This window comes from Trichomycterus rosablanca, chromosome 4 (genome assembly GCF_030014385.1).
Source record: "Trichomycterus rosablanca isolate fTriRos1 chromosome 4, fTriRos1.hap1, whole genome shotgun sequence".
Taxonomy (NCBI): domain Eukaryota; kingdom Metazoa; phylum Chordata; class Actinopteri; order Siluriformes; family Trichomycteridae; genus Trichomycterus; species Trichomycterus rosablanca.
The window spans coordinates 45,247,535-45,792,784 of record NC_085991.1 but is presented as its reverse complement, the minus strand read 5'-3'; the positions used below and the strand labels follow the sequence as shown (position 1 = coordinate 45,792,784).

General features: G+C 41.0%; 9 protein-coding genes across 14 annotated transcripts; 6 read left to right on the top strand and 3 right to left on the bottom strand.

The window, feature by feature from the left end:
• The first annotated feature begins 12,205 nt into the window (after window positions 1-12,205).
• ripk1l (receptor (TNFRSF)-interacting serine-threonine kinase 1, like) lies at window positions 12,206-33,717 on the top strand. Its single transcript, XM_062994406.1, has 11 exons — window positions 12,206-12,270; window positions 14,620-14,792; window positions 18,310-18,460; window positions 19,996-20,133; window positions 21,021-21,240; window positions 21,961-22,110; window positions 23,259-23,335; window positions 25,314-25,392; window positions 26,892-27,452; window positions 28,742-28,888; window positions 31,499-33,717. The coding sequence occupies exons 2-11, from the start codon at window positions 14,626-14,628 to the stop codon at window positions 31,792-31,794; spliced, it is 1,986 nt and encodes a 661-aa protein (XP_062850476.1). The 5' UTR covers window positions 12,206-12,270; window positions 14,620-14,625; the 3' UTR covers window positions 31,795-33,717.
• Window positions 33,718-45,106: 11,389 nt separating this feature from the next.
• LOC134311961 (E3 ubiquitin-protein ligase RNF138-like) lies at window positions 45,107-56,656 on the top strand. Its single transcript, XM_062993613.1, has 6 exons — window positions 45,107-45,189; window positions 46,249-46,402; window positions 50,846-51,009; window positions 53,988-54,093; window positions 54,184-54,291; window positions 56,594-56,656. Exons 1-6 carry the CDS (start codon window positions 45,107-45,109, stop codon window positions 56,654-56,656), a joined length of 678 nt encoding a protein of 225 aa, XP_062849683.1.
• A 5,349-nt stretch (window positions 56,657-62,005) lies between these two features.
• mep1bb (meprin A subunit beta b) lies at window positions 62,006-79,725 on the top strand. The gene is made up of 14 exons (XM_062993612.1): window positions 62,006-62,017; window positions 62,111-62,129; window positions 62,230-62,277; window positions 63,043-63,086; window positions 64,519-64,597; window positions 66,513-66,630; window positions 67,164-67,342; window positions 67,479-67,697; window positions 68,952-69,104; window positions 69,315-69,530; window positions 70,618-71,085; window positions 73,959-74,135; window positions 75,729-75,876; window positions 79,506-79,725. The coding sequence occupies exons 1-14, from the start codon at window positions 62,006-62,008 to the stop codon at window positions 79,723-79,725; spliced, it is 2,100 nt and encodes a 699-aa protein (XP_062849682.1).
• Window positions 79,726-86,915: 7,190 nt separating this feature from the next.
• Window positions 86,916-200,683, bottom strand: phlpp1 (PH domain and leucine rich repeat protein phosphatase 1). Its single transcript, XM_062994405.1, has 17 exons — window positions 199,425-200,683; window positions 118,151-118,347; window positions 116,369-116,494; window positions 111,820-111,968; window positions 108,513-108,659; window positions 105,973-106,200; window positions 104,214-104,416; window positions 104,058-104,118; window positions 101,185-101,280; window positions 99,442-99,597; window positions 99,151-99,351; window positions 94,680-94,842; window positions 93,285-93,415; window positions 92,981-93,097; window positions 91,664-91,858; window positions 89,558-89,786; window positions 86,916-88,364 (listed from the first exon to the last, which is right to left on the bottom strand). Exons 1-17 carry the CDS (start codon window positions 200,671-200,673, stop codon window positions 87,168-87,170), a joined length of 4,845 nt encoding a protein of 1,614 aa, XP_062850475.1. The 5' UTR covers window positions 200,674-200,683; the 3' UTR covers window positions 86,916-87,167.
• A 6,815-nt stretch (window positions 200,684-207,498) lies between these two features.
• On the bottom strand, window positions 207,499-326,575 carry LOC134312448 (phosphatase and actin regulator 1). 2 transcript variants are annotated; one of them, XM_062994404.1, is made up of 13 exons: window positions 326,256-326,575; window positions 266,604-266,768; window positions 240,944-241,024; window positions 233,518-233,646; window positions 231,610-231,813; window positions 229,607-229,895; window positions 225,309-225,502; window positions 224,405-224,561; window positions 220,977-221,032; window positions 215,557-215,618; window positions 213,881-214,021; window positions 212,043-212,119; window positions 207,499-208,717 (listed from the first exon to the last, which is right to left on the bottom strand). In XM_062994404.1, exons 1-13 carry the CDS (start codon window positions 326,356-326,358, stop codon window positions 208,702-208,704), a joined length of 1,674 nt encoding a protein of 557 aa, XP_062850474.1. In that variant the 5' UTR covers window positions 326,359-326,575; the 3' UTR covers window positions 207,499-208,701. The 2 variants fall into 2 exon arrangements, with proteins under 2 accessions (XP_062850474.1, XP_062850473.1); XM_062994403.1 differs by lacking the exon at window positions 326,256-326,575 and adding an exon at window positions 271,292-271,734.
• A 6,886-nt stretch (window positions 326,576-333,461) lies between these two features.
• Window positions 333,462-354,643, top strand: LOC134312447 (NAD-dependent protein deacylase sirtuin-5, mitochondrial). Its single transcript, XM_062994402.1, has 9 exons — window positions 333,462-333,531; window positions 339,382-339,512; window positions 340,668-340,801; window positions 344,701-344,926; window positions 346,518-346,605; window positions 348,309-348,362; window positions 349,229-349,352; window positions 349,689-349,801; window positions 352,137-354,643. Exons 2-9 carry the CDS (start codon window positions 339,407-339,409, stop codon window positions 352,207-352,209), a joined length of 918 nt encoding a protein of 305 aa, XP_062850472.1. The 5' UTR covers window positions 333,462-333,531; window positions 339,382-339,406; the 3' UTR covers window positions 352,210-354,643.
• A 38,535-nt stretch (window positions 354,644-393,178) lies between these two features.
• Window positions 393,179-481,259, top strand: adcy1b (adenylate cyclase 1b). 2 transcript variants are annotated; one of them, XM_062993390.1, is made up of 20 exons: window positions 393,179-393,862; window positions 416,169-416,318; window positions 419,336-419,454; window positions 434,307-434,418; window positions 442,306-442,433; window positions 453,396-453,554; window positions 456,161-456,302; window positions 458,309-458,464; window positions 459,877-460,071; window positions 460,446-460,543; window positions 462,354-462,438; window positions 467,662-467,751; window positions 469,121-469,383; window positions 471,713-471,839; window positions 474,603-474,719; window positions 476,474-476,620; window positions 476,705-476,803; window positions 478,360-478,474; window positions 479,683-479,807; window positions 480,583-481,259. In XM_062993390.1, exons 1-20 carry the CDS (start codon window positions 393,266-393,268, stop codon window positions 480,895-480,897), a joined length of 3,339 nt encoding a protein of 1,112 aa, XP_062849460.1. In that variant the 5' UTR covers window positions 393,179-393,265; the 3' UTR covers window positions 480,898-481,259. The 2 variants fall into 2 exon arrangements, with proteins under 2 accessions (XP_062849460.1, XP_062849458.1); XM_062993388.1 differs by having other exon boundaries at window positions 471,707-471,839.
• Window positions 481,260-497,089: 15,830 nt separating this feature from the next.
• LOC134312446 (insulin-like growth factor-binding protein 3) lies at window positions 497,090-544,894 on the bottom strand. 3 transcript variants are annotated; one of them, XM_062994400.1, is made up of 4 exons: window positions 544,480-544,894; window positions 533,585-533,826; window positions 523,298-523,417; window positions 497,090-497,504 (listed from the first exon to the last, which is right to left on the bottom strand). In XM_062994400.1, the coding sequence occupies exons 1-4, from the start codon at window positions 544,820-544,822 to the stop codon at window positions 497,496-497,498; spliced, it is 714 nt and encodes a 237-aa protein (XP_062850470.1). In that variant the 5' UTR covers window positions 544,823-544,894; the 3' UTR covers window positions 497,090-497,495. The 3 variants fall into 3 exon arrangements, with proteins under 3 accessions (XP_062850470.1, XP_062850468.1, XP_062850471.1); XM_062994398.1 differs by lacking the exon at window positions 497,090-497,504 and adding an exon at window positions 515,712-515,953; XM_062994401.1 differs by lacking the exon at window positions 497,090-497,504 and having other exon boundaries at window positions 523,408-523,466.
• Window positions 504,890-509,313, top strand: igfbp1b (insulin-like growth factor binding protein 1b). Of its 2 annotated transcripts, XM_062994397.1 has the most exons (4): window positions 504,890-505,285; window positions 505,373-505,500; window positions 507,193-507,321; window positions 507,725-509,313. In XM_062994397.1, exons 1-4 carry the CDS (start codon window positions 504,955-504,957, stop codon window positions 507,848-507,850), a joined length of 714 nt encoding a protein of 237 aa, XP_062850467.1. In that variant the 5' UTR covers window positions 504,890-504,954; the 3' UTR covers window positions 507,851-509,313. The 2 variants fall into 2 exon arrangements, with proteins under 2 accessions (XP_062850467.1, XP_062850466.1); XM_062994396.1 differs by having other exon boundaries at window positions 504,890-505,500.
• Window positions 544,895-545,250: the final 356 nt, after the last annotated feature.

The window sequence follows — 545,250 nt, the reverse complement described above, 5'->3', positions numbered from 1 at the left end:
ACAGGAACATCAACAACACCCGCACTCTATTCAACGTGGTCGACAAGCTTACAAATCCTCCAAAACGGATCACACCAGAACTTCTGTCCACAGAGAAATGTAATGAATTTGCTCATTTCTTCTGTGAAAAAATCCAAACTATTAGACTGACCATCAACGCCACTCAGTCAAACGATTAAACCATGCTGCCCCTACAGACACTTAGAAATAACATGACTATTATGTCACAATTTAATACAATAGACCAAAAAACACTGGAGAGAACAGTTCAGCATCTTAAATCATCGACATGTTGTCTCGACATACTGCCATCTGAATTTTTTAAAACTATTTTTAACTCTGTAAAAACTGATTTGCAACAAATTGTTAATGGCTCATAGTCACTGAAAACAGCTGCCATTAAGCCATTTCTAAAAAAGAGAACTCTGGATGCGTCTGTGTTAAACAACTACAGGCCGATCTCAAATCTTCCTTTCATAGCCAAGATCATTGAGAAAGTTGTTTACAATCAAGTCAGCAGTTTTTTGAATTCCAGTGGTTATTTTGACAAATTTCAGTCAGGCTTTCGACCTCACCACAGCACTGAAACGGCTCTCATAAAAGTGTTAAATGATCTACGGCTGAATACTGACTCGGGTAAAATATCAGTTCTGGTTTTACTGGATCTTAGTGCTGCCTTTGACACTGTAGATCATAGAATATTGCTGGATAGGTTGGAAAACTGTGTTGGACTTTCCGGAAGAGTCCTTAATTGGTTCAGGTCTTATTTAGAAGACCGGAGTTACTTCGTCACTATTGGCAGCTGTGAATCCGACAGGGTGGCTATGACATGTGGAATCCCCCAGGGATCAGTTCTCGGACCTCTTCTGTTCAATCTTTATATGCTGCCATTAGGCCAAATGCTACAGGATAACAACATTGATTACCATAGTTATGCAGATGACACACAGATATATCTGGCTCTCTCACCAGATGATTACAGCCCAATAGATTCTGGAGGACATCAATAACTGGATGAGCCAGAATTTTTTACAGTTAAATAAGGACAAAACAGAGATTGTTGTGTTTGGTAGCAAAGAAAAGAGGACCAGTGTCAGTGAACACCTCAGTTCCCGGGCTCTAAAAACCAAAGTCCGAAATCTTGGCGTTCTAATAGACTCAGATCTCACATTCACCAGCCATATAAAAACCATCACCAAAACAGCCTTCTAACATCTTAGAAATATAGCCAAAATCAAGGGTCTAGTGTGCCAACAAGACCTAGAGAAGCTGATCCATGCTTTTATCTCCAGTAGGGTGGACTATTGTAATGGTCTCTTAACTGGACTTCCCAAAAAGACCATTAAACAGTTACAGCTCATTCAGAACGCTGCTGCTAGAGTTTTAACTAAGACGAAGAGAACTGAGCACATCACTCCAGTTCTAAAATCTCTACACTGGCTTCCAGTTAGTTACAGATTAGAATTTAAAGTGCTGCTACTGGTCTATAAATCACTGAATGGGTTCGGCCCAGAATACATCTCAGAAATGTTTAGAGAATATAAACCCAGTAGATCTCTTAGATCCATGGACTCAGGTCAGCTAGTTGAGCCCAGAGTCCAAACTAAACATGGTGAAGCAGCATTTAGCTGTTGGGCTGCATATAACTGGAACAGACTGCCAGGAGATATTAGATGTTCCTCAAATGTAGAAATCTTTAAATCCAGGTTAAAAACATTTCTTTTTTCTTGTGCCTATGATTGAGCTCGAAATTTTTGCCATTACCGTCATTTTACCATATTTCTTTTAGTTTTTCATGCTCTACTAAATTGTAGTGTATATTTTACTATATTTTCTTTTAGTTTTCATGTTCTTAATTTTTTATCTCTCTTGTTTTAATTTCATATTCCCTAAATTGTAGGTTATATTTTACAATAATTTATTTTAATTTTTCATGTCCTTAATCTCTCTTGTTTGAATTTCATGTTGTCTTAATTGTAACTAAATGTTTGCAAGAAGTCTTTCTGAGGTTTTAGATCTCAGGAATGTTTTAATGCTTTTAATAAAAAAAATTTCCTTATGTAAAGCACTTTGAATTGCCACTGTGTATGAAAGGTGCTATACAAATAAACTTGCCTTGCCTTGCCTTGCCTTAAATACCATAAAAATCTTTGAGGTGGAGGCTTTTGCATGAGAAGAAACACACACACACACACACACACACACACACACACACACACACACACACGCACACTCTCTCTCTCTCTCTCTCTTAGGGTTCTTATCTTCTTATCAATCTTATTCATTTATTCCTTCATTTATTATTTATTTTCACTAACTGCTTAGTTTGGGTTGAAGTAATTTGTGCTGGTGCTCCACTTACCATATAGAAGCACTTTGTAGTTCTACAATTACTGTTGGATACAAAAAAAAGGCCACTCCACAGTATTCCCAATATTTCAGAACTCTGTTTAACCAAACTTTGGTTGACTTGGAAGTGAGCTTCTGATTATTGTCTTCACTGATTAATTTTTACCACAGAATGCAAAACATTCCTCCTCAAAATGTCTTGGCATTTCTGAGAATCCATAATGGCAGTCTCACAGTCAAGACTGCCATATCCTGCAGCAGAACATCTGGACAATCCTTCCCCTGGTGTCTCTAGGACTGTTCAAGATCTTGAAATTTTTCTCATACCTGTTGTCCTTTTAGAGGATGCAATCAGGGTAATTGGACACGACTAGACTGGGGGATAAAAATTGGGGGGGGGGGGGGGAAATGAAGGTACGGTAACATGGTGGTACAGCTCGTAGAGTGGGTATCACACAGTAAAAGGTCCTGGGAACCGGAGTTCACTTCTCTACTTAGGTCAGTAGATATGAGGAGTTTAAATGTTCTCCCTGCGTCTGTCCACTCAGGTTTTATCCCACCTCCTCAAAGGATGCAAACAGACTGGCTGCTCGACATTGCAGTTGTGTGTAAGTGATGAAGTAAATGTGTACCTAAGTGATGCCCTCGGTGGATTGGTGCTCCCCCAATGTGGATTTCTGCTGTTTTATAACCCTGACCAGCATAAAGCAGTTATCAAGTTGTCTTAATACTTGTCAGCTTTGTTTCAATTAAAACAAACCCCTGAGTAATTGCTCTGTAAGTGTGTTTGTTTGTTTGTTTATTAGGATTTTAACGTCATGTTTACACTTTTTGGTTACATTCATGACAGGAACGGTATTTATTCATTACACAAGATTCTTCAGTTCACAAGATTATATCAAACACAGTCCAGGACAATTTTGTATCTTCAGTTCACCTCACTTGCATGTCTTTGGACTGTGGGAGGAAACCCACGCGGACACAGGGAGAACTTGCAATCTCCACACAGAAAGGACCTGGACCGCCCCACCTGGGGATCGAACCACTGTAAGTGTGAATGCTTCCTTTTGAACTCTGGTATGCACCTCAAGTAGACCGAGAGCATGGGAGCAGAAGAATTTAGGTCTGTTTCTAAACAAATTCTGGTGCGATACGTTTTAGGTATGAACACAACAGGCGAACCAAAAACAAACCAAACACAGGACATGATGTCACAAGTTACTACACTAAAATGCTGCGACAGAACCAAATGCATTATAATTAATATTATAAAGGTAAATGCGCAAGGAGGGAATTTTATGACATCACAAGATATCCCATTTCTCAATAATTGGCAATGGGGACCCCCTCTGGCCTCATTTAGCACTTTTCCACCAAAAGAACCCTGGTGTTTTGTAGAGAACCGACCCGTGTTTCCACCAGTTTTTGAGAACCAAGCCTGTGTCATCAACGGTGGGCGTTACATGAAGAAAGTAAAGAGTCGTAACATGATTGTGGAGTGTGTAGATTATGTGCGAGCATTTGTGCTGTTGTTACAGATGTTCGTTTTTATGCAAAAAGCATCGATCAACTATTGGTGATAAGAAGACGTAGACGTGTTTGTCGCAGTTGTTGTTTTCTTTAGTTCATTGATATCAGAAGCGTTTGCGCTTCGCTCTCACCGCGACCCACTTGAGCGATAAAACATCACTGAAGTTCCATGACACAAACAACCATTTGTGTGAAATAACCATCAAATCCAGTCTAAAAGCTCCACATGTGTCTGTGTTTTGCCATATTTACTTCATGTGTGGTGGGGTTCTGAGTCCGCTTCTCGGGAGAGTCGAACGTGGCTGAATGTACTAAAAGTACAACATAGGAACCCTCAATTTCTCTCCATTATAAGCGCTCTGTACTGCCAAAGTTTATCGGTCATTGTTTTAGTACAACAAGCCACGTTACGCTTTATTTTTCACGTTAAGCGTTTTTCGTACTTTTACCACGTCATATCACACAGTTAATCTCTTTGAAAATATTAGTGAATATCAGCGGCAAACTGGCTCAAAATTGAATCAGATGAACTTTAAAAGATAAAAGTGCAGCGCAAACGCGGTTTACCAGCTTGTAAAAGCACCCAGATTAGAACGCTAGTTCGCTGTCTGGAACCTCTTTTTTCGGTGGAAACACACGGAACCAGTTCAAAATCGAGTTTGCAAACCGGAACTGAGCCGGATCCGCATCGGTGGAAAAGGGGTAATTGAGGCCCCATAATGGGCAACGGCCCTCAGATTAAGATCAACTTGTGTAGCTGATAAATCGCTGTAGTGTGGCACCTGGTGGGGGGGCGTAGGTCCATTAAAATTTTAGCTTTCTTATAAAGCAATACAGTTTATATATATAACCTAGTGGTTAAGGTGCTGGATAAGTAATCAGAAGGTCACTGGTTAAACCCCACCACTGTCAGGTTGCTGCTGTTGGGCCCTCGAGCAAGGCCCTTAACCCTAAATTGCTCAGACTGTATACTGTAACTGTAATGTAAGTCGCTGTGGATAAAGGAAAAATGCTGAAAATGTAAATGCAAAGAACTTTTCCTTGCTAATTTCGAAAATCCGCCCAATTTGGGGTGAAACCGCCCAATCTGGCAACACTCATGTTGCCTGGCTGGCGTCACTTTTTCAACTTATTTTAATTTGATTTTAAATTTGTACGTGTGAACGCTCAGCAAACCAGGACTAAATGTAGTCATGTATCATTTTTTTTGGTCCAGACTGAGGAAGCCGAACTACAAGTATAAACACAGTTTAATTTACTATCTGTGTGTAGTTTGGGAAGTACCCTCGGTTCATTTTGCACCTTCAAAACAAGTGTCGATTTGAAACGCACCCAGCGAGACATGGGCGCCGAAAAAAAGCGCCGCCTAGTGACACTGATCTGAGATCAGATTTGCTAACATAGAATTTGTACCAAGCTGAACAAGAAAACCGACTCTGGGTCAGTTTTTAACTTCTACAGCTTTCTGCAGCCACTGTACTTAAAGGGACAGATCACACAAGTCACAAAACGCTGCCATGTACAGTAGATGAACAATGATGATGATGATGATGATGATGATGATTATTATTATTATTATTATTATTATTATTATCCACCCAGAAACATTTAGCATGAGGCAGGAGATGTTTACAAGTCACAAAATACGAGTCAGAGTCAAGTCACGAGTCTTTAGGCTAGAGTCTGACATATATTGGAAACGTAGCATAAAAATAAACAAATAATATGTACATTCAGATAAAAAACTACAACAGATTAGTGACTGTATTTTGCCGTTTTACTTCATGCCTTTAGTTTCCTAGGTACCGGTAGTTCAAAGCTTAAACTGACTGGCCAAAATCCGAAACACAGCCAGAAATCATAACCACTGCTTACCTAAGCTTATGTTGTTCCAGATGCTATTAAATTTATAACCGTGTGTCCCATTGGGAATATAATCCGTTATTTTGTAAATGTGCTATAATTAACAACCTTCAAACTTTTCCCGGTTGTGAAGTAAAACACGAACTCGTTAGAAAGCCAATCAAGCGTTTCATTGACAATCATCTGTGTGACGCTGCAAACTAAATAAATACAAATAACAGCATTTCTTACTAACAGAAATCTTAAAATCAGAAATCCTGATTGGTTCAGAAAGTGTTTTTTTCAATCATTAGCGGCAATCCTGTAGGAGCGTTCCATTCACATTAGTTGTTCCTGTGAAGTGTGCTACGTATTCCACCATTTTTTTTTTTTTTGCATTTTCTCCCCCTTTTCTTTCCCTTAAGCATGTCCAATTGCATCATAGGCATCATTGAGCAATTGCATCATGCTTCCTCTCCGCCTATGCCGATCCCTGCTCTGACCGAGGAGATCGAAGCTAACCCACGCCCCCTCCGACACGTGGGCCACATGCCACATGCATCTTATCACCTACACTTTGACGAGTGTTGTGCCACCTAGCGTTGTGTACGGAGAGACACACCCTGAGAGCACTCTTTCCTCATCTCTGTGCAGGCGCCTCTAATCAGCCAGCAGAGGTCGTAATTGCACCAGTCTGACAGAGAGAGACACCATCCGGCTTAGTCTCGCTCACCTGAACAACCGGCCAATCGTTGTTCATGTGGCCGCTCAGCCTTCAGCCAGCAAAGCAGAGCTGAGATTCGATACGATGTATTCGAGATTCCAGCCTGGTTGCAGCGTGTTTTTACCACTATACATATATATAATCACCACTAAATATATATATATACAGTATATATACAGTATATATACAGTGTATCACAAAAGTGAGTACACCCCTCACATTTCTGCAGATATTTAAGTATATCTTTTCATGGGACAACACTGACAAAATGACACTTTGACACAATGAAAAGTAGTCTGTGTGCAGCTTATATAACAGTGTAAATTTATTCTTCCCTCAAAATAACTCAATATACAGCCATTAATGTCTAAACCACCGGCAACAAAAGTGAGTACACCCCTTAGTGAAAGTTCCTGAAGTGTCAATATTTTGTGTGGCCACCATTATTTCCCAGAACTGCCTTAACTCTCCTGGGCATGGAGTTTACCAGAGCTTCACAGGTTGCCACTGGAATGCTTTTCCACTCCTCCATGACGACATCACGGAGCTGGCGGATATTCGAGACTTTGCGCTCCTCCACCTTCCGCTTGAGGATGCCCCAAAGATGTTCTATTGGGTTTAGGTCTGGAGACATGCTTGGCCAGTCCATCACCTTTACCCTCAGCCTCTTCAATAAAGCAGTGGTCGTCTTAGAGGTGTGTTTGGGGTCATTATCATGCTGGAACACTGCCCTGCGACCCAGTTTCCGGAGGGAGGGGATCATGCTCTGCTTCAGTATTTCACAGTACATATTGGAGTTCATGTGTCCCTCAATGAAATGTAACTCCCCAACACCTGCTGCACTCATGCAGCCCCAGACCATGGCATTCCCACCACCATGCTTGACTGTAGGCATGACACACTTATCTTTGTACTCCTCACCTGATTGCCGCCACACATGCTTGAGACCATCTGAACCAAATAAATGAATCTTGGTCTCATCAGACCATAGGACATGGTTCCAGTAATCCATGTCCTTTGTTGACATGTCTTCAGCAAACTGTTTGCGGGCTTTCTTGTGTAGAGACTTCAGAAGAGGCTTCCTTCTGGGGTGAAAGCCATGCAGACTAATTTGATGTAGTGTGCGGCGTATGGTCTGAGCACTGACAGGCTGACCCCCCACCTTTTCAATCTCTGCAGCAATGCTGACAGCACTCCTGCGCCTATCTTTCAAAGACAGCAGTTGGATGTGACGCTGAGCACGTGCACTCAGCTTCTTTGGACGACCAACGCGAGGTCTGTTCTGAGTGGACCCTGCTCTTTTAAAACGCTGGATGATCTTGGCCACTGTGCTGCAGCTCAGTTTCAGGGTGTTGGCAATCTTCTTGTAGCCTTGGCCATCTTCATGTCGCGCAACAATTCGTCTTTTAAGATCCTCAGAGAGTTCTTTGCCATGAGGTGCCATGTTGGAACTTTCAGTGACCAGTATGAGAGAGTGTGAGAGCTGTACTACTAAATTGAACACACCTGCTCCCTATGCACACCTGAGACCTAGTAACACTAACAAATCACATGACATTTTGGAGGGAAAATGACAAGCAGTGCTCAATTTGGACATTTAGGGGTGTAGTCTCTTAGGGGTGTACTCACTTTTGTTGCCGGTGGTTTAGACATTAATGGCTGTATATTGAGTTATTTTGAGGGAAGAATAAATTTACACTGTTATATAAGCTGCACACAGACTACTTTTCATTGTGTCAAAGTGTCATTTTGTCAGTGTTGTTCCATGAAAAGATATACTTAAATATCTGCAGAAATGTGAGGGGTGTACTCACTTTTGTGATACACTGTATATAATTGTCACACATAACTAATGTTGCTGACTTCTGTTGTCACGAGTTGAGTCCGAGTCATTTGTAACGAGTCCGAGTCGAGTCTGAAGTTGCTGTGTGTGCGACTTACCTGCGACTCGGACTCGTCCCCATCTCTGGCAGGAGTAGACCCTCAATGATCACAAACTAACCAAGGAACCAATTTTACAGTCACCAATTCACCTGCTGGTATTTTGAGAAGGTAGAGGAAAATATAAGTACCTGACAGAAACCCACAAAGACAGTAAGAAAATGGCAGAAGGTCACCGTGGTACCTTGTAACTCAACGTCCCCTACACTCAAAATCTTTGAAACTCAACACCCTTTGTCGAGAAATTTGTACCCTTAAACTCAATGTTTCCCTCAATCCCAATGTGTTCATTATGCTTTTTTACATTTTTTAAAATTGAATTTCAAATTAACAATGAACAGCCACTTTGTTCAGTGCTCGGCTTGAGTGGTGCGGTAATACGTCATCAAAGTGTGAATATGAGATGAAACTGCATTTGTGTGGAATTACGGTCAGGTTCACTCTTAAAATTCCTGTCAGATTCCTGTTTCACTTTTAAACTTGTGTTACAGCTCGGGGTTCTGAGAAATTCTTGGAATCAGCTTTTAATTTAGGTGTTTTTATATTATATTTGTGTTATTTTCAGTGTATAAGTGTCAAAAACAACCCCATTATTTTGCATATGCCTAAAATATACGCAGGTCCATGGGACCGTCTTTTAAACTCAACACCAGTCCCAGAACCAATTGACACTGAGTTTCAAGGTACCACTGGATGGTAATAATGGATGGTACATTGGTGCATCTAGTAGAGCCGCAAAAAAACATGAGTCCTAGGAACTTGGGTTCAATTCTTATAATTAGTTATTAACAGTTCCACATGATCAGCAGTGGCGGCTCTCATAATGTCCAGAAACTCACCAGGATACTTTTTTTCTACTACATACTAAATTTAAACATGATTAATTCTTATTACTTTCATACTTCTTATATGTGTACATTTTCATATAATCAGTTTTCTTTTTATCCATCTAGTATCTATTTGTTTATTTCTAATTTAATGAATCTATAGGTCGGTAAAGGAGAATGGCCCTCTTTTAGGTGAGACTTGTCTCAATTTTTGATATTAAGGCTTGTCCCTCTCATAATAATATTTAGTCAGTTGTCACCCTAGACTTGCTCATCAGAGGGTTTTGGAAATGCACTTGTAATGTTGTCTGGAGACAATGTTTATTGTAATAAAAAAAACCCGTACAAATAAATCTAATTTTTAACTTAATGGTTGTGATAAGGGTTGGCACGGTGGCTTGATGGGTAGCACTGTCACCTCACAACGAGAAGGACATGGGTTCAATCTTCAGGCGGGGTGGTCCGGGTCCTTTCTGTGTGGAGTTTGCATGTTCTCCCCGTGTCTGCATGGGTTTTCTCCTGGAGCTTTGGTTGCCTCCCACAGTCCAAAAACATGCAGTCAGGTTAATTGGAGATACTGAATTGCCCTATAAGTGAATGGGTAAGTGTATGTGTGTGAATGTAAGTAAGTGTATGTGTGTCTTCCCTGCGATGGACTGGCACCCCATCCAGGTTGCTACTGTGTGCCTTGCGCCCATTGAAAAGCTGGGATAGGCTCCAGTGCCCTCCCCATTGCAACCCTGACTGGATAATCAGTTAAGAAAGCCAGTAAGTGAGTAGTTGTGATAAGTGAATAAGGAATGCCCTGTAACAGATCAGAGCATTCTTTCCAGGGTGTATTTATCTTGTTGGCCCGACCCGGACCCACATCCAGCATGACTAAGATATATTATTCATTTAAAATGAATGAATTATTACCGGAAACAAAAATTATATTAAAACTAATTATCTGCAACACTCTGCTGATGCACCCCTTATGGAGATTCATGTTTCATAAGTAACCTTTATTAGTTTCGTTTAATTGGGAAAATGTAATCAAAAATTGTGGGGATCTAGTTTTGATTAAATGGGAAAATGTGAGAGAAAGATGTGGGGATCTAGTTTTGATTAAATGGGAAAATGTGAAAGAAAGATTTGGGAATCTAGTTTTGATTAAATGGGAATATGTGAGAGAAAGATGTCGGGATCTAGTTTTGTTTAAATGTGAAAATGTGAGTGAAAGATTTGGGGATCTAGTTTTGATTAAATGGGAAAATGTGAGAGAAAAATTTGGGAATCTAGTTTTGATTAAATGGGAAAATGTGAGAGAAAGATGTGGGGATCTAGTTTTGATTAAATGGGAAAATGTGAAAGAAAGATTTGGGAATCTAGTTTTGATTAAATGGGAAAATGTGAAAGAAAGCTGTGGGGATCTAGTTTTGATTAAATGGGAATATGTGAGAGAAAGATTTGGGAATCTAGTTTTCATTAAATGGGAAAATGTGAGAGAAAGATGTGGTGATCTAATTTGGTTTAAATGGGAAAATGTGAGAGAAAGATGTGGGGATCTAGTTTTGATTAAATGGGAAAATGTGAGAGAAAGATTTGGGGATCTAGTTTTGATTAATTGGGAAAATGTGAGAGAAAGATTTGGGGATCTAGTTTTGATTAAATGGGAATATGTGAGAGAAAGATTTGGGAATCTAGTTTTGATTAAATGGGAATATGTGAGAGAAAGATTTGGGGATCTAGTTTTGATTAAATGGGCAAGTGTGAGCGAAAGATGTGAGGCTCTAGTTTTGATTAAATGGGAAAATGTAAGTGAAGGATTTCTGAATCTGGTGCTGATCATATACGAAAACATGAGAAGATTATCAGATTTGAAGGATCTGTTAATTAGATAAAGAAAATGAAAGCAAAAGATTTGGGAATCTTATTTTGATTATGTGGGAAAATGTGAGTGAAAGATGTGGGGATCTAGTTTTGTTTAAATGGGAAAATGTGAGTGAAAGATGTGGGGATCTAGTTTTGATTAAATGGGAACATGTGAGTGAAAGATGTGGGGATCTAGTTTTGTTTAAATGGGAAAATGTGAGTGAAAGATGTGGGGATCTAGTTTTGTTTAAATGGGAACATGTGAGTGAAAGATGTGGGGATCTAGTTTTGTTTAAATGGGAAAATGTGAATGAAAGATGTGGGGATCTAGTTTTGTTTAAATGGGAAAGTGTGAGTGAAAAATATGGGGATCTAGTTTTGCTTAAATGGGAAAATGTGAATGAAAGATGTTGGGATCTAGTTTTGTTTAAATGGGGAAATGTGAGTGAAAGATGTGGGGATCTAGTTTTGTTTAAATGGGATAATGTGAGTGAAAGATGTGGGGATCTAGTTTTGTTTAAATGGGATAATGTGAGTGAAAGATGTGGGGATCTAATTTTGTTTAAATGGGGAAATGTAAGTAAAAGATTTCTTAATCTGGTACTGATCATATAAGAAAACATGAGAGGAAGGTCTGGATGATCTGTTAATTAGATGGAAAAATGTAAGCAAAAGGTGTGGGAATCTTATTTTGATATTGTGAGGAAATGTGAGGGAAAGATTTGAGAATCTAGTTTCGTTTCATTGGGAAAATGTAAGCAAAAATTGTGGGAGTCCTATTTTATTGTGAGGAAGTGTGAGGGAAAGATTTGGGGATCTAGTTTTGTTTAAATGAGAAAATGTGAGCGAAGGATGTGGGGATCTAGTTTTGACCATATGAGGGAAATGTGAGTGAAAGATTTCGGAATCTGGTCCTGAAACGTGAGAGGAAGATCTGGAGGATCTACTGTTGTTTAGATGAAGAAAAATGTGAGCAAAATAGGTGAAAATCTAGGGTTAGGGTTTTGATAACATGGGGAAACGTGAGTGAAAGATTTCGGAATGTAAAACTGAACATAGAAGGAAATGTGTGAGGAGGATCGAGGGATCCACTGTTCTTGTGTCAGACTAACTGAATCAGTATCACTTTCGGTTGCAGTGCTGATGTAGTTTCTGCATTCAGGAAGTACAAGATCCAGCTCTGTAGTAGTACCATGCTCATCGGTAAGTCCAGACTACACTTGTAATTCTCTCTGTAATGTGCTGTTTTTACTTTAACCATTGACGGATCTGGACTGCTGGAGATATTTGTTTAGATATAAGAGCAGTTTAAGAAGTACAGGTGGGTAAAAGACAAACTTTTGGGGTGTTTGGTTGGTGACAGTGAAGTTGATCAGTCGGACAGTAACAGAATGTTAACAGTGAAGTCTTTCTAAATAAAACAGGTTTGAATAAACTATAACATTAAAGCCACATCAGTAAAACTAGTTTGAATTTGAAAACTCATGTTTTAATGTTACTTAGATTCATTCGTTGTGAATTGTAAACTGTGTTTGAACGATGCACTAATTGACGCTTATTTAACCAGGCTTATATATTTTAAACATGTCACAGTATTAAAGTACTAATTCGCTCATTTGAATCTGATTTTAAACCAAATCTGGGGTCTTGTTTTTGCTTGTTTATTTTATTAAACACATTTCATTTTCAATTTCCGCTTTGGACAGTCCTCCACAGCGCTAACCTACTTAGCTTTGTGTGCGTCCCAAATTAACCCATCTGTCTACCCTAGGTACTAGACCGGAAAAGTCCGATGGGAGCACACGAAAGATTCACATTCAAAATTAAAACCACCTCCTTGCTTCTACACTCACTGTCCATTTTATCAGCTCCACTTACCATATAGAAGCACTTTGTAGTTCTACAATTACTGACTGTAGTCCATCTGTTTCTCTGCATGCGTTGTTAGCCCCCTTTCCTGCTGTTCTTCAATGGTCAGGACCCCCACAGGACCACTACAGACCAGGTATTATTCAGATGGTGGATCATTCTCAGCACTGCAGTGACACTGACATGGTGGTGGTGTGTTAGTGTGTGTTGTGCTGGTATGAGTGGATCAGACACAGCAGCACTGCTGGAGTTTTTAAATAGCGTGTCCACTCACTGTCCACTCTATTAGACACTCCTACCTAGTTGGTCCACCTTGTAGATGTAAAGTCAGAGACGATCGCTCATCTATTGCTGCTGTTTGAGTCGGTCATCTTCTAGACCTTCATCAGAGGTCACAGGACGCTGCACATGGGACGCTGTTGGCTGGATATTTTTGGTTGGTGGACAATTCTCAGTCCAGCAGTGACAGTGAGGTGTTTAAAAACTCCATCAGTGTCTTATCCACTCATACCAGCACAACACACACTAACACACCACCACCATGTCAGTGTCACTAAAGTGCTGAGAATGATCCACCACCTAAATAATACCTGCTCTGTGGTGGTCCTGTGGGGGTCCTGACCATTGAAGAACAGGGTGAAAGCAGGCTAAAACAGTATGTAGAGAAACTGATGGACTACAGTCAGTAGTTGTAGAACTACAAAGTGCTTCTATATGGTAAGTGGAGCTGATAAAATGGACAGTGAGTGTAGAAACAAGGAGGTGGTTTTAATGTTATGGCTGATCAGTTTATGTGTAAAAGTGTATATGTACAACCCTAAATCAGAAGAAGTTGGTGCAGTATGGGAAATGCAAATAAAAATTCATGACAGAAACGGTAGTTACTGGTTACACAAGATTCATCAGTTCACAAGTTTAATGTCAAACAGTGGAAAATTTAATATCTCCAATTCACCTCACTTGCATGTCTTTGGACTGTTGGAGGAAACCGGAGCTCCCGTAGAAAACCCACACAGACATGGGGAGAACATGCAACTCCACGCAGAAAGAACCCAGACCGCCCTACCTGGGGATCGAACCCAAGAACTTCTTGCTGTGAGGCGACAGTTCTACCCACTGAGCCACTCCTTATCACAGCACTATCAAGGGTACATTATCAAAGGTACATTAGCGTGGACTTATACAAAGGCATCAATCTTGGATAGGGTACAAAGGAAACCAACTCGTCACATGGTATTACACACTCCAACATGTACCTAATTACTCAAGCACTTACACCTATGGGCAGTTTAACACAGTTAATTCACCTTCTGCATGTTTTGGCTGGTGAAAGGAAACTAAAGTACCTGGGGAATATACACAGACGTGTCAGAACTCCTCACTTACAGTGACCTAAAGCCAGGTTGTCTGATCATGCTGTGTGGTACCCTTTCTATCGGTTGTGCTATCATGTGACCCTAATATTAATCATTATTATTATAATAATATAAAGTGGGGTGATTAGGTGATGTTCTATGATGGATTGGCGCCCTGTATCTGTTATTTTTGGAGAGTCTCTAGACCCACTGAGCCCATGATGAGGATAAAGTAGTTCCTGATGAATAATAATAATGATTGAATAATTAAAGCAGAACCATAAGTAGGTTAATCCTTCATGGCTGTCATGGCTCTCTTGTTAAACAGGGAACCATGGCCGGGACGTCGAGCTTGCACATCATGAAGCCCACAGACCTCATTAAGAAGAAGCCTCTGGATTATGGCGGCTTTGGTGAGGTGTTCCTGTGCTACCATAAAACACTGGGACATGTGGTGTTGAAGACCGTCTACTCTGGACCTTTAAATCATGCACATCATGAGTGAGTATAGACTTTATATTGTAGGGTTGTGGTAGCTCAGCGGTTAAGGCGCTGGTCCAGTCATCAGAAGGTTGCTGGTTTAAGCCCCACCACAGCCAAGTTGCCACAGTCGGGCCCCTAAGCCAGCCCTTCAGATTCTTGCATTGCATTCAGTCACAACTGTAAGTCCCAAATCAGAAAAAGTTGGGACAGTATGGAAAATGCAAATAAAATAAAAACACAGTGTTCCTTTGACTTTTATTTGATTGTAGACAGAATGAACCTGAGATATTTCATGTTTTATCTCCTCAACTCACAGAAACTATGTGTTTTTAGTATTTACATTTTCCATGCCGTCCCAACTTTTTCTGATTTGGGGTTGTAATAAAAGTGTCTGAAACCCAATATTTCACAAAATTGATTAAAAAAAAAAAAAAAAACATCCATGCAAAATAACAGGCGGGTCACTGATTGATGATAGCCATTTTAAATTGCTCATTAAAAGGTCCTCTGGTGCATGCAGTATATGAATAATCCACCAAGTGGCACATGTATCTAATTGTATACATCAGGTTTTTCAGGAAAACAATACACCTACTGATAATGTAGAGGTCTCTAAAACTCGTGTATCAAATATGATACTCTTGGTGTTATAGGACTAACAAATCACAGATTTTAGAATCACAGAACTGTCAAAATGGGCAGTGATAGCTCAGAGTGTAAGGTACTGGACTAGTAGTTAGAAGGTTCCCGGTTTAAGCCCCGCCACCACCAAGTTGCCACTGTTGGGTTCCTGTTCAAACTCACTAATGACAAATGTGACAAACCTGGAATTGAAACACATTCATTAATTGTTTGTTTTTTCATTGATTTATCCTATTGAGAGTTGCGGTGGGTACAATTCAGGGGGTGAAAGGTAGGAAACACCCCAGACAGGTCACCAGTCCATCACAGGGCAAACTGTGGGAGGAATCCGGAGCTCCTGGAGGAAACCCATGCACACATGAGAAGAACATACACAGAAAGGACCTCGACAGCTCCACGTTGGGATTGAACTCAGGACCTTCTTGCTGTTTCAGCCGCCTGGCTGAAATTTTAATAATTAAAAGGAGTGTCCCAAAACTTTTGTCCTAATAGAGTTGTGCAGAATTCAGCATAGCAGTGTGTTTACTAAAGCTTTCAGCACAACATTGTCAACAGCCGGCAACGTCTACGTTTCCTGTTTCATTTCCAAGGCTGCTGGTTGCAGTCGTTTCTCACTCTTCCTCAAACTAAACACTGCGCACAGATCGAAAGTGTGAATTGGGGAACTAAATGCAGGAACAGTATTTCCCAGTAATTTTACAGCTTGGTGAATGTTTTTGTTGTTTTGACCACAGGATTTTTGGCCAAAAGTATGTGCACACCACTTCTGTTTTTTTTGGCAAGTTACTCAGATACCAAAATCAGCAAAGCATCCTCACATCATTACATTATCTTCACCATGTATATAAAATAGACCAAAGGATAAAGACAAGATAAAAAAAAGACATATATAATACCCAGTTTCTGCCATTAAATGACACACGTGTTTAACATGGCGTAAAAATCCCCCCCCCCCCCCCCCCCCCCCCCCCAAAAAAAAAATCAGTCACCTGTTGGTTCAATGTTTTTGTCGTGGTATGCTCTGAGCTTTACGCCAGATGTTCCAAGACCCAAGTCTTCCAAAAAAAACTGTTCTTGGGCAGCTCAGGAGGCGCAGCGGTAAAATTCGCTAGCCTACCAGAGCTGCGGCTACATGAACAACGATTGGCTGCAATTACCGGTGCAATTACGTACGACCTCTGCTGGCTGATTGATGGCGTCTGCACAGAGTAGAGGAATAATGCTACTCAGGGTGAGGCTCTCTGTGCACAGGGCTGATCTGCATATGAACTCACCTCGTGCAGGTGAAAAGATGCAGTCGGTACTGCGCACATGCCGGAGGAGGTGTGTCAGTTGTGTCAGAAGCTTCTCTGTCAGCAGTGGAGGGTTGTATCGGTAGAGGTGAAGCGTAACGCAATCAGGGTAATTGGATATGACTTGATTAGGGGAGAAAATTGGGGGGGGGGATACTGTTCTTGCTTTTGATTCCACAATTCACACTTGCTGCGCCACCTTGAGCATTGTGCACTGTGCAGATTTGCCGCTCGGTTTTTCCGCTTCCTGCTGCGCTCAGTTCAGTTTGATTGAACTTTGACCCAGTTTGCCGCTGACCTATTCAAACTGCCCCAATGAGACAAGTTGTTTATATGACGTGTGACAAGTGATGCACACCTGAACCCTGAACGATTTATTTCCACTTTATTGGCTTTAATTCCAATTTAGGAGCTACGTAGCTCTTAAATAAGATTAATTATTATTATTCACCTTTAGATTAACAAAACAGTTACGTTTCATGAAGCCACTTTATTCTTTGCTGAGTTTTTATCTTCTCACAGCTTCAAATGACGACACTGGCAGAGCATCCTTGTTTAAACTAAAATATATTTCATGAAAAACTTGTTGTCAAGTCAAGTTTATTTATAAAGCGCCTTCATAAGACCTTGAGGGTCATCCAAGGCGCTGTACAATAAAATCAGAACAATAATAAAACAGATCAGTTGGAACAATAATAAAACAACCCAGTGAAATAAAATGAAGTAAAAGACATATAGCAAAATAAAATCAGAGTAAATAAAACAGAAAAAGCCATGCTACAACCCAAAAGCCTGTGAAAATAAATAGGTCTTCAAGTTGGATTTAAAACGATCAGTTGTAGGGGATAATAAAAATTAATTATCTTAATTATTGTCTTAATAAAAAGTGGCAAGCTGTTCCAAAGTTTTGGAGCAACCACAGAGAAAGCCCGGTCACCTTTGGACCTCATCCGAGAGCGTGGGACAGTTAAAAGCAACTGATCATAGGATCTTAAGGTTCTGGAGGTAGAGTGCGGGCAAATAAGATCCGAGATATAGGATGGGGCTACACCATGGAGAGCCTTAAATACAAATAAAAGAACCTTAAATTCTACACGATATTTTACTGGTAGCCAATGAAGGCAGGCCAGGATGGGTGAAATGTGCTCCCTGTTCTTTGTACCTGTGAGTAACCGAGCAGCTGCGTTTTGAACAAGCTGCAAATGGGACAGTGTGGACTGGCAGATCCCAAAATAAAGAGAATTACAGTAGTCAATGCGAGAGGAGATTAAAGCATGGGTGACGGTTTGCAGATCTTTAAAAGACAGGATGTTTTTTATTTTGTCGAGTTTTCGGCTGGTGATGGTTGTGACTAAACCATCAATACAGTCAGTCAACATTGTGGATTGTTTTCAAGCTTTGCGCTCAGTAGCACAGCCAGCAGAAAGCAGTTTTGTTGTTTATCATGTGAAAGGCAGACTGCATTCACATATAAATTATATAGTCATTTTAAATCCTGCTATTTTACACATGTATCTTAGACTGAGATCAAATAACACTTTAACACTGGTACTAATATTGTCTTAATAACGTGTAATAAAATGTGGTTTATGTGCATTTAGAAAGAAATCTCTGCTGGAGGAAGGCAATCTGATGAACAGCCTGAACCATGAGCGTGTGGTTAAATTGCTCGGCGTCATCCTGGAGAACGGAGTTCACTCACTTGTCATGGAGCTCATTCCAAAGGGCAATCTTATGGTTATGCTGCAGAAAGTAAGAATGATGCACTTGTTAATGAATCATTCATAAACACAATTGGTTTTTTTTGGATGGGGGTGGGGTACATTTCATTATCACAATGCTGAATTGACAGTTTTATGAAGACAAAAAAGTCTGATAAGTTAGGGTGGTATACAGAGTCAATTCAGTAAATTGCTGCCTAAACCTGGTTCAATTACTTCATTCTACAAGTCATTTTAGTTCAGTCCTCTGTAACCCTTTATATCATGGATAACTTTAAAAACAAACCATGTGATGCACAGAGATTGTGAGATTGAAGGTTTGGGTTCATGGCTGTTAGCTACTCTTTTGGAAAGAAGTATTTATTAGTGGTGGTAAATTCAGTTCATTTTATGGGTTAATCAGTCACTCAGTAATGGGATCCAGATCACTTGAGTCACTGACATCTTGATTGTGATTGATTGGATGAACTGCATGAAAATGCACTCATCTTCTGTAAATACATTTTTCTCTCTTAATTCTCTTGGCACCTCACACTTCTCTTGTCAGTGACAAGTTGACACTTTTTTCTAAGTGGAATCTTGATCATGGGGGATGGGGACAAGGAGGGGGGAGAGGGGGTGGACTCACCTACCAATCAGATGGGTATATTAATGGGTCAAGGGGGATGGTCAACAACAAATTGCCATGGTAACTTGACCCAGTCAGGCAGCCACAGTGGCACCAAAACAAACAGTCAATAAATTGGGGAAGGGCTATAATACTCTCTAAGTGGTACAGTCCTAAAGTAGCCTGTAAGAATTTGCATTTTAATAATAATATAACTATATTTTGTTGTTTTGCTTACAAGAAAATATGCTGCATTACTAATCTATACCACTACTACTGATAATAATAATAATAGCATGTGCATAAAATCAGCCACATAACGAACACCAGTGTGTTTAACCGCTTGTTTATTGGAATATTAAACGTATTACTTAGATTCACAGACTGGAGTGAAGTCGGTTCAGCCAAATCATCTGAGTCCGCGGTGTTTCGGTGAGCCTGCTCTCTCGCTTTGTGTACTTAGCAGCAGCCAGTCAGAGGACTCATAGGATCCGGGTTAATTGAGACCTGGGACTCGTGATTCCTGATTCAGTACAAAGATTCGAATCATTAACCCGGATGATTCAGGAACCGCCCAGCTCTATTATTTGTATACCTTTGTGTATATATCCCCTTCATAATTTTATATGTGCAGTTCGAATTAAATAAGTATTATAACTCTAAACCTTTCTAGTGAGATTTTGCTTTAAGTCTGTATCAGTTGAATCATACATCAAAATACCCTCTAAACAATACCTGTATATATCGAACAGATGGTGCTAGTTTATGTAAGTTACTGTGTATATTTTTTGTATTTAGTGTGTATCATAACTGTGAGGGACTATGCACCAAAGATTTTCACTCACCTTTCACACCTGTGTTAATGTGACGTGACAATAAAGTGATTTGATTTGATTTTTGATCAATTAGAAGGCATTTATGATCCTAATACATTGATATATTTTCTTAAACAAAACTAGGTTGTTGTTCCTATATCCATCAAAGGAAGGATCATTCTGGAGGTCCTTGAAGGAATGGTTTATCTAATCAAAAACAACGTCATTCACAAGGATCTGAAACCAGAAAACATCTTGGTGGATGAGAAGTTTCATATAAAGGTACAGTAATATTTCTGTCACCTCTATAAATACATTTACAATTGCTGTATATAGCAGATACTTTTATCCAGTGGCAACTTGGTAGCGATGATGTTCAAACTGGCAACCTTCTGATTAAAGTCCTGACGTCAGCCCTGCTGAACAGCTTTGGAATTAACTGGAACATAAGCTGCGGCTTTCTTTACCAACATCAGTGCCAGTCATACAAATGCCGCATCCTTTCACATAATGGGCACAAATTCCCGAAGACGTACTTCAAAGTCTTGTGGGATGTCCAACAAGCCATATAGTGTACTTAAAAGTCTTTTCAAGGAAAATTCTTTTCAAGTAAAGCAAGCACAGTGGTAGCTCAGTGGTTAACATACTAGACTGGAACCCAGATGGTTGCCGGTTCAAGCCCCACCACCAAGTTGCCACTGTTGAGCCTCTGAGCAAGGCCCTTAACCCTCAATTGCTCAAATTGTACTCAGTCACAACTGTAAGTTGCTTTGGATAAATGCTAAATGTATAAAAACTGTTGATCCCTTAATGACCAAATTGTAGTACAGTTTTTATGCTGGTGAGGTACTATAGATATCTGTTTAGTCTGGTGTCAGAGGACAAACATGTGTTTCTGTTGGTAAGGTAGTACTGGTGTTAATGCTAAATAGCAAAATAGGGGGAAAAAACAGCATGAATGTAGTGAATACTTCATACTTCATTCATCAAGAACTAAAATTACTTTTACTTTATAGTTTAAAAAACATGTTGTATTCATTATTTTTCTATTTTTATTTCCAAAAATTCTTTATGATGGACTCCCAACATTGTAACTTGAAAGTAAGGTGGTGTACCTATAATAATAACATTAAAAAGTGTGTGTGTGTGTGTGTGTGTGTTTGGAATAGATTGCTGACCTTGGACTGGCCACATGGCAGACGTGGAAATCCCTGTCCCGCCGTAGTAAGAGTCGTGGCAAAAAATCTTGTATGGAAGAATCCGGGACGCTGTGCTACATGGCCCCAGAACACCTGAAGAGCATTCATACCCAATTTACTGAAAAATCAGATGTCTACAGCTTTGGCATTGTCGTCTGGGTCATCATGACCACCCATGAGCCATATGAAAGTAAGTGAGATTATTACCTAAGAATTTGCACTTTTCTTACTGATCCAAATTGCAAACTGTGGCATTTTGGTGCCTGACTGCGTTAAACGCATTTCGATGGCCGAGCAGATTAGGGAAGTGCTCGGACTCTAGCCTAAGGACTCGTGACTCGACTCGGACTCGTATTTTGTGACTTCTAAACATCTCTGGGTGCCACTCAGCGATGTCCACCATCAGGACCAGGGTTCAATCCTCACCTTTGGCTAGTGTCTAAGGAGTTTGGCGAATTCTTTCTGTGTTTGTGTGGGTTTGCACCAGGTTCTTTGTTCTCCTGTCACCTCCTGAAACATGCGTTTGGTAGATTTGCTTCATTAAAGTGTGTTTTGCACTGTACCTGTACAGGGTGTATTCGTGACAGTTGAGCACAATACACAGCACAGCCTACCTTAACGGTTGAATGTAAACCTAGAACATCCAGCGACGGTGCGAGGCTTCATGTCTCAAATACAGAAATACTGGTCTGTGTTTGGACACACCCACTCCTCTGCGTCCACAGATTTGTTTGCGAGTTTTCCAAACTAAGTTACCTAAGTCGTGAGTCGTGTTTTTAGCGACTAACCGATTACTAACTGAATTGCTGTAGGATTGCTAGCACTTGAATGCTAGAGCTTGAAGGTTTTAGCTTTTTATATTTCTCTTACATTTTCCTCACACCAGCTCATTGTCTACATATCATTTCAGTTGCCAGCAGTCAAGCGCAGATCTCCAACTGTGTCTGTCAGGGCGACCGGCCCAATGAAAGCCTCATTCCAGACAGTGCGCCAACAGAGATGAGCAGTCTTATGAAAAAATGCTGGGATCAAGACCCTGTAAAACGACCAACTTTTCAAGGTGTGTTGGTTACACTTATCACAAATCAACTTATCAACTTTATTACTTGATTTCTGTAAATACACCGATCAGCCATAATATTAAAACCACCTCCCTGTTTCTACACTCACTGTCCATTTTATCAGCTCCACTTACCATATAGAAGCACTTTGTAGTTCTACAATTACTGAATGTAGTCCATCTGTTTATCTACATACTTTTTTAACCTGCTTTCACCCTGTTCTTCAATGGTCAGGACCCCCACAGGACCACCACAGAGTAGGTATTATTTAGGTGGTGGATCATTCTCAGCACTGCAGGGACACTGACATGGTGGTGGTGTGTTAGTGTGTGTTGTGCTGGTATGAGTGGATCAGACACAGCAATGCTGTCCACTCGCTGTCCACTCTGTTAGACACTCCTACCTAGTTGGTCCACCTTGTAGATGTAAAGTCAGAGACGATCGCTCATCTGTTGCTGCTGTTTAAATGGGTCATCTTCTAGACCTTCATCAGTGGTCACAGGATGCTGCCCACAGGGCGCTGTTGGCTGGATATATTTTTGGTTGGTGGACTATTCTTAGTCCAGCAGTGACAGTGAGGTGTTTAAAAACTCCAGCAGCGTTGCTGTGTCTTGTCCACTCATACCAGCACAACACACACTAACACACCACCACCATGTCAGTGTCACTACAGTGCTGAGAATGATCCACCACCCAAATAATACCTGCTCTGTAGTGGTCCTGGGAGAGTCCTCACCATTGAAGAGCAGCATGAAAGGGGGCTAATAAAGCATGCAGAGAAACAGATGGCCTACAGTCAGTAATTGTAGAACTACAAAGTGCTTCTATTTGGTAAGTGGAACTGATAAAATGGACAGTGAGTGTAGAAACAAGGAGGTGGTTTTAATGTTACGGTTGATTGGTGTATATGCTAATTCCTAATGTGAAGCATTCAACACGTTCAAAAAAGTTTAGATTCGTTTTAAGATTTGTGGAATTATGAAAACTAAACAGGTGAATAAGTAACAGGTGATGCTGTCATGATTGGGTATAAAAAAGTATTTTCTGGTTAAACCAGACCCATGGTGACAGGATGCTTTTGACCAAAAATAAATGATTTTTTTTATTTGTTACCATATTTAACAATATATTTGTTTGTTCTTTACAGAAAGCTTTGCAGAATTTTTGCCTTTTTACAGGCAGAAGTTAGAGGGAGACGTGAATAAGGATTTGGAAGGACTTATGGTATGTGATAATGTCTGATAATGAGTCAGATGTTCTGTGAATTTACTTTCAAATTTGTGCTGTAAATGGTTTCTACCACCAGAGTGCATAGCACTGTCGCCTCACAGCAAGAAGGTCCTGGGTTTGATCCCAAGGTGGGGTGGTTCGGGTCCTTTCTGTGTGGAGTTTGCATGTTCTCCCAGTGTCTGCGTGGGTTTCCTCCGGGTGCTCCAGTTTCCATTGTGCAAAGACGTGCAAGTGAGGTGAATTGGAGATACAAAATTGTCCGTGACTGTGTTTTATATAACCTTGTGAACTGATGAATCTTAACTACTGTTTCTGTCATGAATGTAAGCAAAGTGTGTAAAACATGACATTCAAATCCTAATAAACAATAAACAAACAACCTCCAAAGCTATTTAGATAGAAGGGTTTTATTACTGCCCAAATATTCCATAATGCAATTCAGTTACATTATGTACATGGGTCAATGACAAACATTTTTGTCTCCAGTTTAAAAGCAAAAGAAAATACCCATACCATGATGCCACTTCAACACATACTTTTGTTTTAATTTCTAAAAGTAACAATCCTACAGAAAGCCTTAATGCAGCAGATGTTAAAGCAATAATATTCAACCTACACTAACAACAAGTATATACTATTAGCAATTCTGTAGCCTAGAAAATAATAGCATAGATCACCATCATGGTTTACTGAGTTTAAGTTCAGGTTTTTTTAATTTATTATTTTCTTTATGCATTTTCTCCCGACTTTTTAGTGCGTCCAATTGCCCGATTGCACACTAATGCTGACCCCCGCTCTGATTTGAGGAGAACGAAGCTAACCCACGCCCCCCTCCGACACGTGGGCAGCAGCCGTATGCATTTTGTCACCCACACTAGGCGATAGCATATATGCGATTCAGCCTTGTGTACGGAGAGACACACCCTGATCCGCACTCTTTCCCCACCTCTGATGTATTACGATGTATTACGAATCCCAGCTCTGGTGCGCTACCGTGTGTTTTTACCGCTGTGCCACCTGAGCAGCCAGTTCAGGTTTTAAGTCATCACTGGAACGTTCAGTGGGACTGTGTTCTTTGCTCAGATGAAACCAAAATAGCGCTTTTGGGCAGCAAACACCAGTGGTAGGTTTGGTGCACACTCAAAAATAGCCATGCTGAAAAGTACCCCATTCTTTACATATCTTATTTGGATATGTACGCTGGATGCCCTTCTTGGCGCAACCCTCCTATTTATCCTGGCTGCACTGCATTGTGAACACCCCCCAGTGGCTGGGTTCACGTAACGCCATGCGTCTTTTGTGTTTGTGAGCCCAGCCTGGGATTTCGAACACTTGGAACTCAGGCACTGCCGTTACCACGCCACACAAGCTTACCATTAATTCCGTCAGGTACCAGCAAATACTACATTGAAACATGACTGCTTTAGCCTAGAAGCTTAAACTGGGCTGTGCTTGGATCTTCAAGCAGGATGACAATCTAAAGCACACCTCAAAAGCAACACAAGTTGGTTCACTGAACACGTAATCAAGTTTTTGCCATGGCCGTCCCAGTCCCCATGGAATACCCCATGGAATACCAGTAGGATGAGCTGAAGAGGAGACTCCACAAGCGTAGACTCTGTTTGTAGATTTTGGATGGAGGAATGGTCTCAGATCTCTTACCCTGTCTTCTCCTGTCTCATTGACTGTCACCACAACACCATATGAACTATTTACATTTTTAAATAAGATGATTGATTATTAAATAATTTTGAAAATGGTAAAATGACAATTCTATTAAATTACAATTAAATCCACAACACAAAGTTTGCAAAAAGTCCAGAAGTCTGAATACTTTTTAGAATCCACAGTGGAAGTCCCATTTCTGTTTCATTTCTCATTAAGTCACTCTGTTAAGAAATTTGCTGTACATTGTTTGTAAGCCTGTCTTGAAGAAATCATTCAAATGTACCTATTTTGTATTCTTATGCAGGACACGTATGAAGGTCCTATATCAGAGCTGGAAGAGAATATGAAAGTCCTTACAACAGAACCGGAAAATGCTCCTGCAGGTAACTGTTACCCCCGGTAGCAGAAGTTATACTTATGTGTAATGTACAGAGTACTGGCTACAGAAGTCTATAATAGTCCATTATAGTCTTACTATGATGTTTGATCTGTTTCATTGGAATCATGATTTATGTACCCAGCTGTGCCCCAGAATCTATAAATTATAGTCATTTTAAGTAATTAATTCTGACCAGAAAAACCCTGATCTAGATCACTGAGCAAAGTCAGACTGTAGTCTGGAAACGGTGACGCAAGGTGGTTATTTGTACGTGGTATTGTACAGGTATTTAACTAAACACAGCAAAAATAAGAGGTATTTGATGTTTTACCTTATAAACTATAAAAATTAATGTAAATGTACATTAAATCCTAATTTTATATTTGCAACACATCACATTCAAAAACGGTTTGTAAGTTCCTTACATTTACTTTGACTTTTATTTCATTGCAGACAGAATAAACCTGAGATATTTCATGTTTTGTTACCAAACAAACCAAGTGATTTAGTGTTTCAGCTTTTATTTTGTCCCATTCTTCCTGCAAACACGTCTTAAGATGTGTAACAGTACGTGGTCGTCATTGTTGCATTTTTCGTTTTAATTTCTCCACACATTCTCTATTGGGGACAGGTCAGGACTGCAGGCAGGTCAGTCCAGTACCCGTACCCTCTTCTTCCACAGCCATGCCTATGTAATGTGTGCAGCATGTGGTTTTGCATCGTCTTGTTGAAAAATGCATGAACATCCCTGGAAAAGACGACGTCTTGAAGGCGGCACATGTCACTCTAAGATCTCAATGTACTTTTCTGCATTAATGCTGCATCACAGAAGTGTAAATCTACGTGGCACAGCCCCATACCATGACAGACCCTGGCTTTTGGACTTGTTGCTGATAACAGTCTGGATGGTCCTTTTCATCTTTGGTCCGGAGCAAACGGTGTCCAGTTTTTCCAAAAAAGACCTGGAATGCTGATTCATCTGACCACAATACATGTTTCCACTGTGTGATGGTCCATCCTATATGCCTCAGAGCCCAGAAAAGTTGATGCAGCTTCTGGACATGGTTAACATAAGGCTTCTTTTTTGCACAGTAAAGGTTTAAGTGGCATTTGTGCATGTAACTCTGTATTGTAGTGCTTGACAAAGGTTTGCTAAAGTAATCCCTCACCCATGTGGTTATATCAGCTGTTGTTGAGTGGCGGTTCTTGATGCAGTGCCGTCTGAGGGATCGAAGATCACAGGTGTTCGGCTTAAGCTTGCGCCCTTGGCCTTTACGCATTGAAATTCCTTCCCCTGTTTGGAATCACATCGTTATTTACTTTTTTCACCTCTGGAGCCCCTGGAGCCAAGAAGTACTACATAATGAAAATATTATAATTTCTTTAAAAGTGCTAATTTGACACACTGTTTAGTTCAAATGTGTGCAGTTTGGGATGCAGTATAAATACAACTGATAATTCATTTGAATCTTTTCTCATGTCTTCCTATTTTTTATGTATAAGGACTGAACGCGCCATCCTACCCGGCACGCACCGGTGACTCCCCCACTCCTCTCAGAAGCACAAATATGGAGCCCATAGAAGCAAGCCTGGAGGACATGAATCTCCTGTCTACAGATAATCTTCAAGTGGATGCTGTGCCTGCCAATCATGCCACCCCTGCCATTTCCCTCAGTTCTCCTCCTGCCAACCTGGAACAGAAACTGCAGCAGGAGTTTAATTATCACAAACACGGCAGCTACACAGCGGAGCAGCAAAACCTCCCTCCACACAACAGCCCCGGATTGTCTCTGCCTGGTTACAGGTGTGGTACAGACCTTCCACAGCAAGTGTCCTCCGTGCAATCCTGGACCAAACCGAACCCTGTAGCCGAACTGGGGTTGGCTACCTCACTATCACCATCTCAAGAGGCATTTTCCAGACCGGATTATGGGAGCCACATGTCATTACCAAACTCACAATTTGAACCCTACCAGTACCAGAAACCGCCGATTGAACGTACACATTCGTACCCTGACAACATTGCAGATACAAGAAAAATGATGTACTCACAGCCAGAAACAGGTACACACATGCATATACAGTGGGGCAGTGTTGGTTAAATCTGGGTACTGATACTCAGGAGGTATACTTATGAGAAATTCTATAGGACTAAATGTTGCCCCAATGTCATTTGAAAAAGACTGTGGTAATGTGAAATGTCCTTTGGACAGACGGGGAATTAGAGCTCTGTGCTCATATAAAACAAAACAAAGATAAATAAGAATACACAAATCATAAAGGAGGCTCATTGATGTTTTGGGGTTGCTTTGTTTTTTCCGATATATACCGATCAGCCATAACATTAAAACCCCCTCGTTTCTACACACATTGTTCATTTTATCAGCTCCACTTACCATATAGAAGCACTTTGTAGTTCTACAATGACTGACTGTAGTCCATCTGTTTCTCTACATACTTTGTTAGCCCCCTTTTCATGCTGTTCTTCAATGGTCAGGACCACCACAGAGTAGGTATTATTTAGGTGGTGGATCATTCTCAGCACTGCAGTAACACTGACATGGTGGTGGTGTGTTAGTGTGTGTTGTGCTGGTATGAGTGGATCAGACACAGCAGAGCTGCTGGAGTTTTTAAATACTGTGTCCACTCACTGTCCACTCCTACCTAGTTGGTCCACCTTGTAGATGTAAAGTCAGAGACGTTCGCTCATCTATTGCTGCTGTTTGAGTTGGTCATCTTCTAGACCTTCATCAGTGGTCACAGGACGCTGCCCACAGGACGCTGCCTACGGGGTGCTGTTGGCTGGACATATATTTGGTTGGTGGACTATTCTCAGTCCTGCAGTGACAGTGAGGTGTTTATAAACTCCAGCAGCGCTGCTGTGTCTGATCCACTCATACCAGCACAACACACACTAACACACCACCACCATGTCAGTGTCACTGCAGTGCTGAGAATGATCCACCACCTAAATAATACCTGCTCTGTGGGGGTCCTGACCACTGAAGAACAGGGTGAAAGCAGGCTACAAAGGTATGTAGAGAAACAGATGGACTACAGTCAGTAATTGTAGAACTACAAAGTGCTTCTATGTGGTAAGTGGAGCTGATAAAATGGACAGTGAGTGTAGAAACAAGGAGGTGGTTTTAATGTTATGGCATATACGTATATTTATATGGCTTATATTATCACATTACAGGACTGTATTTGCGAAAAATACCAGATACAGATAAAATATGTGAATATGATTTCATTGTGTTATGAAGTTATCTTCAGGATCCTTTTTTTTACTGTGTATTTAATTGTCTGATTTAGAGTAAAGTAACCAAACATTGTACAATGTTAAATTCTAGGTGGATCTTTATACATCAACAATTCCAGCGGGATCCAAATAGGAAACAACAACACGATGCACATCCGTGGTCTGGACAGCGGCTCTACTAGCTCACAGTCCGGTGCATCGTCTTCCAATAAGTATATAGACCTACTAAAGAAATATGGTAAGTCATGTCCGCATTCACTTATTATTAAAGCAATAAGCCACGAGAGGCCGTGCATTACTGTGATTTTAGCACGGGGATGACGCCTAAAACTTCTTTCCCCGTGCTAAAATCATAACAGTAACGCACGGTCTCGAGTGGCTTATTGCTTTTATAAAACGGCGGTCAACATAAAATATAATAAATACAACAATGTTTAATTCATAAATGTATTTATTGTGTATAAACTTACAATAAAGCATTCTTCCGCGACGCAAAATAGTTCGATTAACAGTGTTGCTAGGCAACATGAGGGCGAAAATAACATTAATTTTTTCTATTCAGTGGCGTATTAATATGGAATGATGTGAGGTGGTCCTAGGTGTGCGTTTATCGGGGATTTTACAACGGCTTCGAACGCAGCTCAGCCAATCAGATTTTAGGACCGGAACTATCCGTTTTATAATTATGATTTTGTCTTTATTCATTATTTTATTTCATTATTTAGGGTTCACTTTAAAGGATTTGATCAAACTTAACTCTATAATAGAATAGAATGCCTTTATCTGTCACATTTACATATACACATATACTCCTATGTACAATGAAATTCACATCCCTTTTTCTTCATATCCCAGCTTGTTTCACCCCTGGAGACAATAACTAAAGGGCCAAGCTCATAACAGTGGCTGCATGGCAGAGCCAGAATTCAAACAACCTTTCGATTGATAGCCCAACAATCTAACCACTAGGCTACCACTGTCCCTGGAAAGTCACCAGCTGTAGTTAATCATAATCACTATCAAGAAATTCAGAGGTCAAGCCACGAAGTACATTTGAAGAACATTCTACATTTAAGGCCGCTCAGGTGGCGCAGCGGTAAAGTACGCTAGCGCACCAGAGTTGGGGTTTCGAATACATCGCATCGAATCTCAGCTCTGCCTTTCCGACTAGGCTGGGTGGCAGCATGAACAACGATTGGCTGTTGTTCAGGGTTAGAGGGTAAGAAAGTCGGATCATAGGTCCTCATAACTGGTGCAACTGCGGCCCCTGCTGGCTGACACAAGGCTGAGGAATAATGCTGATGGGGGCGTATGTCAGTTGAGAGGCGTCCTCAGTCAGCGGTGAAGGGTCGAATCAGTATAGAGGATGCAATCAGGGTAATTAGACACAACTAGATTGGGGGGGGGAATTGATCAAATACACTGATCAGCTATAACATTAAAACCACCTCCTTGTTTCTACACTCACTGTCCATTTTATCAGCTCACATACCATATAGAAGCACTTTGTAGTTCTACAATTACTGACTCTAGTCCAATGACTGCAGTGACAATGACATGGTGGTGGTGTGTTAGTGTGTGTTGTGCTGGTATGAGTAAATCAGACACAGCAGCGCTGCTGGAGTTTTTAAATATCGTGTCCACTCATTGTCCACTCTATTAGACACTCCTACCTAGTTGGTCCACCTTGTGGATGTAAAGTCAGAGACGATCACGCATCTATTGCTGCTGTTTGAGTTGGTCATCTTCTAGACCTTCATCAGTGGTCACAGGACGCTGCCCACGGGGCGCTGTTGGCTGGATATTTTTGGTTGGTGGACTATTCTCAGTCCAGCAGTGACAGTGAGGTGTTTAAAAACTCCATCAGTGCTGCTGTGTCTGATCCACTCATACCAGCACACCATCACCATGTCAGTGTCACTGCAGTGCTGAGAATGATCCACCACCTACCACAGTGAGTGTAGAAACAAGGAGGGGGTTTTAATGTTATGGCTGATCAGTGTATAATGCAAGCAGTTGAGGTTTATCAGGTTGTCAGGTTCCCAACAGAGGCAGTTTGGCACTGGTGAGGCTTGAACCAGCAACCTCCTGGTCAATAGTACAATACTTCTGAGCTAACAATATTATACCAACTTAAAATATGTGAAAGCTGGCTACAAACAGCACCCATGGGCTTGTCCTCATCCCTGTGTTTTGCTGGCAAGTTCTATAACTTCTATAACTTTAAAATGAATGTTTCAGAAATTGGCTTGATATTGGATTTAGTTCTTTTGGAGGGGCTTTATCATACTGGTGTACTTTTTTGTGTCCTTTTCTGTTTGCTAAATGCATACAGCTTAGCACTGATGCAATTCCTAGTGTCCATACTGTAATGCATGGTTTCAATAGTGAACAGTAGTGACACAAAGCACCTGCATCTTCTAGATAGATTTCTTCTGATGCTATGGTGCAGCAAGGTCTACTCTAACGACGCCTCCCTCCCTTAAGTCAAAAGAACAGTGGTAGCCTAGTGGGTAGAGCTTTGGGCTATCAACCGGAAGATTGGCGGTTCAAATCCAGGCTCTGCTATGCAGCCACTGTTGGGTCCTTGAGCAAGGCCCTTAACACTATCTGCTCCAGGGGCGCCGTACGATGGCTGAACCTGCGCTCTGACCCCTGTATATGTACAGTATATATGACAAATAAAGTATATTTATCTTTTTTTTTTAAATCCCACACACATTCTTCAGATATTTAAGTCTAATCCTGCTAAACTATTAGACCCAAACAAAAGAGTGAACCTTTAGCCCATATTGTAACAGCAGAATTCACCGTGATGATTTTCACCTGATCTTTGCTTCTTATCCAGGGGACCATGCTGTCACTGAAGACCATCTGAATCTGGTTCGTCAGAACTTGGGCTCCAGTTGGAAAAGCTGTGCCAGAAACCTGGGCCTCACCAATTTGGATTTAGAGACTATCGAGCACGATTATGAGCGTGACGGCCTGAATGAGAAGGTGCACCAGATGCTGATGCGTTGGAAGATGAAGGAGGGGTTTCAAGGCTGCACCGTGGGCAAACTGTGTCGTAGCCTGCATGGCTATGTCAATCCAAAAGTGCTTGTTGATCTACTGAACATATCTAACAACTGCCCTGCTCCTTAGTTGCCATTCTGGAGATCCATTTTTCTCATGAATTATGATGAATAAGAGGATTGGGGGAGGAGGTGTTTGTTTTTGTGGTGTTTTATATGTCTATCAAGTTGTATGACACTTTTGTATTGTAGATAAGGGAATTTGTCATGTGCTCTAATATGTGCCTTAATATGAACCAGTGTCTTCAGTGTCCTGATCATAGACTAGCACCCGTCACCTCCTACAAGTGTGCAGTCGGTGGCCGCTTCTTTATTACCGTTAGCGGTGGATTTTCACAGAAAGCCGAACCACCATACTGAGATTTACGCTATGCTCTTTGGGAATCATCCACCACTTGTGCCACCGGACAGCAGAGATTGTGTTTTGCACAGCTAATTGTGTCAACTGGACACCTGACCACTGCTGAGAACCTGAGCTCTCCAGTGTGGTAGGTTAGCATGTTAGACCGGTGCACCAAACAAAATCCAAACAAGATAAGAACCAGTTTGTAATGGGTTAAAGGTTTGGTGATTTTACTAGCCAGTCAGTGTCCCACTTTTTAGCCATGCTTGTCAATCCAGCCCCACACAGATATAGTGTTTAGTCAAAGAGAACAAAGACAACAGTCTACTGGTCAAGCATTCAGACCTGGACTTCTGTCCTGGTCAGTGTGAGTGTTGACCATTGTTTAAAAACCCAACACATGGATATATTTTTTTTTGTTTGTTTGTTTTGTTTATGCATTTTCTCCCTTTATCTCCCAACTTCAGCACATCCAATTGCCCGATTGCGCCATGCTTCCTCTCCACCAATGCCGATCCCCGCTCTGATTGAGGAGAACGAAGCTAACCCACGCCCCTTCCGACACATGGGCAGCAGCCGTATGCATTTTGTCACCTACACTTGACGAGTACATATGCAGATCAGCACTGTGTACAGAGAGACACACCCTGATCAGCGCACTCTTTCCTCACCTCTGTGCGGGTGCCATCAATCAGCCAGCAGAGGTCGTAATTGCATTAGTTATGAGAGAGTCCCTATCCGGCTTAATATCCCACCCCTATATGAACAACAGGCCAATCGTTGTTCATGTGGCTGCTCAGCCCAGCCGGCAGGCAGAGCTGAGACTCGATACGATGTATTTTAGCGTGTGTTTGAGGGGGTGTTTTTGTCCTTTTTGCAGTTTGTTTAACACACCATTATTTCTCATTGCTGCTCTTGACGTCTTCTGCAGACACACCAGTCTGGCCAAAGACTAAACATCCTGTTATATGCCAGGTACTGAACCAGTAGACATTAATTAATGTGAATGCATGTGAATCATTTGTTGTCTGGACAATGTATGTTTAAATGCATGTGTGTTTGGGAATATTTACACTCCCAGTACAATAGTTTACTTCCTATTTGAAACCTTGCTTGTGGATCTTTAATGGAAGTTTTTGGGGATGCACTGGTTCAGAAAAAAACCCTGAGTTGGTGTTTTGTTAGTAATGGATGGCGTGTGTCCTTTATCTCTCATGGGTTCTGAGCTGGGACTTGATCTGATGACAGTAGATCATAATAAGGGTATCGTCAACCTAGAAGAGACAATTTTAATGAGGAAACGATCCATTATATTGATTAAATGTTTTAGTATGTTTCTTATTTGCCTGCATTATTTACACAGAAAAAATATGTAATTGTTTATGCAGATTTTTTGTAATTCCACAAGTTTAATGTCAAACACAGTCATGGCCAATTTTGTATCTCCAATTCACCTCACTTGCATGTTTTTGGACTGTGGGAGAAAACCCACACAGACACAGGGAGAACATGCAAACTCCACACAGAAAGGACCCGGACTGCCCCACCTGGGGATCGAACCCAGGACTTTCTTGCTATGAAGTGACTGCTACCCACTGAGCCACCATGCTGCCCCAAACAAATTATATTAAACATGTAAGACAAAAAATACATGCTGTGAACCAGTATTTTTTCCTTTTCCAGTGTCTTATACACTATATGTCCAAAAGTATTCAGACACCTGACCATGAGCTTGAGGCTTTTCACAAGACTTTGAAGTATGTCTGTGGAAATTTGTGTCCATTCAATCAAAAAAGCGTTTGTATGGTTGGCCACTGATGTTGGTTAGAAAAGCCTTCAATTTTTTTTTCTATTTTATTTATGCATTTTCTCCCAATTTAGTGTAGTAAATTTGTCTTCCACTTTTGGGGGATCCCTGATTGCAGTTGAGGTGGGTATATTGCTGTTCACGCCTCCCCCGACCTGTGCGCAGCCCTTAGTGGAACCCTTTGTCACCTATGCACTCTGCACAGGCTCCTCTCTATCTGCTTACACAGCGTTTGAAGACCCCACCCACATAGTCCGGTCATCCCACCCTAGCAGAAACGTGTCTGCTGCAAACACTGCCAATTATGATGCTAATGCCCGCTAGATGGCGCACAGCCGACTGGTGGCAAAACCAAGTTTCGAACCGAGGAGTTCAGAATCTCGGCGCTGGTGTGCTAGCGGAATATCCCGCTGCGCCACCTGGGTGCCAGAAAAGCCATCATTTGATGTTTCAGTTCATTCCAGAGCTGTTCAGTGGGGCTGAGGTCAGGTCTCTGTGCAGGTGAGTTTTCTTCATGTCTTCTGCATGTCTTGCTTTCTTCACAGGGGTCTAGTCATGCCAGAACAGGAAAGGGCCTTCCCTAAACTGTGGCCGCAAGGTTGTAAGCATATTATTTCCTTTATGTAATTGATTTTTTACATTTCTTAGCAGTTGTGGCTGAAACATGAGTTGAAAAATTAGAAGGCGTGTCCCAATACTTTTGTCCATGTAGCGCATTTTACATATGTCAGAAGATCAAACTTCTATTAATGTTACACAAAGACTCAAGTCAGTCCAAATGTTTTTAATAAATTTCATTTATTAAATGAAAAAATGCTGTTCAGACCCACCTGATGCTGTGTGAAAAAATAATTGTCCTCTTAGCTTAGCTTAGCCTCTTAGCAGTCCTTGGTTTGGCTAGACTGCTATCTCTAGAAATGTTCAAGGTTCATTTCAAGCAAAAAGCTTCTTCCCAAAAAGCCAATCATGTCTGGATGCTGACAGCTTTTCTTCATCTTAAATATCTCACAGTGATTGGGGAAAAAATAGGACGTGTCTTTTTCAGGCATGTTCAAAATTTTGTGATTTATATCAAGAATACAGGCAACCAGATGAAACAGCTGTCAGAAGATGAGGACATGACTGAAGGTATAAAGGTATTACATACAACCATCCAGAGATGTTCACAAGTCACAAAATACGAGTCTGAGTCAAGTCAAGAGTTTTTAGACTACAGTCCGAGTCAAGTCACGAGTCAATATAATAAACACAAAACATATATTGGAAATGTAGCGTAGAAATAAATATTATATGTAAGTTCAGATAAATAAAAAAAACAACAGATTAGCAACTGTATTTAGCCGTTTTACTTAGTGCCTTTACTTTCCTAGTCTTTGTGCAAATTAATGTAATTTCCGTAACAAGAATGTACCAGTTAAAAGCTTCAACTGATACGTTTTGTTTTCATTGCAAAACCAAAGTGCATGAAAAGTCACGGCACAGCGGCCAAAATCCAAAACACAGCAAAAAAATCATAACCACTGCTTACCTTAGCTTATGTTCTTCCAGATGCTATTAAATTTATAAGCGTGTGTCCCACTAGGAATATAATCCGTTATTTTGTAAATGTGCTTATAATTAAAAACATCCCAACTTCCCGGCTGTGAAGTAAAACACGAACTCGTTAGAAAGCCAATCAAGCGTTTCACTGACAATCATCTGTGTGACGCTGCAAACTGAATAAATGCAAATAACAGCATTTCTTACAAAAAATTAAAATCAGGTCTGATTGGTTCAGAAAGCGCTCTTTCAACCATTAGCACCAATTTTGTAGAAGGGTTCCATTCCACCAAGTTGTTCCTGTGAAGTGCACTATGTATTCCACCATTTTAAGTGAGATTCCAATCCAAAGGGAATGAAAAAGTTCAAATGAAGTAAACTTCAAATATAATTGTCACACGTAACTAATGTTAACACATGCTGACGCTAAGAACTCTGGTTGTTTACGAGTCGCAGACTCGAGTCTCCATTTCTGGAACCATCTACCAGGATACTAACATAAACCATGGGGACGAGCACATATAAGGACCAAACTCAATTTGTGCTTTCAAAAATCCTGTTATTGAGAAATGTAACATAGAATAATTGCCAGTTAACCCATAAGATACCGGACCCAGTTCCCCACATAGGAAAATTATGAGGGATCTAAAACAGACCAAATGGATCTCAAAGAACACATTTCTTTAAGTTTTTTTAAAGTGCTGCCCCCCAGTGTCAAAATCTGTAATGTTACATATATGTCACATTGGGTGTTTATAAGTAAACTGTAATGTTACATATATGTCACATACAGGGGTTGGACAAAATAACTGAAACACCTGGTTTTAGACCACAATAATTTATTAGTATGGTGTAGGGCCTCATTTTGCGGCCAATACAGCGTCAATTCGTCTTGGAGATGACAAGTCCTGCACAGTGGTCAGAGGGATTTTAAGCCATTCTTCTTGCAGGATAGTGGCCAGGTCACTACGTGATGCTGGTGGAGGAAAACGTTTCCTGACTCGCTTCTCCAAAACACCCCAAAGTGGCTCAATAATATTTAGATCTGGTGACTGTGCAGGCCATGGGAGATGTTCAACTTCACTTTCATGTTCATCAAACCAATCTTTCACCAGTCTTGCTGTGTGTATTGGTGCATTGTCATCCTGATACACGGCACCGCCATTGGATGCACATGGTCCTCCAGAATGGTTCGGTAGTCCTTGGCAGTGACGCGCCCATCTAGCACAAGTATTGGGCCAAGGGAATGCCATGATATGGCAGCCCAAACCATCACTGATCCACCCCCATGCTTCACTCTGGGCATGCAACAGTCTGGGTGGTACGCTTCTTTGGGGCTTCTCCACACCGTAACTCTCCCGGATGTGGGGAAAACAGTAAAGGTGGACTCATCAGAGAACAATACATGTTTCACATTGTCCACAGCCCAAGATTTGCACTCCTTGCACCATTGAAACCGACGTTTGGCATTGGCACGAGTGACCAAAGGTTTGGCTATAGCAGCCCGGCCGTGTATATTGACCCTGTGGAGCTCCCGACGGACAGTTCTGGTGGAAACAGGAGAGTCGAGGTGCACATTTAATTCTGCCGTGATTTGGGCAGCCGTGGTTTTATGTTTTTTGGATACAATCCGGGTTAGCACCCGAACATCCCTTTCAGACAGCTTCCTCTTGCGTCCACAGTTAATCCTGTTGGATGTGGTTTGTCCTTCTTGGTGGTATGCTGACATTACCCTGGATACCGTGGCTCTTGATACATCACAAAGACTTGCTGTCTCGGTCACAGATGCGCCAGCAAGACGTGCACCAACAATTTGTCCTCTTTTGAACTCTGGTATGTCACCCATAATGTTGTGTGCATTGCAATATTTTGAGCAAAACTGTGCTCTTACCCTGCTAATTGAACCTTCACACTCTGCTCTTACTGGTGCAATGTGCAATTAATGAAGATTGGCCACCAGACTGGTCCAATTTAGCCATGAAACCTCCCACACTAAAATGACAGGTGTTTCAGTTATTTTGTCCAACCCCTGTATATATAGTAAACATATACCTCATTTAAAATAAAAAAAATAATCTTCCCCTTTTTGTTAATAATACAGATTTTTATTTTTATTTGCATTTCTACACCACTGTTGGGTAATCCAAACAAATGAAATGCTGAAGTGAAACACAATTTAACAACTCAGCCTAAGCCAAATGGTAAAGTTTGAAAAAATTCCTTTCTTCAGTGAAGAAAAGATGCACATCATATTTCTCAGAGAGGGTGGTGTTTGCATTGACTTTGCAGATTTTACAATGACTATGCTTGTCACAGTTCACAGGACAGTGTGCAACCTGGTCTCTGCAAACATCAGTTGGAACTTCAACACAGACTCTCTTTGGTGGTGGTTGAGGAAGTGTGGCATTAAATTATGATCGACTCTTTTGTGAATGCACAACAATCAGGATAGTGGCAAACTTTGCTTGGAAGGTTCTATATTTAAATGGCTTTTGGACACCAAGCAGTGTATAGTCACGGCGGTAGATCATGCATTAACAAGGTCTAACATGATGGATTACCACAGGTAAAGGTACCATCTCCGCGACCTCATGGGGTACTTTTGCCTTGCAATGTACTGTATGTCTGTATGTATGTCCGAATCATCAGACCCACTTGAATCATCACTCTCCACGTCTTTTTACCTGTGAGTGTAATCAAGGTCTTCGGAGTTTTCATCTGAGCTATCTTTACATCCTTCAAACTCACTGTCATTACCAGTGATGATCTTAAGTGCATCCTGAAGACTGTATTGCTTCTTGGTATTCATGCTACAAGTAAACTGACATTGAAACAGGATCAACATGTTTCCTTTTTTATTAGGTAAACCATTTCTGCTAAAACCAAGGTGCAGTTGCAGTACTGACATGCAAAAGTTGTTTCATAATACATTTTTATAATAGTTTAATTGATTATTATTGATTACTTAATTGATTAATTGATTATAAAATTAATTTATTCGTTTAAATATGCTTTAAATAAAACAACAGAAAATATATTGACTCAAAGTAATTGAATCAGTTAAATTAATTAAGCAGCTCATTAGCATTTTTCTTTTTGTGACACAGGTCACGTTTTTTTGCAGCTATTTTAAGGTTAAAATCTCTGTAACATATGTCACAACAATAATTTTGTAATCTGTTTTATATTAATTAGTTACAAAAAGGGGGTCAGAGTGTGTCATATGTAATATAAAACATGTTATTAAAGCATTAGAATTGTTAAATGAGTTGAAACTCATTTTAGTAACAAAAAACACTCTTTTAAAATGATCTGATTTTGTATCATGCACTAACCATGCACACCACCATTTTGGAAATGAGGTCACATGAACACAAATTCTCACATATGTCACATTGAAACTTTATAAGAACAAAGTGAAGAATAAAGCTGTATAAAGAACTTTTCAGACCTTTCAAAGTGTTGGTGACACATATGTCACTGTGGTCAGTGATAGCTCAGTGGTTAAGGTACTGGACTAGTAAACAGAAGGTTGCCGGTTCAAGCCCCGCCACCACAAAGTTGCCACTGTTGGGTCCCTGAGCAAGGCCCTTAACCCTCAATTGCTCATTGTGTAAGTCGCTTTGGAAAAAAGCGTCTGGTAAATGTAAATGGTCTCTTATGGGTTAAAATGTCTTGCATTTACTCCTGTGTATGTGCAGGGCATTAAATTGTGGTTATCAGTATGAGTCACAGGAGAAAATGGGACTGGAAAAACAGGATGTGGTAAAAAGGTATAGACTAAGTGTAACTGTAAAACATTCAATATTAAGGAACTTATATAGCATCTGGCTTTTTCTGCACAGATCAGTTTAAAGAACACATGTTGATTTTTCACTTAAAATTCACATAAAAGATTCTTTAATTATCCTTTAACCAATTATAAAAAATAGGGGGTACAGAGTAAATGCAATGTACAGTGCAGTAGATGTTCATCTGTCTGGTTGTTGTTGCTTATACAATAATTAATGACTGTACAGATAGTTGTACCTAATACCTAATTACCTAATACCTCACCTAATACCTAAGTGAGTGTATTTTAATTTCCTGTATATAATAATAAAATCAATTATTGGATCTTGCACAATATTTGCACAAAACATTCTAGATTACTTACATTGTTTCTCAGGGGTCCAGGATGTGTGCTGCTTACACCAACAGTCCCCAACCTTTTTTGCACCATGGACCGGTTTCATATAAGATATAATTTCACGGACCAGCAGGGGCGGGAAGATTCTAAATAGAGTAACTATAGAATGAAAAATCAGTGTGACTCCTGAGCCTTTTTCGTTGCAACGAGACACTGCTCCCACCTAGTGGTGATTGGAGACAGTAACACCCGAAGAGTATTGGAAATTTAATTGCTCTTGTAGCGATCTCTAATTATTTGTTCTTTCTGTGCAGCGTGGTAATAAATGACCCACGGTCTGCAGGCCGGTGGTTGGGGACCACTGCCTTACACCACATTTTATTCATGCAGTGGCCTTTGATACAAATGCTGCATGCACAATGTAGAGTTTTATTTAAGGTTGGGTCGTAGAGGTGTTTATTCAGTTCTGTGTTTATTTCCATGACTAAATCTGTTAAATTTTGTACTATAGAACTACTTTTCAACGGACCGACATTTTGTCCACGATTTTTACAACGACCCAGACAAAACAAGCAATGCATCAAAACGAAACACAAAACGAAATATACTTCATTAATAGAAATGGTGGCAATCTGGTCCACTGTGGTTTACAAAATGTGACGTAAAGCCTCCACAAGGGGGCGTTCGCGTACCAGTTCATTTTGTGTTCCTGTTAAAATTAAACTTTTTTAGCACACGCAATTTTGTCTTCCGCTACTGAGAGATACCAGATTGCATCCGAGGAGAGCACGTCGCTGTACACGCCTCTTCCGACACGTGCACAGCCCTCCTCTTCTCGCCCTTGCATTCTGCACAGGCGTCTCTTCTGCCAATCAGGGTCCTTACACACCGTATGAAGACCCACCCACCCTGCAGATACAATGGCCAATTATGCCAAGTTCACACTACACAACTTTCCAAATCGTCAGGTCGCTGTACAGTTCACACTACACGACTGGATCTCTAGTAATCGGGAGTCTTTCAAGTCTGTGTGTATTTCACACTACACGACTTATCGGCGATAGGGGGTTTCACACTACACGAGCCATCACCAACTGGAATCTCAGGCGAGCTTCTTTGGTCTCCCAAACTACGTTTGGTCATGAAAACAAACGCGAGAAGTGACGTTTAATGATATTCTGATAGAAACTATATTATGCCCCTGTCCCACCTTTTTACAACTCCTCCCCTGCGTTTTCCCTCACACCGTATCGTTCCCATTGGCTGTTCGACATAGCACTCATTGCCAGTCGGGCAACTCAGATTCAGATATCTGACATGCTAAAAATCTCGAGTGCTCGGCGAGCCGCTCGGATCGAGTTGTTGAGTACTTTACACATAGCGATCGAGAGCCGAGTTTCGATCGCTGAGCGAACACCGAGTTGCTCCCGAGCCGGCAAATCTAGCGCCAACAAGTCGCCGAGCGAAAATCAGGGCAAAAATCGTGTAGTGTGAACTAGGCATTAGTATCTGCTGCAGGCACTACCAATTATGCCCGCTAGATGGCGCCCAGCGGCAACATCGAGTTTCGAACAGAGGAGTTCAGAAACTCTGTGCTGGTGTGCTAGCGGAATATCCCGCTGAGCCACCTGGGCACCCCTCTGCAACCCTGAGTTTAAAAAACTCTGCTCTAGAGTGTCAGTGAGATTTCACTTTGCTTTTTGATTCCCTTTGTTTTGCTTTGACCTCTATGAAACTCAGTTAGTTGCCTCATGATGCTCTAAATTGTTTTCCACACACATAGTTCTACCCACACTCGTTGCTTCTAGGTGTAAAAGAGTCAATTCTATGAAATAAATGATAATCCCATTGAACACTATAGATTTGGGATAGATGGCAATGGTACATGTGCTTTGTTGACTGAATGGGTCTTAATTCCTAAGACGCACTCAAAACACAACCTTTATGGAAAACACCTTCCTAAAAAAGCAGGAAAACTCCATGTCAATGTCTATGCTTTTAGAATGGGACGTCCGACAAGCACATGAGGAATAACATAATGACCACCTCCTTGTTTCTACACTCACTGTCCATTTTATCAGCTCCACTTACTATATAGAAGCACTTTGTAGTTCTACAATTACTGACTGTAGTCCATCTGTTTCTCTGCATGCTTTGTTGGCCTCCTTTCATGCTGTTCTTCAATGGTCAGGACTCTCACAGCACCACTACAGAGCAGGTATTATTTAGGTGATGGATCATTCTCAGCACTGCAGTGACACTGACATGGTGGTGGTGTGTTAGTGTGTGTTGTGCTGGTATGAGTGGATCAGACACAGCAGCGCTGATGGAGTTTTTAAACACCTCACTGTCACTGCTGGACAACAATAGATGAGCGATCGTCTCTGACTTTACATCTACAAGGTGGACCAACTAGGTAGGAGTGTCTAATAGAGTGGACAGTGAGTGGACACGGTGTATAAAAACGTCAGCACAACACACACTAACACACCACCACCATGTCAGTGTCACTGCAGTGCTGAGAATGATCCACCACCCAAATAATACCTGCTCTGTGGTGGTCCTGTGGGGGTCCTGACCATTGAAGAACAGCGTGAAAGCAGGCTAACAAAGTATGCAGAGAAACAGATGGACTACATTCAGTAATTGTAGAACTACAATTGCTTCTATATGGTAAGTGGAGCTGATAAAATGGACAGTGAGTGTAGAAACAAGGAGGTGGTTTTAATGTTATGGCTGATCTGTGTATTCGCTGTATGGTTTGTATAGATTTGTGTCACTTAATAAAAGTAATAACATGATAAACATACAGTAAAGACAAAGAAAAGGAATAAACAAGCATGATATTTGAACTGGAATAGCCCATGCTTCCTTATAGTCATTAGTATAAATAACTTAGGTGTTTTCCACTTGACCTAAGTAAGAGAAAGTGAAACTGAATCAAGGATTGAACAAAGCCAATCTCTTTAAACAGTGAGCAGACAGTGATGTGAAGCACAGAGTAAACACACTCCGCATATTATTAAGAAAGCCACCAATCTCTGTAAGTGCTTCATTTATTCTGCTTTTGATTTTTGATTTATTAATGTTTTAACATTTTGTAGTGAAGAGACCTTGTTTTAACTACCCAGATGTTTAGATTAATTAAAAAGTTTGCTCACTCTTATTAAGGAAATGTTGGTGACGCTGTTGGGATTTTATGCTTTCTGTAATTTCATTTATGTGACTAAATCTGTGTGTTTTTTTTACTTTTATTTTCCAAGAAAACTAATCATTGGTTAAAAAATAAACACATCTTATTAGATTATTCATTTGGTTTGCAAACATTTTTAAATGTAATTTGCTTTTTCTGCATGGACTTTTATTTCCTTGTTAGTGATTTTTATTGCTTACATCTGATGTCTTTTTAGTGTCTTTTAAGGCATTACAGAAAAAACTAGGAACTATTTAAAATGCTGATTTTGTTTTATTTTGCAATAAAATTAACCAATAAAACCAAAAAAAATTACACTTTCAAAATGACACATTTCACATTCAGTTTTAATTTAACCTAGTTTGCCGTGAATCGTACTGTGCAGTAAATGCTATAAGTTATTCAATAGTCACAGTAAAACTAATCTTATACCTTTAGGATCTTGTATTATTAAATGAAAATTTTAAATGTAGATCATGCTTTTTCTGCATGGTCTTCTATTTCCTTGTTAGTCATTTTTATTGCTTACATCTGATGTCTTTTTAGTGTCCATATAACTAGGGCTAGTTTGACTGCACCCACCCAGTTGAGGAAACATTAGGTTTATTCCAAGATTGAAAACAAACCCTTTACCGTCACCTTATGTTTAGAACCGATTTGCTCACATGATTAAATGTTATCCAAATATTTGTACACGCACACCTCTACACCCATGGTGATTACAAAGCTGGCTTGACTGGCTTGTTTAGCTGCTGCTTAAAATACAAATTTTTCACTGACCAACTTTATTGCATTATATATTATAAATATCAACAATTTGATGAGAATTTGATGCCTACAAATCATTCAATAAAGTTGGGACAGAGGCATGTTTACCACTGTTGCATCCCCTTTTTTTATTACTGGCGCTTTTAGACGGTCCTGGGTTCGATCCCCAGGTGAAGTTTGCATGTTCTCCCCGTGTCTGTGTGGGTTTCTTCCGGGTGCTCCGGTTTCCTCCCACAGTCCAAAGACATGCAAGTGAGGTGAATTGGAGACACCAAATAGTTTATGACTGTGTTTGATATTAAAACTTGTGAACTAATGAACCTTGTGTAATGAGTAACTACGTGTCCTGTCATGAATGTAACCAAACGTGTAAATCATGAGGTTTAAACCCTAATAAACAAACAAACAAACACTGACACTTTTATTATGTACAGCAGACTTCAGCTGCTCAACAGTCTGTGGTCACTGTTGTCTAATTCTCTTTTTTATGATGCACCGTACATTGTGATTAGAAGACAGATCTAGGCTGCAGGCAGGCCGGTCAAGCACACACACTCTGTGTCTATCAAGCCACGTTGTTGTAGGCCTCTTTTTATCTTGCTGAAATAACCATAACCACGACTTCCCAGGAATGTTGCCTTGATGGCAGTATGTGTGTCTCTAAAATTTCTGTATACACCTCTTCATAAATGGTACCTTCACACATATAAAGGTCACTCAAGGGCACTAATGCACCCATATGCCATGACAGATGTTTTTTTTAACCTTTCACTAATAACAGTCTAGATGGACTTTTTAGTTTTTGCCATGGAGAACATGACGTCTAATTTTCTTGAAAACAAGCTCAAGCTCAAAGAACTGGGTAATATCCTTGCTTAGAACTGACATATGTCTTTCTTTTTATGCAATAGAGTTTCAAGTTGTGTTTCATGCAGCGGTGGACTGTGTTAAGCGACAATGGTTTTTCTAAAGTTCTCCCAAGCCCACGTATTGAAATATTTATCACAGCTTCTCATGCAATACCATCTGAGGCCTCAAAAAGTCATGCAAATTTAACCTTACATGGACTGAGATTTGTCTGAAAACTCTGAATCTTTTCATAATATTACTTCCAGTAGATTATTACTTCCAGCGAAATAAATAATTCCTAATCTTGCATTGGGAAATGTGCCTTTTATCTCATGCCCTTTGGCATAAAGTGGCTTTTAGAAGATCTCCAACAAGCTTATGGTTATAATTCCACATATTTCCAGCCATGTAGTGTACATTTCCTTAATTTGATTGACCAGTTTGTTTTTATTTATACATTTGTTTAGTAGAGAGTAAAAGACCCGATCAGGCAGTAGTGGTGGCGTACAGCTTTGTGTTTAATCCTTGTTTCTAGTCACAATTAGTTCTGGGGAAATGAGCAATGCCCTTCTGTAGACTGGCACCCTGTCCAGGGCCAGAATTGCTCTAGCTCTTAATATTTTGGCTGTATGTAGTCTTTGTAGCATAATGGGCATTTTCCCAGTGGGCATGGGTAAGTTCTTTGGTTAATCAGGTAATATGTGTCTCCCCAGCAGAAATCTAGGAGTAAATGGGAAATTCCTCTGGACTGAGAATGGACACACAGCAGGACTATGATTGCCCTATCTGCCAGGAAGTTTTGAAAATGCCAATCCGCACCAGACAGTGCCAGCATTTGTAAGTTTATAAGATGGTTAGGGGAGGTGTTTTAGACTACAGTTTAACCGATTAGCTTATTGTTGAAGGATTATGAAGTCCCCAGGAACCCCAGAGCCAAAAGCTATGCTAAACAGCTAGCCTTTTATCTATGTGCAATTTTACATCTACATAAGATTACATTTGTAAAATTGTAAATGTGATTTAAAAATGTTTAGTTTTTTAAGTAAATCATTAATTATGTAAAAAATATATATTACATTTGTTAGTACTGTACCTTTGATCAGTGGTTTATTAGCAGTATTAGCCACTAACCTACTTCTTGTTTGCTAGTGTAACCTGCATAATATTGTAATTATTGCCACATAATTAAAAATAGCTGTTATTTTTCAAATAAAAATCATTCACAAACAAATATTTACTTTCACAAATGTATCCCACTATCCATACAGGCAAGGCTATTTAGCAGATAGCCTACTGCACCAGTAGCACCATGAGTTGAGCTTATTTTACCATTAATGTTAAAACTTTGTGAAATAATCTCTTCTAATAATTTATTAATGTTAATAGAGATTTGAACTTAAACAGCATGCTTATTTGCTGTTGTGTAAAAGTTGCATCCAGTTGCATACTACTTACTATAAGAAGATATGACATTAGCATTTGTATTTCAACAGTTTCCCAGACTTTTTTAGTACAGCTGACACAGCCAAAATGAGCTATAGTGGTTAATCTAAGTAAGGCATTACAGAAAAAAACTAGGGACTATTTAAAATGCTGAATTTTTTTTTATTTTGCAATAAAATAACCAATAAAATGTACAAAAAAAATGACACTTTCAAAATGACACATTTCACATTCAGTTTTAATACAACCTAGTTTGCCCTGAATCGTAATGTGCAGTAAATGCTATAAGTAATTCAATAGTCACAGTAAAACTAATGTTATACCTTTAGGATCTTGTATTATCAAATGAAAATGTTAAATGTCGATCTGCCAATAGGTCATGTGAGTTTTAGGGTTTTACTTCACAAAATATTACATTTTATTTTCATTTCTTTATTTGTTTCTCATCACCAGGTTCTGTAAAGACTGTTTTCAGACTGCAGTAAGGAGCCAGGGGCTACAGTGCCCGATGTGTCGGGGCCCTGTGTCCGAGAGAGAGCCCAAAGCCCTGGACATCCAACAGACCATGAGGGAAACGAAGGCCAAATGTAGAGCCTGTGGAAATGAGGTCTGTATTTCACAATTTTTTCACTTATATATTTAGTTTTACTCACAGGTAGCACACTTAAAAGCTATTTTAAACTGTTTAAAGTACCCCTAAATTCAAGAATATAATTTTAAGTAGTTAAGTAGTTAACTTGGACAACTTACTCTGATTATACAGATAAATTTTGCTAAAACAGGGACTCAGGAGTGACATCATTATCTAAGACAGTAAAATACCATATAAACTGGTCAGAATACAATCATGCACAATCTGAAACTATAGCAAGCTATGCTGATTAGCTGCTACCAAACTGCTAACAATGCCTACAAACATCTATTGAAAATATTTCTTTAAATACAGTGTATCACAAAAGTGAGTACACCCTTCACATTTCTGCAGATATTTAAGTATATCTTTTCATGGGACAACACTGACAAAATGACACTTTGATACAATGAAAAGTAGTCTGTGTGCAGCTTATATAACAGTGTAAATTGATTCTTCCCTCAAAATAACTCAATATACAGCCATTAATGTCTAAACCACCGGCAACAAAAGTGAGTACACCCCTTAGTGAAAGTTCCTGAAGTGTCAATATTTTGTGTGGCCACCATTATTTCCCAGAACTGCCTTAACTCTCCTGGGCATGGAGTTAACCAGAGCTTCACAGGTTGCCACTGGAATGCTTTTCCACTCCTCCATGACGACATCACGGAGCTGGCGGATATTCGAGACTTTGCGCTCCTCCACCTTCCGCTTGAGGATGCCCCAAAGATGTTCTATTGGGTTTAGGTCTGGAGACATGCTTGGCCAGTCCATCACCTTTACCCTCAGCCTCTTCAATAAAGCAGTGGTCGTCTTAGAGGTGTGTTTGGAGTCATTATCATGCTGGAACACTGCCCTGCGACCCAGTTTCCGGAGGGAGGGGATCATGCTCTGCTTCAGTATTTCACAGTACATATTGGAGTTCATGTGTCCCTCAATGAAATGTAACTCCCCAACACCTGCTGCACTCATGCAGCCCCAGACCATGGCATTCCCACCACCATGCTTGACTGCAGGCATGACACACTTATCTTTGTACTCCTCACCTGATTGCCACCACACATGCTTGAGACCATCTGAACCAAACAAATTAATCTTGGTCTCATCAGACCATAGGACATGGTTCCAGTAATCCATGTCCTTTGTTGACATGTCTTCAGCAAACTGTTTGCGGGCTTTCTTGTGTAGAGACTTCAGAAGAGGCTTCCTTCTGGGGTGACAGCCATGCAGACCAATTTGATGTAGTGTGCGGCGTATGGTCTGAGCACTGACAGGCTGACCCCCCACCTTTTCAATCTCTGCAGCAATGCTGACAGCACTCCTGCGCCTATCTTTTAAAGACAGCAGTTGGATGTGACGCTGAGCACGTGCACTCAGCTTCTTTGGACGACCAACGCGAGGTCTGTTCTGAGTGGACCCTGCTCTTTTAAAACGCTGGATGATCTTGGCCACTGTGCTGCAGCTCAGTTTCAGGGTGTTGGCAATCTTCTTGTAGCCTTGGCCATCTTCATGTAGCGCAACAATTAGTCTTTTAAGATCCTCAGAGAGTTCTTTGCCATGAGGTGCCATGTTGGAGCTTTCAGTGACCAGTATGAGAGAGTGTGAGAGCTGTACTACTAAATTGAACACACCTGCTCCCTATGCACACCTGAGACCTAGTAACACTAACAAATCACATGACATTTTGGAGGAAAAATGACAAGCAGTGCTCAATTTGGACATTTAGGGGTGTAGTCTCTTAGGGGTGTACTCACTTTTGTTGCCGGTGGTTTAGACATTAATGGCTGTATATTGAGTTATTTTGAGGGAAGAATAAATTTACACTGTTATATAAGCTGCACACAGACTACTTTTCATTGTGTCAAAGTGTCATTTTGTCAGTGTTGTCCCATGAAAAGATATACTTAAATATCTGCAGAAATGTGAGGGGTGTACTCACTTTTGTGATACACTGTATGCTTTCATTGTGCCTGAGTATTAAATGGCAAAATAACTGATTTGGTAATTTTGCATACTACTTAGTAAGCAAGTATCAGGTTTTGAATGGCATGTCCTTAAGCTCAAAATAGCAGGGTTTAAATCCACAGTGGTGATATCAGCCAGTCAGGCATCTATATACAGTCATGATTGACTATGTCAAGGGGGGGATGGATTGGTATCTTCTGTCCATGACCCTGACTAGGGTGTGGTGGTAAAACATGAAAATGAAATTAAATGAAAAATAAAATAGATGTCTTGCAGAAATCATAATTTGAGATTTGGGGTGTTTCAAGCCAGAATAAAAATAATGGTAAACTAAAATGGTAACTGTAAACAATCATGTTTAGTAGTACCTGATCAATGATCTGTTACACATTATTAAAAGATGAAAGAAGTTAGCATTGTAAATTAATAATGTGTGGGTCTCTGTAAGTCGTTGCACTATCCACACTGCCAGTAGATGGGGCTGAGTTCTTCATGTAATTGCTGTCATTTCTAGTAAACCCTCACAGGGAAAGTCCTGAAGTTTTTTTTCCTTGCTTCCCTGTTTCATTTCTGACAAAACAATCACAAACAGGCGTGAACCAGTCATTACTGATCCGGTTACGCAGCTGACGCAGGTGTTCATATAAAGAAATGATTCATAGGTGTGTGGTGTTTGTGTGTTGACCTCATAGACTCAAATATTTAATGATTTTTCATTACCAAACAGGAGGAGGGATGAAATAATAAATAGTTGACTTGATTTTAGGTTGTGTTACTGGCAGGTGAAACAGAAAATGAAATAAACAAATCTAGTGCCTGTTAAAGGAAAGCATTCCTGAGTTGCATTCATCAACGTCAGCATAATGAACTGTTGTTTTCTTCTTACTGTAAATGCTTTGACTGCTGTAGATGTTGACGTAAACTCCAAGTTGGACTTAGACCAGGAATTAGCCTGCATAAAGCAGCTCTTGTTCACAACGCCCAACTATTTATTAATACGAGTGATCTTCAAAAAGTTTCTGCACTTTTATATTTTGGTTGGAAGCGGTGAGGCCGGAAGGAGTAGTTGTACTGTAATTGCTTGTGTCTGAAAGACTGAGAGAGAGCCTATAGTTCGGATTTAGCGGCATCTGATTTCCACCTTTTTGGATGCTCAAATAAGCTTTAAGGGAAAGAAGATTTTCATGTGATGATGTGAAAGCATCAAAAAGTTGGTACGACGCTGAGAAAGTGACGTCGGAAGGTGACGTGTAGAAAAGGGTTTTAAAAAGTGCAGAAACTTTTTGAAGAACACTCGTACTATGCACAAAGGGCCACAAGCACAATAAACTCACTTTCTTAACCGTTTATCCAATTAGGGTCGTGGGTGGGGTGGGGGTGCTGGAGCCTATCCCGGCTTTTCAATGGGCGCAAGGCACACAGTAACACCCTGGACGGGGCGCCAGTCCATCGCAGGGCAGACACACATACACACACACACACACACATTCATCTATAGGGCGATTTAGTGTCTCCAATTAACCTGACTGCAAGTTTTTTGGACTGTGGGAGGAAACCGGAGCTCCCGGAGGAAACCCACACAGACACGGGGAGAACATGCAGACTCCGCACAGTAAGGACCCGGACCGCCCCGCCTGGTGATCGAACCCAGAACCTTCTTGCTGTGAGGCAACAGTGCTACCCACTGAGCCACCGTGCCGCCCAGCACAATAAATTAAAATGTATATAAATTAAAATACTGTATGTTTACATTTTCAGCATTTGGCAGACGCTTTTATCCAAAGCGACTTACAGTACTGTGACAGTATATTGTCTAAGCAATTGAGGGTCAAGGGCCTTGCTTAAGGGCCCAACAGTGGCAACACGGCAGTGGTGGGGCTTGAACCAGCAACCTTTTGATTACTAGCCCCCTACCTTAACCACTAGGCTACAAACTACAACTACAAAGACTAGTTGTCTTTTCTTACCAAACCTGAAATAAGAGGAATCATACGAGCCAAAGCTTTTATGTTAGTAGTCTTTGAGTCATTTACTCAATTTTTAAACCTAAGGTGCAGTCACTGACCCAGTAAGGCCCACTGGCTTCTTCTACCATATGCACCAGAGGGTGCTGTATGGACTACTTGTGGTCCCCATCCTAGTGGTTCCTGGCTTAGTGCTTCAGAACTTTTATTTAATGGAATGGACAACGTTTCTGTACGTCCTTCAAGACACGTTGTAGTGTCAGTAGTCAACACACAATTTTATACTGGCTGTTACATGATGTAACCAATCATGAACAGGGCCCTTAAAAAGACTCTTATCAACACAGAGGAGCACTAGGCTGCATGCTGTGCTAGACTATGCCTCCTGCTTAATGAAATGAAAATGTTAATACTTTAAAGTGTCAGTGTAAAAATGTAAAAATTATAAACACTTTTTGCATGGAAAAAAAGATTCTTCTTTATCCTACAGAAATTTCTCAACAGGATGAGGCTCCACTACAAAACCTGCAGGAGCTACATAGAGGAATATGGGCCTGTCAGTAATCCCACACCTGTAGTTCCTGCCCAAGTCCCTATCCAAACACACAGCAGTGAAGTTATTCCTGACATCCAGATTCCTACTGTACCAGAGAGGTAACACTTACAGGCATTATGCATGCAAATGTACCATAATATTGAACCGGATCTTTATTTATGTTTATGAATTCACACAATTTCATGTACACTAAAATTTCCCAAGTATGCCTGATAAATAATGATTACTGTCAGAAGACAAGATTCCTGCAAAATCCAGAACTGTCTACTTATTAGGGACAGTTTAAATCCCAGCTCTGCCATGCCATGCAAACCCTGCACTTTTATAAACAAGCTGGGATATGCAAAGAAATAATTTTGTTGTACTGTACATCCATCTATCCATCCATCTATCCATCCAACCGTCTATCCATCCATCTATCCATCCAACCGTCTATCCATCCATCTATCCATCCAACCGTCTATCCATCCAACCGTCTATCCATCCATCTATCCATCCAACCGTCTATCCATCCATCTATCCATCCATCTATCTATCTATCTATCTATCATCTATCCATCCATCTATCCATCTATCCATCCAACCGTCTATCCATCCATCTATCCATCCAACCGTCTATCCATCCATCTATCCATCCATCTATCTATCTATCTATCTATCATCTATCCATCCATCTATCCATCTATCCATCCAACCGTCTATCCATCCATCTATCCATCCAACCGTCTATCCATCCATCTATCCATCCAACCGTCTATCCATCCATCTATCCATCCATCTATCCATCCAACCATCTATCTATCCATCCATCTATCCATCCATCTATCTATCTATCTATCATCTATCCATCCATCCATCTATCCATCTATCTATCTATCCATCCGTCTATCCATCCATCTATCCATCTATCTATCTATCTATCTATCTATCTATCTATCTATCTATCTATCTATCCATCCATCCATCCATCCATCCATCCATCCATCCATCCATCCATCCATCCATCCATCCATCCATCCATCCTGACCACTGCAGGCTTATGTTAGTTAGCTTGCATGTACAGTGTTTTTTTTATTTATATATAATAAAATGCAAACCAGGCCACTTATTTCTTTACATAATGATAAATACATATAAATAGGACAAAAGGGAATTGGTTTAGTGTGTGGACCATAGTGTTAACCCGTTAACCGCCAAAAATATATACATATATCCACCACTGATCTTTATATCAACTGGATGCTTTATTGACTAAAAAACAACATAACGTATTGAACATGAAAGTAATGTAGAACGATAAGATACAATAAGACACAAACACTGTGAGCAGAACCAGTTCAGCATTCAGTATGTAGATTTTAAGCAGTGTTGGTAGTGAGCAGCTAATAATATGCTCTTCCTTTACTGATGTGCCAAAAAATTAAAACCACCCTCCTAATATGCTGACAAAGCATACTCTTGGCCACCCAACAACATTAGTGGCTTGTCCCACCTTGCATCAGATTGGGACCGGTAACTGACAAGTGTGCCTCCCAATAGCAAAGCTGTTTTGTAAAAATATCTAACATAACAGTAGAATAATAGAATAGAATAGAATAGAATAGAATAGAATGCCTTTATTGTCATTGCACAGTGCACAACGAAAATTTTGAGCATCTCCTTGACGGTACATGTACGTTCACACAGACATACAGTATATACTGTATATACACATGTATTTACAAAACAAACATATACACATCTAGATCCAAAAATATAGTGGTTTTAAGAACTTTACAGAAGAAAAGAAGAAGAAGGTTATTGCACAGTCCCTATAAATTGCACATTATTTCCTAGAATGTAACGTTTGATAGTTTAGTGTTTTTATGGCGGAGGGGTAAAAGCTTTTCAGGAGTCTGGAAGTACGGGCCTTAATACTCCTATAGCGCCTACCAGAGGGCAACAAGGAGAACAGGTTGCAACAAGGATGAAATGAGTCCTTTATGATGTTTGTGGCCCTAGTTAGACTGTCTTCCCTAAATTGCCACCAAATGTCAATAAATAAATGTGTGTTTGTTACCCCGTGATGGTCTGTTGCTCTTCCTGCCTGGCACCTCGTGTTTTCAGCAACACTTTTTAGGCTAAAAGTAAATGCATATTAGAAATGAAAAATGTAACCTGTTATGTCTTTTCTAGTGTATCGAGCTGGATACTGTGGCATGAAGCTTTTCCAACCGAACAAGGACAGAGGTAACTGTTAGTCTACATTAACAACATTGTGGAAAAATATGTTACATGCAATTTCTACAAAGGCAAAAACACTAAATTGTCTGGAACTAGCATAACTATCACTCAGACGTAACAAAATGTCCAGTATTTGTGAAAGGTCTATCAACTTTTTTACTACACCACAAGGAAACACAATACAAGGTCCCCATCATTTATACTCCAGCACTTCCCAGTACTGAACCAGTCCTTGTTAAAGTCTTGCTTTTAGGTGTAGAATTACGCTAAGTAACTGGTATGGTTAGGGCCACAATTGGGTTTACAGTTAGGATTAGGTTACAGTTATGGTTATAGTTAACTATAGTAAACTTTTGCTTAGGTTTACAGGTATACAGGAGATACTGTTAGTTTTAAAGTTATAGTTAATGTTTTAATATAGTTACAGTTATGATTAGAATAATGGTTAGGTTTACAGTTAGAGTTATGATTAGTTTATAGTTAGGTTACAGTTAGAATAATGGTTAGGATTATGGTAAGGTTTATAGTTGGGGTTATTGTCAAGTTACATTATGGTTATTTTAGAGTTAGGGTTATTGTTAGGTTTACAGTTATGGTGGTTTGTATTATGGTTAGGTTTGCAGTTGGGGTTATAGTTAGGGTTATGGTTAGATTTACAGTTATGGTTATGATTAGGATTATGGTTAGGTTTACAGTTGGGATTATAGTTAGGGTTATGGTTAGATTTACAGTTATGGTTATGGTCACATAAAAGTGTTGTAGAATAATAGGATAGATGTTACATATTTTAGTAACTAATTTTAAATGGAAAGTAATTAAATCTGACATGGTTTTGTGTGTTTTGTGTATCCAGTATACAAAGACTGTACACTTGTCCATACTGCACAGTAAGTGGCCTCGGTGACTTGGAACTGGTGGAGCACTGTGTACAGTATCACTCCCAGGAGCGCACGCCAGCTGTAAGATCCACACCACCAATCATCTTTATAATTAACTGAATGCTTTATATACATACATAAATATACCCTTAAATATGTCTTTATTTGAAGGTGTGTCCAATCTGCATGTGTATGCCGTTTGGAGACCCTAACTACTACAGCCGGAACCTTATTGGGCATTTCCTGCGCAGACACCCCTACAGCTACTCAGGATACATGGTAAGAGGATGTGGCTTCTTTACGTTAGTGTCGTCCACTGAACAAAACCAAGCACCTTTTATTAGACAGTCTCTGCCTCCTATAGGCAAAGTTTTAAAAGATGGCAGTAATTAAAATGCTCTAATTAGCATGTCAAATTAGTGCACAGCCAATGGTATAGTTATACATTATGTAACACATAGCCAAAGAAATAGCCAAAATGTTGTGTAAACAAAGTCTGCCTGTGGTAACCAAGCTCTTGTGGCTCAACGCTGACCAGATAACATCTCAGTTAGGTTTAAAAATGAAGACCAGAACATTGCAGTTTAAATATTTTAACTGCCACTCAGATGGCGCAGCGGTAAAAGATGCTAGCGCACCAGAACTGACATTTTAAACTCATGGTTCAAAACTCAGCTCTGCCATCCGGCTGGGCTGGGCAGCTATATGAACAATGATTGGCTTGTTGTTTATACAGGGATGGGAAGCTTATGACCTCTGCTGGCTGATTGATGGCGTCTGCACAGAGTCTAGAAATAATGCAATCAGGGTGTGGCTCTCTGTACACAAGGCTGATCTGGATCAGCCTGGGAGGAAAATTTGGAAAAATGCAAATAAATATATTAAAATAAATAAATTAATTAAATAAATAAATATTTTAATTGAATAAACTGTTAATTACTGTAATAGAATAATATGTGTCTCTGCTAATAACAAATGATATGGTTGGGGTAAATATATTCTTAAAGAATTGGCCGTTACAGTCATATAAATATTTGTAATTTTATTTAATTTTCAATTCATTTTTGCGGCAGGTCTGGCTGCAGTAATGCACCCTAAACATGTTGCCAAATCCATTGCTGGGTGTCATAGAAATATTAACACTATAGTTTATTTTCTTACATTTAAGAAATCTGTGATGGTTTTCAGCACCCTTTGTTATCAACTGTTCAAATAAACACTATATGGACAAAGGTATTGGGACACCCTTCTAATTTCTGAATTCATTTGTTTTAGCCACAACAATTGCTAACAGGTTTCATAAATCAATTCGATAAAGACAGTTATATGCTTGCAACTTATTCTATGCAACAACAGTTTAGTTTAGGGAAGGCCCTTTCCTGTTCCCACATGACTGAGCCCCGTGCACAAAGCAAGCTCTATAAAGACATAAAGAAAAGCCTTACAAACTAAATGGGCACAGATTCACACAGACATACTGTACTTCACAGTTCTGTTAGAGGCCTTCTCAGAAATCTGGCTGTTGTTATAGCTGAAAAGGTCACATAGAGGTTTAAATTTAAATTCATTTGTTTTAGAAATGGGACATCCAACAAGCTCATGGTCAGGTATCCGAATACTTTGGCTATAGAGCCAGAATGCTCATCTCAGAACTAATAGTTTAGGTTTTAATGTTAGTCACAATTTTCCTTTTCTTTAAAGTAACAGAACCCTCGTTTAAGAAAAGTTGCATGAATGTTAAGGGCACGAGGTTACGTAATGAAAGAACAATATACACCGTTCAGCCATAACATTAAAACCACCTCCTTGTTTCTACACTCACTGTCCATTTTATCAGCTCCACTTACCATATAGAAGCACTTTGTAGTTCTACAATTACTGACTGTAGTCCATCTGTTTCTCTACATACTTTTTTAGCATGCTTTCACCCTGTTCTTTAGTGGTCAGGACCCCCACAGGACCACCACAGAGCAGGTATTATTTAGGTGGTGGATCATTCTCAGCACTGAGGTGACAATGACATGGTGGTGGTGTGTTAGTGTGTGTTGTTGTTGGTCCACCTTGTAGATGTAAAGTCAGAGACGATCACTCATCTATTGCTGCTGTTTGAGTTGGTCATCTTCAAGACCTTCATCAGTGGTCACAGGACGCTGCCCACGGGGCGCTGTCGGCTGGATATTTTTGGTTGGTGGACTATTCTCAGTCCAGCGGTGACAGTGAGGTGTTTAAAAACTTCATCAGTGTTGCTGTGTCTGAGCCACTCATTCCAGCACAACACACACTAACACACCACCACCATGTCAGTGTCACTGCAGTGCTGAGAATGATCCACCACCCTAATAATACCTACTCTGTAGTGATCCTGTGGGGTTCCCGATCATTAAAGAACAGCATGAAAGGGGGTAACAAAGCATGCAGAGAAACAGACGGACTACAGTCAGTAATTGTAGAACTACAAAGTGCTTCTATATGGTAAGTGGAGCTGATAAAATGGACAGTGAGTGTAGAAACAGGGAGGTGGTTTTAATGTTATGGCTGATCAGTGTATATCTTAATAAACTATAAATAATTTTTGTTATAGGATGAAGATGATGAAGATGTCCAGATTTGCATGGCAGTGCAAATGTCAGTCGAGCGGTTCTAAAAACCTGGTTGTTTGCTCTCCTTAACCTGATACACCAAAGAAATTGCACTTTAAACATCGTCTGGCAGCACATCTGACGACAAGACAATCAGTTTTACCACAAAATGTCAGATGGCCCAAACACACATGAATAAAAACCACTATTTTATATATGAACACATATTTTGAACCCACATATTTTGAACAGATCCCAGGTGGAGCGGTTTAAGTCTTTTCTGTGTGGAATTTGCATCTTCTCCCCTGTCTATGTAGGTTTCTTCTGGGTGCTCCGCTTTCCTTCCACAGTCCAAAGACATGTATTCAGGTTTTGAAAACCTGATTGTTTGCTCTCCGTAACCTGATACACCAAAGAAATTGCACTTTAAACATCGTCTGGCAGCACAGCTGACGATGGGACAATCAGTTTTACCACAAAATGTCAGATGGCCCAAACACACATGAATAAAAACCACTATTTTGTATATGAACACATATTTGTGAGTAAGTAATAAAAAAGACTATGTTCTGATTAGGTTTTAAAATGAAAGTTGTACATTACATACATTATATACATGTTTTCTGACGATATGCTTTCTTAATATTTAACAAAATAAAACCCTGCTTACTCTTACAAATAAAGTATTTTAATAATTAATTGCACTGTTAATTAATTGCACTTTTACTGTACACAGGGTTTTAGATGTAACATTATGATAAACATTTTATATAGATTTATTTTCATGTATTTTATAGGTTTGTGTATTGCTGTATATGATGTAATATAATGTTAAGTAATCAGAAGGTTGCCAGATCAAGCCCTATCGCCCCCAAGTTGCCACTGCTGGGCCTCTGAGCAAGGCTCTTAATGTTCAATTGCTGTTTTTTGAATAAAGGTGTCAACTACTTGCTACTCGCTGGCTGTTTTTTATTATTGCAGATTTGCTTGATTTTGCAGCAGCTTTTTAAAAATGTGAGACACTGGTTATTTCTTTTTGAGGTGAAGCACTGGAGCACAGAGCTGCTTTCTGGTTGATGGAAAAGGACAGTGGAAGCTCAGTGGTTAAGGTACTGGACTAGGGCTGCTCAGGTGGCACAGAAACACACATTGGAACCAGAGCTGGGATCTCGAATACATCATATCGAGTCTCAGCTCTGCCTTGTCGACTGAGGCTGAGCAGCCACATGAACAACGATTGGCCTGTTGTTCAGATATGGGCGGGACTAAGCCGGATGGGGTCTCTCTCCCATGACTAATGCAATTACGACCTCTGCTGGCTGATTGATGGCGCCTGCACAGAGATGAGAAAAGAGTGCTCTTAGGGTGTGTCCCTCCGTACACAACGCTGAGCTGCACTGCACTCGTCAAAGTGTAGGTTGTAAGATGCATACGGCATGCTGCCCACGTGTCGGGGGGGCGTGGGTTAGCTTCATTCTCCTCAATCAGAGCAGAGATCGGCATTGGGGGAGAGGAAGCATGATGCAATGGGGCAATTGGACACGCTAAAAGGAAGAAAAGGGGAGAAAATGCATAAAAATATATACAGTATATATATATATATATATATATATATATATACAGTATATATATACTGTATATATACAGTATATATAAAGGTACTGGACTAGTAATCTTTGCTGGTTCAAACCCCACTACTGCCAAGTTGCAACTGTTAGGGCCCGGTAAAGCAAAGCCTTTAACCCTCAAATGCTTGCACTGTATTCAGTCTAAATTGTAATGGATAAAATCATCTGCTAAATGTCATAAATCTAATGTAAATGTTTTTGTCTAAATAAACACAAATTCTCAGAGACTCACTCCAAAATCTTGTGACCAGACTTCCCAAAATCATGGAACTATTTTAAAAAAGGGGGCCAATTGTAGCCTCGTGGTTAAGGTACTGGACTAAAAATCTAAATATTGTTGGTTCAAGCCCCACCACTGCCAGGTTGTCACTGTTGGGCTCTTGAGCAAGGTCCTTTAACCTTAATTGCTTAGACAATATACTGTCACAGTACTGTAAGTCGCTTTGGATAAAAGCATCTGCTAAATGATGAAAATGTAAATATAAAACAAAGAGTCCTAAACTGTAACAAAACTGCGAAAGGCAAGTGCAATTCAGATGTACACATTAGTGTTCATTATTTAAAAAAATTATCTTCTGATGTGTCAGGTTACCCTTATTTGAGATAAATTATTTCTTCTAAGATCTAAGATGTTTCTTTCTCTGAAATAAAGTTTAATTTAAACACTTTAATAAAATCAGATAATTCAACTTAAGGCAGCACAGAGGCTTGGTGGGTAGCACTGTCGCCTCCCAGCAAGAAGGTCCTGGGTTTGATTCCCGGGTGGAGCAGTCTGGGTCCTTTCTGTGTGGAATTTGCATCTTCTCACCTTGTCCATGTAGGTTTCTTCTGGGTGCTCTGGTTTTCTCCCACAGTCCAAAGACATGCAATCAGGTTAACTGGAGATACTAAAATTGCTCACGATGGTGTTTGATATTAAACTTGAACTGATGAATCATGTTTAACATGTAACTACCTGCCCTGTCATGAATGGAAGCAAAATATAAAACCTCACCTTAAAATTATAATCCTGTTCAATCCTAGTTTGTCTGTCAAAAATGGCTGTCTATTAATGAGTCAGATATGTGACGCACATATATACTATATACATACTGTAGTATCCAGCAGTACAGAACACTGTCCAGATTTCCCAGGGAAGTAAAAGGCAGCCGAGTAAACAATGCACTTTTCATCAAATGTCCAAGTCAAGTCAAATTTATTTGTATAGTGCTTTTTTACACTAGACATTGTCTCAAAGACCACATCCAAGACCAACAGACCAAAAACCCCTGTTGAGCAGCCAAGGTCGACAGTAAATTTACAGAAAGAAACTTTGAAAGGAACCAGACTCAGCAGGGACCCTCATTCTCCTTGAGTGGTCTGGAGGATCATTTGAATGAACTGGATTTATGCAAACCATATATACACAAAATATTTTAAACAAAATTTTAACAAATTTAATAATAAATTTAAACAATTTTAGTTCATTATTCAGTCTAGTCTAAGGTAAAGTCATTAATGAGCTCTGGACATTTTCAGTGCAGACACGGCAGGTCTCCGTCACATCTAGAAGGAGCAGCATTGTTAGCACGACAGTCTCAATTTGCAAGCTTCAACCACAGGTGGGTCAACAGGCTTCCACCAGAACAGCTTTGGGGTAAAAACTGGTAAAACTGTCCAGTTCTATCATTTAAAAAAGCACATTTAAATTGTTGTGATATGTAAAAGTTATAAAAAAATATAATGTCTGTAATTGATTTTATTTCACAGTAATTAATGCCTAAGATTTCAACCCCTGATATGCCATACTAAAATCGTACATGCTGATAAGCTGTACGGTAAATGCTGAATCTGTTCATCATCATGGCAGTGACTGTGCTAATCTGTTATCTTTATAACAGCTATAATCTAGAACTAGAACCAGGTATAATTCCATAGAAACATTTAACAGGCAGTTGAAAGATTCATTGTAAGGGTTCGATCCTCAGCGCTACCTGGTCATGTCCCGCAGAGCTGCAGCATGTGCAATTCTCTTTTATATTCTAAATTCACTCAGCTGTGAAGTCAGGAGTCTGGTAAGTTGTATTTTATTTAAAATGTTCATGAAATTCATTTTCATATCCAGTTTTTCTTCCTCTCAATATTACACCTGTGATAGTAAGTGGCATTACTTTGCATTGGGTAAGTTTTGATACGCGAAAGAGAGAAAACATTAAAATGCATTATATAAACAATATAGTGGATTCAGAAGGTATTTAAACCCTTTGACAGTGTTGCACACTTATAATTAAGTGAAAACAGTCATTGTTCTTTTTAAAAAAACAAAAACTGGCATCTTTTATACAAAAGTATTTAGACCCTTTTTTTAAACGCTTGGTAGAAGCACCTTCGGCACCAATTATTGCTGCAACTCTTCTCTGTAAGCTTGGGCCATAAACTTGCATTTTCAGATCTCTCCTTAGATGTTCATTGGTGTTTAAATGCTCTTTTTGTCACCCCAGTCTTAGTTTGGTTGCACGCTGGAGAGGGATTTTATCAAGGTGTTATTGTATTTTGCTGCATCCATCAGTCCCAGGCATGTGGTTTTCCAAATTATGTCCAGTCAATTCAAATTGCAACAGCTGGACACCAAGGGTCTACTTTTTTTGGATAAATGATTTGAGTGTTTGACGTGTGGACGTGGTGTTCATATGTTCTTTTTGTTTTCAATTGTTTTGATTAGTCAATGATTGGGTGCAAATTTTTTAAATTTGTCTCAAAGCACATTGTGAAACCTTGTGTGGTGCACCTTGTGTTTGCTATGGCTTTGGTCATTTGAGAGTAGCTGAATAATTTTGTACCATGGCATTCATTAAATTCTTAGGACTGCCATCCTGTAAATGTCCTTTATAAGAATCTGGTGTGTCTAGAAATACTGGACGAACAGAAAGAAGAATACTTCCAGGACAGGGCAACAATTCACATGGCATCACACACTTATCTCTGTGCAAACTCATACCTAGGTTGATAGGGTAACGTTGAGCAGAAACTGAAAACAAGAACATGTTTTCTGGAGATAAATAAGGGTACAGTAGGAAATCCAAATGAACAAATGAAAAACATGCCACGGTGAATGAAGCCAGCTGGCAGTTAAGTGAATTTAGTGATCACATAATAAACATAATATATTATTATATAAAAATATAATATAATATTATAAATATAAATAAAAAATATAAAAAAAAATATTTGTTTCTAAAAAAAAATTTAAATTAATCCAACAGCCACTGACATGACTCTTAAGTGTTGAAGAATAATTAATTAGTTAAATTAATCATTTAAAATATTTGCACAATATAATAATAATAATCATTATCATAATAATAATAATAATAATAAGAAATAACAATTGAATGGGGCAAAATAAAAAGGGCATAAAGGGCTCTTGGATGGTGCAGCAGTTAATTGCGCTAGCCTTCTGCCAGAATACCACTGGGACCCCCAAAATCTACCTGATGGTTAGGGGGATTAGGGATTCCTGTCACTCTAAAACATTCCTTTCATATCAATAACTGATGGGAAAACACCGACAGATCCTAACATGATGCTAGTAAGTGGAATATGTTTACTTATAATCAGTATATTGGGGCGGAGGGGGGGCATATGAGTATATCTGAATATATTGTATATTGTGATTACGACCTTGGTGTCTACATACAGTCTTTATTGGCTGTGTCTGAGGTGGGAAGACCCAGCAGTGGAGGCCTCATGACCTTTTAGTCTAAATTGGTTCTAGGTGAAGTTAAACAAAGATTGATTAAGAGTAACATGAAAAATGGTGTCAGATTGACTTTGTGCATGACAGAAATGAATGAGCATGAGTTGTTGGAGGCTTATTTTTATTAATTAATTTTCATTCTTTTTTTCTTTTAGCCCACACGCAGAATAGTTGGTAAGGCATGATTTTACATAGTCTGTGTACATATTTAGATTTATCAAAATTAAACTAACAAACCAGTAAACTGATTGTGTGGATGGATGGGATTTTGCAGAGTATGATGTAGACGGCAGAAAAGAGGACCTGTTCGAAGTCAATAAGGGTAAGGACGCTTTGTGATATGCATGTTTGTGTCACTGGTAACCATTCAGTAATTCATTCACTGTCTATTTTACCACGATTTATCCTGGTCAGGGTCAAGTCAAGTCACATTTATTTGTATAACGCTTTTTACAATGGACATTGTCTCAAAGCAACTTTACAGAATCCAGGACCAACAGACCAAAAACCCCTGTTAAGCAAGCCGAGGGCAACAGTAGCAGGGAAAAATTCCCTTCAAATTACAGAAAGAAACCTTGAGAGGAACCAGACTCAGCAGGGACCCCCACCCTCCTTGGGTGGCCTGGAGGATAATTTGAATAAATAGGATTTACACAAATCATACAAACACAAAATTAAATTAAACTAAAAGTTATAACTAGCAAAGAATTCAACTAGAGTCTGATTCATTGGGCGAAAGGCAAGAAATGCCCTGGACAGGTCGCCAGTCCATTACAGGACAGACGGACGGACAGACAGACAGACAGACAGACAGACAGACAGACAGACAGACACACACACACACACACACACACACACACACACACACACGCAAAAACACGTAGGGTGATTTCTATTAACTTTAATTAACCTGACTGCATGTCTTTGGACCCAGAGGAAATACACATAGACACAGGGAGAACATGCAAACTCCACACAGAAAGGACCCGGACAACCCAGGCCCACTGCAGCACTGTGCCACCCCACTGCTAATCAGTTTACTGTATATATTCCTACTAACATGATTGTGTACATTGTGTCCTTACAGCGGCTGGTGTTGATCTTTTCGAGGGTGATATTGTGTTGAATAAGGTAAGTCTTTCTGCACATAACACCTGGATTATGTAATATTTTAAAGAACAAGAGTCAAGTTTAAGTCTATTCAAGTTTATTTTAAGTCTGATTCTTTTCGGGATTTGACACAAGCAAAATAATTAGGGCGTTTATGGTCCCCAGTAGGTGTATGATTGTGTATGATAATAGTAAAAAAGATGCACCTTGTAACTTTGGGCTATTCAGGGATTTGGAAACCTGAAGTAGAAATACATTTGTACATTTGTACCCATAACATTAAAACCACCTCCTTGTTTCTACACTCACTGTCCATTTTATCAGCTCCACCATATAGAAGCACTTTGTAGTTCTACAATTACTGACTGTAGTCCATCTGTTTCTCTGCATGCTTTGTTTGCCCCCTTTCATGCTGTTCTTCAATGGTCAGGACCACCACTGGACCACTACAGAGCAGGTATTATTTGGGTGGTGGATGATTCTCAGCACTGCAGTGACACTGACATGGTGGTGGTGTGTTAATGTGTGTTGTGCTGGTGTGAGTGGATCAGACACAGCAGCGCTGCTGGAGTTTTCAAACACCTCACTGTCACTGCTGGACTGAGAATAGTCCACCAACCAAAAATATATCCAGCCAACAGCACCCCATGGGCAGCGTCCTGTGACCACTGATGAAGGTCTAGAAGATGACCAACTCAAACAGCAGCAATAGATGAGCGATCGTCTCTGACTTTACATCTACAAGGTGGACCAACTAGGTAGGAGTGTCTAATAGAGTGGACAGTGAGTGGACACTGTATTTAAAAACTCCAGCAGCGCTGCTGTGTCTGATCCACTCATACCAGCACAACACACACTAACACACCACCACCATGTCAGTGTCACTGCAGTGCTGAGAATCATCCACCACCCAAATAATACCTGCTCTGTAGTGGTCCTGTGGGGGTCCTGACCATTGAAGAACAGGGTGAAAGCATGCTAACAAAGCATGCAGAGAAATAGATGGACTACAGTCAGTAATTGTAGAACTACAAAGTGCTTTTATATGGTAAGTGGAGCTGATAAAATGGACAGTGAGTGTAGAAACAAGGAGGTGGTTTTAATGTTATGGCTGATCGGTGTATAGCACCTTTCTAATACACAATGTCACTTTACATACCGGAGGTGCAGACTATATGGTAATGAATTCCATAACTTGGGTGCCATAACACTAAATAATCCATCTCCAGCAGTGACTAAACTGAATTAAGACATGGATAAAAAACCACTATCAGAAGACCTTACACAAGTACTTACACAGACTGGTGCCAGACCATGTAGAGATTTAGCCAAAAATTTAACTTAAAATGACTAATTAAGCTTTTTAAAGTGACATAATTCTTTAATTCATAACAAATACAACCCACCCCTATTATGATAACATCTGAATACTATATATTTGCTTTGATATTAGAAACAAGTGAGGAACTCCATAATTGGGGAGCAGTACATATGGCCGCAGACTGTGCCGTACTATCTGGAGGACAGCTTGGGTGAGTAGAATTAGCAGGTACATTCATTATTTTCTGTGAAAAGCCTTTGCTAAAACACAATTAAAAAATGGCATAAAAGTATACATTCTTTATAGACAAAAATATATTTTATAATCTTCTATGCGCTGGAGCATTTTGCATTTGATTGTAAATATAGTTTACATTTATGATATTAGGCTGTTGCTCTTATGTATTTATTTTATTAGGACTTTAACGTCATATTTTAAAGACCTTCATTACATTTATGACAGAACAGTTAATTACTGGTCACATAAGATTCATCAGTTCAAGTTTTTTTTTTAATGTTAAACACAGTCATGGACAATTTTGTGTCTACAATTCACCTCACTTGCATGTCTTTGGACTGTGGGAGGAAACCGCAGCGCCCGGAGAAAACCCACACAGGCTCCACATGAAAAAAAAACCCTGGACCATCTGGGAATCGAACATACAATGCAAGCAATTGAGGGTTAAAAGTCTTGCTCAGAAGGCTGCTCAGGTGGCGCAGCGGTAAAATCACACGCTGGAACCAGAGCTGGGATCTCGAATACATCGTATCGAATCTCAGCTCTGCCTTGCCGGCTGAGCGGCCACATGAACAACGATTGGCCTGTTGTTTATATGGGCAGGACTACGCCGGACGGGGTCTCTCTCTCATGACTGGTGCAATTGATGATTGATGGCGCCTGCACAGAGATGAGAAAAGAGTGCTCTTAGGGTGTGTCCCTCCGTACACGCAGCTAAACTGCACTGCACTCATCAAAGTGTAAGTGATAAGATGCATAAGGCTGCTGCCCACGTGTCGGAGGGGGCGTGGGTTAGCTTCGTTCTCCTCAATCAGAGCAGAGATCGGCATTGGTGGAGAGGAAGCATTATGCAATGGGACAATTGGACATGCTAAAAAGGGAGAAAATGCATAAAGAAAATATATATCTAAAAAAAAGTCTTGCTCATAAGCCCAACTAGGCAATGACAATAAAGCTGAGTCTGAGATAAGCAGCTGCATACAAGCCAATGCACTACCAAGCTTTGGATGGTGTAAAGCACACTAGACCCTGGAGTAATTAAAACACATTCTTTAGAATGATATATTACAGTAGAATCTGGCCAGTACACTAAATGCTGCCAAAATGCACAGAACCAACAAAAATCTGGTGCTGCTTTTCTTTATTATTGCCCAACCTTAATGCAAGTTTGGACCATGACTATGAAGATTACACTTCTTTTAGCATCTTATTTCCTCATTTCCTCATAGCCTTCTTGTGGCTATGTGATATTGCATCCAAGTTTTTTCCATAGTGATTCCCTTTATGTTGGTTTATACCTTTTTTTGAAAATGTCAAATTTTTGTTTTGCATCAGTTTATTTTCATCAACTTCCACGAAATAGCCAGTTATTTGTGTATAGACGCCCGGCCAATCGACAGCACAGCTGTTTGTTTGTTTGTTTATTAGGATTTTAACGTCATGTTTTACACTTTGGTTACATTCATGACAGGAACGGTAGTTACTCATTACACAAGGTTCATCAGTTCACAAGGTTATATCAAACACAGTCTTGGACAATTTTGTATCTCCAATTCACCTCACTTGCACGTCTTTGGACTGTGGGAGGAAACCGAAGCACCCGGAGGAAACCCACGCGGACACGGGGAGAACATGCAAACTCCACACAGAAAGGACCCGGACCGCCCCACCTGGGGATCGAACTCAGGACATTTTTGCTGTGAGGCGACAGTGCTACCCACTGAGCCACCGTGCCGCCCGACAGCACAGCTGAGATTCAAACCGGGGTAATAGACCACTATTCCACCCAACATCCCATATTCCCACTGTAATATTAAAATTCAAGTGTGTGTGTGTGTGTGTGTGTGTGTGTGTGTGTGTGTGTGTGTGTGTGTGTGTGTGTGTTATAGATATCAATGCAAAAGGGGTGATACTGAAGGCCTTTGAGCAGTACCGCCTGAAGACATGCATTGACTACAAACCCTGGAGTGGAGAGAAGAACTATATCTCTGTGTTTAAAGGCAATGGGTGAGCAAAGCTGTAGGCTAAACTGAATACACAAATGGACAAAAGTATTGGGACACCCCATCTAATTATTAAATACATCTGTTTCAGCCACAATTGCTAACAAGTGTAATAAATCAATTTTTGCAATTCAAAATAGAGTGACATCTATGTGACGTTGAAGGACATCTGTGGGAATTTGTGCCCATTTAGTCAAAAAAGCAATTGTATGGTTGCACACTGTTGTTGGTCAAGAAAGCCTCAATTGATGTTACAGTTAATTCCAAAGCTGTTCAGTAGAGGTCTGCGCAGGCCACTGGAGTTTCTTTAAACTGAGCTTTACTTCATGTCTTAATAGAGCTTGCTTTGTGCACAGTGGCACAGTCATGCTGGAACAGGGTAGAGCCTTCCCTAAACTGTTGTTGCAATTAGAACAGTTAACAGAAGCATCTAATTTCCCTTAAATAATCAATTTATTACCCATGTTAGCAATTGTTATGGCTGAAACACATGAACTCAATAATTAAAAGAGTATTTCACATGTTTATTCACTTTAGGTGCTATTCTTCTGTGGGAAATCAACATGTGGGAAAGCAGGTATTATCAATCGGTGCAGGATGTGACCGCATTGCCACTATCGAGCACGAGTTCCTCCATGCCCTCGGCTTCTGGCATGAGCAGTCGCGCGCTGACCGCGACGACTATGTGACCATCATGTGGGATCATATCGAAAGTGGTAACACACTCTACAGTATATTCCTCTGTGGAACTCACAAAGTGGGCAATTATACTACATACAGTGTGCCAACTTCATGGCTAGACCTTTAGCTGGATTGCCAAGTAATGTACTGTACAAACATCTCTATGTTCAGGCAAGGAGCACAATTTCAACAAATACAATGACACAACATCTAGCTCGCTCAACGTGCCCTATGACTACGGTTCCATGATGCACTACAGCAAGAACTCCTTCCGCAACGGAACAGAGCCCACAATCGTCACCAATATTCCTGCCTTCATCGACGTCATCGGTCAGCGCATGGAGTTCAGCGACAGTGACCTGCTCAAGCTAAACAGGCTCTATAACTGCAGTAAGACTATGTTTTGTTCATCTATAACACAGGCATGCACACTCTGGGTTTGATCTAAAACTTGTACCCTGGTTATAAAGACAGGAATGCTTGCAGAAACCAGTCCTACCTCTTGGGTACGTTTTCGTCTTGGTAATTATGGTCTTTATGGACGGGAACAAACATATTTTGAACTGAAGTCAATCTATACCTCTTAAAAGTTTAGCTCAAAGGTATTGCAGCATTGTGGCTGTGTCTCCAATCACACAGCCATAACATTAAAACCACCTCCTTGTTTCTACAAGCACTGTCCATTTTATCAGCTCCACTTACCATATAGAAGCACTTTGTAGTTCTACAATTACTGACTGTAGTCCATCTGTTTCTCTGCATGCTTTGTTTGCCCCCTTTCATGCTGTTCTTCAATGGTTAGGACCACCACAGAGCAGGTATTATTTGGGTGGTGGATCATTCTCAGCACTGCAGTGACACTGACATGGTGTTGGTGTGTTAGTGTGTGTTGTGCTGGTATGAGTGGATAAGACACAGCAGTGCTGCTGGAGTTTTCAAACACCTCACTGTCACTGCTGATAAAGGTCTAGAAGATGAGCAACTCAAACAGCAGCAACAGATGAGCGATCGTCTCTGACTTTACATCTACAAGGTGGACCAACTAGGTAGGAGTGTCTAATAGAGTGGACAATGAGTGGACAGTGTGTCTGATCCACTCATACCAGCACAACACACACTAACACACCACCACCATGTCAGTGTCACTGCCGTGCTCAGAATGATCCACCACCTAAATAATAGTCGCTCTCTAGTGGTCCTTTGGGGGTCCTGATCATTGAAGAACAGGGTGAAAGCAGGCTAAAAAGGTATGTAGAGAAATAGATGGACTAAAGTCAGTAATATTAGAACTTCAAAGTGCTTCTACTGGTATATGGTAAGTGGAGCTGATAAAATGGACAGTGAGTCCAAGGGTGTGATTTTTAGTACAATAAGTCACATTAAGCTTTGTTCACACTAAGAGTTGTTCGTACTGTCTGAGTCGCTTTTACCGCATCATATCAAACAGTTTGTCTCATTGGAGGAGCTTTGAAAAAGTCAAAATTCAATCATGATAACTACAAGCTAATCAGCACCACTACACTTCATAGAATGTCCCCTTAATGTGTACATGGGTAGCTTGGGAAAGGTATAAACTTTATGACATTGCAAATTGTCCCATTTATTGTTGTTGGATATTAAAATCCTTTTTCTTTCTTGGTCTAGCGAGCGCCTCAACTTTTTTGGACACCTGTGACTTCGAAGAGGAAAATATTTGCGGGATGATCCAGAATCATGGCGACAAAGCAGACTGGGTACGGGGAGGCCAGGCAGTCGGTGGACCTCACACTGACTATTCTAACATGGGACGCTGTAATGGTACTGTAGCTACAGCCTGTCTTGGACTTTCACACTTTGATCTTTCAACCCTTTTTATCTAATACAATCCTAATTACAGTGTGTCAGAGATTAACTGCTATCTTTACCACCTTACAAAATCAGCCCTGAATGCTCAATGTAGTTTGACTCCAATGTACTTAATGCTTCAATAAAGAGTGGAAATAAACTCCAGCAATCTCTCATCCACAGACACAGGCTACTTCATGCACTTCAGCACTATCACTGGCACTGCAGGGGATAATGCTCTTTTGGAAAGTAGGATGCTCTACCCTAAACGTGGCTACCAGTGCCTACAGTTCTTTCATTACCACAGTGGAAACCTTAATGATAAGCTGAACATTTGGGTGCGAGAGTACAACCAAGCCAACCCTAATGGTACCCTTCGCTTTATCCAGCAAATCAGTGGTAAGTTACAGATGAATCAGTGCATATGTACCTCTAAACTGACTTAGATTTACAGTGTACCCTCCTTTACCCAATGCCAAATGGTAAAAAATATGTAGACACCCCATCTTATTAGTGGGTTTGTCACAATGTGTAAATCAAGGCAACTGTCTGTCATTGGGAACCACACACTCAAGTTCACGTTAGGGACGGTGGTAGCCTAGTGGGTAGAGTTTTGGGCTATTAATTGAAAGGTTGAGAGTTCGAATCCCAGCTCCCAGCCATGCAGCCACTGTTGGACCCTTGAGCAAGGTCCTTTACTCTATCTGCTCCAGGGATGCCATACAATGGCTGACCCTGCGCACTGACCCCAGCTTCCAAACAAGCTGGGATACGCAAAAAAGAATTTCATTATACTGTACTCGTGTATATGTATATATGACAAATAAAAGCATTCTATTCTATGTTATAATGGTTTTGAATGATGCCCAGAAGACGCCCACATCGCCACAAGAGGCACAGATGCATAGTGCCAACTTTAATCCAGCCATTATCACTCAAAGCAGTGTCCATTGTTGGTATTACTGTAATGTAGTTCCAAAATTCAATAATAAAGCCTTTCAGATATATAAGCATTAGATTAATGACTGGGCGGCATGGTGGCTTAGTGGGTAGCACTGTCGCCTCACAGCAAGAAGGTCCTTGGTTTGATTCCCAGGTGGAGCAGCCTGGGTCCTTTCTGTGTAGAGTTTGCATGTTCTCCCTGTGTCCGCATGGGTTTCCTCCCACAGCCCAAAGACGTGCAGTCAGGCTACTTGGAGATACTAAAATTGCCCTTAGATGTGTGTGTGTATGTGTGTGTGTGTCTGTTTGCCCTGCGATGGACTGGCACCCTGTCCAGGGTATTTCTGTGTGCCTTGCGCCCACTGAGAGTTGGGATAGGCTCCAGCACCCCGTCACCCTGATTAGAGATAAGCGGCTTAGAAAGCGAGTGAGAGATAAATGACTGTTTATTTTCAAAACAACAGAACCATATAGATGTTATCTTCAGGTGTCCACATACTTTTGCCCATGTAATGCAGTTCTATATTTGTTTTCTTCACTGAAGGACCACCGGAGCCCCTGTGGCAGCTACACCACGTTAGCCTGAACGTTACCACAAAGTTCCGTGTGGTGTTTGAAGGAGTCAAGGGTGTTGGAATCTCACCAGGTGGTTTTTCCTTGGACGACGTGAACCTCTCTGAGACCACCTGCCCAGAACACATGTGGCGGATCAAAGATTTTAAGAGCGTAATGGAAAGTACACCAGAGGGCACTCCCATTTACAGTCCACGGTTCCGTTCCAAGTACGGCTACACCTTCCAGATGAGTTTATATCCTAATGGTAAGGATACCCCCAAAGAGCTGGGAGTCTACGCCCATCTGACATCTGGGGATGACGCGGTTGATAATAATCTCACATGGCCTTGCCCGTGGATGCAGATGACCATGATGCTGATGGATCAGAATCCAGACATTCGTAAGCGCATGTCCAACCAGAGAAGTGTGACGACCCACCCCAATGAGACAACAGAAGGTACATCTTTGTGACACTAGCATTAAATACATTGACAAGCACTGACATTGACAAGCTAACCATGATGTGACTATGTTAGGTCTAGAACAACTTATAGATCAAGATTGTTTGAACAGTTTTGAAAACTAAGGGCACATTTACATAGGAAACGGCAAAACTGTGAGTCTTAACGCAAACCACTGCTTTGTTCAGCGCTTGGCTTGAGCGGTGCGGTAAAACATCATCAGTTCACCACAACATGAACCTGCATTTGTGTGAAATAACTGTCAAATCCATCTGAAAGCATCCATATGTATCTGTGTTCAGCTGTATTTTCCTCACTGTTTCACTTTTAAACTTGTGTTATAGCTCAGGACGCTGAGTAATTGTGAGAATCAGCTTTTCCAAGAGAGTCTAAAACACTTATCATTTAAAAAATCTTAACATGGTTCAATGTACTCAATGTCATTATGTTTCTCCACTAATTAAATTTTTTTAGTACAATAAGTGGGCAGCACGGTGACTCAGCGGGTAGCACTGTCGCCTCACAGCAAGAAGGTCCCGGGTTCGATCCCCAGGCGGGACGGTCCGGGTCCTTTCTGTGTGTAGTTTGCATGTTCTCCCCGTGTCTGTGTCGGTTTCCTCCCATAGTCCAAAAACATGCAGTCAAGTTAATTGGAGACACTGAATTGCCCTATAGGTGAATGGGTGTGTATGTGTGTGTCTGCCCTGCGATGGACTGGCGCCCCGTCCAGGGTGTTACTGTGTGCCTTGCGCCTATTGAAAAGCTGGGATAGGCTCCAGCAAACACCCCCCCCCCACCCCCCACCACCACCAGCGACCCCAATTGGATAAGCGGATAAAACTGTGTGAGAGAGAGTGAGTGAGTACAATAAGTCACTTTAAGCTTTGTTCACGTTAAGCGTTGTTCGTACAGCCTGAGTCGCTTTTACGGCCTCATATCAAACAGTTCGTCTCATTGGAGGAGCTTTGGAAATGTCAGCGTCAAACTGGCTCACAGTTCAATCAGGTGAAAACGGTTTTGCTGCTTCTAATGTGAATGAGCCCTTAGGGTTCTATAGGGTTTACTAAATTGATACCAAGGATAAAAGGAATCAGCATTGCAGACTGGTCACAAATTCATATAACTGGTTAATAATCCAAATTCCGAAATCATCCAAACCCAAAAGTGCACTGATTAAACAAAATTAAAAATTAGATGCCATTAACCACCCTGAACTTATATACTGTATTATTTTAATAATAGCATGCCCTGAATTGTTTATCCACGTGAAGCTCCATGATAGGATGAGGACAGAGGACAGACAGCTTTGCTGAGGCAGCAATGAGGAACTTGGACTATAACCATTATGCAACAAATGATCATTGATGGTGTTTGAAGGACATAGGCTAGCTGAATGATTACAGACTTGGAAAATGCACTGTTCAAATTTTAAACCAGAAAGTAACATAACCAACATGTATTTAATCCATTTACTGCTATAATACATTTAAAAATACAGAGTAACTGCTCCAAAATGTTTCTGCAATTTAGACTTAATATTTACTTTTAATTTATTCTAAAGCCACCACAACACTTGAGCTGTTCACTAGTGGTGGTAAATTCGGTTTATTTTATGGACTCGGGTTAATCTGAGTCACTTAATGTAATGTGATCCGGTTTACTTGAGTCACTTGTACTGACAACTTTATTGCGATTGATTTACTGCATTAAAATGCATTCAAATATCACTCGTCTTTCGTGCACTCATCTTCTGTAAATAAATCCTTCTCTTTTAATTCTCTTGGCACCTTCTCTTGTCAGTGACAAGTTGACACTTTTTTCTAAGTGGAATCTTGATCATGGGGGATAGGGACAGGAGGGGGGGAGGGGGGGGACTTACCTACCATTCTGATGGGTATATTAATGGATCAAGGGTTCAAGGGGAATGGTGAACAACAAATTGCCATGGTAACTTCACCCATTCAGGCAGCCACAGTGGCACCAATACAAACAGTCAATAAATTACCATGTGGGCTAATGTGATAATTCTTAAGTGATACAGTACTAAAGTAGCCTGTAAGCATTTGCATTTTAATAATAATATAACTATATTATATTTTGTTGTTGTTTTGCTTACAAGAAAATATGCTGCATTACTAATCTATACCTTGACTACTGATAATTTACATTTTTTTACATTTTCGGCCTTTAGCAGACGCCTTTATCCAAAGCGACTTACATTACAGTTACAGTACACAGTTTGAGCAATTGAGGGTTAAGGGCCTTGCTCAAGGGCCCAACAGCAGCAACCTGGCAGTGGTGAGGCTTGAACCAGCGACCCTCTGATCACTGGACCAGTGCCTTAACCACTAGGCTACAGCTGGCTTATGATAATAATAGCATGTGCATAAAATCAGCCACATAACAAACACCAGTGTGTTTAACCGCTTGTTTATTGGAGTATTTAACTTATTACTTAGATTCACAGAGTGAAGTCGGTTCAGCCAAATCATCTGAGTCTGCGGTGTTTCCGGTGAGCCTGCTCACTCACCTTGTGTACTTAGCAGCAGCCAGTCAGAGGACTCATAGGATCCGGGTTAATTGAGATTTCGGACTCCTGATTCAGTACAAAGATTCGAATCATTAACCCGGGTGATTCAGGAACCGCCCAGCTCAACTGTTCACATCAGAGCTTACTGTTTCATATCACAGCAGACATAATCTTACTAAACCATTAATCCTGCAATTAAAACCCACACCCCCAGCGAAAATCACAAATATTCTTCGTATGGACCTAAAAAATGTTCAACTAGCTGTAAAAATGCTCAGACTTGATCTTAATGCCCAAACTTCATTCTAATTTAAGTTATTGTATAACTTTTGTCATCAGGAACTACATCCCTGTTTTGGGATGACCCACGTAAAGTGGGAACAGAAGAAACTGAGAGCGGGACTAAGTACTTCCGGGGCCCTGGAGCAGGAACGTCTGTGTACCTGACCCAAGCTAGAGCACTCAGCAGAGACTTTATCAAGGGTGAAGATGCCATCTTCCTCCTAACCATGGAAGGTAAGAAACCCATCTGTTCTCAGATATTCATCTCACAATAATTGTTTTTTTTTATATATATATATATATATATTTTGTGGGTTTAATGTCATGCTTGAAATCTTTATAGTTAAATTGGTCATGTCAAGGGTTTTCAAAAAGTACAAAGAAAAAAATGAGCACTATTGCACCAGGGTAGGGGTGTTGTGTTTGGTGTTGGTCTGTATATCTGATTTGGCACAGTATTTTGCCAGATGCCCTTATTTTATATAGCTCTCCTTTTTATCCGGGCTTGGGACCAGGACTGAGAGAGCACTGATTTTGTGCATTTTCTAATGGCTAGTCATCACACCCTCAGACATTAGCCAGTCATGTCTGTGTTTATGCCCGACTGTCTAATAGCACCACTGAGATTCAAACCCTGGATCTCAGCAGTAGTGGGCTAGCGTGATTTACCGCTGCGCCACCTGAGCGCCTGGAATCTTGTATGATAAATGTTAAATAAATGTTCTTGTATGTGTAGCCTGACTATAGGGACTTCTATCGTTTTAGAACAACAGTTTAAAATGGATGATTGCTTTTGTAAGCCAGCTTAAACGCTACATGTATATAAATGCAGTGATAGCTTAGTGGTTAAGGTACTGGACTAATAATTGAAATTATTATAATTATGACTTGCTTTGGCTAAATGGCTTAAATGTGAATGCATTAACCTGCATTTGTATCTCAGTTCAGATCTCATGGCTGTAGTAGCCTGGAGGTTGAAGTACTGAGCTAGTAATCAGAAGGTTGCTGGTTCAAGCCTAACCACTGCAACACTGCTGCTGTTGGGTTTCTGAGCAAGGACCTTAACCCTCAACTGCTTGCACTGCATGCATACAGACACACAATGACAAAAACAAAAAAAATTATCCGTGTCCCATTTTTTTTACTTTGGTCACCTGACAGTACCTATGCCCAACACACTTATTGCACAATCCCACAATCATAATAATCGAAGCGAATCATTTACATCTATGGCTTTCAACAGATACTTTTATTCAAGGCGAGTTACAGTTATGACCAAATACCATGAAAGCAATTGGGGATCAAGGGCCTTGCTCAGAGGCCCAACAGCGGTAACTTGGCGATAATGGGGATTCAGCCAACAACTTACTGATCACTAACCCATTACCTTTTATTGCTGAAACACCTCTGCTGGTTGTGATAACTGCACTTAATTATGTTTTACAATCGCATGTTTTATTGCAAATCAGTGACTTTATTACTATTATCAAATGTCTGCATCAGGCCAGCACCTTTACTTTATGGACTCTTTGTAACTCTACTTGTTGAACACAGAAATGTTTACAACATTTAATGTTGTGTAACCTCTGATAAGATAACATAAAATACTACATAAAATCTTACTAATATGATTATAAATATGATATCACTAGGTTTAACACATAATTCTAACATTTTAATAGCTTCTTAATATAAAGCTGTAGTTACATATAACAGAATTTTTATTACATCAGTGGATTTACAATCTGGCAATGAAACAAAGTACAGTAGCTAGAGAAGTCAGCTTGCAAACCCATAAATTCAACTTTGCCTTGTCTGTTTTTATAGATATTTCACACTTGGTGCCTTCACAACCGCTTCCTCAGACAACAGTCCCTCCGGCCCACACCACTCCTACCCATGATCCATGTAGCAAACTGATCTGTGAAAATAACGGAGTGTGTGTGATGGACGATGCAGCAAAAGCAGTGTGCAGGTATGTGAGCAGATCAAGGATACATGTGAGGGGGACGACTTAGCTGTTAATCACTTTAGGTGCTGTTTGCATTATCTACAGTAATCATGCTGATACCACACATTGTTAACACCACGGGTGTCAAACTCAAGGTCTGTTTAACAGAGCAGTTCATTTAGTGAAAAAAAAAACATGTGTGTGCTAATAATTGTTATACTGTATATATACATGTTTATTTATTTTTTCATTTAAGGTCAATTTCTCTTATATATACAGTGTAAAGATCATTCAGTTAACAACGGACATTTTTATTAAGTATGAAAAATAATCAACTGAACAAAAACAAGAAGGAAATATTACTAATATATTTACAGTGGTACCTTGTAACTCAACGTTAGCTGGATTTTCCTCACTGTTTCACTTTTAAACTTGTATTATAGCTCGGGGTTCTGAGAAGAATCAGCTTTTATTTAAGTGTTTTCATATTATATTTTTGTTATTTTTAGTGTATAAGTGTCAAAAACAACCCCATTATTTTACATTAGCCTAAAATATATGCAAGTCATCCTTATGGGAAAAAATACCTTGAAACTCAACTCCTTTTAAACTCAATGCCAGTCCTAGAACCAATTGACGTTGAGTTTCAAGGTACCGCTGTATTACAAAAAATTAATTTAATAATTAACAAATTTATTTAATATCTCTATAGTAAATAGAGATATTTATTTAGTTATTTATATACAAGTGAGTTTAATAGAATGAATAGTTTTAGTGTAATAATTATATACATACAGTGTATCACAAAAGTGAGTACACCCCTCACATTTCTGCAGATATTTAAGTATATCTTTTCATGGGACAACACTGACAAAATGACACTTTGACACAATGAAAAGTAGTCTGTGTGCAGCTTATATAACAGTGTAAATTTATTCTTCCCTCAAAATAACTCAATATACAGCCAATAATGTCTAAACCACCGGCAACAAAAGTGAGTACACCCCTAAGAGACTACACCCCTAAATGTCCAAATTGAGCACTGCTTGTCATTTTCCCTCCAAAATGTCATGTGATTTGTTAGTGTTACTAGGTCTCAGGTGTGCATAGGGAGCAGGTGTGTTCAATTTAGTAGTACAGCTCTCACACTCTCTCATACTGGTCACTGAAAGTTCCAACATGGCACCTCATGGCAAAGAACTCTCTGAGGATCTTAAAAGACGAATTGTTGCGCTACATGAAGATGGCCAAGGCTACAAGAAGATGCCAACACCCTGAAACTGAGCTGCAGCACAGTGGCCAAGATCATCCAGCATTTTAAAAGAGCAGGGTCCACTTAGAACAGACCTCGCGTTGGTCGTCCAAAGAAGCTGAGTGCACGTGCTCAGCGTCACATCCAACTGCTGTCTTTGAAAGATAGGCGCAGGAGTGCTGTCAGCATTGCTGCAGAGATTGAAAAGGTGGGGGGTCAGCCTGTCAGTGCTCAGACCATACGCCACACACTCCATCAAACTGGTCTGCATGGCTGTAACCCCAGAAGGAAGCCTCTTCTGAAGTCTCTACACAAGAAAGCCCACAAACAGTTTGCTGAAGACATGTCAACAAAGGACATGGATTACTGGAACCATGTCCTATGGTCTGATGAGACCAAGATTAATTTGTTTGGTTCAGATGGTCTCAAGCATGTGTGGCGGCAATCAGGTGAGGAGTACAAAGATAAGTGTGTCATGCCTACAGTCAAGCATGGTGGTGGGAATGCCATGGTCTGGGGCTGCATGAGTGCAGCAGGTGTTGGGGAGTTACATTTCATTGAGGGACACATGAACTCCAATATGTACTGTGAAATACTGAAGCAGAGAATGATCCCCTCCCTCCGGAAACTGGGTCGCAGGGCAGTGTTCCAGCATGATAATGACCCCAAACACACCTCTAAGACGACCACTGCTTTATTGAAGAGGCTGAGAGTAAAGGTGATGGACTGGCCAAGCATGTCTCCAGACCTAAACCCAATAGAACATCTTTGGGGCATCCTCAAACGGAAGGTGGAGGAGCGCAAAGTCTCGAATATCCGCCAGCTCCGTGATGTCGTCATGGAGGAGTGGAAAAGCATTCCAGTGGCAACCTGTGAAGCTCTGGTAAACTCCATGCCCAGGAGAGTTAAGGCAGTTCTAAGAAATAATGGTGGCCACACAAAATATTGACACTTCAGGAACTTTCACTAAGGGGTGTACTCACTTTTGTTGCCGGTGGTTTAGACATTAATGGCTGTATATTGAGTTATTTTGAGGGAAGAATAAATTTACACTGTTATATAAGCTGCACACAGACTACTTTTCATTGTGTCAAAGTGTCATTTTGTCAGTGTTGTCCCATGAAAAGATATACTTAAATATCTGCAGAAATGTGAGGGGTGTACTCACTTTTGTGATACACTGTAATTATATTATTATTATTATATTTATAAACAATAATAAAATATTGTATTTTATTGTTTTTAATTACTATTAGTTATTTATGATTTTATTGTATCATAATAATACATAATTGTTACTCTTTTATGAATAAAGTCTATTATTTTATTCATGATTATTATAAAATAACTTATTTTCATTTAATAAAATTATTTAAAACAATATTTTATTTAATATTTAACAATATTTTATTTAGTGTTATTTATGTTATTGCTAAATAGAAATAAAATTAATAATAACAACAGTATAATAATTAATAATAGAAATAAAAATAAATGTATCTATGTTATCCATGTTACAATTATTTAATATTTCTATAGTAGAGTAGTTATTTTTATACAAGTGAATTTAAATAGGTATAGTTTTAGAATAATAATTATTTACATAATTATAATTTAATGATTATTATAATTTTCATAAACAATAATAACAATGTATTTTATTGTTTTTAATTACTTTAAAATTATTTTAAGTATTTATGCTTTTATTGTATTATTATAATAAATGTTTTTTATAAATAATTTTAAGTCTATTATTTCATTCATGATTATTATAAAATAACTTATTTTCATTTAATACAATTATTTAAAACACAATATTTTATTTAATATTTAACAATATTGTATTTAATTAGTTTTATTTAATGTCATTATTATTTTATTAAATATTTGTCAATAATTTAAAATGTTATGTTATTGCTAAAATCAATAATAATAATATAAAATCAATAATCAATACAATCAATAATAACAATATAAAATTAATAATAACAATAGTATAATAATTATAATTATAATAATAGTATAATAATTGGGACAGTAGTAGCATAGTGGGTAGGGCTTTGGGCTACCAACTGAAAGGTTTAGAGTTCGAATCTCAGCTCTGCCATGCAGCCACTGTTGGGCCCTTGAGCAAGGCCCTTAACCCTCTCTGCTCCAGGGGCGCCGTATGATGGCTAAGCCTGCGTTCTGACCCCAGCTTCCAAACAACATAGAAACAGCAGGTGCACTAAAAGCACAGTAATAATTAATACTACATTAGCCTTAGTTAAAACCTATGTAATTATAAATAAGGCAAAAGTTTAGAGTTGGTCAGTGCTGGTCTGGGCAGATATTATTTAACAAAATGACATCTCTCGCTCTCTCTCTCTCTCTCTCTCTCTCTCTCTCTCTCTCTCTGTAGGTGTGCAGTGGGTGAGGATTGGTGGTACTATGGGGACAGATGTCAGTTTAAGAGTTCGAACCAGGACAGCGTGATCACGGCGGTTGTGGCTTCGGTTGTAGTGTTTGCCTGCATGCTGGTGGTGACGATAGTGAGCGTGGTGTGTCTGAAGAAGAAGCACAAGAAGAAGATAAATAGGATGAACGGTGGAATCACTATAGGAAATATTAGTGCACATTAATCACACCCTGATGAGCATTTCCATTGTACATATGTCTCTATTTCAGCAGTGTTCATGGTGTTAATGTGTGGCTGAATAACACTGATTATTGTTTACGATTGGAAACAGTAAGATAAGTTAAAGGAGAAAGTAAAAACTGTAATAAAAACAACTAATATTGTTTTTTTCTTTTGGTAAATAGCCAGAACTTAATAAACATCTGCCTTTGCCTAGCAAGTGTGACAGCACCAAGCTACAACCTCAATTTCAAATAAAATTGGGACAGTAAGCTAAATCCAAATAAGAACAAAAAGCAGCAATTGGAGAACTTTTACAGGTAATTCATTAAAAACAGCACAAAGTAAAATTATTATCTATATAAGACTGAGCAGTTTATATAAATAAACATCTGTTTTGTAGGTCTCCACAGGTGATTCTATTATGATTACATATTAGAGAAAAATTAACCTAATGCTGTAATTTATGAGCAATTATGGGTAAATGTTCACCTTATATGGGGAAAACTTGTACACTAAACACACACTGATCAGCCATAACATTGAAACCACCTCCTTGTTTCTACACACATTGTCCATTTAATCAGCTCCACTTACCATATAGAAGCACTTTGTAGTTCTACAATTACTGACTGTAGTCCATCTGTTTCTCCGCATGCTTTGTTCAATGGTCAGGACTCTCCCACAGGACCACCACAGTGTAGGGATTACTTGGGTGGTGGGTCATTCTCAGCACTGCAGTGACACTGACATGGTGGTGGTGTGTTAGTGTGTGTTGTGCTGGTATGAGTGGATAAGACAGCAATGCTGATGAAGTTTTTAAATACCTCACTGTCACTGCTGGATTGAGAATGGTCCACCAACCAAAAATATTCAGCCAACAACCCCCTCGTGGGCAGCGTCCTGTGACCACTGATGAAGGTCTAGAAGATGACCAACTCAAACAGCAGCAATAGATGAGTGATCGTCTCTGACTTTACATCTACAAGGTGGACCAATTAGGTAGGAGTGTCTAATAGAGTGGACAGTGACTGGACACAGTATTTAAAAACTCCATCAGCATTGCTGTGTCTGATCCACTCATACCAGCACAACACACACTAACACACCACCACCATGTCAGTGTCACTGAAGTGCTGAGAATGATCCACCAACTAATAATACCTGCTCTGTGGGGGTCCTGACCATTGAAGAACAGCATGAAAGGGGGCTAACAAAGCATGCAAAGAAATAGATGGACTACAGTCGGTAATTGTAGAACTACAAAGTGCTCCTATATGGTAAGTGGAGCTGATAAAATGGACAGTGAGTGTAGAAACAAGGAGGTGGTTTTAATGTTATGGCTGATCAGTGTATTTGTCACAGTATTACAAATAAAAGTTAAGACTTTATCACACAAAGCTGTAGTCATGGATCTCCCTCATCCAGAAACACAGCTGACTTACCACGCTTACCTGACATGGACTGACGTCTAGTAAATGTGTGCGCTATGGTCTGATTGGACCACTTTTGATAGATACTGACCACTGCAGACCAGGAACACCCCACAAGAGCTGCAGTTTTGGAGATGATCTGACCCAGTCGTCTAGCCATCACAATTTGGTCCTCGTCAAACTCGCTCAAATCCTCACGCTCGTCCATTTTTCCTGCTTCTAACATCAACTTTGAGGATTAAATGTTCACTTGCTGCCTAATATATCCCACCCACTAACAGGTGCCGTGACGAAGAGATAATCGATGTTATTCACTTCACCTGTCAGTGGTCATAATGTTATGCCTATGTTATGTATTGTCTTTCGGCGTTTATTACATAAATTATTAATAAATGTATTAACATAAACTGAGACTAATACTGTACTACTAAAATCCACCACAGCTTCCTGGCGGCTGAATGCAGATGGAAACTCTTGAGCTGACTCGTTAGCACGCTTGTTAGCCATGTGCTAATGTGACCTGCACAAAATCATGGCTATGAAATACTCCAACATGTTTAGTGAGCATTAAATAGATCATAATATGAGCTGAGCTGGTTACACACTAGCGGTAGTCGGCTTACTAAGTTACCTTAATTAAAATTTTCATTTAATGACAGAAACTGATTAGTGGTTCTCAACCTTTTTAACAGCTTGGTCAAAACAGGTCATAAAAAGGGCCAAAAGCTAGTCTTGTGGGTCACACACATGCATTAACGTATTGTAATAGGAAATTTGAGAGCGTGAACCACGCCTCATCTGATTCATCGCCTCAAAACAATAACCAGTAATTTGCAGGTTAAGAGCTTGCAAAAGAAATACTTTCAGTGGTAAACTTACACTTGTGGAAAGGTTAGCCAGCCTGCAAACTATGTTTTCTACAATGGGTGTGAATAACACACTGGGAAGTACCTAGAATCAAAAGAGTCAGAATCATGGGTAGTGAAGTAATGACGTACGACTTATTACAGTTCTACATACCAGAGAGGTTAAATACAGTGCTTCATTTCCAGCACTACTTTTCTTTCTTTTATCCACCCAATTCTGAACATTCTCACTTTCCCTGCGCACTCTGGTGAGCGCTACCTGCTGTAGACGCCCATGCTGGCCAAGACAGGCAGACTGGTAGAAGGAGTCTTAGCAAGTAAAGAGGAACGTACTACTCTCTCTGAATTCTTCCTCCATCTGTGCAGACTCTTTGACCTGACAGCAGAAATTGCTGTTGCGGTGACAGCAAGTCGGGGATTCCTCATCCGGCCTCCTGTACCTTAAAAATAGAATATGTCTGTTTAGGTTCTGACTCTTGTCTATTGAATTGCTGTGCCACCTAAGCAACTTTGTAAGAATAAATGGGTGCAGATGGGTGTAAGGGTAAATTTGCGTAATTATCAGGGATGTAACGATGCACCACAACACAGTATATTCAACAACACGATATTCACTTTAAACAGCAGAGGGCACTGGCGCTATTCACTTTGCCTGGTTGACGTCACCACAGGGTTGCCAGGTTCAGAATTTTCCAGCCAAATTTATTTATGTGAGGATACTTTCTTTATTTGTATTATTCATTTATTTATTTAATGTGGGATTTGTTTAAAAATTTCATTTCAGTTTTTTTTACACAAAAAGGGAAACGTGCAGCATTGTTTTGCAGAGTTTGTACCTACCTTAAAAAAAGGACATTCATTATTTAGATAAATAAAAGATAAGCACAAATACAGTATTTATTTTTAAGAGAAATAATTAAAGGAAACTTTGTCATTTGTCTTCAATTTTATTTTGTTTAAAAAAATCAGGAAAAAATAGTATCGTAAACCCAGTATCATGAATCGCATTGCATCAAGGGTAGTGTATCGTTACATCCCTAGTAATTATAGATATTTATATTTTCTGTTACTTTTTTTTAAAAAGGAAAAATATATAGGGATATTTGTAGCTCAGGTTTATTCTTGGGCATTAAAAATCTCAATTATTGCCATATATTAATTTTTATTGTTGTAAAACATATATACATAACAAATACATACATATATATATATATATATATATATATATATATATATATATATATTTTTTTTTTTTTTTTATACTTTCGTATCGCCCCACTTTACCGCTAGCATTAGCCACTTGCTACTGTAAAGGGTCGGCTCACCTAGACACTGCGAGTGCTGCTCATGTGGGAATAAAGGCACATGACAAGGCAGAGTTCACTTTAACTGTTTAGTCAGGACTTCAGTGAGTGTTACATCACTTTAGACTGCCTAGCTCCAGCACCCGAACTACCTGTTGGGTTCAATGCTGGGGCCACATGGCGAGTCTCATATACAAAACTAACTAACTGCAGAACATCCGAACACACATGTATAAACCGGGTGCTGCATTCTGATTGGCTGAGCTGAATGTCACTCACATATCACCGCTACAATATTGTAATATAATAATAATGACCTGGCGAGTGCAGCCAATGGTGCGGTGGGGGGGTTGAGTTCATGTCGTGGTGGGCCCCTCCCCCAGCCATGGGCCCCACTGCACCTGCCCCCCCTGGCCCCCGGTAATTACGCTCCTGGTAAGACAACTGGTGAGCCCAATTTAAAAGCCTAAACATTTCAGGACCCGATTAAAACTCCAATTCCCACCTCAAGGGCTGTTTGCACATTTCACAGAATGTTAGCTAGTACTGTTCATAAAGCTGATATTTTCCCACAGATGACAGGAACTTGAAAATAAACAACCAATCAAAGCTAATGAAATGATACAAAAAAACCCTTAAAATAATAACTTATTATCTAATAATCCATAATAATGGTTTGTTGACTCCATTAGCATATCGAGTGACTCCCAAAATTAGGAACAGCTGCTTGGATGTATCAAAAATCATAAGAGAGCAGTGCTTCATGATAAATTTAAGATTTATTATAACAAAAACAGGAACGTTTGTGTGGCTTGCTTACAGTTTCTAACAGATTTATTTGCATTACTGGACGTACAGTCATGCTGGTGAGAACGGAAGTCGTGTGCGTGGGGTTAACCAGACAGCGTTGAGCATGATGTGCAGTTCTCTGTACACTGGCGTGTACTCGTTTGAAGGCAGAATGGATATGCTCGTCACAGACACGTAGTTCCTTTAAAAAGCATCGTATACAATATTTCTTCTTATTTACAAATCATTAGGGGGAAAGGGGGAGGGAGAGAATCACCATTTCTCGCAGAGAAGATTAGTACAAAGTGACTAGGTCACCATAAAGAGTAAGCAACTCCTAGGAGTTAGTCTTTTCCATTTCTACTAAATTTCTAGTTTTACAGGCAAAGCCTTGATTTAGTGAAGAAATACAGTCTTACATAAGTGCCCTATCTACGACAGATAAGCGTGGTATCACCGGTGTGCACTACACATCACCATCCGGAACAAAACCATCCTGCCGCTTTGCCTTCCCCCCCCCCCCCCCCCCCCCGCCCCGTCCTCGTTTCTCTGAAAAGTCTTTCACAAATAAGTGTTTTCTCATATAAAAGATATGGTAAGTATTTCTTCTAAAAAAAATAATAATACGCATCATAAAACCAGTCATTTCGTTGAGTGGTAATGCATCAACATTACAAGACTAGTGTTGAACTCTATATAGACGTCTTTCTTCTAAAAATAAACACTAATCAGTCAGTAGATCAGTAGTCTCTCTGCTTTGCGTTTAAAGGGGTTTGCACGGCCGTGTGCAGGGCGTGGCTCAAGTCTCTTAAAGGGACAGTAAAAAGAAAGTGACCGAAGTCATACTGGTCTTGTCATACTGGGACGTTCGTCTTGGCTGGTTCGAGGACTTGAAAAGGCGCACGGCCGCTATTGGTAAGAGGGTTAAGGTGCAGAATCTGTGCCACAATGTCCTGCTCAGGCAATACTGGAAGTTCCAGGTTACGCATATTCACCTGTGATATTCTGAGAACTCTTCAGTAAATAGTGGACGTGTGTATGTCGTCTTAAATTGCTTATTTTGTATTATTCTTCAGATAAAATCGATAAACGGTAATGTGCAGCCGTTTTCACTCATTCAATCAAAGAATAAAGTAGATTTGCAAAATACGCTGGTTTGGACCAGGCCGAAAACAAATACTGGTACACACCGTGGCAACACTGATGAGCAGAGCTGTACAATCATTCTCCTCTAGATTTACTCCTGATTCACCGCTGGCCGAGAAGTGGACAAGCAACCAAACTGATCCCAACACAAAACCAGATCTGACATTTTAACACAATTTAGAGAAACGACAACGCAAAGGGTGTTTGATCAATGCAGTAGCAATGAATTTAACATTGAAGGGGACTAACCTCTTATGTGAACACGAATGGACCCTATCGTTACGCAACACTAGTGAATTAAATATAATTATTTATAATTTATACATCAGTATATTGGGAGAACAGTTTGAGCATATCCGAATTTTGGGAAGGACATGTCCTGGAGCCGATGATATATACACGTTCAAGATAATTATGTTTAAATGCATAAATTATGGATTTAAATGACACCAAAGGGAGAAGCTTAGAGGAAATAAAATGCTAATAATGGCAGAACCCTATTAAAAACTTAAAATAAAACATCCAACATAATCAGAAAGTAAAAGTACTGTATTGAATTTTGCCACGACATCTGAATACTCTGTCTGTAATACTACTTTTTTTTTTTTAAATAAGAACAACGACTGCTTAGCAGTTAAGATCCTGGACTATTGATTGGCTGGTTTAAGCCCCATCGCCGGCACGTTACCACTGTTGGGCCCCTGAGCAAGGGGCATTTACCTTAAATTTCTTGCGCTGAATTTAATGTATTAGTCTTGCATTAACTTACTATTGCTAGTCGCTTTGGATAAAAGCGTCGTCTTACTGTCGTAAATGTCAATTAATTAACTCAGAGACCATTTTGTTTGTGTTTTATTTAAGATTTCATAATTATATAAATATATATATATATATACACCAATCAGCAATAACATTAACCACATAGCCATAACTACCTCCTTTTTTCTACTCACTGTCCATTTTATCAGCTCCACTTACCATATAGAAGCACTTTGTAGTTCTACAATTACTGACTGTAGTCCGTCTGTTTCTCTGCATGTTTTGTTAGCCCCCTTTTATGGTGTTCTTCAATGGTCAGGACTCCCACAGAGTGGTATTATTTGGGTGGTGGATCATTCTCAGCACTGCAGTGACACTGACTTGGTGGTGGTGTGTTAGTGTGTGTTGTGCTGGTATGAGTGAGATGTTTAAAAACTCCAGCAGCGCTGCTGTGTCTGATCCACATATAGCAGCACAACACACACTAACACACCACCATCATGTCAATGTCACTGCAGTGCTGAGAATGATCCACCACCCAAATAATACCTGCTCTCGGGGTCCTGACCATTGAAGAACAGCATGAAAGGGGGCTAACAAAGCATGTAGAGAAACAGATGGACTACAGTCAGTAATTGTAGAACTACAAAGTGCTTCTATTTGGTAAGTGGAGCTAATAAATGGACAGTGAGTGTAGAAACAAGGAGGTGGTTTTAATGTTATTGCTGATCAGTGTATACATATACTGTATATATATATTGTTTATTTTAGTTTCTTTGTTTTAAGATTGTGTTGTTAGCAGATTTAATTTTCTGTGTAAACAGAATTAGTTTGTGTTTCTCTGATGTAAATTTAAAAAAATCTGACAAATCTGTAGATTTATACTTTGTTTGCTAAGCTTCATATTTAGTTTATTTTACGTCCAGTGTTGAGTTAGTTTTAACATTTATAGTTGTATAGATGTATTTTTTTGGAGTTGTTGTTGGTCTCAGGTTGCTTTGTGCATCTCGGCCACCGTATACATCGTTCACTTTGCTTCGAATTTGCTTTTGATTTGATCTGATTTGACAACTGTGCAATCGGCAGGGAAAAGCTAAACCTGTGCAGTGCAGGTGCCCCTCAAACTGGTTTTAATATCGGGGTGTGATATCAGAGCGGGGTGTCATAGTAATCAGCCGGCTGCTCGCTTTTGCCAGGCTTCTGCTGCTCCTGCTCCTGCTGATGCTGCTTCATGATCTCCTTCACCTCCTCCTCCAGCTCGGGCGGAATGATGAGCTGGTCGTCGGGGTCGGGCAGTGCGGGAGCCGTGAAATACCCGCCGGGCTTTTTAGAAGGTGCCTCGGCTGCCACCTCGATCAAGTTGTGGCTTGTTTCGTGGGGGGCCACTGAACCGTTGCCTCTTCTCCGCGCCAGCGTTTTGGTCAGTGATTCGGCGGTCGCGTCGCTCCCCGATTTCTCGCTCTGCTTTTCAGCATCACCGGGCTCTGCTGGCGTAGCCTCCGGTTCCGGTTGTAACACGTCATCCGGAACCTCGGGGGTGCTGGGAGGCGGAGGAGGAGGAGGAGGCGCGAGAAGGCGCAGGCAGTGGATGTCGGCCTCCACTTCGAGTCGGCTGCCGTTGGAGAAGACGCCGGCGATGGGCTCTTCGTCCTCGCTGTCCAGACCGTTATCAGAGAGCGCGCTGGAGAAGGTGGCACTCGACAGCTGACGCTGGAATGAACTGGTACTGGCAGCCACGATGGTAGAACTCACAGGTGCTGGATGGAGGGAGCAGCATGAAAGCAGGCGTGGGTTTGGGTTGGTGTTCTGCGGTTGGTGCAGGTGAAGGTGCGCCTCTTGGAGCAGGATCGGAGGCTCGTCTGAAGATGCGGTGGATCCCACTTCTGAGCTCATCTCTGAGGCGCTGACCTCCGAGCTGATCTCACTGCAGGAGGACGGCGGGACAACAGCCGAGGGCGGGTACAGGGCCGCACCCGGACCGGGACTGGGCGGTGGCTGAGGTGTGGTGTGGAGGCCGCTGGAGGACGAGCAGCAGCAGCAGCAACAGCAGTCCTCGGTCACGCTGAGCTGCACCACCACCGCGCTCAGGCTCTCCGTGCAGCCGTACGCCTGAGCCAGCGTGCACAGTTTCTTGGCAGCGGCGAGAGCGTCCGGAACCTTGCGCACGGCCTCCACGGCTTCTGCCGGGTCTAGAGCCTCGAACAGGCCGCGGCTGCCCAGGATGAAGAACTCGTCGCGTGGGGTTAGCGCGAGCGTGTGGACGTACGGCCGAGGCAGCACGGCTGGGTACAGGAAGGAGTAGCCCATGATCCGCGTGGAGTCCGTCACGCCGTTCACTTTGTTATCCTGCAGAGGTCAAATAAACTATTTATATTTAACATTACCGTTAAAAATCAGAAACAGCTGTGGAAAAAAGTTTGTGAACCCTTTGGGAACAACCTGGTTTTCTGAATTTAATTAATTAGATATGTCAAATCATTTCACCCTAAAAACAATTGTACCATTTCTGATTTTATTAAACATTAAAGAAGTATGTGAACCCTTGTGTTTGATAACTGATACACTTTCTTTGGCAAAAATATATTTTTGTAGCTGATGATCACATTTAAAGACATACTGTATATTATTCTAGACCAGGGGTATCCAAACTACAGCCTGTGGGGCATTTGTGACCCGTTACCATTATTTTTCTATTAATTTATGCATTTTGTCTCTTTTTCTCCTGATTTAGCATAGCCAATTAGTCTTCCGCTACTGGGGATCCCAATCACATTCGAGGAGGGTATATTTGCCCTCAACCCCTTCTTTTTTGCCTGTGCTTTGGTGGATTCGCACATAAGGCTCTTTCAGTTCTGCCCAGGCACCTCAGGCTGCTGACCAGGGTCCTTGCACAGCGTTTGAAGACAGCACCCACTTTATTAGTCCGGTCTTTTTCCACCTAGCAGACTTGGTGGCCAATTTTGTCTGCTGCAGGCACTACACCAATTGTGCCCGCTAGATGGTGCCCAGTCGATTGGAAGCAGAGCTGAGATGTTCCAAATCTGGACTCCACCTGGAGGCCCTGTTACCATTTTTAAAACATCTCACAAGGTATATTAGAAATAATTAAAGTTAACCGGCTATTAAGCAGGTTTAAAAAATACTACTTGAACAATTTGAACTCTGGGTGTTGCTACTGCATAAAACAAACAATCAAAAAAGCTGCCTGTATACCCGACTCAAAACATTAACGTTCCCCCTACATTATCGTTACGGAGTTTTTGGATAAACATGGTGGCTCTGAAAAAACTAAAACTAGACAGCAAATGCAGATGATTTTAGGCTCTGTGGGAAAATCTTTTTTTTTACTCAGAGGGAAGTGGGTACGTTTAATTTGAAGAAGAATAATAATCTTCCCATTAGGATTATAAACTGCTGAGTGAAATTGGAAAAATCTTAGTTTACGCAACACTGTCAAAGTCACTCAAATAAAAAGTGTAATCAGGTATATTTTTAATGTTTTATTACAAAATACCGTGAGCCCACAACAGTTCGTTTACCTCAGTGATGATAGCCTTGTGCTGCCTGATCCGGTTGTACTCCCCCTCCAGGCCGATGTTGTGCAGAAGTGAGAGCGGCAGGGCCTTGCCATCACGGCACAAGACCGCCTGGCACTTCCCCACGTTGGCAGCGGTGAGCGTGAAGCAGCCCGCAGGGTCGGTTGGGTCATGTCGTATGTGACATAGAACCGCGGAGCCACCCAGCTTCTGCCCAGCAGTGCCCAGCTTCCTGTTTGGAAATGAAGAGAGCAAGATGTTGATCTTATTCAGTGTGTTGCTTGTATATATATATTTTTTGATGAAAGTTGATGAATGAAGGGTTGCAGCAGGTTCATATCATTATTGGTGCCTATACTGCCACCACTGCCATGATGTCTCACTGGTTTAATGTGTTCAAGTTCAATGCAGAAGTCTTGTTGGTAGCAGTAATGCACTAGTCCATTGGTTCTCAACCAGGGGGCCTATTAGGATTTTAAGGTCATGTTTTACACACTTTAGGTTTTTAATGGCATGCTTTACACACTTCGTTTACATTTATGACATTATAGCTAGTTACTGCTTACACAAGGTTCATCAGTTCAGGTTTTTAAAGTCAAGACAATTTTGTATCTCCAATTCACCTCACTTGCGTGTCTTTGGACTGTGGGAGGAAACCGGAGCTCCTGGAGAAACCCACACAGACACAAGGAGAACATGCAAACTTCACATAGAATTGAACTCAGGACCTGCTTGCTGTTAGGTGACAGTGCTACCCACCAAGCCACCGTCTCACCCCCGTTGTATTTAATTAAGAAGAATAAAAAATAATCACACATAATGTAACGGCTAATGTAGAGAACGCTGAAGTGGAGCAAGGTAAAGAAGCTCCCACCACCAGTTTACCATAAGTAAACCCACTACATCAACCAAAAACAGAAAATACCAAGATTTACACCTTCGTCATGGATTCAATGGACTTCCCATGAGCAAGAACACAATACCTTTTGTCATCCTTGCTGAAAGCATAAGAATAGTACCATAACCTGTGTCAAGGGGTCTTATATTTTCTTTGGCTTTTATTTTAGTAAAAGACAGACAGTTTGAATCCAAGATATTTCAAGTTTTGTCTGGTCAACTTCATTTCATTTGTTAATAAACCTCCATTCCAGCATTTCAGGCCTGCAACACATTCCAAAAAAGTTGGGATGGGGGTAATTTAGAGCTAGTAATGAGTAACTAACAGGTGATTGTAATGGTTTGGTACAAAAGCAGTATCCACGAAAGGCTGAGACTGTGAGGAGCAAAGATGATCAGAGGATCTCCAGTTTGTTAACAAATGCATAAGAAAATTATTGAAATATTTAAAAACAATGTTGCTCAAAACAGATTCAAAGTTATTTGCATATTTCTCTCTTTACAGTGCATAATATCATTAAACAATTTTGAGAATCTGGAATCTGGAAGAATTTAAGAGCATAAACAGCAAGGGCGCAAGCATAAGCTGAACACCTTTGTATTGGCAATGTTACAAAGTGCTAAATGCTTTACCATCCCAACTTTTCTGAAATGTGTTGCAGGCCTGAAATGGATTTATATTAAACAAAAGAAATGAAGCAGACATCATACTGTCATAATGAATTTAAAGTAAATGCCTTTTTATTTTATTGGCAGGCGGCACGGTGGCTGAGTGGGTAGCACTGTCGTTTCACAGATCCTCGGGTGGGGCGGTCCGGGTCCTATCTGTGTGGAGTTTGCATGTTCTCCCCGTGTCCACATGGGTTTCCTCCCACAGTCCAAAGACGTGCAAGTGAGGTGAACTGGAGATACTAAATTGTCCAAGACTGTGTTCAATATAATCTTGTGTAATGAGTAACTACCGTTCCAGTCATGAATGTAACCAAAGTGTAAAACATCACGTTAAAATCCTAATAAACAAACAAACAAACATTTTATTGGCATTTCCCACTCTGTCCCAACTTTTTCTGATTTGGGGTTGTAATACTGGTGTGTAATTTCTAACAGTAACACTTGGTTCATCTGTTCAAGACGATACAGTATTTTTACAGTAACATAGTACTGCCCCCTAGTGTTAGAAGGACGCAATCATGTTTGGAATTGTAAGGTTACCTCTGCATGACGAGGAAGGTGTTGGTCATGTAGTCTTCCTCACTCTTGGTTCTGTGCAGCTCCTCTGCCAGGATGTCGTTCATGGTGCACTGAAGCAGGTAGGGTACCTCCACGTTCCTGTCTCCATCAAACACCCCATACAGAGCTTCCCTACTGCCGCCGAAACTACTCACCGACAAGGCTGCTACACACAGTCTACACACACACACACACACACACACACACTTGTTATTTACAGCTGTTTTTATTATTTAATATTAATCTGGGTGCCGCTAAAGGTCTTTCAATTTTAAAATCCTCTTAAACAACCTTCATCAGTGGCACCTGGTTCTGGGTTCAAATCTCAGTATTGCTTTTGGTTAAGCATATATACACACATACATGATGACTGCCCCAGATTGTGAGAAGGGGGGTATTCCTGCCTTGAACACACTTCAAGAGGTTGATGAAAATAAAATAAATGAATGATTTAATAGGATTTTCATTTCATTTTGTGCCCATGGGAGAAGCTTCCAAAAGATGTTGAAGAGTGCCTATGGGAATTTTGTTCATTCTGTCAAAAGGGTGTTTGTCAGATCAGGCACTACTGTTGGACATCTAATTCTGGCTAATTAGATTCAATTAGAAGATTCTAATGTTAGCGATGCTATCGGCCGACAGGGTATTTGCACAGGCTGGTGGCTGGGGGTGGGAGGGGGGGGGTTAAAGAATGGCCGAAACAGCCTAACCATTGGGAGGTGCACTTGTCAGTGCCCTTTCACTGCTGGACCCAAGCCTGGATAAAAATAGGAAGGTTGCATCAGCAAGGGCATCCAACTGTGCCAAGACTGTAATTAGCAGACCAATAAAAAAAAAAAAAAATTACAACCCCTGTGAATACCTTCCACAAGATAAAGAGTGTCTGTGGGAATTTTTGCCCATTCTGTTCAAAGAGTACTTGTGAGATCAAGCACTGCTAGTGGACAAGAAGCCCTAGCTTGCAACTGACATTCCAGTTTATCCCAATGGTGTTCTTTCACACCTAATTTGTCAAACAGCTTCTTTATGGTCCTTGTTTGAAGCACAGGGACACAGTAATGCTGGAAGAGCAAAAGACCTCCCTTAAATTGTTGACACAATCAGAAAGAAAGAATATCATTTCTTTTAACTGACCTCATTCATCTTGATATAATGGATGTAATGAAAACACCTGAACTTAATCATTTGGGGGGGGGTGTCCATATATTTTTGGCCATCCAGTGTACATTAAATTCCACAAACGAAAGTGTACACATGCAGGAGTTGTGGGCAGTGATGCAACATCCATTCGTCACTTACTTGTTCTTCAACCCAGACGCCTCGGTGTAGCCATGACTCCAGACGGCTGGCCCTCCTGCAGTGTCATTGGCCGGGAATGAAGAGGGAGGCGGGTCGATCCGGAAACAGCGAATGTTGCTGCAGAAGTAACAGGACATCGTAGTTATTCCAGTGTAAGGATAAACATTTGCTTGATCATTTCCACACCTACACCTACACCCACACACACCTACACCTACACCTACACCTACACACACCTACACACACACACACACACACACACACACACACACACACACACACACACACTCTCACAGCCACTTACTTGAGCTGTTCCAGGGTTTTGTGGTCCAGGTTGAGGCGTGGGTTCCCTGTCAGGTCCAGTTCCTGCAGTTTAGGAGGTAGGTTCTCCGGTAACGTGATCTCCACCAGCTCGTTACAGCTTAGATCTACACACTGTACAGAGGACAGGGTCGAAATCACATGCACTGCTTAAGCCTTTATATTTTCGGCATTTAGCAGACGCCTTTATCCAAAGCGACTTACAGTACAGTTACAGTATACAGTCTGAGCAATTGAGGGTTAAGGGCCGTGCTCAAGGGCCCAACAGCAACAACCTTGCAGTGGTGGGGCTTGAACCAGCAACCTTCGGATTACTAGTCCCGTACCTTAACCACTAGGCTACGACATGACCACTTCTTTTTACCTGCATCAGATGGGTTCAAGTAGAGATCCGTATCACGCATTGAGAGTCAACACACCGATCTCCATTATCACCCGTCTTATTGTGCATAATTGCAGCAATAATGAGGAATACCCTTTGGCAATCCCACCCTCAGACACACCAATCCATATACACCGATCAGGCATAACATTATGACCACCTTCCTAATATGCAGCCCCATACGCCACAAACTGTGATGCTCTGTGTAGTCTGACACCTTTCTATCAGAACCAGCATTAACTTCTTCAGCAATTTGAGCTCCAGTAGCTCGCCTGCTGGATCGGACCACACGGGCCAGTCTTCGGCCCCCACTTGCATCAATGAGCCTTGGCCGCCCATGACCCTGTCGCCGGTTTACCACTGTTCCTTCCTTGGACCACTTTTAATAAATACTGACCACTGCAGACCGGGAACACCCAACAAGAGCTGCAGTTTTGGAGATGCTCTGACCCAGTCGTCTAGCCATGACAATTTGGCCCTTGTCAAACTTGCTCAAATCCTTACGCTCACCTATTTTTCCTGCTTCTAACATCAACTTTGAGGATAAAACATTCACTTGCTGCCTAATATATCCCACCCACTAACAGAGAGAAAATCAGTGTTATTCACTTCACCTGTCAGTGGTCATAATGTTATGCCTGATCGGTGTATGTGCTCGTCAGGACATTAGAAGAGCTAAACAGAGTCAAACACGTGAGCTTGAGATGTCAGTACTGGTGTGCCACTACTTCATCCTTCAAAACATCTTCAAAATACAGAATTCTTTGTTTTTCTTGTTTCAATTCCAACATTTAAGACATTCAAATATTTAAATTAAAAAGTTTTTAGTTCAGTATTTTATATAAGGGCTTGAAACACCTTTATTACCCACCCTGGTGAAAAAGTAATTGCCCTTCTAAACCTAAATACCTGGTCGTGTCACTATTAGTGGCTGCAGTGAAACACTACTGCATAGTGTGTGTGTGTGTGTGTGTGTGTGTGTGTGTGTGTACTAACCTTCATGTCCATTAGCTGCATGACCTCAGGAAAGACCTCGATCGTGTTGGAGTGGGCAATGAGCGTGTGCATGCGCCTGCAGTTTAGGATGGTGGTGGGCACAGCCTTAAGCCTGTTCCCACTAAGGTCCACTTCCTCCAGCTCCTCCAACTTTGCCATTTTACTGCACAAAATCCACAGAGATTAAATCATCAGTGAGTATGTACACAAACACAGCTTAACATACAGTATATGACCAAAAGTACTTGGACACCCGCCCATGGGATTGGTGGACGTCCCAGTGGGCAGGTTGGTTTAGCCTATTTCTGTCCTTTTTGACACAAATGTGCCACTGCAGCTATAACACTCCTTCTCTGGGAATGTATGACCCATTAGTCAAAAAAGCATTTGTAAGATTAGACAGAAGAATGCTATCCAATCGGCATTCCAATTCATCCAAAAGGGTTAATCTGGCCAGTCAGCCGGTTAGCGGTCAGCTGGTAAATTGAACAGGGCAGAGTTGGAAGCATATATACAGTGTATCACAAAAGTGAGTACACCCCTCACATTTCTGCAGATATTTAAGTATATCTTTTCATGGGACAACACTGACAAAATGACACTTTGACACAATGAAAAGTAGTCTGTGTGCAGCTTATATAACAGTGTAAATTTATTCTTCCCTCAAAATAACTCAATATACAGCCATTAATGTCTAAACCACCGGCAACAAAAGTGAGTACACCCCTTAGTGAAAGTTCCTGAAGTGTCAATATTTTGTGTGGCCACCATTATTTCCCAGAACTGCCTTAACTCTCCTGGGCATGGAGTTTACCAGAGCTTCACAGGTTGCCACTGGAATGCTTTTCCACTCCTCCATGACGACATCACGGAGCTGGCGGATATTCGAGACTTTGCGCTCCTCCACCTTCCGCTTGAGGATGCCCCAAAGATGTTCTATTGGGTTTAGGTCTGGAGACATGCTTGGCCAGTCCATCACCTTTACCCTCAGCCTCTTCAATAAAGCAGTGGTCGTCTTAGAGGTGTGTTTGGGGTCATTATCATGCTGGAACACTGCCCTGCGACCCAGTTTCCGGAGGGAGGGGATCATGCTCTGCTTCAGTATTTCACAGTACATATTGGAGTTCATGTGTCCCTCAATGAAATGTAACTCCCCAACACCTGCTGCACTCATGCAGCCCCAGACCATGGCATTCCCACCACCATGCTTGACTGTAGGCATGACACACTTATCTTTGTACTCCTCACCTGATTGCCGCCACACATGCTTGAGACCATCTGAACCAAATAAATTAATCTTGGTCTCATCAGACCATAGGACATGGTTCCAGTAATCCATGTCCTTTGTTGACATGTCTTCAGCAAACTGTTTGCGGGCTTTTTTGTGTAGAGACTTCAGAAGAGGCTTCCTTCTGGGGTGATAGCCATGCAGACCAATTTGATGTAGTGTGCGGCGTATGGTCTGAGCACTGACAGGCTGACCCCCCACCTTTTCAATCTCTGCAGCAATGCTGACAGCACTCCTGCGCCTATCTTTCAAAGACAGCAGTTGGATGTGATGCTGAGCACGTGCACTCAGCTTCTTTGGACAACCAACGCGAGGTCTGTTTTGAGTGGACCCTGCTCTTTTAAAACGCTGGATGATCTTGGCCACTGTGCTGCAGCTCAGTTTCAGGGTGTTGGCAATCTTCTTGTAGCCTTGGCCATCTTCATGTAGCACAACAATTCGTCTTTTAAGATCCTCAGAGAGTTTTTTGCCATGAGGTGCCATGTTGGAACTTTCAGTGACCAGTATGAGAGAGTTTGAGAGCTGTACTACTAAATTGAACACACCTGCTCCCTATGCACACCTGAGACCTAGTAACACTAACAAATCACATGACATTTTGGAGGGAAAATGACAAGCAGTGCTCAATTTGGACATTTAGGGGTGTAGTCTCTTAGGGGTGTACTCACTTTTGTTGCCGGCTGTTTAGACATTAATGGCTGTATATTGAGTTATTTTGAGGGAAGAATAAATTTACACTGTTATATAAGCTGCACACAGACTACTTTTCATTGTGTCAAAGTGTCATTTTGTCAGTGTTGTCCCATGAAAAGATATACTTAAATATCTGCAGAAATGTGAGGGGTGTACTCACTTTTGTGATACACTGTATAGTATATATACAGTGTATCACAAAAGTGAGTACACCCCTCACATTTCTGCAAATATTTCATTATATCTTTTCATGGGACAACACTATAGACATGAAACTTGGATATAACTTAGAGTAGTCAGTGTACAACTTGTATAGCAGTGTAGATTTACTGTCTTCTGAAAATAACTCAACACACAGCCATTAATGTCTAAATGGCTGGCAACATAAGTGAGTACACCCCACAGTGAACATGTCCAAATTGTGCCCAAAGTGTCAATATTTTGTGTGACCACCATTATTATCCAGCACTGCCTTAACCCTCCTGGGCATGGAATTCACCAGAGCTGCACAGGTTGCTACTGGAATCCTCTTCCACTCCTCCATGATGACATCACGGAGCTGGTGGATGTTAGACACCTTGAACTCCTCCACCTTCCACTTGAGGATGCGCCACAGGTGCTCAATTGGGTTTAGTCCATCACCTTTACCTTCAGCTTCCTCAGCAAGGCAGTTGTCATCTTGGAGGTTGTGTTTGGGGTCGTTATCCTGTTGGAAAACTGCCATGAGGCCCAGTTTTCGAAGGGAGGGGATCATGCTCTGTTTCAGAATGTCACAGTACATGTTGGAATTCATGTTTCCCTCAATGAACTGCAGCTCCCCAGTGCCAGCAACACTCATGCAGCCCAAGACCATGATGCTACCACCACCATCCTTGACTGTAGGCAAGATACAGTTGTCTTGGTACTTCTCCCCAGGGCGCCGCCACACATGCTAGACACCATCTGAGCCAAACAAGTTTATCTTGGTCTCGTCAGACCACAGGGCATTCCAGTAATCCATGTTCTTGGACTGCTTGTCTTCAGCAAACTGTTTGCGGGCTTTCTTGTGCGTCAGCTTCCTTCTGGGATGACGACCATGCAGACCGAGTTGATGCAGTGTGCGGCGTATGGTCTGAGCACTGACAGGCTGACCTCCCACGTCTTCAACCTCTGCAGCAATGCTGGCAGCACTCATGTGTCCATTTTTTAAAGCCAACCTCTGGATATGACGCCGAACACGTGGACTCAACTTCTTTGGTCGACCCTGGCGAAGCCTGTTCCGAGTGGAACCTGTCCTGGAAAACCGCTGTATGACCTTGGCCACCATGCTGTAGCTCAGTTTCAGGGTGTTAGCAATCTTCTTATAGCCCAGGCCATCTTTGTGGAGAGCAACAATTCTATTTCTCACATCCTCAGAGAGTTCTTTGCCATGAGGTGCCATGTTGAATATCCAGTGGCCAGTATGAGAGAATTGTACCCAAAACACCAAATTTAACAGCCCTGCTCCCCATTTACACCTGGGACCTTGACACATGACACCAGGGAGGGACAACGACACATTTGGGCACAATTTGGACATGTTCACTGTGGGGTGTACTCACTTATGTTGCCAGCTATTTAGACATTAATGGCTGTGTGTTGAGTTATTTTCAGAAGACAGTAAATCTACACTGCTATACAAGCTGTACACTGACTACTCTAAGTTATATCCAAGTTTCATGTCTATAGTGTTGTCCCATGAAAAGATATAATGAAATATTTGCAGACATGTGAGGGGTGTACTCACTTTTGTGATACACTGTATATATATAGTTTGTTTATGCATTTTCTCACTTTTAGCACGTCCAATTGCCTGATTGCGTCACACTTCCTCTCCACCAATGCCGATCCCCGCTCTGATTGAGGAGAACGAAGCTAACCCACACCCCCTCAAACACGTGGGCAGCAGCCGTATGCATTTTGTCACCTACACTCTGCACTGTGTATGGAGAGACACACCCTGACAGCACTCTTTTCCCATCTCTGTGCCGGCCCCATCAATCAGCCAGCAGACGTCGTAATTGCATTAGTTATGAGAGAGTCCCTATCCAGCTTAATCCCACCCCTATCTGAACAACAGGCCAATCGTTGTTCATGTGGCTGCTCAGCCCAGCCGGTAGGCAGGCAGATGTATTCAAGATCCCAGCTCTGGTGTTCTAGCGTGTGTTTTACCGCTGTGCCACCTGAGTGGCGCATATAATTTATTTAATCTAATTTATTTTATACACCTGTTAGTGTGGTGGCTCAGTGGTAGGTACTGGACTAGCAACATGACAATCGCTGGCTCAAGCCCACGTCTGCCAGATTGACCCAAAGACTTTAACTCGGTCACAAATGTCTTCTAATTGTAAATGGTAGCAATGGGTGTGGCTAAAACACTAATAATAACTCTAATCATTAACAGGAATGTCCACACACTTTTGACCATACAGTGTATATGCATTCGTAAGCATGCACACATTAAAGCCTTACCTTGCTGGGAAGGTCTGCAGGTTGTTGTAGGCCATGTGCAGTATTCTGAGATGAGTGTGGCCGGTGAGCAGAGGTACACACTTGTCAGTCAGGAGGTTGTTAGTCAGGTAGAGCTCCTGCAGGATGCTGTTGCTCTCCTCTGACCGGCTGGAGGGCGGCAGGTTCTCCAGCTTATTGGCCGAAGCATTTAGGCACCTTAAACTAGAAACACAAACAGTGTCTGTGAAATTTAGCACATTTTTTTAAGTAGGGCCCTAGTTAGTGTGACTGCAGGGTGATGGTGGACGTTACCTTTCTGATTTGAGAAATAGGTTGCAGGGCAGCTCAGCTAACTGATTGTGCTGGACATCCAGAACCTCAACCACAGGTTTCTCAATCCGCTCAGGCAAACGCTGCAAACGATTATGACCAACCAAGATCTTTCTTAAACTACTGCTGCAAAACAGCCTGAAAGAAAAAGAGAGAGAAAGGGAAAGAGAGAGAGATGGTCAGGATCAAAACCTTTCAAAAATAATTTGGGCACAATGTCAGAAGCATTTTATTTGTCTTCCAAAATTCATTTTATGCACCTATTGGCAATGGGTGTGGCTATTACACCATATACTGTGTTCACTAGTGTCCATATACTTTTGTTCATGCAGTGGAGTTTATTTTACAACTCGACCAACATGCATCTTGCAACCCATGCAAGAGACGAACCCCATCCACACTAGCCACACACTGCTGAATCTGCTGTGAATCGTTTATTTCTTTTGCAGGTGCCTCAACCGGCCAGCAGATGCTACAAGATCAGCAGCAACCCTGTCAACCTATTTCTCTCAGGTAGAGCCTATAGTGTCTGGTGGACTCCCAGTCAGGTCAATAGCACAGATAAAATTCAATATTAAACATATAAACCCTAATTTTAATTTTAAACCTTAATTTACAATTTAAACGTTAACTTTCCTTTAGCATTTGCAGTATTAAAATGTAATGTATTTATTACATTGACCAGTTAATTCTCTACCACTGACATTAATCAGTTTCCCTATCTGTCACTTTTATTGTACGCATACCAACTAAATAATTTTTTACTTTATTTTTATTTTTTAATTGTTTATTGTAAACATTTGTCTCTTTAAACAAAGATCAGAATTGTCCAGACTCTGGTCTTCTCTGTTTTTGCGGATATGAAACCTGGAAAGTAAAAAAGCAGGACAGAAAGAATATTAATGCATTTGAGTACCCTTGGCCAAATCAAACTGAACACCTGAAACCCAGATAGTTAGGGATGTAACGATTCACCACAAGGCAGTTAAAAATTGGTGCACATGTGCCACGATTTGAATCGGTAATTCATGTAAAATGAATCGATATGCACTTTAAAAAGCAGAAGGCACTGGGGCTATTCACCTCGCCTGGTTGACATCACTAAACTTAGTTGTACGGGATTTTCCAGCCAAATTTATTTCTGTGAGGATACTTTCTTTATATTATTCATTTATTTATATAATATGGGATTTTTTTTAACATTTTATTTCAGTTTGGTTTTTTTTACAGAAAAAGGGAAATGTGCAGCATTGTTTTGCATAGATTGTACCTACCTCAGAAATAAAAGGACATTTTTATTTTTAAGAGAAATAATAAAAGGAAACTTTGTCATAATTTGTCTTCAATTTCATTTTGTTTAAAAAAACGTATCGTGAACCCAGTATCGTGAATCGTATGGCATCGTGGGTAGAGTGTATTGTTACATCACTACAGATAGCTAAACCTTGTTTTCTGGACACATTACATAAAACGATCATTGGAAGAGAAAATAATGCTTGGAAGAGTTGAAAGTAAAAGAGGAAGAGAACGGCCAACAACAAGAACTATACAATTCAACGTACAACACAACAACAAAGTATACACTTAGGAATAATGAACAAGCCTGAAGACCCAAACTGAAGACAGATGTTCTAGACAAACACAATCCATATTGTCACCATGAGTTGAATCAACTTGACAGAAGTAATAATAATAATTATAATAAAAGGAACATTTCCTACTTACCACTGTGGCAGCTCTCTGATACAGTTATGACTGACATCTAGCACCTCCAACTTCTTGCTGTCACTCAACCAGCCTGGCAACACCTCCAAACAATTTCTATAAACAATCCAAACATAGAATTAATATTAATATTATCATATAAAGGTCATTAGTCATGTTTAAATCAGTGCTATTGCAGTGACTCCCTACATGCCCGCCAGTGGCAAATCACACAAAATATCAGGGATTGGACGCCTTCAAGGTAGAGTAACACGAGTGGCTCTTTGTATTCCTCCACCACTCAGGCCAGTGACAATGATGCAAATCCCCATCTGATCATACTTCCATCAGACACTTTACTGTAGAGCGTGCGACCAGGCCAAGGGCACCACTAAAACCTAAATCTTAGCAATGGTGGGCTAGTGAATTATACTCAGCCCTATCCAAAAGCTAAAATTAAAAATGAACAAAACAGGCTGCTGTGTTTCCCCACTAGCTAACTTCCATCATCAATCCATCTTCCTCATCGACATAACACCTTTGGATTGTCACATCACATTGTTAGCGTATGAATAGGTGTAGTTGTGAATGGGTGGGTTTGAAAGACTAAGACGTGCCTCCTGCTACTTACAGGGGTTGGACAAAATAACTGAAACACCTGTCATTTTAGTGTGGGAGGTTTCATGGCTAAATTGGACCAGTCTGGTGGCCAATCTTCATTAATTGCACATTGCACCAGTAAGAGCAGAGTGTGAAGGTTCAATTAGCAGGGTAAGAGCACAGTTTTGCTCAAAATATTGCAATGCACACAACATTATGGGTGACATACCAGAGTTCAAAAGAGGACAAATTGTTGGTGCACGTCTTGCTGGCGCATCTGTGACCAAGACAGCAAGTCTTTGTGATGTATCAAGAGCCACGGTATCCAGGGTAATGTCAGCATACCACCAAGAAGGACAAACCACATCCAACAGGATTAACTGTGGACGCAAGAGGAAGCTGTCTGAAAGGGATGTTCGGGTGCTAACCCGGATTGTATCCAAAAAACATAAAACCACGGCTGCCCAAATCATGGCAGAATTAAATGTGCACCTCAACTCTCCCGTTTCCACCAGAACTGTCCGTCGGGAGCTCCACAGGGTCAATATACACGGCCGGGCTGCTATAGCCAAACCTTTGGTCACTCGTGCCAATGCCAAACGTCGGTTTCAATGGTGCAAGGAGCGCAAATCTTGGGCTGTGGACAATGTGAAACATGTATTGTTCTCTGATGAGTCCACCTTTACTGTTTTCCCCACATCCGGGAGAGTTACGGTGTGGAGAAGCCCCAAAGAAGCGTACCACCCAGACTGTTGCATGCCCAGAGTGAAGCATGGGGGTGGATCAGTGATGGTTTGGGCTGCCATATCATGGCATTCCCTTGGCCCAATACTTGTGCTAGATGGGCGCGTCACTGCCAAGGACTACCGAACCATTCTGGAGGATCATGTGCATCCAATGGCGGTGCCGTGTATCAGGATGACAATGCACCAATACACACAGCAAGACTGGTGAAAGATTGGTTTGATGAACATGAAAGTGAAGTTGAACATCTCCCATGGCCTGCACAGTCACCAGATCTAAATATTATTGAGCCACTTTGGGGTGTTTTGGAGAAGCGAGTCAGGAAACGTTTTCCTCCACCAGCATCACGTAGTGACCTGGCCACTATCCTGCAAGAAGAATGGCTTAAAATCCCTCTGACCACTGTGCAGGACTTGTATATGTCATTTCCAAGACGAATTGACGCTGTATTGGCCGCAAAAGGAGGTCCTACACCATACTAATAAATTATTGTGGTCTAAAACCAGGTGTTTCAGTTATTTTGTCCAACCCCTGTATGTGTCTCTCACAATGATTTAAACATGATAAAAATTATTGTATTTAAACTGTGAATATTTGAAAAATAGAGCAAGGTTTCTGTGGGTGTGTTTATTATGTTTCTGGGACAAAAAAAAAAAAACTCGTGGGGGTTAATAAAGTTTTTTAGTGACATTTCCGTTTTCTCCTGCCAGAGGGCGCAGCAACTCCAAATACAGCAGACCCTTGAGTTACGAACGGTTTACCATATGGACCATTTGGGTTACAAACGATCTTTTTCAACTTAAGGTACGAACAAATTTCGGATTACAAACCGAAATTCTCGAAACTCGTGACATCACGAACAAGTTGACTCCGACAGTCTCCCTCTCTCTCTCTCTCTCTTATATATATACAGTGAGCGAACATTCGGACAGCGGACTGTGTTTTTCCGGTGTTTTCTTTATATTTCGTAAAATTCTATGTTAAAATGGCCAATAAGAATGCGCAGAGAAAGCGTAGTTGTGTTGTATAATTACTCCTGCCAGTAGCTGTCACTGTGTATCAGACAGAGGGGACAGTGAGTGAGAGAGAAGAAGGAAGTCCGCCAAGTAAAGTACCTACAAAATACAACGCTATTAAAATAAAGAAGGAAATAATAGAGAAATATGAGAGCTATTGTTGTTTCTGGTAGATACATTTTATAATAAAAGAAGGAAATGTATTATGGTGTATGGTACAGCATACGTACTGTACTGAAATGTGATTTGTGTTTATGTACAGTACTACTGTGTATTGTTGTTTATTATTGTTTATTACAGGAATGTCTATTCTACAATTTAAGATTTAAGGGAAAATATACGAACAGCCCTTCGGAACCAATTAAATTCGTAAGTCAAGGGTCTACTGTATACGGTAATCCAATAGCATATTTTTAGGTTGGTGAAATATAAAAAAAATGTCAAGGCATGTCAGACTACTTAATAGTGTTAATAATGTTAAGGACAAACCAAAAAAGACTTACTGAAATGTGTGTGCATATGAAACTTGCGTACCTTGAGACGTCCATATAGGTGAGATTAGATGCTGTCGGACTCACTTCAAGTTCCCGGATCTCTGCATTACAAAAGTAAAAGTGTCATGACTAACTCCGCTTTATAATAAACATTAAAAGTATTCATATCTTTGGTCATGGGGTGTTTCCAGCGTACCGTTGCTGGAGGCGTAGATAGTTTTGAGCATGCTGCCTCGGAGTCGCAGCTGGGTGATGTGGTTCCTCTGGCAGTGCAGAACCTCCAGGCGCGGGAACACTGAGGCATCCAGCTCGATCAGCTGGTTGTCCCGAACGTCCAGCTGGGTAACGTGGCGCAGGAAGTCCGGCTCATCCGGGACCACACTGGAGATTCGATTCAATCTGGAATGCAAAAAAGTGCATACTGGGATTTAAAGAAAGCCATCAACCTCAATGAGCTGGAAGCTTTTGCATGAGAAGAATGATGAAGATTCCACAAGAGAGAGACAGAAGCTTGGCAGCAATTACTGAAATCACTTATTAGAGGTTATCAAGGCCAAAGGATGTTACACCAAGTACTGAGGCTGGGGGTTCAATAATAGTGCACATAGACATTTGTCAAAAAAAAACTAGATGTTTTGTGATGAAAACTGCTTGTTCTTTTCAATAAATATTCTTTCCCTGTTTACTGAGACAGCTCGTTGTACATTTTACTTTAATTCTATCGGATCAGTGTAATAGCTTTAAATGAGGGGGTTGCTTATTTCTGAATGCAACCGTATGTGTGAATCTACACTAAACTGCCAAAAGTATTCGCTCGTCTGCCTTCACACGCATATGAACTTGAGTGACTCCCATTCTTAATCCATAGGGTTTAATATGATGTCGGCCCACCCTTTGCAGCTATAACAGCTTCAACTCTTCTGGGAAGGCTTACCACAAGGTTTAGGAGTGTGTTTATGGGAATTTTTGACCATTCCTCCAGAAGCGCATTTGTGAGGTCAGACACTGGTGTTGGACGAGAAGGCCTGGCTCACAGTCTACACTCTAATTCATCCCAAAGGTGTTCTATCGGGTTGAGGTCAGGACTCTGTGCAGGCCAGTCAAGTTCTTCCACACCAAACTCACTCATCATGTCTTTATGGACCTTGCTTTGTGCACTGGTGCGCAGTCATGTTGGAACAAGAAGGGGCCATCCCCAAACTGTTCCCACAAACTGTTCCCTCTCTTGGTATGCTGAAGCATTAAGAGTTCCTTTCACTGGAACTAAGGAGCCGTGCGCAACTTTTGAAAAACAACCCCACACCATAATCCCCCCTCCACCAAACTTTAAACTTGGCACAATGCAGTCAGACAAGTACCGTTCTCCTGGTAACCACCAAACAGAGAAGCGTGATTCGTCACTCCAGAGAAAACGTCTCTACTGCTCTAGAGTCCAGTGGCGGCGTGCTTTGCACCACTGCATCCGACGCTTTGCATTGCGCTTGGTGATGTAAGGCTTGGATGCAGCTGCTCGGCCATAGAAACCCATTCCATGAAGCTCTCTACACACTGTTCTTGAGCTAATCTGAAGGCCACATGAAGTTTGGAGGTCTGTAGCAATTGACTCTGCAGAAAGTTGGCGACCTCTGCGCACTATGCGCCGCAGCATCCGCTGACCCCGCTCTGTCATTTTACGTGGCTAACACTTCGTGGCCGAGTTGCTGTCGTTCCCAATCGCTTCCACTTTGTTATAATACCACTGACAGTCGACTGTGGAATATTTAGTAGCGAGGAAATATCACGACTGGACTTGTTGCACAGGTGGCATCCTATCACGGTACCATGCTGGAATTCACTGAGCTCCTGAGAGCGACCCATTCTTTCACTAATGTTTCACTAATGTTTGTAGAAGCAGTCTGCATGTGTGTGTGTGTGTGTGTGTGTGTGCGTGTGCGTGTGCGTGTGCATGTGCGTACCGCAGGTCAATGTATTTAACAGGTAGCAGGCGGAAGGTCTGCAGTGTTAGCCGTTCCACTCTGTTGCCGGCCATGCAGAGGCGCTCGACAGCGGTCAGTCTCTCCAGGACAGGAGGAATGGAGCTGAATTCGTTGAAGGTGAGGCCGAGGTAGCAGAGGCGCTGCAGAGAGCCCAGCTCCGCCGGTAATGATGACAGCATGTTTCCGTCCAACAGTAATGTCTGCAGGCTAAAATAAAAATTAATAAATAAATAAACTCAACTGTATGCAGTATACTGTATATATATATATATATATATATAGCCTTAACATTAAAACCACCTCCTTGTTTCTACACCCACTGTCAATTTTATCAGCTCCATTTACCATATAGAAGCACTTTGTAGTTCTACAATTACTGACTGTAGTCCATCTGTTTCTCTACATACTTTGTTAGCCTGCTTTCACCCTGTTCTTCAATGGTCAGGACCGCCACAGGACCCCCACAGAGCAGGTATTATTTGGGTGGTGGATCATTCTCAGCACTGCAGTGACACTGACATGGTGGTGGTGTGTTAGTGTGTGTTGTGCTGGTACGAGTGGATCAGACACAGCAGCACTGCTGGAGTTTTTAAAAACCATGTCCACTCACTGTCCACTCTATTAGACACTCATACCTAGTTGGTCCACCTTGTAGATGTAAAGTCAGAGACGATCGCTCATCTATTGCTGCTGTTTGAGTTGGTCATCTTCTAGACCTTCATCAGTGGTCACAGGACGCTGCCCACGGGGCGCTGTTGGCTGGACATTTTTGGTTGGTGGACTATTCTCAGTCCAGCAGTGACAGTGAGGTGTTTAAAAACTCCATCAGCATTGTTGTGTCTGATCCACTCATACCAGCACAACACACACTAACACACCACCACCATGTCAGTGTCACTGCAGTGCTAAGAATGATCCACCACCCAAATAATACCTGCTCTGTGGTGGTCCTGTGGGGGTCCTGACCATTGAAGAACAGCATGAAAGGGGGTTAACAAAGCATGTAGAGAAACAGATGGACTACAGTCAGTAATTGTAGAACTACAAAGTGCTTCTATATGGTAAGTGGAGCTGATAAAATGGGCAGTGAGTGTAGAAACAAGGAGGTGGTTTAATGTTATGGCTGATCGGTGTATATACAGGGCGAGCAACAGTAACATTTAAAGCCCGGACACACATTTCGCAGGGAATAGATCTATTAGAATTAGAATTAGTTAAATTAGCTAAAAATTTGGTATGATGACTGAAGAACCTTCGCCGCAGATGATTTTTTGATGATTGACAGTTGTTGCAATTGTATTTTAGTGTTTTTATATCATATTTGTGGTATTTTCAGTGTATAAGTATCAAAAACAACCACAATTTTTTTTTTTTTTACCTTAAAACGTATGCACTTCCACAGGACCATGGAACGCATTAACAGGTTTGTCATACATCCTTATGGGGAAAAAATACCTTGAAACTCAACGCCTTTTAAAATCAACACCACTCCCAGAACCAACTGACGTTGAGTTTCAAGGTACTACTGTATAAACACACACACACACACACACACACACACACACACAAACACTAATTATGTCATTAACTTTCAGGCCCTATCGTGTTCCTATTGGCAGGTTCCTGGTTTGAACCTGTAGGTGGCAGCAGTGGTATTAAAACTAGCTGTGGAAGTTACTGGACATTCCAGGGGATTCCTCTACCTGAAGGACATTAATCTGTCAGTCTGTCCACATAAGTGGAGGAAAATCTACTTTCGGTTTTACATTCAATGCAATGTGCTTTGACTTTGTACTTATGTACTTATATTTATATGAAGTTTGTATTCTGACAGGACTAATGAATGACCTTAGCCACTTGTTGCAGCATTTTGGTTCAGTTTTCCTCCCAACAACCTAATCCCATTTAGATTCCTCTACAGCTGCAAACGTCCACTCCTGACCAAGGAGGGCTGTCCTTTCTGACACGTGTGCAGTAGCCGACCACTTGTTTTCACCTGCACGGAATATACAGAATCTCACAAAAGTGGGTACACCCCTCACATTTTTGCAAATATGTTATTATATCTTTTCATGGAACAACACTATAGAAACGAAACTTGGATATAACTTAGAGTAGTCAGTGTACAGCTTGTATAGCAGTGTAGATTTGACTGTCTTCATATCCAGAGGTTGGCGCCATCAATCAGCTAGCAGAGATTGTTACTGCAGGCGGTCCCCCCACCCGGCATTGTCTGTTTACAGAACAGCGTGAAAGGGGGCTAACAAAGCATGTAGAGAAACAGATGGACTACAGTCAGTAATTGTAGAACTACAAAGTGCTTCTATATGGTAAGTGGAGCTAATAAAATGGACAGTGAGTGTAGAAACGAGGGGGTGGTTTTAATGTTATGGCTGATCGGTGTATAGTAAACATAGGAAGCATGGCAGTGAGCCACCTGAGCACCCAACCGTCGACCAATAATGATCAGGCAAAATCTGTATTCATATTTAAATCCCCAAATTTCCATCCCTTCTTACTTGTGCATGTTGCCCACACTGGGGTGGAGGGTGCTGAGGCAGTTACAGCTGAGGTTGAGCTCGGTCAGGGTGGAGATGGAGCTCAGAGCCAGAGGAAATGTGCCCAGCTGGTTATTGGAGAGGTTCAGGCTCTTCAACCGAGAGAACCTAGTTTGTAAGCAAACACACACACACACACACACACACACACACACACACACACAGACACACAGACACACAGACACACAGACACACAGACACACACACACACACACATACACACACATACACACACACAGACACAAAGAGAGAGAAAATAAGTGGTTAGGAAATAGACTCAGTCAGGCCTGGAGCTTCACTATGAAATGACAGTGACCCTGCTGACTCACCAGCTCAACAAACACACACAGTACACACCAGCATACACACACATACACACATATTACACACCAACACACCCACACACACCTCCCATTGTCCCGCTCCCTCTCATCTCCCTCCATTGTTTTCGTCGAGCTGCAACAGACTGGCACTCGGTCCACTCTCCATCCTCATCTCCACAACGGCAGCCTGCCGAAAATTCCCATGGCCGAGAGCGCCTTTTTTTACCCAGCGTGCCCCGCCGCTGAAGAGGCGTGGGGGGCCCAAAGTGCTTTGAAGCTTTTGTGCTTGGGTAAATATGATCACAAACAAGGTTGGATGCTTTTACTGAAAACAATCACGTCTCTTTCAGTAGGCAGGCGGTTCAGCTATAAAGCGCAGGGTTGAAGTTTTTATACCGAGGCTGAATGTTTGAGACACGGACTTAAAAAAAGGAATAAATAAATAAAAGTAAAAAAAGTGTTCTTTATTAGCGTTACTGTGGGTTCCCAAAACATCTGCTGGGTCAAACACAGACAGTAAACAGTAAAATCCTTCACTTAGTGGTGTAAAAACCAAAAAAAACAAAAAAACTTTGTGGCCTCCTAAATACTTGTTAGTAATAACGATTACATTAAGCCTGAAGCTGTTGACTTCTCTGTGTCCATATAAAAAGGGCTAGTTTGACTGCATTCATTAAAAATACAAGCACAGTGTCCTGCCATGGCCGGGCCAAAAAAGCAAACCTCTAATGCTGAAAGGAAATATGTCTGGATAGTCTGATCCAATCCAGGATTGTTAGGTTTGTTTGTTTTTTCTCTCTCCCAATTTAGCATAGTCAATGTGTCTTCTGATCGCTGATTTGCAGTCGAGGTGGGTATACCGCGTGCAGCCCTTAGTGCACTCTGCACAGGCGCCTCTCTATCTGCCAATCAGGGTCCTTACACAGCGTTTGAAGACCCCACCCACATAGTCCGGTCACCCCGCCCTAGCAGAACCGTGTCTGCTGCAGGCACTGCCAATTATGCCCGCTAGATGGCGCCCAGCCTACCAGTGGCAACGCCAAGTTTCGAACAGAGAGTTCAGAATCTTGGTGCTGGTGTGCCTAATACTCTGCTGAGCCACCTGGGCACCCATATTTTTTTTACTAGTGAACACAGTATTTTTTAATGTGCCTTTACCAATCAGTTAAGACAATCACAAAAATGATGATACGACCCAAACAAGATTATTTTAATACAGCTTATTTTTACCCAAGTATTTAGACTCAAAGTAAGCTCACCATAGTAGACAGACCATTAAAGGGTTCAGACCAACCAGGCCTGGTTGATTTTGACGCTCAAAGAAGCTTTAAGGGGAAGAAGATTTTCATGTGATGATGATGTGAAAGCAGCGGTGCATCAGTGGATACGCCCTCAACCAAAAACATTGTTTGCTGATAGTATTAAAAAGTTGGTACAACGCTGGGGAAAATGCATTGCAAAGGAAGGTGATTACGTAGAAAAATGATGTCATTTGTTTTTAAAATTCTTAATAAATAGACATTTTGTGCGGAAACTTTTTGAAAAACCCTCGTACATCTGCATTTAACTGGTGTAAGACAAATATGAAAACAAGTACTCTACCACTTTGTTTTGGTTATTTAGAACACTATCATTGCACAGACTCACCGTTTATATTATTAGGATCGCATGTACATCTGCTCATTCATTTTATGCGATTAGCTAATCATGTAGCGGCTGTAAAGTGGATACAATTATATAGACACAGGTCAAAAGGTTCAGTCAATGTTCACATCAAATACCAGAACATGGAATTATATGATAAGATATGATATGAGTGACTTTGACCGTGGTACGGTTGTTGGTGCCAGCCAGGCTGGTTTGAGTGTATCAGAAAGCGCTGAACCCTTGATAAGCAGTTTTAGTTGACTGGAAGGCAACAGCAACTCAGATAACCGCTGTTTACAACTGTGCTGAGCAGTAAAGCATCTCAGGATGGACATGTGGAACCCTGAGGTAAATGTGCTAACAGAAGAACCACATCACGACCAGGGATCAGAGGCTACAGTGGGCACAGGTTTACCCAGAAGTTTAAGACTGAAAAAACAATACTTGGGCTGATGAGCCTGAGTGTGTGATGGAGCTTTTCAATGGGCGCAAGGCACACAGTAACACCCTGGACGGGGCGCCAGTCCATCGCAGGGCAGACACATATACACACACAAACACATACACACACACCCATTCACCTATAGTGCAATTTAGTGTCTCCAATTCACCTCACCTGCATGTGTTTGGACTGTGGAAGGAAATTGGAGCTCCAGGAGGAAACCCACACAGACACGGGGAGAACATGCAAACTCCACAGAGAAAGGACCCGGACCGCCCCGTCTGGGGATCGAACCCAGGACCTTCTTGCTGTGAGGCGACAGTGCTACCCACTGAGCCACCGTGCTGCCCTATTTTAAAACAATAGCTGATAATATAAACTTAGCAGCTTTAACAGCCTACACTCTTCCTCAGTGTTTATGTGGGAATTTATACCCATTTAGTCAAAAAATAAATAAATAAATAAGTAAACAAAACATTTGAGGTCAGACACAGGTGTTAAATGAGAAGTTCCTTGCTTTCAGTCAACATTCCAATTCATTCCATTATGTTAATAAGTGGTTAATTATGGTTTAGATTAGGGCTCGGTGTAGACCATTAGAGTTGCTTCACACCAAACTCTATAAATCGTGTCTTTAAGGACCCTGCTTTGTGCACCATGCAGGAACAGTAAGGAGCCTTCCCTAAACTGTTTACACCTAGTTTAAAGCATAAAGATTTTGTATGTCACTGACCCACATGTATGTATGTATACAAAACCCCCACTTCCCATCCCAAAACACACACACACACACACAAAACACACAAACATACACACACACACACAAATAAACACACACACACACACCCCTACACACCTCTGGAGCGGCTGCAGCGAGTGGTCAGCAGGAAGGAAGTTGTGTTTGAGGTTGAGGTGGGTGAGGTCGTGACTGTACAGCAGATTGGGAGGCAGTTTCTCCAAACTACAGCACGACAGATCCACTGAACTGATCCTCTGAGACACCATCTGAGAGAGAAAACAGCAGTGACACAGAGAGAGAGAGAGAGAGAGAGAGAGAGAGAGAGAGAGAGAGAGAGAGAGAGAGAGAGAGAACGAAATTATTTAGTTATTTAGTGCACTCGACTCTCGGGAGTCTTTACTGTGATAAGACTAAATAAGACACAAACACTATTTGCATTTAGTCAATTAGCAGCTGAAAGCTCTGACCCACTCAAACCAGACTCACACACTCTTTCTCACTCACACACACACACACACACATTACCATAAGGTTAAGCGCACCTCTATTTATTTATTTATGTATTTATTTATTTAAGTTTTAACACCATGTTTAACACATTAGCACCTCCATTTAAAATAAACGCAGTACTGATTAACCACAGTCCGTGAACAACCTGGTGTTTCCTAAATCACCAAACACCTTATTCTGCTTCCCCGACATCAAATCATTTCATCCATCATTAATACCTTCCTCCTCTCCTCCATCCCTCTCAGCCTCTCTCTCTCTCTCTCTCTCTCTCTCTCTCTCTCTCTCTCTCTCTCTCTCTCTCTCTCTCTCTCACCGTCTCTCCTGTGCTAATCTGAGACTGTGTCGGGATGAACAGAACTGACACTATGAGGTTGTTTCTGGGAAAAGTACAGGAAAATAGGTTGTTCACGCTGCCCTACATGCGTCCACAGGCAATAAACTAAAGAAGAGAAAGAGAATGATTCTGGCTAAAATGGACACATGAACATTTTTTATTCTGGTTGAGGTGGATACATGAATGTTCGGGTCTCCAAAAAATGGGAGGGAATGCGAGTTGATTTTCTGTCTGAATGTATTGTAGGTTTTTTTTGAAATAATAATAATTTAAATCTATCACATTTAAAATTATTACATTTACATTTTTGGCATTTGGCAGACGCTCTTATCCAGAGCGACTTAACAGAAGTGCTTCCATAGTAAACATTTCATTACTCTAGTTTAAGTAGACAAATCTGCTAAAACCTGTAAGCATTTTTTCTTTTTTTTTTTAAGAAATGGAAAGAAGTGTTAGTAAGTAAGTATAAGTCAGCAAGAGACTCAGATGTTCGGACAGACAGAGGAAGTTCGTTCCACCACTTGGGTGCCAGTACAGTGAAGAGCCTTGATGCTCGTCTTCCTTTAGTCCTGGGTGGAGGATCAAGTTGAGCAAGACTAGTGGCTCGGAGGTTGCGTGGTACAGAGCGGGGTTTGATTAGACCATGAAGGTAGCTTGGGGCTGGTAAATTTTTGGCTTTGTAGGCGAGCATCAGTGTTTTAAACTGAATGCGTGCAGCTACAGGAAGCCAATTATTATTATTATATAATATATATTATATTCCTCCAAAATGAATCAATGAACTGGACGCTCTGTCTACACAAAATCAGATCTTTCCAGCTTTATTAAAGAAAAATCCAATAAATCCAATAAAAATCCAATAAAAAGATCAGACAAGCCAATCATCTACAAATGGGTCTGTTTCGACACGGCCATCCTCGGGTATGGCCCCAAAACCCTTGAAGTACCCACAATGCTTTGCAGTGATGTCCTGGCAAATGAAAGTTTAAAACCAGTCAAAATGAAGAAGCAAATTGAAACGAGACGTCCCGAACAAATTCATAAACCTGTCCAGTACAGTACAGTACAGTACAGAAAAATAACACAAATGGGCAAGCTACCCAGCAAAGCCCTTGCAGTTTCACATGAAGTGGCACACTTGATTGCCATTGCAGCAGGAAGGACGGGGGTTTCACCAGTCGTATGTGGCTTGTGTTTTTTTTGCAATGACGAGCGTGATGCACGGTGGTAAGATAGTGACTGTGCATGTGTGTGCATGTGTGCATGTGTGTGTGTGTGCACATACATAGACCGTATGTATTTCATATTTCTAAATTGCTCTTCTGCTTTCTGTTCCGTGGCGTGGTTAGTGCTTGAGGGAGGTTAGCCATGACAGTATTGTGTCAATCAGTAGTGCATCAGACCGCTGTGCCACCGGTGTACATATACATATATATACTGCCTGGCCAAAAAAAGGTCACCACCTGGATTTAACTAAGCAAACAGGTAAGAGCCTCCCATTGGAAAATTACTGCATGGGCGATTATGTTTCAGCTGGCAACAAGTTATTTAACCCTAACTGATGCAGTGAGTAGCTTCTCATTTGTTAAACAACCATGTGGAAAGACTCATCCTGTGGTCGTGGAAAAGATGTTCATCTGTTTCAGAAGGGTCAAATTATTGGCATGCATCAAGCAGAGAAAACATCTAAGGAGAAGCTGAAACTACTAAAATCGGGTTAAGAACTGTCCAGCGCATTATTAAAAAGTGAAAGGACAGTGGGGGGGGCATCTTCGAGGAAGGAATGTGGTCGGAAAAAAATATTGAATTATCGTGATCGGCGATCACTTAAACGTTTGGTGAAATCAAATGGTAGAAAAACTACAGTAAAACTCAGGGAGATGTTTAATAGTGAAAGTAAGAGCATTTCCACACACACAATGTGAAGGGAACTCAAGGGATTGGGACTAAACAGCTGTGTAGCCTTAAGAAATCCACTTGTCAGTGAGGCTAACCGGCAAGAACGGCTTCAATTTTCTAGGGAGCATAAAGATTGGGCTCTGGAGCAATGGAAGAAGGTCATGTGGTCTGATGAGTCCAGATTTACCCTGTTCCAGAGTGATGGGCGCATCAGGGTAAGAAGAGAGGCGGCTGAAGTGATGCACCCATCATGCCTAGTGCCTACCGTACAAGCCTGTGGGGGCAGTGCTATGATCTGGGGTTGCTGCAGTCGGTCAGGTCTAGGTTCAGCAACGTTATGTGCTTAAAGAATGAGGTCAGCTGATTACCTGAATATACTGAACCACCAGGTTATTCCATCAATGGATTTTTTCTTCCCTGATGGCACGGCCATATTCCATGATGACAATGCCAGGATTCATCGGGCTCAAATTGTGAAAGAGCGATTCAACGAAATATTAGAGTGTGTGACCTTTTTTTTGGCCAGGCAGTGTATATTTGTATGTGGCCCTGTAGCTGTGGCCGTTTTGGGCGAGGCACTGCAGAGGCACTCAGGAGAGTACATCAAAATTCTTAAAAAAACTATTTTAAAAGAGAAATTGGCTGTTTTGAAGAAGATAATGATCCAAAACACATCAAAACTGCATTTAGAATGAATAAATGATGAATGATTTATGAATCTGCCTCATGTGTTAAACTAATATTAATTTTCTGCATATCCCAGCTTGTTGGGCACTGGGGTCAGAGTGCAGGGTCAGCCACTGTATGGCACACTGGACTGAGAAGCCTCAAGAACCCAGCAGTGGCCGAGCTCACTGAGCTACCACTGAGGCTACATTTAAGCTTTTGGACAGTCCTGGCATCAACCGTACTAAAAAATCTGGGTCAGAAATAAACAAATTCTGCCAAGTAGAGTGGTCAAGAAAGTGGCCAGGTTGTGTCAGAAGCTTTTTGATGGTCAGTAAAAGTAACCAGTAATGGTAAGAAGAACTAGGGGATGTATGACCATATATTAAATGTATTCAAACCCAGATAATTGTATTCTATTTTTAGAAAACCCAAAATAAAGAGACGTGTTCCGATTGTTCGACTACAGAAGCGGTCCAGTTGCAGAAAGGATCGAGACTTTATTCTTTACAAGTGTATGTAAACACATGACTGTAAATACATGGAAATGTCTGAAGTGTCTTTGAAGCAGTCTTGATCCTCATTGAAAATACCAAATTCTAATATAATTTTTGAATATGCATGTAGAAAGGCGCCCAGGTGGCACAGCGGGATGTTCCGCTTGCACACCAGCACCGAGTTTCTGAACTCCCCGGTCCGAAACTCGGTGTTGCCACCGGTCGGCTGGGTGCCATCTAGTGGGCATAAATGGCAGTGCCTGCAGCAGATACTAATTGGCCACCGTATCTGCAGGGTGGGGGCCGGACTATGTGTGGGTGGGTGGGTCTTCATACGCTGCGTAAGGACCCTGATTGGCGGAAGAGACGCCTGTGCAGAATGCAGGGGCGAGAAGAGGAGGCTGTACACAAAATTTAGTGTGCTAAAGTTGCAAGTTGTAGCCTAGTGGTTAAGGTAATGGACTAGTAATCAGAAGGTCGCTGGTTCAAGCCCCACCACTACCAGGTTGCTGCTATTGGGCCCTTGAGCAAGGCCCTTAACCCTTAATAGCTCAGACTGTATACTGTAACTATAATGTAAGTCGCTTTGGATAAAGGCGTCTGCTAAATGCCGAGGAAAATGGGGAGAAAATGCACTAAAAAAAAAAAAAATAAAAAAATAAAAATAAAAAAAAAATAAGATTAAGCATGTAGAAAAGTATCCCATTGCTTGTTTTATGTACTGAATTACGTATGAATTTATATTATTAAACACACAGACCTTGGCAGCATGGCGGTGCCAGCGGAGATGCTCGGTGAAGCTGTCAAAACTGATGTAGTAGGTCTGACTCTGAGGTCCGGCTGAACTGAAGGCCAAACAGTGACTGTGTTTCTTCACCTCCTCTACCTACAAAAACACAAAAGAGGAGCAGGAACAGTGAGGGGATGTAACATTTTATTTTAATTTATTGGGATTTTAACGTCATGTTTTACACTTCGGGTACATTCATGACAGGAACGGTAGTTACTCATTACACAAGATTCATCAGTTCAAGTTTTAATGTCAAACACAGTCATGGACAATTTTGTGTCTCCAGTTCACCTCACTTTAATGTCTTTGGACTGTGGGAGGAAACCGGAGCTCCTGGAGGAAACCCACACTGACACTGGGAGAACATGCAAACTCCACACAGAAAGTACCCGGACCGCTCCACCTGAGAATCGAACCCAGGACCTTCTTGCTGTGAGGTGACAGTGCTATCCACCAAGAAAGGTCTGGGTCCTTTCTGGGCCCAACAGTGGCTGCATGTCAGAGCTGGGATTCGAACTCGCAACCTTGCCATTGATAGCCCAAAGCTCTACACACTAGGCCACCACTGTTGAGGGGTGGCACAGTGGCTCGGCGGGTAGCACTGTCACCTCACAGCAAGAAGGTCCTGGGTTCGATTCCCAGGTGGAACATTCTGAGTCCTCTCTGGGCCCAACAGTGGCTGCATGACAGAGCTGGGATTCGAACTCGCAACCTTTCCACTGATAGCCCAAAGCTCTACCCATTAGACTGCCACTGTTGAGGGGTGGCACAGTGGCTCGGCGGGTAGCACTGTCACCTCACAGCAAGCAGGTCCTGGGTTCGATTCCCACTCTGGGTCCTTTCTGGGCACAACAGTGGCTGCATGTCAGAGCTGGGATTCGAACTCACAACCTTTCCACTGATAGCCCAAAGCTCTACACACTAGGCTGCCACTGTTGAGGGGTGGCACAGTGGCTCGGTGGGTAGCAATGTCACCTCACAGCAAGAAGGTTCTGGGTTCGATTCCCACTCTGGGTCCTTTCTGGGCCCAACAGTGGCTGCATGTCAGAGCTGGGATTCGAACTCGCAACCTTGCCATTGATAGCCCAAAGCTCTACACACTAGGCCACCACTGTCGAGGGGCAGCACAGTGGCTCGGCGGGTAGCACTGTCACCTCACAGCAAGAAGGTCCTGGGTTCGATTCCCATGTGGAACATTCTGAGTCCTCTCTGGGCCCAACAGTGGCTGCATGGCAGAGCTGGGATTCAAACTCGCAACCTTTCCACTGATTGCCCAAAGCTCTACCCATTAGACTGCCACTGTTGAGGGGTGGCACAGTGGCTCGGCGGGTAGCACTGTCACCTCACAGCAAGCAGGTCCTGGGTTCGATTCCCACTCTGGGTCCTTTCTGGGCACAACAGTGGCTGCATGTCAGAGCTGGGATTCGAACTCACAACCTTTTCACTGATTGCCCAAAGCTCTACACACTAGGCTGCCACTGTTGAGGGGCAGCACAGTGGCTCGGTGGGTAGCACTGTCACCTCACAGCAAGAAGGTCCTGGGTTCGATTCCCATGTGGAACGGTCTGGGTCCTTTCTGTGTGGAGTTTGCATGTTCTCCCCGTGTCTGCGTGGGTTTCCTAAGCACCCTAAGTAGGCAAATTGCCCCTGACTTTACCCCTGATGGGCAGGATGCACATTTTGACATGTTAATGCATCAATTTCCCCCAGATGAAGAACAAGATGAGTGTTTTGATTGGTTTAACGCATTACCTTCCCACCGATGAGGGGCAGGATGTGCATCTTCCCTGCATGACTGGCTTTAACTGACGACACCATCAGGCACGTGCCGCACAGGATGACGTGCCGGCGGCTCCAGCGGTTGACGGGCAGCTGCAGTTTGCCTTTGCGCACGTTGTAGGTCCCCGATAGCTGCACCCGCTCCGAACTCGCCATGTTGTCCGGCTTTCCTGCGGAAACACACACAAAAGAAACTTTGTATTATTATAGTAAGTAATTCCCATATACAGAACATCATCATCCATAAGTAAATGAACCACATTTCAAATATTTATCTAGAGCAAAGACTCTGATTGGTTTTGTAAATTATAGTTTGCTGAATTACACAATTACTTTTCTACTCTTCAGCTTCAGCTCATGGACGGATGACTTTAGTCTTCTCAAGAACTTACAAGAATTTACACTGATCAGCCATAACATTAAGGCCACCACCTTGTTTCTACACTCACTGTCTATTTTATCAGCTCCACTTACCATATAGAAGCACTTTGTAGTTCTACAATCACTGACTGTAGTCCGTCTGTTTCTCTGCATGCTTTTTTACCCTGCTTTCACCCTGTTCTTCAATGGTCAGGACCACCACAGGACCACTACAGAGCAGGTATTATTTGGGTGGTGGATCATTCTCAGCACTGCAGTGACACTGACATGGTGGTGGTGTGTTAGTGTGTGTTGTTGTGTGGAGTGTGGAGTTTTAAAAAAACACTTCACTGTCACTGCTGGACTGAGAATAGTCCACCAACCAAAAACATCCAGCCAACAGCGCCCCGTGGGCAGCATCCTGTGACCACAGATGAAGGTCTAAAAGATGACCAACTCAAACAGCAGCAATAGATGAGCGATCGTCTCTGACTTTACATCTACAAGGTGGACCAACTAGGTAGGAGTGTCTAATAGAGTGGACAGTGAGTGGACATGGTATTTAAAAACTCCAGCAGCGCTGCTGTGTCTGATCCACTCATACCAGCACAACACACACTAACACACCACCATCATGTCAGTGTCACTGCAGTGCTGAGAATGATCCACCACCTAAATAATATCTTCTCTGTGGTGGTCCTGTGGGGGTCCTGACCGTTGAAGAACAGGGTGAAAGCAGGTTAAAAAAGTATCTAGATAAACAGATGGACTACAGTCAGTAATTGTAGAACTACAAAGTGCTTTTATATGGTAAGTGGATCTGATAAAATGGACACAGTGTAGAAACAAGGAGGTGGTTTTAATGTTATGGCTGATCGGTGTATTTTGACAGGAAATCACCAAGTTTTCCACAGCATGAGTTGGCGCTTTAGTTTCCTATATTTGCAAATGATGGCTCTCAATGTGGTTTGGTGGAGTCCTAGGGCCTTACTCATGACTTCTCTTTCACACTAATATTTCTTGATTGTATTTTCTAATTTCAAATTTCTGAAATTTGAAATTGGTAAGCTTCTACAGAACATTAGACACTATAGAGCCAAAAGTTTGTGGACACAAGATCATAAATCCAAACCAAAAGAATAAAGAGTTGCATCCACAACAGCCCTCACTCTTCTAAGAAGGCTTTCCACAAGATTTTGGAGTTTGTGCTCATTCAGGTTAAAAAGGGCCTAGCTCATAATCAACATTATCAAACTTATGGACCTTCTGTGTGGCTGAAACATTTGAACTTAATAATTAGAAGGGTTGACCAAGGGTGGCACGGTGGATAGCACTGACGCCTCACAGCAAGAAGGTCCTGGGTTTGATTCCCAGATGAAGAGGTCCAGGTCCTTTCTGAGTGGTGTCTGTGTGGGTTTCCTCCGGGAGCTCCGGTTTCCTCCCACAGCCCAAAGACGTGCAAGCGAGGTGAACTGGAGATAGAAAATTGTCCATGACTGTGTTAAACTTGTGAACTGGTGAATCTTGTGTAACCAGTAACTACCTGTCCTGTCATGAATGGAAGCAAAATGTGTAAAACATGACGTTAAAATCCTAATAAACAAATAAACATACGATGCAACAGCTTGTGATGTTTAAGTTTAACACCAGAGCTACAAATTCTGAGGTCGGGCTCGATTTCTCCACAGCAGCCCAGTCCAGAAGAGCATTTAACCCCAGATTAAGTGCACAGTCATGTTTTATGTCCGGCTGAGACGCAAAACAGCGTGAGCGCTAAGGATTGATCACACCGTAAAGTGCCAGAGTGACAGAAGGGTTCGGCAGGGGTCGGCCTGTCCTGATCCTGCTCCCGAGAAGATCAGCAAGCCTGTCACTGTTACTGACCATGTACTGCAATCAGAATAAAACATCCAGAGCAGGTTAATGAAAAGGACTGACGAGTTTATGAAGCGTGTCAGATGCTGTATGGTGCGTCACCTGACTTGGAGTTTGCATCGCCATTTATTTTGATTAAATCACTTGCAATTAGCCACTGAAAACTGTTCAGGGCTTCACCAGTGTTTAGATTGGACGAAATATGGGGGGAAAAAAACAAAAAAGGTGAAGCCACTAATCACTTCTTATCTGTACCAGGCAGATGACGATCAACTCAAACAGCAGCAATAGATGAGCGTAGTCACAGACAGAGGACACTGTGTTTAAAAACTCCAGCAGCGCTGCTGTGTCTGATCCACTCATACCTGCACAACACACACTAACACACCACCACCATGTCAGTGTCACTGCAGTGCTGAGAATGATCCACCACCCAAATAATACCTGCTCTGTGGTGGTCCTGACCATTGAAGAACAGGGTGAAAGCAGGCTAAAAAGGTATGTAGAGAAATAGATGGACTACAGTCAGTAATTGTAGAACTACAAAGTGCTTCTCTATGGTAAGTGGAGCTGATAAAATGGACAGTGAGTGTAGAAACAAGGAGGTGGTTTTAATGTTATGGCTGATCAGTGTATGTGGACACAGTGCAATAAAAATGTAGCATTCTACAACTGACAATATGAAATATGTTTTTGATGTCATATACGTACATGTACCCACACAAACTAATTACAACAAACACAAATACAAGATCACACGCCCACTCACACACACACACACACACACACACGGCAGTGATGGGAGATCTATGTGAATTTCCAAACCGGAATGAAGAGTTTAAAAAAAGGATCCGAGCGGAAGCCAGCAATCGAAACAATGCCCATCGGTTTCAATTGATTCCAAGGTAGTGAGAGGACCTTCCACCCAGAGAGAGGAGTGACGGGAGAGGAGGGAGCGAGGGTGGAGGACAGCTCCGAAAAAAACCCACCCCAGAGCCAGCGGTTCCATCAGGGACGTCCTGTTCACAGAAGCATGAGAAGCAGCTCTGGATTCATTTGTGTGTGCTCATGTTTACAGTGTGACGGCACACAACGGCTCTGCTCGCAGGGAATTATGGGATATAAACTAAGGTGAGTGGCAGAACAAGGTTGATGTCTACAAGGTTCAGTGTGATAAACGATAGCGGCTTTACGTAAGGAGATCAAACAGATAACCTTCGCCCACGACAGTTCCCAAACACTGATAGCATTTAGGAGTAATTACGCCTTATAGTGTAGGAATTATATGTAATAATTTAAACAAATCGATTGAATTTTTTGCACAATTTAACAAGCAACAAACCAAAGATGGAAGTAATAAATTGCATTTACAATTTTAGAATCTAGCAGACACCTTTATCCAAAGCAGCTTACAGTGCTGTGACAGTATACAGTCTAAGAAATTGAGGGCTTTGCTCAAGGGCCCAATAGTGGCAACCTGGCAGTGCTGGGGCAGTTCAGCACCTTAACCACCAGGCTACAACGTCCCTTATAATGATACTAATAATATTAATAATACATTTTAATAATAATAATGAATAATAAATAATAATAAATAATAATAATAATAATAACAATAAAATAATAATAATAATAATAATAATAATAATCAAATAAATAAAAATTATAAATAAATAATAATAATAAAATAAATAATAATAAAAAAAATTAAAAAAAAATAAAAAAAATAATAATAAAAAATAATAATAATATAGCAGACAAAATCGGCTGCGGAAGAGATCGAACTAAAAAAGTACTGGGTCTTTCGACGCTGTATTAGGACCCTGGTTAGTAGCCCAATGTGTCTGTACAGAAGTGGAGAAATGCTAAAATGGGAGAAAAAAAGCATTGGCAGAAGACCAGATTGCAGATTGGTTTTAATGTGTAATGATTCCGTCGTTCATGATCTAAATGTTCTAAATATGAATTTAGATTAAGTTTTTAACAGACAGAGCTCATCGAATATGAGCTGTTAATTTTGATCATTTGGACAGTTCTACCTATAGATAGGGTAATACCTAAATAACAGAGGAACTACTTAATACCATACTAATGTTTCTGACTATGAAAGGACCCCCGTCATCAGTACCGTCTCTGTTCCTGCATCTCATGCTACTCTAACCTCTCACATCACAGTTCCCACCAAACATGCCACTCATGTCCCAGTTAACAGACCATTGTTCTTGGACACAATGCCAGTCTAACCAATTAACCAATTCTCTCAGAACTCTCCTCCCAACAGGACGTCTGTTTGAGGTCAAATCGGCCTGCAGTGCCCACACAGACCATCAATCTGAACAATCCAAACACAGTTCCTGCCAAATCTGCCACTCCAATCTGACTGCAGTGCTTCTGGCCAAAATACAACAGATTACAGTGTATTTTGATCCAATACTCCACTCTAACCAATCAGATTACAGTGCTCAGACTGAAAACACCACTCCAGCCAGTCTATCCAGTGTTTCTTCCCAGCAGGCCATTTTACCAGTAGGGAAAAAAAATCTACATTAAGAGATTGGAACTTTTAGAAATTTCAGTCCAAACCATCACTCTATCAGTCAGATTAAAGTTTTAAGCCACTGCCACTCCAACCACAAATATTTATACCAACTCACACCTAAAAGGAGAAAAATCTAATCCACCTGTCAATATGTTGTCAATTTGGAAGAAAGGACACCTAAGTAAATACCTGGAGGAATCCCAATCAGACAAGAGAAAACTAACTTCTAGAAATACTATGGGGAAAAAAAGGTTCATGAGAGGTTACAGGTTTTTTTTACTGTTTAATATAAAAACATGGTTATTGTAAAAAATATTGTTCCCCATTATTCATTTCATTATGTCCTAAAATAGCATACATTTACATTTGTGACATTTATTAGATGCTTTTTTTAACCGAAATGACTTACAATTATGAATAAATACAAATCAAGCAATGGCGGGTTAAGGGCCTTACTCAGGGCTCATATATATATAGAGAGAGAGAGAGAGACAGACAGATAGACCAATATAAGGGTCTATACAGTAGACCCTTGAGTTATGAACGGTTTACCATACTAACATTTCGGGTTACGTGCGATATATATATATACACAGTGAGCGAACATTCGAACAGCGGACAGTGTTTTTCCGGTGTTTGCTTTATATTTTGTAAAATTCAATATTAAAATGGCCTCAAAGAAGTAGCAGAGGAAGCGCAGTGGTGAGAAAATAAAAAAAAATCACGATTTGTTGTTGTATAATTACTCCTGCCAGTAGCTGTCACTGTGTATCAGACAGAGGAGACAGTGAGTGAGAGAGAAGAAGGAAGTCGGCTAAGTAAAGTATTTCGTGCAATTACACCTACAAAATACAACACTACTGAAATAAAGAGCGAAATAATAGAGAAATATGAGAGTTATTGTTGTTTCTGGTAGACATTAGAAAGGTTAGTTAAGGGGTGGTTTGGGAGGTCTGGCACGGATTAATTCTGTTTACATTATTTCTTATGGGAAAGTCAAGGGTCCACTGCACACAAATTACTTGTTTAATTCATGTGAACAATAACCTTTAGTAGAGCTTTTTCCAACAAGACCACAATGGAGTGCATGTCCCATACACGTGTATCTAAACCTTTTGACTTTAACTGTATAGCTCTAAATCACAGGGGCGTAGGGTGTGTCCGTCCTCGAAGATGCTTCCTTCTTTTCTTCTCATGCAGGAAAAGCACCAGTTTCCCAGTCTGGCTCCCACCCAAGGAAAAGCCCTTCTAACGCTTCTAACTCAACTCCTCATGCGCTTCATAGTGCGCTCATGGTGTCCAAAAATATCCGACTTCAAATCCAGGAAGTGGCAAAATGATCTGTGATGAAGTTACACAGCATGAGGTCTGGTGGAGATCCTACAGTACAATCAACGTAACAGACGCCGCCCAGAGGAATAAAAATAGCCAGGATGCTTCCACAAGTACACAGGGGCTGGATTTCACACACGCTTGTGAAATGAATGGTATGACAGGAAAAAAGGGTGGAGATGTTGATACTACGCCTGTGCTGGGGCCGGGACGGGGCTCTGGTTAAACAACGTTATTGAAAATTAGCTGCACAAACATTCTGTATCGCTCATGTTTAACCGAGTGAAGAATCAGTGATGTCAACAGAAACGACCACCGACTTCACCACTGATGGTGGTGATGTCTCAACGGTGGACAGATTTTTACCTACTTGAATTAATTATTCACAGAAAAGGATCCGGCAGTCAGGAAATCATTAAAGACTGGTACTTGGCAGAACAAGACCACAGGAAACGGAAAAGATCCTCAGATCGAACGATTTGTCTTTCCAAATAAAGATCAGAATAGTCCAGACTGTGTTCTTCTCTGTGTTATTTATAGATGTGAGCATTGTATTATAAAAAAGCAGGACAGGAAGATGATCGGTGCCTTTGAAGTTTGGTACCGGTTAAGACCTTTGAGAGTACCCCGGACAGCAAAGAAGATTGATCCTCGGCCAAATCAAACCTAACCTCTCACTGACAGCCTCGATAAGCAAAACAAAGTGCTGTTATTTTGGACACATTATGAGAAGAACCAAGTCATTTTAAAGGAAAATTATGCTTGGAGGAGTTGAAGGTAAATAAAGGAAGAGGATGGGCAGCAACAAGATACAATTAGAGGTATGAAGAACCTAAAACCTCCAACATAAAACCTCCAACTTCCAACCTCTAACCTTCAACTGCACTTCCAACCTCCAACTTTTAACCTCCAACTTCCAACCGAAAACCTCCAACATAAAACCTCCAACTTTTAACCTCCATTTTCCAACCTCTAACCTTCAACCTTCAACTTCCAACTCCACCTCCAACTTCACTTCCAACCTAAAACCTCCAACTTCCAAGTCCACTTCCAACCTCCAACTTCCAAGTCCACTTCCAACCTCCAACTTTTAACCTCCAACTTCCAATCTCTAACCTCAAACCTTCAACCTAAAACCTCCAACCTCTACCCTGCAACTTTTAACCTCCAACTTCCAACCTAAAACCTCCAACTCCACTTCCAACCTCCAGCTTCCAACCTAAAACCTCCAACTCCACTTCCAACCACCAACTTTTAACCTCTAACCTTCAACTTCCCTTATAGCAAATACCTTCAACCTCTAACCTCCAGCTTCCAACCTAAAACCTTCAACCTCTAGCATCCAACTTCCAACCTTAGACCTCCAACCTTAGACCTCCCACTTCCAACCTCTACTTCCAACCTAAAACCTCCAACCTAAAACCTCCAACCTAAAACCTCCAACCTAAAACCTCCAACTTCCAATCTCTAACCTCCAACTTTACTTCCAACCTCCAACTTCCAATCTCTAACCTCCAACTTACAACCTCCAACTTTTAACCTCCAACTTTTAACCTTCAACTTTTTACCTCCAACTTCACTTCCAACCTCCAACTTCCAACTTTTAACCTCCAACTTCCAACCTCTAACCTTCAACTCCACCTCCAACTTTACTTACAGCCTAAAAACTTCAACCTTTAACCTCCAACTTTACTTACAGCCTAAAACCTTCAACCTTTAACCTCCAACTTTACTTACAGCCTAAAACCTTCAACCTTTAACCTACAACTTCCAATGTCCAATTGCCAACTTTTCACCTTCAACTTCCAACCTCTAACCTCCAACTCCAACTTCCAACTCCGTTTCAACTGTGGCTTGGTCACAGGAGGCGAGGACCGAACTCAGGACCTCATCATGCCACCCAACCTAGCATTCAAGCTAAACTGTACTTTCACACAGATACACAGGGACATAAATACACTGGGCTGTGTACAGATTAACACTGATACTGAACGTGTAGATCGGTGAGATGCATTTTTCTCTGTCACCCTGAGAGAATAAGGCCACGTCCCCAAACCGCTGCTCATTAGGGAGTCCCTCAGCAGCTCGGAGATAGCTAATGGCCTCGCTGTAAACTGGGCTACTCACACACACACACACACACACACACACACACACACACACACACACACACACACACACACACACACACACACTGTCCTGACCTACATACTGCAGCTCTACATGTAGACTTTTTATTTCTTTGTGGGTAGAAGATGCTCAAGCCAAATTCAAGTCCAATTCAGTCGAGTACGTATGTAGACACCTGACTGTGAGCTAATGGGACAAACAGGCATTCCCTCCTCCCACTTTGCAGCTGTAACAGCATCCACTCCTCTGAAAAGATTTCACTTCTAGTGTTTGTAGCATGGTCTCCTAATTCCAAATATGAAATCCTTGTTAATATTTGTAGATCTATATAAATAGGGCTAGTCTGACTGCACCCATTAAAAATGGAACAGTAGTACATGGAACAGTGGTATTTCCCCAAAGTCAGAATGAAAACCCAAACTGTCACCCAATGCTAAGAGGAAATTTGTCCATTTTTATTTTGCCATAAATATGAGGAGACCGAAAGGTGGCAACACTGTCCACAATCAAGCAAGCTTTAGAATGTCATTGGTTTAGAGCACACTTGGGAATTGTATGGCCCCTGGGCCACATCTGGCCCTTTGGCTGTCAGTGGCATGAGGTCAGGGGTAATTAGAAATCATTTATCTCCAATTCGCCTCAGTTGCAAGTCTTGGGACTGTGGGAGGAAACCGGAGCTCCCGGAGGAAACCCAAACAGACACGGTGAGAACATGCAAACCACACAAAAAGGACCCAGATCACTCCACCTGGAAATCGAACCCAGGACCTTTTTGCTGCTAGAAAGTTGATTAAACAGTGATACCCGTATAATGTTGATGTTTTTCCTCGCCTGCTTCTCATTTTTCCCTGCCGGATTGTAACATCTACTTAACAATAACAGCTTATCAAAACTCTACAATTTACTGCTTTTATAAAGAGATCAAATTAAAATTGAGCAGAATTAAGTTCACCTTATTGGTCCGGCCCTTCACAACAGTCCCAGGTTCTCGTGTGGCCCCTTGGAGAATTTAATTTAAAGGTTTACAGGCTTGAAGTTACATTCCATTTCATTCCATTAAACCACAACTTCAGTGTCAAACTCAGAAGAGCTTAAAAGACATATGATTGTCTTAAAATACATTGTAGAATCGTACATAAACTGCATCTCCCACAATGCATGCCGATTTTGTGACCCGCAAAGTGACCGCATCCTGGCACTAGATGGCAGTGTTTCTACATCAGCGTTTAACTGAGGCAGTTTTCCAACAAGTGATGTTGAGAAATATTTACAAATAATCCCAAAATGAACAAGAAGAGAAAATTGAAGCAGAAGGAAGAGAATTTAATGAACGATGGGATAGTGAATAGAAGTTTGTGCTTGTAGAAGAAAAACCGATATGTCTCTTGTGTTATGAGGCCGTGGTAAAGGAGTACAATATAAATGTCAATATACATTATACATATACAGAATAAATTTGGCATTTTTACACCAAACAGAATTTAGCCTCCAAGAAAAGCAACAAATCGTCCAAGACTTAAAAGACAGAGAGCAATCACAGCAGATACGTTACAATCTGCCATTTGATGGCCACCATAATGCAGATGTGGCCCTCTGTGAAAATGAGTTTGACTCCTCTGCATTAAGCAGTGGATTATTTCTAAATATTACTATAAACAACCTATAAGTACAACTATAAGTAACTTAAATTAGTGAAAGATTTATTTTGGCGAAGCAATATGCATTTCAAATTCAGTCTGAGAAACAGTTGCAGTAATGGTTGAAATTCCAAGACTGGCCGCTCAGGTGGCGCAGCGGTAAAAACTAGGCTGCCGGCTGAGGCTGAGCAGCCACATGGACAACGATTGGCATGTTGTTCAGATATGGGCGGGACTAAGCCGGATAGGGTCTCTCTCCCATGACTGGTGCAATTACGACTGATTGATGACGCCTGCACAAAGATGGGAAAAGAGTGCTCTCAGGGTGTGTCTCTCCATACACAACGCTGAGCTGCACTGCACTCGTTAAAGTGTAGGTGATTAGATGCATATGGCATGCTGCCCAAGTGTCAGAGGGGGCGTGGGTTAGCTTCGTTCTCCTCAATCAGAGCAGGGATCGGCATTGGTGGAGAGGAAGCATGATGCAATCGGGCAATTGCATAAAGAATATATATATATATATACAGTGTATCACAAAAGTGAGTACACCCCTCACATTTCTGCAGATATTTAAGTATATCTTTTCATGGGACAACACTGACAAAATGACACTTTGACACAATGAAAAGTAGTCTGTGTGCAGCTTACATAACAGTGTAAATTTATTCTTCCCTCAAAATAACTCAATATACAGCCATTAATGTCTAAACCACCGGCAACAAAAGTGAGTACACCCTTTAGTGAAAGTTCCTGAAGTGTCAATATTTTGTGTGGCCACCATTATTTCCCAGAACTGCCTTAACTCTCCTGGGCATGGAGTTTACCAGAGCTTCACAGGTTGCCACTGGAATGCTTTTCCACTCCTCCATGACGACATCACGGAGCTGGCGGATATTCGAGACTTTGCGCTCCTCCACCTTCCGCTTGAGGATGCCCCAAAGATGTTCTATTGGGTTTAGGTCTGGAGACATGCTTGGCCAGTCCATCACCTTTACCCTCAGCCTCTTCAATAAAGCAGTGGTCGTCTTAGAGGTGTGTTTGGGGTCATTATCATGCTGGAACACTGCCCTGTGACCCAGTTTCCGCAGGGAGGGGATCATGCTCTGCTTCAGTATTTCACAGTACATATTGGAGTTCATGTGTCCCTCAATGAAATGTAACTCCCCAACACCTGCTGCACTCATGCAGCCCCAGACCATGGCATTCCCACCACCATGCTTGACTGTAGGCATGACACACTTATCTTTGTACTCCTCACCTGATTGCCGCCACACATGCTTGAGACCATCTGAACCAAACAAATTAATCTTGGTCTCATCAGACCATAGGACATGGTTCCAGTAATCCATGTCCTTTGTTGACATGTCTTCAGCAAACTGTTTGCGGGCTTTCTTGTGTAGAGACTTCAGAAGAGGCTTCCTTCTGGGGTGACAGCCATGCAGACCAATTTGATGTAGTGTGCGGCGTATGGTCTGAGCACTGACAGGCTGACCCCCCACCTTTTCAATCTCTGCAGCAATGCTGACAGCACTCCTGCGCCTATCTTTCAAAGACAGCAGTTGGATGTGACGCTGAGCACGTGCACTCAGCTTCTTTGGACGACCAACGCAAGGTCTTTTCTGAGTGGACCCTGCTCTTTTAAAACGCTGGATGATCTTGGCCACTGTGCTGCAGCTCAGTTTCAGGGTGTTGGCAATCTTCTTGTAGCCTTGGCCATCTTCATGTAGCGCAACAATTCGTCTTTTAAGATCCTCAGAGAGTTCTTTGCCATGAGGTGCCATATTGGAACTTTCAGTGACCAGTATGAGAGAGTGTGAGAGCTGTACTACTAAATTGAACACACCTGCTCCCTATGCACACCTGAGACCTAGTAACACTAACAAATCACATGACATTTTGGAGGGAAAATGACAAGCAGTGCTCAATTTGGACATTTAGGGGTGTAGTCTCTTAGGGGTGTACTCACTTTTGTTGCCGGTGGTTCAGACATTAATGGCTGTATATTGAGTTATTTTGAGGGAAGAATAAATTTACACTGTTATATAAGCTGCACACAGACTACTTTTCATTGTGTCAAAGTGTCATTTTGTCAGTGTTGTCCCATGAAAAGATATACTTAAATATCTGCAGAAATGTGAGGGGTGTACTCACTTTTGTGATACACTGTATATATATACAGTATATATATAAAGAAATTCCAAGACTGCCATGAGATAGACGTTCCTCACAAGGACATACAGTGTGTGTACAAACACAATCCCATATCACAGCAATAATGGAAACGTTCTATTAAAGGATCCTGCACATGAAGGCCACGCTGTGGGCTAATGTTTTGGAAAAGCGTGAACAGCAGCTTCAACTAAATCACTTAAGGCCGTCGCCCACTCACAACGCATCATCTCTATTTTTCCGTGCCCACCTCTGCATTCATCTGGTTCCCTCCCTCTCTCAGTGTAGTCGCATTTTAGGTTCTCGTTCTGCCTCAGCATTTACTCTGTACTGTAACGCACATTATCTCAGCTGATGTTGCTGAGATAGCACTGCTGTGTCTCATCCACTCATACCAGCACAACCTACACTAACACACCACCACCATGTCAGTGTCACTGCAGTGCTGAGAATGATCCACCACCCAAATAATACCTAATACCTGCCTTTTAGGAATGTTTTCAATGCTTAATTGGTGCATGGGGAACAAATCTGGACCCCTGAGCACTGGCAAATGTGATAGTTTGATGAGCCATTCCTCATGTCTTTACATTTTATTACATTTCCATTTTTGGCATTTAGCAGATGATTTTACTCCAAAGTATATTGTCTAAGCAATTGAGGGTTAAGGGCCTTGCTCAAGGGCCCAACAGTAGCAACCTGGCAATGGTGGGGCTTCAACCAGTGACCTTTTGATTACTAGTCTGGTACCTTAATCGCTACGCTACAACTGCCCTTGTGTTTGAAGCAAGCCAAAGGATGATGTCGACCAACGTCTGCTGCTTAGTGTTTTGTTTAGCATCAGGTAAATCATGGCAACCAAAAAACCATAGACAATGATGACGCTGCCAGTGTGAGCACAAGGTGATGAGCGATCAGCGTTTTGGGCGACAACAGGCTAAAAGTCGCTGCTGGTCCAATAATAAAATAGTCCAACATCCCACCACAAGCTACATAGAACTTGTATGACAACACTTTCAATTAGCTTTTTATAAACACATACAGTGGAACCTCCGTTTAACAGATTTCCATTTAACAGACAAAATCTGGAAAACCAAATTAAAATTCCCGCGAGAAGCGTTTCAAGACCAGTACTTCAGTAATTGTCCGCTAGCCAAGCACGTCTCTCTTTTTTACACGAGTCATAGGCTTTATTTTGTCAGGAGGCTCACTTTGTTCTCCCCCTTTTTTCTGTGTTTTATGCTTAATTTTTACAAGTTCTAGTGCATATTTATGCACAAGCGCTGCTCCAGTAGCCACCAGCAGTGCTTCAGACCTAGAATAATAGATACTCTGAGTCCCCATTATACGATCACGCACACTCCTCCAGCACACAAGGTAAATGAAATTTCTCCACAGTAGTACAGTACACTAATTGTAATATTTATTTACAGGTTTTACATTACTTATTAACATACATGTTTAGCACTTTTGTGGACCTTAGTGCTATTTTTGTATATTTTTGCACTCTTGCTGTTTCGAACAATCACATTTTACAGACCAGTGCACCCCCCAAGGTTCCACTGTATTTAAATACCCGTTTCCGATATTTCGTCCATCATTAGTATATTCTGTCCTTCATTGTGCCTCCTTTATTGCCAATGTTAAGTTGTTTGTAAACTATCCACCATCATTTCCTCCTCCATCCCTCCGTCTCCCCTGGTCCTACAATCTGTTGCTTAGTTTCCATGGCACAAAGACCATCGTCCTATCAGCGGGCACAACGTGGGGTTAATTAATTAGCTGATGAGCGTCATACTGACACTTTGGCATGAAGGTCTGGCATCATGATCCTGAGACTTTATTAGCTACACCTATGCGGTACGTACATTCGTTGCTTTATTTATTAGGATTTTAACGTCATGTTTTATACACTTTGGTTACATTTATGACAGGACAGGTAGTTACTCATTTCACAAAATGTCAAACACAGTCATGGACCATCTTGTATCTCCAATTCACGTGCACGTCTTTGTACTGTGGGAGGAAACCGACACAGACACAGGGAGAACATGCAAACTCCAACAGAAAGGACCCGGACCACTCCACCTGCTAATCTAACTTGGGACCTTCTTGGCGTGAGGGGACAGTGCGACCCACCGAGCCACCATGCCGCCCTACATTTGTTGATTATAAGCAACACCTACCATACAGATGAACGTTGTGGGTATACAACCACTGACTGTAGGTCACCTGTTGTCTTGTACACTGTGTAACCTTACTGTACTGCATTTATCAATCAAAAGGGACCCTCAAGAGAACAAACAAGACCAAGAGATGCTTGGTGGTGGACCATTCTCAGCACTGAAATGACAGTATGTGGTTATAACACAGTGTTAGAGTGTAAAGCAAGGTGCAGCAGTGTTGTTGGGATTTTTAAACACAGTGTCAGTACTGCAAGTCAAATAGCACTTAAGTCAACAGGGTCATGTGATCAGATAAAGTCTATTGATAAAAATAATATAGAGGTAGATTAGCACGCATTAAATAGCTTGATGAGTATTTTAAAATCCCAACAACGCTGCTGTACCTGCTAAACTTGTACTAGAAAAACTCACTACTGTCACTACCATGTAAGCATCAGTGCAGTCATAAGAATAGTCCACTAAACAAACATCATCTGGCAAGTAGGAGTCCCATAGGGGTTTCTTTTTAGGCTAGTCAGTTAATGTATACCCAAAGAGTTTATCTGCATTATAGGTGTCACAAATAACAATCAATACATGTATATAACAGATAGGTGTTCCTAATAAAAATGGAAAGGTTCCGCCGCAGAGCCGTTCCACTTCCTGTCTGTCCAGACTGCAGCTTCATTCCTCTGGTGTCAGTCTGTAATGCTGACTGCAGCTGTTTCTGAAATCTGATCTTCTCAAATCCGTTCAGCTTTGAGTCTGCTGAACGTCTGTCAAGCATCGCCGTCCCTGATCGTACAGGCAGCTATCGGATGTGAGCGTCTACCTGCCGTCTGGGAGCCGAATAGTCCCACTGCTGAACTGATGCGATCTAGTCCTGAATTACATCAGAGTATTTGCAAATCTCATTGTGAGGGTTTGTGCTTTTGCGCTGCTAGGCAAGTGATGTCTCCAGCTAACACGTGTACAAACAAACATGCAGCAGGTCCAGAACGTGTTTCTAGCCGCTCAGGTGGCACAGCGGTAAAATACGCTAGTGCACCAGAGCTGGGATTTCAAATACATCATATCGAATCTCTGAGATTCTCAGCTCTGCCATAAACGTTTGGCTGTTGTTCATACAGGGTTAAGGAGGCGGATGGGGACCTCATAACTGGTGCAATTACGACCTCTGCTGGCTGATTGATGCCGTCTGCACAGAGTGGAGGAATAATGCTGATCAGGGTGTGGCTCTCCGTGCACAAGGCTGATCGGCATGAGAACTCGGCTGGTGCAGGTGAAAAGATGCACTTGGGTAGTGCTCACGTATCGGAGGGGACGTGTGTCAGTTCGCTCTCCTCAATTAGGGGCAGGGTTTCAGTACCAGAGGAACCAGACTCAGCAGGCACCACATCCTCCTTGGGTGGCTTGGAGAATAATGGAATAAAGTTAAACAAAGGTGCCAACATGTCAAGTTCCGTCACATCTAGCAGGAGCAGCATTGTTGGCAGTCGGCAGTCTTGACTTCAGGTGGGCATCATTGGGTGTCATTCATACCCGGATGCCCAAGTCGACTGAACATCCAGCTCTATGAGGGTTCAAGGATGAGTCTACCTTCTTCTATTTCTAAACTATGTGGCATCAGACTACAGTAATAATTGTACAGGTAACTATTGTACACAGCGCATCTATATGATAGGCGTAGCTCATAAAACAGCCGATGACTGTACGTTCAGGACAGGTGTATCAAAGCCCCAGGTCTTGGGCAGTAACAGGGCAGGTGTGGACTCTGTTAACCTCAGATAACGGAGTCATATGTCAGTGTTTTTAGGGCAACCGTGGAAACAGTTTCGTCTTCTGAAGGTCAAAGTTCTCTGATAGTGACTCCTGAACCTAAAACACACAAGCATTTGTCCTCAAATGAACCCAATAAAGGTTAGACCTACAGTCTGATGTCTAGATGACGGGCTGATACAGAGCAACAAGGATTCATTTCAAGTCTGTGGTCATTTCAAATGATCCGCCTTACAGAGGGCACTTTGAAATGGGACTGCCCACAGAAGCCATTCGTAGGGTCGTTTCAACTGAACGTCTGAAGTGTGGAAAAGTGCCGTCCAAAGAGTCCTAGAGTGAGATTTAAAACCGATCTTGAGAGGTTGGGACATGTTAGCCCAGTCAAGTTACTGTCTAAAAAGGGGAACAAGGACATTGTTACTTGCGGATGAAACGAAATGATACAAATCTAGCATCTCTAGCACAGTTGGCCTGGGATAAATATTAACACATGGACCAGAAGATACTTTCTTGTGTAAAAACTAGGGCTGCACGATATATCGTTTCAGCATCGTCATCGCGATGTGTGCATGCGCAATAAAATGCAAATTAAATCAAATAAGTCATGCTACAACTTTTTTTGCTGCTTGACACAAAACGAAAATTCACACCGTTCACATTTTCCATGACATATCTACCAGTGTGTTCGAAAACTTAGTGAGCTGCCTTACTGTCTTACTACCTACATAGGCAGCTGCCTCAGTAGAGAGGATTCTAATAAGTCATTGACTTTTAAGGCAGGTTATTCGAACGCGCTACTTAGCGATTCCATCGGGTTTCGCGTTTAGCATCTTGCCATTACAACCAATGGAATGAGGTGGGACAGCGCTAATATGTCAATATAACATCTGGATTCGTGTACAGAAAACGGTTACATTTGCTGACAAGGCCAAACTTGCAAATAAAAACACTCGTTAAAAATCAATAATTATTTATTTACGTTTGAAAATAACTTTTTCCGCACCGTCAGCCATGTTTATTTTTCTGTGAGAGAAGAGATGCCGCAATGAATTCTGGGATTGCCTTCATCACTAAGGACGCTTCCGATTCTCACTCGTTACTGAGTCAAAATAACATTGAAATATTAAGATGCCTCAGTAGTGAGCTTAGTAACTAAGGCATCTCGGATTTCGAACAGGTGTATAGCTGCTCTTTTGTTTGTATAGTTTTTTTTTAATAATGTTTACTACTTGAAGAGGTTTTGATTGTGAAATAAAATGTTAAATGACCCATTTTGTCAATCATGTTAATTCCCTCATGTGATATTGAAGCTTTCTTAGTTTAATGCTCAGTTTCAACCGAGTACAAAGATGTAGCTTGTCATAATCTTTTGTATCCCTTGTAGGCACCACCATTTTTTACAGATGAGCCCCTTATTTAGAGTAAGATACGTGCATTATTAATATTATTAATAATGTGGTGAAAATTCCTGCATTTTTTTAATATCGCAATATATATCGCAGGAAAAAAGAATCGCAATATCAGTTTTTTCCAATATCGTGCAGCCCTAGTAAAAACTGAGTTAAACTTCCCCTAATAACCCAGAATAAATATCACTAAGGACTCAAGTATTCAGACCTAGTGACAACCAACAACTTAAGGTTTTTTTTTTTTAGACTTTTAGACAAAGTTTGATACATATCGGGGATTCAGAAAACAGTTCCCCAGCCTGAGTGCACAATTTTTACCTCAAATTTTGCAAACATTTCCAGCAAACTAGGCATAACATTAAAAAACAGCAAAGTGAAGCAAGGACTGTCTACGTATACATCCTCCCCAAAACAAGCACAGGATTAGTCCTGGTTATGGACCAGAGTACAGTGGAACCCCGATTTAACAGACTAAAAGTGGGGTGCACTGGCCCGTAAAACGCGATTGTCCGAAACAGCAAGGTTTTGTTCCAGGGGGTGTGAAAATATATGAAAACACACCACTAAGGTCCACAAAATTGCTAACTATGCACATATAACGTGCACATAAACAAAATGAGTAACGTGAATAGATATGAGAGCATGTACTGTAGAACCTGTAAATAAATATTAAAATTGGCGTACTGTACTACTGGGGAGTACCTTGTGTGGTAGAAGGGAAGCACTGCATAACTAAGCACTAAAACTTGCAGAAATCAATCATAAAACAGAGAAAAAGGTGAAAACAAAGAGAGACTCCTGGCAAAATAAAGCCTATTACTTACTATATAAACAGAGAGCCGTGCACCAGCTAGCGGACAATTACTGAAGTACTGGTCTGGGTACAGTTCTCGTGGGAATTTTAAGCAATCGGACGGATATCTGGTTTTCCAGATTTTGTTTGTTAAATCCGAAATCCGTTAAATCAAGGTTTCTCTGTATTTGGACCAAGGGGTAAAGCAGGCTAAGAGTTAGTTTGATGCACATGTGCTAGCACCCTACATGCAACATGTCACTGCAAAGTGAGTCACTTTTGTGCCACGAACGCTTCATTACAAAAATATTATCTGGTCAGTGGTGCCGTTTCACTGATGAACTGGATACAAGATATGCTATATGTCTTTACCTGTGTGCAACTGTGATGCAGTAGCACTCGTGTGTGTATCTTTTGTGAGCAACATCCTAAAGGGTAAGTCAGAGCCGGAACCTCCTTATCACTGGCAGTAAAAATGCCAGGATTTATCCTAATGGCACACTACTATATTACAATACTATATAAATTACAGACCTTGTCAAGTGCACCACAAATAGTCTTATCTTCAATAGGATACCCTGAGTAGGACATGCTACGTGGTGTAAGATGATTATTGTTTAATACTGATGTACACCGATCAGACATAACATTAAAACCACCTCCTTGTTTCTACACTCACTGTCCATTTTATCAGCTCCACTTACCATATAGAAGCTCTTTGTAGTGCTACAATTACTGACTGTAGTTCATCTGTTTCTCTACATACTTTGTTTGCCCCCTTTCATGCTGTTCATCAATGGTCAGGACCCCCACAGAGCAGAACATTATTTGGGTGGTGGATCATTCTCAGCACTGCAGTGACACTGACATGGTGGTGGTGTGTTAGTGTGTGTTGTGCTGGAATGAGTGGATCAGACACAGCAGCGCTGATGGAGTTTTTAAACACCTCACTGTCACTGCTGGACTGAGAATAGTCCACCAACCAAAAACATCCAGCCAACAGCGACCCGTGGGCAGCGTCCTGTGACCACTGATAAAGGTCTAGAAGACGACCAACTCAAACAGCAGCAATAGACGAGCGACGAGTCGTGTCTGACTTTACATCTACAAGGTGGACCAACTAGGTAGGAGTGTCTAATAGAGTGGACAGTGAGTGGACACGGTATTTAAAAACTCCAGCAGCGCCACTGTGTCTGATCCACTCATACCACAAAACATACACTAACACACCACCACCATGTCAGTGTCACTGCAGCGCTGAGAATCATCCACCACCCAAATAATACCTGCTCTGTGGTGGTCCTGTGGGGGGTCCCGACCATTAAAAAACAGAGTAAAAGCAGGCTAAAAAGGTATGTAGAGAGGCAGATGGACTACAGTCAGTAATTGTAGAACTACAAAGTGCTTCTATATGGTAAGTGGAGCTGATAAAATGGACAGTGAGTGTAGAAACAAGGAGGTGGTTTTAATGTTATGGCTGATCGGTGTATGTATGTGTAAGATCCATCCTTGTAACCACTCTCAAAACCTACTGTACATTACAAACCCCACACCCTTCAAAGTAACCTTAAGGGGTTCAGAATCAACCAAGAACCCTAATTGAGATGAAGATCAACTTAGTTTTAATCTCATTCTGACTCCTGACTAATTGGGGACCATGTTGTTACATGTTTATTCAATAATTTTATTTAATACTTAATGTATTCATAAATTTCGACATACAGGACCACCTCAGATCATTACATCAAGTTAATATTGCGTAATCTCTCGCTACTACAAATCTCATTGACACTAATGCAGTCTCACATTTCCGAACCTGTTTTGACAAGGCCTTTACACACAGACCTCGCATGTTTTTTAGGCCGAGGCCCCTCTGTGACGGGTGTAAATTCCTCATTCCTAAAATAATTACACACCAAGAGGTTACCGGGAGGTTTCGGAATCCAGAAACACATGCCTAAACTCAGATTTTCTTTCAGGGATTAGCATCAATAGCGTGGATTTATCATCCGTGCGGGAGTGTAAACAGGTCCGGCAGGCGTGTATTCAAAAGAGACGAGACCGTGTAACACCGTGTGGAACTGAAGACGTCGGACGCATTTGTACAGCTGCAGGGGACGCAGGGAAAAATGAGCTTTACCATCAAGCCAGCGGGAATCTGAGCTGACGTAGCGACGTTTCTCAGTGAACCGCGGCAAGGCTAAACATTAGGAGGAATATTATGTAACAGGAAGACGTTTGGTTTCATAACCTCGTCCTTTATTACCTTTGTCTGTCTCAAACCCTAGTGAGCTCTCTACATAGGGTCTGTCTCAAACACTAGTGAGCTCTCTACATAGGGTCTGTCTCAAACACTAGTTAGTGCTCTACATAGTGTCTGTCTCAAATCCTAGTGAGCTCTCTACATAGTGTCTGTCTCAAACCCTAGTGAGCTCTCTACATAGGGTCTGTCTCAAACACTAGTTAGTGCTCTACATAGTGTCTGTCTCAAATCCTAGTGAGCTCTCTACATAGGGTCTGTCTCAAACACTAGTTAGTGCTCTACATAGTGTCTGTCTCAAATCCTAGTGAGCTCTCTACATAGTGTCTGTCTCAAACACTAGTTAGTGCTCTACATAGGGTCTGTCTCAAACCCTAGTGAGCTCTCTACATAGGGTCTGTCTCAAACACTAGTTAGTGCTCTACATAGTGTCTGTCTCAAATCCTAGTGAGCTCTCTACATAGTGTCTGTCTCAAACCCTAGTGAGCTCTCTACATAGGGTCTGTCTCAAACACTAGTTAGTGCTCTACATAGTGTCTGTCTCAAATCCTAGTGAGCTCTCTACATAGTGTCTGTCTCAAACCCTAGTGAGCTCTCTACATAGGGTCTGTCTCAAACACTAGTTAGTGCTCTACATAGTGTCTGTCTCAAATCCTAGTGAGCTCTCTACATAGGGTCTGTCTCAAACCCTAGTGAGCTCTCTACATAGGGTCTGTCACAAACCCTAGTGAGCTCTCTACATAGGGTCTGTCTCAAACCTAGTGAGCTCTCTACACAGGGTCTGTCTCAAACCTAGTGAGCTCTCTACACAGGGTCTGTCTCAAACCTAGTGAGCTCTCTACACAGGGTCTGTCTCAAACCTAGTGAGCTCTCTACACAGTGTCTATCTCAAACCTAGTGAGCTCTCTACACAGGGTCTGTCTCAAACCTAGTGAGCTCTCTACAGGGTCTATCTCAAACCTAGTGAGCTCTCTACACGGGGTCTGTCTCAAACCTAGTGAGCTCTCTAGACAGGGTCTGTCTCAAACCCTAGTCAGCTCTCTACACAGGGTCTGTCTCAAATCTAGTGAGCTCTCTACACAGGGTCTGTCTCAAACCTACATAGGGTCTGTCTCAAAACCTAGTGAGCTCTCTACACAGGGTCTGTCTCAAAACCTAGTGAGCTCTCTACACAGGGTCTGTCTCAAAACCTAGTGAGCTCTCTACACAGGGTCTGTCTCAAAACCTAGTGACCTCTCTACACAGGGTCTGTCTCAAACCTAGTGACCTCTCTACACAGGGTCTGTCTCAAACCCTAGTGAGCTCTCTACACAGGGTCTGTCTCAAACCTAGTGACCTCTCTACACAGGGTCTGTCTCAAACCCTAGTGAGCTCTCTGCATAGGGTCTGTCTCAAACCTAGTGACCTCTCTACACAGGGTCTGTCTCAAACCCTAGTGAGCTCTCTGCATAGGGTCACCACAAGACGTAATATAACAGGAGAAAGAAAGAGACATTTTTCTAAATGTCAGACACGAATGTACTGCATTACCCAGACTGTACGCTGACCTCAACCTTAACCTCGAATGAGACACATATTTTAGAAGAAGCTGCCTCAGACTAATAGCTTTTACTTTTTTACATCAAATCTGCAGTAGGAATTACCTTTCCTAGCTCAAAATCTGAATTTGGGAGCTCTGATTGGTTTATAAATCTGAATCTCTTGAACCGGAGTTCTTTTGTCCACAGAGCGGGCAAAACGAATGAATCTTTACCACAGATAAGAGCACAGTTTTCTGATTCGATTCCAATGAATAATTCATCTGAAAGAGTCGTTTCTGACTCATTGACTCCGTGATTTTCCATGCTCATACGCGAAGGAAAGCATTCCGCTTAGCTCTTTTGTGTTTTAAACCTTCTCAGATGGTAACCCCTGTGTATTTTATGCATAATCGATATATCGAATATGGTCATTGTTAACATCGTGTAAAAAGTAATATCAAATATATCGATATTTACGATATACCGCCCAGCCCTAGCTTGAACCAGCAACCTTTTGATTGCTAGATCAGTGCCTTAACCGCTGAGCATTTGGTGGCCTACACATGACATCTAAACAGGATGTCCGACTTCTAGTCAAGTTAGGAATTTATGTTCTAGTGCCAACTCTCTTTGACTCTCCACCCACCCTAACAAAGCTTTTTGTATCAACAGGAAATCGTAACACTATTAAAGCTAAAAAGAAAACTAAAAGAATAATAATAATAAAACACCACCTACAAGGATGTAAGTCTGTCATACTTTCACTCATTTCTAAGCCTGTTCTGTACTAGCTGAACATGGTTTGTAGAAAACCGGTTGGTCAGGATCTCAGGTTTGTTTGGATGGGCATTAGAGCTCTGTGTAAAGGTGATACTGAGGTAAAGGTTATATTTTTAACACGCAGGTCTGGACAGGTTTAGCAGATAAACACAGTCTGTAAGAAACACTGTGGCAAACGCAAACTAATAACTCATTTATTTAGCCAATAAACTGACTTTACACTGTTTGAAAACTCTTACTGCACAAACCACCAGTTAACATCAAACCCAGGTAACTGTAGTAAATTCTGGCATTTCATTACAGGTAAATTGTCCTAATTTAAGCTAAATTAATACAAAAAGTGGAATAAGAGAACATTAAAGTGTACACCAACCAGGCATAACATTTATTTTTTTATTATTGTGATAACTAGACAACTGGGTCAGAGCATCTCCAAAACTGCAGCTCTTGTGGGGTGTTCGTGGTCTGCAGTGGTCAGTATCTATCAAAAGTGGTCCAAGAAGGAAGTGGTAAACCGGCGACGGGGTCATGGGCGGCCAAGGCTCATTGATGCACGTGGGGAGCAAAGGCTGGCCCGTGTGGTCCGATCCAACAGACGAGCTACTGTAGCTCAAACTGCTGAAGAACTTAATGCTGGTTCTGATAGAAAGGTGTCAGAATACACAGTGTGTCACAGTTTGTTGCATATGGGGCTGCAAAAGGGGGATTAACAAAATATTAGGAAGATGGTCATAATGTTATGCCTGATCGGTGTATATTAGAAAGGGGAAATGACTCAGGTATACAGGTGAATGAGGTTGAGGATTTCTAGCTAGCTGAGGTTTGTATTTAAAAATGATTTAGGACCTTTATTATTCAGCTGGGCTCACAAATTGTAAATAATTTAAATTCAGCTGAAGCGTGAGTTAAACTATGCATTATTCATGTCCTCTCTTAATATCCCAGAAAAAAAATAAATCAGGTCTAATTACAATTTTTGGGGCGGACAGAAATCATTTCACTGAGCCGGGCTTTAATAATGGTCCTCCACAACTTCTATGACGCCTCATTACTTCATTACATGAAAGGTTTAATTTAAAAAAATCCCACCACGTAGATCACGTGTCAAACTCAAGGCCCGCGGGCCAAATCCGACCCGCCAAGTCATTTTATGTGGCCCGCGAGAGCTTAAAAGGCATACAAGTGTCTTAAAATACACCGTAAAATTGTACATAAACTACATCTCACGCAATGCATGTCAATTTTCTGACCCACGAAGCATCTCGCATCCCGCCACTAGATGGCAGTCACACTATTATGACCACTTCTTACTTTCGATGGCTGTGGCAGCGTTATGGTCTGGGGTATATTTCAGTGGAATTCTCTGGGCCTATGCATCCATGTGGAAGGCACTCTCAACCGATTTGGGTATGAACCCATCCTTGCAGAGAATATACACCCATACATGCTGATTGTCTTTCTGCATTTCACACGGCTAGAAAAGTCCAACATTGGTTGGAGGAGAATGACCAAGACTTTAAAGTACTACCCTGAGCATCTAACTGAGCATCTGTGGGACCACCTCGATCACCATGGTGGCTCTATGGATCCTCCCCCACACTGTGGGGAGCTATGGGATGCACTGACTGCAGTCAGCATGGCTCCAGATCAGTGGTGGCTGCTGGTCTTTCAAAGAGGGGAAGCTCATTGTCGGTTTACATCATAAAATTTGTCAATTTATTTATAAATTCCTTTTCAAGAAAATGGCCTGAACTCGAACGAGGAAATGTTGAAATTATGTTAAACTGAAACAAATACTATGAGTGTTTTTTTTTTATTTATTATCTATTTTTTCCCCCAACTTTTATCCCCATTCTAATCGTGTCCAATTACCCTGATTGTGTCCTCTATACTGATTCGACCCTTTTTGCCGCTGACTGAGGACGCCACTCAACTGACTTGCGCCCCCTCCGGCACGCAATCAGTACAGCCTGCATTTTTCACCTGCACGAGCCGAGTTCATACACCGAGAGACACTGCGCACGGAGGGTCACACCCCCCTCAATGTTATTCCTCAGCCCTGTGCAGGCGCCGTCAGTCAACCAGCAGGGGCCGCAGTCGCACCAGTTATGAGGACCTATGCTCCGACTCTACCCCTAACCCTGAACAACAGCCAAACGTTGTTCATACTACCGCCCAACCCAGTCGGAAAGGCAGAGCCGAGTTTCGATACGATGCATCTAGAAACCCAACTCTGGTGAGCTAGCGTACTTTACCGCTGCGCCACCTGAGCGGCTCTGTGAGTGTGTTTTATTTACACAGTGAACAATGGAAATGGTCAAGTAATTTCACCAAGCAAATACCAAGAAATGGGTTGCAGTTTGTCTTTCGACTTCACTCGCAAAATCCGCGATGGGACTGAAGCTCCCAGTGATTAAGTGATGGTGTAGAGATCAAAATAGCTGTCAATCAAAACGGGATTCAGCCTTTCGACTGATCCTCCAATCATCTTGCAGAAGCTCAGCGTCCAGACCCGCCCACAGCTCCATTCACCCCCAGAGACGCTCAGCATCCGGGGGCGGGACAAAATCGAGGCATTTATCCAATGCATTTATTCATTGCGAGTTTCGAAGCAATGAAAAAAAATGTTCCACGCAGTCCCATAGAAGTGAATAGACGCTCAGCTTCTACGGGTAAATGCATTGACGCTACAGGAATGTATGAGAAGTTAACAAAATCGAGTCGATTTGTGATAAGTAGCTGATTCTGAACGAACTCGTCTTCGAGATGAACGTGTTCTAACGCATTTGTAGTCAATGAAATGTTAACACAACTGTACATATTTGACCATTTAATTTTTGACATTTTAGTGGAAGCTGAGCTTCCCTTGCAGTCTTAGAGGAATCACCACTGCTCCAGATACCTGTGACAAACTACCAGGAGCTTATTGAGTCACTCCCATCCCGTCTTACTGCTGTCCATGCTGCACATGGCGGTTTCTTTGGATGTTAGATGGTGGTCATAATAATGTGACTCGACAGTGTATTTTTAGTGTATTAAATGTGACGTAAAGTCACCGAAGTGCTCAGGTGGCACCTTAGCCCATTACCGCTGGGACTCCCCAGCAGAGTCTCTATACAGACTCGACTGGCTGTGTCTGGGTGGATTGGCGCCCTTGTCTGAGCTGTGTTAGTGCATCACGTCCAGGGATTCCAGAAAAACCGGCCCCACCACGACCCTGACCAGGATAAAGCGATGGTAAAATGTGAAAATAATAAACATAATGATGACATCAGCAAAACATTCATTTAATAGTGATATGTAAGCACGTTTCTGACAGCTCGTCAGCATTTCAAATCTCACAGTTGTGCCTGGACATGGATCGGTCTGAAGGTCAGTACACATAAATCTGAAGGTTACGTAACAGGACCTTGGTTTGATCCGAATCCGAGCGTCAGCATATAGAGCTGACTTTCACACCGGGTGAATAGGTGAGTGCGGGAGACTGAACCCCCTCGGAGAGGATCCGGTTCCTGTTGGCTCTACTGAAGCGCTGAAACCTGAGCCGAGGCGAGGATGAGGAAAGGAAAAGTGACCTGCAGTCGGGCAGAGGGGATGATGGGCTGGACGGTCGCACTGCTACCGTTCTGAAAGGGCACGATGTTAGCGAACGTCGAAGCTTAAGCTTGTGGTCTCGTCAGATTTATTCATAATGCACTTGAGAACATTGTCTCAAAGGCTGAGGAAGGAGGGGGATGGCCAGGACCTCCGGGATGGAATGGCATCCTGTACAGGAATGTGCTATGCAGTGCACCCAGTAATTCCAGGAAACTGAACCCAATGTGATCCTGACCAGGATACAGCAGTGCTAGTACATGAAAGAATATTAGAGTATAAAATATAACCAACATGTTTAGTTGATTTATCCACACCCATCACTACCAACTGAAAAAAATAAATGATGTGCCATTAACCTTGTGCCAACAGTCTGGGGAAGGCCCTTACCTGTTCTAGTATGACCGTCCATAAAGGCTTGGTACAAGGAAAAAAAGCCATTATAAGCATTAAAACCACCTCCTTGTTTCTACACTTTGTAGTTCTACAATTACTGACTGTAGTCCATCTGTTTCTCTGCATGCTTTGTTAGCCCCCTTTCATGCTGTTCTTCAATGGTCAGGACCCCCACAGAGCAGGTATTATTTAGGTGGTGCGGTGGATCATTCTCAGCACTGCAGTGACACTGACATGGTGGTGGTGTGTCAGTGTGTGTTGTGCTGGTATGAGTGGATCAGACACAGCAGCGCTGCTGGAGTTTTCAAACACCTCACTGTCACTGCTGGACAGAGAATAGTCCACCAACTAAAAATATCCAGCCAACAGCACCCTGTGGGCAGCAACCTGTGTGACCACTGATGAAGGTCTAGAAGATGACCAACTCAAACAGCAGCAATAGATGAGCGATCGTCTCTGACTTTACATCTACAAGGTGGACAAACCAGGTAGGAGTGTCTAATAGAGTGGACAGTGAGTGGACACGGTATGTAAAAACTCATACCAGCACAACACACACTAACACACCATCACTATGTCAGTGTCACTGCAGTGCTGAGAATGACCCACCACCTAAATAATACCTGCTCTGTGGTGGTCCTGTGGGGGTCTTGACCACCAGTAATTGTAGAACTACAAAGTGCTTCTATATGGTAAGTGGAGCTGATAAAATGGACAGTGAGTGTAGAAACAAGGAGGTGGTTTTAATGTTATGGCTGATCAGTGTATAAGAGTTAATACACAACCACAGAGATCCAGCGTCCAGCCTGCAACTATGCAGTCCAGTTTAATTACAAGGATGACGCTTAATCAGACCTCACACAGACCTCACCACCTCTTCTGGGACACACAATTGGCTCTCAGAGGGACGGACACGGGTGGTCAGGGACACGAGTAATGAAATGAATGGTGGATCTGTGTGAATATGATGTAATGCAGGTCACACACGGCCATGAAAGCCTGTAGGCGGCAGAAACGATCCTCACTTGTCCTCACGTGTGCTCTGGTACAGGCGGTAGTGAAAACCTCGTTGACAAACACTAGGATGAAAAATGAAACAATGACCTTGTTGGTCATCCCATTCCAAAACCAGTAGCATTCATATGACGTCCCATCCTCCACTGTGGCTAGAAAAGCCAGGGTTTTAGAGTCTGTGGGAATCTGTGCCTATTTACTGATTGATTGATGCTGACGGACATTGATGCTGGACGATAAGGTCTCGCTTAAAACCAACATCCTAAACGAGTTTGTTTGGCTACTGTAGTCCTTTTACATCAAACTATTCAAACTTTGTCTTACTATGGTTTTAAATCAGTAATCCCACATTTAGTACCTGTTTCCACTGCCAAGTGATACATAATATACCCAAGTAGGCCTACCCATGGTTAATTGGGCAACCCTTATTGGCCAGGGACCAAGGGTATCAGAGCAGGGCGTATGGGTGGGTCGTGAAACGGTTCGGACAGGGCGCTCAGGTGGCATAGCGGTAAAACATGCTAGCCCATCACTAAGATCTCGGACTCTCGAGTTGGAATTTCAGCTCTGCAGTTAGCCATTCGGGTGCTTACAGACACATGATGGGCTATGTCTGAGGGTGGGCGGGTCAGAAGGAATTCCTCATTGCTGTTGGCTGGTCGACAGCACCTGGGCATACAGTAGATGGTGGATAATGGAGATCAGTGCGTGGCACTCTGTACGTGATACTGATCCATGTGTGAACCCGCCACTCTACGAGTTTTAGGTACGGCCCTGGTCGGACAGGGCGGGGGTCGGTCTGGAGTAGTTTAGAAGAAATACTCATGGGTAATTACTCACCCACTCACTTTCTTAACCGCTTATCCAATTAGGGTCACGGGGGGTGCTGGAGCCTATCCCAGTTTTTCAATGGGCGCAAGGCACACAGTAACACCCTTGACAGGGTGCCAGTCCATCGCAGGGCAGACACACACACACACATTCACCTATAAGGCAATTCATTGTCTCCAATTAACCTGACTGCATGTTTTTGGACTGTGGGAGGAAACCGAAGCTCCCAGAGGAAACTCATGGGTAATTAGATATGACCAAATTGGGAGAAAAAGGAAGGAGGTGCATTGGTTGAATTGATAAGCAAGAGAGAATAACAATTCAGACTGTTGATTGGTCGAATGCAAATACATGCCGTTGTAGCCTAGTTAAGGTTAAGGTACTGGTCTAGTAATTAGAAGGTTGCCGGTTTAAGCCCCACCACTGCCAGGTTGCCACTGATGGGCCCTTGAGCAAGACCCTTAACCCTCAATTGCTTAGACTGCATAATGTCACAATGAAAAGGTAAACAGCACATTAGGTCGGGCATTTGAAACCATACCCATCGTACTGTAGGGTACTGAGCAATGGAAAAAGAGCTTTTGTGTACTGGGAATAGTCATGCTGGCATCTGTACAGTCAGTACCTTCACAGTTTGGTGTGAAGTTCCTCCTCTGGCTGGCACAGAGCCCTGACCTCATCCCCACTAAAGACTCTTTAGGGACAAATTGAAATGCTGAATGCGAGCCGGGGCTTTTTTTCCTGATATCAGTGCCTGACTTCACAAATGCTCTGTTGGGTGAATGGGCACACATTCCACAAATTCATATTATTATTATCCACATTAATGCCCACAGTTTTGGAATGGCACGTCCAACAAACTCGTTTGACTGTAAGCGCCTACATACACCGATCAGCCATAACATTAAAACCACCTCCTTGTTTCTACACTCGCTGTCCAGTTTATCAGCTCCACTTACCATACAGAAGCACTTTGTAGTTCTACAATTACTGACTGTAGTCCGTCTGTTTCTCTGCATGCTTTGTTACCCCCTTTCATGCTGTTCTTCAATAGTCAGGACCCCCACAGGACCACCACAGAGCAGGTATTATTTAGGTGGTGGATCATTCTCAGCACTGCAGTGACACTGACATGGTGGTGGTGTGTTAGTGTGTGCTGTGCTGGTATGAGTGGATCAGACACAGCAGTGCTGCTGGAGTTTTTAAATACCGTGTCCACTCACTGTCCACTCTGTTAGACACTCCTATTTAGTTGGTCCACCTTGTAGATGTAAAGTCAGAGACGATCGCTCATCTATTGCTGCTGTTTGAGTCGGTCATCTTCTAGACCTTCATCAGTGGTCGCAGTACGCTGTTGGCCGGATATTTTTGGTTGGTGGACTATTCTCAGTCCAGCAGTGACAGTTAGGTGTTTAAAAACTCCATCAGCATTGCTGTGTCTTATTCACTCATACCAGCACAACACACACTAACACACCACCTCCATGTCAGTGTCACTCAGTGCTGAAAATGATCCACCACCTAAATAATACCTGCTCTGTAGTGGTCCTGTGGGGGTCCTGACTATTGAAGAACAGCATAAAAGAGGGCTAACAAAGCACGCAGAGAAACAGATGGACTACAGTCAGTAATTGTAGAACTACAAAGTGCTTCTATGTGGTAAGTGGAGCTGATAAAATGGACAGTGAGTGTAGAAACAAGGTGGTGGTTTTAATGTTATGGCTGATCGGTGTATAAATGTAGGCACAGAGCACAGAGCCTGGCAAAACAGAGAATGCCTAGAACAGAAGTTCCTGTCCCATAATGCTTTGTTTTGCTCGCAGGACTATATTACTCAGGTCAGGAGATCAGTGTGTGGCTGACATGCAGCTGACGGCTTGCTGCTCAAGTCCTTCCTGACATCCATCAAACATTGCACCAGTACAGCAGCGCTTTTCAGACCCAACTGGTAGGACAACCTACACACACACACACACTCACACACAACGTGTAACAGTCACGACCTGACCCACATCAATTTGTCTTTCAAAGTATCACGAGGGTTATCTGATGGTGCTGAGAATACTGCAAGCAGAGAGATGAAACAGCTGAACGAGATCAGACGGCATGCTGAAGGTGGAGGAGGACACGCCGAGGACAGCCGGCTCACGAGCAGCGTAAATACAGTGACTGAACCCCCCCCCCAAATATGATTCCTATCCAAATAATCCAAACCTCAATAAATCGAATATTAAAGATACACAGTAAAGGGCACCAATCACAACCGGGCACACATCTAGATGCAAACTGAAGAAGGAAATCAATCACCTACTGTGTAGTTAAAAGTATGTGAATGCTCTTGCTGAACATCCCAATCCAAAACCAAGAGCATTCACATGGTGATAGTCCATCTTCCATTTAAATAATTCTCCAGGCCACACAAGGAGGATGGAGGTCCCTGCTGAGTCTGGTTCCTCTCAAGGTTACCTCCTGTAATTATACGGGAGTTTTCCTTGCCACCGTCACCCTCGGCTTGCTCAACAGGGGTTTTTAGTCTGTCGGTCCAGTATTCTGTCTATTGTAAAAAGTGCTATACAATTAAATGTGTCTTGTCATCTTGGCAGTACTGAAAGCTTCCTTTCTGTGTGAAGATTGAACAAAATTTTTGAATGTACAAGAACATTTGTGAGGTCAAGGTCAGGCACTAGCGTGGGGTGAGAAGACCTGGCTCACAATTTCTCAAGTTTAGGGCTTTCTGCAGGCCACTGGAGTTCCTCCACACCAAACTTGTCAAACCATGAGCATTCATATGGTGACGGTCCACCATGGCATTCTTTCTCTGTGAAGAGTTTCTGTGGTAAATTGTGCCAATTTAGCCAAAAGAACATTTGTGAGGTCAAGGTCAGGCACCAATGTGGGGTGGGAAAGCCTGGCGCACAATTTCTCAATTTTAAGGCTTTGTGCAGACTGTGGAACTGTTATAGAACTGCCACTAGTGGATGCAGAACCATTCCTAAGATCTAAACAGCTCTGCTATTGGTGGATGTACAACCATACCAAAGATCTACACAGCAAAGCAGCTCTGCTATTGGTGGATGTACAACCATTCCAAAGACCTACACAGCAAAGCAGCTCTGCTATTGGTGGATGTACAACCATTCCCAAGATATACACAACAAAGCAGCTCTGCTATTGGTGGATGTACAACCATTCCAAAGATCTACACAGCAAAGCAGCTCTGCTATTGGTTGATGTACACCCATCCCAAAGATCTACACAGCAAAGCAGCTCTGCTATTGGTGGATGTACAACCACACCAAAGATCTACACTGCAAAGCAGCTCTGCTATTGGTGGATGTACAATCATACCAAAGATCTACACAGCAAAGCAGCTCTGCTATTGGTGGATGTACAATCATACCAAAGATCTACACTGCAAAGCAGCTCTGCTATTGGTGGATGTACACCCATCCCAAAGATCTACACAGCAAAGCAGCTCTGCTATTGGTGGATGTATAACCAGCTCAAAGGTCTAAATATCTAGACAGCAAAACTGCTCTGCTATTGGTGGTTGTACAACCATTCCAAATGCCTTCAGGGCAGTGCAGCTATATTACTGGTAGATGTACAACCAGTTCATAGATCTAAACTGCAAAGCAGCTCTGCTATTAGTGGATGTACAACCATTTGTAGGGATGTAACGATGCACCACAAGACAGTTAAAAATCGATTCACGTGTGTAACGATTCAAATCGGTTTACATGTATAATGAATCGATATTCACTTTAAACAGCAGAGGGCACTGGCGCTATTCACCTCGCCTGGTGGGCGTCACTACAGGGTTGCCAGGTTTGAAATTTTCCAGATAAATGTATTTATGTGAGGATACTTTATTTATATTATTCATTCATTTATATAATGTGGGATTTGCTTTAAAATTTCATTTTAATGCACGGCATTGTTTTGCATAGTTTGTAGGGCTTTGTGCAGGCCACTGGGGTTCCTCCATACCTATTTTGTCAAACTTTGTTTGGATCCTGAATAGAAACTCCCCAAAGATGAAGCCCAAAGAAGTGTATTAATAACTCAGTGGAACCAATTTTATAAGTGTTAGCAATGTGAGTGGCTAATATGAGAGAATTCAGCAGTCCACATACTTTTGGGCGTTTAATGTACCTGTATTTATAGATAGCTTGAGAGAAAGCGGTCCAAGACCGGGAGAAAAGAAAGCACACAATGGTCCAATGTAGAAGTGAGGAACTTTAATTCATAGAAAAACAGACGAACCGATCTGTAGAGAGAAATGAGAGTGATCTGTAGAGTGGACAGTACGGCCGTGAGTGTGAGGAAGTTCATGAATGAGGCTGATGTTCCTACACGTTCCCTCAGCCCAGCGTACTTTCATTCTCTGCTTTCTTCCCTCCCTTTTGTTTTGTTTAAAGTATAACAAGGCCTGGAACTGCACAGCCAGCAGGCATCCGGGGTGTTCTGGCACCACTCCATGTCACATGCAGGGGCCATGTGAAACAGCCCACATGGAAGGGAGGGAGGGAGGAAGAGAACCGGAGCGAAGGCAAAGATCTGATACAGCAGGGGGAAGAAAACCACAGCGAAAATCGCCACCGAGGGAGCGCCGTGCCGAGGGGACGCTACATGAGTTTAAGCTGAATTTTCCATTCACCGATTTGGAAGCCCTCCAGGGCTCGTCCGTGATATAGACGGTAAAGGCAGCCACCTAGGGTTGCGTAGATTCCTAACATGATATAAATCCCGCTGGGCCAGATTTTTACTCTGATCAGATTACAGTCCGTAAAGTCTGTCAGCTGATTGTGCCTTAAAGGCAGGTGGGAACAAAGAGTCGTTCAGACGGGAAGAAAAGTTTTGAATAGTACAAGCTAATCGGTCACCTAAAGGCAGAGCTCAAAGTTAAGACAGCATTCAAAGCACAAACGACTGTACTAGTATGTCTCATTAGTGCACTTCAAATGATATCAGGGACGCAAATTTGGCCAATTCCTTTTAACCAGTAACAGACAAGCTCATGACGTCCTATCAAAATATAGATTTTAAAACATGGAGTCAACAAGTCTTTACTCTTTATCGATTAAAAACAGAGTAATAGTGAACATGGCAGCAATGTAGAACAGTGAGATGGATGTACAACCATTCCAAAGATCTAGACAGCAAAGCTGCTCTGCTATTGCTGGATGTCCTACGATGTAAAAAAGTCTAAACTGCAAAGTAGCTCTATTATTGGTGGATTTACAACCATTCCAAAGACCTAGACAGCAAAGCTGCTCTGCTGTTAGTGGATGTACAACCATTCCAAAGGCCTAATTGGTGGATGTACAACCATTCCAAAGCTCTATGCAGCAGTGCATCTTTGCTATTGGTGGATGTACAACAATTCCAAAGATCTAGACAGCAAAGCCGCTCTGCTATTGGTAGATGTACAACTAGTCCAAAGATCTACACAGCAATACAGCTTTGCTATTAGTGGATGTACAACCATTCCAAAGATCTAGACAGCAAAGCCGCTCTGTTATTGGTGAATGTACAACTAGTCCAAAGATCTACACAGCAATGCAGCTCTGCTATTGGTGGATGTACAACCATTCCAAAGATCTAGACAGCAAAGCCATTTTGCTATTGGTAAATGTACAACTAGTCCAAAGATCTACACAGCAATGCAGCTCTGCTATTGGTGGATGTACAACCATTCCAAAGATCTAGACAGCAAAGCCATTTTGCTATTGGTAAATGTACAACCATTCCAAAGGCCTACACGGCAGTGCATCATTGCTGTTGGTGGATGTACAACCATTCCAAAGATCTACACAGCAAAGCCACTCTTTTACTGCTGGATGTACAACCATTACAAAGATCTACACAGCCATGCAGCTCTGCTATTGATGGATATACAACCATTCCAAAGACCTACACGGCAAAGCAGCTCTATTATTGGTAGATGTACAACCATTCCAAAGATCTATGCAGCAAAGCCCCTCTGATATTGGTGGATGTACAACCATTACAAAGATCTACACAGCCATGCAGCTCTGCTATTGATGGATATACAACCATTCCAAAGACCTACACGGCAGTGCAGCTCTATTATTGGTAGATGTACAACCATTCCAAAGATCTATGCAGCAAAGCCCCTCTGATATTGGTGGATGTACAACCATTTCAAAGATCTACACAGCAAAGCCACTCTTTTATTGCTGGATGTACAACCAACCATTCGAAAGATCTAGACAGCAATGCCATTTTGCTATTGGTGGATGTAAAGCCATTCCAAACACTTAAACAGCAAAGCAGCTTTGCTATTGATGGATGTACAACCATTACAAAGATTTACACAGCACTGCATTATTGCTGTTGATGGATGTACAACCATTCCAAAGGCCTAGACGGCAGTGCAGCTCTGCTACTGATGGATCTAATACCATTTCAGAAATCAGTCAACATAGCAAAGGAGCTCTGTTATTCAACTACAGTGAGGATTTGGACCCACATTAGCACTTGCTGACCTACCAGGCTGACCAGTTAACGACCACCCATGGTCACACTTTAATAACAGACTGGAGATTCATGCATTAAATAACATCAGAGCAGAATCTCATTTTTCCATCCTCGTGTCTGTGCTGAGTTACTCATTTGCATTTGTTCACATCTTAATATCGGCTCGGAAACTAAGACGTATCTGCCGTTTCTGCAACGTCACCGATATGTACTGACTGTAAGGGCATTAGCATTTTGCTGGTGCTGGTGTTAATGATCGAGTTCCTCGTGATGCCGTTCGTCAGATCTTCACAGTCTGTCTGGAGACTGCACATCAGCTGTCTGGTTTAAAGTTTAACCCTCAGAAGAAGCTCTGGTATTAATGTCTAAGCCCAGTTTGACAGGAATCTGCTTCAGAAGTGTGATTAGAAGCATGTCAGGAGAATACTCAGGTGTTCTTGGATCTGTCATTCATATAATCTTTATTTAAATGCATGGTTTGGTGCCAATATTTAAATAATGGCTATGATCCTGGAGAACGTTCTAACGTTTCATGAAAGATGACCTGAAATCAGAGCTAACTGACAGCACACATCTTATCCCTCATTTTCCTCCCAGTTTAATAGTCGCCAATCCTTCCACTCCAATCCTTCTAGCTGCTTATACTGATCGTGCAGAGGCTGAGGAGCTTTGAGACCATCATGCGCACCAAGCCACATCCTTTCATCCAAAATCCTTTTTATCCAAAGCGACTTACAATTGTGACCACATACATTGCAAGCAATTGAGAGTTAAGGCGCTTGCTCAAGAGCCCAACAGTGGCAACTTGGTGGTGGTGGTGGTGGGGCTTAAACCAGTAACCTTCCGATTGCAAGACCTGTACCTTAACCGGTTAGCTACCACTGCCTCTGTATAGTGAACTGTATAGTGTGTAACATCACGAATACCCCACCACTAGTGCACCTCAACCAGACAACAGATGTGACAATGAAACCTGTTCTACCTACCCTTCCCAGCTCCACTTACCATATGGAATCACTTTGTAGTTCTACAATTACTGACTGTAGTCCATCTGTTTCTCTGCATGCTTTGTTAGCCCCCTTTCATGCTGTTCTTCAATGGTCAGGACCCCCACAGGACCACCACAGAGCAGGTATTATTTGGGTGGTGGATCATTCTCAGCACTGCAGTGACAGTGAGGTGTTTAAAAATTCCATCAGCGCTGCTGTGTCTGATCCACTCATACCAGCACAACACACACTAACACACCACCACCACGTCAGTATCACTGCAGTGCTGAGAATGAACCACCACCTAAATAATACCTGCTCTGTGGTGGTCCTGTGAGACTCCTGACAAATGAAGAACAGCATGAAAGGGGGCCAACAGCAGATGGACTAGTCAGTAATTGTAGAGCTACAAAGTGCTTCTATATGGTAAGTGAAGCTGATAACATGGACAGTGTGTGTAGATACAAGTAGTTGGTCATAATGTTATGGCTGATCGGTGTATACACTATGGGTCTATCTGCAAACCTAGTGATCTCTTTACAGACGTTCTTTTATAGGACACAACATTTATATATTTTATGTGACATTATTATTGATATGTAACATTTATTATTATAATAATTTACATTACAAAAATTGATGTTATTAATAGTTTAACCAGTGTTAAAATAATTGTTATTTGGCCGCTCAGGTGGCGCAGCGGTAAAAACACACGCTGGAACCAGAGCTGGGATCTCGAATACATCGAGGCTGAGCGGCCACATGAACAACGATTGGCCTGTTGTTCAGATATGGGCGGGACTAAGCCGGATTGGGTCTCTCTCTCTCATGACTGGTGCAATTACGACCTCTGCTGGCTGATTGATGGCACCTGAACAGAGATGAGAAAAGAGTGCTCTCAGAGTGTGTCTCTCCGTACACAACACTGAGCTGCACTGCACTCGTCAATGTGCAGGTGATACGATGCATACGGCATGCTGCCCACGTGTCGGGGGGGAGTGGGTTAGCTTCGTTCTCCTCAATCAGAGCGGGGATCGGCATTGGTGGAGAGGAAGCATGACGCAATCGGGCAATTGGACGTGTTAAAAAGGGAGAAAAAGGGGAGAAAATGTATAAAAGAAAAATACATATAAAAAAAATTGTTCAAAACACTTTTGTCTGATTATTCTTATACTGATTCTGATCTGTTCTTTTTCTAACACACTCTGGTCGTCTGCGCGCCAGGATCCATGAAAAAAGCCTACAGACTGAACCTGCTGCAGAGTGTTATCAGAGTTTGCCTGATTTTATAGACACAATCTGTTTTACAGTGACACCCTGCTGGGTAAAAGTTCAGCTGATGATGACAGCATCATCATCTGACTGATTCTCCTAACTCAGCACTGTATAGTAAACTCTGAGCTGTGTAAATTTACATTTAATGGCCTTTAAAAGTGGACAAGCACCAGAATACTGGAACAAGGCTAGTCGAGTACGAAGGTCTGTGATTAGAAAGGGAAAATGTGTATAGACCGCATGGTACCTGCTCAAGATTAGTGCAAATAGACATTATAGGAGGTCTAATGCTCATTTTCTTTTATTAGAATCAATTACCATGTTATTCAAAGTCATTGTGTTTTGTAATTACAAACTAATTTACAATCTGATGCTTGCAACGCCTAAAAAGATTGGACAGAGGCATGTTAACCACTGTGTCACGCCACATTTACTATTAATGAGACGTTTTAGCAGTTTGGAAACTGTGGACAATAATTGTTGCAGATTTACAAGTGGAATTCTTGCTTAATACGAGATTTCAGCTGCTCAACAGTCCGTGTGTCACTGTTGACTGATTCTCCTGTTCATGATGCACCGTACATTTTTAATAAGAGACAGATCTGGACCGCAGGCAGGCCAGTCAACCACTCGCACGCACCCTGTGTCTACAAAGTCACACTGTTGCAGTGCAAGCAGAATGAAACCTGGCATTGTCTTGAAGAAAAGCTTTGATCAAACTAATAAAAATGTGTTCTATTGGTCAGAAGCATACTAGTGTTTTTTCCATATTGTGAATATTTTTATACTCTAATTTGTAACTTAAGAAAATCTGGAATTTGTTCTATTAAAATATGTAAAAATTATTTACATTTTCAGCATTTAGCAGACACTTTCATCCAAAGCGACTTACAGTACTGTGACAGTACAGTCTAAGCAACTGAACCAGCGACTTTTCGATGATTAATGATTAATAATTGTCACTACTATCATAGTTATTAATATGTAACATTTATTGTTATACTTTAGATTATTAACATTTTTATTAGTTTTAATAAAACTAATTAGTTTCTTCTTATTATTATTCAAATTACTATTTTTGTTATGAATAATGTTGTGGGCAAACAGTATTGTCATGTTATTAATGTTGATTATTATTGGTTGTTATTATCAATATTATATCAATAATCATACAATTATCATTATTATTACTATTATTATTATTATTATTATGACTTACTATTATTATTATTATTGTTATTATTATAACTATTATTATTATATTATAACTATTATTATTATTATTATTGTTACTAATTACTATTATTATTATTATTATTATTATTATTATTAATTACTATTACTATTATTATTATTATTATTATTACTACTACTATTATTACTACTATTATTATTACTTTTATTATTTATATATATACAGGTATTAATGTTATTATTGTTGAATATTACTGGTTGTTAATTATTGTTGTTGTTGTTGTTGTTGTTGTTGTTGTTGTTATTATTATTACTACTACTATTATTATTATTATTATTATTATAACTATTATTATTATTATTACTATTAATATTATTATTATTATTACTACAGGTATAAATGTTATACATGTTGAATATTATTGGTTGTTAATTATTGTTATTATTGTTATTATTATTATAATTATTATACTAATTACTAAATATATAACTAATATTAATAATACTGTTATTATTACTAATATAAATTTTATTACTGTTGAATATAATCCTTGTTAATTATTGTTAATATTACTGATATTCGTACAATTATCACTAATATTAGTGTTATTAATGCTGAATATTGGTATTATTATTATTTTTATTATTGTTATTATAACTAAATAGTGTTGTTCATTATTATAATTGGTGTTTATTCATTCATTTATTAGGATTTTAATGTTATGTTTTACACTTTGGTTACATTCATGACAGGACAGGTAATTACTCACTACACAAGGTTCATCAGTTCACAAGTTTAATGTCAAACACAGTCATGGACAATTTAGTATCTCCAATTCACCTCACTTGCATGTTTTTGGATTGTGGGAGGAAACCGGAGCTCCCGGAGGAAACCCACACAGACACGGGGAGAACATGCAAACTCCACACAGAAGCTCCAATAGAATTATTGTTATATTAACATTATTATTATTATTGTAACTAAATACTGTCATTTATTATTATAATTGATGTTAAATACTGTAATTATTATTACTTTATTATTGTGTAACAGTAGTTTTATTATCATTAAACATTACTGTTATTATTTGTGTTATTATCATTATCATAAAAAGCTACACAGTAAATAGCATTTTCTTTACTTGTAAAGCTCATTACGAATTACCTTCCTCTCATACAGGGTTAAAAGATTCACTACTCTTTAACAGAGCCAGTTGTCTTAAACTCTTGATGCGATGCTTCGTACAATCCTGATCTGATCTACTGGAATATAAAAGGTTTCAGACGTGTTAAGGCGTTAACATTACTGCTGCTGATCAAAGATTCATAAGCTCACTCCCCACTGTTCAGTCTGTAATCTTTTTCACCGAGCTATGTGAGTATGACGTGCCACACAGCAGTGAACCGCCCCATAGTGCCAAAACCCTTGACTATGCCCTTCATCAGCGAGCACTAAACGCCTGTAACAGCTGTAATGTTCAACAGGGCTTTGATGTGAGTCTTTATTACAATTCTACCATGATCGCTGCTGTAGAACCCTCATTCAGTTTGATGTCTACCTTATCAACCCATCATTTGATTCATTTTCTTTTTTTTTTCCAAGGTATGCATTTCTTCCTATGTTTTTCCCAATTTTGACATATCCAATTACCTGATCATTTTATTTCTGACCTCCTGCAGACTGCTGCAGACCTCCACTCCTTACCGAGTAACTTGAACAGACTTACATTTTACATTTACATCCATTAGCAGACGCTTTTATCCAAAGCGACTTACAGTACTGTGACATTATATTGTCTAAGCAAGGGAGGGTTAAGGGCCTTGCTCAGGTGGGGCTTGAACCAGTGACCTTTTGATTACTAGTCCAGTACTTTAACCGGTAGGCTACAACGGCCCTACCGCTAGGCTAAAACACGCCGCCTTCGACACGTGTGCAGTAGCCAAACGTTTCTTTTCACTTGTATGATGCGAGTTCATATGGAGATCTGTATAGCGCATGGAGAGTCACACACCGATCCCTATTATCCCACGTCTCTGTGCAGGTGCCATCAACCAGCCAGGAGAAGTCAAAATTGCTGCAGCAAAGGGGAATCCCTTCAGCCCACGCTAAACAGGACAAATTGATTACTGTCTGTATAGGCGCCCAGCTGGCTGATAACAAAGCTGAGATTCAAACTTTGGCTAGTGTGATTCATCATGTCAAGACATATAACCAATTTGAATTTAAAGAATTACATGTAATTGTGAAGTGCAAGCTGCATTCCCAGCATGTCTGGCTATGTCTGAAGGGAGAGGGTGGCCGAGAGTAAAGCAATTGGGAGGTGCACCAGTCAGTGCGCTCTTAGCGCCGGTCCCAAGCGCCAAGAAGGGCATCTGGAGTAAAAAAACTCAGGTGCCAAATCAAGTATGCAGTGATAGCTCGGTGGTTAAGGTACTGGACTAGTAAACAGAAGGTTGCCGGTTCAAGCCCCGCCACCACCAAGTTGCCACTGTTGGGTCCCTGAGCAAGGCCCTTAACCCTCAATTGCTCATCGTGTTCAGCTCATTGTGTAAGTCGCTTTGGATAAAAGCGTCTGCTAAATGCTGAAAATGTAAATGTAAGCCTGCAGACCAGAATGTAGTGTAGTGACCCATATAAGCACGGGAGCAGACAGGGGAAAAAGGCAGGTAGAAACAGGTTTAGTACAGATCTGGGAGCGAGTCTATCACCCCTGTCAGTACAGATGTTTACAGCCTTCACAGTAACATCAAAATGCATATTAAGCATGTACAACACCTCAAGTTTCCATTTGCCTTTAGGTACAGTGGTACCTTGTAACTCCATGTCCCCTAAACTCAAACTCTTTAAAACTCAACACACTTCAGGGAGAAATTTGTACCCTTAAACTCTTTAACAACATGTTTAGCTTGTTATTTATTTATTTATATTAATTTAAAGTAACACTGAACAGCCGCTTTGTTCAGCACTAAAATATATGCAGTTCCACTGGACCATGAAACGTATTAACAGGTTTTCCCATACATCCTTATGGGAAAAAATACCTTGAAACTCAACGCCACTCGCAGAACCAATTGACATTGAGTTTCAAGGTACCACTGTACTTACATCATGTATGTTAACACATTCTCTATTTGAACTCGGGGGGCATTATTGATCTTTTTCCCCCCCTGAGTAGCCTTCTAAAGCTCTAGAAACCACGTCCATCACAATCTTAATCAAAACATAAGCACAGTTCCTCTCCGAGCTAAGCAGCCTTCAATCAGTCAGCCAAAATCCACTCATTCTTATTCACGTCTCATTCAGCCTGCCTTCCACACCGCTCAGTCACTCAGCATTATGATCAGATTTCACTTCATTTTCAGGTTTTACCACTGCTTTATCCCGGTCAGGGTCACAATGGGTGCGGTTTCTCTGGAATCACTGGCTGCAACACAGCACCCCAATACCCGACTGGCCTATAGCACTCCTATGGATTTAATCCTGGGTCCCAGACGTAGTAAGCTAGTATATTTTACATTTCTTACTCCATCCGGCCCACCAACAGGAAAAGTTTGGACACCTCTGTACTGGATACTTAAAGCAGGTCACAGTGAATCTAGCACGACCTAGAAAACTAGAAAAGCAGGAATATCCGGTGGACGCCAATCTACTACACGGCAACACACTTTCACTTTCTCTACCCAAACAAGGGTCAATTAAGAGATTTGAATGTGTACTTTATGGACTCTGTAGCTATTCTGCTCACACAGGACACACAGACACATGCGCACACATACACACACATGACTAAGATGGTGACTGGCGGCCACCAGAGACAGAAATTTAGCAGCCGTCACGACAGCCGAGGTTCATATCTGTCAGCACAATCACGTCTCTCTGAAACCAACGCCCATCAAACGATGGAAAAAACGAGGCTGTAATTTCCTTCACTTCTCTCTCCTCAGGGAATCAAAGTGAATATGTAATAGATCTGTAATGCGCCTCCGGAGAGCGTGTAGCTTCAGTGTACTATGTAATGTAACTATGTTTAAACAGGAATAAATCCCGTCAGATGCACCAACAACCAGCACACCAACCAGAAAAGCAAGAAGTAAAAATGAAAGTGGTTCATTATTAACACTAACACGACTCAGATTCATGATCCAGTCTTAAATCCTGCTATCTGCTGCCATACAGGTTCTCGACCTTGGGGTGGGACACCTTGCAGGGTCACCAGAGATTTCTGGAGATTTTACAAACTATGTGCTTATTAAATATGAGCTTATTAAACAAATCTGGCTTAGCTTGGACTAATAAAGTCATATACTATGGGTGTGTTCAAAAACCTAGTGCGCCGCCTTGCTGTCTTACTGCCTACATAGGCAGCTGCCTAAGTAGAGAGGATTCTAATAAGTCATTGACTTATAGGGCAGGTTATTTGAACGCACTACTCAGACAGCAATAACATCAGTTTGAAAATAAGTCCATTCGTTTCTCCGCACCGTCCACCACGTTTTTTAAGGCAGCATCGGATGCTCCCTCGTTCTTGAGTCAAAATGTTAAGATACCTTAGTAGTGAGTATTAGGAAACCCCTTTTAGATGTGTGTTATGTGCTAACAGGTGTAATAGATCAATTATATATAAGGGGAATTATATGCCACCAACTTTGCAGCAACAGTTTAGGGAAGGCCCTTTCCATGAATGTTCTAGCACGACTGTGACCCTGTGCACTAAACAAGCTCTAGAAAGACATGAAGAAAAGCTCGGCTCCAGTGAATTAACCAGTAAACATTAGACACTTCAATGCTATGCTATGCATATTACACAGGAAAAGGCTTGTTTCACACTCCGTGGCGCAATTAGGTATGGTGTTACATACGCTGATGAGGCATAACATTATGACCACCTTCCTAATATTGTGTTGGTCCTGCTTTGCTGCCCCATACGCAACAACCTGTGATGCACTGTGTATTCTCACACCTGTGTTATGTGCTAACAGGTGTAATACAGTAGATCAATTATATAAGGGGAATTATATGCCACCAACTTTGCAGCAACAGTTTAGGGAAGGCCCTTTCCATGAATGTTCTAGCACGACTGTGACCCTGTGCACTAAACAAGCTCTAGAAAGACATGAAGAAAAGCTCGGCTCTAGTGGCCTGCAAAGAGTCCTGACCTCAGCCCCACTGAACAGCTTTGACATGAACTGGAACACCAACTGAACCGTTCTTGACTAACATCAGTGTCCAGCCATACAAATGCATGTAGTCTTTTCAATAAATGGGCACAAATCCTCACAGACAACTAGGGATGTCCCGATCCGATCTCACAGATCGGGATCGGGGCCGATCAAGGCATTTTTTTAACTGATCGGAATCGGCTTTACTAAACCCGATCGTAATCCCGATCTTTTGTTTTACGTCAGCATGTCCGCTGTGTGGAAATACTTTAAATTGGAAAGTGAAACGAGTCCAACAACGGTGTAATGTCTGCAATGTGAGCGTTTCACGAGGCGGTGGGAGCAGAGCTGCGTTCATTACTGTAGAATTTTACTGTTTATATGGTGTGTGAGTCAAGGATCACTCCGGTTTACAAAACAATCACTTTTAATCCCAGTATGAAAACTTCAGGACCATAACATACAGCTTTTACGAGTTTACGTGTTACAAGACTGAACGACATCTCAGTATCAAGCACTCTGATTGGCTTAGTTATGTAACCGAGCGTGGTAGTGATGCACTCGTTTAATAAAGAAATAAAATACACCGTATATTCACAAATTGTCGGGAGCAAAACACTTTATTAACTTATTCTGTTCCGAATAGCAGACAGCCAGAGCCGAGCACGCTATCCCATGCACTATGGAAGCCCCAAAGGGTCAAAACACACTCACTTTGCGTAGACCCGTCCATCAAACCATTGTCACAATACAAGCACTTTAAGAATTGGCTTTCCTTCATAACAAAAGAGGGACTTTCCATTTTATTTTGGTATTCAGGTTTTACTGTAATGCTGTTAAGTAACTTTTTTGTTTTTTTATATTCAAGTTAAGCTGCTACACCACTTGTGAGTGGAGATTTTTGTTCATTTTTAGTGTATCACTGCATTAAACAGAATTATGTTCTTTGAATATAAAGTTCAAAGTGAAACTGTAATTATCTCACTTCATTTTTACTACAATGCTGCACTAGGTTTGTTTACTTTTATTTTGTAAAAGAACATTAAGCAATAGCTTGGATGCAGGCAATTTTTTTCCTACAGCACTGCAGAGCTATTCAGTTGTTAAACATATACACTGGATTAATTTGAATAACTGTTATGTACTTGAAGTGTGCACTGTGTGAACAGTATTATCTAGTTCTTATCTAGACAATAACTAGAAAATACAAGTATCGGTTTAATCGGTATCGGATCGGGATCAAAATTAAAGGTCGGGATCGGTATCGGGAACAAAAAAACGTGATCGGGACATCCCTACAGACAACTAGAAAGTCTTGTGAGAAGCCTTCTCAGAGAAGTGGCTGTTGTAACTGAAAGATCACACAGGAATCACTCTCCTTCCTCCTTTCTTTTTTTAATTTTTATATTTTGTTTATGCATTTTCTCCCCTTTCTCTCCCACATCCAATTGCCCGATTGCATCATGCTTCCTCTCCACTAATGCCGGCCCCGGCTCTGATATGAGGAGAACGAAGCTAACCCACGCCCCCTCCGACACGTGGGCAGCAGCCGTATGCATTTTGTCACCTACACTAGACGAGATCAGCTGCGGATCAGCTCTGTGTACGGAGAGACTCACCCTGATCCGCACTCTCTCCCCGTCTCTGTGCAGGCGCCATCAACCAGCCAGCAGAGGTCGTAGCTGCATCAGTTATGAGAGAGTCCTCATCCGGCTAAATGTCCCGCCCCTATATGAACAACAGGCCAATCGTTGAGCATGTGGTTGTTCAGCCCAGCCGGCAGGCAGAGCCTCGACTCGATGTGACGTATTCTAGATCCCAGCTCTGGTGTGCTAGCATGTGTTTTTACCTCCGCACCACCTGAGCGGCCCTCTCTTTCTTTTTAAGATGGGATGTCCAAAAAGCTCATGGTCAGGTGTCCAAGTACTTTATGCCTTATACTTAGGGCCCTACTAAATTCTTGGGAAAATTTGCTTAATTTTGATGGACCTTATTTTTCAAGAATCACAGATTTCACTGATTTCACGACAGTCATTGAATAACATACAAAAAATTGAATGATACATTAAATGGAAGCTACAAAACACATCACAGCTCATCTTAACGGTTGATTATACAACGGTTAGTTCCGAACTTACAATCTGATTGGTTGAGAAGCGTTCTAACCGTGCTGATATTCGTGATAACAGCACGGCCTTTTCACACCACAACTTTATTACTCGCCTTCGGCTCGTGCCTGCGACCAAATCACAGCCGTGACGTTATTCACGATAACACACGACCTCAAGTGTTCTATTGCTTAAATGTAAACCTAGAACATTCAGTGACGGTGCGAGTCTCTATCTCAAATACGAAAATACTCATCTGAGTTTTCACACACCCTCTCTGCAGCCACAGAATTGGCTGGGAATTTTCCAAACTCAGTTCCCCGAGTCGTGTTTTTAGCTGCTTTAGACTTTGACATCTTGGACATTTTGACTAATTGCTAACTGAATTGCCGTAGGATTGCTAGGATGCCTTGTAGTGCAAATTAACCAGTAAACATGAGAGACTTAAACACTGTGAGTGAAAAATGTTAAATCGCTAAACACAAACCTTAAAGTTTAAATTTCACAGCAAATTGCGTATTACACAGGAAAAGGCTCGTTTCACACTCCGTGACGCATTTAGGTATGGTGTTACATACATCCATCAGGCATAACATCAAAACCACCTCCTTGTTTCTACACTCACTGTCCATTTTATCAGCTCAACTTACCATACAGAAGCACTTCGCAGTTCTACAATTACTGACTGTAGTCCATCTGTTTCTCTGCATGCTTCGTTAGCCCCCTTTCATGCTGCTCTTCAATGGTCAGGACCCCCACAGAGCAGGTATTATTTAGGTGTGGTGTGTTAGTGTGTGTTGTGCTGGTATGAGTGGATCAGACACAGCAGCGCTGCTGGAGTTTTTGGTGGACTGAGAATAGTCAACACTCACTAACACACCACCACCATGTCAGTGTCACTGCAGTGCTGAGAATGATCCACCACCTAAATAATACCTGCTCTGTAGTGGTCCTGTGGGAGAGTCCTGACCATTGAAGAACAGGGTGAAAGGGGGCTATGGTTGTTATGGCTGATCAGTGTATAGAGTATCAGCTACATATCCAGTACTAACAGCTCACTCTTTATTAATAAATCATGAAATGACACAGGTTGTGACATGGTGTGGTCGAGTCCCAAGCTCTGAATGGTGGTGTTAATAAAGGTTTAAAATGAACTGTAGGTTCATGGCACTTGTTGCCTCGGTAACCACTGACACATCCATGAATGTGCAAAACATATAAACGCCAAGATGACAAATGTTAAACGTAAGTGTTCAGATTCAATGAGTTTGTAAGTGTGATCCATCTGTCGTGATGAGACCGAACGATACAGGGAACCATATTTCACGCCGAATTCATGATTCCCACCCCGAACAGAACTGAAATAGTTTGGATGGTCTGTCCTCTCGAGGTTGGCACAATCAGATTGAAACTCCAGCAGGTCTGATGAATAATTTACCCTGAATTACTAAACCGGCCAGCGATGAGTGAACACTAATGAGTACCAGCTAGCACCCATACAGACTTTCCCCATCACCATTAGCTACCATTAGTATTCGGAAATGAAAGTTCTTCCAGAAACTTCTCTAAACCTGCTTCCTTGTAGGGTGGGGAAGTATTTTTTTATAGCAATTGAGAGAAAAACCTCAGCAGTTCTGGTTTGCACACTGATTCTCTCAAACCCTCCGTCTCAGAGTCAGCACACTGTCTGCAAACTCCACACAGAAAGGCCTCTGACCGCTCCACCTGGGAATCGAACCCAGGACCATCTTGCTGTGAGGTGACAGTGCTATCCACCGAGACACCGTGCCGCCGCCCCAGAGCCAAATGAGAAAAGGAATAATAAAATTTGTCTACATGTACATGGATATATTTCTGTCAATTCTTGCTTGATATAAGATGTCAGTTGCTTAGCAAAACACTGTATATAAAGTCTTCTATCAAGCAAAAATGGACCAAAAAATCCACTTGCAAAACTGCAACAATTAATGTCCTCAGTTCCCAAACCATTAAAAAGTCTTATTAATATGAAAAGAAATGGAATACAGGGGTAAACACACCTCTGTCCCAACTTTTTTGGAGCATTTTGCAGGCATCAAATTCTAAATGTGTGACACTATTACTTCCACACAAATTAGTTCCTATTCACAAGCACTAATAATAGCCCGGGTTCTACAGCATTTGTAAAGCACTAGACACGTTAGAACCACATTAGGTGCTCAGTAGGGCTGGGCGATATGGATCAAAAATTATATCTCGATATTTTTTTCTGAATGGCGATATACGATATATATCTCGATATTTTTTTATCCCATAAGGTAATAACAAAAAGACACTTCTGAGACAAAGCTACATGTTCCAATTTTTTTACAGGCACTTTTATTAATATTCATGCTGGGGAAGCTTCACACAAGAATAATTTTTCCTTAAAAAAAAAAAAAAGAGCTATTCTAAGAAAAAAAAAAGTTGTTTTCTAAGGCATCTCCTGTCGTCTACTGTGAATTACAAATATATTGTCTGGCCCTTTAAGAATGTTCAGTGTACTATAGGGCGCAGGGAGCGAGTGTGTAGGGAAGATGTCGGAATGACACGGTTTCCGGCTGAGCTTGTGTGACATTAAAAGTAAAACCCCGTTAAAGTAAACCCCTCGTTAAACCCCCACCCCCCCCATGTTTGGACTTTATACATTATTTTATGTATATGTCGCCACAACATTAACATTTACAGTGTATCACAAAAGTGAGTACACCCCTCACATTTTTGCAAATATTTGATTATATCTTTTCATGGGACAACACTATAGACATGAAACTTGGATATAACTTAGAGTAGTCAGTGTACAGCTTGTATAGCAGTGTAGATTTACTGTCTTCTGAAAATAACTCAACACACAGTCATTAATGTCTAAATAGCTGGCAACATAAGTGAGTACACCCCACAGTGAACATGTCCAAATTGTGCCCAAATGTGTCGTTGTCCCTCCCTGGTGTCATGTGTCAAGGTCCCAGGTGTAAATGGGGAGCAGGGCTGTTAAATTTGGTGTTTTGGGTACAATTCTCTCATACTGGCCACTGGATATTCAACATGGCACCTCATGGCAAAGAACTCTCTGAGGATGTGAGAAATAGAATTGTTGCTCTCCACAAAGATGGCCTGGGCTATAAGAAGATTGCTAACACCCTGAAACTGAGCTACAGCATGGTGGCCAAGGTCATACAGCGGTTTTCCAGGACAGGTTCCACTCGGAACAGGCTTTGCCAGGGTCGACCAAAGAAGTTGAGTCCACGTGTTCGGCGTCATATCCAGAGGTTGGCTTTAAAAAATAGACACATGAGTGCTGCCAGCATTGCTGCAGAGGTTGAAGACGTGGGAGGTCAGCCTGTCAGTGCTCAGACCATACGCCGCACACTGCATCAACTCGGTCTGCATGGTCGTCATCCCAGAAGGAAGCTGACGCACAAGAAAGCCCGCAAACAGTTTTCTGAAGACAAGCAGTCCAAGAACATGGATTACTGGAATGCCCTGTGGTCTGACAAGACCAAGATAAACTTGTTTGGCTCAGATGGTATCCAGCATGTGTGGCGGCGCCCTGGTGAGAAGTACCAAGACAACTGTATCTTGCCTACAGTCAAGCATGGTGGTGGTAGCATCATGGTCTTGGGCTGCATGAGTGTTGCTGGCACTGGGGAGCTGCAGTTCATTGAGGGAAACATGAATTCCAACATGTACTGTGACATTCTGAAACAGAGCATGATCCCCTCCCTTCGAAAACTGGGCCTCATGGCAGTTTTCCAACAGAATAACGACCCCAAACACAACCTCCAAGATGACAACTGCCTTGCTGAGGAAGCTGAAGGTAAAGGTGATGGACTAAACCCAATTGAGCACCTGTGGCGCATCCTCAAGTGGAAGGTGGAGGAGTTCAAGGTGTCTAACATCCACCAGCTCCGTGATGTCATCATGGAGGAGTGGAAGAGGATTCCAGTAGCAACCTGTGCAGCTCTGGTGAATTCCATGCCCAGGAGGGTTAAGGCAGTGCTGGATAATAATGGTGGTCACACAAAATATTGACACTTTGGGCACAATTTGGACATGTTCACTGTGGGGTGTACTCACTTATGTTGCCAGCCATTTAGACATTAATGGCTGTGTGTTGAGTTATTTTCAGAAGACAGTAAATCTACACTGCTATACAAGTTGTACACTGACTACTCTAAGTTATATCCAAGTTTTATTTCTATAGTCTTGTCCCATGAAAAGATATAATAAAATATTTGCAGAAATTTGAGGGGTGTACTCACTTTTGTGATACACTGTACATTAATATTTTCTTTTACTGTATAGAACTCAGTTCTGTAATACAGGCAGAACTAATCATTCATGTTACTGTGTAACTATTACAACATTTAATGCATTTTAATCAGCGTTCTGCTTCATGCACTTTATTATTATTTAACAGCTTTATTTGTTGTTTAATTGCTGTTTGCTCCTTGTTTACTGCAGAGTTAGTTCATGCACTTTAATAATGTTTGGTTGTTTATTGGCCGACAACAAGAAATACTATAATAGAAGATAAATAAATAAATGGCGTGTCGGACGTCGGGCGATCGTCCAGTATAAACTAACACGACCACGTACAACATCCAGTACAGAAATCACTCCCCATAATGTTTGTATTTACAGATAGAGCAAGTACAGTATATGCACATCACATATACAAACACAAGTTAGAACAACAGGAGACGCACCGTTACGTTATTACTTTCTCAACACTTAATGTGAAGTAAATACGTGCATGTCAGCGTGTGCATGCGCTTGTGTTGGTTTTTAAAACAAATAACGACTTGTTTTCTTGTTTTTTAACTTTGGGATTTGAAGTGAAAACGAATGAAGGTACACGGAGCTGGAACCTTTTGTCTGGACTTGTTTTCGGCATTCTCTACAGAATACATTATTCTGCTGCTCATCTGACACTTTGAATTCGAACCATCTCCAAATAATTCCAAAAAGAGTCATTATTTTTCTTTTTAGTAAGCAGCTCCTCTTCCATAGCTTCTGTCACGTCTTTATCCGTCTCCATGCTATCGCTGCCTGCAGGACTTACTGGTGAAGCGGTGGGGAGGGGCGAGTTGTGTTCAGTGAGGGAGAGGGGCGGGGCAGGTGAACATGTGCAGAGACAAACTGGGAGAAAAGAAAGACGAACTGTCGGATCTAACTGGAACGTAACATCTATATCGATATATGCGATATTGTCTTATCTTATATCGCGTATGAAAATATATCGATATTTTATAAAATCTCGATATATCGCCCAGCCCTAGTGCTCAGCCACAAAAATGATGCACAGTCGGGAAAACAAACATGCCCAAATGCAGTGGTGGTTCCAATTCATTTGAACTGAAAAGGCCCAGATGTGTCAACTGTTACCTGGGCAACAAATGTCATAAACCTACTGTGAGACATCCAGAACAAGAAAGGGCCTTCCCTAAATTGTTGTGGCAAAGTTAAAAGCATTTATTACACCTGTTAGCAATTGTTGAGGCGAATACACATGAATTTAAGAATTTAAAGGGGTGTCACTATATACAGTTAGGCCCAGAAATATTTGGACAGTGACACAGGTTTTGGCATTTTAGCTGTTTACCAAAAAATATCCAAGATACAGTTATATAATCAATATGGGCTTAAAGTGCAGACTCTCAGCTTTAATTTGAGGTATTCACATCCTAATTGGAGGTAGGATTTAGGAAGTACAGCTCTTTAATATGTAGCTGCCTCTTTTTCAAGGGACCAAAAGTAATTGGACAATTATCTCAAAAGCTATTTCATGGGCTGCATGGGCTATTCCCTTATTAATCCATCATCATTTAAGCAGGTAAAAGGTCTGGAGTTGATTCCAGGTGTGGCATTTGCATTTGGAAGCTGTTGCTGTGAACCCACAACATGCGGTCAAAGGAGCTCTCAATGGAAGTGAAACAGACCATCATTAGGCTAAAAAAAAAGATGAAATCCAGCACAGAGATAGCGGAAATGTTAGGAGTGGCAAAATCAACAGTTCGGTACATTCTGGGGGAAAAAAAGAGCGCACTGGTGAGCTCGGGGACTCAAAAAGGCCTGGAAGTCCAGGAAAGACAACAGTGGTGGATGATCGCAGAATCCTTTCCATGGTGAAGAAAAACCCCTTCACAACATCCACCCAAGTGAAGAACACTCTACAGGAGGTAGGTTTATCAGTATGTAAGTCTACCATAAAGAGAAGACTTCATGAGAGCAAATACAGAGGGTTCACCACAAGGTGCAAACCATTAATCAGACTCAAAAATAGAAAGGCCACATTAGACTTTGCCAAAAAACATCTAAAGAAGCCAGCCCAGTTCTGGAACAGCATTCTTTGGACAGATGAAACTAAGATTAACCTGTACCAGAATGATGGGAAGAATAAAGTATGGAGAAGGCTTGGAACGGCTCATGATCCAAAGCACACCACATCCTCTGTAAAACATGGTGGAGGCAGTGTGATGGCATGGGCATGCATGGCTTCCAATGGCACTGGGTCACTAGTGTTTATTGATGATGTGACAGAAGACAGAAGCAGCCGGATGAATTCTGAAGTGTACAGGGGTATACTTTCTGCTCAGATTCAACCAAATGCAGCAAGGTTGATTGGACTGCGCTTCACAGTACAGATGGACAATGACCCAAAACATACTGCGAAAGCAACCCAGGAGTTTTTTAAGGCAAAGAAGTGGAATATTCTGCAATGGCTGAGTCAATCACCAGATCTTAACCCGATCAAGCATGCATTTCACTTGCTTAAGACAAAACTTAAGGCAGAAAGACCCACAAACAAGCAACAACTGAAGACAGCTGCAGTAAAGGCCTGGCAAAGCACCACAAAGGAGGAAACCCAGCTTTTGGTGATGTCCATGGGTTCCAGACTTCAGGCAGTCATTGCCTGCAAAAGATTCTCAACAAAGTATTAAAAATGAACATTTTATTTATGGTAAAGTTAATTTGTCCAATTACTTTTGAGCCCCTGAAATGAGGAGGCTTTGTAGAAGAATGGTTGCAATTCCTAAACGTTTCATAGGATATTTTTGTTCAACCCCTTGAATTAAACATGAAAGTCTACACTTCAATTGCATCTCAGTTGTTTCATTTCAAATCCAATGTGGTGGCATGCAGAGCCCAAATCATGCAGACTGTGTCACTGTCCAAATATTTCTGGGCCTAACTGTATATATATATTTATTAGGGATGTAATGATGCACCACAAGACAGTTAAAAATCGATTCACATGTGTAACGATTCAAATCGGTTTACATGTATAACGAATCGATATTCACTTTAAACAGCAGAGGGCACTGGTGCTATTCACCTCACTTGGTTGAGGCAACTACAGGGTTGCCAGGTTCGGAATTTTCCAGCTAAATTTATTTATGTGAGGATACTTTCTTTATTTGTATTATTCATTCATTTATTTAATGTGAGATTTATTTTGAATAGAATTTAAAAAGTGCATAAACTTTTTGAAGAACCCTTGTGTGTGTGTATATATATTCATATGTACAGACCCATAGACATTCATGTTCATGCTTTACCACTGCATGGTCAGGGTCCTGTCTCCCCAGAATCAATCCCCAGATGCCAATCCATTGCCACCACACCCACCCCTTTGCTTTCTTGAGGGTTTTTTTGTGTTTGCAGTTAGTCTGTACACCAGATCTGATGTAAATAAAGTTTGATTTCTAATAATCTAACTCAAACACTAATTGTGTTCTGGTCCTATATGAGTCCCTCTCTGCTTCACAATACTCATTTCACTTATGTAGAAATAAACAATAACCTGACATGATCTGTACTGCGTAAATTCTGTAAACCTCTCTATATCGTGTCATATCGTCCAGCTCTGATCGATATTTTATCTAGCCAGTTCTCACACGTGAACTTTTATTTTAACCTGACTGAAGCTGTTAAACCCCGCGGCCTCTCCGCTGATATACGCTGGGAAAGTTAAAAAAGCACCAGGAGTAAATAATTGAGTGTGTTAGAGCACTGTCCCGATTTAGCGAAAGCACTCTGCTTTATTTCTCTCCGCTCAAAAGACTTTTCAATTACTCTGACTTTCAGCTTTCAGCATTCCGACTTGGTTCTGAACCGAGAGCCTAGGCCAACACATTCACCCTTTAAAGGAAAACCCACAGCAGGGCTTTACAAAATCAAGGTCCATAAAACTCAATGCCAACACGTTTAGTTTAAGCGGAAATAAAACGCTACGTTGGTGGGAGGGGTGATAAAGGCATTGATGAATTCTGATGACAGATGAACATTAGCTGTAAAAGGATTATTGAGATTGTGGGTAGATGTTATAGTCTGTGATTTAGACTTTAAAAGGGAAAGCAAGAATAGGCGTGACCTTTGGACGGGACTTCACCAGTTATAAGGAATACATTCATTTTCCCTGTTTTACCACTGGTTTATCCTGGTCAGGGTTATGATAGGTATTCCAATCACTGGGTGCAGTGCAGTAGCACATCCAGACAGGATGCCAAACTATCAAATCAGCTGTGCCAGCAACTGTTGTTCCTTTAAACCAAATGGGATTTGTGCACACTGGCAAAGTCAGGAGGCAGCCTTCCCTAAACTGTTACCAAAAAGTTGAAAGCACTCATTTTTAACATAATGTACACTGATCATCCATAACATTAAAACCACATCCTTGTTTCTACACTCACTGTCCATTTTATCAGCTCCACTTACCATATAGGAGCACTTTGTAGTTCTACAATTACTGACTGTAGTCCATCTGTTTCTCTGCATGCTTTGTTACCCCCTTTCATGCTGTTCTTCAATGTTCAGGACTCTCCCAGGACCACTACAGAGCAGGCATTACTGTATTTGGGTGGTGGATCATTCTCAGCACTGCAGTGACTCTGACATGGTGGTGGTGTGTTAGTGTGTGTTGTGCTGGTATGAGACACAGCAATGCTGGACTGCTGGACTGAGAATAGTCCACCAACCAAAAATATATCCAGCCAACAGCGCCCCGTGGGCAGCGTCCTGTGACCACTGATGAAGGTCTACAAGATGACCGACTCAAACGGCAGCAATAGATGAGCGATCGTCTCTGACTTTACATCTACAAGGTGGACCAACTAGGTAGGAGTGTCTAACAGAGTGGACACGGTATTTAAAAACTCCATCCGCGCTGCTGTGTCTGGTGGTCCTGTGGGGGTCCTGATCATTAAAGAACAGCATGAAAAGGGGCTAACAAAGCATGCAGAGAAACAGATGGACTACAGTCAGTAATTGTAGAACTGAAGTGCTTCTATATGGTAAGTGGAGCTGATAAAATGGACAGTGTGTGTAGAAGCAAGGAGGTGGTTTTAATGTTATGGCTGATCGGTGTATACAGCTGTTAGCAAAGTGTGACTAAAACATCTAAACGTATTATTCAAGAGGGATGTCTACATACTTTTGGCAATAAAGTGTAGCTAATGAGCTAAAAGCTAATAAGGACTGCCTTAGAAAGTCTTAGAAAGCATTAGTACACTCGACTGCTAACACTCCATTCTGGCTGGTCAGTCATCATTAACAACTGTCCGGTTCACTCAGGCTGTGTGAGCGATGGCGTCCATATTGCTCAGTAATGGAGCGGCGGTGAATCTCCTCCCTCTTTTTTTCCCTCTCTGTCACACATGCACTGCGTTCTAAAGAAGCCAGCGTACATTCCTTACATTTCTCAGCGAGACGGAGGAGCAGAGGGGGATTTCAGGGTCTTTCCGTCAGCAGGACTTGAAATTCACAACAGGGCTGAGCACTTCTCTTCTGTGTTTGGGTGTGGGTTTGTAACGTTGGTGTTTTCGGACAAATGAGGTAAATTGGAGTAAAATAAAACACCCACACACACCGTCAGTACTTGAGAAATGAAGAAGCTAGCTGACAGGTCGGGAGGCGGAGCGCTCAGGTGATCTGTTAATCTGAATCACGTGGCGGACGTATTAGCGAGCTTAGCTTCCGGCAATTCCAGCGTGTGGACACGGTGACTCACTGATACAGACACGTTCCAGTTCAAGTGGCAGCAGCTTGATACAAGATACGACAGGTGGAAACCAACGATGAGAAAATCTAACCGTTAGTGATTGTAATCAATTTGCATATTTTCAATTAAAGGGAAACCTGAAGCCTCTTGAGTCAGTAGGGTCGAATAGCCACCCTAGTCGCTGGTTCAAGCCCCACCACTGCCAGGTTGTCACTGTTGGGCCCTTGAGCAAAGCCCTTAACCCTCAAATGTTTGGAAAATACACCCACCAAGCATAACATTATGACCACTGTCAGGTGAAGGTGAAGTGAATAACACTGATTATCTCTTCATCACGGCACCTGTTAGTAGGTGGGGTATATTAGGCAGCAAGTGAACATTTTATCCTCAAAGTTGATGTTAGAAGCAGGAAAAATGGACGAGCGTGAGGATCTGAGCGAGTTTGACGAGGGCCAAACTGTGATGGCTAGACGACTGGGTCAGAGCATCTCCGAAACTGCAGCTCTTGTGGGGTGTTCCCGGTCTGCAGTGGTCAGTATCTATCAAAAGTGGTCCAAGGGGCCGCTCAGGTGGCGCAAGCGGTAAAAACACACGCTAGCACACCAGAGCTGGGATCTCGAATACATAATATGGAGTCTCGGCTCTGCCTGCCAGCTGGGCTGAGCGGCCACATGAACAACGATTGCCTGTTGTTGAAATAGGGGTGGGATTAAGCCGGATGGGGTCTCTCTCTCATGACTGGTGCAATTACGACCTCTGCTGGCTGATTGATGGCGCCTGTACAGAGATGCCGTCAGGGTGCGTCTCTCCGTACACAGTGCTGAGCTGCAAGATGCATACGGCATGCCGCCCACGTGTCCGAGGGGGTGTGGATTAGCTTCGTTCTCCTCAATCAGGGCGGGGATCGGCATTGGTGGAGAGGAAGCGTGACGCAGTCGGGCAATTGGACGTTCTAAAAGGGGAGAAAAAAATGCTTAAACAAAAATTTTTAAAAACGTGTTCCAAGGAAGGAACAGCGGTAAACCGGCGACAGGGTCATGGGCGGCCAAGGCTCATTGATGCACGTGGGGAGCGAAGGCTGGCCCGTGTGGTCCGATCCAACAGACGAGCTACTGTAGCTCAAACTGATAAAGAAGTTAATGCTGGTTCTGATAGAAAGGTGTCAGAATACACAGAGCATCACAGTTTGTTGCGTTTGGGGCTGCATAGAAGCAGAGCAGTCAGTTAGGAAGGTGGTCATTATGTTATGCCTCATTGGTGTATACTGTCACAGTACTGTAAGTCGCTTTGCATAAAAACCTCTGCTGAATGCTAAATATGTCAATGTAAACGTCTCTTTTCAACAAATGAACGTCGCCACAGCAGATCATTCAACTACAGATTTAAATTGGCACAGTTTTTACACCATGTCCTTTCTGACACAACCCTCATATACATCTGACATGGAACTGGCACTAAGGTTGCACCCACAGGCATCTTCCCAAACACTACGGTCACGTAACGCCCTGCTCCTTCTGTATTTCAGAGCCCAGTGCTGGATTCAAACCCCTGGAACTCAGGCACTGCTGTTATCAGCAACATGGTTTTCAAGTTATGCCACGACTGGGACAGCAGGAAGCATTAAGACCAGGATTATCCATGGCCTGAAGCTAAACGGCATTTCTGGCTTCACTGTTGATCGGGCGGCGCCAGCAAATACCAGGCTTATAAGTAATTTTGTGCAATTACGAGTGAGCAGGAAGCGTCGTCCTCGTAATGAAGCATTTAGTTATTTTTACATGTCTCAGAGCAAGCACAAGCTAGCCCCAACTCTTCCACATTGGTGGTTGTCTTGTAACAGAGAAAACTTAAAATGGGCGGGAAACTGGCTGTGGCAAAATACTGGAAAATTACAACAAGGTAAAAAACATTAATAATAACAATAATTTCATATTTATTAATCGCTTTACTCAGGTTAGTCATGGTGGGTGAGTTTGTTTATTTAGGCAAGGAAAGGCAAGTTTATTTGTATAGCACCTTTCATACACATTGGCAATTCAAAGTGCTTTACATAAGGAAAAAAAATAATTAAAAGCATTAAAACATTCCTGAGATCTAGAACCTCAGAAAGACTTCTTGCAAACATTTAGTTACAATTAATTAATTATTTACTGGTTTGACGCCATGTCAACACATTGGTTACATTCATGGCAGGATCAGTGAATAGTCTTTCTTTAGTCATGGCGGGTGCTGTTTTACCAGAAAACATTGGTTACAAGTAGGGATGCATCAATACCATTTTTTCCCAACCGAGTACGAGTACAAGTACATGTATTTTTGTACTTGCCGATACCGATACCGATACCAATACCTATTGGATCAGATATCTGACATGCTAGAAAACTCGATCGAGTTGTTGGATAGTTCACACTCAGCGATCGAGAGCCGAGTTTTGATCGCCGAGCGAACGCCGAGTTGCTCCCGAGCCGGCAAATCTAGCGCCGACCGGTCGCCGAGCGAAAATCAGGGCAAAAATCCTGTAGTGTGAACCAGGCATAACGCAGCAACGTGCACTAGGTACACGGTATCGGATGTTTAGTATCGGAGCCTCGTTTGCGAGTACGAGTACAAGTTAACGAGCGCGGTATCGGGCAAATACCCGATACCAGTATCGGTACTCATGCATCTCTAGTTACAAGGCAGGAATACCTCGAACACGGCACCAATCCATTGCAGGGATTTGGCCATCTATCCGTCAGACATAACCAATCGTGGCTGTGTAGATGCCTCGGTGGCCAACAGCACTCCTGAAATTCGAACCCAATCTTAGAAGTGGTGGGCAACTAAGAGCGACCGCATGGATAATAAATAACATCGGGTGTGACTTGACCATTTAGGGTAGTGCAACAGCATCTGCAATGTGTCTGAACAAAATTTTAAACTTAGTTTGCCCCCCCCCCCCTACCCTGATTGCGTCCTCTATACTGATTCGACCCTTCACCGCTGACTGAGGACGCCTCTCAAATGACATACGCCCCCTCCGGCACGTACAGTCAGTACAGACTGCATTTTTCACCTGCACGAGTCGAGTTCATACACTTGACGGGCACTGTGTACGGAGGGCCACACCCCCATCAGCATTATTCCTCAGCCCTGTGCAGGTGCCATCAGTCAGCCAGCAGGGGCCGCAGTCGCACCAGTTATGAGGACCTATGATCCGACTTTCTTACCCTCTAACCCTGAACAACAGCCAATCGTTGCTCATGCTGCCGCCCAGCCTAGTCGGAAAGGCAGAGCTGAGATTCGATACGATGTATTCGAAACCCCAACTCTGGTGCGCTAGCGTACTTTACAGCTGCGCCACCTGAGCGGCTTACTTACTTTGCTTTTAACCATTTGGAGATGCACTTGCTCTTTTGGTTTGAATCGCTGCCACATTGCATCACCCAATCACACTTAAATTTTTAGATCACATGGGGTTAATGACCAAGTATGCTCCTTAAGGATTTTGTGGAAGACAGCAGAGTTCAGCAAGACCCTGAAGCAAAGCATTTCCATCAATACACCACACAACCACCATCATGTTCGACAGCTGATGAGATGTTCTTATAGTGGAATGCTGGGTTGCCTTACACCAGATATAACAAGACCAATGTCCTTCAAATAGTTCCCCTTTTGAGTCAAGATGCATAACTTATTCAAAAGGCTTAGAAGTCATCGAAAGGTTTTTATTAAATGCAATACAAGACTTTATGTTCTGTAAGCAGCTAACGGTGGGATTATGAACCCTGACTTTACTTAAAACTAGAAAAGCCAGCAGTTCCTACTTTATTTATTTATTAGGATTTTAACGTTATATTCACACACTTCGGTTACATTCATGACAGGAACGGTAGTTACTCATTACACAAGATTCATCAGTTCACAAGATTATATCAAACACAGTCATGGGCAATTTTGTATCTCTAATTCATCTCACTTGCACGTCTTTGGACTGTGGGAGGAAACCGGAGCACCCGCAGGAAACCCACACAGACACGGGGAGAACATGCAAACTCCACACAGAAAGGACCTGGACCGTCCCACCTGGGGATCGAACCCAGGACCTTCTTGCTGTGAGGCGACAATGCTACCCACTGAGCCACCGGTTTAATAGCCACAGGTTTAATGTTAAACACATGCAAACTCCACACAGAAAGGATCCAAAAGGATAAAACTCTGGACCTTTTTCACTGTGAGGCGACAGTGCTACCCACCGACCCACCCCTTAAAAACGAATATATTTTAATAATTTGCTATTTAGTTTTTCCAGGATTTATATTGCTTAGCATTGCTAAAAAGGTTTTATTTAAATACCATTTAGAGTTAATAGAGCTGACAGCAAATGAACGTGTGTGCTCAGCGTAATTAAACTCAATTATCCCTTAAATTGAATTATTTGGTTGATTAAGTACCCAAACAGGCCATTTTTACCACAAAAAATGTTAGATAACGTTTTCCTTTTGTGAATCAAATGGCCATTCAAGAGTAAATCCAGTCGTCTTTGTTATACTAAATTTATTTTAAAGATCTGGATGAATTTGTGTGACAAATATACAGAAATCTAATAAATCTAAGTACTCAGAACGGGTCGAATATTTTTGTGACACTGTAGCAGTAACTGTTAAACAGAAATGTGTACGTTTTACAGAAAGCTAAGCGCTAAAGTTAGCCTCTACATTCCAGAGTACAGATAGCAGGCATGCTATCTACCTAGCATGGTGTCACTTCCCCAAATAAAAGCAGTGTCAGAGGTTATCAAACTGAAACCTGATGACAGCAGAGATTCCAACCGAGACGAGAAGAAGCTGTAAGTCCTGACTGGTTTTGCTCTGAGGTACAATATCAAACTTCACTTAAACACAAAAGCACGTTAAACTGAACTGTGTTTAACTTTAAACTCAACTACAGAACAAACGTCAGAGGTAAACATGAACATGACCAGCTCACAATATCAGCTGCTTACACAGACTGATGCTTAGAGACGAAAGTCTTTAGCAAAAATGATGACCACCTCCTTGTTTCTACACTCGCTGTCCATTTCATCAGCTCTGCTTACCATATAGAAACACTTTGTAGTTCTACAATTACTGACTGTAGTCCATCTGTTTCTCTGCATGCTTTGTTAGCCATTAGACATGGTGGTGGTGTGTTAGTGTGTGTTGTGCTGGTATGAGTGGATCAGACACAGCAATGCTGATGGAGTTTTTAAACACCTCACTGTCACTGCTGGACTGAGAACAGTCCGCCAACCAAAAATATCCAGCCGACAGCGCCCCGTGGGCAGCGTCCTGTGACCACTGATGAAGGTCTAGAAGATGACCGACTCAAACAGCAGCAATAGATGAGCGATCGTCTCTGACTTTACATCTACAAGGTGGACCAACTAGGTAGGAGTGTCTAATAGAGTGGACAGTGAGTGGACACGGTATTTAAAAACTCCAGCAGCGCTGCTGTGTCTGATCCACTCATACCAGCACAACACACACTAACACACCACCACCATGTCAGTGTCACTGCAGTGCTGAGAATCATCCAACACCGAAATAATACCTGCTCTGTAGTGGTCCTGTGGGGGGTCCTGACCATTGAAGAACAGCATGAAAGCAGGTTAAAAAAGTATGTAGGGAATTAGATGGACTACAGTCAGTAATTGTAGAACTACAAAGTGCTTCTATATGGTAAGTGGAGCTGATAAAAGACAGTGAGTGTAGAAACAAGGAGGTGGTTTTAATGTTATGCCTGATCAGTGTAAAGAAGTTATGACAGCATTTTTACATGTTCGGATCAGGAATTTACTGTGTTTGTAGGGTAAGTGTGAAAGCTAATTTCATACCAGGGTTGAAGCATCAATCTGTGCTGCACCTGATGACCCCAGATTACTGTTAAGCGAAATAACTCATCTGACTCGACGTGGTTCATTACTTTCTACAGTGGGTTACATTTCACCATGCTGAAAAATGTTATGTTATGTTGTTATGTAGCAGGTTAAACTAGATTTTTTGATAGAACATGAGAAGAAGGTATTTAACATGAGCTGAATATTTCTACAATGTAAGTGAGAAGTTTTAGCATAAAAAAAAATAGTTCACCCAAACTGGTGATTCGTAGTAAGCAAAAAGTAAAAACACTAGAAAATATAAATGACATTAAACGCACTTACGCATTAATATGAGTTCAGGAATTTGTGTGAAACATTCCTGCTTAAACTGGACAAAAACTAGAGAATTAGAGAATCAAGCAAGAAAAGTGAACGTTTAAACTAGAGCTGGCACCAATCCGATACTCTGCATCAATATCAGTCCGATATTGGCCCAAATCACTGGATCAGATATCGAAAGAAAAAAAAAAAACGTGTACTCTGATCCGACTGTTGCTTAATGTAAATAACACTTATTGTAAATAAGGCCGTTGTTTGTGTGTAAAGCATATAACACACAAAGATACGTTTCAACAGAGCGCCGTTTATTGCCAGCTCACTCGGAAACTGCCGTAACAAGGTGCATCTTGATGACATCATTAACATGTGCCACTGATCTACAACTCCTCAGCAACAGCCATTCAGAAATTTAAACACACTGATCTACTTCAACTTTTAGCATTTAAAAAAATCATCTACTACAGCCACATATAAACACTGTTTAAACACAATAAAAATCGCTTTATAAATGATAAATCGCTCACCTGAGATAAAGAACCTATCTTGTCCCGGTCTGGAGATCTCTCACATCCTCAACGATTAATCCATTAGTGTTATGAAATAAAACAAACTACACCGTTTCCCGTTTAGCCACAGACGTCCTCTTCAAAATCCAGCGGGGTTTAATAAAAATGTGACAGAACTTTAACGGAAAATCTCAACTCTGTGTCAATTCTAATTGGTCCATCAGGTTTGACTGACATCCACATCTTCCAATTGTAGACACTTTTGTTAAACAAGCCAATGCTGCTAAATGTTCTGTGTGTAAAAGTGAAAATAAAACAGCAGTTTTGTATAAGTGTGATGTTGTAGCTTCTGTATTTATTCCTTTAGAATATTTGTTTCACAGTCTGAACATTGTTATTTAGATAGCTGGTTTAACCATGGTGCATTGAGACATGTATTATTACTGCTTAGTTGTTTGAGAGGAGAAATGACGGTATCGGATTGGTATCGGTAGATACTCAATTTGCAGTATCGGTATTGGACATAAAAATGTGGTAATGAGCCAGCCCTACTTCTGTTGGAAAAAATGTTTTTTCAAACCTTTTCCAATGCAAAATTAATGTGTTGACCTAATGTCCATATTAATCAGAGCTAAAAACAATATTCGACAATCAGATTCAAACCATAAAGTAACCGCGGAGTTCTGTATAGTTGGTTAAAAGTAATCATAGTTCATTCATGTTTTAGCATCTGTTTATCCAGCAACAAATCACCAATCCATCACAAGACCTCATCCACAAACACCCCCCAACAATCCCCAAAAGCCAGACATAACCAATCATGTCTGCTTTCAGACGCTCAACTCTCCAATAGCACAGCTGGGGATTCAAACACTGGATCCCAGGGCCCAAGCGCCTGGTCACTGTTTATAATATTCATAAAGAAAGTAAATATGATCAGAAACATTTACAAACAGCAGTCCTGAAGTAAATATATTTAATATTTTTAATATTTCTGCCTTGAGTTGAGTGTTCCATGAATTTAGAATGATGAATGTTTGAATGATGAACTTTAGGGGCGCCGGGATGAAGAAGCGGCCACAGACTGGACACGGTCAGAGGGGGCGTGTGGTGATCAAACTCTCCTTGATGAGATCGGGGGTTGTGCAACAGGCAGAAGAGTCAAAATAAGGAATTTGAAATGACTAGACTGGGAGGTAAAAAGGGAAATCCAGAAAAACAACGACTCTCTAAAACTTGGTACAATCTAACGATCAGTATAAAATCAGGAACAGCCGATTATTGGCATGAATGCGGGTCTCAATCCGTACCTGCATTTTTTCTAACAAAGTGTATAACAGAGATCTACACACAAGTCAAACTGAAAGTAAATAGGCTGAGCATGTCTTGGCTAGTTTAGCATAGCATAGTGATGCATTCATGTTAAGCCGTGAACCAAAAAAACTAATCTGTCCATGGGCTGCATTTCACTCCATGACTAAACTTTGGACGCGTCAGAGCTAAATGAAATGCCTTCAGTTTCGTTTTCTTTCAATGTCCCCATGTTAAGTAGTTGATTTAAAACTGGGATTGCAAATTAATGCAAACTGTGATTGTTTTTATTTCAGTTATTAGTTAAAGTTAGTAGTTAAATCACGATTTTCTTAGTTTCAATCCAAAAATATCAAACTGTCCCTTACCTTAAAAGGTATTATAATGATATATACAGGTCCTTCTAAAAAAATTAGCATATTGTGATAAAGTTCATTATTTTCCATAATGTAATGATAAAAATTAAACTTTCATATATTTTAGATTCATTGCACACCAACTGAAATATTTCAGGTCTTTTATTGTTTTAATACTGATGATTTTGGCATACAGCTCATGAAAACCCAAAATTCCTATCTCAAAAAATTAGCATATTTCATCCGACCAATAAAAGAAAAGTGTTTTTAATACAAAAAAAGTCAACCTTCAAATAATTATGTTCAGTTATGCACTCAATACTTGGTCGGGAATCCTTTTGCAGAAATGACTGCTTCAATGCGGCGTGGCATGGAGGCAATCAGCCTGTGGCACTGCTGAGGTGTTATGGAGGCCCAGGATGCTTCGATAGCAGCCTTAAGCTCATCCAGAGTGTTGGGTCTTGTGTCTCTCAACTTTCTCTTCACAATATCCCACAGATTCTCTATGGGGTTCAGGTCAGGAGAGTTGGCAGGCCAATTGAGCACAGTAATACCATGGTCAGTAAACCATTCACCAGTGGTTTTGGCACTGTGAGCAGGTGCCAGGTCGTGCTGAAAAATGAAATCTTCATCTCCATAAAGCTTTTCAGCAGATGGAAGCATGAAGTGCTCCAAAATCTCCTGATAGCTAGCTGCATTGACCCTGCCCTTGATAAAACACAGTGGACCAACACCAGCAGCTGACATGGCACCCCAGACCATCACTGACTGTGGGTACTTGACACTGGACTTCAGGCATTTTGGCATTTCCTTCTCCCCAGTCTTCCTCCAGACTCTGGCACCTTGATTTCCGAAAACAGTACTTTGGACCACTGAGCAACAGTCCAGTGCTGCTTCTCTGTAGCCCAGGTCAGGCGCTTCTGCCGCTGTTTCTGGTTCAAAAGTGGCTTGACCTGGGGAATGCGGCACCTGTAGCCCATTTCCTGCACACGCCTGTGCACGGTGGCTCTGGATGTTTCTACTCCAGACTCAGTCCACTGCTTCCGCAGGTCCCCCAAGGTCTGGAATCGGCCCTTCTCCACAATCTTCCTCAGGGTCCGGTCACCTCTTCTCGTTGTGCAGCGTTTTCTGCCACACTTTTTCCTTCCCACAGACTTCCCACTGAGGTGCCTTGATACAGCACTCTGGGAACAGCCTATTCGTTCAGAAATTTCTTTCTGTGTCTTATCCTCTTGCTTGAGGGTGTCAATGATGGCCTTCTGGACAGCAGTCAGGTCGGCAGTCTTACCCATGATTGCAGTTTTGAGTAATGAACCAGGCTGGGAGTTTTTAAAAGCCTCAGGAATCTTTTGCAGGTGTTTAGAGTTAATTCGTTGATTCAGATGATTAGGTTAATAGCTCGTTTAGAGAACCTTTTCATGATATGCTAATTTTTTGAGATAGGAATTTTGGGTTTTCATGAGCTGTATGCCAAAATCATCAGTATTAAAACAATAAAAGACCTGAAATATTTCAGTTGGTGTGCAATGAATCTAAAATATATGAAAGTTTAATTTTTATCATTACATTATGGAAAATAATGAACTTTATCACAATATGCTAATTTTCTGAGAAGGACCTGTAGATGTATAGAAATGAATGAAAATATAAAACAAGAAGCAAATTAAGGGTCATTATTGTGTTCCCAATGGTTAAATCATGTAGTAGCCCAACTTTAGATCATACAGACTAGCAGAGGAATCTATACCGTACATACATTCTTTCTACAGGCTGTGTGTATCAGATTGGGATTAGGGCTGCAACTATCGATTATTTTTGTAATCGAGTATTCTATCGATTATTCCAGCGATTAATCGAGTAATCGGATAAGAAATACTTTTGCTTTAACAAAGAGCAAAAACAAATACATAGTAGATTAAATAAGACATGTTTCTTAAACCAAACTGTACATTTGTATTCCTTGCATACAGGACAGTTTAACATTTTTTAAATGCAAAAATAAATAAATCAAAAATAAATCAATTTACTTTTAAAATGTAAACAGGCAACCTGAAACATCAGGTCATCAAGTCATAAATAATAATAAACAAAAATACATGAACATAAGCCTGTAATTTGTGCAACTTTTAAAACTCAAAGTTTCAGCTACAGCTCACGCAGAACATAAAGCTTTAATATTTTGTTGGGAGGTTTTGTGGTGTTTGTAGGGGGATAAAAATCTGTCAGGATTGTGTCTCTAGATGAGGTAGATCTGGTGTGTGTGTGTGTGTGTGTGTGTGTGTGTGTGTGTGTGTGTGTGTATGTATGTGTGTGTTTGCCTAAATCTTCATAAAAGCCTGTGGTGGTTGAAACGAAGTAAAGTCAGTAAACATGAGTAAAGTAAACACGACGCTCTGATGGTGTGGATGTTATACTGAGTTTTAGTTTTATCAGCTTAAAATGATCTCAAACTTTCTGTGGTTTTCTCTGTCCAGTCTCCTCCTGTTCGCTATTTTCTCTCTATATTTTGCAGTCCGCGCTATCAAATCTCGGCTGCGTCCTAAACTGATACGTTCAGTTCGCAGGAGCGGCGGACGTGTCCAAATACGTAGTGTTCATTAAACTGTCCGCAAAAAGAACCCGGATCAAGTCCTGTTAAGTTCTGTTTATGTTTAAGATATTTGGGACGCAGCCCTCAGATTCTTCACGTCACCTGCACACAGCGTTAAACACGCTGCGCAAAAGTGAAAGTCGTCCGTGTAAAACACCGTGAGCTGTATATGGTTGTGCGGATTAAACGATTCCTCGATGCAAAACATCTGAATCGATGATTTTTAGTAATCGATTTACTCGAGTTACTCGAGGAATCGTTTCAGCCCTAATTGGGATGTAACGATGCACCACAAGACAGTTCAAAATCGAGTCGCATGTGTAACGATTTAAATCGGTTTACATGTATAATGATCAATATTCACTTTAAACAGCAGAGGGCGCTGGCGCTATTCACATCGCCTGATTGACGTCAATAGAGGGTTGCCAGGTTCGGAATTTTCCAGCCAAATGTATTTATTTGAGGATACTTTATTAGTATTATTCATTTATTATTCATTTATTTATATAATGTTGGATTTGTTAAAAATAAAAAACGGGGAAAAATCGTATCGTGAACCCAGTATCGCGAATCGTATCGCATCGTGGGTAGAGTGTATCATTACATCCCTATCTGCTATGACTGTGCACGAGTCGGAGGAGACGTGAGCAGCAATATACTCTCCTCGAATGCAATCAGGGATCCCTCAGCAGTGGAAGAGAGATTGACCACACTAAATCAGGAGGGAAAAAAAAGGGAGGGAGTGCATAAATAAATAAAAATAATAAAATCATGCACTTTAAATGAAACCCATCAGCCAGTATGCGCATCATAAATGCAACTTAAACTGAACTTTAATCTGTGTGCGATTAGAATGATCAAAGTTCCTAAACTAAACTTTTTAGACACTGTTACAGTAAAAGAGATTCTAAAAATGTGCTAAAAATAACCTTTTCTAATATGTTATTATTTACACAATTACAGCTTATAAAAAATAACAGCCCTAATATCTGGGTGATGTTCCCAACCACGTTTTGCAGTGACTTTGACGATTACTTGTTGCAGACCAGCACACCACACTCATCGACATTCCTCCACAGTCAACAGTGCCATGTTGCTAATTCCATGTCGATTTAACACACCCCCTCCGTTCCTGCTTCCCTCATCAGTATTCTCATCATCCCCGACGTCCCCAGCTGAGTGAATGAAAGCACTTCCTGCAGCTCTCGCTCTAATGCAGTGGATCTCGGTGAGACAGTAGCACATCGCCCGCCAAGAACCGCGAGGCCACGCTGCATCTGAATGAGCAGAGAGAGACGCTATTTAAACGCCCCCACCCCCCTACGCCTCCCGTTTAGGGCCCCCTCTGTCCATTCCAGCCACGGCATATTCAGTCCTTTCAGTCTGAGGATAATAGAGCGAGAGCCGGAACAAGGCCGCGATCCAAGCACCATAAGTCGGCCGCGGCGGCTTTGTGGCGGTGTCATGCGCGTCCGTGGGAGCAGAGCGCGCTGCCATGTTTTGCTAGCCACAATGAGAAACTAATGAGAGAGAGCGAGAGGGTGATCGCGAGCGTGAGAGAAGAGGAAGTTCGAAATGAAACGCAGGCCGAGGAACAGCTGAATTAAATAAACACGTTAAGTGTTCGTGCTGCCTGTAACCAGTGTGTGTGTGTGTGTGTGTGTGTGTGTGTCACCCCAGGAGCCTCCACACGGTAGTCCACATGTGTGCAGAGTCATGGTTAAATATTTACTCATGCATTAGCCATGTGAATCATGGCTTTCCAGATTTGAACCTCAGAGGTGAATCATTTGCTCATCTCTGCCAACGGAATTTAGAGTCACCATTATTACATCATAAATCCAATTTTAGCCGAGATGATGGAATTTCTTTGGAGTACTTTTCTAAAAATAGCCACCGTTACATCATTAATTAAATGACAAAAAAAAAAAAAAATAATAGGAGCATGCTACTTTATTTTTATGGAATTCAAACCTGTGAAGCTGTGACGACACACTTGACACTTTTTTGAAGCCATTATTTAATCAGGCAGATGGAATTTCTTTATGTTTGTTTATTAGGATTTTAACGTCATGTTTTACACTTTGGTTACATTCATGACAGGAACGGTAGTTACTCATTACACAAGATTCATCAGTACACAAGGTTATATCCAACACAGTCATGGATAATTTAGTGTCTCTAATTCATCTCACTTGCACGTCTTTGGACTGTCGGAGGAAACTAGAGCACCAGGAGGAAACCCACGCAGACACGGGGAGAACATGCAAACTCCACACAGAAAGGACCCGGACCGCCCCACCTGGGGATCGAACCCAGGACCTTCTTGCTGTGAGGCGACAGTGCTACCCACTTAGCCGCCCTGGAATTTCTTTAAAGTACATTTCTAAAAATAGCCGCCGTTACTTCGTAAATTTATATATTTAAAGAGTAAATAAATAAAACATGCTACTTTATTTTTATGAATGTGTGTGAAGCGGCGACAACGTACATAACGCTTTTTAAATTTAGGAGATTTTTACATTATTAAAAGCATTTGCTTTAAATTAAACTCATCAGTCATTATTGCATCACAATGCAACTTAAACTGAACTTTAATCTGTGTGATTAGAATAATCCAAGTTTCTGAATTGAACTTTTCAGACACTGTTACATCAAAATAGATTCAAAAAATGTACGAATCAGAAAAAGTTAGGACAGTATGGAAAATGCAAATAAAATACAAATGCAGTGTCACTTACTTACATTTACTTTGACTTATTTGATTGCAGACAGGATGAACTTGAGATATTTCATGTTTTATCTGCTCAACTTCTGCAATTTCTGCATTTAAGGCCTGCAACACATTCCAAAAGCAGTTGGGACAGCGGCAAATTAAGGCTAGTAATGAGGTGAAAAAATGAAATAACGATGTGATTCTAAACAGGTGATGAGTCTTTGATGAGCAAAGATGATGATCAGAGGATCCAGTTTGTTCACAAATGTGTGAGAAAATGATTGAAAAGTTTAAAAACAATGAACCTCAAAGAAAGATTGGAAGGGATTTGCATATTTCTCCCTCTACAGTGCATAATATCATTAAATGATTCAAGGGATCTGGAGGAATTTCAGTGCGTAAAGGCCAAGAGCGCAAGCTTAAGCTGAACGCCTGTGATCTTCGATCTCTCAGACGGCACTGCATCAAGAACTCCACATAATGCTTTACTGTCCCAACTTTTACTGGAATGTGTTGCAGGACTGAAATGCTGCAGGAATGGATGTTTATTAATAAATGAAATGAAGTTGAGCAGATAAAACATGAAATATCTCAGGTTCATTCTGTCTGCAATCAAATAAAAGTCAAAGTAAATGTAAGAAACTCTGTGTTTTTTTTTATTTGCATTTTACGTACTGTCCCAACTTTTTCTGATTTGAGGTTGTACAAAAAAATGACCCTTTTAATATGGCATTAATATTAATATTAATTAATAATACATTTAATATCGCCGAGAGATATTCAGCTTGTCGAATATCTGGATCTGAGTTGTCCGACTGGCAATGAGTGCTATGTCGAACAGCCAATGAGAATGCAAGATACGGTGTGAGGGGAAACGCAGGGGAGGAGTGTAAAAAGGTGGGACAGGGGCTTAATATAGTTTATATCAGAATACACCGGCACACACAAAGTATTTCTAACCTGATCGTTCTCTACATAACACCAACGTTGCATTGCAAAAAAATATTTATTAACCTCCAACTCACTATAGAACAAACCCTGCTGTTCCTATTTTTCCTACTTGATTTTACGCTGCACATCAGCGCACAAACTTTGATCGCTCGCTACTTGTTGATGTGCATGTTTGGACGTGGTACATTAAACCCCTCGTCACTTCTCGTGTTTGTTTTCGTGACAAAACGTATTTTGGGAGACCAGAGAAGCTCGCCTGCGATTCCAGTTGGTGATAGATGGTGTAGTGTGAAACCCCCCCATCACCGATCAGTCGTGTAGTGTAAAAGCCACACCGACTTGAAAGACTCCCGATTACAAGAGATCCAGTTGTGTAGTGTGAACTGTACAGCGACCTGACGACTTGGGAAATCGTGTAGTGTGAACTTGGCATTAACCTGACGGCACGTGAAGGGAATCAAACACAGTGCTACACACCAGACCTACGAGGTAAAATTGTGATTGGTTAAGCAAAGCAGAAAGTAAGACGTGGAAAAAATAATGTGGGTAAACAATCAGTTTGACTGTCTACTGAACCACCAGCTGTTTAACCAGACTGAATAATAAATGTAACGTGACAACCCTTTAATTCCTTATCAGAAAAAACTGGGTAATAAAGCAAGTAAGCAACTCATTTATATTATTTCGGTCATGTAGTTATGATGATGTCAGGGTACTTTGCTTGAACGATCATCATTATAACCATAATAATCATAAACAGAGCTGTTGCTCACGGTTCTTTTCCAGCCAAACATAAAAAACATGACACATATGCAATATTTAAGTACTAGACTAGTAATCAGAAGGTTGCTGGTTCAAGCCCCACTAGCCCCACTAGCACTGCTTAGCATGAAGGCGTCTATTAAATACTATAAATGGAAATGACACAGACTCGTCACGAGACACATTTTATTAACCTGAAAACCAGTTCATGTACCAGCACAACCTAACCTGCAGCCTAGTGTTTTGAAAGTACTGCAACAAAGGCTGTCAAACAGCACCGACCACAACACGACACTGTTTTTATATGAACTGTGTGGTCACGTGACCGGGCCCAAAATCACAACAAAACAACATTAACCATGTCTACAAACTGAGCTCCTCTGTCTGAGAGGTCACTTCCTGTGACCATTGTTTCCAAGGAAGCCAGGGATTAGACTGGAATAAAGAAACTCACCTAAAAAATAGACCTGCAGAGGTTAAAATCTGGTTCTCACACACCTAAACACCTAGACTGTAGTTCAGACTAAATCATTTATCATACGCTGGACATTCTGCTCATTTAAGTATCCTCCAGGCCACCCAAAAAGGATGGAGGTCCCTGCTGAGTCTGGTTCCTCTCAAGGTAAGTTCCTGTAATTTTAAGGGAGTTTTTCCTTGCCACTGTTGCCCTCAGCTTGCTCAACAGGGGTTTTCGATCTGTTGGTCCTGGAATCTGTAAAGTTTCTTTGAGACAGTGGGTGTGTTCGAAAACCTAGTGAGCTGCCTTGCTGTCTTACTGCCTATAGGCAGCTGCCTCAGTATAGAGGATTCTAATAAGTCAATGACTTATAAATCAGGTTAATCAAACGTGCTACTTAGACAGCGATTCCATCGGGTTTCGCTTACTAAGCTAACAGTTAGCATCTTGCCATTCAAACCAATGGGATGGGGTAGCACAGCGCGCTAGCATGTCAATATAACGTCTCCCTCCGTGTACTGAAAATGGTTACATTCACTGACAAGCCCGAATTTACAAATAAAAACACTTGTGCAAGTTTATACAAGTTAAAAATCAATAATAATTTATTTACGTTTGAAAATAACTCGTTCGTTTCTCCGCACCGTCAGCTATGTTTTTTTTTTTTCTGTGAGAGAAGAGCTGTCGCACTGAATGCTGGGAACCCAAGACCTTCTTGCTGTGAGGCGACAGTACTACCCACCGAGCCACCATGCCGCCCAGGGGTCAAGAAGTAAACAGTTCAGTTTGTAGTTTAGCTTAGAAATTTTACCAAATACTCCCTCAAGATATAAATTTTTATAACACGCTGTCAAAATAACGTCTGCTTTGATGCTCTGCTTGTAAAATGTTCAATTTAACATCTAAAACTTCCAGAAATTATGTTTCCAGAAAGAATCTGGAAGATCTGGAAGGTCCAAAGTCACGTCATGCGAGAATGACCACCAGCTCTCAAATACAAGCCTACTAAATCTAAACCTGCCAAAAAATTAAGACCTTAAAAAAGAGCATTTCAAAAACAACACTTACCAGAAGGTCGTGTTGTGCAACCTAATCTCAGTGTTATCAAAACGCTACGTTAAGTAAACATTGGTGTCTAAGAAAAGCATGAAGACGATCAAGTTTTTGGCGGAACGTGGATGTTATGTGGAGTAATGAATCACGATTCTCAGTTGTACGATGACGGAGAGGTGTTTCCAAAGGCCTGATGAGAAATACAACAGTGATTGTATCTCTACTACGCTGAAGCATGAAGGGAAAGGTGTGATTGTGTTGGGAGCCTTTCCAGCTGCTGGCACTAGTGAGCTGATTCACTGTGAAATGTCAATAATGCTTCGGAGTATTGAGCAATGTTTCAGAAAAGTTATTGTCCACACTGGAAAGACCACCAGGGAGGAGGGGATTAAGAACAAGTCCATCACGTTCGGGTTCTGGTCTAGCTGGAGCCTAGATTTAGATCCTTTGGTAAATATTTCATCTGCAGATCTACACACAAGGCTTTAGCAATACAAAAAAAACAAAAGAGAAAAGCCCTCATACTCATGGGTTTTGCTGTTTGCATCTTGCTATGGCAGTTGTAGTCTAGTGGTTAAGGTACTGGACTAGTAATCAGAAGGTTGCTGGTTCATGCCTCACCTGTGCCAGGTTGCAACTGTTGGGCCCTTGAGCAAGACCCTTAACCGTACTGTAAGTCGCTTTGGATGAAAGCGTCTGCTAAATGCCGTAAATGTAATGTAAATTGACTCTTATAAGTACCTGGGTGTTCACCTAAACAACAAACTGGACTGGTCAGTTAACACTACTGCACTTTATAAAAAAGGTCAGAGCAGACTCTACCTACCGAGGAGACTGCGGTCATTTGGAGTGCTTTTGGGCACTCCCGAGGACTTTCTGACACAGTGGTGGCATCAGCCATCTTTTATGGAGTGGTATGTTGGGGCAGCATCATCTCTACAGCGGACAGGAAGAGTCTAGACAAACTCATTAAGAGGGCCGGCTCTGTCCTGGGGAGCCCCTTAGACCCGGTGCAGGCGGTGGGAGACAGGAGGATGTTTGCCAAGCTGGCATCCATGCTGGAGAATGACTCCCACCCCATGCATGAGACTCTGGCAGCACTGGGCAGCTCCTTCAGCGACAGGCTGCTTCACCCTAAATGTGTGAAGGAGCGGTATCGCAGGTCCTTCATTCCTGCTGCTGTTAGACTCTACAACCAGCGCTGCTCCAGACAGATCGCGTACACACACACTTTGAACTAATCAAAACAATGTGCAACATCCTTCATGTGCAATTTTTTGTAAATATTTTTCCAGAGTTTCTTACTGCTGATTGTCTATATTATATATTGTATACTTTAAACTGAGTGCCCTGCTATCCCTTTGCTGCTGCAACACTGCGAATTTCCCCACTGTGGGACTAATAAAAGTTTATCTTATCTTATCTTAAATATTTGTAGACAAACTGGAGATCCTCTGATCGTCTTTGCTCATCAAAGACTCAAGCTGCGTCCGAAATCGCATACTTCCATACTCAATAGCACGCGAGAGCAGTACGCGAGAGCGGTTAGTAGGGCTGGGCGATATGGATCAAAAATAATATCTCGATATATTTTAGCTGAATGGCGATATACGATATATACAGTGTATCACAAAAGTGAGTACACCCCTCACATTTCTGCAAATATTTCATTATATCTTTTCATGGGACAACACTATAGACATGAAACTTGGATATAACTTAGAGTAGTCAGTGTACAGCTTGTATAGCAGTGTAGATTTACTGTCTTCTGAAAATAACTCAACAGACAGCCATTAATGTCTAAATAGCTGGCAACATAAGTGAGTACACCCCACAGTGAACATGTCCAAATTGTGCCCAAATGTGTCGTTGTCCCTCCCTGGTGTCATGTGTCAAGGTCCCAGGTGTAAATGGGGAGCAGGGCTGTTAAATTTGGTGTTTTGGGTACAATTCTCTCATACTGGCCACTGGATATTCAACATGGCACCTCATGGCAAAGAACTCTCTGAGGATGTGAGAAATAGAATTGTTGCTCTCCACAAAGATGGCCTGGGCTATAAGAAGATTGCTAACACCCTGAAACTGAGCTACAGCATGGTGGCCAAGGTCATACAGCGGTTTTCCAGGACAGGTTCCACTCGGAACAGGCTTCGCCAGGGTCGACCAAAGAAGTTGAGTCCACGTGTTCGGCGTCATATCCAGAGGTTGGCTTTAAAAAATAGACACATGAGTGCTGCCAGCATTGCTGCAGAGGTTGAAGACGTGGGAGGTCAGCCTGTCAGTGCTCAGACCATACGCCGCACACTGCATCGACTCGGTCTGCATGGTCGTCATCCCAGAAGGAAGCTGACGCACAAGAAAACCAGCAAACAGTTTGCTGAAGACAAGCAGTCCAAGAACATGGATTACTGGAATGCCCTGTGGTCTGACGAGACCAAGATAAACTTGTTTGGCTCAGATGGTGTCCAGCATGTGTGGCGGCGCCCTGGTGAGAAGTACCAAGACAACTGTATCTTGCCTACAGTCAAGCATGGTGGTGGTAGCATCATGGTCTTGGGCTGCATGAGTGTTGCTGGCACTGGGGAGCTGCAGTTCATTGAGGGAAACATGAATTCCAACATGTACTGTGACATTCTGAAACAGAGCATGATCCCCTCCCTTCGAAAACTGGGCCTCATGGCAGTTTTCCAACAGGATAACGACCCCAAACACAACCTCCAAGATGACAACTGCCTTGCTGAGGAAGCTGAAGGTAAAGGTGATGGACTAAACCCAATTGAGCACCTGTGGCGCATCCTCAAGTGGAAGGTGGAGGAGTTCAAGGTGTCTAACATCCACCAGCTCCATGATGTCATCATGGAGGAGTGGAAGAGGATTCCAGTAGCAACCTGTGCAGCTCTGGTGAATTCCATGCCCAGGAGGGTTAAGGCAGTGCTGGATAATAATGGTGGTCACACAAAATATTGACACTTTGGGAACAATTTGGACATGTTCACTGTGGGGTGTACTCACTTATGTTGCCAGCCATTTAGACATTAATGGATGTGTGTTGAGTTATTTTCAGAAGACAGTAAATCTACACTGCTATACAAGCTGTACACTGACTACTCTAAGTTATATCCAAGTTTCATGTCTATAGTGTTGTCCCATGAAAAGATATAATAAAATATTTGCAGAAATGTGAGGGGTGTACTCACTTTTGTGATACACTGTATCTCCATATTTTTTCATCCCATAAGGTAATAACAAAAAGACACTTCTGCGACGAAGCTACATGTTCCAAATTTTTTACAGGCATTTTTATTAATATTCATGCTGGGAAGCTGTCGTGTAATGTGAATTACAAATATATTGTCTGGCCCTTTAAGAATGTTAAGTGTACTATAGGGCGCAGGGAGCGAGTGTGTAGGGAAGATAACAGAAATTGACCGTTTCCGGCTGTGCTTGTGTGAGCTTGCATGTTTTGCACTGAGCTTGTATGACATTAAAAGTCTCGTTAAACCCCCTCACATGTTTGGACTTTATACATTGTTTTACATCAGTCGCCACAACATTAACGTTTACATTAATATTTTCTTTTACTGTATAGAACTCAGTTCTGTAATACAGGCAGAACTAATCGTTCATGTTACTGTGTAACTATTACAATATATAATGCATTTTAATCAGCGTTCTGCTTCATGCACTTCATTATTATTTAACAGCTTTATTTGTTGTTTAATTGCTGTTTGCTCCTTGTTTACTGCAGAGTTAGTTCATGCAATTTTATAAATTTTTGGATGTTTATTGGCCGAGAACAAGAACTACTATAATAGAAGATAAATAAATAAATGAGTCTCGGACGTCGGGATATCCTCCAGTATAAACTAACGTGCATGTCAGCCCGTGCATGCGCTTGTATGTTTATATTGGTTTTTGAAACGAATAACGACTCGTTTTCTTGTTTTTCAACTTTGGGATTTGAAGTGAAAAACGAAAGGTACACGGAGCTCGAAGATTTTGTCTGGACTTGTTTTCGGCTTTCTCCACAGAATACATTATTCTGCTGCTCATCTGACACTTTGAATCCGAACCATCTCCAAATAATTTAGCCATTATTTTTCTTTTTACTAACCAGCTCCTCTTCGATAGCTTCTGTCATGTCTTTATCCGTCTCTATGCTACCGCTGCCTGCTGTGTTCAGTGTGGGAGGGGGGGGCGGGGCAGGTGAACATGTGCAGACACAAACTGGGAGAAGAGAAAGACGAACTGTCGGATCTAACTGGAACGCAACATCTTTATCGATATACGCGATATTGTCTTATCTTATATCGCGTATGAAAATATATCGATATATTATAAAATCTCGATATATCGCCCAGCCCTAGCGGTTAGTATGTCCGAATACATAGTATACATAAAAAGGTACGCGAGAAGTACCCGGATGACGTACTTCTTGGGCAGCCATGTTTGAGTATGCAAACGATGCACACTTTCGGTCCGCTAATGTATCCCATAATTCAAAGTGGAAAAAGAAAGTTTACAAGTTTACAAGTGTAAGTAAGATAAACAAAATAAAAATTTTATTATTGCGTACAACCCTAAATAATAGGGATGTCTCGATCACGTTTTTTTGTTCCCGATACCGATCCCGATTATTAATTTTGATCCCGATCCGATAACGAGTCTCAAACCGATACTTGTATTTTCTAGATATTGTCTAGATAAGAACTAGATAATACTGTTCACACAGTGCACACTTCAAGTACATTACAGTTATTCAAATTAATCCAGTGTATATGTTTAACAACTAAATAACTCTGCAGTGCTGTGGGGAAAAATGCTGCATCCAAGCTATTGGCTTAATGTTTTGTATTTTTACAAAATCAATCAAAATGATTTAGAGAATTACAGTTTTACTTTAAACTTTACATTCGAAGAAAAAAAATCTGTTTAATGCAGTGATGCACTAAAAATGAACAGAAATCTGTGTAGCAGCTTAACTTCAATATAAGAAAAAAAGTTACTTAAAAGCATTACAGTGAAACCTGAATACCAAAATAAAATGGCAAGGCTCTTTTGTTATGAAGGAAAGCCAGTTTTTAAAGTGCTTGTATTGTGACAATGGTTTGATGGACGTTTCTATGCGAAGTGAGTGTGTTTTGACCCTTTGGGGCTTCCATAGTGCATGGAATAGCGTGCTGGACTCTAGCTGTCTGCTATTCGGTACTGTAACAGAAGAAGTTAATAAAGTGTTCTGCTCCCGACAATATGTGAATATAGCGTGTATTTATTTCTTTATTAAACGAGTGCATCACTACGTTGTTTTGTAAACCGGAGTGATCCTCGACTCACACACCATATAAACAGTAAAATTCTACAGTAATGAACGCACCCCTGCTCCCACCGCCTCGTGAAACGCTCACAGTGCAGACATTACACTTCACTGTGGGACTTGTTTCACTTTCCAATTTAAAGTATTTCCACACAGCGGACATGCTGACGTAAAACAAAAGATCGGGATTACGATCGGGTTTAGTAAAGCCGATTCCGATCAGTTAAAAAATGCCTCGATCGGCCCCGATCCCGATCTTTGAGATTGGATCGGGACATCCCTACTAAATAACGTTATGATTAGCGCAAAAAGACGATAAATGTTGGCGAGTGGGGCTTGTAATGAGCACGCGATCTGTAACTATGGTGATATTACGTGATCACGTTCTCGCGTCCTCACTTGACGTTGGTAAGATGGCGGACGTAGTACGTAGGGGTGTTGCGTGCATACTGCACACTTCTGTACTGAAAGCGCGTACTTCTTTACAGGCCGAGCGGTGCGTACTTCCTCCAATCTAGTACGTACTCTGTAAGCATGCGATTTGGGACGCAGCTTCAGCCTTTCCTGGATGCTGCTTTTGTACCAAACCATGATTACAATCACCTGTTCACATCACCTGTTTAAAATCGCATCATTATTGTGGGACGTTGTAGCCTAGTGATTAAGGTACTGGACTAGTAATCAGAAAGTCACTGGTTCAAGCCTCACCACTGCCAGGTTGCTGCTGTTGGGCCCTTAACCCTCAATTGCTTAGACTGTATACTGTCACAGAACTGTAAGTCGCTTTGGGTAAAGGCGTCTGCTAAATGCAGAAAATGTAAATGCTAAAGGTTTTATAGTTGAAGCTATTTAAGCTTAATGCTCTACATGGACAGATGAATAGTAGGTTAAAGACTCTCAAGTGTTCATGCTCACTTGTGTCTTGCAGCACTATGTGTGTTTAAAAATGAATAAATGCATCAACAAGCTACAACCTTGAACTGGATTGAATCAGAGATCATTTGATTGACCCACTTAAACCTTGTTACAGAATAAACCCAACATTATAGTTGACCTTGGATTTAGATTGGTCTGAGATGTATAAAAGCATGACTCAGGAATTGAATTTAATTACATTATAGTGTGTAACCTTTGCATTCTAGCTGTACTGTTTGCACTATTGTTATTTTATGGACATCAATAAAGGTATACAGCACCCACGCATTATTTTGTTTGTTTGTTTGTTTATTAGGATTTTAACGTCATGTTTTACACTCTTTGGTTACATTCATGACAGGAACGGTAGTTACTCATTACACAAGGTTCATCAGTTCACAAGGTTATATGGAACACAGCCATGGACAATTTAGTGTCTCCAATTCACCTCACCTGCATGTCTTCGGACTGTGGGGGGGAAACTGGAGCACCCGGAGGAAACCCACGCAGACACGTGGAGAGCATGCAAACTCTACACAGAAAGGACCCAGATTGCCCCAGCTGGGGGTCAAACCCAGGACCTTCTTGCTGTGAGGCGACAGTGCTGCCCACTAAGCCACTGTGCCGCCCTCACCCATGCATTATGACATTATACTGTTAATTCAACTAGTTTTAAAACTATGCAATGCTGGATTAATAAATCACGGTTCAGGAATTTTCATATATTAAATTATTAAATATTACAAACAAAAAGTCTATAAATGTAACTTCTCAGCCATTAATATGCCAGTGTATTTTTTGCTAAATATAAAATATAATCCTTGCTTGTTGCGCAATAGTTGTTATAAAAGTGATTCAGAAGTTATTAAAACAAGTGTTTTGGAAATACAGATGTTATTTTGACAGGTAGCAAGGAAACAAGAATTGTGGGCATTATTGTGCCAGTGTGCATTCGGCACGTTCCTCGTTTATTCAAATACAAATATTTGTCTTACTATTACAAAAGACAGAAATACCTGGACACAGCTTGAAACAACTGTTGCAACATTGGTATCAAAGCAAGTAAACCATGTACGGTACTTGGCTGACTTGATACTCCATACAAGACCCTTAACTTCACCCACTTTAATGCCTCTAGTCAAGGCTGGATCATGAACAGGGCAGATGGGCCTCTGTCTGGGGCCCCAGAGAAGTAGGGCCACTATTATGCCAGTTTACAAACGAGAAGAATGAGTGAGATTTGGATGTTCCAAATGTTCCAATGTTTGTACTGTGAAAGGAAACTGGAGCACCTGGAGGAAACCCACAAAGACTCGGGAGAAAACCACAGAGAAAGGACCCGGGCCGCTCCACCTGAGAATCAAACCCAGGACCTTCTGGAACCGAACCCAGGATTTACCATGCAAAATACTCTGATGACGACAACACAAGCCATATAAAACCGATGTCCGTCCTTACACTTGACTGGATTTCTCCCAGTGTTAGCACAACAGATGAAGCACTCTGACATCTTGAGAAACTGGATCCTGAGCAATACTGACTACAGCAAAAGCTACAACAACCACAATACTAAAATAAATCAATAAATAAATAAACTTATAGTGGTTAAATCTAAATGTTAGCATTTTGCTTTGTGATTATGATTGACAGTTCCAGTGAGAGTTCTTCCCCCCCTGGACCTACTAGTAATAGGCAAAGTCTCACTTTTGAATTGACCTCTTGGTTGAGTCACTTTGTTACCTAGTCAGCTTGTGATATTGACTGAAGTTCAGCTTATATGCTACTAATATCGTTTGCTTACAGTATGTGCTATACTGTAATTGATGTGTAGTTGTGGTAATGTTTAAAATGTCGTGTTTAAAGGGGGTATCAGGTGGTATGGGTGATTATAGTGGGGTTTTCTGTTTTGGAACTCTACTGAGAGGTGGCATGTACAGTTTATCCCAGAGAGCTTAAACACTTCCATGGCCATTTTAATGCTAACGCAGTTGTTGCAAGGAAAAAGTGCAATCTGTTGTAAGTATTAACAACAACACATAATGCAAGCTGCTTTACTCAGTATCCTACCCCCCCCCTATGGTCTTGACCAGCTGTGAAATATCTGGGGTCAATGACGTCGTGGCAACACGCAACTGGTATGTGGCAACATAACTCGTATTTGTTATGTCTGTTGTCTCGTCTAAAGTTTAATTAATTGCATAAAGCCCAGACAATAAAATCTAGGAAATATATGGCGGGCCACATATGATTGAGCGGGGAAGGGGGGGGCGGGCAGAGGTTCCCCACCCCTGCTAGAAAGCATACCTGCATAGAAGCGGAGAAGGGATCCTAATTCGGTGTTCATGCCCTCCTCCTGTACCCTCCAGGGGTCCTTAAAGCCCAGCTTGCACAGAAAATCGTTCTGGATCTGCAGAGGTCGTTCATCAGGTGCAAGACGCCTGGCAGCCTCTCCATGCAACTGCACGTACAGCGCAGGCTCAGAGTCGCCCTCGGACCCTGGAGAACCAGGAGTACCAGGGACAGGGTCCCGGTCACCCCCGGTCTTTGATGAGTAATCAGGAGTAGAGGTCAGGCTGCTTGGCTCATTACCCCCCATAGGCTCATCCGTGATGTGGTCGGTTAAATCCAGGTCGGTCGGGTGGCCCGGTGGTCCCTCCAACTCGAGCTCGTCCGAGGAGCTCCCGTAGGTGTCCAGCCCCTCAGTGGCGCTGTCAAACGTGGGACTCAGTGCGGAGGCGTCCGTGCCGAGGATCATGTCATCACTTAAGGAGTCGCGGTGGTCCCCGAGCTTGGAGCTCAGGTCATCAAAGGCGCCGCCACTCTCCACGTCCGAACTGGAGTTACACGGGCCGCGGTGTCCTGCGCCGAGATCCGACAAGTGGTCGTCCAGAATCTCAAAGCCGTGACGATCCGTGGAAGCGAGAAGTAAAAGTCGCAACCTGTCGGAGCCGGTGCGCACTATGTCTGAGACGGTGCGCACTATGTCTGCGCCGCTACAGTTCCCGTTCACGTCCGTGGTGCTGTGAAGTTTGGCCCCCATGCGCACTACCGAGCTGGATTTGGTACCGACCTGGCTGAGACGCAGGGCGATCTCGGAGGCCGTGCTCTCGATGGTGCACAGGACGGGCCTGGGCGGGCACGACGGCTGGAGTTTGTCGTGCACATGGACAGAGCCGCGGTGCAAATCGGCGCGGATCCACTGCCGATCGCACGCCTGGAGCTGCACCGTCTGCCGACGTTTCAGGGTAGACGCCGACGGCGGGATCGAGACCGGATTCGGATTCGGGTTCGGTTTCGAAGCAGCGGACAGATTTCTTTTCAACCGGCGTCTTCTGAGCAACAGGGAGTTCGAGGTGCCCGTTATTCCTCGCCCGCAGCGGTTCCCGTTCAGCGCGTCTGTGCGCGGTGCAGCACCGACCTGGGTACCGAGCGCAGGTTTCATCTCGGCGCCATCATCCTCCTCATCGCCTCCAGTCACCGGGCCCGGGTTCCTACACTTCTTCTCCATGTATTTCCAAGAGTTGCTGCCTTCCGACAGCCGCGCACTTTCCATCCTGCGTGATAATCCACTCCGAAAGACGCGCGTCGACTATTAACACAACCTACTCACCGTGGAACGCTAAGAGTCCGCCGCCTACACGGCGCAATTAGTCCCTCGGACATCGAGCTACCGACCGTCCGTCCGTCTCCCGGCTTACTCACCGAGCACTGGTACTAACCGCCAAACGCGAGCAGCCGTACCCGAGGGCGGAGACGCGCCGATGCGGCTCATTTACACTGAAACTATAACAGCTACGCAGCGACGCGCAACATGAAAGCCGCCCGACCTTCTTACGCAAATCCAGAGCTACATATTCATGAGCACACGCCGACCAAATGGCGCCCTTTGCACCCTCGGGAAGTGTAGTTCATCCGCGGAGCTATTCAACACGTAGTTTCGAATTTGAACCACATCTCCCAGAAAGCACTGCGCGCAGCCAATGGCGTCCTTTGTTATGAAACGTCACAGCCGTACACAAGCCTCCATTTCGACAAAAGTGAAAAATAAAAGTCTCCGTAAACATTTAGTATTTGTTGTTTTCTTTCTTACAGGACGTCTTAAATGCAACATTTTAATCAAAATATTTACAGATATCTTTATTTTTAATTATTTTTTTAAATCGACATGCTGGTAAAGTTCGTTACAAGCAAAAAATTTAATAATAAATTTTTTTTTTTAATAAAAAATTATTTTAAAAAGGAAACACATATATTATTTTTTACATTTACTTATGTTTTATACTTTTATATATATTTCCATTCTTAGTTATTTTTTATCGTCATGCCAGTAAAATTCGTTACAAGCAAAAAAACAAAAAAACACCAACGTAATAATAAAACATAAAAATTTCATCAATTATAATAGTAATTACAAAATAATTATTAAAATTCATAATAGTATTAAAATCAATAATTAAAATATTATAAAATTGTTTTTAAAAGTACACATATATTTATATATATATTTTTTAATTACTGAGGTTTTAAACTTTTATATATATTTCCATTTTTAATTATTTTTTAATCGACATGCCAGTAAAATTCGTTACAAGCAAAAAAGAAAAAAACAATGTAATAATAAAACATAACATATTATCAATTATAATAAAATAGCCATTTTAAAATAATAATTATAAAAATTTGTAATTGTATTAAAACTAATCATTTAAATAATTATAAAATAATAATAAAAAAACATTTATTTTTTTTAGAAAATGAATTACTGATGTTTTATACATTTATATAACACTCAAACAGCAGACGTTTAATGCTGCTTAATGTTTCTTCATTTGTACTTTTATTTAAATAATGTGTGCATTTGTGCATTTAATACATTTATTTATTTATTTATTTATTCATTCTTAATGACCAGGTCAAAGTCTCTGTGAATTTGGGGCTACGAGAAAACACTGAGAACAATTAACAGCAGAGCAGACCTTCATATTCAGTCACTCAGACTGCTAGTGGCAGTTTAGAGTATCCAATCCACCTTCTGTATGTGTTAGGAGATGAAGATCAGAATACTGAGACAGTGGTTAGAGCATGTTTGGATGTCAGTGGTTTAATTCAATCACGCAGTAAATCTGTTTGGAAACATCAGCTACAATATACAGTACTGTACTGCCCCCTAGTGTATAACTGCATAAATACACTGAATGGACATAATATGGAGATATCTTTATATGGAGATAAGAAGTTTCGGCCACACTCATAGTGAACAGGTGTATAAAATTAATGGTGAATAAATAAAATTACTCAACAGTTGACTGTTTCCCTGTGCGCATGTCCATACGTCTGCATAGAGCCTTACCTCAACCCCTATAACACCTTTGGTAGATTGCCAGTCAGACCTGGCCTCACAAATGATTTTCTTACTACTTGGGCCCAAATTCTTACAGACACTCAAAAATCCTGTGCGAAGCCTTCATAAAGAGTGAATGCTGTTATAGTTGCAAACTGGGGGAAAGTCTCTATAGTATTGCCTGTGGTTTTGAAATGGGATGTATAACAAGCTCATGATCAGGTGTCCACATACTTTTGGGCATATGTACACTAATATTCGTGTTCCATTATGGTAACTACTGCTGTAAAATTGAATTAAATGAAATGAATCAAATAAATAAAACAAATAAATGAAAACATACAGTCATCATGGCCAAACATACAGGTCCTTCTCAAAAAATTAGCATATTGTGATAAAGTTCATTATTTTCCATAATGTAATGATAAAAATTAAACTTTCATATATTGTAGATTAATTGCACACCAACTGAAATATTTCAGGTCTTTTATTGTTTTAATACTGATGATTTTGGCATACAGCTCATGAAAACCCAAAAAATTAGCATATCATGAAAAGGTTCTCTAAACGAGCTATTAACCTAATCATCTGAATCAACGAATTAACTCTAAACACCTGCAAAAGATTCCTGAGGCTTTTAAAAACTCCCAGCCTGGTTCATTACTCAAAACTGCAATCATGGGTAAGACTGCCGACCTGACTGCTGTCCAGAAGGCCATCATTGACACCCTCAAGCAAGAGGGTAAGACACAGAAAGAAATTTCTGAACGAATAGGCTGTTCCCAGAGTGCTGTATCAAGGCACCTCAGTGGGAAGTCTGTGGGAAGGAAAAAGTGTGGCAGAAAACGCTGCACAACGAGAAGAGGTGACCGGACCCTGAGGAAGATTGTGGAGAAGGGCCGATTCCAGACCTTGGGGGACCTGCGGAAGCAGTGGACTGAGTCTGGAGTAGAAACATCCAGAGCCACCGTGCACAGGCGTGTGCAGGAAATGGGCTACAGGTGCCGCATTCCCCAGGTCAAGCCACTTTTGAACCAGAAACAGCAGCACTGGACTGTTGCTCAGTGGTCCAAAGTACTGTTTTCGGATGAAAGCAAATTTTGCATGTCATTCGGAAATCAAGGTGCCAGAGTCTGGAGGAAGACTGGGGAGAAGGAAATGCCAAAATGCCTGAAGTCCAGTGTCAAGTACCCACAGTCAGTGATGGTCTGGGGTGCCATGTCAGCTGCTGGTGTTGGTCCACTGTGTTTTATCAAGGGCAGGGTCAATGCAGCTAGCTATCAGGAGATTTTGGAGCACTTCATGCTTCCATCTGCTGAAAAGCTTTATGGAGATGAAGATTTCATTTTTCAGCACGACCTGGCACCTGCTCACAGTGCCAAAACCACTGGTGAATGGTTTACTGACCATGGTATTACTGTGCTCAATTGGCCTGCCAACTCTCCTGACCTGAACCCCATAGAGAATCTGTGGGATATTGTGAAGAGAAAGTTGAGAGACACAAGACCCAACACTCTGGATGAGCTTAAGGCCGCTATCGAAGCATCCTGGGCCTCCATAACACCTCAGCAGTGCCACAGGCTGATTGCCTCCATGCCACGCCGCATTGAAGCAGTCATTTCTGCAAAAGGATTCCCGACCAAGTATTGAGTGCATAACTGAACATAATTATTTGAAGGTTGACTTTTTTTGTATTAAAAACACTTTTCTTTTATTGGTCGGATGAAATATGCTAATTTTTTGAGATAGGAATTTTGGGTTTTCATGAGCTGTATGCCAAAATCATCAGTATTAAAACAATAAAAGACCTGAAATATTTCAGTTGGTGTGCAATGAATCTAAAATATATGAAAGTTTAATTTTTATCATTACATTATGGAAAATAATGAACTTTATCACAATATGCTAATTTTTTGAGAAGGACCTGTATGTGTATGTTGCCTTGCAATGGAATGTCCAGAGTGTATACCCTCCTTGCCCCCCAGTTTTTCTGGGTGACGCCAGGCCCACAGTGACCAGGAAATAATGATCAGAAATCAGACAATCCATAGGTATGTGTTGGGCTTTAGACTTCATGAGCAGAACTTACCCAGAATGCATTGCAATCTTAACATAGCATGTGTGATTAATTTTAACTACAGTGTACAGGATGCTTAATTTTACCACCTCCTCAAGGAAAGACCTGGCAACCAATTATTAGCAAGTCTGCTTGAGACAAGGAATTGTGGAGGCACTTGGGTGGTGCAGGAGAGGCAGAACAGGCTAGCCCACCACCTCCAGACACCCAGTGGTGCCAAGGGCTTGTTGGACTAAAAGGAGCCTGGTGCTGCATACGTATGTGAAGAGTCGCTCAGTAGTAATTAGTCCTGTAACCGACAGAGGTCGCCAGAATGCACAGGGTAATTAAGTCTGTTGAAAATTGAACTCTTAAAAGGGAGAGCAATAATGTTTAGGAGAAAACTAATGAGATGGACTGAATTTATTAATAACATTTAACAACCTAAAAACAGAAATTAATAAATACACCAGAGAGGTTTTGGAATAAGTGTTTGTCTATTAATTTGCATTCATAAAGGCCAGAACCCATTCACAACATCTACGTTTGATCAAATTAGCTTAGAAATAGTTTAATAATAAACACCTTATTGAAAATGCTGTAGAAGAAGCTAAAAAGTTAAAAGTTAACATGGACTTGTAAGGGACATGTAAACCTTGAAGTCCTGGGATGTTTATGTTTTTTTTTGTTTTTTTTTTTTGACTGATTGAATGACTGGAACAGCGGATGCCCTCCCTGCCACAACTCTCCTATTTATCTGTGCTTGGGACCAGCACTAATGGTGCAAGATATGCGTTCTCCCAATGGCTGGGTTGACGTACCGCCATGTACCTTCTGTATTTGTGAGCCCAGCCTGGGATTCAAACTCTCAGAACTCAGCAGCTTGGTTCTTACCATTACACCATATAAGCTCACAATGATCAGAACACATACTTATCCAAAACATTTAATACATTTATGGTATTTTATAGGTTTATTGTATGCTTTCTAGAAATAAAACAAGATCTCGGTGAAACATTTGCATACAGCAGCTTAGATGATGAACTTGGTGGTGCCATGGTCTCTTCATTCCTTATTAATGAAATTAACTGCAGCTGATCACTTGTCTGTACCCAATATAAATAAAGTATATGATATTTTGACTACACTCAGTAGACTAAGCAACAATCATTTTTAGGTCCCAAGTAAATCTGTACAAAGAACTGCTTATGTGTACATGGAACAGTGGCTTCTTTGCCATAGTCTGGCAGTACCGTTACCCTATGCTAAGATAACATGGAGTCAGAACCACCAAAACAGGTCTACAGTGAATAAGAAACTGCTGGAAAACAGGATCACCATCCACAGTTAAGGGTTTATAGGTTGTTGTGCAAAAAGCAGCCACTACAGAACATTAAAGCTAAAGTTTGTTGCTGATTATAGGGACAAATTCCTGGGAGAAGACTTTTGTGGTCTAATCAAACACAGATATTTGGCCACACTGACAAGACATGTGCTTTGGAGTAATGATGAGGCATTTAAACCCAACAACATTGCATCTACTGCCAGGTTCTGGAGCTGTTTTGCTGCCAGTGAAACTAGTACATTGGTAAAAGTGGACAAAATAATGACTAGTTTATTTTAAAGTCTTGAATCTTGGTTCACAGCTGGCAGTCCCATTATGACAATGACCCACACACAATAAAACTGATTTACTATAGACAAATCAGGCTAAAATGACGCTTTCGTTTTTTTTTTAACATCCTGAGCTCAACCATATTAAGAATTTATGAAATAAACTGAAAAGCCTGGGCACTAAAGGTCGCGCAGTGGAATATTCCACTAGCACACCAGCGCCGAGATTCTGAATCTCAGTTCAAAACTCGGTGTTGCCAGTGGTCGGCTGGGTGCCATCTAGCGGGCATAATTGGCAGTGCCTGCAGCGAGAGAGGCGCCTGTGCAGAGTGCATAGGTGAAAAAGAGTCCCACTAAGGGCTGTGCGCGGGTCAAAGAAGGTGTGAGCAGCAATATACCCACCTCGACTGCATTTAGGGATCCCCCAGCAGCGGAAGACAAACTGACTATGATAAATTCTGAGAAAATGGGAGAAAATGCATAAATAAAATAGAATGAATAAATAAATAAATAAATAAATAAATAAATAAATAAATAAATAAATAAAGACTTAACTGTAAAGTCTGGGTCAAAAAAGAGCTAAGAGGCAGCTCAGGTGGCGCAGCGGTAAAAACACGCTGCAACCAGAGCTGGGTTCTCGAATACATCGTATCAATATACACTTTTATATTTTGGTTGGAAACGGTGAGGGTGGGAGAAGTAGTAATCGGTCGTGTCTGAGAGACTGAGAGAGCTTATAGTCCGGATGTAGCACCATCTGATTTCCACCTTTTTGGACGCTCAAAGAAGCTTTAAGGGGAACAAGATTTTCATGTGATGATGATGTAAAAGCAACGGTGCATCAGTGGTTACATGTTCAACCAAAAACATTTTATGCTAATGGCATTGTAGGGCAGTTGTAGCCTAGTGGTTAAGGTACTGGACTAGTAATCAGAAGGTGGCTGGTGCAAGCCCCACCACTTCCAGGTTGCCACGGTTGGGCCCTTGAGCAAGGCCCTTAACCCTCAATTGCTTACACTGTATACTGTAAGTCGCTTTGGATAAAAGCGTCTGCTGAATGCCAAAAATGTAAATGTAAATGCACTGAAAAGTTGGTGCGACGCTGAGAAAAATGCATCGGAAGGTGAACATGTAGAAAAGTGATGTAATCTGGTTTTGAATTTCTTAATAAATAGTTTAAAAAAGTGTGAAAACATTTTGAAGAACCGTCGTATAAGGTGTGCTGTGAACACTGGAAGGTGGTGTCCAAAACACTTGCAAAAATCATTGAAATCCCTGAACAACTACAACAAACATCCGCTACAATTATGCATGAACGTTTTACCATTGGAAATAACATAAATGATGAGAAAACAACACACACAACATTTGGCCTTTAAAGTGATTTAGTTCATACTTGTTCATATGTTACAAGAAAACAAATCAAAGCCACAGTGGCAAGAAGAAGTAAAAAAATTAAAAATTATCAATATGCGTATCATTACATTTGTCTACAGGCATTAAAAATATTGCTCAGTCTAACCAGCTTTAGAGGAGGAAAAAAATAGATTGGGCTAAGATTTCATATCCAGTGCACCTTTGTTTCTCTACAGCTGTATAATCGCAGAAGCAGATGTGCAATCCAAGACTAGATGGTAACTGTCTAACAAAAACTCTGGGTATAAAAAAAAAAAGTAATGAATCAGAATTTTAAAAATCCCTGGGCTTAAAAATATAAATCAAATAAAAATAAAGGCTGATGACAAAAAAAATAAGTAGATCAAAAAAAGTAAAGACTAGAGCCGTACAATCCCACGTACACTGTAATGATGAAATAATAAAGTAATATAAATTATTGTGTACAAAAAAATACAAAAACAAAACAGACAGTCCTCCCATCTGCATCTTCTAACCCAACAGCTACGACCCGAGCAAGCCCTTCCTTAATTAAATAAAGTTTTCCATTCCATAATCAAATAATGCATCTGCACAATAAAATAGCCTACTGAATCATCCAGTATAAACACAATGTACAGGCGGCGAGAGCACAAACCAGCATCTGCGCTCCACCATTCACAGTTTGCTGCAGAGGTCCGTAGAGTCTGTACAGTTTGGAGCACTGAGAGCATCTTGCACTGACAACAGCCACCACGGGGCGCAAGAGAGGTGAACAAACACGGTGCGGTTAGCCTGACCGAAGCAGCGCCAGCACAAGCGTGTACCGCCGGCGCCACCTTCCGCCTGGGTGAGAAAATCGTGGAGTGGAAAATTTAGCCGTGCACCGTTGGAAGGGGTTGAAGGTCGACGAGAACGGTGCTGGCAAACGAGTAGGAAAATACCATCAATGTGTGACTGGCTGTTTCAGTCCCCTTCACCATGTGACACCCATGTTTTACTTATGGGATGTTTTAATACTGGCAAAGTTCAGGCTGGTGAGGTTCAGGGAACATTTAAGTCTCAGAAAAAGGGAGCTGGAGAAAAGGCATTTAGTTGCCCTCCTTGAGGACTTGGCTTTAATGTAGATTCGTGCATCGTCTGACCAGCACATGGTTTGGAGTGAAAACTGTTCGAACACCCCAGCCAGTGATGATCTACGGCCTGTGAAACCTGCAGGGGAAAAAGTGCACTTATATTACAAAAAATGACAATCCAGACGTCAGTTATAATTACAGTGGTACTTTGTAACTCGGTGTTCCCTAAACTCGAAATCTTTGAAACTCAACGCACTTCGTCAGGAAATTTGTACCCTTAAACTAGACGTTACCCTTAAACTCAACATATGCAGTAAAGTGCAGGTATTTATTGTATTTTTATATTGATTTTAACTGTTTTCTAATTGTATTTCAGTGTTTGTATATAATACTTGTGTTTTTTTTCAGTGTATAAGTGTCAAAAACAACCTCATTATTCTACATTAGCCTAAAATATACGCAGTTCCGCAGGACCATGGAACACATTTCTACAAATTTCATTTGTTTACGCTTAAGCTGAACACCCGTGATCCGCCACTCAACAATAGCTGATATAACCACATGGGTGAGGGATTACTTTATCAAACCTTTGTCAAGCACTACAATACAGAGTTACATGCACAAATACCACTTAAACCTTTACTGTGCAAAAAAGAAGCCTTATGTTAACCATGTCCAGAAGCGGCATCGACTTCTCTGGGCTCAGAGGCATCTAGGATGGACCATCACACAGTGGAAACGTGTATTGTGGTCAGATGAGTCAGCATTCCAGATCTTTTTTGAAAAAAATGGACGCCATGTGCTCCGGACCAAAGACGAAAAGGACCATCCAGACTGTTATCAGTACGAGATTTTTTTACTTCTAAAATTAAAGCAATTAATTTTTCACCCATGAGAGACAGATTGAATTATTCTCACTGACCACGCTCACACGCACGTTTAATGTTATTTAGTTCCGTTTGACAAAAAAAACCCTTCAAAATAGAGCTAACAGTGAAGATAACCGGTTACAAAAGCGTTTGTTATATTACAAGTGTTATAGGACATGTTTGTGTTCAATACTCTGTTCACAGTGTCGATACAGGAGTCGACTCATTTTAAGCGCAGCATAAGTTTCTTTTCTCAGTCAATTCTCCGTTTTTACTGTTATAATGAATGTTGCGGTTGTAAATAAACACCAACTACTACAGAACATTTTGTGTGACTCGCTTACCTGATAAAGCTCAGGCTTAATTATACTGGTTATTACCACAGAGCGGGAGCCGACTCAGAGTCGTTTACGATTTACCGAGGTGAACCCACGAATGGATGTGCTGATAGAATCGGCTCAGATGGGATCGGACTGTATTATCTTTTTAAAGTAAATATTTCAATCAGCAGAATCGCATCGCATGTATGATGTGCACAACGTTAATTACGTGCATTTATTAATGATGAACGTTAATCACGTGCAAACGTTTATTAATGATGAACGTTAATCACGTGCGTTTATTAATGAACGTTTACGTTAGCTTGTCAGTAGCTTTCTCAATGATGTCTGTGCAGTGTTTTTTTTTTTTTTTTTACAATTAGTGATGGCAACCCAAGCAACTGTTCCACTGCACTATTTTACACTAAAAACTACACTATTCCATAATGCTCCAGATTGCATCATTTTAAATAGGTATCGGTATCGGCGAGTACAAAAATACATGTACTTGTACTCGTACTCGGTTGGGAAAAAATGGTATTGATGCATCCCTAGTTATCAGCAACAAGTCCAAAAGCCAGGGTCTGTCATGGTATGGCAGCATTAATGCAGAAAAGTACATTGAGATCTTAGAGCAACATGTGCTGCCTTTAAGACGTCATCTTTTCCAAGGACGTCCAGCATTTTCCAACAAGACGATGCAAAACCACCTGCTGTACACATTACAAAGGCACGGCTGCAGAAGAAGAGGGTACGGGTACTGGACTGGCCTGCCTGCAGTCCTGACCTGTCCCCAATAGAGAATGTGTGGAGAATTTTGAAGCAAAAAATGCAACAACAATGACCCCGTACTGTTGCACATCTTAAGACGTGTTTGCAGGAAGGACGGGACAAAATAAAAGCTGAAACACTAAATCACTTGGTCTCCTCGGTGCCAAAACGTCTTTTAAGTGTGGTGAAAAGGAATAGCAACATTACAAAGAGGTAAATGCTTTACTGTTGAGCAGATAAAACATGAAATATCTCAGGTTCAAACTGTCTGCAATCAAATAAAAGTCAAAGTAAATGTGAGCAACACTGTTTTTTATTGTTTGCATTTTCCATGCTGTCCCAACTTTTTTTGATGTTGGGTTGTATTTCAGGTCTGTTAGTTTAGTTTTTTGTGTATTACTAATGATGGGTTGGTCTGGTGTGTTTGACTCTAGTGCTTTGAGGCATGGTTCTGAATCTGTGTATATTATGATTTAACATTGGGTCTCTCCTGCGTATTTTAATGCCATCAGTATGGCATGATGTAGATGGAAATTATTTTGGGTAGTATTCTTTTCTTGAGTATCAATTTGTAATTATTGCTGCTGTCCATTTGGTCTGTTGTCTTGGATCCATCTCTATATATGACTAGATGGTGTGGGTATTTTTCTCTGACTTAAAGGAATTTATTGATGTATACCATTGGGTGTGTGGTATTTTTCTTCTTCTCTGCAAGGTTGACTAAGATGCTGGGTTTTCTGATTTCCCAGGGAAGTATCGCGTTGTGGGAGTTCTGTTGATCAATCTGCTGAAATGGAAATCCCACGAATAGCTGTGCATGTGTTTCTAAAATCCTAATATATGTCATAGTGTTAATGGTACCTCACACACATGCTGTGGGCACTGATGCACCCCATACCTTGACAGATATCACTGATAACAGTCCATTCTTTGCCACAAAGAACTCCATGTCTGTTTTTTTCCCCCAAAAACAAGCTGAAACGTGAACTAATTTAACCACAACAATTTTCAATCTTTTGGTCCATCAGACATGATGCCTAGAGAATTTGGTGGCGTTTTGCATAGAACTGATGTACGGCTGTCTTTTTGCATAGGAAAGTATTAAGTTGCATTTAGTGATGCACTGGCGAACTGTGTTAAGTGACCACTGTTTTCCCAAAGTACTAAGTACTACCCATGTGGTCATATTTATTACAGTAGTGTGACTGGTTCCCATGCAATGCCCTCTCAGACCCCAAAGGTCATGCACACTCAACAGTGGTTTGCTGCATGGCCCTACACTGACTAATAGTTTTCCAGACTCCCTGAATCTCTTTATAATTTTTTGTATGGTGGATGGTAAAAAACCTTCAACATTTTTGCAATCTTGCATTGAACTATGTACTTTTAAAGGGCAGTTTTAATTGCTTTGAAAATTGCAAATGTTATGGTACAATTCACATTTTGTTTATAAATATATACATTAATTGCTGAGCAGTTCTGAATACTGATTCTCTTGTACCTGGTTAAATGACGACTGGACTCATGCACTTCCATCTCATTGCTCTTGTAATCGTTGAGTTCCTTCCGTATAGCAGCCTGCAGGAAAAACATATAGCCATAAGTGTTGGTCCAAAAATAGTGCTTTGAAATAAGCAAATGCATTATTAACAGTCACAGCACTGAATTCTTTTCTTTTGTTGTACTTGGACATATAGCTAGCAAACACCTCAACAACAGTACAACAGGTTTGATTCTTTGCAAGTACAAAATCCTAAAAACACGAATTATCACAGACAGACGTGCCAGACAAGATTTCAAAACACTCTCAGATTTCAGATTTTACAATGCACTAAAACAACAATAGGGGAAAAGACTTAAGTTACTTAAAAAGAGCTACAGGATGACCTGAAAGCAGCAGGAACAGTAGTTACACAAACCAAAGAACAGAACTACAATCATCTCTGTTCATCTACCCCAGAAATGCACATATAACACCAGAACAATTTAAAGATAAAGTAAAAATAGAACTTTTGGGCAAAAATGTAGCTCCACGTGGTGCTCGGGTGGTGCAGCGATAAAGCACATTAGCCCACCACTGATGAAATCTTGAGCTTGTAAGGCTACATCTTAGATCTGCTAACTGTCGGCCAGGCACCTGCACGGACAATGACTGGCTAGTCCGATAGACGGAATCCTCATAACTGCTTCAATTATGACCTCTGCTGGCTGATTGATGGCGCCTGCACAATAATACAAGGGATACTGAGGATCAGTGCTTGGGTGTGTCTGAAAATCTAGTAGGCTGTCTGGCTGCCTACCTGATCAGCCGCAGTTTTTGCTTACTAACCTAACACAGTTAGCCTCATGCCATTCAAACCAATGAGCTAAGGTGACACAACCTGCTAGCATCCCAGCTAACGTCCCTCCGTGCACTGAAATGGTTAAATTGTCACTAATAAGCCCGAATTTGCAAATACAAAGACACTTTCATTCAAATTAAAAATCAATGAGAATTATTTTTTACATTTGAAAAGAATTCTGTTCGTTGCTCAGCATTCGTCTACCATATTTGAAATACTTGTCGCACTGAATGCTGGGGTTGTCTGCACTGCTAAGTAAGCACTGGACGCTCCCTCGTTATTCAGTCAGATTATCGCTTGAAATAAGGCACCTCAGTAGGCAGCATTTTAAAATATCTAAGAATTCGGACATAATGACGGATGGCTACTGCACACGGATCGGAGGGGTTGTGTGTTAGTTATGACTGCAAGACAACTGGAGTCATGGTTGTAGTGGCAGAAAGGTGATTCCATATTCAGCCTTTCCTACATTAGACTGGACAGTGACACCACAGAGACTCCAATTCAAGACCAGGGTCCAGGCAGTAGTATAACCTTCTTTACACCAATAATCCTCATTCTACTTTTTCAGGAGTGGAATTCTCACCCTGCCTGGTACAGATACATTCATCATTGGTCCTTGATCCAACTGGCATTAAAAATAGTAAACGCTAATACAGTCCCCCTTTGTGCTAAGTGTAACATCAAGCATCAGTAATTAAACATGGTGCTAGTGGTGACAGTATTTATTCAGATTTAGAAACTAGATGACAAGATTTAACTTTGGCTTTGCCCTTGCTGTCCCAGAAGAACCAGTTACTAGACAAAATGCAAACATGCCAAGTGACCTGCTAATGTGTTCACAAATAATTTACACCATGATACATTTCACACCTCCTTGTGTGATCAAAATATGCTAATATTTTGTGTTTTATCTACCTGCCATTAAAACAACCAGTTTATGGTTTGTAATCCAGTCAGAAATTAATCCAACTAGGTACATTTATATTATACTTGCCTTGTCAGCAGCAGTCAGGCGGGTCCAGGGTTTATCGGCTCGCCTGTCATAGTCCTGAGCATCGGCTACTTCCACGTAATCACTGAAGTGTATTAGGATCTTTGCCAGGCGCAGCTCCTCTACCGTTGGCCTCTGACTTAGCTACAAAAACAGAATGTTATAACATTATCTCTCCTCTGTTATAACTTTAGCTCACACCTATATAAATGTGCACTATACATTAAAACAGACGGAAATAAATCAAACTGTAAATTAAAACAAAAATGAATGATCAGTTTTCATCATTCACCAGTAATAATGTACAAGGCCAAAAGTATTTGGATACCTGAGCATGAGCTTAAATATTAGATGATAGAAAGAGAGAGAGAGAGAGAGAGATAGAAAGAGAGAGAGAGAGAGAGAGAGAGAGAGAGAGAGAGAGAGAGAGAGAGAGATAGATAGATAGATAGATAGATATAGACAGAGACAGACAGACAGCTAGACAGACAGATGTGTAGACAGACAGACAGATAGATAGACAGACAGACAGACACAGATAGACAGTGACAGACAGACAGGCAAACAGACAGCTAGACAGACAGACAGACAGACAGCTAGACAGATAGATAGATAGATAGATAGATAGATAGATAAATAGATAGATAGATAGATAGATAGATAGATAGACAAACAGCTAGACAGACAGACAGATAGACAGACAGACATAGACAGACAGCTAAACAGATAGATATTTCATTGATCCTTTGCAGGCAATTTCTTTGTTACAGCAGCTCACATCAGACTGCAAAAAGCAAGTCAGTTGCAAAAGCTGCAAGTAACAGGCTGCCACAATAGGTGCCATCTTGGACGGCAGATTTTAAGCACAATTACAAATGAATCATTTTTTGTATATTAGCATTTTAGGATACAATAGCATATTAGCTATTGCCCCTGTGCCCCTGTGCACAAAGCAAAGCTCTGTAGATACATGAAGAAAAGCTCAGTTTAAAAACCAAAAAACTCTGGAATGAACTGGAACATCAACTGAGCCTTTCTTGTCTAATATCAGTGCCCAGCCATACAAATTCAATTTTTTTTAGTCTTTTGACTAAATGGGCACAAATTCTCACAGACATACTTCAGTCTTGAGAGAAGCCTTCTACAAAGAGTGGCTCTTGTTATAGATCACAAAAAGATCACTTTATTTTACTAGCATTTGTTTTTGTCCTACAAGCTCATGTGCAGGTGTCCAAATACTTTTGGCCATGTAGTGTACGTATCACATGTGTTGATATAAGGACCTGTGCAATCAGTGTTAAAGCATCATTTCTATTTAAACTAAGAAGACAGCAGACATGAACACAAGAGAAGTGGAAGTAGCGCTTAAGGAAACAGACAAAAGAACGACTGAGCTGTTTGTTCTGTTCAGGAAAAGAACGGAGGATAATAATGCTTCACTGTGCTTCTGAAAAGCCTTTTAGAACAAAAAAAGCAATGATGCGTATTCATCCTGCCATCGCACCGGATTAATCACTTAACACCAATAGGCGCTGTAAAGGCTTCTGAGGTGAGAAACTGCTCAGTAATGGTACAATTGCTCAACCGTAGGCTAACTGCATAAAAATGCTGATGTAATTTTGGCGTTTAGACGTCAGACGACAAAAGCGGTTGATGTTCTGTGCCTCGCTCTGTCTCACCTTACGGCTCAGTCTCCGTTTGATCTCCCTCTTTTCCTCCAGCTCTTCTTGTTCATTACGGGCTGCAAGAAATAATAAAAACATGTCAGTTATTTAAACAGTGGGAGGATTTTTTTTTTATTTTCTATTTTTTCCAACCTTTTCCCCCCAATTTTCTCCCCTTAATCTAGTCGTGTCCAATTACCCCGATTGCATCCTCCACTGATTCAACCCTCCACCGCTGACTGAGGACGCTTCTCGACTGACACACGCCCCCTCCGACACATGCTCAGTACAGACTGCATTTTTCACCTGCATGAGTCGAGTTCATATATATACCGATCAGCACTGTGCACGGAGAGTCACACCCTGATCAGCATTATTCCTCAGCCCTGTGCAGGTGCCATCAATCAGCCAGCAGGGGTCGTAATTGCACCAGTTATGAAGACCTATAATCCGGCTTGCCCCTAACCCAATGAACGTTCACCGTTTTCACATAAGTGAGGTTCATGTGAATGCGCCGTAACGCTCACCACTTTGTTTACATTGCTTAGAATTTAAAGTAAGTTTTGAGTGAATGTATAGGTTAGAATCTGGGCTCATTCTGTCGTTACTGTTGTTAGACTTAATGAGACGTGTCCATATCTAACTATTTTATTTCTGCTATAAGTTGAAGCACTTTGCTTTGTGTACAGAGTGCCATAAACACGTGCTGCACTTTGTTTAATATTGAGCACTTGAGAATTTCATAATATGAACATAAAGCCTCTGTACATTTAGTTTTGTGCCATTTTGATCTCCAAGCGTGTAGATCGTTTCTTTTCACCTGCTAGGAACTGGGATCCGTGATCAGTCACCCTCATGAAGGTGCCTTGACCGGTCAGCCACTGTCCCTCCCCCTACAGACACAAAGCCAATGGTGTGTCTCTGAAGGCCCCCTACTGGCTGACAGCAGATCTGAGATTGGAACTTAGAGCTCAAAATCTCAGTACTGGATGTCTAGCATATTTTACCCCTGCTCCACCCAAGTGCCCAGCTCCTACTTCTTAAGATGGTTTTTATTATTTTGTCCACCCCTGTGGATGCACAGTACTACTTATTATGCCAATTTATGAGTAAAACTCATCCAGCTTTCCATTTCAACACTGAAGCATTCTCCTCTATCCAGCATCTTCTGATCAGAATCCCAAGCTAGTACGCACTACGCTTAATAACACGACTAAAGAGGAATCTGGGCCAGTAGAGGATATTTAATTCAGTTTGGCTGAGGAGAAGAAGCAAAACAGCACTTCCCCTGAGTTCCTTTTCCAGCACATTATCAGGAGAGAAGTTTGAGCTTCTCAAAAACACCGCAGGCCCAAGAACACAGCAGGCTGTCTAGAAGATATCAGTATAAAGCTCTGCCATCTGGGATTTAAAACGCACCCACAATCAAAGAAAAGCTGCTCTATTCTGCTGGGTTTTGGATAAATTTTTATGTGAAGTCTTTATAGATCTGTATATTTAGTATATTTAAATCTAGGACACTGTAGAGCAGAGTTTTTTAAACCCAAGGGTCGCGAGTCAAAAAATGGGTTGCGGAGAAAAATAATAATAATTAATAATTATAAACGAATTTTTAACAGGCACATAACATGAAATGAACTTGTACATGTACTCCCCCTTGTGGAGGCTTTACGTTACATCTTATAAAAATCAGTAAAAATCGTGGACAAAATGTGGGTCGCTTGAAAAAAAAAAGTTTGAAAAACCCTGCTGTAAAGGACATGGACTGACAGTGAAATTGTCCCTTTAATAGATGCAAACATGAATCATAAGTGTTACATCAGTATTACAGCTAAAACACTATATGACCCATATCAGGTGGACACCAACTTTTTATCATTAAATTCAGGTGTTTGAGGCATCAGACACTTCTAACAGGTTTATAACATCAATATTATTAAATAAAGAAGCTTTTAACTTTGCTTTACACTTTACAGAGAGCCATTTTAGTCAGGAATTTGTTCCAAATGTGCACAAACCTACATCCTTTAAAACATGGTTTAAGTTTAAGAAACTGCACAGAGGCTTAAACTTTGGGTTGAACTAAAAACAGTCATATATTGGGACAGTGGTAGCGTAATGAGTACAGCTTTGGGCTATCAACCGTAAGGTTGAGAGTTCAAATCCCATCTCTGCCGTTCAGCTACCGTTGGGCCCTTGAGTATGGCCCTTAACCCTTTCTGCTCCAGGGGTGCCGTACAATGGCTGACCCAGCGCTCTGACCCCAGCTCCTAAATGAGCTGCGATACGTGAAAAAGAATTTCATTGTACTGTACATGTGTGTATGTACAGTGTATCACAAAAGTGAGTACACCCCTCACATTTCTGCAGATATTTAAGTATGTCTTTTCATGGGACAACACTGACAAAATGACACTTTGACACAATGAAAAGTAGTCTGTGTGCAGCTTATATAACAGTGTAAATTTATTCTTCCCTCAAAATAACTCAATATACAGCCATTAATGTCTAAACCACCGGCAACAAAAGTCAGTACACCACTAAGAGACTACACCCCTAAATGTCCAAACTGAGCACTGCTTGTCATTTTCCCTCCAAAATGTCATGTGATTTGTTAGTGTTACTAGGTCTCAGGTGTGCATAGGGAGCAGGTGTGTTCAATTTAGTAGTACAGCTCTCACACTCTCTCATACTGGTCACTGAAAGTTCCAACATGGCACCTCATGGCAAAGAACTCTCTGAGGATCTTAAAAGACGAATTGTTGCGCTACATGAAGATGGCCAAGGCTACAAGAAGATTGCCAACACCCTGAAACTGAGCTGCAGCACAGTGGCCAAGATCATCCAGCGTTTTAAAAGAGCAGGGTCCACTCAGAACACACCTCGCGTTGGTCGTCCAAAGAAGCTGAGTGCACGTGCTCAGCGTCATATCCAACTGCTGTCTTTGAAAGATAGGCGCAGGAGTGCTGTCAGCATTGCTGCAGAGATTGAAAAGGTGGGGGGTCAGCCTGTCAGTGCTCAGACCATACGCCGCACACTACATCAAATTGGTCTGCATGGCTGTCACCCCAGAAGGAAGCCTCTTCTGAAGTCTCTACACAAGAAAGCCTGCAAACAGTTTGCTGAAGACATGTCAACAAAGGACATGGATTACTGGAACCATGTCCTATGGTCTGATAAGACCAAGATTAATTTGTTTGGTTCAGATGTTCTCAAGCATGTGTGGCGGCAATCAGGTGAGGAGTACAAAGATAAGTGTGTCATGCCTACAGTCAAGCATGGTGGTGGGAATGCCATGGTCTGGGGCTGCATGAGTGCAGCAGGTGTTGGGGAGTTACATTTCATTGAGGGACGCATGAACTCCAATATGTACTGTGAAATACTGAAGCAGAGCATGATCCCCTTCCTCCGGAAACTGGGTCGCAGGGCAGTGTTCCAGCATGATAATGACCCCAAACACACCTCTAAGACGACCACTGCTTTATTGAAGAGGCTGAGGGTAAAGGTGATGGACTGGCCAAGCATGTCTCCAGACCTAAACCCAATAGAACATCTTTGGGGCATCCTCAAGCGGAAGGTGGAGGAGCGCAAAGTCTCGAATATCCGCCAGCTCCGTGATGTCGTCATGGAGGAGTGGAAAAGCATTCCAGTGGCAACCTGTGAAGCTCGGGTAAACTCCATGCCCAGGAGAGTTAAGGCAGTTCTGGGAAATAATGGTGGCCACACAAAATATTGACACTTCAGGAACTTTCACTAAGGGGTGTACTCACTTTTGTTGCCGGTGGTTTAGACATTAATGGCTGTATATTGAGTTATTTTGAGGGAAGAATAAATTTACACTGTTATATAAGCTGCACACAGACTACTTTTCATTGTGTCAAAGTGTCATTTTGTCAGTGTTGTCCCATGAAAAGATATACTTAAATATCTGCAGAAATGTGAGGGGTGTACTCACTTTTGTGATACACTGTATATATGACAAATAAAAGCATTCTATTCCATTTATGATAATGGTTTTAAATGGGGTGTCCAACAAACACATGGTCAGGTGTCCACATACTTTTGGCCATATAGTGTACATTTTACATTCCCAGCATTTAGCAGACGCTTTTATCCAAAGCGACTTACAATTATGACTCAATACAGTTTTGAGTGATTGAGGGTTAAGGGCCAATAGTGGCAACCTGGTGGTGGTGGGGCTCGAACTGTCAACCTTTTGATTACTAGCCCAGTGCCTTATCCGCCGAGCTACCACTGCCCTGGTGTATCATTTTTAGGAACTGAGTGTTAAAGTTCTTGGCAAATATGTAGTATGAGGCACTATATAAACACTACATACTACAGTAATGTGACTGCTGACATGAACACATTGCTTAGCAGGACGTGGGGACCAAGGATGGGTTATTTTGCCAAAAATAGGCATGAATGAGGCAAACGTGAACAATCAGTATATTAATAATTAAAATCCAAATAATGGCAGAGCTGGTGGAGTGGAACTACCATCTGGTCATGGTCTTCATGATCATCCCATGTGTCCATGTGTTTTATCTCTGGCTACACTGGTTTCCTTTTCCCTCTCAAAATATGCGGAAGGTAGTTTGGCTGAGAGTCTAAGTCGGCACTAGGGGGATTTCTTGCTTTCCAGACAGTGTTTTGGGGTCAAGACGAACCCACTGCAATCCTGACCAGCTATTTAAATTACATTTTTCAAACTAGTGTGGTGTTGTCCTAGCTCAGCATGTGATGTCATGATGTGGGTTGTCACTCCATTCATATTTTTATTAATGACGAATAATGCCCTATTACCCTTTGTGAACTGGCAGGCCTATATCATGATGCTCCCACCACCATACTTCACTGTGGCTTTGGTGTTCTTCGCTTCATACACACAACCTTTCTTTTGTTGTGTAATGTTTTATGTAAGTCACAATACATGTGACCAGTATTCATCGCTCTGATTTGTTAAAGAGCTTGTGTGCATTTAGACGTTTGTTTGTTTGTTTGTTTATTAGGATTTTAACATCATGTTCACACAATTTAGTGTCTCCAATTCACCTCACTTGCATGTTTTTGGACTGTGGGAGGAAACCGGAGCACCCGGAGGAAACCCACATGGACCCGGGTAGAACATGCAAACTCCACTCAGAAAGAAGCGACAGTGAAGCGACTGTGCCACTGCATTTAGACGTGCATGCAGTACACACATTATTATGGTGCAGTTTATTGCTTATTTGTTTGCTGCGCATGTGCTGCTCTTGCTGCTTTTGTATCGTCCTGCAACTATTTTCAGGTAATCGCTGCCATCTCTCTTACCTTTCCTTACCATAGTCTGACCAGAGGTGGGTATCAAACCCAGGTTCCCAAGACTGTGCTGTGTATTTATGCAGCACATGTAATATATGTATTTAAAAAGAGAATCAAGCATGCACACTTACGTTTTAAGATGTTCCTCTGCTCCAGCTCCTCTGCTGTAGGTCTTTGGCTCAGCCGCCTGGACACACACACACACACACACACACACACACACACACACACACACACACACACACAGAGGTTCAACAGTCAGAATAGTGTTAGAAAATAAATGAATCATCTCTGCAGGGCTGTGACATTCAGGACCCGAGTTTCACCCTCCTGAACAAAAGATAAATCTTGTTAACTGTGGACGGCTGAGTTAGCTCTGTGCCAGATGTAATCGAACCTTATGAACCGACTTTCAATTTTCATTCCATACAAAGCAAAAGCTTGGGGGTCACCAAGGTGTTTCTTTTTTAGAAATGTGAGTCAAGCCTCAGTGTTACTCTTTGTTAGCAGTGATTTTACCTCAAAACTCTTCTATTAACAGTGAAATCATAATTGCTGACCTTATCTGAGGCTCAGAGGTCTGAAGATTCTTCAATGCTTTTCTGAGTCACCAGTGTGCTTTTACAAGAATAGGCCAGTCTCTTCTGGGAAGACCACGTTCAAGTTTTTCTCTATTAGGTAGTTTCTCTGTCAAAACGAGGCTCTTGCTGTGGTTCGCAAGAGTCCCAAAGTCTTAAAAGAGCTTTGCATATAATTTTTAGTCTTGTATTAAAAAAAATAAAAAATGTACTTTAGACCTTCTGATCTGTTCGGAATATTTGTGTGATGTGCTGTTGGGTAAAACTCTTAATTTCAATTTGGTCGATTAATTTGGTAACTAAGGTAATCATTTCTGTATTCTATACAGACAGACAGATAGTTAGATGTATAAAATACAGATAGATAGATAGATAGATAGATAGATAGATAGATAGATAGATAGATAGATAGATAGAATATATATATATATATATATATATATATATATATATATATATATATATATAAAATGAGATAGATAGATAGATAGATAGATAGATAGATAGATAGATAAACAGAGTGTATATATATATATATATATATATATATATATATATATAAAATGAGATAGATATGTAGATAGATAGATGACAGATAGATGTATAAAATACAGATAGATAGATAGATAGATAGATAGATAGATAGATAGATAGATAGATAGATAGATAGATAGATAGATAGATGACAGATAGATGTATAAAATACAGACAGACAGATAAAAATTAGATAGACAGACAGATAGATAGGTAGATAGATGTATAAAATACAGATATAAATTAGAGACACAGATATAGATATAGATATAAATACACATATATATATATATATATATATATATATATATATATATAGATAGATAGATAGATAGATAGATAGATAGATAGATAGATAGATAGATAAACAGACACAAATAAATATAAATTAGATAGACAGACAGATAGATGTATAAAATACAGACAGACAGATAGAGTATATATATAGACAGACATATAGATATAAATAAGATAGAGAGACATAGATGTATAAAATACAGACATATCGATAGATGTATAAAACATTATATATATATATATAAATAGACAGATAGATAGATAGAGGGACAGACATATATAAAATGTATACAATATAAAATATGTATGTATAAAATACAGATAGATAGACAGATAGACAAACAGACACTATTTATCCTGATGGAAATTACTGAGAAGTCACTATAGTAAAATGTTCTTTGTAAAAACTTTGGGTTAGTTGGTCTATAATTAATTCAGTTAATAAAATCATTTACAACTGTTTAGTCAGGTTGCCTTTGCTCTACAATATATTTAGTTTAAACATCTGAAACAATTAAGTGTAAAAACTAAGCAAAAATATTTTAAAAATCAGGTAAAGATGAATTCCTTTAAAAACACTATCTGTAATAACAGTGCAGAAAGAAAACGTTATATAATTAGATGAGAGTCAAACTGTGAGAAATGCTCATGACATGTGGCTTAATCTTCTGCTAAAGCCTCTGATGTGATTTCACACTTCAATCACTGAACATGTGACTCAAACGGGCAAAAGTCCCGGCCAGTGATGAGGACCATTAGTAATCAGAGTATCAGAGTCTTGTGCATCACAGACCTGGTCCAGTCAGTAACACTAAAACACAGCTGACCTAAATTCAAAAAACACTTCTGTTGTACCCCCCTGCCAATTTTCTCTCTCTCTCACTTAATTTTCCTCTCTATTTTCCCCCTTTCACTTTCTTTCAATACCCCCCCCCCCCCAATATTGACTCATCATTGCTGTAGTCAGCTAAACTGCATTAAAGATAACTGTTTGTTTGTTTGTTTGTTTATTGGGATTTTAACGTCATGTTTTACACTTTGGTTACATTCATGACAGGAACGGTAGTTACTCATTACACAAGATTCATCAGTTCACAAGGTTATATCGAACACAGTCACAGACAATTTAGTATCTCCAATTCACCTCACTTGCATGTCTTTGGACTGTGGGAGGAAACCGGAGCTCCCGGAGGAAACCCACGCAGACACGGGGAGAACATGCAAACTCCACACAGAAAGGATCCAGACCGCCCCACCTGGGGATCAAACCCAGGACCTTTTTGCTGTGAGGCAACAGTGCTACCCACCGAGCCACTGTGCCACCCACCCTATGGTGCAAATGCTTTGTCCCTATGATGACACAAAAAATTTACATTTACACATATGGCATTTAACTAGGGATGTAACGATGCACCACAACACAGTTAATAACCGATTCAAAAATTCCACGATTCAAATCGATTTGACATGTAAAATGAATCGATATTCACTTTAAACAGCAGAGGGCACTGGCGCTATACACCTCGCCTGGTTGACGTCACTGGCGCTATACGCCTGGTTGCCAAATTCGGGGGTTTTCAGCCAAATTGGGCTTAATTCAAAATTGTTTTGCATAGTTTGTATCTACCCTAGAAATAAAAGGGCATTCATTATTTAGATAAATAAAAGATAAGCACAAATACAGTATTTTATTTTCTTTATGTAAGAAAAATAATAAAAGGAAACTTTGTCATAATTTGTCTTAAGATCGTATTGTGAACCCAGTATCGTGAATCGCATCGCATTGTGGGTAGAGTGTATCGTTACATCCCAACATTTAACAGATGCTTTTTTTCCTAAGCGACTTCCAACTGTGAGTAATTAAAAATGAAGGGTCCAATGGGGCAATTTGGCTGTGGTGGAGCTTGAACCAACAACCTTTTGTGGAATTTACAATTTACCACCTATAGCAGTAGTTTCAATTTAATTCAGTCAGAATCCTAAAGAAGTTTATATAAAAATGTTGTTTTTATAACTGATACATCTATAATTTTGGGCACCCAACAGTAACCAATGTTAAAAGTAAAAAGAAGTTTGAAGTATTGTGTTTACCCTCCGTTTGTAAAACTGCAAACTGTATTGCAGTGAGTGTTTGGGTTGTATGAGCTCACCGTGTAAGTTTGGTGCCAATCTGTTGTCTGGATTCAAGTCTTTCTTCATCAGTCTGCATGGGCAGGATGTTCTTCTCCTCCAGCTCTCTTTTCGATGGCCTGTTACTCAGCTTTATGGCCAGCGAGTCTTTTCTCAGCACCTTCAGGGCTAAGGTATCTACACACACAAGGAGTGATCAAGAGATGATCCAAAACATTTCCTTCCATCCTATTTTTTTTTGTTTGTTTATGCATTTTCTTTAGTACGTCTAATTGCCCGATTGCGTCAAACTTCTTCTCCACCAATGTCGATCCCCGCTCTGATTGAGGAGAACGAAGCGAACCCATGCCCCCTCCAACACGTGGGCAGCAGCCGTATGCATTTTGTCACCTACATTTTGATGAGTGCAATGCGGCTCAGCACTGTGTACGGAGAGACACACCCTGACAGTACTCTTTTTCCGTCTCTGTGCAGGCGCCGTCCATCAGCCAGCAGAGGTTGTAATTGCATTAGTTATGAGAGAGTGCCTATCCTTCTTTTAATATCCCACCCCTATATGAGCAACAGATACGTTGTATTCGAGATCCCAGCTCTGGTTCCAGCGTGTGTTTTTACCCCTGCGCCATCTGAGCGGCCCTTCCATCCTATTTAAATCACTTCCTGCACCTCTGAATGTGTCTAATGCAAACAAACCAGCTGTAGCATAAATATTATTTCATAAAGGACCCGCTGTCTAAGCTCATCAGCTTTTTAAAATACCAAACTGTCGTAATGTCAAACACTCTGTACAGCACATGGACTCATTGTTTCAGATTTGTTATACACCCCTTCTGTCCTCGTATCTTCCCACTGATTCGTCTGTCAGAGGAAGCCAAAGGAAAAAAAACTAGATGACAAATAAATAAATACAATAATTTGACTAACTTGTGAAAAGCGAGTCATCGTCCTCTTCATCGTCCTCTTCATCTTCTCCCTCAAGCTCGTCCTTGTACATGCTGGGTAAATCCTCGTAGTCCGACTCGCTGGGCATGTTCTCTTTATCATCATCACAGTCGATCACCACAGTGGGTACAGGTCTACTGTCCAAAAGACTACACAGTCCAGAGTGCAATGCAGAGCTGGTGCAGAACACAAAGAGTGATTTAATGTACAATTATGAACGGTAATAATCAACCAATGAACTGCCAACAGTCAAATAAACAAATGTTCAATCAATGCTTTTGATGTTCACAAGTCACAAAATACGAGTCCGAGTCGAGTCACGAGTCATTAGGCTAGAGTCCGAGTCAAGTCACGAGTCAATATAATATTCACAAAACATATACTGAAAATGTAGCGTAAAAATAAACAAATAATATGTAAGTTCAGATAAAAAACAACACCAGATTAGCGACTGTATTTTGCTGTTTTACTTCGTGCCTTTACTCTCCAAGGTACCAGTTAAAAGTTTAAACTAATGTTTTGTTTTCATTGCACATCACGGCACAGCGGCCAAAATTTAAAACACAGCAAAAAATCCATAACCACTGCTTACCTTAGCTTATGTTGTTCCAGATGCTATTAAATTTATAACTGTGTGTCCCATTAGGAATATAATCCGTTATTTTGTAAATGTGCTTATAATTAAAAACCTCCAAACTTTTCCCGGTTGTGAAGTAAAACACGAACTCGTTAGAAAGCCAATCAAGCGTTTCATTGACAATCATCTGTGTGACGCTGCAAACAAAATACATGCAAATAACAGCATTTCTTACTTCAATCAGAAGGTCTGATTGGTTCAGAAAGCGTTTTTTTCAATCATTAGTGCCAATTCTGTAGGTGCGTTCCATTCACATTATCTGTTACTGTGAAGTGCACTACGTAGGGTATTCCACCTTTTTAAGTGAGATTCATATTCAACGGAGGGAGTAGGGAGCGGCGCTTTATCACTATGCCGGAAGCTGGCTGGAACATTTAGCCATTGTGTGCATTGCGGGTTAAGACGGCCGGAGAGTTATTAGAGAGCAGAAAATGACACAATCAGAATGATGTCGGATCATATATATATATATATATATATATATATATATACAGGGGTTGGACAATGAAACTGAAACCTGGTTTTAGACCACAATAATTTATTAGTATGGTGTAGGGCCTCCTTTTGCGGCCAATACAGCGTCAATTCGTCTTGGAAATGACATATACAAGTCCTGCACAGTGGTCAGAGGGATTTTAAGCCATTCTTCTTGCAGGATAGTGGCCAGGTCACTACGTGATGCTGGTGGAGGAAAACGTTTCCTGACTCGCTTCTCCAAAACCCCCCAAAGTGGCTCAATAATATTGTGGCTCTTGATACATCACAAAGACTTGCTGTCTTGGTCACAGATGCGCCAGCAAGACGTGCACCAACAATTTGTCCTCTTTTGAACTCTGGTATGTCACCCATAATGTTGTGTGCATTGCAATATTTTGAGCAAAACTGTGCTCTTACCCTGCTAATTGAACCTTCACACTCTGCTCTTACTGGTGCAATGTGCAATTAATGAAGATTGGCCACCAGACTGGTCCAATTTAGCCATGAAACCTCCCACTCTAAAATGACAGGTGTTTCAGTTTCATTGTCCAACCCCTGTATATATATATATATATATATATATATATATATATATATATATATATATATATATATATATAAAACTGTCACACGTAACCAATGATGCTGACTTATGTTTTCCCGTCGCTGTTTGTGGGAAGAGGGTACGGGTACTGGACTGGCCTGCCTGCCTGCTGTCCCCAATAGAGAATGTGTGGAGAATTTTGAAACGAAAAATGTGACAAAGACGACCCCGTACTGTTGCACATCTTAAGACGTGTTTGCAGGAAGAATGGGACAAAATAAAAGCTGAAACACTAAATCACTTGGTTTCCTCGGTGCCAAAACGTCTTTTAAGTGTGGTGAAAAGGAATAGCAACATTACAAAGTGGTAAATGCTTTACTGTCCCAACTTTTTTGGAATGTGTTGCAGGCCTGAAATGCAGGAATGGATGTTTATTAATAAATAAAATAAAGTTGAGCAGATAAAACATGAAATATCTCAGGTATAAATTTTAATTAAAAAGTCTAGACAGCTGCATGAATCTCTACTGGTAAGGCATTTAATGTGGATGGAAAACAGGCGCTAATGTGGCTCCAACACAAAAACAGCATTTTGAATGTATCTGGGTTGTTGTGAACCTTGTCACAAACAAACTAATTCTACTGATCCATGATAAAGACTAACGGAATTCATTTCTACCTATCTGTATCATTTTACAGATTTTCTGGTACTTGTGCAGCCCTGTACCAAAGATAAATGTTCAAATAAATGAATGATTTCCTTGGTAAAGGAACGAGGAGTGCTTATTTACTCCAAGCTGTTCAGGCTAAACTGGCTCTCAGATCTCTTACGCAACAGACACAAGCTGTGGCTGGACTGGCATCAAGAAAACTGGCACCGTTTGAATCCTTTCACAATGCCAATCTGTACCCAGGAATGCCAGTGAAAGAGCAGTGGTGTGTGCGGTTTCATTCTCTTGGGAGGGTTAAGTGGAACACTGAGTCCAGAATGGGACTGTTAGCTAGGTCAGCGCTAACAAACAGACAGATATGATACGTCACCCGCCTGCTCTCATTCAACACTTCTACAAGGTCTCTAACAGATTTAGAATTTTATTACGATTCTTCACTATATGGACAAAAGTACTGAGACACCTCCTCTAATTACTGACCAAATTTAAAAACAAACAGTATTAAAATAGAATGACCTCTATGGGTGTGTTTGAAAACCTAGTGATCTCTCTATATAGACGCATTTTAAGTCATCCTACGAACGCTCCAGAGAAGGAGGCTGTTCGAAATCCTAGATGCCTTAATATCCTCCCTACTAAGGTATCTTAAAATTTCAACAGTATTTTGACTTAAGATCGAGTCAGCATCCAATGCTGCCTTAACAGTGAAGGCAATCCCAGCATTCAGTGCGGCATTTTACGTGACGTTATTTTCAAATGTAAATAAATTATTATTGATTTTTAATTTGTATAAACTTTATTCATTTATTCATGTGTCATTTATTTGCAAATTTGGGCTTGTCAGCTTGTCAATTTAACCGTTTTTGGTACACGAAGGGAGATGTTAGTTCACATGCTAGTGCGTTGTGCCACCTCATCCTATTGGTTTGAATGGCATGAGGCTAACTGTGTTAGCTTAGTTAGTGAAAACTAATGGAATCGCTGTCTAATGACTTATTAGAATCCTCTCTATTTATGCAGCTGCCTAGGTAGGCAGTAAGACAGCAAAGCAGCTCACTAGGTTTTCTAACACACCCAATGTGATCTTTTCAGATATAACAACCACCATTCTTCTGAAAAGGCTTTACACAAGACTTTAAATGTCTGTGGGAATTTGTGCCCATTCAGTCAAACAAGTAGAAAACTGTGAAAACTACTAACACTAAAACTACTAACAAAGTAGAAAACATTGCATTATAGGTGCATATGTGTTCAGGATTATGGCATGACGTATACATAAGTTACATATGTACATACAGCAAGTGTGTTAAAAGTGCATGTGCAGTGGGTTAAAACTGAGGGATGTAGGAATGGTCCCTGTGGTTCACCTGAGTCCTGGAGCCTTAGCTTTGTAATCCTATCCAGATTACAATGCCTTTGTTTGGCATCTGTATTTGAATCTCTTTACTAACATGCACATACACACACACTTGCATATGCACACACATACATACACTAACACACACAAAAACTCACTCACACCCACATACGGACACACACTCGCACACTCCTACACACGACCACACACACACAATCAACACAGTCTTGTTCCCAGAACTCTGATAACTCCAATACAAAACTACCTAGTGACTTTATTACTTACATCTTTGCACCTCACTTATTATTTGCTCAGTACCATGTACTGGCCAACACTACACTACAGTTTCTTTAGATTTGAAATGTATCTTATATTTATTGTAGATCTTGTATTGTACTGTTTTCTCTCTGCACTGTGTTTATTGTATTGTTTTGCATCCTGGTCCAGAATATGTACTTGTATATCGCTGAATAACAATAAACCCTCTTTCTCTGATTAACTGGTTGATATTAGCAGCTGGGGGGGGTTAACATTGTAACATGTAAACATTTGACTTCAACTGCATATAAACACTTCCGGTTAGAAACTCGCTCACCTTTCTAGCCTGTGCATAGACAGTGCCAGGGTCTTGTTGAGCTCCTCGATGATGCGGCTGGGCATGCTGCCATATTGCAGCTGGTGGGGGTGCCCGTGGTGTCCACCCAGGCTGCCGTGGTGTATCATGGGTGCGCACTTCCCAGGATAAGTAGCAAGGGGGCTCGGAGAAGAGATGGGCAGTTCCAGTCCTCCGGACGGCATGCAGATCATGACTTTCTTGGGAGGAAGGGGGGGAGAGTGCTTTCCCTGAACACAGGTCAGCTTCAGGGGCTGGCATGACTCTGAAACTAGAGAAAGAAAGAAATTAAGGATAGAAAGGAAGGCAAACGTGAAATAAATAAAACAATGGCTGAAAGTATGTCGACACTTAATAATGAGTTTGTTGGGCATCCCATTCAAGCCACAGGCAGTAATAGTTAGCTGGCCCCTCCTTCTTAACCAGAAAAGCCCCCACTCCGCTGAAAAGGCTTTCAACAACAAAAGTGTGTCTGAAAGAATTCGTGCGCATTCAGTAAATAAGCATCTGTGAGGTCAGGCACTGATGTTGGATAAGAAGGCCTGGCTTGCAATCAACTTTTAATTCCCCCTAATAGTGGTCGTACTGGGTTAAATTTAAGGCACGGTGCAGGCAATTGGAGAGGATTGTAAATTTAGACTGGGTATATGTTATAGCAACTCTAGGGCTGCCACGATTGATCGACCTAGTCGATGACGCTGACGCTAAAAATACGTTGACGTCAATATTTTAAGTCGATGCATCGTTTTTAAAACTATCTTTAATTTTTATGTTTATAAATAATTGTAAATTTTTACAACGTTTCCATTCATATAAGCGTTCATATGATTCCCTCAGCACTACTTGCTGCGTGCATGACCTAAGTCGTATTTGGTGCAGTCACTGGTTAGCGGCATTAAGCGCAGTCTTAAAAAATGCCGTCTGTAGAAGTCAGAGGCCGACTGTAGCGAGCTTTCAAAGAAAAGCTACAATTTTTCCAAGACCCAAATCATCAAAAATTTGGGAATACTAATTGTTTCATTCAACTTCTTAATCGCAGAGATCTTGGAATACCGTATTTCTTAGTGAGTTCAGTTAGGGCGCATTTTTACTTTTATATTGTTTCATTAAGCTTCTTAATCGTGGAGATCTTGGAATACCGTATTTCTTAGCGAGTTCAGTTAGAGCGCATGAGACGCGGCAAAACTTTTACTTCTATATCGTTTCATTAAGGTTCTTAATCACAGAGATCTTGGAATAACGTATTTCTTAGCGAGTTCAGTTAGGGCGCATTCATACACCGCACACTTGCTGTGTTGGGCTCGCGATTTTTGCGGTTGCCGCAGCGATCAAAGCGAAAAAAGCTTCTCATATGAATGTGCCGTAACACTTACCACTGTGTTTACATCGCTTACAATTTGAAGTAAGTTTTGAGTGAATGTGTAGGTTAGAATCTGGGCTCATTCTGTCGTTACTGTACGCTGGACTTAATGAGACGTGCCCATATCTCACTATTTTATTTCTGCTGTAAGTTGAAGCACTTTGCTTTATGTACGGAACACCATGAACACATGCTGCACTTTGTTTAATATGTAGCACTTGAGAATTTAATAATATGGACATAAACCCTGTGTACATTTAGTTTTGTTTCATATTATTATGCCATACAGATTGTTGTTAAGATAAAAGAAGCTTAAATGAGATTCTGAATTACATTTATTGGAGGAAAATTTGTTAGATTAACTGACTAATCGATAAAATAGTCTACAGATTGATCAATAGAAAAATAGTCATTAGTGGCTGCGCAAAGCGATTCCCAGTGTTAAAACTAGAAAATGACTTTTTTTTAAACCTTAAACCTATCAACCAACTTTCATTTAATTCATAAAATACCTCACATGCCGTTTCAGAAAAGATAACGGACCACTAATGTGGCCCGCGGGTCGTAGTTTTAAAGGGTTCTCAAAAACAAGCAAAAACTATAAAAGTCACATGACCCGGCTCACCTGTACTGTGGTTAAGCTGGCGAGTAAACGGTTTGGGCGGCAAAGCGGGCGGTTGCTTGTGAAAGAGCGTGGCTTTGGCTGGGTTCTCCTGAATGTCACCTGAAAACCCAACCGATTTCTTAGCAGGCAGAAGCAGGGACGACTTCAGAGAAGGGTCCTGACCACATATGCTACCTTCCATGGAAGCCCGAAACTCAATGGGTGCTACAAAGACAAACAAAACAAACTACATTAAAACAGGAGGGTAAATTAATGAGCACTTCTGTGAGACTGAAGTAAAAAACTGCTGAACTACACAGTTTAGGGAAGGAACTAACTATAAGGATGTAAGGATGAGCTATCTGTTCACAGTAAAAAAAAACTTCTTCAGCATGATAAGCATGAGTAAGTCATTATGTTTCATGCCTTTGGTGTGTTTAATCATTCTTTTTTTTCCCCCATAATTCCATTATCTTGTCTGTGCTAGTGTGCAGATAGCAGCCCAGCAGAGGACAGCACTGCCCGAAAGCGATCGTTCAAGTTACCGTGTTCTGATTCTAAATTCCTCTTGCATAACAGTCAATCCAGAGCTATAAAGATGGTCTTACACAACAGTGTGAAGTGGATTGTGGGTTTTATGGTGTTTACCACTGTCAATGGTTTAATAGTAAACCCACACTGCTACTTCACCCCATCATCCTGGCTGTAAACAGTTGGAGCGGCTCTACTGGACGTCATTACCTGAGCCTGGATTAATCACGAGTGTTGTTTTTATTAAGTTCCTGAGTGTATAATAGCAACAACCAGGCCTGCCAATTATTACATAATCAATAATCCTACATTTTCATCTGTTAACAACAGCTTTATCCTGATCAGGGTCGCAGCAGGTATAGTTTCACTAGGAAACAAAGCAGGAAAAACCTGGACAGGACGGCAATCCATTGCAAAGCTTTGGACCCTCCTTCCCAGACATAGCAAATCATTGGCAGTGGTTAATGTATTGGACTAGTAATCAGAAGGTCTCTGGTTCAAGCCCTACCACTGCCAAGTTGCCACAGTTGAGCCAATAAGCAAAGCCCCTAACCCTCAATTGCTTGCATTGTAATCTTATTTATGCATTTTCTCCCAATTTAGTGTAGTCAATTTGTCTTCCGCTGCTGAGGGATCCCTGATTTTAGTTGAGGTGAGTATATTGCTGCTCACGCCTCCTCCTACCCACGTGCAGCCCTTAGCGGAACCCTTTTTCACCTATGCACTCTGCACAGGCGCCTCTCTATCTGCCATTCAGGGTCCTTCCACAGTGTTTGAAGACCCCACCCACATAATCCGGTCATCCCGTCCTAGCAGAAACGTGTCTGTCAATTATGCCCGCTAGATGGCTCCAAGCCGACCGGTGGCAGCGCCGAGTTTCGAACCGAAGAGTTCAGAATCTTGGAGCTGGTGTGCTAGCGGAACATCCTGCTGCACCACCTGGGCGCTTGCATTGCAATCTTTGCATAAAAGCGTCTGCTAAATGCCACAAATGTAGATGCCTGTGTATATGCCTGGCCTGGCTGACAGCACTGCTAAAATTCTAACCTAGATCTCAGCAGTGGTGGGCTAATTTAATAGACCGCTGCACCAATCAAGCCACCAGATTTATTATTCATTTTGTTTTCATTTTATGTCTTCATGTTAATGTAACCACTACTTTATCCTGGTCACAGGCTCACAGTAGGTCTGGTCTTCCAATTTCCATGGAGCCTCGATCCACAGAACCTTTTGTGAGAACGTCACTGAGGTTTGGCATTATTAAAAGGATGATAATTGCCAAAGAAGGTGAAAGGGATTCGGCTGGAAACCAATAAGTTAATATCATGATGACAAAGCTTGTTTACTTGCTCGGTTCTTGAAGATGCTTTTGTCCGATGCAGAGTTAAGCGCACTTACCAGGGCCGTGTCCGTCTGTTAACCCTTGCAGCAGCAGCTCTGTCACTCTGCTGCTCTCTAAAGGGTTCGGTACTAAACACAGGCCGTTTTCTAGCCTCCCGTCATGCTTTATTAAAGCCATTCTCACATCTGTGGACACACAAACACAGAAAGGTCACTACACCAGTGACTACTCCAGCAAGAGTATAATCACTAACGAAGTATCAATTGCAATTACTACAGGGTTAAAAAAAGGTAAAAAAAAAAACTTCTTACCTGCAATAAAAAATATTACATGTAAACAAAACCAACAAGAGTTCATGCATCTTTTACACATTTAAAAATGCTAAATAAATTAATGTTATTAATTACTAAGACAGATTGTAAAAATGATTTTTGTATTCATAAAAAAATTTATGATTTTTTATGGTTTATTTTTTACCTTACCACACACATATATGGCCAAAAGTATGTGAACACCTCTTATTTTGTAAGCCATTGCTATAAGATGTATGAAACCAATTACACCGATCAGCCATAACATTAAAACCACCTCCTTGTTTCTACACTCACTGTCCATTTTATCAGCTCCACTTACCATATAGAAGCACTTTGTAGTTCTACAATTACTGACTGTAGTCCATATATTTCTCTACATACTTTGTTAGCTCCCTTTCATGCTGTTCTTCAATGGTCAGGACTCTCACAGTACCACCACAGAGCAGGTATTATTTAGGTGGTGGGTCATTCTTAGCACTGCAGTGACACTGACATGGTGGTGGTGTGTTAGTGTGTGTTGTGCTGGTATGAGTGGATCAGACACAGCAGCGCTGATGGAGTTTTTAAACACCTCACTGTCACTGCTGGACTGAGAATAGTCCACCAACCAAAAATATATCCAGCCAACAGCGCCCCGTAGGCAGCGCCCTGTGACAACTGATGAAGGTCTAGAAGATGACCAACTCAAACAGCAGCAATAGATGAGTGATCGACTCTGACTTTACATCTACAAGGTGGACCAACTAGGTAGGAGTGTCTAATAGAGTGGACAGTGAGTGGACATGGTATTTAACTCCAGCAGCGCTGCTGTGTCTGATTGACTCATACCAGCACAACACACACTAACACACCACCACCATGTCAGTGTCACTGACCATTGAAGAACAGGGTGAAAGCAGATTAAAAAGTATGTAGAAAAACATAGATTACAGGCAGTAATTGTAGAACTATGGTGCTTCTATATGGTAAGTGGAGCTGATAAAATGGACAGTGTGTGTAGAAACAAGGAGGTGGTTTTAATGTTATGGCTGATCAGTGTGTGTATATAGTCTTGTTCTATTCCTAACAATAATGTGTTTAATGCTAATGAAATTGTGTGAACTGTGTAACTGTGTGACCCAATTCCAGTGAAAACCTGTACACCTGGCAACCCTGTATGTAACATTGTACGGGTTTTTAAACATAAAGGATTTAAGTTTCTATACCTTGGATATTGCAATATTACTAAATCTAAAAAATGTAAAAAAAAACTTGTTGGAGCCACCTGGCAACCCTGCATTAAATATAAAACGTTCACATTTTCTACTCTTAACTTCTATACCTTGTATATGTATTACAGATTTTATTTTTGATCCTGAATTAAGCATCTATACACAAACGCCACTAAAAGCTTTTCTGTGCAAGATGATTAAAAACAACCAGACCAGCAGACAACAGACTGCATTTTTTTTTTTTTCAAACTGGCAAAGACCTGATCAGAGGAGAAAATCTCCATTCTGTTAGCAGTCATGAGACCAAATGTGTGACTGCAATCAGACGCTGTAGAGCACTAAAGGTTTTCTATTAGCTTTACATAACAGCATGTGAATGGAAACCATGTGTGAAAATGCTGCAACATTCACAGAGTTCCCACTTTTACTAACATACAAATAAAAATTGCTAGTTCTGTTACACTTTAGTTCATCTGACATAATCTCTATCACATCCTTTTTTGAATTATATAAATGACCAGATAGATTGTTATGTAATGTTAGCAATACTGGTGCTTTAGAGGATTTAGCATTTACTAAGTTTTGTGATTTACATATCGTCACTGTTTGATGAAAAAACATGCATCTCCACTTTTAGCAGTTTTCACTTTTTTTTACATGTGATGATTGTGGGTATAAATCTCTGTCCATAGCAGCTAATATCAAAATGACCAATGAAAAGATGATAAATCACGCAATCTCTTTAACGTTTGGCTGCTAGACCTGTCCATCAAAACCGCGTATCTCCTCCTTCTTCCCTTCCAGTACTGTTTTTTATTGTTGTCTTTATTTTTATTTTTACTTTATTTTGTAATTTTATTTCATAAATATGTAACTAAGCTTTGGCAATACGAATGTCCATATTTTGTCATGCTAATAAAGCTATGCTTGAGTTGCTACGTCCGGGTAGTGTGAGCCTTCAAGGTAAGAATTAAACTTATGCTTCTTTTTAAAATAAGCATTTTGGTTTCTAAAATACGATATATTTGTCACAATCGTGTGTGAGCTCACGTTCATATGAGTGGTTCTTATTACATGTTTACTTTAAGATTAGCTTGCATATTGACTAGCCAGCTAACTTTAGCCAGCTAACTTACCAAAAACTAACTAGTTCACTTTATGTTTTGCATGAACTCTGTCTTTTTCAGACTACAAATCTCTTTCTCCTTAGATAAGTTATGTGCAACGGTAAATGTTTTGTATTGTGTCTAAATTGCGCTATCTGTGCTTTATTTGCACCGTCACTGTCAGGGAAAAAAGTTTTTTTACTTTCCCTAAAAAGTTGGGTTTTTGGAGATACGTGTTTTTCATCGGAAAGTGTCACTGGATGAATAGAGGTACACAGCGGCCACTGTTTAGTACCTCCTAGGTTAAGGCGCAGTGGTTAAGGTACTGGACTAGTAATTAGAGGGGTGCCAGTTAACATATGTACGGTGACCATATTTTGGTTTACAAAAATAAGGAAGGACATTTGAGAGGATGGCAGCATGGGCCAGACAAACACCTGGACTGGGTTAAAAGTTTGGGGGTTTTTTTTGGTTTTTTTTGTGGGGGGCACCATGTTTAGAAGGTAAGGTTTTAATTATTTTCAATTATCAAATGCATCCATAACCATGCAACTACGTTATTGCGGCTTGTTAACAAGGCAGGCGTGCTGCAGTCCATCGATCTGTAGCTGTTGTGATGCTTCGTGGTGTAGAACGCAAAAACTTTCTTTGCTGCAGTAACAGCATCTTCTGTTTTACCAGGCCTCTCAAAATAGTACACTTACCAGTGAAAAAGAGGTCGTATGGTTTGACCTACATTAGGTCACAGTCTTGCAAGTCAGCTACATAGCTGGCTAGGTACCTAGCCACCCCCAGAGTTTCCAAGCATGTGTGTACTGAAACCATGAAGCCGGAAGTCAGGTTGCTAATGCCTAGTTCACACTACACGATTTTTGCCCTGATTTTCGTTCGCCGACTGGTCGGCGCTAGATTTGCCGGCTTGTGAGCAATTCGGAGTTCGCTCGGCAATCAAATCTCGGCTCTCAATCGCTATGTGTGAACTGCCGAGCGCAATAATTATCTAGCATGCTAGATATCTGGATATGAGTCGGCCGACTGGCAATGAGTGCGGTGTCGAACAGCCAATGAGAACACAAGATACGGGGTGAAGGGAAACACAGGGGAGGAGTTGTAAACAGGTGGGACAGGGACACACTCAAGTTTTACAGTATTTCTGACCTTATCGTTCTCTATAAAACATAACGTTGCATTGCCAAAAATATTTATTAACCTCACTACACTCAACTTACTATAGAACAAACAATCCCTGCTGGCCACGTAGCCAAATCCACTCAGATTCATTTATTTTTTCTCCTTGATTTTACGCTGCACATCAGCGCACAAACTTTGATCGCTCGCTACTTGTTGATGTGCATTTTTGGACGTGGTATCATTAAACCCCTCGTCACTTCTCGCGTTTGTTTTCATGACAAAACGTAGTTTGGGAGACCAGAGAAGCTCGCCTGCGATTCCTCCTGGTGATAGATGGTGTAGTGTTAAACCCCCTATCACCGATCAGTCGTGTAGTGTAAAAGCCACACCGACTTGAAAGACTCCCGATTACAAGAGATCCAGCTGTGTAGTGTGAACTGTACAGCGACCCGACGACTTGGAAAGTCGTGTAGTGTGAACGTGTCATTAGCAATACTGGCTAAACTTTTGCTTTAGAGGATTTAGCATTTACTAGTTTAGCGTTTAGTGATTTATATTTGCAGTGTCACTGGATGATTAGAGCTAAACAGTGGCCACTTTTTAGCATCTCTTAGGTTAAGGTTCAGTGGTTACAGTACCGGACTAGTAATTAAAGGGTTGCCAGTTAACATTAGGTAGAGTGACCATATTTTAGTTTTCAAAGAAGAAAACACTGGACATGATGGCAGCTTGGTCAGAAGGACTCCTGGACTGGGTTAAAGGTTTGGTTTGGGGGGAGGGGATTGGCAAAGTAATTTAATGTAATTGGTGGCACCATGGCAATGTGTAGAAGTTTTTATTTTTATGCATTTTCTCCCCATTTCGCTCCCTATTTAGCGCACTCGACTTGTCATCCGCTGCTAAGAGATACCAGATTGCATCCGAGGAGAGCACGTCACTGTACACGCCTCTTCCGACACGTGCACAGCCCTGCATTCTGCACAGGCGTCTCTTCCAGCAAATCAGGGTCCTCACACAGCGTATGAAGACCCACCCATCCACACATAGTCCAGCCCTTACCCTGCAGATACGGTGGCCAATCTGCTACAGGCACTGCCAATTATGCCCGCCAGATGGCGCCCAGCCGACCGGTGGCAACACCGAGTTTCAAAACGAGGAGTTCAGAAACTCTGTGCTGGTGTGCTAGCTGAATATTCTGCTGTGCCACCTGAGCGCCAGATGGTAAGGTTTGAATTATTTGACAAATGCATCAATAACCATGCAACTGTTATTGAACCTTACTAAAAAAACCAGCTTTTTAACAAGGCAGGCGTGCTGCAGTCTATTGATCTGTAGCTGTTGTGATGCTTCGTGGTGTGAAATGCAAAAACTCCCTATGCAGCAGTAACAGCATCTTCTGTTTTACCCTCACAAAATAGTTCATTTACCTGACAAACTCTCTCCTTTAGCTGCAGTTTTGTGTTTTGCTGAACTAGCACCTTTATTGGACACTTTGAAGGTCATGCATTCTGCTTCTCAAGGATCCTGACAGAGACGAAATGTTTTCTGTAATTCGTCTGTGAATTTTCTTTTGCACTTGAGCATTTTTAACAGAAGTGCAAGGAAATAGGACCTAAAGAGAAAGGTGTATCTGAAATTAGTGCAAAAACACTGAAATTTTTTAGATCCAAAAAAAGAGGACATACAGTCACCCTGTATTATAGTCAGTACCTAGCCAACCCCAGAGTTTTCAGGCATGTGTGTACAGTAGGGATGTAACGATACACTCTACCCATGACGCAATGTGGTTCACGATACTGGGTTCACGATATGATTTTTTCCAGATTTTTTTAACTAAAATTGAAGACAAATTATGACAAAGTTTCCTTTTATTATGTCTCTTAAAAAAAGAAAAGAAAATACTGTATTTGTGCTTATTATTATGTGAATAATGAATACCATTTTATTTCTGAGGTAGGTACAAACTATGTAAAACAATTTTGAATTAAGCCCAATTTGGCTGAAAACCCCGAATTTGGCAACCAGGCGTATAGCACCAGTAACGTCAACCAGGCGAGGTTTATAGCGCCAGTGCCCTCTGCTGTTTAAAGTGAATATTGATTCATTTTACATGGCAAATCGATTGAAATCGGGAATTTTTTAATCGGTTATTAACTGGATTGTGGTAAATCGTTGCATCCCTAGTGTACAGAAACCATGAAGCCAGAGGTCAGGTTGTTAAAGCAAGTCAACTGCCAATAAACTATACAGTATTGGTCATTCTAAAATCAGTGCTTTCATGGGAACTTCATGGCAACTTTCAGGTTGAATAATGTGCACCTTATAATGTGAGTTTGACGAGTTTGGCATCAGAAATCAGTAGGGATGTAACGATGCACCACAAGACAGTTAAAAATAGATTCACATGTGTAACGATTCAAATCGGTTTACATGTATAATGAATCAATATTCACTGGCGCTAATTACCTCACCTGGTTGACGTCACTAGAAGCTTGCCAGGTTCTGAATTTTCCAGCCAAATTTATTTATGTGAGGATACTTTCATTATTTGTGTTATTCATTTACACAAAAAGGGAACTGTGCAGCATTGTTTTGCATAGTTTGTACTGACCTCAGAAATAAAAGGACATTCATTATTTAGATGAATAAAAGTTAATCACAAATACAGTTTTTTTTAAGAGAATTAATAAAAGGAAACTTTGTCATAATTTGTCTTCAATTAAATTTTTTCTCCCTTTTTCTCCCACTATAGCACATCCAATTTCTGCCCGTCAATCATTCTCTCACTAATGCTGGTCCCTGCTCCTGATTGGGGAGGACGAGGCTGCTCCACACCCCCTCCGACACGTGCACAGCAATCGAACATCTTATCGCCTACACGACGAGTGCAGTGCAGTACAGCGCTGTGTACGGAGAGCCACACCCTCTACCGCACTCCTTTCCCATCTCCGTGCAGGCGCCACCAACCAGCCAGCAGAGATCGTAATCACACCAGTCTGAGAGAGAGTCCCTATCCGGCTTACTCCCGCCCCTTCTCTGAACAACAGGCCAATCGTTGTTTATGTGGCCGCTCAGCCTCAGCCGGCAAGGCAGAGCCGAGATTCGATACGATGTATTCGAGATCTCAGCTCTGGTGAACAGCGTGTTTTACCGCTGCGCCACCTGAGCGGCTTCAATTTCATTTTGTTTTAAAAATTGGGAAAAAAGTCGTATTGTGAACCCAGTATCGTGAAACGTATCGCATCGTGGGTAGAGTGTATCGTTACATCCCTAGACATCAGGTATCTTCTTTTTTAATCAATAAAAACAAGTTGTAGAAACCTGTGGAAAGCTTCACCAGAAGCTGTTGATGCATGCTCAATAATCCAGGTACACAAATCCACAAAGTTAAATCAGTTCATCTGGACACAAGTTTGTTGTAGAGATACGTTTCGTCACTCAATCCGAATGACTTCTTCAGAAGTCATTCGGATTGAGTGACGAAATGTATCTCTACAACAAACTTGTGTCCAGATGAACTGATTTAACTTTGTGGACTTTACCAGAAGGGTTTTGCAGGCACAGGGAGGAAGATGAGGGTCCTAGTAAGCAAAATGAGTTTATTGACACAACCAAATATAAATCAAGACACATTAGCATCCTGTGTGGTAAACTGAAAATTTAATCTGCGCCATTCAATATGAGGTGCCACTTAACAAGCACGAGAATCTTCATGCTCACCTTTCTCAAAGATCTCTTTCAGCACTCCACGTTTGATCAGCTCTTCCCGAGTCTGCCTCGCTGACATCTCCCTCTCCAGAGCTGAAAATACAAACACACCAAACTGTTATTCTGGCTGCTCGTTAACTCCTTACCACATGCTAGAGTTGCATAACGGAATAAAAAAACCATCTGAGTTTACTGAAATATGTTGTGTTTGTAATATACTGTATGGACAAAAGTATTGGGACACTCCTTCTAATCAATGAATATTTATACACCGACCAGGCATAACATTATGACCACTGAGAGGTGAAGTGAATAACACTGATTATCTCTTCATCACCTGTTAGTAGGTGGGATATATTAGGCAGCAAGTGAACATTTTATCCACAAAGTCAATGTGTTAGAAGCAGGAAAAATTGGCATGCGTGAGGATTTGAGCGAGTTTGACGAGGGCCAAATTGTGATGGCTAGACGACTGGATCAGAGCATCTCCAAAACTGCAGCTCTTGTGGGGTGTTCCCGGTCTGCAGTGGTCAGTATCTATCAAAAGTGGTCCACGGAAGGAACAGTGGTAAACTGGCGAGAGAGTCAAGGGCGGCCAAGGCGGCCATTGATGCACGTGGGGAGCGAAGGCTGGCCCGTGTGGTCCGATCCAACAGACGAGCTACTGTAGCTCAAATTAGTATGGGGCTGCATATCCGCAGACCAGTCAGGGTGCCCATGCTGATCCCTGTCCACCGCCAAAAGCGCCAACAATGGGCACCTGAGCATCGGAACTGGACCATGGAGCAATGGAAGAAGATGGCCTGGTCTGATGAAACACGTTTTCTTTTACATCACGTGGATGGCCGGGTGCGTGTGCGTCGCTTACTTGAGGAACACATGGCACCAGGATGCACTATGGGAAGAAGGCAAGCCGGCAGAGGCAGTGTGATGCAATGTTCTGATGGGAAACCTTGGGTCCTGCCATCCATGTGGATGTTACTTTGGCACGTACCACCTACCTAAGCATTGTTGCAGACCATGTACACCCTTTCATGGAAACGCTATTCCCTGATGGCTGTGGCCTCTTTCAGCAGGATAATGCACCCTGCTACAAAGCTAAAATGGTTCATAAATGGTTTGAGGAGCACAACGAGTTTGAGGTGTTGACTTGGCCTCCAAATTCCCCAGATCTTAATCCAATCAAGCATCTGTGGGATGTGCTGGACGAACAAGTCTGATCCATGGAGGCCCCACTAGAAACATACAAGAGTTAAAGGATCTGCTGCTGACATCTTGGTGCCAGATACCACAGCACAACTTCAGGGGTCTAGTGGAGTCCATGTCTTGATGGGTCAGGGCTGTTTAGGCACCAAAAGGGGGACCATAACAATATTAGGAAGGTGGTCATAATGTTATGCCTGATTGATGTATACAGTATATTAGTCATAAACTAATAGTCTGTTTTAAAATTTTAATACTACTTATATAAAAATTCAAAACCTTGCAGAACTCAAAAAGATTAAAGATGCTTTATATATATTTTTTTGTTTACACATTTTCTCCCTTTTTCTCCTTTTTAGCACGTCCAATTGCCCGATTGCGTCACGCTTCCTCTCCACCAATGCCGATCTCCACTCTGATTGAGGAGAACGAAGCTAACCCACGCCCCCTCCGACACGTGGTATGCATTTTGTCACCTACACTTTGACGAGTGCGGTGCAGATCAGCACTGTGTACGGAGAGACACACCCTGACAGCACTCTTTTCTCATCTGACAGGTGCCATCAATCAGCCAGCAGAGGTCGTAGTTGCATCAGTTATGAGAGAGTCCCTATCCTTCTTTTAATATCCCACCCCTATCTGAACAACGGGCCAATCGTTGTTCAGCCGGCAGGCAGAGCTGAGACTCGATATGATGTATTTGAGATCCTCTGGTGTTCAGCATGTGTTTTACCGCTGCATCACCTGAGCGGCTGATGATAAAACTAAAAATCAAATCTTAAGTATTTTTTGTGTTCAAAAATAATGTTAATAATTGGCTCTCTAGCAATCATTGATCTTCAATCAAAGAAAAGATCGTACCACGAGCAGCACATCCATTACTGCATGATGGGACACGCCCGCTGCATATATTGCGTCTTCGTTTCACTTGAGCGGAAAAGATAAAAGTCAGCAGGTGCTGCAGTGTGCAGTCTTACAGTAAAGCCAAAACGCAGAGTGGCCAATCCCACCGGCATCGCTAAGCTATTTATAGATAGGAGCAGCTGAGGGACTTTATCTCCACCCCCCCTTTTCCAAAATGAGCCCGTTTGCCGTGTTAGTAATTTCAGAATCAGCTCCTTCAAAAGGAAAGAAAAAAGCTATTAAGAATAAGAAGTAAGGAGAAGCTTTTACGAATCTGCTTGCTGTGCAGAGTTTTTCACTGAAGCTGGAGGACGAAGCTTAACTGCATTAAGAGTCAAAGCCAAGAGAAAAAAGAAGGAAAAAAGGGGAAAAATGAGTGTGTGTGTGTGTGTGTGTGTGTGTGTGTGTGTGTGTGTGTGTGTGTGTGTGTGTTATATGTATGCGGTATTCGCTGCCTTAACTAATTGTGATTGATTGGCCATCACACCATACACACTTTCAAGAAACAATGTTACCGTTTGTTGCAGTTTAAAAAATTCTGAACTGTTTATTGCAGATTCTATAATGTACTACATTTCCCAGACTGCCTTGCACTGTTTGGTTTAATAAAGGTAAACCAAGTAGAGATGCAATGTTTACAACCCTTCAACCAAACAGTGTAGACCCTTCTTACAGGGGTCACTAGTTTTGTGTTTCTACTTCAGAGAGGGTCTTGCCGAAATTCACAAGACTCAGTCAACAAGTCTGACTCAAACCCCAGCGAGCGCTCTTCACAGTGTCTATCTCAAACCCTAATGAGCTCCCTACATAGGGTCTGTCTCAAACCCTAGTGAGCTCTCTACACAGTGTCTATCTCAAACCTAGTGAGCTATCTACATGGGGTCTGTCTTAAACCAGTGACCCCTCAAACCCTAGTGAGCTCTCTACACAGGGTCTGTCTCCAAACGTAGTGAGCTCTCTACATGGGGTCTGTCTCAAACCACAGTGACCCCTCAAACCCTAGTGAGTCCTCTACATAGCGTCTGCCTCCAAACCTAGTGAGCTCTCTACATAGGGTCTGTCTCCAAACGTAGTGGGCTCTCTACATGGGGTCTGTCTTAAACCACAGTGACCCCTCAAACCCTAGTGAGCCCTCTACATAGGGTCTGTCTCCAAACCTAGTGAGCTCTCTACATAGGGTCTGTCTCAAACCATAGTGAGTCCTCTACATAGGGTCTGCCTCCAAACCTAGTGAGCTCTCTACATAGGGTCTGTCTCAAACCCTAGTGAGACCTTTACATAGGGTCTGTCTTCAAACGTAGTGAGCTCTCTACATGGGGTCTGTCTTAAACCACAGTGACCTCTCAAACCCTAGTGAGTCCTCTACATAGGGTCTGTCTCCAAACCTAGTGAGCTCTCTACATGGGGTCTGTCTTAAACCACAGTGACCTCTCAAACCATAGTGAGTCCTCTACATAGGGTCTGTCTCCAAACCTAGTGAGCTCTCTATATAGGGTCTGTCTCAAACCCTAGTGAGCTCTCTACATAGGGTCTGCCTTAAACCCTTGTGAGCTCTCCACATAGGGTCCGTCTCAAACCCTAGTGAGCCCCAAGATGTCAATCTGTTCTCTCCAAGTGAGTAAACTGCTGCATTAATCCCAATATGCAGCTGAAACTATAACAATGCCATTAATCACTTCAAATTAAAGGGTTCCACTGCTCCAGAGACCACTGGTCATGTGCTTTTTACCCCTTCTGCTAAGGTTCTGCTTAGTCATGGTATTAGGCCAATTAGTGAAGCTACAGATGAAGCTCTGTAAGCTGATGATGTTAGTGTTGAAACCAATGACCAACGTTCTCACAGTAAGCATGACAAATTCTATTTTTTAAACAAAGAGTCCAAGACCAGAAATGTAGCCGTCCAGAACCGAACCCTCATCTCAGAGCCAGTCTGAACAGTGATGAGTTAGTACCTTCTTTCCCAGGTAATGAAGTCCTCATGACAGGACACGTGTTTCTTCCAGATGGTGAGAGGGTGTCAGATTACACATCTTACATGAATTTTAATAAACTTGGATTTCACTTCATTAGTCAAGAGGAATGTATTTGAATTCTGACTATAAATGTGTTCTCAAAATTCATCAAATGTCTGTTATGACCAGGACGCCAGATGTAAATGTCTATCATACAGGTGTGCTCAGCTTCAAGTTTTACTGGATGTATCTGACTAATGATTCAGTATGAACAGCGTTTTACATGCTGAACCATTATGTTTCAGTTTAAAAACATGTGAAACATAACTAGCTACAATCTTATAATACAACACCATCATCTAAGCCTGTAATTCCCCAAACTTCTTTGCAGTGCAGCCCCCCCCCCCCCTTTTTTTTAAATGCCACTCCCCAATTTCTGCACTTCTCCACTTTCTGTACAGAAGCCCTGGGCAACCAAGGTCCTTACACAGGGTTGATAACACCTTAGTCCCCTTAGACCCTTAGTCCGGTCTTTCCCACACAGCAGACTGAAGGCCAATTTTGTCTGCTGCTATATATACGTTTTTTTTTTTGGGGGGTTTTTCCCCCGTTTTTTTTTTCATTAGTTTTTCTCCCAATTTAGTGTAGTCAATTTGTCTTCCGCTGCTGGGGATCCCCAATTTTTTGCAGCTGAGGTGGGTATATTGCTGCCCACGCGCAGCCCTTAACGGAACCCTTTTCCACTCATACACTCTGCACAGGTGCCTCTATTTGCCAAGCAGAGTCCCTGCACAGTGTTTGAAGACCCCGCCCACATATTCTGGTCATCCCTCCCTGCAGGCACTGCCAATTATGCCCGCTAGATGGCGCCCTGCCGACCGGTGGCAATGACGAGTTTCGAACCGAGGAGTTCAGAATCTCGGCGCTGGTGTGCTAGCGGAATATCCCGCTGCACCACCTGGGTTCACATCTCAGCTCTGCTACCGATTGGCTGCTGGGTGGGCCTAAAAAGGGGGTGGGGTTGTCGACGTATGTAAGGACCCTGGTTAGTAGCCAGTACAGAAGTGGAGGAAAGTGGAAGAACGTGGAGATCAGCACGTGACTCTCTGTGTGCAAGACTGGCTTTACACACAAATCCACCAAAGTATGGGTAAATAAGAGGAGATTGTAGGGGACGCTGGTCAAGCAAATATACCCTCCTCAGATGCGACTGGGGTCCCCAGCAGTCGTAGACTTATTGGTTACGTTAAATTGAAAAGGAAAGAAAAATGCATAAATAAAATAGTAATTTGCGTCTCTGCACAAAAACGTCTTTAAAACGTAACCAGCTCCCTGAGAGAACCTGAACTAAAACCTGAACATTTGCTTGTATGTTTAGCTGGAAGCCCCTCGCAATCTCTTACACTAGCAGTGCTCAAACATGCCTCATACATTTCCCTCGCTGCACCCTACCTGAGTGGACGTGCCCCCCACTATGGGACCCACTAAGCTAAGCACTTATGGTACCATAATACGTTATGTAAGTGGCATGTTTTTTTAGTGTGAGCATCTGGTCCAAAAGCTCTGAGACCAAAATAAGATTCTTAACCAGTAGAATTAGAGTAGAGAAGTGCAGAGAAGCAAAAATGAAGGGACTTTGTTAGAACACAGAGAGACTGTCCCATGTGTCCTCTGAAAGGTTTGCATGGGGGATTAATTAAAGCAGGTTTGAATCGATCTGTATATACACCAATCAGAATTATGACCACCTTCCTAATATTGTGTTGGTCTCCCTTTTGCTGCCAAAACAGCCCTGACCCATCGAGGCATGGACTCCACTTGACCCCTGAAGGTGTGCTGTGGTATCTGGCACCAAGATATTAGCAGCAGATCCTTTAACTCCTGTAAGTTGTGAGGTGGGGCCTCCATGGATCTGACTTGTTTGTTCAGCACATCCCACAGATGCTTGACTGGAATCAGATCTGGGGAATTTGGAGGCCAAGTCAACACCTCAAACTCGTTGTTGTGCTCCTCAAATCATTCCTGAACCATTTTAGCTTTGTAGCAGGGCGCATCATCCTACTGAAAGAGGCCACAGCCATCAGGGAATACCGTTTTCATGAAAGGGTGTACATGGTCTGTAACAATGCTTAGGTAGGTGGTACGTGTAAAAGTAACATCCACATGGATGGCAGGACCCAAGGTTTCCCATCAGAACATTGCCCAAAGCATCACACTGCCTCTGCCGGCTTGCCTTTCTCCAGAAAGCAACGCACACGCACCCGGCCATCCAAGTGATGTAAAAGTATATATGCTTTATGTGATGTGTTATGCAATGTTTCTCTCTTCTGTTTGCTTTCTGTTCCCCTTGTCCCTCTCTTCCTTGTTTTCTTCTTTCCACAAGTGCTCCTTAGCACTTGACAGGCTGTCATTGTAAATAAGAACTTGTTCTTAACGTCTTGCCTGGTTAAATAAAGATGAATAGATATGACACAAGTTCTTAACATCAGTCCTGGCGGCCCACTGGCATGCAGAGTTTCAAGATTTGCCCTTATTTAACACACTTAATGCAGTTCATAATTGTCCTGATTATTAGCTCACACCATGTAATCAAAAGTATTTAGACACAGGCACTTGCAGGGCAAAGAAGTGTAATAAGCTACAAGTACCAACAGTGCTACTACCCTAACCACATGCTTAACAGACACAACTGGAAATCTCTTTGCTTCCGTGTGTATGTATTGATATGGGTAGGTATTTGCCCCTACCTAATTTCTTCTATTTTTGCATATGTCACACTTACAGTATATGTTTCAGATCAATAAACTACTTCTGGTATTAGACAAAGACAGCAAAGTAAACACATGCTTGTTAAAATTCTAATTACCGCACCTGACCCGGTGTAACCAAATAATTGCCTCTTTAGCTTCTGAACTAACCAGTTAACTAGGGCTGCTGCGATTGGTCGACCTTGTCGACGCATTTTCAATATTTTAAGTCCACACATGCTTATAAATGATCCTTTTTAATTTCTACAATGTCTCCATTCATATAAGCATTCATATGATTCCCTCAGCACTACTTGCTGCGTGCGTGACCTCAGTCCTATTTGCTGCAGTCACTGGTTGGCGGCATTAAGCACAGTCATAAAAAATGCCGTCTGCAGCAGTCAGTGGCCGATTGTAAAGAGTGTTCAAAGAAAAGCTCAAAGTTTTCCAAGACCCAAATCATCATAAGTTTGGGAATACTTAAAACTGGCACAAAACAAAAATGTGGTTTGTACACTGTGCAAAGCTTTGATGGTACCACAGCAGCACTAGAGCCATGTTGCACATCTATATTGTTTCATTAAGCTTCTTAATCGCGGAGATCTTGGATTACCGTATTCCTTAGCGAGTTCAGTTAGGGCTCATTTTTACTTCTATATTGTTTCATTAAGCTTCTTAATCGTGGAGATCTTGGAACACCGTATTTCTTTTTTCTTTTTTTAAATTATCTATTTTTTCCCACTTTTTTCCCCCCAACTTTTATCCCCATTCTAATCGTGTCCAATTACCCTGATTGTGTCCTCTATACTGATTCGACCCTTTTTGCCGCTGACTGAGGACACCACTCAACTGACTTGCGCCCCCTCCGGCACACAATCAGTACAGCCTGCATTTTTCACCTGCACGAGCCGAGTTCATACACCGAGAGACACTGCGCACGGAGGGTGTTATTCCTCAGCCCTGTGCAGGCGCCGTCAGTCAACCAGCAGGGGCCACAGTTGTACCAGTTATAAGGACCTATGCTCCGACTCTACCTCTAAGCCACTGAACAACAGCCAATCGTTGTTCATACTGCTGCCCAACCCAAACCAGCTGAGTTTCGATACGATGCATCTAGAAACCCAACTCTGGTGAGCTAGCGTAGTTTACCGCTGCGCCACCTGAGCGGCCAGAATACCGTATTTCTTAGCAAGTTCAGTTAGGGCGCATTTCACTTCTATAATCTTCTTAATCGCGGAAAACTTGAAATATCGTATTTCTTAGTGAGTTCAGTTAGGCCGCCGTGCACTTTGCAGTGTTGGGCTCGTGCTTTTTGCGGTTGCCGCTGCGATCAAAGCGCAAAAAGCTTCTCATGTGAAACGCTTACCACTGTGTTTACATCGCTTACAATTTGAAGTAAGTTTTGAGTGAATGTGTAGGTTAGAATCTGGGCTCATTCTGTCTTTACTGTACGTTGGACTTAATGAGACGTGTTCACCTCTAACTATTTTATTTCTGCTATAAGTTGAAGCACTTTGCTTTGTGTACAGAACACCATGAACACATGCTGCACTTTGTTTATTATGGAGCACTTGAGAATTTGATAATATGGACATAAACCCTGTTTACATTTAGTTTTGTGCCATATTATTATGCCATACAGATTGTTGTTAAAATAAAAGAAGATTAAATGAGATTCTGAATTAAATTTTTTGAAGAAAAATTAATCGTTAGATTAATCGATAAAATAGTCTATAGATTAATCGTTAGAAAATAGTCGTTAGTGGCAGCCCTACAGTTAACCAAATGCAACAAACAACTGGGTTCAGTTTCACTACTCACACCCATCAAGCAAAGAAAACAAATAAGCAGAGGAGGCTTGCTGTTGGATGGTCAAAGTAAATGCATTTCCACATTTACAATGCAACAAAAAAACTTAAAGGATTGGGACTAAACAGCTGTGTGGTTGTTTCAAGTGACACACATTTAGGACATGATTTTTTAAAATTCTGATCACTTTTATTAAAGGGAAAATGCTGTTCAGCCCCACCTGGACCTGTGTGAAAAAGTAATTGTAAAAAAAAATATTTTTATATATTTGTCATATAAACATATACAGATGTACAGTACAATGAAATTTTTTCTTCGCATATCCCAGCTTGTTTGGAAGCCGGGGTCTGAGCGCAGGGTCAGCCATCGTACGGCGCCCCTGGAGTAGACAGGGTTAAGGGCCTTGCTCAAGGACCCAACAGTGGCTGCATAGCAGAGCCTGGATTTGAACCGCCAATCTTCCGGTTGATAGCCCAAAGCTCTACCCACTAGGTTACCACTGTACCCGGAGATGGAGACGAATGATCCGAATGAAGTCTATTCTGGTTATATAAGCAAGCATCATTGTTTGAAATCTAATATAAGCAGGTACAGGAAGCCAACTGAGACAGCACAGCAGTGGGGTGATGTAGCGGAGTGAAAACCAAGCATGTGTCTGCATTTTAAATCAGTCACAGCAATCTGATGGAATTTATTTATTGATTTATTAGGATTTTAACGTCATGTTTTACACTTTGGTTACATTTATGACAGGAACGGTAGTTACTCATTACACAAGATTTATCATTTCAAGTTTTAATATCAAACACAGTCATGGACAATTTTGTATCTCCAATTCACCTCACTTACACGTCTTTGGACCTGGACTGTTCCACCTGGGAATCGAACCCAGGACCTTCTTGCTGTGAGGTGACTGTGCTACCCACCGAGCCACCGGACCTGCCAGGAAGGAGTTGCAGTAGTCCAGCCTCAAAATTTCAAGAGACTGGACATGAAAATTGCTGAATGTTCTTGATATTAAATGCGTAGCACAGTCGTCTCACAACAAGAAGGTCCTGGGTTCGATTCCCAGGTGGAGCGGTCCAGGTCCAAAGACGTGCAAGTGAGGTGAATTGGAGATACAAAATTGTCCGTGATTGTGTCTGACAGAAAAGCTAATTTATTACTAGTATTTATACACCGATCAGCCATAACATTAAAACCACCTCCTTGTTTCTACACTCACTGTCCATTTTATCAGCTCCACTTACCATATAGAAGCACTTTGTAGTTCTACAATTATTGACTGTAGTCCATCTGTTTCTCTGCATTCTTTGTTAGCCCCCTTTCATGCTGTTCTTCAATGGTCAGGACTCTCCCAGGACCACCACAGAGTAGGTATTATTTGGGTGGTGGATCATTCTCAGCACTGCAGTGACACTGACATGGTGGTGGTGTGTTAGTGTGTGTTGTGCTGGTATCGGTGGATAAGACACAGCGATGCTGGTGGAGTTTATAAACACCTCACTGTCACTGCTGGACTGAGAATAGTCCACCAACCAAAAATATCCAGCCAACAGCACCCTGTGGGCAGCGACCTGTGACCACTGAGGAAGGTCTAGAAGATGACCAACTCAAACAGCAGCAATAGATGAGCGATAGTCTCTGACATTACATCTACAAGGTGGACCAACTAGGTAGGAGTGTCTAATAGAGTGGACAGATCCACTCATACCAGCACAACCCACACTAACACACCACCACCATGTCAGTGTCACTGCAGTGCTGAGAATAATAATACATTAGAGAATGACCCACCACCCAAATAATACCTACTCTGTGGGGGTCCTGACCATTGAACAGCATGAAAGGGGGCTAACAAAGCATGTAGAGAAACAGATGGACTACAGTCAGTAATTGAAGAACTACAAAGTGCTTCTATATGGTAAGTGGAGCTGATAAAATGGACAGTGAGTGTAGAAACAAGGGAGTGGTTTTAATGTTATGGCTGATCAGTGTAACTACTAATTTATTTGTAGACTAACTGTCCCTTATGTCATTAAAGTGCTTGTTATATTTCTTGCTGTTACCAGATTATTTTGTTGTTACTTGTTTCCATTATTATTATTCAGACCCTGAATCTTCCTACACCCACTTTCAGACCTCAACCTGAATGTTCCGCCAATCTCACAGAGCAAAGTGCTGCACCCTGGATGTTTCTGACAGGCGATGTTCCTGCGCTGACAGTTCTGTCATGCAAAGTGTTCCACCGGGTCTACTAACCCAAAAGTGTTGAAATATAAAAAGCGCTGAAAGATGGCCGTGCACGTCATTCCACTCATCCCAAGATAATGAGTATTTGCCATTTTCTCTATATTGTGGCAGATGAGAAGATTTCAAACCCACTTCCACTTCAAACACTGGAGCAGATGGAGACATTATACTGTCTGAAGGTCTTACACACACCGATCAGCCATAACATTAAAACCACCTCCTTGTTTCTACACTCACTATTTTATCAGCTCCACTTACCATATAGAAGCACTTTGTAGTTCTACAATTACTGACTGTAGTCCATCTGTTTCTCTGCATGCTTTGCCAGCCCCCTTTCATGCTGTTCTTCAATGGTCAGGACTCTCACAGGACCACTACAGAGCAGGTATTATTTAGGTGGTGGATCATTCTCAGCACTGCAGTGACACTGACATGGTGGTGGTGTGTTAGTGTGTGTTGTGCTGGTATGAGTGGATCAGACACAGCAGCGCTGATGGAGTTTTTAAACACCTCACTGTCACTGCTGGACTGAGAATAGTCCACCAACCAAAAATATATCCAGCCCCGTAGGCAGCGCCCTGTGACAACTGATGAAGGTCTAGAAGATGACCAAATCAAACAGCAGCAATAGATGAGCGATCGTCTCTGACTTTACATCTACAAGGTGGACCAACTAGGTAGGAGTGTCTAATAGAGTGGACAGTGAGTGGACACGGTATTTAAAAACTCCAGCAGTGCTGCTGTGTCTGATCCACTCATACCAGCACAACACACACTAACACACCACCACCATGTCAGTGTCACTGCAGTGCTGAGAATGATCCACCACCTAAAAAGTACCTACTCTGTGGGTCCTGTGGGGGTTCTGACCATTAAAGAACAGGGTGAAAGCAGGCTATAAAGTCTGTAGAGAAACAGATGGACAGATGGTCAGTAATTGTAGAACTACAAAGTGCTTCTATATGGTAAGTGGAGCTGATAAAATGGACAGTGAGTGTAGAAACAAGGAGGAACATATTTCTGTATTACCTTTTATTCCTGGACATTCCCCTGCTTTCAATCAAGTCATTTCCAAGTTTTATTTGCAAATCCTCTTTCATGCTGGCAGAGAACAATCACAAACTAGTACCCGCCTCTGTGACACGTACACAGTCGCCGACCAGTGATGGAATCTCACAGGGTCTGTCCGAAAACCTAGTGATCTCTCTACATAGACGCATTTTACATCATCCTACACGCTCCAGAGAAGAAGGCTGTCTGAATTCTTAGATACCTCAAAATGCTGCCTACTAAGGTGCCTTAATTGTCTGACTGAACAATGTGGAGCAACCAACAAAGTTCTTCTCAAATGTAAATAAATTCTTATTGATTTTCAATTTGTATAAAAGTACACAAGTGTCAAATTTTGACTTTGAGCTTGTCAGTGACAGTTTAACCGTTTTCAGTACGCTGAGGGAGACGTTAGCTGGCACGCTAGTGGCTTGTGCTGCTTCAGCCCATTGATTTGAATGGCCTAAGGCTAACTGTGTTTGTCTAAGTAGTGCGTCTGAATAACCTGCCTTATGAGTTCGATGTCTAATTAGAATCCTCTCTATCTAGGCAGCTGCCTAGGAAGGCAGTAGGAAGCAAGGCAGCTCACTAAGTGTTTGAACAGACCCATAGAGAGCTGTATGGCATATGGACACTCATGCTGTGCTCCATGTGAATCCCTGTATATAAAGTGCAAACAGTAGAAGCCCTAGAACAGAACCTTGTGGGACACCATACTGCACTCTTTCAGGCTCTGAGGAATCATCACTGATGCAAACAATTTGATACTGATCCGCTAGGTGCCTGGGTCATGCTGCAGACTTGGCGTTACTGGGCTTGCTGAGGCTCTACAGATACAACTGGCCATGTCTGAGGAAGGAAGGGTTGAATAGAGTATCACCTTTTTACTATCTGATCAAACAATATGTTACAGCTCTATGTAAGAATCCGCCACTGGGCTATGGAAAAATAAAAACTGAGGGTTATCAGATGTTGGAGGGGTCATTTGCTAATGTGCAGCAAAAGAAGGGGGGGCTAAGGGGTCAATACTAACAGTCCTGTATTGATGACTGCATCAGAACTTGTGTATGTCGTATATCTTTGATGCTGTAACGATTCTGGGAGCACAAGCAGTACCCGTCTGTTGACTGATAGACGGCTAAATTAATTGGACGGCTGACTGACAGTCTTTCAGCCCTCCAAAAGAATCTGATGCCAGTCTGATCAACAGCAGTGTGGTTACTGATGAGTCAGCCTGAGCTTCACACTGCTCTCAGCGCCACGTGAACGCCCAAGCCCTGCCAGTCAATCCACCACGGTTAGAAAAACCATGAAGGATCCTCACAGCTTCTCATTTCTTAAACAAACAGGTGCATCAAGCACAGAAAACAAATAAGCAGAGGAGGCTGAAATGGCTTGGATTGGGGGATGACTGGCCAAGCTGTTGGATGGTCAAAATAAGAGCATTTCCACACACACAATGCAACAAACACTCAAACGATTAGGACTAAACAGCTGTGTGGTTGTTTAGAACAGGGTTTTTCAAGCGTCACACATTTTGTCCATGATTTTTACTGTCACCCAGGCAACATAAACAACGCATCAAATCCAAACACAAAACGGAATGTAATTTATTTTAAAAAAATGGTGGCAATCTGGTCTCACTGTGGTTTACAAGATGTAATTTAAAGCATCCACAAGGGGATGTTTTTGTACAAGTTCATTTGGTGTTTTTTGGCTCGTGACCCACCCCAGGGTTGGAAAAATAAAGCTCTTGTTAATAAAGCTAATTTAAATTATTGAGTATAACAAAGACTGGATTTCAAATAGGGCAAACGTCCGAAATTTACCCTGTTCCAGATTAATGGCCATGTCAGGTTTAAAATTGTTTCAACTTCTTATTCGCGGACATCCTAGAATACCGTATTCCTTAGGGCGCATTCACACGCGCCGCGCACTTTGCAGCGTTGGGCTAGTGATTTTTGTGGTTGCTACAGCAATCAAAGAGCAAAAAGCTTCTCATGTGAAACATTTACCACTGTGTTTACATCGCTTAGAATTTGAAGTAAGTTTTGAGTGAATGTGTAGGTTAGAATCTGGGCTCATTCTGTCGTTACTCTACGTTGGACTTAATGAGACATGGCTTACCTCTAACTATTTTGTTTCTGCTATAAGTTTAAACACTTTGCTTTGTGTACAGAACACCATAAACACATGTTGCACTTTGTTTAATGTGGAGCACTTAAGAATTTGATAATATGGACATAAACCCTGTGTACATTTAGCTTTGTGCCATATTATTATGCAATAAAAAAAATTATTCGTTAGATTAATCAATTAATCTATAAAATATTCTATAGATTAATCAATAGAAAAATAGTCGTTAGTGGCAGCCCTACTCTACTAGTCAGATTCACTAAGGTCAACTAAACTCAGCAGCATTACATGGCAATAAAATCAAGTCAGCTGACTTCCTAAATGTACAAATGACCAAGTGATCTCATTAATTGATTTTTCTTCTTTCCTGATGGTGTGGGCAGATTTCAGATGACCTTTCCAGTCATCAGTACCAACTTTCCTGGTAAGACAGTGTATATGACTCGATTCAACTCTAAAACACACACACATACCCGCCCTCAGTGTGCATCTGCCAATTCTGTGTACAGACACATTGAGTTTCTAATCCAAACAGGAAACCTCCACATAGTCATCACTTTATTTAATTTTCATGTCTTACCACCACTTTTATCCTGGTCAGGGTCATGGTGGGTTCAGGTTTCCCTGAATCACTGGGCGCAGTGCAGTAACACACCCAGGACAGAAAGTCAATCCGTCGTAGGGCCTCAGCCTCAGACATAGCCAGTCATGTAGTTGCCTAACCAGCCGATAGGACTACTGGGGATTAATACCCTGAATCCCTGCGGCAGTGGGCATGCCTATTGTCAGTAGTGTATTACTCCCTTGCACTCATTGTTAACCAGTGTTGCCCAGTTTTGCCCATAGTTAGTGTTATTTAGTGTTAGTTACCCAGGGTTACACAGTGTGACACAGTGTTATCCAGTATTAGTGTTACCCAGTGTTAGTTACCCAATGATACCCAGTGTTAGTGTTACAGTAACCCAGTGTTTTACAGTATTACTCGGTATTACACAGTGTCAGTGTTACCCATTGTTACACAGTGCTACCCAGTGTTAGTGTAACACAGTGTTGGTGTTACCCAGTGTTACCCAGTGCCACTGGCCACCAATGTCCAGTTTTGAGTAGTTAGTGAAAGTGAATAAATAAATGTTGTACATTAAATGGTGGTACAATGGCTAAGCTGGTAGAGTGAGTGCCACACTGAAACATCCTATTTCAAAAGCTCAAAAGCTTTCAAAAACTCTATGTGATCTTTTCAGCTATAGCATTATCCACTCTTCTGAGAAGTATGTATGTAGGTATTTGTGCTCATTCAGTCAAAACAGCATTTGTACGGCTGGCACTGATGTTAGTCACGAAAGTCTCAGTTGATGTTGTACTGCATTCCAAAGTTGTTCAGTGGGGGCTGAGGTCAGGGTTCTGTGCAGGACAGTGCAGTTTCTTCAAACCGAGCTTTTCTTCATAGAGTCTTTATAGAGCTTGCTTTGTGCATAGGAACACAGTGATGCTGAAACCAGAAAGAGCCTTCCCTAAACTGTTGCTGCAAAGCATGCCCTAATACTGTCAGTGTTGTTCCTGAGGTTTTGGGTTCTAGTCCCACTTTTGGTTACTGTATGTAAAAGCGGTTTGCATGTTTTTACTTCTGCATGGGTCATTTCTGAAAAACATGGCAGATGGCATCACGCAGGCACTAGTGGCATTAGGTGTGAGTAGGTGAATGTGTTAACAACACCGCCACCCCCACCCCCGTGCCAAATGTACCATCAGAATGACTAAAATTAAGTGGAAATGGTGAAGTGGTTTCCAGGATACATTTAAAGGCACCAAGAATCATTTGTTACAGGATCATTTGACCATGAGTTGCTAGGATGATTCCCACCTCTGGTTACAATTTAATAAAGCTACATCTGATATGTAAGGTATGTAAAAGATCGAGGTATGCGTAGATCAAGAACAACAATCAAAAGGACTATTTTCTAACCAGGGCATTCATTGGTCCAACATAAAAAAGCAACTGTGCAAGGCCGAGCCAATGCTGGCGGTGCTGCACGTCTATTTCTGTGGTCTGTTGGAGTTCACAAACCTCACCTGAGTGAATCAGATAGAGAGAGAGAGAGAGAGAGAGAGAGAGAGAGATCTTCGCTAACCATCCTAATCCATCAGGACTGATCAGGCACTGTGTAAACAGGCCACAGTCTCTCCTGCGTTTCTGCTCCACCTTCCATGATGCATCTGGTTTACTGCAGCAACTTACTAGAGTGAGCTGGGGTAAAAATAGCAGGCTGGGTGAAGACAATAAATCGATTGTGCACCGCTGCTGCTTCGAACTGCTCACTGCAGAGCTGACAGCGTAACCCACATTTCTCCAGAAGGATGGGTGCTGGGTTTCTATATTCCCTAAACACTGAGGATATTGTCATATTCACATATAAAAATGAAAATTGACACAGAAATGGGAGAAAAGAACATACAAATCTCCTTACAGACAGTGATTAGAAACAAGGTCTCTAGAACCCATGTTGCTGAGTGGCATGTACTCAACCAGATGTGTCACCATGCCACTGTGATTGTTTCATTCTCGAATTTTACCACCGCTTTATCCTGTTGGGGTTGTGATGGGTCTGGTAACTTCTAAACAGAATGTCTGTATGTAGAAGCCTGAGCGGCCAATAGCACCGCTGGGGATACAAACCCTGAATCCCAGCAGTAGCATATTAGTGTACAACGATCAGCCATAACATTATGACCACCTCCTTGTTTCTGCAATCACTGTCCATTTTATCAGCTGCACTTACCATATAGAAGCACTTTGTAGTTCTACAATTACTGACTGTAGACCATCTGTTTCTCTACATACTTTTCCAGCCTGCTTTCACCCTGTTCTTCAATGGTCAGGACCACCACAGGACCACTACAGAGCAGGTATTATTTAGGTGGTGGATCATTCTCAGCACTGCAGTGACACGGACATGGTGGTGGTATGTTAGTGTGTGTTGTGCTGGTATGAGTGGATCAGACACAACAATGCTAATGGAGTTTTTAAACACCTCACTGTCACTGCTGGACTGAGAATAGTCCACCAACCCAAAGTATTTCCAACCATCAGTGACCACTGATGAAGGTCTAGAAAATGACCAACTCAAACAGCAGCAATAGATGAGCGATCGACTCTGACTTTACATCTACAAGGTGGACCAACTAGGTAGGAGTGTCTAATAGAGTGGACAGTATTTAAAATCGCCAGCAGCTCTGCCGTGTCTGATCCACTCATACCAGCACAACACACACTAACACACCACCACCATGTCATGCTGGTGGTCCTGTGGGGGTTCTGACCATTTAAGAACAGGGTGAAAGCAGGCTAAAAAGGTATGTAAAGAAATAGATGGACTACAGTCAGTAATTGTAGAACTACAAAGTGCTTCTATATGGTAAGTGGAGCTGATAAAATGGACAGTGAGTGTAAAAACCAGGAGGTGGTTTTAATGTTATGACTGATCTGTGTAATTTAGCACTGAGACATGCGATGAAAAATATCTGTAATGTGTTAATTGTCTTGAACATTTATTAAGTTAACCTTGAAGATTCTCAAGGTTTTTACTGACCGGAAGGTTTGTGGACTGATTAAAAAGCACCAGTTTTAAACCTTTCCACAGGTAAACAGTTAAACATGTAACAGGTGCTTTTTAACTGAGTAAAAAAGAGCATTGAACATTAAAAGCGTTCAAAACACTACAGTGAATAGGAAGAGTGAATAGTCCAACAGTTTAAAACGAACATCACAATGTACGACTTCAAAGAATTTAAGGATTTTACAATCTACAATATGAAGCATAATTATAATTTTTTTGAAAATCTAGAAATATCTTTCCCTGCATAAAAAGCAAGGCCAAAAACAAATACTGAATGTCCATGCCCTTCAATCTCTAGCAGGCACTGCATTAAAATAAAAGAATATAACAATGGTTCGGAAATTACTTAGAAATAACATGAGTAAACGCAGTTTGTCGATCTACAAATGCAAGTTAAAATGTACACCATGCAAGCCAGAAGCCTTATATAATCAAAATCCCAAAACTGTGTTAAACTCATGCAAAGTTTAAAAAGAAAAACTGTGCTGTGGGTGACCAAGTAAAATCTAAAATAATGGACCGTCTGTGCGCCAGGAAGCAAGCAAGGAAGATAGATAGAAGAGAAAGACAGACAGATAGATAAATGAATGGATAGATAGATAGATAGATAGATAGATAGATAGATAGATAGATAGATAGATAGATAGATAGATAGATAGATAGATAGATATAAAAATAGATAGATAGATAGATAGATAGATAGATAGATAGATAGATAGATAGATCTATATTAGATAGATAGATAGATAGATAGATAGATAGATAGATAGATAGATAGATAGATAGATAGATCTATATTAGATAGATAGATAAATCTATATTAGATAGATAGATAGATAGATAGATAGATAGATAGATAGATAGATAGATAGATAGATAGATAGATAGATAGATAGATAGACATACAGACAGATAGACAGACAGATATAAAAATAGATAGATAGATAGATAGATAGATAGATAGATAGATAGATAGATACATACATATACATATACATACATACATACATACATAGATAGATAGATAGATAGATAGATAGATAGATAGATAGATGGACGGACGGACGGACGGACGGACGGACGGACGAAAATATAGACATTGATGGATGGATGGATGGATAGACAAAAAGATAGATATAAATGTAGATATAAATATAGATAGATAGATATAAAGATAGGTAGATGGATGGATGAATGAATGAATGAATGGATGGATGGATGGACGGACAGATAGACAGACATAGATGAAAAGATACACAGATATAAAGATAGATGGATGGATGGATGGATGGACAGACAGACAGAGAGACAGATAGATAGATAGACAGACAGAGATAGATGGATAGACAGACAGAGACAGACAGAAAGACAGGCAGGCAGGCAGATATGAATATACATAGATATTAAATAGTTGTCAATATACTATTATACTTAATCTTCAAGAAAAGATAAAACGAAAGAGAAGCAGTGTTCAGTATAATTAGATAATTATGTAAGAAGACACTGTACAGTCAGGGAAAGAAAAATCAGTAAAATGTTTGTAAAAATTGCAAGTGAAAGTGACTGTGCATACATGTATAAAATGTACATTATGTACAAGATGTGTGTGTGTGTGTGTGTGTGTGTGTGTGTGTGAGGAGAAGGGGTATTCAGTCAGTGGGGTGTGTGGAAGGCCAGAGCTCTTGGGAAGAAGCTGTGTCTCGGTCTGCTGTTTCAAAGTTCAAAAGCCAGTGTAACACACAGACTTGTGGCGCGTTATGAAGTAAAATATGACAGTAAAGACAGCAGATTGATGAGCCAGAACTGTAAAAACTACAACCACCACAAAAAGCTGTGTCCTCAGCTTCCAAAGGATTGCAGAACGTTGTTAAAAGGAAAGGTGATGAAACATGGTCGTAACAAGCCCGTCCCAACTTTTTTAGAAAGCGCTGCAGCCATCAAATTTAGTGTGTGTATATATATACTAACAAAAGTGATTTATTGTTGATAGCTGATGGTTGAAACGTTAAATATCTTGTCTTTTTACTGTTTTCAAAGGAATAAAAATCAAAAAGATTAGCAAATTATTGCTGTTTTTATTTAGTTTTACATTTTTCTAACCTTTATAATTCTGAATTGGTTCGTATTTTGAAAATATTATTCAATATTTTTCTCCATGTGTCTCTAATGCATAGACAAGCATGTTTTTACAGGGCAGTATTTGATTGTGCAAGACTAAATCTAGCCTTATTTCCCTGGGCATTATCGATTCAGTTATTCTGGGTAATTTTATACAGCAACGATGCCAGTCGAGGTCAGCAGTGTAATCAATGTGCAGTATTTAGAGAATGGTGAGAGCAAAGTTTCAAAAGTCTTCCCTTAAAAAACATTCCCTTAACAAACTAAGTTCTATTGCAAAATGCTAAAGCAATACCAGAGACATACCACTAATCTCAGCAAAGAAAACCAAATACATGAAACCTGCAATATTGGAAATATAACCATATACTAGGGATGTAACGATACTGGTTCACAATACAATTTTTTCCCTATTTTTTAAACAAAATTAAATTGAAGACAAATTAAGACAAAGTTTCCTTTCATTATTTCTCTTTAAAAAACATAATAAAATACTGTATTTGTGCTTATCTTTTATTTATCTAAATAATAAATGCCCTTTTATTTCTGAGGTAGGTACAAACTAAGCAAAACAATGCTGCACATTTCCTTTTTGTGTAAAAAAAAAACTGAAATGAAACAAATCCCACATTAAATAAATAAATGGATAATATAAATAAAGAAAGTATCCTCACATAAATTAATCTGGCTGGAAAATTCCTAACCTGACAACCCTGTAGTGACGTCAACCAGGCGAGGTGAATAGCACCAGTGCCCTCTGCTGTTTAAAGTGAATATCGATTCATTATACATGTAAACCGATTTGAATCGTTACACATGTTAATCGATTTTTAACTGTCTTGTGGTGCATCATTACATCGCTACCATATACCAATGTTACATAATATCCAACCATTAACCATTAATTAACAATAATATAGTAAACCCCAAACATAACAGTGCATCATATCAACAAGCCAATGGCTTTATTAAATATAAACCTGCTTAAAGTAGCCAAAGTAAAATAGTAACAAACACCATAACAAGCTAGTTCAGCATGTATAATCTGATTCAAATGTGTAATAGTTTATAATTCAAATGCCGACCAGTTTAGTGCCTCAGTGACCAAAGTCAGCCGAAACCAGTCCAAAATTTTGAATCAAAATCTCAGTGTGACCGCTGATACGAGGCTTTAAGACTTTGAGCTTTATTGCACAAAGTTGGTATGAACAGCTAAAGCAACACCAGAGACATGCAGTACTTTTAATCCCACTAATCTCAGCAAAGAAAAACAAATACTTGAAACCTTGAAAATATAACCATATACAAATTTTTGTTCAAATTTATCCAACCATTAAGCATTAACTACCAACAATATTATAGTAACCCAATAAATTACCAATCAACAAGCCAATGACTTTTTTAAATAAAAACCTGCTTAAAGTAGCCAAAGTAAAATAGTAACAAACACCATAAGAAGCTAGTTCAGCATTTACAATCTGATTCAAATGTGTAATAGTTTATAATTCAAATGCCGACCAGTTTAGTGCCTCAGTGACCAAAGAGTCGACAAAAGTCATTACAGTGTCCAAAATTTGTAATCAAAATCTCAGCGTGATCACTGTTACAAGGCTGGTCTAAAATCCATTATTAGAAGAACGACAGAGAATGATGCAGAACTAATGTACGGAACACTCAGTTACACAAAATAATAGTGGCTGAAATGTGTAATAGTCTCTTTATTTCTGAATGCACAACTGTTTACAAGTCTAGATTGAAAACATATTTATTTACTCAGGCTTTTGATTAGTCTTTAATATATATATATATGAGGTGGTTCTGGTTGAAACCCTCTCGAGGTTAAAGTCGAGACTGCAGTGCCAACAATGCTGCTCCTACTAGATGGGATGGGAAGGGAACGTGAGTTGCCCTTCAGGTACAGCTTCCACGTTTTTATTTAATGTGCAATAGTTGCTGATGCAACTAATTAAAATGATGCATGTGCACTGAAGTTATAATAATAATAAGCTTTATTTGTATCACAGCTTTACAAGGTGCTATAAGTTGTGTAATGCTGAGTCAGATTTCTCTACGTGTACCTAAAGGACTTACATTAATCAGAGGAGCTGACAGCCCATTACAGCTAAATACACTAATCATGATGCAGCCGGTGTCTCAAAGCTGCTCTTCAAAAACAGTTGATATTACAAGGTCAGCACCTTCACATTGTGGAATCAGGTAAAACATATGAACAATGTTGCTGTACAAGAACGTTATACACACAGACACACGTGCTGAATTTAATATTACTCAATTAGTACCACGGTGTGTTTTCTCAGCAGGGGGTGCACCTGACGGAGCACACAGCATGACACAACTGCTGGGTAATGTTCTGCACATGGGCACTACAGGGCCAGTTTTTGTCCTCTGTGGTGATGATCTCCGGCTTCGCTCTCTATTTAAATATTAAAAATTAGTAGTTTAAAATGAATTCAAATAACCTTATTGACCATCAGTATTAATCCAACCTTGAGTGCTTTCTTTAACATCAATATACACTGATCAGCCATAACATTAAAACCACCTCCTTGTTTCTACACTCACTGTCCATGTTATCAGCTCCACTTGTGCCTAATATATCCCACCCAGTAACAGGTGCCATAATGAATAGATAATCAGTGTTATTCACTTTACCTGTCAGTTGTCATAATGTTATGCCTGGTCAGTGTAGTTCACATGCTGAATGTTGAAAGCAGCAGATATGATCAAAACCTCAGACCTGAGTGACTCTGATAATGCCAAATTGTTATAGCCAGACAACTGGGTTAAAGAATCTAAAAAACAGCAGGTGTGCTCACAGGCAGCCATGGTGAGTATCCACCAACAGTGATTCAAGGTGTGAAAAGCCAAGACTCCAAGACTTAAAATGCCAGAGGATGTGAAGGCTATGGCACCTGGTACTGGCCAACAGAAAGGCGACTGTGGCTCTTTACTGGTGATCAGGTAAATGCATCTCAATACACAGAGCATCAAACCCTTCTGTGTATGCGGATGTGTAGTCACAGAACACTCTGTGCCCATGCCAACTCCTGTCAGTGGTTAAAAGGACCTACAATGGCCACTCGGACATCAGAAACGTTTGACTGGTCCGACAAACCCTATTTGTCCATGAAAGTGATGGAACCAGGATGGACTGTAGGTCGAGCACCTTCACAATGAATCAAAGTTGAAGGACTCGCTGGTAAAGTGCTGGTACCAGATACCACAGAACTCTTTCAGATGTCTTATAGAGTCCATGTCTCAGCAAGTCAGAGCTGATCTGACAGCATATTGGTGGATGGTCCTAATGTTTTGGCTCATTAGTGTATGATGCATTGGATTATTTTGTTGCTTAGCAACATGACACTCAGGGAAAAATTACATTTCTGGCAAAAGTGAGTGATTGGCACAAAGACATCAAAAGAAAGCGAATTCATTTGTGGTTTCTTAGCTTTATTCTTCAATTCATTTGTGTACCTTATAAACGCAACAAAACACTCGTGATCTGAATGTACAGCTGTGACGACGCGAGCAAGTCGCAGCTTCACAAGGTCGACGTAAAACAGTGCGATAGTCAGTCAGATTTCGCTGGTTACAGAAAAAATGCCAGCCAGTTCAGAGCCGTAGTTTTGGATCACAATCTCAGTGTGATCGATGTTATGAGGCTGGGCTGGCCGAGCACACCCAAAATGTCTTTTCTTCACTTTGTTTCTAGATTAATTTAAGCATAACACTGCCACTGTTATGCATGAGTGTTCCAGCATGACGATGAATTTAATCGTATAATTTCCTAACGTGAAGTGCACAATATCGGGGTCATATCATATAAAACTGTACTAGATTGTATTTTTATTCTATTTATATATTTTTCCCTTTTTTCTCTTAATCTAGTCACATCCAGTTACCCAGTTGTGGATAAGGGAAGGTCAGAGGGCCGTACATAACACACCCACTCTGACACATGATAGTAGCTTACACTAGGGTTGGGCGGTATGACGGTATTACAGTATACCGCGGTATTTAAAAATGGTGACTGTATTTAAAAATGGTGACGGTATTTTTAAAAAATGTGAAGCGCCATATTTCTGCTTCGGGTTTACCTTAAAAACGGAGACTTTAGGACATTCGCGCATCCACAGTAAGGGAGGGGTGGGAGGGGTAGGCGGTTGGAGCTCGCTGATTGGTTGTGGAGGTGATCACTGAGGCGATAACACAAAAACTAGTGCGCGCTCTACATAGACGCGTTTTACGTCATCCTATGCGCGCTCCCGAGAAGGAGGCTGTTTGAAACCTTAGACGCCTTAATAAGCTGTAGTTCGGTATCTTAACATTTCAAGAACGAGTGAGCATCGGAAGTGTCCTTGACTTAAAACATGGCTGACGGTGCGGAGAAACTGAATTATTTTCAAATGTAAATAAATGATTATTGATGATTATTGAACTTGTATAAACTTGCACATGTGTTTTTATTTGCAAAATCGAGCTTGTGAGTTGACATGCTTGCGCACGGTGCTATCCCATCCCATTGGTTTGAATGGCAAAATGCTAACTGTTAGCTTAGTATAAGACAGCCCCGATATTAATATCAATGATGAACGATCATGAACATTTTGCTACCTTGCCTTAAATGTAGGCATAATTCAAACAACACTTCAATGAGAAAAAAGATTTATTTTAAAAGGAAACTACAGGAAAGAGACAGACTGGTTGCATTGCATTAAGTTTCATAAAAATCCTCTCTTGTGCAGAGATGTGTTTGTGCCTGTGTTTGTTTCTGCTTTAAAACATACACGCCATGAACCAATCAGATTTAACATCATTAAACAAGTTTTTTCTCAATTATTTGTCATAATACTGCTAGCGCTCTCTTTATCTGTGTGTGTGTGTGTGTGTGTGTGTGTGTGTGTGTGTCGCTCCCCGTGATAAATGCGCAGTTCTAATCGGCTGTATTTCACCCACTCCGCTTCGCATCAGTAGACGGAATTAATCAGTCATTATAAAATAAAAATATATGTAGAGAGCTCCCTAGCTTTTCGAACACACCCTATATAACAGCTCCCAGAGGCGCGACTCGGGTTCCTTTAGTTCATTTCAATAGAATCGGATCGTTCGCGAACGATCCATCACTAACAGACAGATACGCCCCCTCCCCCTACGCACCTACGCAGTAATACCATATACCGCCGTATTTTTTTGAAGACAGTATGACGGTATGAAAATCGGCAATATCGCCCAACCCTAGCTTACACGACTTTTCACCTGCACGAGGAGTGTTCATACAGGGATCAGCATCGTGTACGGAGAGTCATGCACTGATCTCTATTATTCACCATCTCTGTTCATGCACCACTGACCAGCCAGCAGAGGCCATAATTACGGCAGCACTAAGAAATCCTTTAGTTCTGCCCACCCTCAAATACAGCCAATCACGTCTGTGTAGATACCTGGCCAGCCAATAGCCTGAATTCAAACTCCAAGCTGAAGATCTCAGCAGTGATGGCCAAGCATGTTAGACCGCTGCACCACCTGAATGCTTCAAACTAGATATTTTTAACAACCTTAATATAAAATGACATGATGACTGTATAAGATCACTAAATCACAACCTGGCTTTATCATTTATTCTAAAACACTTCCTCTTGTGTTCTATTGGTAAATTCTAACCTTAAACACAGCTACATACATCAAAAAATGATTCAAAAAAGCCAGTAAACATTTAAAATTATTAAAAAAATGTTAAAAAAAATAAAAATAAAATAAAACCCCAAACACATTAGCTGCCTATAAAAACAGCAGAAATCACCACTCCTATTCAGAACTGACATTATTTCATAGCTGCAGCCCTGGTGTAACAAAAAGCAGCTCTTACCTGCTGAAGTCTGCTTAAACTTCTCGCTCTTCTTCTTCCTCCACTTCCAGGGCTTGAACAGACGACCGATCGTGGCAAACTTGCTTCTGTGCCGAATCGGCGGGGTGCGAGTGCCGGACATGAAGGACTCGGAGCGCATGGCGCCCAGTCGCTCAACCTCATCCGCTACAAAAAAACATGCAAAAGAAACCAGAAATGTCACTACCTGAAGGGCAACTTGGATTATTACAATAATTGGCATCCCTCATCCCAGTGACCCAGCAATAGTAATACATTTATTGTTTCAAGATAGAGAAGAGTCATTTTATTATGATTATTATGATAATTAAAATAATTATTATTATATTTCTACATTTTCCACATTTTCGTGAGTTTACTGTGGTCTTAAATCTGCCACACATTGTTATGCTGGGCACCTACACAGACAATGATTGGCTAGTCCAAGGGTGAGATTGCCAGACCTACCAAAAAATTGAAAGCTGGGGTATAGTGCACAGCAGAATGGTTCAAAACAAATTTTAGAAAAAAGCCCTGTAGCAATGAGAAGCAAGGAAGAGCCAGACCTACTAGGCCAGTCCTCCATTGGTAAGACTGAGATCTGGAGAGGCCTACAAATCACAGTGCCTCGCACCCGCAAGGTCTCCGATATGCAATTTCTGAGACTGGGTCTGGGTGCCTGCACTATGATTGTTGGAGGGGGATCGATCACATGGAGCTTAGCATGGCTCTCTGTACGCAATATATCTACGAGTGAACACCCAAAACTGACAGGGGATGACATGCGGCCACAGATTGGACACGTGTTATAGAGTGTGTGTGTGGTGATATGGCTCTTCGTGATCAGACTGGGGGTTGTGCAAGTGGCAGTGGATTCCCAGTCAGGAACTGGGCAAGACTACATCGGGAAATTAAATCATGGAAATCCAGAAGAAAAATGAAACTTTTCTTTTCATTACTCTTGACAGCTTTTTTGACCAGCTGTGAGTGTTGTGCTGGTATGAGTGGATAAGACACAGCAGTGCGGCTTGAGTTTATAAACACCTCACTGTCACTGCTGGACTGAAAATAGTCCACCAACCAAAAATATCCAGCCAACAGCACCCCGTGGGCAGCGTCCTGTGACCACTGATGAAAGTCTAGAAGATGACCGACTCAAACAGCAGCAATAGATGAGCGATCGACTCTGACTTTACATCTAAAAGGTGGACCAACTAGGAAGGAGTGGACAGTGAGTGGACACGGTATTTAAAAACTCCAGCAGTGCTGCTGTGCCTGATCCACTCATACCAGCACAACACACACTAACACAGCACCACCATGTCAGTGTCACTGCAGTGCTGAGAATCATCCACCACCTAAATAATACCTGCTCTGTGGTGGTCCTCTGGGGGTCCTGACAATTGAAGAACAGGGTGAAAGCAGGCTAAAACAGTATGTAGAGAAATAGATGGACTACAGTCAGTAATTGTAGAACTACAAAGTGTTTCTATATGGTAAGTGGAGCTGATAAAATGGACAGTGAGTGTAGAAACAAGGAGGTGGTTTTAATGTTATGGCTGATCAGTGTATCACCATTAAACAGCACAAAGTATTAACAGTGGTAGCTGAGTGTTGAAGTACTGAACTAGTAATCAGAAGGTTGTTACTGTTGAGCCCTTGAGCCTTGTAAGTCACTTTGAATAAAAGTGTCTGCTGCGTGCTATACATGTAAATAAATAAACTGGAAAGACAAAGTCAGGACATCACAAATGCTCTTTCGACAAAATGGGCACAAAATCCCAGAGAAAATCTTTATTAATGTTTGTGGGTTTAGAACAGAACATCCAATTCAACAGAACATCCAACATCCATTCTCAGATTTAATAAAAGAACCACAGAATACGGCCCTGACCACACAGCTCAATATCCTGCTTCCTACGCCACACTATAAGACACCAAAGTAGCTGCATTTCTCAGAAGCTTAGTCAGGTCATTTAAGCAACATCAAAACTGTGTGAAGAGATGCCAGTCATCTAAAAACAAGACCTAAGAAAACTCCAGACTGAATGACCAGAGGTGTGAGGACTTGTAGATGGAGATAGAAGTGAGCCAACACACACTTTAAAGCACAAACTGAATCTAGATTCTCAAACATTCACAACTATATTTAACATTCATTTTCTTTCTATAGTTCTTGAATAAAAACCATATAAACATAGTAAAATACAGTATACTGTAATATTTTAGTGTGTAATTGCAAGCCTTTCAACCAGGGATGCACATTAAAAAAATAATCAGTCATCAGTCAATATTAATCATCACAGAAGTATTTAAACTGAAGATCGGAGGCACAAGCAGGACTTGATGGTATTATTTGTCAGCACAAATGCTTCTATTTTCAAAAAATGCGTAGTGTATGACTACATAAAGGAGACCAGACATGAATGCAGAAGCAGAATTTTAACTGCCAATTAAAAAAATATATATTTAAATTTAGAAGATAGATAAGATATAGATATACTTTATTTGTCATATATACATATACAGATGTACAGTATAATGAAATTCTTTCTTCGTATATCCCAGCTTGTTTGGAAGCTGGGGTCAGAGCGCAGGGTCAGCCATCGTACGGCGCCCCTGGAGCAGACAGGGTTAAGGGCCTTGCTCAAGGACCCAACAGTGACTGCATAGCAGAGGCTGGATTTGAACCGCCAATCTTCCGGTTGATAGCCCAAAGCTCTACTCACTAGGCTACCACTGTCCCTTAGGCACATGGTTTTGAAATAGGATTTCCAACAAGCTCATGGTCAGGTGCCCACTTCTTTTTGGCCATACAGAGTATAACTTTGGGAAAAGCCAAAGGGATAGGGGCAGTTGTGGCCCAGTGGTTAAGGTGCTGGACTAGTAATCAAAAGATCACTGGTTCAAGAACCACCACTGCCAGATTGCCACTGTTGGTCTTTTGACTTGAGCAAGGCACTCAACCCTCAATTGCTTAGACTGTATACTGTCATTGTACTGTAAGTCGCTCTGGATAAAAGCATTTGCCAAATGCCAAAAATGTAAATGTAAATGTAAAGGGACAAAAAAAAAAAAAAGACATTTCAGAGCTCCAAATGAAGCTTTTCCATTACAAGTTTCTAACAGCTTAACGTCACTTAAGGGTTCACAGGGTCACATTTTGGCTGTTGTAGTTCCAAGATAAACTACAGCACTTCTAAACCATCCCATCAACAGTAACAGGATGTTAGACACTTAGCAAGGACATCTGCCATGTTTATTAGTATGCAGTGAAGATTATGGAGTGAAGATACCTCGAGTGAATGTCTGCATCATGACTAAGAGCAGAAATGTAAACAAGATGGACTAAATCTGGTTTTAATTAATGCTTTAAACAGGCTAAAGACAGGCATACACTGATTAGCCATAACATTAAACCACTTCCTTGTTTCTACAATCACTGTCCATTTTATCAGCTCCACTTACCATACAGAAGCACTTTGTAGTTCTACAATTACTGACTGTAGTCCATCTGTTTTTCTACATACTTTTGTAGCCTGCATTTACCCTGTTCTTCAATGGTCAGGACTCTCCCATGACCACCACAGAGCAGGTATTATTTAGGTGGTGGATCATTCTCAGCACTGCAGTGATACTGACATGGTGGTGGTGTGTTAGTGTGTGTTGTGCTGGTATGAGTGGATCAGACACAGCAGCGCTGATGGAGTTCTTAAACACCTCACTGTCCCTGCTGGACTGAGAATAGTCCACCAACCAAAAACATCCAGCCAACAGCGCCCCGTGGGCAGCGTCCTGTGACCACCGATGAAGGTCTAGAAGATGACCAACTCAAACAGCAGCAATAGATGAGCGATCGTCTCTGACTTTACATCTACAAGGTGGACCAACTAGGTAGGAGTGTCTAATAGAGTGGACAGTGAGTGGACACGGTATTTAAAAACTCCAGCACTGCTGCTGTGTCTGATCCACTCATACCAGCACAACACACACTGACACACCACCACCATGTCAGTGTCACTGCAGTGCTGAGAATGATCCACCACCCAAATAATACCTGCTCTGTGGTGGTCCTGGGAGAGTCCTGACCATTGAAGAACAGCATGAAAGAGGGCTAACAAAGTATGTAGAGAAACAGATACAAGTGCTTCTATATGGTAAGTGGAGCTGATAAAATGGACAGTGAGTGTAGAAACAAGGAGGTGGTTTTAATGTTATGGCTGATTGGTGTATATATAGTGTTCATATTAATAAGATGACATAATAGTGTCCATTGCATCTTTGCAGTAGTGACCTAAAAAACAATCTCTCTCTCTCATACACACACACTGTTCATCATAACTGCTGTGTATAAGAAAATTAATGATTCCATTAATTACATAGAAACATTCAGCCCCAACACCCCCCATATAAACTGTTTATAATAAGAAGCATAATGTATATCATTTTTAACTCTTTTTTGGGTGGGGGTTGTTGTGTTTATGACAAGGTAAGTGTACCTTAAGCTTCATCTCATTTAAGTATTTTAAATGCCCTCATTAAAACAAACAGCAACCCATTTTGCCCTGTATTGGCTATACCCATCATGCAGTGGCCTATCCAAATACGCCTGGATTAATCACCCTTAATATGGCATCATCAGCCATAAAAAACTGCGTATAGTGTTTGTGCCGCAGGATGAAGCGACTCACCCTCCTGCGGTTCGGTGGCGCGGCTGCAGTTGCCGCAAATGTGTTTGATTTCTTTGCCGATCTGGCAGTGAATGATGAAGGGCACGGCTCCATGCGCCTGCTGCTTGCGCCCATCTGCCTTCCCTTTCCCTCCCTTCAGATTCATCATCTTGACCAGGCAGAATCCCTTCTGTTTGGTCTTCTGAACTGGCGCGGATAAGGTGCTGGAACTCGGCGTATAACCCGGGTTATTGAAGCGGTTGACGGGCGCTCCAGTCGCCATGGCACAGCTCGCCGACTTCAGCATGGAGAAGCGCGTTCTCTAACCGCGTCTCTGTATGAAGTGGTGGGCGTCAAACACGACGGTTCCGCTGCCTCCGTACTACCCCGCAAACCCCTCTACCCACTACCAACCACGCACCTGAGAAAGCATTCAGGAGTGTGGATTAAAAGCGACCGCGTACTAAACCTGACCGGGATTAACTGAGCAGCTCCTGCGCGGTTGTGGGCAGCAGCACTGACTGCACCAGCTCTCCTCCCTCTACTCCAGTGATGCGCCATTCACCGACGAATCGGTTCCTTAAACGACTCATTTCAGTAGGTCACTCGAATCAATACGCAGATTGAATCGTGTGATTCATTTGAATGAAAACAGAAGTAAGTAAGTAAGTAAGTAAATTTTATTTATAAAGCACTCTTAAAACAACTTGCGTTGACCAAAGTGCTGTACATCGAATAAGCATACATAACACAACATTATATTAAAAAAGTAAGAACCAAATAAAAATACAGAGTAAGAGACAAAATAAAACAAATACAAATAGACTAAACAATTAAAATTAACACAGCTCCTCACTGTTCAAATGCCAGTTTATAAAGGTATGTTTTTAGGAGTGATTTAAAAACAGCGGCCGAAGGTGCTTGTCGAATATTAGGAGGTAGAGTGTTCCATAGCCTCGGAGCATAAACTGCAAATGCACGATCACCTTTTAGCTTCAAACGAGCCCTAGGAACAGTCAACAAATTCTGAGTGGCTGATCTTAAAGATCGCTGTGCGGTTGCGGGAGAAAGCATACCACTGAGATAAGCCGGGGCTTGACCATTAAGCGCTTTAACTACAGTATATGGCCAAAAGTATGTGGACATTCGACCATCCGACCATCAGTTCGTTCAAGCAGCATGACACACACACACACAGTGTTAATCATAACTGCTATGTATTAGAAGATTAATGATTCCATTAATTACAATCAAATATTCATCTTTTCTCTTATAAACTGATTATAGTAAGCAGCATAATGTATATAATTTTTTTTTTTTAATTATCTATTTTTACCCACTTTTTTCCCCCAACTTTTATCCCCATTCTAATCGTGTCCAATTACCCTGATTGTGTCCTCTATACTGATTCGACCCTTTTTGCCGCTGACTGAGGACGCCACTCAACTGACTTGCGCCCCCTCCGGCACGCAATAAGTACAGCCTGCATTTTTCACCTGCACGAGCCGAGTTCATACACCGAGAGACACTGCGCACGGAGGGTCACACCCCCCTCAATGTTATTCCTCAGCCCTGTGCAGGCGCCGCCGCAGTTGTACCAGTTATAAGGACCTATGCTCCGACTCTACCCCTAAGCCCCTGAACAGCCAAACGTTGTTCATACTGCCGCCCAACCCAGTCGGAAAGGTAGAGCTAAGTTTCGATACGATGCATCTAGAAACCCAACTCTGGTGAGCTAGCGTACTTTACCGCTGCGCCACCTGAGCAACCATGTATATCATTTTTTAGCATTTTTTATAATGTATTCTCTTTTCTTGGTGTTGGGGGGGGGGGGACTTATGACAAAGTAAATGTACATTAAGCTCACTCACTCACTCATTCCCTTTCTTAACCGCTTATCCAATTAGGGTCGCTAAGGGTGCTGGAGCCTATCCCAGCTTTTCAATGGGCGCAAGGCACGCAGTAAGACCCTGAATGGGGCGCCAGTCCATCGCAGGGCAGACACACACACACACACACACATTGTTAATCATAACTGCTATGTATTAGAAGATTAATGATTCAATTAATTACAATTAAACATTCAGCTTTTCCCTTATAAACAGATTATAGTAAGCAGCATAATGTATATAATTTTTTATAATGTATTCTCTTTTCTTGGGGGGGTATTTATGACAAGGTAAATGTACATTGAGCTCACTCACTCATTCCCTTTCTTAACCGCTTATCCAATTTGGGTCGCTGGGGGTGCTGGAGCCTATCCCAGCTTTTCAATGGGCGCAAGGCACGCAGTAAGACCCTGAATGGGGCGCCAGTCCATCGCAGGGCAGACACACATACACACACACACATTCGCCTATAGGGCAATTCAGTGTCTCCAATTAACCTGACGTGCAAACTCCACACAGAAAGACCCGGACCGCCCCGTCTGAGGATCGAACCCAGGACCTTCTTGCTGTAAGGCGACAGTGCTACCCAGCAAGCCACCTACATTAAGCTTCGTCTCATTAAAGTATTTTACGATGCCTTTATTAAAGCAAACAGAAACAAACAAATAAAGAAAACTGGCACAGTTTCCCATTGTCCCCTATATTAACCATACCCAACATGCCTGTGTCAATTTGGATCAATTATCTTTGATATGACCAATTCGAGTAGGTCACCTGAATCAATACGCAGATTGAATGGTGTGATTCATTTTAATAAAAACAGAACTATATGGCCAAAAGTATGTGGACATCCAACCATCATATTTGTTGGGCATCCCATTTCAGAACCATGTGCATTAACATGGTGTCACAGTTTTGCCTCTGTAGTTGCCTTCACTGTCTAAGAGGGCTGTCCACAAGATTTTGGAGTGTGTCTTTGGAAACTTGTGGCCATTTTGTCGATGTATAAATCAAAGTTATAATAGTAAGAACAGTATAGTAGTGTCCATAGTACCTTTAATGTGATGCAGTAGTGACACATTTTGTTCATCATAACTGCTGTATATCAGAAGATTAATGATTCCATTCATTACAATTAAACAATCAGCTTTTCTCTTATAAACTGATTATAGTAAGCAGCATACTGTATATCATTTTTAATAATGTATTCTCTTATCTTGGTGGGCGAGGATATTTATGACAAGGTAAATGAACATTAATCTTCATCTCATTAAGTATTTTACAATGTCTTTATTCAAGCAAATAGCAAATAAAGAAAACTGGCACAGTTTCCCATTTTCCGCTATATTAACCATACCCAACATGCCTGTATCAACTTGGATCAATCATTCTTTATAGACCCATTTGAGCAGGTCACACGAATCAATGTGCAGATTGAATCATGTGATTCATTTCAATGAAAACAGAACTATATGGCCAAAAGTATTTGGACATCCGACCATCAGTTTGTTGGACGTTTGTTGCGTTTATAGTTGCTTTCACTGTCTGAGAAGGCCTTCCACAAGATTTTGGAGTGTGAACGATTTGTCGACGTATAAAACAAAGTTAGAACAGTAAGAACAATGTAATAGTGTCCACAGCATCTTAAAAGTGATGCAGTAGCGTCCCAAAATACCAAATCACACACACACACAAACACTGTAAGACACCGCCATCCTCCCACCACTAGAGGGAGACCGCGAGCCACACCCAGGGATAATTAAGCTGATTGACATCAGCTGTGCAGCACCTTTATAAAGGCTGCGCACGGCTCACTCGGCGCAGAGTCTTGTGTTAATGTAGTAATACCAGACCTCGCCGGTAATTTGGTATTCTCTTCTTAAGAAAGACATCTTTCGTCCTCTTTTTCTCTGTTTCGGGAACATTGGTTTTCCCCTAAAAGAAAGACCTTTTTGTTTATCTCCCTGTTTAAATAACTGAAACAGTTTTAGAAAAGTAAAGTAATTTATCATTTCTTTAGTAACCTCACACCTTTGTTGAGGTCTCTTTGAGTTCTGAAACGACTACCCAACAGCCAGCGGGTAGCTCATCAGATTAGTTTTTCTTTGTGTATTTTTTTGGGTTTGTTTGGCATCCTTTGTTTCGTTTCCCGCCTGTTTGAGGCGCATATGTTAATAAGTGATTCAGATCGCTGTTTCTTTAGTTTACCCTATAGAGTAGTGGTTAGTGCCTCAGTCTCTCGAGCTCAGTACGCTGACGTGCGGGGTTCGAAACCACACCTTTTATTTTTTATTATCAAGTTGCGGTCTCCGCTATTTCAGTCAGTCTTTCCTCTCTGTTTTCCCTTTTTTTCAACAAACACACAGTTCCTTTATATATATATAAATACACATATATCTTCTGCTATTTGTTTACATTTAAGGGTTATCATTTAAAACCGTTAAGTAGTTTAAAGTCACAAGCACTTTAACCAAGCCCATAGCGAATCGGGTAGAGCAAAGCTCTTTAACACCCGCGATCCCGGTTCGAATCTCATTCACTGCGATTTTTCAAATCTGCTTTTGGGTCCCACCAGACCGTTATTTAAGATCTGGGAAAACACAACACGAGGCGTTTGAGCCCCGTAACAGAAAGACTCTGCCAGCATGGACCCAGCAGACAGGAATAGGTTGCAGCAAGCCATAACAGCCCAGGGAACCCGGTTAGGGGAGCATGAGGAGGCGCTGAGCCAATTGGCCCAACGCATGCATGAACTAACATTGGCAGTCCAACGGTTAAACTCCCCTCCCAAGGAGGAGACACCTTCTGTTTCACCTGATCAGCCACTCCCCTCTATCCACCAGGACGTCATGCTACCAGCACCCATTAGATTCAGTGGTGAACCAGGGGCATGCAGGGGATTTCTGCTTCAGTGTTCCCTGACATTCCAACTAGCACCCACCCGGTTCCCCACTGAAGGAGCCAAGGTCGCATATATGATTTCTCTCCTCACGGACAGAGCTTTAACGTGGGCTACAGCCTTGTGGGAGAGCAAGTCTTCTGACTGTAGCACCGTTGCGGATTTTACCGCAGCTATGAAGCGGACCTTCGATAGTCCTGTACGAGGTGCCGAAGCTGCTTCAGCCCTTCTGAATTTACGGCAGGGCTCACTCTCAGTCGCCGATTATACCATCTCCTTCCGCACTTGGGCAGCGGAGAGTGGTTGGAACTCGGAGGCTCTGATGGCCGTCTACCAACAGGGGCTTAATGAGAACCAGTCGATTTGAGCAAGGTTCCGGTGACCTACCATGACCTACGAGAAGTCTTTAGTAAACGGAAGACGGAGGTGCTACCCCCCCACCGCTCGTTCGATTGTGCCATTGATCTGCTACCGGGCACATCTCCCCCTAGGGGGCGCCTTTTCTCTCTCTCTGGACCCGAGAGAACAGCAATGGAGAAGTACGTCCAAGAAGCCTTAGCCCAAGGCTTTATCAGACCCTCATCCTCTCCCGCTGGAGCGGGCTTTTTCTTCGTAGGCAAGAAGGACGGAGGCCTACGGCCCTGTATCGATTACAGAGGCCTTAACAAAATCACAGTCAAAGACCGATATCCCTTGCCCCTTATGACATCTGCTTTCGAGACACTGCAACAAGCGTCTGTTTTCTCTAAACTAGACCTTCGCAGTGCCTATAACCTCGTGCGAGTTAGATCTGGGGATGAATGGAAAACAGCGTTCATCACCCCGACCGGTCACTATGAATACTTGGTCATGCCGTTCGGGTTGATGAACGCACCAGCTGTCTTTCAGCGCCTGATCCACGAGGTCCTCCGAGAAACACTTGGTCTCTACGCCTTTGTATACCTTGATGATATTCTCATCTTTAGTAAAACTGTGAAGGAACACGTCGGCCATGTACGACGAGTGCTTCAACTACTCCTTGAGAACCACCTTTTCGTGAAACTGGAGAAATCCCAGTTCCACATACCCGAGGTCCACTTTCTAGGGTTTGTGGTTTCCCAGGGCAAACTGGCCATGGACCCTGCTAAACTCAAGGCTGTGGCTGAATGGCCACGTCCAACCTCTCTCCGGCTGGTCCAACGCTTTTTGGGTTTTACCAACTTTTACCGACGGTTTGTTAGAGGTTTTGGGTCAGTCGCAGCGCCCCTGACGGCTCTTACCCGAAAAGTGCCAGGACCTTTTCGGTGGACAGACGAAGCACAGAAGGCGTTCGACGAACTTAAGCGTAGACTGATCTCGGCGGCCATTCTTCATCTTCCTGATCCCCAACTTCCTTTTCTAGTGGAGGTAGATGCCTCCGAGGTAGGGGTAGGGGCAATCCTTTCTCAGCGCTCGGGCGTGGACAGGAAACTTCATCCTTGCGCCTACTTCTCCCATCGCCTAACGCCTACTGAACGCAATTATGGTGTAGGAGATAGAGAACTCCTTGCAGTCAAGATGGCTCTCGAAGAGTGGCGGCACTGGCTAGAGGGGGCCAAACATCCGTTCTTGGTCTGGACGGACCATAAGAACCTTGCATACATTCAGGAAGCCAAACGACTAAACCCCCGGCAAGCCCGTTGGACGCTATTTTTTAGTCGCTTTGACTTCACCCTCTCATACCGGCCAGGCACCAAGAACGCCAAACCTGACGCCCTCTCCAGACAGTGGGAGGAGCCACAAGCCCGACCAACATTACCCATCCTTCCTCCAGAACGCATAGTGGCACCGCTGCGTTGGGGAGTTGAGGAAGTAGTCAAGAGAGCCCTTCTAGCCGAACCCGACCCAGGGGGAACCCCTACCCATTGCCTGTATGTCCCCGCATCAGCCCGGACTCAGGTCTTGCAATGGGGGCACGAGAGCTTCTTCGCAGGACACCCTGGAGCTACTCGCACCCTGAAGTTAATTCAGAGGCGGTTCTGGTGGGCTAATATGGCTCGGGATATCCGGCAATTCGTCTCTGTGTGTGAAACGTGTGCACGCAACAAGGACTCCAGAGCCAAGCCACCAGGGTTGTTACACCCTTTGCCCATTCCCCATCGTCCATGGTCACATCTGTCTCTGGACTTTATCACTGGCCTGCCCAATTCTAAAGGCCTGTCAGTAATTCTGGTGGTGGTAGACAGGTTTTCTAAGGCCGCCAGATTCATTGGCTTGCCCAAACTTCCCTCAGCCAGAGAGACGGCCCACCTCATCCTTCAACAGGTTGTGCGGTATCATGGCCTGCCCACAGACCTGGTTTCAGATAGGGGTCCTCAGTTTGCTAGCCAATTTTGGAAAGCTTTTTGTGCTTCCCTAGGGGCCTCTGTCAGCCTCTCTTCAGGTTTTCACCCCCAGTCCAATGGGCAGACTGAAAGGGTGAACCAAGATCTAGAGCAGTCGCTAAGGTGTCTGGCTTCAACCAGCCCCTCCACCTGGGCGGATCACCTATTGTGGGCGGAATTCGCCCACAATACTCTCTGGCACTCCTCTTTGGGCATGTCCCCCTTTGAGTGCCAGTTTGGCTATCCACCTCCCCTGTTCCCTGAACAGGAAACTCAGCTGGCCACATCGTCAGCCAGCCATATGGTACGCCGTTGCAGGTCCACCTGGCGACGAGCTCGGGCGGTCCTGGTAGCCCAAACAACCTCACGGAAGAGCACAGCAGACCGTAAGAGAAGGTTGGGAAATACTTTCCGCCCGGGCCAACGAGTATGGCTAAGCGCAAAAGACTTACCTCTGAAGGTCAGCAACAGAAAACTGGCGCCTCGATACGTTGGACCATTCAAAATAGTCAGACGCATCAACCCAGTTTCCTACAGGTTGCAACTCCCGCCCTCGTTCAGGGTTAATCCAACCTTTCACGTTTCCCGCCTCAAACCATACCTGTGTTCCCCTGGGACCCGATCACCAAAACCTCCCCCTGTTCGCATGGTTGACGGTTCTCCAGCCTACACAGTAAATAGGATACTCGATTCCCGACAAGTCCAAAATCGAGTCCAATATTTGGTGGACTGGGAGGGATATGGCCCGGAAGAGCGTTCCTGGGTACCGGCAGCGCAGATTCTCGATCCCGATCTCATCCGGACCTTTAACCGGGATCGAGTGACCGGCCTGGGGATGTCAGGAGACACCCCTCGGGGAGGGGGTCCTGTAAGACACCGCCATCCTCCCACCACTAGAGGGAGACCGCGAGCCACACCCAGGGATAATTAAGCTGATTGACATCAGCTGTGCAGCACCTTTATAAAGGCTGCGCACGGCTCACTCGGCGCAGAGTCTTGTGTTAATGTAGTAATACCAGACCTCGCCGGTAATTTGGTATTCTCTTCTTAAGAAAGACATCTTTCGTCCTCTTTTTCTCTGTTTCGGGAACATTGGTTTTCCCCTAAAAGAAAGACCTTTTTGTTTATCTCCCTGTTTAAATAACTGAAACAGTTTTAGAAAAGTAAAGTAATTTATCATTTCTTTAGTAACCTCACACCTTTGTTGAGGTCTCTTTGAGTTCTGAAACGACTACCCAACAGCCAGCGGGTAGCTCATCAGATTAGTTTTTCTTTGTGTATTTTTTTGGGTTTGTTTGGCATCCTTTGTTTCGTTTCCCGCCTGTTTGAGGCGCATATGTTAATAAGTGATTCAGATCGCTGTTTCTTTAGTTTACCCTATAGAGTAGTGGTTAGTGCCTCAGTCTCTCGAGCTCAGTACGCTGACGTGCGGGGTTCGAAACCACACCTTTTATTTTTTATTATCAAGTTGCGGTCTCCGCTATTTCAGTCAGTCTTTCCTCTCTGTTTTCCCTTTTTTTCAACAAACACACAGTTCCTTTATATATATATAAATACACATATATCTTCTGCTATTTGTTTACATTTAAGGGTTATCATTTAAAACCGTTAAGTAGTTTAAAGTCACAAGCACTTTAACCAAGCCCATAGCGAATCGGGTAGAGCAAAGCTCTTTAACACCCGCGATCCCGGTTCGAATCTCATTCACTGCGATTTTTCAAATCTGCTTTTGGGTCCCACCAGACCGTTATTTAAGATCTGGGAAAACACAACACGAGGCGTTTGAGCCCCGTAACAAACACAGCTTCCACCCTATAAACTGATTATAGTAAGCATCATAATGTATGTCTTTTTTAACACTCTTTTTAAAACAAACAGCAAATAAAGAGGGGCCTGCACTATTAAGCATAACCATCATACCTGTATCAACTTGGATCAATTATCTTTAATATGACCCATCTGAGTAAGTCACACAAATCAATACACAGATTGAACCATGTCAGATTAAGCAGGCTTTTCTCTGTCCTCTGTCTCTCGCATCTCACTATTCCTTTCTCGGCCTCTGAACTGGTACAATCTGTGCCTTAGAAAACGTTTGGAAGATTATCCTCACTGCTGTGTTATTGAGGTCATATGAAGTATTGCTATAGTGTACCTACAGTATGTGTACTTAATATAGTGTATCCATCCATATAGTGTACGTCACTATGTATGAGCATTCGTGTCATTACACAAAATGTGCTATGACACAGTCCATAATGATGTCACTAATCATCTCCATCATGAGCTGTATTCATCCATTACCTCACATCCTGTATCTGTAAGGTGGCACAGCCTCCCTGAGATGAGTCTGAGCTGAGTTTTTTGTCTCGAAATAACATTTCCTTTTTCCCTGATGCGGAACCTTTAAAAAAGCTTCACATCTCATGCTGACCCAGTGATGCATTCAGTTACGTAATCTTATATCTATTTTTGCTTTTCTGCTAACGGAGCCAGAGGGTTTCAGGGTTCATTAGTATCACAGCTAGGTTTTCTTCAAGCAACATTATGCCAACTTAACTCAGCTGTGATACATCCGTTCACACAGAGAAATCTGAAATACACCACAATTATGGGGCCATGATAATGTATTTGCACCCTCCTGATTTACTATTTTTTCGCATCTTAGTCACCCCAGACTGTATCAGATCTTCATAGAAAATCAGAAAAATGGATGCTCAGTGGTGCGGCGATGAACATTGTAGCTCAACAGTGCTGGAATCTTGAGCTCTCAAGTTCAAAGTGGCAGCGGTAGCTCAGTGGTTAAAGTACTGGGCTAGTAATCATAAGGTTGCTGGTTCAAGCCCTACCATCACCAAGCTGCCACAGTTGGGCCCCTAAACCTAAACTGTCTGCATTACACTGATTAGCCATAACATTAAAACCACCTCCTTGTTGTGGCAAGCACTAGCCTGGTGGTTAAGGTACTGGACTAGTAATCAGAAGGTCGCTGGTTCAAGCCTCACCACTGCCAGGTTGGGCCCTTGAGCAAGGCACTTAACCCTAAATTGCTCAGACTGTATACTGTCACTGTACTGTAAGTCGTCACTTTGGATAAAGGCGTCTGCTAAATACCGAAAATGTAAATGTTAATTTCTGCTCTGCTATCAACCAGCCAGGTGCCTACACAGACACACGATTGGCCGTATGTCTGTAGAGGGAGGGACGATGGCTGAAACAGGGTTCTTGTGGTGGCTGGTGTAAGTGCTGATCACGGATGGCAGTGCGCAGCTCTTTGCACACAATACCTGGCAGGTAAAAAGAAGTGATAGGTGACATTCTCCTCAGGATTTCCTGGTAGAGAGCAGATTTCAAGGTTCCGGCAACTATGGCAAGTCACCCTGGCCCGGAAGCAGCATAGCATTCCTACACCATCACACCAGCCCCACCATGTTGACCGTTGGAGTGAGGTTCTCAGCAAATTGCAGTAAAGCTCTATGGCAGATGTAAATGGACCTGTGTTACACAATGCAAAGGTGTTTCTATTATGTGAGCTAGTATGGCCTATTGCTTTATGGCTTAGCTGTTTCTCCTAGCCATTTCCACTGTTCTGGGATAGAAATCTATCCCTATGCTTAGTTGTCCCTGCATCACCCTGCCCTAACAGAAATGCAATCCCATCCCAGTTTACTTTAACACAGTGGTAGCCTAGTGGGTAGAGCTTTGGGTAGAGCTATCAATCGGAAGATTGGTGATTCAAATCCAGCCTTTGCTATGCAGAAAAAAGACATATGAGAAATAAAGACATTATTCATTCCCTATATTGTCCCAGTATCCTCAAAAACATTTGGAATTTTATCCATGTCCTCCTTGCACACCCCAAAACCATTGCGATCCCATTTCTTCATGCCCCATTGCTGTTTCCACACTACTGCAAGTGACCTAAAAGACTTCTTTAGAATCCCATCCATGTGTACCCCAACACCATCCCTACCCTGACCTTCTGTATTCCAGCATTGTTCCTTTCCTGCCGCAGAGACTCCAACCACCACTGCAATCCCATCCCTGTGTGCCCCAAGACTGTTTGTACGCTGTTCTTTGCATGCACCAATAATATTCCCACCGTCCCTGAATACCCTAACACTATTCCAATCCCATCCATGTTTACCCCAACACTGTCCCTATATCCTATATGACTGCATGTCCCGACACCATTCCTACCATTGTTTTGTGTACCCTAACACTGAACCCACTTTGTCTTTCAGTGCCCCAGTACCATCCTCATCCTCACTCTGTAATAGGTGTGGCTAAAGTAGCTGATTCTACTAATAAATGCTATTAAGAATTAAGATGAATGCCAATGTAAATCTCAGCAAGTCTATAGATTAAAATCATTTTTAGTGTTTGTTTTTATACAGACCTACAGATACATGTTTACAATTTTCTGTTAGTGACAACAGCCCAATGTTAGACCCATATTTCTAAGAATAGCAGAATCCTCTCTCAGGGCTTCACACTGCTTAGACTGTCATGCTCACCATTTTATAAAGGCCATTTTTTTTGGTTTTGGCAGCCATAACTGACTGGGCGTACCCACATCAAAACACGTTCATTCATGAGGAAAGTAAATATGTGTCATTTTTTACGTTCTGTCTTTTCCTTCTGCACTATTTGTTTCTTTTCATGTCAATCTCTTTCCTTAGAGACATTTTTGCTGCACCATCATTACCATCAAAATTTATAATGGTGGTAATTCAGCAAGCTGCACCAACGAGACCTGATTTACTAACCCAGTGCCAGCACTGCACCTGCTGTTTTTACATTAGCACAAAAAGACATTTCCAGATGAAAGGTCAAAATATTGAGATCTAACTGGGGGGTCGGTTGTAGAGGGGCTCTTTGTTTACAAGTTTTCTCTCGTCAAGAAAGATCTGTCCGGGCACCCAGGTGGTGCAGCAGGATATTCAAATTGTACACCAGCACCGAGTTTCTGAACTCCTCGGTTCGAAACTCTGTGTTGCCTCCGGTCGGCTGGGCGCCATCTAGTGGGCATAATTGGCAGTGCCTGCAGCAGATACTAATTGGCCACTGTATCTGCAGGGTGGGGGCTGGACTATGTGTGGGTGGGTGGGTCTTCATACGCTGTGTAAGGACCTGACTGGCGGAAGAGACGCCTGTGCAGAAAGCGGGGGCGAGAAGAGGAGGGCTGTACACGTGTCGAAAGAGGTCTGGTATCTCTTAGCAGCGGAAGACAAAACTGAGCGTGTCAAAATGGGGAGAAAAAAAATTTAAGATTTGTCCATGTAAACCATGTTCTAATCAAAAGCCATTTCAGAGCAGCTTGGATAAAGAATTCATTAATTCATTGTCTGTTTTACCACAGCTTTGGGGTCACAGTGTTTCCAATTCACTGGATGAAAGAAAGGAAACACCCTGGACAGGTTGCCAATCCATCACAGTCACAGACACTAACACTTATGGCAGATTGTAGTAGCTGCAATTTGCCTGACTGCATGTCTTTGGACTGTGGGAGGAAACTCACACAGACACGGGGAGAACATGCAATCTCCACACAGAAAGGACCCTGACAACTCCGCCTGGGAGACTTTTTGCTCTGAGGAGAAAGTGCCACCCACCAAGTCATAAAGAATTAAAATGCAGAAAATAAGCAGGACCTGGGTGCTTATTATTCAAATTAAATTCAGTACTGATCCTTTTCTCTAGAATGGCTGTGCTGCAAAAATTACACCAAGAGCACAACAGGTCTGCAATGGATTGGCACCCTGTCCAGTGTTTCCCGGTGTAACCAACCCACTACAACCTTAACCATGATAAAGTGGTTGATAAAAATAAACATAAAAAGCACAACAGGTAACATTGAACAGGCCATTGCAAAAGAGCTCAATAGCAACACCAAAATACCCCCCAGATGTGTCCAGCATGTGTAGGAGGATCATACTTTCCATTCTGTATTCTTCCACCCATACCAGTGCATCCACAGAGGAGGTGATTCAGCCATTCCTCCCTCAGACACAACCTACAGTGACACAGTCTGATAGTGACAGTCTGATAGTGACACAGTCTGATAGTGACACAGTTTGTGACACAGTCTGACAGTGACACAGTTTGATAGTGACAGTTTGTGACACAGTCTGATAGTGAGTTTGTGACAGTCTGAAAGTGACAGTTTGATAGTGACACAGTTTGATAGTGACACAGTTTGTGACAGTCTGATAGTGACACAGTTTGTGACAGTCTGATAGTGACACAGTTTGATAGTGACACAGTTTGTGACAGTCTAATAGTGACAGTCTGATAGTGACAGTTTGTGACAGTCTGATAGTGACAGTTTGATAGTGACACAGTTTGTAACAGTTTGATAGTGACACAGTTTGTGACACAGTCTGATAGTGACAGTTTGTGACACAGTCTGATAGTGACAGTTTGATAGTGACAGTTTGATAGTGACACAGTTTGATAGTGACACAGTTTGTGACACAGTCTGATAGTGACCCAGTTTGTGACACAGTCTGATAGTGACACAGTTTGTGACACAGTCTGATAGTAACACAGTTTGTGACAGTCTGATAGTGACACAGTTCGTGACAGTTTGATAGTGACAGTCTGATAGTGACAGTTTGATAGTGACACAGTTTGTGACAGTGTGATAGTGACACAGTTTGAAAGTGACAGTGTGATAGTGACACAGTTTGATAGTGACACAGTTTGATAGTGACACAGTTTGTGACAGTCTGATAGTAACACAGTCTGATAGTGACACAGTTTGAAACACAGTCTGATAGTGACACAGTTTATTCATTCATTTTTACTTAGCATTTGATCCTAGATCCTGAATTCTAAATGACTCCAACACTTACTTACTTACACCTAGAGGTATGCAGGGGGGGGGGTGCGACAAACCCCATTACCTGAACAAAACCCACCAAAAAGTGAACACAGGAACACAGAAAACATTCCACTGACCAAAACATTGTGAGCAGATTTCAGACTTATTTTTGAACTCACCTAGTGAACTGGATTAACCTTCTATACTGATTGTGAACAGATGGAATTGAGCCACGCTGCAGGGGCTGATGGGATTTGCCGCATGGTTTTGTCTTTCCTGCATAATGAAATGAGACCTATATAAGACCTTTTGCTTAGCGCTGCTCCCTCTTTGATCTGACATGCCAGGTGGTTCAATACAGGGCAAGGCCTTCAGAATAACCAAAACACACACACACACACACACACATTCCATATGCTACAGAATATGGCCAAACGTATGTGTACACCTCTCATTCATATTCAGTTCAGGTGTTTTCTTATTAACAATTATATTAATATTATCAGTTATACTTAATAAATTCTATACTGTGGAAGTTTGGTGGAGGCCCTTTTCTGTTCCAGCAAGTTTGACATGTCATGTTTCCAGACTTTGTCCAAAGTGAGGTCCATAAAGACATGATGAGCTTGGTGCAGAAAAACTCATGACACCTAACCTCCACCCAACTGTACACCTTTGTAACTTCAATTACATCAGCACCTTACCTTGCAAATCTGACACAAACACAATACAAAATGGAAATTAAGACGGTGGGCAAATCCATATATGGGATGGGATGCCTCCAACTAGCTCATGGCCAGATGGATGGATGGATGGATGGATGGATGGATGGATGGATGGATGGATGGATGGATGGATGGATGGATGGATAGATAGATAGATAGATAGATAGATAGATAGATAGATAGATAGATAGATAGATAGATAGTATGGTGTCCACATACACCATATTTTAGTCATCAGGTTACGTCACTGTACTGCAGTTTGGTTCTGCATCACATATGATAAGAACATTTAACTTTATGGACTTTTTAAAACATTTTATTGTTTTATTTGTGTAAAATATATATTGCCAAAAGTATTCAGTCACCCATCCAAATCATTGAATTCAGGTGTTCCAATCACTCCCATGGCCACAGGTGTATAAAACCAAGCACCTAGGCATGCAGACTGCTTACAAACATTAGTGAAAGAATGGGTCGCTCTCAGGAGCTCAGTGAATTCCAGCATGGTACCGTGATAGGATGCCACCTGTGCAACAAGTCCAGTCGTGAAATTTCCTCACTACTAAATATTCCACAGTCGACTGTCAGTGGTATTATAACAAAGTGGAAACGATTGGGAACGACAGCAACTCAGCCACGAAGTGTTAGGCCACGTAAAATAACAGTGCGTGGTCAGTGGATGCTGAGGCGCATAGTGCGCAGAGGTCGCCAACTTTCTGCAGAGTCAACCTCCAAACTTCATGTGGTCTTCAGATTAGCTCAAGAACAGTGTGTAGAGAGCTTCATGGAATGGGTTTCCATGGCCGAGCAGCTGCATCCAAGTCTTACATCACCAAGCGCAATGCAACGCGTCGGAAGCAGTGGTGTAAAGCACGCCGCCACTGGACTCTAGAGCAGTGGAGACGTGTTCTCTGGAGTGACAAATCACGCTTCTCTGTCTGGCAATCTGATGGACGAGTCTGGGTTTGGTGGTTACAAGGAGAACGGTACTTGTCTGACTGCATTGTGCCAAGTGTAAAGTTTGGTGGAGGGGGGGATTATGGTGTGGGGTTGTTTTTCAGGAGTTGGGCTCGGCTCCTTAGTTCCAGTGAAAGGAACTCTTAATGCTCCTAAAAGAACTCCCATAAACACACTCCTAAATCTTGTGGAAAGCCTTCCCAGAAGAGTTGAAGCTGTTATAGCTGCAAAGGGTGGGCCGACATCATATTAAACCCTATGGATTAAGAATGGGATGTCACTCAAGTTCCAATATAGTGTAAGTCATTGTTTTGTCACATCATCCAACTTCTCTTAAGCTTCAGAAGATGAACCACTATCCTGAAGCCCTCTGTACACCTTCCTAGTTATTTATTTATTCATTGATATGTAAATCGACCTTGGTTATAAGAAAGGCACTATATAAATTCTACTTACTATTATTATTGATTCATTTTCACTAACTGCTTTATCCTAGTCAGGGTCACAGTGAGTTTGATACCACTGGGAAACCCTGGACAAGGAGCCAGTCAATTACAGTGCATTGCACACTTGCACAAAACCACAGAGACACACAAAACATACAAAACCCCTCACAGTAATGACTTAAGTGAAAATCAAACCCCAGTCCTTAGGTCTCAAGGTGCTGTGCTACACCCATGTTGCATTTGCACTGCTCCCACCTGAACCCGTATAAAAAGGGCTGGTGTGGCTGTTGGTATTTATGCAAACTGAGCTCAAGCACACCTGGTTCTGTTAAAAGGTTAAGGACCTTTCTCAGGGGCCCAATAGTGGTGACTTGGCGATGGTAGGTTTTAACCACTAAGCTACCACTAAGCTATTACTGCCCTTTTATACCTCAACTCTAAGTATGTGTTCAAAAATACCCCCCCCCCCCCCCCCCCCACACACTCAAACAAAAACAATAGGATGGGTTTGTTATTAACAGCTCTATATTTACCCCTCACCTCAGTGTGGTGTGCAGAAAAGTTGAGGACACTGAGGTTTGAATTTAATTAGCACACAGCCGGGGCAGTGGAACAACACTACAGCAGAGAATACCACTGCATGCCAACACAGTGCAGCACAGGCTGAAGGACATGTCAAGGTTAAAGCCATGAGACAGCATGTACCACTCACATCATACAACATGGCCTAGATCTCCAGGAGAGAAAGCATGACTGAAGTACACACTGTTTTTATTTAGAATTGTGTGTCTTAAAGGCAACAGATAAATAATGTAGACTCAAATAAAATCTGAATTCTGCTAATATTATTGTATGATTTTCTCACTTGTTTGATGAGAAACTACAATTCTATAATCACCTCAGCCTGCATATATAAATCATTTATTTATCCATTGTCTGTTTTTACCATCGTTTTATCCTGGTCAAGGTCACAGTGGGTAATTTCCAACGTCCAAAGTTTCCAAAAGTTTCCAAAGTTGGGGCAGAGGCATGTTTACCCCTGTGTTACATCACCCTTTCTAATTACACTAATTGTTGCAGTTTTGTAAGTTGAATTGTTCTCCATTCTTGCATGAGCTGTAAAACACACTAGCACACCAGAGCTGACATTTCGAACTCGTCGGTTCGAAACTCAGCTCTGCCATCCAGCAGACTGGGTGCCTACATGAACAACGATTGGCTGTTGTACATACAGGGACAGGATCTCATAACTGATGCAGTTACGACCTCTGCTGGCTGATTGATGGTGCTTGCACAGAGCTCTCCGTACACAAAGCTGATCCGCATATGATCTCGCCCTGTTCAGGTAAAAAGATGCAGTCGGCTACTGCTCACTTGTCGGAGTGGGCGTGAGCCAGTCTCGCTCTTCGATCAGAGTGGAGATCAACATCAGTAGAGAGGAAGCATAATGCAATTGGGTAATTGGATACGCTAAAATTGGGAGAAAAAGGGAAGAAAATGCATAAACAAAAATAATAAAAAAACAATACAAGACTTCAGCTGCTTAACAGTCTGTGATCGCCGCTATCTGATTCTGCTCTTCATACATTTTCAGTAGGAAAAAAATCAAGCACACACACTCTGTGTCCTCAAAGTCACACTGTTGTGATCTTTTTTGCACCACAGTCCGGTTTCATATAAGATATAATTTTTGTACAGAACATGGTAAACGGCAATTTTTAGAAGCTCCAGTTGGCCTGGCTGCATGTCTTTGGACTTGAGGGAGGAACTGGAGCACAGAGAGGAAACCCACATGGACACAGGGAGAGCATGCAAACTCCACAAAGAAAGAACCCTCCTTGCTGTGGGGCAACATTGCTACCCAGTGCGCCACCATGTTGCCCATATACTAAATTGGAACGCTGACAACTTATGCACCGGCACGGTGGCTCGGAGGGTAGTACTGTCGCCTCACAGCGAGAAGGTCCTGGATTCGATCCCCAGGTAGGGCGGTCTGGGTCCTTTCTGTGTGGAGTTTGCATGTTCTCCCCGTGTCCGCGTGGGTTTCCTCTGGGAGTTCCAGTTTCCTCCCACAGTCCAAAGACATGCAAGTGAGATGAATTGGAGACACTAAATTGTCCAAGACTGTGTTGGATATAAACTTGTGAACTGATGAATCTTGTGTAATGAGTAACTACCGTTTCTGTCATGAATGTAACCAAAGTGTAAAACATGACATTAAAATCCTAATAAACAAACAAAGCCCCAAAATTTTTTTTTGCACCACAGTCCGATTTCATATGAAATCGGACTGTGGTGCAAAAAAAAATTTTGGGGCTTTGTTTGTTTATCCTATATTATAGGATATCATTTATCCTGAATCTTTTAGCAATATTATGTACAGTAGATGGTGAAAGGCATTTTTAGTAGCTCCACTAGTTGCATGTCTTTGGACTTGTGTGAGGAAACTGAAGCACCTGGAGGAAACCCACATGGACACAGAGAGAGCATGCAGACTCCACAAAGAAAGGAACTTTGCCGGCCAGCCAGGGAATCAAACCCAGGCCCTTCTTGCTGTGGGGCGACAGCACTACCCAGTGCGCCACCATGTTGCCCATATAGTAAATTGGAACACTGCCAACTTATACAGAGTTTAAATAATGTATTATTTCTTTGCCAAGTTTAGATGAGCACTCATGTTTCTCTTGGTTTGTTTTTTTGCTTCCTTGCTACCCTCCTACAGATCCATTTTTTTGCCTGGTTCCTTTTGTATTGAGTCTGTAATCTTTGTATGACCTTATCTCACCTTATCTGTGTTTATTTTTTGTAATCTTTTGAGATTTTCTAGCTGAATTGTTGCTGAGCTGCACTGTTCATGTTTTCCTTATTTACATTATTTATAATTTGACGATGTTTGCTAAAATAAAGCCAGTAGGTGTTCAATTGCTTGAACTGGCTGTCCTATTTCATTTGGTAAACAGGATGTACAGTATTTCTGTCTTGCACACAGTGTTGACAGGACAGGCTGCAGACCAACTCTGAACATGAATGATGAATGAATGATGGATGCTCTGCAGGCTGTTAACATTGAAAGCAGCTCTACAGGATCACCATGGTAACGATATGATTCTTGCTCTACTTCAGCACCATCTAGTGGCTGCACTCTGTAAGTACAGTGAAATGCCAGAAATGCCAGATTTAAAGTGTGGCAGCCCGGCAGAAAAAAACCCATCCTGTTGGAGAAAAGTCCTGGCTGGACAAAGTGTGGGACTCTGTCTCCTCCTTTATGGACAAAGAGAACAAGACATAGTTGGAACTGGTTTGTTTGTATTATAGATCTGAATCCTGTTTGTTTGGTTCTTTGTTTATTTTAAGGTCATGATTTCCACTTACATTTAAAACAGGGCAGCAAGTGTGTAGCCATGTAATTGAACATTTGAGGGGGGGGTTACCAGTAAAGAAGGGGGGTGTATCTCACTTACTAACTCACTTTCTAAGCCGCTTATCCTAATCAGGGTCGCGGGAAGTGCTGGAGCCTATCCAAGCTCTCAATGGGCATCCTGTACAGGGTGCCAGTTCATCGCAGAGGGGTGTATCTGCCATTCTTCCCCCCCCCCCCCCAATCTAGTCGTGTCTAATTACCCTGATTGCGTCCTCTATACTGGTTCGACCCTTCACCGCTGACTGAGGACGCCTCTCAACTGACATACGTATGTCATGGCACGTACAGTCAGTACAGACTGCATTTTTCACCCGCACGAGTCGAGTTCATACACTTGACGGGCACTGTGTACAGAGGGCCACACCCCATCAGCATTATTCCTCAGCCCTGTGCAGGCGCCATCAGTCGGCCAGCAGGGGCCGCAGTCGCACCAGTTATGGGGACCTATGATCCGACTTTCTTACCCTCTAACCCTTAACAACAGCCGATCGCTGTTCATGCTGCCGCCCAGCCCAGTCGGAACGGCAGAGCTGAGATTCGATACGATGTATTCGAAACCCCAACTCTGGTGCGCTAGTACATTGGGAAGGAAGGCATTTTGAGTACATTTAAAAATTGAGGGGGACATGCCTGCTTTTCAGGACAGGTAGTTACAGGTTACACAAGATTAATCAGTTCACGTTTAATGTCAAACACAGTCACAGTCAATTCTGTATCCTTAATTCACCTCACTTGCATGTCTTTGGACTGTGAGAGAAAACCGGAGCTCCTGGAGGAAACCCACACAGACACAGGGAGAACATGCAAACACCACACAGAAAGGACCCAGACCGCTCCACCTGGGAATCAAACCCAGGACCTTCTTTCTGTGAGGCAACAGTCTTGATCACTGATCCAAATGTATTTATACATTTATAGTCTGTTTTACCACCGCTTTATCCTGGTGAGGTCGAGAGGCAGGAAACACCCCGGACAGGTCGCCAGTTGTGAGAGGAAACCGGAGAACCCAGAGGAAACACTGGGAGAACATGCAAACTTCAGACAGAAAGGGCCCTGTCCGTCTGGCTGGGGAATCAAACCCAGGCCCTTCATGCTGTGAGGCAACAGCACTACCCACTGTGCCCCTGTCCTAATTTAGATATACTCAGATTTTATGTTCAGTCTGGTGACTTTTACCTGGTACATTACACTCATGATGGCTGAGGACAGCACACGTGACACTGTTTACAGTCAAGCAAGCTTTGCATTATAATGGTCTTAAGGCTACCAGAAACAAAGCACGTGCTCTCAAACAACTGCGTGTAAGTGGAGTGTCTGCTCTAAATTACAGTAGCACGCCTCACAGCAAGAAGGTCCTGGGTTCAATCCCCAAGTGCAGCGGTCCGGGTCCTTTCTGTGTGGAGTTTGCATGTTCTCCCCGTGTCCGCGTGGGTTTCCTCCGGGTGCTCCGGTTTCCTCCCACAGTCCAAAGACATGCAAGTGAGGTGAATTGGAGACACTAAATTGTCCATGACTGTGTTTGATATAACCTTGTGTACTGATGAATCTTGTGTAAGGAGTAACTACCATTCCTGTCTCGAATGTAACCAAAAGTGTAAAACATGACGTTAAAATCCTAATAAACAAACAAACAGTGAAGTTGTGACAGTGTGATGCAGTGTTGCCAGTTCCACGGTTCTCAAAAACATTGGGTAAGAATACACTATTGATAGGGTATTCTTGAAAGTGTATTTAATAGTGTATTCTTACTCAATGTTTTTGAGTAGGCTCTAGATCCACTGGGACACTGATCAGTATAAAACCAGTCCAACACAGAGCAACATAAACTCAATGACAGGTAGCACACATTTCCTCACATAATCACACAACAGGAAGTTTGGAGAAATAAAAATTGATGTGAAAGAACGAATTAATAAATAATAATAAATAAAAAAGTATAAAATGATAATGCCAGTGTTCTGAGCACTCAGTGTTAGGTTAAATATAACCACTAGAGGGCAGCAGCATTTTTTGTATTAAACACGCTTCATCCAGTGTTGCCAGATTGGATGGTTTTCCGCCAAATTGGGCGGATTTTGTTGGAAATTGGAGGGGGAAACGCTTTGGCGGGTGGACAAAATTTAGGCTGGTTTGTAATAATTTTGGCGGCTTAAAATATGAATTAAAAACTATTACTTTTTAACAATGGTGTATAAAGTACCTGAAGGCCATACTTGAGTAAAAGTACAAGTATCTTACCAGAAATCTACTTTGATAGAAGTAAAAGTCACCTTTTAGAATATTACTTGAGTAAAAGTCTAAAAGTATCTGATGTTTAATGTACTTAAGTATTAAAAATAATTTTCTGATATTAAATGTACTTAAGTATTAAAAGTAGAAGTACTAGTTAATGCTGTTAGTATAAACTGAAGCGGTCAGAATTCTGAAAAATATGAAGACTGTTCATTAAGAATGTAAACCACCTTAACAATGATCTATTTCTTCCTTCCATCTGAACATGATTTGTGCCAATTCATGATTATAATCAGCTGTTGACATTACCCATTTGAAATCATGTCATTATTTAGGTTTTTTTTTCCTTATTACTAGCCCTAAATTGCCCTTTTCCAACTTTTTTAGAATGTGTTGTAGGATTAAAATGCATGTACGTGTATGTTAAGAATTAAAATGAAGTTGACCAGACAAAACATGAAATATTTTGGGTTCATATAAGATGGATAAGAGTCGATGTAAATGTTAAAAACACTGTGTCTATTTTATTTGCATTTTCTATACTGTCCCAATTTTTTTATTTAGGTAGTACATTCAAGTCATAAATATCTCAATAACCTAGAACCTCTGAATTTTGGCAGAAAACTTAAGAGAGTTTAACAAAACGTGTGGCAGTTTTAACCCTTTAATAATCTGCTCAACCATTAGTTTAAATTGAAATATTTGGGTAAAAATAAACTGTATTTAAATAATCTTGTTTGGGCCAGATCTACTCCCTGATTGGCATGTGTTCAACTCAAAAATAATAACACATCTAGTCGTTTTATTTTGTAGTAACGAGTAACGAATTTGCATACGTCAAATGTATCAGAGTAAAAGTATACAATTTCTTTAGGAAATGTAGTAGAGTAAAAGTAAAAGTTGCCAAAAAGTTTTATACTCCAGTAAAGTACAAATACTCCAAAAAACTACTTAAGTAGTGTAACTAAGTATGATTACTTCGTTACTATACACCACTGCTTTTTAAAGCAGCTGGAATATAAATGGACCTACCTTCTCCCACCACATCCAACCCAGCTACATTCCGTCCTTCCCGACAGCTGTTGGGGAGATTTGATTAATCCATTTATAGTTAACCTGGCTTGTGTACTTGTGTACATAGTTCTTCATTATAACTGTACATAGTTCTCCTGTTGGAAATTGGAATGACAAGTGATGCTGAGTTGAATATGAAGGTAAGCAGGTTTTATATGTATGAGAGGTTAAACTTCTTTCATTGCTTGCAAGTTTATTCTTATTTACTTGCAAAGGGTTGTGTGTCCTGTCATAAATAATGCATTTTAAAAACTTGGTAGGCTATTTCAAAGACATGCAAGCAAAAATAATTTGTCCTTTATAATTTATAATTACTGATCTGTACATTTTAAAATATTAATTTGTAAATCATGGTGGTTTAACTTATCCTGTGTTGTTTGGGGCATTTTTTCATGCGTTTTGGCGGATTTTGAAAAGGTTTTTGGCCGGAAACCAATGCTGCAATCTGGCAACCCTGGTTATCCAACAGTATGGACGTAGTGGCGTGTGATACTGCAAAATTTGGTATCGATCCGATACTAAGTAAATACAGGGCCAGTATTGCCGATATCAATCCGATACCGATACTTTTTAATAATTAAGGTAGATGCATCATCAAACTGCTAAATCTGAATTCTTTTTCATGACCTTTAGGTGTATTATTGTAATACCATTTTTTTGTAAGTAGCTGCTCTCATTAGGGTTGTAAATAAATTCAGTTGTTTAAAGCGGTCCGATTTCTTGTTTCTGGTGCTTTACTTTCTCAGAACATTGCCGTCACGCGTATCACCACCAAGCGGCTAACTCATAGTAGTGATTGCTGGGTGAATACACTTGTAAATTTTTAATAGTGACCAAATACATGTGTCCTTGTTAATTTAAAATAAAAAAACAATGCTATTCTGTTTACATTTATAAGCACAAAGTCAAAAGGAAAGAGCTCTCCTTCACCAAAACACGGAATGAGAGACGCACTACGCGTGCTCCGAATCATGTGTGTAAGGTGCGTCCGTACTTTACGTACATATAGTTAGTACTATAATTTCCATAAAATCGCCCCTATTTCTGCAATTGCAAAGCAAAGTATTCAAAAATGTACAATCTTCCAGTGCCTACCAATGTACTGATGACTGTTAGGATTTTAACAACAGAACAGCATGACGATACCACAACAAAACACAGCAGAGCAGGAGGGGAGGAGCGAGGTGAGCATGTAAGATGTGAGAGGAGCGCCGTCTGTACACACATGATCTTTACATTCTGGTGAAACAGGAGAAATGTGCTGAATGTAGCGGAGAAAAAGTAAAACTAAAGTATCGATCCCATCAAACTAGTATCGATCCGATACCAATACCAACGATGGTATCGATAATATCGATATTTGGATCGATCCGCCCATCACTAATGGACAGCACTACAAGCCTGGAGAACTTTTACTGTCAAGTTCCACATATTCATTAAGTACATAATGAGCTAAAACAAAGAATAAATAAAGAAAATAAAGAAAAAAGCCCTTTATGCTCACTACGCAGCAGCAAATCTGCAACTAGTACATGATGTCTCATCTGCTATAGTGAATTAATTTAGCACATTTAGCATAGCCTCTGGGTCACTGATGTCAATTTTGTCAATAAGTGCACAATTTTGCTTTAAATAGCTAATAATAATAAATTAAATTATATAGCTAAATAAACAATTCTTTGGAAAAGACAATTATACTTGGAAAAGCTGATTTAAGAGTTAAGGATGGCCAGCAAGATACAATCAGAGGAATAATAAGTGAGCCATTAAGACGCCTGAAGACCCAAACAGAGTACAGGATGTTCTGGAGAAACACTATCTGTATGGATAGAAAGAGTTGGAATTGACTTGACAGTACTTAATAATAATATCTGTTCCAGCATATCCCAAATGTGTTTAATGGGGTTGCAGTGCAGGCCAGTTTGTATAATTTACTGTCAAGTTCCTCCAACCATTACTGAGATATCCAAGCCCAATCACACAGGGTATTGTCCTGTTGCAAAATCGCACTGTTGTCTGGAAAGTCCTCCTAATAATATGGGTGCAGATAGTCAGCTAACAGGTCCCTGTAGCATTTACCATGACTTCTGTGACTTGTGCACCGCCCATGCAGTATCCCCCTGGCACAGCAACCCCCCTCCTCACACTAGTTAGACCTACCTGCGTGGGGATATCCCAAGTTGCAAAAACTCATTTCAGGGAGGTACCTCCAGACCTGGACCTGGACCTGGACAGACACCCCCCCCCCCCCCCCCCTTCCCTAAAAAAAGCTAAAAAAAAACCTCTCACACACACCAAAGGATATGGGTGATAACAAAACTTTTAGGAGCTGCTAACTGAGCTACTAAGCTAACTGTTCACATCACAAACACATTAATGTGTACTACATAGTGCACTAGATAGTGTGAAAGATAATAGATTTATGTTCCCTACATAGTGCACTAGATTGTATATTAGAAAAGAATTTATGTTCCTTACTTAGTGCACTAGATAGAGTACTAGATAATAGACTTATGTTTCCTACATAATGCTTTAGGTAGCGTATTAGTTAACGGATTCAGGTTCCCTACATAGTGCACTAGATTGTATAGTAGAAAAGAATTTATGTTCCTTACTTAGTGCACTAGATAGAGTACTAGATAATAGACTTATGTTTCCTACACAATGCTTTAGGTAGCGTATTAGTTAACGGATTCAGGTTCCCTACATAGTGCACTAAATTGTATATCAGATAACGGATTTATGTTCCTTTCATAGTGCACTAGATAGTATTTTAGATTTGAATGTATGTTCCCTATGTAGTGCACTAGATAGTATTTTAGATTTGAATGTATGTTCCCTACGTAGTGCACTAGATAGTGAATTAGACAATTGGTTTATGTTCCCTACACAGTGCACTAGATTGTATATCAGATCACGATTTTTTGTTCCCTACATAGTGCACTTGATAGTGTATTAGATAACACATTCATGTTCACTACATAGTGCAATAGAAAGTATAACTAGATGATGATTTGTGTTCCTTACATAGTGCACTAGTGTATTACATAATTAATTATGTTCCCTACATAGTGCACTAAATTGCATATCAGATAACGAATTTATGTTCCCTACATAGTGCACAAGACAGTATATTAGACAATTGATTTATGTTCCCTACACAGTGCGCTAAATTGTATATCAGATCTTTTAAGAGAGCCGGTTCTTTTGGCTCGGCTCACTAAAAAGAGCCGGCTCTTTCGGCTCCCAAGTGGCTCCTTAGATTTTTTTTGTTGCTTAAATTAATTTATTACCAAATTACATGTAAAATGAATTACTAATGTAAAAAAAACATTGTATCAAATGTTTATTATTTAAATGGCTTTATTTATATACTCAACATGGAACAGAGTGCTCCAACAATAAATTATAAAATACAAAAACAAAGACCCATCTCAATAAGACAAAAAGATCTGATTGTGTATATTATTTGTACATTTGCATCTAGAGTGGGATGGCACGGGGGCTAAGTGGGTAGCACTGTCGCCTCACGGCAAGAAGGTCCTGGGTTCGATCCCCAGGTGGGGCGGTCCGGGTCCTTTCTTTGTGGAGTTTGCATGTCTTTCCCGTGTCCGCGTGGGTTTCCTCCGGGTGCTCCGGTTTCCTCCCACAGTCCAAAGACATGCAAGTGAGGTGAACGTTCCTGTCATGAATGTAACCAAAGTGTAAAACGTGACGTTAAAATCCTAATAAACAAAACAAAAAAGCATCTAGAGTGAAACAACACAACATCAACGAAGCATCACTCAACAAAATATAAATGAAAATGTGCAAAACAAAAAGAAAATCCAGGTGAAAGCATCCAGGTGACAGTATTTGTAAGTATTTAGTGAAGATTGGCATTCAGAAAAACCAAGGAGCTCATCTTTGATGGGTTGATCCTGTTTCTCCTTTCTGTTATGATCTGCCCCGTTAAAAAAGATTCTCTCTGAGGGGACAGATACACAGTCTATGTCCCATCACATGTATAAGATGTGGGTAGACTGAACACTTGGTCTCCCACCACTCATTTTCCTCACCTTTCCAGTGTGTAATATCTGGCTGTGTAAAGCGCTGAGTTCTCTCTCTCTCTCCCTCCTGTTCGTGTGCACGCTGTGTGTGTGTGTGTGTGTGTAACTCCTCCCCTCCACACAAACGCCACCACGTATCTTGACCAATCACGTGCGGTTTTGACAGAAAAAAAACTGAAAAAAACGAATCGAGCCGGATCCCGTCGTTCACTTTAAAGAGCCGGCTCTTAGAGCCGGATTGTTCGCGACCGACCCATCACTAGCACGTGTGTGTGCGCTCTTGGCCGCTCGTTCTAGATTCCGGGAGATTTTATCTGACTTGTGGGCATCAGGGAGCCGCTTTGTATATGCGGGAGACTCCCGGAACTTCCAACATACATAGCAGCCGCCAGCCAATATGTCAAAAAGACCAAAGCCCTGTGGTGCCCAGGTGAGAAAAAGTCAAGAGGTGAGGGAGCCCAAGTGGTACAGCGAGATATTCCCATTACCATGATCAGTAACCAATAGCCAAATATTTTACAATGAAACCAGGTGCAAATTAGTGTGATTTATTTTTAAGAAACACATTTGTTTAGGTATGGAACACTTGCTTTTCCTACCATGGTTTACATATGTTTATGTTCATATGTACAAGTCAAAATACATTGTGTACATTTACATTTTCAGCATTTAGCAGACACTTTTATTCAAAGCGACTTACAGTACTGTGACAGTATACAGTCTAAGCAATTGAGCCTTGCTCAAGGGCCCAACAGTGGCAACCTGGCAGTGGTGGGGCTTAAACCAGCGACCTTTCAATTACTAGTCTAGTCTAGTCTAGTGTATTTACACTGAATGATCACTGGATTAGGAAAAGTGAATAATGGGTTAGTCCACCTTTTTAATCAATTACAGCATGCAGACGTCGGGGAACAGACTCCACAAGATGGTGAACACTCTCCATAAGAAACTTGACCCATGCCCGCTGCAGCAGATCTATTCGTTGGTGGACATTTTGCGGGTGAGTGGGAGTGGATTGCACAGCCCGTTTCAGCATATCCCAAATATGTTCAATGTGGTTGCAGTCTGGCAAGTTTGCTGTCATGTTCCTCCAACCATTACTGAGTGATCCAAACCCACTGACACGGGGTTTTGTCCTGTTGCAAAATCGCACTGTTGCCTGGAAAGACCTACTGAAGATATGGGTGCAGATGGTCAGCTAACAGGTCCCTGTAGCGTTTACCATTTAAGGATTGTGGTATGATGACTAACTGTTCACAAGTGCAGCTATTGCTGAAAGACTGGCATCACACCTCCAGACTCCAGACTCCAGACAAATATCTGTCCTTGGTCAAAGTCGCTCAAGTCGCTCAGTTTATGTTGCCTTCTCCTGTGCAGTGGACAGGTCAACACCTTAATTGAGAGTAACCACCAATTGGGGGCACTTTATCAGTGGTCATTTGCCACCTGCCAGATGTTCCTATTTATTTTTTTTATATTTTGTTTATGCTTTTTCTCCCTTTTAGCGTGTCCAATTGCCCCACTGCGTCACGCTTCCTCTCCACCAATGCCGATCTGTGCTCTGATTGAGGAGAACGAAGCTAACCCACGCCCCCTCCAACATGTGGGCAGTGTGCCATATGCATCTTATCACCTACACTTTTGACGAGTGCAGTGCGGCCTAGCTGCGCGTACGGAGGGACACACCCTAAGAGCACTCTTCTCATCTCTGTGCAGGCGCCATCAGTTAGCCAGCAGAGGTCGTAATTGCACCAGTCATGAAAGAGAGACCCCATCCGGCTTAGGCCCGCCCATATGAACAACAGGCCAATCGTTGTTCATGTGGCCGCCTAGCCTCAGCCGGCAAGGCAGAGCTGAGATTCGATACGATGTATTCGAGATCCCAGCTCTGGTTCCAGTGTGTGTTTTTACTGCTGCGCCACCTGAGCGACCTAGATGTTCCTATTTAAAAGTGAATATTTACACTGAAATTAAATAACCAAAACTAACGTGGTTGGAAAGCTAATTCCCCTCTAACGATTCAGTCTAATCTCTCACTGAATCTAAGTGTAAGACATTGCATGATATCAATTGCAGGTCCTTCCCTTAGCTGTAATTAATGCAACTCTCAATAGCACCACTGTAATGATTCACAGCATTATCTCCGAGATCCTCGAGAAACACAGGCTCAGTTCTTTAACACCTCTGTGGTCAAAGACGTCATTGGTAACAATAAACCACACAATAAGATATACAGTTCTTCAGAGAGCAGAGTCACTGCTTTTGCAGGGGCTAATAATCACAAGTCTCGAGTGTGCTACAGCAGAAACATGACAGCTAACCTAATTGCAATTTCACACCCGGCTGCTGTGAGGAGGATAAAGCTATTTGTTTCCATTATACAGTAAGATAGTTCAGCTGGTAAATGTAACGTTCCACTGAAGAAGAAGATAAATGGAAGAAGACGGAAGCAAATAACTGGTTTATTTAAGCTTATCTGCTTTTGTGTTATATGATGTTTGTTCTATGTACCCCAGGAAGCAGATTTCATTGATGTAGCCATCTAACATTTACATTTACATTTTCGGCATTTAGCAGACGCTCTTATCCAGAGCGACTTACAGAAGTGGTTCCATAAATATGTTAGGTCTCTGGGATTAATTTACAATATACCTTAAAGTCTGAGCTGTACAACATCTATTTAACAAGAGCCAGTTTAGATAGGCAAGTGAATGAATGATTCCTTTCGTCTGCTCTCGTTAGGGGTAACACAGCGGATCATTCTGCCACATCTGTATTGCAGCTGTATTACATATATAATTTCTTTGAATGGTTTCAGTACACAAGTGGCAAATTGGCTGCCCAATCAGTAGATTAACCGGGTCCTTTTCGCTTACTGTTTAATGAATACTACGTGTATTCGGACACACTACCCGCTTCTGCGTACTGTTCAGTAAGGAAGTACAGTGGACCCCTGACTTATGAATTTAATTGGTTCCGAAGGACTGTTCTTAAGTCAAAATGTTCGTTAGTTAAACCTATTTTTCCCATAAGAAATCATGTAAATAGAATTAACCTATGCCAGACTTCCCAAACAACCCACTTACCTAACCTTTCTAATGTCTTTAATGGTCTTTTTTGTTATAAATACAAGTATATTTTCCCTTAAATCTTAAATTATAGAATAGACATTCCTGTAATAAACAATAATAAACAACAATACACAGTAGTACTGTACTGTACATAAACACACAGCACATTTCAGTACAGTACGTGTGCTGTACCATACACCATAATACATTTCCTTCTTTTTTTATAAAATGTATCTACCAGAAACAACAATAACTCTCATATTTCTCTATTATCTCCTTTAATATTTCAATAGCGTTGTATTTTGTAGGTGTAATTTCACGAAATAATAACTTCCTTCTTCTCTCTTACTCACTTTCCCCTCTGTCTGATACACAGTGACAGCTACTGGCAGGAGTAATTATACAACAACAAAAAACTACGCTTTCTCTGCACCTTCTCTGGGGACATTTTAATATAAAATTTTACAAAATATAAAGAAAACACCGGAAAAACACTGTCCGCTGTCCGAATGTTTGCTCACTGTATATATATATATATATATAGAGAGAGAGAGAGAGAGAGAGAGAGAGAGACGGTCTGAGTCAACTTGTTCGTGGCGTCACGTGTTTCGCGAATTTCGGTTTGTAATCTGAAATTTGTTTGTACGTTAAGTTGAAAAAGATCGTTCGTAACCCGAAATGTTCGTATGGTAAACCGTTCGTAACTCAAGGGTCTGCTGTATGCGATTTCGGACACAGCCGATGATCACAGTTGAGACGCTCCTCAAAATCGTCCATGTTTGTTTTCATTGCATGCCTCTTTTTTTACCAACCAATCACAGGCACTGTCACGGAGCGTCGTTGTCCATGCAGTTCGCCTAGCGTCCTTGTGCGCGACAAGGAGAGCGAAGCCTCCTTGGTTGTTTCTCCGTAGTTGGTCGCCGCATGAAGTATGCTGAGGCCTTAAGTCTTCTTAGAGTCAGGGCATGTCTACTGAGGAGAACACAAAGCACCTCAGCAAAGCATTGATGTAAATGCTGTCCATGTCATATCATGGTAGACGTTTTCACAAATTCTGTAAATCTCCAGGCATTCATAGTATATGTTTGTTGTTCCTTAAAAGTTTAAGGAAACAAAAGACAACATGACTTCAAAATGCTCAAAACATCTTGAATGTCTGGCTATATAGTGTCAATTTAGGTCAATGTAATTATTACTGTTCAGAAGTATTTCTAACATTTAACCTCCGTGGTGATGTCAGTTAAGTTTTTATTTTTTATTATTATTTTTTTTTTTTTACCCCTTTTTCTCCCCTTTTTAGCGCATCCAATTGTTCAATTAGCATCGTGCTTCCTCTCTGTCTATGCCGAACCCTTCCCTGAGGGAGGTGATTGAAGCTAACCCGTATCCCCTCCGAAACACGAGCAGCAGCCAGATGCATCTTTGCCACCCACACATTGACGAGTTTGGCGCCACCTAGCGTTGCATGCGGAGAGACACACCCTAAGGGCACCCTCTCCCATCTCTGTGTAAGCGCCTCCAATCAGCCGGCAGAGAACGCAATCGCATTCTGACAGAGAGAGACCCACATCCGGTTCTTTGTCCCACCCCCCATATGAGCAACCGGCCAATCGTTGCTCATATAGCCACTCAGCTTCGAACCGGTAAAGCAAGGCTGGATTCGATACCACGTTCCAGCCAGCCCTGGTTGCAGCGCGTTTCTTTTTACCGCTGCGCCACCTGAGCGGCTATGTCAGTTAAGTTTAGAAACTGCAAACCAAACACACCCTATGCCGAAATTATTACTGGAAATTTTAATTAGATCAAAAGATTTTAGGAGAAATTGGAAGCTTTTCACCTATGAGTAAAAAGCTATGCTAATTAGTCAGCCTGCTAAGTGTTTATATAATAAGATAGATCATTAGTAACCCAAATAAAAAGGAAGTGTGATTGTTAGTAATCAAATAAGTAAGTCAATTTCTTATTTGTTTTATTACAACAAAGTCTGTGGCTTGTGTTTTGCATAATATCTACTCAATCTGGCCCCCAACAAGAAATATTTGAACACCCCTGGTCTACCATAATAAGTTTAATATAACTTGAAGGGCCGCTCAGGTGGCGCAGCGGTAAAAACACACGCTGGAACCAGAGCTGGGATCTCGAATACATCGTATCGAATTTCAGCTCTGCCTGTCGGCTGAGGCTGAGCGGCCACATGAACAATTATTGGCCTGTTGTTCAGATGGGCGGGACTAAGCCAAATGGGGTCTCTCTCTCATGACTGGTGCAAATACGACCTCTGCTGGCTGATTGGTGGCGCCTGCACAGAGATGAGAAAAGAGTGCTCTCAGGGTGTGTCTCTCCGTGCTAAGCTGCACTGCACTCGTCAAAGTGTAGGTGATAAGATGCATACGGCATGCTGCCCACGTGTCGGAGTTGGCGTGGGTTAGCTTCGTTCTCCTCAATCAGAGCAGGGATCGGCATTGGTGGAGAGAAAGCATGACGCAATCGGGCAATTGGACGTGCTAAAAAAAAGGGAGAAAAAGGGGAGAAAATGTATAAAGAAAAATACTAAATATATATATATAACTTGAAGATCAGGCCACATTAAACCAATTACTGCAGGAATGTAGGTAATTGCAGAGGGTTCACCAACTTTGTTCTTAAAGGCTGCAGTACTGTGTACTATGAGGTTAGAAGACACCAAGGTGTTAGTCTGCAGCAGCCATTTGATTTGCTAATACAGTGACAAGCCTGTAAGCACACACACACAGCTTGTGGTCATGACCCCCTGTCTTACAAGCTGAATCACAGCACAGATATTATTAAAGTAATAAGGTGACATCCATTTGCTGCCCTTGAGTCATCTAATAAAAAACACCAGCTAAAATGCCGGAAATGCTGGTCCTCTGTTTTGCATACTCTTTCTTTCACCACCGGTAAATATGCAGAAGGTGGATTGGCTGCTCTAAGTTGCTCCTAGGTGTGAGTAAGTAAGTATACAAGTTAGTAAACAAATGTATAAGGGTGTGGTGCCTTGCAACAAACACCATTTTCTGCTATTAAGAAAATTAAATAGGGACCGGCCTGGGTTCGATCCCCGAGCGGGCCGGTCTGGGTCCGTTCCTCCGGGAGCTCCGGTTTCCCTCCACAGTCCAAAAACATGCAGTCAGAATTGGAGACACTGAATTGCCCTATAAGTGAATGGGTGTGTGTATGTGTGTGTGTGTGTGTGTCTGCTCTGCAGTGGACTGGCGTCCTGTCCAGGGTGTTACTGTGTGCCCTTGCCCATTGAAAAGCTGGGATAGGCATAACTTGTGACCCACTTCGGCCAGAAAGGGTGTCATGCAGACGGTAGAGGTTACCAGAGTCCATAAGGAAAATCCACATTGGAACAATGACATGTGGAACATTTTTAAAATAGTGCAAAAAATGAACAAATGGTTTCTATATAAGGATAAAAAAAAGAGAAATATGTTGGTATGATTATAAACCATTTGATATCACCACAGCAGATTCCACTGTTCCTGTTCTGGCAAAAACTGTAACACCTTCCAAAATATTGTGGCATCCACACATAATGAGAGGAGTCAGAAGGAATCATTTTTGCTCTTTTGTTGCAAAGAATCGACTCGCTGATGTGAGCCCGCAGGCAGGAGAACAGGTACAGGTACACACCTCAACACATAAAATGGGGTAGGGTCTTCAATTCCATTCAGCATCACGATCACGGTGAACATATCACAACTTAACAATTAGCAATCAGTATACATAATTCGATTTGTCGAATCATCAGTAAGGATTCTCTTAAACACTGACTTGTTTTAAACTATTCACATTATAAGAAGTTATTAGTGTTACTGCTGATTGCTGGTGCCAACCTACAACCCTGACCCAGTATTAAACTTAATTTAATTCACTCGTTAATGCCAGTCATGTGCTGTGAGTCGTAACTGATTCCAGCTGACTGACAAATGAATCAAATTACTGCAAATCAATCATTCCAACAATAGACATAAAATCCAGCCAGCCAGGACTCTTATGCCACCCGAGGACTCTTGGTCTGCAAGCTGTTCCGCAGTGTCAGTCAGCAGTCACACCCAACACACACACACTGCACAAACTGCACTCAGCTGCACATTCACACTGCAGCAGAAAGCATCGCTGATCCTTCCCTCGCTGCATGTGTGACGAGCCAGATGCAGGCTTCTCAGAGTTATGAAATCAGACAGAGAGCCAAATGCGGTTGCTTGTGTACTAAACGTAAAGACCCCGCATTCATATTTTAGAGCACACGGAGGAGTGTTAATCATCCACACTGCACCACTGTCATACCTGTCATACATCACCATTCAGAAAACATTGCTCATGCCAGATGCTGACGCAGCATACTGTGTGGTGCACAGAGAACGGCATGCTAGAGCATCTTGGTGTGCAAGAAAATGCAAAGTGGACATACAGACTGTTCTGATTATTAAAAAATGAAGTGAATGTGTGTATTTTGTAAAGCTACAAGGCACAGAGTAAAATCAGGACTGGTGTCTTAGAGATAGAGTTTGGGTTTGTCAGGGTATTACTGTATATTTTGTCATTTTTTGCCATTTAAGTGCCAATGTGATTTATTTACTTAAACAGAAACACTGGCCAAAAGACAGAAATACATCCTGGACAGTGTGCCAGTCCATTGTGGTGTACCGAACAATTTTATTTATTAAAAAGAGGCAATTTAGAGCAGCCAGTCCTTGACAGTGGAAGCCTAGTGGGTAGAGCTTTGGGCTGACCCTGCGCTCTGACCCCAGTTTAAGATATTCCAGAGATATGTGAAGAAAGAATCTCCTTGTATTTTACTAGAGTACTTGTATATATGACCAATAAAGGAATTCTTCTGCTTCTTCTGCCTGATTTTTTAGAAATGGAAAAAACTAAGTACCTTAAGGAAACTCACCCGGACTGACAGTTTGCAAAATTCCCAGGACCCTGGAGCTGTGTTTCATTAAATTATCTTCCTTTTGCTTCAATTTTCTCTTCTTGTACATTTTGGGATTATTTGTAAATATTTCTCAACGTTATCTAGTGGCGGGATGTGATCACTTTGCAGGTCACAAAATCGGCATGCATTGCGGGAGATGCAGTTTATGTACGATTTTACAGTGTATTTAAAATTTTCCCCCTTTTTCAGCTAGACAGACAGACAGACAGACAGGCAGACAGCTCCCTCCAAAATACAGTTAGGTCGGTTTTATTTGCTTCTCAGCTGTACACTGTGTGCATCAGAATGGAGTAAAACTACAAAATACAAACAATAAAAACAATAAAAACATTTAATACAATACATGCACATAGCTGTAGTTAAGTTTACATCTAGTACGATATGAAATTTAACCAAACGTAAAATAGTGCTAACTAATGAAAAATACTAATGTACTAAAACTACTGTAAAAATACTAATTGCTATAGTAACGGTAATAACCGTATTTAATTAATTTAATTCGTAACTGAAATGCTGTAACATACTCGCTAAACATTTACAAACAACTGAGAATATAAATGTCTACTACTTACAGACGATGATTCTGTATTGGATTGCAAGAGAATTAACTTCTATTTATTATTGTTTACGCTACTGACTACGCTACCCCGCGTTCTTTTGCCACATAAAATGACGTGGCGGGCCGGATTTGGCCCGCGGGCCTTGGGTTTTACACCCCTGCTCTAAGGTTTCCCTGTGTGGCACCAACCTTACTTAGCTTACTCATTAATTAATTGTAATTATTTACTTACATTAACATTTTAGGCATTTAAATCCAAAGTGACTTACAATTATCACTGAATACAATTCGAGTAATTGAATGGGTTGAGAGCTTTACTCAGGGGCCCAACAGTGGCAACTGGGCAGTGGTGGGGCTTGAACCTGCAAACGTCTGATTACTAGTCAAGTACCTGCTGAGCTACCACTCCTATTTATAGTCAAGTTAATAATACTCACAGACTATGTGTTTATTACTCACAAATGAATTATTGTATTTATAGTTGATTCATTTATTTAAGTAACTACCTTATCCTGATTGGGGTCATGATGGGTCTGGAGCCACTGGGTGCCAGTCCATTGCAGTGCACCACTCATACATTTTAGACCTAGGGACAATTTACAGCAGCCAATCCACTCTTTGTATATTTTTGGGAGGTCAAAAGAACCTGAAGTACCTCGAAGAAACCTATTTGAAATATTCTCAACTCAAGAGACCAGAGGCAGGGTCCTGGGACCTATGTTGCCCTGTGGTACCCACTTTACCTCCATCCATAATATATATATATATATACCACACTAAAATCCACCTGTTTTAAACATCCAAATTCAAGTACAGTTGGCCCGTCATATCCGCCGAGATTGGTTCCCAGGACCCCATGGTTGCTCAAGTCCCTTATACACTGATCAGCCATAACATTAAAACCACCTCCTGGTTTCTACACTCACTGTCCATTTTATCAGCTCCACTTACCATATAGAAGCACTTTGTAGTTCTACAATTACTGACTGTAGCCCATCTGTTTCTCTACATACTTCTTTATCCTGCTTTCACCCTGTTCTTCAATGGACAGGACCCCAAAAGGACCACCACAGAGCAGGTATTATTTAGGTGGTGGATCATTCTCAGCACTGCAGTGACACTGACATAGTGGTGGTGTGTTAGTGTGTGTTGTGCTGGTGTGAGTGAATAAGACACAGTAGCGCTGCTGGAGTAACAAAGCACGCAGAGAAACAGATGGACTACAGTCAGTAATTGTAGAACTACAAAGTGCTTCCACATGGTAAGTGGAGCTGATAAAATGGACAATGTGTGTAAAAACAAGGAGGTGGTTTTAATGTTATGGCTGATCGGTGTAAATACTTTACTAAATACTTTTACAAACTAATGATGCACACAACACAAGTAGTAAAGAAATAAGATGCAAGATGAATGATGCTTGAATAATGCTTAGTTTCTGTTGTGTAGTGGTTATTCCACCCAGAACTCGAGGAAGACGCATCAAGGTTCGTCTCTGTACTTGCACCCAAGTGGTGGAACGAACTTCCTCTGTCTGTCTGAACATCTGAGTCTCTCGCTGTCTTCAAAAGACGATTAAAAACCTTCATCACCTCTTTACTAAGCACTTAAACTGACATGTACTTACTTACTAATGCTCTTATTCATTTCTTGCAAAAAAGAAAAAAAACCTTTGGTACTAACAGGGTTTTAGCAGATTTGTATTCTTGGACTGTTGTATACTTAAACTAAAAAGTAAGGTAATGTTCACTATGGAAGCACTTCTGTAAGTTATCCACGTTATCCAGAGCGTCTGCTAAATGCCGATAATGTAAATGTAAAAAATGCTTGAGCGGCGAGTGCTGGAGAGAGACCGAGAATCTGTAATATGACAGGAGTCTGCAGCAAGAAATTTCTTAACCACTTTATTTGTGTGAGTCAGCATTCCACGGTCAGTTGAATCAACTCATGCAGAACAGTAATTATACTGCACCCTGTCCCACTGTAAGCGTCAAGAATTCAGCCCCTCTGTTCCTTGGATCACTCCTGGAGAGTGCCTATGTGCCATGCCCCTCTCTCCGGGAGCACTCTCAGTCTCCAGCCAACACCCCTTTTGTGATTGGTCTACAGCTAATTAGCCACAGCTGAAGCTCGGCTGAGCTAAAAGGATTTAAGAAGGCAGCTGGGCCGCTCAGGTGGCGCAGCTGTAAAAACACACGCTGTTCACCAGAGCTGAGATCTTGAATACATCGTATCGAATCTTGGCTCAGCATGTTCAGATAGGGGCGGGATTAAGCCAGATGGGGACTCTCTCTCAGACTAGTGCGATTATGACCTCTGCTGGCTGGTTGGTGGCGCCTGCACAGAGATGGGAAAGGAGTGCGGTAGAGGGTGTGGCTCTCCGTACACAGAGCTGTACTGCACTGCACGTGTCGGAGGGGGCGTGGAGCAGCCTCGTCCTTCCCAATCAGGAGCAGGGACCAGCATTAGTGAGAGGATGATTGACGGGCAGAAATTGGATGCGCTAAAGTGGGACAAAAAAAGGGGGGGGGAATAAGAAGGCAGCTGGGAAACAGTGGTTGGAGACTATTTTGATTTGGTTTGCTCTTTCTCCAGTGCATAATTTTGATTTTAACTCTGTCGGTTTGGTATACAATACTTTGCTTTTGACTCTGTCCGTCTGTCTGCCTTTACCTTTGTTTGTAAGACCTGTTTAGCTCTGTTAGCTTTGTTTAGCCCTGTTTAGCCTGTTGGCCTTAGCTCAGTTTGTCATATCTGTACATGTCTGCTCTGTTTGTTCTGTTTGCCCATCGTGACAAAGTCTTGTTTAGATTTAGTCTTGTTAATGCTTTGTTAGTCTGTTAGATTAGCTTAGGGTATAGATTTATTTAGGTTCATGTTAATGTAGGTTTAGATTGGCATTAGCATTTTGATTAGTATGTAGCTTAGTTCCTGTATGTTCAGCTTAACGGTTAGCATAGCATTTAGTATGGCTTAGCATAGGTCATGTGTGTTTGTATCTGGTCATGTCTTGTGTTAATCTGTCGTGTCTGTTATTATTAAACTCTTTTCGTTAAATACATCTCTGTGTGTGTGTCCGCCCCCACTTGTCATAGCCCATAAAGCATTACAGTAAGAGCTCAATCAAGCTTATTACAGAAGGTTTTGGACAAAATAATCGTCCTTTTCCTTCAGCTTTTCCCGTTAACGGCTGCCACAGCGGATTATTCATCTCTATCTTGCCCTGTCCCGAACATCCACCTCTGTCACCCAAACTACCTGCATCCATAAACCCTCTATTTGGCGTCCTCCCCTCCTCCTGCCCGGTGCCTCCATCCTTAGCACCCTTCTCCCGATATAAACCTCCTCTGCACATGCTCAAACCATCTCAATCTCGCTTCCCTGACTAAACAAATGTGTTGCAAAAATCTGTGAAATCTATACACTCGCCTTCACAGTTATTGGCAACCCTGCTAAAGATGAATAATTAGCTTAATCTTACTCTGAAAAAAATGAGAATTGTCCCACTTCATTGGATTTTTTGATTTTTTTATTTATAAAATATTCAGGTACATTTCTCATTTGCATGTCATTTACATTTTACATGTCCAAAGTGCCCTGTAATTACATTTACAGAACTTAGCAGACACTTTAATCAAACCCAGGACCTTCTTGCTCTGAGGCGAGAGCGCTACCCACCGAGCCACTGGGCTGTCCAAAACAATAATAATCACAATATTTTTTTTTTTTAAAGGATATTGGGCGTGTTAGAGACCCAGGATGTGAAAAGGTTTACTAAGTATTTGCAATGAAAAATTAGAATCGTACTGTATCACACTTTTGCATCACACCAGATTACACATGTAAGCACTATTTTACAACCCCAAATCAGAAAAAGTTGGGACAGTATGGAAAATACAAATAAAATAAAAATGCAATGTTCCTTACATTTACTTTGACTTTTATTTGATTGTACTGTAGACAGAATGAACCTGAGATATTTCATGTTTTATCTGCTCAGCTTCATTTAATTTATTAATAAACATCCATTCCTGCATTTCAGGTCTGCAACACATTCCCACATTCCAGAAAAAGTTGGGACGGGGGCAATTTAGGGCTAGTAATGAGGTGAAAAAACTAATAATAATGTGATTCCAACCAGGTGATGTCAACAGGTGATTGTAATCATGGTTTGGTACAAAAGCAGCATCTAGGAAAGGCTGAGTCTTTGATGAGCAAAGATGATCAGAGGATCTCCAGTTTATCAACAAATGCGTGAGAAAATTATTGAAATGGTTAAAAACAATGAACCTCAAAATAAGATTGGAGGGGATTTGCATATTTCTCCCCCTACAGTGCATAATATCATTAAACGATTTAAGGAATCGGGAGGAATTTCAGTGTGTAAAGAGTAAAGACCAAGGGCGCAAGCTTAAGCTGAACGCCTGTGATCCCTCAGACGGCACTGCATCAAGAACCGCCACTCAACAATAGCTGATATAACCACATGGGTGAGGGATTACTTTAGCAAACCTTTGTTAAGCTCTACAATACAGAGTTACATGCACAAATGCCACTTAAACTTTACTGTGCAAAAATGAAGCCTTATGTTAACCATGTCCAGAAGCGGCGTCGATTTCTCTGGGCTCGGAGGCATCTAGGATGGATCATCACACAGTGGAAACGTGTATTGTGGTCAGATGAATCAGCATTCCAGGTTTCCATTTTTTTTTAAAAAAAAGGACGCCGTGTGCTCCGGACCACAAACGAAAAGGACCATCCAGACTGTTATCAGTAACAAGTCCAAAAGCCAGGGTCTGTCATGGTATGGAGCTGTGTCAGTGCCCTTGGCAAAGGTCATTTACACTTCTGTAATGGTAGCATTAATGCAGAAAAGTACATTGAGATCTTAGAGCAACATATGCTGCCTTCAAGACGTCATCTTTTCCAGGGACGTCCATGCATTTTCCAACAAGACAATGCAAAACCACATGCTGCACACATTACAAAGGCATGGCTGCGGGGTATGGGGACTGGACTGGCCTGCCTGCAGTCCTGACCTGTCCCCAATAGAGAATTTGTGGAGAAATTTGAAACAAAAAATGCGACAACAACGACCCCGTACTGTTGCACATCTTAAGACGTGTTTGCAGGAAGAATGAGATAAAATAAAAGCTGAAACACTAAATCACTTGGTCTCCTCGGTGCCAACAGTCTTTTCAGTGTGGTGAAAAGGAATGTCAACATTACAAAGTGGTAAATGCTTTACTGTCCCAACTTTTTTGGAATGCGTTGCAGGCGTGAAATGCAGGAATGATGTTTATTAATAAATGAAATGAAGTTGAGCAGTCCCAACTTTTTCTGATTTGGGGTTGTACATAGAGGATCTGCACAAGAAGCACAAGAAACAGCTGAATGCTAATGAACGATGTGTATTTTGCTACCAAAGGACAACAGACTCTTACAACACAAGCAAAATTCTTGTTCGACCTTCACAAAGAACGAACTGACCGCATTTAAAATGAATTACCAACCCCAACACTAGTACATGGATTCCTGTATGTGCAAATATACTCCATCCTGAACCAGTCTCAGCGGCTCTAATGTGTAGTTGTGGGCAGTAGTAGGTTGTGGGTGTAAGGAAGTGTGTGTAATTCCTCTTGATGAACTGATGCTCTCTGTTCTGTTCAGGATTCAATCATAACTGATCAGAGTAATTTTCTATTTTTATTCATGTTACTAATATCAATGTAAGGTAATGCACAGTATAAGTAATTGTAGCATAGAGGACTTTTAGGCTAGCCCACAACCACTGTCATCCGGGGCTAAATCTCAGTGATGCTATAGGTCAGCTGGGCGTTATTAGCTATATTTGAACAGGGGAATGACCAAAGTCCTGAGATGGATTGATGCCCTGTCCAGAGTATTTCTGCCTCCTGCCCAGTGTTTCCCAGTTAAACTGGGAATGAAATGAAACATTATGAAATGGGTAATTATAATGATCTACACTGATCAGCCATAACATTAAAACCACCTCCTTGTTTCTACATTTACTGTCCATTTTATCAGTAGTTCTACTTTTACTGACTGTAGTCCATCTATTTTTCTACATACCTTTTTAGCCTGCTTTTACCCTGTTCTTCAATGGTCAGGACCCCCACAGGACCCCCACAGAGCAGGTATTATTTAGGTGGTGGATCATTCTCATCACTGCAGTGACACTGACATGGTGGTGGTGGTGTTAGTGTTTGTTGTGCTGGTATGACTGGATCAGACACAGCAGCGCTGCTGGAGTATTTAAATACCGTGTCCACTCACTGTCCACTGTATTAGACACTCCTACCTAGTTGGTCCACCTTGTAGATGTAAAGTCAGAGACGATCGCTCATCTATTGCTGCTGTTTGAGTTGGTCATCTTCTAGACCTTCATCAGTGATCGCAAGACGCTGCCCACGGGGCGCTGTTGGCTGGATATTTTTGGTTGGTGGACTATTCTCAGTCCAGCAGTAACAGTGAGGTGTTTAAAAACTCCATCAGCGCTGCTGTGTCTGATCCACTCATACCAGCACAACACACACTAACACACCACCACCATGTCAGTGTCACTGCAGTGCTGAGAATGATCCACCACCCAAATAATACCTGCTCTGTACAAAGCATGCAGAGAAACAGATGGACAACAGTCAGTAATTGTAGAACTACAAAGTGAGTGTAGAAACAAGGAGGTGGTTTTAATGTTATGGCTGATCAGTGTATGTACGTGCAATGCTAATATCAGTAATGTAAATAAAATAGAAAATTACAGTGATCAATCATAGCTGAGTTGGCAGTGGTAGCTCAGCGGTTAAGGTACTGGACAAGTAATCTTAAGGTTGTAGGTTCAAGCCCCACCATTGTCAAGTTGCCACTGTTGGGCCCCTGAGCAAGGCCCTCAATTGCTTGAACTGTATTTAGTGAATAATGTCCATCAAGTACAACTTTATATGGGCAACTGTTACAAAATGAATTATGGGTAACAATGTTTTTGTGTAATATTGCATGACGCTTATAATACTTCCACTTATTTGTTTTATTTCCATTTTTCTCCTTTAACAAAGGGTTAACATAAGAGCAATCTGGACTGACTTCTAGACTGTAGGTATAATCTACAAGAACCTCTAGTCATTAATGAACAATGCATACAAGGACAACAAACACTACACATAATGATGTATAAAATATAGGCTCTTTGATGGAACACACACTGAGAGGATTATGCATCAGCTAATAGTGTTGAATCATCTGTGATGCATCAGCTAATAACATAAATATTTAGAAAGATGTAGGAGAAGCTAATTGTGTGTGTCAGCTTCAAAGCTGCACACTTGAGCCAAAATAATCAATTTTTCCTGTACACTCCATTCATTTGCTCTTCTCTGCTGCGTTCTCTTCACTGGCTTCCTGTAGCTGCCTGTGTTCAGTTTAAAACACTGATGCTCGCCTACAAAGCCAAAAATGGATCAGCCCCAAGCTACCTTCGAGGTCTAATAAAACCCCGCACTGTACCACTCCTCCGAGCCACTAGTCTCGCTCGTCTTGATCCTCAACCTAGAACTTAGGCTCGTCTCTGTAAAGGCACCCAAGTGGTGGAACGAACTTCCCCTGTCTGTTAGAACATCGTAGTCTCTCACTGTCTTCAAAAGATGATTAGAGACCTTCATCACCTCTTTACTGAGCACTTAAGCTGAGAACTAACATGTACTTACTGATCTTCTATAGCATCATTAAAAATTCTACATATTTCTTTGTTCTAACAGGGTTTTGGCAGGTTTGCCTGTTTTACCACTGCTTTATTCTATTTAGGGTTGTGGTGGGTCCGACTGGGTGAAAAGCAGGAAACACCCTGGAAAGGTCTCCAAGACCGCTCCACCTGGGAATTAAACCCAGGACCTGTGAGGCGACAGTGCTATCCACCAAGCCATCCGGATCATTGTTGTGACAGGTCTGGTTCTACCGGGAAACACTGGGCGCAACGCATGAATACCCTGATCAAGGTGGCAATCCATCACAGGGCTTTGGCCATCTTACCCCTACAGACATAGCCAATCATGTCTGTGTAGACGCCCGGTCAGCTGATATCACCGCTAAGATCCAGGTTAGAATCTAGCATTAACAGACCACTACACCATACGTTCGACTAGTACAAAAAATATTACATGTGAAATGCTTGCAATTTATTCTAGAGCTGTTTGGTTGTGCAGCCCAACACCTCTGGGATCCAGGGTTCGAATCCTCAGTGGTTCTACTGGCCGTCTACATACAGATATGATTGGCTATGTCGGATGGAGGGTGGGTGTCTGAGGCTTGTGATGGATTGGTGTCCTGTCTGGGGAGGTGTTACTGCATTGCGTCCAGTGAGTCCGAAAAAACTGGACCCACCACAACCCTGACCAGGATAAAGTAGGAGTAAGAAATTAAAATGTAAGCTGCCTTGTTGCCTACTGCCTACCTGGGCAGCTGCCACAGTAGAGAGGATTCTAATAAGACATTAACTTATAAGGCAGGTTACTCAGATGCACTACTTAGACAGCGATTATGGCGATTAGATCACTGCAGTCTCAGATCATTCAATCCAATAGGCTTAAGCAGCACAACCCTGAAGCATGCCAGCTAACGTCTCCCTCTGTGTACTGAAAACAGTTAAACTCTCCCTGACAAGCCCGAATTTGCACATAAATGACACTTGTACACGTTTATACAAATTAAAAATTAATGATAATTCATTTACGTTTAAGAACTGTTTGTTGCTCTGCATTCGTCCAACATATTTGTATTTTTTGTGAGAAAAGTTGTGCCGCACTGAATGCTGGGATTGCCTTCACCGCCAAGGAAGCATCTGATGCTCCCTCAATAATCAGTCAGTTTATAGCTTCAAATTAATGCACCTCATTAGGGGCATTTTATGGTGTCTAAGAATTCTCTCTTGGGAGTGCACATAGGATCAACTAAAATGCGTCTATGTAGAGAGATCACTAGGTTTTCGGACTGACCCACAGTGTCCAAAACACAGCTCTGCCACTGACCCTTATCCTGAACTATTGCCCAGTTCCATACTAATGAGCTTTATTTTTAAACCATTGATCGTTTCCATACTGCTGATCTTAACTTTTGACTGAATCCATACAACTGACCTTCATTCTTTGTTTTTTTTCTAATGACCTTCATTACAAACTATTGACCTTTTGTATACCACTATCTTTTATTTAATAATGTTGAACAGATTTATTCAATCAGGCTTAATTTGTATAGTGGTGGTAGCATACCGTTATGTGAATGCATGTCAGAAACTAGAACTAGAAATTTGGTAAAGATTGGATTATATATAGGTGCACAGAACAAGAAGATCTTGGGTAAAATCAGCTTCCTGCTAGTGGAAAGCCTAAACTGGTAAAGAAAGTTTGCCTTCCAACAGAACAAGGACTACATTTACATTTGTGGCATTTAACAGTGTTAAACTGGTGATAAAGCAGCTTAAACCAAGAACCTTCTGATCACTAGTCCAGTACTTTAACCACTCTGCCACCACTGGCCAGATGTTAAAGCACCCTGACAAAGCAACACTGACTCCAGTGTTAAGAGTAAATAAAATTATGTTCCTGGGGGCCCGGTCAAAAATGTGGTCAACATCTGTAGCAAGACTACACTGCTACACTGCTGCTTTCTAACTGACCTGCAGAACAGTAAAGAATTTTGACCAATGGGCTGAAACTGCTTTATCACATTGTACAAAACCAATTGAGACCTAACCAAAGCTATATGAGGTGGATGACCCATGTACTAAAATACATTATTTCATTTCATTTTCATGTTTTACCCCTTCTTTATCCTGGTCAGGGTTGTGGTGGGTCCAGTTTCTCCAGAATCACTGAACGCAAAGTAGTAACGCCTCACCAGACAAGACACCAATCCATCTCAAGGCCTCAGACACCCACTCTCCATCAGACATAGCCAATCATGCCTGTATGTAGACACCCTGTTGGTAGAACCAATGGGGATCCGATCCCTGGATCCCAGAGGTGTTGGGCTAGTGAGATTTACTGCTGCACAACCAAATAGCTCTAGAATAAATTGCAAACTTTTTACATGTAATTTTTTTTACTAGTCGATTGTATGGTATAGTGGTCTGTTAATGCTAGATTCTAATCTGGATTTTAGCGGTGATATCAGCTGGCTGAGTGTTTACGCAGACATGATTGGCTATTTGTGTGAGAGAGGGGGGTAAGACAGTCAGGGACAGTTGTGGCCTAGTGGTTAAGGTACTGGACTAGTAATCCAAAGGTTGCTGGTTCAAGCACCACTACTGCCAGGTTGCCACTGTTGAGCAAGGCCCTTAACCCTCAATTGCTTATACTGTATACTGTCACAGTACTGTAAGTCACTTTGGATAAAAGCGCCTGCTGAATGCTGAAAATGTAAAATGTAAATAGCCAAAGCCATGTGATGAATTGCCACCCTGATCAGGGTATTCATGCCTTGCACCTAGTGTTTCCAGGTAGAACCAGACCTGTCACAACCCTGATCAGGATGGCTTGGTGGGTAGCAGTGGCGTAACTAGGAGCTCCCTCTATATATACAGTATATATATATATATATACAGTGTATCACAAAAGTGAGTACACCCCTCACATTTCTGCAGATATTTAAGTATATCTTTTCATGGGACAACACTGAGAAAATGACACTTTGACACAATGAAAAGTAGTCTGTGTGCAGCTTATATAACAGTGTAAATTTATTCCTCCCTCAAAATAACTCAATATACAGCCATTAATGTCTAAACCACCGGCAACAAAAGTGAGTACACCCCTTAGTGAAAGTTCCTGAAGTGTCAATATTTTGTGTGGCCACCATTATTTCCCAGAACTGCCTTAACTCTCCTGGGCATGGAGTTTACCAGAGCTTCACAGGTTGCCACTGGAATGCTTTTCCACTCCTCCATGACGACATCACGGAGCTGGCGGATATTCGAGACTTTGCGCTCCTCCACCTTCCGCTTAAGGATGCCCCAAAGATGTTCTATTGGGTTTAGGTCTGGAGACATGCTTGGCCAGTCCATCACCTTTACCCTCAGCCTCTTCAATAAAGCAGTGGTCGTCTTAGAGGTGTGTTTGGGGTCATTATCATGCTGGAACACTGCCCTGCGACCCAGTTTCCGGAGGGAGGGGATCATGCTCTGCTTCAGTATTTCACAGTACATATTGGAGTTCATGTGTCCCTCAATGAAATGTAACTCCCCAACACCTGCTGCACTCATGCAGCCCCAGACCATGGCATTCCCACCACCATGCTTGACTGTAGGCATGACACACTTATCTTTGTACTCCTCACCTGATTGCTGCCACACATGCTTGAGACCATCTGAACCAAACAAATTAATCTTGGTCTCATCAGACCATAGGACATGGTTCCAGTAATCCATGTCCTTTGTTGACATGTCTTCAGCAAACTGTTTGCGGGCTTTCTTGTGTAGAGACTTCAGAAGAGGCTTCCTTCTGGGGTGACAGCCATGCAGACCAATTTGATGTAGTGTGCGGCGTATGGTCTGAGCACTGACAGGCTGACCCGCCACCTTTTCAATCTCTGCAGCAATGCTGACAGCACTCCTGCGCCTATCTTTCAAAGACAGCAGTTGGCTGTGACGCTGAGCACGTGCACTCAGCTTCTTTGGACGACCAACGCGAGGTCTGTTCTGAGTGGACCCTGCTCTTTTAAAACGCTGGATGATCTTGGCCACTGTGCTGCAGCTCAGTTTCAGGGTGTTGGCAATCTTCTTGTAGCCTTGGCCATCTTCATGTAGCGCAACAATTCGTCTTTTAAGATCCTCAGAGAGTTCTTTGCCATGAGGTGCCATGTTGGAACTTTCAGTGACCAGTATGAGAGAGTGTGAGAGCTGTACTACTAATTTGAACACACCTGCTCCCTATGCACACCTGAGACCTAGTAACACTAACAAATCACATGACATTTTGGAGGGAAAATGACAAGCAGTGCTCAATTTGGACATTTAGGGGTGTAGTCTCTTAGGGGTGTACTCACTTTTGTTGCCGGTGGTTTAGACATTAATGGCTGTATATTGAGTTATTTTGAGGGAAGAATAAATTTACACTGTTATATAAGCTGCACACAGACTACTTTTCATTGTGTCAAAGTGTCATTTTGTCAGTGTTGTCCCATGAAAAGATATACTTAAATATCTGCAGAAATGTGAGGGGTGTACTCACTTTTGTGATACACTGTATATATATATATATATATATATATATATATATATATATATATATATATATATATATATATATTGGTCTAGTAACGTTAAGCAGGTTACACAGATTCCCAAAATCCCTTGCTGTGCACTCACTGTATATTTTAATTACATGTATTCTGATATTTCATTGTCTTTTAGTTATTTTAATATTTTACTTAACGAAAATATTGTCGTGTTTTTACTTTCGTTATCGCCGCACTTTACTGCTAGCATTAGCCACTTGCTTGCTCAACTTGCTTGCTCAACAGGGGTTTTTGTATCTGTTGGTCCTGGATTTTGTAAAGTTGCTTTGAGACAATGTCTATTGTAAAAAGCGCTATATAAATAAAGTTGACTTGACTTGACTTGCTACAGTAGAGGGTCGGCTCACCTAGCCGCTGCGAGTGCTGCTCGTCCAGCGGGGATGCTACGGGTCTTTTGCTGCGTGCGGTGGTGGAGGTGTGGCGTTACAACACTGTAGACTGCCTAGCTCCAGCACCCGATCTACCTATTGGGTTCAATGCTGGGGCCATACGGTGAGTCCCTTATACAAAACTAACTGCAGAACGTCCAAACGCACATGTATAAACCGGGTGCTGCGTTCTGAATGGCTGAGCTGAATGTCACTCACATATCGCCGCTACAATATTGTAATATAATAATAACAAATGGGGGGCAGTGCGGTGGGGGGTTGAGTTCATGTCGTGGAGGGCCCCCTCCAGCCATGGGCCCCAGTGCACCTGAGCCCCCTGCTCCCCCGGTAGTTACGCCCCTGGTGGGTAGCACTGTTGCCTCACAGCGACAAGGTCCTGGGTTTCATTCCCAGGTGGAGCGGTCCTGGAGACCTGTCCAGGGTGTTTCCTGCCTTTCACGCAGTAGAACCCAGCACAACCCTAAATAGGATAAAGCATTGGTAAAACAGGCAATGAATAAATGAATAAATGAGTTTATACTGGGTGGTTTGGTGGGTAGCACTGTTGTCTGGGTTTGATTCCCAGGTCGAGCTGTCCAGGCTTTTCTGCGTGGACTTTCCTTCCACAGTCTAAAGACATGCTACTAAAATTGCCCTAGGTGTGAATGTGTGTGTGTGTGTGTGTATGTTTGCCCTGTGATGGACTGGCGACCAGTCTGGGTGTTTCCAACCTTTCGCCAAGTAAACTGGACCCACCTTGACTCTGAATAATATAAAGCGGTAGTAAAACAGACAGTTAATTAATCAATGAATGATTTTACCCACATGTAAACAACGGGTGTACAGTCATTCAAACCACTGAAAAGAGATGTCCATATACTTTTGAACATGCAGTGTAACTGTATAAATGCACTCCCTTACTTCTGTCTGGAAAGAAATAGTGTCTCTGGCACATGTTTCCAACGTGCACCGACTCTACTCACCCCACCCTGCCCACAATCAGGCCCATTTAGAAGTCGGTTCACGTACACTCTAGGCGGTAACTGTTTCAGGCCCGTGGTGCAACAAAAGCTACTTTTACTCTCACTGCATAACATGGCATTTAAAGAAATAAAGGTATAAAAATGACCAGCTGGCATCAGACAAACGTAATCTGATCTCACGCAACACAAATGCACCACAGAAATGCAGCAGCTGAGTATTTGCAGCCCACATTAGTGAGCGTGCAGTCAGTGAGTTGTAGCTACTGTATGGAGTACAGTGTTTGTGCCAGGCAAAGATCTGACTCAGCCAGAAAATGATGACGCCACGTCACCATGGCAACAAGGCAGAAGAAACACACCGTATCGTAGCTCTGGTAACAGTTTTGGTACCCTGCTCAGATCTGAGGAATCTGAAGAGCTTGAACAGCTGACGAGATTAAATACGGGTTGCCACCCACATTCACCGGCTTAATCTCGCGTGGGTATCGAGTAGAGTTCAATCGCATGCCGTGAAGCATGGGCACTTTACATAACGGGCTATAAAAGGCCTGAAGTTGTAACGAACCCTCGAAAGCAAGTATGCCATATCTAAAATCGAATTCCACAAATTACAATGTAGATTAATTCATTTTTAATAACTGCTTGATCCTGATCAGGCTTGCGGTATGTCTGGCACCGGAAACACTCAATGCAATGGAAAAAAAAAATACACCCTTGACAGGGCGCCAATCCGTTGCAGGGCAACACACACCCACACAAACACTCGCTCAAGGGAAATTTGGAGTAGACAGTAAGCCTTCTGCATGTTGGGAGAGATGAAATACAACCATCGCACAGAGAAAATCCAAGTGGACACAGAGAGAACATGCCAAATCCCTCACTATGATCAAACAGGGCAGTGAGCAAAGGTAAGGCTGAGCTTTCTGTGTTGAGAGAGATGAAATAGAACCATAGTACAGAGAAAATCCAAGCGGGGACAGAGAGAACATGCCAAATTCCTCACTAGGATCAAACAGTGCAGTGACCAAAGGCAAGGCTAAGCTTTCTGTGTGTTGGGACAGATGAAATAAAACCATAGTACAGAGAAAATACAAGTGGACACATAGAGAACATGCCAAATTCATCACACTGATTAAACAGTGCAGTGACCAAAGGCAAGGCTAAGTTTTCTGCATGTTTGGAGAGATGAAATAGAACCATAGTACAGAAAAAGATTCAAGTGGACACAGAGAGAACATGCCAAATCCCTCACTATGATCAAACAGGGCAGTGAGCAAAGGTAAGGCTGAGCTTTCTGTGTTGAGAGAGATGAAATAGAACCATAGTACAGAAAAAGATTCAAGTGGACACAGAGAGAACATGCCAAATTCCTCACACCGATCAAACAGTGCATTGACCAAAGGCAAGGCTAAGCTTTCTGCATGTTGGGAGAGATGAAATACAACCATAGTACAGAGAAAATCCAAGAGGAGACAGAGAGAACATGCCAAATTTCTCACACTGATCGAACAAGGCAGTGACCAAAGGCAAGGCTAAGCTTTCTGTTTGTTGGGAGAGATGAAATTAAACCATAATACAGAGAAAATCCAGTGGATACAGAAAGAACATGCCAAATTTTTTCACACTGATTAAACAGGGCAGTGACCAAAAGCAAGGCTGAGCTTTTTGTGTGTTGGGAGAGATGAAACAAAATCACTGTACAGAGAAAATACAAGTGAACACAGAGAGAACATGCAAAATTCCTCACTCTGATCAAACAATTAAGTGACCAATGGCAAGGCTAAGCTTTCTGCGTGTTGGGAGAGATGAAATGAAACCATAGTACAGAGAAAATCCAAGTGGGGACAGAGAGAACATGCCAAATTCCTCACACTGATCAAACAGGGCAGTGAGCAAAGGCAAGGCTGAGATTTCTGTGTTGGGAGAGATGAAATAGAACCATAGTACAGAGAAAATCCAAGTGGACACAGAGAGAACATGCCAAATTCCTCACACTGATCAAACAATGCAGTGACAAAAAGGCAAGGCTGAGCTTTCTGTATGTTGGGAGAGATGAAATAAAACCATAGTACAGAGAAAATCCAAGTGGACACAGAGAGAACATGCCAAATTCCTCACTATGATCAAACAGGGCAGTGACCAAAGGCAAGACTCGATGCTCAGATCTGAACCCAGGCTCAGGCCCCACCACCACCTTGATCAGAATGATCTGTTAATGATGATAAGTGAATAAATAAAAAATTAATTAATTCAAGAATAAATGTTGTTGTTCATGAATTGACAGGTCACTGTTTGTTAATGAGTTTGGTATGTTCTCCATGTGTGTTTTCTTCAGATACTCAGATTTTCTCTTAGGTAAAGGCTGAAGGTGGATTGGCTGCTCTAAATTGGCCCTAGGTGTAAGTGTATGACTGAGTGTGTGTGTGTGTGTGTGTGTGTGTGTGTGTGTGTGATGCACTGGTCCCATGTCCATGGTGGAATTCTGCAAAACACCTAATATTATCAGGATTGCTCTGGACCCACTGTGACCCTGACCGAAATGAAGCTGTTAATAAAGATAAGTAAATAAATGAATCGTTAAATATAAATAAATGAATAACTGAATTAATGCATTTTTTTTTTTATTACAGGTCACTGTGTCAATAACTTTGGTATGTTCTCCATCATATAAATACTTTTTGGTTCGACTTCACAAAACATGCAGAAGGTGGACTGGCTACAAGAAATCGCCACAAATTGTGGGTAGGTGTGTGGATGTATGTGAGTGTAATACCCAGAGAGAGACTGGCACCCTGTGTGTTCCTGCCTTGTTTTTGGGTAAGCTCTGGGCCCACTGCAACCTTGATACAAATTAAGATGTTAATAAAGATAAATGAATGAATAAATTAATGAATACAATAATAAACTAATTAAATGTAACGGATAATATTTATAAAGTCTGACAGTTCACTGTCTGACAAGTTTGGTATGTTCTCCACAAGATGCTTAGGTTTTAACCTAACTCAAAAACATGCAAAAGGTGGATTGGCTCCTCTAAACTGCAGATAGGTGTATGTGGTTGAGTAAATGTGTGAGTGTGTAATGTCCTGCGAGAGATTGGGACCCTGTTCAGGGTGTGGCAACCAGGGTGTGTTCCTGCCTTGTTTTTGAGTAGGCTCTGGACCCACTGCAACCTTGATACGAATTAAGATGTTAATGAAGATAAATGAATGAATTAAAACAATTTACTTAATTGAATGTAATCATGATGTTTATGAAGTCTGACAGTTCACAGTCTGTGACAAGTTTGGTATGTTCTCCATCAAATAGGTTTAGGTTTTGTCCCAACTCAAAAACATGCAGTAGGTGGATTAGTGACTCTAAATCGCCTATAGATGTGTGAGAGTTTAATGCCCCGCGAGAGACAGGCACCCTGTTCAGTGTGTGTTCCTGCCTTGGCTCTGGACCTACTGCAACCTTGATCAGAATAAAGATGTTAATGAGGATGATTTAACTAACTAATTAATAAACTAATGACAATTTCTTAAAATAAATGTTAGTGTTGTTTATGAAATGGGACAGTTTACTGTCTGTGATAAGTTTGGTATGTTCTCCATTAGATGCTTAGGTTTTGTCCTATCTTAAAAACATAATAAAGATAATGATTAGAATAAAGACAATAATGAAAATATATGAATAAATAAATAAATTAATTAATTAATTAATTACATTTCTATGATTAAATATCAGTGATGTTTATGAAGTGTGACAGTTTACTGTCTGTGATAAGTTTGGTATGTTCTCCATCAAATGCTTAGGTTTTGTCCCATCTCAAAAACATGCAGTAGGTGGATTAGTGACTCTAAATCGCCAATAGATGTGTGAGAGTTTAATGCCCTGCGAGAGACAGGCACTCTGTTCAGTGTGTGTTCCTGCTTTGGCTCTGGACCTACTGCAACCTTGATCAGAATAAAGATGTTAATGAGGATGATTTAATTAACCCAAATGAATAAATAAATAAATAAATAAACAGTTTACTTAATTATATGTAATGGATGATGTTTATAAAATCTGACAGTTCATGGTCTGTGACAAGTTTGGTATGTTCTCCATCATGCTTAAAAACATAATAAAGATAATGATCATAATAAAGACATTAATGAGGATAAGTTAATAATTAAATGAATTAATTAATGACATTTCTTTGATTAAATGTTAGTGATGTTTATGAAGTGTGACAGTTTACTCTCTGTGACAAGTTTGGTATGTTCTCCATCAAATGCTTAGGTTTTGTCCTATCTTAAAAACATAATAAAGATAATGATCAGAATAAAGACCTTAATGAGGATAAATGAATAAATAAATTAATTAATTAATGACATTTCTTTGATTAAATGTTAGTGATGTTTATGAAGTGTGACAGTTTACTGTCTGTGACAAGTTTGGTATGTTCTCCACCAAATGCAACAGGTTTTGTCCCATCTCAAAAACATGCAGTAGGTGGATTGGCTACTCTAAATTGCCTATTGCAACCCTGATCAGAACAAAGTTGTTAATGAGGATGAATGAATAAATACATAAATAAATGACAATTTATTTGATTAAATGTTAGTGATGTTTATGAAGTGTGACAGTTTACTGTCTGTGACAAGTTTGGTATGTTCTCCATCGAGCTTAAAAACATAATAAAGATAATGATCAGAATAAAGACATTAACGAGGATAAATGATTAAATAAATTAATTAATTAATGACATTTCTTTGATTAAATGTTAGTGATGTTTATGAAGTGTGACAGTTTACTGTCTGTGACAAGTTTGGTATGTTCTCCACCAAATGCAACAGGTTTTGTCCCATCTCAAAAACATGCAGTAGGTGGATTGGCTACTCTAAATTGCCTATTGCAACCCTGATCAGAACAAAGTTGTTAATGAGGATGAATGAATAAATACATAAATAAATGACAATTTCTTTGATTAAATGTTAGTGATGTTTATGAAGTGTGACAGTTTACTGTCTGTGACAAGTTTGGTATGTTCTCCATCGAGCTTAAAAACATAATAAAGATAATGATCAGAATAAAGACATTAACGAGGATAAATGATTAAATAAATTAATTAATTAATGACATTTCTTTGATTAAATGTTAGTGATGTTTATGAAGTGTGACAGTTTACTGTCTGTGACAAGTTTGGTATGTTCTCCACCAAATGCAACAGGTTTTGTCCCATCTCAAAAACATGCAGTAGGTGGATTGGCTACTCTAAATTGCCTATTGCAACCCTGATCAGAACAAAGTTGTTAATGAGGATGAATGAATAAATACATAAATAAATGACAATTTCTTTGATTAAATGTTAGTGATTTTTATAAAGTGGGACAGTTTACTGTCTGTGACAAGTTTGGAATGTTCTCCATCAGATGCTTAGGTTTCATCTCATCTCAAAAGCATGCAGTAGGTGGATTGGCTGCTCTAAACTGGACCTGAGATAGACTGGCACCCTGTTTGGGGTGTGCTCCTGGCCTGAACTGTGGTGTTCGCTGGTAATGCACGTTTTAATTGATCGAATCCTCTTATGACACATGGGTGTAAATGTGCCCAAACACTTAAACATGCAGATGTTCGTGGGCCCAATTCCGACAGATCCCAGTGCGAGTAGTTACACCACACCACTGGCTTGCACTAACGGTCCTCTTTCTTGCATTTCTGGTTGTTTCGTTATTGACTTGCACCAGACTTATACACATAATGCACAGTTAAAACCCCACAAACTCTGAATCCGATTCTAATCATCCTAATCAGTCAGACCGCGCGACGCAAAGCAAAGCATGCAAACAGCCCATGTGCAGCATACGCACGGTGTAAAACCAGTAAACACAGCAGCGGTTCTTACCGGTTTTAAAGCTGTAGGTGATGGCCGGCTCGGCGAAGTGCGGCGGGTCGCTCTTGGCTCGCGCTCTCCGCACAGGCGCGCGCTCCGCCGGGGAATCCGCCATAGAGGCGCGAGGCGCGGAGCGGACACACGAGCGCAGGAGGAGCAGCCGGGAGAGGAGGAGGAGGAGGAGGACGCAGCTCTCGGTGTAAATGACAAAAACAAATACAGAGAAGAAACTAAGAACGCGTGAGAGAGAGAGAGAGAGAGAGAGAGAGAGACAGAGAGAGAGAAACCGAGAGCGGAACCCGCCCACAACCGGAAAATCCAAATATCAGCAGCCCGAGCATGCGGATTATAAATAAATAAATGCAGTGCATTAGACTAATGCTTCTGATGCACCTGCTTATATAAGTCATCCAACATCCACTGCAACTCCAACCTTTTATTCATGCATTATTTATTTGATCCACTCCTGTTGTTTTATTGGTCTGATTCTGGGTTTAGTACTAATGCAGTTTATCTTTTATTTCCCTTTTATATCCCAGACGAGCTGGTGAGAGTCAAATATAAAAGCACAAACAGATCATTCAGTTCAAGTCAAAAGTTAAAATGTTTTGCAACTGTTCTTATTCTCTGAATAAATAAGTCTATTTCATTTTATAATGTTTGTTGTTTGTTTATTGGAGTATACATGGAGCTGGTAGAGGCCTGTAGAGAGAGTGGCTGGCGAGCCCGCTGTGAACCAATTGAGGTGGGCTGCAGAGGTTTCCTGGGGCAATCTGTGCACCGGGCATTCAAGCTCCTTGGCATCAGAGGGTTGCTAGAACGAAGAGCCACCAGAAACATCAGTGAGGCTGCCGAAAAAGCCTCAAGGTGGCTGTGGATCAAGAGGGGAGATGTATGGAGTAGCGCGCTGCTTGGACACAAACCGGGGACTGGTCACCCTCGGTTGGGTCGCCCAGGTGAGGGTGTCTGATGATTTAAGACCAGAAACACCCAATGACCCTGGGTTCATCACTGACGATGTGTCCAAGCCGCACCGTCAAGGTGTTTCATGGAACTTGGGATTACATTCATGACAGGAACGGTACATACTCATTACACAAGGTTCATCAGTTCACAAGGTTATATTGAACACAGTCTTGGACAATTTAGTATCTCCAATTCACCTCATTTTAATGTCTTTGGACTCTGGGAGGAAACCGGAGCACCCTGAGGAAACCCACACGGACATCAGGGAGAACGTGCAAACTGCACACAGAAAGGACCCGGACCGCCCCACCTGGGGATCGAACCCAGGACCTTCTTGCTGTGAGGCGACAGTGCTACCCACTTAGCCACCGTGCCACCCCTAAAGTTTAAATATAAAAATAAACAATAAATTTTTGGGGTAAATGTACAGACAGATATACAGATGATATATAAATGTACACTGCCTGGCCCAAAAAAAGGTCACCACCTGGATTTAACTAAGCAAATAGGTAAGAGCCTCCCATTGGATAATTACTGCATGGGTGATTATGTTTCAGCTGGCAACAAGTTATTTAACCCTAACTGATGCAGTGAGTAGCTTCTCATTTGTTAAACAGTCATGTGGAAAGACACATCCTGTGGTCGTGGAAAAGATGTTAATCTGTTTCAGAAGGGTCAAATGATTGGCATTCATCAAGCAGAGAAAACATCTAAGGAGAAGCTGAAACTACTAAAATCGACAGTGGGGAAACATCTTCGAGGAAGGAATGTGGTCGGAAAAAAAATCTTGAATGATCATGATCGGCGATCACTTAAACGTTTGGTGAAATCAAATGGTAGAAAAACTCCAGTAGAACTCAGGGAAATGTTTAATAGTGAACGTAAGATCATTTCCACATGCACAATATGAAGGGAACTCGAGGGATTGGGACTAAACAGCTGTGTAACCTTAAGAAAACCACTTGTCAGTGAGGCTAACCGGCGAAAACGGCTTCAATTTGCTATGGAGCATAAAGATTGGACTTGATGAGTCCAGATTTACCCTGTTCCAGAGTGATGGGCGCATCAGGGTAAGAAGAGAGGCGGCTGAAGTGATGCACCCATCATGCCTAGTGCCTACCGTACAAGCCTGTGGCCAACGAAATGTTCGAGTGTGTGACCTTTTTTGTGTGACCTTTTTTTTTTGGCCAGGCAGTGTATACACAGAACTGTTACCCACTGTCTCTCAGGCGGTGTAGCACTGACACATACTGTGTGGTGAGGGGGGCAGTATGCCCTTCTCCCAGAATTATTTGTAATTTTTCCAATTCTTTGAGTGCTTGGTAATTTGGGCAGTGAAGAAGGAAGTGCATCTCTATCTCCACCTCTCCACTCTCACAGTGAACACACAGTCTCTCCTCTCTGGGCAGCCAGGACTTTTTGTATCTTCCCGTTTCTACGGCCAACCTGCGGTTACTGAGTCGGTACTTGGTCAGGATCCATCGCTGCTGTGGATCTCTGACTGTTGTGAGATACGGTTCCAGTTTGTATTCACTTTTTACTTCACGGAAGTATTTTAGTCTACTGTGAGACTGGATTTGGTTCTCCCAGTGTTCCAGATACCTGTTCTTACTGTTAGCTATGAGCTGTTGGACAGTGCTGCGATCTGTGGTGAGGCCTGTTTGAGGGTCAGAGAGTCCCCTCTCTGTTCCAAGGGTGCCGTTCAATGGCTGACCCTGCGCTTTGACCCCAGCTTTTAAATGTAAAAATTCCATATTCCAAAATTCCATACTTCAATATTTAAAAATGTTTCATTTTTTTTTTTTTTATCTAGTCATATCCAATTCCCCAGATGTATCTTCTCTACTGTAGCAGACCCCTTCTCTGACCAAGGAGGGCTGCATATCACACACCCCAATGTGTGTAGTAGCCAACCACTTTTCACCTGCATGAGGGGGTTCACACAGGGATTACTATTGCTTCTGGAGAGTCATGCACGTTATTCCCCATTGACCAGCCAGCAGAGGCTGCAATAGCAGCAGTATTAAGCAATCCCTTAGCTATAACATGGTTGATAAAAATTAAATGAATGAAAAAACTGAATGAAGCAAAGAAAGAAAAAATAAAGTGAAGAATAAATACAGTAAAGAATGAAGGAAAGAATAGACAAATATGCAAATGAATAAAATTAAGAAAGAAAGAATAAATGAACTGATGGGATAATAGGATAATGGATAAATAGATGATAGGATGAAGGGTGGCGCCTCACAGCAAGAAAGTCGTGGGTTTGTGTGTGTGTGTGTGTGTGTGTGTGTGTGTGTGTGTGTGCGCCCTGTGATGGACTGGCAACCTGCCCAGGGTGTTTCTGCCTTTTGAAACAGACTCATCAGTGCTAATACAGACAATGAATGAATAAATGAATGATGTGTTCATTATAATAAAGAAAAAAGGTATTTACTAATAAGTGGATGAACAAAGGAATGAAAGAATGAATAAACTAAAGATTGAATGAATGAATGAATGAAAGAAAGAAGAAATTAGTTACTGAACAAAATGAAAGAATTGATGAATGAATGAATGAACAGATGAAGAAACAAACAAAAAATAAATGAATTGATGAGTAAATGAATGAAGAAAAGAATGGATGAATGAATGAAGGTGTAAATGAATGCTCTGTGAATTAATGGTTGCTCTATAGCACTGTCGCCTCACAGCAAGAAGGTCTTGGGTTTGATTCCCAGGTGGAGCAGTCTGGGTCGCTTCTATGTGGAGTTTGCATGTTCTCCAAGTGTCTGTGTCCCACAGTCCAAAGACATGCAGCCAGGTTAATTGGAGACACTAAAAATCACCACCCGAGGTGTGAGTGTGTGCGACATGTGATGAACTGGCGACCTGTCCGGGGTGTTTCCTGCCTTTTGCTCGGTGAATCATACCCACTGCGACCTTGAATCTGAAAAAGAGGTGGTAAAGAGACAATGAATGAATAAATGATGAGATAAATGAATCAATGAAGAAAAGAATGGATGAATCAATGAACGAATAAAATACATTTATAAGGAATAAATTAATGAGTTTGTGTGGGTTTCCTCTGGGAGCTTCGGTTTTCTCCCACAGTCCAAACACGTGCAGTCATGTTAATTGGAGATATTTAACTGCCCTTCGATGTGTATCTGTCTGCCCTGTGATGGACTGGTGCCACCACACCACACAGAGCAGGTATTATTTGGGTGGTGGATCATTCTCAGCACTGCAGTGACACTGACATGGTGGTGGTGTGTTAGTGTGTGTTGTGCTGGTATGAGTGGATCAGACACAGCAATGCTGATGGAGTTTTTAAACACCTCACGTTCACTACTGGACTGAGAATAGTCCACCAACCAAAAACATCCCACCAACAGCACCCCGTGGGCAGCGTCCTGTGACCACTGATGAAGGTCTAGAACAGAGGTCACTAACAGGCGGACCGCGGTCCGGGTCCGGACCCAGAAGCTGTCCCATACGGACCCGGACCTACAGCCAAAACAGAAAGTTATGATTTGAAACCTGACGGAGCGCTTCTATTTTAACCGGCGCAGCTTCTGTACCATTTACGGTAGCGGTTTAGTGGATGAGAAAACGCACAGACACCAGAGATCACGTGACACCACTCAGCCAATCAAGTCTGTGCATTCCAGTCGGTAAACACTGCAACTCTACAGATGAGAGAGTTAGAGGCGAGTTACATGTGAAAAGACGGTGGAAAGAAAAAGAAAGATAGCGAACGTAGAACAAACGAAGGGAGAGATACAGACGACCGTGCCGGAGAAAGTTGAGAAAAGACGAGTGAGACAGGAGACAAATGACGCTCTCCAAAAAAGAAACGTGTACAGCGAAATTACAGCATTTAATCCGTGATGGAGAGACTCATCTCTGTTCTTACTTCCCACTGGAGCACAATTTATTTTTATTTTCTCCTAATTTGATAAGAGAAAGGTTTGATAAGGTGGGGTGGTCCGGGTCCTCTCTGTGTGGAGTTTGCATGTTCTCCCCGTGTCTGCATGGGTTTACTTCGGTGCTCCGGTTTCCTCCCACAGTACAAAGACGTGCAAGTGAGGTGAATTGGAGACACTGAATTGTCCATGACTGTGTTTGATATAAACTTGTGAACTGATGAATCTTGTGTAATGAGTAACTACCGTTCCTGTCATGAATGTAACCAAAGTGTAAAACATGACGTTATAATCCTAATAAACAAACAGACATTTGATTTGACAGTCAGTTATTGATTACATGCAGATGTTGATACAACTACTAGGCTACTTATATATAATATATATCAATATATATATTATATGTTATGCAGTGATAGCTCAGTGGTTAAGGTACTGGACTAATAAACAGAAGGTTGCCGGTTCAAGCCCCACCACCACCAAGTTGCCACTGTTGGGTCCCTGAGTAAGGCCCTTAACCCTCAGTTGCTCATTGTGTAAGTCGCTTTGGATAAAAGTGTCCGCTAAATGCTATATATATATATACTGTATATATAGTTAAACATTCCGGACCTTTGCTTCAAGAAATTTTCCCTAACTGGACCTCTTCAAATTTTAGTTGAATACCCCTGGTCTAGAAGATGACCAACTCAAACTGCAGCAATAGATGAACAATCGTCTCTGATTTTACATCTACAAGGTGGACCAACTAGGTAGGAGTGTCTAATAGAGTGGACAGTGAGTGGACACTGTATTTAAAAACTCCAGCAGCACTGCTGTGTCTGATCCACTCATCCCAGCACAACACACACTAAAACACCACCACCATGTCAGTGTCACTGCAGTGCTGAGAATGATCCACCACCTAAATAATACCTGCTCTGTGGTGGTCCTGTGGGGGTCCTGGCCATTGAAGAACAGCATGAAATGGGGTAACAAAGTATGTAGAGAAGTATATATATTAGGGCTGTCGAAGTTAACGCGATAATAACGCATTAACGCGATTTCAATTTAACGCGATTAAAAATAATAGTGCCGTTAACGCAAATTCTAGTTAATGTTGAGACTTGACTGGTAGAACTACAACGCTCGGTTACATTATGTTAACATTATGTTAAAACAAACGTTTTAATGTCGGACTTGCCACCGTTTTTCATTTGCGGTTTGTTAGCATAATGTAACCGAGCGTCGTAGTGATGCACTTATAAAGAAATAAATACACGCTATATTCACAAGTTGTCGGGAGCAGAACACTTTTATTAACTTATTCTGTTAAGGTACCAAATACCGGAAAGCTGAGTCAAGCACGTTAGTCCATGCACTATGGAAGCCCCAAAGGGTCAAAACACACTCACTTCGTGTAGAAACGGCCATCAAACCATTGTCACAATACAACCACAGAAAAGTCTGTTACAATAACTACGCCTTATCCCACCTAAAGCACCGCTGATCTACAATGTTTGCTGATGGAGAAATTCTAACCTACAATCTGACATTTACTGCCTAGTATGTGAGTGAATAAAACTCCCTTACAGTTTTCTCTTGTCCCAGCAGTTTTTAACATCAGTACATTTAGCATAAAATGTGTTCACCATTTTAATTGTAACATTTCACATAAAAATCCTTGTTTTCTATAACATTTACACAGATTTTTTTTAATGCGATTAATCGCGATTAACTATATGAAATTCTGAGATTAATCGCAATTAAAAATTTTAATCGTTTGACAGCCCTAATATATATAAATATATATATAAATCTTTGTAGTTCTACAATTACTGACTGTAGTCCATCTGTTTCCCTACATGCTTTGTTACCCCATTTTATGCTGTTGTTCAATGGTCAGGACCCCCACAGGACCACCACAGAGCAGGTATTATTTAGGTGGTGGATCATTCTCAGTGGTGGTGTGTTAGTGTGTGTTGTGCTGGTATGAGTGGATCAGACACAGCAGCGCTGCTGGAGTTTTTAAATAACGTGTCCACTCACTGTCCACTCTATTAGACCCTCCTACCTAGTTGGTCCACCTTGTAGATGTAAAGTCAGAGATGATTGCTTATATATACATATACATACACACACACACACACACACACACAGAGACATGCAAACTCCACACAGAAAGGACCCGGACTGCCCAGCCTGGGAATCGAACCCAGGAGAGTGAGTGAGTAAATATGATGAGTGAATGAATGAATGAGACAGCATCGTGTATTGGTGCTGTAGCTCCGCCCACCTCTACAGCAGCGCTGCAGTAACAGTAGATGGAGTCACTGAGCTTCTGTATTTTTCTCCTGCTGTAATTCACCAGAGAAGGAAATAACTCATAACTCCTACTGAACATTACCTTCCTCCACAAACTTTGTCTCGACACGGTATGTAAACATGTCATTAGTTAATTTGGTTAAGATTAGTATTGCTGGTTAAACGAATGTTTACCAAACTAAGTTTGACGCGACGTGCGTTTCTGCACGTGCTTTACCTGACTGAACTCAACAAGTTTACACGCTCTATAAATCTGTTATTTGTTTACCTAAACTGAACAAAATCCCATTGGCTGTTCTGATTAAAGCACAGTTTTATGTTTACTTGTGGTGCTGCAACATTTTAACATTTTACTGCATATTAATAACTTACCATTATAGTTAGATTTGCACATCGTGGCCGTCTAACATTTGCAGTGTTTTGGACGTTGTTGCACTGTTTGTTTGCACAGCTCAGCCCCCCCCCCCCCGAACACCGATCAGCCATATCATTAAAACCAGTTTATCAGCTCCACTTACCATATAGGAACAGGACCACTACAGAGCAGGTATTATTTAGGTGGTGGATCATTCTCAGCACTGCAGTGACACTGACATGGTGGTGGTGTGTTAGTGTGTGTTGTGCTGGTATGAGTGAATCGGACAGTTTTTTAAATACAGTGTCCACTCACTGTCCACTCTATTAGACACTCCTACCCAGTTGGTCCACCTTGTAGATGTAAAGTCAGAGACGATCGCTCATCTATTGCTGCTGTTTGAGTTGGTCATCTTCTAGACCTTCATCAGGGGTCACAGGACGCTGCCTACGGGGCGCTGTTGGCGGGATGTTTTTGGTTGGTGGACTATTCTCAGTCCGGCACTGACACTGAGGTGTTTAAAAACTCCAGCAGCGCTGCTGTGTCCGATTCACTCATACCAGCACAACACACACTAACACACCACCACCATGTCAGTGTCACTGCAGTGCTGAGAATGATCCACCACCCAAATAATACCTGCTCTGTGGTGGTCCTGTGGGGGTCCTGACCATTGAAGAACAGCATGAAAGCATGCTAAAAAGGTATGTAGAGAAACAGATGGACTACAGTCAGTAATTGTAGAACTACAAAGTGCTTCTATATGGTAAGTGGAGCTGATAAAATGGACAGCGAGTGTAGAAACAAGGAGCTGGTTTTAATGTTATGCCTGATCGGTGTAAATATTGCTGATCTTGAAACCTGCTGCTAGTCTGCATGACCTAAAGTTGGGCTCCAACACGATTAAACCATTGGGAACTCAATAACCACGTTTAGTTTGCTTTAGGTACTCATAAGTCAGGTACCATTGACTATCAGGTGGGGGTTTGTGCCTCCCCAGACCATTACTGACCCATTTACATTTTCACCATTTAGCAGAAAAGGCAACCTGGCAGCAATTCAGTGTTGTGACAGTATACTGTCCAAGCAGTTAAGGATTAAGGACCCAACAGTGGCAACCTGGCAGTGGTGGGGTTTGAACCAGCAACCTTCTGCTTACTAGTCCAGTACCTTAACCGATAGGCTACAACTGCCACTGTGATTTACAGTACTGTGACAGTATACTGTTCAAGCAATTGAGGGTTAAAGGCCTTGCTTTGGGGCCCAACAGTGGCAACCTGGCAGTGGTGGGGCTTGAACCGGTGACCTTTCGATTACTAGTTCAGTACCTTAACCACTAGGCTGCCACAGTGACTTACAGTACTGTGACAGTATACTGTACAAGCAATGAAAGATTAAGGGCCTTGCTTAGGGGCCCAACAGTGGCAACCTGGCAGTGGTGGGGCTTGAACCGGTGACCTTTTGATTACTAGTCTTGTACCTTAACCACTAAACTGCCCTCCACCATCAAACCAAACCACCAGGCAGCATAAAGTTCACCACAGTGTCTCCAGACTCTTTCATTTATGTTGGATGCATGGTGCATGTGGACTGTAAACACAGGTCCCAATAGAGGGCCCTTATGCCAGTCTTATGAAGTCTGTTTGTAATGATTGTTTCCTTATCATTTTGTGCAGTGTACTTTATCAAATAAGTAATGTAGAACATGAACGTGAACATAAACATAATCTAGTTAAGCATTCTGAACGTGGATGGTAAACAAAGCTGGTAGCGAATAGTTCATTACAATGGCTCATTAAACATGATAATTATATAAGACATGTAGTCTGTATATTCTCTTAGACCTGTTCCTGACAGTGTAGATATCATAGGAAGATAAGCAAAGTTCTACCTTTATACTGGGGCATTGTGCAAAACAGCCACATCATAAGGTTCACCACAGTCTCTAAGACTATTTCACTTATGTCAGATGTGCTCAGTATGAACCTGCTCTCATCTGTGAAGAGAATGGGGCACCACTGGCAGACCTGTTCTTGCCATTCAAGCTGCACGGTGGACTGTAAACACAGGTCCCACCAGAGGACGTTGGGCCCTCATGCCAGTCTTATGGTGTCTGTTTCAGTTTAATTGACTTGTGTATTTTACTGTGATGATTAAGTGTTTCATTATTTTTTTGTGCAGTGTACCTTATCAAATACAGTAAAGTAGTGAAAGATATTGAGATGCAGTCGGTATAGCCTCTTAGAGCTCTTCCTGACAGTGTAGTTATTATAAGATGATGAGCAAAGTTCTACCTTTATACTGGGGCCTGATGCAAAACAGCCACATCATCAAACAAAGTTACACACTGGTCCACACCTGCAGTGTTTCAAACCAACGTTACTGTTTGTAATTTTATTGTATAATAGTTCTGTCATTTATGATTTATATAAAATCATTTAAAAATCATTTAAAAATCCTTTTCACGTTTGTATCCAGCACATGCGCACTGGTGATGCCTTCGTAAGTCTTAGCTCTCTAGCTCAGCGATGAATTTAAATTAAATGTCAGCTGTTTGTAATAAATTTAAATGACATTTTTACCCACAGGGTTATTTGAACACTGATGTCGGTTATCAGTTAAGCAGGTAATTATTAACACATCTAGTCAAAATTGTGCAACAGTTATTCAAAACGCTAATTCTTACTGTAGACGTCTCTGAGCTGAAGTGCTAACAATGACTTATGTATTACCAGTACTGTTAGTAGTTTGTGGTGTTTAAATCTTTTTTCCCTGAGTTTTTGGTTTTCTAACAAACATTTGTTAATATTTATTAGTACATTTGTTTTTTATGATCATACAGTGGGGCCAAAAAGTATTTAGTCAGCCACTGATTGTGCAAGTTCTCCTACTTAGAAAGAGAGAGGTCTGTAATTTTCATCATAGGTACACTTCAACTATGAGAGACAAAATGAGAAAAAAAAATCCAGGAAATCACATTGTAGGATTTTTAAAGAATTTATTTGTAAATTATGGTGGAAAATAAGTATTTGGTCAAACACACATAAGCAAGATTTCTGGCTCCCACAGACCTGTAACTTCTTCTTTAAGAAGCTCTTCTGTCCTCCACTTGTTACCTGTATTAATGGCACCTGTTTGACCTCGTTATCTGTATAAAAGACACCTGTCCACAGCCTCAAACAGTCAGACTCCAAACTCAACCATGGCCAAGACCAAAGAGCTGTCGAAGGACACCAGGAAGAAAATTGTAGACCTGCACCAGGCTGGGAAGAGTGAATCTACAATAGGCAAGCAGGTTGGTGTGAATAAATCAACTGTGGGAGCAATTGTAGGAAAATGGAAGACATACAAGACCATTGATAATCTCCCTCGATCTCGTGGGGTCAAAATGATCATGAGAACGGTGAGCAAAAATCCCAGAACTACACGGAGGGACCTGATGAATGACCTGCAGAGAGCTGGGACCAAAGTAACAAAGGCTACCATCAGTAACACACTACGCCGAGAGGGACTCAAATCCTGCAGTGCCAGGCGTGTCCCCCTGCTTAAGCCAGTACATGTCCAGGCCCGTCTGAAGTTTGCCAGAGAGCATATGGATGATCCAGAAGAGGACTGGGAGAATATCATGTGGTCAGATGAAACCAAAATGGAACTTTTTGGTAAAAACTCAACTCGGTGTGTTTGGAAGAAGAAGAATGCTGAGTTGCATCCCAAGAACACCATACCTACTGTGAAGCATGGGGGTGGAAACATCATGCTTTGGGGCTGTTTTTCTGCAAAGGGGACAGGACGACTGATCCGTGTTAAGGGAAGAATGAACGGGGCCATGTATCGTGAGATTTTAAGCCAAAACCTCCTTCCATCAGTGAGAGCATTGAAGATGGAACATGGCTGGGTCTTCCAGCATGACAATGATCCCAAACACACCGCTCGGGCAACGAAGGAGTGGCTCCATAAAAAGCATTTCAAGGTCCTGGAGTGGCCTAACCAGTCTCCAGACCTGTGATTTCCTGGATTTTTTTTTCTCATTTTGTCTCTCATAGTTGAAGTGTACCTATGATGAAAATTACAGACCTCTCTCATCTTTCTAAGTAGGCGAACCTGCACAATCAGTAGATTCTAAATACCTTTTGGCCCCACTGTAAGTACAAAGTAAAAAGACATTGTGTGTAAATTTGAAATGGATATATTCACTGGAATTATGATATATAAAGGAACCTATATAAAAATGGCTGAATACTTGTTGTCCCCAGTTGTATTTGGTTGATTAAACTGATTAAACTGAAACAGACTTCATAAGACTGGCATGAGGGCCCTCTAGTGGGACCTGTGTTTACAGTCAATCATGCAGCTCGACTGGCATTGACAGGTCTGCCAGTGGTGCCCAGTTCTCTTCACAGATGAGAGCAGGTTACACTGAGCACATCTAACATCAAGGAAAGAGTCTGGAGACACTGTGGTGAACCTTATGCTGCCTGTATGACCGGTTTGGTGGTTTGGTTTGGTGGTGGAGGGCAGTTTAGTGGTTAAGATACTGGACTAGTAATCGAAAGGTCACTGGTCAACCAAATACAGGGCACCAAGGCAGCTATAGCCTAGTGGTTAAGGTACTGGACTAGTAATCTGAAGGTTGCCGGTTCAAACCTCACCACTGCCTGGTTGCCACTGTTGGGCCCTTGAGCAAGGCCCTTAACCCTCAATTGCTTAGATTGTATACTGTAATGCCTAGTTCACACTACATGATTTTTGCCCTGATTTTCGCTCACAGCCTGGTCTGCGCTAGATTAAAGTTCGGCGTTCGCTCGGCGATGGAAACTCGGCTCTCAATCGCTATGTGTGAACTACCCAACAACTCGATCCGAGCGGCTCCGAGCACTCAGCGACTGAAGGGAGATATCTAGCATGTTGAATATCTGGATCAGTCGGTTGTGACTGGCAATTAGTGTGGGGGGGTTTAATATAGTTTATATCAGAATACATCGGCACACACACACAAGCTTTACAATATTTGTGAACTTATTGTCCACGCCAAACCATAATACCAACACTGCATTACAAAAAAATATTTATTAACCTCCAACCCACTACAGAACAAAACAATCCCTGCTGGTCGTGTTGCCAAATCCACTCGGATTAATTTATTTTTCCTACTTGATTTTACGCTGCACATCAGCGCACAAACAACTTTGATCGCTCGCTACTTGTTGACGTGCATTTTTGGACGTGGTTTCATTAAACCTCTCGTCACTTCTCACGTTTTTGTGACAAAACGTAGTTTGGGAGACCAGAGAAGCTCGCCTGCGATTCCAGTTGGTGATAGATGGTGTAGTGTGAAACCCCCTATCACCGATCAGTCAGGTAGTGTGAAATCCACACCGACTTGAAAGACTCCCGATTACAAGAGATCCAGTCGTGTAGTGTGAACTGTACAGCGACCCGACAACTTGGAAAGTCGTGTAGTGTGAACTTGGCATAAGTCGCCTTGGATAAAGGCGTCTGCTAAATAGTTGTGTTACCATACCAGATAACTTTTTTTTTTTAAGTACTGTATCCAGAATACTAAAGCATTAACATTTTTATCTTGTCTATCTTTTAATCTCCACAGACTTTTCCAGCATCACAAAGCAGACATGATGGTTCACCGTTTTACGCGGAGACTCGTGCGCCCCCTGCTGGAAGGTGGGAATCGGATCACGCCATTAAGAGCCATAAGTGTTGAACCCCAGCCAAGATCAGGTACTTAAAGCTCAGGATTAACCATCAGTTGTAAAAAAAAAATGTGAAGTGTGTGGTTACCACATTTTGCAACTTGTTTGCCAGTATAAACCCATTTTCCATTACCAAAACAACAAAGCCACATGCTTTATTCACTTTAAATCATAAAGTAACAAATATAGTGTGTTTTGAACTATTCAGCCTTTTTTACTACAGTGTGTACAGATCTATAGCTGACCATTTTCTAATTTTCCAATATCGTTATATATCCCCCCTATTTGCTCCCAGTCTAGTCGTCTCCACTTTCCTCCCATTGAAATCATACTGCTGGCACAAATTCCTGTATTGACTGACAAGGGCTAAGACCACCATGTGCATAGTCGCCAGCCACATTTTTTCACCTGCCTGCAAGAGTTTAATAGTTTTGAAGAGCTGTATAGTGGTCAGAAGGACACACTAAGTTAGTGCAGGTGTCTCATCCAGACAGGCAAATAATTTTCAACCCTTACCTTCCCATACAGCCAGCTGGACCTGTCTGTGGTCAGGGTGCCAATTTATCACAGGGCTTTGGCAATCCCACCCCCCAGACATAGCCAATCATGTCTGTTTAGATACCTGGCCAGTTGATAGCACAGCTAAGACTTAAACTCAGATCTCAGTGGTGGTAGGCAGGCATAGATCACTGCATCACCTGAGTGCCCATTTATTCTCATTTTTATTAGTTAATTATTTTATTATATATAAAAATAATTTAGATTTGTCCAATTCCTCAATTTTGCATTGTCAGCCTCTGCCTCATGCATGATATGCAAGCTTGCCAAAAATGACCATAGTCTAGCAAATGCCTGTCCAACACACGAAGCCATCAGGCTCTTTCTTTTACCAGCCAGTGGCAGACAGAGGAACACGCTATACTCCTAAGTATCTCCTACGCTGGTACTTTACTGATGTTTTTAGATTTTGTGTTTGCTCAGATTTCTTAATTGACCATTGGACTCTCCATGTCGAAGTGTTTTGTTTGTACCACTTTAGTTAATGTGATTTTGGAAGCCATTAGTTCCTGGGATTTGCAAGGTTTAAACAGTCACAATAATAATTTACAGTAATAGTTTAATGAAAAAATAAGAATAACTTCTGATAGGGGACATTTTATTCACTCAACTGTTGTTGTCGCAGACATGGCCGAGTTCCGTGATGTTTTCTCTAAGGCCAAGCACATAGCCATCATCACGGGAGCTGGAGCTAGTGCCGAGAGTGGTCTGCCCACCTTCAGAGCAGCCAGTGGCCACTGGAGGAAGTGGAAAACTCAGGTCAGTAAATGGATCTAAGTTATATGACCACAAAATCTGTGAGAAACAGAACAGAACAGCACTGTGTAAAATGTTTCACCTTGTGTTTAGCCACAGCCACTGGACACATTGAGTATCTGGTTCTTACCGGTTAAATGCGTTTAGCAAATATTTTTGCCCCGTTTGAATTTTTTGACAAAAATAGCATGGCTATGCTTACATGTTTAATGCTGGAGAGATTTTAATTCATTAAACACACACAAAACTAAAGTCTGCTACAATGCAAATGCTAGTTTTCATATTTTAATGACATAGCTGTCTTTCTCTTTAGCATGTACTGTACATACATGCATTTACTCTGAATGTTTTGTCCCATTAGTGGTTGGCAGAAATGCACAGCACCACTATTTATAGTTTAATCAGATATACACTATATGGTTAAAAGTACGCGCCCATCCCATTACTCAGATTTGGCCATTAATATGGACCTCCCCTTTTTCTTGTCGCTATAACAGCCTAGACTGATCTGAGAAGGCTTTCCACAGGACGTTGTTGTGGAAAATTTGTACTTAATAGGTCCAAAAGACCATGTCTGAGGTCAGGCACTGATGTTGGGCAAGTACATGTTCAGTACATGTTCCAATTTGTCCCATTCATCAGTTTAAGTTTTTAATGTACAGTTTTTTCATGCACAATTTTGTATCTTCAATTTACCTTCAATTTAAGGCACTCTTCTTTTAAATTCAGGCTTTTTAGTTACAAGTAAAGTCAGGGGACTGCTTACTGTTTAGTCCCAGCCACTGACACTAAAGTATTAAACCCACCAACTGGAGAGAAAAAAACAAGAAATAATTCTTCATTGTATTTCCATTTCACTAGATTTTAAAGTCATCTTGACCCCGAGCACAAGCGTAAACGCCAGGAATTGTTAGTTATATAAGAAATTAGGCAATCAGCCCAAAGCCTGTGAGAGACAAATTAAATAAAAATGATTTCCTTTCTACACTAATCATGTTTTCTTTCATAATAATACGTGTAAAATGTCCCATCATTAAAGATTTTGTATTCTCAGACCACATATATGCACCATTACAGTACAAAATTAGAGGGTTCAAGTGGGTCATGCGGAATAATTTGAAAAAAAAAAAAATTTACTGCCTTAGTCCATAACAGTACAGATCATTTGCTCGAACGTGTTTTTCATCTTTATTAAAATGTGTTTCTGGGCTGCACATTGTTTAAACAGGAGACAAAGTGATGTGTTTCCATTTAAATTAGGATAGGCTTCAGTGCCACTGGGACCCTGACTCTAATAAGTAAGCACTTTAGATGATTGAATGAATAAATAAGATGAACCACCACTATGTGTCTTGACACAAAATCTGAACCCTAGAGTTGTGAGTCACTAACACTACTGTTACTGCTGTGCCACTGAATGTTGCAAACGTTATGTTGTTACGATTAATGTGATGGTCAGGCGGCTTTTAGAGAGACAGGGATGGACCTCAAATGACTTCTGAGCATCCGAAAACTGTTCTCGGCTTAAGTGACTGATAATAGAAATGGATACGCATGTGCACTACATGGTCAAAAGTATGTAGACAACCCTAATTAATAAGTTCTCTTGAGGTGTATAGAATCAGGTATATTAAAATATATGCTTACATCTTATGGCAACAATTTGGGACAGGGCCTTTCCTATTTCGTCTTGACTTCACCCATATGTGCAAGGTCTGTAAAGAAATGGATTGATGAGTTTGGTGTGGGGAATTGAACCCAGGCCCTTCTTACTGTAAGGCTTGTTGATGGATATAAGAAGCTCACAATACAGATGTACCTCCATTTACATAATTTAGACTTTTTCAGTTTTCAACTTTATGGTTTTTTTGTTAATAAGTTAGGGAAAAATTAAATTATTAAAAACAAAAATATTACAAATCCATAAAAATGTGTAATCACATTCAAAATGTTAAAATATATAAAACAATGTAATTTATAAAATTATTTAAAAGCTTGTCATGTACATGACGTTCAGTAATTATAGTTCCAGTGTTTCGCCGCTTGGCGGCGCTGGTTCATTGCAGTTAATTCAAGCTATTTTTTTCTTTAGCTTAGCATCGAAGGTGTATACATGTACTGTATATACATGTTGTGGGGTTGCTTATGTTCATAGGGTGTCTAGGTCGTTTTTAAAGGGTTTATTTGACCCGAGTTGTAACTCTTTGAACAAACTGATTTAAGACGAGCTGTTTCTGTTTGAAATGGATTGATGAGTTTGGTGTGGAGGAACTCCAGTGACTCACACCGAGCTGTGGCCGGGGAATTGAACCCAGGCCCTTCTTACTGTAAGGCTTGCTGATGGATATAAGAAGCTCTCAATACAGATGTACCTCCATTCACATAATTTTGACTTTTTTAGTTTTTAACTTTATGGGTTTTTTGTTAATAATTTAGGGAAAAATTAAATTATTAAAATCAAAAATATTAAAACCATAAAAATGTGGAATCACATTTAAAATGTTAAAATATATAAAATAATGTAATTTATAAAATTATTTAAAAGCTTGTTTTTAAAAATATTGTCACATGTACGTACATGACGTTCAGTATTTATAGTTCCAGTGTCTCGCCGCTTGGTGTGTTTGGTGTGGAGAAACTCCAGTGACTCACACCGAGCTGTGGCCGGGGAATTGAACCCAGGCCCTTCTTACTGTAAGGCTTGTTGATGGCTATAAGAAGCTCGATAATTTAGACTTTTGCAACTTTCAACTTTACGTTTTTTTTGTTAATAAATTAGGGAAAAATTTAATTATTAAAAACAAAAATCCATAAAAATGTGGAATTACGTTTAAAATGTTACAATATATAAAATAATGTAATTTATAAAATTATTTAATAGCTTGTTTTTAAAAATATTGTCACATGTACGTACATGACGTTCAGTATTTATAGTTCCAGTGTCTCGCCGCTTGGCCGCGCTGGTTCATTGCAGTTAATTCAAACCATTTTTTTCTTTAACTTAGCGAAGGTGTATACATGTATTAAAAAAGACAGTAAAATATAACCTTCAGATGAACTTATTGTATAAGCTATGTTGTGGGGTTGCTTATAAGAGTTGATAGGGTGTGTAGGTCTTTTTGAAAGGGTTTAAAAACGATCACACTACACACACCCCACACAACCCAGTCTGCACTCTGCACTTTATTCGCTTGATATCCACCACACCTGTACACATACTATGTAAATTCATATCTTGTACAATACCTGTACATCTGGACTTTATAGTATTTATTTCAAATCTTATATATTTATATTTCTCATTCCCATTTAAATTTTTGTACATCTGTATATAAATACCCTCTAAACAATACCTGTATATATCGAACAGATGGTGCTAGTTTATGTAAGTTACTGTGTATATTTTTTGTATTTAGTGTGTATCATAACTGTGAGGGACTGTGCACCAAAGATTTTCACTCACCTTTCACACCTGTGTTAATGTGACGTGACAATAAAATGATTTGATTTGATTTATTTGACCTGAGTTGTAACTCTTTGAATGAACTGACTTAAGACGAGCTGTTTCTGTTTGAAATGGATGGATAAGTTTGGTGTGGAGTAACTTCAGTGACTCACACAGAGAATGTGGCTTCCTCTCAATTTAACATGTTTGTGATAAACTGGAATGTCGATTGCAAGCCAGGATCAGTGCCTGACCTCACAAATACTCTTCTGACTAAATGGACACACATTCCTGCAGACAAACTCCAAAACTTTGTAAAAGCAACTTTTCATTAATAGCCACAGTTTTGAATTGGATGTTCATCAAGTTCATGACCAGGTGTCCACATACTTTGTCATACAAACAGTCAGCTGACTGACTTGTATCTGTGCTCTTGTATTTTTGGTCTGTTTTGCAGGATCTGGCAACTCCGCAGGCTTTTTCTCGTAATTCGTCCCGTGTGTGGGAGTTCTACCATTACTGGAGAGAGTTGGCGGTGAAGGCCAATCCTAGTGCGGTTCACGCGGCTATCGCTGAATGTGAGGCTCGTCTCAGACAGCAGGGCCGGACCGTGGCGGTAATCACACAGAACACGGACGAGCTGCACCGCCGAGCCGGCAGCAAGCGCATCCTCGAGGTCCACGGTGAGATATACTACTGTAACACAAATGCTTTACTCCTTTACTCACGTGCTGTTTCACTGAATGATGAACTCATTGTACATGTTAATGTCAGTTCCACTCTGTAGTTTTAAAAGCTGCCACAGTTGCACAACAGTCTCTCTAGTCCATGTGAAGCCTTTTGCATCTAGTTAAATGCCCCACACTTATTATACTGTTTGACCACTCTTATATCCTGGTCAGGGTCTTTAGTAGGTCTAATTCATCAGGCGAAAGGCAGAAAACACCCCGGACAGATCGCCAGTCCATCATGGAGCAGGCACACACATTTAAACACACACTCACACTCCGGCAATTTTAGTAGCTCCAGTTGGACATGTGGGAGGAAACCTAGGCAGACACAGGGAGAACCTACAAACTCCACACAGAAAAGACCCTGGCTTCTCAGCCGGGGAATTGAACCCAGGCCCTTCCTGCTATGAGGCTTGTTGGTGGCTATAAGAAGCTCACAATACAGCTGTACCTCCATTTACATAATATTGACGTCATTTTTTACTCCCTGGTTTTTTTTGTTAATAAATGAAATTTATAAATTAAAATTAAAAGCAAAAATACTAAAAAAAAAAAACCCATAAAAATATAAAATACCTAAATCAATAGAAATGTGAAATTAAATTCAAAGATTCAGTAAATAATTTATTGTATAAAATCATTTAAAAGCATAAAAATATTGTCATATTGACATGACATTCAGTGTCCACAGTTCCAGGGTTAGGCCGCTTGGCGGCGCTGGTTCATTGCAGTTAATTTAAACTTGATTTTCTTTACATTAGCATCATTTAGAGTGTATAATTCTATTAAAAATACAGTAACAATGTTGACCTACAGATTGACTTACTGTTTTAGTTATGTTGTGGGGTTGTTTATAGGGTGTCTAGGTCGTTTTTAAAGGTTTTTTTTTGGCTTGAGGGGTAAGTCTTGGAACAAAATGTTGTAATGTGAGGTGTTTCTGTATACTTATAAATCAGTTATCTATTTGTTGAATGGATTCAAAATTAGCTAAAATCCTAAACATGCCTAGACACATGGATTTTCCCTTTTTGCATACAGCTACTTTCCTCTTTGGCGACACTGACGCTCCTCTCACACGTGAAGCTACTGGCTGCAGCTTTAGTGGTGGATTTTTTTTCCAGAGCTTTGGCATATATACCTGCTACATTGTCATTGCCTCGAACAGGCTGCAGAAGTTACTCTTAAAGTGGCAAGGAAGTGACCTCCCATATGGACTTCCCTTCCTCAGACTTTATGTCGGTGGTGGGTTAGTGCAGTACATTTACATTTGCAGCATTTAGCAGTTGAATTTATCCAAAGTGACTTACAGTTCAAACAACTGAGGCTTAAAGGCCTTTCTCAAGAGCCCAACAGTGGCAACTTGGCAGTGGGAGGCTTGAACTTGCAGCCTTCTGATTACTAGTCCGGTACTTTAACTGCTGAGCTATCACTGCTCCACCACCTGAGCAGTCTGGAATTTTTCATTTCTTTTATTTTTGTGGTATTGAAGCATAGACTTCATATTTGTAGGAGTAGTTCTGAACTGCTCTCTGTTTGTTTACAGGCAGTCTCTTCAGAACCAGGTGTCTGAGCTGTGGAAATGTGGACGTCAACCACCAGAGTCCCATCTGTTCTACTCTGCAGGGCAAAGGGTAAAAACCAGTACCTCACTCACAGTCTAACACGCTAGCACACCACAGCAGGGTGTTCAAACCTGCAAGTTCAAATCTAAACCAGTCCATCGACTCAGCCGTGCGTCCACACAAACCAGGGCAGGGAAAGTCTGACTGGGTTGTTTCCCACTGATGCTGTTTTATGCTATCTCCGAAACTGGTTCAGACGCCTGCATGATTGAGAGACACATGAAAAATTGGGTGGCTATTCTTACATGATATGGCTCTGTGTGGGAACCCCAACAGTGGCAAGTGATAAGAAGCAGCTGCAGATTGGACACATCTCGGAGGGGGCAGGTGGTGATCCAGCTTGCCTTGATCAGATTGGGGGTTGTCCAAGCAGCAGCAGATTCACAATCAGGAATGGCAAATGACTTGATTACTAGATAAAGCGGGGAATAATCCAGACAAAAACCAACTCCTTCTTTCCTTTTTCCCATTACACCCTGCTACATCTAATAAATCTGGGTCTTACAAAAACCGAAGTGTTTTGTGGTGGCATTTCTGGGGCTCGTTAGAAAAGTGTTAGATTAGAAATGGTATTCTTACAATGAAAAACAATTAAGGAAACTATTAAAAACATAACACCCTTTAAGACTTAAGTGGTCTTTAAAATGTAAAAGATGTTACAGCAAATTACAGTTGTTAGCTGCCGATTCATTCATTCATATTTCTTAAACTCCTTAAAATCAGTTACAAATAGACACATACAACATATGGCCAAAAGTGTCTGGATATCCTTCTTCATTATTAAGTTCAGGCATTTTGCCACAGCTATTACTAACAGCTGTATTAAATCAATTATGTACAAGCTTCAAACTTTAAGAAACAGTTTTTTATTTTTCTCCCCTAATCTAGTCGTGACTAATTACCCTGATTGCATCCTCCACTGATTCAACCCTCCACCGCTGACTGAGGACGCTTCTCAACTGACACACGCCCCCTCCGACACGTGCTCAGTACAGACTGCATTTTTCACCTGCACGAGTCAAGTTCATATATACCGATCAGCACTGTGCACGGAGAGCCACACCCCGATCAGCATTATTCCTCAGCCCTGTGCAGGCGCCATCAATCAGCCAGCAGAGGTCGTAATTGCACCAGTTATGAGGACCCATGATCAGGCTTGCCCCTAACCATATGAACAACAGCTAATCATTGTTCATGCAGCCGCCCTGCCCAGCCAGTCGGATGGCACGATGTATTCGAAAACCTCTGGTGTGCTAGCGTATTTTACCGCTGCACCACCTGAGCAGCTAGGAAACAGTTTTGAGCACAAAAGAAGGTCTATAAAGACATGGTTTGACAAGCTTGATGTAGAGGAACTAGTAGCCTCCACTGAGCCCTGACCTCAACCTATTTGAATGCCATTAAGATCAGTTCAGTTGATTACAAATGATCTTTTGACTAATTGCATTTAAATTTCTATAGAGATGCACCAAAATCATGTAAAAGCAATTTATGGCCATTGGTGTTTTTGGAATGACATCCAACAGGCTCACGGTACAAGAAGAATATTTACATGCTTTGCCCATATAGTGTATGATGTCAGTAAAAATAAGTAAATAATGGAAGAGAAATATTCAAGCACACATCAGGCATAGAATGCACCAATACAGAAAAACACTTGTATTTGTGTCTAACACAAGACCTGAAGTGCTCACGTGTTTTTTCTGTTGCAGTGATCCTAATCCTGACTGCAGTGATGCTGACATTCCTGTAGGAAATTTGCCAAGGTAATAAATGTAACCAAGTAATTACAGAACAGTGAATTTACAGGCTCACAAGATGGCAGCATTCGACCTGATAACAAGCTGCATGTTGGCATTATGTTCTTACAACCTGGGGGGAAGAAAGGGGAGGATTGGTGAGGGCATGGCACCCTCCCACCCTAATATTTAAATGAACTTCAATACCCAACACACACGCTCGAAAACCCACCAAGAGTTGTGTTCTATTGAACTTTATTAAACTGCTAAAATCATTCTTTTTATATTGTTCAATTGTTTTTATGTGTTCCAAATACCATTCTACACACTAAATAGTGTGCTCAATAAAATTTGATTAGATCTCAGGCACACTGTACAGCATTTTGTGTGTGGATTGAGACACAGCCGTCCAACTTGCAGGGTAGGAAACTTACCACAGACTTGGATGTTCATGCAGCAACCAATGAAGATTAATCAATTAACCCTAATCTGCACTATGAGGGCAATCCTAGGGCAACTGATTTAGCAATCGGTTAGTAAAATGTCCAAGATGTCGAAGCGTAAAACAGCTAAAACACGACTCGGGTAACTGACTTTGAAAAACTCCCAACCAATTCTGTGGACGCAGGATGAGGGGGTGGGGTTGGGGTGTCAAAACACGTACGAGTATTTTTGAGACCATCGCTGGCTTTCCAGTCAACCGTTAAGGTAGGCTGTGCTGTGTATTGTAGCTTCCATTTATTCTATCATTTAATTTATGAGTGTAATTTAATGTCTGCCGTAAAATGTAACAAACGCCTGAAATTTTGAAAAAACAAGGTCCCTACAATTAAGCACATTTTCAGGTAAATTGAATAGGGCCCTACTTGTAACGTGTACGCTCTGTGCTGCAGGTGTGATCAGAGAGGCTGTGATGGTCTCCTGAGACCTGATGTCATCTGGTTTGGAGAGACGTTGGATTCGCACGTACTCACCAAGGTGGAGAAAGAGCTGGATGCCTGTGACCTCTGCCTGCTGGTGAGATGACGGTTCCTCATTGGTACAGTATTAAGGCCTAGTCTGGTACTAAAAATGCTGATTAATATTGAGTCTGCTGTTCAGAGTTCAGTGATTAAAATACTGCTGTTTCATTCCACCATCCAAGTAGATGACAGGAAGTAATGTGGTGTTTCTAAATTTCTGAAGTATAAGTAAATGAGTAAGTGTGTGATGGCCTGTGGGGCATTGTGATGTGCTGACCCACCAGGACCCTGACCATAACTAGTTCAGAAAAAAAGTGCAAAGTTTAGTGGTATTTTGCACAATACAAAAAGCTTCATCTTACACCTGAATGTTCTCTCATTGTGATTTTAGGTTGGTACTGCCTCTGTTGTGTTTCCAGCAGCCATGTTTGCCCCCCAGGTTGCATCCCGCGGCGTCCCAGTGGCGGAGTTTAACATCCGGCCACGATCAAATGCTCGATTCACGTGAGTATTATTCTGGTTCAAGTTTAAAAAGCCTAAAATTATCCAAACGACTTACAATTGTGACCGATCATGATCCAGGGAGTCCATCAGTAAATGCTTGTGGTCCAGGTACTAGTCTGGTACCTTGACTACTAAGCTACCGCCACTTACATTTCTAACATTTGATATTAGCCTCTTACATCGCTGTGAAAATTTTAGCCCACAAAATGATCTTTGATGTGACGTATATTAGTCATACGTTATATTAGTTATACGTTATATTAGTATATTAGTTATACATTATATTAGTTATACGTTATATTAGTATATTAGTTATACATTATATTAGTTATACGTTATATTAGTATATTAGTTATACATTATATTAGTTATACGTTATATTAGTATATTAGTTATACATTATATTAGTTATACGTTATATTAGTTATACATTATATTAGTTATACGTTATATTAGTATATTAGTTATACATTATATTAGTTATACGTTATATTAGTATATTAGTTATACATTATATTAGTTATACATCATATAAGTATCATAGTTATATGTTAAATCAGTATATAAGTTATACGTTACAATAGTTATACATCATATTAATATGTTATACGTTATATTAGTATATTAGTTATACATTATATTAGTTATATGTTATATTAGTATATTAGTCATACATTATATTAGTTATACGTTATATTAGTATATTAGTTATACATTATATTAGTTATATGTTATATTAGTATATTAGTTATACATTATATTAGTTATACATCATATAAGTATCATAGTTATATGTTAAATCAGTATATAAGTTATACGTTATAATAGTTATACATCATATTAATATGTTAGTTATACGTTATATTGGTATATAAGTTATACATTATATTAGTTATACGTTATATTAGTTATGCGTTATTTTAGTATATTAGTTATGTTATTTTAGTTAAACATATAAGTATTATAGTTATACATTATATTAGTATATAAGTTATGCGTTATAATAGTTATACATCATATTAATATGTTATATGTTATATTAGTATATTAGTTATAAATTATATTAGTTATACGTTATATTAGTATATTAGTCATACATTATATTAGTTATACGTTATATTAGTATATTAGTTATACATTATATTAGTTATACGATATATGAGTATATTAGTTATACATTATATTAGTTATACATCATATAAGTATCATAGTTATATGTTAAATCAGTATATAAGTTATACGTTATAATAGTTATACATCATATTAATATGTTAGTTATACGTTATATTAGTATATAAGTTATACATTATATTAGTTATACGTTATATTAGTTATGCGTTATTTTAGTATATTAGTTGTTATTTTAGTTAAACATATAAGTATTATAGTTATACATTATATTAGTATATAAGTTATACATTATAATAGTTACACATCATATTAATATGTTATATGTTATATTAGTATATAAGTTATGCGTTATAATAGTTATACATCATATTAATATGTTAGTTATATTAGTTATACATCATATTATGTTAGTTATACATTATATTAGTTATACATCTTATAAGTATTATAGTTATACGTTATAATATTGTATTAGTTATACTTTGTTAGTTATACATTATATTAATATGTTATACATTATATTAGTTATACATCACATAAGTACTATAGTTATGTTATAGTGTATTAGTTATGTTATATTAGTTATACATCATATTAATATGTTAGTTATACATTGTATTAGTATATTAGTTATACATTATATTAGTTATACATCACATAAGTACTATAGTTATGTTATAGTGTATTAGTTATGTTATATTAGTTATACATCATATTAATATGTTAGTTATACATTGTATTAGTATATTAGTTATACATTATATTAGTTATACATCACATAAGTACTATAGTTATGTTATAGTGTATTAGTTATACATTATATTAGTTATACATCATATTAATATGTTAGTTATACGTTGTATTAGTATATTAGTTATATGTTCTATTAGTTATACATCATATTAATATGTTAGTTATATGTTCTATTAGTTATACATCATAATTATTTATTTTATGTTATATTAGCATATTATTTATACGTTATGTTAGTTATATATTATATTAGTATATTAATTATATGTTTTTATTAGTTATATGTTGTATTACTTATACATTATATTAGTTATACATCATTTAAGTATTATAGTTATATGTTATATTAGTATATTAGTTGTACGTTATATTAGTTATACATTATATTAGTATATTATAAAGAATTGTTATAAAGCAGTGTTACTGATGTGACTGTTTTGTTGGGTTGCAGGTTTTATTTCCAGGGCCCGTGTGCAGAGACTGTTCCCATCGCCCTGGCTCCCCACGAGTCTGAGTCGATGTGACGTTCTTACCTCCACAAAGAGATGAAGAGGAGCACTAAGCTTGGGGTTTGCAGCGGCCTGCTGTTCATCCGTTTTGCTTCACATCTTTGTGTTGGAAAGGCTGATTAAAGAGGTGTTGCATGGACCAAATGGGAGCTATTAATGCTGGCTGAGAAATTAGAAAATCTTGTTTTACTGCTGCTCTAATATACGTTATGCTTGAAAGTGTGCACTTAATAGGCCATTTCTCTGTCAGTCACTTACTCTGCTGTGAAATGCAGTTAGGAGTGCTTCACTAGTTTTATTTCAGAGTGCAGGAACAGTTTGTATCTATACTCGTTAAAACCTGAACCAGAGATCTCAGCAGTAGAGGGAATGCGAGGGATTTCCGGGAAGGTTTTGAAAGCCTGAAACCAAAAACCAAACCAGTTCATTCTCCAAAGCAAATTAAAACGCAACTTAATGTTGAACTCGACATTCTCAAGTTGTTGGATTGGCAGCAACTATTAAACCTCAAATATTAATTTACAATAATATTTCCATGTTCTTACTGAATGCTTCTCCCATTCTCGTCAGATTGTGACTCCACTGCCACATGCACAACCTCCAATCTGATTAAGGATCACTGCACACCGCTTCCCCACCCTATACCTCCGGCCCCTTGGACTTCTGGTGTCCAATCTGTGGCTTCTTCTTATCACCTGCCATTGTTGGGTTTCCACACTGAGTCATATCGCATATGGAGAGCCACACTAGGCTCCATGTGGACCCTGCCCCAAACCTTGTGCCGGAAATCGCATATCGCAGCAGGTGGAGACCTTCCCTCCCTCAAACACAATCAGTTGTGTCTGTGTGGACACCCGACCAAGTTGGTGGCTCTTCTAAGATTTTAATTATTGAGTTTGAACACTCACCAGTGACTTGCTAGCGTGTTAGACCGCTGCGCTCTTCATGCATTGTTTAACCTAAATTTTCTACGTGTGTTGTGTTTAACAGATTGTGTTCCACTATAAAATAGATCCGAGATGTGCTGAGTTTAAACCTATAATAAAAGCACACTGTTTACAACGTTTCAACCACATTTTCACACACCTTCACATCAGTGAGGATAAACCTTAACCGTAACCAAGTATCCTAAAAATGAAAGACCTGGCAACCCTATTTTTTTATGCTATTTTTTTTTTTTTTTTTTTTTTTTTTTTTTTTTTTTACATAAAAACATGAAAGTCATTAATACACCAAATATGTATATAAATGTAATTATTCTAATAGCTGGGCTCACTTAATGTAAATGTGGCACAAAGTGGTCCAGTCCTGTCTTACCAGCTCAGCATCACAAGGCATTAAATATTAGTAATAATTTTGTTACTTTTTTCAACATTAAAGTAGTGAATCAGTTCTGTGTGTGATTGGGGGGGGTTAACTAAAGCAGCTACAGTTAGAGTCAAAAGTCTACACACAAAATATGCATAAAGCAAGATTATTAATGTAGTGTTATTGAACCCGTGTGATTATGACTGACTTTAGCTGGCCATTTCTTTGTGCTTGTATAAATAAGGCTAGTGTGACTGCACCTAGGCTCGGTGGGTAGCACTGTCGCCTAGCAGCCAAAAGGTCCTGGGTACAATTCCTTTCTGAGTGGAGTTTGCATGGTCTCCCCAAATTCCAGTTTTCTCCCACAGTCCAAAGACGTGCAGTCAGGTTAATTGGAGACACATCTAAAGAAAATTTTTTGAGTGTATGTGTGTGTATGTGAATGTCTGCCCTGCGATGAACTCGCTGCGAAGCGAGTGGGCGAATGAGTGACAAATTTCCACTCAGCATAAGATGAGTTTGTTTTTTCTTCCTGATTATTTTAAATAAGTGCAGTCAAACCAGCCCTATTAATACAGGTCATAATCACTGTCAAAGAATTGTCAGGCTATGCCACAAGTTACCACTACATTAATAATGCAAGTTTGTTTATGTGTATTTTAACTCATTAATGTTTTTCAAATCCATGAAACCTATGAAAGAATTTATTTGGTCCGGGTCCTTTCTGTGTGGAGTTTGCATGCTCTCCCCGTGCCTGCGTGGGTTTCCTCCGGGAGCTCCGGTTTTCTCCCACAGTCCAAAAACATGCAGTCAGGTTAATTGGAGACACTGAATTGCCCTATAGGTGAATGGGTGTGTGTGCCCTGTGATGGACTGGTGCCCCGTCCATGGTGTTACTGTGTGCTTTGCGCACATTGAAAAGCTGGGATAGGCTCCAGCACCCCCCGCAACTCTAATTGGATAAGCGGTTAAGAAAGTGAGTGAGTATTTTTGGGACATTGATGGATGTGTTTCAATTATACAGTCATAAAAAGACTTGGCATGCCTTTAAAAGCTTTTGTACTGACCCCAGCTGTATGTTATTTCTGCTGAGAACTTTTTGTGTGCTGTTACTGGCTCAGAAATAAATCGCTTGAGCATTCTTTCTGTTGTGTGTAATTAATATATTCATATTTTCCTACTTTTGATTAAACGTTTGACTACTGATTATAAAATCTACATTTAAAGTCAAAGTAAAACCGTTAAAATGTTTACACTGTGCATTAGTAAATGTCAACATGTAATTATGCAATTGTTTGGCTTTGTAGATTTGGAAAATATATAACTTGTTTCAAATCTTTTCAACCGTAAGCAGTCACCAAAGCACAGCGAGGGTCCTATCTTAATTGGAAAAATATGTAAAGCCCCATTTATACCAAAAACCTATATGTAGATGCCCGACCGGTCGTTAGCACAGCTTAGGATTGGAACCCTGGATCCCAGCAGTAGTGGGCTAACATAAATTACCTCTCTGCCACCCACAATTAGATAATAATTAGATAATTATTAGTTTCCGATAGTGTCCATGGGTGTTCCTGAAAGGTACACTATATTGACAAAGTGGTGTAAAGCATGCCGTCATTGGACTCTCGAGCAGTGTAGATGTGTTCTCTGGAGTGACGAATCACGCTTCTCCGTCTGGCAATCCGATGGACGAGTCTGGGTTTGGCAGTTGCCAGGAGAACGGTACTTGTCTGACTGCATTGTGCCAAGTGTAAAGTTTGGTGGAGGGGGGATTGTGGTGTGGGGTTCTTTTTTTCAGGAGTTGGGCTCGGCCCCTTGATTCATTAGCATACCAAGAGATTTTGGAGAATTTCATGCTCCCATCTTTGTGGGAACAGTTTGGGGATGGGCTCTTCCTGTTCCAACATGACTGCGCACCAGTGCACAAAGCGAGGTCCATAAAGACGTGGATGAGTGAGTTTGGTGTGGAAGAACTTGACTGGCCTGCACCTCAACCCGACAGAACACCTTTGGGATGAATTAGAGTGTAGACTGTGAGCCAGGCCTTCTCGTCCAACATCAGTGTCTGACCTCACAAATGCGCTTCTGAAGGAATGGTCAAAAAATTCCCATAAACACACTCCTAAACCTTGTGGAAAGCCTTCCCAGAAGAGTTGAAGCTGTTATAGCTACAAAGTGTGGGTCGACATCATATTAAACCCTATGGATTAAGAATGTGATGTCACTCAAGTTCATATGCGTGTGAAGGCAGACGAGCGAATACTTTTGGCAATATAGTGTATTTGTAAACCACAGTTGTTGATTTTTTATTGGCTTTGTCATGACGAGCAGGTTCCTTTTAGCTGCATTTTTGGTGTGGGCACAGCAAAGTGTGTTAAATGCCTCGGCTCTGCCTCCTTCATCCATCTGAAGCCCTGGCCCAACTGAGGAAGAACAGGCTTATCTAGGTACCCGCTATTCATAGATGCTATTAGTTTGTCAGCTCTAACAATCAGCTGGTGAGGCTGTGGGTAAACACAAGCCCCGTGTGTGTGTGTGTATGTGTGTGATTTAGAGAGAGAGATCTTGTTACCCCCTCACCTCCCCCTGAACCTCTATCATGCACTGATCTGAGTCACGCCACAACATCTCAGACTTATTGCTAACGTGTCGCCATGGGAACCTCCTTTCATTGAAAGAGCCACGCGAGATACCCACGAGCATCCTTGTTTCTGATCACTTTCATCTCGTGACAATGGCCTAAAATTGGATAGACAGACAGGGAAGGGGTGCAAATGATGCAATACATTCACTCCCCCTTCTACAGTAACCGATTCCTTCTGATCAGGGTTGTAACGTGGATAGGGTGTCAATCTATCCCAGGGTGCCTCACACTTCCTCACTCGTTCTCACTTAAGGGCAATTTGGAGTAGCCAGTCCACATATGATGGGTATGTATTGCTTAGGTGAGAGGGAACTGGTAAAAAACATACCAAACATTTTATGGACAGTGGCCAGATTTAAAGATCTTTAGGACCATGTGGCACCCTCACTACATGATAAACATGATAAAGGCATGTTTTTTTTTTTTTTTTTTTTACACATTTTACCACCGTTTCTCCCCATTTAACATAGCCAATCCGCTGCTGGGGATCCTGACGGCGTCCAAGAAGGGTGTATGGGTGTATATTCGCCTGACACACACTTTCTCCAATGTGTGTGCAGTCCTACCAATCCCTTCTTATTCACTCATACTTCAGTGGATTTACGCGTGAGGTTGGAGAGCCATGCCCTGATCTCTTCGCTCCTCCACTTCTGTACAGGCACTCTGGGAAACCAAGGTCCCCACACAGCGTTGATAACCCCACTCACAACTTAGTACAGTCTTACCTACCCAGCAGACTTGAAGCCAATTTTGTCTGCTGCAGGGATTAGCTAATTGTGCCTGCTAGAGGACGCCCAGCCGACCGGTAGCAGAGTCGAGACTCAAACCTGGGAACTCAAAATCTCGGCGGATTATCTCGCTGCACCACCTGGGCGCCCCAATAAAGGACACTATGCACTCGCTACAGAGACGGGGTCACACAGAGAGCAGTATAGCATACAAAGAGATATGAAGATTTCCCTTCGCTCATGCAGGTGTCTTGACCAGCCAGCAGAAGCCGCATTTGCAGCAGCAATGAGGAACTCGTCCGACCATCCGAGGACACAGCCAATCACGTATTATTATACTATTTATTTTGCTGATTTATCAGATCACATGTTCACTCACACGGCATGTCTGCCGTACTTATAATTATCTGTGTGTGTGTGTGTGTGTGTGTGTGTGTGTGTGTGTGTGTGTGTGTGTGTGTGTTCTGCTTACAAATCCTAGACAGTGTTGTAATCAGTCTTAATATATAACAGAAATGTCATGACAAGGACAAGTGTAGAGTTGGCAGCCAGGCTATGGGGAGTTACAGCGGACGTCCTTTATTAGGATTGGTGTGTGTGTGCATTCATCCACTCATCTGTGCATCTGCATCCTGTCATAGCCTTTAGAACCAGATTGTCTTTAGTGCTTCTGCATGTGTCCAATCAGCAATCACATTCATAAGTCAATTCAATTTTTTCCACATCACTTTTAATTAAATTCTAGCATTTTAAATACTGGTGCTGGTCATAAAATTAGAATATCATGAAAAAGTTGATTTATTTCAGTAATTCCATTCAAAAAGTGAAACTTGTATATTATATTCATTCATTACACACAGACTGATATATTTCAAATGTTTATTTCTTTTAATGTTGATGATTATAACTGACAACTAATGAAAACCCCAAATTCAGTATCTCAGAAAATTAGAATATTGTGACAAGGTACAATATTGAAGACACCTGGTGCCACACTCTAATCAGCTAATTAACTCAAAACACCTGCAAAGGCCTTTAATTGGCCTCTCAGTCTAGTTCTGTAGGCTACACAATCATGGGGAAGACTGCTGACTTGACAGTTGTCCAAAAGACGACCATTGACACCTTGCACAAGCAGGGCAAGACACAAAAGGTCATTGCTAAAGAGGCTGGCTGTTCACAGAGCTCTGTGTCCAAGCACATTAATAGAGAGGTGAAGGGAAGGAAAAGATGTGGTAGAAAAAAGTGTACATGCAATAGGGATAACCGCACCCTGGAGAGGATTGTGAAACAAAACCCATTCAAAAATGTGGGGGGAGATTCACAAAGAGTGGACTGCAGCTGGAGTCAGTGCTTCAAGAACCACCACGCACAGACGTATGCAAGACATGGGTTTCAGCTGTCGCATTCCTTGTGCCAAGCCACTCTTGAACAAGAGACAGCGTCAGAAGCGTCTCGCCTGGGCTAAAGACAAAAAGGACTGCTGAGTGGTCCAAAGTTATGTTCTCTGATGAAAGTAAATTTTGCATTACCTTTGGAAATCAAGGTCCCAGAGTCTGGAGGAAGAGAGGAGAGGCACAGAATCCACGTTGCTTGAGGTCCAGTGTAAAGTTTCCACAGTCAGTGATGGTTTGGAGTGCCATGCAATCTGCTGGTGTTGGTCCACTGTGTTTTCTGAGGTCCAAGGTCGACACGGCCGTCTACCAGGAAGTTTTAGAGCACTTCATGCTTCCTGCTGCTGACCAACTTTATGGAGATGCAGATTTCATTTTCCAACAGGACTTGGCACCTGCACACAGTGCCAAAGCTACCAGTACCTGGTTTAAGGACCATGGTATACCTGTTCTTAATTGGCCAGCAAACTCGCCTGACCTTAACCCCATAGAAAATCTATGGGGTATTGTGAAGAGGAAGATGCGATACGCCAGACCCAACAATTCAGAAGAGCTGAAGGCCACTATCAGAGCAACCTGGACTCTCATAACACCTGAGCAGTGCCACAGACTGATGGACTCCATGCCACGCCGCATTGCTGCAGTAATCCAGGCAAAAGGAGCCCCAACTAAGTATTGAGTGCTGTACATGCTCATACTTTTCATGTTCATACTTTTCAGTTGGCCAACATTTCTAAAAATCCTTTTTTTGTATTGGTCTTAAGTAATATTCTAATTTTCTGAGATACTGAATTTGGGGTTTTCATTAGTTGTCAGTTATAATCATCAACATTAAAAGAAATAAACATTTGAAATATATCAGTCTTTGTGTAATGAATGAATATAATGTACAAGTTTCACTTTTTGAATGGGATTACTGAAATAAAACTTTTTCATGATATTCTAATTTTATGACCAGCACCAGTATATTAAATACATAAATATTAAATGTATGGAGATGTTGAAAATGAGTTTCCTTTTGGTGTGGAGCGCTCTTACCCTGACCGGAGCATATGAAAATGAATTGTGTGCTTGTACTTGCACTGTTTCCACTTTTTACCATGGCGTCCCAAAGCAACGGTACAGTTTACAGCATTGAAAACCCCTGATGAGCAGCTGAATGCAACAGTGGCATAAGAAACTCCCCAAATATTATAAGAAAGAAAACTTGATAGGAACCAAACTCGACAGGGACCCAAACCTGACAAACAGCTTGGGGATTGCATCATAAAACAGACCACAAGTAAGTTATTTTTGAGTCAGCTCACCATGTCAGGTGGTTTGAGTCAAAGATGTCATAAAGGTTTTATGTAATATATATATATATACAGTGTATCACAAAAGTGAGTACACCCCTCACATTTCTGCAAATATTTTATTATATCTTTTCATGGGACAACACTATAGAAATAAAACTTGGATATAACTTAGAGTAGTCAGTGTACAACTTGTATAGCAGTGTAGATTTACTGTCTTCTGAAAATAACTCAACACACAGCCATTAATGTCTAAATGGCTGGCAACATAAGTGAGTACACCCCACAGTGAACATGTCCAAATTGTGCCCAAAGTGTCAATATTTTGTGTGACCACCATTATTAGCACTGCCTTAACCCTCCTGGGCATGGAATTCACCAGAGCTGCACAGGTTGCTACTGGAATCCTCTTCCACTCCTCCATGATGACATCACGGAGCTGGTGGATGATAGACACCTTGAACTCCTCCACCTTCCACTTGAGGATGCGCCACAGGTGCTCAGTTGGGTTTAGTCCATCACCTTTACCTTCAGCTTCCTCAGCAAGGCAGTTGTCATCTTGGAGGTTGTGTTTGGGGTCGTTATCCTGTTGGAAAACTGCCATGAGGCCCAGTTTTCGAAGGGAGGGGATCATGCTCTGTTTCAGAATGTCACAGTACATGTTGGAATTCATGTTTCCCTCAATGAACTGCATCTCCCCAGTGCCAGCAACACTCATGCAGCCCAAGACCATGATGCTACCACCACCATGCTTGACTGTAGGCAAGATACAGTTGTCTTGGTACTTCTCACCAGGGTGCCGCCACACATGCTGGACACCATCTGAGCCAAACAAGTTTATCTTGGTCTCGTCAGACCACAGGGCATTCCAGTAATCCATGTTCTTGGACTGCTTGTCTTCAGCAAACTGTTTGCTGGCTTTCTCGTGCGTCAGCTTCCTTCTGGGATGACGACCATGCAGACCGAGTTGATGCAGTGTGCGGCGTATGGTCTGAGCACTGACAGGCTGACCTCCCACGTCTTCAACCTCTGCAGCAATGCTGGCAGCACTCATGTGTCTATTTTTTAAAGCCAACCTCTGGATATGACGCCGAACACGTGGACTCAACTTCTTTGGTCGACCCTGGCGAAGCCTGTTCCGAGTGGAACCTGTCCTAGAAAACCGCTGTATGACCTTGGCCACCATGCTGTAGCTCAGTTTCAGGGTGTTAGCAATCTTCTTATAGCCCAGGCCATCTTTGTGGAGAGCAACAATTCTATTTCTCACATCCTCAGAGAGTTCTTTGCCATGAGGTGCCATGTTGAATATCCAGTGGCCAGTATGAGAGAATTGTACCCAAAACACCAAATTTAACAGCCCTGCTCCCCATTTACACCTGGGACCTTGACACATGACACCAGGGAGGGACAACGACACATTTGGGCACAATTTGGACATGTTCACTGTGGGGTGTACTCACTTATGTTGCCAGCTATTTAGACATTAATGGCTGTGTGTTGAGTTATTTTCAGAAGACAGTAAATCTACACTGCTATACAAGCTGTACACTGACTACTCTAAGTTATATCCAAGTTTCATGTCTATAGTGTTGTCCCATGAAAAGATATAATGAAATATTTGCAGAAATGTGAGGGGCGTACTCACTTTTGTGATACACTGTATATACACCGATCAACCATAACATTAAAACCAGCTCCTTGTTTCTACACACACTGTCCATTTGATCAACTCTACTTACCATATAGAAGCACTTTGTAGTTCTACAATTACTGACTAGTCTATCTGTTTCTCTGCATACTTTTTAACCTCCTTTTACTCTGTTATTTTATGGTCTGGGCCCCCATACGACCACCACAGAGCAGGTATTATTTGGGTGGTGGATCATTCTCAGTGTTGGTGTGTGTTGTGCTGGTATTAGTGGATCAGACACAGCAGCGCTGCTGGAGTTTTTAAACACCTCACTATCACTGCTGGACTGAGAATAGTCCACCCACCAAAAATATTCAGCCAACAGCGCCCTGTGGGCAGCGTCCTGCGACCACTGATGAAGGTCTAGAAGATGACCAACCCAAACAGCAGCAATAGATGAGCGATCGTCTCTGACATTACATCTACAAGGTGGACCAACTAGGTAGGAGTGTCTAATAGAGTGGACAGTGAGTGGACACGGTATTTAAAAACTCCAGCAGCACTGCTGTGTCTGATCCACTCACCAGCACAACACACCATTAAAGAACAGAGTAAAAGCAGGTTAAAAAAGTATGTAGAGAATCAGATGGACTACAGTCAGTAATTGTAGAACTACAAAGTGCTTCTAAATGGTAAGTGGAGCTGATAAAATGGACAGTGAGTGTAGAAACAAGGAGGTGGTTTTAATGTTATGGCTGATCGGGGTGTATATATTGTTTTTAATATTATTTGTATTGATATTGATATGATTTTTATTCATGTGTGTCACAAATATCTGGACCTTACAACTGTAAATAGGTAAGAGCGTGTACATTCTAAATGCTAATGCCAGCCCTGTTAACATCATCTGGATATTGTTTGGTGTGTATGTGGGTACAACAGATCCTCTTATTACATTAGCTTTAATTTAAATCGTACTACTGTATGAGTTCATAAATAACACACCAGTCACTTATGTTACTCAGCTTGGCATTTATTTGGTTCTTATTTGGAATCTCAGCATTGAATACTTACAGTATATCCAGTAGTTTTTCAGCTCAGTTATAGGGGTGTGTCCCGCCTTTCGGAAGGTAAGTACTATTCCTGGAGCTAAAGCAGGGGGTTAGTATAGTATTGTCCTGTTATGGTTTTCTTTCTTTGGATTACTGTGTACATTAATGGTTAATGTTTAGGGGTTATAGTGTTGGCGTCATACATTTAAGTATACTGCCTTTGGATTATTTTTCATTGAATCTTAACAATGAATAATTTCCTGGCCAAAAAGTGAGGCTTAGGCTATTTAAGTAGGTTGCACTTAGAGCCAAGAGGGGGTTAGTCTGTTTAGGAAACGGGGAGCAGGCAATACTAGAAGAAATCCTTGGGCCAGGTCTGGTGATATTTACATATTTACATTTTTGGCATTTAGTAGTGAACGTTACCTTACTCTAGTCTCAGTTCAAGAACACAAAACTGCTGAAACTCTGTTAGAACCGTTTTTTTCATTGCAAGAAATGAATAAGAGCAATAGTAAGTAAGTACAAGTCAGCTAAGTGCTTAATAAAAAGGTGATGAAGGATTTCAATCTTTTTTTAAAGACAGCGAGAGGCTCAGATGTTCAGACAGACAGAGGAAGCTCGCTCCACCACTTGGGTGCCAGTACAGAGAAGAGCCTTGATGCTTGTCTTCCTCGGGTCCTGGGTGGAGGATCAAGTTGAGCGAGACTAGTGGCTCGGAGGTTGCGTGGTACAGAGCGGGGTTTGATTAGACCTCAAAGGTTAGCTTGGGGCTGGTCCGTTTTTGGCTTTGTAGGCGAGCATCAGTGTTTTAAACTGAATGCCTGCAGCTACAGGAAGCCAGTGAAGAGAACGCATCAGTGGGGTGATGTGGCAGTGCTTAGGTTGGTTAAAAACCAGACGGGCAGCTGCATTTTGAATGAGCTGCAAGGGTTTGATAGTGGACATGGGAGCTCCGGCCAGGAGGGAGTTGCGGTAGTCCAACCGTGAGATTACAAGTGACTGCACAAGAATCTGAAGGGCTTCCATGGAGAGAAATGGTCGAATCTTCCTGATGTAGAAGAGGAACCTGCATGATCTTGTCATGTTGGCTACATGAGGAGAGAAGGTCAGCTGGTTATCCAGGACAACACCAAGGCTTCTTACCTTAGCAGATGCTAACATTGTGTATTAGATAAAGGTTGTTGACTGAAATCACCTCACACTCTTGGAATAAAGCAATGTTTTGGTTGCAGCCTATTTTTTTTTTTTTATCTCATAGTGTTTCCAGAACTTTGTTCTGTACCACAAGAAGTCAATAAATCTATTCTCCTTCTATAGCTCAAAACACAAATGTAAGCTATACAGATGTCTGAACTAAAGGGTTTTGTAGAGTTTTTTTTTTTTGCTAAACCAGTGGATGTGGTTCAAATGTCATACATGATGTCAAAATAGTACCAGCTTCAGTGCTGGTGCACTCAGATTGTATCATATTTTAGGACATTTAAAGACCCTGTTGAATAGCCTATTCTAAAACACATGGATGTTAACATGTATACCCACCCCAGTGTGATCTTAGCAGGCTTCATACTCTTGGAAGGTTGTCCACAATATTTTGGTGTGATTTGTGCCCAATCAATAAAAAAGGGTCAAGAACTGTGAGGTCAAGCAAGGGAAACGAAGGAATCACGATTAATGTCCCAAATCATTCCAAATGTGTTTGATGAGGGTGAGGTCAGGACTTCCATATCAGACTTGTCAAACCACAATGTGCCATCATGCTGTATCAGTGAGGGGTCTTCTACAGACTCGTGCTATATTGCCAAAAGTATTGGGACACATAACCATGAGCTTTTTGGACATCCCATTCAATAACCATGGGCATGAGTATAGAGTCGGCTCCCACGTTGCAGATGTCACAACCTACTCTATTCTCAGAAGGCTTTCCACAGCATTTTGAAGGGTGTCTGTAGGAATCTGTGCTCATGAGGTAAATCAGCATCTGTGAGGCTGATTTGACATTGATGCTGGACAAAAAGCTGGCCTGCATTAGGGTCAGGGCTTTATTTGAGCCATCAGAATTCCTTCATACCAACTCACTAAATCTTGTCTTTATTAAATGATTGTATATTTTATATATTTTTTTCTGCAATTCGAAATTTATAATGCAGCGAATCAAAACTGGAACCGTTTGGCCATCTGTATCAGAGATTTGTCTGACTGGCAGTCTTGACTGTGTGACAGGCCATATGGATTCTCAGTAATACCAGGGCACTTAGAGGAGGAAAGTTCTGCCTTCTGTGGTGAAATTGAATCTTGATGATAATTTGACTTTCCAGCAAAGCACTGATCTCAAGCAAGACTTCCAAGTCAACCAAAGCTTGATTAAGGAATCAGTTCTGAAATATCCTAGAGTGACCGTCTCATGTTTTACAGGAAAGAATGGGTGAAGGTTCCACAAGAGTGTAACACTTTAGGGGCTATGACAAGACAAGAGAGGGCAGACACACGTGCAGAGACGTTTAACAGTGTTTAATAATAACAAAACAAGACAAGACAAAGGTACACCAGACAGGATTATACAAGACAAGACAAACAAACAAGTGACCTATGCTAATGCTAACTGCTAACCACTAACGCTAAGCTAAACACAGAATGCTAAAGCTGAACTAATTGCTAACATTAATCTAAATTAAACACACATGAACAAGGCTAAAGAGGAACTAGACTAAACCAGGACTAAACAGAACTATACAGAACTAAACATGGCTACACAAAGCTAAACGAAGCTAAACATGGCTAACAAACAAAGGCTAAGATGAAGGCTAATGCACAGACAGACAGACAGACTGACAGACAGAGGCTAACAAGCAAACCAAACAGACACAGTCCAAATCAAGTTCAAACGCACCAGAGCGAGGAACAAATCCAAAAGACTGTTCCCCAGCTCCCCTCTTGAATGCCCTCAAATGAGGGCAGCGGGGACCAATCATATTAGGGGCGTTGGCTCTAACATGCTCCTGAAGAGGTGGGCGTGGCAGGTGCACCTGATTTCCAGGTTCCAGGAGCACATAGAGGCTGGAATCGTGACAAAGAGAGAGTCAGAAGCTTGTTAGCACTTACTGAAATCACTTATACGTATAGAGTGTAGAGTTGTCAAGAAAACTAGAGAACATTTCGGGTGGCTGATCCAGCCAGAAAATTGGAGACGTCCCCAGAAAGTAGAAAAACAGGCAGTCTTTTGGAGTCTTCTTTTGCATTTCAATATTTTTAATTATTTACTATGTAAATAATTAATACTTCCAGCTATTCAAGGTAAATTTACATCTTGGGGCTAGTGTTTTACCTCCAGCCTGATTGGGAAAAATAGTCACTTAGGAGGAATGAATAACAGTGATTGGTTTTGTGGTGGTAAAACCCTAAATAAAATACCTCATAGACTGGATTACGAATAGAATTTTATTCATGTCTGCAGAGAAGGACCACACCGACAGTCTCACATAGAAACCCTGCAAGTGTTAAAAGACGGAAAGAAAATAATCATCCTTTATACTCCCATCAGTGATCCTGTAGGACAGTGGAAGATTCCACCGTTAGCATAGATTTCTTAACTAGAACAGGAGCTGGTCTAAACCAGCTAGAACTGGATTTTGGATGCCATACAATGCAAATGACGCACTTCTCGTCACGTACACCACTTTTCAGTAACATTCCATAGTAGCAGTATTCTTGGAATATTGGCAATCATGCTCTAAGCATATCTACATGTTCTAAGTTGATTATGCATTAATACTTCTAGTGTAAATTAACTTTTTCTCCCACAGTTTACAACCCCAAAACAGAAAAAGTTGGGACAGTATGGAAGATGCAAATAATAAAAAAAACAGAGTGTCTTACATTTACTTTGACTTTTATTTGATTGCAGACAGAATGAACCTGAGATATTTCATGTTTTATCTGCTCAACTTCATTTCATTTATAAATAAACATCCATTCCTGCATTTCAGGCCTGCAACACATTCCAAAAAAGTTGGGACAGTAAAGCATTTACCACTTTGTAATGTTGCTATTCCTTTTTACCACACTTAAAAGACGCGTTGGCACTGAGAATACCAAGCGCTTTAGTGTTTCAGCTTTTATTTTGTCCCATTCCACACAGCCCCATACCATGACAGACCCTGGCTTTTGGACTTGTTGCTGATAACAGTCTGGATGGTCCTTTTTGTCTTTAGTCAGGAGCACATGGTGTCCATTTTTTACCAAAAAAGACCTGGAATGCTGATTCATCTGACCACAATACACGTTTCCACTGTGTGATGGTCCATCCTAGATACCTCTGAGCCTCGAGAAATTGATGCCGCTTCTGGACATGGTTAACATAAGGCTTCTTTTTTGCACTGTAAAGTTTTTTTTTTTTTTTTTTTAATTTTCTCCTTTTTCTCCCCCTTTAGCACATCCAATTGTTCAGTTTGCATCGTACTTCCTCTCTGTCTATGCCGAATCCTGCCCTGACCGAGGAGATAGAAGCTAACCCATATCCCCTCCGAAACATGGGCAGCAGTCGGATGCATTTTTGCCACCCACACATTGATGAGTGTGGCGCCACCTAGCGTTGCATGCGGAGAGACACACCCTAAGGGCACTCTTCCTCATCACTGTGGAGGCGCCTCCAATCAGCCGGCAGAGGTCATAATCGCATTCTGACAGAGAGAGACCCACATCTGGTTCTTTGTCCCACCCCCCCAACTGAGCAACCAGCCAATCGTTGCTCATACAGCCACTCAGCCTCGAACCGGTGAGGCAGAGCTGGATTCGATACGATGTACTCAGAATTCAGCTCTGGTTGCAGCGTGTCTACCGCTGGACCACCTAAGCGGCATCACTGTAAAGTTTTAAGTGGCATTTGTGCATGTAACTCTGTATTGTAGTGCTTGACAAAGGTTTGATAAAGTAATCCCTCACCCATGTGGTTATATCAGCTGTTGTTGAGTGGCGGTTCTTGATGCAGTGCCGTCTGAAGGATCGAAGATCACGGGTGTTCAGCTTAAGCTTGCGCCCCTGGCCTTTACGCACTGAAATTCCTTGAAACGTTTAATGATATTGTGCACTGTAGAGGGAGAAATATGCAAATCCCTTCCAATTTTTCTTTGAGGTTCATTGTTTTTAAACATTTCAATCATTTTCTCACACATTTGTTGACAAACTGGAGATCCTCTGATCATCAAAGATTCAGCCTTTCTCAGGTCAATCTCAGGTTCAAACTGTCTGCAATCAAATGAAAGTCAAAGTAAATGTAAGGAACACTGTGTTTTTATTTTATTTGCATTTTCCATACTGTCCCAACTTTTTCTGATTTGGGGTTGTATAATTGTGTCATTTCTTTATTGCTATTGCCCTGATTCACTAAAGATGAAATTAAAAAGTCATAATTTAGGTTTTCCATTTGACACGAATGCTAAAATCTATATAACTCAACTGTCCAAAATGTTTTAACCACTTGATTATCTCATATTTTCTTCAGTTCAGGGACACCTTAATAGCCTGGGCAGGGCAATAAGCTTCTGTGTGTGTGTGTGTGTGTGTGTGTGTGTGTGTGTGTGTGATCAATAATCTGCAGAGTGGCATGGTCAGGTTGGTTCTAATTAGCAGGGCTTTAAGTGAGATTAGCCCCTGTCTTAGCTCACAAACAAGCCAGTCACAATCAGCCACTACCAGGATGCTACTCGCTTGTTGATGTAGTTCACAGCTGGATCCTGGATTGTACACTAGTTTTCCCATTCAAACAAATCGTTGGTAGTAAAACAAAGATAATAACAATAATTGATAGTGTATTTCATATTTATTTTCTTTAAAAGAATACATTCCCTGTGCACAATTAAAAAGGGGTAGTTTGATTGCACCTATTAAGTCCTCCATGCAAAAAGGTCCTGGGTTTGATTCCCAGGTGGAGCGGTCCGGGTCCTTGCTGTGTGGGTTTTCTCCAGATCCTCTGGTATCCTTCCACAGTTCAAAGACATGTAGTCAGGTTAATTGGGGATACTAATAAGTCCCTTTTGTGTGTGTGTGTGTGTGTGTTTGTGTGTTTACCCTGTGATGGACTGGCAACCTGTCCGGGGTGTTTCCTGCCTTTCGCCCAGTGAATTTGACTCATTGTGACGCTAAATAGCAGACGCTAAATAGCAGACACTTTTATCCAAAGTGACCTACAGTACTGTGACCGTATACAGTCTAAGCAATTGAGGATTAAGGGCCTTGCTCAAGAGCCCAACAGTGACAACCTGGCAGTGGTGGGGCTTGAACCAGTGACCTTTTGATTACTAGTCCAGCACCTTAACTGCTAGGCTACAACTGCCCTGAATAAATTAATTATATTTAATTAATAGTAATAATTTAGGCGGCGTGGTGGCACGGTTGGTAGCACTGTCGCCTCACAGCGAGAAGGTCCTGGGTTCTATCCCCAGGCGGGGCGGTTTGGGTCCTTTCTGTGTGGAGTTTGCATGTTCTCCCCATGTCTGTATGGGTTTCCTCCAGGAGCTCCAGTTTTCTCCCACAGTCTAAAAACATGCAGTCAGGTTAATTGGAAACTCTGAATCGCCGTATAGGTGAATGGGTGTGTGTGTATGTGTGTGTGCCCTGTGATGGACTGGCGCCCCATCCAGGGCGTCACTGTGTACCTTGTGCCCATTGAAAAGCTGGGATAGGCTCCAGCACCCCCTGTGACCCTAATTGGATAAGCGGTTAAGAAAGTGAGTGAGTGAGAGTAATAATTTACCCTGCATTTATAAATGGTGTTATTATGTAAGATTGCTATTATATAATTTATATCCTAACCTGGTTCAAGCCCCACCAACCTAGCAGTGGTGTGGCTTGCTCCAGCGACCTTTTGATTACTAGTCCAGCACCTTAACCGCTAGGCTACAACTGCACTGAGTAAATGAATTATATTTAATTAATAGTAATAATTTACCCTGCATTCATTAGTGGTGCTACTATGTCTATTTCCTCGGCTGCTCCCGTTAGGGGTCGCCGGCGGATCGTGATTTGCATCATTGATTTGGCACAGTTTTTTTTACGCTGGATGCCCTTCCTGATACAACCCTCCCTATTTATCCGGGCTTGGGACCGGCACTACAATGCACTGGTTTATGCATCCTAGCGGCTAGGTACCTATAGGACAATTCAGTGTCCCCAATTAGCCTGGCTGCATGTCTTTGGACTGTGGGAGGAAACTGGAGCATCTGGAGAAAACCCACGCAGACATGGGGAGAACATGCAAACTCCACACAGAAAATACTCGGACCGCCCCACCTGGGGATCGAACCCAGGACCTTCTTGCTGTGAGGCGACAGTGCTAACCACTTAGCCACCGTGCCGCCCTAAGTGGTGCTGTTATGTAAGATTGCTATTATATAATTCATATCCTAAGTGAACAATTTTACAATCTACAATGTTCAGCTGCTGCTTGGATTACGAATCATTGTGCCTGCAATGCCATATTTCCACCAGAGAGGTCTCTAAATCTCCAAAAGTTACACACTGCTGCTTTGAGTCTTAGGTTGTTCACTGGTTTTTGGCCCGGATTAAAAGTCAGCAAGTCAGCATCTCTAAGCCCAGATGAAGGCCCTTGGTTAAAGAAAGCCTCTATTTATAGATCAGAAGACAGCAGAGGCACAGAGACTGCCAGTCTTCATCTGGCCTCAGTAGGCAGGTTTAGTGTACACACATCCCCCGCTGTCTTTATATCTGTGTCTATGTGAGAAAGACAGCGAGAGACGAGGTGGGAGGAAGGAAAGAGGAACAGGAAGAATATACAGTGTATCACAAAAGTGAGTACACCCCTCACATTTCTGCAAATATTTCATTATATCTTTTCATGGGACAACACTATAGACATAAAACTTGGATATAACTTAGAGTAGTCAGTGTACAGCTTGTATAGCAGTGTAGATTTACTGTCTTCTGAAAATAACTCAACACACAGCCATTAATGTCTAAATAGCTGCAACATAAGTGAGTACACCCCACAGTGAACATGTCCAAATTGTGCCCAAAGTGTCAATATTTTGTGTGACCACCATTATTATCCAGCACTGCCTTAACCCTCCTGGGCATGGAATTCACCAGAGCTGCACTGGTTGCTACTGGAATCCTCTTCCACTCCTCCATGATGACATCACGGAGCTGGTGGATGTTAGACACCTTGAACTCCTCCACCTTCCACTTGAGGATGCGCCACAGGTGCTCAATTGGGTTTAGTCCATCACCTTTACCTTTAGCTTCCTCAGCAAGGCAGTTGTCATCTTGGAGGTTGTGTTTGGGGTCGTTATCCTGTTGGAAAACTGCCATGAGGCCCAGTTTTCGAAGGGAGGGGATCATGCTCTGTTTCAGAATGTCACAGTACATGTTGGAATTCATGTTTCCCTCAATGAACCGCAGCTCCCCAGTGCCAGCAACACTCATGCAGCCCAAGACCATGATGCTACCACCACCATGCTTGACTGTAGGCAAGATACAGTTGTCTTGGTACTTCTCACCAGGGCGCCGCCACACATGCTGGACACCATCTGAGCCAAACAAGTTTATCTTGGTCTCGTCAGACCACAGGGCATTCCAGTAATCCATGTTCTTGGACTGCTTGTCTTCAGCAAACTGTTTGCTGGCTTTCTTGTGCGTCAGCTTCCTTCTGGGATGACGACCATGCAGACCGAGTTGATGCAGTATGTTGCGTATGGTCTGAGCACTGACAGGCTGACCTCCCACGTCTTCAACCTCTGCAGCAATGCTGGCAGCACTCATGTGTCTATTTTTTAAAGCCAACCTCTGGATATGACGCCGAACACGTGGACTCAACTTCTTTGGTCGACCCTGGCGAAGCCTGTTCCGAGTGGAACCTGTCCTGGAAAACCGCTGTATGACCTTGGCCACCATGCTGTAGCTCAGTTTCAGGGTGTTAGCAATCTTCTTATAGCCCAGGCCATCTTTGTGGAGAGCAACAATTCTATTTCTCACATCCTCAGAGAGTTCTTTGCCATGAGGTGCCATGTTGAATATCCAGTGGCCAGTATGAGAGAATTGTACCCAAAACACCAAATTTAACAGCCCTGCTCCCCATTTACACCTGGGACCTTGACACATGACACCAGGGAGGGACAACGACACATTTGGGCACAATTCGGACATGTTCACTGTGGGGTGTACTCACTTATGTTGCCAGCTATTTAGACATTAATGGCTGTGTGTTGAGTTATTTTCAGAAGACAGTAAATCTACACTGCTATACAAGCTGTACACTGACTACTCTAAGTTATATCCAAGTTTCATGTCTATAGTGTTGTCCCATGAAAAGATATAATGAAATATTTGCAGAAATGTGAGGGGTGTACTCACTTTTGTGATACACTGTATAAATGGGTTCATTCTGCAGTGTTTAACTTTTTTCAGCATTTTGTTTTGCCTTTACTAGTCAATGACTAATTAATAAATAACCATTTCACCTGCTGGCAATGACTAGAATTGATTTAACGCTTTTCTAGAAAGAATTGTACATCTTATTATAACCCATTTTGCAATATAACTTGAGGGTCTGTAATAAACTTTTTCAGAGTGATAAACACACAGCAACAAAGATTTAATATTTGGTGGTATAAAAAGTGCCATTTAACTTTATGGTGTGAATATCCAATTCCTAGTTAGTAATTTTAATTGACTATAATTGTGACTTATTTGTGCCTATATACACTGATCAGCCATAACAATAAAACCACCTTCTTGTTTCTACACTCACTGTCCATTTTATCAGCTCCACTGACATTATAGAAGCACTTTGGAGTTCTACAATTACTGACTGTAGTCCATCTATTTCTCTTCATACTTTGTTAGCCCCCTTTCATGCTGTTCTTCAATGGTCAGGACCCCCACAGGACCTCTACAGAGCAGGTATTATTTGGGTGGTTCATTCTCAGCACTGCAGTGACACTGACATGGTGGTGGTGTGTTAGTGTGTGTTATGCTGGTATGAGACACAGCAGCGCTGCTGGTGTTTTTAAATACCATGTCCACTCACTGTCCACTCTATTAGACACTCCTATTTAGTTGATCCCCCATGTAGATGTAAAGTCAGAGACGATTCCTCGTCTATTGCTGCTGTTTGAATTGGTCATCTTCTAGACCTTCATCAGTGGGCACAGGGGGTGCTGTTGGCTGGATATTTTTGGTTGGTGGACGATTCTTAGTCCAGCAGTGACAGTGAGGTGTTTAAAAACTCCAGCAGCATTGCTGTGTCTTACCACTCATACCAGCACAACACACACTAACACACCACCACCATGTCAGTGTCACTGCAGTGCTGAGAATGATCCACCACCCAAATAATACCTGCTCTGTGGTGGTCCTGTGGGGGTCCTGACCATTGAAGAACAGCATGAATGGGGGCTAACAAAGCATGCAGAGAAACAGATGGACTACAGTCAGTAATTGTAGAACTACAAAGTGCTTCTATATGGTAAGTGGAGCGGATAAAATGGACAGTGAGTGTAGAAACAAGGAGGTGGTCAAAATGTTATGTCTGATCTGTGTATGTATGATTTGTGTAAATCCTTTTCTTTCAAATTATAGTAATCCAGGTCACCCAAGGAGAATGGAGTTCACTGCTGAGTCTGGTTCCTCTCCAGGTTTCTTTCTATTATTTTATGAAAGTTTGTCCTTGCCACTGTCACCCTTGGCTTGCTCAACAAGGATTTTTGCTCTGTTGGTCCTGGATTTCGTAAAGCTGCTTTAATGTCTATTGTAAAAAGTTCTATACAAATACATTTGACTTGACTTCATACATGTCCCTTTTGAGTGTGTAAACATTTGACTTTTGGTGCTGGAACCTCATTTCTGTTTGTGGATCTGCTCCTGCACCAGAGCTGTATCAACAACAGTCACTATCAAATCATGTCAGGCCAGGAGGCTTGTCGTCACCAATCCGTGACCTATTTCTTGTGTAACTTCCCAGACACTTTAAAAAGCATTAGTGGGTGTTATTGTGGTGTTAGAGTCTAATACGCTAGCCCGGATGAGGATTCACCTTCTTCCTGCTTCGACAGCAACTTCTGCTCTCTGGCTGAGACAGAGGTTCGAATGGTAAACAAATACAGAGAGAACAGTTTGTTCTTCTGTACACGCTGAGACTCTGTGTATAAATCCACCGCTGGCTGGTGTAAAGATGTGGCCGACGGTTTCACACTTGAGAGGAGGTGTGTGCTAGCCTGCAGTTTCTGTGCCACAGTCAGAAGTTGTCAGAACTGTGCCTGCAGGAGTGCATGCCGAGTGCACTACAGCAGAAGGGTGACAAGCAAAAACTGAGAACTTAACTAGACTTAACTTTGTACTCAAATAATAATTATAATATGAATTTAAATGAACATTGAATTAAAATTGAGAAAATTTTTCAATAAAATCATTTTTAGTAGTTGTCTCAGACTTTCATACATCTTTATGTAATCTAGGGTTTCCTTGACAAGCTGTTACATAAAAATACAAATAATCTGGATCTAGCAGGTCCAAACAATTCAAGAGATTCATTTAATTAAAACAAACCTAGTTGGTCAGCTGTTCGACTTATTTCAAAGGGAATCCTTAATCTGTTATCTTAGTTAAGGAGAGTGAATGCTTGTGCTGTTTTTAGCGTACGTAAGCTTCTTAGTGTGCCTCTGTCATCTTGCACTGCTGGCAAATCAAGCATGGACAGATGACACCTAATCAGACACACAATTAGACAAATGCGGTTACATTTACATTTTCAGCATTTAGCAGATGCTTTTATCCAAAGCGACTTACAGTACAGTTACAATTGAGGGTTAAGGGCCTTGCTCAAAGGCCCTCCCTATTTTATCCGGGCTTAGAACCGGCACTACAGTGCACTGGTTTGTGCATCTAGCGGCTAGGTATCTATAGGACAATTCAGTGTTTCCAATTAGCCTGGCTGCATGTTTTTGGACTGTGGAAGGAAACCGGAGCACCCGGAGGAAACCCACGCTGACACTGGGAGAACATGCAAACTCCGCACAGAAAGGACCCGGACCGCCCCACCTGGGGATCGAACCCAGGACCTTCTTGCTGTAAGGGCGACAGTGCTACCCACTTGTGCTAGCCACAGTGCCGCCCGAAAACATTAAATTTTAATTTGATAGCAAACTGCATATTACATTGGAAAAGGCTCATTTAACGATATTTAATGCAATTGTCGTGGTGGTGAATTAGGTAGGGCCTTAGTTATATGGTACGGTCTTAATTACAGTACCTATTATATCAGTTGGTAGAAATCTTAAAGTCTCAGTATATTTTTTATTGTTAATGTGATATGAAGCAGCTGAACGAACCTAACAGGTCTGATTATTCTGTAATCAGTGAATATATTCACTCAGCTAGTTGCACCCACACATGTAACAAACCTCACAATCTATAGTTACAAAGGATGTTTTTCCTCACATCTCACTGAGCACTGTGTGCTGAGTCTTTAATTAAACATGTGAACTCTGGCACTTTTCTAGTGAGCCCTGAAAATTTGTGTTTTTTATCCATGGCTGTTAATTACTAATATCATCCTATTACCTTCATCTTGGCCTGATCTTGATCTTGACAAGACAATTTTTCCTCCCATATTTACATTTCTGGCATTTAGCAGATGCCTTTATCTAAAGCGACTTACAGTACTGTGACAGCATGCAGTCTAAGCAATTGTGGGACCAACAGCTTCAACCTGGCAGTGGTGGGGTTTGAACCTGTGACCTTCTAATTACTAGTCAGTACCTTAACCACTATGGTACAACGTCCATTTTTTAGAGGTCAGCAGATCGTTCTGGTCTGTATACTTGATTTGGCACAGTTTTTATGCCAGATGCCCATCCTGATGCATTCCTAATTATTTTTATCTGGTTTGGGACCGGGCGGCACGGTGGCTTGGTGGGTAGCACTGTTGCCTCACAGCAAGAAGGTCCTGGGTTCGATAATCAGGCATGGTGGTCCGGGTCTTTTCTGTGCGGAGTTTGCATGTTCTCCTCGTGTCTGCGTGGGTTTCCTCCGGGTGCTCCGGTTTCCTCCCACAGTCCAAAAACATGCTGCCAGGTTAATTGGATTGACTGAATTGCCCTATAAGTGTGTGTGTGTATGTATGTTTGTCTGCCCTGCGATGGACTGGCGTCCCGTCCAGGGTGTTACTGTGTGCCTTGCGCCCATTGAAAAGCTGGGATAGGCTCCAGCAAACGGATAAGACAATAAATGAATGAATGAATCAATGAATGGTTTGAGACTGGCATTGTTTGGTACGCTGTTCGGCCCTGGGACCTCAGCTGTAGTAAATCACATTAAAACACAAATGTCTTTTGTATTGTAACATGGTCTGTGGTGTATTAATTTCTCGCACTGGATCTAAGCAAACTGTCAGTGATGGTGAGATCAAATAAAATGTATTTAGGTTGTTTTATATAGCATTTGTTCATGTATATTACTAATTAGCTTGTTTTGATTAGTCAGTGACATTTGACACCACTGATAACACATCATCAGTAAGTCACATCACTTTGCTTTGGTAAGTGAGAATGAGGTGAAATCCAAGCTTGTGTTGATGCCCTGTGACAGTTACGACTTTTTCATTTTGAGTTGTGAACTGTGATAAAGAAGAATCAATAACACCAGAAACAAAGAGCCAACAGGAAAGTAGGTAGTTGCAGTGGTCAAACTACTGGACTAGTAAATATTGTTGATCCTAATACAGGCTCTTAGTCTTTATGACCTAAAGTTGGGTTACTAGATAAAGAAACAATTGGGAACTCAGTGACCACCGGTGAGAGGTTTTTTCTGGAATTTCTTAACTTATGGCGCTCCAGCAAACCTGTCTGGCTATGAATGAAAGCCCAAAACTTTGCTCAGAAGCCTTACAGCAAAATACTGATACAGGATGACCTGATGAAGGCTGGGACTCATGTGTCAGTGCCAACCATAAGATTAATTAAGATTAAAACACCTAACGTCCAAGGACTTTATGGCCAGACTCCACAATGCACACCACTCTCAACCATGAAGACTCCTAGTCCTTATGACCTAAATTTGGCTTACTAGATGATAAAGTGATTGGGAACTTTCCCAATAATTTTCTTTGGCTGTCATGTATTATATAAACACCACCTAAAGAGAGTTTAAGGTGAGAGAGGCTTTCATTGCACCAAAAAGGCAGTAGGTAGAAGAAAATAGACGAGGCTTTTAACACTCCTTGAGGCACAATTGAGAGTCTTTTTGGAAGCTTATGTTGCTGCAGCAAACCTGCCTGGCTATAAAAGAAAGCTGTAAACTTTGCCCAGACGCCTTATGGCAAAAGACTTACAAGATGACCTGGTGAAGGCTGGGACAAATGTGTCAGTGCCAACCATAAGAAGATCACTTAACAACCAAGAAATTCATGGCCAGACTCCATGATGCACACCACTTTCGACCTTTATGACCTAAAGTTGGGTTACCAGATGATGAAACACCCTCAACTGTGATGTGTTGTATAAAAAACACCCAGAAAGTATCCAAGGTGAGAGAGGATTTCATAGCACCAAAAAGGCAGTAGGTAAAAGAAAATAGCCAAGGCTTTAAACAACTTATGGCACTGCAGCAAACCTGTCTGGATATAAAAGAAAGCCCAAAACTTTGCTCAGAAGCCTTACTACAAAAGACTTACAGGATAACCTGATGAAGACTGGAACATATGTGTCAGTGCCAACCATAAGAAGATCACTTAACAACTAAGGACTTCATGGCCAGAATCCACGATACACACCACTCTCGTCCATGAAGACTCCTAGTCTTTATGACCTAAATTTGGGTTACTAGATGATAAAGTGATTGAGAACTTTCCCAATAATTTTCTTCGGCTGTCATGCGTTATATAAACACCACCCAAAGAGAGTTTAAGGTGAGAGAGGCTTTCATTGCACCAAAAAGGCAGTAGGTAGAAGAAAATAGTCAAGGCTTTCAACACTCCTTGAGACACCACTAGGTGTTTTTGAAAATTTTTCCAAACTTATGGTGCTGTGGCTATGGCTATGACAGAAAGCTCTAAACCTTCATGAAAAGGCTTATGGCAAAAGACTTACAGGATGACCTGATGAAGGCTGAGACAAATGTGTCAGTGCCAACCATAAGAAGATCATCTAACAACCAAAGACTCAATGGCCAGACTTCATGACACACACCACTCACGACCATGAAGGAAAGGAAGGGTTAACTGAACTACATAACAAGGAATTTGGATAGGACTAAAGAGTTCTGGGACACAGTTCTATAGTGCAATGTATCAAAACTTGATCTGTTTGGCTGGTGCAAGAAATGCAAGGCTTCGAGCAGTGGTAGTTCAGCAGTTCAAGTGCCTGCCTGCAGTCCAGACTTGTCTCACATTCAAAGTTTATGGAGCTTTATAAAAAGCAGCTTTTCTAAGAAGTAAACACTGTAAAAGCCATATGAACTTTATCAATTTTCCTCTCAATTTAGTCATATCCAATTACCCGATCGCATTTCACTTCCTCTACTGCTGCTGACCTCCACTCCTGACCAATGAGAGCTCCTCCCTTAACACATGTACAGTAGTCGACCGCTCCTTTTCACCTGCACGAAGGCGGGCTCATATAAAGTTCGGTATTGCATCCAGAGAGTCACGCACTGATCTCCATTATCCCCCATCTCAATGTGCAGGCTTCATCAATCAGCCAGCAGAGGTCATAACTGCAGCAGTCATGAGGAACCCCCTCCGGCAATCCTTGTTTAACAGACGGGCAAATTATGGCAGCAGATCTGAGATTCAAACTCACAAAGTTGGAATGTTCGAGGGTTCGAGACCATCCGAGCACCTGTATGATTCATATTTCTAAAGTCCACACATCTTTGCATTTATATTGCAATCTGAAGTTCTCTCCATCCTTTTAAAACATCCGCCATAAATCTGGTTCAGTTTTTGGATGATAAAAGATTCATTTTTATAACTACATTCATTGTTTTTTTTTTGTGTCTGTGTCTGAAATCGGGTTTAGGCAGCTCGGTGGCTCGGTGGATAGCACTGTCACCTCACAGCAAGAAGGTCCTGGGTTCGATTTCCTTGGTGGAGCAGTTCGGGTCTGTTCTGTGCGCATGTTCTCCCTGTGTCCATGTGGGTTTCCTCTGGGAGCTCCGGTTTCCTCCCACAGTGCAAAGACATGCAGTCAGGTTGATTACAGATACTAAAAAATTGCTTTTCTTTGTGCCTTGCACCCACTGAGAGCTGGGATAAGCTCCAGCGCCCCCCGTGACCCTGGTTCGGATTATCGTCTTAAAAAGTGAGTGAGTAAAATCTGGGCAGTGGTAGCTCAGCGGTCCTGTGGTGCTGGACTAGTAATCATAAGGTTGTCGGTTCAAGCCCCACTTTCACTATTACCCACCATTACCTCTGTGGGCCCCTGAGCAAGGCCCTTAACTCTCAATTGTTTGAATTGTATTCAGTGATATGTGTAAGTCGCTTTGGATAAAAGCGTTTGCTAAATGCTGTAAATGTAAAAGTTCTCTCCATTCTTTTAAAAAATCTGGTGTGTTTCAGTTTTTGGATGATAAAAATGATATATTCATTGTTTTTTTTACTAGCATGCAGGTGTGTTAGTGTTGGTTACAAATGTGTTGGCTATGAAACAGATTCTTATATTTAGTAGCTAGATAAATTACCAACACCTGTGCTTCTGGCATTATCCAGATCCACAAAGATGATTAAATTAGGCTGGGCTGAGTACATCACTTAGACTAAGCCAAAAGCATTACAGTACGAAAGCCTACAAAGCTTCGTATCGATCTCGGACCAAGAAGCAAGATGATCTATGCAAACAACAGCGGTGGTCAGCGGTAGCTCAGTGGTTAAGTAATGTGAAGGTAGCTGATACGAGCCTCACCACTGCCAAGTTGCAACTGTTGGGCACCCTGAGCAAGGCCCCTAGCCCCTAACTACTTGCATCATATTTGATCTGCAAATTGTCATTGATGTAAAATGTTACTGTAAAAAAATGTACATGGAATAGTGGTCTTTTTGCCACGGTCAATCTTGTCAATTTATTGTTAGAGCTCAAGCCTTGCCCGGCTCCCAGAGCACATGGACTCTTGTTGATGTTCCACGTCTTCCTTGTCTCCACCCCTGCCTCGTGATTTGCCCTCACCTTAATCATCATCACCTGTTCCTTGTTGTGTTATCATTGTTTTGTCTACAAGTTACCCATGCTCGTGTTAGTGTGTGTTGTGCTGGTATGAGTGGATAAGACACAGCAATGCTAATGGAGTTTTTAAACACCTCACTGTCACTGCTGGACTGAGAATAGTCCACCAACCAAAAATATCCAGCCAACAGCACCCCGTAGGTAGCGTCCTGTGACCACTGATGAAGGTCTAGAAGATGACCAACTCCAACAGCAGCAATAGATGAGCGATAGTCTCTGACTTTACATCTACAATGTGGACCAACTAGGTAGGAGTGTCTAATAGAGTGGACAGTGAGTGGACACGGTATTTAAAAACTCCAGCATTGCTGCTGTGTCAACACACACTGACACAGCACCACCATGTCAGTGTCACTGCAGTGCTGAGAATCATCCACCACCTAAATAATAGTACCTGCTCTGTGGTGGTCCTGTGGGGGTCCTGACCATTGAAGAACAGGGTGAAAGCAGGTTAAAAAAATATGTAAAGAAACAGATGGACTACAGTCAGTAATTGTAGGACTACAAAGTGCTTCTATATGGTAAGTGGAGCTGATGAAATGGACAGTGAGTGTAGAAACAAGGAGGTGGTTTTAATGTTATGGCTGATCGGTGTATAAGAACACAAAAAACAAACATGACACTTCAGTCAAGTGAGTTTTACATCGCCAGGGGCTTAAAGGCTGCTGTGTAAGAAAACTTCAGCTCCTGCTTTTTCTTTATCCATGCGATCAGCAACAAACTTCAGTAAAGTTTTTGTGCTAAGCTCACAAATCTAAGCTCTGTTGTAATGTAGTCAGTGTGATCGTGGTGTTAGAGGTTGCTTTCTTTGTCTTTTTATATTTCCTTTAGACATTATGTGCACATAAAGATTAACAAGGTGAAATCTGTGGGTCAAGACTTGTAAAAAAACATGTATTCCAGATTGTGAAACTATGAGGTAAGTGCGCTAATTTAAGACTGATGTCAACAAGTGCACTTTCTCCCGTCTTCCATTTTCCTATTTATTTTCACTGCTCTTCGTGCCCTTTCTTGTCTATTTTTGTTCCCGCTTTCCTTTTTCTTTCTTTTTCGACTCCTCCTCGGTCTCTCCCACTCTTTCTGTTTTTAAATCCACAGGGGCTCGGCAGGCTGACACGCAGCGTCGTGAAGAATGACTCATATTTTGCGAGAGTTGAAATGAGCTGGTGGGGTATGAAGGAGAATGGAGTGAGCTTCCCATCTGGCACAGTCGTTGCACACAGACTTTATCAGCAGAGCTTCAGAATGGCTTATCATATCTGGTAATACGACTGTCTTATGAGAAATCTACTTATTCAATTGCCTTGTGGACTTCACATTCAGCATCTCAGCTGTCTGATTGTCCAAGCATTGTCTAAGCAAAAATTTTATGTGGTTTATTTTCTGATCTGTACTACTTTTGCAGCCCTAGCCCACATTAGTCCAAATTGTGTTTTCAGAATAGTTTATACATACACCGATCAGCCATAACATTAAAACCACCTCCTTGTTTTTACACTCACTGTCCATTTTATCAGCTCCACTTACCATATAGAAGCACTTTGTAGTTCTACAATTACTGACTGTAGTCCATCTATTTCTCTTCATACTTTGTTAGCCCCCTTTCACCCTGTTCTTCAATTGTCAGGACCCCCACAGGACCACCACAGAGTAGGTATTTTTTGGGTGGTGGATCATTCTTAGCACTGCACTGACACTGACATGGTGGTGGTGTGTTAGTGTGTGTTGTGCTAGTATGAGTGGATCAGACACAGCAGCGCTGCTGGAGTATTTAAATACCGTGCCCACTTACTGTCCACTCTATTAGACACTCCTACCTAGTTGGTCCTCCTTGTAGATGTAAAGTCAGAGACGATCGCTTATCTATTGCTGCTGTTTGAGTTGGTCATCTTCTAGACCTTCATCAGTGGTCACAGGACGCTGCCCATGGAGAGCTGTTGGCTAAATATTTTTGGTTGGTGGACTATTCTCAGTCCAGCAGTGACAGTGAGGTGTTTAAAAACTCCATCAGCGCTGCTGTGTCTTAAAAAAACTAAATTAAATCATGTGGCTTTGTTTTCCTGATAGTTAGCAAACCAGACTCGTTCACGTTGCTGCTGTTGATGTTCTGTTTGATTGTTCAGGCATCTTTGCAGGACTGGACGCTATTTTTAACTTCTGTTTTTATTGAATTACCTTAAAATTGGATTTTCATTCTGTCCAAATGCTACAGACGTGCATTTCATTTATCAGCATAGTGTTTGGAAAGATAAATTTGCATAATATTTTCCTTTTATTTGTATTTACTTTTCAGACACTAAAATGACTTACAAGCAGACAAGTATGTAGCCCTGCATCACTCTCAAGGCCTAGTGTAAAAATTGTGACTATAAACAAGATTACAAATTACACACAGGGCAGCGTGGTGGGTAGCACTGTCGGCTCAGAGCAAAAAGGTCCTGGGTTTGATTCCCAGGTGGAGCGGTCCGGGTCCCTTCTGTGTGGAATTTGCATGTTCTCCCCGTGTCTGTCTGGGTTTCCTGAGGAAGCTCCGGTTTCCTCCCACAGTACAAAGACGTGCAAGAGAGGTGAATTAGAGATACAAAATTGGTTATGACTGTGTTTGACATTGAAGATTTGAACTGATGAATTTTGTGTAACCAGTAACTACCTGCTGTGTCATTAATGTAACGAAAGTGTGTAAAACATGACGTTTGTAACTGTTCTGGTCAGTGCTGCAGTGGGTTAGACAGTCCACACATTAGAAACTAGAGAACCTGGATGGAAATCAGTGTTAACGTGGGGAAAAAATGACAGTAAGGTGGGTGAAATTACCTTGTCGTGGGGTTTCACATGACTATAGTCATCCATGTGCATTGTAGTACTGCGATGTTCACTTTTACTAAAAATATGACTATAACAGAGTTGCATTTTCTAAAGACAGTGATTTTTTCATGACAAAAAGTACTTGGGTTGTAATTTTACACCAGAATGATCCTTCTAGTGAAATACATCAGCTGTTCCTCTCACCCTTGCTCTCTCTCACACCTTTTGAAGTGCAGTGATAATTTATGGTTTCTTTACAATGTGTTACCTCAAGTCAGTCTGAGGTGATATTTCCAACCTAGTACAGCAGTCAGAATAAAAACATGTACGTGTTCTCTTCACCTTTTATATTTTATTTCCACAAGTAGCAGTAGTATCAGGAGAAGGTAAAACAGTCAAAAGACAAAACTAATATGTAAAACACACACACTGATCAGCCATAAAATTAAAACCCCCTCCTTGTTTCTACACTCACTGTCCATTTTATCAGCTCCACTTACCATATAGAAGCACTTTGTAGTTCCACAATTACTGACTGTAGTCCATCTGTTTCTCTGCATGCTTTGTTAGCCTGCTTTCACCCTGTTCTTCAAAGGTCAGGACCCCCACAGGACCACTACAGATCAGGTATTATTTGGGTGGTGGATCATTCTCAGCACTGCACTGACGCTGACATGGTGGTGGTGTGTTAGTGTCATACTGGTATGAGTGAATCAGACACAGCAGCGCTGATGGAGTTTTAAATGCCCTCGGAAATGTCCCAGATTTTTTGCTGTGCATTCAAAATCACTTGCAACGAGAACCTACCTCTGTAAGTGAGAAAAACATAAAGACTGAGCAGCAGAGGCTACTGGATGATGTGCACTCAGCTTGTCATTAGTACTCTAGCTGTATCTTCTTACTAATTATACTAATTTTCCTTTTTTTTATCCCCCCCCCCCCCCCCAACTTAAGGCAAATTTATGTTTACATTTTCTGCATTTAGCAGATGCTCTTATCCAGAGCACCTTACAGAAGTGCTTCCACAGTAAACATTTCCCTACTCATTTAAGTAGACAACAGTCCAAGAATACAAATCTGCTAAACACCCTGTAGGTTTCTGCTGAAAACCCATGTTATTTTATTGCAATTAAATAAATAAGAGCATTAGCAAGTACGTGTCAGCTTAAGTGCTTAGTAAAGAGGTGGTGAAGGTTTTTAATCGTCTTTTGAAGACAGTGAGAGACTCAGATGTTCGGACAGACGAGGGAAGCTCGTTCCACCACTTGGGTGCCGGTACAGAGAAGAGCCTTGATGCCGATGCTTGTCTTCCTCAAGTTCTGAGTGGAGGATCAAGTCGAGCGGGACTGGTGGCTCGATGGTTGCGTGGTACAGAGCGTTGTTTTATTAGACCTCAAAGGTAACTTGGGGCTGGTCCATTTTTGGCTTTGTAGGCGAGCATCAGTGTTTTAAACTGAATGTGTGCAGCTACAGGAAGCCAGTGAAGAGAACGCAGCAGAACAGTTACCGTTGGTTAAAAACCAGGTGAGCAGCTGCATTTTGAACGAGTTGCAAAAGTTTAATAGTGGACGTAGGACCACCTGCCAGGAGGGAGTTGCAATAGTCCAACCGTGAGATTACAAGTGACTGAATAAGAATCTGAAGGGCTTCCATGGAGAGAATTGGCAGAATCTTCCTGATGTTGTAGAAGAGGAACCTGGACGATCTTGTCATGTTGGCTACATGAAGAGAGAGCGACAGCTGTATACCAATACAGTACCAAGGTTTTGTAAATTATCAGATGGTCTGATCTGGGAAATATCGATACTAATGACTAATGCAAACAGGAAAATAATCTATACCTTACCTAATGGCCTTATACTGTCAAAAGGTACTATATTTGCTGAATACCACTGCCCTGAAACTGATTAACTTAAGGTACTGGATGACTGTTGCTGATTCAAGCCAAACTGTCACTGTTGGACCCCTGACAAGAATATGTCACACCTGTTTATTCAACGTATCAGTTAAGCCTATTAATAATTTCTAGGTGTTTCCTCAAAATATTGCATTGCATTTGTTTGGCTGGGCACTGATACTAGTCAAGAAAGCCTCAGCTGATGTTCCAGTTCATTCCAGAGCTGTTCATTGGTGCTGAGGTCAGGGCTCTGTGCAGGTCACTGGAGTTTCTTTAAATCGAACTTGTCTTCATGTCTTTATAGAGCTTGCTTTGTACACAGGGCAGCAGTCATTCTGAAACAAGAAGGGGCCTTCCCTAAACTGTTGCTGAAAAATTGACCTGCTAGCAATTGTTGTGGCTAAAACAGACAAATTCAATAATTAGATGGAGTGTTCCAATGCTTTTGTCCATATGGTGTACTTATAAGTGTATGAGCATTTCTCAATTTGACTGAAGCCGCATGCTAGAATTAGACTTACATGACCTGAATCCATGGTATTTGTGTTAATTCATAAAGTACTGCAACACAGTGTGTTTATTTACAAGATACAGGGCTATCTTCAGGTCCAGATGAAAAATATACTTATTTAGTATATGCAGTCTGTCAGGCGTGCAGTCTGTCACACAGTCTGGTGCTCCAATAGTCTGTCCCACCTGCTGGCTAGGGTTTTTATCACCTGCCAAATAAATCTTGATGGGTGAATTAGCTGTCCTAAATTCCCCCCTGTGTAAATTAATGAGCCCTTACACATTTACTTATTCACATTCATCTTCTATCTATCCTGATTAGGGTCTCAGTGGGACCACTGCTTGATCTTGAAATGATCTGTAAGAGCAGCAAGACTACCTGCTAATCTGGCATGTAGCACTGTCATACATTTTATTTATTAATTGGTCTTAAAGAGACGGGGGGTCTGGAGCTTTTCATCCACCTACACCTATTCTCTCATGGGTGGGCATGGGTTTTCTATCTTTTGTACATCAACTTTCTTTTACCCCTAAAAAACAAGCATGTAGTTGGACTGTCTTGTCTTAATTGTCCCTATGTATCAATAAGCAAAAGTGACTGATGAGGCATAACATTATGACCTTCCTAATATTGTGTTGGTCCCCCTTTTGTTGCCAAAACAGCCCTTCAACTGTGATGCACTGTGTATTTTGACACCTTTCTATCAGAACCAGCATTAATGTCTTCAGCAATTTGAGCTACAGTAGCTCATCTGTTGGATGGGACCACACGGGCCAGCCTTCGCCGCCCATGACCCTGTCTCCGGTTCACCACTGTTCCTTCCTTGGACCACTTTTGATAGATACTGACCACTGCAGACCGGGAACACCCCACAGGAGCTGCAGTTTTGGAGATGCTCTGACCCAGTCATCTAGCCATCACAGTTTGGCTCCAACTCGCTTGAGTCCATTTTTCTTGCTTCTAACATCAACTTTGAATAAAATGTTCACTTGCTGCCTTATATATCCAACCCACCAACAGAGAAAAAATCAGTGTTATTTACTTCACCTGTCAGTGGTCATAATGTTATGCCTGGTCGGTGTGTGTGTATGTATATATATATATATATATATATATATATATATATATATATATACAGGGGTTGGACAAAATAACTGAAACACCTGTCATTTTAGTGTGGGAGGTTTCATGGCTAAATTGGACCAGTCTGGTGGCCAATCTTCATTAATTGCACATTGCACCAGTAAGAGCAGAGTGTGAAGGTTCAATTAGCAGGGTAAGAGCACAGTTTTGCTCAAAATATTGCAATGCACACAACATTATGGGTGACATACCAGAGTTCAAAAGAGGACAAATTGTTGGTGCACGTCTTGCTGGCGCATCTGTGACCAAGACAGCAAGTCTTTGTGATGTATCAAGAGCCACGGTATCCAGGGTAATGTCAGCATACCATCAAGAAGGACAAACCACATCCAACAGGATGAACTGTGGACGCAAGAGGAAGCTGTCTGAAAGGGATGTTCGGGTGCTAACCCGGATTGTATCCAAAAAACATAAAACCACGGCTGCCCAAATCACGGCAGAATTAAATGTGCACCTCAACTCTCCTGTTTCCACCAGAACTGTCCGTCGGGAGCTCCACAGGGTCAATATACACGGCCGGGCTGCTATAGCCAAACCTTTGGTCACTCGTGCCAATGTCAAACGTCGGTTTCAATGGTGCAAGGAGCGCAAATCTTGGGCTGTGGACAATGTGAAACATTTATTGTTCTCTGATGAGTCCACCTTTACTGTTTTCCCCACATCCGGGAGAGTTACGGTGTGGAGAAGCCCCAAAGAAGCGTACCACCCAGACTGTTGCATGCCCAGAGTGAAGCATGGGGGTGGATCAGTGATGGTTTGGGCTGCCATATCATATTCTTGGCCCAATACTTGTGCTAGATGGGCGCTTCACTGCCAAGGACTACCGAACCATTCTGGAGGACCATGTGCATCCAATGGCGGTGCCGTGTATCAGGATGACAATGCACCAATACACACAGCAAGACTGGTGAAAGATTGGTTTGATGAACATGAAAGTGAAGTTGAACATCTCCCATGGCCTGCACAGTCACCAGATCTAAATATTATTGAGCCACTTTGGGGTGTTTTGGAGAAGCAAGTCAGGAAACGTTTTCCTCCACCAGCATCACGTAGTGACCTGGCCACTATCCTGCAAGAAGAATGGCTTAAAATCCCTCTGACCACTGTGCAGGACTTGTATATGTCATTTCCAAGACGAATTGACGCTGTATTGGCCGCAAAAGGAGGCCCTACACCATACTAATAAATTATTGTGGTCTAAAACCAGGTGTTTCAGTTATTTTGTCCAACCCCTGTATATACAGTGTATCACAAAAGTGAGTACACCCCTCACATTTCTGCAGATATTTAAGTATATCTTTTCATTAGACAACACTGACAAAATGACACTTTGACACAATGAAAAGTAGTCTGTGTGCAGCTTATATAACAGTGTAAATTTATTCTTCCCTCAAAATAACTCAATATACAGCCATTAATGTCTAAACCACCGGCAACAAAAGTGAGTACACCCCTAAGAGACTACACCCCTAAATGTCCAAATTGAGCACTGCTTGTCATTTTCCCTCCAAAATGTCATGTGATTTGTTAGTGTTACTAGTTCTCAGGTGTGCATAGGGAGCAGGTGTGTTCAATTTAGTAGTACAGCTCTCACACTCTCTCATACTGGTCACTGAAAGTTCCAACATGGCACCTCATGGCAAAGAACTCTCTGAGGATCTTAAAAGACGAATTGTTGCGCTACATGAAGATGGCCAAGGCTACAAGAAGATTGCCAACACCCTGAAACTGAGCTGCAGCACAGTGGCCAAGATCATCCAGCGTTTTAAAAGAGCAGGGTCCACTCAGAACAGACCTCGCGTTGGTCGTCCAAAGAAGCTGAGTGCACGTGCTCAGCGTCACATCCAACTGCTGTCTTTGAAAGATAGGCGCAGGAGTGCTGCCAGCATTGCTGCAGAGATTGAAAAGGTGGGGGGTCAGCCTGTCAGTGCTCAGACCATACGCCGCACACTACATCAAATTGGTCTGCATGGCTGTCACCCCAGAAGGAAGCCTCTTCTGAAGTCTCTACACAAGAAAGCCCGCAAACAGTTTGCTGAAGACATGTCAACAAAGGACATGGATTACTGGAACCATGTCCTATGGTCTGATGAGACCAAGATTAATTTGTTTGGTTCAGATGGTCTCAAGCATGTATGGCGGCAATCAGGTGAGGAGTACAAAGATAAGTGTGTCATGCCTACAGTCAAGCATGGTGGTGGGAATGCCATGGTCTGGGGCTGCATGAGTGCAGCAGGTGTTGGGGAGTTACATTTCATTGAGGGACACATGAACTCCAATATGTACTGTGAAATACTGAAGCAGAGCATGATCCCCTCCCTCCGGAAACTGGGTCGCAGGGCAGTGTTCCAGCATGATAATGACCCCAAACACACCTCTAAGACGACCACTGCTTTATTGAAGAGGCTGAGGGTAAAGGTGATGGACTGGCCAAGCATGTCTCCAGACCTAAACCCAATAGAACATCTTTGGGGCATCCTCAAGCGGAAGGTGGAGGAGCGCAAAGTCTCGAATATCCGCCAGCTCCGTGATGTCGTCATGGAGGAGTGGAAAAGCATTCCAGTGGCAACCTGTGAAGCTCTGGTAAACTCCATGCCCAGGAGAGTTAAGGCAGTTCTGGGAAATAATGGTGGCCAGACAAAATATTGACACTTCAGGAACTTTCACTTAGGGGTGTACTCACTTTTGTTGCCGGTGGTTTAGACATTAATGGCTGTATATTGAGTTATTTTGAGGGAAGAATAAATTTACACTGTTATATAAGCTGCACACAGACTACTTTTCATTGTGTCAAAGTGTCATTTTGTCAGTGTTGTCCCATGAAAAGATAAACTTAAATATCTGCAGAAATGTGAGGGGTGTACTCACTTTTGTGATACACTGTATATATATATATATATATATATATATATTCTTCAAAAAGAGTTCTTCAAAAAGTTTCCATACTTTTTAAAACTATTTATTAAGAGTTTCAAAAACAAATGACATCACTTTCTACATAATCACCTTCCAAAGCATTTTTCCCATCATACCAACTTTTTAATGCCATCAGCAAAAAATGTTTTAGGTTGAGCTCGTAGCCACTGATGCAGTGCTGCTTTTACATCATCAGCACATGAAAATCTTCTTCCCCTTAAAGCTTCTTTGAGCATCCAAAAAGGTGGAAATCTCAGGCGCTAAATCGTCTCTCTTAGTCTTTCGGGTGGCACGGTGGCTCAGTGGGTAGCACTGTTGCCTCACAGCAAGAAGATCCTGGGTTCGAGCATGTGTGGAGTTTGCATGTTCTCCCCGTGTCTGCGTGGGTTTCTTCCGGGAGCTCCGGTTTCCTCCCACAGTCCAAAGACATGCAGGTGAGGTGAATTGGAGATAATAAATTGTCCATGACTGTGTTTGATATAACCTTGTGAACTGATGAATCTTGTGTAAAGAATAACTACCGTTCCTGTCATGAATGTAACCAAAAGTGTAAAACATTACGTTAAAATCCTAATAAACAAACAAACTCTAAGTTTCTCAGACATGAACAATTACTACTACTCCCACCATCACCATTTCCAACCAAAATATAAATAAAAAAATGTGGATACTGTTTAAAGATCCCTCGTATGTAATTCCCTACTTCCAGCAAACAAAGCTGAGCCAAGTTTCTTCTATTTAAACATTATTGAGAACACTGTGGTCCTAGAAACATTTAAAGCTTTAGAGATTGTTTCATATCCTTGTCTGAATTTATGTCTTGCCACAGTTTGACAGTGAGATCCACAGACAGTTTTTGGTCTGTTTTTATTTCTGACATTGCAGTGTACATTGTAAGTTGATGCAATTACAAATGTAGCTACAAAATATTTCTACTTTGTTTTGTTTTAATTAATACCTGTAAAAGCAGCATCCAGATTAAAGATCAGAATAAAGGAGATGCAGAAAAAGCTACAGCGTCTCAGAATTTTTTTAAATAGTTTTTAGTGGTTTGAGCTGCACTGTAATTAACTGGAACTTTAGCCATTAGTAAACATTACTATAGCAGAAAATGTTATGCTGGCTTGGGGTTGTAAGATGTGGAAATGTAATAACTGGTCAGTCATTAGGCTTGTTTTTTTTTTAATGTAATATATTTCACCAGATTTCATCACCTGTAGCTGCGTTAAACTACAGTTGCATTATAACTAAAACAGTGTGTAACTAGGAGCTCATGGGCCCCAGTGCAAAAAAAAGAAATTGGACCCCCTCAACAAATTTCATATATATATATATATATATATACAGTATATATATATATATATATGATATGCATCCCACTCATTCTGAGTAATCAAAGCATTGATTGAAAGGGGGTTGTTCAAAATAATAGCAGTGAGGAGTTCAATTGGTGAAGTCATTCATTCTGCAGAAGAATGGGTGTCAATTTTGGTCCTTATTTAATTTAGGAGGGTGGCAAATGTTGCACATGTTGGTCATAGCGCATTTTCTTCTGAAATACTGGGTAAAATGGGTTGTTCCAGACATTGTTCTGATGAACAGCGTACTTTGATTAAAAAGTGAATGATCTAAAATGATCTCAAATGCCTTGAAGTGACAACCAAAACCTGAAAGACGCGGAAGGAAGCGTGGAACAACTGTTTGATTGAATCGAAGAATAGCCAGAATGGCTCAGCCAATGATCACCTCCAGAAAGATCAAGGAACATCTGAAGTTACCAGTGAGTACAGAAGATGATTAAGTGAAGCCAATTTACCAGCAAGAACTCCTTGCAAAGTCCCGTTATTAAGAAAAAGACGTGTCCTAAATGGGTTAACATTTGCAAGGAACACATTGACTGGTCCAAAGAGAAACGGCTCAACATTTTGTGGACTGGTGAAAGCAAAATTGTTCTATTTGGGTCTAGTGGTCGTAGACAGTATGTCAGATGACCCCCGATCACTAAATTCAAGCCAAAGTTCACTGTGAAGAAAGTAAAGCATGGTGGTATAAAATTATGATATGGGGATGTTTCTCACACCATGGTGTTATGCCTATTTATCACATACGAGGGATCATGGATCAGTTTAAATATATCAGAATACTTGAGGAGATCATGTTGCCCTATGTCGAAGAAGAAATGTCCTTAAAATGGGTGTTTTAACATGACAATGACCCAAAACATCTTGGTTACAGACAAACAAGATTGAGGTAATGGAGTGGCCAGCACAATCCCCTGACTTCAATCCCATAGAGAACTTGTGTTCTGATATCTGAAACGCGTTTTTTTGAGGCAAAACCCAAAATTGCAGAAGAACTGTGGAATGTAGTCTAATCATCCTGGACTGGAATACCTGTTCAGAGGTGCCAGAAGTTGGTCGACTCCATGCAACACAGATCTCGGAAACAATTGTTCTGCCACTAAAGTGAAACCTCAAACATTTTTTCATGTTATAGATACATTTTTTGAGTTTTTAAAGAAAAATGCTGGCACTGCTATTATTTTAAACAGCCTAATATTAATTTTTCTTAATTTTCTGTAAAGGATGAACACACACTGGCTAAATTGTTTTAATGTTTTGATTTGCATTTATGGAAATAAAAGTTATTGTAATGATTTTGTGCTGTATTCACTTTTTTAAAATCACTGCTATTTTTTTGAACACCACTGTATATATATACAGTATATATGCTGTATGATCAGAATTAATTAAAGGTACTCACTCAGAAGTTCATTTACATTTACATTTTCAGCATTTAGCAGACACTTTTATCCAAAGCGACTTACACAATGAGCTGAACACGATGAGCAATTGAGGGTTGCTCAGGGACCCAACCCTGTTCATGAGTGATCATCTACAATAGACTTTAAGTCCAAATTCCTGGCTCTGGTATTTTAAACGCACAGTTTTAGTTATTTTAATTTTACTTAACGAAAATAATGTAATATAATAATAACAACCTGGCGAGTGCAGCAGTGAGTGGTTGAGTTCATGTCCAGGAAGCCCCAGCTCTGCACCTGCCCCCCCTGTAGTTACGCCCCTGAACAAAAAATAATAAATAGAAAATTGCCACTCTCGGGTGGCGCAGCGGTAAACACACGCTGTTCACCAGAGCTGAGATCTTGAATATATCGTATCGAATCTTGGCTCTGCCTTGCCTACATGAACAACGATTCATTGTTGTTCAGATAAGGGGCAGGACTAAAGCCGGATGGGGACTCTCTCTCAGACTAGTGCGATTACGACCTTTGCTGGCTGCTTGGTGGCGCTTGCACGGAGATGGGGAAGGAGTGAGGTAGAGGGTGTGGCCCTCCGTGCACAGCGCTGTACTGCACTGTGCTCATCAAGTGTGGATGATCAGATGTTCGATTGCTGTGCACGTTTCGGAGGGGGCGTGGAGCAGCCTCGACCTCCCCAATCAGGAGCAGGGACCAGCATTAGTGAGAGGATGATTGATGGGTAGAAATTGGATGCGCTATAGTGGGAGAAAAAGGGAGAAAAAAAATATGTAGAAAATTACAGTTTTGCTAAAATAGAATAGAATGAATTTTATGAATATGTGGGTATTACCTTGACAAAAGAAGAACATACCAAACCACTTACAGACAGTTAGTTGCGGGGCTCGGACTGTGTTTTGGGTTCGTCAATATGAATTGGTTACCAAAGATGAATGAATAATGATGTGAAGGAGAATATGTGTGTGTGTCATATATGTACAGTATATACTGTATATATACAGTATATATATGGGCTCTGGTATTTTTAACGTTTAAAAATTATTTATTTAATTGTACAAAAGTATTGTAATATAATAATATTATAGGGCCAGCTGTAGCCTAGTGGTTAAGGTACTGGACCAGTGATCAGAGGACCAGTGATCAGAGGGTCGCTGGTTCAAGCCCCACCACTGCCAGGTTGCTGCTGTTGGGCCTTTGAGCAAGGCCCTTAACCCTCAATTGCTCAGACTATATACTGTAATGTAAGTTGCTTTGGATAAAGGCTAAAATGCTAAAAATGTAAAATGAAAATGTAATAATAACGGCCTGGCGGACTATGTTTTGGGTTCGTCTCAGAACAAAATGAATTGGTTACCAAAGATGAATGAATAATGATGTGAATGAGAATGTGTGTGTGTTGTGTGTGTTGTGTGTGTGTGTGGCTTTCCCTTTTGTCGTCAACGTTGTGAATTATCCCAGACGCGTCTTCATCCCAAATCCACAATGCGCAGGCGTGATCCGCTCCGAGGCGCCGCTCAGCGCTGAATCCGCTCCTGGCTCACACTTGATTCTTCAGGCGAACGGAAGACAGGAGCGTAATCCTCATCTCCCGGTGCGCTCTCTGCTTCAACACCTCTCTCGGAACGACCCGAGGGGGGAAAGGAAAGAACGGAGGTTGAGGGGTGGTGGGGATGCCCGCTGTTAACGCGTCTTCTCCAGATTCGTGCGCCACGCCGCCGCTCGGCTCTTGAATGGAGGAATGGAGGAAATCCCGTTTCAGAAAGTCAAGACGCGGCGGAAGCGAAGCCGGCACTGTCCGCCCGGACTGCCCGTCCCCGCCATCGCGTGTGAGGACGAGTTCGACTGTAAGGAGCTGGAGTCTCTGTTCCGCACCTATAATCTGAAGTTGGAGCAGACCTCTGCGCTCAAGGCGCTGGCTGTACTGTCGGCTCTGGCGTGTACGCTCGCCGTGCTGGAGGCGCTGTCCGGTCCGGGGCTCGCCGTGGCTAAGGCGTCTTACCCGGTGCACGGCGTGGTGTTCTCCTCGCTCTTCGTGGTCACCAATGTCAAGTACCTGCGAGTGGGTCAGCTCCAGCAGATCGTCAGTCTTACGCTGTTGTTCGCCTTTACTTTCGCTCTGCTGTGCTGCCCGTTCCCACCGGTGGTGCCCGGATCGCACCCGCCGCCGCCGCCCGAGCAGGGGGTATGGCAGCTCGCGCTGGTCACCTTCGTCGCCTATGCGCTGCTGCCCGTGCGGACTCTCCTGGCAGTCAGCCTCGGGATCATGGTGGCCATCTCACACATTATAGTGACAGCCACGTCGGTCACACTGAAGACGCACAAACTCTGGAGAGCGGTACGTGTGCGCAATTTCCATTCCTAATTCATTTAGTAACCATTAATGTATGTACCTGATGTTTACTAATTCAAGTGTTAAGGTTAGATGGTGTAGACTGTTACCTTATAAGTACAATCCCAAATCAGAAAAAGTTGGGACAGCATGGAAAATGCAAATAATAAAAAACACAGAGTTTCTTACATTTACTTTGACTTTTATTTGATGTCAGACAGGATGAACCTGAGATATGTCATGTTTTATCTGCTCAACTTTATTCCATTTATTTATAAATCTTCATTCCTGCATTTCAGGCCTGCAACACATTCCAAAAAAAGTTGGGACAGTAAAGCATTTACCACTTTGTAATGTTGCCATTCCTTTTCACCACACTTAAAAGACTTTTGGCACCGAGGAGACCAAGTGATTTAGTGTTTCAGCTTTTATTTTATCCCATTCTTCCTGCAAACACGTCTTAAGATGTGCAACAGTACGGGGTCATCGTTGTCACATTTTTCGTTTCAAAATTCCCCACACAATCTCTATTGGGGACAGGTCAGGACTGCAGGCAGGCCAGTCCAGTACCCGTACCCTCTTCTTCCGCAGCCATGCCTTTGTAATGTGTGCAGCATGTGGTTTTGCATTGTCTTGTTGTAAAATGCTGGACGTCCCTGGAAAAGATGACGTCTTGAAGGCAGCATATGTTGCTCTAAGATCTCAATGTACTTTTCTGTAAATGACCTTTGCCAATGGCACTGGCACCGCCCCATACCATGACAGACCCTGGCTTTTGGACTTGTTGCTGATAACAGTCGGGATGGTCCTTTTTTGTCTTTGGTCCGGAGCACACAGCGTCTTTTTCAAAAAAGACCTGGAATGCTGATTCATCTGACCACAATACACGTTTCCACTGTGTGATGGTCCATCCTAGATGCCTCCGAGCTCAGAGAAGTCGACGCCGCTTTTGGACATGGTTAACATAAGGCTTCATTTTTGCACAGTAAAGTTTTAAGTATCATTTGTGCATGTAACTCTGTATTGTAGTGCTTGACAAAGGTTTGATAAAGTAATCCCTCACCCATGTGGTTATATCAGCTATTGTTGAGTGGCGGTTCTTGATGCAGTGCCGTCTGAGGGATCAAAGATCATGGGCGTTCAGCTTAAGCTTGCACCCTTGGCCTTTACGCACTAAAAATTCCTCCTGATTCCTTGAATGGTTTAATGATATTATGCACTGTAGAGGGAGAAATATGCAAATCCATTCCAATCTTTCTTTGAGGTTCATTGTTTTTAAACATTTCAATCATTTTCTCACACATTTGTTGATAAACCGGAGATCCTCTGATCATCTTTGCTCATTAAGACTCAGTCTTTCCTGGATGCTGCTTTTGTACCAAACCATGATTACAATCACCTGTTTGGAATTACATCATTATTTAGTTTTTTTCACCTCATTACTTGCCCTAAATTGCCCCGTCCCAATTTTTTTGGAATGTGTTGCAGACCTGAAATGCAGGAAATGCTTTTTTTCATACTGTCCCAACTTTTTCTGATTTGGGGTTGTACATCATTTAAATGCATGCATATCCTGCAAGTAATTAAAACACTGCATTAACACAATTGTATCTTACTTATTTTCGGCAACAACTGTTTTGATGATGAATGTTAATTTCAGTCTAAGGTTTTGGAAGCATGAATGCTGCACAGCACCAGGTTCCTCTGGCAGGGGCAGTGCTTGAAATTTTTGGGCTGCCTAAAAAGTTATGCATTGGCTTTAGCTTCATCACAAGCTCTTAACACCTGGCTTTGATATTCTTGCAGAGTTACAATTCCAGCAATATTTGTATAAATATAATGCTATAAAAATAATGCTTAGATGATGATATTTCCTAATGAAGAAGAAACATCTTGATGAACACACAGTAAAACAAAAAAGCTGAAACAATATTATGAAAGCAAGTGCATTTCTTGCTTAAAAATACTTAAAGAAGTTGAATGTAGACATTCAACCAAGAGACCTTCACTTCACTGCAAATCTTTACTGGTCACAAATAAAAACATGGCAGACTCCACTGAAAATTGTAACCACTAAAGGCAAAAATCTACCCCATGGAACTTTTATACATTAAAAAGATGAATCACTGATGCATACATAAGTGGACGCTAAGTTGGTGCAGTGGTCTTGTGCTTGCTCACCACCGCTAAGATCCGCCTTTTAACCTCAGTGGTGCTATCGCTGGTTGTGCATATACCCATACGTTTGGCTATATCTCTGGGCAAAGTTCTGTGATCGATTGGATCAAAATTCTTGTCCAATCCATCAGAATCCATTCCTGCCTTGATCCCAGTGTTTCCTGGTGGAAGTGGACCAATTGTGGCCTTGATCAGGATAAAGAACTCACTCACTTACTTTCTTAACCGCTTATCCAATTAGAGCCTATCCCAGCTTTTCAATTTGCAAGGCAGACAGTAACACCCTGGAGGGGGCGCCAGTCCATTGCGGGGCAGACACACATACACACACACACACACACACCCATTCACCTATAGGGCAATTCGGTGTCTCCAATTAACCTGACTGCATGTTTTTGGACTGTGGGAGGAAACCGGAGCTCCCGGAGGAAACCCACGCAGACACAGGGAGAACATGCAAACTCCGCACAGAAAGGATCCGGACCGCCCCGCCTGGAGATCGAACCCAGGACCTTCTTGCTGTGAGGCGACAGTGCTACCCACCGAGCCACCGTGCAGCAGGATATCGCAGTTCAAATGCATACACACATGCTACTATTACTAAATGAAATGACAAAACACACCAATAATAATAATAAAAATAATAATGATGGTGGTGGGTTCAGTCCTGGTTCATCAGATGCCACCTAAAAGCAAAATACACAATAAATGTCATTTATTTAAAACAGTTTGCTGCAGACTTGTGTTTTCTTCTTTTCACTTTAGATATCTGCAGAATACATAGCCAGGGGTGCTCAGACCTTGGTATAGAGTGGTGTGTGTGTGTGTGTGTGTGTGTGTGTTATTATGTCAGTCACGTCGAAGTATTTTGTGAGAATTGGCAGGTTGACGCGTCTCATCCAACTTCACTCACATCAAGACACAAGCGTGTTTAAACCATGTTTATACAGCTGGTTGTGAATTTTGTATAAAATATAGCTGCTTTTTTTACGTTTAACTGAATATATTTTCATTCTGTCTCTCTATAAAACACTTTTACTGTATAGTAATGTGCACTTTTTAGGATGTCATCTTTTTTTAGCACAGTGAAAGGCAACAAATCTGGATTAGAGCACTGCTCACTTCTTCAGTGCTAAAATAAATCTAAAAATTCAGAACCACTCAGGGCTGGAAGTGCTGAGCTTTTTGTGCCATGTAATCCTGCATGACAAATACATAAAGCCTGTATATTTATTTATTTATTTATTAGGATTTTAACGTCATGTTATACACATCTTTGTTACATTTATGACAGAAACAGTAGTTACTGGTTACACAAGATTCATCAGTTCAAGTCTTATAATATCAAACACAATCATGGACAATTTTGTATCTCCAATTCACCACACTTGCACGTCTTTGGACTGTGGGAAAAAAACGGAGGAAACCCACGCAGACACAGGGAGACTATGCTCCACACAGAAAGGACCCGGACCGCTCCACCTGGAAATCAAACCCAGGACCTTCTTGCTGTGAGGCGACAGTGCTACCCACCGAGCCACCGTGCAACCAAATAAACTGTTAAATTAGGGTGAAACTTGCCATGCTTGCAAACCGTTTACATTTACATTTTCAGCATTTAGCAGATGCTTTTATCCAAAGCGACTTACAGTACTGTAACAGTATATTGTCTAACAATCGAGGGTTAAGAACCTTGCTCAAGGGCCCAACAGTTGCAACGTGGCAGTGGTGGGGCTTGAACCAGCGACCTTTTGATTACTAGTCCCTGTGGGCAGCGTCCTGTGACCACTGATGAAGGTCTAGAAGATGACCAACTCAAACAGCAGCAATAGATGAGCGATTGTCTCTGACATCCACAAGGTGAACCAACTGGTAGGAGTGTCTAATAGATTGGACAGTGAGTGGACACGGTATTTAAAAACTCCAGCAGCGCTGCTTTGTCTGATTCACTTATACCAGCACAACACACACTAACACACCACCACCATGTCAGTGTCACTGCAGTGCTGAGAATCATCCACCACCTAAATAATACCTGCTCTATGATGGACCTGTGGGGGTCCTGACCATTGAAGAACAGCATGAAAGGGGGGTAACAAAGTATGTAGAGAAACAGATGGACTACAGTCAGTAATTGTAGAACTACAAAGTGCTTTTATATGGTAAGTGGAGCTGATAAAATGGACAGTGAGTGTAGAAAAAAGGAGGTGGTCATAATGTTATGGTTGATTGGTGTATAAAGCTGCAGCAGGCAGTTCTGTTTAAAATTTTTGGGTATTTGTGGGTATTTGTGGGATTTATATTAGTTTAAACATTAACATTTTTAATCAGATTATTATTGTGGGGTGGCTTAGTGGGTAGCACTGTCGCCTCACAGCAAGAAGGTCCTGGGTTCGATCCACAGGCGGGGCGGTCCGGGTCCTTTCTGTGTGGAGTTTCTGTGTGTCTTCCGTGTCTTCGTGGGTTTCCTCCGGGAGCTCTGGTTTCCTCCCACAATCCAAAAACATGCAGTCACGTTAATTGGAGACACTGAATTACCCTATAGGTGAATGGGTGTGTGTGTGTGTGTGTGCCCTGTGATGGACTGGCGCCCCGTCCAGGGTGTTACTGTGTGCCTTGCACCCATTGAAAAGCTGGGATAAGCTCCAGCACCAACCCCCGTGACCCTAATTGGATAAGCACTTAAGAAAGAGAGTGAGTAAGTGATTATTGTGTTTGTAAATACCCCATATAATAATCCATAATAAGTAATGGTTTGACTAGAAATCCTTAGGATGAATTGGAACGTCAATGGTAAACCAGGCTTTCTCTGCGGATCCATACAAATACGAGAAATATGAGGTATGAGAGAGAGAGTAGTTAGTAAATATTGCACCATTTTTTAATTGTATTTTGCATTTATCTTCTTATCCTCCCAATTCGGTTCTTTCCAATTATCTTATTACAATTCTTCTGCTGCTTGCATCATTCCCACACTGGCTAAGGAGGGCTGCAAACCAGCACCAGTCCCCTGAGGCACATGTGAAATCGCGAGCGTCTTCTTCAAAACCAGACAACTGAGGATTCTCACAGAAATACACTGATTAGCCATAACATTAAAACCACCTCCTTGTTTCTACACTCACTGTCCATTTTATCAGCTCCACTTACCATATAGGAGCACTTTGTAGTTCTACAATTACTGACTGTAGTCCATCTGTTTCTCTGCATACCATTTTAACCTGCTGTCACTCTGTTCTACAATGGTCAGGACCCCCACAGAGCAGGTATTATTTGGGTGGTGGATCATCCTCAGCACTGCAGTGACACTGACATGGTGGTGGTGTGTTAGTGTGTGTTGTGCTGGTATGAGCGGATCAGACACACATATTTTTAAATACCGTGTCCACTCTATTAGACACTACTATCTAGTTGGTCCACCTTGTAGATATAAAGTCAGAGACGATCGCTCATCTATTGCTGCTGTTTGAGTTGGTCATCTTCTAGACCTTCATCAGTGGTCACAGGACGCTGCCAACGGGGTGCTGTTGGCTGGATATATTTTTGGTTGGTGGACTATTCTCAGTCCAGCAGTGACAGTGAGGTGTTTAAAAAGTCCAGCAGCATTGCTGTGTCTTACCACTCATACCAGCACAACACACACTAACACATCACCACCAGGTCAGTGTCATTGCAGTGCTGAGAATAATCCACCACCCAAATAATACCTGCTCTGTGGTGGTCCTGGAAGAGTCCTGACCATTGAAGAACAGCATGAAAGGGGGCTAACAAAGCATGCAGAGAAACAGATGGACTACAGTCAGTAATTGTAGAACTACAAAGTGCTCCTATATGGTAAGTGTAGCTGATAAAATTGACAGTGAGTGTAGAAACAAGGAGGTGGTCATAATGTTATGGCTGATCAGTGATCATATAACTGGCGCAGCAGGAGGAGGTACTGCTGGAGTGGCACTGAGAAGAAACCCTGTCCGACTTTCCATACCTCAGACGTGGACAATCGTTCCTGCTGAGTGCCCGACCAGGCCACTGCAGAGACTCAAAACTAATGAGCTCAGAGATTTTTATTCGACAGATAGATTTCGAACCCACAACAGAGTGAAGCAAAATTTGTATTGAATTATCCTCAAGTATATGGCGCCAATTCCTGGCTTCAATAAAGCAGGTCAAGTGAGTCTTAATCCATAGATTAGTAGTGTGATGAAGCTGACATGCTGTAATGAAGCGTCTCTTTTATTTTAGGAGCTATCTCTTAAATACCGGGCAGATTTTTTTGTTATGGTTGGATCTGTGGTGAAATCTGATCTTCAGTCTCAGCACTGCTCTTAAAGCAGAAAATGAGTGTCGACACCCCTGTCATTTTATTTTTTAAAATCTTTTTGATGATCAGACGAATGTGTTAAACACACTCCTACTAAGAATCAAAACCAAACTGTAATGTGAGAATCTCATCTCCCACACATCTAACACCATCATAACACCCTGTTCATCAAAAACAACAGGAAGTCTCACATAAATTATTTCATTATACTCGTTACATAACAGTAAATTACAGACAACCAAAATGAGATGGGAATTGATCTGTGGCTCTGGTGAATGTCTAAAAGAAGGATGATTGTGACTGGAATTTTCTCCAAAAGGAAGGTCCCTTGATTGTTCAGGTACAGTTGAAGTTAAAAGTTTGAACACACTAACAAGCACAATGACTGCATAGTCTTTACGGTTACCAGCTATCCATTTCTATCTATCTATCTATCTATCTATCTATCTATCTATCTATCTATCTATCTATCTATCTATCTATCTATCTATCTATCTATCTATCTATCTATCTATCTATCTATCTATCTATCTATCTATCTATCTATCTATCTATCTATCTATCTATCCATCCATCCATCCATCCATCCATCCATCTAATTGGCAGCTAATTGGCCACTAAGTCTGCTGGGTAGGAAAAAGACCAGATTACAGTTTTTCTCAGTTGCTTCGGTGCATTTGTCACATCACCATTAACATTTGCACAACAGTAAGTGCACTTCTCAAAACAATTAGTACAAACTGCAAAACCTAGTTGATAACCTGCAAAAGCGTGTCACTTGCTCAAAATGGAGAGTTCATTCCTCAAAAGCAAGTATTCATGTCAATGAAAGTGTCAGTGTCATCAAAATAATAAGTCCTGACACCATTGTTTATGAACAAGATAGTCAAATGACTTTGTCATGTTTTCATTATGACAGTTAACTCTGTAAGTGTTTTCCAATGCAAAAAAGTCAGATCATGGTGACACTACCTGAAAATGCTCAAGACAGCACTATACACTATTAGCACACCCATTTGAAATCTACAGTTAAGTTACACATTACTGTATTTAGTGAGGTAAATGAGTACAAGACACTCAATACTTATGTTTCACATTTTTACTGCATATGCTCTTTGCAATTCTAATTTGTTCCATCATTGTGCTAAAGCAAAGTACAAACTTATTTACAACAAACATAAGAAACACCCTTTGGTAGAGCTGTGCACAACTGTAAACAATATTGCAGTACATATTGGAACTGAATTGGAACATACGACATACTGATTTTGACAACTAGTTCAACATTTTTGTATGTAATGATTCAAGCAATGAAATGAGGACTATTAGTTTCATAGGGAATGACTATTCAGCATTCATAAGTATGGTTCATTTTGACTGACATGACATAAGCAAATGCTAATGTTATAAAACAGCAGAGAATTGTATGGAAGCAATTGATGCATGTCCAAAAGCATTTGCAATTTGTTGGAAGGAGTGAGAAACTGCTACTACGATGTGCACAAATGACTAAATCTTGTGGAGGCTGAACTAACAGTTATGAGAATTTCAATTCTGATCAGAGAAATGCACCAAAGCAATCGAGAAAAACTGTAAAAAGATCAGTGTGTGACTCATGCACAAGACTGGCCTCATGTGTGAATAAGAAGTATGGGCTAATAAAAAGGGTCCGGTGGACTGTGCATGCATCGAAGGGAGCGTGAGTTAGGCAAATATACCCTCCTTGGACGCAATCAGGGTCTCCAGCAGAGGAAAACTAATTGGGAGATAAAAGGGACAAATGCATACGTTTACGCACACTTTAAAAGGACATAATATGGCAGTCTTAGGATCTCACTGATTTCTGCACATTTTCCTTTTCAGTGATTTTGTTGAATTGATGACCATGTTTAAATAATTAAGAAGTAAATCAAACACCGATCCGGGTCCAAATTACTGGATCGGATATTGGAAGAAAAAAAAACGTGTAATCCGATCCAATACTGTTGCTTAATGTAAATAACACTTAATGTAAATAACACTTAATGTAAATAACACAATGTAAATAAGGCCATTGTTTGTGTATAAAGCAAATAACACACGAAGATACTTTCCAACAGAGCGCCGTTTATTTCCACTCACTCTTGATGACATTATTAACATGTGCCACTGATCTACAACTCATCTACAACAGTCATTCAGAAATTAAAACACACTGATCTACTTCAACTTTTAGCATTTTAAAAAATCATCTACTACTGCCACATCTAAACACACTGTTTAAACACAATAAAAATCATCTACTACTGCCACATCTAAAACACTGTTTAAACACAATAAAAATCATCTACTACTGCCACATCTAAAAACACTGTTTAAACACAATAAAAATCATCTACTACTGCCACATCTAAAACACTGTTTACGTGTCCCGGCTTGGAGATATCTCACATCCTCAACGATTAATTCGCTAGTGTTATGAAATAAAACAAACTACACCATTTCCCGTTTTTCTCTTCAAACCGGGTGGCATGGTGGCTAAGTGGATAGCACTGTTGCCTCACAGCAAGAAGGTCCTGGGTTCGATCCCCAGGTGGGGCAGTCCGGGTCCTTTCTGTGTGGAGTTTGCATGTTCTTCCTGTGTCTGCGTGGGTTTACTCCGGGTGCTCCGGTTTCCTCCCACAGTCCAAAGACATGCAAGTGAGGTGAATTGGAGACACTAAATTGTCCATGACTGTGTTTGATATAACCTTGCGAACTGATGAATCTTGTGTATCGATTAACTACCGTTCCTGTCATGAATGTAACCAAAAGAGTGTAAAACATGACGTTAAAAACCCTAATAAACAAACAAACAAATTCTCTTCAAAATCCAGCAGGGTTTTTTAAATAAGTGCGCTTTGGTTTTTAATAATCTAAAAACGGGACAGAACTTTAACGGAAAATCTCAACTCTGCGTCAATTCTAATTGGTCCATCACGTTTGATTGACATCCACATCTTCCAATTGTAGACACTTTTGCTAAACAAGCCAAAAATGCTGCTAAATGTTCTGTGTGTAAAAGTGAAAATAAAAACAGCAGTTTTGTATAAGTGTGATGTTGTAGCTTCTGTATTTATTCCTTTAGAATATTTGTTTCACAGTCTGAGCATTGTTGTTTAGATAGCTGGTTTAACCATGGTGCATTGAGACATGTACTATTACTGCTTAGTTGTTTGAGAGGAGAAATGACGTATCGGATTGGTATCTATTTGCAGTATCGGTATCGGACATAAAAAAGTGGTATCGAGCCAGCCCTATTTTCAACCTAGTTCTGAGATAACGAAGCATAACAATAGGTACAGTGTATCACAAAAGTGAGTACACCCCTCACATTTCTGCAGATATTTAAGTATATCTTTTCATGGGACAACACTGACAAAATGACACTTTGACACAATGAAAAGTAGTCTGTGTGCAGCTTATATAACAGTGTAAATTTATTCTTCCCTCAAAATAACTCAATATACAGCCATTAATGTCTAAACCACCGGCAACAAAAGTGAGTACACCCCTAAGAGACTACACCCCTAAATGTCCAAATTGAGCACTGCTTGTCATTTTCCCTCCAAAATGTCATGTGATTTGTTAGTGTTACTAGGTCTCAGGTGTGCATAGGGAGCAGGTGTGTTCAATTTAGTAGTACAGCTCTCACACTCTCTCATACTGGTCACTGAAAGTTCCAACATGGCACCTCATGGCAAAGAACTCTCTGAGGATCTTAAAAGACGAATTGTTGCGCTACATGAAGATGGCCAAGGCTACAAGAAGATTGCCAACACCCTGAAACTGAGCTGCAGCACAGTGGCCAAGATCATCCAGCGTTTTAAAAGAGCAGGGTCCACTCAGAACAGACCTCGCGTTGGTCGTCCAAAGAAGCTGAGTGCACGTGCTCAGCGTCACATCCAACTGCTGTCTTTGAAAGATAGGCGCAGGAGTGCTGTCAGCATTGCTGCAGATATTGAAAAGGTGTGGGGTCAGCCTGTCAGTGCTCAGACCATACGCCGCACACTACATCAAATTGGTCTGCATGGCTGTCACCCCAGAAGGAAGCCTCTTCTGAAGTCTCTACACAAGAAAGCCCGCAAACAGTTTGCTGAAGACATGTCAACAAAGGACATGGATTACTGGAACCATGTCTTATTGGCTGATGAGACCAAGATTAATTTGTTTGGTTCAGATGGTCTCAAGCATGTGTGGCAGCAATCAGGTGAGGAGTACAAAGATAAGTGTGTCATGCCTACAGTCAAGCATGGTGGTGGGAATGCCATGGTCTGGGGCTGCATGAGTGCAGCAGGTGTTGGGGAGTTACATTTCATTGAGGGACACATGAACTCCAATATGTACTGTGAAATACTGAAGCAGAGCATGATCCCCTCCCTCCGGAAACTGGGTCGCAGGGCAGTGTTCCAGCATGATAATGACCCCAAACACACCTCTAAGACGACCACTGCTTTATTGAAGAGGCTGAGGGTAAAGGTGATGGACTGGCCAAGCATGTCTCCAGACCTAAACCCAATAGAACATCTTTGGGGCATCCTCAAGCGGAAGGTGGAGGAGCGCAAAGTCTCGAATATCCGCCAGCTCCGTGATGTCGTCATGGAGGAGTGGAAAAGCATTCCAGTGGCAACCTGTGAAGCTCTGGTAAACTCCATGCCCAGGAGAGTTAAGGCAGTTCTGGGAAATAATGGTGGCCACACAAAATATTGACACTTCAGGAACTTTCACTAAGGGGTGTACTCACTTTTGTTGCTGGTGGTTTAGACATTAATGGCTGTATATTGAGTTATTTTGAGGGAAGAATAAATTTACACTGTTATATAAGCTGCACACAGACTACTTTTCATTGTGTCAAAGTGTCATTTTGTCAGTGTTGTCCCATGAAAAGATATACTTAAATATCTGCAGAAATGTGAGGGGTGTACTCACTTTTGTGATACACTGTATCTATATATATTTCACTATGTTGCCTTTCTGTTTACTACTTCATAAGCTTCTGTCTCTCATACAGTAAAACCTTGGTTTGTTTCATTATTTTCTGAGCTACACTGTAACATCTGGAGCACCACTCAAGCAGATGTTACCTCATAGCTCAGAAGATTATTAAACCAGCCCAAGTGCAGAGAACCTAACCAAGGAATCAAAAAGCAAAACAACATGAGAAAGGAAATCAGCCAGAGTAACAAAGAAAATCACAGAGAAAATATTTAGAAATTAAAAATCAAATGGCTTGAGGGATAAACAAATGAGCTCAGAAAAATGCTTAAACCAGAGCAGTATAATGTTGAAGCAGAGCAGTTTACAGACCATATCAGAGAGATGAGAGCTCAAAAAGATTTATCAGTGTTCAGGCAATTGGGTGCAACTAAACCAGCTTCTCGATCCAATGTCACGTTACTGTCATGTTTGAAAGAAAGACTCTGATCTCTCAACTATTAACAACTATTAAACTGACATTACAAACCTAAAAATCTTAAAGAGAAAAATGAACAAAGACAGACTGAATCCAGTGGTGGTTAATAAGTTGTTACCACAAACGTTAAGAACTTGAAAAACAATAATAATACATTATAACTACACCGACCAGGCATAACATTATGACCACTGACAGTTGAAGTGAATTACACTGATTATCTCTTCATCACGGCACCTGTTAGTGGGTGGGATATATTAGGCAGCAAGTGAACATTTTATCCTCAAAGTTGATGTTAGAAGCAGGAAAAATGGGCGAGCGTAAGGATCTGAGCAAGTTTGATAAGGGCCAAATTGTGATGGCTGGACGACTGGGTCAGAACATCTCCAAAACTGCAGTTCTTGTTGGGTGTTCCCGGTCTGCAGTGGTCAGTATCTATCAAAAGTGATCCAAGGAAGGAACAGTGGTAAACCGGCGACAGGGTCATGGGCGGCCAAGGCTCATTGATGCAAGTGGGGGCCGAAGGCTGGCCTGTGTGGTCCGATCCAACAGACGAGCTTCTGTAGCTCAAACTGCTGAAGAAGTTAATGCTGGTTCTGATAGAAAGGTGTCAGAATACACAGCGCATCACAGTTTGTTGCGTATGGGGCTGCATAGAAAGGTGGTCATAATGTTATGTTTAATCAGTGTATATAGCGATTTTCAAAAAATCTCAGACGCTTACACTGAAGACAGAAATGCAGATGGGAAACATGAGAAATAGCATCACAGGGAGAAACATGACAGGACCTGGTGGAGGGCTGATTTAAGGTTAAGGACAGTTATAAGCAAGAGGATTTAAGGTCAGATTCAAATGTGGAGATAGAGCTGGCCTGATGGACATGTGGAGAACAAGAGTCTAGGAGCCAGCCTAGAGAAGGCTAGATCGCCAAACTCATGTAGGTTGGATGGTGGGATAGTGAGTATCCCAGCAGAGAAAGACCTGAAAGTGTAGGAACTTGATCTGGCAACCAGAGAATGTTTGAGTTGATGAAGTTTATCTGCCGGGCTAAAAGAACTGAAAGGAAAGAATAGACTCAGCATTGAGCTGAGTCTTAGTAGTATTTATAAATCTTTTCCCCAGGTGTAATAAAAAACACTTGAAGACCACGGATAATGTCCAGACTGGGCATCACAGGTTGGAATATTTTGGAATCAAATACTTACGTCATGCTTAAAAAAGCATTTTGGGGAAATAAAATGTAAATAACAGTACATTAACTGTTAAAAAAATTTAAGCTTATGTATTAATGTAATACAGAAGGGTTTTAGCTTATCCTGGTTTTTAGTAAGCTGACATGCCTTATGTTAGTCATCAGCACTCTGCACAGGCGCCTCTCTATCTGCTAATCAGGGTCCTTACACAGTGTTTGAAGACCTCACCCACATAGTCCGGTCATCCCTCTCTGGCAAAAACACGTCTGCTGCAGGCACTGCCAATTATGCCCACTAAATGGCACCCAGCCAGCCGGTGGCAACGGCAAGTTTCGAACCGAGGAGTTCAGAATCTCGGCGCTGGTAAAAAAAACTGCAGGTGTTTTAAAATAAATGTTTAGACTCCAGTTAACAGAAAATCCAAGGGAACTAAATAATCTAGTCGTATCCAATTACCCTGATTGCATTACGCTTTACCTCTACCTATACAACCCTCCACTGCTGACCGAGGAGCTTCGCAACTGACACACACCCACTCCGACATGTGCCTCTTTTCACCTGCCCGAGGCGAGTTCATATGCAGATCAGCTTTGTGTACGGAGAGCCACAGCCTGATCGCAATATCCCTCAACTCTGTGCAGACACCATCAATCAGCCAGCAGAGGTCAGAATTGCATTAGTTATGAGGTCCCTATATGGCTTTTCCCACCCTGTATGAACAACAAGCCAATCGTTGTTCATGTGGCCGCCCAGCCACAGACGAATGGCAGAGCTGAGTTTCGAACCGACAAGTTTGAAATGTCAGCTCTGGTGCGCTAGCGTGTATGCTTATACATTTAATTTTAAACTATATATATTTTATTTATTTGTTTAGTTTATACATTTATGTGTAAAATACTCTTCCCATTAAGAGTAGCAATTTGTTTTAGGGTTTATACTTAAAGTTCTTGTTACACTTTTTCTTCACATTTATAAAGGCTGTTGATGTTCTGATCTTTTACTACTCGTATCACTTAGTGTCTCACATCTTGGAAAATTTGGAAAAGTACTTTAAGTTGTACAATATAGGACGAACATACCAAACACCTCCCCAAGGCCCATGTTGCTGTGTGGGTCCCATTTTATCCAGCCATGACACTTTGCCCCCCAGACCCAAAACAGACATTCTTACTGTACAGCACATGAATGGAATAACCAAGGTAAAGTTGACACTATTGGTGCATGTTGACTATTTTTATGACCAGAAATAATATTATGATATATACAGTATATATGTACAGTATATGTCCAATATATTTTGCTTAGCATGTGTTTGTCAATCCAGTGTCTAGAACTTGCAATACATCATTACTGTCAGCTGTTTTCCATGCAAAAAGAGATTGGGTGTTCCCTACAGCACCATGTTTCATTGATTTGCAGCCCACTAAAACTAAATATTGACCGTAGGCTGAAGGCCATTGCTCAGTGCATGAAAGCCTCACTAATAGACGGATTGATTAAGCAATAAACACATGCACTAAAGAGACGTGTTGTGCTCGTGTGGTGTAAGCACTTTCTATTCTTGACAGCTCGCCTTATCAACACCTTTAAACAACAACATCCTCTAATCTAGAAACAGGAAGCCTTGGAATATGGGAGCTGTGAATCTGAGCAGTCAGTTTGGGTAATACAACAGCAGTTTCAAACGAGTAGGGACAGAAGGTTAAATGTGAATAAAAGCAGGGAGCAGTCAGATGTAAACTGTGATTTTGACTGTAAAAATATGCTAATTTCTAATTTAATGGCTGTCATGCATATTAAAAAGTGAATACAGGGGTAATGTAAGAGTGGAAAGTTTGTGGATCAATTATTTATGTATTTATTAGGATTTTAACGTCATGTTTTACACACTTTGGTACATTCATGACAGAAACGGTAGTTACTCGTTACTCAAGATTCATCAGTTTACAAGGTTATATTAAACACAGTACTGGACGCTTTTGTATCTCCAGTTCACCTCACTTGCATGTTTTTGGATTGTGGGAGGAAACCGGAGCACCCGGAGGAAACCCACGGAGACACGGGGAGAACATGCAAACTCCACACAGAAAGTAGTGGTGGGCGGATCGATCCAAATATTGATATTATCGATACCATCGTTGGTATTGGTATCGGATCGATACTAGTGTGATGGGATCGATACTTTAGTTTTACTTTTCCTCCGCTACATTCAGCACGTTTCTCCGGTTTAATCAGAAAGTAAAGATCATGTCTGTACAGACGCCGCTCCTCTCACATCTTACATGCTCACCTCGCTCCTCCCCTCCTGCTCTGCTGTGTTTTGTTGTGGTACCGTCATGGTGTTATGTTGTTATAATTCTAACAGACATCGGTACATTGGTAGGCATTAGAAGATTGTACGTTTTTGAATACTTTGCTTTGCAGAAACAGAAATTGGGGCAATTTTATAGAAATAATAGTGTAAACTATATGTATGTAAAGTACGGACGCACCTTACGCACTCTGCACACCCTACGCAAATGAATCAGAACATGCGTAGTGAGGCTCTTATTCCGTGTGTGTGTGTGTTTTGGTGAATGAGAGCTCTTTTCTTTTGACTTTGTGCTTATAAATGTAAACAGTATAGCATCGATTTTTTATTTTAACAAGGACATGTACACTATATTGCCAAAAGTATTCGCTCATCTGCCTTCACACACATATGAACTTGAGTAACGTCCCATTCTTAATCCATAGGGTTTAATATGATGTCGGCCCACCCTTTGCTGCTATAACAGCTTCAGCTCTTCTGGGAAAAATTTCCACAAGGTTTAGGAGTGTGTTTATGGGAATTTTTGAACATTCTTCCAGAAGCGCATTTGTGAGGTCAGACACTGATGTTGGACGAGAAGGCCTGGCTCACAGTCTACACTCTAATTCATCCCAAAGGTGTTCTGTCATGTTGAGGTCAGGACTCTGTACAGGCCAGTCAAGTTCTTCCACACCAAACTCACTCATCCATGTCTTTATGGACCTTGCTTTGTGCACTGGTGCGCAGTCATGTTGGAACAGGAAGGGTCAAGTCAAGTCAACTTTATTTATATAGCGCTTTTTACAATAGACATTGTCTCAAAGCAGCTTTACAAAATCCAGAACCAACAGATACAAAAACCCCCTGTTGAGCAAGCCGAGGGCGACTGTGGCAAGGAAAAACTCCCTGAAAATTACTGGAAGAAACCTTGAGAGGAACCAGACTCAGCAGGGCCCATCCTTCTTGTGTGGTCTGGAGGATACTTCAAATAAATAGAATTTACACAAATCATACAAACACAGAATTAAATGAACTAAAAGTTATAACTGGCAATAAATAAATAAATAAATAAATAAATAATAGAGTTGTTATTCGGTCTAGTCTTCAATAAAGTCTGTAGTGAGTTCTTGTCATTCTTGGTGCAAATACTCCAGACCCGTCACATCCGGCAGGAGCAGCATCGTTGGCACTGCAGTCTCGACTTCAATCCTTAACCTCGGCGGGTAAACAGGTTTCCATCAGAATGCCCTTGGGGTAAAACAACAGAGAATGTAGTTAATAATGTACAATGCTAGTTGAGTAAAAACAGTTTTACAGAGAGTTTTAGACTCCGGCAGCCCTAATTATTACAGCATAACTAAAAGGGAGAGTGAGCAGGTAACAAGGTCATGAAGGCTTTCACAGGACATCAGCGCCCACCTCTCCTACCCAAACCTGAGTGATCGGACAAGAGAGGCAGAACGACAGCAACCCAACATCCCTGATCACCACAAGTTTCTATGACCAAGAACCCCCAAGCTCTGCACCTTTGTCTATACTAATCAAAAGCCTGAGAAAATAAATATGTTTTCAGTCTAGACTTAAACATTGAGACTGTGTCCGAATCCCGAACAGACGCAGGAAGATTATTCCAAAGTTGTGGAGCTTTGTAAGAAAATGCTTTTCCACCAGCCGTGATCTTTTTAATTCTAGGAACTGTAAGTAACCCTGCATCTTGTGAGCGACGTGGACGCGCTGGGTTGTAGTGATTAATAAGTTCACTCAGATACTGTGGAGCCAGACCATGTAGCGCTTTATAGGTTAGTAAAAGTATTTTGTAATCAATGCGGAATTTAACTGGCAGCCAGTGTAGAGATGATAGAACAGGAGCTATCCTCTTGAAGGGGCCATCCCCAAACTGTTCCCACAAAGTTGGGAGCATGAAATTGTCCAAAATCTCTTGGTATGCTGAAGCATTAAGAGTTCCTTTCACTGGAACTAAGGGCTCGAGCCCAACTCCTGAAAAACGACCCCACACCATAATCCCCCCTCCACCAAACTTTACACTTGGCACAATGCAGTCAGACAAGTTCCATTCTCCTGGCAACCACCAAACCCAGACTCGTCCATCGGATTGGCAGACAGAGAAGTGGGATTCGTCAATCCAGAGAACACATCTACACTGCTCTAGAGTCCAGTGGCGGCGTGCTTTACACCACTGCATCCGACACTTTGCATTGCGCTTGGTGATGTAGAACTTGGATGCAGCTGCTCGGCCATGGAAACCCATTCCATGAAGCTCTCTACACACTGTTCTTGAGCAAATCTGAAGGCCACATGAAGTTTGGAGGTCTGTAGCGATTGACTCTGCAGAAAGTTGGCCTATACGCCTCAGGATCTGCTGACCCCTTTCTGTCATTTTACATGGTACCACTAGGTGGAGTTGCTGTCGTTCCCACTTTGTTATAATACCACTGACAGTCGACTGTGGAATATTTAGTAGCGAGGAAATTTCACGACTGGACTTGTTGCACAGGTGGCATCCTATCATGGTAACACGCTGTAATTCACTGAGCTCCTGAGAGCGACCCATTATTTCACTAATGTTTGTAGAAGCAGTCTGCATGCCTAGGTGCTTGGTTTTAAACACCTGTGGCCATGGAAGTGATTGGAACACCTGAATTCAATTATTTGGATGGGTGACTGAATACTTTTGACAATATAGTGTATATTCGGTCACTATTAAAAATGTACAAATTTATTCACCCAGCAAACACAACTATGTAGTATGAGTTAGCCGCTTGGTGGTGATACGCCATGATAGTAACGTTGTGAGAAAGTAAACCACCCAGTAACAAGAAATCAAACTGCTTTAAACAACTGAATTTATTTACAACCCTACTGAGAGCAGCTGCTTACAAAAAATGTATGTATTACAATAATACCATTTAGCAATTTGATGATGCATCTACCTTAATTATTAAAAAGTATCGGTATCGGCGATACTGGCCCTGTATTTACATGGTATCGAATCGATAGCAAATTTTGCAGACCCGGACCGCCCCACTTGGGGATGGAACCCAAGACCTTCTTGCTGTGAGGTGACACTGGGCTCACTTGTTTATGACTGTATAAAAAACTGGATAAACAAGTGGTTCTACAGTCTCAAAACAACATTTCTTAACACAATTGCAAGGCCACAGCCATGTATTGAATGCTGGGGGATATCTATAGATGTCAGAGTCAGAGTCAGAGTCAGAGAGGTTTTATTGTCATTTCAGCTACATACAAGTACATATTGAAACGAAACAGCGTTCCTCTAGGATCACGGTGTAACACGGTACAAAAAGTGCAAGACAAAACAGTGCAAATACAACAATAATACAAAAAATCCTATAATAAATAACTACAAAAGATATTCCTAATTATCCCTAATCTAAACAAGTAATTAGAACACAGGACTAAAGACAAGTGTTAGTACATGATGGTGAATAGATGGTACAATGGTTCATGAGGTAGTGACATGTTGTACATTAGCAGCGTAAAATTGGCAATGCAGATAAGGTGCCTAAAAAAGTAGATATGGTGCAAAATACAAGTAAGGTGCAGAAATTATTGTGCATTTCCAGGAGGTGTGCAAAAATACAAGTAACATAGTCAAAAATGCAAGTAACAGTCAATACAGATCAGTGTGTGGCAGCAGAAAATTTCCGGAGGAAATTGTTATAGTACTGAGTTGAGGAGTCTGATTGCTTGAGGGATAAAACTGTTACACAGTCTGGTTGTGTTAGTCCGGATGCTGCGGTATCGTCTCCCAGACGGGAGCAGAGTAAAAAGTCCATGTGATGGATGGGTTGGATCGTCCACAATGCTGAGAGCTTTGCGGATGCAGCGGGTGTTAAAAATGTCCGTGAGAGATGGAAGAGCGACCCCGATGATCTTTTCAGCTGTCCTCACTACTCGCTGGAGAGTCTTACGGTCCGACGCAGTACAATTTCCGAACCAGACAGTGATGCAGCCGCTCAGGATGCTCTCGATTGTTCCTCTGTAGAACGTGGTGAGAATGGGGGGTGGCAGATGAGCTTTCCTCAGTCTTCTCAAAAAGTAGAGACGCTGCTGGGCTTTCTTGGTGATGGAACTGGTGTTAAGGGTCCAGGTGAGATTCTCCTCCAGATGAACACCGAGAAATTTGGTGCTCTTGACGATCTCAACAGATGAGCCGTCGATGTGCAGTGGGGAGTGGTCCCTTAGTGTCTTTCTAAAGTCAATGACCATCTCTTTGGTTTTATCCACATTCAGAGACAGGTTGTTGACTTGGCACCAGTTCGTTAGATGTTGTACCTCCTCTCTGTACGCTGACTCATCGTTGTTGCTGATGAGTCCCACCACAGTTGTGTCGTCTGCAAACTTAACGATGGAATTCGAGCTGTGCATTGCTGTACAGTCGTGCGTAAGCAGAGTAAACAGCAGTGGACTGAGCACACAGCCTTGGGGAGCGCCGGTGCTCAGTGTGGTGGTGCTGGAGGTGTTCTTACCGATCCGGACGGACTGAGGTCTCTCAGTCAAGAAGTCCAGGATCCAGTTGCAGAGAGAGGTGTTCAGGCCCAGCGTGCTCAGCTTTCCAATTAGATGCTGAGGAATGATGGTGTTGAATGCTGAGCTAAAGTCTATGAACAGCATCCTGACGTAAGTATTCTTTCTGTCCAGGTGTGTAGAAGCCAGGTGAAGTGTAGTGGATATGGCGTCGTCCGTTGAGCGGTTAGGACGGTACGCAAACTGCAGTGGGTCCATGGTGGGAGGCAGTAGGGTCTTAATATGCCTCATGACTAGTTTCTCGAAGCACTTCATGATGATAGGCGTGAGTGCTACGGGACGATAGTCGTTGAAGCATGACACAGATGACTTCTTTGGCACGGGTACGATGGTGGTCGTCTTGAGGCACGTTGGAACGATGGCGCTGCTCAGGGAGATGTTGAAGATGTCAGTGAATACATCTGCCAGCTGGTCTGCACATCCCTTGAGCACTCGGCCAGGAATGTTGTCTGGTCCAGAAGCCTTCCGTGGGTTGACTCTGTGCAGAGTTCTCCTCACGTCCGCTGTGGAGAGACGAAGCACCTGGTCGTCACAAGGTGGGATCATCTTCCTCGCCAACATGTTGTTCTGCGCCTCGAACCGAGCGTAGAAGTCGTTCAGCGCATCTGGAAGGGAGGCATCACTGTCACAGACGGGTGGAGTCGTCCTGTAGTTGGTGATGGCCTGGATGCCCTGCCACAAGCGCCGTGTGTCACCGCTGTTCTGGAAGTGGCTGTGGATGTTCTGGCCGTGTGCGCGCTTTGCTTCTCGGATCGCCCGGGACAGTCTGGCTCTCGCTGTTCTCAGAGCCGGCTGGTCACCTGCTTTAAAAGCGGAGTCTCGGGCCCTCAGCAGTGCACGCACCTCTGGAGTCATCCACGGCTTCTGGTTGGGTCTGGAAGTGATGGTTCTAGTGGTAGTGACGTCCTCAATGCATTTGCTGATGTAGCAGGTCACTGAAGTCGTGTACTCCTCTAGATCAGTGTAATCGCCGTATGTTGCAGCCTCCCTAAACATGTCCCAGTCAGTGCACTCAAAACAGTCCTGAAGAGCAGAGATGGATCCTTCTGGCCAGGTTTTCACCTGTTTCTGTACAGGTCTGGAGCGCCTGATGAGTGCTCTGTATGCTGGAATTGTTCTCTGGAGTGACAAATCACGCTTCTCTGTCTGGCAATCCGATGGACGAGTCTGGGTTTGGTGGTTACCAGGAGAACGGAACTTGTCTGACTGCTTTGTGCCAAGTGTAAAGTTTGGTGGAGGGGGGTTTATGGTGTGGGGTCGTTATGGAGTTGGGCTCGAGCCCTTAGTTCCAGTGAAAGGAACTCTTAATGCTTCAGCATACCAAGAGATTTTGGACAATTTCATGCTCCCAACTTTGTGGGAACAGTTTGGGGATGGCCCCTTCCTGTTCCTGTGCACCAGTGCACAAAGCAAGCTCCATAAAGACATGGATGAGCGAGTTTGGTGTGGAAGAACTTGACTGGCCTGCACAGAGTCCTGACCTCAACCTGATAGAACACCTTTGGGATGAATTAGAGCGGAGTGTGTCTGACCTCTGACCTCACAAATGCGCTTCTGGAAGAATGGTCAAAAATTCCCATAAACACACTCCTAAACCTTGTGGAAAGCCTTTCCTGAAGAGTTGAAACTGTTATAGCTGCAAAGGGTGGGTCGACATCATATTAAACCCTATGGATTAAGAATGGTATGTCACTCAAGTTCATATGCGTGTGAAGGCATCAGATAAGATAAGATAAGACTTTATTGATCCCCTTAGGAAAATTAACTTGTGACAGCAGTACAAGAGAAGGGGGGTAAAGAACAGGGTGGAAAAACAACTAAGACAATACAAAACATAAAATACTAAGATAATAATAGAATCCAAGATAATAATAGTTTTGATCCCAGGACAAAGAGCAAAAGGACCAGCCTGACCATCCCCTCGTGTTGATTATTTTACAACCCAGTCTGATTAAAATGGGGTTATAACAGGCTCCAGTGTTCTTGGTCAAGCACTGTAGTTCAAACATGACCCACTTTAGTCTATCCAGAGGGGCACAGTCAAGCCTGGGCAAAGACCATCCCTAGAATGTTTAGTCCCTAGTAAAAGTAAACCAGTTTCCTTATTTTGATCACATATAACCAGTCAAACTGAACCAGGACACATGAAGAAAATGCCTTTATGCAGAAATTAATTAGAGGTGAGGATCAAAACTAGGTTGTTGGAGCTGTGCTGCATCAACATTACCTCTTGGTCAACTTGCTGTAGCTATTTTTTCATTCTCGTTTTTGCTATACTAATTTTTAATTCTCTCTCTCTCTTTCTCCCTCTGATTTGTGTTTGTGGTAGCTGGTGGCCAACACGGTGCTCCTCACCAGCGTAAATCTGTCGGGTCTTTTTGTGCGGATCCTCAGCGAGCGCGCTCAGAGGAGAGCCTTCCTACAGGCTCGCAACTGCATTGAGGAGAGACTACGCATGGAGGATGAGAATGAGAAGCAGGTAAAAGCACTGATCTCAGTCAGATCAGCTTTTAGTTTCATAACCTGACAGAAACCAACATGCTTTAATGATTGCAGTCTTATAGCAATATGTACAGTTCTGTAAAAACCTTTGTTGAACTGAAAGGATTGTAACAACCTGGTTAACTTTAAATCAGAAATTCAATCACACATTTTTCTTGCTTAAGACCGTAAATGACCACCTAAAAATCTAAACTAACAGTTCATAGGGTTTTTTTTCCCTTTTTTCCCTCCCAATTTAGCATAGCCAATTAGTCTCCCGCTGCTGGGGACCCCAGTCGTGTCCGAGGAGGGGCCACATGTTTCCTCTGACATGTGCGCACAGTCCATCAAACCCTTTTATTTTCATAGGGGTTTTTGTATCTGTTGGTCCTGGATTTTGTAAAGTTGCTTTGAGACAATGTCTATATATAAATTTGACTTGACTTGACTTTTATTTAACCATACTTTCTCACACACGGAGAGTCACACACTCTTCTCCGCATTCCTTCACTTTTTACAGACCTGGATTAAACTGTTCTGCACCTTCGTTTTTAGCCGGTCTTTTCCCACACAGCAGACTAGTGGCCAATTTTGTCTGCTGCAGGCGGTGTCAATGGTGCCTGCTAGGAGAGCTGAGATTCAAACTCAGAGAGTTAAAAATCACAGCGCTGGTGGGTTAGCGGAATCTCGAGCTGCACTATCTGGATGCCCAGTCCATAGGTATTTATTACTTTTGAAGCTGTCACATCCAACAGTCTTACAGAATGAGTCTTAAATTACTTTGCTCCAAATAGTGGAGACATTTCTTTGCCAGGTTAGTTGAGGGATGGTAAAGTTAAACAATTATTAGGTCTCTGGACTGGGACACTCAAAACATAAAAGACACTCATGTTGGGTTTATATGTGTAATTGTCTTGCTAAAAGACAAACCTCCTGCCCAGTTAAAGCTTTTAGGCAGGGGAATAGGTTGTATCCAAGTCTTTTTAGTACGTCGCGCCATTAATTTTCTGATTCAATCCTAATCAGATTGCCATTCCCTGCTGCTAAAAAGCAATAGTGTAGTGTTACATGGCTGAGTGCCTTGTAAAATCTTTGACTCACATACTGTTTGGAAACAGACACTTTAAACCACAATTACAGCTGCAGCCACAGACTTTTGCAGCTCTGTTGCCATCCTTAAGGAATTTTAATTGGACTGCCTGGCCTGAGGGGTGAATCTGTAGTGTTATTATTATTTATGATGATCTGAACTAAGCTCCAAGACATTTTAATGCCTTTGAGATGGTTTTGTACCTTTTTAACGTGCTTTTATATGACAAGCTCCTTAACTTGTTTTGAATGCTTATTTGACTTCATTTTATTTGTATTAATGGACATTCTCTACCATACTGATAGACCTCACAAAAAGATGCTCTATTGTAAAGTGAAAAGAACCAATATATAAATAATATATACATTTTCTGGTGCCGACTGACAACAAATTGAGTGAGTTGGAAATGTAGCATGTTATATAAGATACTAATAAAACTAATACAACAGTGACAAGGGGCATGAGTTCTTTTAAAGTCTGATTATTTTCTTTTGTAAATTTAAACTTTTTTTGTTCAACGTAGTGGCTGAACTGTTTGTTTATATAAACTGTAAATAAACAACTCTATCATATTTAAAATGTACAATACTTTTATAAAGCACTGTACCTTATACTGTAAGTATTAAATTTACTATAAAGTGCAGTTGCTTAAACACAATGTCTATTATAAAAAGTGCTATACTAATAAATTTAACTTTAATCGAGTAATTAGCACATCCATCCATGGTCGTTCAGGCAGTCTGTGATTCCACATGAGCATCAGTTTAAAAAAGGCGTGGCTGTCATTCTGTGTTTTACAGGAAGCATGGTTCAGTCCACATCATTTCAGGCAGGTTGCTAATGTAATGTAAAGACACAACGGGTTCTTCGTAATATGTTATTTACTGATCATTTACACTACTAAGTGATTACCTTTTACCACATACTCTCCCTCAAACCCTTTTAATTTTTAATTTAGGGCAGATGGAATCCCTTTATCATACCTTATCTTTTACATTTACATTTGCAGCATTAAGCAGACACTTTTGTCCAGGGTGACTTAGATTTATGAATGAACACAATCAAGCAGTTGAGGGTTAAGGGCCTTGCTCAAGGGTCCAACAGTGTCAAATTGACGTTGGTGGGGCTTGACCATTTGATTACTAGTCATATATACAGTACATGTGCAGGGTGCAATGGTGGCTCGTTGGAGAGCACAGTTGCCTCACAGCAAAAAGATCCTGGGATCGATTCCTGTGTGGAGTTTGCATGTTCTCCCCTTACCCATGTAGGTTTCCTTCGGGAGCTCTGATTTTCTCCCACAGTCCAAAGTCCCTCTATGTATGAGTGTGTGTGTATGTGTGTTTCCTGCTATTTGACCAGTGAATCTGGCATTCCTGAAGCCAAGAGAATTAAAGGCCTTGCTCAAGGGTCCAACAGTGGCAGCATGGCAGAGCTGGGATTTAAACACACAACCTTTCAGTTGGTAACCCACAGCTCTACCACTATCCCATTAAATTACAGTTAGTACAAAAACAGGGACAGTAAATAAACACAATCATAGCAATCTAGCATACAGTCATCCCTGATAAATCTAACACATTTCCATTATTATTATTATTTTTATTATTATTATTATTATTATTATTATTATTATTATACCATGTACAGTATTTTTTAACACCTACAGTAGGTTCTGTGAGATGGGATGTGAGTGGGAATTTCCAATCAATACCTTAATGTAGAGCATTGTTAATAAGCCTCATAAGACGCGGCTCAGCGCTGCAGTCGCCCTTGACCATGTTCAGCCTTATTTCTGTTACTATTATCCTTCATGCTCCTTCACCCATGATTGATTTGATTTTCACCTTTTTCTCCTCTACACCTTATTTCAAATATATGCAACACACACACACACACACACACACACACACACACACACACAGGAACGACTGTTGATGAGCCTGTTGCCCAGGAATGTTGCGATGGAGATGAAAGAAGACTTCCTAAAACCTCCAGAAAGGATCTTCCACAAGATTTACATCCAGCGCCACGACAATGTCAGGTAATCCTCGCCTGTTCTGTTTTTTTCAGTGCTGCCACTCTGGTCTGATGTGACCTTGTGTGCTAAGGTCATGGATATGTGTCAGAGGAGATTTATCAGGTCTCATACTGTGGTAAAAATGCCAAACAGCATATTTGTTATATTGCTATTTTTTCCCTAACTGCTTAAGGAAAACACTTTAGGGTTTTTCATCAAAGCTCTGCTTCATCTGTAGTGTGTGTGATTACATGGACAATTATTATTATCTACATACTTTGTTAGCCTGCTTTCACCCTGTCCTTCAATGGTCAGGACCCGACAGGACCACCACAGAGCAGGTATTATTTGGGTGGTGGATCATTCTCAGCACTGCAGTGACAATGACATGGTGGTGGTGTGTTAGTGTGTGTTACAGTGTGGTGGGTATGAGTGGATCAGACACAGCAGTGCTGCTGGAGTTTTTAAATACCGTGTCCACTAAGGGGGCTAACAAAGCACGCAGAGAAACAGATGGACTACAGTCAGTAATTGTAGAACTACAAAGTGCTTCTATATGGTAAGTGGAGCTGATAAAATTGACAGTGAGTGTAGAAACAAGGAGGTGGTTTTAATGTTATGGCTGATTGGTGTATATCAAATGTTGGGCTGATAGTATTTTGTAGTAGACTTGTTGAATGCAGCACATGTAGATAGGTAACTAACTTTAAGCTGAGAACTAACATGCACTGCTATTGATTTACATTAGCAAAGGGGCCCGGCAGATCTGTTTTGACAGCGTATTAGGTTGGTAGTTATAATGTTTTTGCTCACCGTGCAAGCGAGGTAAATTGGATTTAATATAACCTTGTGAACTGATGAACCTTGTGTAATGAGTAACTACCGTTCCTGTCATGAATGTAACCAAAGTGTGACGTTAAAATCCCAATAAACAAACAAACAAACAATATGACCAGCCTACCAAATATTCAGGATGCGTAAAAATCATAGAACAACTCTCTTGCTAAACAACCACAAACCACAAAGGGAATTGACAAAGGGAAAGGTGGCCAAAATAATGGAAACAAATAAAGGAAACAAAAGAAGGCAACTAAAGACTGCAGCTCAAAGCAGACAGACAATAGACCAGATAGGTGATTGGAGTAGGTGGTACCACACTCCACACACATGTCCTGAAGAGAAAATGGGTCATTTGCCCTACAGGGATATGAGCCTATGTAGTCTCCAGCAAAGTGCAGAAACTTAGATGGCCATGTTCAGTGATAAGCCCACTGTGACCACAGAGGAAGGTAAGAAAATTAGGTAACAGAGAAAAAATTAAATCTGCCACTCAGGTGGCGCAGCGGTAAAGTACGCTAGCGCACCAGAGTTGGGGTTTTGAATACATCGTATCGAATCTCAGCTCTGCCTTCCGACTGGGCTGGGCGGCAGCATGAACAACGATTGGCTGTTGTTCAGGGTTAGGGGTAAAAAGTCGGATCATAGGTCCTCATAACTGGTGCGACTGCGGCCCCTGCTGGCTGACTGATGGCGCCTGCACAGGGCTGAGGAATAATGCTGATGGGGGTGTGGCCCTCCGTACACAGTCCCTGTTAGTGTATGAACTCGACTTGTGCAGGTGAAAAATGCAGTCTGTACTGACTGTACGTGCCGGAGGGGGCGTATGTCAGTTGAGAGGCGTCCTCAGTCAGCGGTGAGAGTTCGAATCAGTATAGAGGACGCATTCAGGGTAATTGGACACGACTAGATTGAGGGGGGAAATTGGGGGGAAAAAGTGGGAAAAATTAATTTAAAAAAATAATTAAAAAAAAATAAATAAAAACTGAGGTCATAACATCAGCTACTCGGTCCACCAGTGTATGATAACCCAAGTTTTTTTTAACATAAAAGTGAAAGGAACTCAATACAGTTCAGGGCAGAGATTGAAAGGGAGCAAAGCAGCCACTCTATCACTGACAGCATGCATCCAGTGTGGATCTATCTATGGAGCATACCAAGTACATACCAGCCACTTTTAGGTCATTTGTAGCCTAAAACCAAGATTAAGGTATTTGGCCACAACTACAAGAGCTCTTTATGTCTGGAAGAGAAAACTTGAGGCATTCATACCCAACATCACAGTTTTCTTTACCATGCTTATCAAAAGCATCTGCTGAATGTAGCTTGATATGCTACTTATATTGCATGCAGATGAGGGAACTATCAATCATGATAGCCTTGACTAGTGTTGACATTAAAGCACCTCTCTGTGATTACACATCTTTAGTTTCGTGTTATGTAGAAGCTACAGAGTGTAAATCCAGCTGCAGAAGGGAGAATGAACAGCTCAGCCACTGATTAATGGTGTAAGGTTAAGAAATATGATCCAGCAAACAGTGTCAGTGATTTATGCTTTACTGTCTCTCTGTTGCTTCATGTTCTGCCATATTGATTTGGCTCCTTGTCTATATGAGTCGAAATCTTGAAAGCTACATTATATGGCCAAAAGTATGTAGACACCTGATAATGAGTCTGCAGAACAGTTCAATCCAAAACTACAGGCATTATTAAAGGAGTTGATGCTACAGCAGTCTCTACTCTTATTAGATGGCTTTCCACAAGGTTTAGGAGTGGATTGTGGGACTTTTGCCCATTCAGGGAAAAGAGCATTTGTGATGTCAGGCATTTATGTAGAAGGGCAAGATGTTACAATTCATCCCAAAAGTGTTTAATAGGGTTTAGGCCTGAGCGGGTAACATTTAGCATTCACCAGTGTAGCTTTTTAATGATTGTTGTATTAAAGAAAATGTCTGTTCATGTCACATCATAGGGGGTCACACACTACATGATCTACCACCAGGAGGAATCGCAGATGAGTCTGTCTGGTCTCCCAAACCATATTTTGTCACAAAAAAAATACCACGTCCTAAAATGCACATCAACAAGAAGCGAGCAATCAAAGTTGCTTGTTCGCTAATATGCAGTAGCTTTAGCCTAGTGGTTAGGGTACTGGACTAGTAATCAGAAGATCACTGGTTCAAACCCCACCTCTGTCAGGTTGCTGCTGTTGGGCCCTTGAGCAAGGCCCTTAAACCTCAATTGCTCAATTGTAACTGTAATGTAAGTCGCTTTGGATGAAGGCGTCTGTTCTGCAGAAGATTGGAGGTAAATGAATATTGTTTGCAATGCATTGTGGGTATTATGGTTTGGCCTGGGCGATAAGTCACAAATACTGTAAAGCTTGTGTGTGTGTGGATGTATTCTGATAGAAACTATATTATGTCCCTGTTCCACACATTTACAGGATCGGTCTGTATCCTGCGTTCTTATTGGCTGGGGCTCGACTCACTGCCAGTCACAACCTGATCGCAACACTTTTCACATTACAGGATTTTGAGTCGCTGATAGGTCCAGATATCAAGCATGCTTGATATTTAGAGTCTATGAGCGATTCGCAAGTCGCTCGGGTCATTGAACAGTTAGCGACTGAGAGGCAATTTTTGAGCCTCCGAGCTGGCATATCTAGCGGCGACCTGTCGACTAGCGAAAATCTGGGCAAAAATTTTGTAGTGTGAACTAGGCATAAGTCATTGTGACCTTAAAAAAGCAGACGTGTAACCAACCAAACTAGCTAAATGCTCAAGAGCTCTGTTTCCACTGGCGGAGTCTAGCGAAACAAGAAGATTGAAGCAATGTTGGGGCATCCCAGAAATCCCTAGGCTTCATTCAGGACTGTTGATTGCTTTCCAACAACCAGACGGAAGAGCATTTAGCGGAATCATTCAGGTGTGGCCTAGACACATAGTTTAATTTGCACACCAGCCTACTATTATTTGCGGCCTGTAGAGACGTAGTAAAGTAATGGGCATGTGGTTCCGGGTAGCTTAACAAAGACACCAATTCCAAACCCCTTGAGGTATTATTGCCAGTATTACTGATCAAAAGGATAAATAGTCTTCACTTAACAGCATGCTAAGATTCGGTTGTTATCGTTATGTAACATCATAATAACCCTTGTACAACTGAGCCGTCGTCCCTCTTACCCTTCCCTCGAGTGCACTTTCAGGCAAGAGAAGCTTAATTCACCGTCAATTATTAACGGGCCAGATTAAAATGATGCTCCTCCTTTAGTTATTAACAGCATGTGCCAAAGGCTGCATTCATTTACATTTCATAACCTCAGATCAAGACTTACACACACGGCTGCTGATATTCAGTTATCATAATTCATGCAGCTAAATTGCTTTATTTGTGATTTTTATTCTTAAAAAAAGAAGGAGCTGTTTGTAAAAAGGCAGATTTATGGTGCAAATATAGCTGTACACCGTGTGGTTATAAGTGTTGGAATAGCAAAGTGATGTCTATACTTATTTGCATAGTGATACACAGAATCAGATTTTCACAAATGTAGCAGTCTGTTTGACCCTAGTAATAACACCTTTTTTAAATTACTTGGATTTTTGGACTCTTTAATCAAAATTCTGGTAAACTGAGCATGGTAGGATGCTAATTAACTAACTGCACCAAGCAATACACCTGCATAGCCATTTGTTTAGACTGGCCGATCATTTAATGTTCGAACTTTCCTTCTCTTTGTTCATTTCTATCTTTTGCACTGGAGCAAATTTCCATTCCAAATTTCGCATTCAGGGTAATTGGACACGACTAGATTAGGGGAGAAAATTGGGGGGAAAAAAGTGGGAAAAATTAATTTTAAAAAATAATTTTAAAAAATATATAAAAACTGAGGTCATAACATCAGCTACTCAGTCCACCAGTGTGTGATAACACATGTTTTTGAACATAAAAGTGAAAGGAACTCAATACAATCCAGGGCAGAGATTGAAAGGAGCGAATCAGCCACTCTATCACTGACAGCATGCATCCAGTGTGGATCTATCTGTGGAGCTGTGATCAAAGAATGTGTGCATACAAACTGACAGAAACAAAAGTACATACCAGCCACTTTTAGGTCATTTGTAGCCTAAAACCCAGATTAGGGTATTGGTCCACAACTACCAGAAGTTCTTTATGTCTGGAAGAGAAAACTTGAGGCATTCATACCCAACATCTGAACAGCCTCCTTCTCTGGAGCGCACATGAGATGATGTAAAATGCTGTCTTTGTAGAGAGCTCACTAGGTTTTCGAACACACCCTATATGAAGAAGACTTAGAGCAATGACGATGAAAGGCTGCTGCTTAATGTACTGTACAAGTTAGTCTAGTGTTTTTGGCCATAACAGAAAATGTGCATTATTATGACAATCAACTGTAGTTCAAATTGAGCTGGAAGGTCGATTTACATGAGAATTGCCCGATTGCATCATGCTTCCTCTCCACCAATGCCGATCCCCGCTCTGATTGAGGAGAACAAAGCTAGCCCACGCCCCTTCGACAAGTGGGCAGCAGCCGTATGCATTTTGTCACCTACACTTTGACGAGTGCAATGCGGATCAGCATTGTATACGGAGAGACACACCCTGAGAGCACTCTTTCCCTATCTCTGTGCAGGCACCATCAATCAGCCAGCAGAGGTCGTAATTGCATTAGTTATGAAAGAGTCCCTATCCGGCTTTAATATCCCATCCCTATCTGAACAACAGGCCAATCGTTGTTCATGTGGCTGCTTAGCCCAGCCGGCAGGCAGAGCTGAGACTGGATATGATGTATTTGAGATCCCAGCTCTGCGTGTGTTTTACTGCTGCGCCACCTGAGCGGCCGTCACCTGATTGAACTTTGACCAAGTTTGCCACTGACCTTTTAAATGCACCTACAATGAGACACACTGATTGATATGAGCTTAACGTGGTGTATTGTACTAAAACAATGACAGAGGAATTGTATTAGTGGAGCGAACTTGTGAGCAGCAATAATTAAGAGAAGTTTAGTGTTCTTATGTCATTCTTTTAGTACATTAAATTGTGTTAAGCTTTTTTTTTTTTTTTTTTTAATGATAAGCATTTTAAACTCTCTCGGAAAAGCTGATTCTCAGCGTTTCTCAGAACCCCGAGCTATAACACAAGTTTAAAAGTGAAACAGTGAGGGAAATACAGTTAAAATAGATGAATGTGGACGCTTTCAGAATGGATTTGACAGTTATTTCACACAAATGCAGATTCGTCTCATATTCGCACTTTGATGACATTTTACCGTACCGCTCAAGCCGAGCACTGAACAAAGCGGTGATTTTCACCAAGGCTTGCAGTGAGCGAAGCGCTAAACACTTCTCATGTGAAAGCGCCCTAGGCTTAAATGGCTTTGGTCTAGAAATGTAACAATAACAAATTTGACCACAAATAATGGACAAGAACTCACCCTAAAATGTTACAACATTTGATGTAATTATATGACCTTAATTAAAATGTATAGACGGAATCCCATTGCTGTTGGCTGGAAACTTGGGTCCTGACACGGTCCAATCAATTAGCCAATAAACATAATCTTAGGCTCTCCATGTGTAGTGGTTTACATTTACGGCATTTAGCAGATGCTTTCGTCAGCGACCTTTTGCTTACCAGTCCAGTACCTTAACCACTAGGCTACAACAGTAGTTTTCATAGGCCATCTTTTGGTAAATTAGTAAATTGTTTATGTACTTGCTTAATTTTCCTCTCTTTTTACTAGTCACTTTCCACCAGAAACACAGGGCATCAAAGTGTGAATTTGTGATGTGTAGGGCATTACAACCTCACACATTATTATTAGGGACCTAGGGACTATTTAGAGCAGCACATTTTTTAAAAAGTGGGGAAAATGGGGAAACCCATAAGGGCATTGGGAAAACAGGCAAAACTCCTCACATACTGTAACTGGAGGTAAGGATTAAACCCCGAATGCATTCTAAAAATCATGAAGAATTATCAATTTATTTAAAACCTTGATTACTCATGGATTTCTTTTGTAGTATTTCCAAATTATGTTCCTATGAAGTCAATTTTTATGACGCACATCGGTTCCATACATTATACTATTCATCAGCTATAAAAATGAAAATGCAGGGGACACAAATAAATGCTAAAAAAATCAAAATTGAAATGAAAATGTGTGTTTCCGAAAACCTTCCGAAACCGAGCATACCACAGGGGTGTACCTGTTATAATGAGGTTACAGTTTGTAAGCTTCCCTTTCAGATTCTTAGTCGGTTGTGTAGAGAAGCCTGTGGTTAAAATGTTAGCACAAGGTTTCAGTCAGAATGCTTTAGTTGATCTGTCTGCGTGGAGTTTGCCAGGTTAGCTTCTGTAGTCCATCTGTTTCCCTGCATGCTTTTTTTCCACCCTGTTTTTAATAGTCAGGACCCCCCACATGACCACCACAGAGCAGGTATTATTTGGGTGGTGGATCATTCTCAGCACTGCAGTGACACTGACATGGTGGTGGTGTGTTAGTGTGTGTTGTGCTGGTATGAGTGGATCAGACACAGCAGCGCTGCTGGAGTTTTTAAATAACATGTCCACTCACTGTCCACTCTATTAGACACTCCTACCTCATTGGTCCACCTTGTAGATGTAAAGTCAGAGACGATCGCTCATCTATTGCTGCTGTTTGAGTTGGTCATCTTCTAGACATTCATCAGTGGTCACAGGATGCTGCCCACAGGGAGCTGTTGGCTGGATGTTTTTGGTTGGTGGACTTTTCTCAGTCCAGCAGTGACCGTGAGGAAACTCCGTCTGATCATACCAGCACAACACACACTAACACACCACCACCATGTCAGTGTCACTGAAGTGCTGAGAATGACCCACCACCCAAATAATACCTGCTCTGTAGTGGTCCTGTGGGGGTCCTGACCATTAAAGAACAGCATTAAATAGGGCTAACAAAGCATGCAGAGAAACAGATGGACTACAGTCAGTAATTGTATATATAAGGTCTTATAGTATTTTGTTAGCATTTTCTAGTTTTCATTATCACCACTTAATAATTGTTAATATGACTGGTGAATTAGTACATCAGTTTAAAGCATTTTTACAGCATGCATGTGTTGCTCTTAATAATTTGCTTTGGTTACAAGATCTCTCAGCAGCAAACCTTCTGCTCATTGCCATTTTCCTCTGTAGAAAATCATTCTAGAACATTATTACAATCATCTGTCTTAGCAAAATGCAATAATAATTGCAAAAAATAGGAAAATAATAATAAAAAAACTGTTCATTTACTAAAAATAAATGACATGCTGACAGCAGGGTAAAAATAAACGAGGAACATAAACAAGCTGCAAATGGAAATGCCAGCAAGGCTGTAATTTCCATTAATGTCAGCTGCCTAAATGAATAACATAATATTTTGTAACATATTATACACACATTTCATTAGGGATATTTTTCACCCGTCAGCAGATAACATCTATAACTGTGAAGAGAGAGAGAGAGAGGGAGAGAGAGAGAGAGAAATAAACAGACACAAACTGGGTTTTTATTCAAACCTTTCGAAGATGTTACAGACATTAAACACTTGATAAACAGTCCAGCTGTTTTGTGAAAATTTCTACTATAATGTTAAAAACACTACTGGGTTAAAAATGTGCCAAACCCAAAATTCATTTTAATGGTCGTAATGACAAACGGTTGGTGAGAAAATAAGCAAGAACTAAGAAATTACACTCCTGACACATGTGTTACCTTTACATTTTCAGCATTTTGCAGACACTTGTGTCCAAAGTGACTTACAGTAGTGTGACAGTATGCAGTCTAAGCAATTAAGGGTTAAGTGCCTTGCTCAAAGGCCCAACAGTGACAACCTGGCACTTGTGGGGCTTGAACCAGTGACCTGTTGATTACCTGTCCAGTACCTTAACCGCTTGGTTACAACTGCCCTTTAAATGCTGTTTTAACTGAATGGGCACAAATTCCTACAAACTTTATTTAACGTTTTGTGAAAAGCCTTCTCAGAAGAGTGACTACTGTTATAGATGAAAAAAATCACATAGAGGGAGGTCAATCTATTTTTACTATATACACCGATCAGCCATAACATTAAAACCACCTCCTTGTTTCTACACTCACTGTCCATTTTATCAGCTCCACTTACCATATAGGAGCACTTTGTAGTTCTACAATTACTGACTGTAGTCCATCTGTTTCTCTGCATGCTTTGTTAGAAGAGGAGTCTTTCCAGGAGTCTTTCATGCTGTTCTTCAATGGTCAGGACTCTCCCAGGACCACTACAGAGCAGGTATTATTTGGGTGGTGGGTCATTCTCAGCACTGCAGTGACACTGACATGGTGGTGGTGTGTTAGTGTGTGTTGTGCTGGTATGAGTGGATAAGACACAGCAGTGCTGGTGGAGTTTTTAAACACCTCACTGTCAGTGCTGGACTGAGAATAGTCCACCAACCAAAAATATCCAGGAGTCTAGAATATGACCAACTCAAACAGCAGCAATAGATGAGTGATCGTCTCTGACTTTACATCGACAAGGTGGACCAACTAGGTAGGAGTGTCTAATAGAGTGGACAGTGAGTGGACGGTATTTAAAAACTCCAGCAGCGATGCTGTGTCTGATCCACTCATACCAGCACAACACACACTAACACACCACCACCATGTCATTGCCACTGCAGTGCTGAGAATCATCCACCACCCAAATAATACCTGCTCTGTGGTGGTCCTGTGGGGGTCCTGACCATTGAAGAACAGGGTAAAAGCAGGCTAAAAAAGCATGCGAAGTGCAACAAAGTGCTTCTATATGGTAAGTGGAGCTGATAAAATGGACTGTGAGTGTAGAAACAAGGAGGTGGTTTTAATGTAATGACTGATCAGTGTATATATATTTTTTAAATAGGATGTCCAACAAGCTCATGGTCAGATGTCCAAATACAGTATAGTGTTTACTGGTAATACTATTCAGGAATGGTTTGAGGAAAACCAGGATGAGCTCAGCCAGTTGATCGCTTGCTAATTTTTAAATATTACTCTATATTTTCCACCACAAACTATTTAGGATTTATATTCAAGAATTTCACAAAGTATTAAAGCTGTTCTGGAGTTGAAGCCTGCTCCAATGCCTCATTAACTCCTTTATATTAAAATTCTGTTACAGGTTCTAATTATTTCATTAATCATATGTATATAATCTCACATAGGTGTGAATGAGTATGGGTATGGTTGTTGTGGATGTATAGTGCACCAATCAACCAGTATCTGTATGTGTGTGTGTGTGTGTGTGTATACTTTAGGCTGTATCAACTTCTCTTTTGGTGAAGCTGCTTGTCCTATTCCCCTCACGCCGTGCTGGTTAGCGCTAAGCTTCAGCATTAGCATAATTGGGAAGCTGTCATCCTGCTTGTTGCCTCTCACACACACGCACACACACATACGCACACACAGAATGATGGATGAGACAGTGACAAGGTCCTCTACAGGAAATTAAGGCATGGCAGAGGTTTGCAGTGTCATGGCTGAGCACGGTTTGATGAAATCTGATGGGTATTGTGGGAAAATATTGGACAGTGGTGCTCGCAGTAATAGGGGGGAATAATACGACTGGTTTTCTGTAATACAGTATGCTGGACGATACAGCATCCCTCTAGGGTTAGTATTTAGTTGGTATACATAAAACCTTTAAAGCTACATATTTACAGCTAGTGATGTTTTGGTGCCCATATAAAAGAGGGTAGAGCTCTGGGCTACAGTTTGAAGGCTGTGGATTTGAATCCTGGCTCTGCTATGCAGCCACTGTTGGGTACTTAAGCTACAATGGCTTATGAATTTCATTGTACGTATAATGGAATAGAATACCTCTATTTGTCATACACTGATCAGCCATAACAATAAAACCACCTCCTTGTTTCTACACTCACCGTCCATTTTATCAGCTCCACTTACCATACAGAAGCACTTTGAAGTTCTACAATTACTGACTGTAGTCCATCTGTTTCTCTGCATGCTTTGTTAGCCCCCTTTCACCCTGTTCTTCAATGGTCAGGACCCCCACAGGACCACTACAGAGCAGGTATTATTTAGGTGGTGGATCGTTCTCAGCACTGCAGTGACACTGACATGGTGGTGGTGTGTTAGTGTGTGTTGTGCTGGTATGAGTGGATAAGACACAGCAGCGCTGATGGAGTTTTAAAGTACCTCACTTTCACTGCTGGACTGAGAATAGTCCAGCAACCAAAAATATATCCAGCCAACAGCGCGCCATAGGCAGCATCCTGTGCCCACTGATGAAGGATAAGAAGATGACCAACTCAAACAGCAGCAATAGATGAGTAATCGTCTCTGACTTTACATCTACAAGGTGTTACATCTACAAACTGTAACATTAACTGAGGCTTTATTGACCAACATCAGTGCCCAGTCATACAAATCGTCTTTTGACTCAATGGACACAAATTCCCACAGACATCTCACAGAAAATCTTGTGAGAAGCACAGAAGTGTGGCTGTTGTTATTGCTGAAATAAATCACACAGGTGACATAGATCACTCTATGTCGAATACATTTGGCTATATAGTGTATTATAGTGTGGCATGGTGGCTATGTGGGTGGCACTGTCGCCTCACAGCAAGAAGGTCCTGGGTTCGATCCCCAGGTGGGGCAGTCCGGGTCCTTTCTGTATGGAGTTTGCATGTTCTCCCCGTGTCTGCGTGGGTTTCCTCTGGGAGCTCTGGTTTTCTCCCACAGTCCAAAGACGTACAGTCAGGTTAATTGGAGACACTGAATTGCCCTATAGGTGAATGGGTGTGTGTGTGTGTGTGTGCCCTGCGATGGACTGGCGCCCTGTCCAGGGTGTTACTGTGTGCCTTGCGCCCATTGAAAGGCTGGGATTGGCTCCAGCACCCCACTGCAACCCTGATTGGATAAGCAGTTAAGAAAGTGAGTGAGTGAGAGTATATAGTGTATAATAGTGAGCATCATTGTTCTTCTTACATCCGATTCAAGTTCATTTTTACCCCATTATCCAAGATCAATACAAAAAATTTATGTAAATTATGTTTTACGATTTATTAAGATGCCCTTTGATACAGCACACTGCTTCGAAAAGTTATCCACTCTCCCCTTCTCATGTCACAGATGGCCCTCAGTTAAAATATTCACAGTAAATTGAATTAACAGCACCCAATCATGGTGACATCTGCGCTATGACAGAATGGCATTTAGCGGGTCCTCCGAAGACGCACTGTTCTGCTACTTTGATCAAACAAGCAGCCCACACACATACCACACAACATCTGAACACTTCATTTGTCTCTTTTCTTTTTTGCTGGCAGATGTGAGATTGTTACTGTAAATGAGCTTTGAAGAGCCAATGGCAATTTTTTACTGTCCTGATACAAGTGAAGACGTTTTTTTCATGCAGTAATGACTCAGAAAAAGAACACCTTGTAGCAAAAACATTTAAGATTAATTACTGGTAAAGAAACGTGGGTAGTGGATAGCGCTTTGGCCTACAGTAAGAAGGGCCTGGGTTTTATTCTCTGGTCCTTTCTGTTTTGAGTTTGCCAGAAGCACCTTGTAGTTCTACAATTACTGACTGTAGTACATCTGTTTCTCTGCATTCTTTGTTAGCCCCCTTTCATGCTGTCCTTCAATGGTCAGGACGCCCACAGGACCACTACAGAGCAGGTATTATTTGGGTGGTGGATGATTCTTAGCACCGCAGTGACACTGACATGGTGGTGGCGTGTTAGTGTGTGTTGTGCTGGTATGAGTGGATCAGACACAGCAGTGCTGATGGAGTTTTTAAACACCTCACTGTCACTGCTGGACTGAGAATAGTCCACCAACCAAAAATATCCAGCCAACAGCACCCTGTAGGCAGCGTCCTGTGACCACTGATGAAGGTCTAGAAGATGACCAACTCAAACAGCAGCAATAGATGAGCGATCGTCTCTGACTTTACATCTACAAGGTGGACCAACTAGGTAGGAGTGTCTAATAGAGTGGACAGTGAGTGGACATGTTATTTAAAAACTCCAGCAGCGCTGCTGTGTCTGATCCACTCGTACCAGCACAACACACACTAACACACCACCACCATGTCAGTGTCACTGCAGTGCTGAGAATCATCCACCACCGAAATAATACCTGCTCTGTGGTGGTCCTGGAAGAGTCCTGACCATTGAAGAACAGGGTGAAAGAGAAACAGATTGTAGATTGTAATTGTAGAACTTCAAAGTGCTTCTATATGGTAAGTGGAGCTGATAGAATGGGCAGTGAGTGTAGAAACAAGGAGGTGGTTTTAATGTTATGGCTGATCAGTGTATTAATTTTCTACAATAAATGTAATTTAACTAAAAGCAAGATGTTCATTGATGTTTTATTTTGATATTTGAAGCTAATTATCTAGACAGGCATTTTTATGCAAGTTTTTTACCCATCTTGTTCACATGTGCTTTCTAATTCTATAGCAATTAATATGGACAATAGTCTTATTCACTATTTAGATGTTACTAAAAATACTGATCTTGCAAGTGGGCGGGTTATACCTCGCAACTGTAGCACAAGGTGAAGCCCTGCATCAACAAGAATTGGACCTTAACCCAAGGTACTGTGGCTAAAAAGCCACTAACAAAGTAATTAAAGAATGACGCAAATCATCCACAGCCCACAACGGAGAATGTGGATATAAAAGGGCTAGTGTAGAACTGAGAACTAATGCTATTCCGAATGTTTGTGACAACCCAGTTCTTGGAAGGAAGATGGAAGATAGATCCTTTAACCAACAGGGATGGCACAAAACACGTGGGACCACATCATTGACTAACACAGCCTGTGCCCAGCATGGTTCTGTAACTTGGGGTCTGTTTTGATAAAGGGGCATCATGTTCCCTTAAAATCAAGTTCCCTTAAAAATATAAAGTATGCTAGACAAGGAAAGCTAAACAAGTCCAATTTTGGCATCACAGTTTCAAATAGAAAGCAGGTTGCCAGCAGAGGAGCTGGTAAATCTGTGAGGGAGAAGCTGTGACAGATAGAAACACTTCCACCCGGAACTGAAACAGCAATCATCTGCACCTTCATACCCCATCTGTCAGCCAAATTTAGGAAGGCAGAATACATGAGTCTATAAACAAGCCACAACCCAAATCTTCACAGTAGTTGTGCTTGTTACAGATCTATAAAAGAAAATTAGGAGTACATACACAGCGCATATGCTTAATAAAGATGCCTTACAAATAGCACAATATTGTGGTTTCAAATTATATCATCATTGCCATATTGTTGTCTTTTGTCCAAACCTGGCATCACAGTTTCAGAGAGAAAGCAGGTTGCCAACAGAGGAGCTGGCAAATCTGTGAGGGAGAAGCTGTGACAGATAGAAACACTTCCACCTGAAACTGAAACAGCAATCATCTGTACCTTCATGCCCCATCTGTCAGCCAGATTTAGGAGAGCAGAATACATGAGTCCATAAACAAGCCACGCCCCAAATCTTCACATTAGTTGTGCTTGTTACAGATCTATAAAAGAAAATTAGGAATGCATACACAGCTCATATGCTTAATAAAGATGCCCTACAAATAGCACGATGTTGTGGTTTCAAGTTATATCATTATTGCTATCACTTGTTGTCTTTTGTCCAAACTTGGCATCACAGTTTCAGAGAGAAAGCAGGTTGCCAACAGAGGAGCTGGCTAATCTGTGAGGGAGAAGCTGTGACAGATAGAAACACTTCCACCTGGAGCAAATAAACACTTAACAAGGAACTGAAACAGCAATCATCGGCACCTTCATGCTCCATCTGTCAGCCAGATTTAGGAAGGCAGAATACATGAGTCCATAAACAAGCCACGTCCCAAATCTTCACGTTAATGCTTGTTATAGATCTATAAAAGAAAATTAGGACTACATCCACAGCTCATATGCTTAATAAAGATCTTACAAAACAGCACAATGTTTTACTTCCAAATTCTATCATCATCGTTATCTCTTGTTGTCTTTTGTCCCTGCAGCATCCTGTTTGCGGATATTGTTGGTTTCACTAGTCTGGCCTCCCAGTGTACTGCACAGGAGTTGGTGAAACTGCTGAACGAACTCTTCGGGAAATTTGATGAGCTGGCCACGGTGAGTCATTATCCACCTTTGCTCATCCAGCATGACAGCTTAACACCTCCATGAGCGAGGGTGGCAGCACCACACATAAAGCAAAGAAAGTTTAGCACAGAGTAGGAGATAGTTCTGCTGAGTTTTCTGAATGTTTTAAGAACCATAATTTGATGTTGGAAGGGACAGTATGGAAAATGCAAACAAAAAGTACATTTTTTACAACCCCAAATCAGAAAAAGCTGGGACAGTATATAAAATACAGATAATAAAAAACACAGAGTTTCTTACATTTACTTTGATTTTTATTTGATTGCAGACAGGATGAACCTGAGATATTTCATGTTTTATCTGCTCAACTTCATTTTATTTCTTAATAAACATCCATTCCTGCATTTCAGGCCTGCAAAACATTCCAATAAAAGTTGGGACAGTAAAGCATTTATCACTTTGTAATGTCGCCATTCCTTTTCACCACACTTAAAAGACGTTTTGGCACCAAGGAGACCAAGTGATTTAGTGTTTCAGCTTTTATTTTGTCTCATTATTCCTGCAAACACGTCTTAAGATGTGCAACAGTACGGGGTCCACTTACTGTCCAATACCATGTCCACTCACTGTCCACTCTATTAGACACGCCTATCTAGTTGGTCCACCTTGTAGATGTAAAGTCAGAGACGATCGCTCATCTATTGCTGCTGTTTGAGTTGGTCATCTTCTAGACCTTCATCAGTGGTCACAGGACGCTGCCCACGGGGTGCTGTTGGCTGGATATTTTTGGTTGGTGGACTATTCTCAGTCCAGCAGTGACAGTGAGGTGTTTAAAAACTCCATCAGCGCTGCTGTGTCTGATCCACTCATACCAGCACAACACACACTAACACACCACCACCATGTCAGTGTCACTGCAGTGCTGAGAATGAGAATGCTCTGTGGTGACCATTGAAGAACAGCATGAAAGGGGGCTAACAAAGCATGCAGATAAACAGATGGACTACAGTCAGTAATTGTAGAACTACAAAGTGCTCCTATATGGTAAGTGGAGCTGATATAATGGACAGTGAGTGTAGAAACAAGGAGGTGGTTTTAATATTATGGCTGATTGGTGTATATGGATGTGAGCAGTGTCATCCATGTATTAACAACTTACAAATTTCTTAAAATTAGATGCAGTCTGATCAATATTTATACCTATAATTTTGAAAGGCAATGTCTAACAAGCTCATCATCTGGTATCCACATACTTTTGGCCATATAGTGTGCATGTTCCTTTCAAGTGGATGTAAACTTTTGACCTCACCTGTACAGCAATATACTGAATTAGAATTAATATGTACTTCAGTTGTGCAGTAGTGTGGGAAAGTGGAATGTTAAGCAGATTTGAAACGTGATGTGATTGCTTTCTAAATCTGCATGAGATGAGACGTGCTGGCCTCAAATGAACTATCGACAAGAGGCAGCATACAAAGTCTCTGTACTCAACAGCATAAGCTATTTTTGTTCTGTAGACTTTCTGATGAGTTTTTTTAAGCATTTTTATCCCCATTTTTAGCAGGTCCAATTTTTACCTGAAGCGTCATGCTTCCTCTCTACTGGTGCTGACCCCCACCCCTGATTGCATGTGCTCTAGTAGTTTGTTTATATATATATATATATATATATATATTTTTTTTTTTAATGCATTTTCTCCCCTTTTTCTCCCTTTTAACACGTCCAATTGCCCGATTGCGTCATGCTTCCTCTTCACCAATGCCGATCCCTGCTCTGATTGAGGAGAACAAAGCTAACCCATGCCCCCTCCGACATGTGGGCAGCATGCCGTATGCATCTTATCACCTACACTTTGACGAGTGCAGTGCAGCTCTGTGTTGTGTACGGAGAGACACACCCTGAGAGCACTCTTTTCTCATCTCTGTGCAGGCGCTTCAATCAGCCAGCAGAGGTTGTAGTTGCACCAGTCATGGGAGAGAGACCCCATCCGGCTTAGTCCCGCTCATATCTGTACAACAGGCCAATCGTTGTTCATGTGGCTGGTCAGCCTTAGCCGGCAGGCAGAGCTGAGATTCGATACGATGTATTCGAGATCCCAGCTCTGGTTCCAGCGTGTGTGTTTATCGCTGTGCCACCTGAGCGGCCTCTCCAAAAGTTTCTTTAATAGATTATTTCATAAACTATAATATTTATTATTATTAAGTCTTTTGAACAGTGAATGTTGTTCATTTGTGCCATGTGCTTACAGTTGTGTTTCCTACAAACACATACGTCACAATCGGATCTAAATCTAATCTGCACCGTTACTCACCATCCACTTGTGTCTGTGAAATCCTTTAATCCAGAGGATTAGACCAGAGTGTTTTTTCGTCTTCTTTTCCTTAGGATGCAAAGCTTTTTAAAGAGAAAGAGAAATAATCGTTAAGAAACAGATTGTGCATGTCTGAGTGTATACTGTAAACAATGATTACAATTATGCTAATGAACTGCGAGAGGTTTGTTATTGTATGTAATTGTAAAGAATGATACTGATAATACTGCTGAACCAGCACCCTGGATAAAGTTTAAAACATTTTAAAATGTTACAGAGGTTCCTAAAAATTATGGCATAACCAAATAAGATCCAAGTCTGATCCAAATACAATAAGAGGAAAGTCATTTTAGTCTGATACATCTGATTAGTTGTATTTAAAACAATATTCTGATACTAGTTTGGCATAAAACAAATATTTAACCATATTTTGTTACCACAATGTGGTTAAAAATACTGTACTTTACACTGATCAGCCATAACATTAAAACCACCTCCTTGTTTCTACACTCACTGTCCATTTTATCAGCCCCACTTACCATATAGAAGCACTTTGTACTTCCACAATTACTGACTGTAGTCCATCTATTTCTCTACATACTTTTTAACCTGCTTTTACTCTGTTCTTCAATGGTCAGGACCCCCACAGGACCACCACAGAGCAGGTATTATTTAGGTGGTGGATCACTCTTAGCACTGCAGTGACACTGACATGGTGGTGGTGTGTTAGTGTGTGTTGTGCTGGTATGAGTGGATCAGACACAGCAGCGCTGCTGGAGTTTTTAAATACCGTGTCCACTCACTGTCCACTCTATTAGACACTCCTACCTAGTTGGTCCACCTTGTAGATGTAAAGTCAGAGACGATCGCTCATCTATTGCTGCTGTTTGAGTTGGTCATCTTCTAGACCTTCATCAGTGGTCACAGGACACTGCCCATGGGGTGCTGTTGGCTGGATATTTTTGGTTGGTGGACTATTCTCAGTCCAGCAGTGACAGTGAGGTGTTTAAAAACTCCAGCAGCGCTGCTGTGTCTTATCCACTCATACCAGCACACCACACACTAACACACAACCACCATGTCAGTGTCACTGCAGTGCTGAGATCATCCACCACCTAAATAATAGCTGCTCTATGGTGGTCCTGGGAGAGTCCTGACCATTGAAGAACAGGGTGAAAGGGGGCTAACAAAGCATGCAGAGAAACAGATGGACTACAGTCAGTAATTGTAGAACTACAAAGTGCTTCTATTTGGTAAGTGGAGCTGATAAAATGGACAGTGAGTGTAAAAATGAGGTGGGTTTAATCTTATGGCTGATTGGTGTATTTTTCACCTTCAGATCTCAGTTTCTAGCACAGTTAAAATGTTATCTGTGCCAGTTCTGGGACTGTTATTCTCATATGAGTTCTAAAATGTGCCCGCTCCAGTTCCTAAAGCAGAAAGTGGCCATTCATGGACCTGACTTCTAAACACATTTCTAATATAGGGCTTTCATGTACACTTTTACTCATCAATCTGTACTTAATTACCCATAATGACAAAGCGAAAACATTTCTTTTGCTCTTCTGTCATCCATCACTAGTGCCTGACCTTATTAGTTCTTATAAACACCCTCCAAAATCTTGTAGAAAGCTCTTCCGAAAGAGTTGAGTCTGTTTAAGCTGCATTTCTATGTTAATGGATATGTTTTGGTATAAAATTCAGAAGTCAGGTGTCCACATACTTTGTGCAATATAGTGTCGTTCTCTTTTTCAGTCCGATTCTGGCACTCTGGCACTCATTCTTTTCATAAACTTGATTGGCCAGTCAGTCACACATGGTTTGGAGGAGGGAGTAAAGTGTGTGGGAAATCTTCAGGCCACCTGGTTGTTGAGGACAGGCTTAAGGAATTTTGCCAGGGACACGCAGTTCTCCTAATCACATCTTCATCTGTGCCAGGCTTTGCCTACTCTCATTCTCTCACATCCACACTTGCTCTTTCTCAGCCTTGTTTTTCAGGTCTGGTCTTGTCTCTTGCTCATCTTGCTTTTTCTTTTTGTATTATCAGCTTGTCCTGTCCACTGCCTGAGTTCTCTTCTTATTCTTGTTGTTTCTTTTCCCAGTATATAGCCGTATGTAGCCTAGTAGAAAAGGTACTGGACTAGTAATCAGAAGCTCTCTGGTTCAAGCCCCACCACTGCCAGGTTGCTGCTATTGGGCCCTTGAGCAAGGCTTTTAATCCCCAATTGCTCTGTATACCGTAACTTTAACGTCAGTCACTTTGGATAAAGGCATCTGCTAAATGCTGAAAATGTAAATATATATACTTCAGAAAAACTCTTTCATGTTACATAATTCTCTATGTTTTAGTTTTTTACCTTTTAACTTTTTCTTACCTGTTGTCTTGCTGGTTTCACATTTTGCAGATACATAAAGTGCAATTTGACACTCAACACTCATTATTAAACTGGCACTTTATTAAAATGCTTTGCTTTTTCGTTTACGTATTTTACTTTAGTAGGTTTTCTATTCCAAGAAGGGGTTGCAGAGGGTTTGAAACCTACCTGAAAACACTGGCTAAGAGCAGAAATTAATGTAAATCTGTATAATGGCATGTTTTGAGATTAAATGCAGTTTAGAACCAAGTTTTAAACCAGTGCTTGAAAACCTATATTGATATGAGGAGAACTTACTTTTTATAAACATAAACATCAGAGGCAAGTTCAAATTATCAGCGTTCTTGGTTATTACCAAATGTGCGTCCTTTGTGTCAATACTCAATTAACATTTCCTGTCATTACCAGTTCTGCAATTCTGTTGTCATTACCCAATCTGCAATCTGCGTCATCACCAAATCTGCTTTCCCTGTGTTATAACCCAGTCTGCATTCCTTCTGTTATTACCCAATCTGCATTCTCTCTGTCTTTACCAAATCTGCAATGTGTTCTATTTGATCTGCACTTCAGAAGCACTCTCTGCACCTAATTAAGCATTATTCACTGGGAGCAAGTAAATATATGTGTCTTTATAAGTGTGCTTCAGACTCAGCTTAAGGCAAAGTCCCCTGATTTCCTGACTCCTTGTGTGTCTGTTTGTTAGTTTTGTTATTTCTTCTGCCTTGGTTAAGCCTTTTGCGACTGACTTCAACTCTCTAACACTGGGGTACATGTGGCGACTCTGTTGCAAGGCGCTTATCACCCTGCAATCTTTGTGTCATTACCCAATCAACCTTCTGTGTCATCACCAAATGTGCAATCTCTGTGTCAATACCAAATTTGCATTCCCTGTAATTGCTCAATCTGCATTATCTGTGTCCTTACCAAATCTGTATTGCACTTTAAAAGCACTGTCTGTGTCTTTTGTGATTGAGTTCAACTATAACATTGGGGTAAACCTGGCACATCTGTCACAAGCCGCTCACCACCCCATGACAAAATCTGCAAATCCTGTGTCATTATCTGCTCTAAATTGTGCCATTACCAAATGTGCATTTCTGTGTCAGCACCAAAACAGTTTTGTGTTATTTTATCATTTGTATCCAGTGATGAGTTTATACTGTGTGTGTCTTGAACCACCATGCATGTATGCTTAAAAGTTAAGCTTTTTTAAAACTCACTCAGTACAATTTTTGTTAAATTAGGGCAAGCAGTGTCTTGATCAATACTATATTAATTCATTTGACATTAAATTTACAGCATTTAACAGATGCTTTTATCTATAGTGACTTACAATACAGTGACAGTATACTGTCAAAGCAATTAAGGGTTAAGGGCCTTGCTCAAGGGCCCAACAGTGACAACCTGGCAGTGGTGGGGCTTGAACCAGCACACTTTTGATTACTAGTCCTGTTTCTTAACAGCTATGCTACATTCATTTTCTGTGTATATTAAAAAGATGCATTATTTATTATGTAACTCCGAGGATAGGTCAATAGATCGGCACAGCTTCTGTAAGGTTTTTAATGGCTTGTTATATTAATAATTTTGCCCAGTTTCCAGTTTCCTCATACTTGTTAATCATATTTAAAAATATCATTGCTTACTAGTAAAATTATTAATTTTTTTAGTGTCTCAGCTTGATTGACTTTGTGAACATAAACCTAAACAAAATTACATTAAAAGTACAGGACAGCTTAAAATGAAGTTGGATGCAGCTATCTGGACCTTCTGGGAAACTGTATTAATTACAGTTTATTTTTAAATTAGCACTGTCATCATTTTGGATGCTGAGACATTTTTTATGCACAGGTATAACAGCATGTGCAGTCCGGTGGTACTTCCTAAGCAGATTATACCAACAACAGACTCAGCATTTACCTCACACTGTATTTACTGTGTGTTTGCCCATCTTGGTACGTGTATGGCTGGGTGTGCATGCTTGGATCAAAAAAGTAACTATTAACTCTCCGATTGACTTAGTTAATGATATTTGCCACACTGATTGATTTTAGGTCATTAAACTAAACATGATATTATGCAAGAAATATCTGAGCACTACCAAATTTCTACCACTACCAACTTTATAACATCAAAACATGCCCTTCTAACTCAGTATTTGATTGTATCATTGTACCACCTCAATAAGAGCTACTAAACAATTTGTCATTTGATATTAGTCTATTAAACACATACACTGATCAGCCATAACATTAAAACCACGTCCTTGTTTCTACACTCACTGTCCATTTTATCAGCTCCACTTACCATATAGAAACACTTTGTAGTTCTACAATTACTGACTGTAGTCCATCTATTTCTCTACATATCTTTTTAGCCTGCTTTCACCCTGTTCTTCAATGGTCAGGACCACCACAGAGAAGGTATTATTTAGATGGTGGATCATTCTCAGACCTGCAGTGACACTGACATGGTGGTGGTGTGTTAGTGTGTGTTGTTTTTGTTTGAGTGGATCAGACACAGCAGCTCTGCTGGAGTTTTTCAATACTGTGTCCACTCACTGTCCACTCTGTTAGACACTCCTACCTAGTTGGTCCACCTATATGTAAAGTCAGAGACGATCGCTCATCTGTTGCTTCTGTTTGAGTTGGTCATCTTCTAGACCTTCATCAGTGGTCACAGGACGATGCCCGTGGGGCGCTGTTGGCTGGATATTTTTGGTTGGTGAACTATTCTCAGTCCAGCAGTGACAGTGAGGTGTTTAAAAACTCCAGAAGTGCTGCTGTGTCTGATCCACTCATACCAGCACAACACACACCAACACACCACCACCATGTCAGTGTCACTGCAGTGCTGAGAATGATCCACCACCCAAATAATACCTGCTCTGTAGTGGTCCTGGGAGAGTCCTGACCGTTGAGGAACAGGATGATTTTTTTTTTATGTAATACTTGTTAAAGACCTTTTATACATCACTTTCTGTTCTGTTTATACATCACTTTTAAAAACATTAGCAAGCTAGTCAGACATTTTTTGCAAGTGTTAGATAGCCAGGTTAGCTTTTCAGTCTAGCATGTTTATTTAACGATGTTCTGTAAAAAAGGCATGCTCACTTGCTTAAAACAAGAAGCTCACCCCCCCCCCCCCCCTCTTTCATAAACCTATGCTCAGAAATGTGTTTTCTTTTATTATGGTGTACTAATCTTTTTGCCGTTCTTTTGTTTTTATTAGGAGAACCACTGTCGACGCATTAAGATTTTGGGGGACTGTTACTATTGTGTGTCAGGTCTGACGCAGCCCAAAACTGACCATGCTCACTGCTGTGTGGAAATGGGTCTCGACATGATTGATACCATCACGTAAGTCTTTATTTCTTATCTCACTGCTTTTAAACACAATTGATGTTTTATACACATCATTAAACATACAGCAGACACCGGACGGTTGATTTCTGCTGATCTTTTTACATTATATTCCACCATCACACTGAACGATTTCATTAAACAAAACGATATTATTACATGAAAGGAACTTGAGAAAAGTTGATTCTGTGTACAAAACTTAAGGTAAAAGTAACCTAAGAAGTGGTCTGTCTTAAAACCTAGTGAGCTCTAGTGACCTAGTTACAGTTAAAACTTGCTCTGTGTTCAACCAAATTACATTGGCCACCATGATCAATCGTGTAACCATCACACAGGGTGCCATGACCAATCCAACTTACTGTTACACTGGGTGCCATGCACAACCGACTTACCGTCACACTGGACGCTACGTCCAACCAAATGGGGAGCAAGTGCATCTGGTTGGACGGGGGTGCATTCTTTTGACTGTAAAAAACATGAGCTTTGGGTTGTGATAGCTACTCAAATAAGGAGATGACCAGCATCCTTGAGACAGCTTGTATAAGATCCACTGGGTCCTAATGTCACAGGCTGTAACTCCCCACTTATGTTGTCGCTCAATAGCATGAAAAAATAAAGAAAAAATAACTAAATAAATAATTTAAGCTCAAGAAATAAATAAATAAATAAACAAATACCAAAGCTGCTGCCCAAAGCAGAACTCAAGAATAGAAAACACAGACACTCCACATAATGTGATTACCAGGTAACACAGAAAACACAGTAACAAGATAAAGAATAAACAAAAGAGTCCTGAGGTACACGTCCTGCTGACTAAAGCCACAACACAAACACTCAACAGGAATCCTAAACAGGGGAAGTGGAAAATTAGCATCGACTGACATAATCAAGGCGCTGGCATGCCACCCATGGATAGAACAGAAGGATGCTTGTGGCAGCTACAAAACAAGAACGCTATCGTTTACTCACTTACATTCAGGAAACAAAAGCTGAAATTAAGTGTCAACAGCTTTAGGAAAATAACCTGACAGTATGTCAGGGAGTCTAAAAATCCCAAACAGATTCTCAGGGATGACTTTTAAAGAGCTGTGGTTTAGTTCAGACAGAACTACACGTCTGTAAAAACTACACTTTACGTCCAACTGCGCCCCCTCTACCTGTCAGGCCAATCTGAGCATGGCAGGTACGGAGGTTACTCACATTGCAGCCTATAAAAATAATAACTTAATAACTAAAGTATTATAAATGATTTTTATTATAATAATTTATCAAATTATAATAATAATTTATTATATAATACATTATTGACTTTATTATATTTAGTATATTTTATTTATTTCATTTTACATTAGACACCTGCCTGAGCAAATCCCCCCAACATACTTTACCACTGTCGAGCTGCAATTACACTCACTTTTTTTTTTTACCTTACATATACTTCTTTTTTGTGTAATATTACTTTCAGCTTTGATAAATCTTTTCTTGGTTTCTCAGTGTAAATTTGTTGCCTTTTATTTTTTAAAACTGTCCTGTCACAACAAAATAATACACACCTGTGAGCTAATAAGAAAAAAAAATATATTAACTGGCCACAGGGTTTATATACATTGATCAGCCATAACATTAAAACCACCTTCTTGTTTCTACACTCACTGTCCATTTTATCAGCTCCACTTACCATATAGAAGCACTTTGTAGTTCTACAATTACTGACTGTAGTCCATCTGTTTCTCTGCATGCTTTGTTAGCCCCCTTTCATGCTGTTCTTCAATTGTCAGGACTCTCACAGGACCACCACAGCACTGCAGTGACACTGACATGGTGGTGGTGTGGTAGTGTGTGTTGTGCTGGTATGAGTGGATCAGACACAGCAGTGCTGCTGGAGTTTTTAAATATCGTGTCCACTAACTGTCCATTCTATTAGACACTCCTACCTTGTTGGTTCACCTTGTAGACGGAAAGTCAGAGACGATCACTCATCTATTGCTGCTGTTTGAGTTGGTCATCTACTAGACCTTCATCAGTGCCCACGGGGAGCTGTTGGCTGGATATGTTTTTGGTTGGTTGACTTTTCTTAGTCCATCAGTGACAGTGGTCCTGCTGTAGTGGTCCTGGGAGAGTCCTGACCATTGAAGAACAGCATGAAAGGGGGTTAACAAAGCATGCAGAGAAACAGATGGACTACAGTCAGTAAATGTAGAACTACAAAGTGCTTCTATATGGTAAGTGGAGCAGAAAAAATGGACAGTGAGTGTAGAAACAAGGACGTGGGATATATATATATATGGTGTAGTATTTGGACGCTGCCAACTGCATGCTTGCATACACACACTCACCTGCCTGAGCTTAAGTTTTCACCCCCACATACATAAGATGACCAACTCAAACAGCAGCAATAGATGAGCGATCGTCTCTGACTTTACATCTACAAGGTGGACCAACTAGGTAGGCGTGTCTAATAGAGTGGGCAGTGAGTGGACACGGTATTTAAAAACTCCAGCAGCGCTGCTGTGTCTGATCCACTCATACCAGCACAACACACACTGACACACCACCACCATGTCAGTGTCACTGCAGTGCTGAGAATGATCCAACACCTAAATAATACCTGTGGGGGTTCTGACCATTGCAGAACAAGGTGAAAGCAGGCTAAAAAAGCATGCAGAGAAACAGATGGACTACAGTCAGTAATTGTAGAACTACAAAGTGCTTCTATATGGTAAGTGGAACTGATAAAATGGACAGTGTGTGTAGAAACAAGGTAGTTTTAATGTTATGGCTGATCAGTGTATGTACTATAGCCACACAGTCTATACAGATGTAGCAGGTATGTATCTAGCATGTATCTAAAAATAAAACGTCATGTAAATTTATGGTTACTAATAAGACAATTTCTGCTTTTAAAATAGTGACTCTGAGTTTGACATTTCCACCTGTTTTACCAACATTTTACATTCCACATTTTACTAACAAGTTCTCACATTTTGTCGAACGTAGCAAAGCCCAAAGCAGAGAGATCTCACATCTAGAGTTGTGATCTCACACAAGAAACGTTCTCTTCAGAAGCACATGGTAAAGAGCTGTGTTTCTGTCCATGAGATGCAATACTTTTTTTAACCAACAGGAATAAAATCATTTAGCTGTTTTGGACATAGAAGGTTCTTTGTAATGAAAAGTTAAGCTTTTCTTCAAAAAAGAACATTTAAATGTTACTAGGAATAATGTTAGTAGAAAAATTTATTTATTTCCAAACTGGGACCCTCTAGATACAACAGTTTTGTCAAATCAAACAGCTATACACCGACCAGGCATAACATTATGACCACTGACAGGTTAAGTGAATAACACTGATTATCTCTTCATCACCTGTTAGTGGGTGGGATATATTAGGCAGCAAGTGAACATTTTATCGTCAAATTTGATGTGTTAGAACAGGAAACATGAGCGAGCGTGAGGATTTGAGCGAGTTTGACGAGGGCCAAATTGTGATGGCTCCACGACTGGGTCAGAGCATCTCCAAAACTGCAGCTCTTGTGGGGTGTTCCCGGTCTGCAGTGGTCAGTATCTATCAAAAGTGGTTCAAGGAAAGAACAGTGGTAAACCGGCGACAGGGTCATGGGCGGCCAAGGCTCATTGATGCACGTGGGGAGTGAAGGCTGGCCCGTGTGGTCTGATCCAACAGACGAGCTACTGTAGCTCAAATTGCTGAAGAAGTTAATGCTGGTTCTGATAGAAAGGTGTCAGAATACACAGTGCATCACAGTTTGTTGCGTATGGGGCTGCACAGCCACAGACCAGTCAGGGTGCCCATGCTGACCCCTGTCCACCACCGAAAGCACCAACAATGGGCATGTGAGCATCAAACTGGACCACAGAGGAATGGAAGAAGGTGGCCTGGTCTGATGGGTGCATGTACGTCGCTTACCTGGGGAACACATGGCACCCGGATGCACTATGGGAAGAAGGCAAGCTGGCGGAGGCAGTGTGATGCTTTGGGCAATGTTCTACTGGGAAACCTTGGGTCCTGCCATCCATGTGGATGTTACTTTGATACAGTTGGAGGTGTTGACTTGGCCTCCAAATTCCCCAGACCTCAATCCAATCGAGCATCTGTGGGATGTGCTGGACAAACAAGTTCAATCCATGGGGGCCCCACCTCGCAACTTACAGGAGTTAAAGGATCTGCTGCTAAAATATTGGTGCCAGATACCACAGCACACCTTCAGGGGTCTAGTGGAGTCCATGCCTTAAAGGTGGTCATAATGTTATGCCTAATTGGTGTATAGTAATTATAAAAAATAAAACTCAGATAATTAGCTTTATTTTGTATTTATGTGGCTAAACTACAAATCCTCATGGACTCCTTGTTGTACACTGTTATGGAAAATTTGATTTTGTGCTTGATATAACCTGGATGTTTGTATTATGTTGCTTGTGCATTAAATCTTTATAGTTGTTAAATTCTAATAATGTTGCTTGAGATTCGGCTGGGAGTCTAAAGTACAGAGATAAGCAACATGTCTGTCGTTAAGCTGTAAAATGTTAAATGTGGTAAGCAGATAAGAAACAACAGTTAGCACAGAATGGAGGTTCCAAAGTCCAACACCCAATGTAATGTGATTAGAGCATAGAGTATAAAGGGGGGCCCAAAGTTCTGTTCCTTGTTCTTCAGCAATTCCAATGCTGTAAGAACCCATGATTACGCCAGTAAATTCTCCTATTCAGTCAACTGTAATCTTCTATCTAATCATTTATCATCCGACCATATTTTTCCACAACACCCTCTTTGAAAACAATTGGCATTTACTTCTGCGAAGACTTTTCACAAGATCTTGGGAATTTATGCCCATTCAGTCGAAAAAGCATTTGTAAGAAAATCCACTAATATCCCAAACGTCATTATTCCTAAAACATAGTGTGATGTTTGCACATGTGCAGAGGTTTCACCCACTGCTTGTTTTCTTTATAAATGCATGAAAAAATGACACTGTGGAGTTATTATAATATCATAATAGAAAAAATGCAACACAATTGTTTCTTTTCATACAAACATGCATCTCTCAATGGCTTACCTCCCTGCTGGAGGTTTACTAACAGATGCAGCCTCTGCCACCAAGACTGCTCCTTTTACAAACATCTCAAGCAGTTAAACTGTTGAAAGAACTTTGAGTAAGGTGATATATTGTAAATTTAGACTCTGTCAGAATGAAGGGTAATGTGACATAAGACTACAAGACCAATAGGGCGGCACGGTGGCTCAGTGGGTGGTCACCTCACTGCAATAAGGTCCTGGGTTCGATCCCCAGGTGGGGTGGTCTGGGTCCTTTCTGTGTGGAGTTTGCATGTTCTCCCTGTGTCTGCACAATCCAAAAACATACAAGGTAAATTGGAAATATATCCCCAGGTGGGGTGGTCTGGGTCCTTTCTGTGTGGAGTTTGCATGTTCTCCCTGTGTCTGCACAATCCAAAAACATACAAGGTAAATTGGAAATATAAAATTGTTCATGACTGTGTTTGATGTTAAAACTTGTGAACTGTGTAACGAGTAACTACCGTTTCTGTCATGAATGTAACCAAAGTGTAAAACATGATGTTAAAATCCTAATAAACAAGACCATTAAAGTTTAAGTTACAGCTCATTCAGAATGCTGCTGCTGCTATAGTTTTAGAGTTTTAAAGTTTTGCCCACTAGTCTATAATCACTGAACAGTTTCGGCCCAGAATATATCACAGATATGTTTAGAGAATATAAACCCAGTAGATCTCTTAGATCCATGGACTCAGATCAGCTAGTCGAGCCCAGAGTCCAAACTAAACATGGGAAAGCAGCACTTAGCTGTTACACTAAATATAACTGGAACAGACTGCCAGTAGAAATGAGATGTGCCCCGAATGTAGAAATGTTTAAATCCTGGTTATAAAACTCGAAGGCGTTTCATAAGATCTTGGGAATTTGTGCCCATAAAAAGCATTTGTAAGAACATCCACTAATGTCCCAAACGTCATTATTCCTAAAACATAGTGTGATGTTTGCACATGTGCAGAGGTTTCACCCACTGCTTCTTTTCTTTATAAATGCATGAAAAAATGACACTGTGGATCCCTGAGTTATTAAAATTTCATAATATTGGCAGTCTGGTCCACTTTAGCCTTCATAAGCTATTTTTATGTTTTATTATCTATGTATTTATTTTAAAATTATTTTATGTTTTACCAAATCTTACTGCACTTACTTTTTATAGGCTAATTTCATGTTTTTAAGTTTAGTTCCTAATGAGGTTAATGTTTTAATGCTTTTAATTTTCCCTTATGTAAAGCACTTTGAATTGCCACTCTTTATGCTACACAAATGTGCTATACAAATACACTTGCCTTTCCTTACAAAATAATCATAACACACTAGAAAAACCATAAATGTTTAAATATTAATCCCTTGTTTTATTGTATGACTGACATCATGGATTCACAAAAATACCAAGGCGTTTTAAGAAGGAATGTTTTGCTTTCTGTGGTGAAATTAGACCTTGGTAAAAGTTGGACTTTCTAACAACACAATAATTCCAAGCACACTTCCACTGAATCGACCCACTACAACCAAGCTCAGAATACAGTGGTGTTAACACAAGGCAATAAATGAATGAATGAATGAGTTGCAGCATGAAAGCCATCAAACCTCAATGAGCTGGAAGCTTTTGGATGTGACAAATGGGCAAATATTCCACAAGAGAGAATCAGAAGCTTGTTAGCACTTACTGGAATTATTTATTTCTTATTGTGGAATCGTGTACATTGATTTTAACTGACGCAACTGAGGCCTGCAGTTCTTTAGATGTTCGTCTGGGTTCTTATGTGACCTCCTGGATGAGTCGTCTATGCGTTCTTAGGCACTCTTGGGAAGGTTCACCACTGTTGAATGATAGCTCTCAGTGTGGTTTGTTTTTGTCCCAGAGCCTTAGTAATGGCTTTGTAATCCTTTCCAGACTGGTAGATTCCAGTGACTTTGTTTTACATCTGTACTTGAATCTCTTTACAACGTAGCATAGTCACTGTTGTCCTGGATAACCATCCATCCTTCTCTACTCATGTAGCCAACATGACAAGATCATGCTAGTTCCTCCTTTACAATATCAACAAGATTCGGCCATTTCTCTCTATGGAAGCCAATCAGATTCTTGTCCGGTCAGTTGTAACGTCTCGGCTGGACTACTGCAACTCCCTCCTGGCAGGTGCTCCTATGTCCACTATTAAACGTTTGCAACTAATTTAAAATGTAGCTGGTTGGTTTTTAACCAACCTAAACACTGCCACATCACCCAACTGCTGCGTTCTCTTCACTGGCTTCCTGTAGCTGCACGCATTCAGTTTAAAACACTGATGCTCGCCTACAAAACTAAAAATGGACCAGCCCCAAGATACCTTAGAGAACTCCGCTATGTACCATGCAACCTTCGAGCCACTAGTCTTGCTAGTATGCATCTTATCACCTACACTTTTACGAGTGCAGTGCAGCTCAGCGTTGTGTACGGAGAGACACACCCTGAGAGCACTCTTTTCTCATCTCTGTGCAGACACAATCAATCAGCCAGCAGAGGTTGTAATTGCACCAGTCATGGGAGAGAGACCCCATCCGGCGTAGTCCCGCCCATATCTGAACAACAGGCCGATCGTTGTTTATGTGGCCTCTCAGCCTTAGCCGGCAGGCAGAGCTGAGATTCGATACGATGTATTCGAGATCCCAGCTCTGGTTCCAGCGTGTGTTTTTACCGCTGCGCTACCTGAGCGGCTAGTCTTGCTGTATTGATCCTCCATCCAGAACTCGAAGAAGACATGCATCAGGCTCTTCTCTGTACTAGCACCTCTTTACTAAGCACTTAAGCTGAGAACTAACATGCACTTACCTTCTACAGTATGTAAATAAATAAATAAATAAAACTAGGTTCTAACAGGGTTTCAGGAGATTTGTATCTTTGGACTGTTGTCTACTTAAACTAGAGTAGGGAAATGTTTACTGTGGAAGCACTTCTGTAAGTCGTTCTGGATAAGGAGGTCGGCTACATGGCATCATGTTCTGCTTTGTGAGACCGTCTAGCCTGCTTCACATTACCAAATAGGTTCTATTTAAATGTCTCAGCTGCATGCTATACTTAAATGTTTGTTTAATTAGTGAACACACTACAAATGGTAAAGTCATGCGCTGTGTTTAAACAAGTGATTTCCTGGCTGTACCCCAAGCTGCAGCTCATGTCCTACAATGTCAGCATGTCTAAAAGCATAAACAGATTAAGAGGAAAGTCTTGTCTCTCAGGTAAGGACAACTATGCAGTTAAAATAAATATTATTGTAAGATGTAAACTGCTGACTGTGCTGTAGCATTAGATATGATCTGTTACCCATCATTAAAAAGACGTAAAAAGGTACAACAGTGCATTAAATACAGTCCAAGAGAACTGAATCAAATGGCAAGTTTTAAAATCATTTCATCTTAAACTTTTTTAAATTTTAGTTTGTCCACCTTGTAGATGTAAAGTCAGAGACGATCGCTCCTCTATTGCTGCTGTTTGAATTGGTCATCTTCTAGACCTTCATCAGTGGTTACAGGACGCTTCCCACGGGGCGCTGTTGGCTGGATATTTGCTGGATATTGGTTGGTGGACTATTCTCACTCCAGCAGGGACAGTGAGGTGTTTAAAAACTCCAGCAGCGCTGCTGTGTCTGATCCACTCATACCAGCACAACACACACTAACACACCACCACCATGTCAGTGTCACTGCAGTGCTGAGAATGACCCACCACGCAAATAATACCTGCTCTGTAGTGGTTCTTTGGGGGTCCTGACCATTGAAGAACAGCATGAAAGGGGGATAACAGAGCATGCAGAGAAACAGATGGACTACAGTCAGTAACTGTAAAACTACAAAGTGCTCCTATATGGTAAGTGGAGCTGATAAAATGGACAGTGAGTGTAGAAACAAGGAGGTGGTTTTAATGTTAAACATGTGTGTGTGTGCTGTACATTAAACCCTTTTGGTATTCAGGCTGGACTGACTGGACTTTATTTCAGTGCCATTTTTTACAGTGACTTTCCTCAGTAATTATTTTTTAATACTTCTTTTCTTAAGCTCAGATTCCAGAGAGATGATAAGTTTAATGTTTTCTTCCTGTTTTTAATAAGGAAACTCTTCTTCTCAAGTCGACACAGGGCAGCCGGGCATTTCTCTGTGTAGTGTGAGCACTGAAGCTCCCCTGCAGCTTATCTTGCTTTACCACACACACCTTCTAATGCTCTCTCAGCATGATGGGTACACTTGCATTGACCTGTATTTTTGTTATTTAGGACATTAGGAGAGAAAACGAGGCCGACATAAAACCAGAGCTTGTTAATGGAGACAGAAAACACACTGAATGCATAACAACAAGTTTAATGCTGAAATTATTCTGCTCTTTAAATGCATATTGTAAAAACAACTAAAAACTAATCTCTAATTCTATGTTTATAATTTTGTCCATTTTATCAGCTCCATTTACCATATAGAAGCACTTTGTAGTTCTACAATTACTGACTGTAGTCCATCTGTTTCTCAGCATGCTTTGTTAGCCCCCTTTCATGTTGTTCTTCAATGGTCAGGACTCTCCCAGGACCACTACAGAGCAGGTATTATTTAGGTGGTGGATCATTCTCAGCTCTGACATGGTGGTGGTGTGTTAGTGTGTGTTGTGCTGGTATGAGTGGATCAGACACAGCAGCGCTGCTGGAGTTTTCAAATACCTCACTGTCACTGCTGGACTGAGAATAATCCACCAACAAAAAACATCCAGCCAACAGCACCCCATGGGCAGCGTCCTGTGACCACTGATAAGGTCTAGAAGATGACCAACTCAAACAGCAGCAATAGATGAACAATCGTCTCTGACTTTACATCTACAAGGTGGACCAACTAGGTAGGAGTGTCTAATAGAGTGGACAGTGAGTGGACACAGTATTTAAAAACTCCAGCAGCGCTGCTGTGTCTAATCCACTGATACCAGCACAACACACACTAACACACCACCATGTCAGTGTCACTGCAGGGCTGAGAATGAGAATCCTGCTCTGTATCCCACCCACTAACAGGTGCCATGATGAAGAGATTATCTTATATAAGGTGTTATTCACTTCACCTGTCAGTGGTTATAATGTTATGCCTGGTCGGTGTGAATAATATTAACCATTAATTGCAAAGCCTTGTGTTGGATGGTACCCTGTCTGGGGTATAATCCTACCTTTTATGACCAGAACAAAGCTATGACTTTAAGGACAAATAGATAATAACTTATTAATGAAAAATAACATATAATGATTTACCGTTTTCATATTATAAAATAGAAGTAATAGAAGATTTTGTCTATATTATTCAGCCCTATAATTTAGTAGTATTTATGCAGCAGTGAATATATTTCAGAATGATGCCAGTGGGAGCATATGTAAGAACAAAATGACTAGTTCTAATAGTTCTAATACACCATAAAAAATCTAAGAAAAAAAAATTTATACTTGGGTTTAGGGAGAGTAGCCACTATTCAAATTGATGCAAATTCCTAAAAGATATCCAGTTTATTGAGTGCTATAAATAGTAAAAGCAAGTACTAGTTCTATTACACCCTTTGAGAAATGAAAAATTTGAACCTTAGATCTTAGAGTGTATTTTACCTCTGCACCACTTGAGCGCCTGGTAGGAAACCTAAGTACCTGGAGAAAATCAATACTGACATGAAGAAAATGTACAAAGCTGCTTATAGAAAGTAAATAAAGATGAGGATTGAAATCTGGTCCCCAGGATTCATGTTGCTGTGTGGCACCCACTCAACCAGCTGTGTCACCGTGCAGCTGTTTCATGTTGTGAAATCAATTGTCATCATTATTACTTCATTATGTCTGCTCTCTCTCACTGTGTTTGTTTCCTTTCTGTCTCTTTTTCAGGTCAGTGGCAGAGGCGACCGAAGTAGATCTGAACATGCGTGTGGGTTTACACACTGGCCGTGTCCTCTGTGGGGTTCTGGGACTCAGGAAGTGGCAGTATGACGTCTGGTCTAACGACGTGACACTGGCCAATGTCATGGAGGCTGGTGGCCTACCTGGGTGAGTCTGACACTCCTCATTGTTTTATCAAAGCGTCATTTCTGTCAAAACATTGTCAATATAGTATCAAATTAGTTACTTTTTATTCTTGTAAGATCATTTTGTTTAAAAAGCATTTTCACATGTTACATGGGACTTGAACATGAGTCCCCAGCCAGCACAAGCAGTTATTTGTAATCTTTTCTTTGTTTGATTGGTTAGAGGAATTGTGTCAGATTATTTAACAGAAAACCTTGAACTGAGCTTAGAATCAGTCAATACAAATGTATCTGTATAGAAACTTTACAGAATCCAGAACCGAGGACCCCTTGTTGAGTAGGCCGAGGGCAACTCAACTACTCAACTGAGCTACTCAAGATATAAAGATAAAAAACAATGTAGTTAATCAAGTTTCTTTGCTAGTTTGCTTCCTTAGTTTCTGTGTAGCTAAAAGATGCTACTGCCAGGGCGCTCAGGTGGCACAGCGGTAAAACACACTAGCACACCAGAGCTGACATCTTAAACTTGTGAGTTCGAATCTCAGCTCTGCTACCGGCAGGCTGGGTGCCTACTGGAACAATGATTGGCTCATTTGCAGGGAGGGTGCCGGAGTGGATTCCTCATAGCTGATGCTATTATGACTTCTGCTGGCTGATCAATGCCGCCTGCACAGAGACAAGGGATAATGAGGATCAGGGTGTGACTCTCCGTACACAAAGCTGATCCATGTATAAACTCACCTTGTGCTGGTGAACAGATGCAGTCGGCTACTGCACACATGTCTGAGGGGGTGTGTGTTAGTTACGGCTCTTCTTGGTTAGGAGTGGAGGTCTACATCATTAGAGAGGATGTGTAAAACAATCGGGTAATTGGATACGACTAGATTGGTTGAAAATGCAAAACAAAAAAAAAGATGCTACTCCCAGACATAATCAGAGAGTAAAAATACAACAGCAAACTCCTTTCCTTCAGTTCCATCAAATGAGCTTGCAAAATTGATCAGACTCGAATTGATCTCTGAAACATTGAATTGATCTCTGGAACATTGAATTGAATTGATCTCTGGAACATTGAATGAAATTGATTTCTGGAACATTGAATGAAATTGATTTCTGGAACATTGAATTGATCTCTGGAACATTGAATTGATCTCTGGAACATTGAATGAAATTGATTTCTGGAACATTGAATTGATCTCTGGAACATTGAATTGATCTCTGGAATATTGACAGAGAATTCTCCAACTCGAACCTGTCAAACCTGTGTCTGATCAGAGCAGAGCTCTGTCCTCTGTCCTGTAAATAAACCATGTAAAAGAATAAACCATGCCAGGGCCATTTTATCACATGCATCACATTTTAAAACTTTCATTTACACACACTCCTACCTAGAGGGAAATTAGGAATAGTGAATCAACCTTCCGGCATGTTATGGGATGTTGGAGAGAACATGAGTCCCCAGCCAGCACAAGCAGTTATTTGTAATCTTTTCTTTGTTTGATTGGTTAGGGGAGTTGTGTCAGATTGTGTCAGCTCGAACTGAGCTCGAACTAAGCTGTATAGCACCTTTACAGAATCTAGGACCACTGAATAAGCCAAGGGCAACAGTGGGAAGGAAAATCTTCCCTAATGTTAAAATGAAGGAAGGTGCTTCATACTTGAAATATCATGCTACATGGAATGTATGCTTCATACTCATACAATATTTTAATAGTTTAAGGCTTAGGGTTATCTGTACCACTATTATTTTGCTAAATACATGCCGTTTCCTTGCAAATTGCTGTTTCCAGACTACAGTGGTACCTTGAAACTCAATGTCAATTGGTTCTGGGAGTGGCTTTGAGTTTAAAAGGGATTTAATAGGGATTTTTTCCATTAGGATGTATAGGAAACAAGTTAAACATGTTAAACAAGTCTGGTATAACTGCATAAATTTTAGGCTCATGTAAAATAATGAGGTTGTTTTTGACACACACTGAAAATAACACATATACTATAAAAACACTGAAATACAATTGATAAACAGTTAAATGCATTAAAACCGTTACTTCTTTATTGTTTCCTTATGTTTCTTAATCGTAGAGATGCTTGATCTTGGAATACTGGCGCATTCACATGAGAAGCTGCAAAACCGTTTTTGCGCTGGCTGTGCCGTTATTTCCTAAAGAGTGTGGTGGTGCACAAAGCTTAACATGACTTATTGTACTACAACAAAAAGCGAGGAATTTCATTAGTGGAGAGAACATATGAGCTGTAATAAATAGGAGAAGTTTAGTGTTCCTGTGTCGTTCTTTTAATACATTGTCATGTTAAGCTTTTTTTAATGATAAGCATTTTAGATTTAGAAAAGCTGATTCTTACAATTTCTCACCTTGTTGAGTTTAAGGGTACAAATTTCTCGACGAAGGGCATCTCAAAGATTTCGAGAGATTTCAAGTTTAGGGGTTGTTGAGTTACAAGGTACCACTGTATTAACATTTATTAAATAATTATAACTATGTATAACTGTATTAAATAATTCTCCTCAAATGCAAGTTTTTTATAAACTGATGCATTCTACTGTTCAATAATGATGAGAAATTATTATTTTGTGATATTTCTGTGGTGCTTTATCTACATACCAAACAGGAAGGTGCACATCACACGTTCCACGCTGGAGTGTCTGAACGGTGACTATGAGGTGGAGCCAGGCAACGGACGTGAGAGGAATGCCTTTCTGCAGAAACATGACATTGAGACGTTCTTTATAGTGCCATCTCACCGCAGGAAGGTGTGTGTATGTGTGCATCTGGTACTAGTTGTTTAGGAACAGTGGTAGTTTAGTGGTCTAGCTTGCTGGACTAGCAGCCTTAAGGTCACAGTTATTATTGGTCACAGTTGTCACTTTGCATAAAAGCATTTGCTAAATGCCATAAATGTAAATGTCTGGACTAATATCACTTCCTCTTTAATGGTTGGAGGTCTAGCTCTCTAGCAACACTTGATCTTGTAATAAGACCTTATTACACCCGTTACACACAATCTTCACTGACTCTCAATAAAAGATTACTGTATATTCATTTAAAATTCTCTTTCTTGCTTTTAAAACCTGTTCTCTTTACCCTGCATCCCTACCAGCTTTCCTAATGTCTTGGATTTTTCATTTCTGCCCTGCTGACTATCCCTGTAAAGGGGCAGTAGGCACCAAGTGTAGCCCCAAGCCATGTGATTGCCTCTGAGTGACATAGTGACAAAACCCCCAGGTATCATTAGAAAAACCTTTTTCTGAGCGGACTTTCCACAATATTTCAAAGTCTGTCTGTGGGAAAGTTCATTTTGTGAGGTTAGCAATTTATTTTCTAGTTTATTTCAAAGATGTTCATTGAGTCCGAGGTCAGGGCTTTGTGGAGGCCACTGGAGTTGGGAGAGGTGAATAATTAAAAGAATAGTTGGAGGGGTGTCCACATACTTTTAAATAGAATAGAATGCTTTTATTTGTCATATATACATATACAGATGTACAGTACAACGAAATTCTTTCTTCGCGTATCCCAGCTTGTTCGGAAGCTGGGGTCAGAGCGCAGGGTCAGCCATTGAATGGCGCCCCTGGAGCAGAGAGGGTTAAGGGCCTTGCTTAAGGGCCCAACAGTGGCTGCATGGCAGAGCTGGGATTCAAACTCTTAACCTTTCCGTTGATAGCCCAAAGCTCTACCCACTAGGCTACCACTGTCCATATATTGTAGGCACTCATTCTACACTCATCTGTCCATTTTATCAGCTCCACTTACCATATAGGAGCACTTTGTAGTTCTACAATTACTGACTGTAGTCCATCTATTTCTCTACATACCTTTTTAGCCTGCTTTCACCCTGTTCTTCAATGGTCAGGACCCCCACAGGACCATCACAGAGCAGGTATTTTTTGGGTGGTGGATCATTCTCAGCACTGCAGTGACACTGACATGGTGGTGGTGTGTTAGTGTGTGTTGTGCTGGTATGAGTGGATCATTAAATACCATGTCCACTCACTGTCCACTCTATTAGATACTCCTACCTAGTTGGTCCACCTTGTAGATGTAAAGTCAGAGATGATCGCTCATCTATTGCTGCTGTTTGAGTTGGTCATCTTTGAGACCTTCATCAGTGGTCACAGGACGCTTCCCACGGGACGCTGTTGGCTGGATGTTTTTGGTTGGTGGACTATTCTCAGTCAAGCAGTGACAGTGAGGTGTTTAAAAACTCCATCAGCCGTGCTGTGTCTGATCCTCTCATACCAGCACAACACACACTAACACACCACCACCATGTCAGTGTCACTGCAGTGCTGAGCATGACCCACCACCCAAATAATACCTACTCTGTGGTGGTCCTGGGAGAGTCCTGACCATTGAAGAACAGCATGAAAGGGGGCTAACAGACCATGCAGAGAAACAGATGGACTACAGTCAGTAATTGTAGAACTACAAAGTGCTTCTATATGGTAAGTGAAGCTGATAACATGGACAATGTGTGTAGAAACAAGGAGGTGGTTTTAATGTTATGGCTGATCAGTGTATGTGTGTATGTATTTATATACTGTACATGTGTATGTACTGTATGTATTTTTGTGTGTATATATGTATTTATATGTGTGTGTATGTATGTATAAATATACATGGTAAATGTACATTATAAAATCAGTTAATAGAAGAATTTGGCAGAATGTTCATGCTTACTAGCACACTGTCATTCAGAGAAAGTTTTCTGTTGATGTAGAAAAAGTTGTATTGAATTGTTTCCTCTGTGTGTTTGCTTCAGATCTTTCCTGGACTGATTCTATCAGACATCAAGCCTGCCAAAAAGATGAAGTTTAAAACAGTGTGCTACCTGCTGGTTCAGCTCATGCACTGCCGCAAAATGTTCAAAGCTGAGATCCCGTTCTCCAACGTGATGAACTGTGAGGATGGAGACAAGGTACCACACTTCTGAGAGAGAGAGAGAGAGAGAGAGAGAGAGAGAGAGAGAGAGAGAGAGAGTTTGTGTGTGTGTGTGTGTTTCTATGTGTTTCTATTGAACAGATTATTATGTTTCAGTAAAATAAAAGGTGCACATATACAAAAACACATGTTACTGGTCACTTTATTAGGAACATCATACTAATCCTGGGTAGAAGCAGAATTAGTTCGGGGTTGATTTATGTTGACATTGCAGATCTGTCAGGTGCACGTACATGCTGACAAATCTCCTATGTTACCCCATTCCAAATATATTTTAATAGATTTAGATTTAATGTTCGGGAACACAGTTGAAGCACTCCATTAAAATGATGCTAATCCAATATTTCTGTAATTAAATACAGATAAAAAATAAAACCCCTATTATATTTATTAAAAGAATGTCACAACTAATAGCATGGAATTATTATGAATTGTATATTTTTTATTTGTATTGATTTTTATTATATTTTAATTTGTATTATGTATTATTTTGGATTTTACAGTAGTTTTTTAGCCTTTTTAATATTATTTGTAGGATTTTACCTCTATTTTTTAAAGATATTTGTTAGATGTGTTTATTTTCAGTTTGAGTTTAATTAATTAATTTCATTAATTAATAAAATAATTGTATTAATTTGTTATTAATTTTTATTATAGAAACAACATACAAGATCTTACATAAACAGCACTAATGTACAGTGGTACCCTGAAACTCAATGTCAGTTGGTTCTGGGACTGGCGTCGAGTTTAAAAGGCGTTGAGTTCCGAGGTGTTTTTTCCCATAAGGATGTATGGGAAACCTGTTAATGCGTTCCATGGTCCCGTGGAACTGCATGTATTTTAGCCTTATGTAAAATATTGGGGTTATTTTTGACACTTATACACTGAAAATAACACAAATATAATATAAACACACTGAAATAAAAAGCTGATTCTTGCAATTTTTTCAGATCCCCGAGCTGTAACACAAGTTTAAAAATGAAACCGTGAGGAAAACACAGATACATGTGGAGCTTTCAGAGTGAATCTGACGGTTATTCCACACAAATGCAGTTTCGTCTCATATTCACACTTTGATGACGTATTACTGCACCGCTCAAGCCGAGCACTGAACAAAGCAACTGTTCATTGTTAATTTGAAATTAAATAAATCCTTTAAAAAAAAAAAAAAACTGAACACAGTTTAAGGGAAACGTTGAGTTTAAGGGTACAAATTTCTCAACGACGTGTGTTGAGTTTCAAAGATTCTGAGTTTAGGGGACGTTAAGTTACAATGTACCACTGTACATGCAACAGAAAGATGACTCATATAATTATAAACAATGATTAATAGTTTTGAAGATATCCTGATCAGTCTGATTAAGAGGATTTTCTCTGATCTGTCCACAGAGGAGAGCGTTCCGTTCGGCTCCTGAGAAGCTACGAAATCGAACGGCGGTGTCGGCCAACGTGACCCAAAGCAGCCCTGGCACGAGGGTCAACCGCTATATTGGCCGGCTTATAGAGGCCCGTCAGACGGAGTCAGACACAGCTGATTTACACTTCCTCACACTGATGTACAAGTGCTCTGAGCGAGAGAAGAGGGTGAGATGCTGTTTTAAACACACCAGTCCTGATGAACCACCATCATGAAGTTAAAAATTATTTTGTGCTTGGACTAGTGATCAGATGATAGTGCAGCTGGATGCACACTAATCACCAGCTCTGTTATACTCCGTATACAGACTTAATAGATATAAAAAAGCTTTTTGTTATAATAAGAAAGTAAGAAATTCATTCATTCAACATGTGAAGTTACTTAGTCTACTGTAAGTAACGACGTTTCTGCCTTGCGCCCACTGTTTCCTGGTGGAACCAGACTCACTTTGACAAAAGTTATTACTGACTTTATTGTTCTTGGTTTCAAGAAAAATAAAGAATTAATCCATTGTGTGTGTGCGTTTCTTTTTCTTTTTCAGTATCTTCTCATCCCTGATGAATACTTCACTGGAGCGGTCGTGCTCTCACTAATTCTAGCTGCCTTGTTTGGCCTTGTCTATCTTCTCATCATGCCACAGTAAATACCATCTTTTAACCACATTTCTATCCATACCTGCCTTTAAGCTAGCTTAATGCTAATGTTCACAATCTCTGAATGGTAAGCCAATTTTAAACTGTATGGTTTTTGGCTGTATATTGCTGTCACATACAGACATCACATTCTGTTCTGGTTTGTGATTTAATATTGTTGGTGGCTTTTTATGCTAAGAGGTTTGTTTTTGTTGATGCTACTGTCACATGCCTGTCACTAGCTTATACTAAATTAAGCTAATTGTCAAGACTAATAAGAATACTTGTCATTTAACACCAGATTCTGGGCATGTCTACTAGTAATGACTAAGCTATAACTAACATTCTGCATGTTCACACTGTCCAAGTCAGTAATAGGCTAATGTATAAAATTATACTATATTAACTGTGAAAACTAACTGCTACACCCCATGACCTTTAAAAGTGTCACTGCCATCTCAAACTCTGCTTGCTACCAATGGGCTGGCTTGAATCCTTCCTTTGCAATAATCCTCTCTCACACACAACCCTGTCTTCTTATTTAATAGTTATACAGACGACATGGCCAAATGTATGTTGATACTTCTTCTGACTGCTGGCTTTAGGTCATTTGGCCACACCCGTTGTTGACAGGTGTATAAAATCAACTATATAAAATAAAGAATATGATTTCAGCTTAGTTTGGGTAGGTTCTTTTCTGTTTTTGCATGACTGCATTCTTGTACACTGAATCCTGATCAGCACAAGCTGTTTTCCTGTGCAGTTTGGCAATTTAGGGTTAAAAAACATAGCCTTAGGACTAATCATAGAAAAAACAGCCTCAAATAGAAAGCAATAGCAGCGCTCCAAATGAACCTGGTTCCTCTGTTAGGACCTCTTTGTATAGTCAGTAGCGCCCTCTGGTGCCCAGGCATGTGCCCAGGCATGAGTCTTTACAAATATATTTCTTTGCATTTTTGCTCTTTTCTCCCAATCTAGTATATTATAATTCACAATTGTTCAGTTCTGCCCCCTGCACCACCCCAACCCTATCCAAGGAGAGTCGCAGACTATTACGTGTCCCTTTCGACATGCATGCAGTGCAGTTGGCAGCCACCTATATTCACCAGTGATGGAATTTCACGGAAGATCGTATTACATACAGAAAGACATGTAATGCCCTTTGTTAATTATCCACCACTTGACCAGGCAGCAAGGTCACATTTACAGCAGCAGTGATGAACCTCATTTATGAAGAACCCCCATAGGCATGGCCAGCTGTGCATATTAGATACCTGGCTGTTAATCTTTTGCCAACATGCTCTGCACTGCTGACATATTTTGGGCAGTGGTAGCTTGGTGGTTAAGGACCTGGACCAGTAATCAGAAGGTTGCTGGTTTAAGCTGACACTGTTTAATCTCCTGGGGAATGCCGTTAACCCTTAATTGCTTGCATTGTGTTTAGTCTATTTTAGACACTTAATTTTTAAATGTGCATATTCATGGCACCAGCATCATACTGTAATCTTACATACATTTTAGCCAAGAATGTACAGTCTACAGTCAGTTTTAAATTGAAATTGTGTTCATTTTTCCTCAAGAAGTGAAAACATTTCATTGCTTTTAGTGAACAATAAGGGAAGGAAAATCATGCCTACTGACCCATACAAGCTTACAGATTTTTAGATCTGTCCTGCCCTTCTGCTAATTCTTAATCTGCTCTTGCTTTGTTTGATGTATTTTTTTTGTTAAAGCTTATTACATACTTTTTAAGCCCCTCCGTTAACATCTCCGTTCTCCTCTTTCTTTCTTTCTTTTGCTGAACTGCTTTGTCTCAGGGGAACTGTAGTGTTGGTGCTGCTGGTTTTCTGCATCTGTTTCCTTGTAGCTTGTATCATGTACCTTCATGTCACTAGAGTGCAGGTAAACTCATGCATGTTTTATTCATTTATTAATGCTTTAAACCTCCCATAAGGCTTTTATGATAAACAATTGCATGCTTGGTTCAGCCATTTATTATTAGTATAAGTTCTAGATAAAATCCAGAGATCAACCCTGCTGTTTTTAGTCTTGGGGTCAGAAACCCATTTGGGGTTTGTGGGGGAGATGCTGATGCTGTTGCAGAAGATTAGAACAGAATCATTAATGTAGAGTTTTAGGCAAATAATTCTAACTTGCAAATGTTTTAATAATAAGTAAAACTTTTATAGGCTGCTTAATCAATTTAGAGTTCCATGAGGGTTTGCAATACAGTAGATCCTTGACTTTAATTGGTTCCAAAGGGCTGTATATAAGTCAAAATGTTTGTTAGTTAAACCTATTTTTCCCATAAGAAATAATGTAAACAGAATTAATCCGTGCCAGACCTCCCAAACCACCCCCTTACCTAACCTTTCTAATGTCTTAAATGGTCTTTTTTGTTATAAATACAAGTATATTTTCCTTTAAATCTTAAATTATAGAATAGACATTAATGTAATAAACCATAATAAACAACAATACACAGTAGTACTGTCTTGTACATAAAAACACACATCACATTTCAGTACAGTACGTGAATGTAAATAATAAATTTCCTTTTTTTTTTTTATAAAATGTATCTACCAGAAACAACAATAACTCTCAAATTTCTCTATTATTTTCTTCTTTATTTCAATAGTGTTGTATTTTGTAGGTGTAATTGCATGAAATAAAGAACACTTTACTCAGCCGACTTCCTTCTTCTCTCTCACTCACTGTCTCCTCTGTCTGATACACAGTGACAGCTACTGGCAGGAGTAATTATACAGCAACAGATAGTAATAGATTTGTTCATTTTCTCATCACTGCGCCTTTGCTGCACATTCTTTGAGGCCATTTTAATATTTAATTTTACAAAATATAAAGAAAACACCGGAAAAACACTGTCCGCTGTCCAAATGTTCGCTCACTGTATATATATATATAGAGAGAGACGGACGGAGTCAACTTGTTGTGCTGAAGCATTAAGAGTTCCTTTCACTGGAACTAAGGGGCCGAGCCCAACTCCTGAAAAACGACCCCACACCATAAACCCCCCTCCACCAAACCTTACACTTGGCACAATGCAGTCAGACAAGTACCGTTCTCCTGGCAACTGCCAAACCCAGACTCGTCCATCGGATTGCCAGACGGAGAAGTGTGATTCGTCACTCCAGAGAACACATCTACACTGCTCGAGAGTCCAGTGGCAGCTTGCTTTACACCACTGCATCCGACGCTTTGCATTGCGCTTGGATGCAGCTGCTCGGCCATGGAAACCCATTCCATGAAGCTCTACACACTGTTCTTGAGCTAATCTGAAGGCCACATGAAGTTTGGAGGTCTGTAGCGATTGACTCTGCACTATGCACCTCAGCATCCGCTGATACCGCTCTGTCATTTTACATGGCTACCACTTCGTGGCTGAGTTGCTGTCGTTCCCAGTCACTTTCACTTTGTTATAATACCACTGACAGTTGACAGTGGAATATTTAGTAGCGAGGAAATTTCACGACTGGACTTGTTGCACAGGTGGCATCACGGTACCACACTGGAATTCACTGAGCTCCTGTAAATGTTAAACATGATGGTAAACATGGGCGGCTTGTTCCTTAGGGTGATCGGGTGACACACCACCAAAGAGCGAAAGGGAAGAAATTTTTCTATCACATTCAACCAGTGTTAAACTAGCTGTGACTGTTCTGGAGTCTGTCTTGCCTCTGAATATTGTAGTCCAGTCAGTGCCGAGTTGTGTTCCGTACAGTACCGCCCCTTTTGGGTGATTTCAGTCTGATTGAAAATCGCCCGGATTGCTCTGATAGACTCTCATATTAAGGCACTTTTTTCGAACTGTATACAATCTGAATGGGTTCGGGAGGGCTCGCACTTACGTGCTTGCATCACACGTAACCTGGTGTCGTGATAATTGGAGCAGCTAGCGATCTCGTCAACATGACTACTATTACCTCAGGATCTGCTGCACCTAAAATAAAATGCTGATGAAGACTGAATTAAATTGTTAGAGTGAAGGCTTTACTTAATTCTATGATTAATGGTAAAGCTGGTCTCTCTCCATGTTCAAAGTTATTTGTGAGGGCAAACTGACCGATGACTTAAGATGTTATTTAAGCTTTAATTTACCCATTGAATGGGTCACCTTGGCCATCATCGCAACAATTGCCCCCTCTGAGTGATTTGGCAGGAGCCGCCACTGATGGTAAACCCAAATAAATAAATAAATAAATCTAGTACCAGAATATTATCAGCAGACCCTTGAGGCCATCTGAGCGTTTAATGTGCCCTGCCATCCACATGATCTTTGAGAAAACAGAATTAATCAGACCAGCTGGCTTTCTTTTATTCTTCTAATGTTTAGTTATGATGCCTGCATGCACATTGTAGATGCTTTTTACAGTGGACAATAGTTAGCATGGGATATCGCAAATTTGACTGACCTGCGACTACAAAGCCCCATACATAGAAGAGCTTGATCCACTGTGTTAAGACGAATTTACCTCATTACAAGTTTTGAACCAGTTTGTTTGTCTGTACCAGACACCATAGCCTTCATGTTCTTTATGTCCACCCAACAACCTGCTGGCCTTTCATGGCTTGGTTCTGCTTGGACTGATGTCGTTGAAAGTCACCACTGCTGTTTCAGAGATACAGTGGACCCTTGAATTACGAACGGTTTACCATACGAACATTTCGGGTTACGAACGATCTTTTTCAACTTAACGTACGAACAAATTTCGGATTACGAACAGAAATTCGCGAAACACATGACGTCACAAACAAGTTGACTCCAACCGTCTCTCTCTATATACAGGGGTTGGACAAAATAACTGAAACACCTGGTTTTAGACCACAATAATTTATTAGTATGGTGTAGGACCTCCTTTTGCGGCCAATACAGCGTCAATTCGTCTTGGAAATGACATATACAAGTCCTGCACAGTGGTCAGAGGGATTTTAAGCCATTCTTCTTGCAGGATAGTGGCCAGGTCACTACGTGATGCTGGTGGAGGAAAACGTTTCCTGACTCGCTTCTCCAAAACACCCCAAAGTGGCTCAATAATATTTAGATCTGGTGACTGTGCAGGCCATGGGAGATGTTCAACTTCACTTTCATGTTCATCAAACCAATCTTTCACCAGTCTTGCTGTGTGTATTGGTGCATTGTCATCCTGATACACGGCACCGCCATTGGATGCACATGGTCCTCCAGAATGGTTCGGTAGTCCTTGGCAGTGACGCGCCCATTTAGCACAAGTATTGGGCCAAGGGAATGCCATGATATGGCAGCCCAAACCATCACTGATCCACCCCCATGCTTCACTCTGGGCATGCAACAGTCTGGGTGGTACGCTTCTTTGGGGCTTCTCCACACCGTAACTCTCCCGGATGTGGGGAAAACAGTAAAGGTGGACTCATCAGAGAACAATACATGTTTCACATTGTCCACAGCCCAAGATTTGCGCTCCTTGCACCATTGAAACCGACGTTTGGCATTGGCACCAGTGACCAAAGGTTTGGCTATAGCAGCCCGGCCGTGTATATTGACCCTGTGGAGCTCCCGACGGACAGTTCTGGTGGAAACAGGAGAGTTGAGGTGCACATTTAATTCTGCCGTGATTTGGGCAGCCGTGGTTTTATGTTTTTTGGATACAATCCGGGTTAGCACTTGAACATCCCTTTCAGACAGCTTCCTCTTGCGTCCACAGTTAATCCTGTTGGATGTGGTTTGTCCTTCTTGGTGGTATGCTGACATTACCCTGGATACCGTGGCTCTTGATACATCACAAAGACTTGCTGTCTTGGTCACAGATGCGCCAGCAAGACGTGCACCAACAATTTGTCCTCTTTTGAACTCTGGTATGTCACCCATAATGTTGTGTGCATTGCAATATTTTGAGCAAAACTGTGCTCTTACCCTGCTAATTGAACCTTCACACTCTGCTCTTACTGGTGCAATGTGCAATTAATGAAGATTGGCCACCAGACTGGTCCAATTTAGCCATGAACCCTACCACACTAAAATGACAGGTGTTTCAGTTATTTTGTCCAACCCCTGTATATACACAGTGAGCGAACATTCGGACAGCGGACGGTGTTTTTCCGGTGTTTTCTTTATATTATAATATTGTAAAATTCAATATTAAAATGTCCCCAAAGAACAAGTGGTGAGAAAATGAACAAATCTATTACATTTGTTGTTGTATAATTACTCATGCCAGTAGCTGTCACTGTGTATCAGACAGAGGGGACAGTGAGTGAGAGAGAAGAAGGAAATTGCTGAGTAAAATATTCTTTCTTTTGTGCCTAAAAAATATAATACTGTTGAAATGAAGAAGGAAATAATAGAGAAATATGAGTTATTGTTGTTTCTGGTAGATACATTGTATAAAAAAAGACGGAAATTTATTATGGTGTATGGTACAGCACACGTACTGTACTGTGTATTGTTGTTTATTATTGTTTATTACAGTAATGTCTATTCTATAATTTAAGATTTAAGGAAAAATATACTTGTATTTAGAACAAAAAAGATCTTTTAAGACATTAAAAAGTTAGGTAAGGGGGGGGGGTTTGGGCGGTCTGGCACGGATTAATTATATTTACATTATATCTTATGGGAAAAATAGGTTTAACTAACGAACATTTTGACTTAAGAACAGCCCTTTGGAACAAACTAAATTCGTAAGTCAAGGGTCCACTCTACTTCAACACAGTCATCTTGTCATAACTATTTGGCCTTTATCAAAGTCTCTCAGGTCTTTATGCTGCTTCATGAAATTGGCACTGTGATGCACATGTTGTGAGGTGGTCGTAATGTTTTGGCTCATCACTATACACACACCCAGAAGTAAAAACATTGGCCGTGTTATTTGTACACTAGTCACGTCTTTAATTTAGAAAGTAACAGTCATGTTCAGATACTGAGGTTTGAGCAAATGGTATTAGAGGAGAGACACTGACTAAGCCATCGAAGTCAATTTAGGTCAATTATGTTTAACAATAGAGTTCAGCACTGTTGCGGTTTAGTTCAATGTCCTCTATTGTTCAGGGTGAAGCCTTTATCAAGTTTACTGCTCAACGTTTGATATTTTTTATTGGATTCATACTATTTACTCTTTTCTCTCTCAGTGTTTTCCTGGGTGCCTCACCATACAGATCCGTACGGTCCTGTGTGTGCTCATAGTGCTCTTAATCTACGCTGTGGCGCAAGCATGTGTGGTAAGAATTCATATCCATTATTGTCATTAGCATCACAAACGTTCCATCAGTGATAAAGTTAGATACACTAAAAGACAGTGAGAATACACCAAACGTATGTGGATACCTGACCATCACCTAAACCAAAAATATATAGTTGCTTCACCCTTGTACAATGTCTTTAACAGTGACTTCTGAGAGGGCATTCCACAAGATTTTGGAGTGTGTCTGCGGATATTTGTGCCCATTCAGTCAAAAAAGCCTTTGTGAGGTTATTTGTGAGGTGTTTTTAAAGCTATGTGATTATGAACCTCTTGTGAGAGAGTCATAATGAATTGTTGCTACAAACTTTATATTATAATTTATATTTATATTCCTGTAAAACATCTAAACATCAGCTCTGAAATCAGGATTGTTTACATACTTTTGGCCATATAGTGTATATATGTAAGTCTGTCTTTTTGCCTATCTATCTATCTATCTATCTATCTATCTATCTATCTATCTATCTATCTATCTATCTATCTATCTATCTATCTATCTATCTATCTATCTATCTATCTATCTATCTATCTATCTTTGTTTGTCTGTCTATCTGTCTATCTATCTATCTATCTATCTATCTATCTATCTATCTATCTATCTATCTATCTATCTATCTATCTATCTATCTATCTATCTATCTATCTATCTATCTATCTTTGTTTGTCTGTCTATCTATCTATCTATCTATCTATCTATCTATCTATCTATCTATCTATCTATCTATCTATCTATCTATCATCTATCTATCTATCTATCTATCTATCTATCTATCTATCTATCTATCTATCTATCTATCTATCTATCTATCTTTGTTTGTCTGTCTGTCTATCTGTCTGCCTATCTATCTATCTATCTATCTATCTATCTATCTATCTATCTATCTATCTATCTATCTATCTATCTATCTATCTATCTATCTATCTATCTATCTATCTATCTATCTTTGTTTGTCTGTCTGTCTATCTGTCTGCCTATCTATCTATCTATCTATCTATCTATCTATCTATCTATCTATCTATCTATCTATCTATCTATCTATCTATCTATCTATCTATCTTTGTTTGTCTGTCTATCTGTCTGCCTATCTGTCTATCTATCTATCTGTCTGTCTGTCTATCTCTCTGTCTGTCTATCTGTCTGTCTGTCTGTCTGTCTATCTATATTTGTTTGTCTGTCTATCTGTCTGCCTATCTGTCTATTATATATCTTTATTATTATTAATATTATTATTATTATTATTATTATTATATGCCACTTTTTTTGTTATTGACTCATAATAAATAAATAAACAGGGAAATTAAGAAATTAATTTAAATTGAAATCATTTCATTTCTTTACCTTTCAGGTAGGCTGCATGCCAAGGTTGTGGGCCTCCAATGTCAACACCTCTATAGTGATCATAGACACAGTGGGTGGAACAAACCACACCATGGCAGAGATGCCCTGTGATGGGGCGCAGTATTCCTTCCTGTCATGTGTGGTAGTAACTGTAACCATGGCGCTTTTCCTGCGAGTGTCCTGGCTCCCCAAAATGCTTCTGCTCCTCCTACTGGCCGTCAGCTACATAACTGTGCTGGAGTTAAGTGGATACCGGCGCACAGTGCCAGGGTAAAATGTTTTTCTCTTATTTTATCTTGTTTGCATGCATGTATCCAGATGTTTCGAGAGGCTAGATCAATTGACAATTACAATTGAGTCAGTTTTGTGAATCAACTTCAAAGCTTCAGTCAACTCTTTATTCTCAATGTTAGGAATCGAAAAATCCTTTTAAAATTGACTCTCACTCCATGCAATTAAGTACAGGTAACAAGCAGTTCAGGTTTTTTAAGGAACTGGTCTATTAACCATAAATAGGCCATGAAGCGTCCTCTAGTGGTCTTCGGATCCACACTAAGGGGAGGCCAGGGGCCGATAACTGAAAATGTTATTTAAATGCAATTGTAGTTAAAAAAAAATAAGGTTTACTGAAACTTAGAAGCCAGAGGAATTTCAGTTTTCTCTTCTCTTTGTTTCCCTTGTTTAAAAACCTTTATGATTGTGATGAAAAATTGTTGGCCCATGACAAAAAAAGGACAAATGAATAAATGAATTCATCAGGTCATGTACTTACCTGCAGTTTGTGCTGTTATTTCAGTGCATGCTATTTTTAATAATGACCTACACTATATTTATTTAAGTCACAGTTTTCCCCTGAAAGTCTCCTCCAGACCTCTTTCCAGCCTGCTGCAGCTGTTTCAGAAATAGGGCATAGAACAAATTAAGGGTGATTTCCATAACAACGATAATTACAGGGTATTTTCATCTTATCTAATGAAGCCCTGTTCTTTTTAATGCTTGCTCTTTTTTTTTCTTAATTCAACCTTTTCAAGTGTTTGAAGATAAGCTGAGCCTCATTAGCCCCACGTAAAGCTTAAGCAATCAGGACACAAAACTTAGCATGTCATTTAGTTTTAATTTAGCCACTTAACACAGTGCCTCTCAAGAAGGAAAAAAAAGAGTAATAGAGGGGTGAATAGACAGAATGGGCTTTTCCATGGACCACTATTATGCATATTTTAATACAATTTATTACTACTACTACTACAACTACTACCACCACTACCACTACTACTACTAATAATAATTCAAGTCAAGACAAAATACATTTATTTGCACAGCACTTTTTACAATAGACATTGTCTCAGAGCAACTTTATCTGTTGAACAAGCCAAGGGCCACACTGGGAAGGAAAAACTCCCTTAAACTTACATTTAAATTGAGAGGAACCGGACTCAGCAGGGACCTCCATCCTCTTTTGGTGGCCTGAAGAATCAATAATAATAATAATTAATAATAATAATAATAATAATAATGATAATAATAATAATTACACTAACAACAACAACAACAATAATAATGATAATAATAATAATTACAATAACAACAACAACAATAATAATGATGATGATAATGATAATAATAATAATAATAATTACACTAACAATAATAATAATAATAATAATAATTACAATAACAACAACAAAACAACAACAATAATAATGATAATAATAATAATAATAATAATAATTACACTAACTACAATAATAATAATAATAATAATTACAATAACAACAACAATAATAATAATGATAAGAATAATTATAATAATAATAATAATTACAATAACAACAACAATAATAATGATACTAATAATAATAATAATGATAATAATAATTACAATAACAACAACAATAACAATAATAATAATAATTATAATAATGATGATGATGATGATAATATAATAATAATAATTAAAAATTAATAACAACAACAACAACAATACTATTGATGTAACCTTACAGTAGCAGTGACACAGCTGGTAGAGGGGCTGCTCCACAGCAGCATAGGTCCTAAGGGTCTGGTTTAATTTTCTCCTGCAGTTACTGTCTTTGAGAAGTTAAACATGTTGGCCCCAGTGCTGTGTGGCTTTCTTCTGGGTCCTCCAGTTTCCTCACACCTTTCAAAATATGCCAGTAAATAAAGTGGTTGTAATAACTGGCCAATATGTGTTAATGATATACTATGCTAACATAATGATATGCTTTTATCTATGTGACAGATCACTAATAGGATAGTAGAGAAACACGTTAGATTTTTTTTTTTTTGTTAAATATTTATTATTAAAAATTTTTATTTATTATTATTTTTTTTTAGATATTAATTATTTAGGCAGTTGAGGCAAGAAACACCTTGGACAGGTTATCAGGCAGACACACACACACACACAAACACATTCACACACACACTTGTACTTTGTCTCAGTAACACTTTTACTAAAGTATTTTACGTTTGTACTTTTCTTTTAGTATGGAATTTGTACATTTCTGGTACTTGTAATAATTAGATAATGAAAGTTGTACAAGCTATTCTGTGTTTTATCTTTTATGTTTAGGGGCAGTGTAGGTTTACTGAACGTGCGCTCCTATGAGCCCATCCTGTCACTGCTGCTCTTTTCCAGTGCTCTGGCTCTGCATTCCCGCCAACTCGAGCTCAAACTACGCCTCGACTTCCTCTGGGCTACACAGGTCAGAACCCTCACTTAAAATTTCACATCTTGGTCACAATGTTTTTATATAAGATCATTTATTTAAAATCAGGATTTATAGATATTGTAGTGGACCAAATGTGATGAAGATTTTGTGGTTTTGTGATGAACTATATAAACAGTAAACTGGCTGCAGCACTGAACTTCTTGATGACTAAGGGGATCTGGCACTTGTGCCACTTGGCATTGCCATGGCATTGCCATGGACATCCCAGGAAAAGACCTAGCCTTGATGGCAGCATCTGTCACTCTAAGATCCCAATATACGCCTCTGCATGATTGGTACCCTCACACATATGCAAGTCACCCATACAATGGGCACTGATGCACCCCATGCCATTTGTAACTTTCACTAATAACAGTCTGGCTGGTTCTCTCCTTGGCACATTCTTGGAACTCCACGTCCGTTTTCCTTGAAATCAGGTTGAACCGTGGACTCATCTGACCACAATTGATATACTGCATAAAACTGATGGCTTTGTCGTTGTGTAGTTTCAGGTTGCATTTCTTGATGCAGCGGCGGACTGTGTTAGGTAACAGTGACAGTTTTCCAAACTACTCTCGAGCCCATGTGGCTATATTTATCACAGTAGCATGATGGTTTTTTATTCTTATTCATTCTTCTGACTAAATTATTTGCAATATTACATTGAGAAATGTTCTTTTTGAACTGATTGGTAACCCTCCCCTGAAGTTTGGCACAAAGTGGTGAGCCATGACTCATCCTAGCTTGTATAGATGGATCCTTTAAGGGATCCTGTTTTTTACCCAAGCATGATTCCCTCAACTGTTACCCATTCACCTGCTTATTGTATTGAAATTGAATATAACTTTCCACTTACATTTTGTCCCGTCCCCACTTTTTAGCATCTGGTGCAGGCATCCGATTCTAAATGTGTTTCTATTTATTAAATACAATAATCAGTAAAAAACAAAAAAAACTATGGAAATTTTTTTTTCTACTTTTGTCACCTAAATCAAAATTCAAGATAATTAACAGATTACAGATTCTTCTTTTTCTTTTTTTTTTTACAAAATGTTGTATTTTTTTTTTTAGAAACAGGGTTTGTGCCACCAAGTTCAATAAATTATGTTGTTCTTTTAAAGTCAATAAATCATGAGGACTTGTTTATATGGAACTCAATGATGTGCTTGCTTTCCCAAAAAATGTTTGGTGGGACATGGTTGTACTCTTGATTTATTTGTTATTTCTTGCAATTAACTTACTATATTCAAAGCTAATATGATATATCACTGAATAATTCTCATATATAATGGTGAGATGATATAAAAGATCAGTTTAAAATCAAAAGATGGTTATGATGAGTATAGCTCCATGTCCTACAGAGTGAATGTAGACCTCTGGTAGTAGTAGGCTTTACATGTAAAAAGCAACAGAGCAAATTCACTTATCCACTTATTAAAATTAAAAAAGAATAATAATAGCATAAACTCTATCATTATTTTAGAGTTTGCATCACTTTTCAAACATTTTCATTTTTTTATTATAATTTTGCGATTTTGTGATTTAAGTGATTTATTTTCTTTTTCAATGTCAGGAAATTCTTTTTTATTCTAAAACTAAATTTCTTCTAAATTTATTTCACGTTCTTCTTGTTTAATTAGCAAGCATTAGCACTGCTGTTGTGATCTTGAGTCTCTCTCCTGCTGTACCTCTTTTCCTGAAATACTTGGGGTCAGTGAGGCCGTTTTCTCGAGGTTACTTTGTTCAGTGGAACATGCACTGACCATCTTGTGTTTGCTGCCAACCCACTGTCCCACTGTCTGTTAGTGCTGGCACCACTTCAAGGGTAACATGGTAGAATAGTGAGCGTGTGTGTATGCACAAGTTCAGTGTTTACACTACATTATTTATTGACCTACATTCACCCAGGTCAGTACATTCACCCAGGACCAGAACTTTTATTCTAGTACATCACTGAAACATTCCACAAGAGAAGTCTGATACATTTAATAAAATGACATTCATTCATTCATATATTTATTTTTTTCTTAGTAACCAGTTTATGGTGATCAGTGTTATATACCCTATATATGCCTTATTTTTTACTAAAGTGATTAAAAGCTGACAACCCTTTTGCCCCAAGACCTCACTAAACATTACCTATATATGTTACCACTAGAGGTCAGCACAAAGCCACTGTTAGTAATTTTGGATAATTATACTTCTATACTGTATATTTGTACATTTACATTTACATTTTCAGCATTTAGCAGACGCTTTTATCCAAAGCGACTTACACAATGAGCAACTGAGGGTTAAGGGCCTTGCTCAGGGACCCAACAGTGGCAACTTGGTGGTGGCGGGCTTGAACCGGCAACCTTCTGTTTACTAGTCCAGTACCTTAACCACTGAGCTATCACTGGCCCTATTTGTACATGTATACATGATAACAAAAGTAATAATAATAATAATAATATGTTGCAACCATGGTAAAAACTCATAAGCTGTCAGAAAGGATGAGAGGGGAGATTGTTGTATTGCAACAAAAAGGCAACAGGGTATAAAATGATTTTCAAGACCTTAAACATTCATAGAGACCATAACTACACACTACTACACACATGTGTTAGCTACTGCCCTGTACATGATACATTGCCTAAATGAGTGTACTTTTGCATAACAAAATAAATATAATTTCAAGTATTTTTCCATTTCTTAGAGTGTAAAACAGTGTTTCCGTCCTTCTACAATTACGAAGTGAAAATTTTTTGTGTCCAGGCAGAGGAGGAAAGGGATGGCATGGAGAAGGTCAAACTGGACAACAGGAGGATACTCTTCAATCTGCTGCCAGTGCATGTGGCCCAGCACTTCCTAATGTCCAATCCCAGAAACATGGTAAGAGGATAGGATAATTACACAAATAATATATAAGAATAATATACAACCAAATATGTGACGATGTAACAAATACAAATAAGCAATTATTCTTAACAAAACTGTATTATAATTTAAAGAAGAATTGCATCTGATTTCTTCCTCTCATCTCACAATAATGCAGAACTTAAGTTGGCTGTTCTAAGATGCCTCTGGGTATAAGTGTCATGTGATGAATTGCTGCTCTGTCCAGTGTAGTTCATGTCATGTACCGGAACCACCGGGCCCACACAGATTTTCATACTGTCCCCCCACCCCCCAAGTGCAATGCAAGCAAAGGCTTTTTTTAAAAATTATCTCTATACTGCCGCTCAGGTGGCGCAGCGGTAAAAACACACGCTGGAACCAGAGCTGGGATCTCGAATACATCGTATCGAATCTAATGCCGGCTAAGGCTGACCAGCCACATGAACAACGATTGGCCTGTTATTCAGATGGGCGGGACTAAGCCAAATGGGGTCTCTCTCTCATGACTGGTGCAATTATGACTTCTGCTGGCTGATTGATGGCACCTGCACAGAGATGAGAAAAGAGTGCTCTCAGGGTGTGTCTCTCCGTACACAACGCTGAGCTGCACTGCACTCGTCAATGTGCAGGTGATAAGATGCATACGGCATGCTGCCCACGTGTCGGAGGGGGCGTGGGTTAGCTTCGTTCACCTCAATCAAAGCAGGGCTCGGCATTGGTGGAGAGGAAGCATGACCCAATTGAGCAATTGGACGAGCTTAAAAGGGAGAAAAAGGAAGAAAATGCATAAAGAAAATATAATTTAAAAAAATATCTTCAAACCAATCACACACTGTGTGGAGTTTGCATGTTCTCTACGTGTCCGTGTGGGTTTCCTCCGGGAGCTCCGGTTTCCTCCCACAGTCCAAACACATGCAAGTGAGGTGAATTGGAGACACTAAATTGTCCAAGACTGTGTTTGATATAACCTTGTGAACTGATGAATCTTGTGTAATGAGGAACTACCGTTCCTGTCATGAATGACATGAACCAAAGTGTAAAACATGAAATTAAAATCCTCATAAACAAACAATATGCCAGACGGGCATGTTTTAGCTTTAGTGTTAACGGGCAGCTGCTGTAAAATCCAGTGTGGGTCCAGAAATCATGTTTTTTTCATAATTTACATTTATCACAGTGTCTTATTTTGATAGCATTAAACTAATCTAGTGTTTTCTTTAGCATGTTTAAATGAAATAAGGCTCAGGTGGCGCAGCTTTATAATATGCTAGCCCACCATCACTGAGATCTTGAGTTTCCTCAATTATCTCAGGTGTGCTATTTAATGGCAAGGCACTCACAGGCACTACTGGTTATGTCTTAGAGGGGATATACATACTATCCAAGCTCTATAGGAGCTGGCAGTTAGCTAAACCTTATGTTAACATCTATACAATCCACTTGACTGGATACAATCCAGTTTTTATAACTTACAGATCGGTGTCAGAAGTTGGATGTTTTATAATGTTTCTTTTAATTCATTTAATTTTAAATGTGTTTTTTTTATTTGTTTCTTCCTTTTTTATTCTTACATTTAAATTTTTGTATCTGTGCTGTTTTTTTTTTTACACTGTAAAGCACTTTAAACTAGTGTTTTATAAAAGGTGATATTTAAATAAAGATTTTTTTATTAGTATTATTAGGTTTATTATTGGCCCTCTTTCAAATATTTTAAAATTTGTTTAGATATTTCGCATTTTCCTTTGTAGGATCTATATTACCAGTCCTATGCTCAGGTCGGGGTGCTCTTTGCCTCCATTCCCAACTTCAATGACTTCTACATCGAGCTGGATGGGAACAACATGGGCGTGGAATGCCTGCGTCTGCTTAACGAGATCATAGCTGATTTTGATGAGGTCAGTCTTCTTTATTCATCAGCTAATCGTGAACTTTACCTCCAGATGACCTGGCTGGTCTCAGTTTATTATTTTATTTTGCAGCTGATGGATAAAGAATGCTACAAAGACATTGAAAAGATCAAAACTATTGGCAGCACGTATATGGCGGCTGTGGGATTGGTACCCACAACTGGCAGCAAGGTGAGTCACACTTTGCTTTCTAGAATGATTTACAGACTTGTTAAGACTTTCTTCTAAGATTTATGATTTTAAAGTTTAATAGTTGTTGAGTGGGGCTGGCTCGATACCACTTTTTTATGTCAATACCAATACTGCAAATTGAGTATCTGCTGATACTGATACCAATTCGATACCATCATTTCTCCTCTCAAACAACTAAGCAGTAATAATACATGTCTCAATGCACCATGGTTAAAGTAGCTATCTAAATAACAATGCTCAGACTGTGAGACAAATATTCAAAAGGAATAAATACAGAACCCAACAACATCACACTTATACAAAACTGCTGCTTTTATTTTTACTTTTACACACAGAACATTTTTGGCTACAAACATTTAAAATAAAATTTAAAGTTTATCTGTATTTAACAAATACATTTCAATATAAAAATTCTAGATGTCAACTCTCAAGTCTACACCTTGAAGAGGCAGCGAAAAAATTATAAAATAAATAATAAAAAATATTATTTATAAACAATAAAAATGAAACAATTAAATAATAATAAATAAACAAATGTATCTATCTTGTCCCGGCTTGGAGATCTCTCACATCCTCAACGATTAATCCATTAGTATTATGAAATAAAACAAACTACACCGTTTCCCGTTTAGCCACAGATGTCCTCTTCAAAATCCAGCAGGGTTTAATCATCTAAAAACGTGACAGAACTTTAACGGAAAATCTAAACTCTGCGACAATTCTAATTGGTCCATCTTGTTTGATTGACATCCACATCTTCCAATTGTAGATACTTTGGACGACACGCCGTGTTTTTAGATGTGGCAGTAGTAGATGATTTTTTTAAATGCTAAAAGTTAAAGTAGATCAGTGTGTTTTAATTTCTGAATGGCCTTATTTACATTAAGTGTTATTTACATTAAGTGTTATTTACATTAAGTGTTATTTACATTAAGCAACAGTATCGGATCGGATTACACGTTTTTTTTCGGTGCCAGCCCTATTTTTAAGCAATGCTTATTTTCAAATTCAATATCCAGAAGGTGTTGGGACATTTAAAGAAAAGTGATAAAAACAAGACTCTGTAATTTGTTCATTTACTTGAAACTTAATTTAAGTGACAACAATTTTTAGCTGATCATCTTGATTGTATTATTATGAACAAATATAAACAAATTAAGAACTTGCCAAACACAATGCCTGCAAAACACTCAAAATCTTTAGACAGAGGCAAAAAAAAGAGTGAATAAATCCGGTATAATATCCAGTATTTACTATTATGAAACTACCTTTAACAAGCAGGTGAATTGGTAACAGATAGGAGGATCATGATGAGTCGTAGCTTCACCACCTGGGAGAATTAATTCGTTCAAAAAGTACAATTCTCAATGCAGAACTGCAATACCATCCGTACTAGTGTGAAAAGATTAATGGAATCAGAAGAGTCTCAGTTGGTGGAGGGCAAAGCCAAAATCAGTGTTAAATATGTGTGGTCTGCATCTGAACGGACCATCTGTAACATCTGCACTAAACAGTGTACTTTTATCTTGTTTCAGATTAAAAAGTCCACTGAAACCCACCTCAGCACAATAGCCGATTTTGCCATCGAGATGTTTGACGTTCTAGATGAAATCAACTACCAGTCATATAATGATTTTATCCTGAGAGTGGGTAAGATGTACAAACGTTCTTGCAAGATGTTTTAATAAATATAATAAATCAGTTTATTTTCATACAACATACACTATACACCAGAGATGTTCACAAGTCACAAAATACGAGTCCGAGTCAAGTCACGAGTCTTTAGGCTACAGTCCGAGTCAAGTCACGAGTCACAGGACAAGTCACAGCAAAAAATCATAACCACTGCTTACTCTCCAGATGCTATTAAATTTATAAGCGTGTGTCCCATTAGGAATATAATCCATTATTTTGTAAATGTGCTTATAATTAAAAACCTCCAAACTTTTCCCGGTTGTGAAGTAAAACACGAACTCGTTAGAAAGCCAATCAAGCGTTTCATTGACAATCATCTGTGTGACGCTGCAAACTGAATAAATGCAAATAACAGCATTTTTTTACTAACAATTAAAATCAGAAGGTCTGATTGGTTCAGAAAGCGCCCTTTCAGCCATTAGTGCCAATTCTGTAGGAGCGTTCCATTCACCCCAGTTGTCCCTGTGAAGTGCACTATGTAGGGTATTCCACCATTTTAAGTGAGATTCCAATCCAGAGGTAACAAAAATGTTCAAATGTATAAATATAATTGTCACCCGTAACTAATGTTAACACATGCTGACGCTAGGGACTCTTGTTGTTTACGAGTAATTTTTTGCGAGTCATGAGTCGAGTCTGAGTCTCTGCTATACACACTTATAATATTTAATAACTTCAAATGTTCTTTTTTAATCCACATCCATTGCTAACAGGTGTATAAAATAAGCTTTACCTTTGGGTTTGGAAACGGTTTGTGATAGGGTCCTTGCATGTTTAAGCACGACTATGTCCCTGTGCACAAACTGAGGTCAATTATGACATTATTCGATATAGATTTTAAGGAACACCATGTAAACCTCAACTCCAATGAACAGCTTTGGGATGAATTAGAATGCGGGTAGTATTAGCACTTAACAAAAGCTCTTTTAAATAATTGGCACATATTTCAACTGAAAAACTAAAAAAATCTACAACAAGCCTTCCTAGAAGTCTAGAAGTGTGGAAGCTAGAATAGAAGCCAAGTGTCGATTCCAAATAAATAGGTTTAATTTTGGAATAGAGTGTCCAACACGCTCATGTTCGGGTGTCCACATACTTTTGCCAATACATTTAAATCCATAACATATTTATTATTGCTACTGAAGATTTTTTTGGCTTTGCAGGTATAAATGTGGGTCCTGTAGTGGCAGGTGTTATTGGGGCTCGAAGGCCTCAGTATGATATCTGGGGCAACACAGTAAATGTGGCCAGTCGGATGGACAGTACTGGAGTTCCCGGCAAGATCCAGGTTTGCCCATCTTCATTATTATTTTATTTTTTTTAATACCCCTCCCCCCAGTTTCTCCCCAATCTACTCGTATCCAATTACCCAATTGCAATATGCTTCCTCTCTACTGATGCTGACCTCCACTCTGAGGAGAGCCATGACTGACACACACCCCCTCCCTGTGCAGTAACCAACTGCATCTTTTCTTCTGCATGAGGCGAGTTCCTATGTGGATCAGCTTTGTGTACGGAGAGACACACCCTGATCACATGATCCCTCGACTCTGTGCAGCACCATTAATCAGCCAGCAGAGGTCGTAATTGCATTAGTTATGAGGAATCCTCTCCAGCACCCACCCTGAACAACAAGCTAATCGTTGTTCGTGTAGGCACCCAGCCTGTCGGTAGCAGAGCTGAGATTCGAACTGACGAGTTTGAGATGTCAGCTCTGGTGTGCTAGCGTCTTTTACCACTGTGCCACCTGGGTGCCTTTTTTTAATGCTTCTATTTATACCAGTCTGTCTTCCTGCATGTCTGTCCATAAATCTATCCACCCAGAACATATGTTTGTATGTCCCAATGCCTACTTACCGTTCTGTCCATACAACCTATAGCTCCATTCATGTGCTAGTAATTATGAAATAATGTAAAGTATGTGTACATTACTGTGTCAGCAGCAATGTGGTTTGTTTACATGAAATATCAACTGACTGATCTATATGAAAGATATAATAACATATAACAAAGATTGTATATTTACCGTAAGATTGTGATCTTGATTGGGATCTTCTTTGCAGGTGACAGAGGACGTGTACCGCCTGCTTCAAAACGACTATGACCTGGTGTGTCGTGGTAACATCAGTGTGAAGGGTAAAGGGCAGATGCTGACCTACTTCCTGGAGGGCAGATCTCAGGGCACCGGTCAGCGGGCACCTGAGCGCTGTAAGAGCGTGTATTCTATGGGTCGAGCCGCTAGGGTTGGGGTGGGCACAGCACACAGCTCCAACCAAAACCCTACTCATAGCCCTGCTCCAGGCCTCTCTGTCTCATATGTTGTTGGAAACGTGGAAGATGAAGAGGACACAGAGGAGGAGGCGAAAGGAGAAGTGTAAGATGGGTGAAATGCTTCAGGAGCTCAAGACGGGCACTCCAAAGTCAGTACAGAGCTTTAATGGGTCAAAAAAGAGCTGAATTGTTTGGTTGTTGGTTTCTTGATCTTTCTAGACTTTTTGGAAGGTTGGAAACGACAACTGGGCCCACACAGGATATCAAAACAAGGATACGTTTGTGTTGAGCTATGAGAAGTCTGGGAAAGGGGGGCATGTCAGGTGGAATTCTGTCTTCCCTTTTCAATGGGTTCTTTCTAGTTTGCCATTAAAGTTGAAAGCCTGGTCCGGTCTGAATATGAACAAAACCCTGGTGATCTGCTTTGTTGGATTTTTAAACCTGCACACTTTTTTAATAGGAGGTAAAGCTGGGCATGCAAAACATCCTCTGCATTAGAGGAACTGCAGAGGTCAAAGTCAGGACGGATTTTTTATGTAATATATGCCACAACTACCAGGTTGTATGTAAATATTTATGTTCTTAATATGAAATTTGTGTACTTTTTCTATTGTATTCATTAAGTCTGAGTGAAGGTGGATGTGTGCATGTGTTTGAGATGTAATGAAATAGCACAAAGAGAAATTCTGCACCTATCTGTTATTTTATTAGCTGAAGCAATTTATTGAGGCGCTAGCCACTTTTTTGTATTGTTTTTTTCACCTGATGTTTGTGTAGCTTGAGTGCGATGATATACCACATTCAAACAGCAACTAAATATATTTCACACTCTATTTGGAGCGGTAAATTTGGTTAAGTTATAACGTGGTTCTGTTATAACTGAGAGTGACAACAGTATTCTACAACGTTTAGGTAGCCAATCCATTGAATCATGCTAACAAGTGTTCAATCCATTAAATTATGTTAACAAGTGTTCATGTAGCAATTCTGCAAATGCAAATATTTACATTTACATCACTTTTCACTTTTCAAGTTTACCGTAAATACCCAAATAAATGCTAGTTTTTGCAGGTGCTAAATGCTGAATTGTGAAATTCATAGGCCTGGTCAAATTAAGTGACCACTGTATTCTAAAACTGAAGTGAGTACTGGTAATGTTTGGGTATTTAATTTGTTAAATTATACTATACACTGATCCTCCATAACATTACACGTTTCTACACTCATTGTCCATTTTATCAGCTCCACTTACCATTTAAGAGCACTTTGTAATTCTACAATTACTGACTGTAGTCCATCTATTTCTCTGCGTGCTTTGTTAGCCCCCTTTCATGCTGTTCTTCAATGGTCAGGACTCTCCCAGGACCACTACAGAGTAGGTATTATTTAGGTGGTGGATCATTCTCATTGTGTTAGTGTGTGTTGTGCTGGTATGAGTGGATAAGACACAGCAGCGCTGATGGAGTTTTTAAACACCTCACTGTCACTGCTGGACTGAGAATAGTCCACCAACCAAAAATATCCAGCCAACAGTGCCCCGTGAGCAGCATCCTGTGACCACTGATAAAGGTTTAGAAGATGACCAACTCAAACAGCAGCAATAGATGAGCGATCGTCTCTGACTTTACATCTACAAGGTGGACCAACCAGGTAGGAGTGTCTAATAGAGTGGACAGTGAGTGGACATGGTATTTAAAAACTCCAGCAGCGCTGCTGTGTCTGATTCACTCATACCAGCACAACACACACTAACACACCACCACCATGTCATTGTCACTGCAGTGCTGAGAATCATCCACCACCCAAATAATACCTACTCTGTGGTGGTCCTGTGGGGGTCCTGACCATTGAAGAACAGAGTGAAAGCAGGTTAAAAAGCTGGACTACAGTCAGTAATTGTAGAACTAGAAAGTGCTTCTATATGGTAAGTGGAGCTGATAAAATGGACAGCGAGTGTAGAAACAAGGAGGTGGTTTTAATGTTATGGCTGATCGGTGATGTACAAGAACCACAGTGGACAGTTACCTTTCCCCAGCCCATTACAAAAGGCAACCAAACATTTATTGTTTTGCTAAGAAGGACCAAATCCTTGGGTCGACCACTCAGTTACTTGGAGGCTGAATCACATGAGGACTTGTTTAGCAATAATATAAGATCAGTTTAAAATGCATTTATTTTTGCTCGCTTACATTACAATAGAATGTTTATATCTCCTGTTTTGGTTCCTTCCTACTTTGTATAGATGTTCATTACTAGATGAAGTAGGTATCTGACCTTGGGTATCTGTCCATACAAGCAGAACAAATTTTTCAACACAACGTTAGCACTTCTGTCTGAAGATACAGTTGTCAGTCTAAACCTCTATGACTGCATGAATGTAGCTTTTTGTTCTTCAGGGTTTTACAGCTGTAATTTAGCATTTACTTTTCAGGTTAAGGTGTAGTCTGTGACCGCCTTGCTGCACTGATTACTGTTCTAATGTAACATGGATATTGGTTGCACTTTCTTATCAGGTCACTTGTATTATATATTGTGAGTGAATGCCTATAAATGCAACTATAATAACAAACATAAGTAACAAAAGCACAATTGCTGGAGTACATGCAAGTGTCAGAAATGGTTGATCATTATAATATAAACATAATACATTGTATACTGTATGCTGTTAAACAAACATGAAGGGATTTCTGTATTTTATTTCTTTTATCTTTAGCTACATTCACAATAATGCATTTGGCAGATCTTGATCTAAATAAATATTTTCTGCAATGCAGCATTGGTATTATGGTTTGGCGTAGACGATAAGATCACAAATACTGTAAAACTTGAGTGTATGCTGATGTATTCTCATAGAAACTATATTATGCCCCTGTCTTGCGTTTTTACACTTCTCCCTCGGTTTCCAAAGCCCATATCTTGCGTTATCATTGGCTGTAGTTCGACACCGCACTCACTGCCAGTCGGCTGACTGATCCGGATATCTAGCATGCTAGATATTTTTCTTCAGTCGCCGAGAACCGATTGGACTGAGTTGTTGAGTAGATCACACATAGTGATCGAGAGACGAGTTTCGATTGCCGAGCGAACGCCGAGTTGCTCCCGAGCTGCCACATCTAGCAGAGACCAGTCAATCAGGGCAAAAAAGCGTGTAGTGTGAACTAGGCATAAGGGAACAAGTGGACCAGAAATATTCCAGCAAAAACAAAGCCCCTACTTACTGTAGGGGTCCAGCATTTAAGCTTACACGGTTCTGTTGGTGTATACCACACATGCACTTTCCTATTACTGAATATTATAAAAGAAACCCTGAAACCCTAACCAGATAACCCTAACCAGTCTTTGTGGCTCGATATCTTGCCACCCATGCCCCAAGATGGCTATGAACTCCACATCAGCTTCACTCCTTTTTTTGCTGTCTTGATCTAAAATATAGGTTACATGGCCCTGTTTGATATTCTAATATGTGAAGCTTACTCTCGTGAAGCGTTAGGATCACATGTTGTGAAATCAATAATTAAAAATATATCATAAGCTTCTCATGATTTGGACCCTGTACACAAAGCAAGGTCAAGACATGGTTTGACAAGTTTGTTGAGGAGAATGTTCAGTGGCATGCACAAAGCAGTGACCATAGCCCACTGAGTACCTGCTGACTGCAAACCAGAACTTCTTCTAACATCAGTTTCAGACCGCACAAATGACTGAATGTCTTTGATAGCTGCAAAAGAGAGCCAACTTTATATTGATGGCCATGGTTTTGTATTAGGATGTCCATTAAGCTCATGATTAGGAGTCCACAAACTTTTGCCATGTATTGTATCATGCAGTTCATCTACCTTAAAGGTTCTGCACTTATATAATGTTATGTTTTTCCATTCATTTACTTAAGGTTGTTTTTTTAATTTGTCAAATATCTTTGGCATAAATGTAATGTGACCACTGCTTAATGAAATGATTACACATCTTTGGTTTTTTAAGAGATATTTATTATATTTTTTAATATATTAATCAATGCAGAAAATAATCTAATGATTTAAAATGTATCACACTTATGATTTATGACATTTTACCTAACCAAAGTTGACATCATTCACCTCAGTACTGGGTGACTTGTTTATCTCTTGCTTTCTCTAATGCTAGAGTGTGTAAATTGGGGTCGATGTTGAAGGGAACATTTGTTCTTTGAGAGCAGTGACCCCTGGGTGAGGGGACTATTTCACCCACACACAGTTATACAGTCACTGGTAAATAGATGTACATGCACACATTATCATCAAAGTACTCAACCTTTAATCTCAAAATAATGCACAGTGTAAACATACAAAACATATAGCTACTGAACATTTTACTACTGCAGAACAGAGTACATGGAAGAAAATAAATAGGAGTAAAATCTGGTATTTTATAATATTTTACACCAAACATTACAATCTTGTTACATGTAACAACTTAAGCAGTGACAGAAAAAGGTTTCTTGTCCACAAAATCAACATCAGCAGTAACATACACAGTATGACATGATGCCACAAAAATTCTATGTCCGCCTGTGTGATATCATGTGTTCTTCATCTCCGTTTATGCAACAAATAAGTTCTTATGATAGGTACATGATGCAAGACAATAACATTCTGCCTACATCATACACCAACACATATTAAACATGAATTTACATAAAGAAAATAAATATATATAGCTTGTTTATTAATCACTGTTAGCAATTTATTAATTCATTCATTTTCTTATTTGCTTATCCAATTAAGGTCGTTCGCTGGAGCCTATCCTAGCTTTTCAATGGGCGCAAGGCACACAGTAACACCCTGGACGGGATGCCAGTCCATCACAGGGCAGACACACATACACACACACAATCCATTCACTTATCGGGCAATTCAGTGTCTACAATAAACCTGACTCCATGTTTTTGGACTGTGGGAGGAAACCGGAGCTCCCGGAGGAAACCCACGCAGACACGGGGAGAACATGCAAACTTCGCACAGAAAGGACCCGCGCCGCCCCGCCTGGGGATCGAACCCAGGACCTTCTTGCTGTGAGGCAACAGTCCTACCCACTAAGCCACCACACCACCCTAAAGAATAAACAATTATTTTTCTTCTTTTTGCTGCTTCCATATTTACGGGTCACAACAGCAGATAAGGTCCGCATACCAGACTTGGCATAGTTTTTACGCCTGATGCCCTTCCTCCTGTCTATCCAGGCTTGGGACCTGCACTTAGAGTGCACTGACAAGTGCACCTCCTATAGGCCAGACTGTTAGCCGGTCCCGATACTAGTTCTCCGCAGTAGTGTGCTAGTTTACTTAACTGCTGGTCCACTCAAAAATATGTATTTGATACTATTGTAGTGATAGTATAATTAAGAGCTCAAGACCAATCAGCAGGAAATTACACATTTTGTGAGAATGACTAGTGAGCTGAAGACCTCTGTAGTACTATTATGACACTGCAAAGAACTTGCATATTAACATCTGATAACATCTAGCCTGAACTACCCTTCCTCATATTTCTTCCTGTAAGTGGCCTGTCAGTACACATTCAGGAAATATTTAAAACTAAAACTGCGAAGAAAACCATTGCTGTGCATATGCGACTGTTACAGTTACCAAATACCAATAGAATTATATATAGAGTTGCAATTGGAACTGTATCACAACCCCCCTTACCTTAAAAAGTGTTGTGTATAGAATGATGATGTGTATGGAATTGCATGAAACATTTAACTCGCTTGACAAATGTCCATGTGAACTATCATTCAACCTCCAGCCACAGTACTTTTGCTTTGATAACCTCTCATAATGATTTCAGTAAGTGGTAACAAGCTTCTTGTGGAAACTTCTACCATTGTTCTTGAGCAAAAACTTTCAGCTCATTGAGGTTTGATGGCTTTTGTGCAGCAACTGCTTTTGCAGGATATTCCAGATATTCCAGAACTGATTACTTAACCAAGCTTTGGTTGACTTGGAAGTGTGTTCGGGATGATTGTCTTGCTATTCCAAGTATCACCAAGGTTCAATTTCACCTCAGAAGGCAGAACATTCCAAGACTGCCACTTTCTGTAGCAGCATCACACTTTAAACTGTTGAATCTTTGGGTGGTGTTTATATAACACATCACAAACAAAGCAAATTAATTGTCATTCCCAATGGTTTAGTTGATTTCCTAATGATTTATTCATGTTGTAACCCAACTTTAGGTCATACAGACTAGCAGTAGGTTTTAAGCTCAGCAATACTATACAGGGGTGTATTTTGTAAATATACACTCAATGCTGCTACACAATTCAAGCCAAGCTTCTGGTTAGAGTAATTATTACAACTAGCTAATGTTAGGTAATAAGCCAGTAACATAGAAAAGAAAATGCACACCCTGAAAGTGCTGTTATCAGCCTACACAAACCGAGGTTTAAACACTACAGCCAGCAAAACAGGCAAACACTATTAGCCAGGTAATATTAGCTAACCAGCTAAACAACTTTACAAACAGGCAAATGTAGCTAAAGTAATTACCTGGCAATTAACTGAACATATATAAAAGTACGCATTTTATTACATGTGTTTTTTTTAATCTCTTACACTGAACTTACATTAATTTGATTAGCTATTGAAGTTGGCACCACCATTCAGATTTTAGCTTTTATTCATTATCACAGCAATAAGGCAAATTAAATCATGGAAATATTTAATTAATTGATTTTTTAAATGAGTTCTGGGTTTTGTAATGCATTATAAAAGGTTAAGTCATAGCATCAGTGTATGAGAATGAAGAGGTTTGTCACGAGACTGATATATGGCCTTAATGCCAAGACTTAAAAGGGTTTCTAAAGTGATTTTGTTTCCTATTGTTGTGGCATGATGGTGAACGACATATCAGTGATGACGCATAACATTAAAGCCAGTTATAGACTGTCCGATTTCAGCGCTCTTAAACGATACACAGTATGACATGATGCCACAAAAATTCTATGTCCGCCTGTGTGATATCATGTGTTCTTCATCTCCGTTTATGCAACAAATAAGTTCTTATGATAGGTACATGATGCAAGACAATAACATTCTGCCTACATCATACACCAACACATATTAAACATGAATTTACATAAAGAAAATAAATATATATAGCTTGTTTATTAATCACTGTTAGCAATTTATTAATTCATTCATTTATTCATTTTCTTATTTGCTTATCCAATTAAGGTCGTTCGCTGGAGCCTATCCTAGCTTTTCAATGGGCGCAAGGCACACAGTAACACCCTGGACGGGATGCCAGTCCATCACAGGGCAGACACACATACACACACACAATCCATTCACTTATCGGGCAATTCAGTGTCTACAATAAACCTGACTCCATGTTTTTGGACTGTGGGAGGAAACCGGAGCTCCCGGAGGAAACCCACGCAGACACGGGGAGAACATGCAAACTTCGCACAGAAAGGACCCACGCCGCCCCGCCTGGGGATCGAACCCAGGACCTTCTTGCTGTGAGGCAACAGTGCTACCCACCGAGCCACCGTGCCGCCCCTGTTAGCAATTTAGTCAGTATTAAAAGTTATCACACTGTCAGAATTTCAGTCACAGTGGGACTGAACTGGTTACATTATACATTTTAAACAAAGTTTGGACTCACAATGAAATTGTAAAATTATGATCAGAGATTACAGTCCGTAACAGCATCACTGGCCTGAATATCGTACAGTGTAAAGCTGGCTTTTATACATAAGAACACATACAAGCATTTATTTCTACAAATTATTGATGCTTCTTCTTATTTTATTCTTCTTCTTATTGTTGCTTCTTCTGTTTTCACTAATAAAAAGGTACACACAGCATGTTTAAGGCTTACCTCACTGATGTATTTGTAAGACATGCTCAATACTGAAATTACTGCTTAGGTCACACTTTCCTTTGGATTTGTCATTAATAACATGTTTTGCCTTATTTTACAAGCGTACAGTAACTGAACTGTTTGCCTTTAAGCTGATAGTGTTTGATATTCAGATGTACTGTGTGTAAATGCAGTGGTGTGTGATGCTTACAGGTGAGCAGTGTATGATTTTTTAATAAATACTGAAATAAATATTCTCACCGAGCTCATTGTGTCATTTCAAAATCGTATCGGACTTACTCCACTTACCATATAGAAGCACTTTGTAGTTCTACAATTACTGATTGTAGTCCATCTGTTTCTCTACATACTTTTTTAACCTGCTTTCATGCTGTTCTTCAATGGTCAGGACCCCCACAGAGTAGGTATTATTTAGGTGGTGGATGATTCTCAGCACTGCAGTGACACTGACATGGTGGTGGTGTGTTAGTGTGTGTTGTGCTGGTATGAGTGGATCAGACACAGCAGCGCTGCTGGAGTTTTTAAATACCATGTCCACTCACTGTCCACTCTATTAGACACTCCTACCTAGTTGGTCCACCTTGTAGATGTAAAGTCAGAGACGATCGCTCATCTATTGCTGCTGTTTGAGTTGGTCATCTTCTAGACATTCATCAGTGGTCACAGGACGCTGCCTACAGGGTGCTGTTGGCTGGATATTTTTGGTTGGTGGACTGTCCAGCAGTGACAGTAAGGTGTTTAAAAACTCCATCAGCGTTGCTGTGTCTGATCCACTCATACCACTCGTGTGTGTGTGTGTGGTATCAGTAGTTTTTACTCAGTTTAGGTTTTCTTAACTACAATAACCAGTGTCTTAACTTATCATTAATTATTTTTTTTCAGTTTAGGATTTTAGACTATATATATACACTATGTTATTATTATAATGTAAATAGTGTTAGTAGTGTTAATATTAACTTAAGAGAAATGAACACTTAGTTTAAAATAATAAAAAAAAAATTCAGAAGGTTTTCCTGGGTTAAAGGTCAGGTGGAAGAGCAATTATTAAGGTCACATGGTGACTCCCCTCATGCCTTGTAAGTATAAATAAGAAATCCTGCTCAAAGTTTTTCTTTTATGTGTGGTTTTTAGATTCATTATTGGTTCTACTCATTGTATTGTGTAGGGAAAAAGATTGAAATCAATTAACTAATAACACTGGAGTTTATTGCTAAAAGAGTGTAACAGATACTGTGACACCAATGACCATTACTAACAATCAGTGAAACCAGTTTTTGCAATGACAGTTTAAAATCTTAAATGATTCACATCAATATTTTGTGAATTAATGTGGTTAAATAATAATGTATATTATACTTTTGGTAAAAAATATATCCAGTCAGAATTAATGCAGGAAAACCAAAGTTCTTTTCTACTGATGGAAAAGTTGGAATGTTTTAGATAATGTCTATAGTCACAACTGTGCATTATAAAAATGCACCATTATTATTCTTGTAAACAAAGTAAATGCAAGTATGCTAGCTAATTTTCAGTCAAACTGCCCTTTAAAGTACGAATAACCTTTAGTTTTTATCATATGAATATGTATGAGGTCCTGGGTTCAAGCCCCACCATATTTTATAGGGCAGTGGTAGCCTAGTGGTTAAGGTACTGGACTAGTAATCAAAAGGTCGCTGGTTTAAGCCCCGCACTGCCAGGTTATCGCTGCTGGGCCCTTGAGAAAGGCCCTTAACCCTAAGTTGCTTAGACAATATACTGTCACAGTACTGTAAGTCACTTTGGGTAAAGGTGTCTGCCAAATGCTGAAAATGTAAAAATGTAAATCATAAAGTTGTTGGGGGGATTTTGGCAACCTAGAATTCTATTTTTTCTTTTGCTACCCAGAGTTTAACTTGTGTGTGTAATTCTGGAATAGCTAGATATGATGAATGCACAATTGTTTACTTGTGTTTTACATTTACAGCATTTAGTAGATGCTTGTATCTAGAGTGTCGTACAGATGTTTGTTTTCCTTAGTGAACATTTTCATTCTCTAGTACTAGTAGAAAACAAGTAGTTTAAGAACATGAATCTACTGAAACCTTGTTACAAGAAGAAATGCAAAGCAGGGACTTACTATAAGACTAAAATGATTAGATCTGATGAGAACTGAAAGTCCAGCATCTCCATTGTTTAAGGGAACTTTATGCCTTTGAAAAAGATCATTGGTTCAGATTTATTTAAACCAGTGTATTGGGTTTGTAAACCAAACATGGTCATAAACTTTACTTTGGAAGTACAGTGTACCACTAAGCAAACTCTACTGAAATGAATGTAGGCTAAAGCTAAACTCTCTCTAGCTATTATGACACCTATGAGGGTATATGAAAATATATTCATTAGCACATCTTATTCACCAATACACATTGTAATCTAGCATGAATTGTATAATCTTGGTGTAAAGCATGGTGTCTTACTTATTTTGGGACCATACAGAGCTAAGTAAAGTTAAGTAGTCACTATGTACTGAAATGATTCAGCTTTCTTATGTAGTCTGTTTTGTATTGGTACAGTTTATCTCTCCAGGACCTTAACAAACATTCTTCGATGAGGCTCTTATAGGATCATGGGTAAATATTTACAATGAGAACAGAAAGGTCATGAGGGATGTTTTGAAGGCTTGTGTGTTCTGTTGAGCAATGCTGTGCTCAGGGTCTGCAGTTAGACACAGCAAGCAGTTGTTGAGTAATGCCAGAGTAACATTGAAAAAAAACAATAATGAACAACTCTATCATTGGAACAGCTTCTGTTCAAGGTGGCAACAGGCTGTCCAGATTTTGCAATGAAATAGATGTTTGTACTAGAGTCACCAAATGCTGAAAACATACAGAAGGTCAAGTGGTTACTTTAAACTGCTCATAGGTGTAAGTAAGTGAATGTGTGTTGCCCTGTAATGATTTGGTGCCCTGTACAGAGTGTGTTAGTCCTGCGCCCAGTGTGGGATGAATCTGCTGGTGAAATAAATAAATTTTCTGTACAACATACAGTCAAGCCGGAAAGACAAGAATTGACACAATTTTGTTTCTGAGGTCTGCAGATAATTCCTTTGACCCCATGGCTTGGAGTTTGCTCTGATATGCACCGTCAACTGTGGGACCTTATATAGGCAGGTGTTGGCAATCCACAATCATGTCAAATAAATTGAATTGACCACAGGTGGACTCCAATTAAATTGTAGAAACATCTCAAGCAGTGTCAGTGAAAACAAAATCACCTCACTTTTGGGTGTTGTATCAAAGGGTGTGCACACTTGTGTACATATGATGATATTTTACATTTTGATTTTTAATACATTTGCACATATGTCTAAAAACCCACTTTGTCATTGTGGGCTATTTTGTGTAGAATTTTGTGACAAAAAAAAAGAACTCAATCTATTATACAGTAGAATGAGTCTGTAATGTACTAAAATGTGGAGAAGGTGAAAGGGGTGTGCAGACTTTCCGGCTTGACTGTAGCTACCCAGCTACTGGATTTATAACATATATAAAGTACTTAAAAAGCTCTAGATTTTAACACTACAACTTGGCTACTTTTTAGCTAAGCTACCAGCATTGCCATATTTTCCACTGCTATTGCCCAATAAAAGTAATTTAACCTAGTAATCTTTGCTAAGCATTACCTTAGATTGGCAGATGTGATGTTTTCTAACCCATTTATGTATACAATCAGATGTGTATCTGATTGACATGGTTCACTCTGGTAATCTAATTTAAAATAACCATAGTGGATGTTATTAGAGTTAACATTAAGATTATCATTTTGTTTGAGTATTTTAACAAAACATTTTTACATTTTTAGTCATCCTAAACTAGTAACAAGAAACATGCGTTCGAGATTCTGACAGCTTTACTTCTAGCAATATCTAGCAATATTGTGTCCAAGCAAGCCACTGGCTATGAACTGCAGTGAACTACATTTACAGACCTTATGACACCAACCATTGTGACACAAACCCCTTAGATCTGTGTGTGTGTTAAGGTGTGAATGTGTGTATGTCTACCCTGAGATAGACTGGCACCCTGTCCAGGGTGTTTCTGTGTGCCTGGTGCCTATTGAGAGCTGGGCTCCAGCACCCACCGCAACTCTGATTTAAATCAGCTGTATAGAAAGTGAGTGAGTGAGAGTGAGCTCTGGACTGCAGACAAGTAGGCCAGTCTAGCACCTCAACTGTCTTACAAAAAAGGTACTTCCATAAATCTGTACAGCAGCTTGATCTGTTTTTCACTTTCCCCTCCAGCATCATGTACTTCCTGCACACTATAGTGGAAGAGGATGAAGCAGAAGCCTTCGCGCAGAAAGCTCTGCCTGCCCCGGAGCCTCCCGAACATCCACCACAACCTTCACCTCCAAAGTCAAGGAATGTGGCTAACTCAAAGTGTAAAAAAACTACCTTAGATTACCTTGAGAAAAAAGAGAAGCCAAGGCATGGTAACTTTCAATCCAACACAGCTTTGGTTGGCATGGCCCTGGATGTTCAGAAGAAACTAAAAAAGGTGTATGACAAACCAGATAAGAGACAAACCTCCTCAAAGAGGAGTCCTAGAAGATCAAGCTCCCCAACACCAAAAGTTTCTAGAAGACAAGATACCTCAACTCCAAAAACTACTAGGAAACGAAAGTCCTTGACACCGAGAAATGCTAGAAGACAGAGTGCCTCACCCAGAGGCTCTAAAAGTCAGGAAACCTCAACTCCAAAAAGCTCTAGGAGAAGGAGCTCCTTGGCCCTAGGAGGTTCAGGAAGCCAGGGCTCTCCGATAGCCTCTAGTAGTACATTGAAAGGCTCTAGAAGACGAAGTTCACAAAGCCGGGAAAGCTTTATAAGAAAGAGCTCTACAGCACTGGAAGATTTTAATCCAAGTTTTTTAACAATGTTGAATTCTAAAAGAAACAGCTTCTCAACACCTGAAAGATCCGCCGACTTACTTTCCCCACCAACACGCCTCGTATTGAGGAGTCGCTCACCTCAGTCGCTCAGTGCCAGAGGTAAATCAAAGGTAAGAGCAGTGTTTGTACATGGTCTACATCTATGTTGTGCATACTGGAAATACTGTGTTCACAGTTTAGCAGTTTAGGTCCATGTGTTTGATGAGATAAAGAGTGCCTAAATACAAGCTGCACCTCTGAGTACAGATACCAATCAATGGAAAGGGGCCACAACAGGGCACCCAGTGTTTCCCAATGAAACTGGACCAGCCACAAAAAATCAGTAGACCAGGATGAAGCTTCCTTTGTACGGCCTTGTTGGTAGATCTTGTAATGCATTCTTTTTGTATTGATTTACTATTTTTGTTATTGCTTTAGCTTGTCTAATTCACTAACTAGTTAGATAAAATTGATCTTCCAGAACCAAGTATGCTTGATGTCAGTGCTTTTTGGTTATATATTTTAAGTCCAACAGAGATGCTGCACACGCACTATGCAACTCTTAGTGTTAATAACAATGCTGAGAAGGGTTAAACACCAAATAATACCTACTCAGTGTTGATCCTGTGGTGGCGTTTTTATGTAAATAGACCACTAGAGGGCGTCTAGCAATGTGCATTAGTACATACACCGAAGCCATAACATTAAAACCACCTCCTTGTTTCTACGCTCACTGTCCATTTTATCAGCTCCACTTACCATATAAAAGCACTTTGTAGTTCTACAATTACTGACTGTAGTCCATCTGTTTCTCTGCATGCTTTCTTAGCCCACTTTCACCCTGTTCTCCAATGGTCAGGACTCTCCCAGGACCATTACACAGCAGGTATTATTTAGGTGGTGGGTCATTCTCAGCACTGCAGTGACACAGACATGGTCGTGGTGTGCTGGTATGAGTGGATCAGACACAGCAGCACTGATGGACTTTTTAAACACCTCACTGTCACTGCTGGACTGAGAATAATCCACCAACCAAAAATATCCAGCCAACAGCGCCCCGTGGGCAGCGTTCTGTGACCACAGATGAAGGTCTAGAAGATGACCAACTCAAACAGCAGCAATAGATGAGTGATCGTCTCTGACTTTACATCTGCAAGGTGGACCAACTAGGTAGGAGTGTCTAATAGTAGTAGTAGTAGTAGTAGAACTTTATTGTCACTATAAATTGCAACAGGTACAATTACAGCGAAATTAGCCATCAACCCGTCCAGAACATTCAATATGACAAGGGGGGAGACAGGACAGCAAGACAGGATAAGAAACAAGAAATGATAACACATTGGGAGAGTAGGAGATAAAAAAAACCAGCAACCAGATTGTGCTCCCTGAGGAGCACACTATGGTAACACGAAAAAAAGCCCCTTACAGCACACAAGCACATGTAAACATAAAAACATAACATAGTCACACAACCAGCCACGGGTTAGGGATGTGGGGATTGGAAAAGTAACCAACTACGACAAGCAGCCATCCGGCAATTCGCAGCCATAACCAGCGCGCGCTGCAGACCCGTCCTGCCGTATTGGTGGGATTAAGCTAAGAGTGGAGACGTTGGGTTGGGGGTTGGGGCAGCTCTTCATTCCTGTAAGCAAAAAGTCTGTACAAAGTTCACGATAAGATGGCGTATTACAGCCGTTGCTACCCAGAATGAAAAACAGTCAGAGAGAGCAAGAGCCAGTGAACAGTGTGGACAGTGAGTTTAAAAACTCCAGCAGCACTGCAGTATTTGATCCACTCATACCAGCACAACACACACTAACACACCACCACCATGTCATTGTCAGTGCAGTGCTGAGAATGATCCACCACCCAAATAATACCTGCTCTGTGGTGGTCCTGTGGCGGTCCTGACCATTGAAAAACAGGGTGAAAGCAGGCTAAAAAGATATGTAGAGAAACAGATGGACTACAGTCAGTAATTGTAGAACTACAAAGTGCTTCTATATGGTTAGGGGAGCTGATAAAATGGACAGTGAGTGTAGAAACAAGGAGGTGGTTTTAATGTTACTGCTGATCGGTGTATGAGATAACATGAGGTGTAACAAATGCATAGGAAACTAAATATACAGTATATTTTCTTAGACGACTTCATTGATGGGTGCTGGTAGAAAACTTCAGTCTTCTGCAGTTGAACATCTTTTCATGAATTCTGCAGAGGAAGAGGAAGAGGTTTCAAAACCCCAACCAAGACAACCTAAAAAGAGACAACCTAAAAAGAGACAACCTATGGGATTTCCAGAAGAAAATGTAGCGCCAAAAGCCAAGCGGCATCGACGGAGACAAAGACAACCTGTAGAGGTGTGTGACATGAAATCCATGTTGTGTACTTTTCTACCTATCTATGTATTTACAGAAACTCCAGTGTCCTGCACAGAGCCTTGGTCTCAGCCCCACTGAACAGCTTTAAAATGAACTGGAATGTCAATTGAATTGAATTCTTGACCAATTCTTGATCAGTGCCCAGACACTACAAATGCTCTTTTGAATGAATGGGCACACATTTCCACATACAGATTTTCGTTCCTCTGAGAAGCCTTCTCAAAAAACAGAAATGGTATGTCCAACAAGCTGATGGTCAGGTGTCCCAATACATTTGGCCGTATGGTGTGTGAATGCATCATCCTGTTACAGAACGTCAGTGTAATACTCCACCTGTCCACCAGATGTCTTCCTGTCCAGAATTTCGACCAGCATTCCACTCACCACAAACGCCTGCAGTTTAATTCTGGCTACATGTTTAGGGCTCCTGTGTGTAAATGCTTGTTTATATTTTTTTGGAAAGTGTACTTAATAACTCAAGGTTTTTTTTTTTTAATCTTTGCCTGTTTTTTCGACTCTTTTTATGTTATGCCTTGGTACGTGTCTACTTATGTATCTTTGTTTAACTGCTAGATATTTTAGACATTAAGTATTAAGTAGTTTAATAAAAGCCTGCACATGGATCCACATTAATTACCAGTCATAGTCTTACAAAAGACTTCATCAAATGACATGAATTTAAAGTGTATTTATAAGCTAAAGTCAGCAATGACAATCCTTTAAGACTCGTTCTTAATAATCTCTCACAAAGTCCTCAGTTGTGGACCTGGTTTAGGTATTTACAGGGACTGTGTTATTGTGGAGCTTTTATAGCCACAAGGGGGTGCAGGGGGGCAACTCGATAATGATGCCTATGGTGATATCCAGATCTAGGGTTGAATTTACTTCATAAGGTCAAAAGTGTAACATAATTATAACAAATAAATATGCCTGAAATATCAGAACTTAATAATTAGAATTGGTGTCCAAATGTTGTTAGCCATCTAGTGTAAACAAGACCCACAGCAGTAGGAGTTTGTTTCCATGCACGTGTAGCTGATACATTATTAATGTGTACATTTCTGCTTCTTTATTGCCATACAGCAGCATAAATTAATTTGTTTGTATGTATTTTATTTGGAGGGCTCAGATCACCGTGTATGGTTGTCTCCCTGTTATAAAATAAAGCCATTTGTAATTCTGAACTTAAAAGTACAATACAGAGGCTGCTCAGGTGGCGCAGCGGTAAAGACACACGCTGTTCACCAGAGCTGAGATGTCGGCTCTGCCTGCCGGCTGAGGCTGAGCGGCCACATGAACAACGAATGGGCACTCTCTCTCAGACTAGTGTGATTACGACCTCTGCTGGCTGGTTGGTGGCGCCTGCACGGAGATGGAAAAGGAGGGCGGTAGAGGGTGTGGCTCCCTGTACACAGCGCTGTACTGCACTGCATTCGTCAAGTGTAGGTGATAAGATGTTCGATTGCTGTGCACGTGTCGGAGGGGGTGTGGAGCAGCCTCGTCCTCCCCAATCAGGAGCAGGGACCAGCAATAGTGAGAGATCGATGGACAGGCAGAAATTAGATACGCTAAAATGGGAGAAAAAGGGGAGAAAAAAGAAATGTACAATACATATAAAAACTGTGTTTATTTGTGCTTTGTCTTAATAATCTTTAAACCTTTGTAATAACCAAGACAGTTACATTAGGCGTGGGCATTAGCTAATTTGTAGGAGTTTTTGTTCATACAGGACGATCTTCCAGCCCCCCAGTGGGTCATCAATCTGATGTTCGACATTGAAGACGCCACCAAGCATGAGCTGACAGTGGAGTAAAGGTCTTCAGGGTACAACATCCAGAAAGTTAAACGTACGGAAAAGCATGTGACTTTTAACATGGCCATGACATAGGATGTCAGTTCATGTGACGGTAAGAGCTTGATTGTAAAACAGCTCAGATCACAGAATAGGAAACTCATTTATTTATTCATTTATATATTTATATGACATTATTCTGGTCAGAGTTGCTGTGGGCCTGTTGTCAGCTTTTGTCAGCTAATAACTGAAGCCCAGTGATTGGCTGATGCCTTGAGCAGGGTGTCTTCCTGCCTTGTGTTAGTATTTACTGAATCTGTTGATTGATTACTTAACTCAGCAGTGAAAACAACAAATGGCCAGCACTGTCCAGTTCTAACTTGCTGCACTTACACAAGGCAGAGAGAGAAAATCATACAGATAGAAGAAATTATTTACTTTTTAACATCATCACTGAACTGTTTTCTTTGTTCTTGCACAATCTCTGGCTGTAAGATGGGGGTGTAGTGTTAATCATTTGCTTGCCATATGTAATAGATAAATATACACTGATCAGCCATAACATTAAAACCACCTCCTTGTTTCTACACCCACTGTCCATTTTATCAGCCCCACTTACCATATAGAAGCACTTTGTAGTTCAACAATTACCGACTGTAGTCCATCTACTTCTCTACATACCTTTTTAGCCTGCTTTCACCCTGTTCTTCAATTGTCAGGACCCCCAGAGAGTAAGTATTAATTAGGTGGTGGATCATTCTCAGCACTGCAGTGACACTGACATGGTGGTGGTGTGTTAGTGTGTGTTGTGCTGGTATGAGTGGATCAGACACAGGAGCGCTGCTGGAGTTTTTAAATACTGTGTACACTCACTGTCCACTCTATTAGACACTCCTACCTAGTTGGTCCACCTTGTAGATGTAAACTCAGAGACAATCGCTCATCTATTGCTGCTGTTTGAGTTGGCCATCTTCTAGACCTTCATCAGTGGTCACAGGATGCTGCCCATGGGACGCTGTTGGCTGGATATTTTTGGTTGGTGGAATATTCTCAAACCAGCAGTGACAGTGAGGTGTTTAAAAATCAGCGCTGTTTCTTATCCACTCATACCAGCACAACACACACTAACACACTACCACCATGTCAGTGTCACTGCAGTGCTGAGAATGATCCACCACCCAAATAGTCTAGTGTGGTGGTCCTGGGAGAGTCCTGACCATTGAAGAACAGCATGAAAGGGGGCTAACAAAGCATGCAGAGAAACAGATGGACTACAGTCAGTAATTGTAGAACTACAAAGTGCTTCTATATGGTAAGTGGAGCTGAAAAAATGGACAGTGTGTGTAGAAACAAGGGGGTGGTTTTAATGTTATGTCTGAGCAGTGTATTAATGCCATAGAACTTACTTTACTAAACACTAACCAATGGAAATCTTTATTATCTTAATCTCTTGTGATTTTCAGTGAGTTTTATGATCATGCAGAAAGTAACTGAGTAAATGCTGTAGATGTTGTTTGTAGAAAATAGGTAAGATTAATACTACACCAGGATGCCGCGTAATTACCAGCGCTGACAAACATGTTGTGACTGAAGCAAACCTCGGAAGAATCTGTCCTGTTACACAATAGAGAGATAAGCTTGTTTGTGTGACCCATGCCATGGATGAGAGCAAAGAGTCCAATGTCTGATAAATGTAAATTCTATGTTATGTATTACCATAACAAAACAGTGAATATACCAAAAAAAAGTTGGGACACTTGAAAAAATGTAAATAAAAATAATCAGTGTATTGTTTTATTTTTTTTTAATAAATAAAGGTCATTAGCAATAACCAAGTTAATTATTATTTATTTATAAATTCAGTCAGTTATGTAGTTAGATAACTAGTTCGTTTTTATTGAGAATCTTTGTAAAATTACATAAAAAACAAGAATTTGTGATTTATAAATTCTCTCGAACTATTATTTAACAAACAAAATACTTCCCATGTTTTTACAGACCAACTTTATTGTATTTTTTAGATGTAAACAAATTTAGAATTTTCTGCCTGCAACACAGGTTTTTGCCCATTTCTGTATTAAACAGGACTTAAGTTGCATAACAGGGGCGGACTGTGTCAAGTAATGCCGCTTAGGTGGCGCAACGGTAAAAACGCACGCTGAAACCAGAGCTGGGATCTCGAATACATTGTATCGGCTGAGCACCCACATGAACAACGATTGGCCTGTTGTTCAGATGGGCGGGACTAAGCCGGATAGGGGACTCTCTCTGTCAGACTGGTGCAATTACGACCTCTGCTGGCTGATTAGAGGCACCTACACAGATACCCCTTTTCCACCAACGCGGCACGGAGCCCGTTCCGGTTCCCGAACTTGATTTTGAACCGGTTCCACGTGTTTCTACCGGAAAAAAGAGGTTCCAGACAGTGAACTAGCGGGCCAATCTGGCATCACAGAATACTTGGTTTTTCAGCCCGAACCGTGACGTCCGTCAGTAGGCGTGTCATGTTGTACAGCATAGCACATTAGCAACAATGGCGTCGGCTGGTGTCTCATATGGAGCTTAATGCTGCATTTTTATCTTTTAAGCTTCACCTGATTACATTTTGAGCCAGTTTACCGCTGATATTTTCAAAGCGCCTTTAAAAAGGTGAATTGTGTGATATTACGAGATAAAAGTGACCCGGACAGAACGGAAAACGCTTGCGTGAAGCGTGAAGCTTTTTCAACTCCCCGAGCTGCATAAACACCACACGTGTACATCCAGCTAAACACAGATACATGTGGTATTTTAGACTGGATTTGATGTTTATTTCACACAGATGGATGTTCGTGTTGTGGAACTTTAATGATGTTTCACCGCTCAAGTCGAGTGCTGAGCAAATCGGCTATTTGCGCCGAGAGTCGCGGTGAAAGTGAAGCGCAAAACTCCTCTCACGTCAATAAACTAAAGAAAGCAACAACTGAGACAAACACGTTACGTCTTCTTATCACCGAGTTAGATCGATGCTTTTTACATAAAAGCAAACATCTGTAACAGCAGCACAAATGCTCGCACATAATCCACACACTCCGTCATGTTATTACTTCTCTTAACTCTTAGTAAGTAACGCCCACCGCTGATGACGCAGGCTTGGTTCTCAAAAACTGGTGGAAACGCGCATCGGTTCTCTACAGAACATCAAGGTTCAGAGAAACCTGAACAGAACTGGTTCAAGAACCATGGTTTTTTTGGTGGAAAAGGGGTAAGAGATGAGGAAAGAGTGCTCTTAGGGTGTGTCTCTCCGTAAACAATGCTAGGTGGCACAACACTCGTCAATGTGTGGGTGATAAGATGCATACAGCTTGCTGCCCACGTGTCAGAGGGGGCGTGGGTTAGCTTCGATCTCCTCGGTCAGAGCAGGGATCGGCATAGGCAGAGAGGAAGTATGATGCAATTGGGCAATAAAAAAAAAAACTGATGACAGTTTTTCAAAGAAATCTGTGCCAGTGTGGCTATATTTATTACAGAAGCATGATGGTTTCTCATTTTACATTTACATTTTCGGCATTTAGCAGACGCTTTTATCCAAAGTGACTTACAGTACTGTGACAGTATATTGTCTAAGCAGGGTGGCACGGTGGCACGGTGGCTAAGTGGGTAGCACTCTCGCCTCACAGCAAGAAGGTCCTGGGTTCAATCCCCAGGTAGGGCGGTCCGGGTCCTTTCTGTGTGGAGTTTGCATGTTCTCCCTGTGTCTGTGTGGGTTTCGTCCGGGAGCTCCGGTTTCCTCCCACAGTCCAAAGACGTGCAAGTGAGGTGAATTGGAGATACTAAATTGTCCATGACTGTGTTCGATATAACCTTGTGAACTGATGAATCTTGTGTAATGAGTAACTACCGTTCCTGTCATGAATATAACCAAAGTGTAAAACATGACGTTAAAATCCCAATAAACAAACAACGGGACTCGAACAGCAGCGGTCTTTCGATTACTAGCCCAGTACCTTAACCACTAGGCCACAACTGCCTAGTGCCATCTAAGGGCTTGGAGGTCACACATATTTAACAGTGGTTTCCTACATGGACTGAGATTTTATCAGATTCCCTGAATCTTTTTACAGTATTTACAAGAACTTGTGAAACTCCTAAATGTATTGCAGTTATGCACTGGGAATGCTCTTTTTGGCCTAATGGACAAGTTTGGCATGAATAGAATACATTTACATTTTCGGCATTTAGCAGATGCTTTTATCCAAAGCCACTTATAATGACAGCATATTGTCTAAGCAATTGAGGGTTAAGAGCCTTGCTCAAGGGCCCAACAGTGGCAACCTGGCAGTGATAGGGCTTGAACCAGCGACCTTTCGATTACTAGTCCACTACCTTAAACACTAGGCTACAACTGCCCTGATGTTATAATAGAATAGAATAGAATGCCTTAATTTGTCATATATACATATACACAGATCAGCCATAACATTAAAACCACCTTCTTGTTTCTACACTCACTGTCCATTTTATCAGCTCCACTTACCATATAGAAGGACTTTGTAGTTCTACAAGTACTGACTGTAGTCCATCAGTTTCTCTACATACTTTTTTAGCCTGCTTTCACCCTGTTCTTCAATGGTCAGGACCCCCACAAGACCACCACAGACCAGGTATTATTTAGATGGTGGATGATTCTCAGCACTGCAGTGACAATGACATGGTGGTGGTGTGTTAGTGTGTGTTGTGCTGGTATGAGTGGATCAGACACAGCAGTGCTGCTGGAGTATTTAAATACCGTGTCCACTCACTGTCCACTCTATTAGACACTCCTACCTAGTTGTTTCACCTTGTAGATGTAAAGTCAGAGACGATTGCTCATCTATTGCTGCTGTTTGAGTTGGTCATCTTCTAGACCATCATCAGTGGTCACAGGACGCTGCCCATGGGGTGCTGTTGGCTGGATATTTTTGGTTGGTGGACCATTCTCAGTCCAGCAGTAACATTGAGGTGTTTAAAAACTCCATCAGCGCTGCTGTGTCTTATCCACTCATACTAGCACAACACACACTAACACACCACCACCATGTCAGTTTTACTGCAGTGCTGGGAATGATCCACCATCCAAATAATACCTGCTCTGTGGTGGTCCTGTGGTGGTCCTGACCATTGAAGAACAGCATGAAATGGGGCTAACAAAGCATGCAGAGAAACAGATGGACTACAGTCAGTAATTGTAGAACTTGAATTTGATGCCTGAAACAATAAATGTGTTATGTTTATCTTTTACACTTTTGGTATTTAGCAGACACTCTTACAGAAGTGCTTCCTCAGTAAACATTTCTTAACTCTAGTAAGGAGACCGTCTTCTAAGAAGACAAATTTGCTGGAACCCCGTTAGAGGAAAGACGTGGAAAACATTTCTTTTCATGGAAAGATAGATTTGTTAGAAAAGCAAAGTTTGTTTCCATTTAAGCACTTAGCAAAAATTTGGAATTACTGCTCACGGCTGTTTTGCAATGTTTAAACATTCATAGCATGTTTTGGATCTACATTTACTTACTGTAGCCCATTTGTTTGCTCTGTACATGTCATCTGAAGTGCTTGAGTGGTGCAGTGATAAAATATGCTCACCCACCACCACTTTTTGAGATTTTGGGTTTGAATCTCAGCAGTGCTGTTGGATTTACACAATTCACTACCTGGATGTTAGAACAAAGAAGAGCCTTGATGTACACTGGTAAGCCATAACAATAAAACCACCTCCTTGTTTCTACACTCACTGTCCATTTTATCAGCTCCACTTACCATATAGAAGCACTTTGTAGTTCTACAGTTACTGACTGTAGTCCATCTGTTTCTCTGCATGCTTTTTTTTTTTAACCTTTTTTTACTCTGTTCTTCAATAAATCAGAACATCCACAGAGCAGGTATTATATAATGACATGGTGGTGGTGTGTTAGTGTGTGTTGCTGCTGGAGTTTTTAAATACCATGTCCACTTACTGTCCACTCTATTAGACACTCCTGCCTAGTTGGTCCACCTTGTAGATGTAAAGTCAGAGACGATCGCTCGTCTATTGCTGCTGTTTGAGTTGGTCATCTTCTAGACCTTCATCAGTGGTCACAGGACGCTGCCCACGGGGTGCTGTTGGCTGGATATTTTTGGTTGATGGATTATTCTCAGTCTAGCAGTGACAGTGAGGTGTTTAAAAACTCCAGCAGCGCTGCTGTGTCTGATCCACTCATACCAGCACACCACACACTAACACACCACCACCATGTCAGTGTCACTGCAGTGCTAAGAATGATCCACCACCTAAATAATACCTACTCTCTAGAGGTCCTGTGGGGGTCCTGACCATTGAAGAACAGCATGAAAGGGGGCTAACAAAGCATGCAGAGAAACAGATGATCTACAGTCAGTAATTGTAGAACTACAAAGTGCTTCTATATGGTTAGTGGAGCTGATAAAAGGGACAATGTGTGTAGAAACAAGGAAACAGAAAAGGAGATATTGGGTCTACTTTGGGGGTTATTAGCAAGCAGCATTGTTTTAAATTACACGTGGGCAGCGGTAGGATGCCACTGGAGGAGAGGCAGTGCTATTAAATCAATATTAACATTCCATCTTTTTAGTATTTAAAATAGTGGTAATCTAGTGGGTTGAGCTTTGAGCTATCAATTGAAAAGTTGTCGGTTCGAACCCTGGCTCTGCTGTGTGACCACTCTAGGACCCTCGAGCAAGCCCCTCGGCTGACCCTGTAAGGTGTAAGATTTAGTTTGGTAGTTGCTTTATACTCCTCTGTTAAGCATCCTGCCTAGACATCATGAAAACTGTGCCAGCTAACTGCTCTCTTCCCTAATGACCCCTGTGAAAGTTTACTTTTGGATTGCACCATATTTGTATAGTAGGTTACAGTAACAACATTCCTGGCTGTGTAGTAAATAAAGTCTCAAAGGCCAGAGAAGAGAAGCACGGACCCTCGTTAAGGGTGGCACCGGGCACCCGTCATACCAACTGTGTAAATATTGACGCGCATTTCAAACGCACCGCAGCTTCCAATCTACGCAAAAGGGCCAAAACAGCTGTATTTTCGTGACGAAGAATAAAGTGACAAAGGGGGTGAAATATTAACCCCTGGTAAGGTCACGACACAGTCGCTATAAAAACAAGGCGCTTCGGTGGCCAAGTCCAAAACTGCGAGGTCTCACTTGACTCAGATCGTTAAACTTCAGCTCGTTTAGCTCAGTGCAATGCGCGGATTACAGCTGTTCTTCTGCTTCGTGTCCGTCCTCTCTCCAGCTGCTCTCTCTCCTCTCCTGGTACCGGAGCCGATCCGGTGCGCACCGTGCACTGCGGAGAAACTCAGCGCGTGTCCGACTGCACCGACCGGATGTCTGCTGATGCGGGAACCGGGCTGCGGCTGCTGTCCGACCTGCGCGCTGTCCAGAGGAGCTTCGTGCGGGGTTTATACGGCGCACTGCGCGCCCGGACTGCGCTGCACACCCAGGGACGGAGACACGCACCCGCTCCACTCGCTCACCCGCGGACACGGAGTGTGCACTGACGACCACGCTGCCCAAGGTGCGTGGCAGAATTTCGCATTAGCAGGTCAGAGTGAAGATGAACGCGTGCAGAACCCGATGCTAAATCATAACCGTGTGCTTTCAGAGGACGATGAGGAGGAGTACAGTTCCTCCCTACATCACCTGCTGGCCCTGGATAAAGCCGGAGATCCAGAGGCGCATGAGGGCATCAGGGCTAAAGTGAACGCCATTAAGAGAAAGCTGGTGCAACTGGTAAGAATCCCAGTTTGGTTCAAATAAATAACAAGATTTCCCCTTTTGCCCAAATTAAGCCTTTCATAGTATCAAACTATTCGAGATATTTAAGACAAATCGTGATCTTTTGAGATTTACATCCAAAAGTACCTTCATCCATATCAGGGTCGCGGTGGGTATGCCACCAAACGGTAAAACTGAGCACACGGTCTCGACAGGGCGCCAATCACAGATTACCACACACACATTTTCTAATTAATTCATTATACGTGTTTGTGTGGCTTTCCTCCTGGTACTCAGTTTTTTCTCCCCCTCCCCAAAATATGTTGCTTAAATCATTTTTGACTATTTTTGTATTGCTTTTTTTTTTTTTTTACCCACCACCACCCCCCCTCTTTGGGGGACCAATTAAACTTTATTATTGTTAATGCAAAGTACTAAAGTGTGGTCATTACGCAGAGGGAAGATATACATAACATATAATAAGGAGACAATAATATAAGCAAAATAATGAACAAACAGAAAAAAGGGGGTTGAGAGCGGAGTGTAAAAGTGTATTGCTATTAAATAAATATGATCATTCCAGCTTTCTTGGTATATAAAATAGTGGTAACCTAGTGGGTAGAGCTTTGGGCTATCACTGGGAAGGTGGTTGGTTTGAATCCTGGCTCTGCCATGCTGTTGCCCCATTGACTCCAGCAGTGCTGTACAATAGCCGACCCTGTGACCACAGTTTCCAAACAAGCTGGCAAGCTGGAATATTTAGACAAACGAATTTCATTGTACTGTAGATGTATACATGACAAATAAAGGCATTATTATTATAATTATTATTATTATTTAAAAAATGGCAGTGCAGTATAGCACACGTTGCACTCAGTCTGCTCATATGGACTTTGACAAGTGTGGTTCAGTGTGTCAGTGTCAGTGTGGTTCTCCACAAGGAAGTCCGGTTTCATGTCACAACCCAGAAATATTCCAGTAGGTGGATTCTAAATTGCCTCTAAGTTAGAAAGTTGATTTATGAATGTCTGATGCGATGGATTGGCACCATGTTCAGTGTATAGTTGACTTGCGCATAGTATTTCTGTGTAGCCTTCTAAGTATCCCTAAATCAGTATGAACTGGTTAATAAATATTCATAAATAAATTTGAAAATATGTATCAATTAAATTAATAAAAATACTGCAATATAATAAAACTAAAGCCTCAAAGTGTAGGTCGTTGTGGGCTGAAATGAAAACCCAGGCTGTAATTTTAAGCTTTTGCCCATGGGGGGCAGTGTTGTAAAACCGGTTTGTTTAAATCGTTGCGAATTTAACTTCAAGGCAATGGACGGGGTGCTGCCAGTGAAAAGGTACCTTGTAATTAATTTACGATACACCATATAGCCAAAAGTATGTGGACACCTGACCATAAGCTTGTTGGACTTCACATTTTTAAACCATTTACAAGTAGAGTTGGTTGGTCCTCTCTTTGTGGCTTAAACAGCCTTCCAACTCAATAATCAGGAGGGGTAGCCACATACCTTGGCCATATGGTGTTCAAAACTGGACCTTAAGGCTAATTATGGGGTGTATTTTACAGTGGGGAACAAAAATAAACCTTATTAGAACTGGGGACCTATAAACTCAGCAACTAAGAGGCATTTCACTTAGTCTTTATTATTCTGCTAAAGTGTCTAAATTCCCACCCCTGATTTTTCTCCAGGGTCCCTGTCACACTGAGCTGCACTCTGCACTGGACACCATCACAGCTTCCCAACAGGCTCTGGGTGAGAATTTTGCCTCGTTCTACCTTCCCAACTGCGACAAACACGGCTTCTACAAGTCCAAACAGGTGAGCTTTAATGTAATGACGTACTACTATGTATGAAAACAGTGCTTTTGGTTTAATGTGTTCTCCAGGAGGGCGGGAGCTCCGGTTCCCTCCCACAGTCCAAAAACATGCGCCCAGGTTAATTGGAGTCACTGAATTGTCCTATAGGTTAACGGTTGTGTGTTTGTGTGTGTATGTGTGTCTGCCCTGCGATGGACTGGCGCCCCATCCAGGGTGTTACTGTGTGCCTTGCGCCCATTGAAAAGCTGGGATAGGCTCCAGCACCACCCGCAACCCTAACTGGATAAGCGGTTAAGAAAGTGATTGAGTGTTCTCCAGGATCCATAGCTGACATGTTTGTCCTAATATAATACGATGTGGTGAATGTCTCTCTTTCTCTGTCTTTCTTTTTCGACACATTTAGTGTGAGACGTCTCTTGTCGGCCAGCCAGCTCGCTGTTGGTGTGTTTCAGCCTGGAACGGGAAGAGAATCACAGGTTCCAGTGATGTGCCTGAGGATGCCCTCTGCCATCAAGAGGTCACTCATTGATGCATTTTGTCTTTTTTTTTTTCTTATAACCAAGCACTTTTCTTAATAGGTACCAGTCAAATGTTCCCTTAGTGTAAAAATGTAATATATTCTTATCATGGGGACGTTTGGTCACTACAGTTATATGTATAACTACATTTACACACGTCACACACAGGCGCCTACAAAAATCTACATTTATTGTTGTTTTTGCTATATCACTATGTATTTATTCATCTGTTTGTTATATGTTAATTTACTATTATTAGTCTTTGTTAGAATATTTATACAGTATATATTTGTGTCAATGTAGAACATTTACACACATTTTTAGTGTATTTTTTTCCTTTTTTATTTAAATAACTCCATATCTGCACAGTCAACACAACAGACAGGAGTTGTACAATTGTACAAATGTGTTCTGGCAATTTCCTCGAATATTAAGCGCAACCTGGGTCCATGTTACTCCTCATGCCAATTCTAATGCTTGGTATAAATCAGCTTTATCATTTAGTTGCTTAATGATTTAGGCCACCTGATTTGTGCAAACGTACATCTTCAACCTGCTACATTCACGTGTTTATCTGACCCATTGCTGCCCCTAGAAAGAACAGGCCTAAATTCTTTCCACTTACATGGAATTGATCACAGATGTTTTGAAGTAGATCACATAGATTACAGATCAGGACCATTTGCAACTCAGGTATTTCAGTCCTGACTTCAGTTTTCTTGTGCTATTTCTTTAACACTATTTCCGTCCAGCAGGATATCAAGTAATTATACAGTTTTAAAAAGCCAGATATTCTTTCTGATGGTTGTACAGCAGGGTTTTTTTAAACCATTAATCTAGATCAGGCCTCTGCCATGCTGCTATTAACTTGAGTCGCAAAGCATTTAGCCAGTACATGCCAAACTTTTATGCATGAAAAGGTTAAAACAGAAAACAGAAAGGGGTGTGTAAATTGGTGTTACTGGTTTGCATGTCCGCAGTTCAAATGGTGTTAATACACTCATAGTGGTAAAAAACACACTAAAGCCTACTGTCAGTACTCGTAACCCATCCTACTCTATTTCCTAAATAAGAAATTATTTAATTCATAGTCTAGTGTTTAATAATAATGCTAGGAATATAGTCCCATCAACCCAAGTTTTCCTACATTTACTAAATGCAGAATAATATCTCTGGATTAGAGAACTCAGCAGTACATTGATTTACAAGCCTTTGTGCAACTTTCTTGTGGGAACTTATATATAATATTTAATATATTGTATCTTTCACTGACACTTCATTGTAATCCTAAACATTACATGCTGCTACAGTTCATCTACCTGTTTTTCTATATTTTATCTATATATGCATTCATATATTTACTTTGTATTTTGTTTATGTTTGAGTAAATGTTGAAATGTACAATTCACAATTCAGTATATATTCCTATTACTTATCATTTGTATGTATTCTTTTAATAAAATGAATGATTATATATGTGTTGAATTTGGTTTGTTCTGTGTCAGAACATCAGGTCTTCCTGATTTTTTCCCGATTTTTTAAACTAAAATTGAAGACAAATTATGACATGAAATTATGTTTCCTTTTTTATTACTAATTAAAATTAGTAATTTTATTACTGTATTTGTGATTACCTTATATTTATCTAAATAATGAATGCCTTTTATTTCTGAGGTAGGTACAAACTATACAAAACTATTTTGAATTAAGCCCAATATGGCTGAAAACCCCCGAATTTGGCAACCAGACTTATAGCGCCAGTGACGTCAACCAGGCGAGGTGTATAGCGCCAGTGCACTCTGCTGTTAAAAGTGAATATCGATTCATTTTACATGTCAAATTGATTTGAATCGTGGAATTTTTGAATTGGTTATAAACTGTCTTGTGGTGCATCGTTACATCCCTAGACTTAAGTGATTACTTCATTAATGAGAGGTTTGTGATATTTTCTTATTACTTGTGTGAGATGCATTTTACAGTAATGGAAGCATTTGAATAAAAGCTGTACAGAGGTTTATAAGATTAAAATTCTAATTAGAAGAAATATTTTATGATAAGCAGAGAAAAGAAATAGCAAGCTATAATTATCCAATGGATGATTATAACACACTCTTATGAACTTTCCCTCACAATTTAAAAGAGCTAATCAAATACATGTTTGTTTTGGTTGATTTACAATATTACTAAGGGCAGTGTTAGCTCTGCAGTTAAGGTACTGGACTAATAATCGGACGGTTACTGGATCAAGCCCCACCACTTGCCCCACCACAAGCTGTCACTGTTAAGCCCTTAACCCTCAATTGCTTGAATTGTATTTTGCCAAGTCAAGTCACTATTCAATAGCACTGGATAAAAGTGATAAATGCTTCAAATGTAACACAAACAATACGATTTAAAAAATGATTGATTTTCCCCTGTAATTTGCCCATTACCTCTCCATCCTTCACCATCAGGTGGGCATCAGGTTTTCAGTGCTAGTCATCCTTGTTTTATACACCAAACCCACCTTGGATGATTGACTGGAATAATGTTCTATGGTCAGACTAAATGAAACTTTTTGGCATCCAAGTCCAAGTAGCTCAAACTTAAAAAAATGACAGCCTTTCAAATCATTTATTAGAATGGAGTTGATAACTCTACACTGGGTTTACGGTCTGCAAGTTTCTCACAGTTCCAGTTGATTGGAGCTTTTTATTTATTGCCTTAACTGTTTAACATCTTTGGGGGAGTTGCTATTCTGTATAGCAATTCCCTAACTTATAAAGGTTAACACATTTTTCCTTATTCAATTTTTGTGTTCCCTTTCCCATCTTGAGGTATTACTAAGATAATTTTACCCCTGTGTCACCTTAAACATACTGTATATCCCAGTCGATGGGTAGAAACAATGGTATCCTGTGAGCACCTACTGATGTTTCAGAAGTACATCAATACTTTAGACAATTCAATACAGTCTGTCCATAACAATTTGGTGTTTATGAAATTCAATGGATATTTATGCCCAATGTTTAACATTCCTGACTGTAACATGAACAGTTGTTTCAAAATAGGCATTGCCTTTAACAACTTCTGGGGGTGGTCCCAGTGTTTCGGCTCATCATAGTAATAGATCATCAACAGGGAGTTGAGATCCACCCAAACACAACTGAACATAATTGCATTATGTTGTATGTAATGATCATCTATTTAAAGCATCTTTAGTGAAAATGAATTTATTTGACATTCCAGGTGGCCAATACACAACTGTATTGATAATTTAGAAAATAAAATGAATTAAAAACATAAAACATACATCACGTTTATTATACTTTCATCATGTGATTTTTATGTTTATGAAAAAAACAGATGAACAGGTTTCATTCTTTGTGGTTCAGGCGATGTTAATAGTTGTTGTTTGCTCTGTCTGCACCAAGTAAACTGAGAGCCATTTCGGACACCAACCACTGACAGCTTTTTTCTTTAACTGTGTTATTAATGTAAAGTAACGGTTCATAAAAGTTTCAATTTCTGCTACTCTACCCACCCCATCATGCAACCCTATTATACACTTGAAGGCACAGAAGGAATGAACCAGCAGCTCTAAATGGCTTATTTCTGGTTCTACAGCTTATACACACAGTAAAAACACATTTTTATTATGGCTCATAGCTCAAGCTGTGATGGATCATTCTGAGAAAAAAACACTGAAATCATTTCAGTCTTACACATTCATTTGATTCCAGCAACATGACTTGATGTATTTCTGATTGCCCCCCTTAAATCTGTGTTTTACATTGTCAAAAGTGCTTTAGTGTGACAGATAGTGAACTGTGGTAAGCCAAGTGCGTTGTGAAAATCAGTGGTAATGAGTAAAAGACCTTGTAGTGATGTCTGTAAATTCACTTTCCTTTTTAGTCACATCATTATGGCAGTGTTGGGCGAGTAGGTTCAAAATGAATGATATATTATAGGGGTCGCGACAGTGGATCTGGTCCGCATATCAGACTTGGCACTGTTTTACACAGGATGCTTTCCCAATGGCTACGCTGTTTCGGCAGTCCCCTACTTGGATATTAGTCAATCGTTTTCATGCAGATGCCTGACTGGCTGTTAGCACAGCTACAATTCAAACCCTGGATCCCCAGATCTCAGCAGTACTGGGTTAGAGTATTTTACCACTGCGCCACCCGAGCACCACAACATTATTACTTTACAGACAACTAAACAGAATATTATTGATGCAAAGCACCAGTGTCACTGGTCCATGAGGTGTTTTACATAAAAAAAACCCCACAAAAACGGACCAAATTTGTAGAAAAGTAGTAATATTAAAATGTAACGTTAATTTTGTCTGGTACTTTGATGATAGAATATTTTAGTGGCCTCTGTGTGGACACCTGACCTGAGCTTGTTGGATATACCATTCCAAAACCATGAGCTTTAAATAAATTGAAGGGTTGTCTGTCCAACCTGTTGTGATACTCAGTAAACACATTCCTGTAGATTTTAATTGAATTTGCTACTAAGGAATTTAGTTTTATTGTTTATACACACATCATTTTTAGTTGTTATTGGACAAGCATTGAAAAACACATTCACTGAGTGACTTTTTTTAAAGTGACTTTTCCAGAATGCCCTTCCCGTTTGAAAGCTATTGTAGTAGAAGCATGAACCAGGTAATAATAATACTCAAGCAGGAGGTGATGCTAGGTTATTACACATTCTTCAATGTTCATCGTTACGAAATCGCAGGAAAGCATTTTGAGGTTGTTAGCTGAGGCATACAGTTGCAAGAGAAAATTTGTGACCCATCTGGAGTTCTGTACATGTATTATGTTTTTTGGGAGTATGTTTGGGAGTGTTTCTTAATGGTGATGGATCCACTGTGACCCTAATTAAGTGGGTATTAAGGGTTAAATTAATGTGTGTTAGGATAAGGTTTTGGTTTTGGTGTGCATTGCCTTTTTGAATTCTTAATATAGCATTTTGCATTTCTGCCAAAAACTTCTTAAATTATTTTTCAACATGTTCTTGTCAATACCATAATGCTTTAGAACTATTCTAAGAGTGGTAACTTTGTTTGGTAACATACTTTACTTTATATATGGTGTCTTTTGTGTCTTTCTTTCTCCAAGAAAACACAATGAGCTGAATTATTGCCAGTTATTAAAGTGTTTTCATTTGTTTGAATAACTTTTAGCACAGGAGTTTTGTGCAGACTTTATTGAAAACAAAAGTGGTTGAATACTTGTTTTCCACCTCTGTATATATGTTATTTCTTTTAGCTCTACACTTCTTGAGGTCTTTGTGTGATCTTTGCAGGATGCCCACTTCTAGCAAGAGTAGTGACAGTTGGATGCAACCCTCCTTATCTGAAACCGGCACCAAGAGCACACTGACCAGTGCACGTCCATATACCAGCACATACCAGTTGGACAGTAGCCAATCATTTCATCTCCAAGCCTAGACTTGGAGAGTCACACACTGATCTCCACGTTCTTCCACTTTTGTACAGGTACCTCGGGCTACTAACCAGGGTTCTTACACAGCGTCGAAGACCCTACCCCCTGTTCCGGTCTTTTCCTACATAGCAAACTAGTGGCCAGTGGTGCCTTCAGGGGTCGCCCAGCCAACCAGTAGCAGAGCTAAGGTTCAAACTCTAAGACTTCAAAATCCCAGCACTTGGATGCCCTATTAGCCAATCATTTGTGTTGTTTGAATTAACACTGAGGATTCTGGTTAATTTTGGTTTCTTTGTTCTAGCTTTAGGGCGGCACTGTGGCTCGTTGGGTAGCACTATCGCCTCACAGCAAGAAGGTCCTGGGTTCAATCCCCAGGTGGGGCGGTTCAGGTCCTTTCTGTGCGGATGTTCTCCCCGTGTCTGCGAGGGTTTCCTCCGGGAGCTCCAGTTTCCTCCCACGGTCCAAAAACATGCAGTCAGGTTAATTGGAGACACTGTATTGCCCTCTAGGTGAATGGGTGTGTGTGTGTGTGTATGTGTGTCTGCCCTGCAATGGATTGGCACCCCACCCAGGGTGTTACTGTGTGCCTTGCGCCCATTGAAAACCTGGGATAGGCTCCAGCATCCCCCGTGACCCTAACTGGATAAGCGGTTAAGAAAGTTAGTGAGTGTTCTAGCTTTGTGCTTCCCCACACGTCGGCCTGCCTTATCAATTCTTGCTTGTCTTCTGAAAATTTTCTGTACACTGACAATTTCATCTCATTAAATGGAACATATAGTTGTTGTAAAAGTCATAAGCCCAAATGTTCACACCTTTTTCAGCCTGGAGTGTTGTTTTTAGTAAGACTCAGATAGGGACCCACCACAATTCATAAGTCATGAATGATTTAAGTAATTCTTAAGGGCTCACAAACTTTTTCTTGCAACTTTAGAGTATATGGAAAAATAATTAATGTTGAATGATTAATGATATATTGAGTTATGTTGTTGATATGCTGGATATAATTAATAAAGTCTGATCTTACTTGAATTGAACTTGTCTTAACAGGAATCTGGAGGAAAAGTGAACCTCAACTTTGGTAATTCAAAGTGAAATTATACTGATATGATCTTGATAGGTATGTAGATACAGAGGCACATGGTTAGCACACACACGCACACACACACACATGCGCACACACACACACACACAAAGATAGAAGTGCTCTTAACGTTTGTGCCATCAACCCTGTCCTCTCTGGTCAGCTCAGTCTTAATTCACCCCACGTGTCCTTTAAAAGTTCCTTCATCTATCACTCATTTCTCTTCTGTAAGCATGTAGCTGTCCACCGCTGCTAACGTATGAAGCACAGAAATAAATTCAAGATAGTTTAAGCTCAGGAAGGCCCAGAATGATAAACCCCATCAATTTTTTCCTGAAGGAGTGATGCGCAAAGGAGGACCTGAGCAAAACGATTCCTGCTGTTTCATCATGCAGCGTTCACGCACTCCCTCAATTCCTCCTTCTGTTTCCTTTACCGTTTGCTGCTTGCTATTGGCTCTCCGTGGAGAAACACTGAGCATTTCCTCTCTCCTTTCCTTCCAGGCCGGGCAGAGGCTGGCCGTACTTGTCCACGCACCAGCATATACCTCGCTTTCTGCCCTTAGATGGCCAACACTGAGGAAGAGAAAAAAAAGAGGTGGGAAAAGAAAGTACACTAATTACTAATTGTGTCTAGTAATTAAATATAAAATGTGCCAACAGTGTGCCATTTTAATTTTTTTTCTCCCAATTCCCATCTCAACGCCACATGCACTGCACCCATGGAAGCAATAGCTTTGTCTTTTAGATTGAGAAGAACACTCCAGTATATTCCAGGACTGATTACTTGACCCAGCTTTGATTGACTTGGAAGTGTGCTTGGGATCAATGTCTTGTCTCACCAAGGTTCAATTTCACCACAGAAAATGCCTTGGTATTTCTAAGAATCCATGATGCCACACACATGGTCAAGACTGCCAGTTCCTGAAGCAGAAAAACATCCCTACATCATGGGAAAGGAATGTTCAAGGTCTTTAACATGTTGTACACATTGCTCTCTTGGTGCAATTAAATGATTTTCTATCTCAGCTTTTGTGACGGCTCACTAGTTTTCACCATGTAACATCACAACTTGAACACTTGAATCTAAAATGAAGTTATTGAGTTTCCAATAGTTTAATCATGTGGTAACCCAACTTTCGATCATACAAACAAGCAGTAGGTTTTAAGATTAGCAGTATGATGTGGGGATTGAATAATTGTGAATGTGAGTTCATCATCAATTTTCTATTTTTATTTGCTGTATCCTTCAACTGATAAAGACTGATTCATTTAAAGCAAAGTCTATCTCTGCAGAAAAAAGAGGCCTCTGATGTTGTGAAACCTGTTGTATAATTTATTTTAAACCCATTGCATAACGTTTATTATGAAAATAAAAGCTATATTCACATTATATAATGAAGCTGTATAAATGTTTAGAATATAACATTTAGGTATGAATGACATGAAAAAATGTAATTGCATTCATTAATTTTCATTTTTTGCTTTATCTTCGTCAGGGTTGTGGTAGGTCCAGCTCCACCCATGTACACTGGTCTCAAGACAAGAATTCATATTTGACAAAGCACCACTTCACTGCAAGGCAGCGTGCACCTAGGAGCAATGTAAAGCAGTCATTAATTACTATTTTTATTATTATTATATTTTTTGCATTTTCCCAATCTAGCCAAATCCAATTCCCCAAGTGTAACGTAACCACTGCAGACTGTTACACACACCCTTCAAAACACACAGTCACTGACCATTTATTTTTACCTGCCAGAGACGGCATCTCACAGAGAGCAGTATCACACAAGTACCAGCTAATCACCCATCTCTCATGAACCCAAATCAACCATCTCTTATTAACCATGTGGCAGTGGTAGCCTAGTGGTTAAAGTACTGGACTAGTAATCAAAAGGTCGCTGGTTCAATACCCACCACTGCCAGGTTGCCACTGTTGGGCCCTGAGCAAGGCCCTTAACCTTCAATTGCTTAGACAGTATACTGTCATAGTACTGTAAGTCGCTTTGGATACAAAAAAGTGTCTGCTAAATGCTGAAAATGTAAATGTAAAATAAAGGAACTCAACCATCCAGCAGATGCCGCAATTCAGGGATTAATGAATGGTCAAACAGGTTCCCTCTTACTTCTGCAGACACATGTGCCCAGCCGGTTGATATAACAGCTAAGAAACAAACTTGAGAGCATGATATCTTAAGAATGGTGGGCTAGCGTGTTAGGCCACTTTGCCACCTGAGTCTCCCCAACATATGGTGGAAGAAAAAAGACCTACACGAACACAAGGAGCACATGGAAAACTCTTTAAAGAAAGTAATCGTTGACGAAGACCATGCAGGAATTTGCTAATGTGCTACCAAGCATTGGCAGCCTAGTGGGTAGAGCTGTGGGTTACCAACTAGAACCTTGTGAGTTTGAATCCTGGCTCTGCCATACAGTCACTGTTGTGCCCTTGTTCAAGGCCCTTAAACCTCTGGCTCTAGAGATGCCGTACAATCCCAGCCGGATGGCAGAGCTGAGATTCGATACGATGTATTCGAAATCCCAGCTCTGGTGTGCTAGCGTATTTTACCGCTGCGCCACCTGAGCGGCAAGTGTGCAGTTTTTAATGATTAATGACATTTTGTTTACATGCAAATGAAAATGGTTTTGTAAATGCACATGAAATATAATTTTTAAGTTCCACATGCAAATATGTTGATGTTGAAGCTGGTTTGACTTAAGACCATGTAACACATATGTATATTACTGACCCAATATATTTTAAGAAAACCCAAAAAACTTATAAAAGAACTTAAAATTTCTTGAAATTAAGGACAGATGCATGTAAGCCTTTGGGCATTTTGTCTAACCAATTTCTAGTGTAACAGAGCGTCTTTAGCAAGAAAGAAATAAACTGTACACAAACTATCTCAACTCAGAGATGATCACGTGTGTAGAGAAGCACACTTTTCCTTCGACTATCAAATCCCTAATGGGAGAAAATGCACTCAATATGTAAACACATACATAAAACATCAAACACTCCACAGAAAAGTCTCTTACACTAACATAATTACCGTATGATTGCTAGGAACGCCTCATATTGCATATTGTGCCTCATATTTCACGGCTCATTTCACAGTCCAAATGCATGTAAGCCTTTGACTTCAACTGCAGGTACAAATACTGTATTAGATACTTTCGCAGATTCTACATGGGCTGCCTTAAGTCATTTCTCACAAAGATTCTTGATAAATTTATTCCTATTAAGATCTAATAATTCTTATGACTTTCAGTAAAACCTGCTCTCTGACCTGTTACAGGGTCCTGATATTTTTAAAAGCCTTTTTTACAACTCACTACTATTTTGTGTTCCTATAGAGCAGCTTAAAGGTAAACAGCAGGAGGCTAAAGTATTTGCTCAGGGCCAGTGTGTGAAGCTCGTCAGTGCCAATTTCTATTTTCAGTCTCCCGCTGGCCAGTACAAATCATCCATTGCTGATTATACCCCCAACATTAAATTATGGGTGCTACAAATGACTTACAGAGCCTGGCTCACCAGCCCATAAGGCTGTTATTTAGCTGCCAATTTAACTAAAGGTCAAAGTCCTCGCTGGTGTAGAAAACAGACAACAGCAACAGTTCCATAAGAACTTACAAAAACGCTTAAATAATCTATAGATTTTTCGTAGCTATCAGAGATAATGAGAGGATTAGCTCTAGACCCATGTACACGTTTGGAGCTTACTACTTTCAGCTGTATACTGGTAAGTAAAAACAGGTGATGCGTAAAAGGGGTGTAACTTTAAACTGACTAATTTACACATTCTGAATACAGCTACACTGGTTGATTCTATTAATTTGAACTTAATTAACAGCATTTATTAACTAACATGCTAGCCCACTACCTCTGAGATCCAAGATTTAAGTCCCAGCGGTGCTGTCAGTGGTCAGTCGTCTACACAGACATGATTGGGTATGTCTAGAGTGTGTGTTTGTTTTTGTGTCTGGGGAAGGGGGGAGTAGACGAATAGCTTAGCCATTGGCAGGTACATGTGGGCGGCATGGTGGCTCCGTGGGTAGCACTGTCGCCTCACAGCAAGAAGGTCCTGGGTTTGATTCCCAGGTGGAGCAGTCTGGGTCCTTTCTGTGTAGAGTTTGCATCGGAGCGCCGGTTTCCTCCCACAGTCCAAAGACATGCAAGTGAGGTGAATTGGAGATACAAAATTGTCCATGACTGTGTTTGACATTAAACTTGTGAACTGATGAATCTTGTGTAATGAGTAATTACCTGTCCTGTCATGAATGGAACCAAAGTGTGTAAAATCCTAAATTAATAATTAATTCACACTTGTCAGCGCTGATTTCAAGCCCGGACAAAAACAGGAGGGTTGCCCCAGGATGTGCGTCCAATAAAAACTGTGCCAGATAAGGTATGCAGACCAGAGTAATCAGGTGTGCTGACCCCTAATATGGAGCAGCAAAAGAAAATAAAAATAATAGGGTTCAATCAATGCCAAATTGTGAGTGCGCAGATTAGTGACACAAAAACTGGAAACATACTTGAAGTAGAACAATCAAGTAACTGAAGCACATATAAACATGAACAAGAAGCAAGAGCAAAGACAAACAGAGGCCACAAGTTGCAGTTCGCTGGCAGGAATAGATGACCAATTTACAGGATTGTTGCTAAACGCCCAAGAAGGCTCAACCACAATCTCAATCTGCATATATGCACCAAACTCAACAGAAATCATCAAATTATTAACCTTAAAAGCTGAAATTTATGACAGGGCAATGATGTATACTGGCGTAAGGAACACGATACATGGACCCTTGATCAACTGTAAAATGAGCATGGTCTAATAACTGGTCCACTTTCAGCAGATTGTTTACATATGGAAAGATTTATGTTTGGAGGAGGCCAAATAATGATTTAATGCACAGTGTTTAGGACAGTGGAGGATTCATAACAGACTGGGAGGCCATGTGGTTGTAATCATTAGATCCATTCAGTACTTGTATAACAGCAGTCCAAGCAGGATTTAAACTGTTATGAAGGAAACCTACTCTTTATTGGCTCCTTAAAATTAAACTAATGTTACATTTAGATAATTATTTACCATTTCTTATCCTTCTCAAAGACACCCCCCCCCCATCCCCCCCCAGTTCCACAGAATTGGTTGGGAGTTTTCCAAATTCAGTTACCTGAGTCTTGTTTAGACTTTGACTACTTGGGCATTTTGTCTAACCTATTTCTAGTGTAACCAAGCATCTTTAGAAAGAAAGAAAAAAAAGTACACAAACTATTGCGACACAGAGATGATCACGTGTGTAGAGAAGCACACTTTTCCTTTGACTATCAAATCCCTAATGGGAGAAAATGCACTGAATACGTAAACACATACATCAAACTCTGTCAACACTCTACACCACAGAACTAACAGAATTACTAACGTAATTACCGTATGATTGCTAGGAACGCCTCATATTGCATATTGCGCCTCATATTTCACGACTCATTTCACAGTCCATGACGTGATTTTCACATCGATGAATTAGGTAGGGCCTTAACTATCTGCTATTGAAGCTCTGAGCATCAATCATTAACAATAATATTTCAGTTCTTGCATAAGCACCAGCTAATTTACTGCATAACATCATTATTACATAACATCAAGCATGTGATGTTGTAATGGGTGTCCAACAGTCATATAAGCCAAGTATCGTGTCCAATACTCGTATTTGTAATCGTATCAGGACATCCTTATTAACTAGATTTTATTTTCTATTTAATCCACTATCCTGACACACTATTTAGTAGCCATTATGTGGCTTGGAGCATTTAATGTGAAACACCAGATACACTGAATGTAGTGGAAGAACTGTGGTGAAACCATTTGGTAAAGGTGGCACAGTGGGTGGTCCCATTGCCATAAAGCACCATGTTTCAGGGTTAAAACCTCATCCCTGGTCTGGAAGAACTTGTCCATGTGGATTTCTTCTGGATTGTCCAGTTTCCTTTGACCTCCCAAAATCATGCAGGTGAAGTGGCTGCTATAAAACCACAAACTGTCCCCATAAACCCGAAATAAGCTTCTGCCTAAATCAACCGAGCTGCTTTGCACTTCATCTAATCGAATCAGACATGAACTCTCATTTGTTCAGGCCTATAGCATAAACATTCACTTAATAATTAGCACTGGGCAAAGCGCTGTGGTGACCACAAAAGTAAACACGCCTTCATAAATGGTTACCACACCCTGTCCTATGGGGAGATTTTCATAATCAGCCCGGCAATAAATAAAAAATGATATACATACATATAAAGATAATGACGATCTCGAAGGGGAGACAGGTTTTTAGATTGCAGGTCAACCAAAAAGACTCCTATTAAGCAGGAACTGGCATGCTGTATAAATATTGGTCTCGACTACGGAGGATAAGTGCATCCATATGAAGGCGTCTCATTTATTATAAACCAATTGTGGGCCGACCGCGTGAATCTGGACGAGGCACAAATCTATTTTCATACTGCCGGCACAAGGAGTCCGATAATTACGGGGAGAGGCTCAGACCCCAGTAGCCACCTTGACGTCGCTCTTTCAGGGCGGGTTATGCAAGACAGCCACCGCTTCAGCCACGCTTGGTTTGGCCCTGAGAGAGAAACAGCCCCAGAACACTCATTTGCCCCAGCACTAATCACCCAGAAAAAATAACTACAGAAGAGAAACAAAACAAGGCAAACAGTTTTTTTTTACCAACAGACAAACAGACAGCACTATAATAGATTAGCAACTACGCATGATGGGCAGCACGGTGGCACAGTGAGTAGTGTTGTTGCCTCATAGCAAGAAGGACCATACCAGGGTTCTTACTGTGTAAGAGTTTACACGTTTCCCTATGTCCACATAGGTTTCCTTCAGGTAATCTGGTTTCCTCCCACAAGTCCACAAACATGCAGTCAGGTTAATTGGAGCTACTTAAAATAGTATGTGTGAGTGTGTCTGCCCTGTGATGGACTGGCAACCTGTTCGGGGTGTTTCCTAACTTTTGCCCAATGAATCAGACCAATCATGACCTGACCAGGATAAAACAGACAATGAATGAATGAACTAAGCACAATGGCTAGCTAATTTGACCACCAATTTATTTTTAGTAATTATTTACATTCATTAATATTATTTATTATGTTTATACAATCATTAGAGATTCGATTAACACATTAAACAACAATTTCATGTAACTTGTAGCAGCCCAATTGCAAAAACAGCTAATTATCTTAGCTCACATTGGTTACAAATAGAAATTAGCATGGTTTATGTATTAAAGAATTTTGACCTGCATCAATCAATAACTAAAATAGTATTTCTACAAACAACAGTACATAAGATATGTAGCCAACATGAGCATACTTGTTCTTTACAGCTTGCAGCAGTCAGAAAGCAGAATGGCAGCAGTAGCAGAATTGCAGCAGTCAGAAAGCATAAACTTGTTACAGCCAGCTTCCGGCATAGTGATGAAGCGTCGCTCCCTTCTCCCTACACAGTCTGAAGTTCACTTCATTTGAACATTTTTGTTACCTTTGGATTGGAATCTCACTTAAAATGGTGGAATACCCTACATAGTGCACTTCACAGGAACAACTGGGTTGAATGAAACGCTCCTACAGAATTGGCGCTAATGATTGAAAGAGCGCTTTCTGAACCAATCAGACCTTCTGATTGTAATTTTTAGTAAGAAATGCTGTCATTTGCATGTGTTCAGTTTGCGTCACACAGATGATTGTCAATGAAACGCTTGATTGGCTTTCTAACGAGTTCATGTTTTACTTCACAACTGGGAAAAGTTTGGAGGTTTTTAATTATAAGCACATTTACAAAATAACAGATTATATTCTTAATGGGACACACAGTTATAAATTTAATAGCATCTAGAAGAACATAAGCTAAGGTAAGCAGTGGTTATGATTTTTTTGCTGTGTTTTGGATTTTGGCCGCTGTGCCGTGATTTATCACGCACTTTTGTTTTGCAATGAAAACAAAATGTATCAGTTTAAGCTTTTAACTGGTACCTTCTTGTTACGGAAATTACATTCACTTGCACAATGACTAGGAGAGTAAAGGAACTAAGTAAAATGGCAAAATAAAGTTGCTAATCTGTTGTTGTTTTTTATATGAACTTACTTATTATTTGTTTATTTCTACGCTACATCTCCAATATATGTTTTGTGTATATTATATTGACTCGTAACTTGACTCGACTCTAGCCTAAAGACTTGACTCAGACTCGTATTTTGTGACTTGTGAACATCTCTGGTCACAACTCACACAAGTGTGTTTCTCAGTGTATGTTAAAGCTCTCTGGGAAAAAGAAGTGGCTGGTGGCTGATGTAAGAGGAGGTGCGGCCCATTTTTGCCTGCATAGGTGATACACATGTGGTGGAGGTTGCAAGTCCAATAACGAATTGGATTGGAAATTAAAAAAAATACGTAGTAAATACGAGTGTTCTTTAAAAAGTTTCCGCACTTGTTTTAAACGCACTTTGTTTTTATTTATTATTCATTTTCAAAAAATTTTTTTGGTTGAGCTCGTTGCCACTGATGCACCGCTGCTTTCACATCATCATCACATGAAAATCTTCTTCCCCTTAAAGCTTCTTTGGGCGTCCAAAAAGGTGGAAATCATCCAATAATGTTATCTGTGAAAACTGTTTGAGCCACAAAATATCCGGACTATAAGTATCTCTCAGTCTCTCAGACACGACCAATTACTACTCCTCCCGCCCTCACCGCTTCCAACCAAAATATAAAAGTGTGGAATCTTTTTGAAGATCCTCGTATTTTTAAAAGCTTTTAAAGTTCTAATTGATGGAACACCAGTTTTCACACTAACTTTTTTTAGACCAGTTTTGTGTGACTCACTCAAGGATAACCTGTTGTTGTTTATTTTTACCTGTTTTTTCCTGTAGAATCCTTTTTTGTCACAGTTTGGAATGCGAAATCCTCTTGGGTTTAGCATGTCTGTGATCTTCAGGGTGTTGAGAATTCCCTCCATTTCCCTTCGGCATGGACCCTGCACGCACAATCGCACACACAGTATACAGTGTGAATCAGGGAAATACCTGGAAACAATAGAAACACTAGAGGTTGTTTGATGACTCATTTACAGCATTCTAAAATAGAACTAGTATGACATCCTTCCTAATGCCTGAGAAGTTCTACTTAAATGGAGTGCAAATTTAGACTTCTGTCAGATTTTGTTAAAATACGCCATCCCCAACCCCCTCAGGGGTATTCAATGCTCGTGTAAGGTTTAGAATAGAATGTCTACATATACAGACGTACAGTACAACGGAAATCTTTCTTTACATATCCCAGCTTGTTTTGAAGCTGGGGTCAGAGCGCAGGGTCAGCCATCGTACGGCACCCCTGGAGCAGAGAGGGTTAAGGGCCTTGCTTAAGGGCCCAACAGTGGCTGCATGGCTGAACTGGGATTCAAACTCTCAACTTTTCACTTGTTAGCCCAAAGCTCTACCCACTAGGCTACCACTGTACCGCGGTTTATTCACATAAGTTCAGGAGATGAAAATGCAGAGAAACAACACATCCACTTATTATTTGTAATTTATGAATTATCTACTGATATGATGCATAATTAGTGGCTGGAAAATATCAGCTGCTATGTAAAGTACCTCTAATCTTCAATGCTGTGTTGTATTTTAGGTGGCACTTGGGTGGCAAAGCGGTCTATAACGCTATCTTACCCCCGCTGAGCTCAAGGTTAGAATCAGCAGTGCTATCAACCAGGAGTCTACACAGACATGACTGGCTATGTCTAAGGGAGGGGATGGCCGAGATTGATGGATCATAGTGAATCAGCGCCCAGTTTTTCCCAGTGAAACTAGACCTGCCATGTCTGTGACCAAGATAAATAGAAATAATATGAAAAATAAAATTACCGTGACGAATAAAAACACTTCCACCTGAACGCTCAACAAGGTGCATGTTAGTTAAAAGGAACTGACACGTCAATCATCTGTGCCACCGTGCCCCCTCTGGCAGCCATAAATGGCAATGCATTTTTTCCTATTTACATATTTTGCTTTATAATATACAAGTTATGAAGAAAACAAGAAACTGTTCCCTGAATGTGTATTTTGTAGAGCCACCTTTTGCTATAATTACAGACATCAGTTTGTTAGGATTTGTCTTTACCAGCTTTGCACACCTGGATCTGTGAACATTTTTTCCTACAGAATTGTTTAAGTTCAGTTAAATGTTGTGCTGACTGATGCTCTGCTCTCTTCAAGTGCTCACCAGTTCAGATTTAGGTCAGGGCTCTGACTTGGCCACAGAAGGACATTTACCGTCCCGTCCATAAACCACTGTTTTTAGAGCACTCTTTCTCATGGTATGGTGCCTTGTTGAGGCAAAAAGGCTTGAGTGCATCAGGTAAGCACAGAGCGACACTGCCTCTGTTTCCTCTCCTGTCAGGGTCTCCCTGGGTGATAGCAGAGGTGCCAGACTAAACCTACCACCTAAATTGGGCAGCAGCAATACATGATGATAACAAAAGTTACAGTGGCGATGACATCAAGTCAACTGTGGAACAAGTCTACTGGCACTATACTGACACTCAACTCAACTCGTTACCCAGTATTAATATAGTGCACTACATAAAGTCATTTTGGATTTGCACTAACAGCTATATGCACTTCATTTTTTTGTACGTCATTTTTTAGCACTAAGCACATCTTGAACTTTTTAGGAGGGACTGTCCTAAAGTTTTCTGAAGTAATCTTCTAATTTATCATACCAGGTTTCTTTCAGCACCTCCCAGAGTTCCTTTTTTAGATTCAGACAGTCCTTTATTCCTTTCTCTGCCAAGGTGATCCAATACTGCCTGTACAATATTCAGGTCTGGACTCTGTGGAGGCAAGTCCATGACTGTCAGTGTTTAATCAGCTGTGTTCTCTCCAAATATGATTTCACTGCATTAGCTGTGTGCTTGGGATTGTCATCATGCTGAAACAAAACCATTCCCCATCAGGTGCTTTCAAGAAGGAATGGCATGATGTCTGTGCTTGATCCCATCAATTCAGACAATATTGTGGTAAATTCGGTTCATTTTATGGACTCGGGTTAATCTGAGTCACTCAGTAATGTGATCCGGTTCACTTGAGTTACTTGTACTGATATATTGATAGCCACTGATTTACTGCATGAAAATGCATCACAGCAGCCAGTCAGAGGACTCATAGGATCCGGGTTAATTGAGATTTCGGACTTGTGATTCCTGATTCAGTACAAAGATTCGAAACATTCACCCGGGTGATTCAGGTACCGTCCAGCTCTACCGGGCAGTTCATTGACATGAAATAGAAGGACAAACACGGGTGTTAGCAATAATTTTAATTAGGGTTCTATTCCATTTAGGTTTAAGTGAACCAGGTTCCTGCTATTACTTAAGTGTAAAGTGAAGTCTGTTTTCTTTGTTTGTTTTTTTAAATACTGCATTCAAAGTTCCCATATTTCTGGTTGTATTCTAATAAACAGACAAATAAATAATTATATGTGGTCATTATACCATTGCTAAAACAATAAGTGACATAATAGTGGCTTAAGAGTTTTGCATGTGTGTTTGGTTAATATTATGAAATATAAAGTTTATACATCAGCCGTTTTTAAAAGAAGCAGTTTGTCTCATTATATTAGACAAGTTGTTTTAAAATTATAAACAAATAGTGCAGCAGAATGAAATAAAAAAAATCTGGATTCTAATATAGGCTTCATTTGAAGGCCCAAACCCATCATGAAAGAAACCTCACACAACTTATTTACAGACTGTGTAAAAGACTGTTATAAATTGAATATTAGTTTGTAAATACGTGTATGTTGACTCTAATTCTTTACTTAGGGACAAATATTGAGATACATTTTCAGGAAATGCAAGCCTTTTTTAATAAAATGGTTTCTGGCAGGAAGTCTTGAATCCAAACCTCTACTGAAACCAGCTAAACACACCACACATCACAAAATTGGATATAAAGCTGTTACACTATTATAGTACTTTTAATCCTAAGTAAATAAATGCCCAGAGGAAGTCTGGAACCACAAGCGGTAAAAAAAAAACAAGGTTTACTGACGTTTCTATGAAACATCAATGACTTACACTACATGGCCAAACGTATGTGAACAACTGAACAGCACATTCATGTTTGTTTGGTAAACATGTTATTCTGAGACCATGGTCTGTGTAACAGTCTCCAGGCTTGTAAGAAGGCTCCCCAAAAATGTTCAGTACAGGACACATAGATTCGCTTTCATTTTAACCATAAGAACAAAAAGGGGATTGGACACGGCCTGGCTCATACTGTGATTGGTGTTGCAGTTTTGCAGAGTACTGGATGGGGTAAGTTTCCATTTACATTTTCAGCTCTTAGAAGATGCTTTTATTCAAAGCGACTTACAGAACTGTGACAGTATACTGTCTAAGCAATTGAGGGTTAAGGGCCTTGCTTAAGTGACAACCTGACAGTGGTGGGCTTGAACCAGCAACCTTTTAATTACTAGTCCAGTACCTTAACCGCTAGGCTACAACTGCTCATTTTAAAAGGTTAGGGCTCTGTGCAGAGCAGGCAATTCCTTCCATACAGAAATGTAGCCCAGCCCAAAAGTAAGAAAGGCCAAAAAATATTTTTCATCCTCCACTGCACTTTGTAGTTGAGCGTGTGCTAGCAAACTGTATGGATCTTCAGGCAAAACAAGTTTGCCCATTGTAATACTATATCATTGCCAAGAATGTGTTTTTACTGCTTTAGAGTCCAATAGTGGTGTGTTTTACACAACCTCAGCTAATGTTTGCTATCTGCACGAAGCTGCAGTTGAGCTGCTGTTGTTCCTGGTCATTTTACCTTTTCAATAACAGCACTTAATGTTTACCAGAGCATTACAAGCTAATTTTGGAGTGGTGGCCTCCTATAAGAGTGTCTGCCTAAATGTGCTTGTTTAACTCTTTAGCATGACCCATTCTATCCCCTATATACACTGATTAGCCATAACATTAATACCACCTCCTTGTTTCTACACTCACTGTCCATTTTATCAGCTCCACTTACCATATAGAAGCACTTTGTAGTTCTACAATTACTGACTGTAGTCCATCTGTTTCTCTGCATGCTTTGTTAGCCCCCTTTTATGCTGTTCTTCAATGGTCAGGACCCCCACAGAGCAGGTATTATTTAGGTGGTGGATCATTCTCAACACTGGTGCTGGTATGAGTGGATCAGACACAGCAGCGCTGCTGGAGATTTAAATACCGTGTCCACTCACTGTCCACTCCTACCTGGTTGGTCCACCTTGTAGATGTAAAGTCAGAGATGATCGTTCATCTATTGCTGCTGTTTGAGTTCATTCATCAGTGGTCACAGGACGCTGCCAACGGGACACTGTTGGCTGGATATATTATTGGTTGGGGGACTATTCTTAGTCCAGCAGTGACAGTGAGGTGTTTAAAAACTCCATCAGCGCTGCTGTGTCTTATCCACTCATACCAGCACAACACACCACCACCATGTCAGTGTCACTGCAGTGCTGAGAATGATCCACCACCTAAATAATACCTGCTCTGTAGTGGTCCTGGGAGAGTCCTGACCATTGAAGAACAGCATGAAAGGGGGCTAACAAAGCATGCAGAGAAACAGATAGACTACAGTCAGTAATTGTAGAACTACAAAGTGCTTCTATATGGTAAGTGGAGCTAATAAAATGGACAGTGAGTGTAGAAACAAGGAGGTGGTTTTAATGATATGGTTTTAATGATCAGTGTATACTGTATGTGTATAAAGATTGAATGGGCTTATGTTCAGTTTTACAGACTTGTTAGAAATGGGTGTGGCTGAAATAGCCAAATCCAGTAATTAAAAGGGGTGTTCTCATCATTTTGGTTCTTTTATTTTATCCAATAAAAGCCATAAGAATGAACAAAAGCCACATTAAAACAAAAGCTAACTAAAACCAAACTAGTAGTGCTGTTACTCAGCTCTGCACAGATTCACAGCACATGAAGGACAGTGTAAGCCACATGAATGAAAAAAAGAAAAAAATTCCTTTAGTGGCTTTAAGGCGGCTGTGCTTGTTTACAATAGAAATGAACCAAAAGTCGGGAATGTGGCCAGCAAAACAGCCCTAACACACAAACCAAGAGCCACCATGCAAGATCCAGATCCATTCCTTACCAATATGGTAAGGCCTGAAAAAATACTTTTACAATCCATTTGTAGATTTACCACATGGATTACTGCACAAAAATATAACTACAGTTTTCTAATGCCATGGGTGGATAACACTACATTTACTCTGTTACTTCAATTCAACTCATTGGTGCATTCCTCCTAGTGGTATAAGGACCTGTTTTATTTTTTTTAATTAAATTCTACATAAGAATGGACAATGTTACTCACTACACCTGGGGTAAAAACTTTAACAGTGTACATGGGACTCACCCACTAGCATTCTTCAGATCGGGTTTCTGGGAATTCAGTCAATAAACGCTAGCCACTTTCCAGTTCTGTATCTGCCACAAGCACCATTAAATTTTCCTTTTGGCTGATGTGGCAGTTTTCTGTTTTTTGTATGCACTAATGGTTTTCTTAGTTCAACCTCTGTTACTCTAGTGAGCATTTGGGTTGTTAGTTGCCAGTGGACTGAGTAGCTGGCAAAGTTGCAAAAAGAACTTATTTGCTTGGGGATCATGTTGCACAGAGTGCAGGTTTTTTCATACAGTCACATTTTTGTCTTTTCTGCTCTGGAGTCTCACTTTGTGGCTGTGGCTTTTGTTTTGAGGTTTTGTCTGGTTTACTCATTTCTCTAGTTTAATTGTTTTGTTTGTATGGCTTTTAAGTCACTCTATTGTTGTAGCAACTGTAGCTAAGTGGTTAAGGTACAAGATTAGTATTTAAAGGGTTGCCACTGTTGGGCCCTTGGACAATATATACTGTCACAGTAATGTAAGTCACTTTGGATAAAAGCGTCTGCTAAATGCCATAAATGTAAATGTATTGCTCAGCCTTGGTTACGTCTCCTGCTATTGGGTTGAACCTCTAACATCACAGGTACAGGGTTACACCTGATGCCTCTATGTATCAAAGCAAACAGCAACCTTAAATGTGACATGTTTACATTTTTACTATTAAGATCAATTCAAGAGGCCCTTAGTGGTTTTATCTTAACAGTCACCATTATCATTACTGTCAAGGCACTCAATATGATGCACCTAACCATACTAGCTTTTAATTGATTTATGGCTTATTTACTTGCAGCTCTGACCCAGGTCCCCCAAACCAAACACATTTCACTATGGACTCAGTGACTTCTTACCCACAATGCACTTCTCTGGTTCCCATTTGCTAAATACAGGGCTAATTTACATACAAATACTACTTGAACAAGGTGTCTTTCTTACCAAGGCCAAAACTGTTGAAAAAACATTTGGACTCATTTTGAATCACCTCTGACATTCAGCTTAGCACTGTAAAAGTTTTAAAAGCATTATAAAATCTTGTGTTTACAACACCAAATTCATATGAAAAAGAATATCTTTATTATCTGTCAACCTGTCAGTCAGTAGGCTAACGTGTCTTCTTTCATGTCATGAAAGTCAAGTCATGAATGATAAATGTACAATATGATAAATGCGTAAATCTGAACATTATAGTACTTGATGACATGATAAAAAATGAACTTTTTGTTTTTGTTCATGTTCTTTTTTTGCTTATTTAATGTACAGGGGTTGGACGAAATAACTGAAACACCTGTCATTTTAGTGTGGGAGGTTTCATGGCTAAATTGGACCAGTCTGGTGGCCAATCTTCATTAATTGCACATTGCACCAGTAAGAGCAGAGTGTGAAGGTTCAGTTAGCAGGGTAAGAGCACAGTTTTGCTCAAAATATTGCAATGCACACAACATTATGGGTGACATACCAGAGTTCAAAAGAGGACAAATTGTTGGTGCACGTCTTGCTGGCGCATCTGTGACCAAGACAGCAAGTCTTTGTGATGTATCAAGAGCCACGGTATCCAGGGTAATGTCAGCATACCACCAAGAAGGACAAACCACATCCAACAGGATTAACTGTGGACGCAAGAGGAAGCTGTCTGAAAGGGATGTTCGGGTGCTAACCCGGATTGTATCCAAAAAACATAAAACCACGGCTGCCCAAATCACGGCAGAATAAAATGTGCACCTCAACTCTCCTGTTTCCACCAGAACTGTCCGTCGGGAGCTCCACAGGGTCAATATACACGGCCGGGCTGCTATAGCCAAACCTTTGGTCACTCGTGCCAATGCCAAACGTCGGTTTCAATGGTGCAAGGAGCGCAAATCTTGGGCTGTGGACAATGTGAAACATGTATTGTTCTCTGATGAGTCCACCTTTACTGTTTTCCCCACATCCGGGAGAGTTACGGTGTGGAGAAGCCCCAAAGAAGCATACCACCCAGACTGTTGCATGCCCAGAGTGAAGCATGGGGGTGGATCAGTGATGGTTTGGGCTGCCATATCATGGCATTCCCTTGGCCCAATACTTGTGCTAGATGGGCGCGTCACTGCCAAGGACTACCGAACCATTCTGTAGGACCATGTGCATCCAATGGCGGTGCCGTGTATCAGGATGACAATGCACCAATACACACAGCAAGACTGGTGAAAGATTGGTTTGATGAACATGAAAGTGAAGTTGAACATCTCCCATGGCCTGCACAGTCACCAGATCTAAATATTATTGAGCCACTTTGGGGTGTTTTGGAGAAGCGAGTCAGGAAACGTTTTCCTCCACCAGCATCACGTAGTGACCTGGCCACTATCCTGCAAGAAGAATGGCTTAAAATCCCTCTGACCACTGTGCAGGACTTGTATATGTCATTTCCAAGACGAATTGACGCTGTATTGGCCGCAAAAGGAGGCCCTAGACCATACTAATAAATTATTGTGGTCTAAAACCAGGTGTTTCAGTTATTTTGTCCAACCCCTTGTAAGTTGACAGTTGTATGAAAAAGTTAACTTTTGACATTAAACATGCATATATGGCAGCAGATGATTTTCCTACAATGTTAATGAATTACTTTTGCTAACATGAGTACACAGAAATCACCAGCTAAAGTCAATCAATCACAAACAATGAATAAGAAGATCATGTACTAATGATACATGACATGAAATGTCTACAGCACTACTATAATAACACATGTTGTGTGTGTATTTTCTTACATTTCCTAACATTAAAACCTCATGACAGTAGTGGCATTTATGTACCTTGCGTGTTTCTGTAAACTTTCTGCAACACGTATACTAAACACCAAGAAGCACCAGGAATAATCAATGTTCATGATATAAAACTAAGAACATGTATTAGATTTATACTCAAATTCACTATATAGGCAGCACTGTGTGGACCTTTGACCATAAGCTTGCTGGACAGCCTATTTTAAAGCCATGTGCATTAATATAGACTTGAACCCACCCACACTTTATTTGCTTTTTTTTGGAAAGGCTCTATGCAAAATTTGGAGTCTGTCTATGGTGTTGACCCACTCCAAAAAGGACCTTCTTCGAACTGTTGCCACAAAGTCGAAAGCCTGTAATACATATAATGTTTATTATACTGTATAATGATTTTCTGTCAGCAATGGGTTTGACTGATTTACCAATACCAACACATTAAAAAACTATTTAAATTAAACATAAAGTAGCTGTAGCCTAGTGGTTAGGGTACTAGACCAGTAATCAGAAGGATGCTGGTTCAAGCCCCACCACTGCCAGGTTGCCACTGTTGGGCCCTTGAGCAAGGCCCTTAACGCTCAATTGCTTAGATTGTTTACTGATTGTATACTTAAGTCACTTTGGATAAAAAAGAGTCTGCTAAATGCTGAAAATATGTGTTGTGTGTTTACAACACCAATTTATATTAATAATTACATTTTTATTATCTGTCAACCTGTCAGTAGGCCAACGTGTCTTCTTTCATATAGAAGACACCACCCACACTCCATTTGCTTGTTTCTGGGAAAGCTCTATGCAAAATTTGGAGTCTGTCTGGGGTGTTAACACACTCCAAAAAGAGAAAAAGGACCTTCCCCAAACTGTTGTCACAAAGTTGAAAGCCTGTAATACATATAATGTTTATTATACTGTATAATGATTTTCTGTCAGCAATGGGTTTGACTGATTTACCAATACCAACACATTACAAAACTATTTAAATTAAACATAGGGCAGCTGTAGTCTAGTAGTTAGGGTACTAGCCCAGTAATCAGAAGGTTGCTGGTTCAAGCCCCACCACTGCCAGGTTGCCACTGTTGGGCCCTTGAGCAAGGCCCTTAACCCTCAATTGCTAAGATTATATACTGTAAGTCACATTGGATAAAAAAGTGACTGCTAAATGTAAACATTTTGATTCTAAATGTGTGTGTTTACAACATCAGTTTTATTAATAATTAACACACTCCAAAAAGAGAACAAGGACCTTCCCCATACTGTTGTCACAAAGTTGAAAGCCAGTAATACATATAATGTGTATACACCTGTTAGCAATGGGTTTGACTGAAACACCAAAACTTTTGTCTGGCATTATTAGGATTGGTGTCCACATACTTTAGGCAGCACTGTGTGAAATGAACGTTTTGTACAGACAGAAGCTTATAACAATATGAACGCGTTCTATAATGACACAGAATGACTGTAGGAAAAATAAATTATATAGATCTATTGGATCTCTTTACTGACTGCTCTCACAGAGCCTGCACATTGTAAAATGTCATTCTTGTTCAATGGCAGCATTATGCAATCCTTTTCCTGGTGTACCACAGGGAATGCGAGTTTGGTGCCAAGCCTACACAGACACACCTCCTGCAGCTTGTTAAAATACTGAGAGGTCTCTGATTTTCAGCTACAGGTGTGTTCGATTAGAGTTCGAATTAAATTCTGCAGGATGCCAGGAGAACTGTTTTCTCAAGCTCTATATTTAGCACGAAGAATGTGCTGCCCTCGGGTCTCTGTTTTAGAATTAGGATAGACAGATGATTGTATACTAAGCTGCAATCTACTAAATATTTTATTGTACGAATAACCAAAAAAAAAAAAAACGGTTTGAAGGCCGATTTGACGTTGGTGCTTGCAGCCTGCCAAATCAGTTACTTCAGTTACTCAACAGTCATCCAACAGAGCCTAGCATTGTACTTACATACTCTGGATCCAGCTTGGAAAAGTTCTGATGGTTGGCGGTGGGTACAGTGGGAGATTCATTCATTTTAAAGATTGTGCTCTTCCTGAATTTCTCACGTCGGATGTCCTCAGCCTTGGAAGGAAACGCGAAGGGCGGATAACGCCAGCCGTGGGAGGCAAGGACACTGGTCGACTGCTCCGGCACCGAGGGACTCATTGTGTTAGTGCTGGAATTTTCCTCGGGCATCCTGGCACTGGCGACTGAAAACCAGACAGAAAGAATGCAGAAAAGATGTAAACGCAAGATGCCAACCTACCAACTCCCTTAAACAAATAACACTGCTTAGGAATACTTCTCCTTGTTTGGGGTGTTTTATAACGATAATAATCTCCCCATTCATTTTATTTATTTTATACTAGTTTAGCATTCCCTACGTTTTCTCAGAATCTAGTTGCTTCAAATTCTCTGATTTTAACTCCTCTACTGCTTGCACCTCCCTCGCTCTGAAGGAAAGCTACAGACTCAGCCATTGACGCTTCTTTTCACCTGCCAGAGTGCTGTATCGCAGTGGTCCCCAATCACTGGGCCACGGACCGGTACCCAGTTATTTTTTTATATTTTATTGACAGTCACACTATGAAAGACCTTTTATTTTGAAAAGACAGATTCTTTTTTAATAACATCAGTCTATTCCTTTTAACAGGTTATAACATGTACATGTTTCAGTCATGTCGTATAATTTTATTTTAATTCCTTCTCGCCAGTCCATGAAATTATATCTTATATGAAACCAGTTCACAGTGTAAAAAGATTGGGGACCGCTGCTGTCCACGCTAAGTTATTCCACGATCATTGACCACATGTGCAGGTGACTTGCAGCAGCAATGGGAAACCCAGTCAACCCCTATTTTTCAGGCAAAGCCATTTAGCCAGTTGGACACCTGGTCAATTCGATAGCACAGCTGAGATTTAGACTTAAGATCTTGAGATTTTGGTGGTGCCTATATATAGTAAAGCTATAAAGTAATCTGAAAAATACATTTGCGGCATGTAGGAGACACTTTTATCCAAAACACCTTACAATCGTAACTAAATACAAGTCAAGTTTAAGGGGCTTGCTCAGAGGCCTAACAGTGGCACCTTGGCAGTGGTGGGGCTTGAAGCAGCAACCTTCTGATAACTTGTGGAGTACCTAAACCGTAAAAAGGTACTATAAATAAGCTATAAATAGGTAAAGTTAAAAAAGTGTGTTTTTTAAATATAGACAATACAAATTTTGCATTTTTAATATCTACTGAGACACCATTTCAGTTCATACTAGAGCTAAACAATTTAGTGTTTTGAATGCCCTAAAACAGCAAGACTCTGTGGGCAGTGTAAAACTTAACTGGCAGCTGGTCTAAATTAAATAAGACTAATGTTAGCTAATGTTACCTAAAGTGCTAATGTTATTAAATTCTCTTTCCTTGTGTTGGTGTTTGAATGAATGTGTAAGTGCCTGAAGCCCTGGGATAGAATCACACCCTGTCCAGATTGTATATATTGTATACCTGTATTTTTACACATGGGAGCCCAAATCACTACAACACAACACAATGGTACTGGAAGTAAAATGAATTAATAAAACAAGTATTAATAAATGATTGAATAAATGAATGAATAGCGACTCTGAATAACTGATGATAATTTTTTAGATTTCATGGACTAAATGTGTAGATCTGAACTTGCCTGTAAAAATTGCTGCATTCAACAAATGATTGTTTTTTTTTAACTCTACATTTAACTCTACTCTACCTGGTTACATTGATACTTGTGGACTAGAATTGAATCTGGAGCTTAGACAAATCAGATGAAAGACAAGCTTTAGTTGAGGCTTCCATGCTTTTTTCTCTCTACCTTTTTTCCTTTTTTATTTTGTTGCTTGAACAATGAGGTTGTAAAAGATATAATTCCCAGTTTCTAATTCCCAGTTTTAAGGTAAGTATGATGCTTTTATTCCTACATGTCAGCCATCACATACTCAGATTTAAAAGCTCGTCATTCCAAGCAGTCTGCAAAGCCCATTAAGTAACTTTAAACTTTAGGCTATTGACCTGAATAAATACAAATGAAGCCAAAGTGCTGCTCTACATTTCAACACATTTCAAAAAAGAGGGTTACAAAATATGAGAGTTGATTTTTCTACGATACTTGCACAGAGAACAGATGACAAACTGTAACTGAGTATTTGAGATTTTGAACCACAGTATGAGAAGCCTTGTTTCAATATTTACTGTATGTTTACTGAATCTTAATCAAACATCATATTTGTACCTTTATACTATATAGAACCATTAGCATATGAATGCAGGTGAAATTTTATTACACAGACTTGTTTCAACATGTTTTTTTGTTATTAGCTAAAAATAGATGATAGATTAATATTGACAATGACCTACAGTTGGCATTATCAATCTCTTCTATATGGCAGTGGTATATCAAAGGTACTGAAACTTTAATGTACTCAATAAATCTAAAAAAAAAACCTTAATACAATATCAGTGTTGTTTAATAGCACAGACTTTCACTTTACACTTCACAAAGCAGCCCGTTCTTATACAGCGATCCATACAGGGTTGCTGTGTTTTGAAATTAGAGGACTCTTTTTTACATTTTGTTCCTTCTGGCTGTGGATCTAAAGTGACCACTTTTACAAAAGATACTTTGAAGTGGGAAAGCCCACCTCAGCCACTTGTAGGTTGATTTCCATCTAAAGTAAGGAAAGGTGGCACTTTAAAAGACATTTTGAAGGGCACTGGTGTACACTTTAGGGTAAGATTAGAAAGGTAATTCAAACAATAAAAGCTGCATTGTTAATATTGAATGTTTATGCTTTTGTGAGTGTGTACCCTAAAGGGGTTAAGGCAGTGGTGTCCAAACTTTTTTCAAGAAGGGGCATATTTGATAATGTGAAGGTGCCTGGGGGCCAACAGTCCTTGCAGACATTATTTTAAACAATAAAATATGCATATAAATTCGCTGTTATTTAATAATTTTATTTTCACACAGCAAACAATAAAGTAACCAAATGTAAGCATTCAGATGAACAAATCAGAACATACAGAACAAGCTATCTGAATTTCTAACAGAAATGTAAAACCTTCTGAAACTCAGACTGAAAGACAGTTAGGACGCATTTACGAAAAAAAGGTTAACGTAGCTTTAGAACGACACAGGAACACTGAGTTTCACTAAATTATTACTGGTAATAAGTTTTCTCTACCACTAAAATTGTTAGGTCGTTGTTGTAGTACAATAAGTCACAATAAATTTTGTTCCCATGAATCGTTGTTCGTACAGCCTGTGTCGCTTTTATCTTGTCATATCATATCAAGTACGTCTCATTCGCGTTTTTGCCGCTTCTCATATGAATGCGCACTTACACAGTGTTGAAGCCACCATCTGGTCAAAAGAGGGATTTCATGTTGAATTGGTATATTTTATTATTTTTGTTTGACTGTGCTGGCGAGCCACAAATAATGCAATTTAAGACAGAAGTATAAAATCCGGGCCAGACTTTGGACATGCCTGGGTTAGGGCATAGTGATGATCATGTCAGTCCAATGTTTCAGCCCAAAGGTCCAATGCTTACATACACCTGCAAGGAACATACAGTACGTCATGACAGTCTTGTCATTTTGAATGATTGTAACTTAACGAATTGTAAGTGAAAACACAACTCTGAACTACTTACGTTGTATGTTCCAATCCCACTGGTAACTTTGGTAAATGAATGATGGTCAATTATTAATTCATTCATTGTCTGTTTTACCACAATTTTACCCTACTCAGGGTCACAGTGAGTGCAATTGTTTGTTTGTTTATTAGGATTTAACGTCATGTTTTACACTTTGGTTACATTCATGACAGGAACAGTAGTTACTCATTACACAAGATTCATCAGTTCACAGTTCACAAGGTTATATCGTACACAGTCTTGGACAATTTTGTATCTAATTCATCTCACTTGCATATCTTTGGACTGTGGGAGAAAACTCACACAGACATGGGGAGAACATGCAAACTTCACACAGAAAGGACCCGAACCACCCCACCTGGGGATCGAACCCAGGACCTTCTTGCTGTGAGGCTACAGTGCTACCCACTTAGCCACCGTGCCATCCCGGTGAGTGCAATTCACTGGGTGAAAGGTAGGAAACACCCCGGGTCAGTCCATCTCAGACTCACATCCACACATTCACATCTAGCAATTTTAGTAGCTCCAATTAACCTGGCTGTATGTCTTCGGAATGTGTGATGAAACCAGAGCTCCTGGAGGAAATGCAAACTACACACAGAAAGGACCCAGATCGCTTCACCTGGGAACTGAACCCAGGACCTGCTGTGAGGTGACAGTGCTACCCACCGAGCCATGATGTTGAGTTTAAATAAACTTTTCTTTTCTTCAGTACAGCATGGTGGTGATAGTATTATGCTCTGATTGTTTTTACTAGGGTTGATTAAATTACTTCAAAATCACAAAAAATCCACCGATTATCTAAGTGAAAAAAGCAGCCCATTTTAAACTTGCCTGTTGGGCCAATATAAGACAAAATCAAGTGTTCCTACATGCTACCTTGTTATAAATCAATTCAGATTGAATACACTGATCAGCCATAACATTAAAACCACCTCCTTGTTTCTACACTCACTGTCCATTTTATCAGCTTCACTTACCATATAGAAGCACTTTGTTGTTCTACAATTACTGACTGTAGTCCATCTGTTTCTCTACCTACTTTTTTACCTACTCTGTTCTTCAATGGTCAGGACACCCACAGAGCAGGTATTATTTAGATGGTTGATCATTCTCAGCACTGTAGTGACACTGACATGGTGGTGGTGTGTTAGTGTGTGTTGTGCTGGTATGAGTGGATCAGACACAGCAGCGTTGCTGGAGTTTTTAAGTACCATGTCCACTCACTGTCCACTCTATTAGACACTCCTACCTAGTTGGTCCACCTTGTAGATGTAAAGTCAGAGACGATCACTCATCTATTGCTGCTGTTTGATTTGGTCATCTTCTAGACCAGGGGTGTCAAACTCACGGCCCGCGGGCCAGATCCGGTCCGCCACGTCATTTTTTGTGGCCCGCGAGAGCTTAAACGACTGTATGATTGTTGTGATGGTTCGAGTCGTTACAGAGACGCACTTATAATTTAATGGGACACCTGCGCCTTTAAGGGCAACCGGTGACATCGTAGTCATGGCAACTAACTTTGACCTTCGCTAGAAGCCATGTGACTTTTACGGCAAAAGAACGCGGGAAGTAATGTAAACAATAATAATAAATATAAATAATTATCTTGCAGTATAATACCAAAGCATCGTCTGTAGGTAGTGGTGTTTATATTCTCAGTTGTTTGTAAATGATTAGTGAGTATATCACAGCGCTTAGTTACAAATTTACCATAATTAAATACTATTGTTACCGTTACTATAGCAATTAGTATCTTTACACAAAATGCTTGTTACTCGTTACCTCTATTTTACGTTTGGTTAAATCTCATATTGTACCAGATGTAACACTTGACTACAGCTGTGTGCTTGTACTGTATTAAGTTCTTTATTGTTTTTATTGTTTGTATTTTACTTCATTCTGGTGCACACAGTGTATCACACAGCTGGGAAGCAAATAAAACCGACTGTATTCTGAAGGGAGCTGTCTGTCTGTCTGTCTGTCTAGCTGAGCAAGGGGGATAAACTATTAGTGAGGGCCGAACAATTGTCTTAAAATACACTGTAAAATCCTACATTAACTGCATCTCTCAAAATACATGCTGATTTTGTGACCTGCAAAGTGACACATCCCGCCAGTAGATGATGTTAAGAAATATTTACACATGATCCCAAAATGTACAAGAAGATAAGTAAGAAAATTAAGCAGAAGGAGGAAATTTAATAAAGGTGAAAACAAGTTTGTGCTTCAGGAAGGGAAACCGGTGCATCTCTTGTGTTATGAGGCCGTGTCTGTGGTAGAGGAGGACAATATAAATGCAGAATTCAGCCTCCAAGAAAAACAACAGACTGCAATCACAGCAGGATACGTTACAATCGGCCCTTTGAGGGCCACCATAATGCTGATGTGGCCCTCAGTGAAAATGAGTTTGACACCCCTGTTCTAGACCTTCATCAGTGGTCACAGGACGCTGCCTATGGGGCGCTGTTGCCTGGATATTTTTGGTTGGTGGACTATTCTCAGTACTGCAGTGACAGTGAGGTGTTTAAAAACTCCAGCAGCATTGCTGTGTCTTATCCACTCATACCAGCACAACACACACTAACACAGCACCACCATGTCAGTGTCAGTGCAGTGCTGTGAATGATCCACCACCCAACTAATACCTGCTCTGTAGTGGTCCTGTGGGGGTCCTGACCATTGAAGAACAAGGTGTAAGCAGGCTAAAAAAGTATGTAGAGTAACAGATGGACTACAGTCAGTAATTGTAGAACTACAAAGTGCTCCTATATGGTAAGTGGAGCTGATAAAATGGACAGTGAGTGTAGAAACAAGGAGGTGGTTTTAATGTTATGGCTGATTTGTGTATACAGCGGATTGAGAAAGTCATGTATATAAATCCCTTGACTTTTTGCACTCCTCAGTGTATTATGGATTTTTTTAATGGATGTACTTAAAATGTACTTAGTAATCTACTGTTAATTACCTGTAAAAACAAAGTGAAAACATGTTTTTTTTAATTAATTATATATTAAACTTAATCTTTATTAATTACTTTATTAGCCCCTTTTTAAAAGTCCCTTTAACAGCAATAACATCTGCTGGGTGTCTGAGCTGCATTACTACAAGCTTTGCATTTGGATGGCAAGCATCTGTGAACTGCCACAGATGCTTCAGGTCTCTCCGCAGATGTTCGATAGTGGTTAAGTCTTCCCCCGAAGCCACTCCAGTGCTGTTTTGGATGTATGCTTCAAATCATTGCCACAAGGGGACCTATCGCCCCAATCTGAGTTTTTTTTAAAAGAATGTTCCTCTGTTTGGCTGAATTTATTCAGCCCTCAATTCTGACTAGATGCTACCACCACCATGTTTCACCATAAAGGTTGTATAAGCCAGATGTGCAGCGCTTGCCTTTCAGCAGACATTGTGCTTGCTGTTCTGTCTAAGCAGCTCATAGGTTCTCACATCTCCGTGCAGGACTTTTAAAGCTTTTGGGGCATCTACTAGTTTCTACTACTACTACTACTACTACTATCTGGACAAGAACCCAATTGTCACACAGTTGCTGGAGTGCCAACTATAGGACGTTTCAAGGTTGTGGTTCAAAATTATTGAGGCTGTGTGCTTTGGTGGCACAGAAGTCTAATGCTCTAACCAACCATCACTGAGGTCTTGAGCTCATAGCTGTTTTATTGACCTGGCTGAGCAACAGAAACAACTGGGTGTGTCTGAGGAAGGGAGGTTAACTGGTATTCTCATTGCTGGTGCATTTAAATGTACAGTTGAAGCATTTGGCAAACACTTTTGTCTACAATTATGACACAATTTGAGCAATTGAAAATTAAGGACCCTGCTCAGGGGCAAAACAGTGATTGGCAGTAGTGGGATTTGAATCAGCAGTCTTCTAATTTGAAGTCCAGTACCACTGAGCTACCACTGCAATTGCAGTTGTTGCAGACCACTGTTCACTCATGACATTTTTTCAGATCCTTGCTCTGATCTATACCTTGCCCCAATTTGATTGCAAAAGTCCACAGACATGTTCTTAATAGTGCTGGCACCGATCCGATACTCTGCATTGGTCCGTTAGTGGCCCAAATCACTGGATCGGATATTGAAAGGACAAAAACGTGTAATCTGATCCAATACTGTTGCTTTATGTAAATAACACTTAATGTAAATAACACTTATTGTAAATAAGGCCGTTGTTTGTGTGTAAAGCAAATAACACACAAAGATACGTTTCAACAGAGTGCCGTTTATTGCCAGCTCACTCGGAAACTGCCGTAACAAGGTGCATCTTGATGACATCATTAACATGTGCCACTGATCTACAACTCATCCGCAACAGCCATTCAGAAATTAAAACACGCTATTCTACTTAAACCTTTAGCATTTAAAAAAATCATCTACTACTGCCACATCTAAAAACACTGTTTAAACACAATAAAGATCACTTTATAAATGATAAATCGCTCACATGAGATACAGAAAACCTATCTTGTCCCGGCTTGGAGATCTCTCACATCCTCAACGATTAATCCATTAGTGTTATGAAATAAAACAAACTACACCGTTTCCCGTTTAGCCACAGACGTCCTCTTCAAAATCCAGCGGGGTTTAATCATCTAAAAACGTGACAGAACTTTAATGGAAAATCTCAACTCTGTGTCAATTCTAATTGGTCCATCACGTTTGATTGACATCCACATCTTCCAATTGTAGACAGATGTGTCACGTGAACAACAGCTCGAATGTAAGTGAAACCAAAAATGCTGCTAAATGTTCTGTGTGTAAAAGTGAAAATAAAACAGCAGTTTGGTATAAGTGTGATGTTGTAGGTTCTGTATTTATTCCTTTAGAATATTAGTTTCACAGTCTGAACATTGTTATTTAGATAGCTGGTTTAACCATGGTGCATTGAGACATGTATTATTACTGCTTAGTTGTTTGAGAGGAGAAATGATGATATCGGATTGGTATCGGTATTGGCATATACTCAATTTGCAGTATCGGACATAAAAAAGTGGTATCGAGCCAGCCCTAGTTCTTGAATATCATAACATGTTTTTTTGTCCTGAAAATGCAGTGTAAATTGTGTAAATTGTGCCTTGCCAAACTACGCCCAGTCAATTCAAGTCAAAACACATGAACAGTTGTTCTAAACACAATCTCAGGGATAATTAAAGCAAACAGGATGCACTTGATCAAAGTTTAGAGTGACACAGTCAGATGTCTGAATCCCTTTGTGAATAAGAGGTTTTTAATTCATCATTTAAAAAAAAACTTGTTATGGGTGATTATGGGGTTGATGGGTAAAATAGCAATTATAGCCATTTAAAACCAAATGCAACAAAATTGTGCAGAGGGGGGGGGCATTGTAACGCTGCGTGTTTGATGTGATGTGCACCAATACAAAAAATCTTTCTGCTGGCTATGCCACAGAGCAGCAAGATTTAAAACAATACACAGTACTGACAGTTTATTCACATGCAGTTTTGTGTTTTGGGCGGCACGGTGGCTCGGTGGGTAGCACTGTCGCCTCACAGCAAGAGGGTCCTGGGTTCAAACCCCAGGTGGGGCGGTCTGGGTCCTTTCTGTGTGGAGTTCGCATGTTGTCTCCGTGTCCGCGTGGGTTTCCTCCGGGTCTCCGGTTTCCACCCACAGTCCAAAGACATGCAAGTGAGGTGAATTGAAAATACTGAATTGTCCCACAGTCCATGTGTATGTTTGTGTGTGTGCCTTGCACCCATTGAAAAGCTGGGATAGGCTACAGCACCCCCCACGACCCTAATTGGATAAGCAGTTAAGAAAGTGAGTGAGTGAGTTTTGTGTTTTAGTGTATACAAGAAATTTGGCAGTGGGTGGTGAATTGGAGACACTAAATTGTCCATGACTGTGTTCGATATAATTTTGTGAACTGATGAATCTTGTGTAACGAGTAACTACCGTTCCTGTCATGAATGTAACCAAAAGTGTAAAACATGACAATAAAATCCTAATAAACAAACAAACAAACTACATAATCAAAGAGTACAGGTGCTACACTGGCCTGTCTGCAGTTCATATCTGTCTCTTATTGAATAATATACTCAGAGTAAGACAACAAATATTTGATTAATTAAAGAATGAAGTTTTTTCATAATTTTTTTCACTTGCCTACTGGTTTGACTGTACCAAGTTTTATAATTTGATGCAAAGACGACAAAAAGTTGCACCCCTGATCTAAGAAAAATGGAATATGGCCATTTTTCAAAAGCTGAATGTCTTGCAGTGTGAATTTGAGCATTGCTTTTTTCTATGCTCAATCCCAAAGGTCTTAAGTAATATATAAAATACAGTCATGTTAATGTGAATATCCAATCTTTAAAATGAACAAGTTTTTTTGTCCTAGCTAACATTTACAAAGTAAATTTCACAGCAAGCACATGCAAAAAATTCTCACAGGAAGAAACAGAGGTAAGAAACAAAGGCAGCACCCACTCTACCAACTGTGCCACTATGCTGCCCATCTCATCCTGCACAGAGCACATACTGTATGCCACACACTCACTGCCAACCGGAAGTATTTTATTGTGTCCACCAACTGATGTGAGAGAAGAACAGCAACCAAAACACCAACGTTAAAATTTCTCATTGACACTGAGATGAGACAAAGCTCAGGTCCCTGGAGTTGTGCAACACCAACACTACACTATTCTGGTTTGATGTACACCATGTTTGCAGCAGGTGGTGTTGGTGCCACACAAATGCTGGACGGTCAAAACTGACAGAATGGTACTGTGACCCTGATCAGGATTGGGGGGGGGGATTTATTTATGTGTATTTATTTACACATAAATAAATGAACTAATTAGCTGTCTAAACACATTCCTATGCATTATTTCTTTAAATAGTCCAGTGTCCTCCCACCTCTAAAAATATGCCAGTAGGTGGGTTGGCCACTCTAAATTGTGCCCAAGTGTGTGTGTGTGTGAGAGAGAGAGTAAGTGACTTCATGATGTGGCTTGATGCCCTGTTCAAGATGTAGTTCTGTGTCGAATGTTTCTGAGTGAGGCTCCAGACCCACCGCGAGCACGATCAGAACATGGGGCTATTATTAACAATGAATTACCTATGTTAACTCTTATGCGTAAATACACGCATGCACCCACGCGTGCGCGCACACCTACTCGCGTAGGTGGGCGTACCTTACCTTCCCGGGCGCTGACAGGAGGAAACCCAGTCTCGTTCACGCACACCCCACGGCCCTCCAGCAGCGCGTGCAGGGGTCTCGGTTCTCCTGGGCGGTGGCGGCAGACCAGTCCCGTCCCGCACCGTCCTGTGTAAACTCCGCAAGGCCGCCCCGCCGAGAGTGCGCACGTTACGCAGCAGCCGCAACCCGGCTCCCGCACCCGCTCCGCGCAGTCCTCCGGTACCGGCTCGCACAGCGTCCGCGCACCGGAGTCACACGGCTCACAGCGGATCACCGCACCTACCGCCCAGCACACACGCGCCAAGCCAGCGAGCGCCACCGACACGAAGAGCGCAGAGACCATGGTCACCGCAAAACAGCACTGCAGCCAATAACGGTGATGCCCAGACACGTGAACGCGCAGCGCTCCGGTGTTGCCTGTCAGCCACGTGAGACGTCTTTTATCTGGAAAAGTTCACTCTATATATAGACCCGCAGGTTCAGAGTTACACCCCTCTATGAATAATGTAGCACCAACTGTGTGACATCACCACCCCAACACCCCTGCCAGTTACACGTGTAAAATAATGAAATACACAAGAGCTATCATACATTTACATTTCATTACAAATAAGCATAATATTACAGAGACAAACGTTCAAAGTCGTTATTTTATATCAACAACTTGCTATAAATGTGATGTGTTCATGCCAAAACATACATTTCAATTAATTAGACCTCCCTTTCCAGTGTATGGTAAAGGTCTGACATTTTTGTCAGCATGTTGGGCAT

Bases quoted from the DNA above. Each gene is read 5' to 3' on its own strand.
- LOC134312447 (XM_062994402.1), top strand. From the start codon at position 339,407: ATGATGGTTCACCGTTTTACGCGGAGACTCGTGCGCCCCCTGCTGGAA. The intron at 339,513-340,667 runs GTACTTAAAGCT...TTGTTGTCGCAG, and splicing joins TGAACCCCAGCCAAGATCAG to ACATGGCCGAGTTCCGTGAT. The intron at 349,802-352,136 runs GTGAGTATTATT...GTTGGGTTGCAG, and splicing joins CGATCAAATGCTCGATTCAC to GTTTTATTTCCAGGGCCCGT.
- LOC134312448 (XM_062994403.1), bottom strand. From the start codon at position 271,577: ATGCTGAAGTCGGCGAGCTGTGCCATGGCGACTGGAGCGCCCGTCAAC. The intron at 266,769-271,291 runs GTGAGTCGCTTC...GTTTTTTTGTAG, and splicing joins CGCCACCGAACCGCAGGAGG to CGGATGAGGTTGAGCGACTG. The intron at 224,562-225,308 runs GTTAGTCAAATT...TTGTGTGTGTAG, and splicing joins CGATGACTCGCTTTTCACAA to ATACCTTAGCCCTGAAGGTG.
- mep1bb (XM_062993612.1), top strand. The intron at 64,598-66,512 runs GTGAGTAGAATT...TGTGTGTTATAG, and splicing joins CTATCTGGAGGACAGCTTGG to ATATCAATGCAAAAGGGGTG. The intron at 67,343-67,478 runs GTAACACACTCT...CTCTATGTTCAG, and splicing joins GTGGGATCATATCGAAAGTG to GCAAGGAGCACAATTTCAAC.
- ripk1l (XM_062994406.1), top strand. From the start codon at position 14,626: ATGGCCGGGACGTCGAGCTTGCACATCATGAAGCCCACAGACCTCATT. The intron at 21,241-21,960 runs GTAAGTGAGATT...ATATCATTTCAG, and splicing joins CACCCATGAGCCATATGAAA to TTGCCAGCAGTCAAGCGCAG. The intron at 22,111-23,258 runs GTGTGTTGGTTA...TGTTCTTTACAG, and splicing joins AAAACGACCAACTTTTCAAG to AAAGCTTTGCAGAATTTTTG.
- igfbp1b (XM_062994396.1), top strand. From the start codon at position 504,955: ATGCGCGGATTACAGCTGTTCTTCTGCTTCGTGTCCGTCCTCTCTCCA. The intron at 505,501-507,192 runs GTAAGAATCCCA...ATTTTTCTCCAG, and splicing joins AGAGAAAGCTGGTGCAACTG to GGTCCCTGTCACACTGAGCT. The intron at 507,322-507,724 runs GTGAGCTTTAAT...CGACACATTTAG, and splicing joins GCTTCTACAAGTCCAAACAG to TGTGAGACGTCTCTTGTCGG.
- LOC134312446 (XM_062994398.1), bottom strand. From the start codon at position 544,822: ATGGTCTCTGCGCTCTTCGTGTCGGTGGCGCTCGCTGGCTTGGCGCGT. The intron at 523,418-533,584 runs GTAAGTACAATG...TTGTGCGTGCAG, and splicing joins CCAAGCTGGATCCAGAGTAT to GGTCCATGCCGAAGGGAAAT. The intron at 515,954-523,297 runs GTAAAAATAAAC...CATTGCTCCTAG, and splicing joins GATTCTACAGGAAAAAACAG to GTGCACGCTGCCTTGCAGTG.
- adcy1b (XM_062993388.1), top strand. From the start codon at position 393,266: ATGGAGGAAATCCCGTTTCAGAAAGTCAAGACGCGGCGGAAGCGAAGC. The intron at 462,439-467,661 runs GTAAACTCATGC...TTTCTCTCTCAG, and splicing joins TTCATGTCACTAGAGTGCAG to TGTTTTCCTGGGTGCCTCAC. The intron at 478,475-479,682 runs GTAAGATGTACA...TTGGCTTTGCAG, and splicing joins TGATTTTATCCTGAGAGTGG to GTATAAATGTGGGTCCTGTA.
- phlpp1 (XM_062994405.1), bottom strand. From the start codon at position 200,673: ATGGAAAGTGCGCGGCTGTCGGAAGGCAGCAACTCTTGGAAATACATG. The intron at 108,660-111,819 runs GTGTGTAGGGGT...CTTACAAACTAG, and splicing joins TCGCTGCAGCCGCTCCAGAG to GTTCTCTCGGTTGAAGAGCC. The intron at 106,201-108,512 runs GTAAGAAGGGAT...TTTTTATTTTAG, and splicing joins AGTGTGGGCAACATGCACAA to CCTGCAGACATTACTGTTGG.
- LOC134311961 (XM_062993613.1), top strand. From the start codon at position 45,107: ATGGACACACAGCAGGACTATGATTGCCCTATCTGCCAGGAAGTTTTG. The intron at 54,094-54,183 runs GTAAGATCCACA...CTTTATTTGAAG, and splicing joins CCCAGGAGCGCACGCCAGCT to GTGTGTCCAATCTGCATGTG. The intron at 54,292-56,593 runs GTAAGAGGATGT...TTTTTGTTATAG, and splicing joins ACAGCTACTCAGGATACATG to GATGAAGATGATGAAGATGT.